Source organism: Kogia breviceps, chromosome 2, assembly GCF_026419965.1.
Source record: "Kogia breviceps isolate mKogBre1 chromosome 2, mKogBre1 haplotype 1, whole genome shotgun sequence".
In the NCBI taxonomy this organism is placed as follows: Eukaryota; Metazoa; Chordata; class Mammalia; order Artiodactyla; family Physeteridae; genus Kogia; species Kogia breviceps.
In genome coordinates this window covers 194,086,704-194,663,419 of record NC_081311.1, presented here as the reverse complement: position 1 = coordinate 194,663,419, position 576,716 = coordinate 194,086,704, and the positions used below count along the sequence as shown (strand labels likewise).

General features: G+C 47.1%; 8 protein-coding genes, 1 long non-coding RNA gene, 1 other non-coding gene and 2 pseudogenes across 22 annotated transcripts; 5 read left to right on the top strand and 7 right to left on the bottom strand.

The window, feature by feature from the left end:
• Nucleotides 1-7,055: 7,055 nt before the first annotated feature.
• EIF4E2 (eukaryotic translation initiation factor 4E family member 2) lies at nucleotides 7,056-34,514 on the bottom strand. 7 transcript variants are annotated; one of them, XM_059053645.2, is made up of 8 exons: nucleotides 34,045-34,308; nucleotides 26,789-26,903; nucleotides 25,704-25,838; nucleotides 21,579-21,683; nucleotides 19,992-20,144; nucleotides 19,755-19,891; nucleotides 12,956-13,034; nucleotides 7,056-7,565 (listed from the first exon to the last, which is right to left on the bottom strand). In XM_059053645.2, the coding sequence occupies exons 1-7, from the start codon at nucleotides 34,062-34,064 to the stop codon at nucleotides 12,989-12,991; spliced, it is 711 nt and encodes a 236-aa protein (XP_058909628.1). In that variant the 5' UTR covers nucleotides 34,065-34,308; the 3' UTR covers nucleotides 7,056-7,565; nucleotides 12,956-12,988. The 7 variants fall into 7 exon arrangements, with proteins under 7 accessions (XP_058909628.1, XP_066883279.1, XP_066883281.1 ...); XM_067027178.1 differs by lacking the exon at nucleotides 12,956-13,034 and having other exon boundaries at nucleotides 34,045-34,142; XM_067027180.1 differs by lacking the exon at nucleotides 25,704-25,838 and having other exon boundaries at nucleotides 34,045-34,142.
• Nucleotides 34,515-36,013: 1,499 nt separating this feature from the next.
• Nucleotides 36,014-41,568, bottom strand: CHRNG (cholinergic receptor nicotinic gamma subunit). The gene is made up of 12 exons (XM_059053654.2): nucleotides 41,497-41,568; nucleotides 41,160-41,299; nucleotides 40,897-40,941; nucleotides 40,618-40,727; nucleotides 39,929-40,084; nucleotides 39,055-39,152; nucleotides 38,529-38,729; nucleotides 38,239-38,353; nucleotides 37,915-38,029; nucleotides 36,965-37,181; nucleotides 36,616-36,749; nucleotides 36,014-36,332 (listed from the first exon to the last, which is right to left on the bottom strand). The coding sequence occupies exons 1-12, from the start codon at nucleotides 41,549-41,551 to the stop codon at nucleotides 36,159-36,161; spliced, it is 1,560 nt and encodes a 519-aa protein (XP_058909637.1). The 5' UTR covers nucleotides 41,552-41,568; the 3' UTR covers nucleotides 36,014-36,158.
• Nucleotides 41,569-44,661: 3,093 nt separating this feature from the next.
• On the bottom strand, nucleotides 44,662-52,766 carry CHRND (cholinergic receptor nicotinic delta subunit). 2 transcript variants are annotated; one of them, XM_059053633.2, is made up of 12 exons: nucleotides 52,698-52,766; nucleotides 52,313-52,458; nucleotides 51,853-51,897; nucleotides 51,206-51,315; nucleotides 50,875-51,030; nucleotides 50,579-50,688; nucleotides 49,668-49,868; nucleotides 48,436-48,547; nucleotides 48,243-48,357; nucleotides 47,251-47,455; nucleotides 47,043-47,161; nucleotides 44,662-46,319 (listed from the first exon to the last, which is right to left on the bottom strand). In XM_059053633.2, the coding sequence occupies exons 1-12, from the start codon at nucleotides 52,747-52,749 to the stop codon at nucleotides 46,137-46,139; spliced, it is 1,554 nt and encodes a 517-aa protein (XP_058909616.1). In that variant the 5' UTR covers nucleotides 52,750-52,766; the 3' UTR covers nucleotides 44,662-46,136. The 2 variants fall into 2 exon arrangements, with proteins under 2 accessions (XP_058909616.1, XP_066883667.1); XM_067027566.1 differs by having other exon boundaries at nucleotides 46,062-46,316.
• A 509-nt stretch (nucleotides 52,767-53,275) lies between these two features.
• On the bottom strand, nucleotides 53,276-58,499 carry PRSS56 (serine protease 56). Its single transcript, XM_067023445.1, has 11 exons — nucleotides 58,403-58,499; nucleotides 57,613-57,753; nucleotides 56,434-57,089; nucleotides 56,183-56,342; nucleotides 55,801-55,943; nucleotides 55,388-55,550; nucleotides 55,016-55,192; nucleotides 54,766-54,930; nucleotides 54,624-54,686; nucleotides 54,137-54,243; nucleotides 53,276-53,770 (listed from the first exon to the last, which is right to left on the bottom strand). Exons 1-11 carry the CDS (start codon nucleotides 58,497-58,499, stop codon nucleotides 53,573-53,575), a joined length of 2,070 nt encoding a protein of 689 aa, XP_066879546.1. The 3' UTR covers nucleotides 53,276-53,572.
• A 17,275-nt stretch (nucleotides 58,500-75,774) lies between these two features.
• ECEL1 (endothelin converting enzyme like 1) lies at nucleotides 75,775-98,889 on the top strand. Of its 2 annotated transcripts, none has more exons than XM_067027565.1 (18): nucleotides 75,775-75,850; nucleotides 91,523-92,411; nucleotides 93,029-93,097; nucleotides 93,204-93,314; nucleotides 93,411-93,503; nucleotides 93,693-93,817; nucleotides 94,485-94,707; nucleotides 95,097-95,195; nucleotides 95,433-95,507; nucleotides 95,709-95,812; nucleotides 96,104-96,162; nucleotides 96,239-96,290; nucleotides 96,865-96,932; nucleotides 97,114-97,238; nucleotides 97,544-97,609; nucleotides 97,991-98,086; nucleotides 98,272-98,348; nucleotides 98,479-98,889. In XM_067027565.1, exons 2-18 carry the CDS (start codon nucleotides 91,626-91,628, stop codon nucleotides 98,576-98,578), a joined length of 2,328 nt encoding a protein of 775 aa, XP_066883666.1. In that variant the 5' UTR covers nucleotides 75,775-75,850; nucleotides 91,523-91,625; the 3' UTR covers nucleotides 98,579-98,889. The 2 variants fall into 2 exon arrangements, with proteins under 2 accessions (XP_066883666.1, XP_058909610.1); XM_059053627.2 differs by lacking the exon at nucleotides 75,775-75,850 and adding an exon at nucleotides 90,521-90,546.
• An 11,081-nt stretch (nucleotides 98,890-109,970) lies between these two features.
• Nucleotides 109,971-112,909, bottom strand: ALPI (alkaline phosphatase, intestinal). The gene is made up of 11 exons (XM_059053636.2): nucleotides 112,844-112,909; nucleotides 112,647-112,767; nucleotides 112,419-112,534; nucleotides 112,073-112,247; nucleotides 111,822-111,994; nucleotides 111,443-111,577; nucleotides 111,279-111,351; nucleotides 111,040-111,174; nucleotides 110,707-110,898; nucleotides 110,366-110,482; nucleotides 109,971-110,263 (listed from the first exon to the last, which is right to left on the bottom strand). The coding sequence occupies exons 1-11, from the start codon at nucleotides 112,907-112,909 to the stop codon at nucleotides 109,971-109,973; spliced, it is 1,596 nt and encodes a 531-aa protein (XP_058909619.1).
• An 18,154-nt stretch (nucleotides 112,910-131,063) lies between these two features.
• On the bottom strand, nucleotides 131,064-492,527 carry DIS3L2 (DIS3 like 3'-5' exoribonuclease 2). Of its 4 annotated transcripts, none has more exons than XM_067027175.1 (21): nucleotides 492,414-492,527; nucleotides 446,438-446,586; nucleotides 445,761-445,918; nucleotides 436,216-436,269; nucleotides 429,155-429,256; nucleotides 372,220-372,454; nucleotides 363,067-363,125; nucleotides 343,526-343,626; nucleotides 312,342-312,515; nucleotides 270,366-270,445; nucleotides 243,817-243,929; nucleotides 225,152-225,259; nucleotides 204,085-204,318; nucleotides 167,039-167,118; nucleotides 138,023-138,206; nucleotides 137,246-137,332; nucleotides 134,330-134,477; nucleotides 133,822-133,952; nucleotides 133,549-133,653; nucleotides 132,152-132,253; nucleotides 131,064-131,520 (listed from the first exon to the last, which is right to left on the bottom strand). In XM_067027175.1, exons 2-21 carry the CDS (start codon nucleotides 446,487-446,489, stop codon nucleotides 131,383-131,385), a joined length of 2,445 nt encoding a protein of 814 aa, XP_066883276.1. In that variant the 5' UTR covers nucleotides 446,490-446,586; nucleotides 492,414-492,527; the 3' UTR covers nucleotides 131,064-131,382. The 4 variants fall into 4 exon arrangements, with proteins under 4 accessions (XP_066883276.1, XP_058909606.1, XP_066883277.1 ...); XM_059053623.2 differs by lacking the exon at nucleotides 363,067-363,125 and adding an exon at nucleotides 337,845-338,092; XM_067027176.1 differs by lacking the exons at nucleotides 204,085-204,318; nucleotides 363,067-363,125 and adding an exon at nucleotides 337,845-338,092.
• LOC131751746 (U4 spliceosomal RNA) lies at nucleotides 291,240-291,321 on the top strand (annotated as a pseudogene).
• On the top strand, nucleotides 375,553-375,659 carry LOC131751749 (U6 spliceosomal RNA). Its single transcript, XR_009334307.1, has one exon. It is a non-coding gene; the product is annotated as a U6 spliceosomal RNA (small nuclear RNA).
• LOC136793665 (centrosomal protein of 78 kDa pseudogene) lies at nucleotides 420,149-421,513 on the bottom strand (annotated as a pseudogene).
• Nucleotides 492,499-502,343, top strand: LOC136793638 (uncharacterized). The gene is made up of 3 exons (XR_010839251.1): nucleotides 492,499-492,537; nucleotides 497,335-497,383; nucleotides 502,312-502,343. It is a non-coding gene; the product is annotated as an uncharacterized lncRNA (long non-coding RNA).
• A 17,713-nt stretch (nucleotides 502,344-520,056) lies between these two features.
• On the top strand, nucleotides 520,057-524,799 carry NPPC (natriuretic peptide C). 2 transcript variants are annotated; one of them, XM_059053651.2, is made up of 3 exons: nucleotides 520,057-520,315; nucleotides 520,763-521,073; nucleotides 524,316-524,799. In XM_059053651.2, the coding sequence occupies exons 1-2, from the start codon at nucleotides 520,226-520,228 to the stop codon at nucleotides 521,051-521,053; spliced, it is 381 nt and encodes a 126-aa protein (XP_058909634.1). In that variant the 5' UTR covers nucleotides 520,057-520,225; the 3' UTR covers nucleotides 521,054-521,073; nucleotides 524,316-524,799. The 2 variants fall into 2 exon arrangements, with proteins under 2 accessions (XP_058909634.1, XP_066883665.1); XM_067027564.1 differs by lacking the exon at nucleotides 524,316-524,799 and adding an exon at nucleotides 523,216-524,306 and having other exon boundaries at nucleotides 520,138-520,315.
• The last annotated feature ends 51,917 nt before the right edge of the window (nucleotides 524,800-576,716 follow it).

Genomic DNA, 576,716 nt, shown 5'->3' with positions numbered 1-576,716 from the left:
GACCAGGGAACCCGATGAGCACGAGCCCTTCGCTGCCTTGCATTTGCTGTAAGATGCTGTCTGTGTGCTGTCAGAAGCAGTGCTGTGTGCAATACCACGCGATGACCGCGGCATTTTGTGACTTTGCTTTCAGCAGAACTGTTCCGGGCAGCCGGCATCTGGGCGCCTACTCCAAGCCAGCCCTGTTCAGAGATGAAGGAGTGGCCCCTGCTGTCACGGAACCCACACCCAGCAGGAGAGACGGACAAGGGCACTGGCATAGACCCAGGGCTGTGGGAACACAGGAAGTGCCTGTAATTCAGACAGAGGGGACCTGGAGGGCTCCCTGGAGGAAGTAGTATCCAAAGGGTGATAGAGGTGGGCAAAGGGTGGAGAGATGTGTACGGGCCGGATAGCATGAAGAACAGGGGCCTATCCGGGGCGCCCCAGGAACTCAGTCTGGCCAAAATACGACCGGGGAGGGTATTAAAGAAAGAAATACAGGCAGGCCTTCAACAGGACCAGGCTTAGTAGAGTGACCTACCACGTGGGTGGATAGCAGAGGCTGTTATAGGGGGAGGTGGGAGGGACACGCTGATTAGATGAGGGGAAGATGCTGTGGGTTGAGGCGAGATGTCAGGTCACCAGAGGCCAGGGCGTACCGGGAGGCAGGCAGGAAGGAAGCAGGACCAGTCACCCGCCCTATGTGAAGGGTCTTGGAGGCCGAAGGGACAAAGTGGGAACCGTCCGGAGGCAGAGGGTGTGTGCAGGGTGGGGGATAAGCAGACGCAAATAGGCAGCAGGATTAGTGACAGCAGGGCTCCTGGCGATGAATGAGCAGGCCGGCTCTGCAACCCGGGTGGCCAGAGGGGGCACCGCAAGCGGAGAGCAGGGAGAACGGAGCCCCCCAGGAGCCCCGTGCTCGGCGGTGCCAGGCCAGCCCAGCCACAGATGTGCCCGGCCTTTGTAGGACCCTCACCACCTTCCAGGAACTGTCCTGTGCGGGAAGTGAGTGGGGCCCGGGAGCGCGGAATGAGGCCAAGGTAGAGATGGGCCTCCGGCTCTTGGGCCACCAAGGTTAACAGCCCTCTTGTCAGCGACAGGGGAAGATGGACTGGCCAAGGGACATCTGACTGATCCACCTGCCTTCTTGGGCGCGTGAGAGGAGCCCAAGTTCAGTCCGCATTTCTCTGTCCTTTCACTTTCCTGATTGAGTGTGTGGCAGGTGAGGGGTGTCCCGAGCCCCCAGGCATACAGACGGCGGTCAGGCTGGAGATCAAGTCCCAGGACACAGAACCTCACTGTCCGTGTTTATGGGGCAGGGGGGCGGATTAGCAAGAGCATTGGGTGTTTGCTCTCAGGGTGGGAGTATGGCTTCCCAGGCGGCTAGTGGAGGGGCTCTGATGAGACCACGGGCCCGGTGGACTAGCACGGAGAGAATGATTTGGGCGGAGCTTTGCAGGAATATTCATGACTGTGGAAACAGGGAACGGAGATGCTGAGGACCCACATGGTGTGGTCTGGTGTGAGGCCAGTACTCAGGCTTTTTTTTTTTTTTTTTCCCCCTTGGCCGCACCCTATGGCATGTGGGATCTTAGTTTCCCAAGCAGGGATCCAACCCCTGCCCCCTGCATTGGAAACGCGGAGTCTTAACCACTGGACCGCCAGGGAAGCCCCACTCAGGCTTTCTTGATGTCAGAAGGATGGTGCAGGATGAGGAAAGGATAGAAAATGTCACCTGACAAGTCAACCACTGTGCCCTCCTCCTGCCCCTAACAGGGACCGCAGGGGAAACTTCCCTGCACACTGATTCTTGAGCCTCTGTGGCCAGCTGGGTGGGGCCTCTCACCCCTTGGGACCACCCTGCAGCAGCAGGGGTCATTTTATAGCCAAAGGGCCCGGGTGCACACTGGAGACCATCATTCTTATCCATCCAAGTAACTGCAGACTGGGCGAGCCCTCCCTCCCCCGCCCTAGAAGGTTTAGGAGCTCGGGACTCAACTGACCCAAGGTCAAACCCCATCTCTGCCCTTGCATGACGTGTGTGACCTTCTGCAAGTTGCTTACTGTCTGCCTGTTTCTTCATCTGTAAAATGGGGACCAGAATAACCTACCCATAGGGCTGCTGTGAGACTAAGTGGACTGTACACATAAAGCTATCACAGCGCCTGGCACCGAGAGCACTGAATAACTGGTACAACTTTCTACATGTGATGCCAATCTCACCCAGAGGGAACACCTCCAGCATAAAGCCCACCGGTCGTCCCACATCTGCATTTTCAAAGTCTGGGTGCAGGAAGGTTACCGACCCGCTGGCCTGGGCCCACACTGACTACATTTGAACCGCAGATCCTCCGGGAGGCCTTCCTTCTTCCCTGGCCCCCCAGGGCGCTAGAGCTCCATTCAGTTCTCCCACCACACTCTGCACACCTCACTTGCCGTGTTCTGGAGCTTCTCCCCGCCAGCCGGAGCTCCTCAAGGGTACAGCCCCAGAATGCCTATTCATCTATCACCACAGCCGCAACGCTGCCCAACCACTGCCCCCCCACCAAGCCCCAGGAGGCGAGTGTTTGTTGGATGAATATTCTGAGGACAGCAGAAGCCTCCTGCGGGCTCTGTTCTCTCGGAGCTGACACATCAGCTAGCGGTACTTCTATGAATTGTTGGAATGGAGATGGGTTATGTGTCCCAGGTATTTGAGCTTGAGTCAAAATGATCTTGGAGGTGAGCTCAGTGTAACGGTCACGTGGAACTAAGCTTGGGGGATGTGACACTTAACACCAGACGGGACTGTAGCCAAGGGAAAGTGGACCCCATGGGCAGAGGTAGGAGATGAGAAATACCAAAACGTGGACAATCGAAGAAAAGAAACAGGGCTGGATTCGTCCCACTGCCCTTTGGCAAACCATGAAGGTCGATGCATATTCTGGATGTGGATGTGCACTCCTCGCCCGTAATGCTTTTCCCATCGTGACCATCTGTGGACAAATGGAATGCCTTATTCACCGGCATGGTGTTCCACACGTTACTTGTAATCGAGAAACTCATTTCACAGCAGATGAAGTGAGGCAATGGACTTGGGACCCCATGAGCCACAGGTTTTACACCCTTCACTGTGGCAGAAGCAGCTGGGTAAACAGATTTGGAATGGCCCATTGAAGACTCAGTTACGGCGCCATTCGTCCTGGAAGGACAGAGGTGTCTTAGAGGTTGCAGCATATGCTTGTACGAGTCTCTCCCACAACCAGAATCCATGTGCCCAGGAATCAAGGAGCAGAGGTGGGAGTGGTTCCTCTCACCAGTCCCCTCAACAAGGACGTCTGCGCCTCCCAGGGGACACAGAGATGGCTCCATTGGACTGCAAGTTGCCGCTCACCTGGCTACTCTGGGCTGTTCAGGACGCTGAACCAACAAGCGAATAAGGGGGTTGATTACTCTACCGCCTGGGGAGCGTCCTCAAGGGGAAACCTGGGCGCTGCTACACAAAAGGGAGGGAGGGCTGGCTGGAAGCCAGAGAGGCCTCTAGGGCCTCTTTTAGAAATAGCAAGAATGGATGGAAAACTGTAGTAAATAAAGGCTGGATGATCAACTCAGATCTTTCCGGAATAAAGGTTTGGATCTACCATACCAAATCAACAATCCTGACCAGCTGAGATCCTCGCTGAGAGCGAAGGAAATAGACTCCGTGGTGGAAAAGGAAGTTATAAGTTAAGTATCGGCTCCAGCTTCGGATAGTTACAGACTCTACATAGTCCTGCTTGCTATGTGTAAGCACACACGTAATTTCCCTCTTTCCTCGTTATTTCATGCAAGTTTGGGGCAAGTTTTTCCCCTTTAGTTTCGTTGTTCTATGTTCTATTCAGATGAGCTTGTGACTGAACTGGAGGAATCAGCGTAGGCCAGAGACCCACGCTCACTGCTGAGCATTACATTTCCTGTTCGGGGAGCGTCTAAGACCGTCTTACAATTGGTTGTAAGTTGGGCAGAAACCGAGTTGCTTCTGTAACACTACAAAGTCCAAACACGTGTAGAAGGGTATGTATGGGTGCTGAGTGGCTAAAGGGGAGGACTGTGCCAACGATTAAGCCCTTACCTCTCAGTTGCACACCCACCGTTTTCAAGTGTTTTTGTGACACTGGGCACCGAACTGGACACAATTCTACTTTGCCAGCCGGCAGACCACTGGATTCCCCCAACAGGGTGCACTTCGGTGCTGGAGGAAGGAAAAGGGACGAGCTCCAGCCTCACCTCTGCAACGGCACTGTGTTCCCACAGCTGAATCCAGCTGCCGCCCCAACGAGCTCAGACCAGCTTCCTCCCGCCCTCAGACACCAGCGCCAGGTGAGCAGCGTCCCTCCTCAGAGGCACCTCCCCCTGGAGTCGCCACCGCCTTGGTTTTTTAGCGTCTCCTTTAGGCCTTTTGAACGACTGAGTCAACACTTCTACCATATTGTTGAAATAACTTGTATGGTTTCTGTCTCCACTTGGACTGTGACTGATATACACTGAAAGGAAATGTCTATAGAGTGAAATGAAGTCTCAAAACTACGGTTTTAAATCTTTCATCAACAGACACCGAGGCTCTGCGTAAGTTTCATCCTCCCGCGGTGTTTCTCATGGGCGCTGGTCATGGGAACGCCACCCATGTCCGTTTTTGGGCTAAATAAAACATTCCAAGCTAAGGCCTGGGGGGACTTCTGACGTCCGAATCGAAGCCTTCCTTTGAACTCCCTTCCATTCCAATATCCCTCATCCCCAAGTTAGAAGAATTAGAATTAACAACTATATTTTGATATTAGAAATGTAAATTGCTATGGCAACGATTAGTGTCAACTAGAGAAGTTTTATGATACACTAGGTCCTTGACACTGCAGTGTCTGGACCATCCCACGTTTTGTTCTGGAATGCGTTTAAAATGAAGACCCATGCGCTGAAGAGCAGGAGCAGGAGTGACAAACGACCCGCGTCCCCATTTCCACTGCATTGAAGAGTCCACAGCCAGGTTCTCGCTGATAGTCTCCATTTATTACTGCAGCAGACACTGCTCTGAAAGGGAAGCACTGACTCTCTCTTGTCACAGCTCCTGGCCCTCCCCTGGCTAATACCTGGAAGTTCATTCCTGGAGCATCGCGGACCACGAGCTTCCCTCTGGGTGGGAAGTTACTGTCACTGCCAATGTCACAGGGAAACATACACACACACGAGTGGAGCAATGAGATGAGAAGAGCCCTGGAGAGGAGTGGGGACCCGTTTCTGAGGGGTCCTGGAAACAGCCTGCCTGTGCAAAGGGGACGATGACACCCCACCTCCCAGCAGCAACCTGACACGTCTGCTGGGTTGGCCCTGGTGCACCTTTTCCCCCTCGTCTCTACAACTGGTGATACCGTAACCGTAACTGTGTCCTATCTCAGTGTAGCAGAGGCGCATGGAGTCGAAAAGAATTGAAAAGACCTCGCAAGCTAACGTGGAAAACAGGTGGTTTGGAAAAACTGACTCTTCAACCCCCGACTTAAAGCTGTTAGGCAGATCTGGAGAGCTCTGGGGGTAAGATGCTGCCTAGCAGAAATAATTCTTGTTCTAGCCAGCATGTGTTTGTTGGAAAAAAAAAATAACTTGAATACTGCAAAGAAAAGGTTGTGGGGGGAGGCATGTGCAGCTCTAGAAAACACAAGAGATTAAAAAATCTGAACAAATGAGATTTAAAAAAAAGTAAACACAAATATGGACAATACACCACAGCACTCGGCCTGACGAAACCCTCACTCACGAACACGTTACACACTTAGGCACCCACGCTCGCACACTAATAATAGTCAGGCAGATGCTCAAAGGAGGGCAAATCCAAACATCTGCTCTCTTTGGAATTTTCATGGCAAATCTGAGTTTAGGCAAAAGTGAAGGCCTCCCTGGGTCTGAACTCAGAAGGCAGCCTTTGCTCCCCAGTTTAGCCAACGTGGCTCCTGTATTTGTCTGAGCCCTTCACAACTGTCTGGGCACTAGAATTTAGTCTTCATATTCCTGGAGTTTAAGTCACTGCTAGATCTTATCTGATCTAACGTCACCTGTAATGGAAGCACCTCCCTTTTGGCTCTGTACTCCCCTATTCTTTTAGGAAAAAACATCCCAAGCCAGTGGTAATTCCAGGGTGTTCAGGAGTTGGAAAGTAGGAAGACAGTAATATAAATACAACAAGGAAATGCCTGTTACTCTCATATGATTGATTTCTCTGAGACCAGGTGGCTAAGGCCCCCTGGCCTGCAAGGATAGGTTTTAGGAGAGGCCTTAATTTAAGGCACTGCGATCTCTGCTCACAAGAGCCAAGTAAGCGTGCTCCTTGGAGGTTGCCGTAGGACCAGTCCTCTGTACTTATTTCAACCCTAGGCGCTCTTTGACCTCTCTGAGTTCAGTCGTTCTGGAGTCAGATCACCCAGCTTCTCTGATGTGTGCCTGGTCATTTTCAGAGCCTGCCGGCAGCAGCTGCAAGGTTTCCGTCCGGGCATCCTGGATCAGCACACATCTGCTAACACATACACCAGGTGATAAGGACTGAAAGTAGGTTTCTCCAACCACTGCAGACAGGTAGAGCCATGCAAAGAAAGCCATCCATCGTGGTCACCTGTTCTTCAGATGTCCCAGTTTCCAGATCATAGAATTCACCATATCAGGTCAATACCTGGCAACAACCAGCTTTTGCTTCCCTTCCTCAATCAGAGGCCTGCAAGAACCCACAGAAACAGGCTGGACACACAGGCCCTGCTCATCCGGCAAAACAGTTTCAGAAACTGCCCTCAGCTCCTAATCCTGTGCTTGGAACCTCTATTATCACCTAGCTCCTCATTAAACTGGGTTCTGCTCCGGTTTAATTTATGAAGTCATACCTTCTAAGCCGCCTCAGTGAAACCAGTGTAGCCCACTGGATTAAACTTCTAAGGGCAGCAGTGCCTAAAAGGAAAGAGTCCCACAGGAGGGAAGACTGGAGGGCATAAGCAGGAGACAATACAAAATCAGTAACACGCTTTCCGAAAGTGGTGGGCTTGGGGGAAGAGGGGCGTGAAATAAACCAAACGTCCCAATAATTTAATGGCAGATCTAGAAGACAGCATTTATAGCTATTCCGGGACTCTCCAACAGAAAGCTTTTCCTGGATGCACAGACATTCATAATACTGATCACGCTCAGTTGACAGCTCTGGCTTGTACACTTGGTCACGACGCCCTTCGTACGGCAGAGGAGAGCACGACAGGGTGCACGGGAGGCATCTGGACAGCACACAGAAAAAGGAAAGGCTGAACTCCCCCAACAGAACCCCATTAAAAAAAAAAGTTTGTCTATTAGAAAGTCACGTTTTCCATTTTTTCCGCTTTATAAAGTCAGCGATGCTGGAGGGTGTCTAGCGGAATCCGTCCTCCAGGAATGAGTGCAAAAGGGGAGCACGAGGCTCAGGGACGTCCCCTCCGTGAGCAGGTGGAAGGGCCAGCCGGAGGCCTCCCATCCGTTCGGACAAACACACACATACAGAAAAGGATTATTGCCAGCTTGTGTACTTTCACAATGTGATTTTTGTATTTCGAAAGCTTGAATTGTCCCTGAAAGAAAAAAATGGGAGAAAAGAGAACATTCAATACACAGGTCATCTCTAGACAACACACACACACACACACACACACACACACACACACACACACACACACGGGGCAACCTGGCCTCGGCAGCTCTCGGGCCCTCCTGACACCCCAGGACCTTCCTTCCTTGCTCTTCTAATGCCAACACAGCAACCTGCCTCCCAAGTCCCTTCAAACACTTGGACACAACTGGTTGCAATTACAAAAGGTCAGAAACAACCCAAACGCATGTGAACAGGGGACTAAAAATTAATTAATAGGAGACTAAATATTAATGGGATACTGTGCAGCTTTAAAAAAATGAAAGGAAAAGAAACTCTACTAATATAGAAAGATCGCCAAGAGAAAGTGATAACACTAAGGTATGGAACAGTGCGTGGCCACGATGTGCTGCCTCCTGTGTAAGTGAGGGTGGAGGAAACAGGGCTCACATCTGCCTCAAGGAAGTCATACATAATAAAACGCTGTTACCTGGCGTGGTGTGGTGACAGGGAAAGGGACACCACGGAAACTGGGCAGATGAGGAAAGAGTAGGACGGAAACCTCTTTGTCTCTTACACACAAACACACTCACATGCACAATTTTTTAAAAAAAATTGAACCATAGATTGTATTACATATTCAAAAAAATCAACCAACCGACCCAAAATCCCTTGGTTCAAAACTTATAGCTGCTTATGAAAGGATATTCCAAGAGGTGAAACCTGAGTACACTTTACTTTAGAAACTCAGCACATGCACACACACGTGTGTGTGTGTGTGTGTGTGTGTGTGTGTGTGTGTAACAGATCTTGTGATGTCTTCTTAGTTGCCTCCTATTGGATGCAGACAGGTTTGGCCTCCCACTAGTACCTCTCCTGTTCCAGCCTAGAAATCCAACAACACCTTAGCAGTTCGCGTCGCCATTTTAATCCCCAAGTCTCAGGGCTGGAAGGGGCTTTAAAGGTCACTGCCAGAGCATCTACTGCTCTGGCCCAGTGCTTCAGACTTAAATTTGTCTGAAATTTTGAGACAGAAATTCTCATTAACCTGATTTTGGAATGATTTCTTCCATTTACTTTTAATGGAACATTCTAGAAGCTTTGGTTTTAACTGACCTGTCTTAAAATTGCTACAACTGATTGGGTATCTGGCAGTTGGTCCCGAGTGAATTAATACTGCCCAAGGAATATGCTCAGCCCAGCCAAACAGCAGTTTTCTCCTGCTGTTGGCTAACAGATTCTCCTCCATGATGGTAGCAGGCTGACAGTAACTCACAGCCCTCACTACACAGAGAATAACTGCGGACAAGTACACTGAGAGGGAAACTGGATGGAGCTGGCGTGGGTGAACTCTGGCTGGGAAGGAACTGATGTTACCTCAAAAGCCCACTGGTATTTTTGTAACGGACATGCATGACCATGCAGCTCAATGATCAATGCTACTGAGAATTTCAATGATTTCCATCTAAGGAGATGAAGACTGAACACAAAGAGAACTCAGCGGGGTAATCATCTTTTTAAAGGGCCTTTCAGAAGGGCAGACCCCACTGAGGGGCCGCAAGAAGCTAGCAAAGAATAAGAATGCATCTGATCATAAGACAGAGAAAAGCGGGTATAACCGAGGTGGGCTATTTGAGTCCCCTTAGGGACGCTGGGCCGTGATAGAGTCTGCACGACGGGGGACTCCTCTATTAACAACGAAGTGGTTACGAAGGAGGATTTGCTGCTTCCTCCTTCCCCTCCGATGCCATCTCTGTCCCCACAGATCAACTGGATCACAAAAGTCAATCAGCAGGGAGACTAGAAAGCCAGGGGTGTGGGAAGGGAGAGTCAGAGAACCTTCTGACTGTGGGAGAATTATCTGTCTTATCTGGAGTAAGCGAGATGGCAGGCAAATATCCGGACTCGGCCCTTGCTGCTGTTTAGTGATGTAAAGAAGAGAATCTTTAGGATTAATCACCACCATTCGCAGGCCACCTACGTTCCGGAGAACTCCTGCACTGTGCTGGGGCTGGGCCAGAACCAACCCTCCCGGTGGCAGGTAAGCTGAAAGGCTCCATAACACCTTCCCACTAAGATATGGGATATTTATTCTAATTCTGTTGCCGCAGATCTCTTCAGAGTCAGAAATCTCTAAGAAGTCAGCATCAATCTAAGGTTTATTTGTAATATGGAAGTGGGGAGGGACAGAGTAACAGAGCCAGGAGAATCCAGCTGAGGTTTTCCACAGTCTGATATAAGAAAAACAAAGCGCAGTGAGGGCGGGCAACAGGCCCCTGACAATGACAGGCTGAAGCAGGCGGGTGGCAGCTGGCGGCTCAGGTCCAGCCTCTAAAAAAAAAAAAATGTGGGTTGAGAAGAGCTTGGTGCCAAATTTAGTCTGAGGAATGTGTTCACCTCAAACCAGCTGGGAACTAATCCTCAGTTATGTCCCTCACCCCAGGCTGCAGGGCACAGAGAGATTAGGAGAAAGGGAGAGGGTAGACAGGAAGTGGCAGAGGCCACAAGCAATTTTTCTTTCTTTTTTTTTCTTTTTAAAAGATGGGCTTCTCTTCTTTTAAAAGCAAACAAAAATTTAGACAATCTAGACTGAGCTCCGGAAAGCTCGACCCTCCAGGCGCCTAGCAGTGTGCAGACTATTGGGAAGGGTTTTGGGTTTTGTTTTTTTCAATGGCTTTCAATGATATAACAGATCGTTTAGAAGGAAACGATAACATTTTTACATCACGGTCTTCAGGGAATCATCCTCTGGCCATTCAGCTGTCTGGCCCAGGCCAGCTCTGGCTTCCTCCTCTCTCCCTCCCTGCGAAGTAAATAAAATTGCAACCCCCCTAGGTTTACTAGGGCAAACTTCAATCTCTCATCTCTACCGAGGGACCACACCGACTTCATTCGCCACCAAGAGAGACCACTGCTTCTCTGCATGCCAGCCTAGACACGCAGGGACCCAGAATCTACCCCACCGCCCAACCGCCCCGAACCAGGAGCTAACTGGGACTTCTACTGAAGCCGTGGTTAAAAGGGCAATGTTTATTTGTAATGGCAATAGAGGTCAAATAACATAGTCCTAAAATATTAGCAGCCGCATGTAATGTCACAAAACGTCAGATAAATTGAGGAAAAGTATTTGTGGTCCAAGAATTATTTAAACAGCAGTTTTATTTCTTCATAGATAATGATCTACTCGGAAGGGAGAAGAGGGAGGGAGGACAAGAGGGCTGAAGTTCGGGGCCTCTAAAATGGCAGCTCCAACCACCACGAGCTGGGCATGCGCACCTTCGGGGAACACCCCTTTCACCACTCACAGGGTTAAATCAATAAAGGTGAAATATGAAGTCCTTCTCAAGTCTGTTAGGACAATGAAGTGAGTTGGGTTTTTTTGTTTAGACTCTAATACTCCTCTCACTCTCCCAAGTCTGTGCTTCAAGGAGAACACCTAACCCATGAATGCCCCCTTCAATCTGCCCTACCAAAAAGATATGGGGGGGGCAACAAAAAGAACAGAGAGACTACAAAACGGCAATTATGCAACCTACGCAACTATATGACTTTTCAAAGCAATTCAAAGACCTTTTTCCTGGGGAATTTAGCGTTAGCTAAGGGGAGAGGGAATAATTCTAAGTCTTCTTCCATTCTGTCTATTCCAATTTCATTTTAAAGCTTTTTTTTTTTTTTTTTTATGGAACCTAAGATACTGTTGAATTTTAAAGGTACCACCATTAAGAGGTAAATGCTGGGCCTCCCTGGTGGCGCAGTGGTTGAGAATCCGCCTGCCGATGCAGGGGACACGGGTTCGTGCCCCGGTCCGGGAAGATCCCACATGAGCCATGGCCGCTGGGCCTGTGAGTCTGGAGCCTGTGCTCCGCAAGGGGAGAGGCCGCGGCAGTGAGAGGCCCGCGTACCACCAAAACACACACACACACACACACACACACACACCACAAAACTAAAAGAGGTGAATGCTGCCAATTAAACTATGACAAAAACCTTTCTTATCACATTCACTGTAAGCATCCCAATTTTAGGGATATTAAAAGCAAAAAAAAAAAAGAAAGAAAAAAAAGGAATCTTAGAATTAAGTATGCTAATGCTATTAAAACAAATCCATTATAGCACCAGGTCTCTGGAAATTTAACTGATTTATTTTGAGTACCTGCTGTTTTCCAGCCTACAAATCAATGTATCAGTATTAGAGCTGGTATATGTTTTTCATCCATCTCAGAATTCTATATTGACTATACTTGACAGAGAAACTCTTTAGATTGCAATTTTGAAAATCTAATGTTATCATCTAAAAGCTGAATTTATAATAATGGAATTAAACTACTGAGTGTACAGGAATTCTGGGACTGTTTATTACTCAGACCCCTGGCCACCTGCTTCCGTCCCTCACGGGGTCATGCCAGCTCTTTAGCCCATCTGAGGAATGTAGGTCTCCTTCTCCTGAAAAAGCCCCCCTTCCCTCCCGGGAGAGGGGAGTTCTGAAGCAGCTAGTACAGCTGATATGCTCTTTTTCCATTTTAGAAACTCTCCATTTCTCAGGGTGGGTTTGGGGCCGCGATAGTTACTGTCCGGGAATGTGCTCTCGGGTCGGGCACGTGGAGATACTGTCCTTTCATCCATTCCTCTCATCCAGAATAAACTGACCCAATTCAACTCCTTCTGCTAAAGAGACAGACGTGGACTTGGAACTCCCTTAACTGAAATGCAAATATTCTTGAAGTGAAGGCTTCAGCTGACCCAGCCTTCGATAGCCCAGGGTCTCCCTATGCAAACACATGGTGGTGTAGCCACAATACAACCTGGAACCGTGCCTCCTACGCAGCCCGGACATCTACCCCCAGTTCACTTTAACCGCTGAAACTCAGAAGTTCCATCACTTGTTTCCTCGTAACTGACAAACACCTCCGGCAAACGAGACACACCTCTCACCTAATCCATACTGTGGCCGTGGAACTGTCCTATTAGTCACAGGACACCGTCAGAAGGCTTAAAAATGGCCACATCCGGGCAAAAGAAAATGGATCTCTGGTCCATTTATAATCATAAAATGCTGGCATTCAAAGACACCAGAGACATGTTAGTCCATGGAACCTCATTTTCCAAATCAGAAAACAGAGGTGTGGTGAGGCTCACTGACCTGCCCGGGGGCTCACCAGGAGACATGTGACCTAGGGAGGACAAGTCAGTGGATGTGGACTCAGTGGTTCCCTTTGAGACTGTGGTACCAGTGGATGAGGAGTGGCCGGAGCAGGCTCAATGCTGGCAGAGGCAAGGCTGGGGGCAAGTGGGGAGAGGGCATCCCCTTGGGAAGAGGGTCCTGCGGCTGAGAGGTACGTCACAAGGTTACAGAGAAGGTAGACAAGGCCCTACCCTGAGTGTGAGAGACAGAGGGGGAGCGTCCGATCAGCGGCCGCTGCTGTTCACCAGGCCATGAAACTCCTCCCAGGCCCTGGCAAACCAGAGACAAAAAACACAATAGTACATTCAGATCAAAGGCTTTTTAACAAAGAAGAGAACAGACAAGATAAACCCACACCCCATTTCAGATACCCTCGGGGTCAAGTGGAGCCCACCGATACCTGGAAGCACAGCAGTGAGGTTCCCCTCCTAGACTTTCCTCTCAGCTTAGCAGGGTGGCCGGCACCTTTCAGGGGCAGCTGGCACTCTCCTGGCTCGTCCACTGGCTAAGTCTGGCCCTCACTACTCCCTAGAGGATTTGCACGTCCTTCTAGCCACTCCTTCAACAAGTCTACAGGGGAGACCAGTGAGGTCAGAGCTAAGCTCACCCACCACGGGAGACACGTCCGATTCACTGAGGCGAAGGGCAGCAGTGCTTTCTGCCTTGGGGACGTGAGGACAGGTGGCAGAAACGATCTTTCTTCATCAGGCCTCGCCCCGACGGTAAAGGCAGGTACCCAACAGCATTACAATGTCCAGAGACGCGAGGAGGAAATTACACCACTTGATCTGCTTTACTATTTCCAACCATCTGACCCTTCTAAACTCAGACCCGTTTCTGATAAAGCCCAACTATTAGCTTAAAATTTAAGTCGCGTATGTCACAGCAGCTCAACGTTTCCAAGGGCCAATGCTCAACACAACTTTAATGCTTATTAACTTAATTTAGAAATTGGAGTTAGAAAGGGATAAGAAATGTGACTGAGGGTGGAGCCTCCCGGAATGATGCTACACAAAGACCAAGGCCTTGGTGACTGCTGGCCAAAAATCAGGAGAAAGCTACATCCCCTGTGTATCTGGAAGCCCTAACGCACCTCCAGTTTTCTGAGAGGAGCTTATGTCCTTCCTTTTTGCCTTAACCATTTTCCAGCCACTTAGGGACAGAGTGTCAGGTAACTTCCCTGGGAATTATATATAAAATGGGTAATTTGGTGCCTTTAAATCTAAAATTCCTTACTGTCAATTATTCCATTCTTGGTTTAAAGGGGTGATATACCCGTGGTGACAACATATAGGGTTTAATGTGCTAAATTATTAGCTCCCTACAGGTTTAATATTATGACCACTAAAATATATTTTATCAGTAGGTCTCCTACAGATAGTTTTTCTTTTTTTAAATAGGAAGGGATTAAATACAGAGACCTGGCACAACAAGTCCATTCTTCCAGGCAATATTCACATCAGTTTCATTAGTATTTCCCTCTTGTAAAGAACAGCATTTATAAGTTAATGATGTATCTCTCAGAATAAGAGATTGATCTGAAGTTAATGGTTTCCTCAGAGAGAGTATTGCCAAAATACTGATACAGGTATGTTAACTGAAGGAAAATGGAAGAGCACCCAATAAGCATGCCAGTCTTTATCAAGTCACAAACGCAGTTTCCACAGAGAGACACCTGCTTCACAGCTCCTTCTGGAGAGATAGTAATGTGATGAACTTTGAGAGTCCGTGAGTGATGTCAGAAGGTCATTTCACTCTTCACTCCAAATGAAGGTAAGGAGAAAGCAAAATCTGACGCTTGGGCAACGACCCAGGAAGCCCCTCTCTTGCTCTAAAGGTGAGACTTAAATTCTATTTAAGCAACTTAGGTGTCAACAAGAAATTACATGGCTGTGTTGAAGCTTCACCTCATTTATCCTTTTGTTTCCAGAAAGCCCTACACTAGTCCAAACAGAAGTTCTCTGTGTCAAGACCCTTCAGAAATATGGATGTCAGAGTTCCCCTCTAATCCAGTTTAGTATTAAACTGCCCTCCCATTTTCTTCAGCAGTATTTTCTTCATATGTAAAAACTTCAACATGAAGAATGTGGGCAAAGAAGTTTCCTCACATGGATTCAGTGGAGATAAAATAGCTGATCATAGTCACTGGTACAATCGCTGGTTCTCACAGGCCAGTGCTCGACTAAGAGGCAAATCAAACGCCTAAAACTAGGTGCGAACGTTCTAGCTATTTTCCATCTGGCATCCCAGGCATACTAGTAATATTAAAACTTGTTTCTTTTAAAGGTAAAGAAAGAACAAGTTAAATGTTAAAACTGTCATGTAAATTGAGTTTCTTAAAACAATCTTTTTAAAATTACCCTGAGATTAATATAGCCTACAGGGCATTCTAAACAGATTCAAATGACAGGTTAACAATGAGCCCTTTAAAGACCACTTTTTACCAGCTCACTTACCAGAAAGCAAATTCTGAGAGCAGAGATCTCATTTCTGTGTTAACTCTGTACTTGCCCCTACTCTGGCCCAAATCTCAGTTCCCAGCCTTGCACTCAGCTGGCCCTCATACTCATGGACGAACTTGGCCTCCTGCTAGTCTGGGCTTTACCTTGAACATCAGCATGGGGGAACGTTTCACAAATGCAAAGCCCAGCAATTACGCTGGTATGACCCAGTGCCACCCTGGCTATGATGTAGCCATGGCAAGAGAAGGGATGGTTGGTTCTCGCCTACGAAGTTCCATGTTTAAATACAATGAAATCTAGACGTGGTGAAGTCCCCGTGATTCGACCCATTTCTCCTCTAGAATAAATGAATGGAGAGAAGTCACCTACCCTCAGCTCCTTCTGCAGAGGGACCTGGTCAGCCTTCCCAACACTGTGGCCCACTGAGTGCAGCTGGCCCTGTCTTCCCTCTCCCACTCCAGGCCAGAGGCACGAAGGGACTCAAGAGACTACTCCAAAGAGGAATTTCCCCACAAAAGGCACTGCTGCTCTATATGGCTCTGTGCCCCAAGTCTTATCCTGGTGGTCCCACGATTCCGGGTTGCAAGTCTGGCTGTGTTACGAGATTGTCCTCAAAATGGCGGATACAATGAATCACTGGATGCCCGCGAGGACCCAAATCTCTGAAGTCTCAGCTACGATGGGCCTCATTAGAAAGAGCCACACACCTGAGCTAACACTCCACTGAAGCAGTTTCACGTTTCTCAGTGGGGCCCATGCACCCTTAAGGGGCTGTAGGCACGGAGCAGGGGCACGAGGCGGCAGGCAGCACAGCAGCTCGTCACGCCCCGTGCGCAGCAGCAGCAGCAGCCTCCCAGGAGAGCAGCAGGAAGAGGCCACAAGCAGTGTGGTCAGGGGGAGCCGGGGCAAAGCAGAGAGTTGAGGAAGGACACTGGAGACCGGACTGAAACAGAGCAAGGTGGAGGTACGCTTGACTGAGAAATCTAAGCCATCCCTAAAAAAACTCCCCTCACCATTTCCGGGAGCCCTAACCTCCAGAGTAGGTGGGAGAGAGCTGCTGGCTCTTTCTTCCTCATTTCCCTTGAATTCTCAAGTCCAAGCAGCTGCTGTTCCTTGGCTCAAACAGAGACACACCTGTGGGAGAGCCACAAGGAGCAGAACAAAGCAGAACAGTTCTGGTTTCTGTTCCGACGTGGCAAGGATCACAGGGGTCTCGAGGTCAGTTTGGTGCTTTCTGATCAACTCTTACTTTGGAAGGTGACATCAAGCTCATCCCCTGGACCAGTTACATTAGCTGAAATTAAGGTCAATACATGTAACATTACAGTGGAAGGCAAGAGGGAAAGGGCCATAGAAGGTTAATTCTTTGACAAACGCTGAAAACAGAGAGAATAGGCATTTCCATACATCAACTAATCTCCATCTTCTAGGTCCTCCAACTAATCTGGGGTGCGTAATAGAAAAAAGCAACGACACGAACACCTCCGGGATGCTAAGCCCAGGGCGCTTTAGTCCCAGTGTGTGTTCTGTGGGATCCCAGGCCACGTGGAGCCTGATGGTCAGTGAGGATGGTACAGCTCAGGGAGCTGCTGCCATAATGGAAGAGCACAGCCACTCTGGCAAACTCCACGTCATGCCCACAGCCACCTTCACAGGCGCGATCAGGCAACCTGGCCTAGCGCAGGCAAGTGTTTCATTTTTGGTTTTGGTGGTAGCTCCTCAGAAAGCCTAAAGTAACGAAAGGCTTGCTGAAATTCTACATGCAGGTTAGGGGCCTGAAGGCCAAGCTGTAGCACATACACACCAAGCCACACAGCACATGAGGGGCTGGTACGTGCTACGTATGCTCAGATGCCCTAAGGAGCACACTTGAGCAGGACAAAGACACCTCCCCCCACCAGGTCCTGACGCACAGCCACCCTGGGGACTGGGAGGGAGGGAAGGGCCAGAACCTTGAGAGCGCGCAAGCCGGGCGGGCTCACCGAGGAAGACGATCCGGCTCTAAGGGGAGCGCAGAAGGGAGAAGGCTGGCAAAGAGCTTGTGGCTTGGGCGGCTTTGGCACAGTGAGAAAACCCCATTAACACAAAGCAAGGAAGCTCTATACGTACAGCCGCACACAGACGGAAGCAGGGCTTTACCTCCAAGCAAGAGATTTCTTTGAAGTAAGACAAACTCAGCAAAGCAAAGGCCAAGGATCCCCCTTTCCAACCTTACGGACTTTCAAGCTGAATTCTAAATCAGAAATCACTCTGTTCTGGTCATCGCATGACTAGATGGAAACTAAGATTCAAATACCAAAAAAGCGGGGTCTCATTTTGAGAGCTAGATATCACCTCATTATGTCGGACCTCAGCAGAGCTGGAACAAGACACCGTGTGACGTTACACAATGGGCTTATGCAAACGAGGCCGCATTCCCCCGGATGGCCCTCCACGGAGAAGTCTGTGCCATTCCTTAATACGGTGACAGCCAGTCTGAAAGGCCACTTCTTTGATGCACCATAAAGAGCAAGAGCATGAGACAAGCTAGTTTAGCACCGTTTATTAAGTGATCTCAGCTGTTGTTGTAGCTGCTGCGTGTCAGCCTGTTCTTAAAACATAAAATGCTCTTCCGATTCCTCTTGTCCGGGACAGAAGCGTCTTCCAGGTAGCACGCCAACAGAACAAGAGACTCCGATGATGCCAGCTTCAATGATGGTGCCATCCAGAGAGGGAGAAGGTCATGGCACATTCAACCGCGGCTTCCAGAGGTTTTGAAAAAGGAGCCTTTGGGGGCCCAGCCTGCCTGGCATTCTAGTGGAAGTGCAAAATGTTGGCACGTTGGGAGAGAAAGAGAGGGAGCCGCGAGGGAAAAGTAGCATCTAGGTATCAAGGAGGGTTTTCTGGTCCCTGTAGCTGCAGGGCTGGAGTACTAGGCAGACCTCTGGATAAAGCAGCAAGCAGCAGACTAAGGCAATAAGCCCAAAGGCTCTCCTAGACTCTAAGGACTTGTACGTGTTTCTATAAAAGTCAGGAAGAACTGCTTCAGGGTATTAGAGAGGGAGAACAGCGGAGAGGGGAGAGCTGAAAAATACCTCTTTCCCTTCCCTATCCAGGTGAAAACGCTGCTTCTGGGGGGGCGGGGGTGGGGAGCATTTGGGAACCTCGAATGTAAGAGTCCTATAGAAAAGGTAGGTGTGGGTCTCCCCAGCCTATAGACTGAGTCTGGCTGGAGGGCAGAAACTACTTGTATTCCAGAACAAAGAACAGGAAAAATCTGCCTAGAGAAAAACAACGCTGACCCCGGACTGCGAGGCAAGCAATCAGGGTCACGGCTAGCTAGTAACTGCTGGTGGCTACGATGAGCCACCCCCAGCCATGTGATACAGACCACCTCCTATGGCAGCACTGCCAATTAAAAACTGGCGCTTAGCTAATTTAAGCCAGTTCCACCCACAATATGATCTGTAAATTCAGGGGAAAAAGATTCTCAAATGGTCTGCCTGCTGAACACCATGGCTGGGCTCATTACTAGTAATGTTTTTAATAAGCAGGAGGATGATATTATCACTAATGATGACGATGAGAGCAATAATACTTGGCCCTGTAAGAGCATTCTCCATCTGAGGACCTTCAATTACAAAGATTAAATCAGCCTCAAACAACCCCGTTGGGTAAAGCGTTATTATCCCCCACTTTACCGATAGGGAAACTGAAGCAGAGTGGCACAGAGACTTCTCAAAGGCACACACTGATATTAGAGTCAAAGGAGAGAACTAAACCTCCAAGTCCTGACTCCTAGTTGGCTCGCTCTCCCTCCAGTTGTGAGAAAAATCTAATAGCCACTCCCCACAACGCTTTCAGAATAACCTGGATTTCTTTATGGCATTCAATCACTGAAGGAGCAACCCTGGCCAGTGATTCTCATTTGTGGACGTCCAGCTCCCCTTCCTTGAGCCTTAGGCAGACTGCAAAGCTAAGTTCCCCTTTGGCATCCACGCTCCCCTTAGATTCTACTCCCACAGACACGCCCCTCTGCTTCCTCTACGAGTTCAGCTCTACACATGAGGAAATGGAGTCATCACTCCTGACACGAAGTCGATTTCCCAGGACAAAGAAAACAGACTGAAGCTAACAGGTTAAAAAGACATGCAAAAGTGGACTGAGGGGCAGACAGGGAGGAGGGCCTTACTGTTCAGTGAAATTATCTTAAAGAACAGCAAGAAAAAGAAGAGCACTTGGTCTTCATTTTACGACAGTGGTTAGTGCACGAAAGACCAGACAGCCTGTGTAAATAAAGCAAGCCCAGGCAGTGCAACTGGGGTTCTGCAGAAGGGCTCTCTCTCATACAAAGCACCCCACAGTGTAGGTGGACAGGGAACCTCGCCAGCAAAGAACCGCCACAAGTGGCCAGAAGCACTAGGGGAAGACTGGTCTGTCCCTTCTCCTGAAGTCAGTCTCCGTCCGACCACATTCCTCTGGGCTCAACTAAGGACCTACTTTTGCTAAACTTAGGGACACGCCCCCCGCAAGCCCCCACAACACGTACTTGATGCTGTCGGTGTGGGTTTTGTACTCCATGATGGTGTTGGGAGGTAGGTTAAGCACTCGCCGGAGCGTGTCCCGGATGCGGGCTGTGGTGGCTTGGTCGCTGGCCGTCTTATTCCATATTGAAATAATGTCCTCCTGCAGGAGGAACAACGGAAGGAACCATCAAAGCAAATCGGAGGCAGTGAGGAGAGTAAAGGCAACGTGCGAAGCAGACCTGCCCGTGGGGGGGGCTTACCTGAAACCGGACAGAGACCACAGCCCCACAGATCTCCTCCCCAACCATGAACTGTTCCCCCAACATGGCCAGGATGAGATTCTCCCAGCAACGGGATGCCAAGCCCTTCCGCAGCCGAATAATCCACTTGCCACCATTTTTATTTGCATCATCCTGTGAAAAGACAGAAAGCATTCAAAGTTAAAATATGGTTTCCCAGCTCTTTTGCTTTTGCTTTAGGGCCAACGATCCCTTGATCACTAAGAAGTCTTGTTGCTTCCCAAATATTCAACTCTATAGGAAAAAATGGCCAAATGGACCTTTAAAAATAATCCTCTCTTGGGAATTCCCTGGTGGTGCAGTGGTTAGGGCTTGGCACTTTCACTGCCGGGGCCCCAGGTTCGATCTCTCTGGTCGGGGAACTAAGATCCCGCAAGCCGCGGCACAGCCAAAATGATAATCACCATCAGCCTCTTTTTTCAGAACTACATCAAAATGAAATGATGTCAGATTTCAAACACAGATCACTCCTTACTTCATTCACCAGAAGTTTATCAAGAGTCACCATGTCCCAAATACAGACATGAAGCCACAGTCTCTACCTAGATCCAGTCTAGTGAAGAGGACAGACAAGAAAATTAATTACAGCAGGACAGTCTGACAGGTACTGCTGTAACAGAGATACGCATAGGAAGTTCAGAAAGAACAAGACAGAAACACCCAAGAAGAAGGAAACATTTAAGGGGGGTCCTGAGGGACACAGGAGTTAGCCAGGTAAAGCAGGTGAAGGGTTCTGCAGGCACTGGGAAGAACATGGCAGTGTGCAGACTCTGGCTGTGAGACAGAGATGGAAAAAGATGGACAAAGAGGAAGGTGTAGCTACAGTGAAGGGAGGATTTAGAGATGACGGGTGACAAGTCCTGAAAGGTAATTAGGTGCAAGATCACGTGTGTGAGGGAGAGCTGCGTAAGATTTGTAACTGGGGTATGTGCGGGTGATCCCGTCTGTCCTCTAGAAAAACACTCTGGCATCAGAATAGAGAAGATGGGTTACAGCAAAGGGATCACAGAGCTCAGCTCTGGGTCTCCAGTTGCTGCCCATAAGCTTATTTTTACTCACTTTAATCATATGTACCCTATGGTAATATATTACACACACACACAACCAGTTCTATGGGAAGAGTAATTTTTAAAAATCCTTTAATGTCATTATAATACCACTTTAGTGATAAAACAATCTTTGAAAACCATCCACACAGACAAACAATGGAATCAGTGCCTTTTCCTAGAGGTCCCATTTCCAAGGAACCAAACAGTGACGCAGCTTTCACAGAAGACTTTAAAATACTTCTTTAGAATTAAAAAATTTTTTTTTTCTTTTTTGGCAGCACCACGAGGCATGCAGGATCTTCACTGCCCGACCAGGGATCGAACCTGCACCCCCTGCAGTGGAAGCGCACAGTCTTAACCACTGGACCGCCAGGGAAGTCCCGAGAAGACGATAAAATACTTTTAATTTTGACATGGCTTTAAACAAACAAACAAAAACAAAAAACCCCCAAAACAGAAAACTTGCTCAGAAAAGCAGTCTGAGGCTTTCAGTTCTCACCTCCCACATGGGTTTAATTCCTTCTTTGAAGAGATGGAAGTCACTGTGGCCCGTCAGGTCCCCGGGACGTACCATGTGGCTGTAAAACCTCCAGAACTGCTCCACCTTCAGAGAGAAGATAGCAGAGTGATGTTTCTTACGCTTCTTTGAATGAATGTGAGATTTATTTAAGAGAAGAGCATAAACACGGAAGACACTCTGCTAGAGGCTCTACTTTCTGGAGGTTAGGTTTTCATTTGGGGGACTGTGTGGGAAGGAAGGCGTGTTAGAGGAAAGCATACTGTATATTTTGATAAAAGAATAATGTAATATTGTTGATACAAGAAAAAACTCTCTCTCTTTTTTTTTCGGTACGCAGGCCTCTCACTGCTGCGGCCTCTCCCGTTGCGGAGCACAGGCTCCGGACGCGCAGGCTCAGCGGCCACGGCTCACCGGCCCAGCCGCTCCGCGGCACGTGGGATCCTCCCGGACCGGGGCACGAACCCGTGTCCCCTGCATCGGCAGGCGGACTCTCAACCACTGCGCCACCAGGGAAGCCCCAAGAATAAACTCTTTAGGTGAGAAATGCCAGCCTCAGCTAGGAGCCTTAGTTGGTCAATGTCAATACATACTCTCCTGCAGAAGTCACAGGATAATCATCACACGGTGCAAGAGGACCTTGATTTTACACAATAAAAACCACTTCAGTCTTCAGACAGATTAAATGCCACATAACCTCAGCCTGAATGTATTTCTTTAGAACCAAATCACTTAAAAAAAATACAGTATTATTAACTGTGTGAGTTAACGAGTCATTGTGCTGCACATTACACGCCCATGACTTATTTATAACTGCACTTCTTGATCAAAGATGTTTCCCATCAAATACAGCATTAGCTATAATGAAACTGAGCATTAAGTGACAGAATCAAGCACATGCACTACTCCATACCATGGTGCCCTTGCTAAGGCCAGGACGGTCCAAAAACCAAGCAGGACTTAGCCTCTCACTTAGGGTTTAAGTCCCTTTCCTTAGCTAGAAATTTTCTCTTTGCTCCTCCTTCACAGTCCTGTTAGAAAATTAGACATATTTCTCTATAAAATGTATGCTTATTTATATTCATCATGCTACTTCTGTTTCTCTCACTAGTGATTTGATAGGAGAGATTACTTCCCTATTCCTCTGCAATTCATGGAGAATAGCTACAAAGTACTGGCCAGTGAAGCGCACACTTTAGGAGGAAAGAGAAAATGTGCAACAGTCTGAAGAAACAGTTGGCATTTGCCAAGACACTGCTGGCTCTAAATTAAACATGAAGCAAGATTCCATAATGCACAGCTGAAAATAGGCACCAAGCAGACAGAGACTCAGGTCATACTCCCAGATCTGGAGAGCAACTGAGGAGAAACAGACCTCAGACTGTGTGAAATGGCTGTGCCTTCCATTCCTCTAGAGAGCAGGAACACGGGAAATGTCTCAGGTTACAAAGAAATTAGGAATGAATGCCATCTGTAGGACTTCAATGCAGTGTTTCATCTCAGCCACTGCCATGCTTAATTACACCCAGTGCTTTGGGGCAGTGAGTGGTCATATGCATACAGTGAGCAAGAATCTTTTCCCACCCTAACACAGTGCAAAGAAATGAAGTACGCCTCCTAGAAACCGTGGCTCCTGGTGAATCAGGACTTGAGGGGGTGGGGGGGACAAAGCACACCAACCATTCCCAATCCTCCAGTTGAGCACTGCTTTATTAACCCTTTAGTCTCCACCAACCTTAAAGCCATCCTATATAATCTTAGAGCCAGAATCCTATATCCAAACTGTAAGAGAGATGAAATAGTAAGCAGATCAAGAAACAGTATTAAACTTTTATCTTTTTTCCTTCTCTTAAGGCAATTTTCATTTTTGGAACTCCCAACTGAAACCAAAAAATAAACATTTAGACTCAGAATATGAAGTGCAGAAAAGACCTCAGAAATCATCTCAACTACCTGAGGAAACGGTTTCAGAACTTGCCCTAGCCCACAAAGTCAAGCAGAACAGATGACACTTGCGATCCCCACGTCCAATACTCTTTCCATTTCGAGACACGGCTTTCTTAGTTACCTTAACTTCAAGAACGTTTTAAATGTTATCAAACACTAGGACTGAGGACAAATGGGAAATACTGCTTTGGCATCATTGGTTTTACAATGTAATTATTTCTTTGTGCGGAATTTAATATTGTGAGGCATTTCCCAATGCCTTGAATTACATGACATTGGTGAGTATAAAGAAACATTAACCTAAGATGCTGCTGATGATAAAATGTTCAACTCAGCATATATGCCCAAAGAGAACAAAAACCCTCCTTGAGCAAGTCGGGTAAATTCATATCTAACTTTCTTAAGAGGGAAAGAAAAATGCTAGAAATAGTTATAATTATGCTAAAATAATTGAACAAATTCCTGAATGAAAACTTACTCCCCAGTTCAGTTTCTTCTCTGATCCTCTGAGCGCGTAACCAGTTGTTTACAGCATAACGGCTGCCATTTTACCTGTAATGTCTATAGCAAGCAATCAAAATTTCTGTGCACTCAGGAGTGTTAGGGCTACATGGATATTTTTACGATTAATTCTACTGTTCTCTCTGCCAAGAATTCCTTCCTCTTCTTATCACATGTTCAAATTCTTTAAATTCAACCTCAAACCCATCTCTACCCAAAGAGGCTTTCTCCAAGCTGAAATTAATTCCTTCCCTCAGCACTCCAAGAGCACTCTAGCCATGCCTTTCTCACAGCACCTCCCACTGCCTCCCTGTATTGGAAATTCCTGGGCATGTCTTATTTCCCTAAGGGCAAGGTTTTTAATTCATTTTAGAACCCTATTTGTGCCTTGAATTCATTCAACATTTCTTGAACCAAATATGTACCAGTGCACAAGCTATTTTTAATAATTCAGAAAAGCCTAAATTTACTGGTGGTAAGAGAGCACAGGCCAACTAAAACAAGATCTTTGCTTTTGACTGAAATTATATCAACTCAGCATAGTAATGAGATAATCTGATTATCAGCTATATATGCATATCTGATTAATAATAAACAGATAAATATAGCTTCTTCTAGTAAACCAACATTTTTCAAAATCGGAGCCTCTTGGCATGCACTTTGGTATATGGAAGAGTAAAAGAGTATAGGCTTTGGAAGGTGGTTTTTACAGCCTACCCAACTTGAGTTTCAATACTGGTTCCTCCACTTAGTCAAGTAAATTATCAGACTTGAGACTTCAGATCAGATACTTAACCAAGTCTCATTCTCCTCATTTGTAAAATACGGATAACATCTCCGACCTCATAGGGCTATCGTAATGATCGAAGGAAATCACACCAAGTGCCTATTATTGTGTCCTTCCTCTTTACTAATGTATTGTAAAATTTATTTTCTATTATAGTTTTCTTTTCCAGCGTCTGCATTTTAAACAGACAAATACCTCAATCATTTCAAGAAAATAACAAATCCTGCATTTGATCCGGCCCAGAGATCGACTGTACTGCACCTACAAAATATACAATAATCTTCACTGAACGAGACCGGTTTTAGTCGCAGACAGCTTCTCAGAGTGCACAACTCTAGCTACCTGTGAGGGAGCTAAGTCAGAGTGTGGGCTCTCTGTACTGACAGTACCCACAAAAAATAGACTTCCTTTTCTTTCTGAACACAGAAAAAAGATGCTACTTTACGCATAATCACTAACATACCCAGAACCCTAATGGGAGATTATTAAACACAAAAACTCTAATTTTATTCTCAACTTTATTGTGAAGCTTCATGAGGACACCACGTACTATAAAATTTTGTATCCCCCCCATGACACTTTGCGCACAGTAAGGACTCAATAAATACCTACTTAAACAAGCCTGTATTTCTGTATTGTCCCCTTCTGACCAGTTCCACAATTCACATACTTATTGATACTGACGTATGTTACCTATGGACGTGTAATGAGAAATCTAGGAACGAGCCAATCTGACTTCAGAGACTCAGGTCAGTCAACTAAGGAAACCAGAATCCTAAGTATGTTACCAGGAGGGTATATAAACACGACAATGTAGACACAGGCGTGAACGTACTACCAAGGCTCGCTGCATTGAACCAGCCAGTACTCACAGAGGCAAAGGTGCCAATCTGTTTGACATTCTGCTCGTAGCTCTGTGAGCTGGTGGGGCGGCCAGGGGTTCTCCTGGAGTACCAGAAAGTGTAGTTATACTGCAGGGGGTGCTCTGCTGGCCCAGGGACAACAGCCTGTGAATTAAAGAAGGCGTGTTAATCTGGGCATTTTTCACATGCTCTGAGGCTGAGAAAACATTTTACAGTGTCACCCCTCACCACCTCCACACTTCAAAAGGATACATCCTCAATTACCTGCAGTGGGCTCAAGATTCTGCTGACACAGTAAGTTAGTGGTTAACTGACTCTAAGTTCCTGTAACATTTTCTCTGTTCTTGATGCTTTCATAACTTTCTAATTCCTATCATAGATACTTATGTTTGTATCTGACCTCGACATAGTCCCAGGCCAAGTCTGCCTCCTCTATGACACCCTATCACTCACTGGCTAATGACGCTGGGCGAGTTGCTTAACCAGTCGGTGCCTCAGCTGCTTATCTGCAAAGTGGGGAAAATAATAACCACCACCTCACGGGGCTGCTGAGAGGATCAAATTAATTAACAGAGGTAAAGTGCTTCGCACCATGCCTGGCACAGAGTAAGTACTCAATAAATGACAGCTACTAGTATTACTGGTACTGTTAAGTGTAAACTCCTTCATCCACAGTCTCATTCACCTCTGTGTCCTCTTGGCACCTAAAATGCCTGCATCTGGAAGGTACTCAGTACTGTGGGATAAACCAGCTCAGACTAACTAAACAGTCAAAAATTCTAAGTGATGTGCAGTATTTGAAATACTGAGCAGCGGCTTCTAAAGCAATTCACATCCTTGTTAAACTCCAGGGTTTATCTGCCCTACCTCAGGCTAGGAGAACGTTGGAAAGCAAGGCAGCATCTCAAGATCGTGTGGCAAGGGAAAAGCGCTAAGTCCCAAAATGAACTCCAGTGATTCAACAACCTTTTCTGAGAACAAAATCCGATATGACAAGATAGGATGCCATCAAGTTAATCTGCATCTTCCCGATTCCCCAAGGTAACCAGGCCTCAAGTCCCACGGCAGGCACACCTATGCGGCACAAAGCTCACCTTCCTCTTGCCGCCGCTCTGACTCCTGTCCCGCTCCGTTTTTTCCTTCTCACCGTCTTTCTGTGCGCTGTTTTCTTCGTTCTGATCATGGTCCCCACTGTCGTCATCTTTCAATCTAAATGCAAAGGCAAAACGACGTCCCCCGTGACTGCGCTGATTCCTGCTTATCCAACAAAGCTACCAGGCCAAACGAACTACCATGAAACCAGCCCGCAGTCACTCAAAGATACAGACAATGAGGTGCACACGAGATGAGAGACGGCAAAGGAATGCAGAACGGCAATTAGGAGGATTAAACAAAAATGAAGCTGCCCTTCAGCTAACTTGTGAGTTCCAGAAAGCACCACATTCTAGTTTTCTAAAAGGCTGCGCAAAGAAGCAAGAGGTAAAGGTGAAAGGGATGGTTTTCTTTGCCAAAGTAGTCAACAATGAGAAGAATTTCTGCACTAAGTAACTGCTTTGGCATTTCAAATGAAGTTAAAAAACTTACTTTTCTTTCTTGCCACTTCTTCTAACCATCTTTCCTAGCCCTCCCCACTGCTACTGCTTTAGTTGGGGCCTTCTTCCCCTGCCATCTCAGTTACACTGCCACCAGCATGTTCTTTCTAAATGCAAATCTAATCAGTTAACTTCCATGCTTCAAACTCTCAACTGTCCCTTGCCCTTCGATGCCCACCCCGCAGGATGAAGTACAATGAAAGGTAAGACCCTCTAGAATCCGACTCCTGTCAACTGGCACCTCCTTCCCTCCTCCCACCTCCCCAAGCAACCTATATTCCCATGTCTGCGTTATCTGCAAACACTACCCACTCAGCCTAAGGTACCATTCCTCCCACATCTGTTTTTCCTACTAGAGGGGGCCCTTAGAACAGTGTCTTATTACTCTTTGTATCTTCAGCATCTAGGACAAGAAGATGCTGCCCTAACATGTAGCACAAGAAGATGCTGAATTGATGTTAAATGAAAAGAAAAAGAAATTAAAGAAAGGAACGTCTTCTTGCCTTTTAAGTCAAAGGTACTTTAGGTGCCACCCTTTCAGGAGCAGTGAAACCACCCTAAGGGTTGTGTAGTGGTTTGTTATGATTTCAAATCCACTTATTTATGACTTAAATGAAGATATTTTAATCCACCTGCTTATGACAAAGACCAGAAAAAAGTTGTTTTTAGAAGTAAAGTTGTTTTGATGTAAGAATGAAGTGTGTTAGGATGTCATCTCATCTGTTGTCATGGATAAGCACTAGCAGCTCACTTGCTGAGTGGCACCGCTGGGGCCTTATCAATAAAAACAAATAAAGAAGGAACTATGGTGAGGGGACATTTAGACTATAAATACTGAGAGTTGTGTGAGGAATATCCAAGCATTTCTGTCCGGGCAAAGCTATCCTTTGCTGATCTTGCTCTCTGAAGATCCTGAGCCACTCGCTCCTGGTTGGCAGTGATGTTAAACCCTGCAGCAGTCTCAGGAAGAGAAGGGACATTAGTTCGTGCTGTGGTCGAGGTGACTCCTTTAGCAGTGGTGACAAACTGCGTAGTGACCCCACAAAGATCAGCCTGCCCACCAACACCAGTGCTGTAGTTTCCTAGCAACGTGCTCTAGCAACAAGTGACTTTTATTTTTGAGCGGGCAGCTGGACTTCAGCTGTTGGTTGGCAAAGCCATCTCATCCAGTACCAATTCATGTAAAGGTACGACTGAACTAAATTTGGACTTTATCCCTTTCATCTTCCCTTGCCTGAAATAACAGTGTGATTAACCTATCATTGGTTTTGAGTATGTTATTTCTTTATTAGCTTAATAAGGGACATCTGCATGCTATCGGCTTATGAAATTACTGTAATTTCCCACACTGAATCTGTGGCAAATCAACTACTGGCAAAGAAAACCTGTCTCTGAGCATAATCTGCCACCCCCCAAAACACAATACTAAGGCTTTCAGTGAACCTAAAGTTCACTGGATCCAGACAAAAAGATAAATGGAAGGTGAATCCACAAAGATAGTAAGAATGCTGTTTAGTCTAGAGCTGGACCATTAACTTACAGATCTTTTCTGAAATCACTTTTCCAGCCCTAGCCAGTCAAATGGAATCTGGCAATTCTCAGGAAAGGTACTAGAAGAGGTCAAATTGTAACTCAGATACAGGAATACCTCAGAGATACTGTGGGTTTGGTTCCGCATCACCGCAATAAAGCGAATATCACAATAAATTGAGTCACGCGAACTATTTGGTTTCTCAGTGCATATAAAAGTTATGTTTTCACTGTACTGTAGTCTATTAAGAGGGCGATAGCATTATGTCTTTAAAAAGTATGTATCTTGGGCTTCCCTGGTGGTGCAGTGGTTGAGAATCCGCCTGCCGATGCAGGGGACGCAGGTTCGTGCCCCGGTCCGGGAGGATCCCACGTGCCATGGAGCGGCTGGGCCCGTGAGCCGTGGCCGCTGCGCCTGCGCGTCCGGAGCCTGTGCTCCGCAACAGGAGAGGCCACAGCAGTGAGAGGCCCGCATACCACACACACACACAAAAAGTATGTATCTTAATTTAAAAATACTTTATTGTGAAAAAATGTTAACCATCATCTAATTACGCAGGGTTGTAATAAACCTTCAATTTGTAAAACAAAGGAAAAAAGAAAAAAAAGTAGTATTTGCAAAGTGCAGTAAAATGAGAGGTATGCCTGTATTACCTTATAGATGCAGAAACACGCTGCCAAGTATTTTGCACTGTTTTTCTTTTTGCCCATGAATCCCCAGTGCCTACCACATAAAAAGCGCTCAGATGTTAGAATGGATGGGCTAGGTATGCGCTGGGGTGCCTGCTCTGCCCACTTCACGGCCCCAGCTGTAGGATATACTCCCGAGATTGTGCACGGTGCCATGACCGTCCCCAACCCCACCCTGGCCAAGACATGACTGTGAAGGGCACCAGACTAAAGGGTGGTGGCCCAGCCTGGCCAATAAGAGATGCCTCAGGGGCTTGTTCAAAATTATGAGCCAATTCTTCCCTCAGCTTTTCGTCCAGGAGATGAAAGATCATATGGACTCAGGAACTGGGGCAGTCATAGGAGTCTCATACAAGAAAAGCCACGAGTCTCATACAAGAAAAGCCATCTTATGCTGTCATTTCTTGAGGGTGGAGCTAAGCAACCACTCTGCCCTCTGAGCCTACACTTAAGGCAAGCCATTTGCATCCTGTCTTCCCGAGGCTACTCTTACCAGCCTGAAGCTGGATGTGAGCAAAGATACAATCCAGACAGAAAAATCAGTGCTCAAGCAAGACCACAGAGAGTCGGCAGGGGCCAAGGGAATGAGCAGATGAGCAGAGAGTGGGAAGGAGAATGGTTCTGTCTGTGATGCTGCCATCTCTTTGGCTTGGTTCACCCTCCCTGGACCCCTGGGAGACCTAATGGTGCTTACAATGCCCCTTCCCCTTCATTAAACTTGAGCTGTTCTGGTTTCCTTTCCAAGAGGAACCTGTCTAGCATGCAAGGCCCACAACATTTACAAGCACACTGTGTGTTTAAGAATACCTGCGGAATACCTGACACACAGTTTGACCTCAGCATGGTACCACAAACTCCCTTCCCTCCAGTGGTCAACCTACTGGCAGTCCCCGACCTCACCCCTCCGCTGTGTTCATCACCTGGTCTCTGCTCAGAGAGCTCCTCTTCCCCTACTTAACTCAGACTAAGGACCACTTTCACTCTTTTTAAAAAATATTTATTTATTTATTTATTTATATTTTGGCTGCATTTGGTCTTCGTTGCTGTGCACGGGCTTTCTCTAGTTGCAGCGAGTGGGGGCTACTCTTCGTTGCAGTGCGTGGGCTTCTCACTGCGGTGGCTTCTCTTGCTGCGAAGTACGGGCTCTAGGCACGCGGGCTTCAGTAGCTGTGGCACACGGGCTCAGTAGTTGTGGCTCGCGGGCTCTAGAGCGCAGGCTCAGTAGTTGTGGTGCGTGGGCTTAGTTGCTCCGTGGCATGTGGGACCTTCCGGGACCAGGGCTCGAACCTGTGTCCCCTGCATTGGCAGGCAGATTCTTAACCACTGAGCCACCAGGGAAGCCCAGGACCACTTTCTCTTGAAAATATTTCCTGATCTCTCTCTAGGATGAGTTGGGATTCCCTCTTCTGAACATCTGCATATAAATGTTTGTACTTGTCCCAGCTGTACTGTCATGGCCAGTTTTTTGTCTCCTGATTATGAACATTTCATGAGTTTTTTTTAAAGGCTTAGGCCCAAGACAGCTCCTAATTCTCTTCTTTAGGGCATACAACAGGGACTCACATCACTTCTCTCTCCTCAGTTCCCAACTCCCCACTATATCCTTTGGGGTCCTTTCCCTTCAATCTTGGTTAAAGAGGGGCACAGTCACCCCAGCATCTTACATTTTTCTAGCCCCAAGCGAAGCACATAAATGCCTTTTTAGCGCTTTTGCTGCTAACCACTAGGAAACAGAAAAATAACAAAAATAATTATGCCAGAGAAGAAACAATGCTACTGTGATCCCTGGACCCCACCTCCCGACTCCCTTCTAAGATAGTAAATGGAAGGAAACCCTAATAGACCTTCATCTTATGCTGTCATTTCTTGAGGGTGGAGCTAAGCAACCACTCTGCCCTCTGAGCCTACACTTAAGGCAAGCCATTTGCATCCTGTCTTCCCGAGGCTACTCTTACCAGCCTGAAGCTGGATGTGAGCAAAGATACAATCCAGACAGAAAAATCAGTGCTCAATACACTTAGGCAGGCAATTAGCATCTGAAGCCGTCCAGGCTGAGTGGCACCTACTTAGCTCACCAAGCTTTTGCCCAGGTATATCCTCATACTCTAACTAGACGATTCACTGCAGGTAGGAACTTGGTCTAATTCATCTTTACATGTCCAGCATCAGGCAGTGGCAGAAAGCAAACACGTTTAATGAATGGATTTCTAAAATCAAAGCGATACAAGGCAGACTAGGATGAATGTCGAATAGGTGGTTCAGACAATAATTAAGAATGGGCCAAGGCTAAGAAAAAAAGAATAGGGACAAAATCAAATATGGCATCTAGATTTGAAAACCAAGCTCAACACCCTGGGATTGCAGTACAGTGAAAGCATCTTAGGCTTTTACATATGAATAGGATCAATGGCAATGGTAGCTAAAGACTTGATGGGGGGGGGGGGGGGCGGCGCTATCAGTTTAGGTCCATAGAAGGCCACACAGAAAAGGAGACTAGAGCTCCTCTTTCATCTGAGCCCATCAGATTAGACTACAGGACTCAACTCCAGGCACTGGACTTTTAGGACTCTGGCAAACTGGAACATGTCCTTAGGAGCCATGTGGTGAAGAATGCAGAGATCAAATATGCAGCCGTGGTCTAAACACTGCACACTTTTTTGCATGAAAAACAAAGACAACAAAAACAAAACTAAGGGCTGGAGTGCTGTCTTCAATTGCTAATTTCGAAGGAAAGACAGCTTTGTTTTTTTCCTGCATAGCTAGAAGACAGATGTTCAGTAATGAATAGTTAACAATTAGAACTAATCAAAAATGACCCAGGTTAATTTTTGTCAAGATGTGCTTGAACAAATGTTAAACAACAAACCTGGGTTTGAATCTCACCATATGGCCCTTCCTGTTGTTGTGGGCAAGTTATTTAATCTCAGAGAGTCTCATTTTCCTTATCTGTAAAAGGAGGTAACATGACCCCCTTACAGGGTTGTTAGAATCAGTAGAAATAATATGTGAAAAATAGCAAAATGCCCGTGGAAGCCATCTGCCACTCTTAAATTAGCTTACTGCAAACCTCCAAATGATCTGGGTAGGGCTGGGCCAGATTACCCATGAAGTGCCTTCTTAAAATGAAATTTTGATTTCTTCAATTCGGCGGAGAAAGGGGTATAGGGTTGGTGGAAAGCTCCACTGAGGCAGGACTTCGATGTGAAGCTAGGAGTTGCAGGGCTTACGACTGGGCGGGCGGTGGGGGGCGGGGGGAGGTAGTAATTAGTATAGGGATGAGCTCAGCTATGCAGTGGACTGCAGAAGCAAACTCCCAAAGACTTTTTTCTAGTAGCAGAGCCCTCTCAGCAACCAGGAAGCATTCCTGAGGAGCTGCCAGGAGTGCTGGAGTCCAGGACCTCGGAATTTGCACACCAGCACTCAAGGTACCGGAAAAACTCCGATTTCCCATGGGCAACAGTGGGTCACAACCTAAACTAATAGTAATTCCACTTTACATTTATATCTTACATGTAGTACTTTATATCTTAAAGTACCTTTAAGCATTTGCCGAATGTGATATGATCCTTATCACACTCACTGCAGCAGCAGAGCACTAACCACTAATGCGGTTTAGGTAACAGAGGCTCAGAGACTGGGTAACTTTTCTAATGTCCAATAACTGGCAACTGGTGGGTCTGAGACTGGAAATCCAGGTCTTCGGAAAATAAGACAGATTTACTGGACTACTAGAAGAAAGCCCAAACATAATCTACCTCCAGATACAATCGCTGCAGGGAAATACGCAAAAATATCCTGCATTTCCTTTCTGCACCTCCCAGTTGTTTGATGCTGGAACTAGAAATCAAACAACAGATAGGGTACATACAGAACTGCAGGAGGAGGCAATAACAAGTATACCCCTTGGGCAAGAAACTGAGCAGCTCTTGGAGAGTGTGTTGGAAGAGGGGGAAAGGAGGGGGAAGAGAACGGAAGCAGGAAGGGGTCTCGGGAAGATGAGAATTCCGTAACCGAGCAGCCACTGCGCTGAGCGCGGCAGCCACGTTACCTCATTGCATCTTCGCAACTCTACGACATGGGCTCTGTTACCGTCCGCACCTTGCGAATGAGAAAACTGAGACTCAGGAGAGATGACCTGCCTAGGCCAGAGGGAGTGTGTGAGAAAAGCTGGGTTCAGAAGCAGAGCAGCCAGGCTGCGGAAACACCCAAACCTCCGGTCTCCGCCCCTCCACGCCGCTGGCAACCCGCACCCGCCCGGCAGAGTGTCCGAAAATCTCCTTCCAGGCGGCACGGCCACCTCCTCCCGCCCGGACCCCGCACTTCGCTCTGGGTCCGTACGACCCTGGGGTCCCTGAGACCCCTGCATCCCTCCTCCCCAACCCCCTCCTCCCCGCCGGCCGCCCAGGCCCAGCTGGCCCGCAGCCCTAACCAGGAAGGGAGACCGGTGCCGCAGTTTGCGCCGCCCGCGGTCCCAGCGGCGGCGGACGCGAGCAACGGTTGAGGGAAGGGGCCCCGGGAGGCGGCCACGCGGCACTCACGCGTCGAACTTGTTGTTCATCCTCTCGCCGCCGCCGTCACCACCGCCTCACGGAGTGACTTCCGCTCCGCCAGGTCCCTCCGCCTAGGGTCCGACCACTTCCGGTTGCGCGGGCGCAGCGGAACGTCGGCGAGCTGGCCGAGAAGGGGTCGGGTATGCCAGGACGCAGTCGTCGGGCGGTTGCGCGGAGCTGCTCAGGTTCGGTGGCCATGCGGGCTGCGGGCCTCGACTCTGTGCCTGTTCTTGCCCGCCGGCCGCCCTCCCTGCCCAGGGGAGCGCGTGCTGACCCCCTCCCGCGGCGGGCTCCGAGAAAGACAGCTCCGAGTAGCTGACGGCGCAGACTCTGGATTCACGGCTCCCGAGTCCAACCCCAGTGGGGCTGCACGATCCTGGACTCTCTCTTAAGCTCCCTGAGGCTCTTTCTTCTTTGGTACTGGCCATACTATACTGTAGTACCCGCCTCTTCAAGTTGCCGGGTGGATTGAACGAGATAATCAGTTTCAGGCGCTAGACACAGTAACCCTTCATAAGTGGTGGCTATTGTTAATCTTTGCTTACTTGTGCCAGGAGCTACAGAGCTGATCTCCGCCTTCTGAGGCAGTCAGGTTGAGAGAGAGAGAGAGAGACACACACACACACCACACACTGGAATAAATGAAATGAACCTGCTTCACACACACACACACACACACACACACACACACACACACACACACTGGAATAAATGAAATGAACCTGCTTGACACACACACACACACACACACACACACACACACTGGAATAAATGAAATGAACCTGCTTGACACACACACACACACACACACACACACACACACACTGGAATAAATGAAATGAACCTGCTGGTGATTGATCCCTAAAGCCAGCAACCCTGTGCTTGGGGGAGGGCCTCTCCCACCCCCAAATATGTCCCATTGTCAGGTCTTTATGTGACACTTTAACATTTTTTAATCACTTTCACCCGCACCTTTGATCCTGTGATGAGGGGAGATAGGAACTGATATCTGTGCCCATATTTACAGATGAGGAAACAGGCTCAGGGAGCACAAATGACTTGCCCAAGTTGTCTTGTCACCAACAAAACTCAGGCCCCAGTTACACTCTCAAAGCATGGCCTTACTCCCCACCCCACTCCCAGCCCTGAAAGACCCTGGCCCTCGTTTCCTAAGTAGGGCAAAGGGAGGCTGGTCAGGGTCTCCTCCCAGCCTCCCAGCCTCCCAGCCTCCCAACCTCCCTGCCTCCCTGCCTCCCTGCCTCGCTCTTCCTTGAGACCAGTGCAAATTCCCTGGCCTTTGAGAAGAGAAGGAAGAGGCGTCCGTTTTCCAGGCCATAGAACTTTCTTAGAGTGTCTAAGATTAGGTCAGTGTTGGGAATTGTGGACTCCAGCCCTTATTTAGCCATCATTGTTCTGGGACGCCCCTCTTACTCTAGGCCTCAATTTGCCCATCCTAAACATGGGGGAATGGTGATTCTTGCTTATCCATAATGCTGTGAGGAGCTCTTATCTTAATAATGAAAAAGATAATAAAACTCATAAAATGTTTGGCGATCGATGGCAAAAAAAAAATGCATCTGAATGGAAAGGTCACTGGTGCACATGAGTATTGGGTGCTTACAGCCCCAAGAAAGTAGGCAGATGCCAGCTGGAGTGGGCTGCTCCCCTTCTTTTGATAGAGCATTGGCTGCTACTCTTCACTTTTCTCTTGACTTCCCTCCTTTAGGAGCCTGCAGGGAACTTGTAAAAGGGAAGGAAGGCCCAGGCCTGGAGGGATAGGACCTTGCCTAGTTGGGGATAGGATAAAACAGAGTCCTTAGGGCTTCAGAAATGATGGGAGTCGATAACACCTTGCTCAAGTGGGGGGAGTGCTAGGAACAGCAAGCCAGTGCCATGTAGACGCTGATCCCACTAACACACTCTTCCGGCATCCCATCTCCAACCACTCCAGGGCTCCAGCTCTGTCTTTTTATTTCCCCAGCTTTTCTCAGGAACGGTTGGCTCACATGGCCCTGAAGGGTGTGTCCCAAAGAGCATACTCATGACCTCAGCGGCAGAACACAGCTGAGAAGACTCCACACGGCTAGCAGCAATTGGTCGGCTCAGTTGGACGAGGGCAGGTAGGGGCGGGGGTCTCCAGGGAATGCCAGGGCAGGCATCCTGTTGTAGTAGGCCATGAGGAAGATTCCAGCAGTGCCGCAGACAAAGAGCGAGAGCATGACCAGGAAGCAGACGCGGTCTAGCACTCGGCCCACCAGGAACCACTCCTTGTTCCCCTGAGGGTGAGAGGCAGGGGATGGGATACCAGCGGGGGCACCAAGCTGGAGCCCTGTACCACCCCTGGCCATCCAGCAGGCCTCCGTTCTTCATTTCCTTGAGCCCTTCTCACCTACTTCCAGGCCTCAACCCGGCTTCTTCCACGGGCCCCCGGCCCCACTCCCAGTTCCACTTTTTCCATCCTATTGCCTATAGCATGGCCACCCCACTCATCCTGCCCCATCTCAGGTCCAAGTCCCTCAGCAGGTACTCAAACCCCAACCCCACCCCCGACTGGCTTACACTGTCAAAGTGACTCTGCTGGTAGCGGGCGCAGGCAATGAGGTTGCAGGCTTCCACACAGGCCTGGACGGCTGGGGCGGCCTGCTTCAGGCTGCCACACCACTCCTGGCTCTGCCCTGACTCCGGGCCCTTCTCTGTGGAAGAGAGAGAGTAAGGTTTGGGAGTGGAATGGAGGAGAAACAGTCTGAGAAAGTGGCCTCTCCTTAGAGACCCCAGCCCCTCTCTCCTCAAACTGGACACTTGCCCAACTCTCATCTGCTGTGCCTGGCACCTTGGCCGACAGACCCTTCCCGTCTGAAGTCCCTGGGGAGGGCTGTCCCCAGTGTCACCCCCCCCCCACCAGCCTCACCTAGCTTCTCCAGCGCTGCCCTTACTAGCCCGTCGCGCTGGTGCTGCCGGAAGAGGAGTTCACTGAGGGGCAGGCGGACGGCCACCTCCTCCCCAGCTCTAACGGACCACCCCGTGGAGGAGCCATTCCGTGGGCGGGGGCGGGCGTCCTGCGCAGCCGCCGGGGCCAGCGGGCGAACGTGCATCCGCAACAGCTGGGGCAAGAGCCGCAGGAACACCTGAAGAGGGCATGTCACGGGTGGCTTAGCTTAGCGGCCGGCAGACCTTCCTGCGTGATTGGGCGGCCAGGCCGTGCTTCGGAGCAGGAGGTGGTAGTTGGCACGAGGGGCTCAGGCGCTGGGGGCCCAGAGGCTGCACTTCAGGGGCAGTGGCTTGGCCCCGGCACGGCTTCCCTGTTCTGCGCCGGACACTGAACCTGGGCCCCCAAACTTTCGTGCACGTCGGAATCACCAGGGCACTTGCTGCAAACACAGGTTCCTGGGCCCCACCCCTGGCCCAGGATGCCCGGGGTAGGCTGGGAGTCTGCATTTGTAACAAGGGTCCCAGCTGACTGCTTCAGGTGGGCTGCAGATCACACGGGCACTGGAGCCAGGCCGCCTGGGCAGAATCCTGCTTCCTCCACTTTCCAGCCAGGCGACCTCAAGTAAACAAACTCCTTAACCTTTCTGTGATTCTGTTTCCTCATATGTAAACTGGAGATGATACTAATACCCACTTCATAGGGGACTTACGAAGATTAAATAAGTTAGTACACGTAATACACCTGCCGCGTGGTAAGCGCCTGATGTTATTGTTGATCCAGTGGGGCATGTGCTTCTAGATGCACGGGGGGCAGGTTAGCTGCTGAATGTGGTAGGTGAGGAATAGGCCCAGGGGCAGAGGTGCAGGGGAAGGTGCACGTAAGCGGAAAGGCAGGAGGATGCTGGAGGGGGGCGGGGGCGGGGAGCTTGCCTTGCGGACCCCTCGGGCCATGGAGTGTGTGTGGGGGGACCGCAAAGACACGTTGAGCACGACCACGGCATTGACAACAATCAGGATGGTCACCACCAGGAGGAAGGTCAGGTACCTGCCGGGGTGGGGAAGGCAGGAGGCGGGGCTGGCCCTTCGGCACTCCACCCCAGATGACACCCCCTCCCGTCGCGGCTGATTCCCCCAGATCCCTTGGGGTGATGGGCTGGCGTTGAGGATGATGGGGATGGGGTGGCAGGAGGGCAGTGCCCTGTGTTCCTGAGAAGGGGGGGGAGGAGGTGGGCGCAGGCGTGAGGCCGGCCTTACTTGCTGATGAGTGGTACTGCCTGGGAGGTCTCGGGCACCTTCTTGGCCACAAGGAAGAGGAAGACGGTCTGGGCCAGGAGCACGTTGATGGCGACGGTACACTTCTGACCACCCGCTGCCCGTGACCAAGAGGCCCTCAGAGCGGATCTCAACCTCCCCGCCGTGGGGCACCCCCGCCCCACAAGGCGTCCGTGTCCCCGGCCCCCGGTCGGGGTGCCGTTCTGCCCGTGCGGCTATCCCTTGTGTCGCCGGCCCGGGGCCGGGGCTCCCCTCCCACCGGCGCTAGGTACCCTTGGCAGGAAGGAAGTAGATGAGGATGGCCACAGAGGAGATGAGTACGCAGGGCGCGATGATGTTGATGACGTAGAAGAGGGGCTTGCGCTGGATGAGCAGGTAGAAGACGACCTTTTGGTGGCCGGCCTCCTCGGCTGGTGCCGCCTCATCCAGCAGCATCTTGGCCGGCCGGTGCCGGATGGCCCACTCTCCATTTTCTGTGGGCAGCAGGCTGGGGTGGGCCCAGGGCGGGCGGGCGGGCAGATCCCTGCAGCCCGTGTGACCCAGCTACAGGGCAACCGGCGCGTGCCCAGAGGAGCGCCACCGAGGGATGGGAACAGTGTGGGAGGATGGATGTTTGGTCCCCTCCCGCCCAAACCGGAGGAAGGATCATGGGGAAAATCAGAGGTTTGCTGGGCCTTTAAATATATGTATTTTGTGGTTTACTGTCGTTTTCATGTTGAGTTACACGGGAGGGGGCGTGAGCTCGGCCTGGCCCTGCCCGCACAGCCAGCTCCAGCAGGGCCCTTGGGTGGAGGTTACCTGTGAAGGCCTCGGGGTCTATGAAAATCCACTCGATGGTCTGACCATCTTCCTGGCTCAGCTGCAGATTGATCTCGTTGCTGCTGTAGGTCTGGGACCTGGGAGATGCGGGGGGAAAGAGGATGAACTCGAGTGTGCGTAGACTCACCCATGAGGTCACATAGACCATCACCTGAGGGCAACTGTGGGCAGCTTTGCCTCAAAAAGTGCAGCCAGGAATTTCCGAGTTCTCCACCCAACCCTGGCAGGGGATGGCGCGGGGGCGGGGAGTCAGGCTCTCTGGGGTCTGCGGAAGTCTGAGCGGAAGGAGCAGGAGACTGCAGCTGACTGTACTACTCCCCTCGTGGCGAAAGCCCAGGGCCACCCCGTGCTCCCCGCTTCCACCGTCTCCGGGGCAGGAGGGGCCGATGGTGAGAAGAGAGGAAATATACAGTGTGTACCTCTCGGCTCTGCTTACTGAGGAGGGTCTCAGGAAGACTGCTCCTCTAAAAGCCGGGGACACCCCCTCACAGACCCCCTTTCCCCCGTCAATGGGCGAGGATACTGAGACGGCGCCGTCCCCTCCGCGGGGCTGTAGGGCGTAGCGGCCTCGTGCGGGTGTGCCTGCGGGTCGGCCTGTGTGTGCCTTCTCGCCCACCCATCCCAGCCACCGATGTCCCTCCTCCGGGCACAGGCAGGGAAACTGAGGCAGTGAAGGAGGATGAGCGAGGGGCCCGAGGCTCAGCAGGGAGGGACACGGGCATCTTCAGGCATCTGGGCCTGACACAGACACGGAGGCCCCAGGGAGGTGGAGCCAGGCCCCTGGGTCCCCACCCGACAGGGACCAGGGCCCCTCTTAGAGCGAAATCCCCACCACCCCAGCCAACGGCCTCACTGGAAGATGAGGGAGCAGTTCTGCCAGTCGAAGGGGAAGTAGGTGACCGAGACGGGGCAGGAGGAGCGGAAGATGGCGGGCGGCAGCCAGTAGACGCAGCCGTCGGGAGACACGAGCACGTTGCAGTAGAGGGCCACCTCGAATACGCCGTCCACGCTGCGCACAGGCCAGGCCCCGTGTGGGTGGGGCCCGGGGACGCCAACGCTTCCCAGCCCGCCACACCCCTGGCCGGTCTGCTCCTGGCCTGGGGACCCCTCCTCCCCCGGCCCCCCCGCCGCCCCCCCTCGCCGCCCCCCGTGCGCCAGGCTCCCTCGGCCCAGCTCCTCATCCCTGCCGCTCTCCCCACCTCTCTTCGTCGTTAATGGTCTTGACAGCACCTGACAGCGCTTAAGCTCCCACAGAGTGCCAGAGCCGGAGGGCAGCCCTTCCCACGCCTGTCCCGTGGGCGCCCGCGAGAGAGCTGTCCTCATCCCCACGTTACGGGGACAGCGGCCCAGCCCGGAGGCGGTGGAGCCAGGTCCAGGGTCAGGCGTGCTGGCCCCCGGCCCTACCCTTATAGCCCCCGTGGCCCAGTGCCCGCGGCGTCCCCGGGCTGCACCCTTTGCTCGCCTGCCTCTTTCTCCCGGAGCCCCCTTGTCCCGCTGGGCCCGCCCTGGCGACTGTCTGTCCCGCCCGTGCCACCTCCTCACTTGTTCTCCAGCACGACGTCCGGCCGCCACACCATGCTGGACGGTACCCGCAGCACCCACAGGCCGTCATAGTCACGCGGGTCCCAGCGCAGGCGGTAGTCACACCACTGCTGCAGGGGGAGGGGTTGCCAGGCCCCCCGACCCCCAGGAACCGGGGCCCAGCCCCGGGGGGCAGGAGAGGCGGGGATGGGACGGGAGGGAACCAGGCGGCTGCGAGGGCCCTGGGGCCCCAGGGTGGGCGCCGCTAGAGGAAAAGAGGGCGGCAGGGCGGCTCCTTACCATTTCTATCCAGACGTTGGTGGTGAGGGCCTCCTCTCGCTCATTCTGGGGGCGCAGAACAGAGGGCTAGGTGTTAGTCCCCACAAGACCCCAGCCTCTCGGGCGGCCCCCAAGGGAGTTTTCCAGCTCCCCGGTCTCTCCCCGGCGGGCCCTGCCTGCTCCCGGCTGCTGGAGCCAGCCCCTTCCTCTCCCCCCCCCCGCCCCCCGATCCCAGGGGCAGGTGGGATCCCCTCCCCGCCCCCGTCCTACAGGCCTGTGCTCACCAGGGAGATGAGGTTGGTGAGAGTCAGCTTCAGGCTGACGTTGACCACGTCCGAATCGTGCTTGGCAGGCCTCAGGTGGGGGACGTAGCTGTGCATCAGGTCCCCGAGCAGACGCTCCTCCTGGTTCCGGCCCTGGGCTCCTGCGACAGACAGCGGTGAGCCTGGGTACGGGGGCTTTGGGGCAGAATGCGCGGGAGGCCACGGGAGGCTGTGACACGGGGAAGTAGGGAACCGGGTGTGGGGGACAGGCTCCAGTAGCCCCCGAGACCCTCCATCCCCTGAGGCCTAGGACCCCTGCGCCTGGCCTCTCCAGGCCCCAGACCCCCTGTGTCCACACCCAGGCAGACAGCCAACAGTGGCAGAAGAAGCAGCGGCCTCTGGCCCCCGTGCATGGTGTCACGGCTCTCTGCGGTGACAGGGGTGCGACTGCAGCTCCTCGGGACTGGGATACAGGGATGCAGCCTCTGGGTCTCATGTGACAGCCCACACTCCCTCCCCAGCCGGGCCGGCCAGACCAGCCCCACCCCACCAGCTGTCTGACCCCAGCGCCGTCAGCTGTTCCAGGATGGACACAATGCCGAGCTCAGGTTACCTGGGCTGGGGACGACAAGAGGGGCCCTGTCTGCCCCAACAGAGACGGTCCAGCCTCCATCCCCACTCTCAGGCTCAGCCGACCCAGTCCTCTGTCCGTGTTCCAGCCGGGGGGCTGAGGACGCAGCCAGGGACAGGTGGGTGTGGGAGAAAAAGGCAGAGCGCTGAAGGAGGGCCCCGGCCGAGGACCCTTCCTCCTGTGACCCCTCCAGCGGGTCAGGATCTGGGGAGGTGTGAAGGCCGTTGGGTAAGCGTGTTTTGTTCCTGAGTTTCTCTATGACGTGGTCCCTGACATCTTCGTGGGTCACTCCACCAGACCGAGACACTGGAGGGTCAAGTGCCCATGGGAGAGATGCACTAGGGCCCCCAGGCAATGACACCTTAATGCAAATGGGGGGGGATCAAGTCAGGGTTCTCTGGTCTCTGAGGCATGGAACTTGGGTCTGGTAAGCTTTAAAGGAAGGAGAGCCAAGGAAGATTGGGAACGCAGGCTCCAGGGAATAGGACAGCCCCTGAATAGGGGCTCCTCAGTGGGGCCTCAGTGTTTATTAAATCATCCACAGATTTATGGAGTCCCCAGTGTGTGGCAGGACAGCTCTAGGCCAGGGGGACCCAGGGATAAGCCCGAGCCACTCACAGGGACTCACAGTCCAAGGGGGGCAGGCAGGCAAGGTCAAGGTCGTGGCCCCTGTAGAGTCAGATGAGGGGACCTAGAGGGGCCAGAAAACCAGCTCCATCCATGCTGCGGTTTGTGGTCAGGGGAAGAGTGGGGCTGAGGCTGATCTCGGAGCCGAGGACCCTGCTGTCAGCTGGCCACCTGTCTTCTGACCAGCTATTCGAAGCAGACAGGTCCACATGACCCAGTACGTGGGCGAGACGGAGGACGCGGGTTCCCATATGTGCCACCCCCTCTTCCTCATCCTGTGGGACAGGGTGGTGGAGGCCTCTGAGGGCTGGAGGGAAAGCACCATTTGAGGGCGTGTCCCCTCCCCCCAAGCAAATGGCGCCTGTGGCATTTTAACACGTGTCAGTAAACTAGAAGTCAGCCCACGCACATGCCCTGTCCCTGGAGATCCAGATGAGGTTGGCTCAGACCCCAGCCACTGCAGCAGGGCCACAAGTCTCTGTTGTCCTCCCCAGGACTTTGGGGGGGGGGTGGGGGCATGACAGTGGTGGCCCCTGTCTTCCCTGATCTACTTTGGTCCTTGCGTTCGGTCCTGCTTTGGGCTCCACACTCAGTTTTCCTGGACAGCCCGCCCCCAGCACCCCCCCCACCTCAAACTTCGCTCTCACCACGCACCTAGCTGTGTAGCCCACTTTCCCTGGAGTACACGAAGCCAATGGCTCCTTCTCCCCACTTTGCCCTCTGGTGTCCCCTGGACTCAATTCCCTCACCTGTTTCGCGGAGCAGTGTCTCTCCTCCTCTCTGCTCTCCTCCAAGACGGCTCTTTGCCCAAGAGAGTGAATGGCTTCTGCTAAATCGTGGACCGCCTGTCTCCCTCCCCCTCCACCACCCCAGGCGTAGGTAGTCGGTTGACGCCCGACATTTCTGACTTTCTCTTTCCCCTTCCCTACGAGTGTCTGGGAGGGAAAAGGAAGACTCTGGAGATTGAGTTCCCTCTGGTAGGAACTGTGCCACCTCCCGCTGGATGCAGATTTTATTTATTTTTAAGTTTTTTGGGGATGCAGATTTTAGCCCCTGTTTTCTCCCCTTCTCTCTGCTCTGAGAGGTCCCTTTGGTGTTCTCGGGGGGGGGGGGGCATCTCTGAGGAGTCGCAGTTTCAGCCCTGGAAGGGTTAAGGGGGAAGTATGGGACCCATTAAGACAGGGACCCCCTACCCTTGGGCCGCGGACCGATAGCGGTCCGCGCAGCAGGAGGTGAGCAGCAAGCGAGCGAAGCGTCATCTTCCGCTCCCCATGGCTCCCCATGGCTCCGCATCGCTCGCATCACCGCCGGAACCATCCCACCCCACGCAGCCACCGTAGGGTGGACCAGTCCTGACAGCACCCTGGGGCTGGAGTGTTGGGGAAGTGGGTGCTGTCGGGGGACCCACTGTGACCCCGGGAACCTGCTAAAGAGGCACCCTTGGTCTAGTGGGGCATTGGGGGTTGCTTCTCTGGAAGGTGCCACCTGAGCAGGCTCGACACACTGAGGCCTCCCTATTGGACTGTGTAAAATCTGCTGCCAACAGCGCCACCATGTGGCTAGGCAAAGCAACGACAGTGGTTGAGGGATCAGATCTGGGCCCTCTTGTCTCTGGGCACGAGAAAGGGACCCCCCAGAGTTGGTGAAAAATTCCAGGGAAGACCCGGACTGCCTGCTCATCTGAAAGGTGTAAGTCTAAGCTAGTTTTCCTATTCAGAGGGGAAAAAATTAAAGATTTGTCCCTTGAATTTTCGGAAGGTTCATATTGCAAAGCAGAAGTAAGTGGGGTCAGTTTTGGTTTTAAATGGTTTATCTTTTCTTCAGTTCCATGGGAAGACCAAACATTTTGCCTTCTATATACCTGAGCTCATGAGGTCACTGATTCCCTCTGAGGGACGTGGGTTCAACTGGGAGACTCAAGCCTGCACATCAAGGAGGTGAAGAATCAGGTCCTCCAACCTGCTGCAGTCCTCTGTCAGTCACCACACCAGGTCTGGATGCAGGAGGCCCTTGTGAGGGCCCCAAGGGCCTGTCCTCAGTGACTGAGAGACCCACGAATGAGGAATGAGATAAATAACCACCCCTAAAATTTGCAAGACACATGTAACTACCTTTACTCCTACTAGCAAATTTGATCTTCAAGACGCCTCATGAGCTAGACTTATCCACACTTTGCAGATGAGAAAACTGAAGCCGAGAGATGAGGGGTGGTTTGCCCAAGGTCACACTGCTAGTGTAACAAACCACCCCAAAGCTTTGTCTCTTAACATGACAAATGTTTAATATCTCACACAGTTTCTGAGGGTCAGGAATCCAGGAGCAGCTTAGCTGGGTGGCTCTGGCTCAGAGCCTTTTGTGGGGCTGTGATCTCATCTGAAGGCTCCACTGTGGCTGAAGGAGCCACTTCAGCTGGAAGATCCATTTCCAAGGTCACTCACAGGGCTGTTGGCCGGAGGCCTCGGTTACTTGCCGTCTGGACCTCTCCACAGGGCTGCTCATCAAGCCCCTGGCTTCCCCAAAGTCAGAGAGCCAACTAAGAATGAATGAGGGAGGGAGAGAAAGAGAGAGAGAGAAAGAGAGTGGCTGCAATGTCTTTTACGACCTGATCTTGGAAGTGACACACTGTCACTTCTGCCTCCTTCTGTCGGTCACACAGACCAATCTTGGTACCGTGTGGGAGGGTATGAATGCCAGGAGGTGTGGCTCACTGGGGACACCTTGGAGGTGGGCTACCACACAGAACCACATCCTCAGGCTCCTGCAGCCTCAGCCCTTGGCCTTTGGGATAGGACTGGCGGGGGCTCCCTTTGGGGTGGAGTTGCCAGATTTAGCAAATTAAAATACAGGATTCCCAGTTAAATTTGAATTTCAGGTTAAACAATGAATCATTTTTTAGTATAAGTATGTCCCAAGTCTTGTCTGGCAACCCTATTTGGGGGCGGAGGAGTAGGTGCTCAAGGGGACAAGCCTGGGGGGGATGGCCGAGTTCTGGGGCTTTGGGACGGTGCGTGTGACCTGAGGTTGACAGGCTGACCTCTGGCCTCTGTGGCTGCTGAACCTGACCCTTCCACCCCCATCCTCAGCTTCCCAGGGGGACCCAGATAGAGTGGCCGAGGCAGAGAGGGCTGGGGAAGGCCATTCTGCAACCCTGATGTTCCCAAACCTGCCAAAAAACCCCTCCCCTAGTGGGCCTGGAGAGAGAGGCATCCCCAGCCTCGGCTCCAGGGGGGGCCTCAGGAGCCCAAGACTAAGGGATTGGCAGAGGGAGGCGGCTGGAGGAGCTGGAAGTAAAGGCCCAGGAGCCCACCTGAGGGAGAGGGAGGCAAGAAGATGTCTGTCTTTCTGACCCCTCACAGAGGGGTCCCAAAAGGCCAGCCTCAGTGGCATCCTCCCTGGTCCCTGAGCCAGCCCTCTGCCTCCCCCCAAATCGTCCTGCCCCACCCCCAGCCCACATCCGCTCTCAGGCCTTCTCCGGTGGCTCCTGGCTTTATTTGCAAAGGAACCACTGTTGAGACTCAGGGCTTCCCCCTCCCTCCCTTGACCTCAGCTCATCTCTGCCCCAGCCTGGCAGGACCAACGGGGCTGAAAGTCTCAGGGCTGGGAACGGGTCTGCCCAGGAAGATCTGGTTGTTTCCCAGACACCCCTGTCCACACAGCTATCCAGCCCACCCCCTGTACATCCCTTTCAGGCCCACCACCTGCCCTGGTTGTTGGGCCAGGCCGGGGAGGGCAGGCCCACTCTAGATGAAGCGCTTGTCCTGCTCCCGGTAGGAGAAGGGGTCCCCAGGGAAAGGCTGAGGTGGAGGCTGGTTGTAGGCGCCCTGCAGGAAGATCCAGGCTGTGCCCACCACCATGATCGGCGTCACCACAAACAGGCAGAGTCGGTCCACTGTGCGGGCTATCCGATTCCAGCAGTCCTTCTCCTGGGGGCAAGGGTGACGGAGGCAGTGGGGTAAGAAGGGCCCTCAGACCACAGACTCACAGCCCAAGCTGGGGCCCACGGCCTCGGCGTATCTGTGGGGCCTGCCTCGGGCTTGCAGCAGATGGAATGTGCTGCCATGTCCCCAGCGAGGGCCCAGGCCCACCTCCAGCCACAGGCGGGGCTGGTCATTCTGTCTGTCCGGGAGACAGAGAGCAGACACACAGACTCCCTCCCAGCCTCTCAGTGCTGCCACTAGCCTATACGTGAACTAGAAAAATATGCCCCGTGGTCAGGGGAGAATTTTTTTAAGTTGTATCGTACTGAACAACCATATAAGGCTGCCTTTTAAAAGTCTGGCTTTAAAAAAAAAAAAAAAAAAAAAAGTCTGGCTTTGTCTGGAGTATCAAGCTGCGAGTTGAGCAGGGACAGAAAATGATTGGCAGCTGGGAGAAAAAAGGGACCCTAAGGGAGGTCCAGAGTGTGGCCCCAAGAGGGCAGAGCTGTGCGCCTGTGTGTATATCTGAGTGTGTGCCTGGCCCCGCACACTGCTGTGGGATTTTAGGCAGGGGATCCCCCTCCCCGAGAGGCCTGGAATCTGCACCCACTGTGAACCCCATCTAAGTCGATAGGTATCTCTGAGGGGAACTGTGCCCCCTTAAGATAGGATGTGCTCGATCAGTGCACTACCCGAACATCTGTACACAGCAACCCTGCGGCTACTCACCTCATTGTAATTGTTCTGGTCCCTCATGTGGCTGACGATGAAGTTGGCCCCGTCCACAGCTGGCTTCAGCTCGCTGAGGAGCTCCTGCTGGTCCTGCTCAGAGCCTACTGGGGGCCGACCTGTGGACACCAGGCCAGAGGTGGGCGTGGGGCCTGCCCTCACCCCGCCTCCCAGGGATGGGCCGAGCTCCAAGCCGTTAGGGACCCACGTGCGGTGGTGAGGCGCCGGGCCAGCCCGTGACGCTCTGACTGCTTCTCAAACATGAGGTCACTTCGGGACTTCAGCGAGAAGTACTCCTCTGCCTTGGAGATGTAGCCCAGAGAGCTGCTCCTCCGGATCAGGGTCCCAGGGCTGGGCCCATCCTCTGCCAGGCGGGACATGTGCAGGACCTCCGGCAGGGTCTCCAGGAAGAGCTATGGCAGGTCAGAGGGGCCATTTTACAAACGTGGGTCACCTTCCCACATCCAAACACCTGTGACTCCATTCCTGGCTTGACGCTAAGTGCTACCCAGTCTGATGCTGTCGTTTTTTCTTCTGATCCCCTACTGATGGACAGTTAGGTTGCTTCCAACTCTCTCATTACAGCATAGAGAAGAACTCGTTTGTTGAAAATGAATGATATACAGGGGGAAAAAAGTAAGAAAAATGCCCCCAACGCAGAGCTAAGACCAAAAGAGTCGCTAAACTATCCTCCGCTGTCCCAAAACGACCAGGTGGTCCTGCAGAGGCCAGGAGGCAAGGACAGTCCCCTTCCTGGGCACCCTGCACCCACCATGCTCACCTTCCTTTGAATCAAGGTATAACAAACACACAGTAGACTCAACAAATCTTAAGCACGTAGCTGGGTGAAATTTTACGGATGCATCCAGCTGTGTAGACACCTCTCAGATAAGGTAAGAACTGTATCTCAAAAATGTTCCCTCCCGCCTCACCCCCGTCAATTGCTACCTACACCCAGAGGGAACCAGCATCCTGACTTCTGGCACTGAAGGCTGGTTTTGCCTGTCCCTGAACTGCACAGAAAGGAAATCTTGCAGTCTCTTTAGCGTGGGGCTTCTTTTATGTAATATTCAGCCTGGGGCGTGGGAAGCAAGCAGCAGGGGTAGCACCCCCTGTTGTGTGTACCGCTGTGGCTTCGCCCATCTCCCTGCAGAGAGGCACGTGGACAACCTCCAGCTTTTGGCTGTTGAGCCCCCTCACCTTCTTGACTCCGTCGGACAGCACGTGGGTGCTGGGCGTGCGGAAGTGGACGTTCAGCACGATGACACAGATCACCACGACCATGGTCACCAGCACCATGCCAAAGAGCAGGAACCTGCGGGCACAGGTGCAGCCTGGAGCCCCCGCCCAGGGCGAGGAGTGGCGGGGCGAGGCAGGCAGGGACGGCACGCACTTGCCGATGAGGGGGATGGCCATGGATGTGGCTGGCAGCCTCTTGGAGATGAGCAGCAGGAAGACAGACTGGGCCAGGAGCACCGAGATGGCCATTGATGTCTTCTCGCCACCTGGGGAGCCCATCCTTAGCTGGGACCTCTGGCCCGGGGCCCGGAGGGTCCCAAGGCGGCCCCTGCACTACTGTTCACGATGCCACGGTGCCCTGGGCTAAGGAGCCGCCACTGACTGTTAGGTGACCTTGGGCAAGCAGCCTAGCCTCTCTGTGCCTCAGTTTCCTCAACCACTAAAAGCTGGGAGGCCAAAGTGAGAGAGCGTGTGTTGAATGCTCAGACGCTGCCTGGCACTGGGTGGGAGCTCGAGGAACCCCTGCTTTCCTCGTTAGCCAATCCCGGCCTCTCGGCCCACCTAAATCACAGACCTCCTCTGTGCCTCCCCACCCCCCGCCCCCGCACAGAAAGCCCCCAGGCATCCTCACGCCCAGATGACGTTCCTGCTCTCAGCCCTTTGCTCAGAGACCCCAGCCCCGCACCGCCCTGCTCCTCCCACCTGCGCCCCTGAGCGCGCTGTGCAGTGCTGGCCCCTGAGGTCTTGGGTCCACGGCCCTGGCCCGGCGCTGCTTCTCGGTCTGCAATGCGCCTTGCGGCCAGCCTCCAGCTCCCACCCCACCGCCCCCAGGCTGCACTCCTAGTCTTGTAGTTTCTACCCTGTCTGTCAGGGTCTGGGGCGGGGTCACATTTGGCTCTGGAACTCACTGTGCCCTGCTCTTAGTAAATGTCCTGGAGCCAAGTGCCCACAGATGACATGTGCCCTCCTCGGACCAGGTGTGTGTAGATTGCACGCCCCGTGCCCTGGCTTCCCAGAGACCTTGTTACCCACCCATTGGCTCAACAGCCAGGCCCACGGTCACACAGTGGGGACCACACAGACCCGATCTCTGCCCTGACAAACGGACACTTCTGTAGTTCTCCCTAGGGTCCTTGGGAGGCCCATCATGAGAGGCAGAGGGAGGTCCAAGAGGAGTGGAGCCCCCAGGGGCCCTGTCCACTGGGGGATGTGTGACAGGGTCACAGGGCCCTCCCGCTGACAGGCCACGTGCCCCTCGTCCCTGGACCCCGGGCGGGGAGCGCCAGGGGTGGTGACCCCCAAGTGGCTCCCAGGAGGAAGTGAGGGGCAGGGCGGGGGTGGCCGAGCTCGGGGGCCCTCGGGGAGGGGCCGGGGGGCTGGGCTCACAGTCCGCCGGCAGGTAGAAGACCAGGTTGATCATGAAGGAGATGAGTACGCAGGGCACCAGGATGTTGATGACGTAGAAGAGCGGCTTGCGGCGGATGATGAGGTAGAAGGTGACGTCCTGGCGGCTGCGACTGTCCAGTGAGGCACTGGGGTCCACGTTGATCCTGGCTGGCCGGTGCACTATCTCCCACTCCCCGTTCTCTGAGGGTGGCACACGGATGCCGTGGGGTCAGGCCGGGCACGGGGGCGGGCTGGGGGGCAGGGGGCGGGCTGGGGGCCCGGAGGAGGGGTCACACTCTGTTTCTGGGTATCTTTCCCTGGGGGCTGGGGTGGACGTTTCACTCTACAAGGGGGAAGTTTTCCTCTGGGACCGATCTTTCGTTTTCTCCTTGGAAAAAACAGAAGCTGAGGCCATATGTGGTTCAGATAAGGAGGCTTGGGGATAACAGGGCAGTGAGAGTAAGAACCCTCCCCCCCATGATGTACCAGCCTTGGGACCAGCGGGACGTGGGTCTCCTCTGACGGACAGGGGCAAGCGGCGGGGCCCAGTAAAGGATCTGAGCCTGGTCACAGAGACGGGAGGGGGGCGTTGCGAGGGGGCAACAGACACACCCTGAGGATGACAGCCGAAGCCCCAGCCGTCCCCTGGGCCCTCTGGGGACAGGAAGGCTAACCACCCCACCCCCCCAATCTGTCGGCCACATCATCCCCGGGGACCCTGCTCAGACCGGGAAGGGTCCGGCCTGTGGCTATCTGCACGTCCGTGTCCCTGGGTGTCCGTGTCCTAGGCGTGCGTACGCACACGTGCATCTCCGGGGTGGGGATGTCAGTGTGACTGTATCCGGGGGCGGGGGGGGGGGTTGCGTTTTGGAGGGACCGGACCACCCAGCAGCTGCTGCTCCCGGCGCCACCTGTGAAGCCCTCGGGGTCGATGATGACCCACTCCACGGGGTAGGGGCGGCCACCTTCTTCCTCCTGCTTCAGCCTCAGGGTGATCTCCTTGGCCGTGTACTTGAGGGAACTGGGGAGGGTAGCAGGTGGAGGGTGGTCCTCAGCCGCTGGCTGGTGCCACCGATGGGGGAAAGGCTAGCACAGGAGGTTCACGGGTGGAGGGGGCCACGCAGGGGCCTCCGCCTGAGGGCGTTTACCTCCCTCAGCCCCTGGCGGGGTGCCCCGGGGGGAGGGGTGGCTGGAGAAGTGGGTGCACCTGAACTTGAGGGAGCAGTTCTGCCAGTCGAAGGGGAAGTAGGTGACGGAGACGGGGCAGGAGGAGCGGAAGATGGCGGGCGGCAGCCAGTACACGTAGCCTGAGGGGTAGATGAGCACATTGCAGGAGTAGGAAATCTGGAAGGAGCCATCATTGCTGGGGGACAGGGACAAGGGCCACAGTGAGTGCTGGCCAGCCAGGAGCTGGCCGAGCTGGGGGAGGCAGAGGAGGGCGGGCAGTCAGAAGCGTGGGACTGGAGGGGGAGGCTCAAGACGCCTAAGGAAGGGAGGCCGAGCGGCGGAGGGGAAGCCAGGGAGGGCTGCGGCTCAACTTGTTCTCCAGCACTATCTCTGGGAGCCACACCATGTCAGAGGGCAGACGCAGGACGCTGATGTTCCCAAAATCTTTGGCATTCCACTTCAGCCGACTGTCTGTCCAGCCCTGGAAGCCCCAGAGAAATGTCAGCAGTGGGCTCTGCTGTTGTCCGGGCTCCCCCACTCCCCCCGCTCCCCGACCAACCACTTCCCTGGGGGAAGAATGGACAGGGTCTGGGGCTGGGACAAAAGAGGTCGGGGGAGGTGGGTACAGAGTCAGGACTCAGGTCAGCTGTGTACAGCCGTGTAGGATGTGCACTGCACCACTAAGGGAGCAGTATTTCCCTTGTGGACGTAGAAGACTTACGTCTGTATCAGGAGTTTCTGACAGGTAGCAGACAGTGCCTTCTAATAAAATCAGGACACTGTGACAATTTTCCCTAGGTGAAGATCCTAATCCCCGGAAGGCTCTATCTGGGCTGGTGGCAGCACCGGCTGATGGGGAGGGCGGTCGGGCCTGGGGTCTGTCTGAAGGCAGGAACCAGTCTCCCCCGGAGGACAGTGTCTGAGGCAGGTTGGAGATCCCCCAAGCAGAAGCGAGCACAGGCGAACCTGGGCCCTGCACCCTCCCCACCCCCGGCTCTGTGCGGGGTGTTCTCCTTACGTGCTCAATCCACACGTTAGTGGTGAGGGTCTCTTCAACTTCTTTCTGTAATCAAACAGGAGGACTGTCCCCCCGGGGCCTGCACCCTTTCACCAGGCACCTACTCTCGGCTGCCACCCGGGGGAAACCATGACAATGGCCTGCCCCCAGCAGCCAGGAGTGGATGGATAGACCAGGAAGCAGGGTGGGCATATGGCCTCTCACGTGTGTCATGGGTGCGAAACGGGGGCACCCAGAACTGAAGCTGGAGGGAAAGGGGCATCTTCAGCCCAAGGCCCGTGGGCAGCACACAGAGGCATGGAGAGGGCCCGAGTGCGTTTCCCAGGGAGAGGAGCTTCCAGAGGCCGGGATGATGGGGCCTCGACCTTCCTCCGTGGCCATCCCAGGCCAGGAGACAGCCAGGCCTCCAGGAAGCCACCCCTGCCACCGTTCCCCAGCCCAGCCAGGAGGAGCCACTCACCAGGGAGATGAGGTTGGAGAGGGTGAGGGCCAGGGTGACCTCCACGGTCTCCTCTTTGTGCGCCGTGGGCCGCAGCTCCTTGTTGTAGAGCTTCTTCTCAAACAGGTGCCGGATCAGCCGCTCCTCCTCGTTCAGGCCCCAGCTGCCTGGGGAGGGTCGGGGACAGGGGCCCGGGAAGGATGCCGCCCTGAGGTCCTACTGGGCATGGAGCGGGCCCCGGGGGGGGTTGGCCCCTCCAGGGAGGAATGGCATGGGAAGTGGGGAGGTGGGCCTGACGCTGGGAGAGGGAGCCCCACGTGGGAGGGGACGGGAGGGGAGAATGCCGTGGGGGACCTGGGTAGGGGTCCTGAGGGACCCTCCGGGGAGGGGTGATGGCCACTCTTACCACACACGACCAGGCCAGCCAGCAGCCCCAGCGTTAACACGCTCCCCTCCATCCTGCTCCTCTGACTGGGTCTTGGGTCGGCCCCTCCTGTCGGCAGGGCTGGGGAATGCGGGCGGGTGGCCGAGGGGACAGGTGCAGGGTGGGAGGCGGCGCCAAGGGAAGAGGCCGCCGGAAGCGCAACCTGACACCTCGGGGCTCTGTGGCGGGGTTGGAGAAACTGGGGCAGGTGATGCAGGCGCAGGGACGGGGACTGGCCAGCTGGGCAGGAGCCCAAGGACACGAGGCGAAGATCCCAGGCTGGGACTCCCCACCGCTAGTGGTGAGGGTGGGGACTGGGTGGAGAGGCGGGACACTGGGGGCGGCCCTGGTCAGCCGTGGACAGCAGGGTGGTGACAAGCGGTGGTACTGCCATTTCTTGGGAGGTAGACCGATATGCTGAGATGGGGGGCTCTGCAATCCCTCTCCAGTGTCTTTGTGACCTCTATCAACTAACTGCTTCCGGAGGCTGGGCCCTAACCCCAAAGATCCCATGCCCACCCACCCCAGTCCCATCCTAAGAAAGCTCTGGAGTGATCTCCGTAGATCATAAATAATGTTTATTAAAGCAGTTATGATCTTCCAATGGTACATCTGGGAAGGCACGCTGGGCCCAGGACCCCTTCTCCCCACGCGCCCGCCCACACCCAACTCTGGCCATGACAGTCTGTCATCATGTTCCCCGGACCCTCCGCAGGCCCTGGGAGCAGTAGTCCTGACCAGGGGCTGCGGGTGGAGACGCGGCTCAGGGCCACCTGGCTGGGGGGAAACTGAGGGCTGAGTGGGTGGTGCCCCTTCCTCTCCAGTTCTTGGCGCTGCCCTGAAGCCATCCGGGGTCCCTAGGGCTCTGCCTCCGCCAGGGCTGCCAAGCGGAAGGCCTGTAGGGCCTGCACCAGCAACCGGGGAAGGCTTTGTGCCAGCGTGGCTGGCTCTAGACCCACCAGGCCGCCGAAGACCACGTGCCGGCCCCCCAAGCCTGCCCAAACCCAGGCTCGGAAGAGCCCGGTCAGTGTCTTGGAGCCCAGGTCTGCCAGGACCTGCAGAGGGAGGAGACAACTCAGGGGCCCGCAACCCCACTTTCGGTCCCCTTCCTCCTTGCCCCCAGAAACTCTCACTCAGACCCAGCCCTCCCCCGGCCCCCTCCCCCAATCCTGCACACTTTCTGCTCACTTGGACACCCCCACAAGCTCCTCCACTCACACCTCCCCCCCACTCCTTCACACCCACCTAGCACCCAGCTCATACACAGCCGCCCTCCCCATCCCCTCCCCCTTGGGCACCACCCACTACCTCCATCCCAGGCTGCTGGGGTAGGGTCTCTCCCGCCTCCCTCCCCGTCAGGGCTGACCCAGGTTAGCCTTCCGAGGCCACTGCGAAGGAGTCTGGGAAGCCCGGGAACCCACCTCGTGAAAGTCCATGGCCAGGCGCTCGGAGGGGACCTGCAAGATCCAGGCATGGGTGCCCTGGAGGGCAGCCAACTTCTGCCACAGGGGCTCCAGCCCAGGGCAGCCTGCAGGAAGGGGAGAGACTTTGGGAATACGAGGGAACTGACACCAGCATGGAACCGGGGTGGTATGCCCACCAGTGCCTCTGGAACACCTCCCAGTGGGCAGATTTCTCCTCCTGCAACAGATGGGGCGGCCCAGGGGCAGCCGAGGCTCAGAGAGGTTAAATGATAGCACAAAGCCCGGCACCTGTTGACACTGATGAGGGCCCAAAGTCACAAGTTCCCCCAAAGAATCATCCGCCTTGCTGCGAGGGAGGGCGAGAGCGGGTCTGCCCGCGGGGTGAAACTGCTTCCCGGCTGCAGACCCCCGGGAGAAGCCCCTGCGGGCCTGGGCCCGCCCTTGGCCTACTCCACTGGCGACCGCCGGCAGGGGGCGTCATTACCGTTCGCTTCCCCGCGCTGCTCCGACCTCCGCTTCGGGAATCCAGTGCCTGCCGCCCGCGATCCTGGGGAGCTACAGGGTTAGGGGAACGCCTCGGCCGCGCTGGGGTGGGGCGGGGGCTGGGCTGCGAGGGCTTGGGGTACCTGAGTGCAGCCGCTGCTCGCGGGAGGGGTGCCTGGGAGGATCCCGGAGCGACGGAGCGAGCCGAGCCAGGGCCGGAGCCAGGGGCCGCACCCCCGGGCGCGGGCCGAACAGCTCTTGGGCACCCCGCAGCAGCTCCAGTAGGGTGTGCGCCAGCGAGCGCAGCTCTGCGGGCGCGACAAGGGTCCGAGCGGCTGTCAGACGTGGGCCAGACCCTCGGGCCCCCGGCCCAGCCCCAGGAACGGGACTGACCACATCGCCGCCGGCGCTGCAGGCACTGCTGGTGCGCCAGGCGCGCACAGGCGCCCGCGGGCCCCGGGCACAGGTGGGCGTAGAAGGCACAGGGCGGGGCGGCATCTGCCAGCGGCTCCTCCGACGGGTCCCAAGCCAGAAGCTCCCTGCAGCTGGGCTCGCGGCTGAAGGGGGAGGCTGCGAGGGGCGTCAGGGGCTAGCCTACTCCGCCCCCGCTTCCCCTCTTTAGACCCTAGCCCCCAAAGCCCTTCCCGGGAGGAAGATAGGCTTTCCCGACGCAGGAGGCTGGGGGCGGGCAGGGTGGAAACGGGCTCGTCCCAGGGCAGTTTGCCGGACACTCTGGGGAGGGGCGAATAGGGACGGGGCGCTCACCTCTCATCTGCTCCTGGAGCCAGTCCTTGAACACAGCCACACGGGTGTAGACCCCAGGCTTCCCTGGCTCCCCGCATCCGTCCCCCCAGGAGGTGACTCCGTACAGGACCTCCCTGGGGCGGGGGCCAGGCTCAGAACAGGTCAGGGGGCCTCCAGAGTCACCCTGCGAGGATCCGAGCCAAGAGAGAGGGCACTGCATCGATCCATGTCACCCTCAATGACAGCCTTATGCCTGGCAGGGTAAAGCAGCTCTGAGCTCTACTGGGGTTACCACTCTTGGACCCATTTTAGAGATGAGCATATAAAGGCTCAGAGAAGTTGAGTGACGACAGCCTGATTGTAGAAGGAAAGGAGGCCGTCCCGCCCCTGAGGAGTGGCCCGCTAGTACCCTCCAGATCAGTCGGGGCTCATACCTGGCACGAGTCAATGCCCCCGGCCAGGTAGCCGGCACAGAGCATGCTGCTGGGGCGCAGCCCTGGCCCCAGGGCCCTTCTGCAGGTGTCGGCGCTGAGCAGCGGCACACGGGCTTCCCTCACCGCCTCAGCCTCAGGCCCATCTACAGGGAAGCAGTGGAAGGGGCTCAGGCCTGAGGGGCAGGGGTCCTGCTTCGAAGGTGTCCCTCCCCCCACTGCCTTCCTTGTCCCCCCCCCCTTTGCGAGATGGGCAGCATTTTGTGAAGACAGCTGGGTGTAGGTCAGAATTCTTACACCCCAGCCTTCCCAAACTCCATCACCCCCGGCCCCCAATCTTCCCACGCACACGCGCGGCTCACCCAGGCCCTGCCCTGCCTAGTACCTTCGAAGAGGGCACCCCAGCCCGCGATGGCGCAGGCGGTGCCTGCGGGGGGCTCCTGGGGCTCTCGGGGCAGGCACACGGGGCGCGCCGCCCCTGTCGGGCTCACCGGCGTCCACAGCTGCACCAGGGCCAGGTCGTTGTGGAAGGTCCGAGGGTCAAACTGGGGAGGGGGTGGCGGCGCAGCGTCAGCGCTGGTGGGGGTGGGGTGCTGTTCCCAACTCTGAGGGCCTGGGGGCTACCCTCTCTCTCACCTTGGGGTGGGGCAAGATGCGGTTCACCGGCACCTCCTCCGCCTGCTCCCCCCGGGGCCCCTCGGCCAGCGTCACCGTCCACAGAAGCTCGTTCGGGGCGCTGCGGGGCGAGCGGCGGGAGACACGCAGCACAAGGATGCAGAGAGGTCCCCTGGAGACCCTGCCCTCCGCCCACGGGCCCCACCCAGCGAGCCCGCGCGCCGGGCTGTTCCTCCGCCGGGGGGCAGGGAGGGCGGGCCCGGGAGAAGCCGCGACGCCGAGTGGGGAGAAGGCCCAGGACGGTGGGCCCCCGGAGAATCGGCGCCCTGGCTGGGCGGCCTGGGCGCCTTGAGGCGGGAAAGGGGCCGGCCGCCGCCAGGGGGCAGCAGAGACCGGTCCTCGCGCTTGGTGCCCGCCAGCCGACCCCGGAAGAGCTGGACCCCGCACTGGGGATCCGGGCTGGGCAGGGGCCTGGGGCCCGACGTACCCCGCGAAGCAGTGCGCCGCCGTGAGCACCCAGGACGCCGCCACCAGGACGCCGCCGCACAGAGGCTGCCCGCCGAGTTGCAGCCTCACCAGCCAGGGCCAGGCCCCGGGCGGTGCCGCGCTGCCCCCCACAATGCGGCCGTGCGCCCGCGTCACGTTGACAGCGCCCGGGCGCCTCTCGCCACACTGCCCTAGAAAGGCCGAAGCGGCGTCAGGCTCATCCTCACCGCTGAGACCCCTCCAGGGTCCACCCTGCTCTCAGCCCTGCCCGCCTCGAGCCTTTTCAGCCTCACCTGGCTCAGGTGGATCCTGGAGGAGGGGGGCTCGAGGCCCGGGACTCCCAGGTGCTGCTGAGAAACAGACCCCTGAGCCTCACGGACGGCCTTCCACTCTTCTCCAGCCCAGGCTGGGCCCGAGCCCTCTGGCCACCTCACCCGGCACCCCTGCCCACATACCCACCCCCCTTACCCTGCCCGGTAGCACTCAGGGTCTGTTTCAGCTGCCGTAAACTTCTCACTGCTCACCAAGTAAGCCTAGACCTATTTGTTCCTGCGCTCCTGCCTTTGCACACGCTGTGCGCGTGCCTGGTGTGCCCTTTCCACTCGAGGAGACCTTCCTGAGCATCATCTTGGTTGCAGCCTCAGCCAGTCTCTGTCCCCAAGCAGGGCTCAAGTCTGAGGGAGGGGACGGGGTGGACAGTCAGCGCCAGCTCACCAGGGCATGGGGGGGTGTGATTGGCACAGCTTCGGCACTCATGCAGTCTGTGCTGGATCTCCATCACCACCCGATTTACTGCCCACTGGGCTCTCCTCTGGGCGGCCTGCAACACTTCCGTCCCCTGGGCTGACAGAGCTGCTAGGACATGGGGCACGAGTCAGGCACCGTGGGGGAGGAGCTCCTCCGCCTTGCCCCAGCCCTGTGCTCTGCCTTGGCAGACCCGGTGGGGAAGCAGGTTGGGCTCCAGGAGCCCTGGGACAGAATGGGGGAGGTCAGAGAGCCCCACGGCCCCAGGCCCCAGCACGCAGAGCAGACACGGTCTCAGATTCTCAGCCCGAGGTATCTCTGCAATTTCAGCTGAGCTGGGCTGGGATCTTTGAAAACGGCTTTTCCTTAGAAACCTTGAAAAACAGCGCCCCAAAGGTATAGATATTACAGAGCTCAGGCTTTTACCGACACAAAATAACCATGGCCGAGTTGCCCACCTTGGGGTCCAGATAGCCAAGGGGATGTCGCCCTGGGCCCCCTTCCTCCCGGCTAAACCCAGAACCTTCTGGAAAGCACGTCTTTTGGCAGTGCTTGCCGGCCCCCCCTCCCCTTCCACCCTCGTCCTCCCCTGTCCTCTCCCACCTGTGTCTCAGTTCCGGGCCCCTGCTCCCAGCAGGGTGGGCAGAGAGGGCCAAATGTCCTTGTGAGTTGGGAGGGCAAGCTCACGTCCTCCGCCAGAGACTCCCTTGCCCTGTGCTCCTCCCACCTCGGCCTCTCCCTCAGAGCTGCCCGGGCTCACCTTGCAGGGTGCTGGGGGGCACGCGCGTGTACAGCGGGTGCCCGTGGGCAGACCGCGGGTCTGGGAAGGGCAGCAGCAGCAGCAAAGCCAGCAGCATGGTGACCGGGAGCCCCGGCCAGCGGCCCTGTGCTCTTTCCCCCTCGGGGTTCACCCTCCAGGCGTTATCCTTCGGTGCCTGCCCCTGGGCGCTGAGTTCTCGTTCCTCAGTTCATCCGATTCTATTCTTTTACATCAAAATGACCGGCTTCCCTCGGTCGGTTCCTCACCTGGCCCTTAACTCCCAGGAGCCCACACGGGAAATGGGGCTTGGGGGGCTATATAGAGGACAGACTGGGGGGGAACACGGGAGGGGGGCCAGGGTGGGGGGAGGGAACAGGGTAGTGGGCTCACCCCTCACCTTTGAAGTCTCATCAGCCGGGCTCTGAGGCCCCCCTTCTGTCAAAGGAGCCCTTGTTCCTGCGGCTCCATCAAAGGGGCCTGGACAGGCCAGAAGAGCTGACCGTTGGGCTGGGGGCCAGGCAGAGGGGGGCTGGTGGGCAGGGGCTGGCCCTGTCTCCAGGGCCCAGAGCGGGGGGCGGGGGGTGGGGGGGGCGGGATTCCCATCTCCCCTGTTCCCTGAGGAGTTTACAGCTATGCTGGGGGCAGATGCTCCTGGAGGGAGGACACAGGGGGTGTCTGAGGGTCCTCAGCAGCCCCACCCCCTGAGGAGGTACCCTAGCTGCCAGCCTCTGTGCCCCTAATTGCTTGGCAGTGTCCCTCCCCGATGTGGCCATTTCCAAAGATGATCAAAGCGCCCTAAGTAGCGCAGTAATTGCCGCCCTGGGGGTAGTGGGGCGGGGAGGAGCAGAGACAGGCGGACGCTGGGGTGGCCCAGAGAGGAGGGCGGGAGGGGAAAGGCCCCGCCAGTGGCCCAGTTTGGGAAGGACAGGCCCCAGCCGCTTCTGCTGCTCTCCCAGACCCCCTGCCCCTGCGCAGGGCCCGCTCGGCCTGCCCAGCATTGTTCTTGGTTGCTATGACCCTGATCTGGCAGGAGGGAGTCTTCTGGGGAGTCTCACGGGAAGGGCCACAAACGGGCAGCTCTCCTGGGACCAAGTCCCCTCCTGGGGTAGGGAGGAGGTGCTCTTCTGCCCCTCAGAGAATATCCTGGGGCCAAAACAATGAGTCCTGGTGCCCCAATGCATGCTGGTGACCCCAGGGCGGCTTTGGCAGGCCTGGTCCTTTTTCAGAATGGATCTCTCATGACATCACCTCGGTAACATTGTCCTTTCTTCTCCAGCTCTCGCTCTGTCTGCCCAGGTGAACGTGCCCTGGTGGGAACCTCTCCCCGCTCTAAAAGAGAGAACTGCAGACCTGCAGAGATAGCCTGGAGTCAGGGCTCCCACGGGGGCGGTGGGTGAGATGCGGAGAGTGGGCGGCCAAAGCCAGCAGCTTCTCCAACCTCTTCCTTCTGCGCCACTGTGGGCAGCAGACAATAAGCGTGACTTCTGTTTTCCTCCCTGAGATTCTCTTCCTACCCGGATGGCTGCAAAGCCCCATCATTTCCGTGCTCCTCAACCTCTCTGGGCACTGACCACAGTGAGGCTCCCACCCCATGGAACTTCACTGGATTAGCCCACGCACCCAGCGCTGTGCTGGGGTCAGTTCCGACTGGCTCCTGAGAGCCAACTGTCCCCATCTCTTCCCAAGTCTGCATTTGGTGACATCACGTTGGTAGCTTGAAATCAGCCAGGTTTGGAGTATTTACGCCACGGGAATCAGCAAATGCTACAAATCAGAGCTCTTTTTCCCCCGGAGAGCCAGTCCTTTGGCATTTATCAGCACACCACTTTTTCCCTCTCACCGATTACCACCACACTTCATAAAGGTTATACCTCTGATTCAGGAATGCCAGGAAAATACTGTCTGAGTGTGGATTACTGTGAGTGAATATTGTGAAGTTGGAAACTGTATTCATCAGAATATCTATATCTCTAGATAGGATGTATATCTAGATGGGGAATGCATAGGGGAATGGGGTTTGGGGCTTTTTATCTGTAATCTCCAAATTCTTGGCAAGAGGGTGTTAGTTCAACAGAGCCTGTATTTGAAGCATAAACAAAGGTTTGAGAAAGTGTCCAAAGGAAAATTATCTGTGGGACTTCCTTGGTGGTCCAGTGGCTAAGACTCCACGCTCCCAATGCAGGGAGCCCGGGTTCAATCCCTGGTCAGGGAACTGGATCCCACATGCCACAACTAAGAGTTCGCACGCCGCAACTAAAGATCCCGCGTGTGTCAATGAAGATCCCACACGTGGGAACAAAGACCCCTCAGGCTGTAACTAAGACCCAGAGCAGCCAAATAAATATATAAAAAAATTTTTTTTTAAAAAAGGAAATTGTCTGTGGTTCCAAGAGAGAGCCATCAAGGTAAGAGACCCAGAAAGCAGAGAGGTGGGTGGGAAAGCCTAGCAGGCCTCGATGGAGGCCAACAGCTCAGAAGCATCCTCCAAGCTCCGCCCATAGGTTCTTGCATTCAAGATGGAGAGATTAAGGCCTAGAGCAAAAGCCCCTCATGACGGAGGACACTTCCCCTGGGGAATTCCTCGGGGAGAACACTTCTGCCCATTCGGCACCTAAGTCCCTCTGCTGCTTGGATTCTGCCAAAGCCAAGTGAACCAGGCCAGGGCACCAAGACAGAGCCTTCCTGCCCTGCCTCCTGGCCTCCCTTCTGCCTCCACTGGTCTGTAAGGAGGGGGAGGAGCCAGAAAACCTGGAGCTGCTGGTCTCTGTACTACTCCTTCCACCCCCAACTCCCCTCAGGGTAAAAGCCCCACCACCGCCAAAGAACAATGAGGGACCTCACAGCACGGACTGCAATTCCGCTCAAGCCCCAGAGCTTGAGCTTTGCCTCAAGCTCCTCTGCCACTCCTGTTCCCATGGCTGGGAAAACAGCCCACCCCTCTCCTCTGTCTAGACCCCGCCCTGAGTCCAGGTCAACTTCATCCACGTCCACAGGCCACCTCTTGAGAACCACGTCTAAATCCACGTTTCATGAGATGATTGTGTTTATTATTGGCGACGGGTGCACTTGTTCCTTAGCTACATCTCTCGTTGGAATGTGACGGAGAGGCCTTCCGGCCACTGTCCCTGCTGTTCCTCTCATTTCTGTCACGTCACCCTCTTGTATCTTCTTTAGAGCAGTCGCTTCTCTGTTGCAAGCTGTCCAGCGGGGCTCTTGCCTGTTTAAGAGGCTCGGTCGCCACAGTCTAGCTGAGTGGGCAGCTCCCTCCTCTCCCTGCCCCACTGCAGGGACCACTGCAGGACCCCTGTCCGAATCCATTCTCCCCCAGGGCACCTCCTCCAAGTGGATCAGACAAAAGGACAGGGGAGGTGGACCTTTGGGGGTGGCACAGTGTTGGTGGAGAGAGTGTTTCCCTCACGGCTCCAGCCAAGCGGGAAGGAAGGCTGGAATCCCCAGAGGAATCAAGGAAACTCTTGCTTAGGAATCAGGGAGCCAGGAGAAGGAGAGATTGGCATTTCAGTGCCCAGTGGAGGTCAATTCAGCCAGAGGACTCGGTGACCAGCTGGGGCCCCCAGAAACGCCTAGTGGGGAGGGGCCCATACCCCCCACCACCTCTGAGGTTCCTGGTCCCTAAGCAATTACAGAGGGCCTTCCACTGGTGCCCACAGGCCTGAGGGGTGGCCCCAAGTGTGAATGAGACTGGTGGCTTCAGGCTTTGGAAGGGTATGAAGGGTGTGATGGGTACAATGCTGCCAGACGTATGTTGCTATCACCCGTGTCCGGCAGGCAGGACCAGCTGCACAGTTTGCTGGGGTCCCAGTGCAAAATGGGAACGTAGGGCCCCTTGTTCAGCAATTGCTAAGAATTTCAAGATGGTGGCATGTGGAACATTAAACCAAATGGGAGGCCTTGCTGAGCTTGGGGCCCTGTACCCGGGGACACTGCCCTGAGGGACCCTTCCGTCAGCTGGCAGGCTGGACCCTGATCGGGCACTGCCCGTTCTCAGTGAAAAGGAGCTACGGTAGCCTTAGGATCTCGGCTCTGGTTCTCCCTGGCCCAGGCGAATCAGGAGCAGATGCCCCTTTCTTTCTCCCTATCCCAACACTGAAGAACGGAAGGTGAGGGGAGACCCCTAGCCACCCTCCCACCTCCACTAGAGCTCCTGAAGCCCCTCCCAAGCTCGGGGAAGGGAGAAGTGATTTTATCAGGCCAGAGCCTGGAGTTTCAACGGACAATGCCCAGAAGGAGAAGGCTCAAACCTGGGGGGTGGAGAACGCTCAGAATCTGGCCCCATGGTGGAAAGAGAGCTGCCCCTTGCAGCGGGAAAGTGACCTCTGCCTGGCACAGTCGAGGGCAGTGCCTGGAAAACTTAGATGGTTTCAAATCTACGTCCTGCTGTGTCGAGATTCCCCAATAAGCTGGTGAGAACCATCTGCAGTTGTGAGCACGGTCCTTTGATGTCTGTCTGCTGCAGGGAAGTAGGGCTTTCCATCTCATCGCGGTGGTCTCCCCAGCACCTGGAACAGAGGCTGACACACTGTATTTGCTGAACAAGTGAGGAAATGATTACTGGCCTGTTCCTGGTCCAGGGACTAGCACATTCCACTTCCATCTGTCCAAAGCAGTCCTGGGTCCCCGGGTACCCCTCCTCGCCATCAGCTCCCTTTCCACATAAGGGGTGGGGCCTGGACTGTGGCCCGTTCTCCGTCAGGCCCGCGTTCACTCTGCCCAGTCCCATCCGTCTCCCTCGGAGTGTGGGTCACGGGGAGCAACGCGCGGCTGGGAGCCGGTCCGAACCAGCACTTCACACGGTTGTCAGTTATCTCTGAACTCAGACAGAAGCGGATCAGGGGGCCACCCGGCCAGCAGGCGGCAGAGCTGGTTTCTCCCCCTCTCCTGATGCTCCCCGGTTCTTTCCTCTCTGCCTCCTTGTTTTTTCTGGGACTGGGGGCAGGATAACGATCCAGGGTGTGGGAGGCATGCAGAAGGGGTTCAAGGCTCTGTTGGTGACACGTGCAGCTCCCGCTTTCTCAGCCTCCCCTCCAGGCCCCAGCCTCCAGCCTGAGAGGGGAGCCGGCCTCGTAGGCTGCTGACCCTTCTGCCCTGAGGGCCCTCTGAGGCCACAGCTACTGCACGTCCCTGCGGGAGGGACAAAGTCTCAGCCCCAACCTCCCACTTCCAGAAGAGGGAGGGAGAGAACCTTGGACCTTTCTGTCGCTATCTCTGGAAACCGCCCCCCCCCCAGGCTCTTGATGTGGGCCAGCCCCGCAGTCTCCCTGCTGGCACGGAGCCCTCTCTCTTGTATTCAGAGGAAGATGTACGGGGGCCCTGGACCTCTGGAAATGGTGAGGAGAGACCCGGGCACCTGCCACCCTGGGGCAGAAGCTGCCTCTTCAGGTCTCTACGCTTATCCTCTGGGAGAGGACCTTCCGCTACCTCCCCCATCAGGGTCCTCCATGCCATGGATGTGCCCGGCCCTCCCCCACCCTAACCACCCTGACCTCCTGGACCATGCCTGGACCGGGGCAGTGGACCAGGCCACCTTTGAGAGCAGTGTCCCAGGACATGACAGTGGGATCCGCAGCTATGCCCGCCTCCTCTGCTGGCCAAAAGTGGCCGGCTAGGCAACAAAAGCGGCCACGAGCTGGCTTCTGACTCATTGGAATGTGAGGAGAGGTTGAAGTCGGGGCTCTCCTTGGGATGACAGGCTGCTCCGGCCGCGATTCAGGTTTCAGGCCTGTGGTTCTGACTGTACCTCTGGGTGACTTTGGATGAGGCGCTTTCCTGTTGTGAGTTCGACTGTGTTCCCCAAAAGATGTGTTGATGTCCTAGCCTCCAGTACCACAGAATATGATGTTATTCGGAAATTGAGTTGTTGCAGACGTCATAGGTTAAGTGAAGGTCATACTGGAGTAGGGTGGGCCCTTAATCCACTGTGTGCTTACAAAAGAGAAGAGACACACAGGCAGAAGCCCATGTGACAACGGAGGCAGAGACAGGAGTCGCTGCAAGCCAAGGATTGGCGACGACAGGGGAAGTAAGAGAAAGGCATGGAAGAGATTCTCCCAAACAGCCTCTGAAAGACCATGACCTTGCCAACACCTTGATTTTCTTGGCCTCTGGCTTCCAGAACCGTGGGAGAATAAATTTCCACCCAGTTTGTGATCATTTGTGACGGCAGCCCAGGAAACTCATACACTTCCCTGTCTCTCAACCGCATGTTCCCAAGTCTGGGAAATGAGGTAATAACATCCATCTTGCTGGGAGGATTAAAAGGACACCTGTTAGGTTTCCTGCAAAGGGCTGGCAGGGATTGTCATCAATTGCTCTAGATCAGCACCTTGTAAACGTTGCGAATCCATGGGAGGCTGTCTCCCTGTGTGAACGTGGTGAGGACCCAAGGGCCTGATCCTGGAAGGCAGCAGGGGAGATGTTGGCGCCTGGAGAACTGGAGAGAATGGGACCTGGGGATGCGGCAAGGGGAGGGGCTCTCCAGGTCCTGCGTGGCCTAATGCTCAGAGGGTGTCTGGGTAGGGCGGTTCCCCTTGCCCCGCAGGCCCTTCCTCAGGCATGGCCTGTCTCCTTCAGCTTGTCAGCTTTACTTTCTGCTCTGACTTCTCCCTCTCTTGGGGCTGAATTTGAGTGCTTTTTTGGCCGCACTGCACGGCTGGCAGAATCTCAGGTCCCCCGATCAGGGACTGAACCCGGGCCACGGCCGTGAAAGAGCGGAATCCTAACCACTGGGCCAGCAAGAAGCTCCCAGGCTGAACTTGACTTTAAAAGGGAGAGGCAAGGGTGCTGCCTGGGGATGGGGTGCTGAGTCGGGGGCTGCCCCCTGCAGGCTCCGTGGATCTCGGAGAATGGGTTGGTCCTGGAACCTGCACCCAGGGCTCTCTGTGGCTGGCGAGACCCCTGGCTTCTCACCCAGCACTCTCGGCAGGCGCCACAGGCATGGAAACATCCAGACCACATTCTACACTCCCCCCAATTCAGAATCCAGCCTTTTGTATACATTCCATAATGCTTGCGGTCTCCATCCTTTCCCAGAATCCTTTCCTGTCAGCCTCTTCTGCAGTGCTTGGGAGGAGAAAGGGGTCATGCCCACCACCTCCCCCAGGCTTCGTCCAGCCTTCTCCAGTGGGGCCAGCCCTCTACCCTGGCCACTGGTACCCTGCAGGGGATGGGGCCGTGGCTCTGCTTTTCCATTTTAATCATGGACTCCAACATCTTTGCTTCTTCATTTAGTGAGAAAAGTTGGAGAGTTAGGGTGAATTTTGCTAAAAATACCAGGAAAACGGAAACAAAGAAAATACAAAAGCTCAAGTCCAGAAGAGTCCGTGGAGCGTTAGGTGTTTTGCTACGGACAGCATCTACCAGGATGAGCGCCGCTGTAGGCCGCTGCGGGCTGGTTGGTTCACCTCTTAGGTTGAACCCTATGAAATCCATCGAAATGGTCCAATACATTCAAAAGAGCTGCAGCAGTTTTATCGGAAAATGTCAATATTTACAACGTGCCAGAAATTACATCTTTCTCCCATTTAAACATGATAGAAACCTTTAGGTAAGGAGGGCCCATGGAGGCAAATTTCCTTTAAGTTAATAATGTGTGAAATTTTGAATCCCACTGTTCAACTTTGTGATTAAAAGACTGCAAACCATTCCACAATTTTGCCTGTTTCCTCTCCTTTTTTTTTTAGCTTTTGTCTTTCTTTCTTGCCATCTCTCTCCATAGGTTTTCTTTTTCTTTTCTCAATCTTGCTGTCAGCTGTGTTTCCTTGAAATTTGCTAATTTAACACCTTCAATTTCTACTAAAATATTCCCATTTCTCCCCCTCCTACGTGAAAGATTCTCCCTAATCAATACTTTTTATTCCCATTCCTTTCAAATCTTTTTGTTAATATGAGATGATCTTTTTAGAAAACACTGCGTCTCTGATAAAGACATATTTACTGGAGTTATGTGGTTTCTTTCAACTTCCTTCCATTTATTTTCTTTTGTTAAAATAAAATAAAATTTAATTTAATAAATTATATATAAATTTTCAATCAGATCCCTTCTCATAGCAATATTTCTATCTATTTACCTCTCTAAACTTCTACCTGTATCATTGCCAAAAGAGGTTTCTGGAAATGGTTATTATTCATTAATTATGGCTATTTCTGATAGGAAGATTTATTTTTGTTTTGCTTTGTACCTTCTTTTTTTCATACTTTTTATTTTTATAAATTTATTTATTTGTTTGTTTTTGGCTGCATTGGGTCTTCGTTGCTGCGCGCGGGCTTTCTCTAGTTGTGGCGAGCGGGGGCGACTCTTCTTTGCGGTGCACGGGCTTCTCGTTGCGGTGGCTTCTCTTGTTGCGGAGCACGGGCTCTAGGCGCGCGGGCTCAGTAGCTGTGGCGCACGGGCTTAGTTGCTCCGTGGCATGTGGGATCTTCCTGGACCAGGGATTGAACCCGTGTCCCCTGCATTCGCAGGCAGATTCTTAACCACTGCACCACCTGGGAAGTCCCGCTTTGTACCTTCTTCTTTGTGCTTTCCCACTTAGTTTGAATTCTTTAAGCATTTGTACAAATGTAAAACATGAAGGATATGAAAGCAAAGTGCAGGGCATCAAGTGGAAAGCTTATCAATGATGATACAAAGTTTGTTGGTGTAGTATTTCACCCTCTAAATATTAATGTGGAAAACTGGTCTCCTATGAGCAATTTCTTGTGGTTCAGTGTATTATAAGGTATTAAACCTTTAATAATAACTGTTTGAGGCAGGTGTTATCAGACTCAATTTACAGATAAAGCCACTGAGGCTCAGAGACATTGAATGACGTGGCCAAGGCCACATCACCAGAAACTGGAGAAGCAGAGATTAAAAGCAGTTCCACCTGCGGCTGAAGGCCACTCCCCTGACCACCGCCCAGCCCCGTCTCCTGAGTCCACGGGTGCCTCCCGTCTGTGTCAACACATCAGGGTTTGCCGAAGGTTCTTGACACAAAGGTCAAAGGTTCTTCTTGAATGGGCGGAGGGTTTGCCTGGCCGTGCTGAGGCAGCGGGGGTGAGGTGCAGCAGCTGTGATGGCACCAGGGGGTAAGTGTGGGTGTCCACAAATGGCAGACAAAGCAGACGGCGGGAGAACAGAGGCCTGGAGGCATCCGAGGGAGGTGGAAGGCTAGAAACCAGGGCCTCAAATGCCACCAAAGCCCTTCCAGCACCCATCTTGCACCCCTAGGTTGGTTCTACTCCCCCGGGCCCCTGAGGTCTGGGAGACCGAGTGCGCAGGGGCTCAGCCGCTCTCCGAGTCTGGCTACGACCCATGGAGAAGAAGCGGGCAGCACACATTCACCAGGACGCCTCTGCAAGGCCTCACCACCCTCCAGTTGAGCACGTCCAGCCCCTGCCCAGAGCTGCAGGCCCCCTCACCCGGGGTCCAGTGGAGGCCGGCAGCCAGGGCAGCGGACCTGAGGTGGGGGCAGCATCAATCGCCCCGAGGCGATGATGGCAGTGAGCGAGGCACGAGCAAGGCGCTTTGCCTGCCACAGTCCTTCCCCCGTGCGCGCGCACGCACACACGCACGCACGCACGCACACACGCTGAAGTGCAGCACGTCTGCAGGGTAATGGCTTTGAGACAGCAGGAGTTATCTGCAGCATTAGCGGCAGCCAGGTTGGGGTGGGGTAGGGCAGGCTGAGGGCAGGGGTCCTGGGCTGAGACTGGAAGATATCAAGGGAGGAAGCAGGCCCCCAGGGGTGGGACCTGGGCCCCTGGAGATGCTGCAGAGGAGGGCTGCATGGGTGGGATGCAAAGGGCTTGGTGAGGGTGAGGGCCAGGGCCAGGTGGATGGCCCCTGCACACTACTGTCCCAACCTTTCCTTCCTGTGTCCAAGGCCTGTAAGTGGACAGATAACCAGGGGCCCTAACTCAGGACCTGAAATCACAGTCAAGCAGCCCCTGTCTCCTGTCCTGGCCTCAGGGCCATGTCCGCTACTCAGTCCTGGGCTGCTGCATCCTGCTGACAGATGAGAGGGGCCGAGGGTGATGAGGGGACCGAAGGGCCCCCCAGGAAGGAGGACACGTGTTGTGGGGGTGGCAAGGGGGTGGCAGAGTTGGCATTGGTTGCTTCCCTCCATGACTGTCATGGGAATCAGGCGGGTTGCCCAGCAGTGACAGAGAGGAGGGGGTTTGGGAGAGAGGACCCCTTCCTTCCCCAGATCGGGGAACTGAAAAGAGCCGTCACCTGGGTCTTCAGAAGAAGCCTCTGAATGGCTGTTTCAGGGTGAGGACATCGGGTCTAATCTCGTCCTGCACTCCCTTAGCCAGCTAGCCTTGGCAGGGGCGGCAAAGCTCCAGTAAAAAAAAATGTAGGGCAAGCTAGACCTTCCAAGCTTCTTGGGATGCTGAGGTTGTGGTGATGTCGAGGTGGGGTGGGTCCCTGGGGTACCTCGTGTCCCACCCTAGGGCTCAGGCTACCATAGGGGTGCTGGTGAGTCATGTCTTTCAGTCTGACAGTAAAGCCGGGCCCCATGACTCTGGCGGCAGCAGAGCATTCTTCCTACCTGCGGGCACACCCAGATGGCATTTGCTGAAATAACTCGCCAGAGCAAATAAATCCTGCACACACGATTAATGGGAGGCAGGGAGGAAGGCAGCCGCCACAAAGAGCCACGGGGGAGCAGAGAGACAGTCGGGCACAAAGCCAGCGCAGCCACGGGGCCTCCAGGAAGGGGCTCTGGTGACTGCACAGCCACCAGGGTCGCTGGGGCCCTGGCATTGCCGCCAAACAGGGGGTCCAAGCCTGCAAGCTGACAAGGCCCCAGGGGCTCAGACAAGCCCCCGGCTTGGCTCTCCACCGTTTCAGGCAGTGTGGTGGGGATGGGGCGATCCTGAACCTGGAGCCCCCTTGACCCAGACCTGACTGTTCCTGGTGGTTGGGGGCCCCCACGGGCCAGAGTAAGGAAGACGTAAAGCCAAGGTCTCGGGGAGCGGGACAAGGGCTGTGGAGACAGGACTTCCCTACTGACCAGCTGTGAGTCCCTGAGCAAGTCACCTCCTGTCTGAGCCTCAGTCTCCTCATCTGCTCAATGGAGCTACTACCTGTGCCTCCCATGTAAGGTGGCTGAGAGTTGCATCTGAAGCCATCCACGCAAAGCACCTACTAGGATGTGGGGCACACAGGGGGCCGTCCCAGCCAACAAAGGGGTAGTCAGCATGTCTGATGTGCCCGTGCTGTGCTGGGGACTGGGGTATAGTCCCTGCCCACGTGGAGCTTATAGGCTGGTGGTGGTAGGCAACTGTTGAAGAAATAATAATGGCATAACGTATATAATTTCAAACGCACAAAGTGCTGTGAAGGAAAAGGCCGGCATCCTGGGGGGATGCAGACAGTGGAGTTATAGTCTGGAGGTAAAGGCAGGTTTCCTGTGGACACTGAACACAAGTGAATTTGTGGCAAAAATCCCAAAGTTCAGCAGTTCACTCTGTTGGCGAGGCTGCTGAGAAACAGTCTAGTCACTGCTTGGGGAGTGCCCAGTGGTCCAAGCCCCATGCAAGGCAATTGGCAATACCTGAGCAAGTACCTACCCAAGTTACATACGCTCCCATTGTGAGACTAGTACTCTTACTCAGGGCATTTTATCCTACTTATCTGTACAAAAGCACACTCACGAAATGACGGATGTACAAGGATGTTCACTGTAATATTGTTAGTAAGAGCCAAAAAGGAGCAACCACCCAGGTACTCTTCAAGAAAGGACTGGATTAAATAGACTGTATAGCCACACAATGGAATACTATACAGCTGTAAAAAAGGAACAAGGAATCTATCCTTATGGAAAAAATGTCAAAGTAGATTTAGTGAAGACAAAATGCAAAACAAAGTGTACATAAGATGCTTCCTTTTGTATAAGAATGGGGGAAAATAAGAGCATAGATTTTAATTTTCTTCAGAAGACTACATAAGAAATTAATAAAACACCTGGCAGCTATATAGGGGTTGGAACCAGGTGCTTGGGGACAGGGTTGCAGGAAGGCTTTTTACTGTGCATTGCTTTGATTTTTGAATCAATTGGGTGTATTATCTACTAAAAAGTTTTTTTAAAAAAATAGTATTTAAGGGACTTTGTTTCTTCCTGGAGGGCAGAGGGCTCCCTGGTGGAATCACAGAGCAGGACTGAAGGAGCCAGAGCCCCCGGGGGGAAGCTGGTCCCTGGATAAACTTACAGATTCTAGGTCCGCCCTCGAGCTGGAGTGGCCCGAGAATAGGTGTTTAAACTCTGGCCGATTCTTAACAAACCAGGTTTGGGAACAGTTAATCCATCCAACCTTCAGAGAGGGATGGGGCCTCAGAGGAAGGGGAACCGCAGCACAGGTGACCCCAACCAGGCCCCGGACTCTGGGTCCTGTGCTCGCAGGAAGGCCGAGGACTCAGCAGGTGGGGCCCCGGGAAACAGTGGGAGCCCTGGACCGCGTCTGCCCGCGGATGCAAATGGAGCAGCATCGCGGGAGAGACCCTCGAGTGGGACGCCCGCCACCCGAGGGGGATTCTAGAGACAGAAAGGATGTGCGGCTCTGCGGGGCACGCGCTAGCTCGCGGCTGCACCGCGGGCCTCTGAGCGGCGCGGCGGGACTCCACGGCCGGACCCCGAGGAGGCCCCTCCTCCCGACCGACCAGCCCGGCGGGTCCCGGGCCGACGGGGCCGAGCAGGCGTGGGGCGCCTCCTTGTGGCGCTCCGTGAGAGACGCAGGCCTTGAAGAACTGGGAAGCCCTGGACCAAGTTCCAGCACTCCAGCACGCCCCAGGAGGGATGGGGGTGCTAAGCAAAACCAAGGGGTCTCACAGCTGGGACAAGGGATTCGAACTGGGAAATTCAGGGCGAGATCTTGGGGCAGTTGAGGAAGACCTCAGTGACCATGGCTACCCCAGTTACCCCCGCAGAGGATGGCCTGTGGGTGTCAGTTTCAGAAGCACCGCCCCCATGGCGACCCCCGCCCCTGTCTCCGCTCAGGCCTCCCCAGCAGTAGGGCACAGCCGCCTGCCCTGTGTTCTTCTGAGTTTCAGGGAGTGAGCCTCCTGCGTTTTCTGCCCTTGACGTGTATTTCCACCCTACCCCCTCCCCCCCTTTCCCCAAGACAGCTGCTCTTTGTTCTGTGAATCGTCTTTTACCTGCTTAAGCCACAGACCCGGGCAGATCTGCCCACCTGTGAAATCCCGCGTGAGCAAAGTGTAGGACCAGCCGGCATGAATGGGGCTGAGGGGGACAAGAGGGCAGGGCCGCAGGTGACGGTTATGCTGGAGGGAGGGGGCATAGAAAGTGGAGGCAGCTGGGCTCCTGGCCCCTGCTCCCTAACACTTGGGGCCCTGGGCCTGGGATTTGGGGCTCCCCCTCGCCTCATCATTGTGTCTGAGCATCTCCCTTCTGGGAGGCTCCCAGACCTTCCCTGCTTCCCAACGGGTGTGTGCACGCACACACACACACACACACACAGGCACACCCGGTCGTGATGGTTCTCCGAGCAGAGGGCATCTGAACCAGGCCACTGCAGACTTTATTAAGTGCTTACACGCACTGGCTCCACTAAGCCTAAAGGTACGCCCATACTGCAGATGAGGAAACTGAGGCATGGAGAGGTCGACAGCTTACCAAGGTGAGGCAGGCTTCCCAAGTCTGGGCACGAACCCCTCTGAGGAATAAAAGGGGCTGTGGGGACCTGCTCCAGGTGTCATCTTGCTTACCTGGGTATGGTTGGTGCCTGGGGGAAATACTACAATTAACAGCAATTTGTGAAGTTCACTGAACCATTAGGATTTGCCAGACCCCGTGCTAGGTGTCCTGCAGGTACTGACTCAGGGATTCCTCACAGAAGCTTCCTGCTGTAGGGGTTATAATCACCCCACTTTACAGACGGGGTCTGAGTGAGGCACAGCGAGGTCACCCAACCTGCTGGGGGTCACACAACAGAAAGGGTGGAGCTAGGATTTGAACCCAGGCAGGCAAGGTCTGCTGTTTAGGCCAGTATTCAACGCACCTCTGAGATCATGACAGAGGGGCAGGCTGCCCCAGGGTCTGTCTGGAGTCTGTCTCCACCTGTTTTGCTCTCTCTGGACCCCCTGTCTCTGAACCACACTGTCTCTAAGTCCTACTCTGGACCCGGCCCCATCTTCTCCTCCTCTAGAGGGCCCTCAACCCAGCAAATGCTGCCTCATGGGACCCAGGCTATGGTGGACTGGAGGTTCGGTGAGGGAGGGGCTCCTTAAGCATTGCAGGAACTTGGAGCTGGAACTTCCCCTCTGTATTGGCCCCCCTCCTCCATGAAACAGGTTATCCATGTGGCTGGAGGCCCTGCCCATTGGCCTAAGCCAGTTCTGACTGGGTGGTGACCAGTGCCCTCCCAGCCCCAAAGGCTCAGCCCCAAGTAGAAGGACATCAAAGACCAAGGCCAGTCTTGACACCAGGCCTCCAGCCTGGCCCTCCCTGGAGGCTGACTCCCCCTTGGTGGCCGACCCCCCCAGTTTGACCGTGACCCTGACTAAGGCGTCCTTGCCCCGTGTGAGTACAGGCACCTCCCCTCTTTGCACACCACCCCCGCCAAGTCCTTTCCTGTCTCTCTGTCTCCCTCTCTCTCTCTGTTTCTTCTCTCCCTGCTGTGTCTCTGTTTCTGGATATCTCTGTGGCCCGTCTGTCTCCGCCACCCCCCACCCCCGCCCAGCCCTTCCCAAGCCCTCTCTTAAAGCCCCCAGCGTCCCCCAGTCCCCCGCCTTCGCAGGGCTCGGTCTTCAGCAAGCCTCCTTCTCTCCCCCAGGCTCTCTTCCCGGCTTTGCTGGGGGTGGGGCTGCAGCAGGAGCACATGCGTTGTCCAGGCCTGATATCTTAATGCAAAGCCATTACTCACCCAGAGTCCAGGCAGGGCAGGCCTCTCCCCTCCTCATTTGTCATACAGAGTGAAGCCTCTGCGTTTTTCCTCTGGGATCAGATTAAGGGACTGACAGGCCGGGTGAACAAATTCAGCTGACAGTGCCACCTCCTCACTGCCCCTGGCCCCAGCCTCCCAGGCTCTGGGCCCCTGAACTTTGAGTAGGGAGATCTGAGTCCCCAGAGACCCCTGTTCCTTGGTTCTGCTTCTCCTCTCCCGGCACTGGGTGAGGGGTAGTGGGAGATTTTCTCCTGAGAGAACAAGAGAGAAAAGGAGCTGGGTCCAGAGTGACCAGGACCCCTTGGAGCTACTGAGCATTTACTATAAAAATAGAACAGCCAACACGATACATAGCCCTTAAAGCCTGCCAGGCCTGTTCGAAGCCCTTAGCTGTGTTCACTCATTTAATCCTTACAACAACCCTATGAGGCAGGTACAATTATTATCTTCATTTGCAAAGGCTCAGAGAGGCTAAGTGACTTGCTCAAGGTCACACAGCTAGTGAAGTCTATGTGTCAGTTATGGTGCTTTGTATTTTTGTTAATTTTTTTTTTTTTTGGCAGCACCGCGCAGCATGCAGGATCTTAGTTCCCCCAACCAGGGATCGAACCTGTGCCCCCTGCAGTGGAAGCTCATAGTCTTAACCAATGGACTGCTAGGAAAGTCCCCATGTATTTTTTTTTTTTTTTTTTTTTGTGGTAGCGGGCCTCTCACTGTTGTGGCCTCTCCCATTGCAGAGCACAGGCTCCAGACACGCAGGCTCAGTGGCCATGGCTCACGGGCCCAGCCGCTCCGTGGCATGTGGGATCTTCCCGGACCGGGGCACGAACCCGCGTCCCCTGCATCGGCAGGCGGACTCTCAACCACTGTGCCACCAGGGAAGCCCCCATGTATTTTTATTAATTTTCTCAACACAGTGTCTGTAGAAACCAGCAAGGACCTACTGTATAGCACAGGGAACTCTGCTCAATATTCTGTAATAACCTAAATGGGATAAGAATCTGAAAAAGAATAGATACTTGTATATGTAAAAAAATATCTATTAACACTACAATGACTCAAGAAGGGATATCTAACCTGGCATTGTCATGAATAGAATAAGTTTTACATAAAAATCTTGATTATAATAACAATAATTTCACTGAAATAAAGACAAGAAAAAAATATCTGTGGAGATCATTCCCCTCTTACAGATGGGAAAACTGAGGTGTTTGCCCAGATCTAGAGCCCTCTGGCACAGCTCTGTGCCCCACCATGGGCCCTCCCTTTCTCTTGTTTCCCAGGGACAGGCTCAGCTCTGCACTCAGCCAATTTGAGGGAAGCAGTAGTGTGAGGCTCCCTGGCTTGGGCTGTCTGCCCCTCAGCCCCATCTTTGGGGCCACATCCTCCACCAGGGCTCTTGGTTTGCAGGGGCAGTGTTCAGAGTAATCCATCACCATTGCACCTGTCTCTGGCCTTCTCACTGAGCATCTGCTACCAGGAACTCAAGCCCCAAAGCTGAAAGCCACAAGCTGCTTCCATGGGAGGGGCAGAGAAGGGGCTGCAGAGCCCACCTGGAGCCTTCTTGCTGCTGCCTGGACACAGACTCTTTCCACTTTCCACATCAGCCTGGTTCCCATAGTAACCACTGGCTTGCTGTCTCCTGGCAACTGAGTGGTCCTCAGAGTGGGAGGCAGAGCAGTGGAGAGTGGTTGTCATCTGAGGCCAGAGAAGTTTGGTTCAAATCCCAGCTATGCCATGTCATAGCTGTGAGGCCTTTGGCAAGTCACTTAACCTCTCTGAACCTCTTCTTTCTCATTTGTGAAATGGGATGCTATTGTTCAAGGATTAAGCATTTATGATTAAGTTGACAATCTGTGAAGCTGTGAAGCTAGGCAAAGGTGTGGAATGAATGAGAGAGGGCCGGTGGGGCACTGCTGGGCCTGGGGAGGAGTAGAGGGAGGTGGAGCCTGAGTTCCAGGCGAGGGTCTGGTGTGGGTGGAAGCCCCCCGCAGACTCTCTGGCCCTTCAGATTACCACAGTCCAAAATGTGATGCTTTTTCTCATCAATTGCCCAGGGATCCTTCTAGAGAAACCACACCCCCATGACAGTTCTGCCTCCCTCTTCAAACTACAATTTATAGGCTACCAGAATAGGATAAGTGGTAAGCCCTTTACATATATTATTTAATTTTACCCAGTTAAACAAGCTCTTTTTATTTATCCTAGTGTCACATGTGGAAACTGGGGCTCAGAGAGGTTAAATTACATGCCAAGGTCTGGAAGCTCACAAGAGACACAGCTGAGACTGGAACCCGGATCTCTCCGAGAGCCTCCCTCTCTAACGTCTTTCGGGTGCCCTCTCTTGTGAGTTAGGAAGGAAAGAGTGGGGGAGGGAGGGGTCACCTAAGGACGGAGGTGCGAGGAGACGGAGGGAGGGAAGGGGGTCCGGGACAGGCCCGGGAGCTCCCGAGGTGAGGGACCCAGGGCCAGGAGAGGGCACAAGGAAATCTCCAAGGCGCTTAAACAGTTCTGACAAACCGCCTGGCGGCGGCTCCTCATCCCGAGGTGCCCGGGGAAACTGGGGGGTGGGTGGGGGGGGCGGGGCGGGAGGGCCGCCGCGCTGGCGGGCTCGGGAATGAGCAGCGTTTCTCGGCACCGCCGGGCGGAGGCGAGGGTAGAAGGGTCAAGCCCAAGGGGCGGGTGGAGCCGGCGGCCCGAGTGCCCTGGGGCAGGGGAGGGCTCCTGGGCGTTGTCCGCAGGGGTGCGGTCCCCAGCCAGCCCCTCGGCTCCCCCGGCAGGCGCCAGGCCCTTGTTCTATGCCCTGGATGGGTTGGGAGGGGGCGGGGGGCTGAGCGGGCCATGACCAGTACTTCCGAGAGAGCTCGGTCTCCCCGCCCCTGTCTAGGTGAGCACCCCCCACCCCTCGCCGCCCTCCAGACTGAGCATCCCCCATGCGCCCGCCCAGCCCCCTCCCGGGCCAAGGCCGAGGTCGCTGCGGCAGCTCGGGCTGCCTGATTCAATTAACTAATTCCCGACAAGACAGATGTGCAATTCCGCGTCGCCTGCTATTAGGAGGAGAAGGAGCTCCCCGCGGGCGGGGGCGGGGGTGGTGACGTCACGGCCCGGCAGCTGACGTCAGGGGCGCCCCGCCAGGAGTCCCTCAGCAAGCGGGCCCGCCTGGGTCTCTGCAGTGAGTGCGTGCTTGCCTATATACGTGTCCGCCTGTGTGCGCGTGTGCACACCTGTGTCTCCATGCACCGCCCCCCGCCCCCCGCCGGGGGACGCCCTGGCCCTCGGAGTTCTCCACTGGGTCCACGGTGTGGTCCAACCAGGCCGACTCCTAAGGGTGCGACCTCCGCCTCCTCTCCCTACCCCCACCCTTTTTTTTTTTTTTTTTGCGGTACGCGGGCATCTCACCGCTGTGGCCTCTCCCGTTGCGGAGCACAGGCTCCGGACGCGCAGGCTCAGCGGCCATGGCTCACAGGCCCAGCCGCTCCGCGGCACGTGGGATCTTCCCCGACCGGGGCACGAACCCGCGTCCCCCGCATCGGCAGGCGGGCTCCCAACCACTGCGCCACCAGGGAAGCCCCCTACCCCGTTTTGCTCTCTGAATTTGTCACCTCCCCGGCCTTGCTCGCGTGTCTCTTACCTCGGTGGACCTTCCCGGGGGGTGCGCGCACAGGTGTACGCCCACAGGCGCATGCGTCCAGACATGCACGCAGTGGTGCCCTGGTGCACACAAAAGGACACCGGGGACCATAGCAATCTCCCAGCTACACAGCCACGCACATGTCCACTCACACGCAGGGCCCTAGGTCTGGCTGGGAGGTACTGCAGGCCCCCCAGCCCCGGGGCCCCTGGCCTCTTGTGGGAGGCGGGTATTGAGGAAGGGGCGGCAGAGGGGGAAGGGAGCCCTTGTCAAGGACACCAGCAAGGAAAAGAGAAAAAAAAATGAAGTGGAAGAAATAAAATCAAAAGGCTTTTAAGGCTGCTCTCCCCAAGTAGTTGATGTCTTGGCTGCGACTGCGGGCAATGAAATATTGTGCTCTCTGAACGCTTAATGCACAGAGCCCTGCAACCCCCTCCCCCAGCCGAGAGGCAGTCCCCTCTCCTCTCCTTCGCTCCCTCTCCTTCCCTCCTCTCCCATCCTCCCTGGCAGATCTGCCTTCTTGCTCCCAGAAGGGCCCAGAGTGTGTGGTGGAGGGCGCAGCTGACGCCTCACTTCCAGCCTGGCACTGACCCCATGATTTGCTCCAGTAGCCACAGCTGGCCTGGGGGCCCCAGCCCACAGCCTGGGCAGGAAGGGAGAGCCCACCTCTGGGCTGGGAGCCCGGCTGATGCCTGGCAGTTGTGGCGTTCAGGGCTCTCCCTGCAGAGAGGCCGGGTCTGGGAACCTCAAGTTGAGGCACCCTCAGCCAGGAAGGGAAGAACATGGAGATCCATGTGTGACTGGTAGAGATCCCCAGCAGCCTGGAGAGGCTGAAGCTCTTGGAGATTGTGTGTGTGTGTGTGTGTGTGTGTGTGTGTGTGTGTGTGTGTCTGTCTGTGTGTGTGCATGGGGGATTGGATAGGTGGGGGTGGGTGGGTGGGTGGATGGTTAGAGGGAGTCCTGCCCTAATTCTCAGCCTTTAGTTAGAAACTGAGCTCAGGAATGGTTAAAAGGCCTGCCTGCTGTCTCAGCTCACATTCCAGCTCCATCACTTTCTGGCTCTGTGACTTTGGGCCAGCTCTGAGCCTCCGGTGCCCAAGTTCCAGGCCGGGGAAGATGGAGCAAATAATAGAACTGGCCTCAGAGGGTTATCGGAGGATTAGAAGAGAAAAGATAAGCAAAGTGCTCAGCACAGGGCCCGTGCATGGGGAAGGAGGTGCCTAAGTGGGGCTAATTATCTCTATAATGTCCCCACTGGCTCCAACCCCCTGGCCCGGGACTTAGAGGGGCCTGGCTGGGAGCAGCCTGAGAGGTGGTGCAGCCCTCCAGGCCCCCCTTCTCCTTCTCCTCCTTCTCCTCCTCTCTGACCCCACCCCGCCTCCAGGCAGCTGTTCACGGTGCCTTTCTGTCAGGGCAGCCAAATTGGCCAAATCTCTGTAATGCTAAAAAATTGGCCCATTTGCTGGCAGAGAACATTGACAGAAGGGCAGAGCAGTGTGCATCGCAGCCACAGATGAGCGGGGCGGGGTGAGGGGGGGGTGGGGATGTGATGGGGCTCTGGGTCTCCTGGGGGAGCCATGACGGCCCAGGGAATGGGCAGCTACCAGGGTGTGTGTGTGTGTGTGTGTGTGTGTGTGTGTGTGTGTGTGTGTGTGTGATTGGGGGCCCACAGTATGCCGGACATGCTGCTGGGGGCTTTCATGGCATCACTTCCTATAAACCCAGCAATAGCCCTGAGGCTTTGCCCTTGTAATTATTCCCATGTTACAGATGAGGAAACTGAGGCTCGGAGACAGGAAGGACTGAAGCAAAGTAGCTCAGTGGGTCTCAGGGAGAGGACTCACCCCCCTGGTCCCAGATTCCACTGGTCTCCATGGAGCCCACTTCCCAGGTGTCCCAGCGACCTCCCAAATGCCCCAGGAACCTGGTTCCTGAAGTCTCTGCCCTCTGTCCTGCCTCCTGGCCCTGCCCCATGGGGATTTCTCACTGCACTGGGGCAGCCGACCAGGCAGTTCACCTTGCTGGGATCAGCCATGCCCAGATGCTCCTCAGTGGAGAGAATGAGGTGTGGGAGGAGGTCCTGGGTGCCCGGACGCAGGTGCGGAGCGAGGCTGAGGGCTTCTGGCTGGCCCCAGCCTTCCCTCCAGGAGGTGCGTACAGTGTCCCTCCAGGAGACTGCCCACCTGTGCATTATCTCAGATGGACATTATTGTCCCCACGTTTGAATGAGGAAACTGAGGCTTAAAGAGGCCAAGTGATACGTTCGCAGCTAGGAAATTGTGGTGCTGGCATTTAATCCATATTCATCTGACTCCAGAGCCTGAGATTTTTAATCCTTTTTCGCCAGTGATGGAAAGCTACCTCACTGGGTGTCATGTCCTATTCAAGGACAGTTTCAATCCTGAAATTGTTTTCATTCGTTCTTTCATAGTCTATAAATGTTAAGTACCTGCTAGTGCCAGCGCTGTGCGCTGGGGACACATGATGGATAAGACCCTTCCCTGCTCTGGGGCCCGGCTGCTGCATGCAGCTCCCTCCCTTCTGCAGACCCCGGGAGACCCTGGCGACCTCTGCACTGCTCAGCGATCCTTGCCTCTTCCCTTCCTCTCTTGCTTCCTTGCTCTGCTTACACACAGATGCCAGTGAACCGAGCTATATGGGCACAGGGTCACCATGCCTGCCCTTGAGAGGCCAGGGAGCTGCTAGGGTGTCCTTCCTCTGCAGTCCCCAGCCCCCATCTCCTACTCCCGTCAGACCTCAGGCAAGGAGGCAGGTACCTGGCTGTTCCCTGAGGACATGATTGACCTTTTGGCCCCCCTGAATGAGCAATACAACAAGGCCAATGCCCTGGGCTGAAGAGAGAAAGGCTGGCAGCCCTGGGAAGAGCCTACTTTTCTGGCTACAATCCAGTCCTGTGTCCTGAGATATCACCAAGGATCCTGCTGAGCTGCTGCATGCCCTGTCCCTGTGGGCAGCCGCCTCCCTGCCCCCCAGCCCTCAGGCCTGACTGTTCATCCCCAACTTGGCCACCGTGCACAACAGGTGAATGTTGTGGTCCAGAAAACGAGGGGCTGCTGAGGGAGATGGGGCACGCTGGCCTCTGTCTGGCTGGAGACAAAACTAGAATCCAGCCTCTCAAGTGATATGGCTCCTTTTGACCATCTTCCTACCTCCATCCCTGGCAAAGTTCAGCCAGAGGGAGGCTTCGGGTAGGACTGCCAAGGCCCAGCAAAGCAACGAGGTGGCTGGCTGCTGCTGCTGGGTCCTCAGGAAGCCGGGCCAGGAGGAGGGGGTGCCTCTGATCGCTAAATCCTGAGTAGACCAAGTGTCTCTCTCCCCACTGTCTTTTCCCCTTGTCCTCTGGCTTGATTCCCTAGGCTCCTCGACTGAGAGGTGGTGATGTATATTGGCTATGACTTTGGGCTCTAGTATCAGGCAGTTTCGGTTCAAGTCCTTCCTCTGCTGCTTTCTGGCTCTGTGACTTTGGCCAAGCGCCTTCACTGTACACCTTGGTTTCCCTAACTGTAAAATGGGAGGGTGATACCAGCATCTACTTCTTGAGTATTATGAGAATTCAATACGAACAAATGCCCTTTGTTAGGGCATTTGTGACTGGTGCAGTGTGAGCCCTGATGGCAATGATGGTGGTGGTGATTTTGATGGAAATGATGATGATGATTGAGAAAGTGATGGTGATGATGACGGGTGGAGGTATTGATGGTGAACTTGGCAAAAATGAGGGTGGCAATAGAGAAGGTGATGGCAGTGGTGCTGATGGTAACAGAGATGGGAATGATGAAAAGGATGGGGTGATGCAATTCCTGGCCCACAGGAAGGGACAGAACAGAGGTATGAAACAGGTGCTGATCAGTGACCTTTCACCTGCCCCACCCTGCAAGGCCCAGCTGCTCTTAGCCCACCACCCCTAGCCGGCCCGGGAGAAGGCAGGGGCCTCGCTTCTTTCCAGCCCGACACTGACCGGGCATTGGTCTGGGTTCTGATCTGGCCATAGCCTCTTGGCCCCATCTAGGCCTCTGGGGAGTGTCCACAGGTCCTGATGGACAGGGCAAGCCATGCCTCTCCTGCCTCAAGGGACTTGTCAGCAGGTGACCGTGGTGTCCAGAGTGGCAGGCGTAGTGCTGTTCATGGGCCTTGGGCAGGGGTCTTAAGGCTGTGGCCCTTCCCTCTAGACTCTGAGGAGGGTCAGAGTAGGGCTGTGGAACTCTGGCAGGCTCTGCAGGAGTGGACAGTTAGGTGGCTTGGAGGGTCAGGTTGACATATGCTTCTGAGTTTGTCATCAGGCCACCTCCAATCCCGTTCCACCTCGGACAAGCCAGCGGGTCTTGGCTGTTTCTTAATCCTTGAGTCTCAGCTTTGTCACCATCCTGACACATGGAAAAATAATGGTATCTACTTGGTAATAGCTCTTTGTGTAATAATCCTATGAATTAGGAGCTCAGCAAAGCGCCTGGCATCTAGGAGGCACTTGGCAGATGTGGCTTTGTTGTCTCTGATGGGCTGCACAGATCCTGGCCGGGGCCAGACCCTTTGTGCTCATGGGCCGGGTCAGGGGCCGGGCTGGGAACGCCTGCTGCTGGGCCTCGTGACGGGCGGGCTGGGCTGGTAGTCTGGGCTCAGACTTCCTACCTCCCTGTCCCTTCCCCTGGCCCCCAGTTGCCCCCATCTCCCAGTCTCCCCCTGTGCCCTCTCCACAGGCTGGTGAGGGCTCTGACGTGTGAAATAAAAAGGGATTTTAATTACCTCTCAGCAAAACAGCAATTAGAGAGAATCACAGCACAACAGCAGTCCCTCCCCCACGCCCTCCCCCTGCCAGGTTCGCCTTCACCCCTTTTTCTCCAGCTCCCCCAGGCTCTGAGGCTGGATGGAACAGGAAGTCCTCCAATTCCGCTCAGACCCCCTGTGCCCCAGGGGTGGGGTGGGGAAGCCAAAGGATGGGAGGGCGTCTGTGCTGGGGGGTGGGGCAGGGGTGCAAAGGGGCGCTCAGGTGGGGCCTCCCTGTGCCTCCATACCCTGCAGGCAGCCGGTACCCACCTCTCTGGGGTCCGTGTGGGCCCCCCAGGGCTATGCATCCACTGCGTGTGCCCTGGTACACTCCCGTCCCTGCGTGTGTGCGTGGCTAGCACGTGTGAACACCCGTGTGTGCGTGCAAGCGTGTCAGCAACCTGGGGCAGTGCAAGCCCTAGGACGGGCCCGCCACGCTGGGAGACAGCGCGGCTTCCAACAGGCTTTTAAAATAATTGCCTGTGACCCTGAGCGGTAGCTCTCTGTCCTCTGTCCGCTGGCCGCCCCCCTCTCCCGACCCCTTGCCAGGGGTCACTTCTCTGTCCATCTGCGGAGCCCGGGGCACCTGTGCCGCATTTGGGGAGGGGCCCAGAGAGGGCGGGGCGGGGTGTCCCCACAGGTGGCCTGAGGCTGGGGGAGGTGGTGGGTGGCTGATTGAAGCGGTAATTGCAGGCAGCAGGCCCTAGCTAATGCATGTTATGATTAAGCCCCATTACTGAGGCGCTCAAGCACGCGGGTGGGGCGGGCGGCGGGGCGGCGGGGAGGAGGCCGACTGTGTGCCTGCGCTGGGACTGACTGACGGTCTTTCTCATGGGGAGGGGCAGGTGGGGGCCACTGCCACCTCCGTGGTCCCCTCCCCCTCCAGCGCTGTAGCCTGCCCAGCCAATGCAGGAGAGCCAGAGCCTCATGGTAGGAAAGGCATCCCCCAGACACACGTGCCCACCCCTGGGCAAAGGTCTGAAAGCCCGTGTTCAGTTCTCTCAGGGGCCCAGCTGGCTTGGGAGGAGTGATCTCCTGGCCATTGATCCTGGGGCTCCGGTGGCTCTGTCAGGGACCCCCCGGTTAACCATAAGCCCCCAGCCTCAGTGCCTGGCAACATCCTGCTCTTGGGTTGCAGAAGCCAGAACAGGTGCATTTGGACGGCTGACATCAGGGACCCAGGTCCACCCCATTTCATTGGGTGCCATAGGTGGCTAATCAGGGACCCCTCATGCCCACTGGGATGAGGATAGGGCAGGCCAGAACCCACCCATCCCCTGCAATGTGGGCCCTGAAGTCTGGACTACCTCTCCATGGAAAATGGACTTCATCCCCCTTCTTTTACAGAGGCCCAGAGAGGTTATACAACTTTTCCAAAAACACACTGTAGGGCCTGCGTCAGAGTGTTAACCTAGTATTCCAGCTTGGACACTCACAAAGCTGTGTGACTTTGTGAAAATCACTTGACCTCTCAGGGCCTCAGTTGCTGCCTCTATAAAATGGTGATACTAGTAGCACCTACTCCTAGAATTCTGAGGATTAAAGGAGACAGATAACTTAGCACTTAAAGCCCAGGACCTGGCCCAGAAGTCAGCTGCTAAGATTCTCACACAAACTTTGCTCTTTCACCCATATCTTCTGTGGTAGGCAAAATTCTAAGATGCCCCCCCCACCCCCCCACCCCCCCCACCCCCCCCACCCCCGCCCAGGATTCCTGGACCCTGGTGTACACACATACTTCTCCCTGTTATCCAAGCAAACATAAATCTAGGTACTATTATGAAGGGATTTTGCAGATGGAATTAAGATTCCAAAGCAGTTGACCTTAAGATAGGGAGATTATCCGACCTAATTACTTAGGCCCTTTAGAAGCAGTTTCTCTGGCTGGTGGCTGAAAGGTAGACAGATTCAAAGCATGAGAAGAATTCAATGTGGGAGAGATATTCCATTGACGACTTTGGAGTTGGAGGGGTCACAAGGCAAGGAACGGAGCGGCCTCTCCTAGCTGAGAGCAGCCCCTGGTTGATAGCCAGCAAAGAAGGGACACCTTGGTTCTCCAACTGAAGGAATGGAATTCTGCCACCACCAATGAGCTGGGAAGAGAAGCCTGAGCCCCCGAGGGAGCCCAGCCCCCCGGGACCCAGACTTCAGCCCTGTGAGGGCCTGAGCAGAGCCTCCAGCCATGCCACGCCCAGACTTCTGACCTACAGAAACGAAGACAATAAATTCCTGTTGTCTTAAGTTGCTACGTTTGTGGTATTTTGTTACACGGCGATAGAAAACCAAGAACCCACTTTGGTAAATTCTGGCCGAAGGCCCTCGGACATCCCGCTAGGAGGGAGCTTGGTGCCAGGCTGAGGGCAGCAGCGGGTGGACCCCCGCGAGGCCAGAGCACCTGCCCGGGGCTCTAAGGGGCAGAGGGGAGGCAGACACTTGGCGGCCGGGCTTCCTGCCTGGGGGCCAGCCGGGGGCTGGGGACCTCGGCATCCTGCTGCCTCTCCTCAAGTGTGACCTGTCACTGCATCCAGAGGATGTCTGCGGGAGCCCCTCGCCATGCACCACCGCAGCCCGCAACCCGGGGCGGGGGCCTTAGGCAGAGGCGGGTGTGGATGTTCACGGGCGAGCGTAGGTGTTGGATGGGAGCTCTGATTCCGGACTCCTGCCTTCTATCCCGAAGCTCCTCAGCAAAGACAGCGCCCCCCTGCAAAACACACAGCTTAGAGGGAGGCCCTCCCCAGGCCCAGGGCCCTGCGCCCAGCCCCCCCGAGTCCCTCTGTGCCCTGCTGTCCCCTCCCCTCTGCAGCCCTGCTTTCTCTCCTGCAAGGGACAATTAGTGGCCTTGGCTTTAATTAGCTAACGATCCCCTTCAGCTCCAATCACTTGAAATGATGAGGGAGTGCTGGGGGAGGGGACCTCAGCCCAGTGACCCTGGGAAGCCTGCAACAGGCCCTTCAGGTCCTGCTGGCTTCTCTGGGCTCCGCCCATCCCAAGCCCCCCTCCTTGCGTCACAGGCAATGGGCTGCGGTGACCCTGACGGGAAGATGTGTCCTAGCCTATTCCCCACCCCCAGCCCCCGTGGCCTGCTTCGCCTCCTGCGGCAGGAGCTGAGCCACCTGTTGTGGCCTGTCCATCATACAGTGAGCCTGAGGGGACTGACTGTCAGAGCCAGAGGCCCGCAGACCTCAGGATCTCCACGCCCTCTCTTCCCTGCCCCCCTGAATCACCACCCGACTTGGGCTCTGTCCACCTGGGCCACACCACAACGGCCTGTGGCCAAGGCCCTGCCACTCAGGCTGGGCAGGAAGGACAGGGTGATGGGGCTATCTGGGGTCCCGACAGAGCTGAGGAAAAGAGACCACGAAGATGCCAGGTCATAAGACAGCCTCAGGTGGGGACGGAGGCGGTACGGGATGTACCCAGGGCAACAGAGAGAAAACCACTGGGCACCTCAGACAGCGAGACCCAAGAAGGGCCCTTGCAGAGGGGGTGGGGAGGGGAGCCCAGGGCCCAGCTGCAGGCCCTGAGATCCCTCCTGACGTCTCTGGGCAAAGCCCGCCTTGGCATCTGCCTGGTTCCCAACATTCAGCACTCCCAACACAGTTCCTGGACTGAGATCCCAGCCGGGCCCCTGGCTCCGTGCTGCCTTCCTTTGGGTTCTGAGCGCCCAGCCTGTCCCCCTCGAGAGTGTCCTTTCATCTCCCAGCTCAGCGCGTGCATGTCCCCAAGAATCCAAAGGCAGCAGACATGGGTTCAAATCTCAGCTTCAGTGCTTGTGAGCTGGGTGAACCTGGGCAACTTTCTTTCCTTCCCTGGGCCTCAGTTTGCTCCCTGTAAATGGGGGCCAATGACAAGGGCCTCCCGGTGGGGATACAGGGACTCAGCGCGGGGAAGCAGGCAGAGAGCTTGGACAGAGCATGCGCGCGGGAGCTGCCCCCCACGTGGCACTGTCGGGGCTCCACCACGGCTCTGGGGGTGAGGGCAGCCCAGATCCGACAGCCCAGACCAGGCACCAGGCTCCAGGGTGACCATATGGTCATGTCTGTCCTGCAAGAAGAGGCCCTCAGGCAGCCTCCCTCAGGTGGGGACCTGCCTGCCCCTAGGGACTAACAGTGGATCCGGGAAGCTTGAAATGGACCCAAAGGAGGACAGGAGGGGACGCTAGAACAAAGGAGCGAAGGTGGGAGCCCAGTCCCCTGAGGAGGCAGGACACTAGGGGGAGCTTGAGTGAGGAGACTGGAAAGGGGGCTGGAGCCAGACCAAGGAAGCCCTGACCCTGGCACGGAGGCGCTGGGCGGGCAGGGGCAAGAGACGCCCTTCCCCCAGTAAGACAGGGAGAAGCGCTAAGGGCCGGAGCTCAGACAGGATGGGCTGGGAAAGAGGCGAGGGAGAGAGAAGCCTTCCCAAAGCCAGATGCTGGGACTTGGCCCTGAAGCAAGGAATGAGGAAGAGGAGAAAAGTCAAAGATGAGCTGGGCTTGGAATGCAGGGGGCCTCCCCAGCCAGCAGGTACAAGTGGGACCTGAGGCCGGAGGCTGGGCCACCACCTGGGTGTGAACAAGACAACCTGTGTCCCTCAGCTGGGGCTGGTGACACTGCAGACTTCCGTGTGGGAGACGCCGGTGTAAGCCCACGGGGACAGGGCACTAAATCACACGGCTCACGGTGTCGCATTTACTTAAAACAATAAAGCAATGCTGGCATGGGCCTAGATGCTCATGCTGAAGTGGTCACAGAGTTCACCTTACCTTGGGGAGGGCTGGGAGCAGGACATGTGTGAAGGAGGGCCTTCTGCACCCAGCATGCTTGTGTTGTTAAAGCCTTATGAGACAAGAATGTATTTCTGCAGATTTCTTGTATGAAATAAGAACCGACCTAGAGCTTGGTAGGTGACCCCAGAGAAGAATCTGCACACAGGGGGGATGGAAGTCTACCACAGGGGGCATGGGGGAGGGGAGGAACGGCCCCCTCTTGTCGTCTGATGGGTCCCAGAGCCAAGGAGAGCTGTGTGTAGGGCCTGAAAGCCTGGGCAGGTTTCTAGGTGGGGCCTTGCCCCAGTGTGAGACCTGGCCCTGGGAGATACCTCACACAGACTGTTCCGTGAGCCAACCACAGCTGTGTGAGAACGCTCCATGTCTATCAAATACATCGGTTGTGCCGGGCTCTGGGCTGCACGGCTGAGTAAGATGCAGAAAGTGTAGTGGGTGCCCAGGGAGGGCAAGCCCCCGCCCATGGAGGTAGCACAGGACCAGAGGAGAGAAGCTGGCATCCCAAGAAGGACGCGTGGCAATTGGCCAATGGAAGAGATGCCGGGAGAAGGATGTTCCAAGCAGCCGGAACAGCAAGTGCTAAGTCCCAAGTCCCTGAGATGAGTGAGAGCCAGCTGAGGTCTGGGAAATGACAACAGGTCACAGTGACCAGGGGAAGAGAGGTAGGGGGCAGGGAGACAGAGAGAGGGAGGAGAGCAGAGAAGGTCACTGCCTCTGGGCCACTTAGGTGTGAGTTCTATCCTGGGGGTGAGGAGGGTCACTGGGAGACGGAGGCCAGTGGGGGGACTGGGGCAGCTCTCCAGGCTGGGGTGGGCCTAGCAAGGTGTCGGGACCTAGCAGAGGAGCTCAGCTGGGGGTCTGCGCTGGGGAGCCTCTGGAGCCCAGCCCTGTGGGGGCCAGGAAGTTTGGGGGAGGAGATGGACAAGGCCGGGAAGTCCAAGGGCTGTCCTCCCTCCAGGCCCAGGAATCTGAAAGCACGTGGAGAGCAAGGTCCCTAGCCCCTCGCCCGGCCAGGATCCCAGATCCCACTGGGAGCTCAGGCAGGACCAACGGGCACCCTACTCACCCGCACTGGTGATAGCAACAGAGTGGAATGAAGGCACAGGCTGGGTGGTGGGGTCCATGGACCCTCGCACCCAGCTTTCCAGCAGGAGTCTGAGTCAATACAGTAGTGGCTGCCCGGCAGCTCCGGCCTTTCCCACCCCCTCCCTGCCACCCTGGCCACTTGGGAGAGCCATTTCATTTCTCAAATTAAAAATCCATTTTGTGCTGTGAATAATAGATGGAATGAGCCCCGGGAGGCTGGGCGGAGGACAGGAAGCCGGCTGGGGGACATGTTTTCCAAGGCCAAGAAGATCCTGCGGCACTGCTGGAGGCGGGGAGTGGACTGGTGGGGGTGGGACGGAACAGGGGCGCATCTCCCAGAGCAGAGGCAGTGCTAGGGGGTCAGGTTCGAGCAGCAGGCATACAGAGGCCCAGTCTGTCCCTACACACGCCGGCCAGACAGGTGCAGAAATGGGTCTGATCGCGATGGGCTCCAGGCTGGCTCCAGGTCAGCAGCCCTCCTCTGAGGTCAAGCGCTTAGCACCTCACTTGGTGGAAGCTGACTAGATGGGAGTCATTAGCGTGGGGACTGCTGTACCCATAGAGTGGGGCATAGAAGGGGCTGCTCTGACCCCTTCCCCAGAATCCAGACCCAGTGATGCCCCGCCCAGCAGGGTGGGCTAGGACCTGGGAAGGGAAGAGGCGGAGGCTCCCCTCACTTCGGCCCCTAGCACCGCGCCCCTTTCTCTCTGCAGCCAGCTCTCCGTGCCCCGCCGAACCAGGCATCTAGCTGCCTCCTCAGGACCCAGCTGCGTCCTGTCCTTCTCCTGCTCCTCAGTCGGGAGGGGACACCGGGAGATTCAAAAGGAGAGTGAGGAAGCTGGGGGCCAGAGGTCTAGTGCCCTCCACGCAGCTTCCCTTTCTGAGGAGGGACAGAAGGGCACAGGAGGCAGGGCCTGGTCACTCTTTATTGGTGGGCGGTACAGGGGGACTAGGACGGAGTGGTCATGGGCCCAGTCCCCAGTCAGCTCCCATGGGTCCTAGTTGCTGAGCTCAGGCCTGGGGGAGCCTCTGGGCTGGGGTGAGGGATGAGGTGCTGTACAGAGACACGAGATGGAACCAGGCAGGCAGACAGGGTGGCCTGGCCGGGAGCTGGGAGGCAGATGAACAGATCAATGGCAGCTGAGAGTCTGGGAGAGGGCTGGCCGGTGGGGGGGTGGGGGTGGGGTCCTACAGCTGACCTGGGAGGGAGGGAGAATGGAGGAGGAGCTGAGGGCCTGGGTCCCCCACCCCTCAGTGACTGGAGCAGCAGAGTCCCTGGGGAAGCGTGTTTGCCTTTGTGCCTTTCTGTCGGAAGAGAGCCGGCTCCCTGAGACCATATCCATTTTTATATTTCTTGGAAATTTCGCAGCATTCATTTCAGGGAAAATAAAAAGCTGTCATTGCTGGAGAAATGATACCAATCAGGACCTGAAAAGGCTGGAAAATTATCCTCCTGGAGACAAAAACGTTGAGGGAAAAATGCAGATTAAAAGCACAAAGAGACACTTTGGCACCGCCCCGCCCTCCCCTCCCCCTTTATGGAATCACCACATTTTACATAATTCCACCTCCCCTAGGTAGAATTAACTGGACACAAGAAGAACTCATGGGTCAAAGGAGAACCCTGAGATGGCCAGAGATGGAGGCACAGAGTATCCAGAGTGGCAGCTCAGAGGTGGACAGTTGGACAGAAAAGGGACACGCAGGATGGGGGAGGGCAGAGGTGGCCAGCGGCCAGTAGCCAGGCTGATGAGCAGCCCCAGGGAGGGGACAGGGTACTGGGTCCTTTATTTCCTGCCTTGTTGTGGTTTTTATCAGATGGGGCTCCATAGCAGTCTCGGGCTGTCTCTAAGGTTGTTTAGGTCAGTCTTGCAAGCTGGAACCCTCAGGCCTGAGAGTGCTGGTGGTTTTGTGAGGTCCCCTGCTAAGGATGCTGGAAGCAGAGAGATGGGTGGGGCAGGACGGAAAAAACGTGGGTCACAGAAATAGTATCATTCATCCAAGAAGCTCCAAGTTCCCTGTGGGTACAGTGGTGAGTGAACCTGGCATAAGCAGGCCTTGTGTCCAGGGGCTGGGAGTCGTGGGAGGGAGGTTCCACATTGAGAAAGCAAATTGAACCAGAAGAAAGGAGTGGGTGGATAAATTCATAGTCCCCCCTGGCTCCTGCAAGGCGGGCTCTTTCATTAGTCTCTAGTTGGTCCCCCCCACCTCCACTCCACCGCCAACCCCAGGGGCTTGCAGAGCAGTGGGTACCAAGGCCAGTCAAGGTTTGGGGGAGGCGCGCGGTCTCAGCGCTGCGGCCCCTTCTTGCAGCAGCTTCTGGGGCTCTTCCTCCACCACTGCCAACCAACACCCGGACGTGTCCCCGGGGGAGGGCTGGGCATGGGCAGGAGCTAAAGGGGAGGACCCGGAAAGCCCCTTACTGAACCCCCCTGGTCCAGGTGCTGTGCCAGGCGGTACAGGCGCGATTCCAGCGCACCCCACAGCCTTTCAGCGAGTCCTCCCTGCAGGGTGCTCCCGTCCTGTGGGCTGGGCTGGCCCACCAGCTTCTTTATTTTCAGCTTGAGCCTCTTTCAGGCGGGTTGGTAGGCATCCCTGAGTGGAAGCATCGGAGCAGAGGGGACCTGAGGCCCTCACTCCTCTCGGGGCTGGAATCCCGGAGCCCAGGGCCTGGGCTAGACCCTTGGGAGCGTGTTCCCGAAGCCTCCTTCCCCGCCCCCGAGCTGCCACAGAGTTGACAGGTAGCCGGGATGGAGGCAGAAAGGAGGGAGCGCTGGGGGGCGGGCGGAGGAGGGTGGAGCCGCCCGCGCGCCCCCTCCCTCGGGGCCGGCGGGCGGCGCAGCGAGGCACGGCAGCAGAGGAGGCGGCGGGCGCACGGAGAGAGCGACCGCCCGCCCAGCTCTGCCCCGGCCCCGGCCCCGGCTCGGGCTCGGGCTCGATCCGCTCTGTTCCCGCTCCACCCGGGCGCGCACCTGCCGGGTAAGTGGCACCCGAGCCCGCGGCCGCCGCGGCCACATCGGCCACCATCTCCGCCGCCACCCGTGCGCCGAGCCTCCAGGCTTTGTCTGCGTCCTCGCAGCTCCGGCTCAGGCTGCGGCTGCGACTCCCGGGCTTGGTTCTCTGGCTCCGCGGACTGCGCGGCGCGGGAGGCTCCGCACCCAGGGCTCGGGGCGCGCGGGGCCCGCTCGCTCTGCGCCGGGGATGAAACTTCGCCCAAGTTTGGGTTCCGGGGAGAACCTGTTGAAGCCGGGAGTGGCCCAGGGCGAGGACGGGGGACGAAGCCGGTCCCGGGTCCTTTAGGGCCGTCGGGGGTTTCTCCCTGATCCTGGGCGGGATGGCACGCCTGCTCGGGCCGCTTGGGAACGGGACTGGTGGGCGTTCTGGCCGCTGAATAGAGAAGACAGGGCTGGGGGTGGCTCTGCGGACATCCGCGAGGACAAAGTTTGGTTCTGCAGTCGCTTTCTTGAGCATCTAGTTCCGGTGCGGAAAGCTGAAGGCGGCTTCAGGGTCTGCATAGAAGCGGCACTAACCGCACCTCCTTTCCCCGGCCTCCGCTTTTCCCCTCCCCCCGCCTGGCCTCGGCTGTAGCAGGTCCGGAACAAGAAATGCAAAGAGGAGAGAAACAGCCTTTCATTGAAAGCCTGCTACGTGCCAGGCCCCATGTTCGGTGCTCCCCTGCTTTATTACGGCCCAAACCTGCGGCGGGCATATGTATGCGGGGAGAGGGGAGGTTGAAGGACCCCACCGTGCAGAGTGGTAGATGGCGGCCACTCTGAGCGGTCCCCTTCCTTCATTCTCCGAGTGGCGCAGGGAGGCCAGGCCCCAGGCCCACTCGTTGTTGGGGACTCGGGGTGGCCTCCAGCCTTTGGACCTAGGCCTGTGCCCTTCCTCGTCGCGCTCGTGGACCCCGTCGAGCCCCAGTACCCTTCTGAGCCTGTATCTCCCTTTCCCGCAGCTGCGGCCCGGGGGGACCATGCGCCGGCCCACTAGGAGCCTGGCGGCCGGGAGCGTCCTGTAGCGGAGACCGCCAAGGGCTGCGCGGTGGTGCCCGCGGCGCCATGGAGGCCCCGTATTCGATGACAGCACACTACGACGAGTTCCAGGAGGTCAAGTACGTGAGCCGGTGCGGTGGGGGAGGCGCGCGGGGAACTTCGCTGCCCCCCGGCTTCCCGCTGAGCGCGGGGCGCAGCGCCCCCGGGGGCCGGGCCGGGCTGCCGCGCTGGAACCGGCGCGAGGTGTGCCTGCTGTCGGGGCTGGTGTTCGCCGCGGGCCTCTGTGCCATCCTGGCCGCCATGCTGGCTCTCAAGTACCTGGGCCCGGGAGCGGCGGGAGGCGCCACCTGCTCCGAGGGCTGCCCGGAGCGAAAGGCCTTCGCGCGCGCCGCGCGCTTCTTGGCCTCCAACCTGGACGCCAGCATCGACCCGTGCCAGGACTTCTACTCCTTCGCGTGCGGCGGCTGGCTGCGGCGCCACGCCATCCCGGACGACAAGCTCACCTACGGCACCATCGCGGCCATCGGCGAGCAGAACGAGGAGCGCCTGCGGCGCTTGCTGGCGCGGCCCGGGGGTGGGCCCGGCGGCGCAGCCCCGCGCAAGGTGCGCGCTTTCTTCCGCTCCTGCCTGGACATGCATGAAATCGAACGGCTCGGCCCGCGGCCCATGCTCGAGGTCATCGAGGACTGCGGGGGCTGGGACCTGGGGGGCGCGGCGGAGCGCCCGGGGGCGGCGGCGCCCTGGGACCTCAACCGGCTGCTGTACAAGGCTCAGGGCGTGTACAGCGCCGCCGCGCTCTTCTCGCTCACCGTCAGTCTGGACGACAGGAACTCCTCGCGCTACGTCATCCGCGTGAGTGCGCCGCCCCCCCCCCCGCACCGGGCACCCCACAGGCGGCTAGCAACTAGGGGTGCCTCGGCCCGGCACGCCTGCCCCGCGCTCCCGATGCGCCCAGAAGAGCGGTGCGGAAGGGGAGGGGAGGGGAGAGGGATGGAAGGCAGCGCGCACCGGCAGAGCGCGGGAGGAGGGCGCAAGTAATTTCCCTCGAGTAATTGCGGTGTTTAGCAGAGCCACGGGAGCCGCAATTTCCCAGCCCTCTGGCAGCGGTGAGAGCTCAGAGGGAGGGTGTACTGACGGGCCGTGGTGACAGGCCTGTCGGGCCGGGGCGGGCTGGAATTCCTGCGGGGCGGGGGACCAAGTGTCAGTGCGCCCCTCACCGGTAGGGAAAGGACGGGGTTACAGGAGGAGAGGTGGGGGGCGCCCCCCTCTGTCCGCAGGCTAGGCCAGTCAGGTGTGTGGGCTTCGACCAGCTTCTCTGGAGTGAGGGAGGGGCCCCTGTCTTTACGCTCACTCCCCGGGCTGGTGACAGTGGATGTCTGGCGTGTCCTCAGTTTGCCCTTTTGGATGGGAATTCAGTCTGTTTGCAGGAGCCGGGAGGGTTGATCTCTGTCCCCCATCTCTCTCCACAGATTGACCAGGATGGACTCACCCTGCCAGAGAGGACCCTGTACTTAGCTCAGGATGAGGAGAGCGAGAAGGTGTGGGAGCGCGGGGTGGGGTTCAGGGAAGGCCTGGGGTTCCGGGCGGCCTGGACCGGGGCCTGGCACCGACCGCACCCCTGCCGCGCCCCCCGCCCCGGTGCAGATCCTGGCAGCATACCGCGTGTTCATGGAGCGCCTGCTCAGCCTCTTGGGCGCTGAGGCTGTGGAAAAGAAGGCCCAGGAGATCCTGCAGCTGGAGCAGCAGCTGGCCAACGTGAGCGGGGGGAGGGCGGGGGGGGGCGGGGACTGCTGCGCGCTGGGGGCGGGGAGCATCGGGCGGGGCTTGGTCAACTCTGCCCTCCATCCCCAGATCACATGGTCAGAGTATGATGACCTCCGGCGAGATGCTAGCTCCATATACAACAAGGTGACACTGGGGCAGCTGCAGAAGATCACCCCCCACGTGAGTGTGACCCAGCCCTGGTCGGGGAGGCGCTGCTCTTGGGACTCCTGGGCTGTCCCCTCCCCAGGGACGAGCAAGGCCTTCGGTGGCCGTGGACTCACGTGTCCTCTTGTTGCCGCTACCTGACGCCCTCCCTGTCTTCTGTGGTCCCGGCCACCCCACCTCACTGTCCCCGTCGTGGTCCCACAGCTGCGGTGGAAGTGGCTACTGGACCAGATCTTCCAGGAGGACTTCTCAGAGGATGAGGAGCTGGTGCTTCTGGCTACAGACTATATGCAGCAGGTGTCCCAGCTCATCCGCTCCACACCCCGCAGGTACACCTGCTTGACACCCGCCTGCTACCCGCCTGCCCCCCAGCACCCCCTGCCCCCCGCATCCCAGACCTATGTGCTTGGAGAGCTTTGAATTTCTGCCTCCACCTCTGTCCGGTGTCCACCCACTCTGGGGAGGCAGGCGAGGAGCACCGGAAAAGGAGTCCAGACCCCTAGGTTCAGAGCTGGCTGTCCCACCTACTCTGTGGACCCTGGGCCGAGCTGTGAGCTTCCCGAGCTGCGGTCTCCTCCTGTGGGGATGGTGAGGCTTGAGTGAGTCTGAAGTCAGAAGGGGAAATTGTGGCCGCAACTCTGCTCCCCCAGGGCCACCTTGAGGAAAGCCTCCCTGGTCTCCGCCCCGCTTGGGAAGGACCTGAGGCCTCTCGAGGCCAGTTCTGAGGCAGGCAGTCACCCCAAGTGGCCATCCTCCCACCCCACGGCAAGTCAGAACCCGGTGCTGGCCCGTGCCCCGTCAGCCTCAGGTGCTCTGCCCGGTGGCCTGAGGTGGGCCTGCTGCGTGTGGGCCCAGCCCTCCTCCCTGGCTGGGGCTGGGGGTACCTGGAACGACCCTCAGTCCCGCGCAGGTGCTTGGCCCCACCCTAGGCCGGGGGCCGGGGCGCCCGCGCACGTGAGCCTGTCGGGACACCCAGCTGCTTCACCTGGCCCTCAGGATCCTACACAACTACCTGGTGTGGCGCGTGGTGGTGGTCCTGAGTGAGCACCTGTCCCCACCGTTCCGAGAGGCCCTGCACGAGCTGGCCCGGGAGATGGAGGGCAGCGACAAGCCACAGGAGCTGGCCCGTGTCTGCCTGGGCCAGGCCAACCGTCACTTTGGCATGGCGCTCGGCGCCCTCTTTGTACATGAGCACTTCTCAGCTGCCAGCAAGGCCAAGGTCAGGCTGCCCAGGCCTTGAGGGTAGGGGTGCGGGTCCTGAGAGGGGCATGGCCTTGGTCCAAGCATGAGGAGCATGGGGAGCCCCGCACGCCCCCCTGCAGCCAAGGGCACCGGGCTCAGCTGAGGGCTCGGCCCTCTCTGAGCCTCCAGGCTTCCTCCTCCAGGAAGCCTACCTGGTTTGTCAGCTGCAGGACCCTCTCCCCACCAAGCTCCTGCCCTCCCTGCTCTGCCACACTCAGTGGGATGGCCTCAGGAATGCTGAGCAGCAAGTCCTGGGCTTAGGAAGTGGTGCTGAATGCTTAGGGGGTACCCCTTACTCCAGGTGCTGGGGGCTCAGAGCTAAGGCCTCCTGGGTTGACCCTTGATTCCTGACCCCTGATCCTGCAGGTACAGCAGCTGGTAGAAGACATCAAGTACATCTTGGGCCAGCGCCTGGAGGAGCTGGACTGGATGGATGCTGAGACCAAGGCGGCCGCTCGGGCCAAGGTGACGTGGGACCCTTTTCCCATTTGTTGGTTCCACAATCACACATTAAGTGCCTACTGTGTGCCAAGTGCTGGGATAACACAAGAGACAAAGATGTCTCGTGGCGTTGGCATCACCCAGCCTGCTTTCCCCTTTGCCTGAGCCCCACCCCTATGCTGGCCCTGGAGCTTTCTCCCTTAGAGGGGTGGAAGGCTATCTCCAGAGGCCCTGGCCCACTCACCACCCTCTCGCCTGCAGCTCCAGTACATGATGGTGATGGTGGGCTACCCGGACTTCCTGCTTAAACCCGAGGCTGTAGACAAGGAGTATGAGGTGGGCCTGCCCCTGCCCTACCCAGCCTGACCCGTCAGGCTTCTCCAGGCCCGTGGCCAAGACCCCCATGGAGACCAACCACCGCCACAGAGAAGGAGCCACAGCCCTCAGCTGGCGGACGCTGGGAGGGCGTGGGACCTGCTGGGTGCTGGTCTGGCCCTGCCCCCGCCTGCCGCTGAGCGCTGCCCATCCCCCATGCAGTTTGAGGTCCATGAGAAGACCTACTTCAAGAACATCTTGAATAGCATCCGTTTCAGCATCCAGCTCTCAGTCAAGAAGATCCGGCAGGAGGTGGACAAGTCCACGTGGGTACCTGGCCTGGAGCTGGGGGGGGTCAGGGGTGCCGTGGGGACAGTGTTCCTTACCAACGCCAGGAGGTTGATGCCTCACAGACGTGCTGGTGGGGAGTGAGGACCCGGCCTGCACAGGGTGCGAGTGGAGGCTGTCAGGGTGTGGGATCAGCCCGGGGGAGGCCCAGGATAGAGCTGTAGGCTGGGACACCAGGGCATCCTTTAAGGAGGAGGAGACTAGGAGGTAGGGGTGGTAGGGGAGGGAGTGTGGGTCCCCCCCCGGCTGACCCCAGCCTCCCTCCACAGGTGGCTCCTCCCTCCACAGGCGCTCAATGCCTACTATCTACCCAACAAGAACCAGATGGGTAAGGGGGTGTGTCCAGACAAGGGGCAAGGCCTGGAGGTGGGGAGGGTCTGCCGCTGACCATGCCCTCCCTGCAGTGTTCCCCGCTGGAATCCTGCAGCCTACACTGTACGACCCGGACTTTCCGCAGTGAGTAGGGAACGTGGCGTGAGCCTGAGCCACGGCCGTGGCCTTGTCTGCGGGGTGGGTGGGGACGGCTCAGACGGCCCCGCGCCCGGCCGGGCACCACAGTCATGGCAGCTGCAACCCTGGGTCCCCATAATCCCACTTCATCTTTGGCTATTTAGACAAAGGCGTAGGGTTTTTTTGTTTTTTCGTTTTTTCATTCTTTTAAATGTCCTGAGTCCCCCTTACCTGGCTTGAGGCTTCTTGGGGTGTTGCCAAACTGGAAGAAGAATCCTAGTGATGAGGAAAAAGGCCAAATCCCACGTGGGGTGCCTCAGTTTCCCTCCTGTCTCCCTCCAACCCTGTCTCCTCCCCGCAGCCCTGCTCTGTTAGAGGTTATTTCTTAAAAGGCAGCTGCGCAGGTATCACTGGCCCCTTTTACATCCCCCACGAGGAAGCTGAGGCACAAGCGTTCTGGGGCCGTGCAGTCTGGGCTGCCTCGTGGCCTGGCCAGGGCCTCCCGAGGCCTGGGCAGCAGCTCGGCGGGGCTCTCGGAGGGCGGGTGAGGCTGGGGCCTGACGCTGCTGCCACGGCCCAGGTCTCTGAACTACGGGGGCATCGGTACCATCATCGGGCACGAGCTGACCCATGGCTACGATGACTGGGGTGAGGCCTGCGGGCGGCCTGAGGGGTGGCGGAGGACAGGCAGTGGCGGGCAGGGTGGTGGGGGCCAATGGAGGCCCCGCGGCTCCCCTGTGCCTGTTGGCTGGTGGGTGGGGAGGGCCTCGGTGCCCAGCCGGGCTCTGCGGTGAAGGCCAGTCTCGGCCCGCGCCCCCACTGCCCACAGGCGGCCAGTATGACCGCTCCGGCAACCTGCTGCGCTGGTGGACAGAGGACTCCCACAGCCGCTTCCTGCGCAAGGCCGAGTGCATCGTCCACCTCTACGACAACTTCACCGTCTACAACCAGCGGGTGAGGCCCCCTTGCCGCCCCCCGGGCCCCTCAGGCCTGGCCAGCGCAGACTAGGAGCGTGCACACCTCCACGCACGCTCGCGTGCCCGAGCAGAGCCAGTGCCGAGCTCCGTGCACGCCCGCCAGGGCCTGCGTGCGAGAGAATGAGTTCGCACAGACTCACACGCACGTGGGGCACAAAGTGGGGCAGTCCTACCCGAACCCTCTGGGAAAGGGCAGGTGGGTGGAGGCAGGGCCCAGGGAGGCCAGGCCCGGAGGAGGCCAGAGGGCCTCGGGCGGCCTCCAACCTCTTCCCTTCTCGCCAGGTGAACGGGAAGCACACACTCGGAGAGAACATTGCGGACATGGGCGGCCTCAAGCTCGCCTACTATGTGAGCTGCCCCTGTGCGGCCCTCGCTCCCTGAGGGAGGAGTGGGGGGGGGGCACTGAGGACTGGGCTAGAGACCTACTCACCCCTCCCTCCCCATCCCGTTGAGCTCTGGTCTTGGAGGGGAGGGGCTGTGCTGGGCACAGGGTCCACTGGAAGAGGGACTCCTAGGCCCCCCTCCTTCCAGAAGGAGAGCAAAAAGGGCTGCCTGGAGGGGGTGGCACCTGCCTGGGGTCAGCCTTCTGGGGAGGGAAGAAGGGCAGGGGGCCGGGGGGCTCAGCAGGGTGGCTGGTGCGCAGAGCTGGGGCAGGTGAGGGCCTGACTGAGTGGAGGGTGCCAGGGGGCGCCGTTGTGGGCACCGCAGCTCCATGCTCTGCGCCCCCAGGCCTATCAGAAGTGGGTGCGCGAGCACGGCCCCGAGCACCCGCTGCCCCGGCTCAAGTACACGCACAATCAGCTCTTCTTCATCGCCTTTGCCCAGGTGTGCGGGCGGGGGCCTGTAGGGGAGGGGGGGAGGGGGCGCGGCTTGCAGCCCATCCCCCATCCGCCACCCCTCAGAGAGCCCTGTGGGTTCTGGTGGGGGACCGAGGCCTGTGCTCGGGGCCTCGTCAGTGGACGCCTGGCCTCACGCCCCCGCTGCTCCCCTCCACGCCCATCCTGGCCCAGAACTGGTGCATCAAGCGGCGGTCGCAGTCCATCTACCTGCAGGTGCTGACCGATAAGCACGCACCTGAGCACTACAGGTACAGCCGCCTGCGGGCCTGGGCCTCGTCCCCTGCTTGCGCCCGGGGTGGGAGCGGGTCGGGGCGGCCAGGGACAGCTGGGGTTTGGTGGCCCGTGCCACATACTCGGTGGGTCTCTCCCCTGCCCCAGGGTGCTGGGCAGCGTGTCCCAGTTCGAGGAGTTCGGCCGGGCCTTCCACTGCCCCAAGGACTCGCCCATGAACCCTGCCCACAGGTGCTCTGTGTGGTGAGCCTGGCTGCCCACCCGCACGCCCCTACTTCCCTGCACGAACTGCCTCTCGCTGGCGGCCGGGGCACACGTGCACCCGGCTCTGGTCCACTCTGGGTGCCATCCGCCGCCCCTGCCCCTCCAGGACCCAGCCCCCAATCACTGTCCCTCACTTCAGGGGGGCCCCAGAACAGGGATGAAGTTAGGCTCCAGGAGGGCCTGGGGGGGAGACGCTAAGGTCCCCAGACCAGGCTCTTGGGAGCCTGAGCCCTGCCCAGGCTGGACTGTACGGGCCCCGCCTTCGCTGTGTTCTCGCTGCTAAGTCAGGTCAATAAAGCTACTCTATTGTCGCCTCCGCCTCCTCAGGGGCCCCCAGAGCAGGTGGGCCTGGATGAACTCCCGGGGGAGGCTCAGGCCCTTAGCAGAATGAGACCCTAGAGAAGACCTTTCTGTCCCCTCCTGGTGGCCTCGGCCGGGCTGCCTCTGTCTCACCGCCCCAGCTCTTGTCTTTCCCACCAAGCACCCAGTCCGCCCTCCACCAAAGTCCTGCCGAGGCCCCTGCACGGTTCTGAGGGTGCCCCCTGGACCAGCCTCACGGGGGCCAGAACACCAAGCCCAGTGACCTACACCCCAGCATGACGCTGGGACTTAACTTCTCCTGAATGTCCAGAGTGGTGCCCCCCTCGCCCCTGCAAGAGTTTCTGCAGTGCCCCCTAGCCAGTCATCAAGCCCAGGCTAGGCCTTGGCTCAGCTTCTTGGAGAAAGAGGACGGGTGATTCGTGGCCTCGAGGCGTCCCCTCCAGCCTGGAGCAGGAGCTCCTGGGAAGAGAGAAGGAGAGGAGTGGTGGGGGCAGGGTGCCGGGGGGCTCCCGGTGTGGCCCGGGGCGGGAGGGGAGGAGAAGTGCTGCTCTATCTTGGGCGGGAGGGCAGGGGCAGGGAGGGGCCCCACTGGGGGAGCCCAGGCGTCTGCAGGGCCGAGGCTGCCTGCCCTACCTGCTCGGGTCTGTTTCTCTCACTTCAGGGGTGGCCTAGAGAAACCAGCCACTCCCTTAGCACTGCCCGGGATGTGTGGCCTGTCCCCAACTCCCACTGCAGGGGTGAACGTCTCGCTGATCCAGCTCCTTTTTTTTTTTTTTTTTTTTTTTTTTTTGCGATACGAGGTCCTCTCACTGTTGTGGCCTCTCCCGTTGCGGAGCACAGGCTCCGGACGCGCAGGCTCAGCGGCCATGGCTCACGGGCCCAGCCGCTCCGCGGCATGTGGGATCTTCCCGGACCGGGGCACGAACCCGTGTCCCCTGCATCGGCAGGCGGATTCTCAACCACTGCGCCACCAGGGAAGCCCCCAGCTCCTGTCTTTATGCTCAGATAATGTCTGTCTGCCTCTCAGCCTTGAGTGACGTTTACAAAGTCCCTGCTATCTGAGCCTTGGATGCGCCAACCTGTGGGAGTGGGGACAGAAAACGCACCTGCCACACTGATCGGGCCACAGCGGAGGGTGGGGTGGGGCCCCGCAGAGAAGAGGCAGGAACAAAGAGGGACACCACGGGAGCCAACAGGAGTGGCCGAGTTCCCCGGGGCAGGGGCTCTTCCTCGGGGAAAGACGGTAGGGGCTGCGCTAATCAGTCCAGGGCGCAGAGCCCTGCGCAGAGCTGCCCGTGGGGGGGAGGTAGGGCCCTTGTGTTCAGGGCTCCTGAGAGGTGCTGTGTTTATGGATCTTCCTTGGTTTCCTCCTGAAGCCTCTTTCCCCCTGGGCTGGGCACATGCATACCATGTCCTTCGGGCGGTGAGGGCAGAAAGGCAGTCTAGCTCCCACCCACCTTCTGGTCGGGGGCTTTCTGCATGCGGTGCCTCACCCACTCCCTCTGGCCTGGGATCCTGGCCGCCATGGTAATCATCAGGCCCAGCCCTCTGGTCCCCGCCCCGGCTCCCTGCCAGCCTAGGGGAGGCCTCGGGCTCGGAGGACCTGTAGCGTGAGACTCCAGCAGGAAGTGCAGCGAAGCCCAGGTACCCCTGGGGCCAAGTTCCTCCCCCTTCCGTCTGTGCCCAGCGGAGGGGGCCAGCGGGGTCGGGAATGTGGGGGAAGGGGGGCCCCTGGCGTAGGACATGGGGTTCCTGGCCTCGAGGCTAGTCCCGAGCTGGAAGCTGGGAAGCCCGGGGACCTCAGCGGCTGGCCCGGGGCCTGGTGCCCAGCTGGGGACCGCCCACCCTTCCGGCAGCGTTGTGGATGACAGGCCGTGAGGCCACCAGAGACCCCTGCGCCTGATGGATTCCTGCTGGGCTCATGGTGGCGATGTCACAGCTACCCGGGGCTGCAGGGCTCCTCACATCTTTGGGGAGGACCGAGGGAGACCAGCCGGTCAGAGGGCGCGCAAGCCAAGGGCATACCAAGGACAGAGTCCCGGCCCCTAGGGCCCACGAGGTTCAGACAGCCAAAGGAAGGACCCCAGAGCCACGGGGTGGCCCTGCAGGGCACGGTGGCGACCTGTGTGTCACCCACCGGTTCCCAGAATGCTTCTCCAGACAGAAGCTGAGAGCATCCTCGCTGTAGTGAGGCTGGATGGAGGACAGAGACGGCCCCTTTTACAGACAGGGAACCCGGGAGTCACGTGCCCCACCCAGGGTCACACCACCCGTGTCAGCTGATGGGCGCGTCTTGGTGGCCGGGTCGCGGCCATGCTACACTCAGCATCCCCTCTCAACGAGTTCTGGTAGGAAACCGAGCACGCAGCGTAGGCGCTGGCCATTTCATCGTCTGCCAGGCCCTGTACCTGCGGCCGAGCTGCAGGTCCGCTGACATGCTGCTGAGGTGAGGACTTGACCCAGCTCAGCACAGCTGCCCACGTGGGCTCGGTTTCCCTCGTGTTGGGTGAGGGGTCATGTGTGCAGTGGCGAAGGCCCTTCCGGCTGTGCAGTGACTCTAGAAGCAGCCTCAGGGTAGGTCGTTGCACGGCTGACTCCGTCCGTCCCCGGGGGCGGGGGGTGGGGTGGCGCACCGCGCAGCAGTCATTCTCTGAGTGGAGCTTATTGGGATGACAGAAAGCCACCTTCAACTAAGCGTTTAACAGTGGGAAGCAACGGAGCTTTGGGGATGGTTTGCAACCACACTTAAGCTTCCACCGGCGCGCGGGGCCTGACGCTTCTGCCATCCGCGGCTTTGAGCCCGAGCCTTGAGCCTGGGGCTCACTGCTGGGTGACCCTGGCAAGTGATTCTCCCTCTCACCCTCTCTGGACCCCAGGGCCGTCACTGGCAGACCCGGGGTGTGTCTGAGGGTGGGCCCGCCTGTGGTGGATGGGTGTGAGCCCCTCCACCCCCGGGACTGCACAGCTGCTGCCTCCGCAGTGAGCGCCCCACACGGAGTCCTCAGTGCCAGCAAGGTGTCACGGAGCAGCCCTGTCCCGCAAGCCTTTCTAACCGGTTCAGTGGAGCCCAGATTCAAGTTCCTGCCACCCGCGTGGTTGCTTCTATGCTGACCCAGGTGCCCAGCGTCCTGGGGAGCCCAGCTTGTGAGGAGCCCTAGAAGCAATATTTTTAAATGGCTTGAGCCCTCACTCCAGATATGCTGGGAATTCCAGGGACGTCCATGAGCAAATACCTCTGGGGGTGGGTTCTCAGGGGGCCTGGGCTCCTCCTCCTTCCCCCTTGGGTGGGCTGGCCCTTCCCCACGCCCCGTACCCCCCAGGCTGGGCAGCACCCTGACTCCTTCCCTCCCCAGGGAGCAGGTAGAGTCAGAGACGGCGCTGCAGGTCTGCTTCCTGGGGGGCCCCTTTCACCATCTCTTTCTCTCCCCTTCAGGGCACCTCCCCCCTTCCCTAAACTGGCTTGAGGAGCCCCCTTTCCCTGGATTTAGTAAAAAGAGCAATTTCCCGTCCCCCCTGCCAGCTCCAGGCCTGTCCAGAGGCTGAGTACTGGGCCCCCGAGGCTGCCCCTCGGGCCACCGTGTAGCAGACAGGACAGGGCAGGGCAGCGGGCAGAGCACGAGAGTCCAGCCTCCTCCCCTGTCTCCACAGCCCGGGTAGGAGCTTGGACGGGACTTTGGACGGCACGTCACTGAGTGGGGCCTTGGCAGCCACGCCTCCCCTCGCCACCCCGCGTCCCAGGAGAGACTGCAGAGGAGGGGTCGTTTTTTATGGGTGTGAATTCTGCCACCTCCCACGCCTTAGAATCCTTTTTTTTTTTTTTTTTAATTTTTTTCGGTACGCGGGCCTCTCACCGCTGTGGCCTCTCCCGTCGCGGAGCACAGGCTCCGGACGCGCAGGCGCAGCGGCCACGGCTCACGGGCCCAGCCGATACGCGGCACGTGGGATCTTCCCGGAGCAGGGCACGAACCCGCGTTCCCTGCATCGGCAGGCGGACTCTCAACCACTGCGCCACCAGGGAAGCCCCTAGAATCCATTTTTGTTTCAATGGCGTTTCCCCTTCCTGCTTCCCTTGCGAGGGGACAGAGACACCTGTTACCACACCCCAGCCTGCAGGGGTTCCAGGGGACTTCTGGAGAAACTGAGACCCTTTCCGCCTTGGAGCCAGGCAGCCTCTAGGGTATCTGTCACTGCACAGCAGGTGACCACGTGAGCCAGTCCTTGGGAACATTTTCCAGAAAAATGCAGGCCTCCGGCACGTTATTTATAATTCCTCCATACGATTATTGAAGGTTTTCGAACAATATGAAACTCAGCCCATCCTCCCCAAAGAAGTCCTTGCTCTATAGCCTCTCTTTCCCGGAGGAGATCCCAAATTTGGACGGTAGGTTGCTGAGCAGGACCTCAACAGTGTGTACTTCACCCTTAGGCTGAATAGGAGAGCTGTCCCCTGCCGCAGCCACAGGGCCACGGTCCTGGCCTCACAAACCACCAGGGGCTGGGATCGTACGCCCCAAGTCCCTCTTGCCTTTGCGGAAAGCAACTTGCACCCTGGCCTGACCTTTCCTTCAGAGCCCTCATGCGAGCTGGCCTCCAGCCCTGGTGTCCTGGACGGATCCCTGCCCCGTGAGGTCAAAGGGGACCCCAGGCTCCCGACCCTGCAGACAGTTTCCCCTCCAGGCCCGACACTAGCCTTTGTCCCCAGTGCTGTTCACGGGACATGGCTTATGGCTCATCTAGGGGCTCCTTGTTGGCCCGGGTGGGGTTCTCAGCCCTCACTCGTTTACAGCCCACCTCTGAGCTGCCGTCCCACAGGTTCCACTGGCCATGGTCCCTCCCACCGGCATGGGGGTGTCCCTCATTTTGCCCCGTGTCTCTGGCTGAGTTCGCCCTCTCCCTTCTGGTCTGCTGTCCTAAACAAGGGCCCGCCCCGTCCAGGCCTGCGGGTGCCACCTCCTCCTCCCTGCCCTGCCTGCTCTACCGCACAGGGTGGGAGGCGCCCCCTGCAGGGCATGCACCGTTCATCCCGCAGCTCCAGCCCTTTGAGGGCCCCTGCCAGCCAGGCTGCTGTCCAGCAGGAGCTCTTCGGGACGGAGGGGAAAGAGGCGGCACCTGCTCCCGCGACCTCAGCCGCGCCCGGACCTGGGAGCCTCTGGCAGCGGCTCGGGCTGGTTCACTGGGCTCAGGCAGCTCAGATTCCCCCAGCCGCCGTCACATGGTGCCGTGAAGCTGCATCTCTCCTTGTCTACTTTGCATAAATGATAATAAAAAACCCTCTTACCTTTCTGCGGGACCAAAGCATCGTGGGCACTGCTGACAGAGGTCTGCGTGGAGAGGTCTGCAGGCGGCTAGTTCCCTCTCACCTGAGGAGCCCGGGCCGGGCTGGGAGAGGAGGGGGTGCCCTGCTGGCTGATAATGAGGAACGTGCAAGTCTGGTGAGCAAAGAAAGGGCCGGGACACGGCACGGGACCTGGACACCCCCATATCGAGGGAGGACGGCGGCCTCATCATCTGGGACAGTGAGGCGGGCGGCTGTTTCCGTCCTGAGGGGCAGCTCCAGAGACACACAGCTGCTCCCCAGGCACAGTGCCAGGCACGTTGGGGCAGGGTTCGCACCCCTGGCGCCAGGGTCAGATCAGGGGACCCTGGGCTGTGGCTTGGTGGGTGTGTCCGGAGCGAAGGACCCTAAAGCCCTGTTCAGCTGGAGCAAGCAGGCCCTGGGGCCGCCTTAGATCAGAGGGTGCCATAAAACACCGCACAGCTTCCTGCAGGTCTCTGGGCCCCCGCCCCCGCCCCAGCCCCATTGGAGGCGGGATTGGGGGAGGCATCCCCGAAGGGGCAAGAGCCCGTCATGCAGATGCTGACCAGGTGGGGAGACCTGTTTCTGGAAGCAGGGGGTAGGTAACAGCCTCAGATGGTAATGTCAGCCCCAAGGTCAGGTGAAGGACACATCTGGCGTCCCATCGGAGGCCTCCGGAGAGGCTTCAAGGCAGCGCGCCTGTTTTTACCCACCATGAAGCATCCCGTGTAGCCACCAGAGCCCTGCTGGGCTCGCTGCCTGGCATGGGACAGGGGGTCACAGGGGCTCCAGGAGCTGGGGGTGGGTGGGGCTGCAGGTCTGGCTGGGACTGAACCTGGGGCGCCCCCCCCGGGGGGGCCCTGTCTGAACTCTGAAGGGAGTGAGGCACCTGTGGTCGCAGAGAGTCGTTTGGCCTAAGAGCCCTGTCCGGGGCCCAAGCACGCCTGACCTCCCGTCGGAGTCTCAGGGGGTTGGGTGGCGGGACGCTGGGCCTTCCAGAGGGCCTAGTGTGTGCCGGGCTCTCCCAGGCTTTTTCTCATTGGCGGCTCTGCCACATCCCTGGGCAGTTGGCCCTGTTCCTATTTAACGTCTAGCTCCATGCTGCTGGCTTCATCCTGATGGAATACAATTTATGTTTGGGGGCAGGAGAAGACAATTTAAGCATAACACCTTCCCTGCCCGTATGGGGCCGTGCAGCGTGTCCCTGCGTTCTACGTGAAGCCGGCCTTCTCAAAGGTGCGAACGCCTGCTCTATCATGAAGATCGGTGTTGTTTTTTTATCTTTTCTGACACCGGCAATGTAACTCCGTACAAGATTACACTTCTTTCCCAATCCTGTAAGGGGTCATGGTGACCTGCTGCTCACCTTATATGTGCTTGTCTGGACTATGTATCTTAGGTCAACTTTGTGTAAAACCCCAGCGTGTGAGTTTAACGTATGATGCTTTATCTCAAAAACGTGTATGAACAGTCCTCAGAGGTTTCTGAAAGACTCGCTCCCGGGTTATAATCCCTCAGTTGGCTCAAATAAAATTCTCTGTCTTCTTTCGATCACTATTGATTAATTGTTCATCAGCAACGTTTTCGACCGGGCACCCACCCTCCAGCGTGGCTCTCAGGCGTCCTGGGGAAGAGAACGTGGGCCCTGCAGGCAGGGGGCTGACACAGGGTCCCCTCCTCATTTGCTCACTTCTGGTGGATTGCGACCTACTAGAATTGAGTGTGTCTAGTTAAGTAGATTTATAGATTATATGATCTAGTTTTTAACAAACGAACCCTCCAATCGAGTGGCTAACCAAAAAATCCTGTAAAGAAACTACAGATAACACCCATAATCTACACCAGGTGAGCAACCACAGAAGTGGCAGCTGTGACACCTTCTCCCTCCTGGTACACATGCTCCTCATCACCCATGGCACAGACCCGACAAGAAGTCAGCCCCACATATGAAACATTAAACAAAACCAAACTGTCTGAAGCGCCCTCACATCCATCATCGCTGGAGAAGCGTGCTAGCACTGGGCGCCTTGAGGTCCCCCGTCAATAACAGCAGGAGACTCCCCTGGTGAGCAACTAAGTTTTCAGAACATGAAGACAAAGTCCGCAGCTTTTTCCCAGTGAGGTTTAAAGTGACGTGATTTTTGATATTTCCCTAAGCAATGATGAATATTTGGAAGGCTCTTTTAAAGTTTCTTGCATGATAGCCTAAGACAAAAAACACCTACCACCAGGCAAACATTTATTCTTTCTGCTGTAGTAACAATGGCAGAAATGATGAACAGAAGATGATCTGTCGACAGACTGAAAGGCGTTTCTTTGCCAGCAAATACCTTTGGAAGACGTAGAGAAAACACTGCTCTAGACTGAAACAAAAAACGTTAGAGCCAATTACCCAGTGTGGGAGGTTTGCTATACAGTTAGTTGGCTGAAAGTACAGATGTTTCTACACGTCGCAGCTTAAGGTATTTGCTGGATTCCATTCCGATAATCAAATACACAAACCACTTTTTTTTTTCTGTGTGAGCCACTAAAGGAAAGATATGGCAGGGAAGATAGATTTCCAACATTTCATCCTTTGTTTAATAAAAACAACGTCGTGTGTGGAAAACAATGTAAGTGCACCCACTGATGGAACAGCTACTCCGAACAGATTTGATTTTAAAGGATATGAGATGATAAAACCTGCAGCGGCAGCAGAGCCTGCAAAACGCACTCACCGGCCCATCCATGGTCAACCCATGGCAGGGAAGAACTAGAAACCTTGAGGGCACATAAAATGCTGTAGGAGCCATCAGTGGTGTTAACTTTCAAAAACCAAGATTGTCCGAGTAGAGGAGAAGCTTTACGATAGATACTTGGTGATGAGATTGGGTGTGACCATGAAGACACTCCAGATCAACCCCACAGAACGAGCCCTGTTTATGGCAAGGTATTGAAGAGAGCTGTCATCAGTCCTCCTGCCCTCTTTCTTCCAACTTCCTTTCCTTCTTAAAGACCAACGTGCTGATATTTTTCCAGGTGACAAGCATGTCGACCAAAATAATCAATAAACAATCCAAAAGAGGAATTGTAAAGAGCTTTATCTGAGCCAAACTGAGAACTATACCCTGGAAGACAGCCTCCACATCACTCTGAGAAACCGTTCCAGAGAAGCGTGGATTTCAGCACAGCTTTACATCCTGTCAGAACAAAGAACATCAAACAAGTCAGGGATACATTCCTTCAGGGTTTCCAAACAACTGGATCAGCGCATACACAGAGAGTCCGTATGGCCCTGGCACCTGGGAAGGGAGTCTTATCATGGAAGGAGGACCAACTCTGGCATCTCAAAAAGGGAGGAATTTAATTTTTATTTTTAACTTGGACATTCTTTATGCCTGGTCAACGTGTCCTTTTCTTAGTGATTAAAGTGGATGTACAATGTATGTTTGACAGGCCACAGGCAGGCTGTTCTAGTAAGCATAAAATTCAAGTTAACTCACGTATAAGCCAGAATGACTTCCCCATACCTCAATATGTGGAAATTTCTTTTATCAACAGCTATCAGGCTTAAGCACCCAATAAAAAGCTTGAAAAAAGTAAACACTTTCTCTGCACCTGCCCCTTCAAGATAAAGATGTTAGAACTGATGCTTGAGAATGTTTCCATGGACACATGATTTTGTGTCCAACACTGTTTGACCGATAAAACCCCTCATACCTGCACATTTTTTAAAAACTCGGAAACGGGGCTTCCCTGGTGGCGCAGTGGTTGAGAGTCCGCCTGCCGATGCAGGTTCGTGCCCCGGTCCGGGAAGATCCCACATGCCGCGGAGCGGCTGGGCCCGTGAGCCACGGCCACTGAGCCTGCGCGTCCGGAGCCTGTGCTCCGCAACGGGAGAGGCCGCGACAGTGAGAGGCCCGCGTACCGCAAAAAATCAACAAAAAACAAAAAACTTGGAAACAGAAACTGTTTGTAATTTAGGTTTGATTTACATACCACAAAATCCACCCTTTTAAAGTGTACAATACAGTGGTTTTCTCGAATACCCAAAGTCGTGCAACCATAATCACTAATTCCAGAATAATCTGTTTTTAAACCTGTAGTTTGCAAAGGTAGCGTCTCCCTGGGTTTTGAACCCATCTATGAAACATAAACAACCTTCTTCCATTCATCTCCACAGCTTTGTGACAGCCACTTAAACCCAGAGTTGAAGTAAACTGCCCTGAGAGCCTGGCCTTCCAATTGATGATTTACAGTGTTAAATCAAAATTTTAGTAAATAGAGGAGCATATACTGTCATATTAACGTTTCTAGTGAGAGCAAAACGCTTTCTTGCAACTTTGTAAATGTTCAAAGAAATTTGTGATTTTAGAAAATTTATCAGAAAATATGGCTGTCTTCACCTTTAGAACATTCTTTGGGGTGGGTTAGCCCCTCGATCAGTGTAGTTATACTGGAGCGGGTGCTGCGGAATGGTTTCAGGCCGAGGTCAGAAGTGTCACGAGTCTGCACTTCCTCTCTGGTTTCCCAGCTCCCACCTCTGCCTCACATCCCGAAACCACAGCAAAAGCAACAGAAGAGACTCTTCTCCCCTCAGTAGCCGGCGGGATATCTTCCAAGAGTCGGGTCCTGTTATGCCCCCGCGCAAAGCCTTCCAATCACATCCCACACTCTGGGTAAAGTTCCAACTCCTCCCCCTCTGCGCCCCGCCCCCATCCCTCCGGTCCCCTCAGCTTCGACCTTCTTTGCCTGCCCCGCCCCCTCCACCTCCGACCCCGCTGCTGGCCTCACGGCGCTGCCGCTGCCGCCTGAGGCCCTGCACCGCCGTCCTTCTGCATCGCTGCAGCCCTCACTTCCTCTGGTCCTGGTTCAGCTGTCAGCTCCTCAGCCAGCCCCTCCCTGACTCCTGATGTGACTCGCCCTGCACGCCTCCCACAGACACACACTCTGCCCCCACTTGCTAAGGAGTTTTCTGCCTAGAACATATCACTCCTGGCATCACACTGCATAACAGTTTATTTGACAGTGGCCTTGCCCCTCCCGGAACCCACAGCTCCCCCGCTGCTCCCTGGCTCTCCCAGCCTGGAATGGGCACTGGAGGGGGGCGGGGAAGCACACCATCACGGTAGCTGAGTGACATGGGACAAGCCTCCTTCCTGGGTCGCCGTCTCCTCTCTAATGGTACCGTTGGGTTCCCAGGAGGGGCGGCTGAGGACTTTGTGTCGAGGGCCCCCTGGCTGTCCTGGTCCCAGCGGCCTCCTTGTCCAGCAAGGTGCCTACAGGGTGGGTTCCAGGAGGACAGGAAGCCACGCCTCCGCAGGGGCCCCTAAGTCCTCAGGTCTCCAGGAAAGGCGAGGCGTGGGTTCTAGGCGGGCCTAGGGACAGCTCTGGGAGAGTGCCTGCCTGGTCCGCAGGCAGGGCTACGGGTGCCCAGGGGAGACTGCGTGGTCCGAGCCCTCGCCTTTCCTGGGGTCCCGGGCTGCACGGCACAGAATCTTAGGCCACCGAGGTTGGGGGCAGGGAGGAGGACTATGGGTGTCACAGGAAAACCAGGGCCTCAGCCTCCAGGGTGGTCCGGGCCCATGAAGGGCGGGGGAGCTGAGACTCCTTATCGCTGGGAGGTGAAGGTCTGGCGGAGGGCCGGGTGGGGGACGCGGGGGTGGTGGCCAGGATGGGACGCCGTGGTGGGGACTCCGAGGTGGCAGCTCGGGTGGGGCCTGGGCTAGGGGCTCCTGGCGCTGTAGCAGGAGCCCCCGAGGCCCGGGGCAGGTGCGCGTCAGGGCGGGCCGGACGTCAGCAGCAGCAGCAGCGCCCCGACCAGCAGCGCCAGCGCGGGCGGGCAGGCGGCCCGGTGCGCGGCGTCGGCGGGGCCGGCGGGGTGCTGCAGCCGGCAGTCGGTGTAGGGCTCCACGCAGGCGGCGAAGGCCATGACGTGCGCCACGAAGCTCTGCTCCTGCACGCCGTGCACCAGGTGCGCCTGCGGGCCGCGCGCGAACACCACCACGTCCTCGCCGCCGTGCGTCTCGCTCTCCAGGGGCACGGCCGCCTGCTGCCGGTACGCGGGGCCCGCTGGCCGGAGGGTGGGAGTCAGGCCGGGCGGGGAGGCGGGCTCCCGCTCCCGTGAGTTCCCGGCCGGGCTCCCGCCCCCGACGCAGCCCCCTCCGCACTCACTGCTTTCGCTGTCGTTGACGTCGGGCCTTGAGGCTCCGTCAAGCGCGTACCCTGGGCCATTGCCATAGAGGATGGAGGTGTAGGACTTGCTGTCATCGGCCTTGCCAAAACCCAGCCCTGCAGGGAGGAGGGGACCCGGTGACCACACTGAGCCCAGCCTTCCGTGCGCCTCCTGTGCGCTGAGCCCGGCCACTGCTTGCCTGCTCACTGGCTCACCCCTCACCGGAGCCGCGAAGGGCAGTTGCTGTTACTACCCAACTTCGCAGACGAGGAAACTGGCTCAGAGCCATTTCTGCCACGTGACTTGGGAAAAAGCGCCCGCACCTCTCCCCGGGCTTTACCGAAAATGGAGCTTCCACGCAGTGTGTAGCCGCCAAAAGAGAAGACATGGGAGTGGTCGGCGGTGACAAGGATCAGCGTGTCTGCTTCACTAGTGAGCTGGCTGGCCTTGGCAATGGCATCATCGAACATGACTGCCTCGGTCAGCGCCCTGTAAGCTATGCCTTCATGGTGACCGTGGTCAATGCGGCCTCCTGCAAGAAGGTCGCATGTAAGAGGCCAAATCTGCCCTGACCCCGCCCCCTTCCAAATCTGCCCTGACCCCGCCCCCTTCCAAATCTGCCCTGACCCCGCCCCCTTCCTTCCTCTGCTCATCAAGGGGCTCTGCCACTCACCCTCCACAAAGAGGTAGAAGCCACGGGGATTCCTGCGCAGCACACGCAGGGCTGCCTCTGTCATCTCCTGCAGGGATGGGTCCCTGGTTTTGTCTCGCTGGGCCTCATACTTCATGTCTGCTGGCTCAAAGAGGCCTGTGGGAAAGGGACCAGCAGTGACTGACAAGTCAGGAAGCAAGGAGGGCCCAGGGCATCCATCCCGGGGGCGGGGGGGACACTGGGGTGGGCGGGGTCGCTACCCATGAGGTGTGTTACACTGGGGTCCTTAGATGCCTGAATGAGCGCCGTGAGGTTCCACACGTACTGGGTACCCTGGAAGGGGCAGGACCAGGCCTCAGCCCATAGCCCGACAGCCTGCAGCCCCTGCCCTGCTGTACCCCCTGCGCCCACGAGCCCCCATCACCTGGTGCTTGGCCTGCCACGCCTGCACCAGGTTCCGCTTGTCCTTCCGGATTCCGTTCTGACGGGCATCACCTGGGTATTCGGGGTCTGGGGTCCCCTCAGGAAACATGTACTTTCGGCCTCCACCCAGGATCACCTGTGGCCAGGGATTAGGGCAGGTGAGTTCGGGGCCTGGCTGGCCCTTTGTTCCCTCCTCAGACAGCCCCTAGCGTCCCAGCCAGGTCTGTGGGAATGGCTTGTCCCCCCCCCCCCGTAACTTCTACACTGCGCCCCACGCCCCAAACCCACGGAGACACTGCCAGGCCCCAGGGCCGTGGGTGGCCTGGGATTGTGGCGGGTGTTGGACCGCCCACCCCCACCCCTTGCCCCTCATGTCTCACGTCAATGTCCATGTTGTAGATGAGCTGCGTGGCGATGTCCTGGCAGCCCTCCTTCTTCGCCTGGGCAGGCATGTCCGCGTCCGAGTACCAGTTACGGTTCACCGTGTGTGCATAGGTGCCAGCTGGCGAGGCATGCTGCACCCTCGTAGTGGTCACCACTCCCACGGACTTCCCTGGGGGTGGCAGAGGTCAGGGTGGGCCACTGAGGTCTCCGAGCCTGTCCCTACCGGCGAAGCTGGGCCCCAGCCTACCTGCTTTCTTGGCCCGGTTCATCACGGACGTGACCTCATTGCCACGTACTGTGCTGCAGTTGTTGTAGCGGGCAGCTGCACTTACACCAATGGTCTTCATATTGGCCTTGACCCCGCACAGGTAGGCGGTGGCCGTGCCTGCGCTGTCTGGCACCTGTCTGTCCACGTTGTATGTCTGGGGCGGAGATGCTTTCAGCTCTGCTCATGGGTGTACCCCCAGATCCTGACTCAGGCCCTGGGACCCATGCTCAGCCCCAGCCCTCCTGGGACCTTCCCTCCTGCCATGCTCCCTAGCCCCACACCCACCCCTCTGGCGTAGAGCACCCTGCGGCCACTCAGCCTTTACCTTGGACAGAGCCAGGTACGGGAATTGGTCCATGGCCAGCGGCGTCTCAGGTCCCAGTTTGCCACTCATCTGCCCCTTTAGGATCCGAGTGGCTGTCACCGTGGGCACCCCCATCCCTGTAGGTACACCCTATGTCAGGCCTGAGTCCCCAGGGCCACCCTGTGTCTGCCGGCAGCCTAGGGTTCCGGGGCTGCAGGATGACGGGATGGACAGGCCTAGCGCACTCACCATCCCCCAGGAAGAGAATGAGATTCTTAGCAGCCGTCTGGATGGGTTGCAGCTTCTTAGCAACATCCAGGGCCTGGGCTGCCTGGCGGTTCCAGAAGGCTGGGTCTTCCTCTTCCACTGGCTAAGGGGAGAGTGGACTCAGGTCAGTCTTGGGGAGCCCCCTGTGTCGGGGGGGCGGCTGGGAGGCGCCTCATTACCTGAGGTGAAGCCAAGGAGAGCCGTAGCTGCAGGCCTAGCAGCAGCAGCACCCAGGCCCCCTGCATGCCTGTGCGATGGCGAGGGCCCCCAGGCTGGGACACCAGGGTGTCAGCTGTAGCACAAGCTGCCTGGGCTTTGATCAGGGCAGGACTTTGTCCCGGCTATAAAAGGCTCTGTGTCCCTCCCAGTGCCCGAGGTGGCCACACCCTGCCCCTGCTCCTGACCTATGACTTTAAGCCATGTTGCCAGAGGGCAGTGGAGGGGTGTGGCCGAGTGTCCAGGGGTCCTGAGGGAAGCAGGTCCTTCCCTCACAGGATGGCCCCCAGCTGGCTCTTCCGGGTGGGGTGGAGATTAGGGCGCAGACGCCCTTAGCCTGAGGAACATCTGCAAGGTCCTAATGGGGGCCCCTGCCATCTCTCTGCTCACCAAGTCCTGTGGGAGAACCATCTCTCCTTCATTCACCTCACGTGTTCAGTAGTTTCTGAAAGTCAACAGGGCCTGCTTTGGCCCTGGGTGCTGAGGGAGATGCGGTTGGAAGCACACAGCCAAGGCCAGGGGCCGGGGTTGGCCTTCCTGATGCCCAGAGGCACAGAGACACGTGGGGTGGGCTGGCTGCCCTGCCACCCACTCAGCTTCTCACCAGTCTTGGCCTGGGCAGGTGGGGCGGGCACGTGGGGGGGGGGCGTGGCGGGAGAGGAGGGGCCCTGGAGCCTGGGCCTAAGTTTCTCCTGCTGCGGAGAAGGGTGGGGCTGGGTGACAACAGAGTGGAGTCCTTGTGTGTGTCTCTAATTACTGAGGGTTGGGCTGGGCCCACGTTATTGTGTGTGTGTGTGTGTGTGTGTGTGTGTGTGTGTGTGTCCGTGTATCCGTGTCCGTGTGTGTGTGTGTCCGTGTCCATGTGTCCGTGTCCATGTCCGTGTGTGTGTGTGTGTGTGTGTGTGTGTGTGTGTGTGTGTGTTTCAGGTGCCTGCAAAGGGCTGACAGGGGTGGGACTAGTGCCCTATACCGGAAGTTGATCTCTGCTCCCTTGGACAGGTATGGAAGCCAGGGGTGAGCCTGTTCTCCCCACAGGCAAGGCACACTCACAGGCGTAGCTTCTGATAAGGAGGTAAGAGGTTTCAGTTGCCCCAGGTTGGGTTCAAAACATTCCTCCAATCCAGCAATCCCACGTCTGGGTATGTATCCCAAAGAACTGAAAGCAGGATCTAGAAGAGGCATTTGTCACCCACGTCTGTAGCAGCAGTATTCACAGTCGCCAAGAGGTGCAAGCAACTCGAGCATCCACCGGCAGATGAATGGATGAAGAAAGCGTGATATAGCTCTACAATGGAATAGCACTCAGCCTTAACGAGGAAGGAGAGTCTGACACCTGCTACAACACGATGAACCTGGAGGACATGATGCCCAGTGACACAAGCCAGTCCCCGAAAGACAAACACTGTGTGATTCTGCTTCCCTAGGTATCTCAAGTTGTCAAATGCATAGAAATAGAAAGTTGGATGGTGGCAGCCAGGAGCTGGGAGGAGGGGAACTGGGGACTTTCAGGTTTGCAAGATGACAAAGTTCTGGAGACCTGTGGCCAACAATGTGAATAGATTGACACTACTGACCTGGACACTTAAAAGTGGTCAAGATGGGAACTTTTGTGTCGTGTCTTTTACCACAATTAAGAAAGTTTTTTCAAAGAAAACAACGTGTACCTCCCAGCCCCACCCACTCCAGTGGATGCGGTAGCCCCTCCCCACGTGGCCACCTCACCCCCCGAGTCAAAGTGCCCTGGCCCCCAGCATCCCCCTGCTCGGCCCCACTCCCCAGTGTGCCCTCCCCTCAGGCAGAGTTTCTGGGCTCCTCCTCCTTTTTTTAAAAAAAAAAAATTTATTTATTTGATTTACTTATTTTTGGCTGCATTGGGTCTTCGTTGCTGAGCGAGGGTTTTCTCTAGTTGCAGCGAGCCGGGGCTACTCTTCGTTGCGGTGCGCAGGCTTCTCATTGCAGAGCACAGGCTCTAGGCGAGCAGGCTTTAGTAGTTGTGGCTCACGGGCTCAGTAGTTGTGGAGCATGGGCTTAGTTGCTCTGCGGCACGTGGGATCTTCCCGGACCAGGGCTCGAACATGTGTTCCCTGCGTTGGCAGGCGGATTCTTAACCACTGCGCCACCAGGGAAGTCCTCTCCGCCTCCCTTGACCGGCTCTTCCACCCGCTCACCACGCTGACCCGGGTGAAACTCTAGCTCTCAGAGGACACACCAGGTTAGGGGGCATCCTTCCCGGCCTCTGCGAGTTGCCTCCATAGCTGCCTCTGTCCCCTGCATAGTCTGGTGCTTGGAAAATTCTTGGCTACAGGTCAGGAGAGACTAACTCCTGGGCAGGCTCTTAATTAATGAATCGGTTCCTTTGACCAGGCCATAGGTTAAAGTTTTGTTACTCCAAGATTAATCTTTAGTCCAGTGAAGTCCCAGTCCCCTTTTTTAATTTGAATCTTTGACATAACTGTAGATTCACTTGTGGTTGTAAGAAATAATAGAGATCCCTTGTTTGCTTCGTCCGATCTTCTCCAATGTTATAATTCACAGACTGTCACATTTCTCTTCAGATTCCCCCATTTTACATGTGCACATCTGTGACTGTGTAGGTTCTGTACCATCTTATCACATGTGTGGGTTCACGAAAACACCAGCACAGTCAAGGTGCTGAGCAGCTCCAACCGCACCTGCTCCTTTAGAGCCACCCCACCCTCTGTCCCTAATCCCTGTCCCGTATTTCTAAAATCTTATCATTTCAAATAAGTTACACGAGTGGAATCATACAACCTTTGGGACTGGCCTTTTTCACTCAGCCTGATTCCCTGGAGGTTCAGCCGAGCAACGATCAGCTGTTGACTCCTTTGTGCTGCCGAGCAGCGTCCAGGGTGAGTGGATCCTGCGGCGTGTTTAATCGTTCTCATGTGCAAGGACGTCTAGGCTGATTCCCGGTTTGGCTGTTGCGAATAAAGCTGCCACGAATCTCCACGGACAGGTTTTTGCGTGAACATTTCATTTCGTTCCGTTTCTCTGGGATGCGTGCCCAGGAGTGCAAAGGCTGGGTCACAGCGTTGTTGCATGTCTAGCGTTTTGTTGTTGTTGTTTAAGAAAGCACATTCCCCTGCAGCCCCTCAACCAAAAGGATCTGCCTGCCTGTTTTGCAGAGTGACTGCACCACTTTGCATCCCACCAGCAATGTACGAGGGGTCCAGTTTCTCTGCGTTCACACCGTCATTGGGTGTTGTCACTGGCCACGCTAATAGGTGTGGAGTATAAAGTTTCCTTTAATGCTTTTCTTATGATGAGATTAAGTGCTCATCAGCTATGACCCCTGTTGGTTTCTTGTGCATTTCGTCCTGTGCCTGGACAGAACCGGAGACCAAATACAAACCCCGCATCTCTTGCAGTAAACAAAGGATGTTTGTCCACGCTCCCACCGGGGCACCCTGCCTCCCTCCTCTGGGCCCGAGTCACCTGACTGTGATGAGATGCTCTTACACACTGTCCCCTGGGGCCCAGCCATGACAAGGCAGCAGGCAGCAGAGCTTGCTGCTCTGGAGTAAGAGATGACACCTCCAGTCCTGCACCCTGGGGTTATGGATACCTCGGGCCAGGGGCTGGCCAGCTGCCTGGAGCCTGCTCTCTGGGGGATGTTTGTCCTGGTGTCTCTGTTCTCTGCGAAGGAAGGCCTTGTCCTGTGGGGCCCCGTCTAAGCCCCAGAGCCCTCCCCACCGTTGTCCCCACTTAACCAGCCTCGGCTCTCTGGGCTGTGTCCCAGCCCCCGGCATGGTGCCCCCTGCAGACGCTGCCGGCAGCGGGCGGTGGGGGGATGGAGCCGTGGGGGATGCCTCCTGCCTGCCTCCTGCCCCCCAGTCTCACGATGTCCCCTGGAGATGTAGTGAGAGTCCTTCCACTCAGGGGAGAGCAGGGCAGCAGCTGGGAACAGAAAGGCTGTTGATCATCAATAAGCCACACCTCCCCCCACCCCAGCACTTTGGGGAAATGGAGGCCTCCCTCTCTAGGGGCAAGTGCTCCCTGGGACCTCGTCCCCAGCTCTCATTTCCGCCTCCCACCAGTCCTGTAGAGATGGTATGAACGTCCCCACTCGTGCTGGGATGCGGGAAGCCAGCACAAGTTTTACTTTGCCCTCTTTTCCTTGGGGGCCACGTGGAATCAGGGAGATGTCGAGTCTCCTGAGGCCAACTGGGCATCTGGCAGGGAGGGAGGAGGGCACATGGTGAGCCCTGGGGCTGGGGAACGTCATCTCAGCCTAGTCCAGCCAGAGTGGTAGCACCTGGCTGGCCTCGGATTCCCGATGAGCTCCTCCCCTCTGGACAGGCCTGCCTGTGCAGCTCTGAGCTCCGGAGAGGAGGGCGGGCCACCCATCCCGCCTCCCAGCATGCCTGAGGCAAGGGCCATCAGGACAGTTGGTCACAGGGAGGCCAGCATTGCTCACATAGCAATTAGGCGCATCACAGCCCCGGAGCGCTCAGCTGAGAGCAGTAAGGTCACAGGCTCCTTTGGAGCCCTGTGGAAGTCAGTGCCCAGACATCTCAGAGGTCACATGGAAGGTGAAGGCACTGGCATTGGGGGAGGGGAAGCCGCCTTTCTTTGTGGCTGTGGTTTGTGTGCTTTTAGAACCTGGCTCTGCACTTCCCGAGGGGCAGATGGGAGTGACTGGAGAACAGCCTCGGGAAGGGCCGGTCCTGGGGGGCTGCGGAAGGAACCAGAGACGGCACGAACCCCAGGGCACCCAAGGGTCACACGGGGGAAATGTCTGCAGAGCTGTGCTCTGGACTCAGCAGAGCTGGAGGGCGTACATCGGGGTTCATCCGGGGACCCCAGGGCCCATGCCCGCCCTCCTGCTGGGAATCTCTCCACCTGCAGAAGGGTCAGCGTCAGCTTTGGCATCTGGGGTTGGAGGGAGGTGGCAAAGCTGGAAGAAAGGAGGCCCCAGAGGCAACTGTTAGTAGATAGAACCCATGATACCGGCCTTGGAAAGAGGTCAGGAGGCAGGGCTGAGGTCTCAGAGGCTCTGATGGGGCTCTCTGAGAGAGGCTGGCCAGAGAGGGTCTCAGAGACAAAAATCAGAAGCTCGGCGGCTGCTTGTTCTTTAATGGAGACAACTTGATTCAGTGTAAAGTCTCTTGAGCAGCGACCGCATGTAAAGCATCCTGGAGGCCCAGATGAGCCCCCACAGACCCAACCAGGACAGGGCCTCCTGTCTAGGAGGGCGCGGGATGCCTCAACCCGTTCATGCTCCTGGACACTGTCCCGGGGAAGAATTGAGGTCTCCTGCGCCGGTCAGGAGGAGGAGTGTGGACTTTACAGGCTGGGGCCCAGGGGCCTCCCCTGACCAGAGTGTCTGGCGCCCTTGGGAGAGGAGCAGGAAGTCAAGCCGGTAGGCGGGTTCCCGTGGGGTCCGGGCGGAAGAGAAGTCTGGATGTAAGTCCCAAGACGAGGTCGCAGGATTGGTGCTGGGCTGTGCTTCAGGGGCTAGAAGAGGGTGTAAAGAGAGGAGGGGGTGCTGGGCTGAGGAGCTCGGCCTCCAAGATGCTGCTGGAGGGGGTGGCGTTGGAGGAGGGGGAGCTGGGGCAGAGGCAGGTCGGGAGTCACTAGCTGAGAAAGGTGGCAAGAGGCACTTTGGGACAGTGTGTGGCACCGTACCTTGGCCCTCAGAATCCGCCCTCTCCTCGGCCCCTGCCCTCCTTGCTGGCGCCCTCCGTACGGCGCCCCTCAGCAAGCCCCTCCCCCAGCCCCTCTTCTGCAGCTGTCACTGCTCTGTCGGCCACTCTCCCACCTGCCTCTGCCTCAGCTGCCTTTCCACCCCCTACTGGACAGGTTGCTCATACAGGGAGACACTGGAAAGGTGTTCCAGTGATGCAGCATAAACCACATGGCGGTATCACAGACCCCAGGCTGGTAAAGACCAAAAAGCCCAACCCTGTGAGCCTTGGAGAAGAAGAGGAGGAAAAGGAGCTGAGTCCACTGCAGACACAAGCCCTCTCCAGTGACATTAGGACACGCCTGTCCCATGATGGAAGTAGTTCTACTCTGGGCAAATGTCCTGGAGAATCCGTGGCACACGTGCCCCAGGAGGTATGTGCCAACGCGTTTAAAGCAGCACCATTTAATAAGCAGCCAAACGTTGGACATGGCATCAGCAGGAAAAAGGAAAAAATTACAGCATTGTCATACCTGGAATACTAGACAGCCATGGAAATGAAGAGACTTTTGTTGCATGCAACGAATTCACTGCTTCTCACCCACAGTGTTGAGTGAAAGATGAGAATCACGAAAAGAAGGCATCCAGTAGAGCACATCTCAATTCCATCAACTCTTATACCCTAAACCTTAGCCTCCGTTAGGACTCCTTTAACAAGTCTCTGTCGGGCAAGGAGCCCCAGAAACCTTCCTTTTTATCCCTGTCACCCTGCCATTTTATCCATTCTCATAAAAAAGGCTTTGGGGTCCCCAGTGAGGGGTCGAGCCAAGGGACCCCTTTTGTCAATCTTGGACTTGATTAACTGGCCTAACTGTTGCCCCAAGTGATTGCTGGTCAGGTATCTCAAGTGCAATTTTTTTCTTCTAGCCTTAAAAATTTTTCCACTTGGGGTAAATAATGTGGACTTGTTTGGGAGATGAAAGTTTATATAAAAGTGGTGTATCTGAATGAGCTTTATGTAAGATGGCTACTTCCCCTTTTCCTGATTGTACTGTGGGGATAGACATATGTCTCATTGGCAAATGCTTCCTCTGCCTGATATATAAGACAGGGCAGGGCTTCCCTGGTGGCACAGTGGTTAAGAATCTGCCTGCCAATGCCAGGGACAAGGGTTCGAGCCCTGGTCCGGGAAGATCCCACATGCCGCGGAGCAACGAAGCCCGTGTGCCACAACTACTGAGCCTGCGCTCTAGAGCCCGTGCTCCGTAACAAGAGGAGCCACCGCTATGAGAAGCCCGCACACCGCAAAGAAGAGTAGCCCCTGCTCGCCACAACTAGAGAAAGCCCTCGGGCAGCAACGAAGACCCAACACAGCCAAAAGTAAATAAATAAATAAATAAATTTATAAAAAGGACAGGGCATATACATCTGCCTCTTAGGCAATGTTAATTCAAAATACTTAAGGAAATCACTAGGATTACGTAAGCCCATACAGTATGAGGTAAAAACTGGGGGCTAATAAAAGCAATGATGGAGACTCTTTTTTTGCCCCTAGGGCGAATTGGTCTAACTTTGACCAGAAGTCCAGACCTGAAAGAGGGCCTTTGTTGAACGCCTTGTGCAAACTTTTCAAAGCATGGTACATTGAATCCTAAAGATCTAGAATATAGAAATCTTTTGATTTCCAGTTTAGTTGGAAATATTCTAATGGATATAAAGGAGCAAATTAAAGAAAATGTAGTTGGACAAATCAATCTTTTGATATCATTTAGGTGGCAACCCAGTTCCTTTGGGAATGAAAAGCAACTGTCCTAATCTTACAAATCTCTACATGTCAGAAATGTAAATACAGCCCATAATGGCCTGAGACGGAGCCCAGTTAACTCTATCAGGTAGAACTTGAAACCAAAGGAGTAAAAAGGGAAAAGAAGTCTTTTAAAACTCAAACTGCTGGAAAGGCTCTCTCATCTAAAATCTAATTCACAGCTTCTTAAAGGATTTGTCAAGGATGAATACAAATCTTAAAATGTTTTCTGTAAATAGTAAAAAGCCTTAGCCACTTGAGCAGATAACTTATTCCAACTGGTATTTATAAACTAGTAAGTTTTGTATTGTAATACCTGGTTCATGACTAAGTGAAATGAAGCTATGAGATCTCTGGTTATCTGTTTGTCACATGTATGTTACAGCTACGTCTCTACCTGTGGATGGTGTAAGCACATTGGGTAGAAGTCCCTGGAGAAAGAGAACCGGAAAGGCTTTCTTGACATAAGGAAGCCATTTTTTGGCCTAAGCCATTTTGTGATCTAAGCCTGGCCACAATGTGTGCCCTTGAATAGGTCTCAGTAGTAATGGTCTTAAGGGCGAACTTTATCAGACAAGGGAAGTAACAATTGCAAAGATAATGAATCAGATGTAAAGACTCCCAGTTCTATTTCAATGGTAGACATTAGCCTAAAGTACTGTCTTGAGCTGTTTTGCAGAATTTAAACCCCCTCCCCCAGGGTGCTCTACCACCAGATCAACAGGAACCTAAGGGATGATGATGTTGCCTTTTCTGACCCTCAAGACTTCAGTCAGCTGAAGCCTGAGCTCTGTCCACCGCCCAAGCCCCCTGCATGGATATGCGTGTCCCTTTAGCTTAAAAATTCCCCACTTTTGCTTTTCCGGAAGAAACGGCTTTGGGAAGGTCCCCGGTGTTCTCCCTAGTTGCTGCAAGTAGTAAATCCTTCCCTCTTCTCTCTCTGGCTGCTGTACTATGACCTTGCTAATGGTACTAGCTAGCTATATTGCTTATATCTTGCCCATTTTATGATTTTTGTTTCTTGTATTACCTGAGATAACCCGTTCTCTGACAAAATTAATGATGACTAAATGCCTTGAGACGATTAATCACATATGTAGCTCTCTAGAAAATGAACTGTAGTAGTACAACTCTAGATATGGGAAGAAGCAACAAGGGAGAAACATTTCCTGGATCATAAGAGACTAGTAAGACAGATGATCCAGAGAAGTTTTAGGTTATTAACAGGGTCTAATCCAGACATAGCACATGAATGGCCTACCAATGGAGTCCTCACTTGACCTAGGAATGACACTTCCTAGCACCATGGGACGAATTGGTCATGAAATGCCTCTCAAACCTTGGTTGAACTTATGACCAAGAAGGGGGTAGACTGTAACCAAAAAAAAAAAAAGGAACAGAGTGTCCTGCACCACCCAGTTATACCAAAGGTCAAACTGAAACCCACTGCAGTCGCGCACCAAGGCTGTGCCCTCAGGGGAATTCATGATGGAAAAAACAGGATGAGGCATTCTGTGCTTTGGATAAATGAGTCCTTAGACAGTTGAGATGCACACCTCAGGAATAATTCCAACGAGCCAGACATAGAAAAGCACTCAAATCACTGAAATATCTGTTCTTCCTGATCAGCACTAATCTTTTACTGAGATGTGTGCTTGACTATGTTTTTTCATAGCCAAAAAAAATCATTATCTATATATTGGCTCCTCCTCCACCTCTTCAGAGCAGCTCCTCAGAGCATCTGAGACACTGTTTCCCAGGCTATAGTCCTCAGTAAGGTCCTTGAGTTAACACTAAACTCATAACCCTTTGAGTATTTTTTTTCTTTAAATTGACAAGTCAAAACTAAACCATATTGCAGATAAAATCATGATAAGAAAATGATTTTCAAAAAATTCAAAAAAAAAAAAAAAAAAAAAAAATTCAGTGGTTCCCTTTGGTGGGGAAGGAAGGGATAGGTTGTGTAGGAGAAAGGGCATGGGGTGGGGTGGGGAGGACGAAGGCCACATTCTGTTTCTTGATTTGGGTGGTGGTTATTTTAATTTTATTTTACTTTTAGAAGATAGAATTATAGATATGTATTTTATTTTTATTTTTCTTTGGCTGCGTTGGGTCTTCGTTGCTTCATCTTTCTCTAGTCGCGGTGAGCGGGGGCCGTTCTTCGTTGTGTTGCGCGGGCTTCTCATTGCAGTGGCTTCTCTTGTTGCGGAGCACGGGCTTCAGGAGTTGTAGCATGCGGGTTTCAGTAGTTGTGGCACTCAGGCTCAGTAGTTGTGGCTCGCAGGCTCTAGAGTGCAGGCTCCTTAGTTGTGGCCATGGGCTTAGTTGCTCTGTGGCATGTGGGATCTTCCCAGACCAGGGCTCGAACCTGTGTCCTCTGCATTGGCAGGTGGACTCCTAACCACTGTGTCACCAGGGAAGTCCCAACACCCCAGTGTTCATAGCAGCATTATTTATAATAGCCAAGACATGGAAGCAACCTAAATATCCGACAACAAATGAATGGATAAAGAAGATGTGGTACATATATACAATGGAATATTACTCAGCCGTAAAAAATAATGAAATAATGCCATTTGCAGCAACATGGATGGACCTACAGATTATCATACTAAGTGAAGTAAGTCAGACAAAGACAAATATCATATGATATCACTTATATGTGGAATCTAAGAAAAAGATACAAATGAACTTACTTACAAAAGAAAAATAGACTCTCAGACATAGAAAATGAACTTACAGTTACCAAAGGGGAAAGTGAGGGGGAGGGATAAATTAGGAGTTTGGGATTAAGACATATGCACGACTATATATAAAACAGATAAACAACAAGGACTTACTGTACAGCACAGGGAACTATATTCAATACCTTATAATAACCTATAATGGAAACAAATCTGAAAAAGAATATATACATATATTTATGTAAAATGTAATGTATATAATACATATATATAACTGAATCACTTTGCTTTACACCTGAACCTAACACAACATTGTAAATCAACTACACTTCAATTTAAAAAAAGAAAAAATTGTATTAAAAAAATTAAATAAACAATAGTACTGGGGCTTCCCTGGTGGCGCAGTGGTTAAGAATCTGCCTGCTGGGCTTCCATGGTTGCAGAGTGGTTAAGAATCTGCCTGCCAATGCAGGGGACACGGGTTTGAGCCCTGGTCCGGGAAGATCCCACACGCCACAGAGCAACTAAGCCCGTGCGCCACAGGTACTGAGCCCGCGCGCCTAGAGCCCATGCTCCACAACAAGAGAAGCCACTGCAATGAGAAGCCCACGCACCGCAACGAAGAGTGGCCCCCACTCGCCACAAGTAGAGAAAGCCCACGTGCAGCAACGAAGACCCAACACAGCCAAAAATAAATAAATAAATAAATTAAACAAAACAAAACAATAGTACTGATCTTGAAGAGGCAGCAGTGAGACCTTAGTTCCCTGCTCAGGAATTGAACCTGGGTAGCCTGGATGAAATCCAGGAATCCTCGCCACTAGACCAGCATAGGGCTAGAGGCTAGAGGCAAATTTTCCCTGGCTCTTGTCCCCAGCGCAAAATGCATTTGTCAAGGAGGCCAAAACTGTAAAAAACAGGTACAAAGTTTATTATTAGAGACACAGCACAACAGCACAACGAGTGGGAGAGCACACAGAGAAACAGTTTGTTAAGACAGAACCAGGGCAGAGATGCACACTCGGAGAGCAAGGGTGTGGGCGTCCTCCCTGAGGAGGAGGAGCGCAGTAAAGAAGCAGTTAAGTCATCTATATAGGGAAGTTCTTCCAGGTCTATGTTTACCTTTGGCCAATTATCTGGTTTCTTTGCCACACCTGACCTGCGCTAGGACACCCCCCCCAACACGCATGTGCAACTTTTTCCAAAGATGGATTCCAGCCCAGAGGCCTATGGGACGGCCTTGGCATCCCCTATTATGGGGTGGTGCCCCCTCCTTTTTGCCCAAGGAGCGTTTCTGGGCATGTGCAATGTCTCCCCTGCCCCAAGGATGGGAAATATATGACCTCTTGATCTTTACTCAAATAGGGTTCAGCCCCTCTCTGTTCCTGCCACGCCTATTATCTTAAAGTGTCCACAGGAGACAAAGCCGGGCTATTTACCCTGTTTCTGTTGTTATTTTTATTTCAAAGTGCAAACAGGAGGCTGGCTGTAAATATCTAACCTGGAGCTCACCTATCTCCTGTCTCAGGAAATGCAAACAGGAGGCTAGTTGCAAGGGTCCCGCCTGAAGCCCATCTTTTTCCTCACCCCAAGAAATGTAAACAGGAGGCCATTTGTAAACACCTAGCCTGGAGCCCATCTATCTCCTGCCTCAGTACAAGTAAGCTTGTGGCCATGGCAAACACTCATTAAGGTGATACACGAGGAATTCCCTGGTGGTCCAGGGGTTAGGACTTGGCGCTTTCACTGCCGGGGCCCAGGTTTGATCCCTGGCCAGGGAACTAAGATCCCGCAAGCTATGTAGTGTGGGGAAAAAGAAAAAGTGGTGATATAGGAAAAGCTCTGGCTCTGAGAAATGTTGACTGAAAGAAATCAGTAGATTTGGGGCCTGGGCTCATTCAATTTCCACCACTTATCTCTGGTACCTAACCTCTTCAAGTCTTAATTCCTTCATCTGCAAAATGGGAAAAAATAATAGTACCTGTGTCACAGAGCTGTTAGCATGGGGCCTGGTGCAGAGGCGATTCTGGAGGTGGGGTAGGGGTGAAACCCTAACCTTAAGGCAGGACTTAATATCCTTAAGGCATGTTTGCAAGCTGAGCGTTTGAAAGCCAAACAAATGGTCAAATATTAAAGCAGCTCATTTCCAGAAAACAAACATTTTACAATTCCTAATCGAGGTCTGTGTAGACTGTTTCCCTCTGGCCCATTCCACCTACCAGGGAGGAACATCCAGGCACTTCCCTTCCACAGGGGAACTTGGGTCAGGTGCCTGGGGTGAGCAGAGAGAGGGGACCTTTCCTACCACCAAGGCAGGAGAAAGACCAGCCCCCGCTGTCACACAGTTCCTGGGGAGGACTCGCCCCGTACGCAGTACTGAGCTCTGGCTCAGCCCGCCAGAGGCTGGGGTACAGCAGAGCTCTGGGCGGAAGGGAGGCTCAGCCAGGCAGTTGGCAGGGCCAGACCTCTGCTCTGTCCTGGGGTGGTAGAGTAAATAATGTGTGGAAATGAAAGCCTAAGACAGTCAAGAGCTTCCCAGGGAATTCCCTGGCGGTCCAGTAGCTGGAGGAATCCCTGGTCGAGGAACTAAGATCCCACAAGCTGCGAGGTGCAGCCAAAAAAAAAAAGTCAAGAGCCTCCTGTAACTCAGGAGTGAAAATAATTTCACGTTTATTTTGTATCATAAGAACGAGGAGGACAATTTTATTCCAACAGTACCTTGTGTAGTTTGAAAATCTATCAAGGTAAAATATGCTAAAGGAGAGTTTTTGTTTCCTGTTCTATTTTGCACTTCAGTTTCTGTTGCTTTTTCAGTATTTGGCTGACTGCTTTCCAGAACTGAGCAAGGTACAATTTAAGAACGTTAAAGAATCAATGCAATTCATGAACCTGGTTAAGTAAAGTAACTTTTTAAGGCACTTCCCTGGTGGTCCAGTGGTTAAGACTCAGCACTTCCACTTCAGGGGGCGCAGGTATGCTCCCTGGACGGGGAACTGAGATCCCACGTGCCGCGTGGTGTGGCCAAAAAAATAAATAAATAATCACTTTAAAAAGTGAAATATTTAAACGTATTTCCCCCCTAAAGTGCCTTCCTACATATTAAAAATCCCCAAACCACAAAACCCGATAAAAAGACAAGGTTCAAAGAGATTATCCTGCCATACTAAGTTATGCGCAAGTGCTGAAGGCACCCTCCTCCATCTCCAGAGCCTTCTTTGCTGTGAAAGGCATCTTCCTCCTTCCATTCACCAGGCCTCAATTCTTTAATCTGCTTCAACACCTAACCCACACCCCCCAACTCCAGATAACCCTGAAATCCGGGATTCAGACCCAGGAACTCCTCCAGGAAGGGCCTGAGGCTCAGCTCTTCCGCGGAGCCGCCACACCTGGGCCCGCAGCCTCACCTGCAGGCTGCTACCTGCCTGGCTGGCACCTCACCCCGGACGCCCAAGCCTGGGCTCAGACACAGAATAAACAAGGCCCCTTAGGGGCTCCACCGAGGCAACCGGGACTCGTCACCCCCAAGACTGTTACCTGAGTCTTTAAGTAAAAAACCTTAGGCAGCATTTTAGCGGAGTGGGAATATCAGGTCGTGTCAGCAGGAATTTTATCTTAGTTGCTGGAATAATGGACTGTTTCATACACCCACTGCTGAGTGTACAAGAAGCCTTTTAAACCAATTGTAGATCCATTCCTGCTAAGCAAAAAGAAAGAAAAAAAAGGGAAAAAATTCTTTGTTTAGTTTTAGTTTTGATTTTTATCCAAGTTATACATTAATGTAGTTTAAAGTATCAAATAGATCCATAAGGTTTGTTACAATAAAACAAAACAGCAGGTTCCTGTCTCCCTCACTGCAGTTTCCCATCTCCAAGGCAACCATTTTCCCCCTTAGATTTTAATTTTGATATTTACCATTGTTTCTAAATCACATACTTCTTCATTTTTCAATTTTAAGCTATATTTATTGATATATTCTATTGATAGTCTGCATTTTATGGTTGTGTAATGAACCATCCCCAAACAAACTTAAACAACAATAGTTTCTTTGATCACAAACTTGCAATTTGGGCAGAGCTTGAAGGGAACACCTTGCGTTTACTCGGGGACACTTTAGCCGGGGTGGCTGGACAGGACAAGGGGCCAGAACAGGTAGCGTCCTTGAAACCAAGTCCCCCTAAAACTGAGTTCCGCTGCCAAGTTTATGATGAACGTCTCTATCCAAAACTTTATTCCCTTTCTCGTCCTGTCCCTGTTTCCCTCAGGATTGAGGAGGATCAAAGAAAAGGGGGAACTGAAACCGAGCAGGACCCGCGAGGCCTTTCTGGGTACAAAAGCCCCGCTGTGTTCCCCATCTCTTGTTCGTAGGAAAAAAGTCTCCTAGGCCTTCCCTGAGTTCCAAAGAACAGACACAAGTGGTTACTAATTAGAGAAGTGAGGGAATGCAGAAAGAGAGGAAAGCCCTCAAGCAAGAAAAGGAAGAATAGCTTAAACAATAGAGTTAGGGGACATCTAGTTCCTTCTCAAGGATTATACATAACAGTCTGACACAAATCTCCGAGGTGTTCTGCAGGAAGGAAGACCCTCCCACCCAGGTGGGAGATGGTAACTCCATACTGACCACAAGCACTTAGACCCCAGACTGGCTGGAACCAGAAGGTTGATGCTTAAGATTCCTGAAATAGCACCCAGACCACCAACCAATCAGAAGAAAGTCCACAATCTGATCATGTACCTCCCAAACCCTCACCCTGTATTGCTGCCTTTAAAACCCCTTCCCTGAAAGCCATCAGGGAGTTTGGGTCTTTTGAGCATGCGTTGCCCTTTCTCCTTGGTTGGCACCTTTACCACAACCGATGTCAGTTGGATGGGCTTTGCTGATTGCTGGGGGAGGGCACCCAAGATCCCTTTGGTAACATCCCGAGGCTTCAGGAAGACTCCTATCTTGGTTGCAAAGGAAAGAAACCAAGTGTGAAGTAGCTTTAGGGGGAAGGGAATTGATGGAAAGGCTCCTCATGGTACGTGAACTACCACAAGGCAGAAAAGCCCACCGCACGGAGGCGCCTCTGGGTCTCCTGGGGTGCGAGAGACCCAGTGCCTCCGAGGCTCTCCGTCTCCCTTCTCTGAGACCGCTTCCCTTCCTCCTGGTGTACACTGCTTCCTTCACGGTGACTTTCTGGAAACATGAGCTTCGATGTCTTGCAAACTACCGTCCTGGGGAGACAGTGACACCCTCTCCCAGTTCTAGTTAGGAAAGACCCCAGGAAACAATGGGCCAGGTGCCCACCCCGGGTCCCATCAGAGATGTCGTGGTGCAGAACGGTGGCTCCTGGGGACGCACGCAGGTGGGAGGGATGGGCTAGAAGCTGGGGAGCAGGTCCCATAAAGAGACAGGGCCCCTGGGAAAACCACCCCAGAGGCCCTTTGGCCCCGTTCACCGACCAAGCCCACTCCTGCCTTGGGGCTGTGCCCACAAGAAGCCCTGGGCGGCTCCCGGACGTGTCTGCCACCTATGCCCCCTCCTCAGTCCTGCTTTTCCTCCGCTGCCATCAACACCGTCCCCACCACCTGCCACACTAGAAACGCGACGTCCCCTCCTGACCGTAGGCTCCCAGAGGACACGGCACACCGGAGGCACTCACTGCTGTCGATAAGTGAGTGAAGGACAAAGGTCATAACGCGTCACGGCCCTGATGAGAATCCTCCCAGGGCTCTGGTGGCCCGCAGCACACAGGGCGCGCTCTCTGGCTGCCATAAGCGTCAGTGGGGATCTACCCCGCTCCTACCTCGCCAGCACCCCCTGCTTGTCTCCTGGGCCCCCTCTGATCCTAGTGACCTCCACCCTTCACGGCTCGTGTCAGGAATCTCTGAACCTCAGTTCTTTGCCCACGTGGGCCGGCTGCGGGCGCCTTCTTCCTCTGAGGACCCACCCTTCACGTCTGGGAACACACCCCCCAGCTTCTGAACTTCGCTAGCACCTTGCCCTGCAGTGACATCACTTGCGTCTACGTCTCCCTCCCCCATGGAGACCGGAGGGGGCTCCTTGAGGACACGTGCAGCTGCTCTGGGACAGCTGAAGGAATGACCACGGCTTCCTTCTTGCCAAGATTTGGGTCTCATCACTCCCTTTATCAACAGTCCCCTGAGCGAGGGGCCACAGGGGGCTGTCTCCCTCCTCGGATCATGGACGTGTGTCTGGCCAGCGCCCTGCACGTGGACGGTTTCAAGGACCCCTGCCGAGGGAGAGGATGCAGATGAAGGAAGGGCGCAGCCGACGTGGGGGGAGAGCGCTGGGCCCTTTGCTCCGAGCCCACAGGCAGGGCGTCTGTGGGAGGGCAGGTGCCTGAACCCTGGACCTGGCTGGGCAGAGTCTGGCTGTGTCACTTTGGCCAGAGACCCACCTCCTTTCTGGGCACGGTTCCCCCTTCTGTCAAGTGGGCTGGAGGCGCTGGGGCTGCTATGGGTCCCTCAGTTCTAGGGCCATCAGGACGACGCCAGCCTCTGCTTCCCCAGCAAGTCCAGGCGGCAACAGTCTTCCTTGCTGACCAAGCTGGCTACGATTGGTCTGGGGCGGTCTGGGGCGCTGGGGCCGTAAGCAAGGGGGTCCAGCCTGCGTCCACGCTGCCCGAGAGAAGGCCCAGCACGCGGACCCACCACCATCCAGAGGGCGCCCCTCCGTGGGGCTCTGCTCTGCCCTCAGCTCCCAGGCTCCACGGGAGGCCCTGGGGGACAGCGCGAGGAGAGAGGGGCAGTTCCCCCTCAGCGGGTGGGTAGGGTGGGAGGTTGAGGACAGGGCTGGGAGGTCTGGCCCTTGAGCTCGCATTGTCAGGCTGCCCTGGCTGCAGAAGCACCCAGAAACCTCTTCATCCAAATACCAAACCACCGGACCCTCACCACTGCCCTTCCAGATAGCCGGTTCTAGAAGGCTCTGGGGCAGGAGCAGAGAGGGAATGGCGGCCTCTGGGATGTCTTGGGGGTGGCAGGATGGACGGGCCGAAGGCTGGTCAAGGTGCTGGAGGAGGAGAGAAGGGAACTCAGGGCGGGCAGTGATGACTCTTCTGTCCGCCTCTGGCACCTGGCCCGGCGCTGTGGGGATGTGAGCCACGGCCGGCCGGGGGCCGAGACCAAGGCAGCCGGGCCCAGTCACCACTCCAGCCACGGCGAAGCCCTCCTACAAGGTGCTCCACTGAAGTTTTCTTTGAAGAAAATTCACTGAAATCAGATCAAGTGAGCTTGTTAATACCAACACCCCAGGAAACAGCCTGGTGGAACCGGGACCTTGGTCCCCGTGAGGTTTTCACCCTAGTTTCCGGCAGCTCCCGGGGAAGCCATCCTGTGTTTCTCTCGTCCGCTGGGGAAACTAGAAGCACAGGCTTAGGCCAAACCAGCAGGGGAGAGAGCCGAGGGGGGTGGCCTCCCACCTCTGCCCCTGGGTCCCCAGGGAATCACTGGGTGCTCAGGCAGATAGCGGGTAGTCGACCGGGCCAGGCCAGGGCCCCCAGGAGCCCATCTATCCCCCTCTGGTCAGGAAGGCCGGTCTGGGGGCCCCTCCCCTCGGGCAGGGCCAGGCCTCGCTCGGCCCCCAGGCTCCCTCGCTGCTGCCGGGGCACAGGATTGGGGCAGGAGACGCTGGGGCGCTGGCCCCCGCTAAGGAAGGTGGACAGGGCCGCCCAGAGCTCCGGCCTTAGAGGCGGGGGTGGGTGGCACAGGGCCCAAGCCCCCCTCCTGGGGTCATGGGGGTGGCCAGCCGGCAGAGACGAAGTGCTAGGCTGCGGATGGACATAGCTGCATGCGGTGCGGTGCCGGGTGAGCCTGCCGTCTCGCATACTAATTCCGTTTCTAATCAGCCAGAGTGAGGCGCCGGCATCAATCTGCCACGTGGCCCGCTCCGCGAATCATCCTGGAACTGCCGGGAAGGTTCCCAAGGGTGGCAACCCCAGCTCAGCCGTGAGGGGTGGAGCCTGGGCCAGGTCCCCCGTCCTGGGTCCAAGGGGCACCCCGCTACCCTGGCCACCCCGGTGCCCCACACAGCAGGCCGCACTCACACTTGATTTTATTCCATGACGCTGATTTACTGAAAACCCCCGGTTTCCTGGGCACGGACGGGCAGTGGGTAACCTGGCAGAAGGGCCGCTGGCCTCCCAGGAGGACCAGGTGTAGCCCTGTGCTGCTGAGCGCCGGCCAGGCCGCAGCCTCCCATTCAGCCCCACCCTCCCCCTCCAGTTTGAAAACCAAGCCGCAAAACTAAAATAGGATGGAAAAATAAAAACAAACCCCTCAGTTGTTAAAAACCAAATTAAAAATCCCTGTTGGTGCCCGAAGTCCCTAGTCCTCACGGGCGTGGGGGGGGGGGGGGCGGGGCTGGCGGCTTCAGTCCTGTTCCTCCTCGAGCTCGTCCTGCCAGTCGAGGAGGCCCTCGGTGCCGGGTCGCTTCAGGATGGCGCTGTACTTGAGGGCCGTGGTCTCTGCCCGCAGCACCACCTCCACCAGGCTGAAGATGCTGACGACCTGAGGCAGAGCAGAGCCCAGCGGGGGACGCGGGTGCCGGTGAGCGGGTGGCCCGGGGGGCCGTCCACCCAGCCGGGCCCCGGGGCCCCTCGCTCTGCCTCCCTAGGCCTCCGCCGGCCTGTCTGTAAGCGGAGCCTGTTCAGCGCTGAGGCCTTGGGGTCCCCGTGCAAAGCAGAGGAGCCACGCGCTGCTGTGGGCAATGCCTGCTGGGGCCGCTCAGCACCAGGGAGAAACCACTGGGGTTCGGGCCTGCTCTTTGAAGCGAGTCGTAGGTAAAACGCTGTTTCCTTGGGTCGGAGGTCTACGGCGTTCATCAGATTCTCAAAAGGACGCCCAAAGTTAAGGTCCCTGCTTTAGGGAGGTAGGCAGAGGCCCCTGCCTCTCCCCAGGGTGGGTGATTCCGGGGAAGGAAGGTGCTGCCAGAAAGCTAGGCCCAAGGAGTGGTGAGGCGGAGCCGCTGCCGGCCTCGCTGGGTAGAACCCGAAACCGCAGCCGGGAGCCGGGCGTACGGGGAGCCCAGGAGGGGAGGCCTGGGGAGCGCGCCCCAGGAGGCAGGCGGGGGCTCACCCAGAGCGGGGCGCACGGGGGCCCAGCGGTGCTCTGGGAAAGCTGCCCCAGCCCCGGGTCTGACCTGCTGCGCTGGCTCCTGCTCTGCGTCCTCAGGCTCCCAGACAAGCGTAAGCTCCGGCTTCTTGCCCACCTTCTGGAAACGGTATGACCGCAGGGGCAGCGCCTGGGGGCGGACACACCTGCATCTCAGGACCCAGGATCTAGGCACTGCCCCTTAATCTCTGACCCTGCAAGGCCCTCAGTGCTTGCAAGCAGCCCCCCGCCTCGGCCCACCTCTGACCGGCCTCCAGGGAGCTCCCTGCCCTGCTGCCTGACACTGGGCTGCTTGACCTCTGATGGGGGATGCCCGCACCCTCGCCTCTTGCCTCTGGCCAGCCTCTGGGAGGCCTTGAGAAGCCACCTTCACTGAGGGGCGGGGGTGGGGGGCACCGGTGGCTCCATGTGTTATTCGGGGCAGGTGGTGGGTCTGTCCTACCTCATCGGGGACCGTCCCTGTAGGGTCGAGGGGGACCGGGCACCTGAGGCTGGAGGGCTGCCGCCCCTACCGGCCCTGGGTCTGTTGGCACAGACTGAGTGCTGGGTTGTGAGCTAGGCGATCTACACCTGAACTCCATCCTGTTCAGTGAACTTCAGGACGAGAGCCCGACTTGATTCCTGCTGGACTCCGTTCTGTCCTTCCAGCTTTAATCCATTTCATTCATACCATGTTTATTCCACACTATGTGACACATTCCGCACTCCCCCAGGTCCTCTGGGTGTTGGGAAATTCAAAGCCAAGGTCAGGGGCCAGGTGGTGACTCACTAACCACAAGGTCCGCTGGAACAGGTCCCTCAGGTGGCATTAGACTGGCACCAAGTACCCTTGGAAAGAACCACGAATAAAGCACCCCCCAGGGCAGGACCCAGGCAAGGGCTAGCCTCTTCCTTCTTTTCAGGGGATACAGCTTCCGGGGTGGCCACGGACCATTCTCTCTGGACTTTCCTTCCCCTATGTTCCTTTAAAAAATCTCCCAAAGCCTGCCTACCCTGCTTCCTGTACTGGTTATGGATAGACCTGATCTCTGGTTGCTCGAGTCCTTGGGAAAGAGGCCCAAGCCTGACCCTTGGCCTGGATCCCTGACCCCCGGCAGGCGCGGCTGGCGGTCTCGGCAGGACCCACCGCGTGAACTTGGTGCCGAGCTCGAACCCACGGCCGAGCGAGGGGCGCAGCGTCCCTGCCCCACTGTGGACAGGACAGCGGGGCCCTCGGCCTGGGCTCCATCCTGCCCGCTCGTGTGTCTACCAAGGGCTGTCCCTGGGCCAAGACCCCGTCAGCTGCTGGGGAAACAGGGAGGAGAGCCAGAAGCGGGAATGGGGCAGGCAGGTGGGAAGGGAATGTGCTAAGTGGACGCAGCTCAGTGCCACCTCCGCCTGCCCAGGACGTCGCTAACCTTGGCCCTGGCAGCCCCCGCTACTCACGTTACAGTAGACGCGCTTCTGTACCCCATAGCGCAGCACCAGCACGTCGAAGGCTTGGCTCAGGACGCCCATCACCATGGCTTCCGACTCCAGGGGGCCGCTCTCCTGCAGGGCAGGGCTCCGGCCAATGCTCGGCCAGGGTATGCAGTTTCCCCCCAGGGCCCACCCCAGCTGCCGAAGTCCGCGGACTCCTGGAGCCCGCCCTGTGAGCAGGTGCTCTGGAGGGAAGGTGGGGTGGAGGGAAGGGGAGGGACGACAGGCTGGTGGCCTCACCTTGACCAGGATGGCAAAGAAGAGGCTGGCGCTGAGCTCCTGCACGCGCTTGGATGCCATGCGGCGGTCGTTGCAGTGGTCAGCCTGCTTCTGCAGGGCATCGGGCTCCACGTCTGGAAGCTCCCTGTAGCCTGGGCAGAGAGTGGTCGGGGGTCCACTGGCGGGTGCTCTGTGTGTGCCCGGCCTTGGCGGGGTTCTGGGCAGCACGGTGCCCCTGGCCCGGGTCAGATGGGGCCTGGGAGCCCCGCGCAGAGCTGAGGCCTCCCTGATGCCCAGGTTGGGAGGGCCGAGAAAGGCGGGCTTGCCGCGGTGAGGGCCCTCGAGCCCCTAGCACGTGCTCACAGGGGACGTTCTGGCACAGGCTCCCCTACTGCTTGGGCTGCCCACCCCTTGGGACCTTCACAGTCATGGCAGTGCGGCCTCTGGCCACGGGGCACCCACCCTGGGCGGGGGGAGTAGCCCTTAGCTGGGCACAGGCTGCCACCGCCCCCTGGGCCACACCCCTTACCCAGCGTGGCGGCCAGGAGGCGATGCACCAAGACGTCAGCGAAGCGGCGGATGGGAGAGGTGAAGTGCGTGTAGAGCGGCACGTTGAGGGCGTAGTGGCGGAGCTGTGCCTGGCCCTGCAGCACCCCCGAGCAGAAGTACGAGGCCATCTGGGGGGGCGGGGAGGCCCTCAGAGCCTGGCCGGGCCGGGCGCGGGCTGGGCGCGCTGTGCGGGCCTGGGAGACTCAGAGCCCCACGAGGGCAGCCTTGGGGGCGTGGGCCCACCTGCCCGGCTGCGGGCAGCTGAGCAAAGCCGGGCAGGCCCGAGGGTGTCAGGGGCTGCTCTGTGTGAGGGGACCCTTGGGGCTGCCATGAGACTGGGCGGGGCCGTGGGTGCCCTTGCCCCTCTCCTGCTGAAGGCAACGGCAGGTCTTGTCCAGAGCCCCTGTGCCAATGACCAGAAGTGGAGTGAGTGGGCCGGGGGCAGAGACTGTGTGTTTCTTGCTGGGAACCCTTAAGATGCTGACGGGTCTCCTCCCTCAGAGCCCTGGGGGACCTGCCACCAAAGCCCTCGGGGAGGGGAGGGGAGGGGAGACCCTGTGCTGAAGTCAGAGGACAGCTGGGGAGGAGCTGGAACTCATCCTCCTCCACAGCCGGTCACTGCTGAGTCTTAAGGGCTGTTACTGCCAGGAACCAGGAGGAAGGGATTGTTTCTGGTTTGCCCCCTCCCCAGGACAGGGCTGGGAGAGCTACGCTGAAATGGGGAGCAGGATAGAAAGCCCGTGGTCATGCCGGACCGGGGGCTGCAGGACTTCGCCAGGACACAGAGCCCAACACCACCATGTGGCCAGAACGGGAGGTAGGGAAGAAGGTCCAGGATGCCCTCCACCCAGAGCAAAACGGGTGCCTGGCTCTTCCTCTCTGGCCCTGGTCCAGCCTTTGGTCTTAGCCGACCTCCTGCCCTCTAGTCCGGATCCCTGCCCTGCTGAAGGCCACTCTTGCACCCCAGCACGTCTGTGGCCCCAATACTCCACCTCTCACCAGCCAAGGGAGGCAGCGGTTGGCCAGTCTCCCAGCCTCAGCCCTTCTTGTCCCTGACAACCTGTCCTGAGACCGAGACCCAGAGCTCTGAGTTCAAGAGGACCTCCTGCAGGGCAGGAGTTAGGACTGTGGCCCAAGGAGAGACGCTGAGTTTCTCTAGGGGCCCAGCAAAGAGCCTGGCCCGCGCGGTGCAGCTGTGCTCAGAGCCTCGGCCACGGGCCCCGAAGCCGCTTGCCCTGCGCTCCCCGAGTTCTCAGGGCTGGGAACCCAGCACCCGCGGCTGCCTGGGAGCAAGTGACCAGGTCCCTCTGCCAGGGCCAAAGTCACACCCTCGTGTGTTCGCTCGCTCCCTCCCTTGCCACCCGCTCACCCTCCCGTGTGCCGCACAAACGGACAGCCGGCTCCGGTTACTCTGCGTACGACGGACGCAGCTGGTGGTGCCCTGCTCGGCTACCCAACTCTGCGTCCCTTCCAGCTCGCACTGGGCCCTGGGTTACATCTCGGGTAAGTCACTGAGGGAGGGAGCAGCCTCCACTGTGAGCCATGTTTGGACCTTGTTCTCAGATGTGGCCCAGTTCCCCAGACGAGCTGAGGTGAGGAGGGCAGAGGGCCCTGGCTCCCTTCCTGGGCGGCGAAGGCACCTCTGGGCAGCGTGGGGTGCATGAGGACCCAGAACTGGGACACAGACAGGGAACCAGGCCCCAGAGCCCCTCTGGTCACCCCCTAACGTCAGATCGCCAGGCACAGGCTGGCCTCTGAGGTTACTGGCAGGCAAGGCCAGGAGAAGTCCGGTCTTTTTCAGGCTCTGGGTGACCCAGGAGAGGACTCCTTTCCTTGCAGCTCCAGGGCTGCGTTGGCCTTAGAGGTGGATGGATGGCTTCCAGAGGCTGGGGGCAGGGAACGGCAGCTCCATTGGACCTGTATGTGGTGTCAAGCCCAGTGGCCAGAGACACACGCCCCCCCCTCTCCGTGGAGGGTGCTTTACAGCGCCTGGTATGGGGCAGACGTCGGTGACTGGGGGCAGGGTAACGGCAGCCAGACCCAAACGGACCTGATGGTTCCATTCCTGGCAGAGCGGCGAGGTCTCAGAAAACAAGTCGGTTGTGACCAGCCGAGATGATCTGGTTCTTGGGAAACAGACTGAATCTGCCCATGACTGAGCCCCTCAACGACGGTCTATCACTGCTCCCAGGCCGGGCCCACCGCTGGACCCATTAGCATCCACAGCTCCCGCTGACCTGACGGCCCATGGGGGTGGTTCCTTCCCAAGACGCTCGGCCCCACAGGGGCTGAAGCACGGCCTCGGAGAGCTGAGACTGGCCGCCGGGAGCAAGCTCACTGTCTACCTCCCCGGCGGCCGGCCTGTCCTCTAGCTGCAGACACAGCCTCACGGCCTGACTTCCCCCTCTCCCGACCGGTTGGGACAGGGAGATTCCTCTCTCTGAGGCCCACAGGCCACCGTGGGGGCTAAGGACCGCCCCCCTGTGCAGGCTGCTCTGGGAGACCGATGTTCTCTCTCCCCTCCACGGTCCCCATCTGACCATGAGTTGCTGACCAGGCCCCATTCCCTTGCCCGAGCTGGTCTGGTCTGTGGGGTCCGGGCCCTGGAGTCTTGGGATGGGCCCTGGCGTGGCTCCCCGCCTGCTGCCAGGAAGCAGAGCCCCAGAGGCCATGCAGGGGGGCAGCAGGGCAGCGGGGCTTGAAACGCCTCCTCTAGCTGAGCCCACAGGCAAGTCTGAGCAGGAGGCAGCAGATCAAGCTCAGGAGCCCAGGGCCTACCTGTGCTGGCTGTTGCCTGGGGGCATCCTCCCCAAACCCCCCCTAAGGCTCCCCGAGCCCGCGGAGGCGTGGGTGCCCCGGGGAGAAGGGGGAGGGTGGAGGACTGGCCCTCCCTTACCTGCATGGGCCGGGAGCACATGTTGGTGAGCACCTCCTTCTGGGCCCGTGAGTACTTGTCATCTCCGAATGTCTCCATCAGACTTTTCTGGAAGGAACCCATGTGATATGCAGTCAGGCTTGGGGAGAGGCTCTGGGGCCCCATCACCCACTGATCATCTGGCCCTGGGGAGGAATGGTCAGCCGAGGGGCCCAGCCCTGTTCAGATGGCCACGGGTGGGGGGACAGGGGGGCCGGCAGCCCCCAGACTGTGTCCCACACTGGGTCTGCCTCGAGGGTCCTGGCTTGAGGTCAGTCCTTCCACGTCCAGCTGCCTGGCCTGGGCGGGCTGGTTTACCCCAAGCCTGGAGCACAGATGGGGACAGTCTCCCTCCTGTGGAATGAGAGCCGAGGCCATGGATTCCTGAGCCCCGTGCTGCTCAGTTCCAGGTGGGGAGCATTTGATACCCCTTACCGTGAAAAACAGCCTCTGGCTTCCAGTAATCCCAGCCCCTACTGAAAGCCCCTGGGTCCGAGCACTGGCCCACCCCTGGCCACAGGAGGACCCCTGCCCACAGCTGAGCCCCGAGGGGACACCCTCGGTCTCCCGGGCACCCCGCCAGGCCCTGTGAGCTGCAGGCGTTGTCCCCAGGCCCTCCCATCTCCCTTAGGGTCGGGGGGATCTGGCTAAAGGGTAACGGACCCTGGCGGGATGCAGAGGCTGCTGAGCCCGGCTCCCAGGCCTTCTTCCTCCTTCCCTAAGCAGGGCCTCCCCTGCCCCCGTGCTCCCAGGACTCACATGGAGGGCCCCTGCAGAGCTGAAGTCCATGGGCAGCCCCATCTGGTCACAGAATTCCACCAGGTCATTGAGCATCTTGGTCTGGGGTGGGGGGTGCCGCCGTAGCAGGGCTCGCTCGGGGAAGGTGCAGTGGATCTTGCGGGCCACAGCCATGTTGGCCAAGAGCATGAACTCTTCCACGAGCCTGCAGCGGGGAGGGACCGCGGGGGTCATTCTTTCCTGCTTCTCTGCTAGCTGGCTCTCTTGCACCCCTGTCTCAGCTTCAAGATGCCCTCCCGGCATTCGATCTACTTTGTTCCTGCAAGCTGCTTTCCCCCTCATTGCTCGGCTCCTGCCCCTCACCGCGCTAAGCAGTCTGTACTCTTCTCTGCTGATGTGTTAGCTTGTGCACCGTGTCCCCTACTAGATGGGAATCCTGGAGAGCAGGGATGGTGCCTCTCTTATTCCCCGCTGTAGCCCTGGTGCTTGGGACCTCACCTGACCCAGAGAAGGTGCTCAGTAAAGATCTCTGCTGAGTGACTAAGCTTCCCAGAGCACTGGAGGGGGGGGCATGTCCAGCTGTAAGAAAACACTAGGCCCGGGCAGGCCTTGAGAACCCAGAGGACTCTGCAGGGGGGCGTGTAGAGGCAGCCGCGCAGACCCAGGGCCCCCCGTTCCCAGGAGTACGCGGCTTCTTTTCCGCCTGGAAAGATGAGTGTTTCTGAGGATGAACAGGAGAGTCACAGAGGGCAAGATGAAAGCCGTGCGTTTTGGGACAAGACAAAGGCGTTGCTGAGGTGTTCAAACCACGGAGCCAACCTTCTAGGAGCCAACCCTCCAGTCCTGCGTCGCCCGAGTGTGATTAGGGTCCACGAGTGCGAATGGATGCGGCTCCAAAGCAGGCCAAGAGTCACAGGGAGGAGCAGGGGCTGATGGGGAGGGCAGAAGGGTGCCAAAGTGCAGGAATCAGGCAGAGGGGGACGCTGCGTCCCGGCGCTGAGCTCAGCACCACCCTTAGCCCCCCGACCTGGGGCAGGAAGCCACGTGCTGCTGTCCCGCCCAGGGCGCCCGCGGAGGACAAGTGGATCAGGCACGTGTACGTACGAGAGCTGAAGCCTCCAGGAAGGGGGGTGGGTGTGGGCTGGTGCCCTACGTGAGGAAAGCCTCCTCCCTTGGGGAGACGCTTGGGGCCTTGAGCAGCTTAGGGGAGCCTCTTCCCAGCCTTTAATCTGAAGCTCTAGGTTACATGTCAAGCCCACGCTTCCCCCACAGAGGCAGGAGAGGTCAGGGAGGAAGCTCTGGCAGAGGCCTGGCAGCGGCTGGAGGCCTGAAATGAACGTCCCCTTCTGGAGGGGTGGGCAGTGCCTGCAGTTAGCCTCGTCCCCTCCCCGAGCTCTTGGGAAGAAACAGCCTCCGGGGGGACAAGAGCGTGAGTGGGCAGAGCCCCGCCTTCCCCAGGCTGGGCCTCCACGCTGAGGGGTGGCTCTGCTCTGCCAGGCTGTCGCCCAGAGCGTGTCTGTCTCCCTGCAAAGCCCAGCCCGTGAGGAAGAAGGGCTGTGGAATGCCCCAGGGCAGGCACCTCCAGGACCAGGCCTGGACCTGGGGAGGAGGCCCGCCCATGGCCTGCACGCCTGGCTCCTCCTGTGTGGGCACTGTGCTTGCCGACCCCCAGCCCACCCCCCACCGTGGGGAAGGGCTTGGGGGAAGGGCTGCAAAGGTCAGGTCTCAGTGGCCCTTCCGCCACGCGGGAGGCCTGGGTGTAGAATGAGTTTCTTCGTTCCCCGCTGGGTTGCAGCAACAGTCTTTTAAGCGGCCGTCCTGCCTCCCACCCCAAAACCTGTCCTTGAGCATATCACTTCCTGCTAAAAACCCTCGAGTTCATGCGCTAGAACCCGACCGCCAAACCTCCCGAGCGAGGCCTACATTCTAGCTCCAGCGTGTTCTTGCCGTAGGACCCTGAACAAGTTACCGACCGTTTCTGTTCTATTGTCTTGAACGTAGAACAGGGATAATAATAGCATGTGCTTCACAGAGTGGCTGTGAAAACCAACAGGAGTAAAACATGTTCCAAGGGCAGACCCTGTGCCTGGCGTGACGTCAGCCTCAAGATATGGGAGGTGCTGGGAATTCCCTGGCGGTCCAGTGGTTAGGACTCCGCCCTTTCACTGCCGATGGCTTCGGTTCAATCCCTGGTCCTCGGGGAGCTAAGATCCTGCGAGCCTTGTGGCAGGCCCCCCCCCCAAAAAAAACCCCCAAACCAACCAACCAAACAAACAACCTGAAAAAAAGACACAGGAGGTGCTTTCCTCTCTCTTACCTTCCATGCTAAGTGGCCAGCAGGGGGTCTCTTTGTGGTGCCCTGTGATTTCCATCCCTGCCATTTGTCACCCTCCTTTGACCTTTCCATGTCTTCCCTGAAGGGCATCTCCATCGCTCCTGGGCACTTACTGCCTGATTAGATACCTGGCAACAAGGATCGGCCTGTCTAGGGCCACCTGTGTCACAGTCTAGCACCATTTGACTCTTCACATTTGGTTTTCATATTTAGATCTTGTCATCTCGAGAGGAGTCTCGAGTCCTGCTAGACTGATGTCTGACCTGATGTCTTGCCTTCTGTTGGTCAGACCCTGCAGAGCACCATCACATAAACGCTTCAGATGCACCAGTCAGCCATTCGTTTGTTGCCTACTCAGCACACGTGACTGTGTGCCGGGCGGTTCCCGACTTGTGTCCCCATGCAGTCCCAGTATCACTGTGGGTCGGGGGCACACGGGCTGCTCCTTGGAGCCTTGCCGTCTAGTTCAGCTCCAGGCTTGGGCGAGGAGGGAGCACCTGTAACCTTGGGGCAGACCCTGGGCTGCGTTTTGCAAGCGTGGCCAGCAGGGGCCAGCATGGCCCCATAAGAGGGTTGTGGGAGCTCAGGCTAGGGCAGGGCAAGCAGCAGAGCAGGGCTGGAGGGGCGGGGCTCCAGCCTGTGCCCCGCCCTCTCTAACCTCACCCCCACCCCTTGGGTCAAAGGAACTGAAGGTTCAGGGAGCCTCCGAATGAGGAGTTGTGCTCTTGCTCCTATTTCCAGGGGCTCGCCTGCCTCAGGATCTCATATAAGGAGGAGAACCGGGGGAGGGACAGGAGGCTGGAGCTGATACACGAAGCCCCAGGCAGTGGTAACAGTCCTCAGGCAAGCTGCTTCTCCAGCGACCCCCAGTACAGTCTCACGAGCCAACTGAGGCTGGGGAGAGAAAAACAAGCGCGCTCCCGTTGCCCTGAAAGTCTTGCGAAGCTTTGGTCGCAGGGGCTGCCCTTGGACAGGCCCCTTCTACCTCTGGGGGCTCCACATCCCTGAGTGTCTCAGCCCGCCCCTCGGGACAGGGGTCGGGAGTTAAGAGGGCAGCCTCCCTCCAAGACCGTTCAGAGATACGGCCCATGCCTCCCAGAGAAATGTCAGTGTCACCTAACAGGGAGGTGGCCCAGCAGTGAGCCCGAGCCCGATCCCTCGGTGCTACCACAGCTCCTTAGTGTCCCAGGATAGCTGCAGGGACCATCTCCCCACAACCTGTCCGCAAAGTCCTCCTTACACCCCCGGGTGGGGGGCGGGGTGGAAATGCAAGCCCGTGGGCGGGAGAAAGCAGAGCAGGGCCTGGAGCCCGAGCCCGTCCAGCCCTGGGGTGCCCGGGAGGGTGCAGCAACGATGGCGCGGGTGCCCCCACGCAGCGTGGCAACAGGAAGGCCAAGGGAAAGGCAAGCGATCAGCAGCCAGATTGCAATGAGTTCAGGATTCACCGTCAGAAACGGGGCCGGGCAACCGGAAGGGGAGCCGGGCTGGCCAGTACTGGGGCGTGGGTAGGTGGGTGTCGCTGCTCTCATCTGGGCCAGCAAAGGGGCCCGGCTCCTACAGGGCTCCACAGGGCCTCCTCACGGGTCAGTTCCTGGACTGGCCAGCAGGGGGCGCCCAGCATCTTCCGGCCGCAGGACCTGGGACGTGGCAGGAGCAGCTTAGAACGCAGCAACTTCTGGGCAGGAAAGGAGCCTTACTTTATAAACTGCAGCCCTGCGGCCCAAGGTCCAGGGGTCCCTGGGCATTCAGTGTGGGAACTCAGTGTGTTCTTCCTTGGCCAAAGTCAGCTCTGGGGCTGAGGGCTTTGCTCAGTCAGGGAGAGTGAACAGCGCTCTGAGGGAAGGCAGGCTTGTTAGAAGAGGCGCTCCCACAGCTGACTGGTCAGCAAGCACCCCTTCACCCTGATCTCCTCCTGCCTCTGAGGGGCAGAGCTGCGTGCCCAGGCCCGCAGCCAGAGATCAGAGATGCTCCAAGCTGTCCTGGGTGGTTAGGATGTCCTCTGAGAACAAGCTGCACATACTGACTGGGGTGTGAAACCCAAGCAGGGGTGGAGCCCTGCAAGCTGCCCTGGACTCAGACTTGCTCCCTGGTCTGGGTACCTGCCCTGATCATAACCCAGCCCCGGCCCCAGCACGCACAGGCATGAGCTCACTCCCCTCTGCAGGGGAGGGGGGCGGGCTCTGGATCTCAGCAACTGCCTGACAACTGCTCTAAATAGGGCTCAGGAATGGCCACCAGCCAGGATCACCTTCCAGAACCGCAAGCCAAATCCTCAGAGCCGGGGCCTTGGTCTCAGGTCTGGCATCTGCTGAGCATCTGGAGCTCAGTGCCACCAGGGGCCCCAAGACCCTGGAGGGCTGGGCCGGCTCTGCTGTGATAGACAGAGGAAGGTCTAGCCAGGGGGGCCGTGCCAGGATGCAAGCTCGGCAGCACTAACCCCGCAGCGCCCCCACCTACCTGTGCTCTGGGCCTCCAGGTGCTGGAGGGAATGCTTCTCAACCCAGGGAGGAGGTGAGCAAGCCTGGAGCCTCAGAGTCCCTTGCCTGCTATGGCAGATGGCAGGTAAAGCCCGCAAGCAAGCTACACACAAGTACACACGCTCCTCACGCAGCAGAGATGCCTTGTCTAGAATGGTGTGTGCCAAGCTGTGTTAACGTTACTTACTTAACAAAAAAGTAGATATATACGAAATGCTAGGGCCTTAATGCATGTGATTTTTTTATTATAGGACGTCCCTTTGCCTTTAAGATGCTAACATGCATCAGGATTTGGTGGGAAGGAGCTACCGGGATGCGGCATTTACTGCTCACTGATGGTTGAAACTGTTTGTGTCGCATCTCAAAGGATGATGTTTGGGAAAGGCTGCTCTACCTTACAGGGCTGAGACGGTGGCTAAAAGAGAAATGGGCTAAAACGTTTGCCTCTTCGGAGGAAGGCTGCCCAACCTTGTTCATGAAGAAACTGGGTGCGTTCGTGGTCGCAGGAGGCCCTCTGGTTGGGCGGCTGGGCGTGGCGCAGGCTCCTCACCTGTCCTGACCCACCTCCTTCCCCGCTGCGAGCGCACAGCCCGGGCAGCTGGCGAGGAGGAGAGGTTAGTGGTTGCCAGCTCGGCAGCTTGCCTTGAGTCTCCACCCTGCCACTCGCTAGCTGTGTGATTTCAGATACATTTCTTAACCTCTCTGAATCTCAATTTATTTACCTGAAAACACTGGGCATACGACAGACAAGTGCGTGGGCTTAAATAAATATGACATTATTATTATGCACACCGTGCAAGGGACTGGCCTGGGTGCCCCGACCCTAGGGTTTGGGCTGAATACAGCAAGATCCCGCCATAATGCCACCCCCTCGGTCCAGGCCTCCAGCTCTTAGCGACTGGCCTCCCTATCTCTAGCCACTCCCTGCCGTTTCAGGCTTCACACCCAGAGAGATGCTTTCTCTCTCAAAGGCAAAGCTGGCTGGGCGCGGCCCTCTCCTGCCTGAAGCCCTTCAGGGGCGACCACTGTCCTCGGGATAGTTCCACCCCCTGGTCAAACGAGGTTTTCCAGGCCACCTCTCGTCATGTGCCCGGGTCACCTCTCCCTTCTCGCTGCCCCCCTAACCCTCACACTCCAGTTACACTGAATGCTTCTAAAAAATATATATATTTATTTGGCTGCATCGGGTCCTAGTTGCAGCCCACAGGATCTTTCTCGTTGAGGCCTGCGGGCTTCTCTCTAGTTGTGGCATGCGGGCTCCTGAGCGCGTGGGTTTAGTTGCCCCACGGCATGTGGGATCTTAGTTCCCCGACCAGGGATCAAACCTTCGTCCCCTGCATCGGAAGGCGGATTCTTAACCACTGGACCACCTGGGAAGTCCCCATATTGAATTCTTGGGGCTCTTTCTTGCTTCTGTCCATTTGCACTGCTGTCCCCTTAGCCTGGAATCCTAGACCGTTCTCCCCCCATCTCTTGCTGTCAGATGTCCTTTCCTCTGGGGAGGCAGCACGAGGTGCCCACCTGGCTCCTCTGTGCCTCCTGGGCGTCCCATTCCTATGCCATCACAGCACTTAGCCCACACGGCTGTGATCACCCCTCGGATCGTAGGCTGTGCCTCCCCTCCCCACCCAGTGCCGCCGACCCTGGGCCCAGTGCGAGGCCCGGCACCGTGCAGATGCTCAATAAATCTGTGCGCGATGAAGGACTCCCAGCATGGCGCACGCTCAGAAGCTGAGAGGGCCCCTGCCCCAAAGCCCCTTTTCTGCGTGGGCACACAGCCCTCACGCATATACTTCTGACCCCTAACACTGGCTGCTAGAGGTTGTTGAAAACATAAAGCTCTGCCTAAGAAGCTGACATCATTCCCAAGCACCGAGAAAGAAGCTGCGCCTTCCCTTGCTCTTTGCCCATCCCCCGAGTCTACAGAGCACCTGTCCCCACTCACAGCAAGCTGGTGGCATTTGTCATTTAACCCCCCCCCCCCCACAGCCATTCGTTTGTTTGTTCACTTACTCAGCCTCAAACCTTTTCGGAGCTGCTGCTGTGGGTGGGTGCAGGGAGAGACGGAAGAGACATCTATTAAGCACCTGTGACAGAGGACAGGCGACAGCCTAGGTGTGTCCCATTAAATCCTCCTGCAGCCTGGGAGGTGCTTCCACCCCTTTCTAATGTGTGGGGAAGCTTAAGGTGCAAAAAGGAAAGGCGATCAGGCCCAAGTCCCACATCTCGTAACCGGCAGCTGGGTTCGCCACCAGTTTGTGTGACCTGGACGCCCTGCTGCCTCTGCCATGTCCCGGGCCCTGCTGCCACCAGGAAGCCTTGGCCTGCCCTCCAGGAGCCCCCAGCCTCGTGGGGGGTGGGGATACACCCACAAATATAAGACCAATTTCAGGAGACTGCCAAGAGGAGGGAAACACTTCACTTGAAAGGGATAAAAGATAAAGGTGTGGACCTTTAAAGGTGTGGGAAAAACATGCATCAGCCATATTCGGAAAATAAGGAGTCAAGGGAAGTGGGAGCAGGGCGAGGAGGTGAGGGTGGGGACCTCTGGGGCCCAGGGAGCCGGACTCCAGGATGGGGCTGCGCGGGGGAGCTGGGGGAGGCTGCTGAATGAGGACGCCACGAAAGGGAGGAACACGGTGGCGGTGGGGCACAGGCTCCAGAGGCCCGGCGCAGCCAGCGGGTAGCTGGTGAATCTGAGGGTCTGCAGGCCGCAGCCAGAGGCAGCAAGAAAGGCCAGGGCAGGTCCGAGTTCAGAGCTGCACGCAAGGTGAGGCTCTGGGAGCGGAGGGGAGGGACCTCAGAGGGTGATGAGGTGGCCCAGAAGCCCACATGGCCTAAGAAGAGGGAGCCAGTTCCAGCCGGGCAGTTGTCCCCCGTGCAGACACTGAGCTGAGTTGGAGGAGGGCCCTGGAGAGGGCCTCCGGACTCGGCAAGGAGGAGCCTGTGGCCGTGGCCCTGAGGGTGGGGAAGTTGGTTCCGAAGACCAAAGATTCAAGGGTGAGGGAGGCGGTCCAGTGGGGACTCCTCTCAATACATTTGTTGGTGAAAGAGGTCATAGTTTGAAAAGAGGGTGAGAAGGGCCTCTGTGCTGTTTTCTGATTGCTGTTTTAAGTTTCCAAAAGATCTGACTATGTTTTCAGAGGCAAAGGAGCTAATGGGAAAGAACCTGGGGGTTAGTACCAGACCGACCAACCGTCCGGCAGGAAGTGGCTACCGGGGGAAGAGGCTATGTATCCTCGCCACTGTGAGCTCCCAGCAGGGGAGGCTGGCCCCCGAAGTTTGGGTGGAGAGGAGGAGGCTTGTCTGCCCCCCCCACTCTGCTGAAGGAGGACCTCAGGGGAGACCGTGTGTGACGAGCACGCAGGTAACCACGGAGTATCACCCAAGGCCGGTCCCTAAAACTGTCTTCTCAAGTCCACTGGGCACAGGAGAGAAGAGAAGGGCCCATACCTGCCAGGTCAAGAGAGGCCCCTGGAATACGGCCTAGGGACAGGGCAGCCTCCGTGGGCCGACGCAGGGTTGGGGCAGGCACAGTCCAGACTGAGGTCAGCGCTGGGCTGGCCAAGCCAAGCGGGCTACGCTGTGCTCCCACAGAACTCCCAGAGATGACGGAGGAGGCTCGCACGGGCAGCCAGCGGGGTCTCGGCCCAGCGTGGTGCCGGCAGGCAGGGCCCCGGCCCTCGGCCTCTCCACTCCTCTGCACCTACACTCTCAACGCTGCCTGGCCAGAGTGGCCGAGCCTCCAAAGATGTTCCATTTCCAGATCCATTTTACCAGGCTACCAAGACGAGAAACGCACCCAGCCCTTTCATACCCAGAACACTAAGAACGTGGCTTTGGAAGTGACCGGGGAGCCGGGCAGCCAGGGCAGAGTGGCATGGCTGCTGCCCAAACCTGAAAACGCATCCATTTGCAAAGATCAAAACCAAATGGGAAACTAGAACTGCCTCTTCTGCCCTCAGCCACCAGGCACTCCTTAGCAACTCTGCGGGAATCTCATGCAAATGGAATTAGGCCGCTTACAGAGATTGTTCAATTAGCTCTCGGTGAAAACTGCTAACTTGGAAATTTGATAAGAATTGCTCCCAGCCAGTTTCAAATTCATTTCTTCTGAAGACTAAATTTTCCCCACTTGGGCACATCCTCACTGTGGGCCAGGAGCCCTTGGGCTCCGCATTGGCCGTGAAGGCAGCCGCTGGGCCTCTCACAAGGGCTGTGCACCCGGGCGTGGCCCCTTCTCTGCAGCTGAGCAGCCAGAGCGGAGGCACTGGCCACCCTCAAGGGGCCCCCCAGCTGCTCTCCCCGCAGCCCCTGATTGAGTGTAGTGTGGTGGAAAATGCAAGGACCCAGGAGCCGGTGAGATGGGAAGTCAGCGGCTGGATAAGCACTAAAGTGGAAGCTGCTGGGGATGGGAAGGGAGCTCAGCCGCGAAGCTCTCTCCCAGGCCAGGGTGGAGCTGGTAGCCCGGAGCCAGAAAGGGGCTGCCTGGAGGGAGGGAGCCGCAGGCAGTCTCCCGGGTGGGTGGGTAGGTTGGGGGAGCACCGAAGGAAATGCAGCAGACTGACAGAAGGGCACCCAGCTGCAGGCCTGAGCGGAGGGTGCCCGGGCCGCCGCTCAGGCCTCGCGCTGACCCCTCTCCTCCTGGGCTCACTGCAACCTGCTGAGCGTTTCGGACATTCCCATGAAACCACAGGGAAATGAATGGGGCCGAGTTCACAGGCGTGGAAAACCCCAGAGGAGAAGGCCTCTGGAGCCAGACATAACAGGCCCTGCGGGTGAAGCCGGAGCCAGGTTTCCTCTTCTGGGAGGCTGAATCCACTCCAGGGCCTTTCTATAGGTTCAGCGGGCGGGGCCCAGCTGCCGCGAGGAGGCACGTTTCAGCCGCTTGTTTTTCTACCTCAGAGGACATCTCCAGAGGCTCCAGTTCAGAGAGGCCCTCGGGCCCTGCCAAAGGGAGGCCCAGTAGCTGCGGTAGGGAGCGGGGAGGGGGCTTGCCGGGAGCCCGGTTGACAGGCAGAAAGCCCTTTGTCAGCGTCAAGAAGCTCGAGAAGCCTCGCTCCCTTCCCAAGGTTCAGGGCTCTGCTCTCCAAGGCACCGGGCGGACCTGCGCGCTCGTGGCAGAAAACTCCCCCTAAGCAGAACCAGGTGGCAGTTTGTGCCGTGTGACCTTGAAGAGCTGGGTAATTAGGGCTCGCTGGCTCCACCGAGGTGTTGACAAACATGCCTTTCTCCACTTCTAGCCGCTGTCCAACTGGAATTAGAGCCTCTGACTACAGGAGGTACGGCCAAGACGCGCAGAAGTCCCGCCACCTCCGGGAGCCGCTGTGGTGGCCCCAGTGGCTTATCTGCCCTAGGTGGACTACCTGGCTGGTGTCCCTTTCAGGCCCCAGCCCCAAAGCGGGGGCCGGTTCGGCAGCCCTGGATAATGGACAGAGCCCGGGCAAGCGCAGTGGGGGCTGGCGCGGTGGGTCATCACTGACGTTGGGAGAGATCAACTGTGATTTAGAAACTAGGCTTTAGGTACGAGAATATTCGAGAGGTAAGGGTGTTGTGGGACGCACAGGTTCTCTCTCTCTCTCTCTCCATCCCTCTCGCGCGCAGCAGCAGACACATGCGCTACAAAAGGCAGCTAGATGAGAGAGGACGAGACGCGTGTCCTTGGGAACTCAAGCGCCTTTGCTTCTGCACGTTAGAGCCTGCTTCGCTCACCTCCAAGACAGTCTCGGCCCCGCCGCCGCTGGGGAGCAGCTCTCCTTGGGCAGGGCCGCCGCCCCAGCTGTACGAGCACTAAAGGCTGCAGGGACATAGGAACCACTGCTGGTCTCAGGCCGGGCACGTGATTTCATCGAAGCCTCACAAAACCTTGCAGGGCAAGGGGCGTGTCAGGCCTAATCTGCACACAGGGAAACCGAGTGTCTGAAAGGCCAAGGATGGTGACCATGTAGATTACAGAGCCAGCGTGTGGCAGGGCCGTGGTCTGGAGACCGGGCTTTTTGACTCTGAAGTCTGTCCTCTAGCCCTGACTTGTGATGAGCGGGGCTGCCAGGCCTACCTGGTGCAAGTGGAGAAAAGGGTCATGTGTCCAGGAGAAAAGAGGTTTCTGGAATGGGTGGAATGGGGATCCTAGGTCTTTAGGTCAGCAGTGGCCCCTCCGCCGTAAAGAGGGGATGTGCGTTTCCACGTTCTCCCCCCACCATGCCCCCGCACAGCAACTCCACCTCCAGCAGGCCCCGAGGGATTCTGCATTTCTATGGGAGGACCGGAGTTCCGCTGGGGGTGGGGGGCGTTGTCTAGGGCACACGTGCGATCAGGGCCTGCAGCACTGGGGGGGCCGTGGAGGCTGCAGCACTGATCAGGAGGGGTGGGGCCCCAGCCCCGACACACCGACCTCCTGCGGGCACCTGCGCTGACGCCACCGGGAAGAGACGGGCCAGCGGAAGGCGCAGGCAGGGCGCGCACTGGCGGGGGACCTGGCTGTGAAACCACCTTAGGAAGCCGCCTGCGCGGACCGGACAAGTGTTTCCGGTCACTACAAAGGCCCCCGTGGGGCTCCTCGGAAGCCTGACATGCCCTTTTTGGCTTTGTGAAAAAGGTCCAAGAGTGGGCTACAGTTCTAGCCACGCACGTGGGTGGGATCGGCTTCCCTGAAGACAACGTGTCTTGTAAAATCTTTTGGGAAACGTCAGTCCTTCCTTCTCACCCTGGACCCAAGGCAGACCTGCCGGGCGTCTCTGAAGACGAGTGCTCAGTGCTCGAGGCCCTGGGGCTGGGCCGCGGGTCCCAGCGAGGGTTTTCCTGCTCTCCACGCCCCGCAGCCCTCTGCTCTGTTCCGCCGGGACAGAGACCACAAACTGCGTTGTCAAATACTTTCTTGATTACGCCCCTCAGCTCCTATAGCTGCCACAAATCCTGCACTCGCGCTGCAGCCTTGTTCTGGCTTCTACCACCTGGCTCTCCACTCACCTGCACCTGTGACCCCTTTACTGGCCCAGGCCCCCCTCCAGCCCCACCCCCGACTCTTTATGGGCCACCACCCCCACCTGTCCCACACGAACCTCGCCCTGGCTGGCTCAGCCAGCTCCGTTTGCCTTGATTCCCAGGGCCTGGCACAGCACCTGGCATTCCGTAGGCACTCCTAAGTACGTTTTGTATCTGCGATGTTTTGCTTGGTTCATGCGAGACCAGCCCCTAACATTTCTATGGTGCTTGACGTTGTTTGCACGTGTGGTAGCCACGTGGCCCTCATCACAACCGCGGGAGAGGGAGAGAGAGAGGATCCTGCCGCCTCCGTTGCACAGATGAGGAAACGGGCCTGGGGGTGCAGCCCCTGTCCACCTCGCCGTGGAGTGGGGAGCTGGCCCGAGTCTGGCAGGGGTGAGCAGATGCCTTCGGGGGTCTCTGTGCGGGCCCAACGCCAGGTGCTTGGCCACTGCTGGCCCTTCTGAGTCTCACAGCAAGTCTTAGACCCCTCACTGTTCATACGAGCAAAGGGAGGCTCCGAGAGGTCATGTGACTCCCCTAAGCTTACAGAGCGAGGACACCAGGTTCCCCATCCACTGCTCTTCCTCAGGTGATCCTGTGCCGCCTGCCCTAAGCTTTCTAAGGATCGGACAGCAGGATTTCCTTAGCGGCACCCGAGCAAGGGCTCTGCTGACAGCAGGGGGTCAACAAAGGGCCTGCCCTGAGGCCACGCTGGCACCTGGGGGACGGGCACCCGTGGTGGTCTGCTGTGTCACTACCGCCCTTCCTTCCTGACTGTCAAGGGCACCTCCCGCCCTCAGCAAGGGCGGCAGCAGCGGAGGAGCCGAGGTCACTCATCTCGACCTGGCTCGCCACCTGCCCGGCAACCTCAGAGGGACAGCGCCTTTCCCCAAGGCTCCCTGCCCCCATGTCTGAGGCTGGCCATACTGGGCCAGCAAACACGCAAGCCCACCTCCAGGCCTGGCTGGGCTGGGACATTTCCGTAACCTTGGAGGTCTTATTTTCAGCCCTTGGTTCACCTCTGCCTGTCTCCGGCTTGGCGGACAAGAGGACAGGAATAGGACTCACCCCTACACCGCCACCTCCCCATGTGAACGCTTCCTCCCATCTGTGTTGGGGGCTCTGGCCTCCTTCTGTGTCTCGGGGTTGCCCCTGGGGTGAGCACGTTTGCTTTGACTGCTCTAGTTCTCCTGTCGCCGGCTAAAGACTTGAAGGTTCTGCCTCTTTCATCTGTGGACCTCTTTCTGGCGAACGCTACTCCTGTTCCACCTATGGAAACGTGCTGGCCCAGTGGGTCAGAAGGGCGGGGAGAGTCATCCTCGGGGCCATGGCCATTTCGACCCTTAGACATCCTGGTCTGGAAGCGTGCCCTAGGAGCTGCCGAGACACCTCGGCAAGCCTCACACAAGACTTTCTAGTCTGCCCCAAGAGGGTGTTTTCTCCCTGAACTCTGAGCTGGGTAAAGAATCCTGGTCCTTTTTGTTTCCCCCGGTGAGCTCCATACTGTTAGAACTGCCCAGCCCCTGACAGTGTAAAGGGCCCTCAGAGGGGCTGGGCTAAGGGTGGGTTGGCTTCTTGCATCAAAGGCTGCAGCTCCCTCGGCCCCTGCACGTCTCACTGACCTGCTGCTGGCCTCAGCCCAGCTCCCCCGGCAGCCAAGAGGACACTGGCATCTCTCTTTGGGGCCTCCCTTGGGTGATGTGCACCCACACTTCCTAGGACCCCCCCTGGGGCTTCCAGGCTGCTCCTTCCACCTGCCACCCCTAGGCTGCCTCCACTCGGTCACAGCCGAGCTTTCAAGGCTCAGTTCAGGCATCACCCTTCTTGGCCCAGGGTCCTCTGGGCTGATTCTAGCCCCAGGACTCATTGTTGGATTGTAACCGTCTCCTTTGAAGCCAGTTTTCCTGTCTGGGGACCAGGCCTTGTCCACCTCTGTGTCCCAGGGCCAGGGGCACGTGTAGGTGCTGTTCAACCTGGCTTAGACAGGCCAAGAGCTGCAATGTCAAATGCCTGTTTGGGGGATGAACGAGGCACTTCAGAGACATGACCTGCTCGGTGCTCCACAGAAAAGAGGGAAGGAGGACTGTTCTGGGGGGTGTGTGTGGAAGCAGAGACCCCCAGGAGAAGGGCCTAGGAGTGGGGTTCCTGCAGCTTCCCTTCAGCTGTGCCCTGCTGGAAGGCAGGCATGTGAACTCAAGAGACAGAACCTAAGTCAGCTTCTGCCAGCCTGATGGGACCTGCTGATTTGCTCTAATGAAATTCTTCCTTACCTGTAGACAGTCATCACTTAGACCCAACACAGGGTGACAGTATGGCCGGGGCTCACTTGTTGGTCACCTGGTAAATGAATCCCTTGTCCAGAGCAGCCCACCTCACTCTAAATATGAAAAGTAGCAGATTAAAAAAAAAATCCTGGGCTGTTTCCATCGAACTAACGCTTGTCTTATCACCCACTGGGACGCGGTATGTTGAGTCTGGCAGAGCTCTTCGTTAGTTATGTGACTCTTAAAATATTGACCCACACTTTTATGAACCAGGCTCAGAGTGGTTTAAATGGATTTGTTCCCACCCAGAGCCTCTGGGCTTCCCCAGCATCGTCATGTCCCTGCCTAGACACACACACAGCCAACCTCCAGGGCACACGAGCTCCCCCTCCACACACCGAGGGGCGGCGGGCTGGCGAGGAGACGGCTGGTTTCCATCCCCACCTCCACCCCTGCATCTCTGGACTGACAGAAGCTCTCAGACGCAGGCCGTGTGAAGACTTCAGCCCTTTGCAGGTGCCACGCTCAACTCCACCTTAGATCCAAGGCCAGGACAACCTGGATTAGGCTGGGTTGATGGTAAGTCAGACGGCAAGGCCAGTGGATGTCAAAGCCTGACTGGAGCCCACGGTTCTACTTTCCTGAGCTGCCGCTCTGCAGGCCAAGTCCATCTTTTAGGGCAGATTGGGATGCAGAGGGAGCCCTGCTTTTCCAGGACCTGGAGATGCTCTACAACAGTTCTCTAGGCACCTGGGAAGCTGACCAGGTTTCTGCGTCAGCAATGGCCTCTGGGAGCTCCGTCACAGGTAGTTCAGGCCAGGCCTGGGCAGCCATCATGACCGGGAGGACTGGCCCGTTCTATCCAGGCTTCCCTCAGGGTGAGAACTGCTCTTCCTGGCAGAGGCTTCAGCCCAGCTGTCCCCACCTGGGAGGAGGCCCTGCCCAGTACCCTGCAGGGCCCTGTGCGGTCACCTGGCTGTGGCCGTCCTCCCACAGCCACTGTGGAGAGAGAGACCATGCTCCCTGGCTAGAAGGGTCGATGCCAGTCCATTTCCCAGCAAATCTCTGTGAAATTCAAGCCTAGTTCCTCACAGGTCACATCTGGGTGTTGCAGAATTACTGCCATCTGGTCATTCTGCGACAACACAAAGACGTGGCTGCTGGTTTCACCTCACAGGCCGTGCACGGCTCAGGGCGGTGTCCGCCGCCAGCTGCACGCGGAGACCGGGCGCACACCTCCACCGTGGCCTTCGTCACCACCTGTGAATGTTACGTCACACACCTGTCTTCCTCTGTGGGCTGTGCGCTTCGCGGGGGAGCATCTTTCTCATTGCCCAGTAGCTGGCACTAGCAGGTGTCCAACAGTTTGCTAGACAAGCAAAGGAAAGGTGTCTAGATCTGGGCTGGGAAACAACTGGCAAATGCATCCTCTGCCCACGAGGCACGTGGGCAGATGTCCTCAGGGCCCTTCCTTCCACACTGAGCAACTTCCGAGGGGTCACTTTCTAAGTTTGGCGGTGGGAAATGATCCATCTGGCAAGCAACGCACCTCTGAATACATAAGGGCTTCCTGAAGATTCCTGTGGTTCCCTGGCATGACCTCAGCTTGATCAGGGCTCTGACCAGCGCTGGCCTCAGGCCGCTACGGAGACCTGGTCTGGCCTGGGTGGGAAGGACGTGCGGGAGGGCCGCCTTCTCCCTGTGGACGGGCAGCTTCGCTTTGTAACAAAGCACAGTGGCGGCAGCAACCTCCTGTGCTCTTGTTGCCGAAGTCAGGAGGGAAGGGGGGGGGGTCCCACCATACACGGCCTGTGTCAGCTGGACGGCTAACCTCCCTAACCTCCACTTCCCACCCCTCGGGGGGAGGATTGAATGAGACCCGTTACGTAAAGCTCTCCTCTCAGGGCCCGGCACGTTGTTAATCGTTCCTTAAATGTTAGTAATTATTATTACAAAAACCTTAAGGTGACAAGAGCCTGGTGTCATTAGAATATTGAAAAATGCCAGAACACAGAACACGAAGGAGTTAAAGAACAAACGCCGCCGACGCCCCGGAGACGTTCACGCGGCGCTCGCTGGGCATGTGCAGCATTCCCGGCCTTGTGCTTGGGGCTGGCACAGAGATGCTGTCCCAGCCCTCGGGCCTAGGGCGTCAGGAGATAAACACACACTCACTCCCCTACCTCCCCATGAGAACTTTCTTAGTCACAAACTGGCTCTTTGCTTCGGCATTTATTTACTGAGTTCCCACAGCAATGTCCCCAGCACTTTGGGCGATGGATCCCTCAGAGGATCTGAGCAAAGTGGTTTTCCACACACTTCTTCACACACTCTACCCACAAAAGCTCCTCCATTCTCTTGCAAGGAGTTCCTGGGTCATGAAGCCTAAGGTGGAGCCTGCCTCATGGGCCACACAGCAAAGTACTGGCGTTTCTGAGGAGGCGAACGGGCCACGTAAGAGTTAGGTCTGATGAGCCTAACAGTTGGAAGACACACCAGGAGAAAAGCCGAGAGGCGTGAAGGCTTCCTTCAGCTTCAAGAGCAGAACACTGAAGATCTGCCGGTTTCCTCGAATATTTACGGCACAAAAGATGGCGACCAGCTAACTGGTCTTTCATCTGCACTGAAGACTAACGAGAGGAAACAGACTGAGATGAAACTAGAGGGCTGTCAGAACTAAGGAAGAATTTCCCAACGTGACAGATGCACTAAGCCATTCCGTTCAAGTTGATTTAAAAAGCACACCACCATCTCACTTATCTAAAACTCAACCACATGCTCGACCTGAGTATCCAATACACGGGGCAGAACCAGGCAACAGACCAAGCCTTGGGGGCCAACGCAGGTGCTGGAGGCAGGAGTCGAGTGTGGCTCACAGGGGAGACCCCCCGCTTGGCTCCTCACGCAGACCCCTTCCTCCTCTTGATCGACAATGCTGACTACGAGACTCGTTGCCTGGCCGATTCCGTAGCCCCACGGCGCCTCGCGCTCACAGCCAGGCCGAGAGGCTGCCGCCGGTGTCTGCTGGACAGCAGCAGAGAAGTGACCACGGGCCCTGACTGCAAAGGTGGACGCAAGGACAGTTGGGGCAGGGCCTCGGTCAAGTCGAGTGAAGGCACACGGCACCGTGGGAGTGTTTAGAGCACAGGCAAAGCCGCAGAGTGCAGCAGAGCCTAAGCAAAATGCTTTTGTATCACCATATGAACATTGTGAATAATCCTAAAGTATTAAAAAGGGCTACATGATGTCCAGTGGACACCATTAAAGCAAAACATAGGCCCATAAATTAAAACGAGAGCAATTCCTTCTGTGAAGTTCCAGAGGGTTCAAACGCAAAGGTGTTCAGACAAGATCACAGCTGGCCCGCCGCTGAGGGAGACACACCACTGAGAGGACACCCAGGAGAGGAATGCTGCCCGGCGAGTGCAGTGCTGCCGCCTCGGTGGCCCTGCTTCCGAGCGCGCCCCACAGCCCTTCAGTTCCAGGGTGACGGGGGCGAGCGCCTCATCGACCCCAGGAAGCGAGCCACGTCCTCTGCCACACCGGCCCACTCCTGGGCTTGGGAGGCAGACACCGTGTCTCACTCATCCTCAACCTTGGAGCCTGGCCCAGCAGCCCCCCGGCACGTCGTTGGGTCGTGGGGTCATGTGGGGTCATGTGGGGCTGGCCGGGGGCGGCTTGTAGTCAGCGGCGCGCCGTGTGTTCTGCATCTCAGCTAGGCTTTGCTGGGTTGGGTTTTCAGAGCAGCTGCCCAAGTCGGCCACTTGCTTTTTGCTCGACTCAACGGGCATGAGCTGGGCACTTGCTCTGCTCACTCTGTGAGGTCTCTGCCCGGCTGAGTGCCCACCTTTGGAGAAGGGCGCTCAGAAGGACAGTAATCGTGTTCAATTCCTCTTCAATAAATAACGTGATTTATATCTAAGTGATTTATATCCACTGATGGCCTTTGTCATCAAGCACAGCAACCCCCTCAGGCTCTGGAGGCTTCCTGCTCAACCACCAAGAAAAAGCCACAATGCCCCCGAGAGTTGGGGCGTGGCAGTGAAGACAGATCAGAAACACTTCCCCACGGAGAGCACAGCCAAAAGCTGGAGAGCCAAGCACGTTCTGGTTACCTGCCAGGCAGCTGCAGGAGGTGACAGCCATGGGCACCTTTCTTCAGGCTTAGAGCCAACATGCAAGCCTGCGGCCCATTTCCTGTATGGGCTAACCTCCCTCAGAGTATCTCAGGCCTCGGTGGCCTGGGCCTGGGCTCTGACTTCCAGCTACCCAAGAGAGGGTGCTACGGCAGGGGCATTTGCTACTCGAAGTATCTGCACACGCCCTAGAGGCTGGTGCAGCCCACCGGCAGGCAGCACTTGCCAGGAACCGAGTGGGCCTGCTCATCGAATGGTGCTGGCCTCAGTACCACCAGCTTCTAGCAACTCCTCTAAGTCTTGGAAAGGGACAGCCTTCCTTGGGTTTAAAAACTAAACAGCTGGGCTTCCCTGGTGGCGCGGCGGTTGAGAGTCCGCCTGCCGATGCGGGGGACGCGGGTTCGTGCCCCGGTCCGGGAGGATCCCACGTGCCGCGGAGCGGCTGGGCCCGTGAGCCGTGGCCGCTGAGCCTGCGCGTCCGGAGCCTGTGCTCCGCAACGGGAGGGGCCACAACAGTGAGAGGCCCGCGTACCGCTAAAAAAAAAACAACAACAACAACAAAAACTAAACAGCTGAGCCATCAACTTAGAAAAGTTAGCCTCAGGGGCAAAGAGCAGTGTTTCCACTGGGATGGGAATCTGTGGGTGGACAAATACCCAGAGTGGCAGAAAAGACATAGCTCGTGCCAGGCAACTCTGAAAAAGGTATCTATATGGCAGATAGAGGTACAGAGGAAACAAAAACGCGAATTTTCCCCATCCTCTCTCACTGGTCAAATCATGTGACCATACGCTCAAAGAGCATTTGGAAAAGAACAACTGAAGGATTCCAAGTCTCACTGGATTGCTGAAGCCCTAGGAGGTTCCTAGAACGGACAGAATTGCAGTCCGTCGCAAAAAGATGAGTAAAGGGAACGGCAAAGCTGTGCAAAGGAAATGTAACGAGAAGGAAAGACACGCCGTCTGTTTAATGTAGCCCTGTGTTAAATCAACCAAGGGAACCCTCTTTCATAAGGTCTTTGAGAGTTGCAAAGTATTTAGCTTCGAGAGTTCCTGGTGGCCTAGAATTCTCTGTCTTGGGTCATCCTTGGGTAGTTATCTGGGCTGCAGGAAGGGACACTCTCACGTCGTGGCTCGGGCCCAGGAAGCCCCTGCCAGCCCCGGGGCCTGTTTGGGTTTGGGTCGCTACCCTCCTTCCACTCCTCCTTCCTGTCTCCAAACCTCAGCAGAGAAAGATTCTGTGTGTCTGCATAGGGTTCATAATCCTCAAATTGGGACAGCTGGAGGGCTTAAAAACACACCGTCCTACCCAACAGTTACCCAAGCAGCCTGACCAGGAGGAAAGCCCTCAATCCTCACCGCCCAGCTCCTTGGCATCAGAGAAAAGCCCAAATGGCAGCAGAGGCCAGGGGAGGCACTGTGCCTAGCCTGGTGGGTGGCTCAGGCGGGTGGCTCGGCCAGGTGGCTGAGGAGAGCTGCAGGTGCAGCCGCACAGGCCGGCAGGGAGGGCTCCTTTCAGCATGAGACTTGGAGGCCCCAGTTTGCTCCCCTGACAATGGAAATCAGAGAAAGGCTGACGTGCAGACGCCAGTGCTATAAGGAGGTATGGGGAAGGGAAAAGGAAAAGATGTTCAACGTACCCGTGAAGTAGTTTAACTACTCTCCTCTTGGAAACCTATGACAAATGGGGTATTTTTTGGTGACCTTGGGGGTTACAAATTGAACATTCTACCGGGGAATCGGGGAGTAGTAAGAACGGCCTGGGCTTTGGGTCTGACACCACCTGTTACAATCCCTGCTCAGCTGTCTCAGCCACGTGATCCATCCGTAAAACGGACAAGGCAAAGTCTTCCTCACCAGATTAAAATAAGGAGTCACAGTCTTGTGATATTCCATTTGCCTACCTCTTAACATACAAAAACCACCACTGCCACATTTCAAACTCAAAAGTACCTTTGAATCGAAAGATCAACTTGGGGAAAAGTAAAATCAAATGTATACAAAAGGGAATTTTAGTGTAAGTTTTCATAATTGAAAAGTGAGTTTGTGGTAAAAACCCTTTTCTCTGAGATCAAGAACAAGACATGGACGCCTGCTATCATCACTTCCGTTAAATACTGTATAGCACTATGAGGCAAGAAAAAGAAACAAATGGTGTGATACTGGAAAGGAAAAAGTAAAACTGGGTACAGAGAAAATCAGAAAAAATCTACAGATGAATGATTTGAATTTAATAAATTTAGCAAGGTCACTGGATACAGGGTCAATAAAAATAAACTGTCTTTCCATACATCGGCAACAAAGAGACAAGGAAATTTATAAATACCATTTTAAATAGTATCACAAATATTAAATACCTAGGAGTAAATCTAATGAGAGATAATCAAGAAGACCACTGCATAGGCCTAGGAGCCATGGCCGCTGAGCCTGCGTGTCCGGAGCCTGTGCTCCGCAACGCGAGAGGCCCGCGTACTGAAAAAAAAAAAAAAAAAAAAAAAAAAAGTAGACCACTGCATAAAAATTTTTGAAATGTTACAGAGAAAAATTAAAGGAGACCTAAATAAAGAGTGGGATATACCATGTTTGTGGAGTAGAAGACAATCATAAAAGTGTTCATTTTTTCCCAACTTGATCTCAGTGTAAATCCCAGCAAGCTTGTGTGCATGTGTGTGGCAACTGACAATCTGATTCTAAAATGTACATGGAAATGGAAAGGGCCCAGAATCGGCTCTAGATGCCCTTTATTGAGGAGCAGCAGGGTGGAAAAGTCTGACTCTACTGAATATCAAGACCTATGATAAAGGTACAATGATTAAGACAGCACGGTATTGGCACGAGAAGAGACATGCGGATCAGTGAAGCAGAACAGGGTGCAGCTACAGATCCGTGCGGATACAGACCCTTCACTTTGACAAAGGTGGCCCTGTGGGGCAGCAGGCATGATTCTGGGTCGATTAGATGTCCACACGGAAGAAAATGAAACCTGCTGTATGTACTCTATCCAAAAATCATTTCTGAGTAGGTTACGGTCTAAAATGGAAAAGGTAAAACAATAGAGCTCCTAGAAGATAATGTAGGTACATTTTGATGGCTAATTGCCCGTGTCCACTGGATAGGCCACAGAGTGCCCAGATTAAACATTATTTCTGAGAGTGTCTGCGAGCACTTGCATTGGGTACCGCAGGCTGCCCTCCCCAGCGCGGGGGCCTGAACAGAGCCAAAGGGTGAGGAGGGAGCTCTTCCTCTCACTGCTTGCCCTCGCGTCTGACCTTCTCCTCCCCGCAGACTGGGAGTTACCGTTGACTTTCCTGGTTCTCCAGCTTACCAGACAGCAGATCACGAGACTTCTCAGCCTCCATAATCACATGAGCCAATCCCTCATAATAAACCTCCTTTTATATATATACAAATATAAATATAAATATAAATATCCTACTGGTTCTGCTCCTTGGAGAGCTCTAATACCAAACATGTCTTCATGATGTTTATATAGTTTTCTTAAATGGGATATAAGAAGAATTAACCATAAAGAAAAAATCCGATACACTGAACTACATTGAAATGAAGAATTTCTGTTCATTTCAACACCACCAAAGAGAGTAAAAAGGCAAGCTACCGACGTCACTCTGATCAGTTCTGCCCTTAGAATGCCAGCAGGAGCCGAGGGGCTAGCAATTTCTATCAGGGGCTGAGCGCCCTGGCCCAGCAGCATAGGAAACCTCTGATGAGACAATTCAGTGCTTTACAGCATGACTTCAGGCTCCACGCCCCCCCCCCCGCCCCCACCCCCCTTCAACCATTCTCCCAAGACGTAGGGAAAGGGTGCTGACTCAACATAGCTGAGTAAGAGCTTCCCTGCCCTGGCCACCTGTGGGCTGCATTACATTTGTGGGGGACTCGGGGACTGTAACCCAATGGTGATGTAAGCTACACAGAAGGCAGTCTCGCTGACCCAGGCCTTGCTGCCCTCCCTGCCCAGGACTCACAGGCAAGTTCAGCATCACTCTGTGTAGCTGTTCCAGGCCCCACCCCTGCCGTGTATCACATGGCTGAGGCAGTATCCCAGGGAGAAGCCTGCTGGCTCTACCTCCGGTTTACAGCTTGACCCGGGGCAGGGCACCACTCGGGAACTGGCCTCCCTTTCTATAAGTGGGAGTGCTCATACCCTCCCCCTCCCCTTCCCATAGGGCAAACTCAGGTCAAATGAAACGCTGCCTTTTGGCACTCAGGATACCATTATTGCTGCTGCGTGGAGTGAGGTGGTGGGAGGGGACAGGAACCCCCCCACCATCTCTCTGCACGGTGTGGAAGTGGAGAAGCACATCCCTCACCGATCACCATCTTGACTCCAGCAGCTTAAGCAGGAGTCAGGCCTGCATCGCACCAAAGCCCGACGCTAAAGGCTGCGGTGGAAAACAGTGAGCTCCCACCTGCACCGCAAGCGGCCGACTCCAAGACGCCCACTGTGGCTGCCGGCTTGCTCCCGTGAGGTCACTTCTGGCGCCTTTCTCTGGCTGAGTTGCCTCCAATTTCCCCCAAACCCCTCCTCCTCCCCCTTGACTTCCAGCTCTCCTTTCTCCTAACCAAGGGCTTCACCAGGAACAAGGAAGGCATTCTTCATTCTAACCTGGCAGTGTCAGCGGGAGGTCTGGAGGCTCTCAGGTAACGCCACTCCTTAGCCTGAGGAACTGGCACCAGGTTCAAGGTGCAAAAGCACAGAGTGTCGTTTTCAAAGTACTGGGAACACTGGGAAGTGTTAGTGTTGGTTTGAAGTTGTCACGGCTGCTGGGAAATATTCCATCTGCTTATTTAGGTGAAGGAAGAGGACAAGAACCAAGCAGAGGAGGGAACAAATTAAATGCAGGGCTTTATCCAGGAGCCCTGCTCTTTCTCCTGCCCGAGGCTGGTGGCCGTGAAAAGGCGCCTCTCAGCTCTCCTGCCACAGGAGCATAAACTGCCCGGTGGCCCAGCCGCAGCCCCTGACCCGCCACTGTACTGACACCAAGGCCACACTTCCCGAGGGCTGCTCCCAGCCGGTGACTAAGCACTCAGAGGACCTGCAGAATGTGAGGCTCCTCCAGCAGGTGACTTTGGTTCCAGGACTTCCCATCAGTCTGGCTGAACCTTCTTAAAACCGGGCTGCAGCCCAAGACTCTTCCTACCCAGTCCTCCTCCTATGCCCTCCTCCACAGGGGCTGAGCTTGTGTCAAGATCTGAAGACTCTCTTCCTGCCTTCTCCTCTTCTCTCCCCTTCGAATCCTGTCCTGGCATCTGCTTCTCAGCAGACCTGATGTGTTAACACAGTGGTACTGGAGTGGGTCTGAGAGAGAGAGGCAAAGAGATGGAGTTTGGGGCCTGGCTCGCTTACTACCCAGTGGGCAGAGACGACACTCTTCTGAGTCGAATGTGGGGCATGGAGAATCCCTGGCACAAAGTAGTGGCCCAGCTGCTCAAAGACTCACCCGTGGTGAGCTGGGAAAATGCCTCTGCTCGACTGTGTGGATTTCAAGCATTTGAGAGCCCGGGAGGTGCAGCGTCTACCAGGACCATGAAGTGAGGCACACGGTGCCCAGCAGGGGGACGATGACAGGCTGAGGGCCCTCAACCAGCAGCGGCAGGCTAAGCCGGAGAGCCAGAGGGCCTCTTACAGAGGCAGCTTACAGAAAGTGACCCACACTCCCTGCGGAAGGCTAGCGACATCCTGTGCTGCAAGACATGCAGGGGGCCCACCCTGCACCCCCCACCTCATTTCTGGGGCTTCAAGGCCAGGGAAATGGGGCTGGGGATGTGCTGGGCCTGATCAGGCAGAAAGAGATTATATACCAAGAGTGGGAAGGGTGAGCTAGCGGGATTTGAGGGCCTTCATCAAAGGGGCCAGGAAATGAGATGAGCAAGGATTCACTGATTTGGTTGTATTTTCTTGGGATGTGGGATTCAGCACCCTTTCAAAGACCCTAGGGGACGGGGCAAACTCGCTGCTGGAGTGGTCCTTAGAGGCCTGCAGACAGCGACAGCTAAGGCTGAGAAGAGCGGAAGGGCATGAGCTGCCCTGGCAGACAGCTGGGGAAGGAAGGAAGAGGCTGAGGGAAGGGGCCTGCTGTGTCCAGGAGACCTAGCAGAGGCCTATGGACTGTGGGAGGGCCCACAGGACACCCCCTTCACCAGGCTCATCAGAAGTGTGCTGGTGAGAAGAACACCAACGTTGCTAAGGAGATTGGTGGTGGCTCTTCTTTGCAGGCCACCAAGGACAGCAGAAGAGGCAGTCACAGAACTGGGCTCATTAACGCCCATGGGGGTGATGAAACCCAAGGTAGCTCAGGCCAGGGGTAACACAACAAGGGTCCCTCTGAACTACCAGTGATGCTACGGCCAGGATTCTTCGCGCTGTGTATCCAGGGGTCAGCAGGTGAGAGCAGGAGTCACATCATGGAGGGGAGGGGCTCTCCTGGTGCTCCCTTGCCCGACTGTGCACAGACACGTGGACATACGTGTCAACACTGTCCTGAGAAGGATATGACAACCAAGGGTTCAGAACCTCCCAATGAAGCTCTGAGTCACACCACCAGCTAAGCTGCCAAGACCTGCTGAGGTGCTGGCTGAAGGTGAGAAGAATTCTGAATGGGCAGCAGAGGAGGCGGAGGACCAGATGGGGCCCCAAGTGCCACTACAGTAATGGCGGTGGTAGTCTGTCCCATTAACATGTCCTTTCTAAGCTCCTCCTAAGGAACAGAGGCCCCGGGAGCTGCAGAGAAGCTGCTCCCCACACGAGCGGAGAAATGGATCTGTGCAGGGCGAGGGGTGGGCTGTGGCTGCCATCAGAAGCCCCGTCCAGGCAAACGGCCCTGGCCCTCCGGATCCGTGTGCCCAGGGGTGACTGGGCACGGCAGGGGTCCTGAGGCAGGCCCGCCCCGAGGGACCGGAGAACAGCACCGTGGGCTGACACGCTGCCTGCCCAGCCGCCTTTCCCCGTCTCTCCCCTTCACAGGGGCAGGCCAGAATGGGCTTTGCAATCTGCTAGAACTAGAGGAAAATTCAGGCTCTGCTCTTTTTTTTTTTTTTTTTTTTTCAGGCTCTGCTCTTGACCGTGGTGTGACCTAGGGCAGGTTAACCTCTCTGACTCTCAGCCTTGTTTTGTTTTTATTTTATTTAATCTGTAAAACTGTGAAAATAATATAACCTCCTTGACTTTTTTTAAATCTGTAAAACTATAAAAATGAGATCTGTCTTGAATGGTTTTGAAACTGGAAATAAGCAGGCTTAGCCCCTAGCCCAGTGCTGGTGAGTTGTGGACATTCAGGAGGTGATAGCTCCTATCACTATTATGCTACAGGGATCAGAAACTCTACAGGTCACGAACAAAGTGTAGCCTTGCAATTACATACTCAGCTTCTGCAAGTTTGCTTGCCATATTTAATGCTCTTTATAATTATTACTATGCCCTCCTATCAGGCAAAAAATAGTAGGTAGTGATGTAAATAACTGTAATTACTACTATATTTACAGAATTAAGTCAAATGTTTGCAGTCTCTTTCTTCTACGTGCTAGTTCTTCAGAATGCATAAACCACCCAAGGAAACCGTTTCCCCGGATGTCATGCGTAATTTAATCCTCATGATAACCCCACAAAAACGGACCGGGGCTACTAGGATATGCCAGGAAAGGAAGCTGACACGAGAGCCCAGGAAGTATAAACGCAGAGTGCCTATTTTCAGGACTACTCCATTTAATAGGAAAAGGCCACTGGGGCGAGCTACCCGAGAGCCACAGTACTTACTCAGAAAAACTTCTTTGCTGATGGACTGAACGTGGCGGGGATAAATACGAAAATGATTACAAATTATACTGCAGAGAATACCCAGATAAAAGCAGTCGTTTCAATAATTAAAGGAACCAAACTAATATTCAGCTAATTTCTTTTATATGTAGAGCCTCGTCTCTCTGCTGCCGTTGCCTTCATGTTACTTGGCTGAGACAACATGGGCCCCTTAGGGCCTGGGGTGGAATCTCCCCATTTCCTAAACACCAATGTTGAGATTCAGGCCGTCGAGGGAACTGTCCCTAAAAGTACGCAGAGGAACACGGGGCAGAGCCTGGGAGGGAGGAGAAAGTCACAGGCGAGCTCCTGGGGTTCTGCAGGCTTGACTTCACAGTTCACAGTGCGGGGGGCGGAGGGGGGCAGGCTGCCTCCGTCAGAGCACTCGCAGCTGAAGGCTGTCAGAGGAGCGCGCACCAGCCTCTGGCCCACTCAAAACTCTGCCAGCTGCAGCCACGGTGCAGGGGTGCAGCCCTGCTGGCACTGGGGAAACAGAAGCGAAGTCACGATCATTTTTCTGAGACGATTTTTCAGGAGAGGCGGTCGACGTTTACTGCGGGCATTCTGCACGCTAGGCCGGCGACAACGTCTTCCCAGTCAATCCCCGTGACAATCGTGCCCGAAAAGTTATCGTGAGTCCCATTGCTCTTAACAGATGAAGAAGCCCGAGGCTCGGGGAGGTTAGAAAACTTGTCCACGGGTTGAGAATAAACCCCAAGACTGCCTCTAGCGAAAGAGATCGGTAGCGAGGGACCCCTGAGGCATCTGACAGTCGTACTTTCCGAGAGCTTGGCTCCTACCCAGTTTCCCACGCAAAGGCTTTTCTTTGACAGATCTTTGGTCCAAGGCTTATCAGTACTTATAACTCCTACATCCTCTCCTACATTGCTTCTTCTGATAATACGCTAGCAGTTGGGAATTAGGCCAAGAAACAGAGCTAGGCTATTTTCTCCGATCAGTTTCAAAGACAACGTAAGTTGTTGTCACCGGACCTCTGAACTGCTCAGACATGAACTTAAAGCTGGTGCCCTTCTCCCACTGAACAGAAACTCTGCCAACCCTATTTCCAAAGAGCAGAGAGTCAGGCCAGAAATGGAGTATGTAAATACCCCTGAGCCTGACACCGCTGTGTTTCCGCGGCCACAATCTGTCGTGTGAGGGGCTGCCACCCACGGTCGTCCAGCAAGCATCAGGGAGCTCAGGGCAGCGCTGACGAGGAGGGCTTATGGCTTACAATCCTCTCACTCCCTAACAATGGTTGCCCCTGCCACCAAGGGACTCGCTCACCTGTCCCCGTCAGTCCTGACCCCAGAGAAGTCTAGCCCTACTTCTCTGCTGAACTAAGCATTATCAGAAGCTGAGATTGTATCTCTGACACCATGGCCTAGAAATCCTGTAACTGTCTTCCAGAAACAGTGCCATCCAAGAGGAGGAATGATGGTGTTAAAGGATGCTTGGTCAACCTTTTCTGAATGATTAATTTGGTGGGAATTGAGGGTACACAATAGCTGAGGATAGCATCCTCCTAAAGATAAATTACAAAGAGGAATAATGCCTTGAAAGTAATCTGAATGGAAATTTGGTCACAAAGGCACACACACAGTAACCCATCTTCCACCCATAACAGAGCATGAGATCTTGAGGAAGACGCGAGTTTCTCTTCTGGAAGGTAATATATGATTCCACTGGCCTGTGCCTATCTGATCCTTCCACTGGATAAAATTAAACAGTTGGATATTCAAACAATTAGTCCTTGAGTCCAGGTTGGGACTATTCTTGTCATCAATGAGGTTTCCAAAAGTAGCAACTTGGCACATCAATTGCCTTTCATCTATTTTCTTCCCCGAATTAATGTGATAATGCTGACGCTGCCTCACACAGCTGTGGCAAGTGACCTTGAACAAGTTACATACATTCCCTAGACCTCAGCTTCTGCAAGTACAACAATAATAAAAGAAAACTCTTCAGGTTACCGTGAGAATTAAGTGGGACAACAAATGTAGTGTCCCCGGACCGTGCCTAACACACACCGTTCATCCCTGGCCTCGTCCTCATCAGGGCGCACCCCCTTCACCTCACTCATCACCACTGTCACTGGCCCGCAGACAAAACCGCACAGTCAAGGAGGCAGTCTGTGATGAAGAGAAGAGGTGTATAAAACTATGCCAGGTGCCATCTTTCTAATAAGGCCACCAACTTAAAGCTCTGTAAGTACCCAGAAATACCCCAACTCTAAAATTCCCAAGGTAAGGGGGCGGCGAGGGATAAATTGGGAGATTGGGATTGACATATACACACTACGATATATACAACAGATAACTAATAAGGACCTGCTATAGCACAGGAAACTCTACTCAATACTCTGTAATGACCTATGTGGGAAAAGAATCTAAAAAAGAGTGGATGTATGTATATGTGTAACTGATTCACTTTACTGTACACCTGAAAAGAATGCAACATTGTAAGTCAACTATACTCCAATAAAAATTATTTTAAAAATTTAAAAAACTTTTTGAAAGAAAGAAAGAAAGAAGGAAGGAAGGAAGGAAAGAAAGAAAGAAAGGAAGGAAAGAAGGAAGGAAGGAAGAAAGAAAGAGAGAGAGAGAGAAAGAAAGAAAGATTCACAAGGTGCACTATCACAGCAAACCTATAAACATAGCATAGTCAGACCGAATGACAACAGAAGCCAAAGTCACACAGTGAACCCAATTAGCAAGCACATGATTGGAGATGAAGTGGGTAGGGGAGTATCTAGAAGAGCTGGAGCCTGGAAAGGAAGGTTTGCTTTGAAATAGACTTCTAATACATTACACCTGCTCCTACACAAGTATTCCAAGTCCTATATTGAAGGGCAAAAGAGATGTTACAGGAGAAATATTTTTGTGCCAGCTTTTTTCTAGTACAGCCACAAAAAGTGTGATTCCCTTCCTTACAATCCCTTTGTCAGGGAAGCCCAGTGTCAGGAAGACTACGGGTGCTCCCTCTGCAGGACACGGTGGGCTGACACTCCTTCCCACAGAGTGACTTACTTGTTGCTGTCACGGTACTCGTAGATGTGACATCCTTGAGGCAATCCTGTCTCGTGGTCCAGAGTAAAAACAAGCTTTAGCTGAATAAGGAGAGAAGAGAAAAACAAGTAAGTTTTAGGCAGCATGCTCTATTCATTCTGACAGCTGAAACGAACAACAACAACGAGACAAGCGAAATCACGCTCCCTCGAGATGATGTGCTGTGGAGAACCCGAGTCTGCCCGCTCTGGGAAGAGCCCGCACCTTACAGGGACACTGTTGTCAAGAAGGACTGTTACCAGGACTTGACGTCTTCAGTTAGCATGCAACCAAGTTTTTTTATTAAGCACCTACTTTGTGCCAGACCCTGAGCTAGCTGATGGGGAAAGAACAGTGCACAGTAAGCAGAGAGGATCTTATGGTCTAGTAGAGGAAACAGACATCCATCACATAGTTATGCTGATGAATGGAAAAACTTTTTAAAAAAATATATATGAAACTTTGGAATAGGTTCTCTAAAGAAGGAAAAAACCTCCCATGTTTCTATAGAAGTAAATAAGCTGACCTAGACTGGGAAAGTGGGAAGGAGAGGTTACCTAGACTGTGGAAAGGATGGATGGAGAGAGAAGAGGGTCCCCTCCTCAGCAGAGAACATGTATAGAGCCCTCGGTGCAGGAGTTGCAGGAACTGAAGGATGTATATGGGGATGCTGGAGAGGAAGGCCAGGGCAGGGTACACAGGACCTTCTCAGCCATGTTAGAGTTTTTGGCCTCTACCTTGCGAGCAAACGGAAGCCTCTGACATGTTTTAAGGAAGGGATGGGTGACATGACCAAAGTTAAGTTTTAGCAGGATCCCTCTGGCTACTGCGTAGAGAAAGGACCGTAGAGGAGACAGCAGAAGCAGGAGCCCCGTGGGAGGCTGCCGAGCAGTGCAGGTGAGCAGTGACAGGGGCTGGGGCGAGAGGGCGGCTGGGCAAGATGGAGAGAAATGGACCATTTGAGATCTCAAGTAAAGTTTTAGAAGTAGAATCGGCAGAATATGCTGATGGATTTGGTGTTGGGGAGTGGTGAGGACAGAATAGAAGAAATCAAGGATGGTTCAAGTTTTTGATTTAAATAACCAGGCAGGTGGTGGTTTCATTGCTGAGTGAGAAGACTGAAGGCAGGGATGGGTAGAGAGTCCACACGCTGGTTTTGGACATGTTAACATTTTTTTGGCTGTGCCACGAGGCACGTGGGATCTTCCCTGACCAGGGATCGAACCCGTGCCCCCTGCAACCCTGCAATGGGAGCACACGGTCTTAATCACTGGACCGCCAGGGAAGTCCTGGACATGTTAACTTTGAGGCACTCGTTAGCATTTTCTGATTAGGGAAGATTAGGAACAAGGCATCCGGTAATAAACTCTGGATTCTGAGGGGGGTGCTCGGGTGTTGCCGGGAAGCCTGAGCTCAGTGAGTTGTGTGTGTCTTGCTAGAGCCCAGCTGGCTACGGCAGCTCTAACATTTCCAAATGCAGGGTCATTTACTAGATTTACAAATTCACTGGGTTTAAACATCACCAGGGAGGGAATTCCCTGGCGGTCCAGCGGTTAGGACTTGGTGCTTTCACTGTGGTGGCCCGGGGTTCAATCCTTGGTTGGGGAACTACAATCCTTCAAGCTGCACCCGAGGCCAAACAAACGAACAAACGAATAATAAGTTAAATTAAATTAAAAAATTAAAATCACCAGGGAAGTTTTAACTAAAATTAACCGCACATTAGGAGGATACATTGTTATAACTTTTTTTTTTTTTTTTTAACTGCAAGGCAAGGCTGTTAACACAACTAATGATCCGCATCATTAGATGCTGGATGATTTTTCTCCTCCTTAGAGGGAAACGTGCTTGTAGGAATGGCCTGTCCTCTCACTGACCCAGATGAAAATACAAAAACAGAAACAAGGGCTTCCCTGGTGGCGCAGTGGTTGAGAGTCCGCCTGCCGATGCAGGAGATACGGGTTCGTGCCCTGGTCCGGGAGGATCCCACGTGCCGCGGAGCGGCTGGGCCCGTGAGCCATGGCCGCTGGGCCTGCGTGTCCGGAGCCTGTGCTCCGCAACGGGAGAGGCCACAGCAGTGAGAGGCCCGCGAACCACACACACAAAAAAAAAAACAAAAAAAACCAGAAACAAGCCCTCCTTTACCACATGGACCCAGGAACTTCAAGTCAAAGGCATGTTTTCCCCACAGAGCACTGTTTGGATCTTCCAAGCCCTCTTTCAGTAAAACAGAAAACAATTATTTAAAAATATCTGTTAATTACAACCCTTTTTTCTTTACTTCCCTCTTTGTAGTTAAGGTAAGGCCTATAATTCATTTAGTCCATTTCAGACTGCACTGCTTAGAAATGTTCAAATCCTTCAATTCAGTGATTCAAGTTATGAATTTATGGCTTAGAAAAATTATTATAAACGTAGGAGGAAAAGTGGTTTTTTTTTTCAAAACTGTTTCCCTCAGTATTATTTATTGGAAAGACTCTAAAAAACCAACAATAGCAAAATAGTTAAATAAACCATACTGTAGTCACATGCAGAATAGCATGCAGCCATTAAACTGTTAATGAAGAATTTTTATTAACCTGGGAAAATATCCGGATTAGATGAAAAGAAGCAGGATGTGTACTCAATTATATATTCAAAAAACCCTACATTCAAAAAAGAACAAAGAATGCATATAGAAGACTGGAAGGAACGATATCAAAATGGAAACAGTGATTGCTTCACTTTCTTTGCATTTTCCGAAGTCTTTATGAGAAGCATGATGAGATATAAGCTGCTGTCCTTAGTCATGAAGGAATTATGGGAAACTTCACTCCTGGGGGATTCTCAAGCCCAAGAAACTATATGTACACCGATTCAACAAGAAGGTGAGTAAGCAGAGGTGGTGATGAGGATGGAGAGAGAGGAAATGGGGACAGAAGAGCACTTGTATTTGCCGAAAGCCTACCAGGTAAAGGCTTTCCTTTATCCTGACCACAACCATTTGGTTTTTTGTTTGTTTTATTTTGCTTTTATGTTTTTGAGTTTCCTTGGGGCCGTGCCGCACAGCTTGTGGGATCTTAGTTCCCCGGCCAGGGGTTGAACCCGGGCCCTTGGCAGTGAAAGCGCGGGGTCCTAACTACTGGACCGCCAGAGAAGTCCCCCATGACCACAGCCATGTGAATTCGGTATTACTATTTGCTTTTCACAGGTGAGGAACTTGAGTTGGAAAAAGGTGAAGTAATTTGTTCAAACCACAATTAGAACTGGAATTTCAACCAGAACGTGTGTTCCTGCCACCTTACCAGAATTGTAGGACTTGGTGATGGCCTGGAGATGATAAACTCTGCAAGAGGGAGAGGAGCCAAAGACAATGTCTAAGGGTCTTTGCCTTGGAGAGCCAGGTAGATGCTTCCGGTGATAAGGAGGAATGGCAGAGTCAGGAGTGCTGATCTTAAGGTGCCCAAGAGGTATCTTACTGGAGATGACCAGTAGGCAGCTGTATAAACAGATCTGCATTTTTATAAGCAAGACTGTAACCTGGAGGTACAGGTTTGGGAGACTCTGGATGGGAAGTCAGATGGCAACTGACGCCACTGGAGCGGATGAGATGGTCCTGAGAGAGTATGTTGAGTAAAAATGAGGTTTTCGATAGAACAGCTACATTTAAGAGCTGGACAACAGAGACGGAGAAGGGGTAGCCACGGTGTTCTAAGTTATGTTACAGGAGCCAAGGAGGGAACACGTCTTAAGGAGGGAGCACCCAACAGCGTCAAATCCTTCTAAGAGGTCAAGTAAGAAAGGAACAAGCATCCAGACCGAGAATCCCGTTGGATTTAGCAACAAGAACTCTCAGGAGAGTGGTGGAAGCAGGGATCAGGGTGCAATGGGCTGAAAAATGAGCAGAATGTGAGGAAATGGGGATCACGGGTGTTAACTTGTTCTGCAAATGAGAGAGTGCTAGGGAACGGCCAGGATGAACGGAATGGGGCGGGGCTGGATAACAGGATGTGAGACTGAAGGAGAGTGGACCCTAAGATAACCGAGACTCCTTTAAATGCTGATAGGAGGAGGAACTATAGAGGGAGGGGTTGAAGCCACAGGAGAGAGATGTCTGAGATGACCGGAGGGGTTGGAATCCAACATGCAAGTGAAGACCCTTTCTCACTGCAGCGTAGGGAAGGCGGGGTGGGGCTGAAGATCTATCTATGGATTCGGTGGGGGGGTATGCGGGCATGGTGGTGGTTTGGAATGTTCCAGCCTGATTATTGTTCTTTTCTAAGAATTAGGAGGCCAAATTACCTGCAAGGAATGGAAGGTTTGTGAGGGAAGGAACAGAAGTTGGAGGAATATGATGAAAGTTTGAAATTGCTTCTCTGAAGAACAGGAAAAACAGCGGACCAGAGAAGAGCATAAGGACTGCCAGGGAGCATTAAGCGTGGAGCTGAGGCCACAGGATCTGAGGTCACCATAGCAACCATCTGTCCAGATGATTCTTTTTTTTTTTTTTTGGTGCTAGGTGGGCCTCTCACTGCTGTGGCCTCTCCCGTTGCGGAGCACAGGCTCCGGACGCGCAGGCTCAGCGGCCATGGCTCACGGGCCCAACCGCTCCGCGGCACGTGGGATCCTCCCGGACCGGGGCACGAACCCGCGTCCCCTGCATCGGCAGGCGGATTCTCAACCACTGCGCCACCAGGGAAGCCCCCAGATGATTCTTTTTCTAGCAACCTAGACGCTGGCATGAAGAAAGTTAGGTGGGTGCAGAGCTGAGCATTTGCCAGAAAGGTCTGAGGGAAGAAGAGGTTTTTTTTTTTTTTTTTTTTTTTTTTTTTAAATTATTTATTTAATTATTTATTTATTTATGGCTGTGTTGGGTCTTCGTTTCTGTGCGAGGGGTTTCTCCAGTTGCGGCAAGCGGGGGCCACTCTTCATCGCGGTGCGCGGGCCTCGCACTATCGTGGCCTCTCCCGTTGCGGAGCACAGGCTCCAGACGCGCAGGCTCAGTAGTTGTGGCTCACGGGCCTAGGTGCTCTGCAGCATGTGGGATCCTCCCAGACCGGGGCTCGAACCCGTGTTCCCTGCATCGGCAGGCGGACTCCCAACCACTGCGCCACCAGGGAAGCCTGGAAGAAGAGGTTTGAGGGATCGGGGGGTAGAGGCGTAATACTGGCAACAGGTGGCTCAGGGACTCTATGGGGAGACAGGCAGGAGATACAAACGCAAGGGACTGACCGGAAGCAGACAGAAGCGTCTGGGTGGGAGGCGTCCGCGTGGGGCTAATAGTTTTGAGCGCGTCCTCTGTCCCAGGCACCTTTCACGTGTGACTTTATTTAACCCTCCCAGCAACCCTGCGAGGTTGGCTCCTGTCCTTACGCTGCAGAGTAGTTTAAGTAAATTAGCAAGGAAGTGGCAGAACTGAAGTGCGGTCCAGGTTGCTAACCGCCGGCCTATACTGGCCTCCGAGGTGTCCATGAGGTCAAGGAGAGGGTTTGTGGGAGTCACTGGGTGAGGAAGTGGGGGGCACCGGAGGCTGTGGCCAGAGAGGAGGCCATGTCTGATCTTGGAGATGGAACAGTCCATCACAAGGTCCAAGGAGAAGTCGAGAAACGGAGAGTCAGAGGTTGGGGTGGGGTGTGGGGTCCTCCACGAGAGGTCTGATATTCACTCAGGAGGATGAGATGCTGCGGCCCAGATAAAGCAGTCCACAAAGTGTGTCCCTGCAGGTGTGTAGGTGTGTGTGGGTGTGGGAGCAGGTGCCTACTACGCGCACGGTTCAATACGTGAATGAATCGGTTCAGCTGGTCCCCCCACAGCAGACGTAAGTGCATGTCTAGCAGTCATCTCCTCCTTCCTAATGGTATTCTAGTTTCATTCAGCTATACGCCCTCCTACCCCAGGCCAGGGCATCCAAGGGGAAGCAGATCCAATCGCCGGGGCCGGGCCTGGCCATTCTAAGGTAACCTCAGACGCCTTTCAGTAACTGATCGGGAACCCGAGCCATCCAGTGCACAGCGTTTCCTAGCCCTAGGCACTGGCTCAGGAACGGTCACGTGACCCGGTGGAGGCCAGTGTTTGCTGGGTGCTCCCGGGCACGAGGGCCACAACTGCTGCAACGTGCTTGCTACCAGCCTGAGAATGAAGCCAACTCACAAAGGAAGCAGACTCCAAAGACCCAGAGAAAAGCAGAGTCAGGGCCTCGATGGAGCTGTGCCCGGTCTCTGCCAGCCTTCCGGGCCTCGGCCGCTCTTTGCAACTGCTCATTATTTCTCTCGAGGACACCGACACACTCCACTCCCCTGGCTCTGCTCTCTCTAATCCACTCTCCATAACACAGCTGAGCCATCCTTCTAAACACAAGCCTGACGACACTTCCATCTGTAAGGACCTTGATGGCTTCCTGCTGTCTATATGTCGGAAATATATTCATGAATTAAACACGGTCCAGGCCCTCTGGGGGTTGGCTGCCCACGTGAACAAACATGGACTGTGACCAAGGGACTGGTGGGGTGGCGAGTGCCGAGGAGGGTGTGCCAACCCGGGAGGGCCCCGGGGCAGAGGACGGGCGTCTTGAAGGAGAAACACCAGACAGGGTGTGCCAGACAGGGAAGAGCGCCCAGGCGCCGTCCCGCTGCAAAGCTCCGTGCGTTCCTCCTACAACTGCACAGCTCACTGAGTGAGGCTGGACCAAGCCGTGCACTCTCCTACCTCTGGGCCCCTCCTGTGCCACGACTGCTTCCAGGGGAGCCCTTCCTGTCTGTCCCAGCAAGACCCCACACATCCTTTGAGATTCTCTCTGTAAAAGTGGACCTTCTATTATTCCCTCCTCTGGTAACTGGAGGCAAGGCCGCTCTCCCCAGTGAGTCCAAGGGTTCGGGATGGGTAGCTTCACCAGGTACCCTGGGTACTCAGTGCCCTTATCTCTGTCCACAGGGGGTGCCCAAAGCATGCCGCTGAGCTGAATTGCAGAGTAGAGATTTGGAGCGCCTCGTTTACCTGTCAGCGACTAACTGCTCCAGTCATTTAATTTACAGACACAGGGGCTTCCCCGGTGGCACAGTGGTCAACAATCGCCTGCCAAAGCAGGGGACACGGGTTCGAGCCCTGGTTGGGGAAGATCCCACATGCCGTGGAGCAACTAAGCCCGTGCGCCACAACTACTGAGCCTGCGCTCTAGAGCCTGCGAGCCACAACTACTGAGCCCACGTGCCACAACTACTGAAGCCTGTGTGCCCCGAGCCCGTGCTCCGCAACAAGAGAAGCCATCGCGATGAGAATCGCGCGCACCGCAACGAAGAGGAGGCCCGCTCGCCGCAACTAGAGAAAGCAGCGCACAGCAACAAAGACACGACGTAGCCAGAAGTAAACAATTAAAAAAAAAAATTTTACAGACACAGAATCGTGTTCCCCTGCAAGCTCCTAAAGTCACCCAATTTCATCCGAGTTTGTAATCGCTCTCACTTCTGTAGAGAGATTCTGCCGCACGTGTGCCACCCCTCAGTCACTGTGCCACCAGACTACAAGCAGTGGCTCAAATCCTCTCGGTGCCCAGAGCCTCCCATACTGCCAGCGCCTATGAAGAGGCACTCGGTCCTTCACTCCACAGTACTTACTGAATACATCCCATGAGCCAAGCGTGGCAAGGAAACAGGCAGGCCCACAGGCTGCCATCTGTGCCAGTGCTGGCTCTGATCAAGGCCTACAGGGGTCCATCCACAAGAGTGGCTCAGCTTGGATCGCTGGCCTGCAAGGATGACAGCTACTCCGACACTTCATGAGGTCCGGCTTCCCCGTTCCCGAGGCAGCCGCCGTGTCAAGCAGAAGAGCCCGCTCTGAGTCAACCTCCTCTTCCCTGGGAGGACAGTTTCCAACTGCACAACATTCCTGGTACTGGGTAAGGAGGGAAGGCAGCAAAGGGCCCACGAGGCAGTAACAAGGCTGCTCTGTCAGCCTCTCGCAGCAGAGGAAGGAGGCCTTTAAATGGGTCTAGTTAGAGACAAGCCTTTCCTCTGGACGAAGGACAAGCCAATATCTCTCGAGCAGGAAAGAGAAGAGCCTTCTGCTTTCAGGGGCTCAGGCCAGATCCCAGAGGAGGGTAGGCCCTGGGCAGCTAGAGTGTGAGACTCCTACCGGGAGCCCTTCTGACCTGGCCCTCCTGCCTCAGGGAAACCGGCACCGTGGGTGAGCTGACGGAGCCTGGGTGAGTGGAAGGGGCCGCAGTCCTTACCCACGGCCCTACGGGGGTTGGTAGGTCTGCAAAAGGTCCTCCTGCAGCCCCTCCGGGTCTAGGGTGGGAGAGGGAGGCAAGGGAGGCCACAGGGCCATCCTCCCAGCTGGTGACAACAGGTGAGCGGTAAGAACGACTGATTCAGGACTAAGGAAGGCTTCCTCAGGGTTCTCAGACATTGCTTGAGAAAGAGCCTTTCGGAGAACCTAAGGGGAAGAATGAATGCCCCAGGCTAAGCAGCAGAGGGGTCCATGGAGTCATTTAATGTAACCATTAAAGGAAGCATGACCTTACTCTGTACACCAGCCCAGTGAAGCCACTGGGCCAGATTACATTCCTAAGAATAACTGGAAAAGAGTGATGGGACGGGACAGGAAAGGTGGCTGCGGGGTGGCTTGCTGGATGTTCCCCTGGGCTCATGAGCAAACTGGTCTTGAATCTGCTCAGGTGCACGGCTGGCTTTTCCCAAACAGCCACCTTCCTGGAGAACGTACACACAGGCCACTTGCTACTAAACTCCGTCAGCTAAGTAATACCAGCTCAGAGCCTTTGGTGCTTTTGCAAACGCTGGCCTGACTTTGGTAGGGTAAGAGATGTGTTCAGAAGTTTAGCAATTGCCTGTCTTGTCCACAACAGCTCCAAGATGACCTCTGGCAGGCAACGGGCTCTCTCTTTCTGGCCGTGGCCCGGACGGCACTTGCAGGCTGGTCATGAGAGAGTGGTTCCCCTCTCTGCAGGCTGCTCCGTGACCGTGACCGAGCAGGGGCGACCTCCACGACCCGCCTCCGAGTTCCTCTCACAGGGGAGTAACGAGGGAGGGAGCTGGTGAGAGCAGAGTGCTGGTTCTGCGGCCAGCATTGCTCTAGTTCAGACCAACACGGGTTCTCCGGGAGGCCAGCGAGCTTGCTTCAATCTGCTAGCTATTAGGACCAAGGTTCAAATGCAGGTCAAGGACCAGGCTGGGAAGCCTCCAGCCCCTCCCTGACTGACTCTTCCCCTCACAGTCCACTGGTCTTGCAGGGTGTCCAACTCTTCCTTAAGCTGAAAGTGGCAAATCCCATCATAGTTCAAACATCTGAGGTACGCCATTTATGGCATACTTAAAAAGAAGAGAAAAGTGACTGCTACCTGAGCCTTGGTTTTGCAATTGAAAAATCTTATTAGAAGGAAATCTTCACATTCTCTGAGGTGATCTTTAGTTTCTCTTCTTTAGTTTTCGTTGTTTGGTTTGGATTTCCTAAGCATTATTTCTTTTTTTCCATCTCCTCTCTGCTTTCTTTTATAAGACAAAGATGCTGTGGACTTGGCTTTCGCTTGGTTCACAGTGATTCTATGGCAATGTATTAAGTTTCTTTCTCCTAAGTCCACTGAAGTCTTTTTGGACTTGGAGAAAGCTTTTTAAGAAAGAACTTGCTCATTCAGCAGGATTTTCCTCCCCACCCCAAGCTCTGGGTCTGACCTGGAAAAAATAAGAGTGAGAGAGAACAAGAGAATCCTGCAGTCCTGACGCTCAACTGCACAAACCACAAAAAAGGACCTTGCTCCAGTAACGTAATCATGGAGATTTCTGGCACCTTGGTCTTTCAAGAAAAATACATCCATCTGCTGGCACAGGGACCCGTCAAACTAAATCCTGTTCAGCATGGAGTTCCCGATTCATTAGTGTTGGAAAGTCTATAGCGAGGCTGGCCGCTCCCACTGGATGACGCCTCCCTGCAGCGCCGTCTGTAAACCCCACAGCTGTGTTTTCACTTAAAGCCACTTCTCCTGACTCCATTGCACCTTGTTCCAGAGGCTCGTTCTATCCTCATTAAGGTTAAAAATGACAGGTCAAGGCTTCTTCAATGCTGAAGTTTTTACTTGCTCAGAAGAAAAGCCGCCTGTCTCCAGAGCTATGGTCAATCCGTAGGGAAGGCTGCTCTTCAGGCAGGAGTCACAGAGGCCAACCTGGTTGGTTCACCCTGGGTTCGCCTCAGTCAGCAAGTCAGTCCCGGGAGAGAAGAGCCCTGACTCCTCCCTGCCCGCCTGTCTGAGGGTTACTTCATGGCTCACCAGCAAGGCCGGGGCAGTAGAGCTCTGTGCGCCATGACTCCGCAGCACCTCTGCCTTTATCGCTGGGTGAGACCGGCACAGAAGAGCTCATTCCCCTTCCCAGCACCCGTGTTAGCAGAACAGGCGTTCCCTTGCCCCAGCTTTCCGGATCAGGCCTTCCCTGGTCACTGGGCCACATTTTTACCCCTCAGATTCCCGAGGACCTGGCAACGGGGGACACAAAGCATGGTGAGCAAGTGTGCACACGTCGTATGCAGAGGGACGGTGCAACCGATGCGCTCGACCCACTCAGGGCAGCAGCATTTTTGAGGATTTTCACAGCCAAAGAGGGTGACTTGTGTTGGGACATTAGCAGACCAGAGCCATCTCTGCTCAGAGCTGTACGGCTCGGGCCAGCCACTCTTCAGGGACTGGAACTGCCCAAGGCTGCTTCCACGGGAAGTGCCCGTGTTGACTGTGGGAGCTGCATATGGGCATACGGCCCCTCCACATGCGTGGAGGCAGCTGTGCATCTTACGGAGACATTGTCTGGGTCTCCTGGCATTTCGAATATATCAGTTTTGCAGCCTAGTCACCTACTTTCTAAAGCTTGCCGTCCTGCCCCAAACAGTGGAGAATGTCCACCTGCCAGAGCCTCCCACTTCAGCGCCTCTGCTACAGTTTCCATCACACACACAGTGGACACAGGGAAATGTGTCAGAGGCAGCCTAAGTGACAGGCTATCTGCTCACTCAGGGAGGTGGTCTAAGCTTTGCCCTTGAGTCACGTTAGGCCACAGGGAAGTGACACCTGTAGATGACACGAGCTTGTTCACTAGCTTACTTGCCTTCCTCAAGCTGTGTTTTATCCTTCAACTTTCACACGAGTTTATTTTAAGAAATAGCCTTATAACACCTCCTTCTTCATTGGCCACAAATGTAAAAATCTGTCCACTATAACAGTTAATGCCCCCGATATCAAGCCTCATGTGAGAAACTGCTTTTAGTGCTAGGAAAAGTATCCCTTGACTCTCAGTGAGATTAGTTATTAAGAAATAACCTTATGAAATCTGTCTCTTCCCCACAAAGTAGGACGCTATTTCTGCATCTCTGATACTGAAGTCAGATGATATGACGCCCAGTCACAGGAATTATGCTCTCACTCTTATAGATGTGTCCCATTACTTCTGCCTCTTTTCCTTGGCTCTGATTTTCTGTCTTTCTTTCTACTGTATTCATTTTACTGTTTATTTCCTTTGTTGCAAGTCTTCTCAAATCCTTCTTGGAAACAGATGACAGTATACATAAATAAAATAAGGTTCTTCAAAATATAAGCCAAACATACATAAAAATATGAGATCCAGGCAAGTTCAAATACAACTTGATTAAACAATGATGATGATGGTAGGCATTCGGTTCATGGAAGAAGGAAAACAGGTCATTCTCATACATGCCTCAAAGCCAGTGATCAAGCTGGCTCTATTCTCGAAAAAACAGGAGAGAACAGAATGATCTTCCAGGGAATTGGCCTCAGTTTCCAGGGACTTGAGGAGTTGAAGGAGTTATGTAACCCCAAGCTGGGAGCCAGCAGCTCTGGCCTTGTCTCTGTTCTTCCCCAGACTCCGGGATGGTGTGCGGTTCTGATGGCCTTAGCCTTCCCACCTGTAAAATGGAGCTGAGTTCCTCTATGGTCATCCTTGTGGTTTATTTTACGGATGAATGTGAGATACTTTCTAGGTTTACTGGAAGAAAGCATCCATAATAAGTCCCGGCTATATCTGTCAGAAGAAAAGCTCTGAAGATTTTAGGAGGACCAGCGCTCACCTCTTTTAACGAGAAAGAGGTGGCAGTGAAGAATTCCCCTGCATAATGCTGTGTTACGTAGCCAAGGGCAACTGTCAAAGTTCATGACTTGATTCCATGCCCACTGTGCTTCCTTCCTCCCAGATGAGGCCAAATGTCTGGACAACATATTCCAGGACAACATTCTAAGGTGACAACATCCTAAGGTCCCTTCTGGTCCTGGGGCAGCCAATCTGCCCTACTGTCGTCCTCCTGCAACCAGCCTTCAAGCTGCAGCAGTGGGCTTAGCAGCACCTCCTGGCAAAAGATCACTGGCCACGGCCATCCAGTCACAAAATGCCTGTTGACCTGACAATGCTTACTGGATTGCTCAGAACAATCTGGAAGGGACACCTAGGAGGCCCATACCTGGGGTTACTGGAGGTTCCTACTCTCATCCAAAATAATTACTAGGGTCTTAAAGAGCCTTTTTCTTTTTGAACTATATCAGTATATCAGTACCATTCTAACTATGGTAAAGACCAAAGAACATATGGGTATTGTGAACTTTAAAGAAAATATAGAAAGAAGCTTACAGCTAAGATGAAATGCAAAGATCAAAAAAATTAAAGAGGTTAGTAGAGGATATCAGAAAGGGCTGGGATCCTGCAAGCAGGAAAATGAACAGACTTTCTACGCCTTGCTAACTGAAACATCAGCTTTGGTAATAGAGAATCCTTGGATAATCTCACATAGTTGAAAATCATTTAAGAAACTAGACACAATGTTAAACGTTAAAAAAAATAAGTTTCACAATAATCTTAGGGGAACATTTTCACTAAGCAGAAATCTGTTTTCTCTCCAGCCTCTGTATAATCTCTCTCCGGGCTCTGAGCTGGAACTCAGGGGACAGTCAGGGGCTCTCACAGGCACCTTGGGGACCCTCCAGAATAACTGCCCACGGCACTGGACACGTTTTCTTTCTAGCACTCTAAAGAGCTCACTCAAGCTTTTGCTGCGACCCTCCTGCCTGGGACATAGGTCTTACTATACCAGAAACGAGCTCATTTCACTTTCGAGTGAAATGAGCAACAAGCAACACTGTAGAGAAGTAAATGGTGTAGACACTTCAGGCTGGTTTTGAAACCTGGCTTTACTTCCTATGAGTTACACAACCCCTGGCAAGTTACCTTACCTACTTGTAGCTCAGTTTCCTCCTCTGTAAAATGGAGACGATAATGGTACCTGCTTCATATGGTTATGAAAATGAAATGAGGGGAAAGAAAACACATTATAACAGTACCTGACGATGGCAAACACTTGATAAATGTTCCTGATGTCATAAAGCTTAGGGTTATTTCTTATAATGAGTTGAGATCAAATTTAAAAGAGGACGCACTGGAACAAGCTGACTGGGTGGGACTCAACAGTCCCAGATGCGATCACTCTAAAACCCAAGGAACTTCCACATTAACAGGGTTCACCTTCTTAACTGGAGCGATATTCGGGAAGCCACTTCTCTCTGTGAAGGACACGCAGCAGGAGGGCACTCCGCAGGAGGACACATGCTTCAAAGTGTCCCGTCTTCTTCAGCAGCCCTGCCGGCACTTGCCGGCTCGCTGGCCGCGCAGCCCTACTGTATTCCCAGGTGACCAGCTCTCCTGGGCTGCTTCCCACTGAAGCAGCAGGCAGGGAGGCCGTGGTGCCCCTACCTGAGGCTCACTCCTCAACAGAAAAGCCTCCAAGGCCCTGCCAGGTTGGCAGATGTGCCTCAACATGGAGGCTGCCCAGCGCCTCTGCACTGGCAACAACTTGTCTGTTAATCTCCGCTTGGGAAGGGAAGAGGTCACAGCGACCTGCTAGAGCATGGCAGAGGGCTGGCTTCTGACAGTCCGGATGTGGGAAAATTGTTTCTATTGTGGTCTCATTCTTCTCATTTATTCTCAAGTTGAAACAAGTCTCCAGCTGTATATTCGCTTAACTTATCCTACCGTCCAACGAGATTGTAAGCTCCAATAGAGAGATCCCAGTCGATTACTGTTTCTGAGCCCCACAAACCTTTATTAAAAAAGAATTTCTAGGTGATGTAGGGGCCTGCAATAAACAGCAGAAATAAGAGCTTCCATATTCAACCAGACACAGCACCAAGAACTTCACGTGCACAGGTAATATTACTGCCATTTTAAAGGTGAGGAAACTGATGTGCAGAGAGGTTAAGTAACTTGCCTGCCCAACCAAGGTCAGGTGATACAGCAATCAACACCCGGCAGACCTAGAAATGGAACCCAAACCCATCTAACTACAGTCTGTGCATTTCTCACTGGGCCACACTTGCTGTTTCTTCATCTACAGAGAGGGCACCAAGCTGGAAGCTGGGGCCTCCGACAATTCTCTTCTCTCCTCTAGATTCCGGCAGGCGTAGGACAGCAACTGGGGTTCAGAGAGTCAGTCTCTCAGGGCTCGCTGGCAACGGTATGACGGAAGAACAACTGGAATGTAAGGCAAGTCGCCCTAGCGAGAGGCTGCGCAGACCTCCCGCCCAGCTCCAGGTGGAGAAGCCCGACTGGAGGAGACAGGCGCCCGGTGGGCCTGCCAGAGGCAGGGTCCTGCTGGCACACTGGAGGTAGCAGATAAGCCCACTCAGCTGAGAGCAAGAGGGAGAAAGATGTGGACTGACTGGCTCTGGTTTTGCATTTCAACGAACCTGCCCTCTGGTTGATATGACTCAGTCACACAGTTAGGTAGTAGGAAGAGCAGAGCTACAGCCAAGGGCTTCTTACCTCAGGGTTTGCAAAAGAAGAAAGGCCAGTCAGCTAGTCGAAAGACTGGATGGCAGGAAGAAAAACAAAACAAAGCAACAACAACAACAACTAAGATTAACATAGGATCTATTAGTATCCTACTGATAAAGTGTCGGGGACCGGAGAGCCAGCTTCCGTTATGTAGGCCAAGAGCCTCTGTCTGTGACATCATCTGTGAAGTGAAAGCCTCGGAAGAGATACTGTCTTGGGCTCCTTCTGGCCATGAACTTTATAATTTTGTGGGCAAGCACTTGCTAAACACGCCCCCTGTGCTGCTCAGCACCGTGCCGGGCACCCCGGGAAGCACAGGGGAAAAGGACAGTCTAGGCTGGCAGAGATGACTAAGTCACACTGACTCCGGCGCTGTCGGAGCCCAGAGGAGTATCTGGTAGAGTGGCCTGCATGGAATAGATGAGGCCTGTGAGTCTGGAAGGACAGCAAGGATTTGAAAGACACAGATAGGAGATTCCAAGTAACAGGAAAAAACAAGACTTTAGCTCTCTTTGGGCACAGACCACACGGGTCACATCCATCACTGTATCTCCAAGAGTCTTCGAAAAGTAGGCACTTAAGAAATAATCGTTGAGGGACTTCCCTCGTGGTCCAGTGGTTAAGAATCCGTCTTGTAATGCAGGGGACGCGGGTTTGATCCCTGGTCGGGGAACTAAGATCCCATACGCCACAGGGCAACTAAGCCCGCGTGCTCTAAAGCCCATGTGCCACAACTAGAGAGCGCGCGCACCGCAACTACTGAGCCCGCACGCTCTAGAGCCCGCACGCCACGATGAAATATCCCGCGTGCCGCAACGAAGATCCTGCAACTAAGGCCCGACGCAACCAAATAAAGAAAGAAATTTTTTTTAAAAAAAAGAAAGAACTGTTGAAAGAATAAATGACCCAAACCAGAGAAGTAAGAATAAATACGTGCTGTTCTGTGACTATGTACAAGATTGGTCTGACTATAGAGCAGAGGGTACAACTTTGGAACAGATAAAATCACACACTGATGATGGTAACAAAAATGAATAAGCACAGTAAAGCTCTCTGTGCTATAAGCACATTCATGTGTTCTATCGGGGGGTCTCTTAACAACCTCATAGGGTGGGTGCTGTTACCATTCCTCCTTTACAGCTGGGGACACGGAGGCTCATAGATGTTGGGAGCCTTGCCCCAGGTCATGCAATTGCAGCCCTGGGACTTGAGCCCAGGGGCCCTGACTCTCAGTTCAGTACTTTCCCATAAGACAACAGAGCCTCGGGTTACATCTGACAGAGGCTAAATCCCAGACCCTCTTCTAGTGTGTGTTCTCCTCCTAGGCCACCTATAGCTTTATGATGTGGACTGCTTTCTGAGAGCAAGCACCTTCTGAGCTGAGACCTGGCCTTTTCCAGGTGCAATGCTGGCGTCCCACTCCGATGAATTAAACAACCCACTTTTTGTTTTGAGATGATTATAGATTTACAGAAATAGCAAAGATACAACAGGGAGGCCCCATGTATTCTTTACCCAATTTCCACCAAAGGTGACATCTTACATAATTATAACACAACATCAAACCCACGAAACACATTGGCATGTTACGTGTGTCTAGTTCTATGTCATTTGGTCACACGTGTAGATTCGTGTAACTGCCACAGCAACCTGGATACAGAACTGTTCCTTCACCACCAAGATCCCCCCTTGGGCCACCTCCCTCTCCCCGCACCAGCCCTAAACTCCTAGCAACCACAACTCTGTTCTCCAGCTCTATCATTCCGTCATTTTAAGAATGTTATAGAAACGGAATTACACAGTATTTTAAGATAGCTCTTCAAAGTCATCCTAAGAGTAGGACTTGATCCATTTGTTCAGATTCGCAAAAGAATATAAAACAAGAGAAAGATAAAAATTAAGCAGAATAAGGAATGTTTCTATCCTAGTTCTGCCATTTCTAGCTATGTGACTTTTGACAAGTTATTTAACCTCAAGTCTCAGTTTCCTCATCTGTAAAAATGGGTATAAGGTTTAAGGATTAAATGACGTAACATGTGGAAGCACTTGGCAAACGGCAGGTGCTCAATAAATTCTAGCTGTTTGTTATTATTCATAATCAGCCAAGGAAGCCTCTGTGCTTCTTTATAGAAAATCAGGCTCTTAACGGTCACAGACGATTAAGGAAATGACCAGCCAGCCCTTAAATGACCCCAGGTTATTCTTCTCTTTGCTTCCCAAGACTCCACTGTGGAAACAACCCGGGGACTTTTAAAAGGCGCTTCCAACAGGCGTCTTCATGAGCACAGCATCATGAGAACAAGCAGCCACTCCCCAGGGCAGAGTCACTAGGGGGCCTAGAATTCTGAGAGCGGGGGGGAAAACAGTCAAGAGCTCTGTTTAGCACTGAATGCATGCAGAGGACAGCCAGGGTTTGTGCAGAGGCCTCCAGCAGCCCAGTGAGCACAGAGGAGGGGACAGTGCCAAAAAGAGGCAGGGGTCAGATGTGTGATCGAATTAGGTGCTGCATGGATACCCCACAAAGCTCAGCGTCGAAGGATGGATGTCTGAAGGGTGACAACGGCTCACACTACTCACGAGGTCACCTTTACTATGACTAGCTATGAAAATCTCCCCCAAATCCCCTATGCAAAGACTCCATTATACAGTCGAGAGCGCACTTGACTTGGAGCCTTTGAGTAGCTGGGAACACAGCACAAATGGCTGGCCATATCTTAAGCAATATGCCCAAGGTCCATTGAAAACAGACAAAAGTGGGTATTCAGGATCCTTCATGATTTATTGCAAGTGGCATTGTCTGTGCCTCTGCGTGGCACCAGCAGGGGTGGAACAGAGGGCGCTCCTCCTGACGGCGGGGTCGCCCCATGTGTCTCCTGTTCCCTTGGACTTTGCAACTCCCCTGGCTCGCATTCACTCACTCACTTTTTCTCCTCTGAAGTTAAAGAATACTGCCTCATCTATCACTGACATGTGGGCTTTCAAAAGGACTGGGAGTGAATTCACTCCTTTTTTAAAAAAAAACAAATGAGAAGAGCTTGTCTGGGAAGAGAGAGGAGAAGGTGAGGGGGTGGGGGGAGGCCGAGAGCTGAGAGCTGACGACGGCCGCTCTCCCGCAGCCCCGTGCCCCAGGGAAGCCCTGTCTGGCAACCTGGCTCACGCAGGGGGACAGAGGCTTTCGTGCTGTGCCACGTGCTGCTCGCGCCGCCTCCGTCACTAGCCTTCACACCGTGTTTCTGGTCCTGCTTACTGTACTTTGGGAGGCACACGTGTTTCTGATGCCTCCAGGAACACGTGTGTACCCCGAGCGGAGGGAGAACCTGCGGGGCGGTGGCAGAGGCACACCCGACTTCCGAGGCCGGCCACCTTGCGGCTTTTAGCAGGATGGCGCCAGGCACCTCAAGCTCACAGGGTCCCCGGCTGACGCCTGCTCTTCCTCCTGCGATGGGGGGTGGGGGGCTCTCCTGGCTGGCACCACAGCCGCCCCGCTGCCCAGTCAGAAACCCAGGAGCAGCCATCCGTGTGCCCAGCCCCTCCCTTTTTGGGTTCTGATTCTACCACCTCAGTGTCCTTCTCACCTGTGGCTTCCTGTCAGCTGTATGACTTCCGGTCAGCCATCTCACCTAGATTAACCACTAACTGGCCCCTTCTAATTCCTTCTCCACAGAGCCTCCAGAGAGATCTTTCTAAAAAGAAAGTCCTAGCCCATCACTTCCATATGTAAAATGCTTCAAGGGTACCAATTTGAATTCAAGAAAACACTCATACCTCAGGGCGGAGCAAACAAGGTCCTCCAAGACCGGCCCTGGTTCCACTTCCAATAACATCTCCCACTGCCTCTGTGAGCCCTTCCTGTGACACGGCCATGCCCAAGGCCTGCAAATCCCAGAACATACCAAAGCCTTGCACTGCTCTGTCTGGAACATCCTTGGAGAAGCCACTTCCAACCTGCTCTCAAGTGCTCTCCTTCACTAGAACAGGAGTCTTCTCTTGGCTCCTATCAGCCCAGCACGGAGCATGCTCTGGACCACCCGTGTCTTGCAATGACTGACACAAAGCGGATAATCAATGCTGTTTTCTGAACACTTTTGCTGCAGCGTATTTTCCCATGGATGAAAGATGGCAGGCCTCTACTTAGCTTGGCTGAGGTCGGTCATTTCACAGATTTCTATCAAACGTTAGCTGCACATCCTTCCAGACAAGCAACCCTTGGCCCTTCACCCACATCAGGCTTTCTTCCCACCACATGACACTCCAGCTGTTCTGAGGAAAACCCAATTCCAATGGCAGTCACAACTAGCAAGCTGCCTTGTTGACTATAATTTTTGAAAGCCTCTTGGTTATGAGATTAAAGCATGATCGGCTGAGTCACCGACATGGGTGTTTGCGTATAATCGACAAAGTCCTGGGCTTGGCGTCAGTCACCGTCCTGACTTTGTGCAGCAGTCAGAAGGATTTATCTAGAAAGTTGAGAGGTTTTTCTCTTATCATCCTCACCCTCCTTTAAAGGATACAATCTTCACTTTTATGCCAAGTCTTAAGCCAGAGAAGCCTACTATCTGTTTAAAAGCCACTCCTGGGCAGCTTCTGATGCCCACACCTCCTTTCCAGATGGTTCCTGGAGGGCACCATGCCTGCGTAGGCTCCTAGGACTGACTCCATACCAAACCTACTCAGGTGTGTGTCTCTTTAATGGAACCGTTTTCTAAAAGAAACTTCTGGAGCTAGGAAATAAGTGGAGAACCTAAATGTAAATCTTAAAACTATAAAACTGCCAGAAGAAAACATAGAAAAAAATCTTCGTGACCTTGGGTTAGTCAAAGATTTCCTAGATGTGACACCCAAAGCACAATCCATAAAAAAAATTCAATAAATTAGACTTTACCAAAATGTAAAACTTTTGCTCTTCAAAAGAGTATAAAAAAAATAAGCCAGAGAGAATGAAAAGACAAGCCAAAGACATGGAGAAAATATTTGCAAATCACAAATCTGATAGAGGATTTATATCTAAAATATAAAAAGAAATCTCAAAACTCAGTAATAAGAAACCAAAAACCCAATTAAGAAATGGGCAAAAGATATGAAGAGACACATCACCAAAAAAGATATGCAGACAGAAAATACGCACATGAAAAAGACGTCATTAGTCACTAGGGAAATGCAAATTAAAACCACAATGAAACACCACTACACACCTATTAGCATGGCTAAAACACACAAACAAACAAAAAACCCCTGATAATACCAAGTGCTGATAAGCAGGTAAAGAAACTGGAACTATCGTACATTGCTGGTGAGTGGTACAGCCACTCTGGAAAACAGTTTGGTAATTTTTTTAAAGTTAAATATACACTTGTCATATGACCCAACCTTTTCTAGGTATTTACCCAAGTGAAATGAAAACAACCATCACACAAAACCCTGTAGGCAGGGCTTCCCTGGTGGTGCAGTGGTTAAGAATCCGCCTGCCAATGCAGGGGGTATGGGTTGGAGCCCTGGTCCAGGAAGATCCCACGTGCCGCAGAGCAACTAAGCCCATGTGCCACAACTACTGAGCCTGCGAGCCACAACTACTGAGCCCATGTGCCACGACTACTGAAGCCCGCGCACCTAGAGCCCATGCTCCGCAACAAGAGGAGCCATTGCAATGTGAAGCCCATGCACCACAATGAAGAGTAGCCCCTGCTCACTGCAACTAGAGAAAGCCCACGTGTGACAACGAAGACCCAACGTAGCCAAAAATAAAATAAATTAAATAAATTAAAATAATAATAATAATAAGATGGTGGAATTCCCTAAAAAAAACCCCCAACCCCCCAAAAAAAAACCCTGTAGGCAAACGTTATGGCAGCATTATTCATAATTGCCCCCAACTGGAAACAACCCAAATATCCTTCAACTGACAAATGCGCCAATGAACTGTGGAACATCTATACCATGTATACATGTATACTCTGCAATAAAAAGGAATGAACACTGATACACACAAAACACAGGGGTGAACCTCAAGTGCATGATGCTAAGTCAAAGAAGCGAGACTCAAAAGCTACCAACTGTCTGATTCCACTTACCTGACATTCTGGAACAGGTAAAACTACAGGAACAGAAAACAGGGGTGGTTGCCAGCGGCTGAGGGTAGGGGAGAGGGGTTGACTACAAAGGGGGTGTGCGGGAATTTTCTGGGGTGATGGAACTGTTCTATGTCTTGAGTGTGGTATGTGTAGCTTGCAGGACTGTATGCTAAAAAGAGTGAAGTTTACTGTATGTAAATTATACCTTAGTTGGGAAAAAAAGTAATTCTGGCTAAAAATGTGGCTGGTGGGTCTAGGGCTTAAGGTGTCAGGAGCCTCTAGTGACCGCAGAAGGAAGTTTCTCCCTTTCTCAGAAATGGCAAAGAAACGACTCAAGCAAGAGTTGATCGAACCCACAAGCAGTAAAACAAATGCAAGCCGACACAATAATAAAACACCATTTCCAACCTACCATATTAACAAAGATTAAACGGAACACACAGACTCTCAATTTGGCGAGAGGCAGTGACAATGCACTATTGTTCCCTGCTGGGGAAAGCCTAAATTAGTCTCACTTTTCTGGAAAATTATCCTGCAGCTTGTGTCAAAAGCTCTAAAAAATGTACATGCTTTAGGATACCTAGAAAAATGTTATTACTAGGTGATGGGTGACTGATGGGCTTACTGGTTCATTTAAAATTTTCATAACACAAATTTGTATTACTTTTTTTTTAAGATTTTTTGATGTGGACCATTTTTAAAAAAAATTATTTATTTTATTTATTTATTTTTGGCTGTGTTGGGTCTTCGTTGCTGCGCTCCGGCTTTCTCTGGTTGCCACGAGCGGGGGCTACTCTGTTGCGGTGTGCGGGCTTCTCATTGCGGTGGCTTCTCTTGTTGCGGAGCGTGGGCTCTAGGCGTACGGGCTTCAGTAGTTGTGGCACACAGGCTCCAGCAGTTGTGGCTCACGGACTGTAGAGCACAGGCTCGGTATCTGTGGCGCACGGGTTTAGTTTCTCTGCAGCATATGGGATCTTCCCGGACCAGGGCTTGAACCCGTGTCCCCTGCATTGGCAGGCGGATTCTTAACCACTGCTCCACCAGGGAAGCCCTGATGTGGACCTTTTTTAAAAAGTCTTTATTGAGTTTGTTACAATATTGTTCCTGTTTTATGTTTTTGTCTTTTGGCCCTGAGGCCAAAAGTATCTTAGCTCCCCGACCAGGGATCGAACCCCGACCCCCTGCATTGGAAGGCAAAGTCTTAACCACTGGACCACCTGGGAAGTTCCAAATGTGTATTACTTTTATAATACAACAATAAAAGTTAATAAAAAAGAGAAAGTATCGCAGAAAAATAGTTCTTCCCTTTAATGCGGTCATTCTAAGAATGTATTCCTGAGGAAACAGTCCAAAACAATTTTGATTAAGAATGCAGAAGAGAGGGCTTCCCTGGTGGCGCAGTGGTTGAGAATCCGCCTGCCGATGCAGGAGACACGGGTTCGTGCCCTGGTCCGGGAAGATCCCACATGCTGCGGAGCAACTAAGCCCGTGAGCCATGGCCGCTGAGCCTGTGCGTCCGGAGCCTGTGCTCTGCAACGGGAGAGGCCACAACAGTGAGAGGCCCGCATACCGCAAAAAGAAAAAAAAAAAAAAAAAAAAAAAAAAAGAATGCAGAAGAGGGCTTCCGTGGTGGCGCAGCGGTTGAGAGTCCACCTGCCGATGCAAGGGGAGACAGGTTCGCGCCCCGGTCCGGGAAGATCCCACGTGCCGCAGAGCGGCTGGGCCCGTGAGCCGTGGCCGCTGAGCCTGCGCTCTGCAACGGGAGAGGGTACCGCAAAAAAAAAACCACCAAAAACCAAAAAACCAAAAAACTGCATAAGAATATTAATTGTAGTGTTATTTATAATAACAAAAACTGAAAGCCACCTACCAGTAGCCACATTAGGAAGGGTTATGTAAACTGTGGTATGTCTGTTCAAAGGGAATGTTTTGTGTCTCTCATTTGAGTGACATGGCGTGTGATGAGCAACTCTACTTCCTTCCCCTCCTTGCTCACAAAGGCTGCCTGCTCTCCCTGTGACTCGAGCCCCAACTGCTGAGTGCTTCAAGACACCACCAGTCTCGTCTCTTACCACGCTGCTCCCTCCACACACCCAACCAGGCCAGAGTGCTCCTCCCCCGCCGCTGGCAAGCAGTAGGGGCCCACCCTTCCTTGGCCCCGCACCTCCACTTCAAACCCTTCCCCTCCATCCAGACCCACCGGACGGATCCCAATGAGGCCACTGCTGCTGGTGGCCTGTACTGTAGCCCTTCCTGGGTTCTTCCCTGTTAGACGTGGCTCTGTTGTGAGGACAGAAACGGGGCCTTTCTCGGCATCTGGGCACACGGTTAACGTCCATTTGGTGTTACATGTCAGGGACTGTTCTAAGTGTTGTATGGGTACAATTCATTTAACCTAACATCCCCATGGCATAGTTACTATTATCATCTCCCTGTTACTGACGGTTACCTCTGAAACATGTTACCTCATTTTACTCATGATTATCTTAGGAAACTGAGGCACAGAAAAGCTAAAGTCACACAGCCAAGCAAAAGAGTCAGGATCGGAGCCCAGGCGGCCTGTCCCAGGCCCACGCTCACAAGCTCGACACTGTCTCGTCACTGACTTGAAGCTGGTGGCCACAGGAGAGCTGAGTCCGGGCCTGGGGCTGAGTCTGGAGCAGAAGTGCCCCAAATGAGCTCCAAGCTCGGCCTCTGGGCAAACAGGACAGATCTCCACAGGGACCAAGAAGGAGTCCTCAGCAGCAAGGGGTCAGGAATCCAGGCCCGGAGGCTGGACAGCCGGGCGTGCAGCGGGCAGGGAGAAGCTCAGGCAGAGCTCTGCTCCCCTCTGAGCCCGGAAGTGTGCTGCTCCTGCAGGCTAGCCGGGGAGGCAAGCAAGACTGCAAGCTTGGCTGGACAGAAGCTTGCAGGAAAAGCTAAGTCCCCGGACGTAGCTGGGGTGGGGGACAGGAAAATGAAGGGAGAGCTCCTTGCAATTTCCACAGCAAAACTCGTTGTAGCAAAGCAGGCTGGCATTCTCAGAGCTCAGAAACAGCTCCCAGTTCAAATGTACTTCAAAGCCAGGAGACTGTTATTCATTAGCAAACTTTCTTATTTAAGGGACTGCCAATTTAATGCTGACAAGCAGATAAGAAACCTGCTGGGATCCCCTCCCTGGGTGCTGTCCTTCAGGTCTGCGCTCATTTCCTCCCACTCTGGCACATTCCTTTTACCTCCCCCACCCCACCCCCACCCCCACCCCCCGCCCCCCGCCCCGGGAGTGGTGTGTTCAAAATTCAAGGGCAATTAAACACTTTCTAATTTGCTTTCAGCACTTGTAGTGTTTCCTTACAGCAAATTTTTAATTGCTATTTTGTACAGGAGAAAACTTTTAAAAACAGAATGACCTTGTTTCTCATTGACTTTTAACGTGGCCCCTTCAAATCATAGCTAGTGTCCCCAGGTAAAATGCCAAAGCAGCCACTTCCACACTCGGCCCAAACTTAACGTTTCCCGTGCTCCAGCTTGCTCTCTTTGTGTCTGTATTCTGTCCATGAGACATCAAGCTTCTCTGAGGGCTGGGACCATGCTCTAATCTCTTTGTTCCAGTATCTAGCACAGTACTCTGTGCCTAGTAGATATTTTTTTTAAATGTGAGAAATTAAAGACATCAGTCAGAAGGGATGTTCTAAAGTTATAAAATACTTTTAAAGCTCTTAAATTCTCTTTAGTTAAAAATGTCTGTCACGTGCCATTTAAAATGGGAACGAAAGAAGTACAAAACAAACAACTGTGTTATAATAATACCATTCTTTAAAAACGTGGGAATTTCCTGAGCAATAACAAACAGGGCCACAGCTTCAAGTTCTATGGGCACAGTGTCCTACCGTGGGGACATTCTGAGTGCTAGGAGCAGCTTGCAGCATATGCCGCTTCTGTCCCAACACCATAGATTTATGAGTGAGAAAGAGGTTGCAGCGAAGTGTCTGCCTTCTACACAGCTGATACTCAAGAATGCAGGCAGGGAGGGAGGGAAGGGAATAAAGAGACAGAACCACAGAAGGACGCGAATGAAAACCCAGGCAGTACTGCATGAGGCACCGATAGGAGATACGTGGAGAAGGAGGCAGCCTGTTGGAAGCGGCTTCTGGAAGAAGTGGGCGGCCTGCTAGGGGGAGCGAAGTGGAGGCCCAGGCCATGCGAAGGCAGGCAAGGACCAGCGAGTACAGGAGACGGGTGGGTGGGAAATGGGGAACACCAAACACCGGCTGCATCACCGAGGGCCTCCAAAGCCAGGGGGCATTTGGATCCGATGGAACAATCCAGCAGCTCGCAAACGCTGGTCTGAGATCAACGAAATGAGAAAAAGGTTTTCCACAAAGCTCAACCAAGCCAATGTGAGACTGCCCTGAACAGTGAAATTAAGTCTTCCTTTGTTTTGGTGCTAAAATGTTTTCATTTATAAAATCGTGGAGGAAGTAGGCAGTAATTGGCTTTTAAAGAAAATGTTCCTGTTTGGCAAAATAAAACCTAGCGATCCCGTATCTCATCCCAGAATATGAAAGGGAATCTCACTATGCATGAAATCTGCTTAAGGAGACTGCAGGTTCTTGAGTGACAGGTGAAAACAGCATTTGGGGGAACTCAGTCCGGCGGCGGAGTTCAGGACAGACAGCTGACAGAACAGCGGCAGAGCCCCCGGGGTTGCAGAACCACGCAAATCTGAATCAGCTGGGCCTGCCCCAAGAGGCAGTCATGGTTGACATCTAAGCATCAGCTGCAAGGGTTCCTTTTCCCCAGTGCAGGTTTTACTAACGTCAAAGGATTCCATGTCTCTTACGTAGCTGTTTGGCTCACGTTCAAGTGACGTGGGGTGTGACATGGGGGCAGGACGAGGACATGCAGAGTGTCCTGTGAATAGAAAGGGGAGAGTTCAGGAGCTTCCTAATCATGAGAACAATTACCCAAAAGCCAGGGCCCTGGAGGAGCCAAACCTGTCCCGTCTGTCAAAGCCACTTACCTGAAAGGCTCGCACCACAGAGAGAACGGAGGCACCGGCCACCGCCCCGCTCGACCCCCAGAAGTTTCTTATATACCATCTTGTCAGGGTGAGAGCCCTTTGTCTCACTTCACCGCCCCCTGGAAATGCTAGGGACTTCAGTTTGAATCATCTGGGCACCATCTCAACCCCAGCTGTGATGTGAGTTCTCTTTTCTTCTCAGACAGCCCAGCGGCAACTAATACAGAAACTCTGTCTTGTGGAAATCATTTCCATTAAAAGCAAAAGCAGGCTCTGATCAGAAATTCACCGAGGGAGAATTAGGCTAGGGACCCCACCATGGTATACAGATCGTTTCCATCGCACCATGGGGGAAAGGCGGACGGCGGCTGACGTTAGCTCACCCCAGAAGGACTCTTTTCAAGAGGCAGGTGGGCGGGGGGGCTTGGTGCCTTGCCCACCTTTCCACGCCCGCAAATCAGGTCTCCGACAAGAGCCTGCGCATCTCCCTTTCCAGGGGGCCGCACTGGGGGTCTCTTTGCCTTCCCCCAGAGAGCCTCTTTTGCCGGGGTCCCCGAGGGGTGCAGCTTGGTCTGAGGATACAGAGGTGAACACAGAAGTGCTCAGGAAGCCTCAGAAGCACTGCCAGCCCCCTGGGGTGCTAAAGCTTCCCGGCTCCCCACACCTGTTCAGGCAGCTCCACCTTGAGAAAGTCCTCATGACACCCTGTCCTAAACCCTGTATGCCCTGGCAAGTAACCAAACACCCAACCCTTTTATTCAAGAGAGAAGGAAACCTCTCTGATTCATAATAAACATTTAATTCTCTTACATAAGCACACCTCTCTTCTAGAGCTACAGTCCTTCTCCCAGATCACAACTGCCATCGTCTTTTTAAAAAGACCAATATGCACAGAGATGCTCAGTGACCTTGAAACACCCTTAACAACAAGCACTGGGCAGGGACTGCAGATATAAAGGTGAACAGATGCTGTCCTTACCCTCAGGGAACTTACAGTTTTAGAGAAGGAGACAGGGAAGCAAATGGAAAATGACCAGGCAACATGAACATGTGATCAAGACCGGTGACAGGTATAAACAAAGTGCTCTGGGAGCCCTAAGCAGGACGGGGGGATGGATGCGCTAGCCAGTGCAAGCTTCTCTGCAGCAGGATTTAGTTTCAGTCGTCAGCTTCCAGTGAGAAACGTTTACAGGGGTGGGGGTAGAGCTTTTCCCTTCTATAAGAAATGAGCCTGGATAATAGGCAAGTAGAAAGAACCAGTAGGCAAGCGAAAAGCTTCTGGAGGTGGAGTAGGAGACACGCTTACTTTCTAAAGTTATATAAAAAGCAGCCTTCCGCGTTCTGCTGAGGACATATCCTGGCCATCTTGGCCAAGGGCAGAAGCACCAGCTACTGGCGCTCCTTGGCAGCCACGGCACGGGCGGGCACCTAGTGGTGAAGGCCGTGCTAGGACTCGGTAGCCAGTAGCCCTGGTGCCCAGTGTGCTGGAGGGCACATTCCCCTCTCTGCCTCTGGCTACTTTCTGCTCCCTCTAATCACCCCACAATCAGAGTTTCTTCTTACAGCATTAACTTCTGGGCAGTTCCAAATGCTTGAACTGGCTCAAGCTGCCTTCTCTAATCCAAACTTTATCAGTAATAGATGGAACATTTTGATCTCGGTCTGACTTGTGTGTCTATGTCTCAGCGGTTCAGAACTCAGAACGGAGAGGAGTGGGATGGAACATGTACGTCCCTTAAATCTCAACAGGGTGGGCAATCGGTGACCCTCAGCTCTTCTCCACCAATCATGTCCTTCACTTTGTGCACCATGCGATTCAGGGCTTCCCTTCCCAAGCAGCCTTCTTTCACTAATCCCATCTACCTAAGAACCATCAGGTTGGGTATTCCTCTAGTCCTGTGTCAACTCACTATGCCCTTGCTTTTACCTTACTGAAGTTTCCTGTAAGTACACAGAGTTCTTCACAAATTCACTACGCAACTTTAGGGTGGAAAGTTTGTCTTCCACCGCCTAAGGCTCCTTCACAGAGCTCTGAGTAGTACTTGTAACAAGATAGGAACTCAAGAAGTATCTGTCCAGTGAGAGCCGGAAATCATGTCTGAGTCTGTATTTTTAACAACTTCCAGAATAATACTACCTGTATTCCTTCCAATTTTTGAAAATTATGAGTAACTGACTCTGTGACATGCCTAAAGAAGAGTGAGCACATGAAAAGTTTAGGGTTATAATAACAAGCTGCTCAGCAAAGTTACTCCGACACTTAATGATACAGCTTAGTCTTTATGCGTATGCTAACAAGCCACAAACAGTGGCCAACTCACATAAGTGGGTGTAATTAGTGCTACTTATATACAACTAGGTCAAGTTTGCAAGTCTGTCTCTTGTCCACGCCTCGGGATGCATAAATGTGGATTGTTTGCTCTGATTCCACATGAAATTACAGTGTGATTACTAAACCAATCTCTCCTTCAAGGGAGAGATTTCAATGCCCTCTGACTGGGAGGTCCTGTGCCTCACGTCCCCTGGAAGCTGGAGGCCGTGGCCGTGGCCGTGTCCTCCTCAGCTGCCCCACTATTCCCCAGAGCCACCCTCGATAGCCTGGGGGCTGAAGGGCTCAAAAGAGCACCGACTCTTGGCTGTGGATATCTGTATAAATGAGATGAACAGATGAAAATGAAAATCTTGCTCATAATAATGAAACTGGTAACTGGGAGAAAGGGGAAAATTCTGACAGGGTGATAATTACTCTTTAAGCCTCCCTGATTCTAGAACTATCTCCACGGCTGACGTGATGCACTGCTCGTCAACGTTTAACCAGAAGCTCTGAACTTCTAGTAAAAGCCTTCCTGTACTGTTTACCATTACCTTAAAGAGAAGTGTAGTAATTCTTATGGTGGCAGCAGTGACACAGAGCAATTCTGTTCTCTGTAGTCTTAATGCAATTGGACTTCCTTTTAATTATTCATGTCAGGCCAACCCAAACAATGCCTGACAGCTACACACAGAGCAACAAAAAAGGTTAGTGAGGTTACAAATGTTCTCCAAGGATCTGAGACTGCAACAATAGTTCTCAGCACCGTTTCAAATACGATGGGTTTCTTATTGAGTCTAACGAGTAGAAAGAAGGACTTTGACTGGGGCGGGAGATCGTTCTCCAGTCTTGACTTTACCGAGTTTAGGAAGAAGCTCTGAACCACCTCTCTTATCATTTTACAGTTTAGGACCCTTATGAGTTTTTTTTTTTTTTTAATAATGGCTAATGCAAATAGGAAGAGTCTATGCTGTAACACATTGAACAATAGGAAAGATGAAGAAAGAATCCAAGACCACAGTCACTGGGACATTTCAGGAGACCTAGTCTGACTCAGAGAGAGAGAGAGAGAGAGAGAGAGACAGACAGACAGACAGACCCCCACACCCCCACCCATGTAGGCAGAGAACTTCTGACAGGTATTTCCGTCATAGGTGCCCTTATTCACAGGCTACTAGAAAGAGGATAAACTGCTGGGAATGTGGCAATGTTTCAAAATTCTTAAATATGTCTATATTTCTGACCCCATCAGCACAGTTCCAGGACTGTTCCAAAGAAATAACCAGAGATCACAATAAAGATTTATGAACACAGATGGCCATGGCACTATTTATAGTATCAAAAAATCAGAAACTAAAAATCCACAATTGGGGCAAGGTTAAATGTTTAAGAGCATATTCGTATGATGGAATATTACATAGGCATTATAAGGTTTTAGAAGAATTTTGAATGACATGGGAAAAAATTTATATAATATTAAAATGCAGAATATAAACACTTCCTGTATGCTACGCTAACCACTCCTCCTTCCTACCTGAAGTGGGAAATTCATAAGAAATCATAATATACCAAAATATTAAAAAGAATATACTTTTGCTTTCATAATCTGATTTAAAGCTTCCTTTCTAAGGAAAAAGTGGGGACCAAAGGGGCCTAACTAAGAACAGAGCAGGAGGAAGTGTTTCTCGCCCTCCTGTGTGTCTGGTGCCACATGCCTCCCCACTACAGCTCATTTCTCTGCAGCTTAAGGACCACTTCCATGCTGCTGGCTCCCAAATGGCTGCCTCTAGGTGAGCCCTCCTGACTGCCCTCCACATGCTTATTCCACATCTCGACCTGTTCTGTCTCCAGCTGGCCCCTCAAACTCAACAGACCCCCAGCGGAAGCCATCTGATTTCTTCTCAGCTCTCCTATCCTAAGGTATTTCCTGGTCAGTCCGTGGTACTGCATCAATGCACACGCCTGAACCTGAAGCCCGACCCCCTGATTCAAATCTCCTCCCTCACCACCCGCCCCCGCTCCCTTCCACATCTAGTCAGGACAGTCAATTTGTCAAGGCTTGCGATCCTTTCTCCTCCTTCCGCGCTCGGATCTGTGATTTTCTCTCTCCGCAGGGGCTCGATCTCAGGTTGGGCCCTTGTCATTTCTCTCTTGGAATATAAGCTTCCTTTACTTTCTTCTTTTCAGTCTACTCTCCGTACTACAGCCAGGAAGCTCTTTCTAGAACACAGTTCTGATCACGTGCCTTCTGTATCTGAAATCGTCCCACGGCTCCCGAGCCCGTTCCTGCAGACCTCACGGCCTGGCCCCTGCTCCCTCCTCCAGCTGCTCTCCGTGTCCGCGTGTCCGCATGCCACACCACACGACCTGGAGCAATCCGACGCTGCCCAAAGGCGCCACCCCCTCGCCCCTTCCACGCCTGCGCCAGCACTTTGCGTGAAATGCCCCACCCCTTGCATTCGGAGCCTGGCTAGCCCCTCAAGTCTTTTAAAGACCTTGGTGTACATACTGCCCCTGCGGGGAAGTCCTCCCTGATCCCGAGACTGGGCCCATCCTCTCCAATGCAGTCTCAGCACACTCTGCGACAGCTCTGTCACAGCACTTCACTTCTTCTCTGTGATCTGCCGGCTCCTTCACTACACTATAAACTTAAGGACGGGGACTGTTCATTTCCAGCACCTACCACATACTTGCTTTCTGTACCCAATAAATGCTTTCTGAAGACATGCTGAAGGGAGGACTCTATGACTTAGAAAATAGAGACCAAGTCTACAAACATATCCAACCACCTCATCAATAGCTTACTCTTGTGCTCAAGTGATGACATAAATAAGAAGATCAAGGAGGAGCCAGATAGGATGACTATGCCCATCCTTCTTACCTTGGACCAACTATCACACTATACAAAAATTAAACAGCAGAGAGCTGGAATGCTCATTTCTTAAAAATAACTGTATTGTAGAGAAAGAACAGAAACATACTTAACTATATTTTAAAATGCATGATCCAACAAAACACGTTATTACATACAGCAGCAGGGGTCGGGGGGGTGGGAGAAACGCCGTACAGCTTTCTGTGAGTCAAGTTTTGCAACGGCTGTCTTCCCACCTTCGGCATCCTAGCAGACGGCGGAGCCAGCGTCTCTGCAGGTGGGCTCAGGAAGGCGGGGCGGATGGGATGAGATCTGACTGTGAAGAGGCTGCTGAGCTTGCAGAGGTGGGAAATTAAGAACCACTGTTCTTTTTGCTTTAGGCTAATTAAAGCTACCTGACTGTAAATAGGGTAAGGGAACTGGTGCTAAACGGATTCATTCCTTTACTTCTAGCCTCCAACTGCACCTGTTAAGTATGATACTAATCAAAGGAATAGTTTACTTAATTGCATGAAACTATCCCGAGGGGTAACTCAGCTCAAGCGTTCTCTATTACCAGCCCAACTCCCCAGTGCAGTGGTGAACGGCCGCTAAAAGCTGACTGGGTAAGAGAGCTGGATTTCATTCAAGCAGGGGTCAGCATACTATGGATCACAGGTCAAATGTGGCCTACCACCTACTTTCTGTATGGCTCACAAGCTAGGAACGGTTTTTATATTTTTAAATGATTCACAAATAATCAGAGGAAGAATACTGTTTTGTGCCATGAAAATTATATGAAATTCAAATGTCAGTGTCCTTAAAGTTGTACTGGAACACAGCCACACTCATTTGTTTGTCTGTCCCTGGCTGCTTTCGCACTACAACAGCAGGGTTGAGTAGCTGAGACAGAGCCCAGATGGCCTACAAAGCCTAAAATATTTGCTGTCTGGCCCTTTGCAGAAAGTCTGTGGAGCCCTTACTTAAAAGGCTGGGCTAGGCCAAGGTCATCCATGATAGCATTCCACAGCAGCTCGGGTCCCAAGATATCTAAAAATCATTTCCACCAAAAAGTTTACCTTTACGATCAAGTCCACTCAAAGAAACTGCCTGAAGTTTGGGCTTCAGAACTGTGCCAGGTGGAATCACATAGATGCAGCTGAGAATTTAGTAAAGGCTCCTTTAGTCTGATGGAAGCATCAGATTCTCTTCGCTATAACTTTCTCTAAATTCAGAACGTCAGCGGCCCGGCAGGAGTCATTCCCATCCCCTGACCCCCTGCCGGGGACCCCAGAAGTGGCACAGTTTCCCCGCAGTCATGCTTGTTTCTCCAGAAGCCCTCACGCAGAGTGTGAGGTCTCTAAGCGCTATCACCTGACTGAGCAAGGTCGGGCTGGAGAGAAAGCGCCAGAAAGCTGCAGGTGTAGTTTCCTGAAGACAGTCAATATTCCCTAAGAAGTTTTTGTTTGGGGGCTCCATTTAGCACCCCACTATCCTCCCTTGCTATCCTTTCTGAAGGCAACGGCCCAGGCGCAGAACTCAAAAAGGAGCCAAGGCCTTGTCATCCTATCATGTCAGAGTCAGGCAGGGTCAGCTCCACCCCTAGGTGGGAGCGGGCTACCGGGTGTGCACAGACAGAAGTGCCAGGGAGCTTGCGCACTCCCCTGAACCAGAGCAGGGAGTGGAGGCCTCTCACGGTTCCCCTTTCCCAAAGCTCAAGATTTGCATATCATCATAAGCCATTATGATTACTTTTACTATAAACACAAAAATGTCTGGGACTCCCTTTATGGGAGTCTCCTTTTAAGAAGCAGGAGGGACGTGTTATAAATAAAAAAAATAACACAAGCATCTGCGTTCAATTCTAGATTTAACATGGCAGCAGAAAACAAGGGATATTATTCAACTCATCCAACCAAAAAGCACATAGAATGCACTCGGCACCTGCACTGACTTTCGGGGCAGCGAAACAAAGCAGCATCATGTCACTGAGCTAGGACCTCTTAGAACTAGGTTCGCCCTCTAGGTAAAAAAAGATGCTTGGAGCAGTCAAACCAACCTCGAAGGCAGCGCTTCGCAGTCTGTTTCACACCACAGTACCTACAGAACTTGCTAATGTTTGAGCATACACTGGGTACGCACACAGGACCGCGGGCAGGGGGTCCCAGGGGACTGGAGCCAGCTCAGGTGGCCCTGCGGCCTGAGGGGGCTCTATCTGAGACACGGGCCAGGCAGCTCTGGCCTGAGCTGTTGCCTGCAATCACCCAGTGATCAAGCTGCTCTGCGTTTCTGCAGTTACTGTGACCTCCAACCCAGTCTGTCCTCGACCTGGCAAACAGGCCCCACGCTGGTGTCCTCCACCTCACCCATTCTGGAGATCATCACAGTAAACTGATTTCTTGGAGAGGCGAAGCTGCTGGCTTAGCAGGTTTACCCTGCGTTCAAGGGCGCGCAGCGCGACAGATGCTGTCCCCTCTCACGGAGGCCTCTCACAGACCCTCTCTAATTGAGGCTGGTGTAGGAGGACATAGTTTTTTTTTAGGACTGCCACCAAAAATGCAGACACAGTGAACTGGGGCAAACGCAGCATCAGAGAGCAACTCCAAACAGCAGGCTCCGCCCGAAGCGCGGAGGAGAGGTGGATTTTCGTGAGGGCGCACGCGCGCAGTAGGCGCAGGAGGACAAACGCAGCGACTGCTGAATGGGGCCATTTAGCTGACTTATAAAGGGTCTCCTCGCTGCAGGAGATTGATGTGCTGCTCCTTCTAAAGCTCTGGTCCACACATTTGTTTTCTGGGGAAACAAGGAATCAGCTCCAAGGACGCAATTCCATTATTTTCAAACCTTAATTAACTGGAACCTAATTAGGACTTGCAGGGTTCTTTTTTCTCCCTTTGAAGGAAAACTCTTCTCTCTCAAGTCAGCATGGTGTAAATGGAGGAAAAGCGAACAAAGAGTGGGCTATCTGGATTTCTTGCATGTAAGCAACTCATCTAACCTTTGGGGACTTCAGCTTCTAATCTATACATTGAGAGGGCTGATGAAATACAGGTATCTAAAGTTATTTTCATTGGGATTGACATATACACACTACTCTATATTATAAAACAGATAACTAATAAGGACCTACTGTAGAGCACAGGGAACTCTACTCAATACTCTGTAATGGCCCCTATGGGAAAAGAATCTAAGAGTGGATATATGCAGATGTATAACTGATTCACTTTGCTGTACAGCAGAAAGAAAACACTGTAAATCAACTACACTCCAATAAAAATTAATTGAAGAGTTATTTTCAGCAATAAAATTCTGACTCTAAGACATGCCAACAGATCAGGATCAATCTGAGACTGTGATCATTCTTCTACCCTGACTACCACACCCCTCGTACTGCGAGCTGAGATTGCTGATGGTCTTTTACAGTGTTTAGCCTGTTTAACATATTTAATTCAATCCAATTTTATAACAATCTGATGGGGAAAGGTTTCTAAAATGGTATAACAGAACCCTCTCATCTGATGTGCCTGAAGCAGTGGTGGGTTAGTTTTTCCAGAAGCTAAAGAGGGGACTCATACAGAAGAGATACATACATAACTAAACATTTGTTTTACTTAATTTATCTAAGTCTACATTCATTCACTTTTAGAAAAAATGTAAAGCTTTTTGAAAAGGTATGCTAATTGGATTTCTACATACTTTTTTCTGATCAACTACTCATAATTTATCATGTATAATTTATAGTTTTTGTTTCACTAAAAGAGAGTGAGAGCTTAGACATCTGCAAAGCAATCGCGGTACAGAATTCCTCCTGAATTTTAGGATCTCTTCCCCCACTCTTCTACAGCCAAACAGCAGAACTTTGGGAGATTCTTCTTCATCAAGGGTTTCCAAACAATTTAACTTAGTTTTCACAGAAACACCAGCTTTTAAAAATGTTCTTACAGTTTACCTAATATTCAGTTAAACTGCATAATTGTAACAACATGGACCACTGGCGTAGCCAGGATGGGAATCAAGAGGGCCGACCCTTGACGCACAGCTCCTCCGGTGGGAGGGAGCACAGCCAGCGCGGGCAGCACCCCGTGGGCACTGGTCACTGTGTCGGGCAGGTGGGGCGGCCAGGTGAGGGGTCCAGGGATGCTGGCGGAGAGGCTTGTGTAGGGCCTGGGGAGAAGGGCAGGGCTGGAGAAACTAATTTTAGTGTCCTCAGCATCTAACTGGTAATTAAAATCATAAGAACAGGGCTTCCCTGGGGGCGCAGCGGTTGAGAGTCCGCCTGCCGATGCAGGGGACGCGGGTTCGTGCCCCGGTCCGGGAGGATCCCACGTGCCGCGGAGCGGCTGGGCCCGTGAGCCGTGGCCGCTGAGCCTGCGCGTCCGGAGCCTGTGCTCCGCAACGGGAGAGGCCACAACAGTGAGAGGACCGCGTACCGAAAAAAAAAAAAAAAAAAAATCATAAGAACACAGGAATTCATTCGGGGAGGGAGTGTGGACAGAGAAAAAGAGGGTGGGGTAGTCTCCAGGGAATGCCAACTGTAAAGGGCTGAGCGGAGGAAGAGGCTCCTGCAAAGGACGTGAAGAGAGATGTATGAAGAGAAGCAGAGAACCAGGAGGTGAGCTTCAAAGGCCAAATGCAGGACAGAAGTCCAGGAAGCAAACACTGAGAAGCATCCTCGGATTTACAGCCAGGCAGCCGCTGGTAAGTGAGAATGAGGTTCACACCCCCAAAGAACGATCTCACTAAAGGAAGGAGAGGAGCTCCTCCATCCTCGTCCACGCCCGTGACGCCTCCTCCACTGGCTCTGCCGCCTCCTTCAGCAGCCACTCTGCCTACTGCCTCCCAAGTGGCATTCTCGAGCAGGCAGGTCTGCTCAGGCTACCTGAGCCCAGGCAAGGGAAGGAGGGGCATGGGGGTTCCAGAAGATGCCTGACTCTCCCAGGCACAGGCAGAACGGATGAGCCATTTGTCCCAAGAGCCGCTAACTTATTCGTAGGCCCAGGGCAGCGCCTGTTTGCCATGGCTTCTGAGAAGCATTTGTGTAAGTTTATCACAAAAAGTAGGATGCGATGAAATCTTCAATTAGAACGTTTGACAACAAGGCTTTTGAGGTCTCTCCCAGCCGAAAGGCGCAGAGAAAGAGTCTCTGCGAGGCTGCGCTTTACCAATCCCGTGGCCCAACTCATTTTCCAAAAGCTCCCAGAGACTTCCCGCAGGGTACGGAGACCAGGCGAGGAGAGCGAGTCCACTGGGGTTTGGGGAAGAAACATAAATGCTGCACAATATGGAACAAAGGCTCCCCTCTGTAACATACTGGCAAGTAACGAGGAAGGAACTGCTGGATCTGAAGAGTTAGCAGCTCTCAGACGTGGACGCCGAGCGGGTCTGGGTGGCAGCTGTCTGAGTCCCAGAGGGCTGTCAGCGCGCCTGTGATACTCAAGATACTATTTCGATACTATTCCGGGCCGTCGCTTTCTCCGACGGCCAACGTTCTACAGTCTCCTCAGTTCTCTGCTTTCTCAGATATTAGTCCAGATATTTGTAAATATATAAATCTTTTTGGAAGACAAGGGATAAGAAGAGACACTTTCGTTTTAAAGCCTAACGGTCAGATATGGGTCAACTGCTTTCTACACTTCCATGTTTCCTGTTCCCGACTCCCGTAAGAGGGATGTGAGATGGAAACGGGGTGAGGATCAAGTAAGTACTGGATCCAGCCTCACCAGGAAGACCAGACGGGAGTTTTGGTCCCGGAGCCACCCAGACGGACACCACCCTTTCACCTTGGCTCGTGTCATTAGGCCCTGAGTGCCCGTGGAGTTGGGAGGGCAGGTGGGGGGTGGCTCCTGCCTGACTCAGAGGACACTATTTCAGCGCAGTGATTGAGGAGAGGAGGAGGGGGGAGCCCAGGACTGCCACGCGAAACCTGACACACACTGGGTTCTGGCCGAAGCCAAACCTGCTGGTTGTTGAAAAACAAGAAGCGACTGACCTGATCCAAACGAAGTGCGCCGCCCGCGAACCGCTGTTGACGTAATTCCTTTGCGATACCGTGCAGGTTCAAAACCGCCCGGTGCACTTCCTCACTGGTGTGCTCCGGGGAGACGGGGGGCAGCTCCTTCTCGGGGATCTTCCTGGTTGGGCCTTCAATCATGCTCTGGGCGTGTTCATAGCTCAGTTTGGTGCAGGAGCGGATGATAGTCTGGCCAAACCATTCACTGAGGATCTGCAAAGATGGACAGATTGTGAGGGAGATTGTGTGCTTTTTCTTTCACGCAGCCATTCATTCGAACAGATTCTACAGTTTCACGAGCGCCAGCTTTGTGCTCCGAGTGCCACGTGGTTCTGGCGGGGTGCAAAGAGCAGTCCGACGGGGAGCTACTGCCCTGAGGGAGCTCAGGGCGCGGACCGTGCACGCGGTGCAAGTCGAGAGCGGCCTCTAAGCGCACGGGAGGCACGGGCGGGGCCGGGCGGGAGGCTTGAGGCGAAGGGCCTGCTGGAGGCTTTCTCATGAGTTGGGAGAGTGGCCACCAATGCCAAACTGGAAGAGAGAAGAAGGGATGGACGCCGGAGATGTGACAGGTGGGGAATCTTACTGGACCTGATGGGGGCTGAGGGAGAAGGTGCGGCCACGGACAGAAACAGAGAACACAGGTGCACAGCGGGGCGGAGGTAGAGAGAAAACCAATTCCAGTTTGCTCTATTGGGAGCATGTATGTAGAGACAAAGGTCCAGAACAGGGTTTCTCAGCCCTGGCCCTACTGGGCTAATTCTCTCTTGTGCTCCGTAAAACACTCCGTGGCATCCTTGGACTCTACCCACTAAAGGCCAGTAGCACCTCCCCCAAACCCCGAGATGAAAACCGAAAATGTCTCCAGACATTGCTAAATGTTCCCTGGGGGAAACGCAGCCCAGCTTGAGAGCCTTTCAGCAGTGGTGCTTGCTGAGTGGTGGCATTAAAGATGTTTAATCCTTTCAATGTGTCTGTATTCTCTATAATGAACATTTATTACTTTTAAAACAAAAATAAAACATTCAAATATTTTGGGGACTCCTGGGTCTGGGATGCACGGAGGAGATCCAGAGGGCGATCTGCAGCAGGCAGTCGGGGCCTGGGGCAATGAGTGGGCTGAAGGTGGGAGGTGGCATCATCGACCAGAGGGCCCAAGGAGGGAAGAGGGTAAGTAGGAGAGTCGAGGCTGCATTCTCTACGCCCTCCTCCATTTGGGGGAGCCAAAAGAGAAGCTGGAGAATGGAAACAAACAAAAAACAAGGGAGTTCAAAGAGGCAGGAGAAAGATCAGGAGCGTCCAATATTAGAAAAAGCAGGAGAAAGGGCCTCAGAGAAGGGGTACTCAAAAGCTACAGCAGACACTCACGGCACTTCTGACGAGAGAGAGGCACCGCTTACACACTTCCACGTGGCAACTATTTAACTCACACAGCAACGCTAGAAGGTGGGTATTTTATTATTCTCACTTTGCAAACGAGTAAAGCAAGGCAGAGACACATTAAATAAGCTGCCCAAGGTCAGACCACTGGAGAACGGCAAAGCCAGGAACTGAATGCAGGCAGGCCCGCCCCAGGGTCTGAGCTCTCAACCACTAGTGTATGTCAAATGCCACCTGGATGTCAAGGAAGATGAAAACAAAGAAAAGGTCTTTGCATTTAGCATTTGGTTACTGGCGGTCTTTAGGAAGGCTATTTTAGGGGGAAAAGAATGGGGCGGGGTGAGGGACAGGGTCAAATTGCAAAGATCTCAGGCATGTGCTGGGAATGGATTGCAGGGATACTGCCACAGCGCCTCTTCTCGCCCTCAGGGCAACCAGAGCCCTGCCTTCCCTCAGCCTGGCACACACACGCCACGTGCCACTCAAACAGCAACATCTGCTGCGTGTGTTATGATGGGAAAAAGTTTGGGAAGCTCTGGGTTAGGGATGGGTGAGGGACTTCCCCGGTGGCACGGTGGTTGGGAATCCGCCTGCCAATGCAGGGGACACGGGTTCGAGCCCTGGTCCCGGAAGATCTCGCATGCCGCGGAGCAACTAAGCCCGTGCGCCATGACTACTGAGCCTGCGCTCTAGAGCCCACGAGCCACAGCTACTGAAGCCTGTGTGCCTAGAGCCCGTGCTCCGCAGCAAGAGAAGCCACCGCGATGAGAAGCCCGCGCACCGCAACGAAGAGCAGCCCCCGCTCGCCGCAACTAGAGAAAGCCCACAGATGAATAAAAGATGACTCCAGCAAAGACTAGTCCCCTCCCGCAAAAGAGAAACAACTCTAAACTTCTGAAAATAGGGTAATGACTGGGTAAGCTGCGGTAGCAACTCAGTGGCATGTTGTACAATCACTAACGTTGTTACAAAGACTGTGTAAGAACATGGGAAAAGTTTATGCTGTAATATGAAATGGAAGTTAAAAAAATGGAAACCCAACACAGCCAATAAATAAATAAATAAATAAATACGTGTTTTTTGTTTTGTTTTTTAAAGATAGGTGAACGTCCAGCAGCAGAGGCAACGCAGTGAGTGTGGGTGAGCGCTTCCAGAGGACGTAGGACGGGGGTGGTGCTGAGCCGGCAGGACGGAGGACTGTGCCGTGTTTGCAGGCAGGGGAAGAAGCCAGTACAAAAGGAAGACCGGGGATGCGAGACAGCAAAGGGAGTAGTGCCAAGTCGTGCCCAGGCGACCCATCCAGGAGAGGGGAAAAGCGGCCTGGAGAGGGCAGGAGGGAAAGGGGAGGTGAGGGGGAGGAGATCTCGAGGGGAAGAAGAGGGAAGGCGAGAGCACTCACAGCAGATGGCCCCGATCTCTGGAAAAGTGTAGGACAAAGAGTGAAGGGGGCTGGGTGGGGTTCAAGGGCATGCAGACAGTGGAGAAGGTCAGAGATAACTGCTGTGGGAAATGGGATCCGTGAGCGGGGGAAAAGCCAGATGTGCTGAGGGGCAGGGGGGCTTGGGAGAAGGGAGGGAACTCCAATCGGCCACAGAAACTTTCTCCCTGGGCTTGCAAACACCCTTTTCATCAACTAAACCACTGCGGCCACAACTTCAGAGACAAGACTTCCCGAAAAAGACCATCTGAAGGGTCCACAGGTGTTTCCAGAGGGGAACGGGAGGGCCCAGCCACAGCTGTCCACACCACACAACCTCTCGGGGACACAGCTCCTACCCTGGATGGCTAGAGAGACCCCTCTGATACCCTCTCCTTCCACTGAAGGAAGAACCAGTGCTCTTGAAATGGCAGCCGTGAAGCACAGGAGGAGAAGGGTAGCAACCACTCACATTTTTCTTTAGTTCGGTGCAAAGAGCCTTATTATGAAGAGTCTTGAATCTGTAATATCAGACTTTCTTTCTTTAAAACAACCCGCTCAAACTACACTTTCTGGATTATTCCAAGAACTACTCCTATCTCAAGATACAAGCAAATCCAACACTGTGCGCATGACTCTTCTGCCGTGGCAAGCGGGTCCTGAGTCTGGCTCTCGGGAGGTGTCTGTGTGTGCTGAATGCAAGAGGAATTGCAGAGGCAATTCTGGGGACCGCCCGACAGTCCTGTGGGGAAGCAGTGCGTGCACGTCTCCAGAAGAGCCCCTTTCAAGGTCAGCCCACGCTTCTCCTTCCATCCCATTCACACTTCCTGAAAACCCCCCACTAATGGAGCTGCTCCAACCTCCGCTGGGATGACAGGGCCACGACCTATTCATCCTTGTGGTCGCAAAGTTTTCCCCCTGGAGACTCAGCTTGTCTCCTTTTCTCCATTTCATTCCAGTCCCGGTCAGTCAATCCTCCTCCTTCGGTGTGTCCACATCTTTAGCTTGGGAAAGTGTTCCTTTCTGTTCGATTCCACCCCTTTTTCACACAAGCCCTCAGGCATCCGGCTCATAGGCTATCTGGCCTCTTGGGGTCTTTGTCCCCTTTTCCGAGAAGACACAGGTAAGCCCTGCACGCTCACACAGGGTAACCACGGCACACAGGGCCGGGAGACTCGCATCACCCTGACTGGGCATCCATTTTCATGCAAACTGGTGGGTCAGGAACTGCTTTAAAAAGCTAGTGAAAGATCCGGGCCCTCTCCCCTGAAGTATTTACCAACAAAAGTTTGCAGTAAGTTCCAGGAGGTTCCTAGACACCCTGCCACCCTGAAGTCCATGGATCCGGGCTCTAAACAGAGCTCTGTTGCTCCCTCTGAACCCTCATTTAGAGGGCTGGGCGCTGACCAGGGGCCACTTGTCATCCTGAGGAGTTCTTAAAATATATTAACTGTAACTTGACACAATCAGAAGTCTCGCACTCCTCATCAAAACTTACTAGCAATACAAAATGGCTGCACTATCTCAGCCAGTTTGAGCTACTTTTTTTTCCTAACAGGCACCTCTGCTCCTTCAGCTTGTTTCCTTATCAGTCAATGACAGCACCCACGAACACCAGCAAATCTGAAACTCCGCGCTGATGAGAAGCTTCCCACAGCTCTTTCACCTTACTTGAGCCTCCCCTCCCTCAATGCCTGCCTTCCAGAAAATCTGTACCTTCTTCTACTTTTTCAAAAAATTAATTAATTAATTTTTGGCAGTGTTGGGTCTTTGTTGCTGCACGTGGACTTTCTCTGGTCGAGGCGAGCGGGGTCCACTCTTCGTTGCAGTGCGCAGGCCTCTCATTGTGGTGGCCTCTCTCGCTGCAGAGCACGGGCTCTAGGGTGCACAGGCTTCAGTAGTTGTGGCAGGCGGGCTCAGTAGTTGTGGCTTGCGGGCTCTAGAGCGCAGGCTCACTAGTTGTGGTGCACGGGCCCAGCTGCTCCACAGCATGTGGGATCCTCTCGGACCAGAACTCGAACCCGTGTCTCCTGCACTGCCAGGCGGACCCCCAACCACTGCGCCACCAGGGAAGCCCTGTACCTTCTTTCTGAACATACAAAGGGCTGAAGTGGAAGCTCTGAAGCGCCAACAAGAACTTCCTGGCCCAGTGACGGTTGGGCAGCAGAAGCTATCCTGCTTCAAAACAATCCAGTGATTCTGGGCATCATACCTGACACATGGACTAAAAAAATTCTTAGGCCAAGAAACCACACCGTGGGGAGGCAGCAGGATGCCCATCGCAGCCTTACCCGGAGAAGGGCAACAGGAAAGCAGAGACCCAAGCGGGGCCAGGCGGGGGGGTGTTGGTTTCCGGGGGCAGCGTGCCTTACAGTACAGGAGGAAGGCCTCTCTGGACGGAACACCTCATTAATTTCCAATTTGGAAACTGGATTCACATCAACGCCCCGTTCGTAACCAGGGCCAGTGGCAGAAGACAAAAGGACAAAGAGTTTTTCATGGAAAAAGTAAAAGAGCCACGAGGAGCTTCATAAACAGAACGCTTCCAAGAAGAACCATGTCCTTCCTCTTCCCTTCGTTTAGTCACACGATTTGGGGCACTCCCTTTCTGCAGGCGGCAAGTTTCCTGCATATCCTCTGGGACGCTCTTATGCGGAACGTCAGATTAAATACGTTGCCAATACCGACGGAAGGCATCTGGCTGGAAAAAAACCTGGTTAGAAGCGCGCAAATACTGTCTACCTCCAGACCTACTTTCCGGTACCAGGTAGGACAGGAAGTGGCTCAACACCGCAAAGCACCTGGCCCTGCTCAGTGGCAGAGCCCTCACACCTACGACCCTTTAAAATCTCTCCAACACATCTGGGAGGAGCGCATTATTCAGCCCGTTTTACACTGAGCGAAAAGGCTGGGGATTTGTGAAAAGTCACGCAGACTCGTAAGTGACAGCCAGGATCAGCTCAGACTCAAAATCCAGTGTTATTTTTATTATGTCTCAGCCGAAGGTTACGAAATAGATAGTGAAGTAAACAAAATAATATCAACTTTCTATATTTTATAGATACAAAGTTGTGAGAAAACCATATCCTTTGAAAACAGTCAATTTCCATTCAAATGTATTTAAAAATTTATCTTCTAAAAAACATGTCAGTGTCTCATTAAGAAATATTTGGTTTGAAAAACTGCTAACCGGGTTAGTTTGTAATTTTAAGTAATTAGATGCAAAATCACTTCTGTATCAGCTCTGGGCTTCTGTACGTAAAATATTTGGTTCAAAAAAACATAAGAGGAAAATGAACTTATTTACAAAACAGAAAGAGACTCAGAGACGTAGAAAACAAACTTGTGGTTACCAAAGGGGAAAGGAGGGAGGGATACATTAGGAGTTTGGGATTAGCAGATACACACGACTATATACAAAACAGATAAATAACAAGTCCTACTGTATAGCACAGGGAACTATCTTCAATATCTTATAAAGACCTATGATGAGAAAGAATATATATATATTGTTTTTCAGCTATATATATATATATATACACACACACACATATATATACACAGCTGAACCACTTTGCTGTACACCAGAAACTAACACAACATTGTAAATCAACTATAATTCAATAAACACACACACACAAACAAACCAATGAAAAACGTAATAGGAAGAAAGAAACATTTTCCCGACTGGAACAAAACCAGGCTGTTGAGGTGGCCAGGGCCGGGGCGCACGGATTTCTGCTGCTTCTTAGCTGTGGACACGAGGCAACCACCCCAGGGTGGGGAGGCCCAGTGGCGAAAAGAGGCAAAGGTACCAAGAGGAATGTGTTCGAAAAGAAACCGGGCAGAAAGGGGCGGGGCTCGAAGGCAGCTCGGAGAGGCTGATGGTAACAGGCCTGCGATGGGAAGGTGCTGGTGCCGTCATGCAGGGAGCAGGTTCAGAGGCGGGGAGGGGCGAGCAGGGGTCTCCTCTGCTGGGCCTGCTCCTTGCACTAGGCCTGTGGTGAAAGAGTGAAGTACGGGTCGCTTCTTAAAGAAGAACAGGGAGAGACCGCGGTCGGATCAAAGAGTGGGTAACAAGAGGGAAGCACTGTCGGCAACACACTTCATGCGGACCTCGCCGTGCCCTCTCCTACTGTGGCCGGACTGGGCCTGTTACCCCAAAACCGGGTTCGCCTCTTGGTGGGTGTCAGGCCAAAAGACACAACCAAGCCAAAGAGCGGGGGGGAAGGAAGGATTTATTACTTGCAGCAAGTAAGGAGAATACTGGGGCTCTTTCCCAAAGAAATATTGCTGGCTTTTAATCTGTGTCTTCCAGATACAAGGAAACCTTTCCCCTTAAGCTAATTATAACCTACAACAACTTGGTAAATTATACCTTTGTGGGTAGGATTGAGACATTTTTCTTTGCTCTCTAGCTGATTCCTCTAAAAACTGAAAACTCTTAGATTCCCAGCAGCCTAATCAAGGACTCTTAACTAGCTTAACCAGCTCACGTGCAACAAAACGAAAGGAAATTCTCTCGTGAAACTGTCACAGAGTATAACTACTTATGACAAATATCACTCTGAAGTTTCTATGATGAAAAAAAGCGGTCCTACAGAACTGCACGGCCCTTGATATTTTAACAGCTGCTCAAGGAGGAACTTAATGCTATAAGACACGCTGAATGCTGGTTTTTATACCCGATGAGTTTTCTAATGTGACTCACCTCGTGACGCATATGAAAAAAAATTAAATCTCTTCTCTGAATGATCCTCTTCCCAGTTTAGGGAAAATGGTTTGGTTCAGGGGGCTCTTGGATCAAGTCTCTGCTAATGATGTTGCAGAACTGCTGTTAACTGTCTCTCCTGCTGTGCCTCTCCTGCACCTGCTAGAATAATGCTCTGCAAGCGAGAGGTGCAGACACGACTCCGGCGGCCCCCAAACTTCTCTAGCTCCAGCAACAGGAGAGTTTCACTCCTCTAACTAGGGAGACCACAACGCCCACTCTCAGCGCTCTACCCCTCAAGAAAGAAGAGTGAGATATCTCAAGGGGGGGACTGTGTAAGCAGATAGAATAGGGGGTCCCCGGAGTAAGAGAACCAGACGTAACTTTCTTAAATAAGAGAGACCATCTAAGGCCTCAGCCATTTTGTGATCTGAGCCTGGTCACAATGCTTGCCCTTGCAGAAGAATAGGTCTCGGTCGCTGAATTTAAGGGAATGAAAGAAGGTAAAAACAAACCGCTGTTACCAGGCCAGGGAGCTAACTTAACCATATCGGAGATAATATGTTAGTTATAAAGACTCCTAGTCCTGTTTCAGCGGTGAAGATTAGCCTCAAGCACATTTCTGAGCTGCTCTGCAAAATTCACCGCCCCCCCCCCCCCCCCAGGGATCATCTATCAGATTAACTGGAACCTACGAATGATGATGTCGACTTTTTCTGATCCTCGTGACTTCAATCAACTACAACCTGGACTCCGTCAACCTCTGCCCCAATTCTATGCTGAACCCTCCACCCTCCTTTGCTGAAGCCTCTTCAGGAGTATGCATGCATCCTTAGCTTAAAACTTCCCCACTTTTGCTCCTCGGCGAGACCCTGCTTTGGGAAGGATCCTCGGCGTTCTCCTCACTTGCTGCCAGTAATAAATCCTTCCTTCTCTCGCTCTCTGGCCCGGTTGCGTCTTTTGGCCCGACACCCACCAACAGGCGTACCCAGTTTTCAGGTAACAGGCCGACTAGTGACCAATGCCAAGGGAAGCTGAGGAGGAGGCATGGGCGGCAGAGGACCATGTGTTTGCCAGTTGTAGTTATAAGGCAGTTTATTTATGTGTTAGAATTTTCTGGAGGATTTATCTGTATAGAGTCAACTGTGTTCTCTTCTACTGTTTCAGGTGACTTGCCACCAGCCTAGTCTGTTGTCCCTCAGACTATAATCAGGCCCATTCCTACGGTCAGAGAGGAGGAAATTTTCCTCTACCCTTCTAGGTTCTTCTGGCTGGTCCAAGAATTACACTGTCATGAGACAGATTAATAGGAGAAAATCAAACAAAAGTTTAATAACATGGTATACATGGAGGAGACTCAAGAAAGCTGAGCAACCCACTAAAATGGCTGAAACCTCACCTTAAATACCATCTTCAACTAAAGACAGAAGAGGATGTTGGGGGTAGTTTAGGATTTAGAAGCAGAGGAAGGAAATTCACATGAAGATGGAAAAGCAAATGTTTGGTAAACAAATGTTTGCTGGGCCTGGCAGAGACAATGGGACACAGAGGAGAATTTTAACAAAACAGATTTTGTGAGGTTCCTCCCTGTCTACCATACCAAGTTCATCCTATAGTTATCTACGGTGACAACTCCTTCCCTTCGGGAAACAGGGCCTCTACCTACGTTCTTTACACAGGGTAAAGTGAAAGTTTCTTCCTGAGTCTTTTGGGTCTTGATTGTTTTCAGCTCAAAATAATCCGCATGTCAAAGAGACATTTTGGGGTGGCAAATTTGCTCCCCTACACCATCTTGCCCTGGAGGTAGCCGTCTATGCTTCTAAGCCTAACAGGAAGGAAACAAGGAGACTTCCTCAAGTGTCTGCCTTGCAAACCTACGAAATGGCAGAAAAGCCTGAAGGCCGGGAAGTGGTTAGGAGACGAGAATCCCATTCTTGTGACGGAGGATGAGGGTCCACGCCTGGTCAGTCTTTGAACGGTGTTCCCTTTACTGCAGACAGTTGCGAGGCGGTGGGGAGGGGCGGCAGGAAGCTTTAAAGGTGGTGGACTGGCTGGGAGGCCTAAGGGCTGCGGGAAGGAAGCTGGAGGTGGAGGAGAGGGAGGAGAGCAATGGAGGAAGCTTCTCAGGATGGTGTTCAGACTGACCCAGGAAACAGAAAATCACAGACTTCTAAAGCCTGTGAGGTTAATTCAGCTCCAGCCTTTCAAAAAGACCAACCTAAGCCATCTCTCAAAAAACGAGGTCCATCCTTCTTTTAAAGACATGCAGCACAGTGACGTGTTATGTTGTTTATTAACCTCAGAGCCCGAGTCCTTACAGTTAAATCAAATCTACGATTAGTAACATCAAAACGCACGAGAAAAGGTGATTAAAAATAATTTTCAGCTCTTTGCATATGCCAGTCTTAAAAATGATAAATGTCTTGTTTCGTTTTGTATTTCTTGAAAATATTCTTATTTTAATCTCAAGGATTCACAGCAAAGTCTGTGCTCAGGACTTAGTCTGCTGTTACCTTCAAGTGACCTTACATAAGCCTCTAATTGCCCGGTACCTTCACTAGCAAATCAGGACACAGAGGACACAGGGGAGTTCCTCCAAAGGCTCCTCGGGTCCCAGGCTGTCTCTACAGGCTTGAAATAAAACAATTCTGCCTCGCTAAGGACTAAAGACGAATATTCTGGGAACTTTTCTATTATTTTCAGAGTCAGCCTTTGAAGCTATTGTCTCTCACCGGGAGCTGCTCAGGTAAGATTTCCGCTGCAATGTAAGAGGATGAAACACACAGCCTAGCACTGTGTTTCTTTACCGTGAGCTGCAGCCCCCAGTCACATGTCCTACACGTGCGCCTTGGCTCTGTGGGCTTGCTGCAGACACCAAGATGACCAGGGAGGAGCACGCTGTTTGATTTTTCAAGTTTTATAGCATTTCCATAGGTGGCAGCTGGTGTGGCAGCAGCAGGGTGAGCTGGGAAGGCAGAGGGGGAGACACTCTGTGGACGGCCCATCACGCAGAAGCAGACAGCGTGCCTCTCCTGGCGGGAGCTGTGCGAGGCCTTGCTCGATCCCAGGATATAGCTCAGGGGTGCTCAGATGGCTGCTTCGATAAAAACGCCTTACCAAGGGAACACCATGCTAATACAGCAGGCTAAACAAACAGAACTGTGAAAACGGATGTGCGATTCATTTTATGAAGTCATTTATGAGCATTTTTGGGGTACATGACATCGTGCTGTGGGGGAGGGGAGGGAGGAGATTTAAAAAATTAAGAATGTGGGCTTCCCTGGTGGTGCAGTGGTTAAGAACCTGCCTGCCAATGCAGGGGACATGGGTCCGGGAAGATCCCACATGCCACGGAGCAACTAAGCTCGTGTGCCACAACTATAAGCCTTCCCCCCAAAACCCCGCGAGCCACAACTACTGAACCCACGTGCCACAACTACCAAAGCCTGCGTGCTCTAGGGCCCATGCACCACAACTACTGAGACTGTGTGCTGCAACTCCTGAAGCCCGTGCGCCGCAACAAGAGAAGCCACCGCAATGAGAAGCCCGTGCACCGCAAAGAGTGGCCCCTGCTTGCCGCAACTAGAGGAAGCCCACGCACAGCAACAAAGACCCAACGCAGCCAAAAATTAAAAAAAAAAAAATTTTTTTTTTAAAAATTAAAAATGGGCTCTGCGGGCTTCCCTGGTGTCGCAGTGGTTGAGAGTCCACCTGCCGATGCAGGGGACATGAGTTCGTGCCCCGGTCCGGGAGGATCCCACGTGCCACGGAGCGGCTGGGCCCGTGAGCCATGGCCGCTGAGCCTGCGCGTCCGGAGTCTGTGCTCCGCCACGGGAGAGGCCACAGCAGTGAGAGGCCCGCGTACCACAAAAAACAAAAAAAAAGGGCTCTGCTACAAGGATGTTAAGATCCAGCAGGACGACAGATCTGTGCACACATGGTGCTGAAGTGCAGACAACAGGTGCTGTAGGGGTGGGAGATGGGAAGATGGGTTCTGACAGGGAGGGAGGGGTTCCTCCCATTTGAGCGTTTTCTCAGAAAGGCCACCCTGCTGCCCCCTTCCCAGATTTCAGCGGGGACCCCGTGCTGTACTCTCTCCAGGCTGGGAGAGTCTGTGGTCCTCATCCTCCTAGTGAGAGCTAATCGGCCACCTGGGGTTTGGGTCCTCTACTTCCCACTTCCTTCATGACCCGGTTCCAAAAATCTGTCCCTTCCTTCCTCATCTTCAACATCTCCTATCCGCCTTCCCATGCAGCCTACAAAAACACTCCAATATCTCTCTCCTGTTTATTAAAACAAACAAACAGAAACCAAAAAAAAAATCTCAAAATGATTCTTACTTTTACTACAATGACAATATCCATTCATTGCAGAAAACTTTAAAAAACTATAGGTGGGAAAAGGAGAAGAAAAAAAATCTATAAATCCACCATCAGGAATTAACTACTGTTTCTATTTTAGTGCATATTTAATTCCTGTATCTTCAACACCTTGTATAGTGTCTGAACAGAGCAAACATTCAGTGAATATTTACTGAGTGAATGAATGAAGGACTAATAACAGTTTCATAGAAGAAGTAGCATTTTAGCCGAGTCTCAAGGGTAAGTAGGATTCATATTAGTAGGGATGGGGGGAAGGACATTCCAGGACGTGGGAAAAGCATATGCGACGTCTCAGAAGTGAAGCAATTCCGTATTAGGCCAAACGAACCCTACAGTGGCGACAGCAGAGGCTGAGGGGGCTGAAGGATGTGCAGCAGCCGTCATGCAATGGGGGAGGGGTTGGTGGAGGTCTTTGCTTGCCATCCTCTGGAGATTAGACTTCTGTAGACAATCATAACCCACGGTCCCACTGTCATGCTGTAAGAGGATAGTGAGTAATAGGACCAGATTCAGCTTCTGGAAAGTCACCTGCCACCACGGGGGAAACTGAATGAAGAGGCCACGAACAGTCTCTCCCATCCAGGGGAGGATGGCGAGTACTTGGGTGGGGACAGCGACTGCGGTAACAGTGAAGAGGATTGATGAGGGACACTTTGCAAAGGTAGAGCTGCTATGGCTTAAAACTGCTGGGGTGTGGCAGGCTAGAGACTGAGCGTCTGGGTGGTTCAGAGGATGCCGATGTCATTAAAAGACCTGGAGAGCAAGGGGCGTAACCTCAGGTCGCAACAGGAGCATGTTTTACTGCATCAAGACAGGGGAAACGATGAGTCTCTGAAGGGGGGCCTGTAGCAGACCCAGCTGGCTGGTCCCTCTGCTTTCCAAGAAGGAAAACTGAAAGTTACCCGGGGGAATGGCGGGTCTTGAGGGAAAGAGGACCGGAAGGCAAAGTTGGAAGCTGGAAGCAGGAATAAAGGTTTGAAACAACTGCATTAGCAATAAATGAAAGGATTCCTAAGTAGCACTGAAGATCCAGCTGAAGAAAGACAGCCTGAACCGGCACATACCACAGTTCTCCTACAATGTCCAATGTTCAAAATGGGGTGTTAGGCAGCGACTAGAAAGACTTTTCCTGAGCCACAAGGAATGGGCAGAGACTTGCAGGGTTTTCTAGGACGGCAGTTAGGGAAGTCTGACCTCCTCGGAGGTCAGGTCATGGAAGCTGGGCTTTGGAGCCTCTGCACAGTGGAGAGCTCAGCCACGTAGTAAAAGCTGCTTTTCCCATGTGAGTAAAGATGCTCCAGGAAATGAGAAGAGACCCTAGTCCCAAGAACTCTCTGTAATGCATGCATTTCTAGCAGAGAAGACAGCGAGAAAAGAACAGGAAAAAAAATGCCACTTTAAAGATTTCTTAGATTTTATTCTGAATGAGAGACTGACAATCTATTAAAAAGGAGAAAGAGACGAGACCTAATTTCTGATTTAGAAGAATCACTCTTACTGCTGTGCAGAAGCTCAGAGAACAGGTAGGAGGCCCCTGCAGTCCAGGTGGGGGATGGCAGCCTGGATGCAGGTGTCAGTGCTGAGAGTGGTAAGGAAGGGGGCAGATTCTGGACGTATCGGAGGCAAAGCTGAGGTGACTTACTGCTGGCCTGGACGTGAGGGGTGAGAGGAAGACCAGAGTCGATAATGTCCCCATGGCTTTGGGGCTGTGTAAATGGCTGAAAGGAGTTTGACACTGATTGAGGCTGAAACGGGCACCTCTGGAGGACACTCCTGCATTCTAACTGAGCCAGACAGCACAGGGCAGGTACGCTGTGGGAGACACAAGCTGTGGATCGCTACTGTAATTATGAGACTCTTCCTTTATGATTCTGACCTTTGACCCTGAGATTTTATGGTTCTAAGACTTAAGGACTTAGTTATCAAGTCAGATTCATTGCTTGTGACCTTCTTTAAAGTGTAAGATTGGTGTTGTTTCCAAAGGGGACATCAAATTAAGATGCCTCCGGTGAGTGGGGCACGCGGACGTGGTCTCGGTTTTGCAGGGCCTTAGTGTCAACCGAGACAGACGTGCCGGAGGTGATCAGGGGTAATGAGTCACTGGCCTGACATGGTCAAAGTGGATTTCATGGCACCAGACTTGGATCTTACAAAGCACCAGATTTAGTTGGGTTTGTTTTCTCTTACGAAAATATATAATCACAATTATATAGATCAGAGAACAATACTCCCACCACCAATATGTGAGAAATATGCCCCAAATGGATCTTTCAGAGTTTATTGTTCTAAAAACCTGGGTACTGGCTTAATGAAAGTATATATGACCAAGGCTTCCTAGTGGATACTTAAAAAAAATCTACTGGGTGTTTAAAAAAAGTTGGAATAGGCTTTCTATAGCTGGCCATGCCTGCTCCAGAAAGTAAGACATTCCAGTAGACAAAGGAAAAAAAAAACCAAAAATTTCCTCCACTTCAAGTCCAGGTGAGACTGGCAGCCATGCTGTAGTAGTAGCGGCTCAATGCTGCTGGCCCTTCTCTGGCTCCTTCTAAGTCCAAGACCTTGTATCACGAGAAGCCACCACGACGTACAAACCCAGCCTCAGGCTTTGGCTGCCCTCCTCCTTGTTTCCTGGGTTCTTGATGCAGGGCCACCTCCCTCCTTACTGCCTTCTCTGGCCCACTGACCTTCCCCTTTTCCCACCCCTCCCCACCAACTCAGGCTTTCCTTGCCAGTGTCTTGAACAAGCACCACCCCTTGGACATGAGTCTGGAATCTGAACTCTCATTTCATGCATCTTGACTGTGAGTAAGAGATACTTATCTGTCACTACACCCAGGACTAACCAACCAGGTCCACCCACTGTGTGGCCTCTTGTTCTGGGCAGGATGTCTGAATGACCACAGTACAAGGAGTGTGGTTAGTGGCTCTTGCTCCTCGACCGCCTGAAGTCTAAATGCTCACATGGCCTGTTTGGCTTGGTTTGACAGAGTCCCAGCATCCCCTCCCGGACCCTGTGCCTTCTTCACACCTGCTCTCCAGCCCCCTGGTGCCAGAAGGCTTGGTCACTAGACACTGCCTCCAAAAGAAGCCCTCCAGAGACCAGCTGAGTTTTCAGAGTCTGCCTCTTCCGAGTGCTTCTTTTATGACCCTCGTATTTTGGAAGCTTATTAGATCAGGCAGCTTTTTATTCCTTGGGGCTGGCCCTGGCAGGCTTAATTCAGATTCAGAGGTCTTTTCTGTTGACTCAAGTTAGTTTTCTTCTATGGGCTTTTATTTTCTATTTAGTTAAACTTTTCCAAAATTAGCATTTATAAAAATATGAAAGTAATACATGTTTTCAAAAAACACTAGAAAATACTAAAAAGTAGAAAAAATTACTCGTAGTCTTACTACCCAAACACAGCCACTACGGGCATTCTATTTTATTTCCTTCTGGTCGTTTTCCATTCATTCCCCTGCCCCATACATGTTCTCACCCCCACCAAAATATGACTGCCGGCATACTGTCTTCACAATTCCTTCTTTGTATTTCAGATAGTGTTTGCTTCTTGACTCTTAAAAAGGAACTTATTATCAGATATTTAGGAGTCACAAAAACCAAATGTAATGTCGGTAACTTGTTTTGATTCCACTTTGGACAAATCGATTGGAGACAATCTGGGAAATGTAATTATGGACTGGGTTTTAGATGACACCAGGGCATTACTAGTAATTGTTAGGTGTCTGATGGCATTGTGGTTATGTAAGAAAACGTCCAAATTTTTTAGAGCCACATATGAAAATATGTAAGAGTGAGATGGCGTGATGTCTGTGGTTTGCTTTAAAATACTTTAGCAAAGAATAAATGTTGACAGTAGTTAAATCTAGGAGATAGGGATGGTGGATTTATTGTGTTATTTTCTTTACTTTCATGCATGTTTGAAGTTCTTCAAAATAAAAATTAAAAAACTGAAGTATCTATAGTCCAGTGAAGTAGTTTTAAAGGCTCATGAAGAACAGCAGCCCTCTGCCCTCTCCTTCCTCTGCCCCTCCCCAAGGGTAGCCACTTTCACCTCTCAGCAGATTATTTTGTTATTTACTTTCTTTTTAAAAAAATTTTATTTATTTAATTTATGTTTTTTCTTTTGGCTGCACTGGGTCTTCGTTGCTGCATGCCGGCTTTCTCTAGTTGCGGCGAGCGGGGGCTACTCTTTGCTGCGGTGCGCAGGCTTCTCACCGCGGTGGCTTCTCCTGCTGTGAAGCACGGGCTCTAGGCTCGTGGCCTTTGGCAGCTGTGGCACGCAGGCTCAGTAGCTGTGGCTCGCGGGCTCTAGAGCACAGGCTCAGTAGTTGTGGCGCACGGGTTTAGCTACTCTGTGGCATGTGGGATCTTTCCGGACCAGGGCTCGAACCTGTTGGCAGGTGGATTCTTAACCACTGCACCACCAGGGAAGCCCTGTTATTTACTTTTCATATTTCTATATAATCTGCTTGATTATTACTTGATTTTTCAGTTTTAGGCATTATTCACAAACTTTTCACTATAGAAGAAGAGAATTTACTTTTCTTTCCATATACACTCCCTTCCCCCAACCAAACCCAGATAACCATTCCAGGCCCTCAATCCTCCCAATAAAGTTACACCATAACTATAGAGATTTAACTATTACAACTATGTAAATACTAAGCGTTACTTTTCTTTCCTACACAACTTTTTACTTTCACCGAAACTAACAACTGTCTTGTTTTAATTTGGTTGGTTTTTCTGTATATTCTGTACATGAATCCACCTCAAGTTTTCCATCAATTGTCTAAAGCAGTGGTTCTCGAAGTATGGTCTGTGGACTCGTGGGGATGCGTTCAGGGATCCATGAGGTAAAAACTATGTTCGTAATAATACTAGTAGGCATTACTTGCCCTTTTCCATGTGTTGGCATTTATACGGATGGTACAGAAGCACTGGTGGGGAAAACTGTTAATGCCTTGGCATGAATCAGGCCATGGCAACAAGTGGTGGCAGCGGTCAGGGTCTCGTCACCAGCTCACACTCGCAGGAAAGGAAAAACCTAGTTCACTTAAGAATGTTCTTGGGGCTTCGCTGGTGGTGCAGTGGTTGAGAATCCGCCTGCCAATGCAGGGGACACGGGTTCAAGCCCTGGTCTGGGAAGATCCCACATGCCGCGGAGCGGCTGGGCCCGTGAGCCACAACTACTGAGCCTGCGCATCCGGAGCCTGTGCTCCGCAGCAAGAGAGGCCGCGATAGTGAGAGGCCCGCACATCGCGATGAAGAGTGGCCCCCGCTCGCCGCAACTACAGAAAGCCCTCGCACAGAAACGAAGACCCAACGCAGCCAAGATAAATAAATAAATAAATAAATGAATAATTTTTAAAAAAAGAATGTTCTTGATGAAGTGGTAAAAGTTAATACTTTTATTATGGCTCAACCCTTGAGTACTTGTCTTTTTCACTTATGCAGCCTGTCAAAGCACAGTGTTTGTCTTGAGGAAAAGCACTTAACTTTGAGTTATGAGCTGAACTGACTGCCTTTTTTATGGAACATCATATTTACTTGGAGAAACAAGTGACACACGATGGTCATCTGGCACTTCAAGAAAAGCAACTAACATTATTTATTGCCAATGATAAAATTCGAGCTTTTACAAAAATCAGAATTTTGAAAACCTTGTATCTGATACACGTTTTCTAATATTTAAAGACTTGTCTAGGGTCTGTAGTGATATTAATAAATATGATTTTTTAATATCATATAAGGAAATGTGTCCATATTAAGAAAATCAGACTAATAAGCCAATATTTTCTAAATGACTTAAATTTCTAAATACATGATAAAAAATCATGCATGGGTAAAAGATCCATTCAAAGTGTGAAACAGACCAACAGATTTTAATGTAATCCAGTAAAAAAGTTCAGTTGATATTGTATTAGTCTGCTAGGGCTGCCATAACAGAATACCATAGATTGGGTGGCTTAAACAATTTATTTCTCACAGTTCTGGAGGCCGAGAAGTCCAAGATCAAGATGCCAGCCAACTCAATATCTGGTGAGCACTCTCTTCCTGGCTTGCAGAGATGGTCACCTTCTGACCTGCTCTAATCTGAACCCCCATCTTCTGCATCTGCGTACAGCTGGTACCCTGGGAACTTTCTTCACCATCGTCTAGGTCAGGTGCCAACAAATTACGGTCTGTGGGCCAAATCCAGCCTGCCACTTGTTTTTAAGTAAAGTTTTAGTGCGACACAGCATTCTCATTATTTATGTATTGTCTTCTTTCGTGCTATAATGGTGGAGTTGAGCAGCTGTAATAGACCAAATGGCCTATAAAACCAAAGATATTTACTAACTGGTCCTTTACAGGAAAAGTTTGGTGACTTGCAATCTAGATGATTCTTTCACCTCTTTACTGTACTACTTTGTTTCCTGAGTCCCACGTCTTCCTCCTTCCTGATTTACTCTTGCTTTTTGCTGAAGTACATCTTCTGGTAGCTTCCTGACAAAGGGTATATGAGATGTACTTTTTTTTTTTTTTTTTTTGCGGTACGCGGGCCTCTCACTGCTGTGGCCTCTCCCGTTGTGGAGCACAGGCTCCGGACGCGCAGGCTTGGCGGCCATGGCTCATGGGCCCAGCCGCTCCGCGGCATGTGGGATCTTCCCGGACCAGGGCACGAACCCGTGTCCCCTGCATCGGCAGGCGGACTCTCAGCCACTGCGCCACCAGGGAAGCCCCATGAGGTGTACATTTTTTCTGAGACCTTGCATGTCTGAAAATGTCCTTTCCCGCTTTCACATTTTATTGATGGCTTAGCGGGGTACAGCACTTTAGCATGGGAGTCACAGTCTTTCAGAAATTAGAGAGTTTTTGCTGCACTGTCATCTAGTCTCTAGGGTTATAACAGAAAAGTCTTAAGTTATTCTGAGTTTGGATCTCCTGTATGTGACTCTTTTTTTCCTTCTTAGAAGCCTATAGGATCTTTTCTTTGTCCTCGGTGCTCTGAAATCTTATGACAACGTGGCTTGGAGATGGTGCGTCTCCATCACTGTGCTGGGCAGAGGGCTCTTTCTGTCTGGAAAGTCCCATCCTGCAGTAACGGGGCATTTCTCTGAATGATTCTAGTGATCATTTCTCCTCCCTCTTTTTCTCTGTTCTCTGTTTCTGGAATGTTCATTGAATAGATGTTGGATGTCTTGGACTGGTCCTCTACTTTTCTTGTCTTTTCTATCATATTCTGGGACAATTCTTCAACTTTATCTTCCAATCTGAACCTTGAGTCTTCTTCATTTCTCCTATCATGTTTTAATTTCACGCTGTTAATTTAATTTAAAAAGAGCTCCTTTTCCCCCCTTCCGAATGTTTCTTTTTTAAAGTGCCTAGATCTTGTAATACAGATACTTTCCTTAAAAAGGAAATTCTCTGAGGATATAAAAAAATAGTTTCTTCTCCTCGTTTTGTTCTAGTTGCTTTCCTGTTTGGTTTTCCTGCTTTGGTTTTCCGATTTCACGTTCGAGGCTTTCCTCTTGGTTGTCTCTTTATATAGGAAAGTGAAATGTTAAAGGGCTGATTTTTAGTGAAATCCTAAAAATCTCTGCTTGAGTGGGTGGAGCTTATTGTCTGCAAGCTTTATTGCAGGGAAATACAGCTGAGCTGTGGGTTGGGAAATCCTTGAGGTTATTAGCTTTAAATCTTCTTTACCGCTCAGATTCCTCAGAGAAAGATTTTCCTATCTTTGGACTCAAGGGTATAGGCTTGGCCACTAGAATTCTGAGGTTGGCTGGGAAAAGAAAGCCGGGGGACTCTTAATGTTCAGCCAGTATCCAACGTGCCGGCATTCACTCAACCTCCCCAAAGGGGCCGCTACCACCACTGTGCTTGGCGTCCCCTAGTTCAGACAGCCTTTCCTCTATCCTGTCCCAAGGAAAAATTTCTGGTCTTCTACTACATTATGGGAGGGGCAACCTTTTAAAATAAATTTTCAACCAATACAGTTCGTCTCTTCTTCACCCACCTCTTCCCCCACTTTACAGAGTTACCTGCTGCTGTCAGTCTCTGAACTTCCTTAGGGTTCTGCTATGTAAACTGGCTTGTTTCTTGGCTTTTCCTCTGGTGTTGGCTCAGGACTCCGCTAAGTCAGTTACCACTCAAGCCACCTGCCTCTCAGCTTCCGAATTTTTGTTGCTGTTGTCTCCTCTCCCATTCTCTTTGTCCTTGTGGGTTTATGTCTTTAAACAAAAAAATCTCTTCACTGTTGCTTTAGTGAGGTTTTGGGGGGGAATGAAAGTAAATGTGGGTATTTGATCCTCCATCTTTACTTGGAACCTCTTTATAATTAAATATCTTCTTTTTAACTTCCATTTCATATTACAGCATAAACTTTTCCCATGTTCTTACACAGTCTTTGTAACAATGTTAGTAATTGTACAACATGCCACTGAGCCGCTACCGCAGCTTACCCAATCATTACCCTATTTTCAGAAGTTTACAGTTGTTTCTGTTTTGCGGGAGGAGACCAGTTTTTTCTGGAGTCATCTTTTATTTATCTGTCTCATTTATTCCCTGTATTTAGGGAATGGCCGCTGACAGTATTCTCCTCTCTTTTATCAGTCCGTGGTTTCATCACCTCGCGCCTTGATTACAGCACTACCGTGTGCACATTTCATTCATCTTCCAACAGCACAATGACGCAGCACTAATCTTTCTAAAATGTCACCTTTCTCATGACACTTCAGAGGAAACCTAACACCTCCAATTCATTTGCAACTGGCATTTGTGGGTCCCCATGGTTTGAGTCCACCTCACCTATTCAAACTCACCACCCCTTCCCCAAACGTCCTCTTTCACACAACGGCCTGCTCTCCTAACCACAGCGCAGGCCCATCCACACGGCCAGGGCCAGCCAAACGCACCTTCAGGGACACCCTCTCCTGCACGGGGCCTCCGCCATGTTGACTCTGCTTACGCTCTTTCTTCCTTCACACGATACACTGAAAAGTGCTGAGGCTCAGCCTTCTAAATGGACTGAGAGCTCTTCCCCTACGTTCTCCTCGCTGGCACTGCCCCTACACTACCCTCATGCTGCCACCACGGGGCTCCAGCCCCGCACCAGAAGCACAGTGTTGCTGAACAGGGACTCACTGAATGGAATGGACACGCACGTAAGTTGTTACCTTGCCCTTCGGAGTTAGCGTCCAGATCACGGAGAAGGTCAGCTTGTCGGTCATGGGGTTGAGGCTGCACAGTTCCTCACACAGCAGCCTGGGAAGCATGGGGACAACCTGCAAACAGAGAGCAGGTCAGGAGCAGCTTTTTTCCAATCCGCAGGAGCTAACCACGGGCTCAGAAGCAGCCCAGGGGGCAGAGTTTTGGGGAACAGCTTGAGCTTCCAGAGTGAGCTGAACACGGAGGAAACTCTTTTCCCTGAAGATACAGCAGAAGGACCACACTATCTGATAATCTTCCATAAGCCTTTAGAGTCAAATGGGAATGTGAATGCGAAAGGTGAGAAGAACTGGTAAAGGAGGGAAAAATACATGAAAGCAATGAAAAATAACTAAACACTAAAACTAAAAAAAAAAAAAAAAAAACTATACACTAAAACTAAAGCTCTAGACTCAAGAGTGACTTGTACTTGTGGATATAACTATCCCAGATAACTGCACACTTAAGAAGCCAAGGTCTTACATTTAAGTCTTTAACTCATTTTGAGTTAATTTCTGTGCATATTGTAAGTAAGGGGTCCAGTTTCATCCTTTTGCATGTGGCTATCCAGTTTTCTCAACACCATTTATTGAAGAGACAATTCTTTCCCCATCTTGGCACCCTTGTCAAAGATTAGTTGGCCATACATACATGGGTTTATTTCTGGGCTGTCTATTCTGTTCCATTGGTCTATGTGTCTGTTTTTATGCTAATACTATACTGTGTTGATTATTATAGCTTTGTAATCGAGTTTGAAATCAGAAGTGTGATGCCTCCAGTTTTGTTCTTCTTTCTCAAGATTGCTTTGGCTATTCAGGGTCTTTTGTGAATTCCATATGAATTTTAGGAGAGTTTTTTCTATTTTTGTGAAAAATGCTATTGGAATTTTTATAGGAATTACACTGAATCTATAGATCACTTTGGGTAGTATGGGCAATTAAACGATATTAATTCTTCCAATCCAATAACACAGGGTATCTTCCTACTTATTTGTGTCTTCATCAATTTTCTCATCAATGTCTTAAAGTTTTCAATGTATAGGTATTTTACCTCCTTGGTCAAATTCCCAAGTATTTTATTGTTTTTGATGTTTTTGTGACTGCTTTCTTAATTTCTATATCACCTCTCCTCTGTTAGGATGGCTATTATCAAAAAGACAAGACATAAACGTTAGTGAGGATGTGCAGAAAAGGGAATCCTTGTACATTATTGGGGGGAATGTAAAATGGTACAGCCATTATGGAAAACAGTACCGGTGTGTATCCAAAAGAAATGGAATTGGTACTTTGAGGAGATATCTGCACTCCCATGTTCACTGCAGCATTATTCACAAGAGCCAAGACATGGAAACAGCCTAAGTGTCTGTTGACAGTTGAATGGATAAAGAAAACGTGATACACACACACACACACACACACACACACACACACTGAAATATTATTCAGCCGTAAAAACAAGGAACTCCTGCCATTGTGACAACATGGATGAACCTGGAGAGCATGATGCTCAGTGAGACAAGCCTGACAGAGAAACACCAATGCTGTATGTATCACTTATGTGTGGAATCTTTTATTTAAAAAAAAGCCAATTTCATAGAAACAGAGAGTAGAATGGTAGTTTCCAGGGGCTGGGGAGAGGGAGAAATGGGAAGGTGGAGGTCAAATACTTTTACATACTTTCAGTTATAAGATGAATAATGTCTGAGGATCTAAGGTACGGCGTGGGACTGTAGTTAATAACAGGGTATTGTATACTTGAAATTTGCTGAGGTAAATCTTAAGCATTCTAACCACAGACACAGTAAAGAGTTAACTATGTGAGGTGATGGACCTGTTAATTATCTTGATCATGGCAATCATTTCACAATGTACATGTATATCAAATCATCACATCACACACTCTAAAATCACACAATGATATTTGCCAATGATTCATCAATAAAGCTGGGGAAAATAAAAGAACCCAAGGGCTGAGTGTAAACTTGTGACATGGTTTCATCAGACTGAAATTGCTGAATCAATGCTTCAGTAATTGAAAATACCACAACTGACCAAATCACATGTTGGAACGTTAACAGAATACTCCGATAAAACATCACTGATTTGGTGGGGAGGGGAATTGCTGAAGGTAGTGAAAAGGTACAAACTTCCAGTTCGAAGATAAATAAATACTAGGGATGTAATGTGCAATGTGATAAATATAATGAACCCTGCGTGATCTCTGAAAGCTGTTCAGAGAGTAAATCCTAAGAGTTCTCATCACAGGAAGGAAATACTTCTTCTATTTCTTTTATGCTGTATCTGTATGAGATGATGGATGCTCACTAAACATACTGTGATAATCATTTCATAACATATGTAAGTCAAATCATTATGCTGGACACCTTGAACTTAGTTCGATATTTCAATTATATCAATATCTCCATAAAACTAGAAGAAAAAATAATCACTGAAAGATTCACAAATCCAGATTCCCTAGATGAACACTGTGGCCAACTAGTCACTCATTTTGCAGTTTTTTAAAGCCCAAATTATTTCTTCCTTTTATTGATTTTCTATTCTATTATAAACTGATGCAATGGTATATTCTCTTAAATTAAAAAAAAAAAAAGGAAATCCTCTTCAACTTATTTTCAAATCATGACTTATAGCTATCCTGGAACGTTATTTGTTTACTCTAAAATTCCAAAGACAAAATGAGTAAATCTACCGGGATGTCCTGAAGCTACTTCAGGCTCCCTCCCTCCTACCTTTAAATCTATTCCTTCTTCCACGTTTTTCTTGATTAATGGCATCATCATTCACTCCCACCTCCCAAACTAAAAACGGCGGCGTTAACAGACATTTATCCAACGCACTTACTGTGGACCTCCGGGACTTGCAGTGTCAAGCAACACTTTCTAACATTCTGCTAAGTAATTCTGAATTAAGAGAGCAGCAGCTGTGCACTAGCTGAGGTAAAGCTAGCTAGTCAAGTTTCTTTATCAGCAAAAAACAAAACAAACCCCAGTGGTGTCCTACTCCGTGTGAGGTATCTGGACTTGTATTCTGTTTCAGTACAGTAAATAACCTTTGGTATGGAAAAGTAAATTCTAGAACTCAGAGTCCGGACCAGTAACAAACAGCTAATAATTATATGGCATTGCTTGGCATTATTCTGAAGGATGCTGTATCTTTTGTGTGTAAAACCTAATGACTACCTGAAGACGTCTGGTAACAGCTTTTATAAGGCAACCACTCTTGAAAAATTTTTCTTGCCATTGCTTTTGCATTGTTTGTTCAGATGACACTATATTCTCTGTTAACTTATTTCATGAGTATTCAAATGGGATCTAAATATTTAACATTTTCTTGCATGTATCAAGTGTTTTACAAAGTAATACATATTTACCTGCATAAACATACTGTATGAAATGGAGAAAATTTTAATACCATGATTGAACTGTAAAGATTTCACATTATTTCAGCCTTTGGACTAGGCTATGGACTGAACTCTGTCCCTCCCCCACCCCCCAAATTCCTACGTTGAAGCCCTAACCCTCAATGTGACTGTATTTGGAGGTGGGGTCTTTGGGTGGTAATTAAGGTTAAATGACGTCATAAGGGTGTGGCCCTGATCGGATAAACAGAGAGATAACTCCCCCCTCCCTGCCCTGCACACACACAGAATAAAGGTCACGTGAGGACACAGCCCTCTACATGCCAGGAAGACAGTCCTCACTAGGAACTGAATTGGCCAGCACCTTCATCTGGGACTTCTAGCCTCCAGAACTGTGAACAAAAAAAAAATAAATGTCTGCTATTTAAACTGCCCAGTCTTTGGTATATTGTACGACAGCCCAAGCTGAATAAGACAGAATAAATTGAGTTTGCTGGGTGTGTATTGGGGGATTCTTCTCTGGGCTGCATTGTCAGATAATTATACCAACTGCATTTCGGTAGCAGGTTGCTCTTGCTTTGCATGCCTGTAGTCCAGGGCTTAGTACCTTTTTTTGTTTTTGTTTTTTTTACAGATAGTTAGTATTTCTTCTAAGGGTTCAAGGCAGTATCTTATTTTCAATCATAAAGCTGAACATCTGAGAATGTAACTATTTCGCGACTTCACGTTTTAGTGTTTGTGCAAAGAAAGTCATTGCAACTAAATGCAATGTGGTACCCTGGACTCAACCCTGGAACAGAAAGAAAATTGGTGGAAAAACTGGTGAAATCCAAATAAAGTATGGATTTGGTTAATAGCAATGTTCCAATGTCAACTTCTTAGTTATGACAAATGTACCATGGTAATGCAAGAAGTTAGCAAGGGCGGGGAGCTGGGTGTGTGGTATATGGGACCTCTCTGTACTATCTTTGCAACTTTTCTGTAAATTTAAATTTATTTTAAAGTGAAAGAGCTTATTAAAAAGAAAGCCCCTGTTCTCATTACTTAATCTCATAACTGTTATACATTTAAATATGGAAGACCTTCATGTTAATGAAATACAACCTGATCTATTTTTACATATTGGAGTTTGGGGTTAAGATTTTATTTGCAAAAAAGGCCTTTACCACTAAAAAAAAAAAAAAAGAAAAAAAAAAGTCTCAAGACCATTAACCAAAAGGGTGGGGCCCAGACTCATCAGCAGTACATCTCAGGAAAAACAGCAAAGGCTTTGAAGCCAGACAGACTGTGGGGGCTAATCCTGGGCCCACAATTTCCTGTGCAACTTGGGGAACCTAGTATTAATTCTCTGAGTCTTGGATCTCTTATTAGTAAAGCAATACTGAAGCTGCTCAATAGAAGTCAGCTCCCCGGCCACCCCATGGCCTGCCAGGTCCTTTGGTCCCCTGGCTCAGACTTTGGTCCCCTTCAGCCTTTGCCCTGCCCCCCACCCCCCGCAGTGACCAGAGCCACCCAGGACCGCCTGCTGCTCCAGCTTGCGCACGTTGTTCTCTCTTTCTGGAGCACCTTTCTGGATGTTTTGCCAACTTTGTACATCGTTTAAGATTCAGCTAATCAGCATCTCTGAAACACCCAGACTCCCCTGGGTGGAGCACTCACTGTGTTTTGTATACTTCCTCCCCAGGGCCCCTGTTCTTTCAAAAAGGACTTGACAGTCAAGTCCTAAACAGTCACTCACTGCATCCTCCCTGCTCTCTCATTTAGGAGCTTCTACAGCTCTTACACTCGCCCCAATTGCTTCTTTAAGTGCCTCTCTTCTCCACTAGACCATGGAATCTTCAGGAATGAGGACTGTTTCTCTCTATCCAGCACTTGACACACAGCAGGCACTTCAAGTTTACAAACGAATGACTGACTTTCACCCAGAATACAAATCACCTATTTTTTCTATGTTTACTGTTTATTCCATCGCATAAAACATTTTATGAAATATTGATACATGGTAGACTCCTATTTAAACATCTTTACATAAGAATTTCACAGGCAGCTAGTATTTTAAGTACAAGATAAACTGTTTTGGCTATTCTCTCCTAAAACTATTGGTACACTCAGCTGCTACCCAGGTTATAAACATTGCTTGATATCCTGTGTCTCACACAGAAGGAAACATTTTAATATTCACACTGCAATGGTCAGATGCCAAAGAACCCAAGTGCTCATGAAAAAGCTAAACGTTAAAACTTTTGGGGTAGGGCTTCCCTGGTGGCGCAGTGGTTGAGAATCCGCCTGCCGATGCAGGAGACACGGGTTCGTGCCGTGGTCCGGGAAGATCCCACATGCCGCGGAGCAACTAAGCCCGTGAGCCATGGCCGCTAGGCCTGCGTGTCCGGAGCCTGTGCTCCGCAACGGGAGAGGCCACAACAGTGAGAGGCCCGCATACCGCAAAAAAAAAAAAAAAAAAAAAAAAAAAACTTTTGGGGTAGTATAATTATGCCTAATTTTTAAAGGGCATTCCTTTTAATAATCATTCACTAGATCTTGGGGCAGGATTCAGATGGAATTCCGAGAAAACAGTCTTTATCTTTATGTCCATATTAGCTTTGTAAATAGACGGTTATTTCTCAAAAGAAAAGGAGTGAAGCTGTTACAATTACACTTGTGGTTTGGCGCGTCAGGGCCTCTCATGAATTGGGCCTGACTTCTGCCCGTGTCACTGGGACTGTGCCCCATGACACGTGGCACTTGTGTCAAGTCCACAGCACACCAGGGATCCCCATGGGAGGGGGACTGGAGAGACAAACAGCCACTCTCCGTAAGCTGCTTCCTCAAATACAAGCTCTGTTATTTCAGGGAGACCCACCTAGACAACAGCATAGTGGTCCCCGCACCCTCGTCGGCTACGTGAGATCTGCCACGGTACCTGGAGAGACTCTGAGGCAGGGTCCTAAGTGCAGAACACAGTGTATAACTGGAAAAGAGAAGCAAGGTCTCTCCGGCAGTTGAGAAACTGCTGGCCATCACCAGCAACCCCCGGATAGCTCTCCCCGGTCCTGGCTTTTCTGGCCCCCACTCAGCTTCACTACTCGGTGTGGACCACGTGGAGAGTTCCTTCCAAGTTCTCAAACCCCCTCGCTTCCAACGCTGCATACCCCACAGTCACTCTTACAATCTGCCTTTCCTGCTTTTGCAAGTCGTGGCTGAGCTGTGATGGGAGAAGATCACCTGACCACCGTGTGAGGATCACTCACTCCCCTCCCTGCTACACCCCATCCGTTCCCCAGTCCTGTAGGTTCTGCATTCGAAATCTCTCAAATGAGTCTTTTCCTCTCCCTCTTCCACAGTTCAAGTGTGGACACCTTCGTCTCTCTTGCGATACATCCTAAGTCTCCTAAACCAGCAGCACAGTTCTAGAGCTGAAATCACTCTGGTTAAGATTTCCTCATTATTCTGCAGACTTTTGCATCTTCTTACTAAATTCCACCCAATGACGATCTGCAATCCCATTTATATTAGGACACGTTGCCTTTATCTTCCCCAATATTTGATGAGCTGAATTCAGTAATTTGATTTTTTGCTTGTCCTGTTAATGAGGAAAGGCCCAAACATCTTCAATAAGGCCAAGGGGTCCTCAAGAGGAAGTCGGCAGAGGGCCTGCAGACCCCATCTCCAAGGAGACAGCAGAGATACCAGGGGGAAGCTAACCTCTCCCAGGTGCCGAGCCCTGTGCTTTGTCATGCGATATGGATTGCTAGATTGGGAGGGGATGCAATCTGGGGGCGAATGTGAATGCTCCTTGTTCAGGATGTCCATTCTGGCCCCAGGCTGAAGACATCTATTACTCTAGTCCTCCTGGGGTCTCCAGCTGGACACCACCATATTGGTCTACTCTCCTAAGATTCCATGAGCAAAGGTCCCTGTCTGTTTTGGGGTGGTTACTCAAAGCCTCAAGGGGCCATGACTGAGGGAAAGGGCCCTGACACTGATAACAATTTTCCTACCTCTGGCCTCACTATTCTTCAACCACACAGTTGCTAAGATGATTTTCCATCTTAGTCAAAGAACGTGATGTCACTTCTCTACTTGACCTCAAGATGAAACCCAAGCTCCTTAGCCTGCCACCCCAGGCCTCTCTTTGCAACTTCATCTCTTGGCTCCCCCTGGAGCTCAGACCCCAGCAATTCCAGACTACATACGGTTCCCTGGACGTTCCATGCTTTTTCTAGCCTCTGCCTGGAATGTCCTCTCCACCTACTTTTGTTTACCTAGAAATTTTCTACTCAAAATTTGAAACACTGCTCAGAAATCAATTGCTTTGTGAAGGCTTCCTGGCTCTTGCAGAAGCTCCTCTTCCACCACCAATCCAGGCAGATACAACTTCTCTCTCCTCTGTGATACGTCCTCACCCCGGAGCACTTCTGTAACCACAAATAGGCCAGTGGATAGTAATTGTTACATGCCCGCCTCCCCTGACTTCTCCAGGGCAAGATCAGCACCTCTCTCATCTTTATAGACCAGGTACCTGGCACACAGCCGGTACTCAATAAATGCTAACTGGATGAAGCCCGGTAGCACTTTAGGTAGCAGAAAAGGAAAGGGGCTTAAAGGGTGCTAAGTCTTCTTATGCATGTTTCAGGGCCAGAATCAAAGTTGGGTGAGCAGAGAGCTTAAAAGCTGGTCATGGGAAAAAAAGACACTGATGATAGGACACTGACTGTCTAAGCATTCTGGATTCCAGCTTAGGAGAACTGGGAGAAACCGATCACTTAGGTAAGTTGCCCAAGGCAGCTGGGTGGGGGTACCAACAGCACTAAAATCTTATGTTAGCCTCAGAGAGTAGAAACATCTGCTAAAGCCACAGCGGGCGCGCTGGCCAAGTTCAGCAACAGGTTAGCCAGGACAGCCCTGTGACCAGCGGAAAGGGCCACAGAGGGGGGAGAGATCAATTATCTAGGCAAAAAGGAACACGACGGACTATCAGCGACATGGGGGCTGTAACAGCTCAAGGGGGCCAGACGCCAACAACCCACTGGGGGTTCTCTAGTGCCAGGAGGGGCTGCCGGGGCCCCTCCTGCCCTTTCCTGCCCAGGTCTTTGCTGGCTCCCAGACCTCCCTCACACCCTCAGCGCCCACTGGCCGTCAGAGCCGGAGGCCTCGGGGAGTTTGGCTCCTGGTCTCCGAGGACTCTGAGGTTTTAACAATAAGGCACACTCGGCTAGCTCCCCACTCAGATGCTGAAACAACTTAAAGGAAGGAGATAACCCATCTGCCGGCCCACATCTCTGTTTAAAGAGTTTTCTTTTTCGTATCAACCCTTCCACGAATTCCAAATTTGATCAACTCTTTGCTACACAGTTTGACATTAACAAACCATCAACACTCTGACAACATGCTGGGGTCATAAAGGAACATCTTAAAACTCTCTGGACTCCACATCAGGACGGGCTTCCAACCCCAATCTTTGATCTCTATTATAAAGCAGTACAGATAAAACATCGTAGAGATTTATGGGCAGACTTTCATTTGAGCCGTTTCACACCTAAAATAACACGAGTGCTTGGGCCAACAGGCAGAAAATTTAGGTTTAGGATTCAGCTGTTTAGGTTTTCTCTTACTTTTAAAACTTATTCACTTATTTTTTTTTAATTACCTTAAATTTAACAATTACATTGGATTTTCCTCTCGGAGAAGACAGCTTGGAAATATTAACTGGCTAGATGTCGTGTCCTTCTGAGGACAGGCCTAAATTCGGGCAGACAGCTGTCCCCTATCCTGATAGCTATCTACCTTTTGTCAAAAAGAAAGAGTGCTTTTCCACAGGATTTAAATGGACAATATATAAATGTATCTTTTCTCCTGAGTACACCCTATTGTTAATAAGAGTAACCAAATACATATTAGTTTGAGTAAAATCCCAACAAAAAGCATTTCACTTAAGAGACAGTATGATTATATTTGGACGGTAAGATGGTATTTGGACCCAAGATCTGTTTCACTGTATATACTGTACTAATCTACGGGATAATTTCCCCAATCCAGCTTAGACTGTAATTCTGACATCAGATACTTAGAGGTCAGTGACACTGAATGAAAAGAAAGCAGTGCCGCATTCCCTGGAGATGGGAAATCAACCGGCATCCCCACCCCCATCCCCCAACACACACACACCCTCCCTCGTCTGATGAAGTTGGGAGAAATGATTCCCCCGAGAGAGAGAGAGAGAGAGAGAGAGAGAGAGAGAGAGAGAGAGAGAGAGAGAGAGAGAGAGAGAGAGAGAGAGAGAGAACCTGGAGGAGGGGAAAGCAGCTCATCCAGCTTTCAAGAAGACTTTTACAGGCAAAGGAAAGTGAAAACAGCAGAAAAGTTCCTGGACACTGTCCTTTAAGAAACACAAAGGAGTAGGAAGAAAGGTCAGAGTAGCGGTTCCAAGGAATCCGAACGCACAGCTGCTGCTGCCCAAGGCTGTGTGCTGGCGCCCTTCACTCGTGCCAGGCCGGGGGCAGTGCCGGGCGGCGGGAGCCTGTGGCCGCTCGGAGCCGAGGGGCCCTTCCTCCACTCGGCTCCCCATTTCCAGAGCTTAAGAGAAGAGTCCCAACTCTGCATCCCCAGAGAGAAATTCTAGAACTATGACAAGCACACAACCAAAGGAAAGAGAAGAGCAAAGGAAACAGGCTTAGTTATTTAGCCCAATTTTATTTTTCTCATTTTCTGAGTTTGAAACGTAATTCCTGGCTATAAAAGGAGAGTGTGGAGCTAGAGAAGAGAAAGCCACCTGCTCTGAAGAAAAACCTCGAACTGTGCCGAAATTTCTTAAATATTTGAATCCATACGGGGAGAACGCTTCACATTTGTTCACGTTAGGTGGTCTGATTGCTACTTCTATTGCTCTTTCCATTATAACGTTATAGTTTTTGTAGATAAAAGGGATTTTAAAGTCTTAGCCCCCTTCCCTAAGAGGCCCTGGGCCAAAGGCTGGATTTAGCCAACTGCGTTTGGGGGCAGGAGCTGTGGATGGGATGTCTCCAACCTGAGGTTATATAAAGTGTAGTCAGTGTACAAATATCAGAGCTGTGCTCTCTGGAGGGCCAAGCTATGAGTGAGGTGCCTGGATTTTGATGTGGCTCCTTTGCCTGATTAGGCTGGTTATATATACTAAAAGGAGCCAGAGTGGAGTAAAAGTCACTCCCCAAAAAGCTTCAAAATAAAAACATTTTAATTTAAGTATTACACACACACACACACACACACACACACACACACACACACACACACACACGTCGTAAAGGAAAAGCTTGATGCACTTTCACAAACTGAACACTGGTGTCACCAGTGCCCAGATCAAGGATCATTAGAAGTTCCCCTACCAGATGGGCCCTTTTCCCCCAAGGGTAGTCACTATCCTGACTTCTAGCTTTGCTTGTTTGGGAACTTTATATGAATGGACTCATACAGTGTTTACTCTTGCGTCTGGTTTCCTTCACCATTATGTTTGTGTGTGGAACTGTCATTTGTTCGTTCTCGTTGTTGTATTGCATCCCACCGAGTGAACATACCACAAATTATTTGTTCATTCTATAGCTGACGGTATTGAATAGCTTCTAGTTTTTTGGCTACTTTGCATAGTGTTGCTATGAACATTCTTACACATTCTTTTTGTAACACATGCATGCATTTCTGTTAGGTATATACTCAGCAGCAGAACTGCTGGGCCACAAAGTGTGTACATACATTCAACTTTAAAGGATACTGCCTGTCTTACTATGTTCAGACTGCTATAATAAAACTATCACAGGGCTTCCCTGGTGGCGCAGTGGTTGAGAGTCCGCCTGCCGATGCAGGGGACATGGGTTCGTGCCCCAGTCCGGGAAGATCCCACATGCCGCGGAGCGGCTGGGCCCGTGAGCCATGGCTGCTGAGCCTGCGCGTCCGGAGCCTGTGCTCCGCTACGGGAAAGGCCACAACAGTGAGAGGCCTGCATAACGCAAAAAAAAAAAAAAAAAAAACTATCACAGACTGGGTGGTTTAAACAACACACATTTCTCACTGTTCTGGGGCTTGGAAATCCAAGATGGAGGTGATGGCAGATTCAGTGTCTAGAGAGGGCCCGTTTCCTGGTTCACAGATGGCGCCTTCCTGCAGTGTCCTCACATGGTGATGAGAATGCTCTCTGGGGTCTCTTTTATATGGGCACTAATCCCATTCATGAGGGCTCCACCCTTGACCTAATCACCTCCCAAAGGCCCTGCCTCCTAAGATCATCACATTAGGAGTTAGGATTTCAAGATATGAATTTGAGGGGGACACAAGCATTCAGTCCACAACACTATCAAACAGTTTTCCAAAGTGGTTGTACCAATTTGCCTTCCCCGCAGCAGTGAGAGTTCCCACTCCACATCCTCATGGATACTTGGTGTTATCTGTCTTTTTTTAAAAAAAATATTTGTTTGTTTGTTTGTGCTGGGTCTTAGTTGCGGCACACGGGACCTTCGTTGCCGCATGTGAGATTTTTTTTTTTTTTTTTTTTTTTTAGTTGCGGCGTGTGGGATCTTTAGCTGCAGCATGCAGGATCTTTTAGTTGCAGCATGCGGGATCTTTTTGTTTTGGTTTGGTTTGGTTTGAGTCATGGCATATGGGATCTGCTTCCCTGACCAGTGATTGAACCCAGGTCCCCTGCATTGGGAGCACGGAGTCTTAACCACTGGACCACCAGGGAAGTCCCTAAATGTCTTTATTTTAGCTATCCTGTGGGTTGTGCAGATTTCTGAGGTGGGAGCTGGGTTCTCTTTCTCACACCTTTCCTAGTAGAGTAAATGCCAATTAGTTGTGACATTCCCAGGCATCACATGCTAGAAGATACTTGGGCTCCCTGCCTCGGGCTGTCCATCAAGTGTTGGTGAGGTGGATACAGTGTGGAGGAGCAGACATAGTTGGCAGGAAGCCACTGAGAGGGGGGTGAAGCTGGCAGGCCAGGGATTCAATGACCGTCGGCACTTCCAAAGACCCAGAGTACCGGTACTAACAGATGGCTTGTGTGTACTGAAGAGGAGAGTCAGACAGCCTCTTCCATACGAATGCCTTATGAGACCCAGGCTTGACTGACATATTCCTTATTCCCATTCTTGGCCTATCAGAAATGCAAGATCCTCCTAAGTAACTCATGGTTCCTTAGGTACTCGCTGGCTACGCCATGCTGGGGAAGCTCAGAAGTTGAGGCTACAGTTACTACGAATGAGGATATTAAACAAATGAGTGGAGACAACTGTGGACAAGGAATGCCATCAGTAAAAAGGGGTGTAACAGTAACAATAATTCTTCTAGTCCCAGGTTAACAGGTCTTGTCTGGTTGTGAGTGAAGGTTAGGTGGATGTGAGCTTGAAAAATGTTGAACAGGCCCTGCAAAAATATAAACACAAACTAAAGGCCAGCACTGTCCGTATGGATAACAATGGAAAGGTGATGGCTCCAGCTTCATGGCCATGGGAGGGGAGGTTAGGGAGGAAGCCTCATGTGCAGATGTGCAGTCATACGTGTGGGTAACACGTTTGTGCTGCATTCCCTTAAGCCACGTATATCTGCCCACAGCTTGGGCACAGGTGTCGTAGACACCGTGAGGGATGGGGGTCAAACAGAAGTTCTTCACACAGCATTAAGGTTTGAACAGGTCACAGAGGCCAGATAGGGGCATAGTTGCTCTGAAACAAGCTAAGTCATTGGGGTAGAACATGCCCTGCTCAGATGAGGATAAAGCTTCCCATTCTTACTGAGAGATGACTGAAAGTTCTGGATCTTTCAGGTAACACTGTGCACAGAGGTCACCTATCAATGGTAACACCCTATTAATTATAACTGGGTTTGGGTGATCATGCAGCTTCTGACCCAGAATTTCACAGCTTAATAATCAACTCCATCTCCCTCTCCTTCTGTATTCTCATTTCTGGAATGGCCGAAAACACCGACACGGTGGTTCTGAGCACCCGGTATAAACGGCAGGCAAAGCTGAACCCCTGAAGAAAGCAGGTGTCCAATTCTCGTGGAGCAGGTGGAGCTCTAGGGTTCTGATTACATGTTCTCGGCTGCAGTGGTCCAGAAAGTACTGTTGTGGGGCAGGCGAGAAGAGGTGCTAGGTTTCCCTAGGGAGGGCCTCCACCGGATTGAACAGATGATAGCTCTGGCTCCCGTTTGGGACAATGCACATCAGAGCCAGCACTCTCTGGAGAGGGAGTAGAGGCTTCCAGACCGGACAACCTCCACCATGGGGCTGAAGACATCACTGTCAACCACTGGCTGACCAAGATGGCGGAGCCAAATGTGGGCCACAGGCCACAGGATCTCCAGCCCCTAAAGGACATGGCTGCAGTCAAGGCCTAGAAGAGTCCCATTCTCCCCCTGCCTTTAAAATTTAAAAAAAAAAAAAAAAAAACCTCTTTATTTTTTTAGAGCAGTTTTAGGTTCACAGCAAAGTTGAGCAGAAGTTACAGAGATTTCCCATATCCCCCCCCCCTCACCCCCATGCACAGTCCCATTATCAACATTCCTACCAGACTGGTCCATTTGTTATAACTAATGAATCTGCACTGACATATCATTATCGCCCAAAGTCCATAGTGTACATTAGGGGTCATTCGTGGTGTTTTACGTTCTATGAATTTGGACAAATGTATATAATGAGAAGTATCTACCATTATAGTATCATACAGAGTAGCTTCACTTCCTAAAAATCCTCTGTGCTCTACTTACTCATCCCTCCCTCTCTGTGAGTCCCTGGCAGTTGCTGATCTTTTCACTGCCTTCATAATTTTCACTTTTCTAGAAAGTCATATAGTTGGGATCTTACAGTATGTAGCCTTTGAAGATTGGCTTCTTTCACTTAGTAATTTATATTTAAGGTTCCTATTGAGGAACCATGTCTTTTCATGGTTTGATAGTTGGTTTCTTTTTAGTGCCAAATAATATTCCATTGTTTGGATGTACCACAGTTTATCCATTCACCTACTGATGGACATTTTGGAGGTTGCTTCCAAATTTTAGAAAATAAGAATAAAGCTCCTATAAACACCCATGTGCAGATTTTTGCATGGACATACATTTTGAACTCCTTTGGGTAAAAACAAAGAGTGCAATTACTAGATCATATGGTAAAAATATGTTTAGTTTTATAAGAAACTGCCAAACTCTCTTCCAAACCGGCTATACCATTTTGCATTGTCATAAGCAATGAATGCGTTCCTGTTGCTCCACATCTTTGCCAGCATTTGGTGTTGTCAGTGTTCTGGACTTTAGTCAGTCTAATAGGAGTGTAGTAGCATCATTACTATTTTAGTTTACATTCCTCTAATGACATACGATGTGGAGCATCTTTGCATATGTTTATTTGCCATCTGTACACCTTCTTTGGTGAAATATCTATTAAGGTCTTTTGCCTATTCTTTTTTTTTTTTTAATTATTTATTTATTTTTGGCTGTGTTGGGTCTTTGTTTCTGCGAGACGGCTTTCTTTAGTTGTGGCAAGCGGGGGCCACTTTTCATCCCGTGCACGGGCCTCTCACTATCGCGGTCTCTCGTTGCAGAGCACAGGCTCCAGACACACAGGCTCAGTAATTGTGGCTCACGGGCCCAGTTGCTCCGTGGCACGTGGGATCTTCCCAGACCAGGGCGCGAACCCGCGTCCCCTGCATTGGCAGGCGGATTCTCAACCACTGCGCCACCAGGGAAGCCCCTTTTGCCTATTCTTAAATGGGTTGTTCATTTTCTTATTGTTGAATTTTAAGAGTACTCTGTATATTTTGGCTAATAGTCCTTTATCAGATGTGTCTTTTGCAAATTTCCTCCAAGTCTATGGCTTATCTTTTCATTCTCTTGATAGTGTCTTTTGCAGAGCATAAATTTTTAATTTTAATTAAGTCCAGCTTATCAATTCTTTCTTTCATAGATTGTGCCTTTGGTGTTGTATCTAAAAGGTCATTGCTGGACTTCCCTGGTGGTGCAGTGGTTAAGAATCGCCTGCCAATGGAGGGGACACGGGTTCGATCCCTGGTCTGGGAAGATCCCACATGCCGTGGAGCAACTAAGCCCATGCGCCACAACTACTGAGCCCACGCACCACAACTACTGAAGCTCGCCCACCCTAGAGCCCGTGTGCTACAACTACTGAAGCCCTCACACCTAGAGCCCGTGCTCTGCAACGAGAAGCCACTGCAATGAGAAGCCCACACACCACAAATAAGAGTAGCCCCCGCTCGCCACAACTAGAGAAAGCCTGCGTGCTGCAATGAAAACCCAACGCAGCCAAAAATAAGTAAACGTTAAATAAATAAATAAATAAATAGTCATTGCCAAACCAAGGGCATCAAAAGTTTCTCCAATGTTATCTTCTAGGAGTTTTACAGTTTACATTTCACATTGAGATCTGTGATTTGTTTTGAGTTAATTTCTGTCTCTTCCCTTCTGAGAGGTTAGTTATTGCGGTGGACAGGTTGGAAAAGGGAGAGGAACTTGGTAAATGCTAGAAATCCTAGGAACTTTTGGACTGTCCTGGAAGACTTTTGTTCTAGAACTGCCAACACCTTTGTGGGCACCTCATAGGCACTTTCCTGGAAATGGAGTCCAGGGATTCTAGAACATACCCCTCCTGAGGCTGGCATGAAGACTGCTGGTGTAAGTGGTCCAGGACCATGTATGTAAGTGGGAGAGTAATGGATCTGTACAAGGCAGGGTTGGGGAAATGAATGATGATTCAACTGTGCAGCAACCCTTCTGTTCAGTAAAGATTCTGTGCTTTTATTTTACTAACGGACGGCTGGGCCACTCCAAGGCCAAATGACATGGTCTGCTGGACCTGGCAGAGGTACGTATGGAAGTCCATCTTCCACATGTCACACATGCCACCAGGTATGGCTGAGGTGCCAGGAGTCCTGATATTGTGCCTCAGAGCACAGCAACAGAAGGTCTTGGGTTTATGGAATGGGTGAAAACCTTAAATGATGGCCGTGTTGAAGCTGTGGTAGTGCTGGCAGAAGTGGGCTCCACAGGCAAGAGGGAGAGGCTAAGAAACCCTTGACACAAGGTGATGCCTCTATTTGTAGAGAGCCTTGGTTTCAGACTTGGAACGAAATTATACTGTAATAGCTGGGTGAACTTGCAAGCCTTGGGCCCCAGGCCAGTCATGCATTTGGAATATGGTTCCTCTGTCTTTGTGTCTGAATAGACCCTGGCAGATGGTACGTTCCAGGAAATGATGTGATGGGGAGGTGGTAGGTATGGCAGTGGTGTCACAGGGTCATCCAGGAGAGCCGATGTGAAGTAGTCAGTGACCATTTTCAGATGTCTAGCTAGGAAAAATAAACAGAACCCAGGAGAACACTGCCTCTTAAAAAAATCTGCTACCACCCTTAGCACTGCCAAGATGACACTAGTCTTCCCCTACGGCCATGGCCCAGTCATGATAAAAGCATGGCGTCAGGTTCCTGGGACTCTAGGGGTGGGGCATTTTCAGAGTGAGCAGCACACAGACCCCCCCGCCCCCAGTGGCCTGCTTGCCAGGGTCTAGACAGCACGTCCACAAAGGGGCCGGTGCATAACGGAAAACAGCAGGAAGCAGGGGCTCGTGCGTTCAGGAGCATGAGTTTCCCAAGCCCTTGTTTTGAAGGGGTGGTAGTGAAGAGAGGTCGGCGATAACTAAGAGCAGGGGAACGCTGTCCTGCAGATGGGTCTCAATGCTGTGCCGAGATCTGCAGGTCCATAAAGGTCAGGGGCTCAGAGAACTGCCTCTCCAGGGCCTCTCCGGGATCCCCCTATGCTGCTGGTGTTCTCAAACCTACAGCCTGGCACCCCACAAGATACTTCCATCTGGAGCAGGCGGTAGGCTGAGTTTTCCCAAGAGTTAGAGAGGGAGGACCCCAAAGTACAGTGGCCTCCCAGGACATGCTGCGAGTGAGGGCAGCGCGCAGAGCCTGGCTTTTCTTCTGCTAGCTGTGTGGGCACACAGGCGTGCTGGCAGTGGAGGGAGACTGGGTAGCTGTCTCCTTTCTCTAGGTGATGACATTTGGAAGTTCCCAGAATGGAGCAGGTTTGGCACCTGGGCTGCTTTCTCGCCCCTGAGAGACAGGGCCAGGTAAAGGGCTCCCAGCTGCCAGAAGGCCATGGGATATGTGGGTAGATGGAGGGGAGATACCCCTCACCTAAGTGCAGTCAAAGTGCAAACATCAGAAGTCATGTCCAAGGGCATGGGAGGAGGGAAGGTCAAGCCAGTGTATGTAGCAATCCAAAACTGGATCACTGGATTCAAGGAAGTTAGGAGGTGACAGTCATGATATAGTCAGTGACGTAAGATGAGCCAAATAGCAGATGAACAGACTGTCAAATGGGGGAGGAAGCCTGGAGAAGAATTCACGGGCTCTAGTGGGGGAATAACTCGGGTGCGGTCTTTCATTCGCCACCAGGCCTAGGGCAGCGCCTGGAGAAGAATTCATGGGCTCTAGTGGGGGAATAACTCGGGTGCGGTCTTTCATTCGCCACCAGGCCTAGGGCAGCGCCTGGCAGACGCCTGGCGCTCATCATTAAGTCCTTGTCAAAGGAGGTCTCGAGAGACTCGGGGACCTACCAAGAGAGGCAACATCAGGACTGAGAGGAAAAGTCCAGACGTGGCTCCCTTTGCTTCTGCATCTCTGGGATGTACCAGGTTATCCTGTAAAGGGCAGGTCAAGAGCAGATCAGCACCCCCACCCTTTACACCAGAGTTCAAAACTTTTTCTTAAAAGGCCACTAGTAAATTTTCATTCCATTCTCCTACGGTAGTGTGACGTCACCTCGGACATTACGTAAATGAATGGGTGTGACTGTATGGCAACAAGACTTTATAAAAACGGGGACTGGTGTGGGCCGAGTTTGCTGGGCCCCACTTTGGGGCAACAGTTTGGAAGTTCCTCGTTTCTTTCTGAAGCTGACCACTTGTCTGAGCTACTTACATGGCAGGGCCAGTCTGAAGGCCTGAGATGAGTACCTGTGTCCTGCCTTGAGAACGCCTCAGTCTGGCTCCTCTTGGACATACAAGGGCCTAACACGAAAACATACAATAACCGAGGGCAAAGACTTTTCCAGGGAAAATCATTTTTTAAAGATCTTATTAGATGTGAGAAAAGATGTTCAGACAAGATTGCCGTCCCTCATGAATGTTTTTAAGGAGAAAGAAACAAGCAAACAAAGGAAGATGATGAAATGGAAGCACGTCTTTCAATCCAAGAAACTGGAAACTGATTTTTACCTTCTGAACCAAGTAGACACTTGTAGCTCTCTCAGCAGCCACTTTATCCAGACTGGATCCCTCAGGAACAAAGTAACTGACGTCAGCGATGTGAACTCCCACTTCAAAGTTGCCTGTAGATGCACAAGAAGGTTGATCAGCCTGGAATGGAAGGCGAGGGCAATTGCTCCTGGGAATCCATCCCGAGAAGGCATGTCCCTCCCAGAGGCCACGGGGCTTGGAGTACAGGCTGCCCTTTTCAGGCTGGCCCGGGGCTCCACCTCCACCTCCCCACTGCGGTGGGCGCTATATTTACTCTCCTCATTGTACGCCAACAGACGATGAGATTTTTGTCCCATTAACCACTTTTCTCCCATTAATCATTTACCCCATTAACCATTTCTTCAAACGTTTACCATTTCTAAAGGCTTCTTGTCTTTGAGTAAACATCAGTAGACTTGTAAAAGAAGACTCATTTTGGATGAGGAACAAATCCTTACAGCTCACTAGAAGGAATGAGTGCCTAAACCCTGCAGACCCTGCCCCTGAAAGCACTGACCTTCCTGTCTCTCCCGGCCACAGCCCCACGGCTGGCCTTCCTACCTGAGTCCACCCCCTCCCGCCTAGCCCTCCACACTATGGCTAATACCCGTCCCGCAGCCACGGGCCTGGGCATGTCACTCCTCAGCCCGTGGTCACTCGTGCCCTGGCGCGGGCTCGCCTCGGTCCACCTGGCCAGCCTCGCGGCTCACCCTCCACACGCTCTCTACGCAGCTGTCATGGGAAACTGCTTTCCACTCCCAGAACGTATCTTACCTCATCCCATTCAGATGCTTGCTTGGCTCAAGCTTTTTCTAACACTTGGTGTAATAATCACATCAGGACCTGCCCATCAAAATCCTTCTTACCTTATAAGGGTCAACTGAAAGAGAATCCTAGGACAAGAAGAGATTCTCTGCCCTCTGTTTCCCTTAACTATACTGTTAAAGCACCTAATCCATAACTAAAGATGCTTCTCGTGGTCTTCTCTTCAGAGCTTTCCTCACTATCAGATACCACAGCACATCTTTATTGGCTCGTGTGTTTACTGTCTGCCCCTACAGCGCAGGCTCCAGTAAGGCAGGGCCTTTTGTGTCAAGTCCGCTGTTGCAGGCCCAGTGCCTAGAAGAATGCCTGATGCACCATAGGCACTCAATGTTTGTTGAGTGAACAAATCAACAATTTGTTTGCCTACTGTGGTAAAAGACCTACTCTTTTTCCATTTTAGAATTGCCCTTTCCCTTCCTGGTGGAGTTGTTTTCTCAACAGGCCCTGTCTTCTCTATGAGTTCTACCAGACACATGGTCAGATGACTCAGGCTGGTGGAATCGTACCTCAAGTGGGCTTGGGGGCTGGTTAGGTTATGCATATAAGATTTCCTCTTGAACATCCCATAAATCATCTATCAGATGCGGTGTCTGTGATTATATACACACAAACATCCACACACACACAAATGCACATAATGGACAGCAGGTGGAAAAGAGTACACATGTGAAATGGCATATAGTTGGCAGAGAGGAAGCATAATGGGAAGACAGAAGCACACGGATGATACGAGCACAAAGATGAATTTGCTTATAATTTAAATACGCGCTTGATGGAATTCCGCTATACTCCATTCCTGTTCATAGTGATTGGTCTAGGCACAGGCATGTGACTCAAGTATCAATAGGTTTATTCTGAGCCTGTTTTCAGGGATTGATACGTGCTTCAGAAAAGAGGGTCTCTCTCCCAGGACCCTAGACAATAAGTCTGGAGCTGCCAAGGAAACATTTTTGCCACATAATCATGCCAATGTAGAAAATAATAGGTCTAAGAAATAAAGGGAGAAAAAAAAGAAAGAAAGAAAGAAAGGGAGGATCATGATGAACTCATTTGAACTCCAGGATCCAGCTGAACTTGAATTCTCACTAAAAGAACCCTGACTGATTCCCAAGTTGACTCAGAGGAGTTACTGACACGTCACCACTCTTTCCGCTGGTTACCTGGATAATCAGTCTTAAGGTATCTCACATTTTAGCCTCAGATTTTGTGGCCATTTATTGTCCTCCTATTCCTTCTTCACTGGGGGATGATCTTTCCCTGTTTTTAAAATGGAAAAAATGTTTAAACTTGGGGTGGTTAAAATAAGAGGTTCAGGGATGGAAAAGAATTTCAGATTCCCCACTCTCCTCTGTCTCATACCCCTACAGGGCAGCATCGGGTTTTTCCGCCCAGTGCTGTAACACTAATACATTAGGGAAAACCCAAGTCCATCTAAGAAACACTGGCTGCTATGGGATAACAGGACAGACTGATTTCCCACAGAGAAGAGGGCTGTCTGGAAAGCTGAGGAAAACCAGCGTGCCTCAAAGTTCAGCTCCCTCACCATGTGAGCCACGCAGCTGTGTTGCTGGGTCACTGGGAGCAGTGAAACCTGCCCCGCAATGATCGAGGAACTCAACCCTAAGAGAATGTGGCCAAGCGTCTCAGACAGCTCAACAACTCCCGATTTCGATATGACAAGTATCTAAAAGCAACACTTGGAGAAGGTAAAATAAAGTGTCTTCTTTTGAAGTCAGAATTATAATATACTAGCCTAACAGGTAAATATTGACTAAAGGAAAAGAGAAGGATTATTACATCATGATATAAACCATAATTTTAAATTCAGTCTGCGTGTTGTTACTACACATGAACTTTCTGTCCTTAGTCAAAATTGACAAACTGACAAAGAGTTCATTACAGGAGATAAAACATGAAGGGGGCCAATCCAAACATATTTGAGAGGCTTAAATTTCAGAATTCCCAGAAGAGCCTCTAAAACCAGCAAAGAGAAGCTCTCTTATTCTCTCCTTTGGACCTTTTTTATGGAAACCCTAAGTAAATATTTTATTACATATATTTACATAATGTGAACTTGCAGAACTCCTGAGGTGGTGGCAATGAAGTTTTTACTCTATGAAAGAGAAAATATAAATCCAAAAGGTTATGTAGTAAATGCTGCCAAAACATCCAGGACCAATTTGATGTTTAAAAACGCACTGTCTTCCACATAAAATTATACTATGAAAATTTTTTTACATTAAAAAACATTCATCTCCTGGGGTTAAGGTGAGTCCTGTGAGTTCTGAAGAGCTGGGGAAGCACAGGAAGGGAAGAGTCCTCAAGGCCGGCCACGTCTGGCTCACTGTGCACAGGGCCCACAAACTTAAAGACATGCAAATGTTCTCTCTCTCTCTCTTTTTTTTTTTTTAAATTAATTTTCTTGGCCACGTGGGATCTTCGTTGCTGCGTGTGGGCTTTCTCTAGTTGAGGTGAGGGGTGCTACTCTTCATTGCAGTGCGCAGACTTCTCATTGCGGGGGCTTCTCTTATTGCGGAGCACAGGCTCTAGGCGCAGGGGCTTTAGTTGCAGCACGCGGGCTCAGTAGTTGCGGCACGTGGGCCCTAGAGCACGCAAGCTTCAGCAGTTGTGGCGCATGGGCTCTAGAGGGCAGGCTCGGTAGTTGTGGCGCACGGGCTTAGTTGCTCCGCGGCATGTGGGATCATCCCAGACCAGGGATTGATCCCGTGTCCCCTGCATTGGCAGATGGATTCTTAACCACTGCGCCACCAGGGAAGTCCGCAAATGCTCCTGTGAATGAACTTGAGTGGACAGCAGAACTGCTTCCATCCAATTAAAGCACTGATAGGACATAAATAGGGGCTTAAGAACCATCTCTTCTAAGCCAGCCTCCCAATCAGCTCAGCCACATTTCAACTATGTCCCTGCCAGGTGGCCCTTGACATACCCCTGGTGGGGGGTCGGGGAGAGCTCACATCTTGAAGCCACTTGCTCTACTTCTGAAGGGCTCTGGTCATGAGAAAGTGCTTCCTTACGTGGATCCACGATGCATGGAAACGGAACCACTAGATTACTCTATCTAGCACTGGGCATCCATAAGAGGATCCCTCTGTTTAAGGCGCTCACAGTCTACCGGGGTTGGCAGATACACCAATGTGGTGATGACATGGTACTACCAGCGCTATGACAAAGGAAGGTTGCAAAACCTCATTCTGTGGGAGCGAATTAAGCTGAAATCTGTTTTTACTTCAGTGAGAACATGTGAAAGTGTTTTGTAATCTGTAACAACTACATGAACGTAATGTTGACAATAATGATGATAAAATGACAAGGATAGCAGTAGTGACCATTTATTTAATATCTCTTTTGTGCCAGGGGCTCCACACACATGAATGTACCTTTGACAATAGCCATATAAACCGTGTTTCACAAATGAATCATCTGAGGCTCAGAGAGGTTCCATGTCACTTGTCCAAGGTTATCTGGCTAGTGTGCAATAAACCCTGGATTCAAAGCGAGGTCAGACTCAGAGCCTTTGTTCCTTTTATTACCACCCCCTGCCCCGCAACCACTGTCACGGTAACTCCAGGACAAGACGATACAACCCAGTTTTTCATCCCGTTGGGTCACAGCTAGAAATCCCTCCCCATCTCTTATGCTTCAATAGAAGCCACGTTCTTGGCTATGGATTCAGAAGTGCTGTCAGACTCCCCTCCCAGCCCCGTTCGCAGCCACAGCCTTGTTCCCACTCCCAACCTCTCCAGCCACTCGTCACAGGGACTGACTACAGAACAACCACTAAGCCATCAACTCTAGTTCTATTTAATTATAAGCCCTTAAGATCCAACAATTCCTTTCTACATTTCCAGTCTACAGTCATGTCTACCTGGTGGCACAGTGACTGAAAGGGTCAAGGCTATTACAGGTGGGAAAGTATCACGCTTCCCGTACCGGGAGTGAGACCAGGGCCTTCCAAACTTCGGGCACTTGCGTTCACCTTTACCCACTGCTGAGACTGGACTGTGGTGACAGAGGCTCTTCTTGACCCAGGAGGGGCACCCCTCTTAATCCACAATATAGGAGAACAACGTTGCTAAATGTACCTCATTTAGCAAAAGCAAAAAATAATTGCTTCTGTCCAGGTCCCTGACGGCCAAACCTTTTTAGGCGTGTCTTGGCCTGACCTTTCGAGGGCATCTGGGGCCTGGTGATTTCTCCCTCCTTTGGCTCCAGGCCCCACTCTGGGTGCCTCTCCCTTCTCAGGCTGCTCTTCCTCTCCTTGGTCCTCACACGTTGGCACGCCTGGCTGCCTTCCCTTCCAATCCTGCCCTTCCTCCCCGGGCTGTCTCATCCACTCCCAGGAGTTCGAGCATCAACTCTGTGCTTCAGGCTCCTCAGGCTGTGCCGACAGCCCAGACCTCTCTGGGCTCCGGACTGACGTGCACAAGGGTCTACTGGGAACTGCCGCTTAGCTGTTCCCTGGGCACCCCATACTCACGCCTCCAAAAGTCCCCACCTCCAGCAAAACCATTTCTCTTCCCGTGTTCTCCGTCCCAGGAAATGGGATCGTCTCCGCCGAACCAAAAAAGGCACCGCAGCTGCCCCAACCTGAAAAAACCCCAGGTCTGTCTCGGCCTGTGTTGATCGATCGCTCTGAACTCCCCTCCCAAACATCTCGGAAACCTGCTCATCTCTCCCCTTCCCACATCACCGCTTTAGCCAGGGCCACCACTGCTTCTCGCGAGGACCATCTAACAACGTGTGTGTGGCTCTCCCTGGCATTTCTCAAACCCACTTTCCACACCGCGGATAGTGTTCCCTCCAAAATACAAGTCCCCCCGTCACGCGGCGGCCTAAGCCCTGCGGGGCCCTCACTGCCGCCGGCATATGCCGCGCGGACCCGGCTCCCGAGGCCGTACTGGGCTGCCTTCTGCCGCCGTTCCGGTCCCTCCGGCTCGTTCCCTCCACTCCTCCCGCGCCGCACACTGTGTCGCAGCGCTGCTTCACACAGAAGTCGTAGTGACAAAATTCTTTACCACGTGGCTCTGCCCTGAGCGCGTTCAACTTGCCCGGCCCCAAGCCCTTAAGTGCCAGAAGCTGTAACAGAACTTCTGAAGCTGCTCAAACCCGTCAGGCTCCACACTCCTCTCCCTCCGGGCGTTGTCCCCGTTTCTCTTCCTGACGACCCCCAGCAGCTCTGCGGACCCCCGTGTAAAGCCCATGCCCTCCGGCAGGCTGTCCCCGATGACCCAGGCCAGGCTCCCCGCTCCCGGCTTCTGTGTCTGCTGGCGTCTGACACCCTCCCCGCAGCCCTCCCCCGACCCCGACCCCCCAGCGCTCACTGCAAGGGGCCCTGAGGCAGGAACCGCCCCCCGGCCCTGTGAGGGGGAAGCACGCAGGGCGGGGGCGGGGGGAGCCTGAGCGCACAGCTGGTGCACGACATCTACTGACTGAACGAGAAAATAAAAACGCACGGTGGACTTGTTGCCGCCCCGGGTGGAAAGGGCTTGTAAACCCCGCCTGGTCTAACCGCGTCGAGTGAGACCCCCACGCCCCCCCGCGCCAGGTCTTCCCAGAGCGCGTCCCACTGACGCTTGCACACCTGACGAGCCTGAGAAAGCACTACGCGCCAGCACAGTCCACGCCACCCTCAGACAGCAATGACAATGTAAAAAAAAAATCTCCCCCTGGGCTTCCCTGGTGGCGCAGTGGTTGAGAATCCGCCTGCCGATGCAGGAGACACGGGTTCGAGCCCTGGTCCGGGAAGATCCCACATGCCGCGGAGCAACTAAGCCCGTGAGCCATGGCCGCTAGGCCTGCGCATCCGGAGCCTGTGCTCCGCAATGGGAGAGGCCACAACAGTGAGAGGCCCGCATACCGCAAAAAAAAAAAAAAAAAAAAAAAAAAATCTCCCCCTGGAGAGCCAAAATACTTCTTCCTCGAGTTCCCACCGGGTGGCCCAGTTCTACCCCACGGGGCTGCCCAGAACAAGCCCATCTCCTCAGAGGACAGCAGTCTGGCTTCGAGAAATGAGTGAAGGGGCAGATCTCTTCCAGCAGGGCAGGCTCTACTTTGGGGAGAGCACCAGCTTTAAATGTTTTCATCGTTAGCACGCAGCCCCCTGGACCTTCTCTCCTTCGGGCTAAAGAGCCATGCGGCTTGGCTCGGCCGTGAGTCACTATCGTGTAATCCTCAACATCCTCCTCCCAAACACATTCCTAATAACCACCTACATTCACTCAATTAGCCACTCAACACATACTTATTAGGCTCCTACTATGTGGCAGGTACTTTTTTTTTCTAGGTCCTGGAGACATACAAGTAAACAAGATTGACAAGGTCCCTTCTCTTGTGGAGCTTACATTCTCGTGGGGAGAGAAAGACAATAAGCAAACAAATAAATGAGAAGATTACTTACCATAGTAAAAAGGACTTGGAAGAAAATAAAACAGGGTGAGGGGACTTCCCTGGTGGTCCAGTGGTTAAGCATCTGCCTTCCAATGCAGGGGACACAGGTTCGATCCCTGGTTGGGGAACTAAGATCCCACGTGCCACGGAGCAACTAAGCCCATGCCCCACAACCAGAGAGCCAGTGTGCCACAACTACTGAGCCCACATGCCACAACTAGGGGGAAGCCCACACGCTGCAACGAAGAGTCCGCGCGCCACAACAAAGATCCCACGTGCTGCAACTAAGACCCGATGCAGGCAAATAAAGAAATATTAACTAATAATAATAATAATTTTTTTTTTAAAAAAAAAACAAAAAACAGGGTGAGGTGATGAGAATGCCTGGGACCTACCTCAGATTTAGTTTGGAAAGGTCTCTCTGAGGAAACAGACTGAGACCCGTGTGTACAAAAAGGATGTCACACGATGACATGGGGGAGAGCATCCCGGGCAGGAGAATAACCAGAGCAAAGGTTTGAAGGTAGGAGCAAGCTGGGTGCATCTAAGGAATAGAAGATGGGAAAGGAGAGAACTGGAAGCTAAGAGGCTAGCGAGGTAGACGGTGGCCCAACGAGAGATGCTCTGATGGGCCAGGAAGGAGCACTTAGATTTTACTTCAAGTACAGTGGGAAACCACTGGGGAGTTTTAAGCAGAGAGGTGACATTAGCTGAATATACCACATGCACTTCCTCATGCTGTCAGCACCTTCATCCTGCGTGCCAGGGTTCTACTAATGCACCCAAGGTCACACTGGACTGAAAACAGTAAGCCTGGAGAAGACCACGATCTCTCAGGAGACTGACAGGCAAATCAAGTTAAGCGATCCTTCAGTGACTTAATACGTTTGCTAAACATAGGTAGGTGATCAAAAGAAGCCTAACCTATGAGACACACGGACACGTGCAACAGACGTCGGGCTTCCTGTCCCACAGACTGGTTTCTATCCAGTCTGCATGACGGGAACCTGCTGCTCTTGCTTGGGTCACCCTCTTGACCTTGTGGCCAGTTTTCCCAACAGCGTGAGTCTTAAGAGAGTGAGAAAACAGTGCTCTGAAAGCTCAGAAAGGGTAATACCACCGAGAGGACCGAGAGAGAGGGACTTTCTGCTGTCCAGACATTCCCAGCAAGGAGGGGCCTCACGTAGGGCAGCACATCCAGCCAGAATGCAGGTCCTGACCTTATTTTGATCCCACCGAATTCTAGAGACAGACTCCATCGCTGAGAAGCAACTGGGCTTGGATCACCTTGTGGTCACACGACAAACTCCATCTTTTAGTTGGGGTAAGCAAATTCCCTTTGACTTTGGTGGAAACACTGATTGGGCTGCCAGGTAAGAGGGACAACTCAAACTCTGACGTCTTCCAGTTCTGTGTGGTATCTGGTTATGTAATCAAATGCAAAAGTTGACCACTGGTACAGCAAGCCATGGCAGAAGTCCATGGCCATGACGTGGTGATGGTTTGAGAATATTTCAAAAGCTTAAAAGGAGTCAATGTAAAAAATTCTGGGACAAGTGAATCTGAATGCATCGTAAGGCCCCCAGGCATGAGAAGGGGGTTGTACAAGATGATTTCTTAGGTTCTCCTGAAGGCCAGGATTTGAAGAGTCTGTGGACTGTTTTTTTTGTGTGTTTTCTTTTTGCCACCCAGCGAAGGGTTAATGAGGAGCATTAGTTACAAACTCCTTCACTGGTGAGCTCACCTTCTGGAACCAAGCAGCTTAGAGAACCTTTTTCCTTCAGTATTACAAAGGGCTCTATCAATCTGCAAGTACTCAACTAAACTGCCCACACAGCAATTTTTGTCATGTTCAATCTAATTCTCAGGAATCTAAGTTTAAATTTATATGAACAGCATGGAAGAGGCACACCCAGGTAGTAAATTCCACTTTTCCCCTTCCAAATGATCTGAGCAGTGGCCTCCTTCATTAACAGGAATGAGAATGAGGAGATGAACATTGTGAGGTTGGCACACCCAACGTCTGGGAATTTCCAGGAGCGGGGAAAGCCCAGGTCAGCCGGTCAGACCTGCCACAGGGATCCGAGCACCCGTTCATGCGAAGTTCTGAGTGCAGGAGGGCAGGCATTTGATCCTTCCTCATTGCCAGAAGAGAGTGAAGTCAGAAGGGTCGAGAAGGACCTTTGAAGGCAGTTACAAAGTTAGCAGGTCCACGTAAGGGCTGGGAGTGGGGCGTGGGGTACGTGGGATGTGATTGGGGTGGCCTGGCCACGGCTTCAGGGTTGACAGGGAGGGAAACAAGGGGTTTCACTATACTATTCTGTCCGCTTTTGTGTATGTTCAACATTCTCTATCCAAAAAATTAAAAAAAATAAGGTTTGTAGAGGTTGAAGTCAAGGAAAGAAAAAAGTTTAAAAAGTAAAAATCCAGTTAAGTAAAACTAGCTACAAGTTTTAAAAGAAAGACAAGCCAACAGAGGCAGGAGAGGGTTACCACTTATGAAGAACAGAATTAAAATGTCCCCATTGATGAGCTCTGGAGGCTGAGGATATGGGGACTGTTCCTTTCTACATCATACACATTTGTAATGTTTCCAGCTTTCAAAGGCTGGAAAAGGAATAAAGATAAAAAGTATAAAATAAAAAATGTAAACTGGCTTAAAAATGTCTGGAAAGAAATACATCAAGATGGTAACAATGGTTTTCTCTGAGTGGTAGGATTATAACTTTCTCTTTCTGCTTATATATAAATTCTAATTTTTATATCATAAATGGGTTACTTGTTTCACAGTTTTGTGTTTTTTTTAAAATAAAGAAACACCAACAAAGTGCTGTGTTCCCCCTCAGCACCCACCCTATCCCTGATTCCCCACCACACAGCAAGAGAAAAGCCCCACTGGCCACCCCAGGCAGCAAGAGCAGGTAGCAGCTCATCGGCCACATGTCCCGGAGGATAACAGCAGCTCAGCACGTTGCAGTCAAGTTCTATGAAGGTGAGCTCAGTAAATGAAGTGGCAGGAACTGGGCATACCCCGCCTCTGCTGAATAGGAAACAACTATTTCCATGCCAGAAACGTGACTCCAGTTTGTAGCAGCCTGAGGCTTTTGCCACCACTTCAGAGGTTCGGTGTGTATGGTCAGCATGAGGAACCTATTTCTCTTGCCTGCAGGAGCGCAGGGAGGCTTGCAGGATTCCAGCAGACTGGTTTCCCAAAGATGTAAGTCTGAAAACCAAATTTCAGCATGCTTTCACACTCAACTGTAGATTTCTCTATTTTTAAAAAGCCTCTCTAGCCAAATTTAAAAGAGGTGTACAGTTTTCAAATATAAACATCTATGCGTATTTAAATGCCTATTCACAAAATGTTAACTTATCAACAAGTGCTTAATCCAATCCCAACCTCCGTTTCAGCTAAAATTAAAGCAACTTTCATAGTCATCTTGAATTCTGAGACGTAAAAGCTTCTAAAAGCTTTATATCCTGGTGACAAAACCCCTTAGTGGCTTTTCTCTCATTCTGGGGAAGTCTGTTTGGGTTCGTTATTTTTTTACCATACCTAGTCAGCTCTTTTGGGATCTAATTACTCAGTTTCATTAATTAATCTCTTTGCATTAATGAGAAACTGTTTTCTAATTCCCTAAATCTTCACAAAAGTTAAGCAAAAATTATATCCATAACTTACGCACAGTCATGATATGAATCCACCATACTGGTTCTCCCATAACAATAGCGTATCAACCGCCTGCTTGTTAGAGCACTTCATTTATATTAATTCACTCTATGCTCCCAATGCTATGACACAGATTTCTTTCTACAGATGAGGAAACTGAGGCCCAGACAGGTCAGACTCCCAAAACTAAGCTCTTAACCCTTACTTTATGGGATTTGCCCCTTAGTGTCAGGTACCTGACTAACTTATAATTGCTTCTCTCTGAACTCCTGTAGGCTATGAGCGCTCTCAATGTAACATTTTAAAAGGATTAGACGGTGACTTTGCAGAACACACATTTTAAGACCATGTATGGGAACAATACATATTTACTGAAATAAAAACCCTGTCACGCACTCCTGTAACAAATGGTCACTTTCTATTTTTAAATTATCCATGTATCAATTGCGGTTATGACTCAGTTTTCATATAAAATATTCTGAACTGCTAAATTTTCTAGGTAACTAAATGCCAATCCTTTAATCATCAACTGTTCATAGTTTTAGTACTTCTGGATGGAAATCCTCAATAAATATATTACATACTTCCTTTTCTTAATAGCAGTATATAATTCAATATTAATAACTTAGTGGCACTAAAATGAACATTTCTTTTGCATTTTGCAATAGATGCTGGTGTGGCACAGTAGGGCAAAGATGTCCCATCCTCAGGACACACTCTCAGATTTACTTGTCACCTCCATCACTAAAATGGAGGAAAGACTCTTCAGATGCAAAACCTCCTGGCCAATTATAACAGTTATCACTGATTAGACCTGGCAAATGGAAGACATTCAACTATTTCTTGATTAAATGAATCACCTTCACATAAGTTTTATGGAGTAGATACTATTAATATTCATATTTTACAGATGAAAACATTCAGGCTCAGAGAGGTTAGACGATTTGCCCGATGTCACACAGTAAACATCACAGCTAGGATTAGAGCATTGTTGGACTCCAGTATCAGTGTTCTTAACTATCATGCCATAGGGCCACATGGCACAGCCTTTTCCTATGGGGTTTTAATCATTCCACAGTTATCAGTATCCCTTGGCTTTTGGTTTCATAGCAGCTTGAGATTTCAATCATATACAATTCACTCAAAGTGTACAATCCAATGGTTTTTAGTGAATTCAGAGTTGCACAACCAACACCATAATCAATTTTAGAACATTTCATCACCCCAAGAGAAACTCCATATCTGTTTTTAGTCACTCCCTATTTCTCCCCAACCTTCCTAACCACAGGCAACCACTAATCTATTTTCTGTCTGTGTAGATGTGTCTATTCTGGACATCCCATTTAAATGGAATCTTACGATACGTGTACAGTCTTTTGTGATTGTCTTTCACCTAGCATAACGTTTTCCAGGTTCCTTCATGCTGTAGCCTGCATCAGTACTTCATTTCTTTCCATGGCTGAACATATTTCATAGACATTTGGGTTGTTTCCACTTTGGGGGCACTCCTCCGCTCTTTAAAATAAACTTTTTTATCGAGGCATATAATACATAAAGTATACAAACCTTAAGCATACAGTTCAGTGAATTTTTATAAAGTGAACACCTCCCTCCCCCACCAGTTCAAGAAATAGAACATAATCAGAATTCCAGAAGCTTCTCTTGTGCCTTCTCAGTCTCTATACTCACCAAAGATAACTGCTTTTTCTGACCTCTGTAATCTATAACCATAGGTCAGTTCTGCCTCTCTTTGCACTTTACATAAATGGATTAGTACAGTATGTATTGTGTGTGTGTGTGTGTGTGTGTGTGTGTATCTGGCTTCTTTTGCTCAATGTGTTTTTGAGATTCATCCACGTTGCATCTGAATTTACTCTGTACCGTTGCTGTGGAGTATTCCATTGTAAGAGTATAGCACAATTTATCCATTTTATTGTTGATAGAGACTTGGGTTGTTTTTAGTTTTCACTATTATGAATAATGCTGCTATGAGCATTCTTCTACATATGTACTCCTTTCTGCTGGGTATTTATCTAAGAATGAAACTGCTGGGTCATGGAGTATGAATCTATACAGCTCTATTACATACTGTACAACAGTTTTTCAAAGTAGATGTACCTGACTTTTCCCCTACTCAGTGTATGAGAGTTCTAATTGATCCATTTCCCCACTACATTTGGTATTGTCAATTTAAAATTTTTTTAGCTATTCTTACAGGAACATAGCAATATCTTACTATCTAAAATATCTCCATTTTCCCTGTGGACTAATGATATTAAGCATTTTTCATATGTTTTTGGCAGTTGGCTATCTTCTTTAGTAAAGTGCTTGTTCAGCTCTACATATTCTCAATAAGAGTCTTTTGCTGGATATATATATATAACAAATACCTCCTCCTTCTCTGTGACTTGCCTTTTCACTATCTTAATGGTGTCTTTCAATGAACAGTTCTTAAATTTAATGAAACATAATTTATCACTCTTTTCCTTTAAGGTTAATGCTTTTTGTGTCCCACTTAAGAGATCTCTGCCAAGGTCATGAGTTTATTTTTCTATGTTATATTCTAGAGAATTGTGTTAACACTTCTAGAAGTATTAATGTTTTACCTTTCACATTGTGAGCCACATGAAATTGATTTCTATGTATGGAGTGAAGTAGGAGTCAAAGTTCTTTTTTTTTTTTTTTCCATATGGACATTCAATTGATCCAGCACCAGTGATAAACCCATCCTTTCCTTACTACACTGCAGTGACACCTTTGTTGGAAACCAGGTGATCATACACGTGTGCGTCTGTTTCTGGATTCTCTATTCTGTTCCCACTTTGACTTTTTTTTTTTTTTTTTTTTTTTTTTTTTTTTTGCGGTAAGCGGGCCTCTCACTGTTGTGGCCTCTCCCGTTGTGGAGCACAGGCTCAGCGGCCATGACTCACGGGCCCAGCCTCTCTGCGGCATGTGGGATCTTCCCGGACCGGGACACGAACCCGTGTCCCCCACATTGGCAGGCGGACTCTCAACCACCGCGCCACCAGGGAAGCCCCCCACTTTGACTTTTAAACAGCAATTAAATATTTATTTCAGCATAAGCTTACTAAAATTCCATATCAATTTTAATCTTTCCATTTTTATATTAATAATAATTTTCAGTGAGCACTTACTTTTTGTCTGGCACAGTTCTAAGTACCAGGGATTATCTCATTTACTCTCCCAGGCAATTTAAAATTAGCCGTTATTATCCCTGTTTCACAGGGTGGGAAATGTGAGGCCTAGAGAGGTTAATTCATACCTCCAGAATATGGGCTGTGCTCTTCTTATTTTGTTGTCACACTATCTACTTTTGTGGAAAAGCATCAGTAGCATATGCAACTTTAGGCATTTGTTGCTAATACCTTTAAAGCTAGGTTGTGTTTTTGCAACAATAGGCACAAGTGGAGCTTTGCTCCCTTAGCTTTTCATATACTCAGCATTTTGGAACCGCCGGACACCTGAGAAATTGTCTAGTCCAAACACATACATAGCTGGGGAAAGAGATTTTCAGAGAAATTACAGGCATGCCCAAACTTACATGATGCAGTAGAGGCAAAGATGAGACAAGAACCCAGTTCTGCTCCTATTCCAGTGCTCTTTCTCGACCACAAATGCCTCTCATCACACAATGAGTGTTTGGGTCACTGAGGCTTCTTAGCTAGCTTCCAGGTTTACCTTGGTGCCAGATACTTGAGGATGCCTGAGTGGTGGGTGCCAGATTATCTTGGCTTTAATGAGCAAGGAAACTGGAACCAATCAGCAGAGCTGGAAGCAGATGAACAGGCCACAGACCAAATCTGGTTTAACAAGGTGCACTGAGACATCCATGAAAAAAAGAGAACTTCCAAAGCCCAGACCCCACAGGAATCAGGCTAGCAAGATTTGAATGGAACATAGGAATAAGACTTAGAGGGGTGGAGCTGTGTCTCCACTTCATCTTTCCACTTCGATCCTGTGTCCTCAAAACAGGAACACATTGGCAAGCATCCGAGAAGCCCACTTCGATGCCAGAGGCTTTGCACGACTATTCAGTTACTTGGATTTTTTGAGTCAAGGTACGATTCAGTAAAAAAAAATGACCATACAACGAGGACAGTTAAAACTGTTCACTCAACAATGCCCCAGATGAATGGAGAAGACATGCACCTCCTTATGAGCGGATGGTTCTACAGAATTCTCCATTTCTCTTCCCAAGTTCATTATCAAGGGCCAGGCTATGAAAACAGGATTTGTCTGAGATCAAGTACTTGGGTTGCCTGGTATTTCCCTGAGGTCAGAATGCCCCCTGACATAAGCGACTGCAAGAGGAAAAATCACTGTTTCAAAACCAGGATTAGAAATGATTTTACAGAGAAGAGGAGTGTAGGAGGAATAGTATTCGAAGCACTGGGCATCATAAAGATGTCAGAGACAAAACCCAGAAATGTATCCAAGTAGAAAACGGCCCTGAAGTGGAATTTTTCTTTTTCAAAATCTATGTTAGAGTTATCAGGGGTTCTATTCTAGAATACAAGGAACAGATTTTAAAAATAATTTAATTTTTCATTAAATTAAATGTTACACATAGGTTTGTTTTGCTTTTGTTTGTTTGTTTGTTTTGTCCATGCTACATGGCTTGCAGGATCTTACTTCCCCGACCAGGGATCGAAGCCGGGGCCCTGGCAGTGAGAGAACCGAGTCCTAACCACTGGACTACCAGGGAATCCCCATAAATCTTATTTTTAACCTACACGTGGCATATGTTTCTAACAGCTAATAGATTAAATTTTCCTAATTATTGAATAAGTGTGAGTTGCCTCTTCCACTACAGCATTCGACATTTAGGAAGGCCATCCCTTTGAAACACGGTACTTCAGGGTTCAGTTCGTTGAAGTGAACGAAACAGGGCAAAGCGTAACAACGGGCTAAGAGAATATGAGGAGCTGATTCTGGGGGTTTAAGTTAAGCTACTGAGTCTGAGACGAAGTCAAATTCCAAAAGGCTAGGGAAGGCCTGACACGAGAGAACAACTGCAAGACCAGCAGCTAGAGAGCTGAGAAAGGCAACTCAAGGTGAGAAGAATGGTGAAAGGCGTGGTCCAGTACAAAGAGGGTAGGCGAGTGCCAGGCTGCCTCCTGAGGGTGTTGGGAGAACAGGAGAACATACAGGATTTACACCTCTATACATGTATCTGTCCCCCTGGCCCTCCCGCAAGGCAGGACAGAAATGCAATTTCAGCAGGTCCATAAAGCAAAGGGCCGTGATGCTCTCCCCATGGTGCTTAAAGTAAGACTCTCGATCGTAAAGCCCATCTCCCCACCCAGTGACCTAAGTGACAAGAGCCTAGGATTCAGTCTTTCTATCCCTGGTCAATAGGGAGCTCGTGTGGGCATGGGGTATAAGGTGGGGTCCCACCTGAGTTAAGGATTGCAAAGCGTCCTTTGCAATAAAATACCCCGTGCAAGGTTAGAAGTGGTGCAGAGCACAAAGTGATGTAGCGCTTTAAGTCACCTCAGGGGCCAGTGCTACGTATGTGGCAGGAGAGGAGCAGGCTAGGTCTCCTACTAGATGTATAACCAGATGATCTTTGGCTTCTGTTAGTGTGCAGCAATTATACTGCCACTGTAGTGCACTGGCAAGGCAATTCTCGTGTTGGGGCTTGCAGGGTAAGACACCGCCATATGCTTCTCTAAAGGGAATGAACCTTCCTAATGTTACTCTTTCTGCGAAGGGGCAAGTCCTCGGTTGGGAAGTGCAAAATGAAAGAGGTAGGCCAAGGTGTCTTTCCAGAAGCTCTCAGGTCTGGGCTTCTGAAGGGCGGATGTTGAGGTGTGGGCGCCCGGGTGATGATCCGTGTGGGGACAGGTCAAAACCTAGGTGGGCCCGGATCCGGGAGCAGCGGAGAGCACGACACTTCCTGATGCTTTGCTACTCTCCGGTGCTCTTCCTTTTGCTACCCTCTAAGGTTTAAGTAAAGTCCTGTTCGAAAGTCTAGTCTCAGTGGTGCTTGGGGTACTAAGCAGAGGATTCTGGGCACCATACTTCGACCACAGTGATACCAAGTCCTCTCAGCACCCAGGTCAGTGGACAGAGGGCGTCGTGGTTAGTAAGGAGGGAGCGGATGTCCAGATGGAGACTATCCATGTGGTCCAGCTGTCCTCCCCACCTGGGAACCACTCTTCTACTGCTACTCTCTGGTAAGCTGAGTTTCTCTTATTAGACAAGGTAGTTTCCTTTTTGATGGCATCTTTGTAGTAAAGGCTTTCAGCCATTCTTGGCGCTCTGGTGAATAGCCCGTAGGTCAACATGGATCGTATTTCAGTGCTAGGTACTGCCGGGTAGTGTGAGGAGAGTAGCAGGGGCAGAAACCCGAAGTCCTGTGTAAGGGGGTATTTCGTGTGGAAGGCCATGACAGAGGTAAGCTCAGCCACGAGGAAACGGGCAACTCACCCAACCTTCGCGCATCAAGGAAACACGACATCAAGCATATCCTGATTTAGGCCATTCATCTGGCCGCTAACCTGGGAGAGGGGAGCAGAAGGTATTTAAGATTTCTAAACATACTGAATTTTTCTTAAGTCGAAGCACGGTGGAAATAAAAAGAACAAGGTAAGAAACAGAAAAAGGAGTGAAACACTAAATGTTTCTAACAAGATGCCTGGTTAGACCCATCAGATCAAGCCATTTTCAAATGCAGGGTACCATGCATGACACTCAGGATATAGAGATGTCCAAGGACTGCCCTGCTTTTAGGAAACAAGCAAAAAGGAGAATTAAATCCACAAGCAATGATATGTACTGCTGCATCAGACACTTGAAGAAAATATGCTGATGGGATAGGAACAGTTCATTCTGCCAGGAGGAAAGGAAAGCTCCGCAGAGTTTTCATCTTGCTGTTGAACGCAATTCTGACACAGAAGTAGGAAGGGAGGCCAGGCATTCTAACTGGAGGGCAAAGGGCAGGCAGAGGCTGGGAGGCAGGGTAGAGTGGAGCGGATATGCAAAGCCTGGAGTGGCCAGACACCATCAGGGGCGTGTGTGTGCGTGTGTGTGTGTGTGTGTGTGTGTGTGTGTGTGTGTGTGTGTGAGACACCATTAGGGGCGCGTGTGTGTGTGTGTGTGTGTGTGTGTGTGTGTGACACCATCAGGGGCGTGTGTGTGCGTGTGTGTGCGCGCGCGCGCGTGCCTGTGTGTTGGAAGTGGCATTGGGAGGTGGGGAAGGTGGAAGAGGGGGCTGGAGAACGAATCTTAAAGGACTTTGATAACAAAGCTCTGCTAAAAAATGTGGACCATTCTGTAGGTACGAGAAGATTTTCAAGCAGGAAAGTGACATGATCTGGTCTTCGTGTGTCCATAAAAGAAAACTAACTGGGTAGCAAGGTAGAGGGCGCACAGCGGGGGAGGGGAGATGACTGACAAGGCCATGACAACAGTGCTGCGAGGAAGAGGAAGCAACTGTGATTCCAGGATTCCCTTTTTTAACAAAACTGTGGTTGACTAGGTGGTAGGTGATGATGTCTCCATAAAAGTAGGGGACGGAGAAGAAACAGGCTCGGAGGGGAAGCAGGGCCCAGCATCCTTGTCCTGGTGTCCACCATGTTCCCCCTCTCACCAAACCCCCAAATTTGTATCACTGCCACTTCTGCTCCCACACCTCGAAGGCTAAAGAAAATCGCCCGGGCTTGGTAGTATTCCGACTCGGCACACGTGAACAGTGTTTGGGAAGGCCTTGTGTGATCCGCTTCCGGTCAGCTCCCCCACAAGCCCTTTCGCTATCCCCTGGCTCCCCGTACACAGCCCCTTCCCCATCTGCCCTCAGCGGGAAGGCCGCTTCCTCTCGCAGCTGAAGTGGGTATTATCCAGGGTTAATACTCAGCAGCGGCCCATTCCCTACGTCTTGCTTCTCCGCCTCAAGGGAAGAGGTGTTTACCCTCCATGTCTTGGCCTCACTTTCCACTTATACTCTGAATTCACTTCCACCTTCTTCTTCAAGAACTTGCGAAATCATCAGCTCCTCTCACTCCTATATTTTCAACTTCTCCTTCTCCAAGCTGTCCTGTCCTCCCTGCCACTCACAGGTTTCATAGCCAAGCTTCTTACGGAAAGCTGCCTCCATTCCTGTTCTCCACTCCCTTCTCCACCACCCGCAGTCTGGCTTTCCCTCCTCACAGCCACTGACACTAGTGTCTCAAGGTCATCAATGATCTGCTGGTTGCCAAGCCCAAAGACTTCACGGTTCTCTCTTGCCTGACTCTCCTACAGCCTTTATGGCTTTTCTGCATTTAGCCTGCTCTGCCTGACCCCTCTCCCCTCTCTCTCTCCTTCGCCTCCAGGCTCCCTGGCCTCACCTCTCCGTTATTTTTCACATCTTCCCAGGGGCCCAGCCAGGGTCCTCGTCTCAGTCTGTGACTTCTCCTGGGCCACGTCTCCCAGGTCCATGTACTGATGACTCCCAAATCTCCATCTCCAGCCCTAACTCCTTTCACTTGTCCCCTTCGTATTTCTACCTGGATGATTCTCAGGGACTGCAAACCCAACATGTGCTTATCTCTGAACGCACCACCTTCCCCCCAAAACCAGCTCTCCTCAATATTTCCTGTTGAACGCCATTATGTTCTGCCCACTGCCCAAGCCAGAAACTTAGATGAGATTCTAGATTCTTCTCCTACTGCCAATAACAAAAGTTTACTAAGTTATCCACTCATTCAACAAACGTTTCCAGGTGTGTCAACTATGTAACACACAGTGTGCCGGGCACTGAGGGTTCAACAGTGAACAAAAGGACATCCCTTCTCTCGTAAAGTTTACCATCCAGGAGGACAGACCCACAAGAGTGCCTTAAAGGGAATCGAGAAGCAGGGGGTGGGGGGTGGGGAGCAGACTGTGGCAATAGGGTGGTCAGGAAGGGCCTCCTTGAGATGACATCTGAGTAGGACTTGGAGTAGTGAGGGATCTGGGAGAAGGGGGGCCCGGACAGAGGGAATAGAAAGTACAAAAGTGCTGAGGCAGGAGCAGCCCGGCGTGTCTGAAGGGCAACAGCACGGCCATGGTGGCTGGAGGAGGGCGGGTGAGACAGGGACCGTGGGGAACAAGGTCGGAGAGGCAGTTAGAAACCGCAGTAGGAAGGTCAGGAAAAACAAACAAACGAGACGGCAGGACGTCCCAGGAAGGACTTGGGTGTGTTTATCCTCAGCAGGACGAGAAGTCTTGGAGGGACTGGAGTGGGGGAACGAGCTGATCAGATCGACATTTTACGAGGCCTGCCTTGGCTTCGATCCGTGGGAAGACAAGGCCGACACGGGAGAGCGGTTAAGAGGCTCCCGCAGCGGCCCGGAGCCCAAGTCCTGCCCCGATTTCCTGTCCTGGCTATAGCTTCTCCCTCCAGGTCTGCCTCCTCAGCCTCTGCCTTGGTTGGGGCACTTGCTGCCTCTCAGAACTCAGATCATCTCAACACCACGCTCAATCCAGACTCCTCACTGCTGCCACCTGCAAGTTGGATCCTGCCTCTCTCCTGCTTAAAGCTCTTCGCTCCCCATTACCCTCAGGCTAAGACCCCCACTCCGGATCGGAGCCCGCGAGCCCCTTTCCGGTCTTACCGCACAGGCTCCTCCCACCCCGTCACGGTTCAGTCACGTCGACTTCCAGTTCCTTTTGGTGCCCAAGTCTCTGTACCACAGGGCCAGCACACACTCTGTTCCCTTAGCTTAAAACGTTCTTCCTCCTCACTGTGTGGCTCACCCCTGTTTAGTCTTCAAACTGAGGTTTAAAGACTGCAGTCCGTCCTCCCACACCCGCTCTCCATGAAGTCTCAACTTTCCAGCAGGGCCTGCAAAAGAATTCATGATCTCCTCCCTGCTTTGTCTACGACTACCACCCCACTTGAACCTCACGGTCCAGATATCTCAAGTTCCGTGTGGTTCCCTCCAAAATACCATGTACCTGGCGTCCTGGGACGTTGCACACACTCCCCCCTCTGCCTGGGAGCCCTGTCTCCTCTCGGCAGCCTGTGAAAACCACCAGAGACCGACTCACTGAGCGCCTGCTCTGAGCCTCACACTGCCGGTGGGGGGGTACGGTGGGAGGATAGGTAAGAAACAAGACAGTCAATAGCATGTCAGTGGGTGATGAGTGATGAGGAAAAAAGTAAAGCAAGGATGGTGGAGAGCCGGAGGGAGGGGAAGAAATTAGAGGCAGAGTGACTAGGGAACTAACTAGTCACTTACTGAGAGAGCGACCCACCTGACCTGCACTCAGGCACACGGCTCTCCAGGGAAAGGGCAGTGCAGGCGAAGGGCACAGAGGGGACTGGAGACTCCCACGGAGTGAGGGAGCAGAGAAGAAGAGCTAAAGAGGGCAACTGGAGAAAAGTAGTCCAAAAACTACAGCCAGGAGCAAGGAGAGCCCCCTAAGTCCAAAGAAGAGTAGACGAAAAGCCAAGCACTGCACACGTGTTTGCTGAATTGAAGTCCGGGACAAGCTGTGTCACTGAACTCTCTGAAGCCACACAGCAGCGGGAGTAAGAAATAAATGGGAAGCAGGAAAGTAGCCGCAGCGAGTAGACTGCTCTTCAAGGGGTCCTGATGGACAGAGGAAGGTGTGAACACTCCTGAGGCTGTAGGGGGCTGAGGAAGGTCTTACAGGATGGAGACTTAGGTTTGTAAGAGGAGGAGGTCAAACCGAAGGGCAACATAAAGGGGCTGGGGTGAATGCCTGGCGGGATAAGGTCTTCCCAGCGGTGAGAACAGAGCCCAGGAAGAGGGTCTGGCCTGGCTGCTGCGATTTGCTGGAACCCTGTACTCATAAGCTCCAGGACTCCCACCCACGCTCTCCTCCTTCCCAGCAGCAGATCCAGAGCCTTCATCTCTGCTCTTTGCTCATTAAAATTCCTGCCATCCATTCTGTTGCTCAGCTTCTCCAGCCTAAGCCAGGGGAGCACAGCTTTCCAGCTCCTACTTCCTCACTGCCTCCAAAGATGATCACTGGTGGTAAGAACTCTCGGCAGGTGACACATATAACCATACGGGGAAGTCCGGAGTTTAGGAATTCTGTGAAACTCTTACAGACCTTCTCCTAGTCTCTTGTCCCTATTCCCTACGTGAGAAGGGCTCCCAGGAACAGGGCTCCCTGGTCCATCCTCCTCAGGGAAGGGAAAGGGAAAGCCAGGCAGGAGGCAAAGCGGCAGCAAGACTGGCGCCGCCTACAGCAGTGCAGGTACTGTGCGTTCCTGAGGTCCCTCAGGCTGGGTGATGACCCGAGCACCTTCTCATACCTGGACGGGAGGCCAGACCCCTCTTTCTCTGAGTCAGATGGCTGCCCTCCGTGGGGGTGGGAAAGACAAGCAGGTGGCCGAGCACAGGGGTGCACTCCTTGGGTGGCACTGTCGTGGTTCAGGGGCGAAGGCGGCGAGGAGGAGAGACGGGTAAGAGGGCTACCACTCTGCGTATCCGGCCCAGGCCATCCCAAGACTTCTGCCAAGTTATCGTGAAGGTATAAATTCCAATTTCCAAAAAGCCCCGAGGATGAATGGATTTGTTTATTGATTCTTAATTCATTCATCCATTCACTCATTTCCCCCCCAGTGGTTCTCAGTAGTATACTCACAGAGCTGTATAACTCTGAGCTAGTGGTTTCAGAACATTTTCATCACCCCCCAAAGAAACCCCAGACCCATTAGCAGTCAGTCCCCACTCCCCCTGTCTCCAATCCTTCATTTCTAAGGCCTGGCTAGGAAAACCCTGCCACGTTCAACGGCAGAGCACTCATTAGAGAAACAGGACGCCGGAGAAGCAGGGACATCAATTTCCTGTAGGATCTGCTGGGAGCCTGAATCATCTAAAAGCTGAACAAAGGTCCTGACTTGTCTGACTGATAATTTCCTCTCTCAGAGACTAGAGCAAAGCCGTAATGCAGGTTTAATTGAACTGAACAGGTGGCTGGAACTGGCTGGGAGCGAGTCACCGTGCCCTGGCAGCCGGGGAGGAGAAGTCAGGATACGGGCAGCCATTCACCTCAGAGCTCATAAAGGCAGAGGTAACGCCGTGACACGGGAAATGGGCTCAAACTTAATAAGCTACAGGACATAGAAAAATATACAGGATGCTTAACTGGGACGCTGTAATGCAGATACACATGACACAACCATTATCTAGTATCTGAGGAGTTGTCACATGAGAGACAAGACTTATTCTATAGGCTCCCAACGAGTGGAAAATTACAGGAAGACAGTGGTATTTCAGATCATTACAGGGGAGGATTTCCTGATAGTCACGCAATCTTAAGGCCAAATGGGCCGCCTGTAAGGTCGAGAGTTAAGGTGCAACCTGGATATTCAGTGAGCAGATGCCGTAGAGGTGATCTGAAGACCAGAGGGGGATGTGAGAACCGTGGCACTCCCACGCGTGAGCTGTGAGGTCTGTTGCAAAGGTCTGTTACGGTCATCAAACACGGCAGTGTGTGACTTACTGTCTTTAGGTTCTGGGTTATCATTATAACCAGTCTTACTCACTTGCATTATTAAATATCTTCTTGAGCTAAAGTGAAAGACTCCACATTAAAGTTAGCGGGCTGGTTAATGCTCACGGGAATGGTGCCCTCAAGCGTGTTTACAGGCTGCAAGAGGTGAAAAATCAGCGGGCTAGATGACTGGTAGAATCTCTTCCAAAGCTGAGATTCCTCAAGGGTAGAGGGCACCCTCTCCTCAGCCTTCCAACCTAAACATGACCTCCTGGGGAGCAGGTGTCACTGCGTTTCTGCAGAATTCACCTGCAGACTGTAATGTCTAAATCTCGCACCTGTAGGAGATACTGGTAACAAGTCCTGGGGGTTCATGTGAACTCTACATACAGAAAGGGAGAGTAAGGCCTAAATAAGTTCCTTCTGTCTGCGCGTTTTATCTTCACAGAAGAGTCATTCAGATGATTTCAATGGGACCAAAGGAAAGTTTAACCTTTCTATTTTCTTTAAATACAAATGGTTATAGATGACGTAAATATGCCCAGAAAACATTATTTGCTTTTTGAAACATTAAACTTTTTTTCCTCTAAGCAAGAATTGACATGAACTGGTAACTAGCAGAACCTGAACTCAGCCAGCCTCACCCCAATCCAAACTGGAACTGACTTTCACTTTTCGTCTCCATGGATAAATGGCCTTGGCAGAAACAGCTGTCACAAAGGCCAACTGTAGAAGTGCCACCATAAAAACGCTTGGCTGCCCAACTCGGGCCTTTTCAGACTCTTTCCCGGACTCCTCTGCCATGTCCCTTTTCTGCTGCTCTGCCACACGACCAGATGTTAATTACCGCCCTGGAATGCAAGAGTAACTAAGCAGATGGAAGGTATCTGATCACCTGGTACAGCAGCTACTGGGCGGCCTGTGATTTCTGGCACCTCGTAATTTTTTTTTACTACAAAATTTTTTCATTATAAAGCTACTATTACCATATTATAAAAATCTGGAAACTAGGGAAAAGAGGAAAATCACTTATGAACCCATCATCCTAATAAAATCACTGTTTGCGTTTTGCTGAGTTATCTACTCTTCTTCGTGGCTCTCTGTATATGATTAGATGGGCTGCACACATTTAGCCTCCTCTGCAGAGCACTGGCAGCAGCTTATATAAACACATACCATCAGACAGACAGCTCCATGTAGACATGTCCTCTCCGAAACCAGCCGGTCCTCCTGATTTCCCGATTTCTAACTTGTAGATTCCGTCTCCTCCCCATCCAGGTTGAAACTTTTGCTCCGTCTTGGATTCCCCTCCCTCGACTCCAAACCCACTTCCATTGATTCTCTTCTGTCATCACCCCTTTTTCACAGCTGTCCTCCCCACCCCCATCAATAATAATGCCACCACCGCCAGTCCAGTTTCTTCTACCTACATCTCCAAACAATTATGATGTTTCTCTGCCTCACTTCTCTGCCTCTGCTTCCTCTCCTTTTCCTTCATCTCGCACTGCTAAATGATCTCCCTCGTTATGAACGCTCTCCCTGAACAGCAGATGGAAAACAATTAGTTTTCGACCGTCTGACAAAGCATATTCTTTGGTTGGAAATTTATAAACATGTACAACTTGTCCCCAGTCAATCCTTCCTGCCCCACCTTTTGCCTACACGAAGCCTCTGCCGGTAACCTGGTACCCTGGACATGACACGTAGCGTGTGGAGTGCGTGGGGCAGGACGCGTGTCTGCCCCCCGGTGTCCCCGCGAGGGGAATAGCGTGCGAGCCGGCTGAGAAGGGGTAACAGGGATTGGGCCTACCCTTCCACCATGAACAACCACAGAAGTGGCCAAAATAAATGAAGCAACTGTTTCCAAGCACTAGGCTACAAATAGAGCAGGGCTATGACGCTGGAGAGAAAGGAAATACAGGAAGTGAGGTCCAGTGTCACCTGGCTTTCTGCCAGGGGGGCACTTTTCAACTGGGGTTCAGGGAAGTGGACGTGAGAGTGATATGACCAAGCCTTTCCATGCAGCACAGATTGCTCAGGATATAAGAAACCAACGTAGTATTTGCTTTTTTAAGTAGGCTGCTTAAACTTCAGATTTAAAAAATACATAATTCCTCTGAAATTTCCATGGGAACTTTTCTCTCTTTAAGCTTTACCTTCCTTTCAATTTTCTTTACTTGAAAACACTGAGCACCACTGCCCACAGTCTCAAGGAAGACTCACTAAAAGAAGATGAAAGCATTTCTGGGCAGTGATGTTTTCTGTCTCTCAGCTTTGTATCTCCTGAAACCCACGGTCTTTTATGGAGAAGAGACAACACGCTGAGCCCATGAAGTTTTGCATTAATGGAATGTGTGAACATCTCTGCAGTGTTTGCCAAGACCAGGCCACTGGGCCACCAACAGAGACTGAAGCTACAAGATTGCATACCATCATGGGCGAGCCCTCAAAGGCCACGTTAGTGCCAAAGCCGTATCGGAGAATAACTAAAGCCACAGCAGTCACCAGACCCCACCCCAGTGAGGGGCAGGAAGCAGCTCCAGACTCTAAGCGGCTCATCCGGAGGGGCCTCAGGAAGGGCCTGGCTAGGGCTTGCTCTTTTCGCACCTCACACATTTTCCCCTCCCCCCGTGATAGTTTTCAAAGACCAGTGGCATCAAATCCCACTTTTTCCTTCCCGGCTCCATCCCCAAAGAATGTTTCAGGGGCCTCGAACAGCAGGGCAGGCTTCTCCGGCTCAGGCCTTGAGGGGCTTCCTCGGGGGAGGTGTTCCGGCCGCCTCGGCGGAGCACGTCTTTGGACGGCACCCCATGAATCACCCCAGCGTGTCATTCAATTCAGGGAAAAAAACTCTGTGCTTCTCCGAAGCAGAGCTTAGGGGCCTTCTTTAACACGTGATGCCCTCCCTGGAGCCTCCTGCAGGGCCAGGCCTGAAGTTAGTTCTACTGCCCTCACTGCTGTCCCTTCCGAGGCCTGAGAAGGGTCCTAGCAAGAGGACATTTCTTATTCTCACTCTCACTGAAGTCAGTCAGGAGCACAATCTTTAGGTCACACACTGGGTAGGCTCAGGGGCCCACGGCAAGTTCAGGGAGCACCAGGCAGCCAGGCTGGCCACACAGGGGTGCACGCTGCCTGCCACCTAGAGGGGGAAGAGAAGCTCCCATCCTACCATCAGCGACGGGCTTGCAGGAGAGGGCGTCATCGAGGTCTCGGGCAGTTGATGGGTCGATGGTGAAGACACAGTCTTTTCTAGGGAAGATTGAAGACATAATTAGCAAAGCCACAAATAACAGAAACTTGACCCCACTGTAGTACAGCTTTAAAGAACAGCTCTTTTGCAAATGTATAAATGGTAGACAAAGTGGGGAGTAACTTCTCTCTTGTCTTTCTAACAGGGGATCTTTAATAAAATGCAAACTGGGGGAAGAAAGCAAGGCTCCATACTGTCTCTGAGTGTCTTTCTCTTTCTCTCTGCTGACTGGCCCCTACTTCTCCTTGATCCTGAGTTGGAACAGGTGTGACCAGGTGGAAGTGAGGCAGCTTCCATGAATGAGGCTTCCCAAGAAGTTACCTGACAAGAGGGGCAAGTCCCTTTGGCAAATTACTCTCCAACAGTCAGTTCTTTCTTTTGCCTCCCTCTTCCTCAGTGGCTGATGGGAACCTGTCCTTCAAGGATTATATGAGGATGACGTTCTGCTCCTTCTCCTATCTTGCAGAAGTGGAGTGTGCCAAAGAATAAACCATCTGGCTTGTGACACAGGGGGGTGGGACTCAAGAATAGGTTCTGCAGAAAACTTTGGGCCCATACAGTTAGCCAGGATGCCATTCTACTTGGAAGTGGCCCTAATCACAGTTTATTTCCATAAGGTAGTCATATACTTCATCCAAGCTCACGTAATTAAGTACACCCTCTGCCAATTTATCTCCACACAGTATCCCTATGCACATCTCATTCTTAATCTGTGAAGCCCCCCTGGACATTCTCATTTTGCTTTAGAATGTCCCAAATAACACGACCCACCCAACCTACCCATTCGCACCACACAAATACCTGCGATTTGGGCAGTCGGTCCTAAGCTCTCCACCCCTCCTGCCCCGTCTCCCGGGGCACTGGCCCGGAGTCCGGGTGTTAGGCAGGAGCCACCCTCCCCTCCTCCCCCACAGGCTCCCTGCTCCCACTGGACTCCCCTCAAGCTCCCCCTCCATTCCCTCCAGCACTGTCAGCACCACGGCTGCCTTTCCCCGGGCCCCTCCTGCCTCAGCCACACCGATGACGGCGGACATCCTGGCAGTCACCGCGATGCGTTCGCTTTGTTCTTAAAGTCTTATTTCCTATGTCGCTCTTCTGCTCAAAACTTCCCCAAAGCCCTCACAGGCTGCCAAGCAGCTCTGGGCGCTGGGCTGCAAGCCTCCTGGGGCCTTCCTTTACCTGTCCCCTCACGGCTCAGCTCCCTTATTCCTGACAAACGTCGCCAGCCCTCTCTGGTCCTCCGCACTGATCACCTCACCACCACAACACCTCGATTCTAAGACAGTATCAATTCCAGGACCCGCTATCAATTCAATAATAGCTTCTTGGGGAAACAAAAACCCCGACCACGGTAAATATACACATTGATTTTAAAGTACCTTCAGGATTTCAGAAATGTCAAGATGTTTTTTTAAAAGAGACTCTTAAATGGTTAAGTGGATAAATGGATAACCAAACTACGGTACATCTACACCACGGAATACCACTGAGCAACAAAAAGGAACAAATTACTATCCATGCAACAACTGGGATGAATCTCAGAGGTATTATGTCAAGGAAGCCACTCTCACAAGCTTCCATAGTCTATGATTCCGTTGACGTGACACTCTCAAAAAGACAAAATTATATAACAGAGACACAAGCGATTTTTCAGGGCTTGGGGAAGGTAGGATTAAAAAGGGGTGCTTGTTCTGAAGGAACGGAGCTTTTCTGTATCTTGATTGTGGTGGTGGCTACGTGAACCTGTATGTGTCAACATTCATAGAACTGTACAACAAATAAAGGTCAATTTTACTGTTTATTAATTTAAATTTTTTAAAATTTTAAATGTGATTTCTGAATCAAGGAAGGTAAAAACAATTGTTAATAGAATTGATTGATGGGTAGTAGAATTATGGCTTAATATTTTTCCTTTATACTTGTCCATATTTTTCAAATTCGCACTATGATTAAGTATTACTATTATAAGTGGAAAAAATTAACACTGTATAAAATCTCCTCCAATCAAAAAATAATCAGATACATAATACCGCTTATAAGGATATTCAACAATCTTATAGATTCCTACTGCTTAATATAGTTAATAGCTTTAAAATGATGAATCTGGTAAAACTGTATACTCACTGGTACACTAAGAAAAGGGGACGGGGAAGGGTGGGTCGCACGCAGCTGGAGGGACAAGAGCACGTAGAGCCCGGTCCCAGGAAGAGTGCTTCCTCAGAAGATTCGCTCTTCTCACTAAACGTCTCAAGAACGGGCACATACAGTGTGGGGAACATAAATGCTGAGGTCTCAGGAGATAAAGAAATAATTTGTTTCACTATGTAAAAGACACTGTAATTACACAAGAGTGCCAGAGGAAAAGAGAAACACCATGTCCCCTGGAAAGCAGGCTCTTGGAGGGCTTTGTGTTACAGTGCTATGAACAGAGGTTGCAACTCACAAATGTTTGTTAAATGAATAAATGCATGCATGCTGACAGGAAGAGACAAGGAAGTGAAATTAATCCTGATACCATGGTAATGGGCTCTAAATTGGTGAGGATCTTGAACTTGATTCACAAGGTAAAGGAACTGTCTGCTTCTTGTTCCTTTCTGTATCCCCCATAAAAGCCAGCAAAATGCACTGTATATCCTGAGTACTCAATAAATACCTGTTGAACTGAAACTGAAATGTTAGACTTCGTGGTGGGAAAGTTTGGGTTCTCCATCAACCATCACAATGACAACATAAGAAACTGAAAGAACGTTCCCTCAAGTTAAGATAAAAAACACTCTTAGCTTGACGGGGGCCACAGTTTACTGGTTTACTTGGAGAGTTGACTGGGAAGTTATATTTTCTTAAAATCAAATGTCTCTGGGTGTTTTGAGACTTTTATTTCTATGAATGAATAATAATGCCCATTAAAACACCTCCAGCCTCAAATCAATTCAGCCATGTGTGACACAGTAAAACTTTAAGGCTTCAACTATTAGTTTGCAAATGTCATTTCTGAGAGGGCCCACACATGGTCTCTGAGAAAGACCTTAGACTAGCCTGTAAGCACTCAAACCAATCCTCTACTACACCTTTTTAAGAAAATCTGCTCTTAAGCCAGAAAAATAAAAGTCTAAATTAAAACAACTCTGGACATAAATCACAGCAAGATCGTTTTTGACCCACCTTCTAGAGTAATGGAAATAAACACAAAAATAAACAAATGGGACCTAATGAAACTTAAAAGCTTTTGCACAGCAAAGGAAACTATAAACAAGATGAAAAGACAACCCTCAGAATGGGAGAAAATATTTGCAAACGAATCAACAGACAAAGGATTAATCTCCAAAATATATAAACAGCTCATGCAGCTCAATACTAAAAAAAGCAAACAACCGAATCAAAAAATGGGCAGAAGACCTAAATAGACATTTCTCCAAAGAAGACACACAGATGGCCAAAAAGCACATGAAAAGCTGCTCAACATCACTAATTATTAGAGAAATGCAAATCAAAACTGCAATGAGGTATCACCTCACACCGGTTAGAATGGGCATCATCAGAAAATCTACAAACAATAAATGTTGGAGAGGGTGTGGAGAAAAGGGAACCCCCTTGCTCTGTTGGTGGGAATGTAAATTGATACAGCCACTATGGAGAACAATATGGAGGTTCCTTAAAAAACTAAAAACAGAATTACCATATGACCCAGCAATCCCACTATTGGGCATATACCCTGAGAAAACCATAATTCAAAAAGAGTCATGTACCACAATGTTCATTGCAGCACTATTTACAATAGCCAGGTCATGGAAGCAACCTAAATGCCCATCAAAGACGAACGGATAAAGAAGATGTGGTACATATATACAATGGAATATTACTCAGCAAGGAATGAAACTGGGTCATTTGTAGAGACATGGATGGACCTAGAGACTGTCATACAGAATGAAGTAAGTCAGAAAGAGAAAAACAAATATCGTATATTAACGCATATATGTGGAATCTACAAAAACGGTACAGATGAACTGGTTTGCAAGGCAGAAAAAGAGACACAGATGTAGTGAATGTATGGACACCAATGGGGGAGAGGCGGGGGGGGTTGTGGGATGAATTGGGTGATTGGGACTGACATATATACACTAGTATGTATAAAATAGATAACTAATAAGAACCTGCTGTATAAAAATAAATAAAATAAAAATTTTTTTAATTAAAAAAAATTCACCCCCACAAAAAAAATAATAAAAAAATAAAAATAAAACAACTCTGAGGAATGGTACTCAGGAAAACTTGCTGGAAGACATACCATCCAAACATTATTTTTGATCAGGGGTCGGCAAACTACAGCTCACAGACAAAATTGGGCCTGCCACCTGTTTCTGAATGGTCTGCAAGTTAAGAATGGCTTTTGTCTTTTTAAATGATTGAAAAAAATAATAATAATAAGAAGAAAAATATTATTTCATGACACGTGAAAATTACATGAAATTCAAATTTCAGTATACATAAATGAAGCTTTATTGGAATACACTCCTGATTTTTGGATACAATGGCAGAGCTGAGCACAGTAGTTTTGACAGGGACCATATGCTAAAATATCTACCTGACCCTTAGGAGAAAGTCTGTTGATCCCTGTTTTAGATCAGTGTTTCCCAGTAAGTGTTTTAATTTTTTTTTAAAGGTCTTGTGGTTAAATCAGTTTGGTAAATGCTGAGCCAATTTCTTTTCTTTTTTAAAAAAAATTAATTTATTTTATTTTTGGCTGTGTTGGGTCTTCGTTGCTGCGTGCGGGCTTTCTCGAGTTGCAGCGAGTGGGGCCTGCTCTCCATCGTGGTGAGTGGCCTTCTCATTGCAGTAGCTTCTCTTGTTGCAGAGCACGGGCTCTAGGCGAGCAGGCTTCAATAGCTGTGGCACGCAGGCTGAGGAGCTGTGGCTCGCGCGCTCTAGAGAGCAGGCTCAGTAGTTGTGGCGCACGGGCTTAGTTGCTCCGCAGCATGTGGGATCTTCCCGGACCAGGGCTCGAACCCACGTTCCCTGCATTGGCAGGCAGATTCTTAACTTCTGCACCACCAGGGAAGTCCCAATTTTTTAATAGTAGGACTTCTCAGAGCCTTCAATATGCTGGTATCGCACAGTTCTTGCCAGACCCATTTGATCTTGGCACTTTTTTTGTGGCACAGAATCTCCCAGACACATTTGAAAGATGATAAGCTACACTGAAACACCCTGCACAGGCCTCCCGTGGCGTCCTTCGCACACGGGGCCTTACCACCAAGCCTACCCCATGGAATACTGCAAGAAGTCAATCAAGTGTCTACGCTATTCGCTGCAGGGAAGCTGATGAGGGCCTTGCTCATTTGCTCACTCAGCGCCCTTTTACGAGTATTTCAGGAGCAAGTTTACGCAGTGCAAGGATTCACTCTTCTTCTCTTGAGCTGATGGCGTGCTTGTACCTTACACACATGTGAATTTTATCCTTTTAAGTTTCCTTCTTTGCTTTGCCTGCTAGGAACCTCAGAAAAACATGTGTGATCTGTTTCCAGAGGATCTTATTTGTAGTTTGAACTTTGTGAACTAACCTTTATTCTGGGTGTACCTAATCTTCCTATTCATATAATCCTTTTGCCCTGTAGCCAAACTTAAAAATTATTCATTGAATTATATGTATATCTGCAAGTTGCCTTAAATCATTAAAAAAAAAAAAAACTAGGCTACAAAAACATACACACATATATTGAGGAGTTACATTTCAGAATCGTGTGTTGAGGGGATGCTGGAAGAAAGAGAGACATTCAGTATAGGCTACTAAGAGAACTAACTTCTAGACAGAGTAAAACTTGGAGAGCTCCCAGCAAGTATTTGTACTGTAGCAGCGGACTCCAAACTTGCTCTCTCACAATGGAAAATTGGGAGAAGCAAGGGAACAGTGAGTGACCCTGACAAACCCCCGTCCTCGGCGCTGAGAGCCAGCGATTTAATCCGCTGTCATCACCACAATTACGCATGGGCCGCGATGCGGGGCCGGAGGGCTCCCGGTTGTGGGCCGCAGGGGCTGCGGGCTGCTGGCCTCAGCACTCGGGAGCCCGGCCCCACGGGGGCAGAGCTCCACGCAGCTGTTACACTCCGTTAACATGCTTCTGGGATTTTACTGGCTCCTTTTCTGGAAGGCTTTGGTCTCACAACCTGCAGGGAGCAGCCTGGCCTGCCAGCTTTTAGAACCTTTGAGACCAAATATTTAAAGAGTTCCGCAACGATGGTTAGAAAGAAGCTAACCCTGACCCACAGAAAATAAAGTGCCAGGTGGGGGAGGGAAAGAACGAGGCTCCAGTGCATGAGGCTGCAGAATTCCAATTCAGAGCAGCGTTATGTAACCAAAATTTCTGAAGGCACGTGACTGAAGGGCTTAGTCGAACTTTTTAAAGGGACAGAAAACTTTGAAGATTGTTTTACTCGAAGCCATTGGTCCGACAAAAGAACACATGAAGAATAACTAAAAGCCTTCTATAATCCATTATGACCTGGCCAAGAATCCCAGGAAATAACAAAAGCATGGAAAGAACTTCTGTTCCTCTGTCCCTCACACACTCTTCCTCTGACCCTGCGTCCTCTTCCTCCTCAGGGGACCAACATCTCTACCTCCCTGCAGCCGGAAGCAGCTGTCTAGTCTCCACAGCAACATTTACTCACCACGTTATCACCGTTTGCCTCCCTGGGTTTTGGCCACGGCCCCTCCGACATCACAGAAATTGCTCTCCCCAAGGTCACGGCTGCTGCCAGATTAAGCACCTCAAAGCATGTGCCTGGTGAAAAAGCCTTCATCAACTCCTGACTGACTAAAATAGAAATTCAGCTTAGAATTCAAAGCCTTTCATGATATGGCCCCGGCCTGTGTTTTTCTAGTCAGATTGCACACTCCCAACGTGCACCTTGTATGACAGACTTTCCTCTACACCCTCTGGTCCCTGAAACACTGTTCGTGCTGTTCCCAACATTAGGACATTTATCCCACCAATCTCCAATGTCTAAGACCTACCTAACTTTTAAAGGTCTGGCTGCAATGCCATCTTTTTTCCAGGGAACCTTCATGGCTCCAGAGAGTAGAAGCCGCCTCTCCCCCAGCTGCCCTGCCCGTGCCTGCAACCTGCCCTGGTTCAATGGCACTGACCACTACCCCTGGCACTTACTTATGGACATGTCTCATCACTGTGACAAGGCTGAGAGCTCCTGGAGGTCCGGCTCTGATCCTGACCTATCTGTGTATCTCTTCCAGCACACTGAGGGCACATGTAAGGAATAGCTGATGGATACGTGAATGAAAAAAATGACCGAAGGGCTCTCTTTAGCGCTTTTCCATTCAATTTTGCCACTGTGACTTGGGAAATACATTTAGGATTAGAACTCATGACCTCCTGGCATCCAAGCCTGTGGTCACACCACAGTGTTATTGTTTCCAAGGGTGTCCTTTTCTGTCTTCATCCCATCTTCTTTTCTCATAAAACAGTGTTTTACAAACTGTGGTTCAGGGACCAGTTCCAGACTGACAAAATTTATAGAGGCCCTCCTCTGTCCGTGACTCTGGCTTTGTCTCCTTGCTCACAAGCAGTTCTGGTGGGGAGGATCTGGGTCAATGATGGTGAATGGGTGAAAAGGGATGGAAAATATGTAAGAAATAACCTTAGGAGGATAAGGAGTACCGTTTTTTTACCACTTTCTTAGATTAGATGGCATCAGAGTTTATATAGAAACCAGATCATTTTATGTAAAGCGAAGCAGGGAAGACAGCTAAGGGGCTGGAGCACTCCGCCGTGGAACTGCGGCTCTACGGAGCAGCACGCGGGAGCCCAGCCCGATGGGTGCGAGGACGAACCAGTGAGTCAGACGCTGAACTCACCTGAGCTTCCCTTTCACACGGACTTTCCTCAGGGATGGGCCGACCTCTCCTCTCAAAGGCAAAGGGAGCGGGGAGCATCATTCAAACCTGAGTCAGCGCCCCTCAGTGCAGCAGGGCTGGACCTTTTATTTTTTCTGATGGCAGCTGTGGATACCTTAATACTCTTTCACTCAGTTCTACCACCACAACAGATGCTAAAAAGTCTGACACAAACCACAGACTTTTCAGAACAGAAAAAGGGCAAGGTCCATTTAAAGCAGGAGATCTTGGTCCATCTGTCCCTCCACTTCCCCACAGTGATGAAATGACACACAGGAGGCCACAGAGAGAACAAACAGAACAGAGGCAATGCTCTGGGCAGGCGCTTTTCACCCAGCTGTAGGGGTTTTTCATCTAGGGTCCACCAAAGGTCTCCCTCAAGCTTTAGCAAAATTCTAGACCAAGTGAATGTAGTGATTAGGTTACTTTCCAAAGGACTGTGATAAGATGAGAACAGAATCAGAAATGACGAAAACGGTCTCCCTTGTTATATTCATTTACTCACGCACTCACTGAACCTCTCACCATTCTGTGCCTTTTTCTACTTCAAAAAAACAACACCCTGGAGCAGAGGTCACAGGACAAGGTTGGCCTGGTACCCGGGGAGCCAGAGGCCACGGCATGGGCCAGGAAAGCCATGGTTTAAACTTAAATAATATGTTAAAATTAACTTTCTTCCCCTCAATTTTCATTGTGAAAAATGTTAAACTTTCAGGAAAATTTAAATAATAATAAAATTAACGTTCATATACCTCTCATTAAGATTCATCAAATGTCAACACTTTGACATATTTGCTTTCTCTTTCTCCTCCCTCTGTTCCTCCCTTCATATACCTAGCTTTTTTTTTTTTTTTTACATCTGAACTATTTTAAATTATGTAGTACAGATCATGATACTTTACCCCTCCATTCTTTTGCAAGTGTTTTCTAAGAATAAAGGCGTTCTTCTACAGAACCAGAATACTACCACCACAGTTAAGATGAATCTCCTCTACCCAATTTACAGATCGTATTCAAATATCTTCAATTGTCTCACAAAATTGTTTTCCTCCTGATCTAGGCTCTAATCAAGGTTTACACAGTATTTGGTAGTCATGTCTCTTTAGTCTGTTTAATGTATATGGATCCCTCTATCTTTCTTTATTATTTTTTAAAAATATAACACTGCTTTTGTTTTTTTGAAGAGTCCAGGCCAGTGGTCTTGTAGAATGTCTCACGTTCTAGATTTATCAGCTTGTTTCCTCGTGGAAGGAGGAAGAGAGGAAAGGACAGAAATAAATCAAACGTGGCAAAATTAAATCCTCTCTGAATTTCCAACAAACCGAAAGTTAGGTTTTAAGGCTTGACTAGATTCACAGTGAACTTTTGCCGTGAATACTTCACAGGGGATAGTGTGCACTTCGTACTGCGTTCCTTCAGAAGGCACAGGCTGTGAGGTTGCCAGATTCGATTTGCTAAGGTGCTAACAGCCAGATCTTTCTAGTATAAGGCTACCTTTTACTCTTTATAATTAATAAGTCATCTGTGGAATAAGACTTTTAGATCATGTGACTATCCTGTTCTCAAAGGACCTTTCAGCCAGTGATTTTAGCTTCCACTGATGATTTTTGCCTGAATCAATCATAACTTTGCAAGTTGTAAAATGGTGGTTTTCTAATCCTATAATACCTTCTGTATTTATGAGCTGACTCTTCTGTCAAGAGCTTTTCCTGCACTGACCCTACTTTTTTGTTTGTTTGTTTCTGGTTTCTTTTTGAGTATTATTACAGATGCACTGACTTAAATAAAATTAAATGTATTATCCATTGCCATTAACTATTCTTTCTGATACTCAAATTGTCCCAAATTAGGTTGGTGGAGGCCCTTTCAAGTGATCCCCTGTGTCCTTGCGATGTGTCTCCACAAGTCCCTGAGCACTTCAATGCTATTTGGCCCAGTAACTATTTCAGGCTCTCCTTATACATTTCCTGCCCGGACTAATAGTCACCATGTCCCTAAGGAGCCCAGCTTTCTTTCAGTGGGGAATGAACGTTATGTAGGAACCAACATAGGGTCCTAGATCGCTATGCTCATTACTACTCAGGTGTCATCACTTCTAGGCCCTTTTAGTGAGCTGAATTAGAAAATACTGAGTTAAATCGTATGAAATTGCTGATACTTGACTAGTTACAGCCTAAAACTGGCAATTTCCTGTGGTTCAACCTAATATACTGCTTAAAAGTCGTGAGTCATATTTACACCTCCAACTGAGGTCTAATACTAGAGGTCTTCCTCCTCTTCCCTCATTCTATATTTATATTTTTATTTTCCCACTGAGAACCTCAGCTCCCAATGGCTTCAATATTTAAAACAGTTTCAGAATTACAATCCCAGTATCCACTAGCAACAAAGTATCTATGAAGATTTCTTTGGAGTTTTATCCTTAGAATATAGTCACTACGGATGCACAAAGTGCTCAAAAAGCACAGTGCCCCAAAGTTACCGGAATCCTTTTTTTCTCTGTGTAGTAATGCTATACATTCGATAAACATCAGGACTATTTGTTATTGTCTTATGTCGATTTTAGAGATTTTGCTTTTATTTCCTTTTAAATTTAATTTTATTGTTGAATATTTAAAACATTTAAATGGTTCAAAAGTTAAAGTATACTCAGAGAAGTCTTACTCTCATCTCTATCCTTCTACCTTATTCCTACCCCCTAGAGATAACTGTTTCATCATTTTCTGGTTTATTCTTTTCTGCATTTCTGCTTTCTTTTTGATATATATTTTTTTATTTTCTCTTCTTTCTAACACGAACAATTGAATCCTATAAATTCTCTCTTTCAACTTGCTTTTTCTCTTAACAATAAATCCTGGAAATTACTCCATATCAGTTCAGTGGCCAGAATAATAGAATCGACAGGGTTGGAAGTTCCTCAGAGTTCACCCTAGTCCAAATCTTATCCCCCAAATGTCTCCGAACCAGAATCATTCACACAGATCAACCCACATCTTGAGTACTCAGGATAAGGGGATAAGTCACTGACTTACGAGGCAGGCCATTCAATTTCAGACAGGAGCCCGAACTACTGGAAAGTACCTTTATAAGCTGAGTTGAAATCTGATTCTGAGAAACTTCATAATTCAGCCCTTTGCAGCCACAAAGAATCAGCTGGATCCCTCTTTCGCCATGTAATCCTGCAGCCATGAATTTTCCCAAGAAATAGCCCCATCCCTTTCTTGTTCTAAATTGCTGAAAACTATGTGTAATTGTAGCTCTTTTCATAAATTTTCACTTATTTTGTGTCAAGCACAAATTGAAGTTGTAGGAATCCGTACAATGTCAATGTGAAGGTATCAGAGGTTAAGAGAAAGAAGGCCAGAATTCCTTCTTTCAATATTTACAGGCATTTACTGCTCTAGGTGTCTGGGACACATTTGAGAACAAACAAAGAATCCTGTCCACTTACATTCTAGCGGGGGAGAAGACAGAAAATAAACAGTATTGTAATTAAGTGCTGTGGAGGAAAAAGAAAAGGAACATTAGAACAGAGCAAGGGAGGCTGGAAGTGCTGACTGCAATTATAGATAGGGAAGTCAGCAGAGGCCTCAATGAGATGATGCCACTTGAAGATGACTTGAGGGAGGTGAGGAGTGAGCCAGGGGCTTTATGAAGGAAGAAGGACTTGGGCAAAAGGAAGAGCTATAGCAAAGGCCTGGAAGCCACCAAGTTAGTTTACCTGAAGGCCCCGAACTACTGGGCACAAGTCAACCAAGAGAGTTTATATGTAGATACGAGTGGCTTGGCCTCTGCTCTCTTTTACTTCCCGTCCAAGAAGTCATACACCTAGGCTCGCAGGTATTCAGAATGCACCTCTGCACGCCTAAGGGAGAAATGAGAGCAGCCGAGTCCCATCGCACCCAGAAAGTCCTACCCGAAGCACTCTCTGAACATCTCTCTCTCTTCTTTTACCTCTGGATAGTAGAGTCTTCCTATGACCCAGATTTAAAGTATCACATTGGGGTTACTCTAAAACAGGCTAGAAGAACGCTGACTGATACAAAATAAGTTTTTAAATCGGACAAAATGAAGTAGCAGTAAGCTTACAGGAAATGCTCCCACAGACGGATCAAATATCTAAGCCTCAGAATATAATGTTTAGAGTTTAGGCATAAAAAGTTCTCCTATGTGCAAAATCTTCGCAGCGTATAAACATATTAGAGGTCTTCACTTCAATACATGGGAAATCTTGCTCTCGTTAAAAACACTTTTTTTCTACATCTCCTAGAATCTCTTGAGAGGTGATTCTCTTAGAATTATAATAATGGTGGGTATTATTTTTTACTCTTGTTTTATGGATGGGGAAACTGAGGCTCAGAGAGATTAAGTAATTTGCCTAAGGTCACAGAACTGCAGAACTTTGATTTAATGGAACAGGAATTCAAAAGAGAAGGTGTTAAAAGAAGTAAATAAGCCAAGAAGTTTCATTTCAAATGGAAGCTGACATCTCTTCTACTTACCCTTAGTTCCATACTTTATCTTAAGATTTAAACACCCCAGAAGCATTTTGACTGAACTACTAAATTACCCCCAAATTTCTTTGAGAAAAGTTTCTCTGGTGGTTGACTAAGTTGTCAATGACTTTGTTTTTAGGTGCCGAACCCAAATCTGACGACTTTTCACCCTCAACCTGAAAATCCACATACAGAGTTCTGACATCAAGTTTATTCAAAATGGATATTCTTTAGTATGTCAGAGAAAGTCAAGTCCCAAGTACTTTCTTTTGGAATGAGTACCCAAAGATAGGAAAAGCAGCCAAAAAAGGAATATGAACAGATATATTTTCACTTTAAAAGACTATGCTATTAAATTTGCTTTGCAATTTCCAGAACAGACATAATTAATGTATTAAAATAAAACAGAAAATATAATCAAATTTTAATATGACTTTATCAGAGACTTCAACACAATGATAAAGGCCAGTTATTTCATGGATTTAAATTCTAGTGAACGGAATTAAGAATAGTCACAAAGTCAAGGAATTAACTATGTCTAGACATCTCTCCTACATTTCTATTTGAGGAACAGTATTTTTTTTCTCATCCTTTGAATTCCCAAGCCAGGAATTCAGAACCTGCTGTTGGAAGGATCATCATCCTTAACTCTCAATCCATTTATCAGGCTAAAATGCAAATGTACGTGGTGAATACATTTCAACAGCCCCAGAGATCCAAAGAGCCTTCTCAGGGAGCATGCTGAGCTAACTGGGGAAGGGTTAAGCCACCCCTATTTTTCAGATCTGAAGACAGTTGTTCCGATACGAGAAGAATTGTTGCGATGGTGCCAGCTCCCGTCTATGAAAGCTATACACATTTTTTGCACAACTGTATGATTGTTATGGCAACCATAAAAATGGAACTATCATTCTTCAAATTACACACTACCCATACTGGATTACCTACATACGTTTGTTCTTGCACATCACCCAGAATTTCTTTTCAGAAAGTGCTATGTCTGTCCTATAGATGTTTTGGAGTAAGATAAAGTGGTCTCTTTCAAAGGGAGAGTCCATAACAATGAATCTTTCAAAGGCCTAGTTCTTGAAGGATTCTAGGACTTCCCTGTCAAGACTTTTAATCCCATGGTCACTGGGAGGCCTCAAAATATTTCCCCCAGGGGGCAAGGAAACTGCCTCGAAAATGTATTCCCCAAATGACTGTTTTTTATTAAGAGCATGATTAAAGCATCATGAATGAGCCTTATTAGACCCTGCACAGTTCTGCAAAGTACTGAGAACATTAGTTAAGTGAGTCTCAGTTTAGTGAGAGGAGAGAATTGTTTAAGAAAGACATACCAGCATTTTAATTAAATTTGCTGCTGAATAAAACATCACCAATATAATCAAACAAAAATGTCAAAATAAATTTCAGCTATATTTTAAGATGATCAGGGACTCTCTTATTAAACAGTGTAAATTCTTTCTTCTCACTAATGGGGAAAGCAAACTCTAGTCTTGTATGTCTTTTAAATATTAATTTGGGGCCAAAATTCTGTTTCATTGTTCACAGAGCTGATTCTACAGTTTAAAAAAAAAAAAAAAAAAAAAAAAGCAGCCTGGTAATGACTTCCTGGCTGATTTTAATATTAAGTACTTAGACTTTAGATGAAAACGTGTCCATAATTACCGTTTGCTCCAGAGAGTTTCCAAATAAGGCACCGAAATTCATCTAGTTTTCCTTTCTCAAAAAAAACAAAAACAGGGGTTTCCCTGGTGGCGCAGTGGTTAAGAATCCGCCTGCCAATGCAGGGGACGCGGGTTCGATCCCTGGCCCTGGAAGATCCCACATGCCGCGGAGCAACTAAGCCCGTGTGCCACAACTACTGAGCCTGTGCTTGAGAGCCCGCGAGCCACAACTACTGAAGCCCGCACACCTAGAGCCCGTGCTCTGCAACAAGAGAAGCCACCGCAACGAGAAGCCCGCGCACCGCAACAAAGAGTAAGCCCCTGCTCGCCGCAACTAGAGAAAGACTGCGCGCAGCAACGAAGACCCAACACAACCAAAAATAAAAACAAACAAATAAATAAATAAATTTATAAAAAACAAAGGAACACCCACAAAGTTTCCCTATGAGGTGGGCAGGGCAAGTCAAGCTCTAATGCAGCACCCCTAGTTACAGTTGGCGCTCCCTTGGCCATAGGGTGCAGTGAGCCATGGAGTGCTACTTCTCCACTCGTGCCCCATCTTCAGGAGAGGAGGAGCTCCCAAGGGACCCCAGGTGACCCCATCTACAGTCCACACTTCTTCCTGCACTTTCAGGGTTCAAGTCACCCCACGTATTCCCTCTACCTCAGCCCAATCCCCATCCTCTAGTCTTCACCAAGTCTTGGACTGGGCCCGAATTCATAATGCCACCCTCGCTTCCTACTGAAGCAGCTCCCCAGCTAGACTCCAGCCTCCTCTCCTGCTCTCCCGCCTTTCAGATCCTTTAGCATTTGACTACCAGGATAAAGTTCCTAAAATTCAGCATTAGATTATGCTCCTTTCTCAAAAATCCTCACTGGCTTCCAGCTATCCTGATATTACAGTCCTCAGTTTGGCATTCAATACCCTCCATGATCTGGCTTCGAACTACTTTTCCACCCCTCCTTAAGATGACTTATCTACATTAACATGGGGCCAGTAAGCCAGTTGTACTAAACATCCTGAATTAGTGATTTGTGTAGATCCATCATCTCTTCTTCCAGACTTTATTCTCCTTGACGGAAAGGACTATTTCTTTCAATTACATATTTTGCAATTCCAACAACACCTATATTTCAGGGTCTTGCAAATAGTAAAGATAATAAATATTTACTGAATTGAATCTTCAAGTGGGCCCCTTCAACTCTAACCATGGGAGAAAAGGCTGGGGTTGTGGTAGAGCTAATAGTCCCTTTACCAGAAGTACCATCTATCTGTGAGAGTAGATTCCACTTCAGATGATGTCTCGGGACCTCTAGCTATGGCCTGGGAGTACGGCCCTAGAGAATTTTCTAGGTTTAGAACCCAAGTCCTTTGGACTATGAATATACTGATATGCAAGGGTAGATGAAAAGGGGCCAAAGAAAGGGGGTAAGAGGTAACAGAATTTGAGGGCAGAAGGCAGTGTGAGATTTGTACTCTACGTACACCTCAAACATCTTTTTGGTATGGCAATGTGTCTTAATGCTCACCAGAAAGAAAGAAGGGGCAATATTTTATCAAGCATAGTATATGCTAGACCTGTGTAAGCATTCTACATGTTATTATATTTAACCCCTGCCATGACCTCATGAGAAATATAGTAACTGTCCATTCCTTTTAACTTGTAAAGAAAGGCTCAGAGAATTTAAGTAACTTGCCCAAGAATACATACCTAGTAAGTGGCAGAGTGATGATTCAAGCCAAATTTGTCTCTAAAACCTACATCTTAGTATTTCACCCCTGTGATATCAGGGTCATTTAAAATTTTCAAACTCCTGGGATAGAAAAATAACCAGTAGCATCATGTAGAAAGGTAGGAGGGAACAGAACTGTGGGGGATTGTTGTCTGTCTTGACGTTCCCTCTCCCAAACCAACATGGAACCCAAAGCAGGGCAAACTTGATTCTTGCTCTAGAATTCGGAATTAGGACGGAGAGGGAGAGTGTGAGAAGGAGGAAAGTATGTGAGGGGAGAAGATGGAGAGAGATATCAGGCTCCCTCTGGGTGACTGTGGCAGCTCTTAGGCAGCAGCCATCCCGCTGAGGAGCAGGAAGCAAAAGAGGCCAGTATGAATGAGGGAAGCCAACGTGTAGAGAGCGTGGGAGGCAGAGATGAAGCAAGAAGCCTTTCTGGGTTCCCTGCCCTTGGATTCTGGGAGTCCTCGCAGGACCCTTAAAACAAACTCCCCTTTCCGCTTAAGTGAGCTCCAGTGGTTTCTGTTATTTGGGACCAAAAGTCTTAATTAACGCAACAGCTGTGGGAAGTTTCCTAGAATGGCTAACTCGACGTGGCTTTCTCTAACGCTTTCTCGTTAGCAAGCCATGACAGGATGTTACAGCCGATGCTTCCACCCTGCCCACTCCTGGGGGCACCAAGTGCTGGGAAGCAGAGGGAGGGCATGGCAGAGTATCAACAACAAGTTTCTATTTTTTTGGGGGGGTGGGGTGGGCTCACTGTGCAGCATGTGGGATCTTAGTTCCCCATCCAGGGATCAAACCCACGCCCCATGCAGTGGAAGTGCAGAGTCTTAACCGCTGGACCGCCAGAGAAGTCCCTCAAGTTTCTATTTCAAAAAAAAATTAATTTTTAGAAAGATTGCTTCTGTAACTCAAATTACACAAAGTACAATGCTATAACATTTTTTGACCAGTAGGGTTTTGAAGAAGGCTCTAACTTCTCTCCTTTCTCAATATGGGGAAGGGAAGTATGTGGTGTTTTTGATTGATTTGGTGTTCTTTTGATTGTTTTTTAAAAAATGCTTATCAAGGGTGTGGGTTCAAGGTGGAGAAACATGGAGATGGTGGTTAAGAGATTCCTAGACTGCAGAACTGAATTCAAATCCAAGCTTTGCCCCTCTCAGCCATGTGACCTTGGGCAAGTGAGTACACTCATCTGAGCCACAGTTTCTTCATCTGTCAAACAGGCATAACTGTTTCACAGGATTGTTTCAATGATTCAATAAGGCAATACTTAAGTATAAAATAATTAAACATATAAAAAGGTATAAAAGGTGCTCTCAATTAAATATGTGTTTTGGTATATGTATATCTGCCACATTAACAACAAAGCTATATATGAAAACTTCAAACTTTTACATGTGTTAATTTTCTTCATCCTGTATATTTTTGGCTGAACATTAATGGAGATGATCTATTCCTAGGGAACTCATCTTTCTCTTTGCGTGTCCTCAGTGTGTATCAGGCCCCAAGGCAGAGACGACAGGAAAGGGACACCCAGTGAGTGCTTACTGCACGCCCAGCACTGTCTCAGGCCTGACCAACAGCCAAGATTATGCTAGTGATTTAATAGTTTCAAAGTACCTCTATTTCAAAAAGAAACTATTAAATATGGTTATAGAAAAGGATAATTGAACACACATTTAAAGTATTATTATGCTTGTGGGAACACTCCTATCCTAGGAATTCTAATTACATCTGTAAGACCACAGGAGAACTGTTTAAACAATCACAATTTGAAACTCTTGATTCTCCCACATACAAACTTTGGTATAATTCCACTAGGTCACCTCTCAGGCAAAAAAGATTATAGGGAAACTCTACATTTGCACAGTATGAGTAAATATATGTAACAAAACCAATTTTTTCACACATATAACAGGACTTCCATGCATGTCAGTCTCTGCCTCTGAAAGATACAAAGGGACTCTGTACACTTATTCACATAATGCCACAACTGCTCAAAAGGTTTTTGGAATTCTTTAAGAACTATTTTCTAAGCCAATTCATGAGCGTCACAAGAAAATCAGTTTTACTACTTTATAATTATACTTTTTTTTTTTTTCTTTAGTTGTATTATCCAGCTTGATCACCCACCTGATTTACCACTCTTGGCTCTAAATTGACTTGGCTGTTTCCAAAAATCAAATGCATTCTCAAAAGATGAAGATCGGCCATCGTTGAAAATGTGCCTTAGGCTCTGAAGGCAATTTCCGAAGAGGAGTCCAAAAATGTGTATGGCTCCTTACCCACTGCCTGCCAGCAAGCCCAGATCCTCCGCATTCTCAAAAACATCTTCAGGACCCTGCTTCTGTCAAGCTCCCTCTCACCACCTCTGGTGCAGCAAAGCTCCTTGAAAGGGATGTTTCTACTTAGCGCCCCTACGTTTTCACGTCCCTTCACCCCTCAACTGACTACAGCCTGCTTTGGCTCTCATCACGCCAATGAAACAACTCATGAGCTATTCAAAAGACAGAGGAAAGGACTTGATGACCAAATGCAGTGACTTCTGTTCCAGGGCACAGGGCAGCTCACCCTTGATTGGAACTTGTCACCAACTGTGCCTTTTCTTTTTCTTTAACTCTTCTAGTATCTTCCTTTCTGCAGCCCAATCCCCACCTTCTCCTAAAAAGCTTCCACCCTTTAAACGCTGGAGCTCTTCACAGTCCATCAATGGTCCTCTTTCCTTTTCCCGCTATAGGCTTACTAGGTATATTCATGCACTTTGTGGCTTTAACTACTACTTCGTGCACCTAAATAGGTATCTGCAGCCCAGACTTCCTTCCTGAGTGCCAGGCTTGTTTTTCTTTCTGCCTCTTGGACATCTCCTTTTGGTTATTCTAGGCACTTAATGTCCAAATTTTACTCATCTTCCCCCTTCCAAACATTCTGTTCTTGCCCTGTAACTCACAATCTCAGATCTTCCTGAATTTCACCGCAGCCTAAGGTTACCACGCAAGTTCAAGGGCCATACAGACATATCCCCCACTGAGAGGTCTTCTTAGAGGATGTCAGGAACAGTGTTAATTGCTTTTTTCCCCCCTTCCTCTTCTTTTTTAAATAATAATAAGACAAAAGCCTTTGGAAATCCTATTCATACCTCATGACCAAATTCAAAGATTACCTGGCTTCCAAGTTTCCTCATGCAAAGTTCATTATTTGCTCCTCTGTGTTCACCTGGTGGCTCTCATTAAAAAAAATTTAAACTTGTATTTAGAGATAACTGCCAATTAATACACAATGGTAAGAAATAACAGAGAGATGCTATCTACCTTTTACTTAATTTCCAATGGTAAAACCTTACAAAATTATAGTACAAAACCAGGATGTTGACATTGATACAATGCACTGATCTTGTACTCATGAAGTTCTCAATAATTTTATCACACGTGTAGGTTCACGTAAGCACCACCTCAATCAAGACAGAGAGCTGTCATCATCTCAAGGATCCTTCAAACTGTCTTTTAATAATGATCATACCCAACTCCCACCTGCCCTACCTCCCTCAACCCCTGGTAACTACAAATCTATGCTCCGTTTCCAAAATGCGTCTTTCCTAAAAAGTGATATCAACAGAATCATACAGATGTAAACCTTCCAGACTGGCTTTTTTCACTCGGCACATTTCCTGAAGATTTGTGCTGTTGTTTTGTATATCAACAGTCCATTCCTTTTTGTTGCTGAGTATCATTCCATGATGTGGATGTACCACCGTTTGTTTAACCATTCATGCATGGAAGGAAATCTGGGTTGTTCCCAGTTTGGGGATGTTATGAACAAAGTTGCTATGAAAATCTGCGTACAAGTTTTCATGTGAACCATAAGTTTTCATTTTTCTGGGATAAATGCCCAGGAATGCAATTAGCAGGCTGTATGATGGTTGCATTTAGCCTTTTAAGAAACTGCGGAAGTGTTTCCAGAGTGGCTGTGCCGCTTTACATTTCCACTAGCAAAGTGTGCATGACTCACTTTCTCTGCATGCTCACCAGCATTTGGTATCGCTTGGAACTTTTCACCAACTTTGGGTTTTCCTTTTATTTTAGCTATTCTGATAGGTATGTACTGGTATTTCACTGTGGACTTAATTCACATTTTCTAGTGGCTAATGATATTAAACATCTTTTTGCTTGTGCATTTACTATCTGTAGCATGTGTTCTGCCCATTTTCTAATTGGATTGTTTTTATATTGTTGAGTTTTAAGGGTTCTCTATGTACCGTAGATACTAATCCTTTGTTGGATATGTTTGCAATATTTTCTCCCAGTCTGGCTTGTCTTTTCATCCTCTTAACAGGGTCTTCCACAGCAAAAACTTTTAATTTTAATGAGAACCGATTTATCTTTCCTGATATGGACTGTGCTTTTTTGTGCCAAGTCTAAGAACTCTTGACTAACCTTGCATCATGCAAGTATTCTATGCTCTGATCTGTAAGTTTTACAGTTTTATAGTTCTACAGTTTATATTTAAGCCCATGACCCATTTTGAGTTAACTTTTGCATTAGGCATGAGGTTTAGGTCAAGGTTCATTTGTCTATGTACACCCAATTCCTCCAACACCATTTCCTGAAAGGCTATCCTTCCTCCATTGAATTGCTTTTGATCCTGTCAAAAATTAATTGGGCACATTTGTGTGGAACTAATTCTGAGCTTTCTATTCTGTCTCATTAATCTATGTGCCTATCCCTTGTAGGTTTTTTGTACATGATCTTTATCAAGCTGAGGATGTTCCTCTCCTTGTCTAGTTTGCTGAGACTTTTTTAGTATGAATGTGTGTTGGATTTTTTTCCAAATGCCTTTTCTGTAATAACTGATGGGATCATACAATTTTAAAATTTTTTTATTCTGTTGATATGATAGATTACGTGTATTGATGTTTAATAACTGTTTTATTGAGATATAATTCACACACCATAAAATTCTCCCTTTTAAAATGTACAATTCAAGCTTTGCACAGTTGCAGTATCATACCCAGTGAGGTTTATCCAAGGCATGATTATTGATAATTGAAAATAAATAAATAAAATGTACAGTTTGGAGGTGTTTAGTATATGTAAAGAGTTGTATAATATAATCATTTCCATTACCTGATTTTATAATATTTTCATCACCCCAAACAGAAACTCCATACCCATTAGCTGTCCCTCCACATTTCCCCTTCCCTGTAGCCCCTAGCAACCACTAAGTGACGTTCTTATCTGTCATACACTACGTGGCCTTTCACGCCTGGTTTCTTTCATTTGGCTTCTGTTTTCAAGGTTCATCCATGTTGTAGCATGTGTCTGCGCTTCATTCCTTTTCACAGCCAAAGAATATTCCAATGAATGAACACATCACACATTCACAGCAGATGGACATTTAGGTTGTTTCCATTTGGGGGGCTATTACGTAAATGCCATTATGAACATTCACATTCAAGTTTGAGGAATTGCCAAACTGTTTTCCAAAGTGGCTGCACCATTTTACATTCACACCTGCAGTATATGAGGGTTTTCAATTTCTCTGCACCCTCATTAACACTTGTTATCCGTATTTTTGATTACAGCTATCCTAGTGGGTGTACAGTGTTATCTCATTACGGTTTGCATGTTCATAATGACCTACGATATTGAGCATTTTTTCATGTGCTTATTGGCTATTCGTATAACTTGAATTCTTTGCTCATTTAAAAATTCAGTTGTGAGAGTTCTTTATATATTCTGGATACAAGTCCCTTATTAGACACAATTTGCAAATATTTTTCCCATTCTGTGGGGTTTTTTTTCTTTCAATTTTTTGATGGTGTTCTTTGAAAATCAGTTTGTATTTTTGTTTTTGTTTTCTTTATTTTTTTGGCTGTGTTGGGTCCTCGTTGCAGCACTCGGGCTCCAGGGCGCATGGGTTCTGTAGTTTGCGGCACAAGGGCTCTCTCGTTGAGGCGTGCGAGCTCAGTAGTTGTGGCACGCGGGCTTAGTTGCCCCGCAGCATGTGGGATCTTATTTCCCCGACCAGGGATGGAACCGCATCCCCTGCACTGGAAGGCAGATTCTTTACCACTGGACCAACAGGGAAGCCCCTGATGGTGTTCTTTGAAGCACAGGTTTTTAATTTTGATGAAGTCAAATTAATCTGTTTTTCTTTGTGATCACCCATCCTTTGCCTAATCCAAGGTCACAAAGATTTACTCCTATGTGTTCTCCTAGGACAGTTAGTTTTAGCTCTTACATTTAGGTGTTTGATTCATTTTATATTAATTTTTGTACATGGTGCATTGATTTCTGAATGTTGAACCAGACTTGCACACTTGGAATAAATAATACTAGGTCATGGTTTACAATTTTTTTAATAGATTGCTAGATTCAATTTGCTAATATTTTGTTGAGTACATTTGCATCTGAGTTCATGAGGGATACTGGCCTATAGTTTTCTTTTTTTATATACTCTGTCTGGTTTTGGTATCAGGATAATACTGGCTTCATAAAATAAGTTGGGAAGTGTTCCCTCCACTTCTATCTTCTGGAAAAGACTGTGTAAAACTGGTATTGATTTTTCTTTAAATATTTTCTAGAATTCTCCAGTGAAACCACCTGGGCCTGAAGATTTCCTTTTAGGGAGCGTCCACATTATGAATTCACTATTTTCAATGGTTATAGGACTAGTCAGATGGTCTATTTCAATTGGGTTGAATTTTGATAGTTTGTAATCTTTGATGAATTGGTCTATTTCTACTAAGTTGCTGAATTTATGAACTTCTTGATTTATAAACTTCTTGTAGTATTCCCTTATAATCCTTTTAACCTGCAGTATCTGTAGTGATGTCCCCTGTTTCATTCTTAATGTGATTTGTGCCTTTTCTGTTTATCTGTCAGTCTTGCTAAAAGTTTATCAATTTTATTGATTTTTTTCAAAGAACAAGTTTTTGTGTTTTTCCTTATTTTTAATTGTATTGATTTCTATTCTTTATTATTTCTTTCTACTTACATTGGGTTTTTTTTCTCTTTTTATAGATTTTTGAGGTAAGTACTTAGACAGTTGATTTGAGACCTTTCCTCTTTTTAATTTAAGCATTTAGAGCTATAAATTTCCCTCTCAACACTGCTTTAGCTACATCTCACATATTTTGATATGTTTTCATTTTCATTTAGTTCTAAGTATTTATTTTAATTTCCTTTGAGACTTTCTCTTTGACCAAGGGACTATTTAGAAGTGTGTTGTTTATTTTCTAAGGGCCTAGAGATTTTCCTGTTGCCCTTCTGCTATGGATTTCTAGTTTATTTCTATGTGGTTAAAAAACATACTCTGCATGATGTCATTTCTTTTACACTTGCTGAGGTGTTTTTTGTGACTCAAGATATGGTTCATCCTGGTGAATACCCCATCATGCCAATAAAAAAATGTATTCTGCTACTGTTGGGTGGAGTGTTCTATATGTATATCTCAATTAGGGTCTACTGGTTGATTGTGTTCTTCAGATCTTCTGTATCAATGTTGATTTTCTGAGAGAGGTGTTAAAGTATCCAAATATAATTGTGGATCTATTTCTCCTTTCAGCCCTATCACAGTTTTTGCTTCATGTAATTTGAGACTCTGTCATTGGGTGCATTTACATTTGAGATCATTATGTCTTCTAGGCGGAATGATCCTTTTAATATTATGTAATGCCCCTAGTAATTTTCTCTGTCCTGAAGTCTACTCTATCTGAGAATAATATATACACTCTTGCTTTTCTAAATTAGTATTTGTATGGCATATCTTTTTTTCATCCTTTTGCTTTAAACCTACCTATGTTACAGTCTTTGAAATGAGTTTGTTGTAGACATCTAATTGTTATATCATTTTTTAAAAATCCATCCCACCAATCTCTGCCTTTTAATTGGTATATTTAGGACATTTACATTAAGGGTAATTATTAATATTTTATCGGTTAAGTTGCCATTTTATATTTTATTTTCTGTTTGTTTCCTCTCTTTCTCATTACTGTTTTTCTTTTTCCTGTAGTTTAAATACACATTTATATTTTGGATTCCACCTTGATTTATTTATAAAGTTTTTAAAATATATCACTTTGTATAGTGTCTCCTTAGGGGTTGCTCTAGGTACAACAATATACATAAGTTACACAGTCTACCAGTATCAACATTTTACTACTTTGAGTGAGGTGTAGAAACCTTAATTCCACTTAGGCTCCTTTATCCTCTCCCCATTCTAAGTATAATTATCTTAAGTATTTTTTCCACATGACATTGATCACTACATTAGTTGGTATTATAATTTATGATTTAAGAAACTCATGAGGGGGATAGTTTATATTTGCTCCTATTTTTAGTCATTCTGATGTTCTTCTTTCCATTCTGAAATTCCAAGCCTTATATTATCATTTCCTTTTTTTTTTTTTTTGCAGTACACGGGCCTCTCACCGCTGTGGCCTCTCCCTCTGAGGAACACAGGCTCCGGACGCGCAGGCTCAGCGGCCATGGCTCACGGGCCCAGCCGCTCTGTGGCATGTGGGATCCTCCCGGACCGGGGCACGAACCCATGTCCCCTGCATTGGCAGGTGGACTCTCAACCACTGCACCACCAGGGAAGCCTCCATTTCCTTTTTTTAAAAGACAACTTTAGTTATCCTTTCAGAATAATTTGGCTAGCAATAGATTCTCCTAGCTTTCTTTTGTCTGAGAATTTTTTTATTTCCTCTTCATTTCTGAAGGATATTTTTTGCTGGAATCAGAATTCATGGTTGACAATTGTTTTCTTTCAGTACTTGAAAAATGTTGTGCCACTTCACTCTGGCCTCCATGGTTTCAAATGAGAAACTAGTATCATTTGAATCGGTGCTCCCCTAAAAGTAATGCAGCCTCTCTCTACTTCACAGTCTCTTTCTTTGTATTTAGTTTTCATTAGTTTAAAATGATATGCGTCAGCATCGATTTCTTTGGGTTTATGCTGTTTGGGGTTGTGATATTGTGACTGATAATAAGAAGTATATATTTGGTCTTCACCCTTGCTTCCAGCACAGAGCTCCTAAAACTCTTGGAGTTTCCTAAATGATAAGAATACTAAAGGTGACTTTTGATATTCATAACAAATCCGTTTCAATCATACCTGAGTTTATGTTAATCAGATGACTTTTGGAAACCATTTAAGGATGGGGTGGGGAGGGGGAGGGGGGCGCTGGTTGTCAGAGGAACCAACCATGTGATTAGAGAGTGGGAAATTTTAGCCCCACTCCCCAACCTCAGAGGAGGGGAGAGAGTGGCTGAAGATTGAGTTCAACTACCAATAGTCAATGATTTAGTCAATCATGCCTACGGAATGAAGCTGCCAGAAAAACCCAACAGGATGAGGTTCAGAGAGCTTCTGGGTTGGTGTACATGTGGAGGTGCTAGGAAGATGGCATGCCCAAAGAGGGCATGGAAGCTCTGCACTACATTCCCACATACCTTCTCTGGCATCTTTTCCATTTGGATGTTCCTGAGCTATATCCTTTCATAATAAACCAGTAATCTAGTTGATAGTATCAGAACTGAGTTAAACTACAGGATACCAAGCGGGTGTTGCAAAATTGCTTGATGTGTGGAAAACACACACATCTGGTATCAGAAGCGAAGTAGCACTGTAGTCAAGTACTGAGAGCAGAGGACATACAGGAGTGTGTTTTTCTTTACAGGGGCAGTCTCAGCTTATTGAATCTGTGGGCTTGTCTTTGGCCAGATTTGACAAGTTATCAGCCATCATTTCTTTGACTACTTTTCCAGTCTCATTCGCTCTCTCCTCTCATTTTGGGAATCCAGTGATACAGATGTTAGCTCTTTTATTATTATCCCATTAAGTCCTTGTTGCTCAGGCTAGGTAATTCTGTTAATCTGTCTTCACGTTCACTAATTCTATCCTGTCATCTCTGATCTACTATAGAGCTCTGGATAGTTTTCTCTTTTGATGAGGGTATTGTTCACTTCAATATTTTCCATTTGGTTCTTTTTTTAGAATTTCTATTCCTTTGCTGAGATTTTCTATTTTTTCATGTTTTAAAAGAATTTATAATTATTTGTTAAAGCACTTTCATAAAGACTGCTTTAAAATCCTTGTCAAATAATCACAGCATCTGATTCATCTTTTGGTTTTGATATCAACTATCTTTTCTTATTCATATTGTGATCTTCCCAGTTCTTGTTCTGATGAGTGATTTTCAGCTGTATCCTAGACATTCTGGATATTACATTATGGGACTCTGGGTCCTATTTAATCTTTTTTTAGTAAGTAGCCCCCTACAGAGGTGTCTTACAAGGGCCAGGTGAGCATGTTCAGCATCCTGCAGGGCCCTGTTGCTATCTGCCCAGCAAAAGTGAAGCACTGACTCACAGTGCCTCACTGCGGATGGTACGTAACCATTCAGCTCTCCTTTCAGTCCTGCTGACATCTTCCCATGAAAGGTGGGCACCGGTTCACACTATCTCACTGCCTCCAAGTAGGTGTATAAGCTTAGCTCCCCATTAGGCCCCACTGCCACCAGGAAGAAGGAAAGCTAAAGTCCGATACATACTGCTTTGTCACTACAGCTTGGGGGCAGAAGTTCAAATCCCTGCTGACACTAGGAGAGGGATGTAGGTGAGTGCCAACTATCCCTCTCCTACCACTTTGTTTATGCTGGCAGAAGGCAGAGGCTCAGCTGGCACTGGGTTCCACTGATGCCAGGGGGGGGGTGTTGTGGTGATAAGCCCTGACCCATCAAGTCTCTTTGCTGCCAGGCAGGGATGGAGGCTCATCTCACCACTGGAACCTGCCGGTACTACTCTCAAGGGACAACTGGAAAACTACCTACTTTTGCTGGACAAGGGATAGATCAGCTCTACTCTCAATTCTTCCAATACTACCCATGCAGAGGAAACAGAACAAAACCTGGTTCCACTGGATGGGAAACAGGGTCAGCTCCCTGCTTGGCCCTAGTGACGCTATCACAGTTGGGAAATTGAAGCATGCCTGCTTCCACTGAGAAGGGGAAGGAGGGACCCTTCCTTACTTAGTTCCACTGACACTACTCTGGCAGGGTAATTAGGGTACCACCAACTGCTTCTCCTGTGCAGGGGATGGAAGATTAGCTCCCTGCTCAGGTCTGCAGACACCTCCCAAAGTAGGAATGAGAGTGTCACCTGCATGTGGCAGACACAATGGAAGATTAAGTCACTGCATGACTCCACAGACATTACCAAGTGGGGGGAATTGGAGCATTGCTGAGTGATTTCATGAGATAGGATGGGGTGAAGGGATGTAGAATATTAACATGTTGCTCAGCCCAACAGAAACCACAGGTGTATGTGTGTGTGTGTGTGTGTGTGTGTGTGTCTTTTCCATTGGTGTTTGGCTGGAGAATGGTGAGCATTGCTAAAAAGGTTTTCTGTTGACAGACATGCTTTTCTTGTTCTTTTGCATAGAGGAGAAAGGTTTCTGTTGGGGGTTATTTTTCCTGTGCTTTTTGGCCATTCCAGGTTGGCAATTTCTACAGTACCCTATCTAGGATATGTAGGAGACAATAAGAAAACCAGGGGATCACTGGCATGCTATTCCTCAAGTCCTGAGACCCCTAGGCAATCCACCTTCTATTTCCCCCCCTTTCAGAATCTTCCTATGCTTCTTTGTTGTGTTATGTCCATGTTTTTAGTTGTAAGAGGAGGGGCTAGGAAGGATGGGTATAGGCCATCTTTGTCAGAAACAGAAGTTGTGCCTCATTTTATTACAGCAATTTTAACATTTCATTTAGTGTGAAAATTAGGTAGGAAAACATCTTAAATAGCAACTTCTTTGAAGGCGCTGGACTGTGTTTTATCTGTATTCTTTTTCCCAGGAATATCAAAAAGAAACAGGAATGAATCCTACCCTTGCTTAAAAACACATTATACTGAATAAATTAACATATATTCTGCAAACTTCTATATAAAACCTTCTTTGTCTTTTTTCTTTTTCTCCCTTCTTTTATCCTACACATATTTATTTACATATATGATTTATTATATACCATATACTGAGTTAGCTTCTAGAAACAGAAAGGCAAGTAAGACCTAGCTCTTGTTCTTGAGGACTCTGCTATCCATCAGGAAGAGAGAGTCCCATACAGGTAAGTTAGAAATATAGTATGGCAAGTGCTATCATATAGGTATGAACAAATGGTCAAGGGAAAGAAGAGTGGGGCATGACTAATTTTTCCACAGTGAGATGGCAAAAGCTTCACAGTAGTTAAGATGGGCCCTGAAAAATGGATGAAATGCAGAAAAATGGATGAAATGCAGTGCAGGGCAAGATACAAAACTATCATAGAGTAAAATCATTGGGGGAAAGATGAAGGGTTAAGTGTAGAACAAGATACTGCATCGAAAGCTAAGAAATTTATTCCCCTCTTTTCCTATTATCAATAAAGTTGATAATTTCACTGCACTGATATGAGTGTCAAGCTACCCAACATTTCTAAATCTTAAGAATGATCTGCCCATACAATTATTTACTTCTCATGGCTCTTATTTTCACATTCTATCTTTCTTTCTCCTCTCTCTGTTATGTTCAGCAGGGGCTTGTTTCTTTCCTAAAACTTTCTGCTGGAAGTTGTCTTCTTTTAGCTCCAGCCCTGGCATTAAAAAATGAAGAGACTTTAAAGTGACATCGGTGGGACTGGCGGAGTATGGACCTCTGAAAAGCCACCACTCCATACAAGCATTAATAACATTGGTAAAATTGTTAAAAGCAACCTTTTCATAATTCTGGAAATTAACCAAAGACCTGTAAAAATCTGATGTACATTTATTCAAGAGAAATAGATAAATTTCAATTAGAACAGTGAGCTTTGTAAGGTTTTTACTTGCCTTATTCCCATGTCCCAGCTCTGAAGTAGCCTTGAAAACCACCAGCTTTCTAATTATGGTGAAAACAGGCAGCCCAGCAGCCACTGGAGGGGGCGGAACAGATTTAGAAGCTCACCAAAATCTGCATTCCTGTCTTTATGGGAGCTGTCTGGCAGCTCCCTGAAAAGCCCCATTCACATTACTTTGACCTGACTCACACCTTGCTCTTGCCCAAAAAGCCTTATAGCCCCAGGGATATTTGTCAAAAACAATCAGCAGCAATTATTTAATATCACAGGTTTCTGAGGTAGTGGTAACAGTTGGAAAATTAGAAGCTAACCAAAAAAGTTAAAAGTTAAAGCTGGGGGATAAGGGGTCCACAGAGGTCTTTGCAAAGGCCTGACATATTCCTGGGGGTCGAGACAGCCACACACATGCATAAGGCTATGCACATGCCCAAGAGAGACCAGATAAGGCCTTAAGTTCTCACCTCTGGCTGACCCTGAAGCTCTGCACAGCAGAGCTGTAAAGTGCATGTCTGAGCATTGAAGGTATGCCCCAATACATGCACAGAGGCTCTCAGTAAAGGCTGGGAGACTACTGGTTCCAAGCATATAAGAAAATCTCTGTTCACTCATTAACTGACCACTAAGCTAGCAGAGCAGAAACTTCCGTGACTTCACACAACAAAGAATATAGAGGCTATAGAATTAGTTCAGTGATGTCACAAAGGGAAAACAGTGACAATAGCAAATCTTAGGGAGGTAGGGAAGGTGATCTGATTTTCAGAGTTTCCACATTATATTATTTAAAATGCAAGAGATATAGGTATAGCTTTATGATACAGATATATCATGCAAACAGAAATAAAAAGAAGAGTTGGAGTAGCTAACCTAACAGCAAAATAGATTTCAAGACAAAAAGGACACTTTATAATGATAATAGGATCAATCCATCTGGAAGATCTAACAATTATAAACATATATGTACCCAACAACAAATATATGAAGCAAAAACTGGCTAAACTGAAGGGAGAAATAAACGATTCAGCTGTAATAGTTGGAGACTTCAATGCCCAACTTTCAATAACAGAGAAAACAATTATATGGAAGATCAAAGGGAAACAGAAGACTTGGAGGATACTATCAACCATCTAGATTTAAAAGGTATCTTTAGAACAGCCCATCTAACAACAGCAGAATACATATTCTTTTCAAGTGTACATGGAACATTCTCCAGGCCATAAAACAAGTTTCCATAAATTTCAAAAGGTTGAAATCACATAAAGTATATTCTCCAACCAAAATGGAATTAAATTCAAAAGTAATAACAAAAAGAAACTTGGAAAATTCACAAATTTATGGAAATTAAAGATCACACTCCTAAACAACCAACAGGTCAAAGAAGAAATCACAAGAGAAATAAATAAATATTTTGAGATAAATGAAGAAAACACAACCTACCAAAATGTATGAGATGCAACTAAAGCAATGCTTAGAGGTAAATTTATACTTGTAAATACCTATACAAAAAAGTTAAAAGATCTGAACTCAGTTAACATAAACTTCCACCTTAAAAAATTAGCAAAAGAAGAGCAAACTAAACTCAAGCAAGGAAGGAAAGAGAAAAGACTAGAGCAGAAATAAATTAGAGAAGACATAAACAAAGAGAAAATAAACAAACCCAAAAGTTGGTTATATGAAAAGATCAGCAAAGTTGACAAACCTTTAGGTAGGTGGACCAAGAAAAAAAGGGAGAAAATTCAAATTACTAAACTTACAAAAGAAAGAGAATACATTACTACTAACCTTACTGAAATAAAAAGAATTATAAGGGAATACTATGAATAGTTGAATGTCAAAAAATTAGAGAACCAAGATAAAAAGGACAAATTTATAGGATGATACAAACTACTGGGACTGATTTAAGAAGAAGTAGAAAAGTTCAATAGACCTATAACAAGTAAAGAGATTGAATTAATAATTTTTAAAAAACAGAAAAACAAAAACCAAAAATACAAAAACTTCCCATAAAGAAAAGCACAGAGCAAGATGGCTTCACTGGTAAATTCTGCCCAACATTTAAAGAGGAATTAACACCAATTCTTCACAAACTCTTCTAAAACTCATTCTATGGGACCAGTATCATCCTCAAACAAAAACCAGACAAAGATATCAAAAGGAAACTACAGACCATGATCCCTTAGAAATACAGATGCAAAAATCCTCAAAAGAACACTAGCAAGCCAAATCTAGCAACATAAAAAGGATCCCACATCATAATCAAGAATGCAAGGTTGTGCACTGTTGGTGGGAATGTAAATTGATACAGCCACTATGGAGAACAGTATGGAGGTTCCTTAAAAACTAAAAATAGAACTACCATATGACCCACTATTAGTAGGTACCAATCCCACTACTGGGCATATACCCTGAGAAAAGCATAATTCAACAAGAGTCATGTACCACAATGTTCATTGCAGCTCTATTTACAATAGCCAGGACATGGAAGCAACCTAAGTGTCCACCGACAGATGAATGGATAAAGAAGATGTAGCACATAGATACAATGGAATATTACTCAGCCATAAAAAGAAACAAAATTGAGTTATTTGTAGTGAGGTGGATGGATCTAGAGACTGTCATACAGAGTGAGGTAACTCAGAAAGAGAAAAACAAATACTGTATGCTAACACATATATATGGAATCTAAAAAAGAAAAATAGTTCTGAAGAACCTAGGGGCAGGACAGGAATAAAGACACAGACGTAGAGAATGGACTTGAGGACATGGGGTGAGGGTAAGCTGGGATGAAATGAGAGTGGCGTGGACATATATACACTACCAAATGTAAAATAGTTAGCTAGTGGGAAGCAGCCACATAGCACAGGGAGATCAGCTCGGTGCTCTGTGTCCACCTAGAGAGGTGGGATTGGGAGGGTGGAAGGGAGACGCAAGAGGGAGGAGATATGGGAATATATGTTTATGCATAGCTGATTCACTTTGTTATACAGCAGAAACTAACACACCATTGTAAAGCAATTATATTCCAATAAAGATGTTAAAAAAGAATGCAAGGTAGATTCAACATGTAAAAGTCAATGAAATATATTAATAAAGGACAAAAATCACAGACACAGTAAAATCCCTCAACAAAATCCAACAGCATTCATGAGAAAAGCACTCAATAAACTAGGAACAGAAGGAACTGCCTTCACCAAAACCCCCCAAGCTCACATTATGATTAATGTGGTAAGACTGAATGGTTTCCCCCTAAGATCATGAACAAGTCAAGGAAGTCCATTGCTGCCACTTTTATTCACGATTGTACTGGAAATTCTAGCCAGAGCAGCTGAGTAAGAAAAAGAAATAAAAGTCATCCAGATTGGAAAGCAAGGTGTAAAACTGTACCTATTTGCAGATGACATGATCTTCTAAATATGAAAAATCCTAAGGTATCTACAAAAAACTATTAGAGCTAAAAAATGAGTTCTACAAGGTTGCAGGTTACATGATTTTTATAGAAATATCAATTTTATTTCTATACATTAGCAATTAAGAATCTGAAAATAAAATTAAGCAAATGTCATTTGTGATAACATCAAAAATAAAAAACACTTAGGAATAAGTTTAACAAAAGAAGTGTAAGCCTTGTATACTTTTGAATACTTCTCAGTATGTAAAACATCATTGAAAGAAATTAAAGATTTAATAAATGAAAAACTATCCCATGTTTATGGTTTGGAAGATTTAATGACAATACACCTCAAATTGATCTAAAGGTTAAACACAATCCCTATTTGAGGCTCCTTTTTCTTCTGGGGTGGCATAAATTGATAAGCTGATCCTCATAATAATATGGAAATGCAAGGGACCCAGAATAGCCAAAAAACTTCGGGAGAAAAAAAGCAAAGTTGGAAGACTCACTCTTTCTAATTTCAAAATTTACCACAAAGTTACAGAAATCTAGACAGTGTGGTACTGGCATAAAGATAGACATATAGATCAATGGATCCGAATTCAGTGTCCAGAAGTAAACATATACATCTACAGTCAACTGATTTTCAAAAAGTGTGCCAAGACAATTCAATTGGGAGAGAAACATCTTTTCAACATTAATGAAGGTGATGAGACAACTGCATATCCACATGCAAAATAATGAAGTTTGACACCTATATCACACCATATATAAAAATTAACTAAAAATGGATCATAAACATAAACGAAAAGCTATAACTATAAAACTCTTGGAAGAAAACAAGTGCAAATCTTTGTGATTTTGGATTAGCCAATGGTTTCTTAGGTATGACACCAACAGCACCAGCAACCAAAGAAAAATAGATAAATTAGGCTTCATCAAATTTAGAAACCTCTGCGTTTCAAAGAACAGCATCAAGAAAGTGAAAAGACAACCTACAAATGGGAGAAAATACTTACAAACCAAATATGTGATAAAAAACTGGTATCTAGAATATATAAACTATCAAGTCAACAATACAAAGACAATCCAGTTTTTAAATGGGCAAACAATTTGAATAGACATTTCCCCAAAGAAGATATACAGATAGGTCATATAAGCCCAGGAAAACACATTAGCATCATTAGTCACTAAGAAAATGCAAATTGAAACCACAATGAGGGGCATGGGGAGATGAAAAGAACTACATGAGGTAATGAATGCTAGTTAACCTAATTGTGGTCATCATTTCACAATGTATACTTATATGAAACCATCACATTGTACACCTTAAATATATACAATTTTTGTCAACTATACCTTAATAAAGCTGAAAAAGATTGTTTAACAAACTGACAATGAGATACTACTTCACACCCATAAGGATGGCTATAATTACAAACACAGATAACAACTGCTGGTGAGACCATGGAGCCTCATACACTGTTGGTAGGAATGTAAAACTGCAGTCACTTTGGAAAAAAGTTTGACTCAAAAGGTTAAATACAGACTGACTACATGAAACAGCAATTCCCTTCCTAGGTATATACCCAAGAGAATTGAAAACATATGTCCACACAAAAACCTGTGTACAAATATTCACAGCAGCATTATTTATAACAGTTAAAAAGTAGAAATACCCCAAACGTCCATCAACAAAGGGGTAAATAAAATGCGGTATATCCATACGATGGAATACTGTTCAGCTGTAAAAAGGACTGAAGTCCTGATACATGCTACAGAAGCGGTCCCCAAGCTTTTGGGCACCAGGGACCTGTTTCATGGAAGACAATTTTTCCCCGGACAGGGGTTGGGGGCCGGGGGGGGTGGTTCAGGAGGTAATGAAAGCGATGGGGAGCGGCAGATGAAGTTTTGCTCACTCACCCGCCACTCACCTCCTGCTGTGCGGCCCAGTGCCTGACAGACCACGGATCGCTACTAGTCCGCAGCCCAGGGGTGGGGACCCCCGTGCTACAGCATGGGTGGACCTTGAAAACATTATGCCAAGTAAGAGAAGCCAGATACAAAAAGCCACTTATTATATGAATCCATTTATATGAAATGTCCAAAACAGGAAAATTCATAGAGACAGAATGTAGATTAGTTGTTGCTAGGAGCTAGGGGGGAGAGGGAAGGGGGAGTGACTGCCAATAAGTATAGGATTTCTTCTGGGGGGCAGTGAAAATGTTCTGGAATAGCAGTGATGGTTGCATAATCTTGAGACTGACCAACAAATTGTTGAATTGTACACTAAAAGAGGTAAATTTTATTGCATTTCAATATCTCAATATAAAAAAACAGTGAAGAGACTTTGCCACTCTGACATTTAACTATCCCTAAATCTCACTAGTTTACTCCAAATCCTAGGCCACCCACACAAAAATTTTTTTTCTTATCATTACAGTATAATTTCCAAACATATTTTATGTATTTAGAATGTATAGAAATTAATCATCTTTCCTGTGCATTTATAGTTCCACAATGCTATAAAATTATTTGAGTATAAGTTCAAATACTGTCTCCTCTGTCAATAGTCATTTTTCCACATGTTCAGATAAAATCTACTGATCCTTGACCATCTCTGTTCTCTAAGATTTACTGCTATTTATCAATATAAATTTTATGTTGACAAACTACTCAAGTACTTACGATTAAGAATATCCACGAGTGGTCTACTTTAGGACCCATTAATCTTTGTTATTATCTATGAGGTTCTTGTATTTTCATAAACAGTGAGTTGGGATTTACACGAAGGGAATAATGTTGCCAGTAGTTTCAAATGACAATGACAACTTCCCCCATTTAATGCAGAACAATTTAATCTTGCTTCCCACCAGGCAAGGAAAGAAGGGATTCCCTTGACAATGGAAGAGCTGAGATTGAAAGCACAGCCCTTGAATTTCTTCTGTTGCCCACAGTGAGGCACCGTCTATATTTGTCAGATAAATGTGGAAGGTAGTTACCAATGGAATACCATTGGCTTTCAAATCCAAGAAGTTTGCTCTGAATAATTCAGAAAAGGACATCTCAAACACAGTTATACACCGTTAGAGCTAATACATCTTGAAATATTTAGTTTAGCAATTTCATAGTGTATTCTAAGGAACACTAGTTCCGTGAGATGATCCACAAAAAGATGTAAGAAATCTATTAACCCTCTGTTTTCCAAAAATGGGTGGCCACAGAATCTTTTTCCTCCACGGTACATATTAAAATCCCAAAGAACTTCTGACCTACCAACACCTTGTGGAAAATCCTAACTTGGTCAAATAATCCATTTTATAAAAGATGAAACTGTTCTCTCTCTCTGTCTCCCCAAATTTAACTGATTTGCCCAAGGTCACCCAGCTAGTCCCTAACTTCTAGTGCTCTTTCTATGTCGCCACGCTCCCTCACCGTAGGAACCTTTTCTAAATGGCAACTTAATCAGATTGGACTTCCTCATAAACAGCAAGATTAGTCATTTAATGTTAGTTATGTTTGAAAGCTTTCCCACAAAAGGGCTGACCTGAAAGAAGTTAGTATTATATATCTCTCCTTTCAAGTTGCTATTTCAAGGTTGGTTTTACCTGGAGTGAGAAGAAATTTCTGTCTATCTAGAACAGTTCAATCTTGAAGATATTTCAGTATTTCTCACCACAGCACCCTTTCTGTGCTCAGTATTTTTAGCTCATTGTTTTCTGTTTTGGCAGCCGAGAAGCTGCAGTTTGTAATTTTACCTCCAGCTTCATATTTCTTCTTAAAAGTGAATACAATGTCCTGTTTATAATAATAAAATCACTAGTTGGCAGAACGACATTAAATGGAAAAAAAAAAAGTAAGCAATTGGAAAATTTAGAGCAAGCAATTTTATATGCCAAGTTTCACATTTGTAATGGTCCGGTGGAGGTCACTGGGCTTCCTTTTTATTGAGGGAATAGTAAAGAAATAGATATCTACAAGTTCTCCTGTGAAAAACTATAGGAACCGCCTCCCCTTCAAGGAAGCTCATAGTTTTACTGAAAAGTGACATGATCCAAACTTCCACAATCCTACTAAAATACAAAAAACAGTTTAGGGTGGTATTTTCCCCCTCTAATAATTTAGGTTTTCATTTTCCACTTTAATTGAGCTTTTAAGCTTTGTTTCCAGTTTAGTAACAAAGGAAACAAAACAATATGAATGAAATTGAAAATAATTGGAGCCAGTCTCAGAAATAACCTTGGGGTTTCTTGGACTTCTGGTGCAACCCCCTTTAAGCAGTTTCCTTGGATATATTCTCTTCCTGACCCCCAAAGGCTTGCAGTATTGGCACTGCATTTAAAAAAAAAATTTTTTTTTTAAACCTCAGATGCCCTGCTAAGGAGAGCTGCAGGTTAGGCCATGCAAGCAGCAATTCTCCAGAGACTGGAGCCGAAGGTCCAGAAAAACAGTGCTCCTAATCAGAAGGGCCAGATCGTTGCCCCTAGGAGTTCACACTAGCCTTACTTCTTGAAAATTGCTAACCAACCATTTTTCTTTTCAAAATAAACACTATTTCTCTCAACTTCAGTTTGCAAAATATTACCCCAATTCCACTGGACTAAAAAACTGGAATTTTACTGACATAATTGGATTATGAGGTTTAAAGATTGATGGAACTTTTGTGTTCCAAATATAATCGTTCAAATACCAAACCTAAACGGGTATGTAGAAGTCCTTATGTAGCTACAGCCAGGGTAACATTGTAGGCTCCACGGCAGGGTGGCCCAGCAGAGGGGGTCAAGAAGCTATCAAAACCATAGGAGTTGTGAGAGCCCTGTTACAGCAGGATTTGGGAGTCTTAGGGGAACATACCACCCTTTCTGCAGCCACAGCTTATCGCTAAACTGAGAACTACTTCAGTCACTCTAGTTCCCCCTATGCCTGCTCATTTCTCAGATCTCAGCTCAAGCACCAGTGACGCTGGCAGTTTGTTCATATGAATGTTACAGCGCTTGCCATCCTCTGCTGTAATTTATCTGAGTATAAATCTGCCTCCCCAAGGAGCAGTAAAGTCATGAAGAACAAGGGCTAGGCCTTACTTGTCTTTGTATTTCCAGTGACTAACTGAGCACTTGGCATAGATTATATATACACATATACATTATATAGAGAGAGATATAAATAATATATGTAAATAAATGTACATGGGAGAGAAGGGAGGAAAAGGAAAAAAGTTTTATTTAGGAGTTTCCAGAATACATATTATTTATTCATAGCATATGTTTTTTAGTGTGTGTTAGGATTCATTTCTAGCTCTTTTGACATTCCTAGAAAAATTAATATTGAGAAAACCTCTTTGAAGGCACTAGACCTCTGAGCAGAAGAAATCACAGTATTACAAGCTCTTGTACCAAGTGTCTCTCTCCCCCATTACAATTCCGTATTTTACTACTGCTTAAAACATTTGATTCATGCTCCTCTGCTATAAGACTGAGCGTTCCGCAAGAACAGAGACCACATCTATTTTTGTTCATTGGTGAATTTCTACTGCCCATGGATGGTGTTCCATAAATTTGTTGATTGAAAAATGAAATAAATCTATTAAAAGACCAAAGAGAAGGAAAAGGTAATCAGATCCAAACACTTCAGCATACTAAGTACTTCTCTATTTTTCACTGTAAAAGGAAATTAACCGTGACTACATAAATACATGAATTAACCCTGGCACACTCACAAGGTGTGTCGATGAGGTGGTAAGGGAGGTGCACCTCAAGTGAGAAGAGAGTCGGTGTTCCAGAACACAAAAGGCAATGAATGATACTGGCACTTCTGTTGGTTCCTATACTTCCAGCCAACTGTGAACAATAGGTATTTAGGCATGTCCAGTATCATGGATTTATGAAAATTATTTAGTTTTAGCTAAATTAATCCTTACAAAATAGGCAAGTGACTAATAAAGATTATTGCAAAGATCCACAGATGGAAGATAATATTGAACTAATAATAGTAATACCACTAATACCATGAAAATAGCAAAGCTGACATTTCTTGTGCTCCTGACATGAATTCATCAGCCACACTATGATTTCAAAGCAATGACTGTCAATCATATGGCCCATAGCAGATACTTAGAAAAAAATAAACACACTTAATCTGTCCCTTGAAGGTAAAAGTGATGTTTTAACAACGATTTTAAAAAAAGAAAAAAATTATTGCTTTTTGAAAGCAAAATAAAACAAGAAACTCAAGTTTTTAATATAAAATTCTCAAAATGGATGCTTTGAAATGTTTCCATTGTTATACAATTTGGGGATCTAAAATGACCTAATCTTATAAACTACAAAACTGCTCATATCTATACACTTAAATTTTCTAACAGAATTTTATAACCAGTTTTTAAAGATGCCAACTGAAGAATATGAAATCATTTTTAAAAATCTAAAAATGCAGCACCTTTCAATTAGTCCACAAGAACTGACTGACATCATGAAACGTGGACGTTTATTAGCTGGATTTCAAAATGAATCTGAATATAATCAGTGAACAGGGTTAAAAAATAAGTAGTATGATTTAGTAAGCTGAGCTCACTTCTTCCTAAGATATACGATATCTTTTTCAGTTATGATAACCATTAAAACCAAAACTAAGTATCAAAATATAGAAAACTTACAACCGGACCTCTGTATTTCCATACTACAAGTTGTTAAAGCAAAATAAAAACATAAAGAATATTCAATCACATTGCTTTCACCAAAAGTAGGAATAACAATATGAACAGTTTTCTATACCTTTTTAAAGTAAAATAAAAAATATATTAAAATTTATTTCTTTCTCATTTTTCCACTTTTATGTATGTTAATAGCATATATAGTAAATTAGTAAAGTAGTAAGTACACTTGTAATTTTAAAATAAAGGCACATATGTTACATGGAATGCATGTTCAACAAAGTTTAGAGATTACTACTTCAGGCATCAGGAAGCAGTTGAAAGATTTTAAGCCAAAAGAATAAGATTTGAATTTTAGAAAAATAATTCTAGAGGATAATGGGCAGGTAAAAAGTTTCTGGAAGTTAAAAATAAAAAATCCCTGTTACTGTGCTAATAGCAGAGAGCATCCCACAAGCTCCCTGTATCTTTGGATCCTCTTGCAGGACGCATAGGTATATTTTAACAGAAGACTGCTGCAGAGCAAGACCTCCTAGTCTGTGGTCTAACTCAGAAGGCAATGGGGGCCAAAGAAAAAGGCAAGGCGGGGCCATGAGAGGGGAACTGAGCGATACTGGCTTCTAGGACTATTGGCATGCCTTATTATTATTCATCTGCAGGCTAGGAGTCAGGCTAGGAAAGACTGAGCACCTCTCTCTTCTGATATTTCCATTTATAATTTTTTAAAGTTATAGAATTTTTTTTAAACAATTTGAATAACAGAGTAATTTATATAATGAAACGTGAAATATTACCTCCCTGTCACCGAAGTGATAGGTACTTCACTGAAGTCCACGCATGATAATCACTGTCAGGAGTTCAATACATTTCCTTCCAGAACTTTTTTTTCTGCAAATATACTTTGATGTGTACATGTATATGTACGTACATACACATTTATATCATTGTTATATTATTTGACTATAAAAAACTAGGCTCATATTCATACTGTTCTGAAACTTGCTTCTTTCACTTCGCAATATATGATGGCCACCCTTTTAGGAAGTCCACACGGAAATGGTTCCCTTTTTGCAGCTGCAGGGAATGTTACTTTATTGATATGACATAGGTTATTTAACCATTCCTTTAATGATGGACAACAGCAGTGTCACTTTTATAATAAAGCAGCAACGAACATTCTTTACGTACATCATAAAACACTTCTTTGAGGAGGATGGACTCCTGGAAATAGAGTTTTTAGGTGAAAGGGTAAGTAGGTTTAAAATGTTAATAGCTACTGCAGAATAGCCATACTAACTTACACTTCAAAACAATAAAATTCAGCCATCCATTCTCACTTGCTTTTCTTATTAAAAATTTTTAAATAGATTCCTAGATTTAGGAAAAGATATCAGAAAACAAGTCCCTCAATTTATATATGAGAAAATGAAGGTTCAGAGGGAGTAAGATTATGGACTCAAGATCTCAAAACCCCTGACAAGGTGACTGACCAGGAGTCCTCTGAACGGTGGTTACTGCTGCCAGCCAGGAAGGCAACTTGAGTTAACTGACTTCAAATATAATGTGTGTCATTACGTGTTAGAGTTACTAACAAGCAGGAAAGGGAACTGTCAACTCCTTTTCCTTGCCTACCCACGGCAAGAAAAGAAAAGAAGTACATTCCTAAAAGATACAAAAGCAAGAGGGAGCCAGAAAGGAGGATTCTCAAACTAGGTGGAGTAACGGGCACCAAGAGCTTAAGGTATCGTAAGTTCAGCTGCATGAAGTGAGCAAGTGTGGCGGAAAGGACTCTGACATGGGATGACCTTAGCAAAAAACCTTCCACAGCCTCAGTGGGTTGTATGAAAAGTTTCTTGGTTCTAAATATCTCCATGTGGCATACAAAATTAATGCCAGTACTGAAACCAAATTCTGAAGAGAAATATCAGAAAAGAACTAACATCCCACAATGAAGAAACATCTTCAAAGAAGATGCTGTTAAAAAAAATACCACAAAAGTACTTTCCAACAAATTCCAGACCTAAAAGTAAAGCTTTAAAATGAAGCTCCAAGCACAGAAGTCTTGAATCCTTTGCTCTGTGCCCGAAGAGGCCCATTTAAAGGAAGGCATTTCTAACCAGATAACACTGCCTTTATTTGACCAGACCTATGGGGCATAGCAATGAGAAAAGAAGGTGGCAACTACACCTTTTGAAATTATAATAGCATGGTCTAGAAGAAAAGTCAGCACACTTCTTCTATAAAGGGCCAGAGAGCAAATATCTTAGGCTTTGCAGGCCATATGGCCTCTGTTGCGACTATTCAACTCTGCTCTTGCAGTGCAAAAATATAGCCATAGACAATATATAACCAAATAAGCATGGCTGTGTTCCAATGCAACTTCATGAATGCTGAAATTTGAATTTTATATATTTTCATGAAAAATTATTGTTTCTTTTCAACCATTTAAGAATATGAAAACCAGTCTTAGCTCATGGGCTGTACATAAACAGTCAGTGGGCTAGATTTAGCTTGGAGGCCATCATTGGCCAACCTCTGGTACAGAACACTTAATTCCCAATTGTATGGAACTTGAATGTTGGTGGAAAGATGGGAAGATCTGAGGCCAGCTCCTAGGAGAGTTAAGTTAGAAGGCAGAAACATAGAAACACGATGTTCTTTTTTTTTTTTTTTTGATTTTACACTTTTTTTTTTTTTTTTTTTGCAGCACGCAGGCCTCTCACTGTTGTGGTCTCTCCCATTGCGGAGCACAGGCTCCAGACACGCAGGCTCAGCAGCCATGGCTCACGGGCCCAGCCGCTCCGTGGCACGTGGGATCTTCCCGGACTGGGGCACAAACCTGCGTCCCCTGCATCGGCAGGCGGACTCTCAACCACTGCGCCACCAGGGAAGCCCAATTTGACACATTTATTTTTTGAAATGATTACCAGAAGAAGGATACTTTTACATCCATCACCTCACAGTTATCTTTTTTTTTTCTCTCTCTCTCTCACACACACACACACACACACACACACACACACACACTGTATTTTATTTTTACAAGAGATAAATAAACTGACGCCAAGCATTGTAAATGGCTGACCACAACAAAAGCACCAGTGGTGGCAGTTACCAAACACAAAACACACTCATACAAGAAACATGATGTTCTGAAAGAGTTTCAGATATTTACCTTAAATCTCTTCTCTTGCTGAATTCCTCTGGTGGAATTGTCCAAGGCAGGCCTTGAGGGAGACATTCTAAAACTTCTGAAGAGAAATCAGAGAAATCCACTCCATACTCTGTTAGTATCCCTTCTGTTTCAGGCTCGATTTCACCAGCCTGCCCAAGACTCTTAGCCAGCTGCCTGTGGACAGGACAGAGAGGAATAAGTGTGTTAGTGAGTAATAAAACATAGGCGACCCATTTCCTCTCTAAAAGTGAGGGTAGTAGGAAAGTCTTCGAAACCTCCTGCCCCTCCCCCAGAAGGAACACCATCACCAGTGAACGTGGGAGCCAAGCAGAAGAGATGAGGATACACTTGTCCTGTTAACGCCATGACTACAGTATAATTTTACCTTTCCTCAGGAATTCTGACCCAGGGAGTAGGGCCAGACAGCCCTTCTTAGGACTCTGGCAGTTGTTCTTCATGGAGAATTAAAAGCTTCTGTCAATTATTTCTCTTGTAAACACCTTTAGAGACAATTCTGATCAACCCAGTTTGCTGTTAAATTATTAGTTTCACAGTGCTTATACCTTACGTCATGCTTACCAGATTAGATCTCATGTTTTTATTTATTTCACAATTCTACTAATTTTTCCCTTAATGTTTTAAAATATTTTATCTGAACACAAAAGTAATATACGTTCACTCTAGAGAAGTTAGAAAAGAAAGAAATATACCTAGAAGAAAATTTAAATTATCTTTAATCCAGTCACTCAGCAAACAACCATTCATTTGCATTTTAAGGTACTGGTCCATTAAAAGTAAGAGTGCATTTAATAGGACAGTCTTGATGCTATGAGTAGGATTCCATCTTTTAGAGGGCTGATCTCACTCTTTTATCTGTGGGATATCTACACATATATCAAAATGGATAATTCTCGATTCTTCTAAGTATTGGCATGCCACGTACAGACCACAAGTCTAAAGTTAAGTGCTGAATATAGATAGTCAATAAGCAAACGTGACATAAGTCTCAAAACAGCTGCCTTTGTTGAGGGTGCTGGGGAGACCAGAGAAGGCTACCTCCTCCATTGCATAGGTCTACTCATCCACCAGCGTGATCCAGGAATCCACCCTCAGTAATTCCTGCAAGGAGTTTAGCTCTGGCATTAGGGTCTTCTCTGGGCCATTCAATTTCTTTGAAGAAGATTCTGTTCCCTACATAAGGGTAGATGCCTGGCTACTAGAGTTCTTAGGTACACAGTGGTGGAGTGGGACTGGGGATGTGGTTGCCTTATATGCAGACTTTTAACAAATTCCCATTTTCGGCCTCACTACTGGAACATGGCAGTGGTGGCAGAATGGCTGGCCCCATTTCTCATATGCCAGCCAAGAGAGACCAGCCCACTGTTGACACATACACTTGCTCACCAGCATAGGCTCAAGGCAGCCTATGGGTTAACCTGTGGGCTCCAAGTGGCTTGTAGGCATTTCACATACAATGGTGGCTCAGACCAGTGCCTTCTCCTCAAACGTAGGTGGTGGTCTCCCAAAAAGCACATCAAAAAGCCAAAGATAGCAAAAATACATGGGAAAATAATAACCGAAACCTAGCTGGAAGATCCACAAATATATGAAAATTAAACAACCAATGGATTAAAGAAGAAGTAAAAAGAGAAGTAGAAAATATTTTGACCTGAATAAAACACAACATATCAATGTTTGTGAGAAGCAGCTAAAGTAGTGCTTTGAGGGAAATTTACAGCATTAAATGCTCACATTAGAAAAGAAGAAATGTGTCAGTGACCTAAACTTATACCTTAAAAAACTGAAAAAAGAAAAGCAAATTAGATCCCAGGTAAGCAAAAGGAAGGAAATAATAAAGAAATAAGAATCAATGAATAGAAAATGAAGAAACAATAAAGAAAACCAATAAAATCAAAAGCTGATTCTTTGAAAAGATAATAAAATAGCTAAGCTTCTGGTGAGGCTGATCAAGAAAAATAAGGAAGAAGTTACCAATATCAGGAATGAGAGAACATTTTTATAGATCTTATGAGTATTAAAAGAATAATAAGGGAATTATGAACGACTTTAGGCTAACAAATTTAACATCTTGGACGAAATGGGTAAACTCCTTGAAAGACACACACTGCCTAAGACTCCTCAAGCAGATACCAATACCTAAATATTCCTTTATCTACTAAAGAAACTGAATTCATAGTTTAAAATGTTCCCACAAAGAAAAATCCAGGCCCAGATGGTTTCACCGGAGAATGCTACTAAGTCTTCAAGGAAGAATTAATACTAATTCCACAGAAACTCTTTCAGAATGCAGAATAGGACAGAACACTTCCTAACTAGTTTTATGAAGCCAGCATCACCCTGATGCCAAAATCAGACAAAGGATTCATGAGATCAATACCCCTCATGAAAAACAGACTTAAAATTCTTATGAAATATTAGCAAGTAGAATTCAGCAATATATAATACAACATTCAAGACCAAGTAATTCAAGATCTGTCTGACATTCAAAAATTAATCAATTTAATTCATCAATTAGCAAACAATGGAAAAACACATACAATTATCTCAATAGAAGCAAAAAAGCATGTAACAAAATTCAACATCTATTCAGGATCAAAACACTCAGCAAATGAGTAATGAACAGGAAGGTCCTCAACTTAATAGTCAAAGACTAAATGCTCTCCTCCAGATCAGGAAGACAAGGGTGTTCACTCTCACCAATAGTATTAAACATGGTATTGGAAGTCCTAGTGAGAACCATAAAGCAAGAAAAAGAAAGAAAAGGCATACAAATCAGAAAGGAAGACTTCCACACTGCATGTAAGTGGACCAAAGGACTACAATTCCCATTACAGAAGCCTCCTACTTAATGCCTGGCACCTCTTTATAGAAGACTCCTCTAACTGTACGAAAACTAGTACACTGTGAAACTAGTGTGAAAGCCAGCACACCGTATGATTTAGACTCTGCTTCAGTTCAAGACTTTGTGAAGAGAAGATGACACAAATGTCATGTGAAGAGAATGTGAAGAGAATGACACAAACATAAAGAGGTGCTTAGAACTCACGGCAGCTAGAGTGGTTCCCACTGAAAGTAGTGGTGGTAACAGTCCCCAATGGCAATGCTGTCCTGCAAGAGCAGTGGTTGAACTGTTAAAGAACCATTGCCATTGTGGCCAAACTAATCCTGATAAAAGACTATGGTTGAACTTCTTGTTCTTGGCTTTCCAGACTGGCCTTTGTTCCTACCCATAACTTTCTCAGGACATTCAAGACTCTTACTGTTTCTATGAGCCCTTCAGTATCCTTCTAATAAACTCCTTTTCCAACCACAGTTGGTTTCTCCTGTTTGCAACCAAGAATCTAGACAGTTAAAGACTCAGGTCTTTTCAAAATGACAACATTATGACCTGAGTTCACTAGAATGCAGTTCCTGTTGAGGATCTGGGGAACTTGTTGTCACCTCTGAAGTTTGAAGGACATTTTGGAAATTAATATTTTGAAAATTAATGGGATCTGAGTTACCTCCAGCCCATCTAAACAATTAATTATTCTCACAGGTTCCTGAGGTTCTATTCTCTACATCCATCTCCTAATACTAATTCGTTTGTCTGGGTTCTTGGCTGTAAGCATGAGAAACTAACTCCAGATGGAAAAGAAATTTATTGGAAAGATACCAAAGAGCTTACAGAAACAGTGAGAGACCTGGAGAGCCTGAAAAGAGGGTGGAAACAAAAGAATTACATGCTCAACCTCTAAAGTCTTGATTCCAGGCTAAGATGGAAACTCAGTGACTTCCTATGTGCATCAAAAAATTATTTTGAATCTACTGCCGCTGCCAGGCTAAGACGGCAACAAAATAAATAAACAAAAATAAAAATCTGGCTTCCAGTGTCCTTGTCCCCACGGTGAGCCACAGCCACCCCCTGCCTCTGCAGGAGACCCACCAACACTAGCAGGTGTTCCAATGTGATGCTGAGTAAGAATGTTGAGAGAAGACCCACCACCACTCCCTCCCATCAGGAAGCCTGCACAAGCCTCTTAGACAGCCTGATCCACCAGAGGGCAGATAACAGAAGCAAGAAGTACTACAATTCTTCAGCCTGTGGAACAAAAACCACATTCACAGAAAGATAGACAAAATGAAAAGGCAGAAGACTATGTACCAGATGAAGGAACAAGATAAAACCCCAGAAAAACAACTAAATGAAGTGGAGATAGGAAACCTTCCAGAAAAAGAATTCATAATAATGACAGACATGATGATACAGGACCTCGGAAAAAGAATGGAGGCAAAGATCAAGAGGATGCAATAAATGTTTAACAAAGACCTAGAAGAATTAAAGAACAAACACCTAGGAGAATTAAAGAACAAACAAACAGAGATGAACAATACAATAACTGAAATGAGAAATACACTAGAAGGAATCAATAGCAGAATAACTGAGGCAGAAGAACAGATAAATGACCTGGAAGACAGAATGGTGGAATTCACTGCCACAGAACAGAAGAAAGAAAAAAGAATGAAAAGAAATGAAGACAGCCTAAGACACCTCTGGGACAACATTAAATGCATTCACACTACAGGGATCCCAGAAGGAGGAGAGAGAGAGAAAGGACCTGAGAAAATATCTGAAGAGATTATAGTTGAAAACTTCCCTAACATGGGAAAGGAAACAGCCACCCAAGTCCAGGAAGCACAGAGAGTCGCAGGCAGGATAAACCCAAGGAGAAACACGCTGAGACACATAGTAATCAAATTGACAAAAATTAAAGACAAAGAAAAATTACTGAAAGCAACAAGGGAAAAATGACAAATAACATACAAGGGAACCTCCCATAAGGTTAACAGCTGATTTCTCAGCAGAAACTCTGCAGGCCAGAAGGAAGTGGCACAATATATTTAAAGTGATGAAAGGGAAGAAACTACAACCAAGATTACCCTACCCGGCAAGGACCTCATTCAGATTTGATGGAGAAATCAAAAGCTTTACAGACAAGCAAAAGCTAAGAGAATTCAGCACCACCAAACCAGCTTTACAACAAACGCTAAAGGAACATCTCGAAGTGGGAAACACAAGAGAAGAAAAGGACCTACAAAATAAACCCATAACAATTAAGAAAATGGTAATAGGAACATACATATCAATAATTACCTTAAACGTGAATGGATTAAATGCTCCAACCAAAAGACAAAGGCTCGCTGAATGGATACAAAAACAAGACCCATATATATGCTGTCTACAAGAGACCCACTTCAGACCTAGGGACACATACAGACTGAAAGCGAGGGGATGGAAAAAGATATTCTATGCAAATGGAAATCAAAAGAAAGCTGGAGTAGCAATACTCATATCAGATAAAATAGACTTTAAAATAAAGAATGTTACAAGAGACAAGGAAGGACACTACATAATGATCAAGGGATCAATCCAAGAAGAAGATATAACAATTATAAATATATATGCACCCAACATAGGAGTACCTCAATGCATAAGGTAACTGGTAACAACTCTAAAAGAGGAAACTGACAGCAACACAAAAATAGTGGGGGACTTTAACACCTCACTTACACCAATGGACAGATCATCCAAACAGAAAATTAATAAGGAAACACAAGCTTTAAATGGCACAACAGACCAGATAGATTTAACTGATACTTATAGGATATTCCATCTAAAAACAGCAAATTACACTTTCTTCTCAAGTGCATATGGAACATTCTCCAGGATAGATCACATCTTGGGTCACAAATCAAGCCTCGGTAAATTTAAGAAAATTGAAATCATATCAAGCATCTTTTTCAGCCACGACGTTATGAGATTAGAAATCAATTACAGGGAATAAAAAATGTAAAAAACACAAACACATGGAGGCTAAACAATACATTACTAAATAACCAAGAGATCACTGAAGAAATCAAAGAGGAAATCAAAAACTACCTAGAGATAAATGACAATGAAAACACGACAATCCAAAACCTATGGAATGCAGCAAAAGCAGTACTAAGAGGGAAGTTTATAGCAATACAATCCTACCTCAAGAAACAAGAAAAATCTCAATCTAACCTCACACCTAAAGAAACTAGAGAAAGAAGAACAACAAAACCCAAAGTTAGTAGAAGGAAAGAAATCATAAAGATCAGAGCAGAAATAAATGAAATAGAAACAAAGAAAACAATAGCAAAGATCAATAAAACTAAAAGTTGGTTCTTTGAGAAGATAAACACAATTGATAAACCTTTCATCAGACTCATCAAGAAAAAGAGGGAGAGGACTCAAATCAATAAAATTAGAAATAAAAAAGGAGAAGTTACAACAGACACCACAGAAATAAAAAGCATCGTAAGAGACTACTACAAGCAACTCTATGCCAATAAAATGGACAACCTGGAAGAAATGGACATTCTTAGAAAGGTATAACCTTCCAAGACTGAACCAGGAAGAAACAGAAAATATGAACAGACCAATAACAAGTAATGAAATAGAAACTGTGATTAAAAATCCTACAACAAACAAAAGTCGAGGACCAGATGGCTTCACGGGTGAATTCTATCAAACATTTAGAGAAGAGCTAACACCCATCCTTCTCAAACTCTTCCAAAAAATTGCAGAGGAAGGAACCCTCCCAAACTTATTCTATGAGGCCACCATCACCCTGATACCAAAACAGAGGCAGAGATACTACAAAAAAAAAAAAATTACAGACCAATATCACTGATGAACATAGATGCAAAAATCCTCAACAAGATACTAGCAAACAGAATCCAACAACCCATTAACAGGATCATACACCATGATCAAGCGGGATTTATCCCAGGGATGCAAGGATTCTTCAGTATACACAAATCAATCAATGTGATACACCATATTAACAAACTGAAGAATAAAAACCATATGATCATCTCAGTAGATGCAGAAAAAGCTTTTGACAAAACTGAACACCCATTTATGATAAAAAACTCTACAGAAAGTGGGCATAGAGGGAACCTACCTCAACATAATAAAGGCCATATAAGATAAACCCACAGCAAACATCATTCTCAGTGGTGAAAAACTGAAACCATTTCCTCTAGATCAGGAACAAGACAAGGATGTCCACTCTCGCCATAATTATTCAACATAGTTTTGGAAGTCCTAGCCACAACAATCAGAGAAGAAAAAGAAATAAAAGGAATACAAATTGGAAAAGAAGAAGTAAAACTGTCACTGTTTGCACATGACATGATACCATACATAGAGAATCCTAAAGATGCCACCAGAAAACCACTAGAGCTAATCAATGAATTTGGTAAAGTTGTAGGATACAAAATTAATGCACAGAAATCTCTTGCACTCCTATACACTAACAACAAAAGACCAGAAAGAGAAATTAAGGAAACAATCCCATTCACCACTACAACAAAAAGAATCAAATACCTAGGAATAAACCTACCTAAAGAGGTAAAAGACCTGCACTCAGAAAACTATAAGCCACTGATGAAAGAAATCAAAGATGTCACAGATGGAGAGATATACCATGTTCTTGGATTGGAAAAATCAATATTGTGAAAATGACTATACTACCCAAAGCAATCTACAGATTCAATGCAATCCCTATCAAATTACCAGTGGCCTTTTTTTCCAGAACTAGAACAAATATCTTAACATTTGTATGGAGACACAAAAGACCCCAAATAGCCAAAGCAGTCTTGAGGGGAAAAAAAACAGAGTTGGAGGAATCAGACTCCCTGACTTCAGACTATACTACAAAGCTACAGTAATCAAGACAATGTGGTACTGGCACAAAAACAGAAATATAGATCAATGGAACAGGATAAAAAGCCAGAGATAAACCCACATACCTATGGTCAACTAATCTATGACAAAGGAGGCAAAGATATACAATGGAGAAAAGACAGTCTCTTCAATAAGTGGTGCTGGGAGAACTGGACAACTACATGTAAAAGAATGAAATTAGAATACTCCCTAATACACATCATACACAAACATAAACTCAAAATGGGGCTTCCCTGGTGGCGCAGTGGTTGAGAGTCCGCCTGCCGATGCAGGGCACATGGGTTTGTGCCCCGGTCCGGGAAGATCCCACATGCCGCGGAGTGGCTGGGCCCATGAGCCATGGCCACTGAGCCTGCGCGTCTGGAGCCTGTGCTCCACAACAGGAGAGGCCACAACAGTGAGTGGCCCGCGTACCGCAAAAAAAATAGAAAATAAATAAATAAATAAATAAATAAACTCAAAATGGATTAAAGACCTAAATGTAAGACCAGACACTAAAAAACTCTTAGAGGAAAACACAGGAGGAACTCTCTTTGACATATACGACAGCAAGATCTTTTTTGATCCATCTCCTAGAGTAATGGAAATAAAAACAAAAATAAACAAATGGGACCTAATAAAACTTAAAAGCTTTTGCACAGCAAAGGAAACTACAAACCAGACAAAAAGACAACCCTCAGAATGGGATAAAATATTTGCAAACAAATCAACGGGCAAAGGATTAATGTCCAAAATATATAAACAGATCATGCAGCTCAATATTAAAAAAAAAAAAAACCCAATCCAAAAATGGGCAGAAGATCTAAATAGACATTTCTCCAAAGAAGACATACAGGTGGCCAAGAAGCACATGAAAAGCTGCTCAACATCACTAATTATTAGAGAAATGCAAATCAAAAATACAATGAGGTATCACCTCACACTGGTTAGAATGGGCATCATCAGAAAACCTACAAACAACAAATGCTGGAGAGGCTGTGGAGAAAAGGGAACCCTCTTGCACTGTTGGTGGGAATGTAAATTGATACAGCCACTATGGAGAACAGTATGGAGGTTCCTTAATAAACTAAAAATAGAATTACCATATGGCCCAGCAATCCCACTACTGGGCATATACCCAGAGAAAACCATAATTCAAAAAGACACATGCACCCCAATGCTCACTGCAGCACTATTTACAATAGCCAGCTCATGGAAGCAACATAAATGCCTATCGACAGATGAATGGATAAAGAAGATGGGGTAGAAATATACAATGGAATATTACTCAGCCATAAAAAGGAATGAAAATGGGTCATTTGTAGAGACGTGGATGGACCTAGAAACTGTCATACAGAGTGCCGTAAGGCAGAAGGAGAAAAACAAATATCGTATATTAATGCATATATGTGGAATCTAGCAAAATGGTATAGATGAACCGGTTTGCAAGGCAGAAATAGAGACACAGATGTAGAGAACAAATGTATGGACACCAAGGAGGGAAACTGGCAGGGTGGGTGGTGGTGGTGTTGGGATGAATTGGGAGGTTGGGATTGACATATATACACTGATATGTATAAAACAGATAACTAATAAGAACCTGCTGCATAAAAAATAAACAAATAAAATAAACAAAACCCCCCCCAAAACAAAAATAAATAAATAAAAACCCAAGGGCGATAAGTCACTATATTGTTGAATTGAGAGTCTTACTAAGTCTCTTACATGAAAAATAGGAATACTAATCAGAAAGAGTAAGACACAGGAGAACCAAACCATATATATGTATATATATTTATTTATTTCATATATGTATATACACAGAAATACAAGATTAGGAAACACAGGATATAGAAAGATGCAGAAAGCTCTGAGTACCTTGGATGCCTAGTTCTAACTGACCTTTCATTGTCACAAGTCATAAAATGCACTATGCTAGCATATTTATCCCAAGCGGTGGTCTGTGAAAAGACAGTAGAGCAGAAACCTCCTCCCTGCAGGCAGAACTTCAAGCAATATATCCATGGTCTACTTTGGCCGAGGAAAGATGGCCTGATGGGCAGAGGCTACATGTTTAACCAGATGGATAGGGACATAGAAGAAGAAAGATCGGAGGACTGGTGACAGAGACACCTGGGGAGCAGACATGGAAAAACGGGCCGACTGCAGTGGGCCCAGAGTATGATTATCTGTGTCCCATGAGAATGGTCAGCAAAAGACTCGCACTGTGGAGGCAAGAGGACCTTGACAGTGTCAACCAACCCCCTTCCCCAGGCACTGTAGTGCTTGCTCAACGGGCGTAAGAACAAAGTACCTGGTAACAGGAAACGAGCTCCAGAGCATGAGCTTCCCCTCACTAATGCTAACCAACCCTTACAGGATGCCAGCTGTCCAGCAGCAGCAGCCAGCTCGATGCCCCCGATACAGAACCACGGCAGCAGGACCCACCAACCAGCTGATAGCAGATTTAGTTCACTGAGCTCTTCTGTGACGGAGAGGACAGTAATCTTTCTCCATCAAGAGAAACACTAATTCTGGGTTTGGGTTTGCTGTCTTCATTTGTTCTACCCACCTTGCTTATAAACACCATAATCCATAGACTTACCAAATACTGTTGAAGCTATGATGTTACCTCACTCAGTACTGTTTGTAATCAAGAATTTCACCTTACGGCAGTAGAGAAGCCCACTGAATTCACTGATTAGAATGATGTACAGTGTACCAACGAGCTAAACTGGGAGGTAACATCGTATGAGGTTGGAATATAACGTTGCTTTCATTATTCTAGAGTTGTGCACATTGCCGCGGGACCAAGGGTGCAAGGGAGGGGTTGGGCCTTTCCCTGTCATACTTAAGACTCACTCACAGTAATACTCACTTCTACAGTTGAGAGACTTTAGTACCTCTGAGGACACCGTTGTGATGCCTCTGAATTCAAAGCTAAGACTCCAAGAATCCCAACTGATTTATTAACAAGGCATGAAATATACTTCTTACTTCCTTCCTGAAAAGAACTATGTGCAATTCGAGTCAGCTGAGAGATGACTCAGAAGTAAGGGTTCAAGAATGGCACGTAATGATATAAAGAGGTTAATCGTGTATTATGTTGATCCATATGAAATTACCAATATATCTGACCATTTTTTACCTATACAACACAATTTCATGTGATTCTCTCCTACAGTATTAAAAAAACATGGAAAATAATTAACCATACGTATAATCCAACAGCATACACAGTTTTTGGAAGAAGTATAAACAACAAAGTAGATCATATAGAGCTTATTAGAGAATTAAACTAATATGAAAAGAAACACATTCTAATATGTGGGTAGGAATCTCAGTAACAGTCTTTGTGAGGCAGACTTAAAACACAGCGGCCATCCTACTCCTACTTGGTGAGACTGGACTGGCCAAAAATGATCATCTTATGCTTGTTAATGGAGGGCTTAAACACCTGAACAAACAGCATTTTATAATATCCAACTTTAAAACTATAATGCTGGGCTTCCCTGGTGGCGCAGTGGTTGAGAATCCGCCTGCCAATGCAGGGGACACGGGTTCGTGCCCCGGTCCGGGAAGATCCCATATGCGGCGGAGCAGCTGGGCCCGTGAGCCATGGCCGCTGAGCCTGCGCGTCCGGAGCCTGTGCTCCGCAACGGGAGAGGCCACAACAGTGAGAGGCCCGCGTACCACAAAAAAAAAAAAAAAAAAACTATAATGCTAAAATCTAAGAACTCATTATTTAAAGATGCGGGGGTGGGGGAAGGTGGGGAGAGAAGCCATTCCAGGTGTTCCATTAAAAAAAAATACTGCATGTAAAAAGGAAGAAAAGAACAAGGGAGATGGCAGAAGGATAAAACATACTTTATAAGTATACAGACACAGAAGTGACTATCTTGACCAAAGATATTAGCAAGAACTCAAAAATTTATGAAAATATCGCTACTAAAGAAGAGCTCAAAGCAAAGATCCAAGTGCATACAAAATAAATAAATTTCACAAAAGGAAATAAAAACTAGTATGTTAGACCTAGGAAATAGGAAATAAGTAGAAAAGAAAAACAAAACCATCATAGAAATAAAAAGTCATACGGGAGATAACTAATGAAGAACTGACACTATTTGAAAAAAATAAGGCTCATAGAGAAAAGTCTGAGAGAAGTGGGAAAAAATGAAATTGGAACGTACTAAGAGTATAAAAAGATTATAGGGAAAACAGATGTGAAAGGTAGGTGAAGGAGATCAAACATTGGCATAACTGATATTCCTGAAGGATGGAGCTACATATATGAAATAGAAAACATTTTCAAAAATATCACTAAGACAACTTTCCTGAAATAAAAGAAATTTTACAGACAAAAAGGGTATATACCATGTCTCAGGAAAAACCAACACAGAAAATTACCACTGAAGTTAGTGGACTTTAAAGATGAAGTTTTTAAAATGCAAGAACTCACAGAATGTAATTCTCACAAACCATTTCTGAAGAACTGCTAGATAAAGACGACAGCCTACCAAGAAATTGAGCAATTTCTCCAAAAAGAAGACTAGTGCTGAGTACTGGATCCACTTCTGTTGGGATGGAAAGGTGAGAGGAAAGGAGGACAAAAGTAAGCAGGTGATGATAACCTAATATTCGTCAGAACAAGTCATGTCAGTCATTAGATCTTTGCTGAAATTTAACGGAAAAAAAACCAAACCCTGTCTTTTATCTTATTTAATTTTATTGTTGCTTTGTGTTCTGGCAAATTTTTTCACCAGGCTCTATTCTGAGTCCAAAGAATCTTGATTTGTTCACTGAAATTATAACATGGCCTATAAAAACAAAATTATATTTTGATTAGGGCCTCCAAATGTGATCAATGACTCCAAGTTTCTATTAGTAGTAATTAACATTTATTTTACTAAGTTGCAGAGAATGTTTATCAAATATCACATTTAAATAAATTTATTATAGGTTTTCACTCAAGATGCATTTGATAGTAGCATAGACTAGATAGCTTGCAGGAGATAAAAATCTAACAGGTCAGCAATAAGAGCTCATGTATTCAGACCTTAGATGCCCCAGAAAGAATCATATGCTGTCTACTTATACATTCTGCCATCACTCTAAAAACCAAAATACCTTGGGATCTAAACAAAAGCAGAAGCTAGTAAGGAACTGACTTACACATTGTGTATTTCTCTTACAGAAGGATTTGTTTTATATATATATATATATATATATATATATATATATATATATATATTTTTTTTTTTTTTTTTTTTTTTTTTTTTTGCGGTACGCGGGCCTCTCACTGCCGTGGCCTCTCCCGTTGCAGAGCACAGGCTCCGGACGCGCAGGCTCAGCGGCCATGGCTCACGGGCCCAGCCGCTCCGCGGCACGTGGGATCCTCCCAGACCGGGTCACGAACCCGTGTCCACTGCATCGACAGGCGGACTCTCAACCACTGCGCCACCAGGGAAGCCCTATATTTTTATTTCAGTGTAAATTTAATTTTAAATGAATACTGAAAGTAACTTTCCCTTTCATGTGTTACAGTTCAAATATTACAACTTTCTAAGCAGTTTCTGTCTTCTATTCGCTGTCTGAAAACATGGTAACAGCTGCTTTAGGACAACTGTGATTCAATGTTGCATCAAAATGTCTGGCCAGGGGCTTTCCTGGTAGCGCAGTGGATAAGAATCCGTCTGCCAATGCAGGGGACACGGGTTCAATCCCTGGTCTGGGAAGATCCCACATGCCGCAGAGCAACCAAGCCCGTGCGTCACAACTACTGAGCCTGCGCTCTAGAGTCCACGAGCCACAGCTACTGAAGCCCATGCGCCTAGAGCTGGTGCCCTGCAACGAGAGAAGCCACTGCAATGAGAAACCCGCGCACCAAAACAAAGAGTAGCCTCTGCTCGCCGCAACTAGACAAAGCCTGCGTGCAGCAATGAAGACCCAATGCAGCCAATCAATCAATAAATAAATAAATAATTTTTTTAAATGGCCAATTCTCTTAAAAAGCAACCTACTCTGCACTAAAATATGTCCTTCAAAAATAACTTGGGGGACTTCCCTGGTGGCACAGTGGTTAAGAATCCGCCTGCCAATGCAGGGGACACAAGCTCGACACGCGTTCAAGCCCTGGTCCAGGAAGATCCCACATGCCGCAGAGCAACTAAGCCCGTGCGCTACAACTCCTGAGCCTGCTCTCTAGAGCCCGCGAGACACAACTACTGAAGCCCGCGGGCCTAGAGCCTGTGCTCCGCAACAAGAGAAGCCACCGCAGTGAGAAGCCCGTGCACCGCAACTAAGAGTAGCCCCTGCTCGCCCCAACTAGAGAAAGCCCGCGCACAGCAATGAAGACCCAATGCAGCCCAAACTAAATAAATTAATTAATTTTTAAAAAATAAAAATAAAAGTTATGATTGATAAAGAATTTTAAAAAACAAAACAAAATAACTTGGAAAACTCTCACAGCCAAGAGGACCCTAAAGAGACATGACAACTAAATGTGATATACAGGTATTCTAAATGGGAGCCCTGAACAGAAAAAGAACATTAGATTTTTTTTTAAATCAAGGATTTCTGAATAAAGGTATGGACCCTAGTTAATAATAACATATTAGTTTTGGTTCATTAACTGTAACAAATGCACCATACCACACGTTAACAATAGGGGAAACAAGGTGCGGGGGTACATGAGAACTCTGTACTATCTTGACAATTTTTCTGTAAATATAAAACTGTTCTAAGAAATAAAACTGAGGCAAATGAGTAAAAGAAGTTATCTAGATTTCCACTAATAGGTAAATGATAAACTGAACCATGGCATATTTGTTCAACTGATTATTATGCATTTAAAAAATAATTTTGAAGATGTAGCAACATAAAAATGACTATGATGTAATGTAAAAAAAATGTATTTAGGAATAGTATAATTTAACTATGTAAAAACATTTATGAAAAGATTAAAAGGGAATAGTGTTAATTTTTTTTTTAGAGAAAAAGGATTATGAGTGACTATTTTCTCTATTTTCTAAACTTCCTTTAATGTTGTAACATTTTTAATTTAAAAATTATAGAAACATTTATTATAATGAAACTATGGTGCCCAGTGCTGGCTGCCTCACCAACATTCAATCCCCTCTTCCTCCTTCCTAATAGAAACCTAATCTTCTTCATAGAGGGAACTCATCTTATCTTTAGATCTTCATTATTCTAATAAAATCAGAGCATAGCTCCCCTGGAGACCATAATCGATATCATGATTGGTGGATAGAATTTCCCCCTTCCTTGTTTGATGTGATCAAGAAAGCATGCAGCTTGACCACACTGGCAGCCATCTTCACGGTCATAGAGAATCCACTGCTAGATCACTGCAAACAGCAAAGGGCAATCTGATAATATCAAGTCACTGACTATACTAGGCCTGAAGCCTGTGCAACCTCTGGATTCCCACTTATGTGAGATAATATATTCCCTTATTATTTAAGTCACTTTGGGTCAGGGTTTTCTATCACTTGGTGCTAAAAGCATCCTAACTAATATAAAAATATTTTAAAATATCTTCCATGAGAAGCAAACTTTCCTTTCCTTCCCTTCATTCTGCAACAGAAAATATAAAGCTCTTACTACCAAAAATAAAATCTCAGGACTGTTCACATCATATATCTTGTAGATATTCAGTACACACTGACATGGTACGGCTGGTTCTAGAGCATAAAAATACTATTAATGGCTCCTTCCTTAAGCAATGTATTTCTATCTTAAAGCCACTCCCTCTATGATTTCTATGTTGAACCAGGCCCCCCCAAAATAAAACAAACTCATTTCACCTTCATGGAATATAGCAGCAAGACCAAGAAGTCATTCATCCCTTCCCCAGAGCAGATCTCTCTCCTCAGTATTATCACTCTCCTTTGATTATACCTCCTTTCTGGCACATGCCCCTTTCTAGCTGTGTAATAGTGGTTTAGGTATTGTACACCTCTTATTTATTATAGATGAGGAGAATCATCCTAAAGAGAATAAACATTTCTTTGTTTCTGTATCTTACACTGATGCTTGCTCAGCTTAAATGTCCAATACATGATGGTTGAATAAATAAATAAACAAATTAATGCTCTTGAGCCTAGAAAAAAGGCATTCTATTCTTCCTTAAAACTCCAAAGGAAAACTAAGAAAACTGAAGATGGTAAAAAAATAAATAAAACCCAAAACATGGATCTAGGTAAACACTTGAGTCCTTTAATAATCAGCTGCCACATTAGCAAAGGTATTAATACTAATATCAAAAAAATCAGGAACAAGAAAAAAATGCCTACTACTATTTCTTTCACTCAAAATTGAACCGTCATTACTCATTTGTGTGGAAAATATCTCCTTCCCAATTGTGAGTTGCCAGTTCAGGAAGATTTGAAAAAGAAATAAAAGTTTTAGGGATTTGAATTGAAGAAACAAATCTGTTTACCAATGATATGGTTATCTACATTAAAAATGCAAAGGAAGCTATACCCAAAGTATTAAAATTAATAAGGGGATTTAGCAAGGTGTCTGGATAAAGAATTAATATACAAAAATGAACTGTAATTTTATATACCAGCACCAAAAAGTTAGAAAATGCAACTTAAAGTGTCTGTTCTTCAGAAGTTAACATTAACAACATGAAAAGACAACTCTTAAACCAAGGAAAAGATATTTTCCATATTATTAACGGCTAAAAGACTACTTTCTAGAATATTTTTTTAAACTCCAAAAAAAAATCAAATGGCAAACAGCCCAATTAAAAAAGAATGCTAAAATGAGTGAGTGAAAGTTTAAGCAAAAAGAGAATTGCAGAGTTTCAAACAATATCTTCCAGAATATAGTATAATATTTACAAGGGAAAACAGTAAGTTAGGAATTCTGGCAGATACCATCTTAGCCAAGTGATCAAGGTTAACTTCACCAGTATACATACTGATATCACGTACCCTCTGATATGATGTACATCACTTTGTGGTATCCTTCCCAATAATGCTTAATCTCAGCCTAATCATGAGAAGACATTAGACAAACCCAAACTGAGAAACATTCAAAATCACTGACCAGTACTCTTCAAAAGTGTCAAGGTCATGAAAGACAAGGCTGAGGAATTATCGCGAACTGGAAAAACTACAGTGACATGACAACTACAATGTAGGAACCTGGACCAGATGCTCAAACAGAAAAAGGAGGTCAGTGGAAAACCTGATAAGATCTGAATAAATTCTATACTTTATTAAACAGTATTGTACCAAAGTTAATGTCTTAGTTTTGGGAAATACTCTATGAAAATATAAAGATGTTCACATAAGGAGAAGCCGGGTAAAGGGGATACAGGACCTCTCTGTACCATTTTTGCAATTTTAAATCTAAATTATCAAAACAAAAAATTAACTGTGAAAAAAATGAGTAAAAACATTAAAGATAATCTCTAGGAGAGGAAACATAATGACCATAAATATATGAAAAGGTACGCAATCTCATCAGTAATTAGGAAAATACAAATTGAAATCACAGTGAGATACCATTTTACATCCACTTGTTTGGCAAAACCTGAAGAGTCTAACAATATCACCTGTTGAAAAGAATGTGAAGCAATGGAGTTTAAACACTGCTGGTAGGACTAAAAATGGGTACAGCCACTTTGGAAAATGATTTGGCTGTAAAGTTGTAAAGTTAAACATGCAGATATGTATCACAGATGATGCAGTAATTTTACTCTTAAGTAGAGTCTAGAGAAACCAGTCAGTAAGCACTGGAATGTCCATAGGAGCACTGTTTATAATAGCAAAACCTTTGGTTCAACCAACATATGCACTGCTAGATAAACAAATTATAGTATATTTCAGGAAACAGAAATATTATGAATTAAAATGAATGAAATATATGAATATATCTTGGAAACAATGTTAAATGAAAAAAAGCAAGTCACAGAAGAATCTGCGTAGCATGGTATTTTTTATAAGGTTCAAAAACAAGCAAAACTAACACTTTCAGGGATATAAATATGGGTAAATTATAAAGAAAAGTAGATGTTTGAGACAGTGGTTACCTCCTGGGAAAAAATTAGGGGTTAGGACAAGGAGGAACACACAGGGAGCTTCAACAGTATTGTGACAGATTTCTTAATCTGGGTGGTGAGTTCAAGAGTTGGTTTAAATACAAGAATTCAAAAATTACATAAGTGTTACATGTATTCTTTTCTCTGTAAAACATGCTTTGCAAATAATATTAATAAATATTTTTTTAATAAAGGAAACCTCATTTTATTTATTTATGTATGTATGTATGTATGTCTGTCTGCATTGGGTCTTTGTTGCTGCGCGCCGGCTTTCTCTAGCTGTGGAGAGCGGCGGCTAGTCTTTGTTGTGGTGCGCGGGCTTCTCACTGCAGTGGCTTCTCTTGTTAGGGCGCACGGGCTCTAGGCGCGCGGGCTTCAGTAGTTGTGGCATGCGGGCTCAGCAGTTGTGGCTCGCAGGCTCAGTAGTCGTGGCACGCGGGCTTAGTTGCTCCGCCAGTGCCCCACAACTACTTCCTGAGATCTTCCTGGACCAGGGCTCAAGCCCGTGTCCCCTGCATTGGCAGGCGGATTCTTAACCACTGCACCACCACGGAAGTCCATGAAATATTTTAAAACAATATTTTAGACAAATATATACCCAACCCTTAATAGTGATTATTTCAGGGGATGAAATTCTGGAAAATTTCCACTTTCTATAGCACATGTTTTAAATAATCTTAATATCAAATATATAATGAGTATGTATTAGAAAAAACTGCAATTTTTTTAAAAATTTTGATACTGCAATAACAAATAGTTGTGAGATAGAAAGTTTTCCTCATTAGAATAATTTATAATGATCACTACCTCAATTTTTTTCACTCACCAGAGTTCCTCCACAAATACTGTTCCCATTCACAATCCATGCTGTTACAACTGGGTCCTACTGTCAGATCAATCAGGACAGCGCTGAAACCTTCCCGGCTTCTTACACTTGGGAGCTGTGTGTATGTGCAAACATTCTCAACAAATAAGCACTGGGTCCACTGCTCTGTGTAACATGCTAGTAAAAACCTTACTGAGGGAAGAGGCCAGCTACAGATAGAAGAAATTAAGACAGGAAAGTCCTTCGAATTGGTCTCTGTGCCTTAAAGAAAATAGGAACACCTAACAGTCAACATCAGTGTGGCGAGCCATTCATCCTCCTTCCGCTACCGCGTAGCCTCATAAAGTTTTAGCCTTCAAACTAGGCTATAGAAAGGAAGGCAGTCACACATTCCTGGAGTGATTATCACTATCATTGTCGCTCTCACATACATGCTTTCATGCATACTGGCCCATGTTGGAAACCCCTTGCAAACAGATACAATGGCATGTCAGATCCCTGAGAACCTGCAATGGACAGCAAGCAAACATGGCCCCACCCAGAACTTCAGTAAAAATACGCAGTGAAAACAAAGTACGGCAAGTGCTTGAGCTGTATATTTTAGGTATTATTTTCTATAATCAGGAGGAAAGAACATATTATTTCCCTTTTTCTGGCTCCGTATTATGATGCAGCAGAAGGCAGCAAGTAAGGGAATGGGGACTTTTTTTTAAAAGTGTGGGCAGATCAGCGATAAGAGAATGTGGAAGAGAAGCAAGGCTCAACAGCACTGACTGATTTTAGGGAAGGCCCTAAAGATTGAGGGTGAAGAGCTTAATGTCAATGTGAAGGGAGCAAAGAGGAGGCTGGACGTTTTTAGGAGTAGAAGAGAAGGCTGACGGTAGCTACGGTTCTCTAATACTTTAAACTAATATTTTCAAGAAGACTGTGGATGAAGGGCTCTTCCAACAACGGAAGAAGGGTTAATGACTGCACGCGGTACAGGGAAGGAACGATTTGGAACCAGAGCCTGCATCAGGACCACTCTCCTCCATTCCTTTTAGTTTTGCTCTGTTCTGACCAAGATGCTCTGTGCTGAAGACATTCGCTTTTACCAAAGCGGATCCTTCCAGGCCACCAGGTGGAGCCCAACAGTCACAAAAGAGAGCCCCCTCCTCAGCCTGATTTGCTTTTTGTCTACCAGCCAAGCTAGAGCCATACTGCCCCGAAAAGGACTTACAAAGTCTGAGTTTGGTAATACAAGTTTTTAGGATTACGTAACACAGCCTCTTCCTCAGAAGAGTCTTCAGATACGAACATTCTCTTGAAAAGGGGAAATACTCTTTGCACAAGGGGAAGGACTACAGCTAGAGCTATTTTTCAATTTGCAAATTTTGTAGGCTATGCCTCAATGAAACAAACTAATTTATCCTGTTTGTTTTTTCTACCAACCTAGTTACTGTTTCATTTTCCTAAATACAGTTTAATGTAATTCAATGACCACCTCCCCAATTCATATCTACCTCGTAAGAAATTCGGTATCTATCAAACCTGAACGGAATAGTAAAAGCATTTGCTTCTGTTAGTCAACAAATATTTCTGACTGTCTGATTCCTGACACCTTGTAGGTGCGAAGGTGGGAGCTGAAGAAGATACCAGAACAGACCCCCTTCCCCACCAGCCACTCCTTCCCCACCACACACATCGTCAATCAGAACTTTCCTTCCTCTCCAATGGAAGCTGCTGTCCTTCATGCTTTTAAAATGAGCAGTACTATGACATTAAGCCTAGACAATCCACGTTCAACCAAAAATTTCTCAACTCTGCTATACGTGCACTGACCTATTCATTTTCCTCCTTCCCATCCCTTAAGGCTACCAAAGTTTGCTAGAGAAAGTAACATAAATATGTCAGTTTGCTCTAGGTCAATCCATGTCATAGATCTTTAGTTAGTCTTCACTGTCGCCAAGAAACACTATTATGTTTTTCACAGTAGCTGCTGTAAAACTTTTCCATTTTCTTCAAGATTTATCCTTAAATATTCCAGAAGAAGAAACCATGATAAATCTAGGAGAAAGTGACCTTGATATCTCCATGTGCATGACACCCTGGGAGAGAAGGCTGGGGACTGTAAACTCTATACTTTAGGATAGCAGATTTCTGAGAAAGTATAAGCATGAATTCCACTGCAAGAGTTTCTAAAGGGAAGGATGATTTAAGAGAGTCGAGAAGCTCTTAAAACTATAAGTCTGATTATATAATTACAAATCATTCCAGCAAGGAAGCCAATGTGGCTTTTTAAGTATCTTGGACAAGAATCTAGTACTCAATACAAAAAATACTAAATATGTTGTGATGCATAACAAAAAGCAGTGATCCCAAAAAGCCAGTAAGGCTTCACTAAGAACAGATTACCTTTAGATTTTTGATAGCATTACGGGACTAAGGTTCGTCAAAGTGTGGCATGTAATGTACAGAGGGTGAATAAGGTTCAACTGAAATCGCTCATGGCAATTCCAAGAACAAGATAAAAAATAACTTTCAACAACTAGAGGTCTCTAGTACTGTAATTCTCTTTGGGCTTCCCTTAACTGGAGGCACCAAAGGGCCACTGGGAGTGCCAGAGAAGCAATGCTTACACTGAAGGGGGCACCAAGACTGATGGCCTCCTGAAGGCCCCTTCCAAAGCGACTGAAATGATACACTCTATTAATGTGCACAGGCTACTTAACCTTGTTGTTAAAGATTCTAAATGTGGGATTCTCCACCTGCAGTTATATACTGACTGTATATTGTTATCAAGTGTTGATTTTGAAACCACAGAACCTGGTTCTCCTCACGTTCTGTTCTAAAGCACTCCTGTGTTTTCTAGCTTGGTTTATGGTACAACATCTTCCTAGTCAACATGGCTGAAGACCTTGGGGTCATCAAATCATTTTCATCTACCCATCTGACCAGCCGGCAAACATTCACTGAGTATCCTTGTCCTAAAGAAGTTCAGGGCCGAGTAAATAACTTACATAAGCAATTACAGCACAAACAGATGAGAGCTTTAAGAGTGGTATTATTAGAAACTATGGGAACACCCACGACGGAGGACTCAGTCAGGGGACATTTTCCGAGTAGACGGCAGAGTTAAGTTTAAAAGTTGAGTATTTCACTAAGTGAACACTGGGGAGAGGAGAAAGCCTCTGCTGGGAAAGGAAGTGTAGTGTGCAAAAGTCTGGAGCCAGGAACACAGTTAGCAACGAAACGGCAAGCAATGAGGCATAAGTGAAGGGAACAGGAGGAGATGAAGTTGTCCTTGAAGAATCATGATTAAATGCCATCATCTAACCAATCACGCAAGTCAGAGGCCTGAGAGTTCCTTCGAGGTTCTGTCGTTCTCTTTCGTGCCCCGCTTCCCATTGGCTACCGTGTCTGAGAAAACTTACCTTCTTCATCTCCCCTGACTCTTTTCATTCCTTTGGCTTCCCTCACTGCAGCTCCTTTACTTCAGGTTCTCCCATCTCATCTTAGTGTGACAGCCGACTGCCTGCTTTCAGTCATGGCCCTTCCCACCCACTCTGGACTCTGAATCAGAGTGATCTTTGAGCAAACAGGCTTCCACTCTCCCAGAAACAACCCCGGATTTCCCCCTTCATCCACCTCCTCTAAGCTTCCAGAAAATTATTTTATTCCTATGGAAGAGCTTACAACACTCTGCTCTGTACCACAGCTAGAGCTCAAAGAGACGGGCCATTCAGTCCATCTGCTTTACCCACTCTATGTGCCAGAGAGTTGAGTCCCCCGGTCCCTGATAATGGGGCAGTGGATCGTAGGACCTCGGACCCCTACCACTGTTTAAAACTATGAGGCAAATAACTGTCTCAATAAAGACCAATAAAGATCTTCTACCCTAGGAATTCTGTATTGTGCTCTAGACTACGGTGTGTGACCTGCAGAGGACTGTCAGTACCATTGGGGGACCATGTATGCCATCAAGTAGGTAAATGGCTGCCGTGTAGAAAAAAGCAGACTAATACAACTCATGTGCAGAAAGGGGTAGAGAAAAGATACCATGTGGTCGCTGGACCGGTCGGGGTGGTTGAGAGAGAAGCTGTGACTCCTTTGCCACCTTGTTAGTTCTGAGCTCCTCATGAGACCTGCCTACGCTTACTGCCCTGGGTTTTAGGTGAACCGCCAGTGTCTTATATTAATCACCACTTTTTTTAATTTAAATTAGATCAAGCAGGATTCCATTTCTTAGAATCAAATTAACCCTATGACATTTATGTAAACTCCTTCCGCATTAGGTTATCATTTCTTTAAATAAAGAAACCACAGCTTGTTTCCCTTTGTATTACTCACATAATACAGTGGTGACTTACACATATGATTAACACCTCTTTGTCAACTGAATTTAACTACAGAAGAAGTAAATGACTTTGGACTTGAATAATCAGTAGCAATTATATAGGCAGAAGTTCAATAATTTTTAAGGGTAGAGTGTTGGGGCAGGGAAGGAATTCAAAAGAAAGGCGCTTCGGTTAAACTTGGTTTTTAGGCGTGGTTTCTATGCTTTCACATTCATACCCAGAGCAAGTACTACCTTCACGATCCGGGTCAGAACCTGGCAAAGATGAGAGAGAAAACCCAAGCGGTCACAGCACAGCATGTTCTGACTGGGAAACGGTGACCTCAGCTCCTAAAGATCAGTAACAGATAGCCAGAACAAAATAGCAAGGCGACCACCAAGAGGCAACAGCTGCAGCAGGCACCCCTCACGAGACAGATGTCAGCTGAGAACTTCATCATGAAAACCGGCCACATTTTATTTCTTGAAAAAAATTTTCTCTTTTCCACAAAGATTTTAAAAAGCTTATTTCCACAAAAGACAATTTTTAATGTCTTTATAGTAAAAACGTAGAGAAAAAGCACAGTTTTCCATCTAAGTATGAGAATCTTCAAACTTTTGCATTTTGAAAAATAGATGATTAATATATGGTTATTATTTTAAAATATTCTTTCTTAAGATTCAGAGAATGTCCTTGCTGCCTCAAAGGCCTGACTCCTTTTTTGATTATTGTTGTACTTTACCCACAAGAAAAGAGTTCTTGATGAAGTAAGGGAGCATCTGTAAAAAAAAAAAAAAAAAAAAAAAAAAAACAAAAACCACCGAAAAAGCACCTGAAGGGCCATCTGAGTAATAAGAGAAACTCAGTCTGTGAAGATTTCCTGACTACACCCGTACAGCTCAAAAACTACGGAAACAGCCCAATCAAGTACCCACAATGGGATATGACAGAGAGGCAGATAAAAGGCAAGGCTGGATTTCCTGCCTCGATGTGCAAGTGTTCCCTTTTCCCTGCCAAGCAGAGTGTGGCGGGCACGATCTCCAGGGCCAGGTGGCACAGCCATTACCGAGCCTTCTGCGTGGATGGTGAGAAACTGGCAAGCCGCTGAGAAGGGCTATTTAGGGCTCAAGGGGTTGACGTCACTTTTGGATAATGAGTTAGGCTTCAAAATGATGACACTGCAGTCCCACCACTTGAGAGCAAAAAAGAAAAGTGCAACTGTTCCTGAGTGGCTCTGAGATCATGTAAGTCACAGTGATCTTCATATCACTGAGAAAGTAGCCCAGGATAGTGTTTCTTAAACTGCATTAGGACACACAGATTTGATTTGGTTTACTTCACTAACCATAAAAGGCTAAGCAGAGAATAAACCTCATCAAAGCAGCACACTGTGGCCATCCATCCAGTGTCGGCACTCATAACCACGCAACATTCCCAGGAGGGTCCATCCTGTACAAGTTAGGTGACCGACAAGCAAGTCACCAAGTGAGACTGAAAGTAGTGTCAGAGCAAATTCTTCTAGCTTGTATGCCTTTCTTTTCATTTCCTAAAATGAAACCTAAGCATAAACCAGACACCATCTATAATAAAGGGCTACAGATATAGCTAACACGTAATACCACTTCTCTTCAAAATGAATACCAATTGTAAGAAGGAAACAGACACAGCATTTGATCAAACAGCTAGATCCAGCAGTTTCTTCAGATTACAAGGAAATGGCTATCCATGATGCTCTGTGGCTATATAATCTATAAATTAGACTGGTTTCTGAAAGCTTCCCTAAAAACATGGTACCTTTCCCTGTTTACAGTAGGGTAATTTAATGTTTAATGCCGTAAGTGAAACCTCTGAAGGATCAATACCAAAAAGCACATCATTCAAACATACCTTAACATTCGTATTTTAAAGCATGGAAGACTGAGGTCTCATGAATACGCCTGGAATTTCACATATTTTAACACTAGTGTCTGAAAGGAGGGGTCTGATTGTTTGATACAATGAATTCTTTGCAAGTTCACAAGTACAAACAGGATTCATAACATAACAGGAAATAAGCAGAGGTTCAGAATGTGCTTATGTTTTATGCCAAAAACAAACAAAAAAGGTGATTGCCTGGCAATTCAAGGAACCTATATAGGTGGCCAGTTGAGGTGGTAGCTAAGGGTGATTTCTGAAGAACCACGCCTAGTACGCATGCTTTAATGCAGAAATAATAATTAAAATACACACAAAAGGGCTTCCCTGGTGGTGCAGTGGTTGAGAATCCGCCTGCCGATGTGGGAGACGCGGGTTCATGCCCCGGTCCGGGAAGATCCCACATGCCGCGGAGCGGCTGGGCCCGTGAGCCATGGCCGCTGAGCCTGCGCGTCCGGAGCCTGTGCTCCGCGACGGGAGAGGCCACAACAGTGAGAGGCCTGCGTACCGCAAAAAAAAAAAAAAAAAAAAAAAACACAAAAAAAAGTTTACGTAAATGCTACCTAAACCAAGTTCTGTCTGGGATCTGTGGTTTTTCTCGCCAGAGGTCACCTACCCCAGGGCAAAGTTGCAGTCTTCCTTCCAGTCCACAATGCGGCAGATGAACAGCGTGTTGGCATAATCTTTAGGCCGGGTCACAAAGTCCTGGGGACAGTCCTTGAGAGGTACATAAATTCTAGGCACCCGGTGGTCCGAGGGAGAAAACAGGGCATACTTCCTAAACAGTTCACTGTTCCTATCGGCCAAGAGTTTGAGGAAGCCAGTCGCCGCACGGGAATGTTTTTTTTCCAAGATGTAAACCACCTGAAAACACCAAAGATATAGTCAATGCTGTTTATCTGTAGGACTGGATAACAGCTGGGAGACATCAGTAGGATTTTATTTGGTCACATATCTGTGTCCAGCAGTTTTTCTAAGTCTAAATGAAGTACCTCTCAGTGATGCTCTGTGACTAAGTTACCTATATTTAAGTTGTAACAACTGAAGCCAGCGAGCACATATACCCAAGGAAAACTGAGCAATACACAGATTAATTAGATGAAAGTGCTTTTAAAACCAAGACCTATGTCTCAAAGAAATACGTAAGACTCTAGCAGGGAAGTGCGGCTGCACGAGTTTGTTCTGCGTTACATTTTTCTCACATGAACTATACCAGTATCTCAGGTGAACAATACAACAGTTGTTTATTTTAAAATGTTATTAAATATAAACAACTTCTTTATTATGCCTTCAAATGCTGAAACCTTTTAACCTTCCTTCTTTCCAAGATTAAACCCAGTCTCTCATTTCACCAGGCAAAAATTCAATAGCACAAGTATGTGCTATTTCTACCTCATGGGCCTCAGATGCCCCTCTCCCACCCAGAGATGCTGAGCAGCCAGGTAGCACCAGTAGAACGGGGTGCCACTACACCCAAGATCCTACACCAGAAGTCTCTCTGTCTCTGCATGATGTGGACTAGGATATGGTCCTCATCCATATGAGAGAGACCAGCCAGGTGGCCCGGCCTGAGGAAGTTCTTTCCAGCCCCTCAGCAGTACCAGCAGAAACTAGTGGGAGCCCCAGTGGTACCTCGTCAACCAAACATATCAAGACAGCATTGCAGAGGCTCTGAAAACTAAATTGTCACCGTAACTACAGCCCACAAAAGTAGTCCGGGACCTGCACGCTAACCCTACACAGGGTGACTGCCTGCTAAAAGACAAGGTTTAAATAAGACCTTGAACCTGCTAACATTATAGCCAAAAGGTCCAGGATACATTAGAAAATCACCTTAAACCAAGAACCAGGAAAATCACTCCTTGAGTGACGAATGACAACTAACACCAAGTTAGTGGATGCCAACACCGAGATGCTGCAGTCATCTGAGAGCGATTTCAAATAGCCATCATAAACATGCTTTAACAGCAATGAAAAATTCTCTTGAAACAAATGAGAAAACGGAAAGTCTCAGCAAGGAAACAGAAGTTATAAAAAGGGAACTAAATGGAAATTATAGAACTGAAAAATACAGCAACAAATGAAATACTTGCTGGATGGGCTCAGTAGTAGAGTAGAGGTGACTCAGCACAGAATTAGTTAATTGAGGACCAATCAATAGAATTTACCCAATCTGAACAAAGAGAAAATACATTGAAAAAAAATGAACAGAGCCTCAGGAAGCCGTGGAACAGTAAAAAAAAGATCCAGCATTCAGATAATTGGAGTCCCGAAAGAAGGATCAAGAGAGTGGGGCTTAAAGAATAGATTATGCTGGGGACTTCCCTGGTGGTCCAGTGGTAAATAATCCGCCTTCCAATGCAGGGGATGTGGGTTTGATCCCTGGTCGGTGAACTAAGATCCCACATGCCGTGGGGCAACTAAGCCCGCGTGCCACAAACTACAGAGTCCACATACCCTGGAGCTAGTGCACCACAACTAGAGAGAGAAGAAAACCCGCAGGCCACAACTAGAGAGAAGCCCGCGCGCCGCAACGAAGAGCCTATGCCACACGCCTCAACGAAGACCCTGCCTGCCGCAACTAAGACCCCACGCAGCCAAAAAGAATACATTGTGCTGACTGGGAACAGGTTAAAAAAATACCTTAGAGATTTTGAGGTCCTAGCAACAGTTGTATAACATTAATGTGTGATGGTAGCCATCTGTATGATTATAATTTTCTTCTTTTCTGGTGGACTCAGTAACTTGTGTTTAAGGTTAGAGAATAGCAGTGGTTGAATGGTTCCAGAATTGAGGATTTTGGGGGTAGGTGCAATGGAACAACAAGAGGGGTGAGGCATTTGATGACATACGTAACAGGACTTGAAGTGATGAAACATGGTGTCTCTGGCAGGTAGGAAAGGACTCAAGGCTAAGAAGTAGCCAACAGAGATAGAGAGAAGGCAAGGGTCAAGGCACTAGTGGTCTTGATGTGGTGAAAAAGCCCATGGAGGGGCACGGGAGGGTGAGAGCTGAATGATGGGTCAGTCCAAGATGATGTGTTTCTCTGTGATAGTGCCCATCCAGCAAGTATTTCATTTGTTGCTGTATTTTTCAGTTCTATAATTTCCATTTAGTTCCCTTTTTATAACTTCTGTTTCCTTGCTGAGACTTTCCGTTTTCTCATTTGTTTCAAGAGAATTTTTCACTGCTGTTAAAGCATGTTTATGATGGCTATTTGAAGTCGCTCTCAGATGACTGCAGCGTCTCGGTGTTGGCATCCACTAACTTGGTGTTAGTTGTCATTCGTCACTCAGGGAGTGATTTTCCTGGTTCTTGGTTTAAGGTGATTTTCTAATGTATCCTGGACCTTTTGGCTATAATGTTAGCAGGTTCAAGGTCTTATTTAAACCTTGTCTTTTAGCAGGCAGTCACCCTGTGTAGGGTTAGCGTGCAGGTCCCGGACTACTTTTGTGGGCTGTAGTTACGGTGACAATTTAGTTTTCAGAGCCTCTGCAATGCTGTCTTGATATGTTTGGTTGACGAGGTACCACTGGGGCTCCCACTAGTTTCTGCTGGTACTGCTGAGGGGCTGGAAAGAACTTCCTCAGGCCGGGCCACCTGGCTGGTCTCTCTAATATGGATGAGGACCATATCCTAGTCCACATCATGCAGAGACAGAGAGACTTCTGGTGTAGGATCTTGGGTGTAGTGGCACCCCGTTCTACTGGTGCTACCTGGCTGCTCAGCATCTCTGGGTGGGAGAGGGGCATCTCGGGCCCATGAGGATAAAGAGGTTTCCTGGACCACATACTTGTGGTAGGATCTCCCTTGCGAGTGCCACCTGCATGCCAGGTGTCTCTGGGTGGGGGAGGGGAGTCTCATAGCTGTGAGGACAAAGGGGCCTCCCAGGCTGGGCTGCTTGCTCGGCAGGATCCCCCTCCCGCAGCTGATGTTCCCCCAGCTGTCTGTTACCTCTAGGTGGGGGAGGGGAGTCTCAGGCCCATAGGGACAAAGAGATTTCTGGGGCTAGGTCACCTCCTTGGCAGGATCCCTGCTGTCAGAGCCACCCAGATGCCTGGTGTCTCTTGGTGAGGGAGAGAAGTCTCAGGTGTGGTGGGGAAGGAGAGCGCTTTTCCTGGCCACTTGCCATCAGCAGAGATCCTAGTCGATTTGTCTTATAGGTACTGCTGGGATTGCCTGGTATTGTTGGAGGGCCTCCTGTTAGATCTGAGTGAGGAACGAGTCTGCTTGAGCCACCTTCTATTGTGGGGCTGGGATCCAGAAACCCGGGGCCTGGGTCCCCTTCTGTTGGTGGAGGGCTTGTAAAGTTCCCTGCTACTACGTCGTTCTTCTAGCCCTTGAGTCCCTAACTAGCTTGCCTTCCTCTTTTCATCTTTCAGAATTCTCCTTTGGTTGTCTCTTATTACTGTCCAGAATTTGTAGCTGTGCTTAGCGGGGAGGAGCAAGGAGAAACGAATCTATGCCATCTTGTCTGATGCTTTTCGTTTTAATGTTCGACAGAACAAGAAGTATACAAATCACCGTGACATCACTCATGATTCATGTGTTAGCTGTCACAGAAATGACTTTACCACAGTGTAACTTTTGCCTTGTCATTTGTGATTGAATTCATTAAGAAACTACACAAAAACAAACAAACCCCCAAACCAAAAATAGCAAGAGAGGGAGCACCATTGGGGGGCAGCAGCAAATTGCAGAACACAAATTCCACTGACAGAGGTTGCCTCTACTCAGCTCTGACCAAAGTCTTTTAAGAATGTGGCCCACTGTTGCTGGATGTTTTGTTTTGTCAAGAGATGCCAGAAGCCGGACACTCCTTTTTTTTTTTTTTTTTTTTTTTCATATAAGCTACTAAGCCAAAATTTTAAAAATATTGCACAGGTCAAGCAAAACACAAATTTGTGAGCCAGACCCAGCCCACGATCTTTGCCTTCATTATACTCTTTCACACCTATCATATTGCCTAGTATATGGTTAGTATTCAAAATGCTTATTAAAATAAAGATCTAGATAACTGAATGGGCAATTGGCAGGGTAGAGTAACATATATGTAATATAATTTAGAAGTTCCTCATGTCGATACGCAGGAGACACTCTCCTAACCAACTTGCTAGACTGAGTGGCAACGCCGCATTCCCAGGCTACACGTGCTGGCGGCTGCCTCTGGTAAAGGAAAACCTCATGCTATCACACTCTCCACCCTTTGTCATTGTACCACCCCTTCCACCAGGAGCTACCTGCATAGCGAGGATCAGCTGTGTTTGATCCCATATCTGAATATGTCACTAGCATATATAAATTTTTTAACATTTAATTTTATTTATTTTTGGCTGTGTTGGGTCTTCGTTGCTGCATGAGGGCTTTCCCTAGTTGTGGCGAGCAGGGGCTACTACTCCTTGTTGTAGTGCACGGGCTTCTCCTTGTGGTGGCTTCTCTTGTTGCAGAGCGCCAGGCCCTAGGCGTGCGGGCTTCAGTAGTTGTGGCACACAGGCTCTAGAGCACAGGCTCAGTGGTTGTGGTGCACGGGCTTAGCTGCTCCGCGGCATGTGGGATCTTCCCGGACCAGGGCTCAAACCCATGTCCCCTGCATTGGCAGGCAGATTCTTAACCACTGCGCCACCAGGGAAGTCCTAGCATATATAATTAAAAAATAAAATTGAACTACGCAAAAGAACAAATTGCTTTTGTTGCTGGATAACTAAATTAAATACTTTGGAGAAACTAAAAAATACTTACTAAAAACTTACTTTTGAATTAGATATGGTCATGACAACAATAAAAAAAAATTGGAGCAAAAACCTAAAAATCTAGAAGGAGTCTACATTCATATTGCTTCACCAGCGTCTAAATTCTCACTCCATTCATTCACTTACCGCCGTGCCGCATGGCGTGCAGGATCTTATTTCCCCAACCAGGGATCGAACCCGTGCCCCCTGCAGTGGAAGCGCGGAGTTTTAACCACTAGACCGTTAGGGAAGTCCCTCTCACTCCACTTTAAATAAACCAAACTGGAAATCATAGATGTCATATTACAAGCACAGTTTATGCAGAAAAAGATAATGCAGAACCTCAATAAACATACCTATACACAAAGAAAAGGCCTTGGCCCTTCATCCAAAGACAGACAAATGAATATATGTTTAAAGTTATAAAAAAGATTCACTTTTTATGATTCCCTGCTTCCACTGGCTTTTCTGATTAACTGACCAGCTGCAGTCCTAAATGAATTGTATGAGAGGCCTCCAACAGGTAGCTCAGCTACCAGCAAGACAAGGGAAGAAAACAGGCAGAGACCTTTGCTGATCTCTGTAGCGACTTCTCTGGTAAAGCTCTTGTGTCCTGTGACATGAAGGTGTTCTCGTCTTTTGTAACTGGTGCACCAGCATCTTCTTTTCCTAATTTAAAAAAAAGAGAAAAGGAGAGGAGGAGGAATCAGGTAGACACATACCTATTAGGCATACAGACTCATGGGATTTTTAGATTCAGAGCTGCAAGGATTCTTGGATACCAATTACCCCAAACTACTCATTTTACAGAAAAGGAAACCCAGGCCCACAGCGGTTAGGTGGCTTGGCTAAGGTCAATTACGTCACTAACTTGTAGTAATGCTCACACTCAACAGGCCGCATTTTATCTATTTAACATGATTCATATGTTAGGCATCATACAAGTGGAGAGCATCAAATTATGCTGAATTAAACTAAATCGCCTACGTGTCAAAATGCCAAAATAACTAAATGTTATACACTGCCCCAGCCCACAATGAAGTATAGAGATAGGTTAACTTATTATGCACATCTGCTGAACTAAAACAAAATCAAAATAAATGTTAACTTTTAAAAGTACTTTGGTACAGCCATAACAAACAAAATGGTGGAAAATAGATTCTATTTATTAAATAAACAAATAAAAAAGCCAACCTTGATTTTCCTGGCTTTTCTTAGTGACATTATATAAAGAGTAAAGTACTTAAAGTCTTTTAATGTTTAATTTCCTTTCTTAAAAAACTTATAAAATTCACATTCACCCAAGAAACTGAAACCACTAAAGAGGGAGTTAGGCTCTGGACCAGAAGTATTAAAACCACTCATGAAAAAAAGCAGCAAATTACAAACTTCTGAACATTTAATATTTTATATTTTCATGCGTTACATTAGATTTCCCCCACAAAATATTCTTATCCAACTCTACTGGAGTTTCTGGATTCTAGGGGTCACAACCAATTCATGTGGGACCCACTCCAGCTAGCTAAGAGAGACTTGTACTTATCATCATTTAGACATTACCAAGGCCAAAATAAATAAATAAATCCTTTTCAGGACTGGCTCCCTCTTAGCAAAGGCTCAGCTAAAAGCCAACTTTACTCTGGGCGTACTCTGGAAACACTGACATGATCTGACCTACTGGGGCCTAAGAACAATCAACTCTATGCTTTTCCATCTGTGCTAAAATCTACCTACAATCGTGTGCCCACTGAAAGCAGAATTCTGTTTTCTAAAAAGAAAAACAAATGAAAACTTTCCCATTGTCGAACACCCTCTTTATCACCCTGTAAAAGAGGGACATCATCCAAGTTCATCTTTTATTTTAGACCAAGTTCAGGATTCCAAAATCATCAGATGCTTTCAGAACAACATCTTTTATACTCTTAGGGAGAAAAAAAACCCACACAAGTGGTTGACCAGTTCCAAAACATATCTTGCCAATGTGTTCTACAGAACAGGTAATTCAGGAAAGATTAGGAGGCTGGAATTACCATGAACAAGTATACTCTACCTAGACATCTGATATCCGAGTTTGGTCTCAAGAGCTGGCACTCAAGACAGGGTAGTGAGGGTTTTTCTGAGACAGCCCAAATCCTGGGCATGCAGCTTTCTGTAATGGTCACTGGTGGCTCCGTCTTAAAATGACTATTGCTTCAGATTCCATGCCAACAACAAGCAAGTCTTCTGTTCCAAAGGTTATGCCAGGTTGCATTCAAAAAAAATAGAAGGCAAGCCATGGAAGTGGGCCCAGTTATGATTTTCAGAGATCACACTTGAACATGACCTTTTCAGGTTCTGTGTTCATAAGGATATATATCCTGGCAGAAATCAGGCTTTATTCAGACAAAGATGCACTCTAATAAATTAAACTGAAGCTTGTAGCCTTACGCGTGAGCACCACAGATACGTTCAATGAATGTGAAGAAACACACGACCAGTTTAGAAAAGCGAAATCACCTTAATAGGTTTCCAACAACTACGTCTTGCCACACCGAGTAGCAAAGTTGTCAATTTAATGAGAGAATCTATTGCATTGTTTAATCACAAGATCATTTGTTTCTTCATTTATACCATGTTATTTACTGAGCACTGGGCATTGAGGATTCAGTGTGAATAAAAGAAAGATGATCCCAGCCCTTATGGAACATACCGTTTAATGTTGGAGTGATATTCAATAAATAAGCACTCAATAAATATAGAATTATAAACTGGGATGAATGCTGAGAATGAAAGAACAATCCCAAGGAGGAAGAGATGAGAACATATGATTTAGATTAAGACGTCGGAGAAAGGCCCTGTGTGCGAGTGACATTTACGCTGAGGTATGAGGATGGTGTATGCAGGAGTGAGGAAGGGGACAAAAGACCCCGAGTGGGGAATGGTACTTGGGAAGGGGTGGAGGTGGGAAGTCCTTGGCACGATCCGGAACAGAAAGACCATGTGGCTGGAGTACAGTGAGCAAGAATGGGCGTGGCCAGAAACGAAAACGAGAGGTGGACAGGAGTCGGGTCAGATGGGGCCTTGCAGAAGGGAAGAATCCTGAGTTTAAACCTACATACAATAGGAAGCTGGCCAAGGATTTTGTTCAAGAAAGTGACCACCTAACCTGAGACTCGGCCAACCTAAGAGGGGATGTTGGGAGACCAGTTAAGAGCTATCGCAAAAGTCCAGACACAAGACGATAGTGCTACAATACAAGCACTGGAGATGGAATCAAAAGGATCTATTTAAGAGATAGTTTGCAGTTGAACTAATAGACTTTGGTGGTAATTAGATGTGAGAGTTTAAGGATTATTAGATATCAGAAATAAAGGATTACTTCAAGCTTTCTGACATCTGCAGCTAGGCTGATGGAAGCGTTACCGGCACAGGAAAGACTAGAGGAGGCGGTGAAAATCAAGAGTTCTACTTCAGAGTTGGTTCTACTTGAGAGGCCACCTGTGAGATCTTCAAGTGATGATACGGAGTAAGCAGTTCCACGTGAAGACCTGGAACTCAAGAAGGGAGATCTGCACTACGGCTCTAATTATAATTTATATGCCAAGAACTTCCATATTTATAGTTTTCCAGCCCAAGTTGCAGAGAAGAAATTCAAACCCAAGTCTCTTCAACTACTAAGTTCCTGAAGCTCTTCCACCGATACATGCTCAAGCATGAAGTAATATGCTGTCGGTGTTAAGGAAATAAGAAAGATTCACTGAGGAAGTGAGTTGGGCTTGAAGGATATACAGCTGTCTTAGAGAAAGGAGTTGAAGGGCATTCCAGGTAAAGGCCAGCACTTGTACAATGGCCCAGAGCTGTAAAAGAGCCTGACATGGTAAAGGATTAGTAAGAGATTTATTGTAGCTACTAACAGGCTGAGGACGCAAGTGTTGGGCAGGAAGGGACTGGACGGGGAAAGGAACGAAGCTGGTGCGGACGTGGGAGAGGCCCTGCGGCAGAAATTCTAGTTACCGCCCAATTTATCTATTCTCTTCTTTCCTACTAAGCAGAGCTCCGATTTTTTTTTTTTTTTTTTTTTAGCTATTATTAGTTAGAAGACTACATTCCTCAGTATTTTTGTAACTAAACATGGCCTAGATGTCTAAGTTTTAGCCAATAAGATGCAGGCTAAAGTGTTGTGATTTAAAGGATGGAGGTACAGCCTTTCCCTCTTCCTCCTTCCTGCTGGCTGGAATGTGGATGTGGCAGCAGGACCTCAAACACTCATCTTGGTCCTGGAGGCTACAGGACAACAGTGCATTCTGCTGTGCACAGCAGCACAGCAGAACTGAAGACTGTGGAGCTAACCTATAAGCCTTGACCTGCCTACCTCTGTTCTTTTCTGTGAGATAGAAATAAACTTTCTTGTTTAAGCCATTGATATTTTAGGATTTAACGCCACTCTCAGCAGAACATACTTCCTAACACACAGGTCCAGACAGTGAAACGGATAAGCTTGGATACTATCCTACAAAGCACTATAAAGGCCAGGGACACATACATTTTAGAGCTACGAATTTGGCAGCGTTCCCGAGTGGAGAGACAAGAGTAGCAGAGAGCTTAGGAAGCTGGGATTACAGTCTAGATGAGACGCAATAAGAATCTAAATTAAGACAGTGGCAGCGACAGTGAACAGAGGCAAGATTTGAGAGAGATTTATGAGAAGGATGCTGCGAAATGTGTCTCCATCACTATGAATGACTTAGTACAAGAAAATGGGCTTAAGTTAAAAGAGCTTTGGCTTGACTCTCAGGGAAAATGCTTTCACAGAACGATGAAACTCCCTGATGAATTACTAGAAGAGGGGAGAGCTGCCGGCAGTCCTCAACTAAGGGAAAGGTTATGTTTCCCCACAGCCTGCAGCCTGCCGTGCTGAAGGCAGAGCCGGCCCCATGCATTCTGTGGCCCCTTCCAGTTAAAAATGTCCAGAAATGGGCTTCCCTGGTGGCGCAGTGGTTGAGAGTCCGCCTGCCGATGCAGGAGACACGGGTTTGTGCCCCGGTCCGGGAAGATCCCACATGCCGCGGAGCGGCTGGGCCCGTGAGCCGTGGCCGCTGAGCCTGCGCGTCCGGAGCCTGTGCTCCGCAGCGGGAGAGGCCACAGCGGTGAGAGGCCCGCATACCGCAAAAAAAAAAAAAAAAAAAAAAAAAAAAAAAAAAAAAAAAAAATGTCCAGAAACTAGTGACTACCAAAATTCTTCATCTGAAAAACAGAATTTTCTAAAAACTGGACACACTACAAATATAATATAAGCAACTGCTCACTATGTTCTCCTAAAAAAAAAAAAAAAACACTCTAGGAGGGAAAATCCAGTAAAATCCTAATCTTTAAACAGATTACCTGAAACTTCTATTTTAAACATTCAAAAAGTAAAACACCATGGTTTGCTGGAGTTGGCAGTGCCACTTCCTTAAAAATGACTTTGATTTGGCCTTCTCATACAGAAAAAATGGACTGACAAGGCTGATGATTCTTAACACTTGACAAATTCATCAGGTTTTCAGATGGTTGGACTATGATACTAAGTGAAGGCAATGTGAAGAAATAAGCAAGGAATTGGGCAAAACGGTGTTTCAATCTTTCCAATTAAAAGAGTGACAAACTCTGACAAATCCAAGCTTCCTCATCTCTGAATGAAGGGTCACAGAAATTTACAATTTCCACCAAGAACTCAATGAAAACTGTAATATAAATTGGTCCAAGAAAACAATTCCCCTCAGATCTCTTAAAATCAACCAACAAGGAAAAGTTACTTTCTGGGCCCCTCTCCCCAGTGAAATGTAGGCATGACAACACAAGTCCTCAGAGGGCAACGTAACGTTCACGTTAGAATAATTTTCTGGATGTCCCTGGTGGTGCAGTGGTTAAGAATCCACCTACCAACGCAGGGGACACGGGTTCAAACCCCGGTCCAAGGAGATCCCACATGCCGCCGAGCAACCAAGCCCGTGTGCCACGACTACTGAGACTGTGCTCTAGAGCCCGCAAGCCACAGCTACGGAGCCCGCACGCCACAACTACTGAAGCCCGAGTGCCTAGAGCCCGTGCTCCGCAACAAGAGAAGCCACGGCAATGAGAAGCCCGCGCACCACAATGAAGAGTGGCCCCTGCTCGCCACAACTAGGGAAAGCCCGGGAACAGCAACGAAGACCCAACTCAGCCAAAAATAAAATTAATTAATTAATTAATTTAAAAATAATAAGGAAACAGTCTCCTGTGACTATGGAAAAAAAAAAACAACAAAGAATCATTTTCTGTCCTGCAAGTTTGCCAGCCCAAGCAAATTGCTCACTCTGAAGTAAAGCTACTGCAATTGTATGGTGCCACAGAACGCCCACAGTGTGTTCACATACAGCACCTCATCTGATCCACACCGTAACTTCACACAACAGGTAGAGTGGATAGTTATTCCCGTTTCACCAAGGAAATGGAAGTACTGAAGGGGTAGAGCCAGCCGATGACATCATTCAGGGATCCTGGTGCTAACTGTGGCAGCCTCCTCCACACAAGCCAGAATCAGAGCATCATGGGAAGAGCCATGAAAACCTACATCAAGATATTGCTTATGTGGCCGTGGGACTCCTTGAAATTCTGGCGTCAACTCAACGAAGGTTCTGAATATCTGTGGAGTGTCAGGCACTACAAATGACCCTGGCTCTGTCCTTGGAAACTTGTGTACTAGAAATGAACCAAAATGCAAACAATACTGAAGCACATGGAGTGGATGACTGCTGGCAAGCAGTGTGCCCAAAGGCAGTGAGAAGGGAGCCAGGGAGTGTGACAGTGGAGCCCCGAGCTAAACTGGGAAGGCTGAGTAGGAGCGGGCTAGATGCGTGGGCCTGGGGAGCATTCCAGAAAGGAAGACCACGTGTAAGGCAACTAATCTAGGGTAAAATGACGGGCTTCCCCGGTGGCGCAGTGGTTGAGAGTCCGCCGGCCTATGCAGGGGACGCGGGTTCGTGCCCCGGTCCGGGAGGATCCCACATGCCGCGGAGCGGCTGGGCCCGTGAGCCGTGGCCGCTGAGCCTGCGCGTCCGGAGCCTGTGCTCCGCAACGGGAGAAGCCGCAACAGTGAGAGGCCCGAGTACCGTATAAAAAAAAAAAAAAAAAAAAAAAAAGAGTAAAATGAGAAGGACAAAGGTTCTCTGTGTCTAAACATGTTGAGGGGACCAGACCACGAAAGGCCTCACATGACATGCTGAAGAGAATGTATTTTACGTTTTAGGGATGGAAAGCCATTGAAAAATATGAGAATAACATAACCAGAATTGTACTTGATGAGGAGTCAAGGGTCAGCCTATTGCTCCTTTGAAGATAATCTGTCTTTTTCTCTAGCTGCTTTTAAGATTTTCCCTTTGGTTTTCTGTAGTTTCATCTTGATGTATCTAAGTATGGATTTTTTAAAAAAATTCTACTTACAATCATTGGTTGTAAATCTGTGGTTTGGTATCTCAACTGTCATGGAAAATCTCAGCCATTATCTTTAAATTTCACCTTCGCTCATTTTCTCTCTCATCTCCTTTCTAGGTCTCTAATTAAACTTATTTAGATCTCACTCTATTCTCTATGTCTCTTACCTGCTCTCTCTGCATTTTCTATTCATCTCTCCATGCTACACTCTGGATAATTTTTTCTTACCGTCTTCCAGTTTGTTAATTTTCTCTTCAGTTTTATTCAATCTTCTGTTAAATGCATCCATTGACATGCTTCTCTTTAAAATATTTAATCAAATATATACTTTTCCTCATCCACTGAGTTTTAAAGTTCATTACTGTTATGTTTGTTTCCAGAAGTTTTGATTCCTTTTTTAACTTGCTATGTCACATTTCATAGTTTCCTATTCTTTGCAGATATCTTCAAGCTTATCTTTTATTTCTTTAAACACAGTAGTTTTTCATAGATGGTAATGATTCCAATATCTGATGACGTTTATGAAGGGCTGTTTCTGTTGTCTGTGGTTGCTGATGATTCTTGCCCTTGGAGTATGGTTTCCTTGGGTGCCTGGTCATATTTACGTGCTGGTTACTGAATAATCTGAGGCCTAGGCAGAAGAAACCTTCCTTCGGAAAGAATTTCCACTTGATTTTGGCAGACACCAGAGGCACAACCAGCCCATAAACCAATTCAAGACTTGAGATTCCTTGGTTGAGCCAGTCAGCTTGAACCTGGGCTGCAACTCCACTAGAGAATTGGTATGTTTCAGGTCCACCACTGCACCCAGTGCAGTCCTTTGGGGTCCCAGCTTCTTGTGAGAAATCTGAGCTTTATTTCTGTCCCCCACAACCGCTGGTCAAACCTGCACTCATTTTTTTTTTTTTTTTTTTTTTTTTGCTGTATGTGGGCCTCTCACTGTTGTGGCCTCTTCCGTTGCGGAGCACAGGCTCCGGACGCGCAGGCTCAGCGGCCATGACTCACGGGCCCAGCCGCTCTGCGCCATGTGGAATCTTCCCAGACCGGAGCACGAACCCGTGTCCCCTGCATCGGCCGGCGGACTCTCAACCACTGCGCCACCAGGGAAGCCCAAACCTGCACTCTTGCATGGGTTTTCCACCCTAATTTTAACCTGGTAATGCCTGTGAGCTCTTTGATGCTTTAAGAAGAAGGCTGGGTTGGGTTTGGTTTTTGTATTTTATCTAAATATTTTTGGTTGTTTCAGTAGGAGGGTGCATGTCTGAATAACAGTTCATCATTACTATCAACAGAAAGTTGCTAGAGTTCGTGTTTCAGATATATTTTTCAGGTGGCAGTGTAGAGCCTAGTGAGTAGTGACAGGAGTTTAGAACAGGAGAGGGGCGGTGGTGATATGTGCAGGAAACACAGCAAGGAAGCTACTGTGATAATGCCCAATGTTACATTAAGCAAAAGCACAAGGGATGGAGAGAAGTGACAGGTATTCTCACATTTAATTTTCTCAGCAACCCCACGAGGGAAGCATTACTATTCTGGTTCTTATAGCAATCAGCTGTTCAAAGAGGTAAAGTAATTTATCCCAGGGTTCATCCAAGGAGATGGTTAGTAGAGATGGCATCAGAACCCAGTATGACTCCAATTCCAAACTCTCCTTACCACAGTATGTTGAGATCTGGGAGAAAGACAGGTGCATGTGGGCGAGTTCCAATGAGGATGGGAGGGTTGCCAAAAGTTTTTAATTCACTTAAAGACCTAGAAGGATTTTAAAGTTTAGAAGATGCCAAGTGATAAACAGCTCTCTAAATAAATTCACTGCTTCCACCCACAGAAATGACAGAGTAGTTAAAAGCATGAGCTTTGGGACTTCCCTGGTGGCGCAGTGGTTGAGAGTCCGTCTGCCGATGCAGGGGACATGGGTTCGTGCCCCGGTCCGGGAAGATCCCACATGCCGCGGAGCGGCTGAGCCAGTGAGCCATGGCCACTGAGCCTGCGCGTCTGGAGCCTGTGCTCTGCAACGGGAGAGGCCACAACAGTGAGAGGCCCGCGTACCACACACTAAAAAAAGAATCCTCCTGCCAATTCAGGGGACATGGGTTCGAGCCCTGGTCCTGGAAGATCCCACATGCCACTGAGCAACTAAGCCCACACACCATAACTACTGAGCCTGAACTTTAGAGCCCCCGAGCCACAACTACTGAAGCCTGTGTGCCTAGGGCCCGTGCTCTGCAACAAGAGAAGCCACTGAGATGAGAAGCCCACACATCATAACGAAGAGTAGCTCCCGCTCGCCACAACAAGAGAAAAGCCAGTGCGCAGCAACAAAGACCCAATGCAGCCAAAAATTAATTAATTATTTTTTTTAAGTCATGAAACTTTCAAAAAAAAGCATGAGCTTTGGAGTCACAAGACCTAAATTCAAACCTGCGTCCTGTGATTCCTGCACTTGTGGCTTTGAACAAGTTACTCCCTCTCTCGATTTCCTCCTTTGGAAATCAGGAATAGTATACATGAGTTATGTTTACACGGAGTGCCCCGGGACAAAGTACTTTAACAAAAATTGTTAGATATTATTACTAATGTTGTTGTCATGGTTATTATCATTAGCTCTTGGTAGTCAGTTTTGAGTGAATCCAACCCTGTTACCCTGGACACAACTGACTGGAAAGGACTGGTACACAGGGATGGCAACATTATAAAATGGGTCACATTTCCTCATCTGTAAAATGTAACCCATCTTATAGAGTTAGTGGGAAGATTAAATGAAGTTAATGTGTGCAAAAGTGCCACAGTGGCTAGAACACAGCAAGCACTCAATAACTGCTATATAATATATATTTAGATTGCTTGTGCTTTTCTGTATGCTTGGTGAATTCTGTGCAAAGTAAGGAGGGAGAAGAGATGGTGCCACATAGGTAGGCAGAGGCCAGGTTAACGTTACGAAGTTTGGGTTTATCCCAAAGGCAATGGAGAGCTACGGAAGAAAGCAGTCAGGGGACTAATAATGGCTTATGGTTTAAGAAGCTCACACTTGTCGCTATATGGGGAAGAGATTTAGAAGTGAAACCGGAGGCAGAAAGGCCAGTTAGCAGGTTACTGCAATAAATCAGACTAGTAGAAGAGGGAATGGAGGGTTCTAGATAGAGAGGTATTTATTATAAAAGGCAAAACTGATGAGATTATTCAGATGCTAGCTGGGAACTGGAGGCTGGGGAGGTTATAGGCGTGGAGTAAGGAATGGGAAAAACTGCCTAATTTCCTTATAACCAATGTTCTCAAAGTATAGTCCCCTGACCAGCAACATCAGCATTACCTGGGAACTCCAAGAAATGCAAATTCTCAGACCCCACCCCAGACCTACTGACTCAGAAACTCTGGGGATGGGGCCCAGCCATCCGAACACACTTTCCAGGGGACTCTGACGCCCACTAAAGTGAAGAACCACTGCTCTAGACAAATGAGCCATGACCTGCTGTAGGAAGAGCATCTTCAGGCAATCGGGAGGGGATATAAGTTCAGTCGGACTTAGCGAGTATGAGGTGTTGGATATTAGATCTGATGCTTAAGAGAGAGTTTTGGGCTGGAGACAGAAATGAGCATGTCATGTGCGTACAGAGGACAAATGAACAAGTAGACTGGTTCCCTCGGAGATGGTTCAGAATCAGAAGGGAAGAGAGCCCAGGATAGAGCAGTGAGGAACAACATTATTTAAGAAAGCGCAAGGAGAAAAGTTTGCAAAAGAAACTGAGGTGTGATCAGAAAGGTAGCAGAATAATCAGCCTAATGTGAAGTCAGAGAAGCCAAAGAAAGCGTGCGTTTCAGGAAGGAAAGTATGGTCAGCAGTGCAGACTTAGTGACAAGGTCACAGGAGGAAATGGAGTGAAGCAGAACGCCATGTGCGGGGAACGGACTGCGGAGACGAGGGTGTGCACCGGGGCTCCGGAAGGCTGGCTGTGAAGGCGGGGACGGCACAGGGTGGAAGCTGCAGGCGGAGAAAGAACTCACACGTGGTTTCTTGTATTTTTTTTAAGATAAGAGAAGCCTGAACACAGTTAATTACTGATAGGAAAGAATCACTAAAGAAGGTGTGGTTGAAGAGGGCACCACAGAGAAAGGGAGGGGACCCTGGGCAGGAAGGGAGGGGACCCAGAACCCAGAGGGAAGGATCAACCTCAGGCAGAAGGTCAGAGAGATGCCAAGTTCATTGTATAAAATAAGTGGAGGGAAGGAGTCTAGACACAAGCCATTCCTAAGTGAAAAGCTGAGGGGGTTTCCACAGGGGACGGGGGCGGGCAAGAGCTCTGGTTTTTTTGAAAGCCAATTCATCTGTTGAAAAGTGCTGGTCGGGTGGAGGACACCTAATATATTCAGAGCTGGGTTCCACAATCCCAGGGGAGGATCACATGCGAATGGCTTCCCGAAACAGTGGCCCTGAACATGCCAGGCACGGCACTCTATGCATTCAAAATATTAACAGTAAAAAATCTACAAAAGAGTAACTAGTTATTGAGCACCTATGGCACACAACTGGCACCGTGTTTGATGATTCATATGCTACCAAATTTAATATTCTCCAATAATCCAATGAGGTAGGCAAGTATTATCACGCCAATTTCAGAGATGAGGCTCTAAAAGATCATTTAGGAAACGAGGCTCACAAACATCAAATGATAACATGCTTGCTCATGGATACCGGCCAGGAAGTGACAAGGACAGGATTCAAACCTAAGTCTCACCCTCTTCCCATGACGCCACACAACCTTCAGAATTTGAACAGGATCAATGGAAGTGAGGATGGAAAAGAAAACATGACTTTTGAGAGATGTGCCTGAATGATAAGATGCTGGGAGAAGTCAATCAACTCTTGGGCCCATTTTGAGTCTGGGCTGACCATGGGATGTAAGTACGACCGCGTCCTTTACCCAAAGCTGGAGATATGGTTCTACGTCTTGGGGCAGAGGTTGGGAATATCAGTTAGATGATAACAATCATAACATTGTCTGAAAGGAGACAGATGTGTGTAGACTGGGGAAAGAAGGACTTCATGTAAGAGTCACAGAATAAATAAATGAATGAAAAGAAAGCTAATCCTCAAGCATTAAAAGGAGAAAAGTCCCTTCACTACCCAAATTTCCTTCCGTTTTCTAATTTACAGACTGGTGAGAGATGAAGAACAGGGGGACTCGGTGTGTCAGAACTTGGTCACCCTTCTCCCCAGGCTGACCATGAAGATACCTGCAGGTTCCTGAGTTGCAGCTGTGCCCTGGATAGAGTGATTTCCATGCCCAAACCTGAGTCCTTCACAGGGTCTTCTCAGATGGGGCTTCGCACCGATTCCCATGCCCAGCTGTTAACTGTATTAATTACATCATCAACACCGCTTCTCTCTGAGCACTCTCTGCTCCAAATCTTTCTCTTGCCCAGGAGAAACCACTTTTAAATTTCTCTCTACTAAAGCTTTAATTGGCTTTTAGCTTCATGGCTCCCAAAAGACCCAAAATGTAGGCCCACATACTTATGTGCTCCCAACTATAACTGGCTTTAACTTACTAATTCTGCACATTTCCCAACAGATGAATGACTCCTCCAAGTTTAAGTTGACTTCCATCTGAGTTTTTCTTAAAGGGAACAAGCTTGACCTGTTACTGTGACATGATCATTTCAACACCAGAAACACAGTGTTTACTAAAATCTGACTAGTGTGTCTTCACCTGTCTTCCAAAGACTAGCTATCCATCAAAACTTCAAAAATTGAAAAAGGTGCTGAACTATCACAGAGGGTTAAGTAGAGACTGGCCTCACCACCACCCCCAGGCATGGGAAGCTAAAGTAAATGAGTTTTGCTGTGTTTTGAGCCTGTGATCCACATATATCAAACATATCTCTTTCTCATGTTCTAAGTCTCTTAAAGCACATGTGATATTTCATCCTACTGAACATTTCCAACAGGGATAATAAGATCCAGCCCACTGCTTGGGCAAAAGAGAAAGTATTAAAATGCTGCTTCTAAAGAGTCAGTCCTCTTTATCAATTCAGTTCCTATTACCTAAAAATAGGACTCCAAAATGATCATTACCAGGCAAATGAAAACAGACAGGTTAAAGAAGAAAAAATTCTTATAGGCTGCATCATTTCTGAGACCCAGCAAGCCCCCTAGGAATCAGAACAGTACACCACTCAAAAATAGCTAACGTTTGAAGCACCTTTAATGGAAAATTGCTTCTCCTTAATAAGGTAACAACCTCTAGCTCTAAATGCAAATTAGGCAGATCACTCCAGCCAGGTTATACAGACATGGATGAGTCACTGCTTTTGATGCCAAACTGACAGATCTGAAGGTTTTTAATGGATCTTAGGTGGCTGCTGTGGAGAAAAAGGATTCAGGTGTTAAATAAGAAAGCAACTAGTTTGGTTCTTCTTCAGTTTCAAAGAAGGAAAGGAAGGGTAATCTTTTGCAGAACATTTGCTGAGTACAAGACTGTTCTGGGGGTTGAAAGTCGATGAAAGATGAGCAAAAACAGTTATATGAGGGAAATAAAAGAAAATATTCAACCATAATAATATCAGTCATGGAATGTGAACTGAAAAAAGAAACAAGTACCTAGAAAGAAGAGTCACGGAAAGGAAAGATCACACATCTAGTTGGAAGAAATGAGCACAAGCGCATGGGGAAAACATCTTACGGTTGAGTGGACTCTAAGACGGCCCCCAGTGGTCCTCACAGCTCCTGCTCTTCACACCGTGGTATAACCCCCTCCCTTTGAGTGTGGGCAGGACCTACGACTTGCTTCTAACCAACAACATATGGCCAACATGACAGGATGTCACTTCCATGATTACGTTCCGTAAGACTGTAACTTCCACCTTGAAAACAGACTCTCTCCCTTGCTGGATCTGCCATACAGAGAGGCCCACAGCAGCAGCCAGCAAGGAAGTGAGGTCCTCAGCCCAAAAGCCCTCAAGGAACTGAATCTAGCCAACAACCATATAAACTTGGAAGAACACCCTTCCCCAGCAGAGCCTTCAGATGGCTGACACCTTGACTGCAACCTTGTGAGAAACCCTGAAGCAGAGGACCACGCTGGGCCACGCCCAGATTCCTGACTAAAGGGGAACCTTGTTTCCTCTACTCATAACACTTAGGATACAAAATGTGTGGGTTTTTCACACCAAGCAATTCTGCAAGTCTCTGTGGACACCACCTGGTGGCCAACAATTTAATTCAATTCTGATACTAACTACCTGGAATGAGTGCAGACCTCACAGATCAAGGGCTCAGTCCCATAAGACTGCCTTCCCCCACCCCCCACTCCAGACCACAAATGCAAGGAGTGGGCCTCCAGATTACCTACCCTCTGAGTTGGCTGCAAATTGAGGGGGTTCCCATGACCCCATCCTTAGGTTTGAAAATCTGTCATAATGGTTCACAGAACTCAGGGCAGCATTTAACTTACATTTACCGGTTTAGTATAAAGGATATCATAAAGGATACAGCCAAAGAGGTACATAGGAGGCCCAGGGGATCCTGAGCACAGGAGCTTCTGTCCCCATGGAGTCGAGGGGTGCACCACTCCCCCAGCACACGGATGTATTCACCAAGCTAGAAGCTCTCCAAAGCCCATAGTTCAGAAATTTTTATGGAGGCTTCATCATGTAGGCATGATCAAATATTAACTCAATGTTCAGCCTCTCTCCACTCCCTGAAGGATGGGGGTGGGGCTGAAAATTTCAAGCTTCTAACCATAGCCTGAAATGATTAGGATCATTTCACGACCAACCCCATCCTGAAGCTATCCAGGAGTCCACCAAGAGTTGCCTCACAGAACAATAGATGCTCCTATCACCATCATCATTCAGGAAATGACAAGGGTTTTAGAAGCTCTGTGTCAAGGAACCAGGGTCAAAGACCACATGTTAGAACAAAAGATGCTCCTAGCACCGCTATCACTCAGGAAATTCCAAGGTCTTTAGGAGCTCTGTGTCAGGAACCAGGGGCAGAAGCCAAATATATATTTCTTATTATGTTCTACTGACCCACAGAAAATGTGAGATAGTAAACGTGTTGTTTTAAGTCTGTGGCAAATTTGTTACACAGCGATAAATAATTAATACACATTTAAAATGACAGTTGACATTTGAAGGTTAGAGGAATTTTCACAGGAGGAGACAGGGAATTAGGCAGCATTCATGGCAGAAAAGAGGAGGCACAGAGACACAAAGGCAGAAGAGGGAAGTGAGTGCTTAGGAACAATACAAGGCCCAGTTTGGTTGGATGTGAGGTCTGAGTGGGCAGGTGCAAGAACATAGGCTGGGGGCTTCCCTGGCGGCGCAGTGGTTAAGAATCCGCCTGTCAAAGCAGGGGACAGGGGTTCGAGCCCTGGTCCGGGAAGATCCCACATGCCGCGGAGCAACTAAGCCCATGCGCCACAACTACTGAGCCTGCGCTCTAGAGCTCGCGAGCCACTACTACTGAAGCCCACATGCCTAGAGCCCATGCTCTGCAACAAGAGAAGCCACTGCAATGAGAAGCCCACACACCGCAACAAAGAGTAGCCCTGGCTCACCACAACTAGAGAAAGCCCGCGCACAGCAACAAAGACCTAACACGGCCAAAAACAAAATAAATAAATAATTTTTTTTTTTTTTTTTTAAATAAAGAACATAGGCTGGAGAGACAGGCAGGAGACCCCTGGTGGACAAGGACAGCCAAAAAGAGCCAGCAGAGCTCGTCACTGACATCATGAGGTCTGAGAATCTCTACAGGAAGATTCATTTGACACTTCTTGCTTCAAGAGGCAACAGTCTTCAAAAAATGATTTGGAAGAGGGAAGAGATATGGGAACATATGTATATGTGTAACTGATTCACTTTGTTGTAAAGCAGAAACTGACACACCATTGTAAAGCAATTATACTCCAATAAAGATGTTAAAAAAAATGATTTGGAAAATGCCCATAACTAAATATATGCTTTATTCTTTTTAAGGTACTTTCCTTCCATTACCTCATTTGATTTATGCAAGGACCTGTGAAGAAGTCAAGGCAGGTATTTATTATGGAGTTGTTTTTGTTTTTGTTTTTGTTTTTTTACAAATAAGGAAAATGAAGCAGTAAGAGGCCAGAATGACTGGCAAAAGCTTTTGTTCAGTACTTTTTTGTTTCCTACTAGGAGTGTTGCCACATTTTATTGGCTCCTCCTTCCCTGGTGGAGATGCAAACAGGGCTAGCCAAACAGGTTTGGATCCTGGCCCCAATGTACCAGGGTGGGCCCAAGGAGCATTTATACCTAGAAGAGTAGGTGCAGGGAGGCCTGGGTGAACTGCAGAGTCAAGAGTACAATAGTTTAGTCCATATAAGCTGATACCAAAAGAGCTTTGAAATAAGGAAGGTCAAAATGAACATTAGATCCCAAGTCAAGACTATCAAGTTTATACTCAATTGCTGCCTCTGCCTCAAGAAAATGAGTCAGAGCTGAGGGGACTGGCCAAATAGGGGTCAGCTAACTGGGAGCGGAGACGAGAGACTTTACTATGCAGCTGAGCTTTACTCAGGGGCCTAGTAAAAGGGTGTGCAGGGGTGGGAGGCTGGTTCCACTTAAAGGGATATGGGTGACTCATTTATTTTTTAGTTTGTTGGGGTTTTTTAAAGCAGTATCTGAAAAGCAGGGACAATTTTCTACTGCAAAATGTTAAATAAGATCTGTCCTTAATGGTGGAGGTTCTACACCCAGAGTAGGACACCCAGTTCCCTCTCCCCATCCAGAGCCACACAAGCCAGTTTTTTTTCCCCCCGATAGGAAGACTCCAATAGGAATGTTCAACAGCTTTTTGTAAATCTCAACAGGTTATAGCTACCAATACTCCATTAGTCAAGCAAAGATTTCCCCTGACATGTTGCTGCATGACTTGAAAAATCTAGTTGGTAGTTCTCAAGGGAGAATGGGCATTATTTAGAGTGACCCAAAGGGGTAATCAATGCCAGTAAGATGAATCATAGTTCTTCATAGGGGGAAAGAAAGGGTCTCTATCAAAACAAAACAACAACAACAAAACCCACGTGAAACCTTAAGAAAGCAAGTTAAACACTAAGTTACAAAAGAGGCTTCGTTATTCAACTGAAGAAAGCTTCCATATTCTGCCTAGAGGGGTGAACGGGGAAGAGCTACTTGACTGGACCTTCCCTTCTTGGAGTCTGATGACCTGAAAACTAACTTCACAGACAAAAGGGCTCAGAATCTCAGGTCGAGGGAAGCGGGGACGAAGACCTTAACCATCCCCACCTGTAATGATTCTCACTTTCCCAGTTCAATAAACACCAAATTGAACTTTTCTCTTTCAATCCATTCTTGCAAAATAATGGTTAAATCCAAAAAAAAAAAGAAAAAGAAAAAGAAAAAGAGGGGGTCCTCCCTGAATAAAGATTATTTTAAATAATTGTGAGAATCAGTCTTTTTAAATAAAAATAATCTTTAATCGTTTGATATCCACTAACGAAAGAGAGGCATTCCTTCATTTCGTGAAAATACTCATCGCTTCCTTCTTAGTTCTATACATTTTTCTGTTAGGTCTTGTACAAGGCTCTCAAAATCTTTGAGTTGCTTCCCTCCCTCCATCCTTGCACCTGAGTTTACCATATCTACCAGCTTATGCCTTGGTTTTATAGGATAACGACTACTTCAGGTAATTCCAACTGTGGACCATCTACCTCATAATCTCACCAATTTCCTATAGCTTCAACTGATAATATTCAGATCTATAACTCTCACCATCCCTCCTCTGGGTCGATATTTCTATTTCCAATCGCCCACTGGATGTTACAACTTGAGTGTCCCCCAGGTAACTCAAATTCAACATATAATCAGAACCCAGATTCACAGTCCATCTCATACCTGGTCTTATTTTTCTCATTTAAGAATGTCAACACCCATGCAGTCACTAAACTAGATATCAAGTTAATCTCATCCTTGAGCGTTCCTCTGTCTTAAGTCCCATACCTGATCCACCATCGAACTCTGGCGATTCTAGTTCTGCAATATCTTGCCTACCTATCCCTTCTTCTGCATTCCAGCTGCCATTGCTCTCAGTCAGGTCTTCAAGCATCTTCACTAGTCCCATGCCATGCCCCAGTTTCTCCCCTCTTCCTAACAATCAGTCTCCTTTCCTTAACAACCTTGGGTGACTTCCCATTACCCAGATCTCTTAGCAGCCACAGATAACTGGACAAAACTTCACCACAGCCTATTTTTCTAGCCTCCCCTCCAGACTCCCCACCATGTATACTGCACTATTCCCACTGTAGGTATTATTCTACCATCTATCCACCTCTGTGCCCCTGTTCATGCCAAGAATATTTCTGACCCTGCTTCGTCTGGAAAACTACTCATCCTTCAAGGCCTAGAGAGCAAATTGTCTTATTTTCTCTCCCTCTTCCTCCTCCTCCCACCTTCTCCCCCTTCTTCTGTGAATGGTCCCTCCCTCCCTCTGCAAATCTGTTCCTCTTCCCTTTGTGCACTGTTTGTGGTTTCTAGAAGCCTCTGTTCCCTAATGACTTTGCCTCCAGCCCTCACTCCACATGACACTGTTACCCCAGAGTCCTCAAGCTGTGGAGAAAAAAATCTAACGGGTCACTGGCCAGTCAATGTATTGATGTTTCTTAGGTCAGGGGTCTACTCATGATCCAGCTAATGGCCTGGGGACAGGGCAGACTGCATTTGCCACATTAGGAAAGGCAACTCCCATGGAAGGGGACTAAGGTAGTCAAGATCCAGAACACACATCTGTTACTGTATCTCCTCTTATGGAATAATTTCCCCTCAAGGACAAGCATCTGGATTTTACTCTTCATTCACCTTTCTCTTCCTAGTAAGTGGCAGGATGCCTGGCTTGTCACTCCCTCTGTATCTCCTTGGATGCTCTTACTTGCGATGACAGAACATTCAACACAAACTGGCTTATATCTCAAAGGTGAAGTCCAGAAGGAAGACAGGCTTCAAGGTCAGTTGATCCAGGGCCCAGCCCTCTAATGGTTGTAGGGGCCCAGATTTTTTTCTGCTTCTCCACTCTTCTATCCACAGCACTTGGCTAGTCATAGGATAGCTTCCAGTACCAATCAGGGATAAATCTTTCATGTTCACATCCATCAGGAAACTACTTACATCCCAGAATTCTAAGCAGGAGTCACCCTGATTAGACTGCTTAGGTCATGTGCCTATGAGAAGAGGAAATGGTTTGAAGCTGCAACATCCAATGCAGTAGCCACAAACCACATGTAGCTATTTAAAATAAAATTAATTAAAATTAAATATAATTTAAAATTCAGTTTTTCAGTCACAAATTTCAAGTGCTCAACAGCCACGTGTGACTAAGTGGCCACAAAGAAAGTTCTACTGGCAGAAGGTAACCAAGAAACTGGTATAAGGCAACCAAAACTTGGCAGTTGGGGTCAACTTAGTTCCAAGTCCCAGGAATCTGGGCAAGGGGCAGATGTCCAGATGAAAATCTAGGTGCATACAGGAAAGGGAAAGAGGGAAATAGACTCTAGATGGGCAATGAACAATACTCAACATATTCTTTTAGAAAGAAATTAAACTGATCTGGCATGATATGCTCTTCAAAAAATATAACCCATTTGTAGAAACTGTCTGTTGTTATTTGAGGTACAAGGTGTTTTTTTACAAACTCACTAACTTCCTGTGGGACACTGGACATGCCAAGTAACTTCTCTGAGTATCAGTTTCCTCGTCTGTAAAAAAAAAAAAAAAAAGGGGGGGGTGAACTAGATCAGTTGTTTCTAACCTTTTAATCAGAGTAGAATTTTTTACAATACATTTTTTTAAATTAATTTTTGCCTAAGATCTCACACTTTGAAGTATTTTTAGTAACTTAACTGCATCAAAAATTTTGTTACCCTGTTTTTTAATCAAAAACATACAACTGTTAATTAGACCCTCTGATCAGCATGAAAAGTCAATGTTACCATGGTAGGCTAGTATCATCTGTATCAAAAGTAAAATAAGTTGACCTTGCAGTCTTAAAGCAAATGAACTATTTTCATTTAGTGTCATGAAATATTTATAGATAATGTGAAGTACTCCACTGGAAGCCCCGAGGGGTGGACTAACACATGTCAAGGAGAGTTCTTGATCTTGTAGGACTCATGTAGGTCCAGAATTTTATGATTTCTGTAGTAATGCAACTGTGAACAGATAAGACCCTCGTCACTAGCATGGACTAGCCTGACCTGGAAAGTACCAGAGAGAGGGATGAGTAGACAGACTTGGAAGAAAGATTCCAAGGGTGACTGGAAATAAGGAGAAAATGATACCATCACACAAAGATGCTGATCTACATTTTTATGTAGATCTACTAATAATCTACTAAAAAGTAGATTATTAAGTAATTCAGGGAGCCAAGTATAAAGCTAAAAGTGGACAGCCAGCAAGAGAATCAGGAGTGCAAAACTGCAAAAGATGCTAAAAGAACCAGGGGCAGGGCAGATGGCTCCAGAGACCTTCAAGTCTTCATTCACCTCTACTGAGGAGAAGGGCAGGCACACATAGTGACAGACATACTAGAGGCCTGGGAACTTCTGTTTCCAGGTAGCAGCATGAACTACATTTAATATAGATTATTTGCTTCTATTTAAGTTTCTATTCCAATAATTTGGTGTTAAAGTAGTAGCAAGAAGGCTGACAGGCACGTCTATTCCTAGGTGCTGTAAGGAATGGATTGGGGCAGAGTACATTCTATAAAATAAATTACTTGTAATGTTAGAAAAATGTTCTGAAACCCAAGCTCCCTAGGTCTGTTGATACATCAAAGAGAAAATAGGTAGGACTGACTCAATGATAAAAAAAATGAGAAGAGGAGAAGGTGAAAATGACAAGCCAGAGAAAGAACTGGACAAGCTCCGATCATATTTCAGTAAAGAACAAATATTATTTTTTCAAGATTGTTATAATTCATCATGGTTTTCTATCTCTGTTATCCCTTCTAATAACTATGTATTTAACAATTTTAAAATTCCTTTAAAAACACCCACATTTCTCAAACAGCTAAGTATATGACCCAGCAATTCTACTATTGGGTATAATTTCAATTGAATTGAAGACAGGAACTCAGATACTTGCTCACCAATGTTCATTTCACCATTACTCACTATTCAATAGCCAAAAGGTGGAAACAAACCAGTGTCCATTAACAGGAATGGATAAACAAAATGTGGTACATTCAACATAATGAAATACGACTCAGTCATGAAAAGGAATGACATTCTGACACATGCTACAACATAGATGAACCTTGAAAACATTATGCTAAATGAAATAAGCCAGACACAGAAGGAGGAAGATTGTATGACTCCATTTATATGACATATCAAGAAGAGACAATTTATAGAGAGGAAGTAGATGAGTGGTTAGCAGAGGCTGGGGTGGGTGAAATGGGGAGTTGTTTAATGGTTATAGAGTTTCTGTTTAGCATGATAAAAAAAAAGTGTGGGAATAGTACTAGCTAATAGTAATGGTTGTGCAACATCATGAATGTAATTAATGGGACTGAATTGTAAACTTAAAAATGGTTAAAAAGACAAATTTGGTGCTATATATATTTTATCATACACACAAAAGATTTTTTAAATCACAAGAGTTTCTGTTTCTTATAGAGAGTACAGGGAATAGTGTGATAATATTTATTGCTTTCAAGGAGGGAAACTCAGGTGGCAGAAGAGAACAGGTAGGCTCCCGTCCTCTGACAGTCCCTTAAAGAAACTCTTAGAATAGAGGGGTTCTTCAAGGACCTAAATAGATGTCGATGACGCTTTAAACTACATTTCCAATCCAACCTCTGACATGAACTTCAACCTACATTTCCAACTATACATGACCACCTCAGACTTAGCATGTTTAAAAGAAAGTCCTTAGGAATACAAAATAAAGGTAGAGATTACTTACAATAAATTAAAATAGTAGAAATAAGTTTCTACTAAAAATTAAACAGACAAGTCACTTCCTAGTATAATAAAAAATGAGGGGAAAACTGAAAGGTTTGATTACAGATGCAGAGGAAATTAATTGAAAAAACTTCGTATAACTCTATTCTAAAATATTAGAATAGGTGGCTAAAATGTATGATTTTCCTGGAAAATATAATTTTAATTTTGCATTATCAAAATTAATGCAAGAAGAGGGAAAAAACCCTACAGAAACAAATAGTCATTACACATGGAGAAAGCTGCCAGCTAAAGAAAGCCCTAACCGATGTTCCAACCGTGAGTTCTTTAAATGCTTCAAGTATTGAGAATACTTGATCATTCTCAATGCTATTCGGACTGCTCCAAAGCAGTGAGAAAAAGAAAGACTCCCCAGTTCTTCCCAAAAGGTTAATTGAGCCTGATACCAAAACACAAAAAAGACAGCACAATAAGAAGAAACTTCGGACAAATCTCACATTTTGTATTTTAAATCCAAAAATCATAAATAAATATTAGCAAACAGAACTGAGTTACATGTTAAAACATGCTATACACCATGACCAAATGAGAGTCATGGCTGTCTGAGGGATGCAAGAATTATTCAATGTTATGTGTCATCAAGTAAACAAGCCAAAGGGGAAAAAAACAGAAATCTTGAAAGAAGCTCAGAAGGCACCTGAAAGAAAAATTCAATATCCATTGCCAGTAGAAACCTTTAGTTAAAGAAGAAAAAGGACACTTGGTTAACGAGGTCTGAAGCCAACACCCAGCACTGTGCTTGAGGGTTTAATACTGGAAACATTCCTATTAAAGTCCAGGAGAAGGCAATCACCACTATTATGTAATATAGTTCTGAAAGCAATGGCCAGTGAAATGAGGTAATAAATGAGAAGCACAAATTAGAAAGTTAGGGGCAAAATTATTATTTGCAGATAAAATTGTTTTATACCTAGAAAATCAAAGCCACCAACTAGAAAATTATTGGAAATAGTAAGAGCATTCATTAAGGTATCCAGTTTAAAGATACACAAAACAACCCCAACATCTTTCTTATATATCAACGATTACATGTCGGAAATTGCTGGAAAAAATTTCCTTTCAAATTAATACTGAAGAACACAAAATACTCAATGTTTTTTTTCTAATACTCAAGTTTTTTCTAATGTGCAATAATGCTATATATAAACTATTAAACATATTAAGAAGATGTAAGATTCAAAATTCACATTGTGAATAGGTTTGATAAACTAAGACATACATAGACCATACTATAGTCAAAAGAGCAAAACAGGGCACAAACAGTCCCCAGAAAAGACCCCACAATTGAGCAAAAATTGAGGCAACAGATTTTTACCCAAATTATTTTAATTAGCACCACATGGGCAAAAAACCAATCCAGTAACCACAAGAAACTAAGGAACTGAAGAAGCGTTGCATTTCCTAACAGTAAATAATTAAAACATTCATTAAAGTCTTGTTCAGCATCAACTATCAATTTCGGTAGCTTAAACCAGTGGTTCTCCAAGTGTGGCTTGAGATCCTGCCAAAGGCCCACAAGGTCAAAACTCTTTTCATAATAATACTAAGACATTATTTGTCCCTTTCACTCTCATTTTCTCATGTCTGTAAAGTAGAGGTCAGCAAACTAAACTGGCCCACAGGCCAAATCCAGCCATGTCCACTCATTTACATATTCTCTACAGCCACTTTCAGGCTACAAAAGCAGAGTTGAGTAGTTGTGACACAGAAGTCTCTGTCTCGGGTGTATCCCACAAAGCCGGAAATATTTACTATGTGGTCCTTTACAGAATACCTTTGCTAACCCCTGCTCTAATGACCAATAGCATGTGTGCTTATGTATTCTTGTGTTTTCTAGAATTTTCTAAGATTATCCATTTAAAGTACAAACAAGTATATTTTAGAAGTTAATTCCAATTTTCTCCTCAGTATTTTGACTATCGTTTTATCTACTACTATAAATCATTAACCTCACTAATGCCCAATAAATCATTATTTTAAAATCTGAAGTTTTCCTTAAGTGTACACAGAAACACAACTAGAAGTAAGTACACTTATTTTGCACTATTTTAAAGCTTTCTTTGTTTTAATTTTAAATACAGAAATACTGATAGATATAACCTACATACACAAAAGCATTTTGGAGTCTTCAATAATTCTTAAGAACACAGAAGTGTCCTGAGACCAAATAACTTGAGAATCACAGGTTTAAATAAAGTTGTTTGCAACAGAATACAAGTTCTTTTCAAGAACACAAGGAATACTCTCCAGGATAAATCACATGCTATGCCACAAAACAAGTCTCAACAAATTTAAGAGCACAGAAATTATATCAAGACCTAGAGATTATCATACTAAGTGAAGTAAATCAGAAAGAGAAAGACAAATCCCACATGACATCATTTATATGTGGAATCTAAAATATGACATAAATGAACTTCCACGAAACAAAAACAGACTCACAGACATAAAGAACAGACTTGTGGTTGCCAAGGGGGAGGTAGGGGAGGGGAGGGAAGGATTGGGAGTTTGGGATTAGCAGATGCAAACCAGTATATATAGACTGGAAAAACAACAAGGTCCTGTTGTATTAGCCCAGGGAACTATATTCAATATCCTGTAATAAACCATAATGGACTTCACAGGGAGGAATGGCTGGTCTAGCACAGGATTTGGGTCTTAGACATTGGAGGTCCTGACCATCTGTCTCTACCTGAATCACACAAGATATGAATGCATTACCCACTCAGTCTAAGACAGGGAAGGGCTTCCCTGGTGCTGCAGTGGTTAACAATCCGCCTGCCAATGCAGGGGACACGGGTTCGAACCCTGGTCCAGGAAGATCCCACATGCCGCGGAGCAACTAAGCCCGCGAGCCACGACTACTGAGTCCACGTGCCACAACTACTGAAGCCTGCGTGCCTAGAGCCTGTGCTCTGCAACGAGAGAAGCCACCGCAACAAGAAGACAGCGCACCGCAACAAAGAGCAGCCCTCACTCGCCACAACTAGAGAAAGCCCGCGTGCAGCAACGAAGACCCAACACAGCTAAAAATAAATAAAAGACAGGGAAGCAAAAATTCCCACCGTATCCTTCTAACATAGGTCTGGACAAGGCTTTACTTTTTTTAAAAAACAAAAAAATACTTTAAAACACTGGCACAAAACATTGTCCAACAAAGTGAGACAGTGGCATGGACATATATACACTACCAAACGTAGGGTGGATAGCTAGTGGGAAGCAACCGCATGGCACAGGGAGATCAGCTAGGTGGTTTGTGACCACCTAGAGGGGTGGGATAGGGAGGGTGGGAGGGAGGGAGACGCAAGAGGGAAGAGATATGGGAACATATGTATATGTATAACTGATCCACTTTGTTGTAAAGCAGAAACTAACACACCATTGTAAAGCAATTACACTCCAAAAAAGATGTTTAAAAAAAATTGTCCAAAAATTGTGGTTGATGGGAAACTGCCTTATATTTAATTTTTAATATAATTTCTGAAGCAAACGTAACTGTCTTCTAATCATCATTATACACAGTGGAGGGCTAGGAAACAAAAATATAAGAAAGATTTGATCTCAGAATCTGGAAACACTAGCAGAAAGGAAATGAAAAAAATTGGCTCTGAGAAAGAAGGGTTTCTAGACAGCCAGGAGTAAGGGTTTTGGCATTTCAGTAACCCCAAAGTATCACAGGAGAATAATCATATGGATCTGCTTTTCTCAGCCAAAGGGAAATGCGGTTACTTTTTATCCAAGGAAAGAGAGCTTAAACCTAGGCAATGAATAGGCCTGTCGCTGGAAGGAGATGAATTTTATGTGTGAAAAAAAGGGCTCTTCCTGACTCCTAAGGTTGACTTGGGCAGGCCCCAGGAGGCGCAGTAACAGATCGATTCAAACCTCGGAAAGGAACAAGGATTCCATGTGGATTCTCCCTTCAAAAAAGAGTTGACGGTGGCCAGAGACAAAAGCGAGAACTGAGAGGGTCACCGACTCTACATTCAAACCCATGTTCAGTCATCAGGGTACTGGCAGAAGCTTGTCCCCAGACCAGAAAGCTGAACAAGATCTCTGAGAGACCGTACTAAGGTAGAGAACAGGAAAAGCACATCACAACCTGATTAGGTCACCATCGCCAAGACTCAGAGGCCAAAACTGTTCTTAAAGTTCCCAAAGCTGTATGATAAAGAGCTACTGTACCAATTAGTGATGAGGTTTTTTTTATCCTTTGGAGTTTGCTACCCAGGCAATCGTTACTCAAATACTTGATACCAAAGAATATTTATTTGGGTTGTCTCCCGTCTTGACACAGATGGCAGTTTTCTATGCTGACAATAATCCCATTGCCTGGGAAGTGGTAAAAGCTCAGCGTCGGGAGGCTGTGGGACCGGACCTACAAAAGGGGCCCAGGTCTCTGGCCTATTCTTTCAAGGGCTGAGGAGGATACAGACCCATGTTGTCTTCCTAGAAGAAACCACTGTGTAGGTCTAGATGCCCAGAGAAACTCTTCTCTGAATGCAATGACAGGCACTTGCTGCATACAGCTGGGGTTACCTGCCAACTACCAGAGAAACTGGAAGTTATGGTAAAGACATGAATGTTTCCCGGGCAAACAGGGACATACTAAGTATACACACGTAATATGTCAGGTTTGCTCTGGGTAAAAAAAACATGATATTCAAACAAAAACCACTCTTTTGCATACAGGTGTGAACTAGGATTAATAATCCATTTGCAATTACAACACAAAGCAAAGAACCTTTTTAGAAGTCTTAGGAAAAGTTTATGATGTTCTTAAGGTTATGGTTTGTTTCAATAACAAATTTCAAACCCTTAAATGGTGCAAAAAGAACTAACATCCTAACTGTAACCAGATTTTATATTATCCAAAGAAGAGAAGCTGGTTGAAATATCCTTAAAAACACCATGATTTTTAAAAGAGCAAATTGCAACTTTCCTAAATATCAAGAGGGCAAGAAATGAGAAACAGCCATGTGGTTTCAAAACTCTCTATTTAGAGGCTAGCAGGAAAGAGAAACTGGTACCAGATACTGAGGGAAGGATTAAGGCTGTTCCCTCTGTCAGGGCCAGTAAGGAAGCAATATAAACAACAGTAGGATACAAAGAGTAAAAACAGTAAGGAAAAAAAACTGCATATGGTGGACTTGTAAAGCACTCAATGACACTTACTTGCAACAGAGATGGAGGAAAATTACAACAGAGGACAAATCAAGAGTACGTCTGGCATCAGAATTTCCCAAACAAAAAGGATAAAGTGAATTATTAATATCCACCCCGGGCATCAATTCTGCCATCACTTCCATCCATCAATATTCCTTGCCCTTGTATTGGTACCAATCACTAATGAGAAACTGAAGCATCTCATCCCTTCAACTTGGAACCTAGAGGAAAAGAAGCTGCTGAGGTCTTCCAAGTTCAATCACCTGAGCTAGGTTTCCACAAAGTAGTTTTGGGCCAAATACCCAGTAAGTTTTAAAGTACTCCTTTCCCTGGCTTTGTCCTTCAAGTATCTCTCTCCCTTGGTGACCTTGCAGATGAGGATTTGGCTATTTAGGGTCCTGGCTATTAAACTGTTTTTAAAGGAAGAAAGAAGAAACATCAGAAGAAGGAATTTTCAAGGAATAACATCCAAATGAAAGTGGCTGGGCCCTGAACAGTGGAACCACTAGTTATCTAAGCAGGCCACAAAAACAAAAGGAACCTGGGTGCCCTCAGGTCAGCACCCCTGGTGGGGCAGTGAGGAAGCAGCAGCCTCTTCATTCAGACAGAACTTCAAAGTGGGGAAGTCCTTCTGAATGAGTAGTCCTTGGCACCAGAAAGTGACACATGCTTTCAGAAAGTGCTCGCTGCCTGAGATCACTGCCTCATCAGCAGTGAAGACACAGGGGGATCCTTATGCAGTCACTTCCTGAAATCACCTCCAGCTTTCTTCAGGATGTCAGAGAACTGTGCTCACCAGTCCCTATCACAGGGTGTCTGCTGAACATCCTCCTTTAGTAATCTTCTGGAATTTCTTCTAGCCTTTCGTGGGGACTGTGCCAGAAACTTCTTCCTGATAAAAAAACCCCTCATAATCTAGTTGGCCTAACCAGGTCAATATTTTCCATTTCATAACATACATAAAAATCAATCTGGCTAGAAAACATATTCCCTGCACTTAAAACCTCCTAGAAATCTATACATTGAAATATTCCAATTTTCATTGCTACTTTCCCTTAAGTTTTCCAGAGCGCAGTCAGGTAGGGCCCTTGGTCACAGCTCTTCGCCTATGTGTTTGCAGTTGCTTTTTTCAGTATCCAGGGGACCCCTGGCTTAAATTTTGATCAGAGAAAATAAGACTGGCTTTTTTAAAAGCTTACGGTCAAAACACTTTGTAAAGATAATCTGTTTATCAAATTTAAGGTGATCTATTCACCACTAAGGATGAAATGTACCAAGTTAAAATTAAAGCAAAATCCAGGGTAAAACAAAGTGCTTTTTTTGTAAGGATTTTAGTTTGGTTTAATTATGTCCATATCAACCACAGGGTGGGATTGGGCTCATAACAGGAGATTTCAAGGTTAGCTATCAACACAATGCAAAACCCATTAGGAAATGACAACAGCAACCGCTGACCACACAAATCACCAGCAGCATTTCTGTCCCCTCCTCACAAACAGCATCTGGAAGCCTGTCAAAGATCCCCTTTTCCTAAAAGCTGCCACAGGTTAGAAATTGGAAAGATACCAACTGTACTGTGTGATTAATTCTGTAGCACAGAGAGAATTCCAATACTTAAAACAATCTACTAAAATGAAACGTCAGAGAGCAGTCCGGTACTCACCTTTTGCATGAACACAAACTGAGAGTTTCTTAACACCGTCAACCAGAGCATTCTGCGTGTTGCCACGTCCATCTTCCGAGTCGCTGTCATCAAACTGAGCCTCTATAATGACATCAGGACTGTCATTATAGCCTTTCAGGGACTGTTGCAGGAGATGGCTTCCACAGAGCTCCTCGGGGAGATCTGATTCATAGGCACCTTCTGTTTCTTTGTCATCGCTCTCTGGTTTAATTACCTGAAGAAAAGAGAAAAGTTCTGCTAAATCACTGGAGGGAAAAAATGGGAAAGTGCGGATTTTTCTTTTTTCATCTTTCTTTCCTAAGGAAAAAACTGCACATTCAGAAGCACTGGACACTCACCATGTCATTTGAAAAAGAATCTTTATTTTCCAGATGCACAGACTACCTTACGATCAATCCAGCTCTTCAAGATGCCCGAGATTAATGCTATATCCACTTCTCATTTTTCTGATGTACATTTTCCTCCTCTCTCCCACAAAGGCCCTAAATACGAGAAGTACCACGCCGCCTCACAAAGTGTCCGCCACATGGGACCAACCAGCGTGCTGGGAAATGATAAAAGAACTCAACACAGCTTGTCACTGTGCTCCCAAATGAAACCACAAGAAGGCAAGACGAAATCGAAAAAAAAATGAAGTGTGAACAAGAGTTTATAAAATGTTCCCATAAACAATATAAACACTTAATTCTCCATTCTGAGGCCTGGGATCAGTACAGAAAGCGCACAACTGATAGACATTTACACGAGAAATAAGAATGAGCATGACACAACATGTCAAAAGTTTTCAATTTAACAAAAATGAAGTAAATAGGAGAAAAGAATCCACTACTAATCCACTCAATGAGTTAGTCACATGACACTCATATGACAGTACCCTTTGATTTCTATGGGCACGATATTAACATACACCAGTGTTGTTATTTAGTCACTGAAAAAAAAAAAGGTGACCCTATATGTAAATCTGCCCATCTACACTAGCAAAAAAGACAGATTTTGTAGGTTCTAGATGTTACTTAGAATACCATATCCTTCTAATAATGTGCAATCTAAACATATAATCAAGATGTGATCATACATACGTGTGTGTGGGGGTATGAATTTGATCATTATTGGTAGCACATTCGTTTCATTCTTTCAAACAAATGCTGGAAGGCCAGCCTCACGCCAGGCGCCCTCATGAGGCCTACATTCTAGTGAGGAGACAGATGGTGAACAATTTACTCATTCAACAAATCATACAGAGTAACTTCCACGGTGCAAGGCACTGTTCTCGGTGGCAAGGGGCAGCGGTGTACACAATCAGAAGTCTAACGGTGATAAGTGCTAGTGAAAAACATATATAATATGAAAATGCTGGTTATTGGAAACTGAGGCTAGTTTACCAGTAGGGTGGTTAGGGAGGATGCCTCCTGGATGAAGCGACATTTGAGCAGAGACCTGAATGGAGTGAGCTTCTAGCAGTTTCTCTATGTGCTTATAATTGATAAGTCTAATATTTTTCTGAGTTTGACTCTGAGGTTTCAAATTAGATGCCTGCTTTCAACAAACCAAATTAATGTTCGAATTACATCACACAAAGATCTTGCTTAATGAAAGATCTTCATTTTATACAACACACAAAAAGTTATTAAAAGAAATCTTTCTCCAAACATTATAATGTCACAGATTCCAATTAACGTAACTGTCCCCAATGAATATTATAATATCCACCCAGAAAATCAAAGTAAAATATTACAAAGATAGTCACACAATCAGAATACAGACTCTAAAAATATATTCCCAAAGTTTTAAAATATCTGACTTCATGAAAATGTGATAACAGAAATCTGACTCTTGTCAGATTCACTGATTTATTCATTTCTTCGTTAATTTGTTCATTATTTCCACGTTTGTTCATTATTTCCAAACAAACAAGGCTCCTTTTCTTTAACAGTTAAAAAGAAAGTTCATCTGGCTAAGCCAGAAATCTCTAAAAAGATTCCCCTTAGGCCCCTTCCTGCATGAGAACGTAAGAGTGAAGCAACAGCTAAGTTTTAAATTAATATACAATTACAACACCAGCTCTCCTGCACTTCTGCCTTGAAACACGAATCCTGGTTTCATACCTGACCCAAAATATATCATTCAAAAAGCAGAGAATTCACTGACAAATTAGAGAAGAAAACGAAATCTGACATCACTCAAATCAGCAAATCCATTCAATTTCCTTAAATGTGCCGAGCAAATTCAATAACGTTTAGGAAGATCTGCCCCTGACCATCCTCAAAGAATGAACACAACCTCGGGCACTGTCAGAACAGCCCAAAGCACAGGCAGGAGGCGCGTGTGCAGACCCTAAGTCTAAAGCTCGGTGGCTACAACACAATCACTGGTCCACTGTTCTTTTTTACGTGTCATCCCGTACAAACTTTATCTCAGAAAGAAGAGAGCTGGGGGCAGGGGTGAAAGAAAACAACTGACATGCTACAGTTAGAATAAAGGTAAAATGCAGTCTTCTGGAAAGATGTTAATTAAACGAGGGTTCCAGGCCTTTACTCTCTATTATGTATTTATTTCTTCTGCTAACGGTTTCAGAAAGGATTTGGTTCCCACAGACCAAGGAGAAAATATTAGAGGGTAACCAGAATTCTGACTTTATAAAATTTGAAGGCTCAACTATCCCACAGTGAAAGGTAGTCTTTGTATGTATGTATATGTGTGTGAGTAAAATATAAAGAGAATTCTGTAATCACCATGATTCTGCCTACCTACATATTAAGCATTATGCTTTGGCTTACACATACAAAGTTCAAGGAAAAGTCCATGGGAAAAAGAGCACAGTGGAAAGCAGTGACCAGAGTACAGCAAGCTTAACCGTACAGCACGTTTCAAAACCAACCCAGTTCTGATTTTATGATAATCTCCATGGTTTTGATTAGCTATACTCAAGAATTAGTGTTTTAGGCACTAAATTCACTTTTGAGTTACTAAAGCAGAGAATGCTGTATGGTAGCAGGGTTTAACGTATAAATCAAGTCATTCAAAACTGTATAATTAAAATATAAATTAATACATTGCATTTTTAAAGTATTTTCATTCTATTTTTGTTATCGCAGTACAAACAAGAATAAAATAAATGTTACGGGGAAAAAAGATCACCTTAAAGTCATAGGATACAAAAGGCACTCTAAAACCGTTCCATATCACATATTCGTTAAGAATGAGGGTTGTGGAACTCCTTCAAGAAACGGCTAATTCAAGTCAAGAAAAGGAAACAAACAAGATGAAAATGGGCACTTCTCTGGTGGCGCAGTGGTTAAGAATCCGCCTGCCGTGCTCGCTTCGGCAGCACATATACTCAAATTGGAACGATACAGAGAAGATTAGCATGGCCCCTGCGCAAGGATGACACACAAATTTGTGAAGCATTCCAATTTTTTATTCCAATAAAGATGTTAATTAATTAATTTTAAAAAAAGAAAAATCACTAAAGCACTGAAAGTTATTGGAGCTATAGGATGCTAGGGCCATTTTCATTCTTAATGAAATGTCAGCCATAATGTTGAATAAAAATGTACTGGATTAAAAATTTTAAGTTTATAGAAAAAAAAAAAAAAAAGAATCCGCCTGCCAGTGCAGGGGACACAGTTTCGATCTCTGGTCCGGGAAGATCCCACGTACCAAGGAGCAACTAAGCCCGCGCGCCTCGGGCCTGTGCTCCACAACAAGAGAAGCCACAGCAATGAGAAGCCCACGCACCACGACAAAGAGTAGCCCCCGCTCGCCACAACTAGATGCAGTCACAAAGGTTAAAAAAAAAAACCTGTAAGATCTCGTCATATGGGAAAAACAAGGAAGCTTTCACAGGCTACTAGAGTCTCATCTAAAGGACTCGGGAATCATCATGAAAGGGCTCTCTCTGGTCAACCTCAGAAAATTCTCAACATTTACCCTACCTTTCCTATATAAAATGTACCTCACGTTAGCCAAACAGTTGATGGGGTAAAATTCTTCTTTACGGAAGAGTTTCAGCTGACTAAGAAGGAAGGACTGAAAGACTTTCATTATCACCATTCTGACATCCCTACTGAAATGATGGATACAGAAGGTGATCATCCATGGTTGCTAAATGCTGATGGGGATGGAGTTTTATAATAGATGGACCAGAGCAGCAACACCTGAACCCACTGATTAATACAAATATCGTAAAAAGAGAAAGAACCAAAGTACTTCCTGATGTACTATGATTAGGAAGTAAATACTATACTGATGTATGTGCTATAATTAAGAAGTAAATACCACCGTCTGTGAAGTATTTTCCCCTAACCTGAACTTAAATCTGACCTGATATAGGTAACAGAGGAAGATGTTAAACACCACGAGGGAGAGGATCCATTTACACTCACTGCCTAGATGATTTCATCCAGTCTCGTGGCTTTAAATCTCTCTGTATGCTATTAACTCCCAAAATTAAATGCCTCGCCTCAACCCTTCCCCCAAATTCCAGACACATATCCAATTGCCTACTTGACATCTTCATTTGGATGTCAGCTGGCGCCTCAAACAGGAGAACCCTTGGTTCCCACCAGAACCCATTCCTCTCCCAGCACTGTCTCTCCCGGCACATGGCACTGAACTGGGGCATCACCCTTGACTCTCTCCTTCTCACACCCCACATCTAATTTATCAAGAGAGCCTTCCTGTAAAATATATCTTCTTGCCACTTCCACTGTTAGTATAAAAATCCAAGCAACCTTTATCTCCTTGCAGAACTACTGTAATAACTGGTCTCCTGACTTCTATTTTGGACCAAAGGAACAGAGTGATTTTTTTTTTTTTTTTTTTGGCTGTGTTGGGTGTTCGATGCTGCAGGCGGACTTTCTCTAGTTGCGGCAAGTGGGGGCTACTCCTCATTGTGGTGCACAGGCTCCTCATTGCAGCAGCTTCTCTTGTTGCGGAGCACAGGTTCTAGGCACGCGGGCTTCAGCAGTTGTGGTGCGCGGGCTTCAGTAGTTGTGGCACACGGGCTCAGTAGTTGTGGCTCGTGGACTCTAGTGGGCAGCCTCAGTAGTTGTGGCACATGGGTTTCAGTGCTCCACGGCATGTGGGATCTTCCCGGACCAGGGCTCAAACCCGTGTCCTCTGCATTGGCAGGCGGATTCTTAACCACTGCGCCACCGGGGAAGCCTTAGAGTGATCTTCTTTTTAAAACAAATCAGATCATGTCATTCTCGCAATAGCTTCCCCACATCCTTCCATCACCATGCCACAAGGTCTTGTCAAATCTGGCCCACATCTATTTTTGCATTCTCATTGTCTACAACTTCTTCCTCTGCAAATTACACTCCAATCCTAGAGATCTGCTTGCTGTTCATAGAATACTAAAATCTTCCATCTTGAGATTTTTACATTTGCTCTTCCCTCTATCTGGAAAACTCTTTGCCCAGCTATTCATAGGGATTGCTCTCTTCGTTTTGTTTAGATCTCTGCTCAAATATCCTCCTCTCAGAGAGGCATTCCCTGATCACATTAACTGAAACAGCCCCACCTCGCTGTTATCACTCTATCTTCTTACCCTGCTTTATTTCTCATCACTGCACTTATCACTACCTGACAATATATTATATACTTACCTAACAATATATTATATACTTTCCGTCTCCCAACTAGGATGTGGGTTTCATAAGCACAGAGGCTATTTTATTCACTGCTATATTCTAAGAGTTAGGAATAGCATTTAGTAGTCACTCAAATATATGTTGAATGAATGAACAGCAATTAAGTAGGAAATGACCTGTTCAGAGTCTATCTTCCCTGATAAATATAAACTCCATGAAGTCACATTATATACTCAAGTCTCATCTGAATGAATAAAGAACCAGAGATGGCATACTGCATCTAACATTTCCACACATCTAAAATCTACCCATCTCTCAAGACCTCATCCAAATGCCTTGGATTTTCTATAACCCAGAATCCACCACATAGTCTTCTCAGCTCCTCCTCATGCCCTGCTACCTGCCCCAGACCAGCCTAATTTCTTCCTTTTCTAAAGTCCCAAAGCAGTTTATACATACCTCTTCTACAGCACATCTTATTTTTTTCACTACGCTAGTGTTATCTATGTATGTGATTTACCTCATCTGTTAAGACTGTTTGCTCACCAATAATATATCTCTGTATATTCTATGGCAACTTGCATAATCAATCTAGGTGCTCAATATTTGATGAATAAACATTATTTGATGGATAAAAGGGTAGAAAAATGAAAAAAGGAATATAAAAGACTATCAGGATGCAAGAGAGTTTTCAGAACAGTTTCCAGACATACGAATATGTGGATTAGAAAGTAGAAGCCCAATTTTCCCTGAAACTGTAAAGTCAGAGGCCTTCTTCTGTGGGACTGACCTTGAAAAAGTTGAAAAGTCTAGCTCAGTGGTTCTCAGTTTTGAAGTTTAGCAGATCCTGCTGAGAATCACATGAAAGCTATAACTACTTCCTCCACAGAGGAATTCTAGGGGTGTAAAAGAAGAATCACTTCCCTGGTGGCGCAGTGGTTGAGAGTCCGCCTGCCAATGCAGGGGACACGGGTTCGTGCCCCAGTCCCGGAGGATCCCACATGCCGCGGAGCGGCTGGACCCGTGAGCTATGGCAGCTGAGCCTGTGCGTCTGGAGCCTGTGCTCCGCAACGGGAGAGGCCACAACAGTGAGAGGCCTGTGTAACCACAAAAAAAAAAAAAAAGAAGAATTCTAAAAAAAATTACAAGAAATAAATAACTACCAAGCAGCAAGAGCCAGCTAAATTCAGATGCTTATCTACATGATACTGCACTGCCCTCCACTACTACACTGTCTGGAAACCAGGGACGAGCCGTCAGTTATTTTATCAGAGTTGAAACTTCTCACCATAAGAAGCAAATATAAGTACGCATGCAAATGAATAAAACTGGAAGACATTTAAATAAATGCATTTTCCTAAAATAATTCTAGACCTTCATATCTAAATTATAACTCCAGTTTCAATATGGACCCAAATGTAACCATAAAGTTCACTGTCACCAATTTAAAACATTTTCAGCTAGAAAAGTCATGAATGCCTGAAGACGAGAAGGCCAAAATGTGAGCACAGCTTCCAGGGATGTTTCCTGATTTCTGCAGAGTGTGAAGTACCAATCTGTCCCTTAGAAGGAGCGTGGGGGGATGTCTACACTGAGCTGTAAATCAGATCCACTGCAAAGAGCAACTCAAACTCAACAGAGTCAAGAAACCGGTCACTTTACAACTCAATTCGTTCTTTTCTTCTCCCTCCTTTTATAATTAATATAATGTATTTCAAAATTGGGGAGCAAGAGTACCTGTAACCAATTTAAACGGAATCATAAATGAAAATGCCAAGTAACATTCCCCAACTCCGAGCATGAAACATTTCATAGTCTCCCTGTGTACTGATATAAAAAAAACCCTTCCTTGAACGTAAAAGCCATCTTTGAAGAGTACTATTTTAAATCTCATAAAAACAAAAAGTCTATATTAGCACTGGAAAATTCTGTTCCAAGCAAATAAATTCTATGACATTCCCCTGGGGCAGGGGTTGCTATCAACTTGGTAAAATGGACCTTCTCCAAAAAGATCTACATATGCCTATGTCCACAGGCACTTTCTGCTGAAAGGGCTGTTTACAACAGTGTCAGCTGAAGGCTTTGTGCACAGGAGATAATGCCCTGCCCATCCCGCTACCTGAGCCTCCGATTCAGAGCTAACGCATGTCATGAAGTCCACCTAGGAGCCGCTTTTCCTTTCCTGGCTTCTCTGGCTGGGCTCAGTGACAGCACTCACTTGCCACACATGTTTTAACAAACTTTCAAATCCCTCAATGGCATGCTTGGGACAGAGTATAATCCACTGTTCAGGAAACACCTTGGAGCCAAGAAAAGCAATTGATATTTCCACAGGGAGTTCCTGACAAGGCTTGCCAATAAGCTTCTTTCACTTTAAAACATGACCATGGATACTATCATTTTAAAGACATATTACAGATGTTCTTAAAGGTATCTATGTTAATTGGGAACTTTGTTTGCCTACGGGAGTTAACCCAAGAGTGCCTTCTATTTAGTTAACAGGAGTAGAACAAACTGTCCCCATTCTTCCCAGTTATTCAGGCCCCAAATCTTTTCATCCTTATCATCGGATCAGTTCCTCCCTCCCTCCCCCCCACCCCCCAATCACATCCATCGGCTCATCCTATCACCCTGTCTTCACTGCCACCATGGCCACCACCCTGGCTCAGGTTCCATCACCTCTCACCTGGGTCCAGGCAAGAGCCTTGTAAGGGGGCCGCTGCTATTCTTCTCCTCTTCCCATCTATTCCCAGCACGGCATCAGAGTGAGCCTATGAGATGTAAGTCATATCATGTCAATTCTCTGCTCTAAATCCTGCAGGGCTTTCTGCCCCCATCAGGGCTAAAACCCAAATCCCGACGGATGCACAGGCCCTACGGGATCTCTGCCCCCACCCCGTGACCCTGCTGACTTCATCTCCAACTAGTCCCCACCGCAGCATCTTTGCTATCGCTTGGACACGTTAGGCATGTGTCCACTGTTGCCCAAGATCCTCCCAAGGACGGCTCCCTCACTTCCTGCAGTTCTTACTCAGAGTCACCTTCTCAAGGCAGCCTTCTTTGGTCACCCTATTTAAAATCTCAACCCCACCCCCCAATTCATATCTCCCTTGTTTTACTTATTTTTCCTCTTCAGTACCTACCACTATCGAACGTGGTACTTTATTTACATTATTATGTCTTTCCCAGTGAAACACAAGCTCCGTGAAAGCGGGGACTTTTTCTCCTGTCTGTTCACTGTTATATTCCCAATACTTAACACGGCACTTAACACAATGCCTCCGACACAATTCCATCCTAATGTGCTACTATAACCTTAAACTCAAACCATCAAACACCACTCTAGTCCTTCCCCTCAAAGCACTTCCCCTTCCTGTTCTCTTTTTTTATTAACACCATGACCACTTTCTTCCAGGCCTTTCAAACTCAAAACCTCACAACCATATTTGACTCTTTCTACTGCCAAACATACTGCTTCCCCAAATCCTTCACTTGTCTTTTTACAAGAGCTCTTATTTTTCCACAAATTCGCTGGTATTCTCAGGACCATCCTACAAACTTCCAGAAAATAAAAGATCTGATTAAACTACCTTTTTACTCAAAATTTTTCATGGATTTCTCTTCCCTGGAGAAACTAATTCTCTGTTCTTTGGCTTATCATTCAAAGACCCTGACCTTCTCAATGTCCACTGACCTTTCTAAACCATTTTAATCTTATCTGCCAGTTCCTTCCATTATACACCAATCACAGGCCACTGCAAACCCTTTCCTGGCTTAGATCACACCAACTCAAAAATAGGCTTCTAACAACTTAGAACAGCAGGATCTGTCTCCCTTTTTCTATTTCTCTGTGAGTACAATGAGGAAAACCATATAACTGCCTTGTTAAATTGATTCTTTTTAAAAAATATTTTAAGAAAGAAAGGAAACAGGGCTCTTGGAGAAATGATCGGTATCTGTCAAGGAGCCCTCTGTGCAGAGCAGGCCTGGACTGAAGGAGAGGAAGAGTACAGACGTCTGACGAGTCTGGCTTTAGGGTCTCTGGACACTGTTCCGAAGAGATCACAGGACCTGAAACAGAATTATGGGTGTCTTGTAACACACGCCCTCTCTCCTTTTCTGCACAGCCACCACAAGAAACTAACTAACCACAACTTCACCCTGATACAACCAAGCCTCTGTGCGTAATCACCGAAGAGAGTGAGAAGCAGGCATGCTTCCCCTAGAGGAGAGACAATTCACAGAACACAGCAGATTCCAACTAGAATAATCTCCGTAGCAAGGTATTATGTACTTTGATGCTAGAAATGAGCAGAGGTGGGGAAGAGAATTTGGCAGAATATCACACCAAGTTCCGAAACTCAGGAACAAATAAAGTCAGGCAAGAGGGTGGATAGAAAGAAACCTGGGTAAGCAAGCCCAGGGGAGGGTTCCCAAGAGAGAGGACTAGACAGAAGAACTTCCAAGAACAGAGTTCACGGAAGGAATAGACAACTGTTGAGATTTAGTGAAAGAATACATACATTTACATGTAACTTTGTACGCAGTGACTGCTTTTCTCTTAACCTTACTCTATTGTATTTTGACTTAAGTCTCTAAAACATACCCAATGTATTCATAATGAGTGTTTTAGCTGCAAGAGAGAGAAAAACTAACTTGAATTGGCTGATTAGCTTACATAAGTAACTGATTAGCTTACATAATTGAGTCAATCTGATCATATTGAGAGGCCCATCTGATATTTGCAGAGGGAGAGAGTGATGGGGGTACGGCGGGGCACTCTCAGATTTCCGCAATATCAGCTCCAAAACCAGGGCAGCCTCTCTCTTCATGTGTCAAGAAGGATTCCAGGGGCTTCAGAATATATCCCATCCTATTAGAGACCACAGTGGAAAAAAAGAGAGAAATTCTTGCCTAGGTGCTCTGCAAAAAAGTCTCAGGACTAGGCTCCTGGGGTTGATTTTGGTCCCATGCCCAGTCCTGAATCCATCGCTGTAGCAAGGAGGTGCACTAGACGGTTCTCCCCTGCATCTGAGGAATGTGGCCAGTTCTTCAATCCTAGTAAAGAACAAAGCTGAAGTCTCCTTAGAAATGCTCAAAGTGGGGTTCTTTTGAAAGATAATTCTTTGTATTTTAATTCATAGTAGAAGCCTACTAGTAATAATTTCCACCTGTTTCCATGAATCAAAGATCATTCCCCTTTTAGAATCAAAACCATTTCTGACACGGAATCAAAGCAAGAATCATTCAGGAAAGAAAACAACCTAAAAAGTTTAAACAACATGCTCATGGATGTAGAGCACATGTCAAATAAAGATTATGTGTATTTGAAGTTTTTACATGTATAGACACTTAGCTGCAGTACCTGACCTCAGATTCCTTCACATCACACCATCTGTAGCAAAATGAATTTCACGTCCTTGAGACACACTTCAATATGCCGGACCACACTGAAAAATAAGCTCAATTTGTAGACCATTCCAGAAAACCAGACAGTATACAATGAAAATTTTTCAGAGCAAGGGATATTCAGGACATTAATGTAAGGGCCACAGTCCCAGAGCCTAAGGATGTTCCACATAGACAATTTACTAATAACAGATTAAGCACAATTATCTGAAAAGTCAGCCAACACTTGAACTACCACACTCACGTACTGATAATAAAAACTGAAACTAGATTCGATTAGCGGCTGCTGGCACACTATAAGCTGTGTGCCTATTGCTAGATTTTTTAAATAGATTTAAGGTATGGCCAACTCTAAAAACTTTACTTGTATCTGCAACCATCCTTTCCTTCTTCTCACCTCAAACCACAGACAGAATGATCCAGCTTTGGATACTATTTCTTGCCTTGAGGGCTTTGCTCATTGGGTAGTACCTTCTCCCCCACTATTTCACTGCCCCCTCCTTCTACATGATAAACTTTCTCATGTCATCATACAGATGTTCTCTATCATTTCCCATCTTTGAAAACATTTTCATAAAACTGAAGTAGCTATACTAACATCACACAAAGTGGAATTCAAGAAAAAAAAGTATTACAGGGGTCAAAGAGGATCATTTCATGTTAATAAAAGAATCAATGCATTAGCAAGATATAATGACTGTAAATGTACATGCATCTAATAAAAAAAGCTTCAAACCAGATGAAGCAAAAACTGACAAAAGTAAAGGGAGAAATAAACAAACCCTCAATCATAAATATTTATCAAATAGTAAAACAACTAGACAAAAAAACAGTAACACAGAAGATCTGAAATAAATAAATAAATGTATATATACACACACATATATATCTCAGAGGTCCTTTATCCATAGTACATGAAGTCTTACAATTCATTAACACAAAGACAAACCAATTTAAAAATGGGTCAAAGACTTGCACAGACACCTCAGAAAAGACTAAATATATATAAATGGCCAATGAGCATACACACACAAAATGTTCAGTATCATTTTCTCATCAGGAAAATGCAGAACAAAAGGTAACAAACAACTACAACAACAAAAAGTAATATTACTATCCACCCACAAGAATGGCTAAAATAACACTACTATATTCTGCTAAGAAAGTGGAGAAACTGAATCTCTCATACATTTTTAATGGTAGTGAAAAATGGTACAACTACTTTGGAAAACAGCTTTATGGTTTTTTATAAAGATAAACATATGTTTACCATATGACCCAGCAATTCCACGTCTAGGCCATTTAACCAAGAGAAATAAAAACATATGTTCATACAAAGACACGTACAGCGACATTCATAGCAGTTTTATTCTTAATGGTCAAAAGCTGAAAATAACCCACACGTCCTTCAGCTGGTGGATGGATAAACGGACTCTGGGACATTAACACAATGGAAATACTACTTAGCAACACTAAACAGCATGGGTGACTCTCAAATGCATTCGGCTGATAGAAAAGGGCCAGACTCAAAATAATTCCATTTATATGACATTCCGCAAAAGACAAATCCATAGGGACATAAAACAGATTAGTGGTTGGCAGGGGCTGTGGGGTAAGAGGAAGTGTTGGCTAAAAGGAGACACAAGGGAATTTGTGGGTAGGACGGAACTGTTTTCCATCTTGACTGTGGTAGGGGTTACACATAGCTACACATGCTTTAAAATTCATAGAACTGAATGCTAAAAAGGGTAACTTTTACTATATGCTAATATGTGAACCAAATAAATCTCTTTGTACCCAAGCCAAACAAGCTCAGCATCTATATACAGTGGGGAGCAAAAACTCAATTAAAACATTGAAAGTATGAGCCAAAGTTATCAACTGAAAATAGCAAATATTTTTCATTCTGAAAAAATTTAAAATCCAATAAACATTTATTAAACTCTTACAATATGCAAGGCATCTATTAGGCATTAAATAACTCCTCCGCACAGTGAGGTGACACTTAATAGTGAACAAAATACTTTCAAAAATATCATCATTAGTACTGGCCTACTGATACCTGGAAGTAAGTAGGACCCACAGAGCACATTCCCAAATACCTTTAAGCAGGAGTAAATATCATTTGAATGGCATAAGCTCCAACATGGAATGATTGCTTCCTGCTGAGATGACCAAGAAGGGCTTTGAAAGATGGTGGTTAACAGCATGGGTCAAGAGGATGGATTTTATGAAAAAGATGATATAGAAAAAGTCCAGGAAGTAGGCATGTTTGAGGAACAAGTAGACAGATGTAGTTAGAGCTGGACACCTCTGAAAAGCCACACACACACACAAATCCAAAAGGAAGACTGAGCTCTTCCTTGCCGAAGACAGCCTTGAATGTTATCCATAGCACCTTAGTTAAAATGCACATGCGTGCACACACAGTTTATTCCTTTTCCTTTTTCTCAACTTGATGCTTAAAAGAAAGATAGCCATCAAGACAAATATCAAGATAGAAATGATATGGACTTCCCTGGAGGTCCAGTAGTTAAGACTCTGCGCTTCCACTGCAGGGGACACGGGTTCGATCCCTGGTCAGGGAACTGAGATCCTCTGTGCCACGCAGCACAGCCAGGAAAAAAGGATAGAAATCATACAGTACTCTATACACGGGTAGAGCCGAGGTTCTCGTACACCAAGTGCCACTGAACTCCCAACTTTAAAAGAACACAAGCTCAAAAATAATATGGTACAATGATGGGGAATCACAGCCTGAGTGAGGAGGCAAGGATTGAAGCCTGAGTAAGAAAGGTGACCTAGCAGAATAGCAGGCCAGCAATGTCAGCATATTGGTTACAAACAGGGATAAGCAAATAAGTAAATATGTGGACAATAAGAGCCAGGTTTCTCATCATTAAAGAAGAGAGGTACAAATACCGAAAGGGGGAAACTATAATGAACCCTGTGGTGTTGCACTGGAATTGGAGCTTTCAGTGTAAACTCACAGTTTTCAAGGTAGGTAGGTAGGCAGGTAGCTACCTAGTCAGATAGACAGACAGACAGAGAGACAGACAGACACAGAGATATAAGTAAATATGCATACTTATATTTCTTAGCTCTCTTCATTGAGAAGGCTTGGGAGCATCTGGATTTATGCACTAAAAGGCACCAGGACTTCATAGAAAATGGCTAATTTCTTGGCTAACACAGGGAAAGATGAGGCTGGAACATCTCCAGAATATAAAGTGTTCAAAGGATGACAAGAACATGTCAAAAGGACACAGGAACCAACTTAGGGGGTGTCCACTGGCCAAATCTGGGGCAATGGAGCAAAATAAGGATAGTAACAGATGACTCCTCTGGAAAATTACATAATCTACCCTTTCCCCCAAAAGGCATCTCTATACTAAACATACCCACTTCTCAGGAATTGTGAATTCAAACACTTGCTGGATGGCAGAGCAGTGCCCTTCTCTCCCTTTAAGATTTCCACTATCATTTCCATATCATTGGGTCATGAGAGCATGAGCACCTGTCTCTCCCTATAATAAGCCACCTAAACTTGGACCAGACAAGGATCGAGAAGTGGCCTCTCAGCACAGATGACTCCAGAGAGGGCAACATGCCTCAATCGCCGAAACCAAGGCAGGCTTTCCTCTACCTCAGCACGCCCGGAGCTGGAGGCCCCGGCAGGTGGACAAGAGGACCCTACGAACCTAAAGCAAATCTCCTAAGATCTCTGCATAAGCATTGATAAGTATATGTGTGTAAGGAAGCTGTTTTCTTTCAGAGCAAAAACTAACGTGTTTCTGCTGTTGGTCCTGTTGTTCTTTTTACCTTGTTCGGCCCTGAGTATGGTATAGCATCATTACTTCAGACAATAAGCTGGGGCAGACTTTCACTAATGAGGCAGTACCTTCTCCACCATGGAGACTATATTTCTGAACAACTGTATATAATCCAGTATCATTTTCAGTTCATATTTCACATAAAGTCATATTTCATTTCAAACCGACAAGACCTCAAATGTTCCCTATGGGCTCTATGCACAGAACTGTACTTCCAAGGTTCAGAAGTTGACACAACAGAGGAAGCTATTGTGAACTCTAAGACAGGTCTGGCTACCACACATAAAATTATCCCTGGAGGAAATCTGCTTATGTGATTTAGCTTTGAAGAAGAAGTAGGAAAAAAAAAAAGAAAAAGAAACCTGGCCAAGCTGTAAAGTGCGGTGGAAGTGTATGTGCACGTGTATTCACAACAGTGTAAGAGCAAGGAGCTTATCTGCATTGTGGTCAACCTTCGTTTCAAGTTAAGACCTACCCAAAGCTTTGGGAAGAACGTTACATTAACAAGAGGCCCTCCAGCTTCACTGTGTAAGTCTCCAGTCACGTAAGAAACATGTTTTTGCTTTCCCGTTAGTACTTCCTTCCTTGCTTTGCAGACAGCTAAGCTCAGGTACCAAAAAGAAAGCTATTTTTCAACAAGTGAGGCCCAAAGGGATCTCTTTGGGGTTACATAGTCACTGATGGCCCAAATACTACTTTCAAAATCAGCTGTTAAAATCTGGTTTTAAAAGAATTATTCTAAAGTCATCTAGATTTGGGGCTTACACTGGGTTAAGTGCTGCTATTATTTGGATACTTAAGCCAATGGTGAGTCTTCTGATGGTACAGTAACATTTTTTTAACCAAAATTTTCTAAAAGCACAGGGCTAGAAATATAATTTTCATACTTTTATTTGAATCATTTTAAAAGCTGTCATCTTTCCCCCACTTTGATAGAAGCATAAAAAATGAGCTCAATGTAATCTGGTACTGCCATATAACCTCACAGTTTATGCCACTGCAAAAATTCTTCTGAAAATTACCCTGGGCAGAGATTTTTGTATACAAAGTATCAGCCAAGAACAAATTTTTATAGCTGATTTCTAAACCCTTTAAAATTGCATTTTATAATGGAAATACTGAGAGATGCTTTACCCATAAAGCACTATTTTAATATTTCTAGCTTTTCCAGAATACAATAGTATGAACTCAGGACCAGAGATGTAAAACAGAAGAAGCCGTAAGTTATAAAGCTATTTTTTAAAAATAGGCACAGATAAAAATGTTTTATGGATCAAACGTTTACATGCATTTACCTGCCATACCTATTACATTTCATTTTCAAATGCTTTCCTAACCCATTTAGTCAGTATTTCTATCTGTGGACAATTTATCCCAAAGATTCTTTGTGATCAAGGATTGACTTCAGCCTGGCTTTACACTCTTTCAACCACATAGAGTCCAGTTCCTGTTTCCACACTTGAGAAAATAGGGATATTATCTAACTTCATATTGTTTCAAGGAAGAGGAAGGCTGTAAACCAGCATGAGTCTTAGAAAACTTGGAGCAGCAGGAAGCCATTTCTGGGAAGTAAGTACCCAAAACAAAGAAAATCTGTGACAAGGACATCCCAGGGCACAGCATAAACACAGGCATAGTAGACATTTTTGGCTAAATGAATTTCTCCCCTACACCTCCCTACTATCTTCAATATCAGCTTATACCTCTAATTAGAAACAGAGAAATTTACCCATTCTCAGTATCCTCTATCCTGATCCAAACTGCATCCACAACATAACCAAATGATATGCACTTATATCCTCTGGATTCCAGAAAGCCTGTGATATGAAGAAACAGTCACAGAGGTAGAGACTTCAAGAACTAAGATACTGGATTTGCTGTTTAATACATAACTTGAAGCACGTCACATTACTTCTAACTTGAAACATGTCCTAGTTCCCTCACCTTTAAAATAAGGAAGTTATACACCACATCAACAAAATGAAAAATAAAAATCATACGATCATCTCAATAGATGCAGAAAAAGCATTTGACAAAATTCAATATCCATTTATGATAAAAACTCTCAACAGAGTGAGTATAGAGGGAATGTACCTCAACATAATAAATGCTATATGTGACAAGCCCACAGCTAACATCATATTCAACAGTGAAAAGTTGAAATTTTTCCTATAAGATCAGAAACAAAATAAGCAAGCTCCCTCTTAGCACTTTAATTCAACATAGTATTGAAGTCCTAGCCAGAGCAATTAGGAAAGAAAAAGAAATAAAAGGCAACCAAATTGGAAAGGAAGAAGTAGAACTATCTCTACTTCCAGATGATATATTATATATAGAAAACCCTGAAGACACTGCCAAAAAACTGTTAAAACTAATAAATAAATTCAGTAAAATTGCAGGATACAAAATCAAAATACAAAAATCTGTTTCATTTCTATACATTACATAACAAACTATCAGAGAAATTTTTAAAACAATCTTATATACAACTACATCAAAAAGAACAAAATAGGGCTTCCCTGGTGGCGCAGTGGTTGAGAGTCCACCTGCTGATGCAGGGGACACAGGTTCGTGCCCCGGTCCGGGAAGATCCCACACGCCGCGGAGAGGCTAGGCCCATGAGCCATGGCCGCTGAGCCTGCGCGTCCGGAGCCTGTGGTCCACAATGGGAGAAGCCACAACAGTGAGAGGCCCTCGTACCGCAAAAAAAAAAAAAAAAAAAAAAAAAAAAAAGAGAACAAAATATCTAGGAATGAATTTAACCAAGAAAGTGAAAGACTTGTACACTGAAAACTATAAGATGCTAATGAATGAAACTGAAGAAGATACAAATAATTGTAAAGATATTGGGTGCTCATGAACTGGAAGAAATAGTATTGTTAAAATGTCCACACCACGCAAAGCAATTTACAGGTTCAAGTGAATCCCTATCAAAATCCAATGGCAGTTTTACAAATTAAAACCACAATGAGATATCATCTCACACCTGTCAGAATAGCTATAATCAAAAAAAGAACACAAATAACAAATGTTGGTGAGGATGTAGAAAAAGGGGAACACTTTTGGTGGGAATGTAAATTGGTGCAGCCACTGTGGAAAACAGTATGGAAGTTTCTTGAAAAACTAAAAATAGCATTACCACATGATCCAGCAATTCCATTTCTGGGTATTCATCCGAAAAAAAACAAAACCACTAATTCAAAAAGATACATACACCCAATGTTCTTAGCAGCACTATTTACAATTGCCAAGATATGGAAGCAATGTAAGTGTCCATCAACAGATGAGTGGATAAAGATGTGTGTGGTATACATACATACACACAAACACACACAATGGAATACTACTTAGCCATAAAAAAGAACAAAAATTTGCCATTTATAACAATATGGATGGACTTGGAGAGTATTATACTAAGTGAAATAAGTCAGAGAAAGACAAATACTATATGATATCACTTATATGTGGAATATTAAAAATAAAACAAACTAGTGACTATAACAAAAAAGAAACAGACTCACAGATACAGAGAACAAATCAGTGGTTACCAGTGGGGAGAGGGAAGAGGGAAGGAGCAATATAGGAATAGGAGATTAAGAAATACAAACTACTATGTATAAAATAAGTTAAAAGGATATATTATACAACATAGGGAATACAGCCAATATTTTATAATAACAGTATATGGAATATAACCTTCAAGAATTATGAATCACTCTGTTGTACACCTGAAACTTATATAATATTGCACATCAACTGTACCTCAATGAAAAATATTCCAGTGGCATTTTTCACAGAAAGAGAACAATCCTAAAACTTGTATGGAACCACAAATGATCCTAAATAGTCCAAGCAATCTTGAGAAAGAAGAATGAAGCTGGAGGCATCTCACTCCCTGATTTCAAACTATATTGCAAAGTTATAGTCATCACAACAGCATGGTATTAGTATAAAAACAGACAGAACAGAACAATGGAACAGAACAGAACAATGGAACAGAACAGCAAGCCCAGAAATAAAACAGGTATATGTGGTCAATTATTTTACAACAAAAGAGCAATGTGGAAAGGACTGTCTCTTCAATAAATGGTGTTGGGAAAACTGAACATCCACAAACTAAAGAATAAAACTGGACCCCTATCTTATATCATACCCCAAATTAACTCAAAATGGATTAAAGACTTGAATGTAAGACCTGGAACAAAAAAAGCTCCTAGAAGAAAACATGTAAGTGCCTTGACATCAGTCTTGGTGATGATTTTTTGGATCTGACTTCAAAAGCAAAGGTGACAAAAGCAATAAACAAGCAAATAAACAAGTGGGACTACATCCAACTAAAAACCTTCTGGACAGCAAAGGAAATCATCAACAAAATGAAAAGGCAACCCATTGAATGGAAAAAAATATTTGCAAATCATATATCTGATAAGGGATTGATATCCAAAATAAATAAAGAACTCATACAACTCAAATGCAAAAAAAACAAACAATCCAATTTAAAAAATAGGCAAAGGGTCTGGACAGACACTTTTCCAAAGAAGACATATAGATGGCCAACAAGTACATGAAAAGATGTTCAACAACTCTAAGCATCAGGGAAATGCAAGTCAAAACCAAAATTAGATATCACCTCACAGCTGCTAGAATGGCTATTATCAAAAAGACAACAAATAACAAGTGTTGGCAAGGATGTGGAGAAAAGAGAACCCCCATGCACTATTGGTAGGAATGTAAATTGGAAAACAGCATGGAGGTTCCTCAAAAAATTAAACTAGAACTACCACATGATCCAGCAATCCTACTTCTGGGTATTTATCTAAAGAAAATGAAAACACTAATTTGAAAAGATATATGCACCCCTACGTCCACTGCAGCATTATTTACAATAGCCAAGATATGGAAGCAACTAAGTGTCCATCAGCAAATGAACGGAAAAAGCAATAAAGCAGATACACACACACACACACACACACACACACACACACACAGGAATACTATTCAGCTATAAAAAAAGAATGAAATCTTGCCATTTGTGACAACATAGATGGACCTTAAGGGTACTATGCTATGCTAAGTGAAATAAGTCAGACAGGGCAAAACAAATACCTTATGATCTCACTTATATGTGGAATTTTTAAAACAAACAAAAACTAAGTTCATAGACACAGAGAACAGACTGGTGATCGCCAGAGGTGAGCCAAACAGGTGAAGGGGGTCAAAAGTACAAATTTCCACTTATAAAATAAGTAACTCCTGGGGATGTAGTATGCAGCATGGTGACTATATTTAATAATACCGTATTGCATATCTGAAAACTGCTAAGACAGCAAATCTTAAAATTCCTCATCACAAAAAAAAAAAAATTTCTTGTAACTATGTATGGTGACAGGTATTACATAAGTCTATGTGGTAAAGACTTATTGTGATGATCATTTTGCAATACATACAAATATCAAATCATTATGTTGTACACCTTATAATATGTCAATTATACCTCAATTCTTTTAAAATAGGAAAAAGTAAAGTATGGAAGTTAGACTGGAAAATCATGACATCTCCAGCTTCAAGACTCTATGACAGGGACTTCCCTGGTGGTCCAGTGGCTAAAACTCCGCGCTCCCAATGCAGGGGGCCCGGGTTTGATCTCTTGTCAGGGAACTAGATCCCACATGCTGCAACTAAAGATCCCACATGCCACAACTAAAGATCCCATATGCCCCAGTGAAGATCCCATACACAGCAACAAAGATCCTGCGTGTCACAACTAAGACCCAGTGCGGCCAAATAAATAAATATTTTTTTTAAAAAAAGATTCTATGACACTCAGAGTGAAACCACTGGGAGAAACATGTAAAATATAAGTGACATGTCAATAAGAGAGCAAGGACAGAAGGTGAGTTCACTAATGGAAAGGAATATTTAAGTTAATTTTATGACCAAATCTGCTTGTGTTCAACTTGACCAGTACAATTACAAAATGATTATTTGATTATATTTGTATACTGGTCAAAGGTAATGCAGAAGAATGCTATTAATTTTTTTACTTGTTTTAAAGTAAATACTTTACTCAATATTCAATATAATCCTTTTTACTTATACACAAACAAGTACACAAATCATAACTATAATACGACAAATGTTTACAAAGTAAACACATACACACATAACTACTACAAGAAATAGAGTATTACCAGTGTATTAGTTTTCTATGCTGCCTAAAAACTTATCACAAACTTAGCAGCTTAAAACAAGACATTTATTATCTCACAGTTTCTGTGGGTCAGGTGTCCAGAGGCATGGCTTACCTAGGTCCTGTACTAAGGATCACTGGGCTGCCTTTAAGGTGTCACCTGAGGTTGCTGTCTCATCTATGGCTTAAGGATCAAGGTCCTCTTATGAACTTGAATCACAGTTGACAAATTTCATTTCCATGCACCTGTAGAACTAGCTTGCTTCTTTAAGGCCAGCAGGAGAGTCTCTCTGACCTTTGGACCTTCTTCTAAAGGGCTCACCTGATGAGGTCAGGCTCAGATGGATAATTTCCCTTTTGACTAACTCAATGTCAATTGATTAGGGACTTCAATAGCATCTGCAAAATCCCTTTACCTTTGCCAAATAATGTAAACTTACTCATTGGAACAATAGCCTATCATATTCACAGTTTCCACTCACACTCAAGGGGAGAGGACCACACGTGGTGTGTATATCAGAGGAAGGGGCTTTTGAGAGCCATCTTAGAATTCTGCCTACTAGACTCAACACCCTGGAAACCACTCTCTTGCCTTTTTTGGTTATTACCCCTTGCAAGATAAACATCCTGACAAAAGCATAACACAGTTTTACATGTTTATAATAAAGAATCATACCACAAATATTCTTTTGTGTTTAGCTTCTATGGCTCACCGTTTGTGAGAGTCATACTTAATTGTTCCACAGAGCTGTATTTCATCCATTCTTGCAGCTATATAAAAATCTATTGTATACATGTACCACAATGTATGCAACCATGCTACTACTGATGAAGATTTGGGTGGTTTCTAGTTGGGGCTATTTTATATAATGCTGCTTTGAAGATTCACGAACATGTTTTTGGTGCACAGATGTATCCATTTCTGTTGAGCATATACCTAGGAATGGAACTTCTAGATCATAAGGTGTCTGCAGCTTTAGCAGATGATAGCAAGCAGCTGTTCAAAGCAGCCAAACTGACTGAGATCCCTGCTAGCAGTGTATGAGAGTTCCAGTTACTCTACACCTCACCAATGCTTAGTATTACCTGCCTTTTCAATTTAGTACTTTAAGTAGGTTATGAAGTGTTACTGCATTATGCTTTTGGCTTATACTTTCCTGATAACTGATGAAGCTGAGCATCTTTTTATAAATTTATTGGCCATTTGGATATCCTTTTTGTGTGAGGTTTTAAGTCTTTTGCCCATTTTTCTATTTGCTTGTTTTTATTCCTCAGTGATTTGTGGGAATCCCTTATAAACTAGACATGAGTCATTTATTGGATAGATGTGTCGCACATATTTTCTCCCATTGTGTAGATTAATATTAACTTTGCTTATGGTGTTTTTAATGAACAGAGTTCTTGCATGTACTCCAATTTATTGGGGTTTTTTTTCCCTTTATGGTTAGTGTTTTTTGTTTCCTCTTTAAGAAGTCTTTGCTGCCCCCAAGGTTATAAAGATGTGCTCCCATGCTTTCTTTTAAAAGCTTTACTGCTCCCCTTCTAGATTTGTAATATATTTGTAATACAGATCTATAATCCAATCTAGAATTTATTTTTATGTGCGGTGTGAGATAAGGGTTAGCATTCCTTTTCTCCATGTTGGATATCCAAATTGAAAAGATTCTTTCCCCCACTTCAGTGCCTGGTCACCCCTGTCACAAACCAAGTGGCTGTATATGAATGAGTGTTTTTCTGGACTTTCTACTCCATTCCACTCATCAGCTTATTTGTCTCTCCTTGTATCAATACCATACTGTCTTAATTGTGCTCACTTTATGATAAATCTTGATGCTGGGTAGTGCAAGATCTCCAGCTTTGTTCTTCAAAATTACCTTGGTTAGTTTTGGCCTATACACTACTTAGTTGATCACTTTCCACACACATATAAAAATGCTTGCTGGGATTGTGTGGAGTCTATAAATCATTTTGGAAAGAATTAACATTTTTACCATATTGAATCTTACAGTCCAAGATCATTTAGCTGGGGCATCTTTAATGTCTCTTGATAACATCATGTAACTTTTAATGTTGAGGTGTTACATTATACTTATGAATATAATGAAATCTTTCATTATATTTATCGTAATGGAAAGGAATATTTAAGTTAATTTTTTATATGCTAATGCAAAGGGTATCATTTTTTTAAGGATTATTGGTTTGTTACAGAAATACAGGAATACAAATAATTTTTGTAGCTTCACTTTGTATGCAGCAGTCTTAATTCTTTTGGACTTTACATGTATAAAATCAAGCAATCTAAAGATAATGACTACTGGCTTCCTTTCCCAACCCTCTAACTGTTTCCTTTGCTTTACTGCATTGACTATGACTTCTGGTACAATGTGGAACAGAAGTGGTGATAATGAGCATCTTCGTTTTATACCCTAGACTATCAGAAGGAAAATTTTCAGTGTTTCACCGTTAATTATGATGTTTTGTAGGGTTTTTTGGTTAAAAGCCTTTAGCAGATTACAGGGGTTTCTTCTATTACTAGTTTGCCAAGAGCTTTTATCAAAAATGAGTATCGAGGGCTTCCCTGGTGGCGCAGTGGTTAAGAATCCGCCTGCCAATGCAGTGGACACAGATTCGAGCCCTGGTCCGGGAAGATTCCACATACTGCAGAGCAACTAAGCCCGTGCGCCACAACTACCAAGCCTGCTCTCTAGAGCCGCGCGCCTAGAGCCCATGTTCCGCAGCAAGAGAAGCCACCGTGATGAGAAGCCCGCGCACCGCAACGGAGAGGTAGCCCCCACTCACCACAACTAGAGAAAGCCCACGCGCAGCAACGAAGACCCAATGCAGCCAAAAATAAATAAATAATTTTTTTTTTTTTTTTTAATGAGTATTGGGAGTTCCCTGGTGGCCTGATGGTTAAGATTCCAGGCTTTCACTGCCGAGGTGGTCTGGGTTCAATCCCTGGTTGGGGAACTGACATCGCACGAGCTGCATGGCATGGCCCCCCCGCCAAAAAAAATGAGTACTGAATTTTACCAAGTACTTTTCTGCAAAAACTGAGGTAAATCATATGATTTTTCCTTTTCTTCTATTAATGTGGTTAGTTTTATTAATTGAGTTTTTGTCCATGTTTAACCACTTTATGGAGATATGAATGACATGCAGAAAGCTGGACATATGTAACATATGTAAGTCAATGAGTTTGGGGATAAGTATACATCCAAAGAAACGACAACCACCATCATGAAGATCACAGATGTATCTATTTCCTCCCAAGTTTTTTTCCACCCACTTTAATTTTATTTTTATGGTAAAAATACTTAAGATCAACCCTCTTAGCAAATTTTAAGTATACAATATAGCACTGTTAACTATAGGCACTATGCTGTATAGCAGCAATCCCCAACCTTTTTGGCACCAGGGTCCGGTTTCATGGAAGACAATTTTTTCCGCAGACTTGCGGTGGGGGGTGGTTCAGGCAGTAATGCAAGCGATGGAGAGGATGGTTCATGCGGTAACATGAGTGATGGGGAGTGATGCGGAGCGGCAGATGAAGCTTTGCTCACTCACCCGCTGCTCACCTCCTGCTGTGCAGCCCGGTTCCTAACAAGTCACGGACTGGTACCGGTCCACGGCCTGGGGGTTGGGGACCCCTGCTATATAGCACATCTCCAGAATTTATCTTGCATAACTGAAACTTTGTACCCTTGGACCATCACCTTCCCTATTAACTGAGTTCTGAGTAGTAAACCAACCTTGCCTTCCTGGTATAAATCCCACTTGGTCCTAAGATATCATACCTTCTATATATCTATGGATTCAATATCCTATTGTTTTACTTCGGATATTTCCATCTCTGTTAATGAGAGAGATTTTCCTATAATTTTCTTGTATCGTCTTTGTCATTTTTTAATATCAAGAATATTTTGGCCTCACAAAACACTGTTCTAGTCCCCAGAAGAGTTTTTTTAAGACTGATGCTATTTTTCATCCTTTAATATTTGGAAGTATTCACTGGTAAAGCCATTTGACCCTGGCATTTACCTTGTTTAAAAAAAATGAATTAGGGCTTCCCTGGTGGCGCAGTGGTTGAGAATCCGCCTGCGGATGCAGGAGACACGGGTTCGTGCCCTGGTCCGGGAAGATCCCACATGCCGCGGAGCAACTAAGCCCGTGAGCCATGGCCGCGGAGCCTGTGCGTCCGGAGCCTGTGCTCCGCAACGGGAGAGGCCACAACAGTGAGAGGCCCGCATACCGCAAAAAAAAAAAAAAAAAAAAAAAAAAAAAGAATTAAAGATTCAATTTTTTTTTTTTTTTTGCTAGATATACAACTGTTCAGATTTTCTATTTTTTCTTCTGAACAATTTGTTGGGCATTTCAAAGAAATCTGTCTATTACGTCTAAATTTTGCCTTTACTTTTGAAAAATACTTTCACTGGGTATAGAAACCGAGGTTGGCAATTACCTTCTTTCTGTACCTTATAAGATACCATTCTATCATCCTCTGGGTTTCATCAGTTTCATTTGAAAAGTCAGTGGTTAGTCCCACTGTTGTTCCTTTGAAGGTATCTTATTTTCCTATCTCCTTTCAAGAGTTTTCTCTTTGGCTTTTGTAAGTTTTATTGCAGTATGCCTACATATGATTTGCTTTGTATTAATCCTGTTTGGGCTTTTTCAAGTCTCTCAAGTCTGTGGCCTGGCGTCCTTTATAAGTTTGGGGAAATTCTTGGCCATTTTTCCTAATATAGTGTTTGAGTCTCATTCCCTCTCTCCTTTCCTCCTTGGCTCAAGTTATACAAATGTAAGAGTTTTTCTTAGTGTCTAATATGTATTTTAAGCTCATATGTGTATTTTCTCCCCTTTTATTTTCTCCATACCTCAGTCTAAATATGTTTTACTGAGCTGTTTTCCAGTCTATTAATCCCCTCTTCTGTAGTATCTAATTTGTAGCTAAACACATGTTAAGTAATCAATTTTTTTTTCATTTCTAGAATTTCTATTCATTCTCTTTCTGTAGATACCAGTTCTCTGGTGAAATTCTCCATTTTGTCATGTATTACCTTGAGCATTTTAACGCTTTTATTTATTTTTTTTTGGCTGTGTTGTGTCTTCATTGCTGCGCATGGGCTTTCTCTAGTTGTGGCAAGCAGGGGCTACTCTTCATTGCAGTGCATGGGCTTCTCATTGCGGTGGCTTCTCCTGTTGTGGAGCACGGGCTCTAGGCACACGGGCTTCAGTAGTTGCGGCACACGGGCTCAGTAGTTGTGGTCCATGGGCTCTAGAGCACAGGCTCGGCAGCTGTGGTGCACAGGCTTAGTTACTCCGCAGCATGTGGGATCTTCCTGGACCAGGGCTTGAACCCGTGTCCCCTGCATTGGCAGCATTGGCAGGCAGATTCTTAACCACTGTGCCACCAGGGAAGTCCCTTAACTCATTACTTTAAAATTAATTTCTAATTAACACCAAAATCTGAATTATCTGTGGGTGTGTCACTTTGGGGTTTTTTTTTTTTCCTTTTTAGGTTTTCTATTATTTGTCTTGTCTCCTGGCATATATGGTAATTCTTTGTTAAATGATAGACATTTTAGATGCAAAATTATAAATAGAAGATATTCTCTTCTTCTGAAGATTTACTTTTTTTTAAAGCAGGCAGTTAGAATGGGGATGGATTACCCTGATGGAATCAGAAACTGAGATGACTTGAGGGTGGATTTTCTGCCTTTTTAAAGTAAACACCGGGCTTCACTGGTGGTGCAGTAGTTAAGAATCCGCCTGCCAATGCAGGGGACATGGGTTCGAGCCCTGGTCCAGGAAGATCCCACATGCCGCAGAGCAACTAAGCCCATGCACCACAACTACTGAGCCTGAGTGCCACAACTACTGAAGCCCATGCGCCTAGAGCCCATGCTCAAGAGAAGCCACCACAATGAGAAGCCCGTGTACCACAACGAAGTAGCTCCCACTCGCCGCAACTAGAGAAAGCCCGCGTGCAGCAACGAAGACCCAATGCAGCCAAAAATAAAATAAATAAAATAAAAAAATAAAATTTTAAAAAATTTTATAATAAACACCATCAGCCAAATGCTTTTACTGTGGCTAGAAATTCTAGGGTACAAAATACGTACAACACAATAAATGAATTATAATTCAATAATGGGTCAAGAGTTCATGGAACTTATAAAATGTAAGACTGCAAGTGCTTTGTGCAGTTCCTATACTATAGATATTCTTCCATATATACGTATACGTCCGTATACATACATGAATTTTATCTTTCTTGGTTTTTCTCCTACACTATCCTGGTCCAACTATTTACAAGTACCCTCCAACTCCCTAAAAAATTCCCCCTGCAATGCATACAGACACATGTGCACATTCTGTGCCTCAATTCACACTAAGGATTCGAGATGATGGCCTAAAGAACAAGGAAAGAGGACGGGAGCAATACCCTTTCCTAATGCAGCTTCTCAGAAACGACAGCTATCAGTGGAAAGCTTCAAGGCAAAGTGGAAGGAAGGAAAATAAAGTGAAAGGTGATTCATTCTTTAATCAAGTTTACACCTCAAAAGGTTATCCGGTACCTCAAAAAAGGTACCAAATAACCCTAAAGTGAATGAGTTCAGGAAAGGCATTTAACTTATTAATTCTAAGACAAAAATCATACTGTAAGTATATAATACTAGGACTGGTTTTTCTTTCCCCAAATGAACTTAGCTAAAGAGACAACTTATTTTCTGCTGAAAGAACAGAATTTTCCTTTCGAATTAGAAACAGCTAAAAAGCACCTCTCACTTTTGCATTTGTTAAAGCAGTTTCCAAATGTTAAAACATTAGTTAAACCTCCTTAGGGTTCCTAAACAAAGAAACAAAAATAGGTTTTGAAAACAAGCCTCCCTGGATCCATTGAGGCCTAACAGATGATATAAACTTTCCGTATGTTCCATGAGGGCAGCACACTGTCTGTTATATTCTATGACATATATATTCCTTTATCTGGTGCACCACAGATGTCCAAAATAATATTTGCTGAACGAATCATCACATCAACAAGTTAAGAATAAAGGAGACACTAACAGATATATAAGTACCTCCCTTAATTTATTGTTTAAAAAAAACACACCTTTAAACTACTTTTTAAATAATTTAATAATAAAACTGATACCAATATATTTTCTAAGTTTTTTCAACCTTAACAGAAATAGCTTGAAGATGGAAGCACGAACAAAAACCCAAATTCAAGAATTTTCTGATTTAGGGACTGACTTTTCATCTGTTGCCACACATTGCCCCCTCATGAATTAAATCAATATGCTCTGGCCTGTTTAGAAATGAGTATATGAATAATGAAAAATAAATACTACAGTTTAGTCCACCTTACAAATAATCTATATCTGCAATATACAGTATTTACAAAGGAACTAGAAGAGTGCTTATCACAGAATAGGACTGAATAAACGGTAGCTGCCGCTTTTAACATCATCATAGGGTGGGAGTCATTCATAATAAGCAACACAAATAATACGCAGAAGAAAACATCAAATACCATTGGAATGTGAACAAAAATAATATAAAGGCTCTATAGTAAGGGATGAAAAACATCTGAAGATTTTTCAATTCAGTAAAACAGCAACCTTGGGTAACAACTGTGGAGATATAAAGTAAAGGTTCCCAGAGGCTAAAACCTGTGAATCCAGTCTTGAAACGTGAGTCGGGAGAGAGGGAGAGATAATAAGCAGAAAATTGCAAGCAAAGGAAACAATGTGTGTGAAAAGAAAATGCAGGCATGCAGCTACACGGTACTTATTCAAAGACCTATAGTCTGTGGTGCCTAAAGTCTAAGGATACACTGAAGGTTGTCCAAGAGGGCAGAGGTCAGGTCATGGTAGGCCTTCATGTCACACAAAGGAATAAGGATGTAATTGGTAACAAAGGGCTAGATGACTCTAGTCTGAGTTAATATTAACTGAGAAATAGGTGAGCTACAGCATCTGGGCCTTGGGGAGAAAAGAGACTATCCTGGAACAATTTATTCTATAACCACACTTATTTAATTCTTTAAACCAAAGGAAAGTAAGATGAAAACAAATAAAAAACCACCTGTAAACAGTAGTGAAGAAACATTACAGAAAACATTTACAATCAACGTAGTCCATCTTGGATATTCAGCGGGGATAAATTACATCCAGCTCCCACGTGCAAACAACCAGCAAACCTAACTTGATCCAGGGCTGTTTTCTCCTACAATTAAATTTAGTTCTTAAGAAAACAAATTTCTGCTTTGTAAGACCACTAAATTTAGTGAATTCACCCTGTGCTTTTTAGTCACAAAATTTTACATCAAAAGAAACGATATCAGTCAATTTTCTCATATTGTTTGGAAACACTAAAATTGTTCAAGTATTTATTCCCCACCCACTGTATGTCAGTTATTGGGTAACTAGATACAAGGGAAAGAAAGTGAAAAAATGAAACTCACATTTTAAAAGCACCTACTTGCCAGACACTACTTTAGGTGACTGTAGCTCATTGATCCTTGCCAAGAAACTTAAATATAAATCATATTTATAAATGAGGGCTCTGAACCTCAGGGTCAATAAGCAAAGGGTCTAGAACGTGGACCCCAATCTAACTCAAAAAGCCCACGCTCTTTCCAGGATGCCATGAATATAAACATAAATATGACACAATGCTTGCCCCTACCAGGTTAGACTTGGGAGGAATATATGCTTATATTCCTTAAAATGTATAGTTCCCTTTGCCTAAAACATTCTCCTCTCATCAGAATTTTCTTTTGGCAAACCCTCCTTTTAAAATGAAATTCAAATGTCATCTATTCTAAGACATTTCCTGAGGCAGAGCTGTCCCCTCCATCCTCTGAGCTCTGGCATCATCTGTGTTCAAATCTCTTTTAAGGAATACTATGGATGCTCTGCTTACATACCTGATTTCAGGCTGATCTGCAAGTAAATCAAGGGCAGTCAAAAATGTGTTCACCTTTGCATCTTGGCACTAGCCTAGTGCCAGGCACAAAGTGGCCAATCAAAAAATGTTGGGTAAAGAATGGATGGTGGAAATAACCCAGAGTACCATCAGTTTAAACTCTGAGTGTACATAAAGACCTATGTGGAAAAGAATATAAAGGAAAGACAGCTCAGGGCAGGAGAATGGGAAATGTCTACAACTGGAGGAGGAATAAGAGAAATTTAACTATGAAAGAACAGACCAAGAAGAAGACAAAAAAAAAAAAAAACCACACACACAACTAGGCTATAAAGCTAATGGGGCATTATTACAAAAAAATGATAGAAATCAATGGTGTTAAATCACTATAGAAAGCCTAAGGAAAATGAAAACTAAGACAGTGACCAATGAAAACTGCATAAGTCAGTGACGACCATGAAAAGAACATTAGCAGACTAGTGGGTCAGAAGCCAAACTGCAGAATCCAGACCACTGCCGACAAAGGGGCAGTGGGTCCAAAAAACCTGGCTGTAAGGAAAGAGGAAAATAAATAGAAGCATGAAAGAAAAGTGTGCACAAAACAAGGATCTGTACACTTAGAGAAATACATCCCTGCCCGTGACCTGAGAGCACAGATTCAGCCTTATGTTTCTGTATCCACCAGAAAACTGAAATCATGCCCAATACAAAGTGCCAAAAAAGAGAAATAACATATCAAGGAGAAACAGCTAATAGTGAAGATGATTAAACCAATATTCAAAATATCAATAAGGTCAAAGATGGATGGAAAACAAAAAGGTAAAAGTTAAAGAAATATATGCAACGTCTTTTATTGATTTAATTATTTAACTAAAGGATGGCTAAGACCTGGTAGTACATGGATATGTATTTTTTTAACATCTTTACTGGAGTATAATTGCTTTACAATGGTGTGTTAGTTTCTGCTGTATAAGAAAGTGAATCAGCTACACATATACATATATCCCCAATCCCCTCCCTCTTGCATCTCCCTCCCACCCTCCCTATCCCACCCCTCTAGGTAGACACAAAGCACCGAGCTGATCTCCCTGTGCTATGCAGCTGCTTCCCACTAGCTATCTATTTTACATTTGGTAGTGTATATATGTCAATGCCACTCTCTCACTTCGTCCCAGCTTACCCTCCCCCTCCCCATGTCCTCAAGTCCATTCTCTATGTCTGCATCTTTATTCCTCTCCTGCCCCTAGGTTCTTCAGAACTTTTTCTTCTTTTTTAGATTCCATATATATGTGTTAGCATATGGTATTTGTTTTTCTCTTTCTGACTTACTTCACTCTGTATGACAGACTCTAGGTCCATCCACCTCACTACAAATAACTCAATTTCGTTTCTTTTTATGGCTGAGTAATATTCCATTGTATATATGTGCCACATCTTCTTTATCCATTCATCTGTCGATGGACACTTAGGTTGATTCCATGTCCTGGCTATCGTAAATAGAGCTGCAGTGAACACTGTGGTACATGACTTTTTTTTTTTTTTTTTTTTGGTAACGTGACTCTTTTTGAATTATGGTTTTCTCAGGGTATATGCCCAGTAGTGGCATTGCTAGGTTGTATGGTAGTTCTATTTCTAGTTTTTTAAGGAACCTCCATATTGTTCTCCATAGTGGCTGTATCACTTTCATTCCCACCAACAAAGATATCATTTGAATAATTTCCTTAGGTAATGAAGCTAATCTACTATCTATACTGTACTTCAATAACATATTATTTCAATGACAACAGTAAAAATAATAATCAACCTCCTTCAACAACAGCAACAAAACAGCCCGGGTATATCTAACTCTTATTAAGTGCCCACACTATATATATATATATATATATTTTTTTTTTTTTTTTTAGTGTTTCAAAGATTTTTTTTTCCTCCATTAAATTAGTTGTTTGTTACCTGCTATCAGTATATCTGCCGCCAGCCGCAGCGGGTCCTCCAAGTGCAGCAACAATCGACGAGAGGGGGTAGGGAACTGAACGCACCAAGGTATGGGATCAGAAGGGCACAAGCAACTGATGGTTGCAAGGGAAGTTTAACAACAAAGCATAGCCGTATATATACACCCCTAAAGCAGGGAATTTGCTTAGTCACCATCTTATCGGCATCAGCTGGTTAATTGGCTTCTCCGCTTAGTCACGCCTTATCGGCATCAGCTGGTTGATTGGTTGATTGGCTTCTCGGCTTAGTCACGCCTTATCGGCATCAGCTGGTTGATTGGCTTCTCGGCTTCTCCCTCAAAGGCACCAATTTCCCCTCCAGGGTTGCTTTTCCTAGCTTTAGGGAACAACCAGGGACTCCCAGTAACTGAGCAGGTCCCTGGAGCGATTTGGCCAAAGGCCATCTCCTTTTTTACGTTCATACCATAAAGTCCAGGATGCAGACCAAGGAGAGTACAATCGGGCCCTGAGGCTTATGAGGGTTTTAATGGCGCCTTCCTCAGAGGGCAATGCTCGCCACATTTCCCCCTCTTTTATTTTTTAAAGCTTGATAATGCAATTTCAACCCATACACCTCCTGACGAAGAGCAGCGAGACGGCCAACAATAAAGCATAATAAACAAGGTAATGCAATTAACATCAACAATACACATGACCCCACGGTAATCAATCCTGTGAGTCCATTTTGAAACCAATGCATTGGGTTTAACCATTGAAGCTGATCCAAGAGTCCTTGAATTAATTGTTGGGGCCCGTCTTCTTGTAGATGAGCTTCTTGAATTGCTTGTATTTCCGCATTAAGTTTTTGTATGTCCAAACTAATGTGTCCATCAGTCCATACACTTAAAAAGTGCATTTTTACTTTGTTCCAATCCCAGTCAGTTTCATTATAAGCGTGTTGAGTCACACAAATCCAAGTATATTTAGCATGGCAGATCAAACGCATTTTCAATTTTAAAGCCATAATTTGGTCTCCTAAACCTATGAGAGCATTTTTTAACTCATCAACCTCAGTTTTTAGTTGAGTATCAATATGACTTTGTAATGCTAATGCAATACTGGTATTTTTAGACAATTGATTAACATAATGTGCTTGTACAGTTTTACTTAATGCTAAACCGGCAGTAGCGGCTATGGCTGTTAGAGCGGCTAAGGTTAATATGCTACATATTAACATTCCAATGAATCGTTTAGGTCTTTTTAAAGCTTCAGATAATTCTAGCCAAGCTTGCATGCTAGTACTATGATACCATGGTTCAGAAATATTTACAGGCAGCATTACATAGGAAGGTTGTTTTAACATCATAACAGAAAAAGTTCCTTTCATAGGCAGAATGCAAGTACTAAAAATACAATTCTGACAAGTTATATTATATCCTAAGGAACCAGAAGTAAACTCAATCTGTAAATCTCCTATTAGCAAGGCATATGAGGGTGTAACACAAGTAATAACCGGTTGATAAGAATAAGACAATGCAAACTTCCCAAAATCCCAATGCTTATAAAAAACCAAACTATTATTAGTAACAGAAAGAAATTAAAATGGTACCATTATTATAATTTAAGGTGCACCAGATTTGAGAATTCAAAAATCAGATTGGGGAAAATCAGAAGGAAAAAAGGAGGGAAACTTCAAACTTGTAACAGCTTTAACTACCTTTAAACTATGGCCGGCCAGTAAAGTCCCTTGTCCTCCTACATATATTTCAACACAAAAATAGTATCTTTACCAGTCTCATTCTTTCCATTTTTGTTATTGTTGCCCTGTGAAATCATTTTTTCTAGAACAGCAAGAAGATGTAAGGCTTTCTCAGCTTGGTAGGTTAATATATACAGGTCTACAAACAAAAAACACACTGCTTGGGCAAATTTTTCTTCAAAAGGTTCTATGAACTGATAAAGTTTTTCACCAATGGATATGGCTTCTGTATACTATCAGACATGATACAGGATGACTGCTTGATTGTAATACAACATACTGTTTTCAAGATCATCTAGTCCATCCATTTCTTCAACAGCCGAGTGCACCTGATTCTTCAATTGGTTAAGTGTCTGTCTTAAACTATCTGTTGTTATCTGGTTACTTTTGAAAAACTCAGCTACTGCCGTATTCAAAATTATTTTATAATCGTCTTTGTTTATATCTTGTAGGCAGGCAAGATGTTGCAGACAGACATCATAATTTCCAGCTGTAAAAGCCTGGAAAGCACTGGTGAACAACTCTTTCTCTTGATCAGTGATTTCAGGTCGCTTCTTGGATACTTCTTGTCCCATATTTTTTTACTTCTGACTATTGCCCCGAGTTACTATCAACTTTACTATGTGGCCACACTTTCACTCTTAACTCCGGGGATTCACCTACCGAGATTCAGATGTCCCTGAGTGTCAAGTCCCTGTTCGGGCGCCACTTGCCGCCAGCCGCGGCGGGTCCTCAAAGTGCAGCAACAATCGACGAGAGGGGGTAGGGAACTGAACGCACCAAGGTATGGGATCAGAAGGGCACAAGCAACTGATGGTTGCAAGGCAAGTTTATATATATATATTTTTAATTTGGCTGCATTGGGTCTTCGTTGCTGCACACGGGCTTTCTCTAGATGCAGCGAGCGGGGGCTACTCTTCGTTGCGGTGCGCGGGCTTCTCATTGCAGTGGCTTTTCTTGTTGCGGAGGATGGGCTCTAGGTGCATGGCTTCAGTAGTTGTGGCACGCGGGCTCTAGAGCGCAGGCTCAGTAGTTGTGGCGCACAGGCTTAGTTGCTCTGCTGCATGTGGGATCTTCCCGGACCAGGGCTGGAACCCGTGTCCCCTGCACTGGCAGGCAGACTCTTAACCACTTCACCACCATGGAAGCCCCACAATATTTTTTAAAAGGGAACTTTTGATGCTCCAGAAGTAACTCACAAAACAATAAACCAAAGGGTCATCATGTTACAGGCTAGGTAACAGATAGGGTGCCATCTTGAATACCCCAAATAGTGACCTCCATGTGAAAAGGAACAGAAACAAGACAGTTCATACACTGCTCATACAACAGACTAACTATCAAGAAACAGATCTTTTCAGGGCTAAAACTGTGTTTATATTCACCAGACTAATTCCTTTTGGATCAGAAAAGTTTGGGGACAGTGTATTTTAGTGATCTACATTACAAAAATCATTTCTGTTAAACATGGATTCACCATATGACCCAATAATTCTATTGATAGGTTTGTACCCAAGAGAACTGAAACCACAGGCTCATACAAAAACTTGTTTGCGAATGTTCATAGCAGCATTATTCATAATGGCCAAAAGTGGAAACAACCCAAATGTCCATCAAATGATGAAAAGATAAACAAAATTTGGTATATCTGTATCGTGGTATATATTATCAGCCATAAAAAGGAATGAAATATTGATATATGCTACAATGTGGATGGACCTTGAGAACATGCTAAATGAAGGAACCCAGAACCAAAAGGAGAAATACCATATGATTCCATTTACATGAAATGTCCAGAATAGAGAAATCTATATAGACAGAAAACTGGTAGTTCTCAGGTTCTAGGGGGAGTGACTACTTAATGGGAACAGGATTTCTTTTTGGGGTGATGAGAATGTTCTGGAATAAGAGAGTGGTAATGGTTATACAGCACTGTGAATATACTAAAACCACTGAACTGTACCCTTTTAAATGATTAAAATGTGAATTTTATGTTATGTGAATTTTATCCAAAAAAAATTAATCTTACCAAAGTCAAGAAAACATCCAAAAAAATAATAATTCCAATTACAAATAACAAATTATTTTGATAATGTGAGTGCCTTATTCATTAAAGAATAATATCCTTTTGATAAACTTCAAATATAGACATTTAAACAGTTTCAGACTGGTTTTGTTTAAATTTGCCTCTTCTAGTTTTTACCCTTTAAGCTTATATTATTCTTTTTCTTTTCAATACCATCTGATGTGATAGCATGTGATATGACACAATGGCATAGGGCAGAAAGAATAATAATAATGCTTAAGTGATTAAAAGCTGTTTCATACTTTGGAGTGTTTCAAGATACAAAATTCTGTACGTTAAAATGTTTTTTCAATATTCTGTAATCTTACTTTTCAAAAAGACTTTTTTTTTTTTTTTTTTTTTTTTTTTTGCGGTACACAGGCTTCTCACTGTTGTGGCCTCTCCCGTTGCGGAGCACAGTCTCCGGACGCGCAGCATCAGCGGCCATGGCTCATGGGCCTAGCTGCTGCGCAGCACGTGGGATCCTCCCGGACCGGGGCACGAACCCGTGTCCCCTGCATAGGCAGGTGGACTCTCGACCACTGCGCCACCAGGGAAGCCCTCAAAAAGACTTTTATAACATGCTGCAAACTCCTAAAATCAGATCTCAATTAGTGATTTAGGGGAAAAAAAGAAAGCCTACATCATAAAAACATGTATTAAACACAGTTTAAGAGGTAATTCTTCAGGAAAAAAAATGAATGAAACTGGAAGCTAACAAGGAATGACATGATTGTTTGCACTTAATATAAAAATGATTTCCTAAAAATGTGGGAGAAAGAGGGTTACAGAAAACTTACTGGCATAAAAATAACTCAAGATATAGACTGATATCTTTTTTTTTCTTTTTTTTTCGGTTGCGTTGGGTCTTCGTTGCTGCGCATGGACTTTCTCTAGTTGCAGTGAAAGGGGGTTACTCTTTGTTGCAGTGTGTGGGCTTCTCATGCGGTGGCTTCTCTTGTTGCGGAGCACGGGCTCTAGGCACATGGGCTGCAGTAGTTGTGGCACACGGGCTCAGTAGTTGTGGCTCGTGGGCTCTAGAGAGCAGGCTCAGTAGTTGTGGCACACAGGCTTAGTTGCTCCGCGTCATGTGGGATCTTCCCAGACCAGGGATCAAACCCATGTCCCCTGCATTGGCAGGCAGATTCTTAACCACTGTGCCACCAGGGATGTCCCAAAATCTTTTTTCAATAAACTAATTAGTAGACTTTTTCTAACTACAACTATAAGAGTAATCTCTCCATCCTCCATCTGCTAGAGCTAATCAGGGAAGCAGCAGGGGTTAAGGGGAAGTGCAGAGTCTAATTCTGCTAAAACAAGGAAATCATTACTTCAAACCTCTGAAGCCCCAACAAGTGATACTGCACTCATGACTCTCCTCCAAGATTACCTGTAATAGTGTCATATGTATCTTCCTCCTTTCTCTATAGTGCCAATGTAACTTTTATTTTAAAAGAACAGAAGAGTTAATTCTTTAATCATCCACATCAGTGCTTCTCAAAATTAAATGTTCATACAAATCACTTGGGAATCTTGTTAAAATGCAGGTTCTCATTCAGTGTGTCCTGGGGTGGAGACCGAGATTCTGTAATGTTGCTGGTACACAGACCACACTCTGAGTTGCAAAGATCCAGAGTACCCCAAAAGGAATACCACACCCAACACCAAGAATGTACTGAAGAGGACAGACAGAAGGCCCCAAAGTAATATACCCAGGCTGCCAAGGCTCAACCTCTTCACTGTCAAAAGACAACAAGATCTTATCCCAAAGTATCTGAGACTATGATGTTTACAGGCTGAGGATACTCCATCATAGTGTAAACAAACCTCATTCCACCAGTGGTTCCAGGAAAAGAAATAACCATGTACGAAGAACTGCAAAAGTATCCAGCTCATCTTGACATTCACGCAGCAAGATCTGGGTCTTTGAGTCTACAACCGGCCTTTGCCAGTATCCAGTGAGAAGGAGCCCACAATAAGGCTGACAAGGACTTATCTCCAGCCACTACTCTTCTCCTCACAGCCTCCACTCCAGCTAATAAACAACTTTTAGGATTCAGAGCAGGCTAGGCTCTCCTTTCCATCAAGTCTCTAATTCCCTATTCTTCATATAGCTAAAATTTACTTTCCATTCAGAATTCATTTCTTCCAGAAAGCATTCCTAGATCCTATGCAGCCTAGCAGGACATCCCTATCTTGCACTCCCACAGCACTCCAGGACTTCCTCTACCACTGCCCTCACCACTCCATGTGGCTCTACTAGACTGACTTTCTCAATCCAGGTTCCGCAAGAAAAGTAAGCCTTTATACACTAAGGCATCCATTATACATAATGAATTAACTTCTCTACTTTGAACCTAGAATGGCACTATTTAAGTACCATCTTTGGGAGAATTGAGAGAACAGTTATTCAAGTCGTTTTCTATGTTCTGTGGTTTAGATGCAGAACCGGATCCCGCCTACCTCATTCTACACCATATTCCTAAGGTACGGCACGATGCCTGACTCACAGTAAGCGCTCAACGAAGGTTTGACAGAGGAGTTGCAGGAGTGGACTAGCCCTCCCCTGGCCCTGCTGACAGTCTATGTTCTAAACCACTTATCTCCATCATTCGTTCTCTGTCCCAACCTGCTAGAAATCTCCTTGGTTCCTGACCATGAACACATTTCTCACTTATAGCCTTACACTCACCCCTTTCAACTGATCTGTGTCACTTGCCTCAAACACTGACCTTTACCTGACCTACTACTGCCCTCCTCTACTACATCCTGTACCAATGACAATTTTTACAGCGACACAAATGGGTCTAGTTTGGCACTTAAAAAGGACTTAGTGGAAAACCACTTGTCTTCTCTCTGATCACTTCAAGCACCGATAGATACATACTGCCTACTGCTCAAGTAAATGGCAAAAAGGCCTGAAGCATAAGGGCAGAGCCCAGGGACACTGGATGAGAAACTGAATGAAGCTAGAATAAGCAGTAGTAAGGAAACAAAGTTAAGGTGGCAGTGTGCTTCCCACTCAATTTCCCCCGCTTCCAAAAAATATTACTTAGAACTTAATCTGCAAAATCTATTTCTAACCTGATCAAAAATGATCTAGAGCTATGGTAAATACATACCGAATTCTTAATAGGCTGCAAGCTTAACATTCACACATATTATTAAAGAGAAAACTCTAAAGGAAAACAAAACACAGAATCCATGCAAACTAATTTTCAAAAACTCACAAAGATGGAGACTCTAACATTGTCTGATTCAAAATCAAAAGACTCAAGAATTAAAAGCCTGAAATACTGAGATGGAGTCAAAAGAGGAAAACTTTTCCCAGCATAGATGTACTGCTATTGAAGGAGGAGAAGCAGGGGTCTGGGTCAAGGCTTCTACAGTTGCTTGGGTGGTTGGGCAGGAGCAAAGTCCTTCACGAGGTCTAATCATGCCTCTAGAAGAGGGGTCGGCAAACTACGACCCACAGGCCAAATCCAGCTGCTTCTGAAAATGAAGTTTTTCTGGAACAGAGCTGCTTTTGTGCTGAACTGGCAGAGTTGAGAAGTCATGACAGAACCATGTGGCCCACTACGCCTCAAACATTTACTATCTTGTCTTTTACAGAAAGTTTGCCAGCTGCTGCCCTGGAAGGTGCCTATGTTCCCCAAAACTGCCACTGGGACATCTCTCTTCTCCTGGCCAATTGTCCCCAGTGCATTTGCTTCTAAAACCTGATCTGGCTTTCTCTAGAGCACGTCACTGTTCTACCCTCAGTTCTGTGCTCTGCATTATCGATTCATTCTCTTACCAGCCAGGCCCAACTTCTTTTAGCGTTAAATCCAGTTCTCTGTACGTTGTTCTCAAATTTGAACTTTTAATCTATGTCGTGATTTTACTAATTAAATTTTAAGTAACTTGGTGTACTTCAGAAATCTTTCATAAAAATAGACTATTTTTTGAGATGGGCAAGACTCTCCATCTGAAGCTCTGCCTCTAGGAAATCTGACTTAAGATACTACATTTAGGGACTTCCCTGGTGGCGCAGTGGTTAAGAATCCGCCTGCCAATGCAGGGGACATGGTTTTGAGCCCTGGTCTGAGAAGATCTCACGTCGCAGAGCAACTAAGCCTGTGTGCCGCAACTACGGAGCCTGCGCTCTAGAGCCTGTGAGCCAAAACTACTGAATCCACGTGCCACAACTACTGAAGCCAGCGTGCCTAGAGCCCGCACTCTGCAACAAGAGAAGCCACCGCAATGAGAAGCCCACGCACCGCAACGAAGAGTAGCCCCAACTCGCTGCAACTAGAGAAAGCCCGCACGCAGCAAAGGAGACCCAACACAACCAAAAATAAATAAATAAATTAAATTGATTCTTAAAAAAAAAAAAAGATACTACATTTAAGTCAAGTTTTTCTCATACCAAAACAACCATCACCATCATCTCTGTGTCTTATTACTACCCTTTCACGGCCTCCTTCATGCCCCCCCTTCACTCACTGGGATTTGATTTCTGCCTTTCCTTTTCTCTCCTACTAAATCTGCTCTGATCAGTGTCACAGATGGCTCCATGTTAGCCAAATCTAACTTCTCATTAAAATTCCTCACTGGGTCTATCAACAACATGGCACTGTTGACTACTTCCTCCTCATTCAAACGCTCCCTTGTCTTGGTTCCCAGCCTAACATTCTCTCCTGGTTTTCCTCCTTCCTCTCTGGCCCCCACTTCTCAGTCTCCTTTACTGGATCCTCTTCCTCTCCATGCCCATTAAGTGTTGGTGTTCCTCAGACTCCATCCTCAGTGGCCTTATCTCTCCATAAATCATCCCCAGACAGTTTATTCAAGTGCCACTGAGGTTACCAAAATCTCTACCTCTAGCCAAGGTCTCACTCCTGAACTCCAAATCCTAATATCCAGCTGCCTCCAGCTCTATATACCTACATATCTTCAGGCCTCACAAACTCACTGTGTCCAAACAAACCCAGCATATGTCCCTGCTCCCCTTCCTAACTTAGCAAATGGTGCCATCATCCCCTCAATTACCTGAGCCTGAAATGTAGGAGTCATCCTGGCTTCTTCCTTCTCCCTTGCCTATTACATCCAATCACCACGTTCTATCTTATTAAATAGTCTTAAATTCATCTCCTTACAATCCACATGGCCACTGTGAATCTTGTCATCACTCACTAAGACTCTCTTAAGTAACTTTCTTATCAATCTCCCACCAATTTTACCCCTTTCCTTTATTTTATTTTTAATTAATGAATTTATTTATTTATTTTTGGCTGCATTGGGTCTTCATTGTTGCACGGGCTTACTCTAGTTGCAGCGAGCAGGGGCTACTCTTTGTTGCGGTGTGCGGGCTTCTTGTGGTGGTGGCTTCTCTTGTTGCGGAGCGCGGGCTCTAGACACACAGGCTTCAGTAGCTGCGGTGCTCATGCTCAGTAGTTGTGGCTCGCGGGCTCTAGAGCGCAGGCTCAGTAGTTGTGGCGCACGGGTTTAGTTGCTCCGCGGCATGTGGGATCTTCCCGGACCACGGCTCCAACCTGTGTCCCCTGCGTTGGCAGGCAGATTCTTAACCACTGTGCCACCAGGGAAGTCTCTACCCCTTCCTTTAAATTCTCTACCCTACCACCAAAATGATATTCTACTATGCAAATCTGACTCCATCACCCCTCCCCAAAATTCTTCAAAGGCTCCCCCATACCTACATGATAATGGCAGAACTCCTTTACACAGTATGTAGACATTTCACGATGTGAACCTCCCGACCTGCCATTTACCAGCCCGGCCTCATCTCCTGCCACTTTATATCCCTATCTTGCATTTCAAGCTCCAAAATACTAAAATATCTATAGTTTTCCAAATCTACCATACTCCTCTCCCTAGTTGCCTGAATTCATAAGACAATTATGTATATGCCCTAAATCATGACTAGTTTCTATAAAACATAGGATAATATATATCCATTGAAAATTTTTAATAAAAAATGAAAATTTTAACAGCAGTAGCAAGCAACAATATCAAAATACTACTGCTAATGATAAACTCTTTATGGTTTATAAATATTACCAAATAAATGCCAGTACACTTCCTTAAAACTTCCTTGCCTTTCACTTACAAAAATTACACCATTAGCTTAATTTGAAGATCAACAAATTTACTTTGTATTACACACTGTACTTTAAAGCAAGAGTTATATAACTAAGGGTGAGCTTAAAGACCATCTAGATCATTTTCAGGTATTTCTGAATTCTTTTTTCATTAGTGGTGATGTATTTACAGTAAATGATATATAAATTTTTGCCCGATCTCCCTAATGACCAGTAGCATACACTTTTCAGATGGCTGGTCAGGAATGCAAAGTACAATGAATCTAATTAATCCAGTGTGGCAGTCATCAGTGCAGTTCACCAGATATTTCCTGCTATCCCTACTTGCAGACCATTTGTAGAACTGTACTTCTTGGCCCTCTTGTGGTTGAGTAGGGCCAGGTGACTCATTCTGGCCAATGAGTTGTGAACAGAACTGATGAAGTCGCTTTGGGGCAAAGGCATTTTAAATGTGGCCCCTCCGGGGCTCTGTTTCCTTCTGTCACAGAAAAGGGGAGTACTCCTGATGGCAGCTGTTCCATTCAGCCTGGGCTCTGGAGTGATGATCATGTAAGACAAAACCCTAGATGAGCTTGATGGGCAAAGGGCATGAGTAAGAAATAAACCACATCATTCCACAGTATAATCTTGCCTACCATACAACTGTCCAGCAATTTCCTCAAAAGGAATGCATACTAAGACATCAACATTTTATGTCAACATTTTATATGAACATTTTATGTCTGCTATGAGCAAATGTTATCAGTGGTAAATTCAAGAGCTGGGAATAGTAAACTTGAGTCATTATTATGATCTTGGCCTAACTGTAACTCTCAGTCCTCATTTCAAAGAAGAATAATGGTAATATCTGACATTTCTTGAGCATTTATAATATGCCAGTATTGCTTTAAGTACTTTATCTATATTAACTCATTCCTTACAATGAATGTGAATTTCACCAAACCATCTCCATGGAGTTAAGAAGGAATGAATTAGTTTTCTAGCAAATAATCCTGAAATATTAATTGGGAGTTTCCCAGCACAAATAAGCTACTCTATCCTTAAATGATACATTCCTTATTTCAGACATTTCAATTTGAATTACAGAGATCTGAAGGCATGTTTAAAGCAGGCAAGAACCTGAAGTATTTGATCTTAGAGCTGGCAATAAAGAAGAAGAAAAGATGATTGTTAAAAATAGGTTTGTGTATATAACAATTTTGGGAAAACCTGATCATGGTAGTAGATATATCTTACCTACCATACTGTTATGGGTGGAGGCTCCAAAGACCTTGCCCTCCAAGATTAAGTACCTTCCAAGTCTTTTTTGGGCCTGCCATGCAGGCCAAGAAACCAAACAGTTCTAAGAAATCCGAATTCCACTGGAATTGAGAGCAATCCAAAATGATAGTGGTTATATAAGAGATTGGATTAAATATAATCTAGTATGATGGGTGCATATTTAAAGAAGAACTTGGAAGACAAAACTTTAAAACAATCATTTGAAGGAAAAGTTAGTTGTCAAAGGAAACAATTTACTGTACTAGACCAATTTCATGTGACCATAAGAAGGTTTGGAATAGCCATTGAAAGTTAGGGATTAAATGTGCACTTTGATTTTTGCTTGTTTAATTTAGAACAAGAGTAGTTACTCCTATCAGCACTTCCTTTATTCTTTTAAACTCAAGTTCTTTCTGTGCCAATCTCTTCCAAAATATCCATCCATACTTCTATTATTCCCTTGCTGAAGTATTAGCATTCTGCATAAAAATAAGTTTTCTTAGGAACTGTACAATAGACATGTTAGAAAACATAGAATAATTGCCCTTGCTTTTCCGTCCTTCTTAATTCATGTATAAACTTTACTCTGTTGTAAATTAAGTAAAATAATCCTGTCCCAAGAGAAATTTAGACTTAGCTAACGAAGTGCTTGATTGATTTATTCCCAAGTACAATGTAGGTATTCAACAAATACCTGGGTGATAAATGAATAACATTATAATTTTCCATTGGGTATCAATATATCAAATCTATTCCAGTCTGTCTTACTATATTTTAAATATTCAGACAGAAGAATATAGAAGGCTAAGTTCCAATGAGAAGAAATTTCACTTGAAATCCACTCCTGACTCTTCAGCTAGTCAGCTTCTGTTTCACAGTTTCACCTGATTTTAATTTTAAGATGCTCTTATCAGCCTCCTTTACTCTGATTTTCTCTGGGCCACTCACTATGGCTGCATCAACTAAGCTGCTCACCCTAGTTCCCAATCCAGCAAAGAAGTTAATATTTAAACAGCTTTGGCTCCTCCTATAGGAGGGCTTAGCTTTAGCCCAACCCCCAGATCCAAGATACCAGAGCTGAATTCTGGGTTCCCAAATCTCCTTTGGTGCAGCCAAAAAAGGCCCAGAGTTCCGGCTTTCAAGGCTGGTCTTCTGCTTCGGTTCTTGCTCCCAGTACCGCTCTAGCCAATTCTCCTATAGCTCAGGGATTAAATCCTGTCCTTGACTCCCAGCCTAGTGGCTGCCTCCAACAGTCTGTCTGTAATAAGATGGTCCCACATCTCTGGAATTAGAACCCTGTCCCAAAGTCCCAGAAGGAGGCACCCTCTATATGACAAATGCCTAGCTGCCTTCTGAATACCTGTGTCACATGCCCCATGAATTTGAGATCTGCTGCCAACAAGCCAGAATGGCATCTGAGTCTATAACCTCTTTGATTCTATGCCTTGTCCAGCGGGCTGTAGCTCATGGTTTCACTTTATTATTGGGTTAACTCTCTCGGTTACTATCTGTTATGTAGGGCAGATGTCTGGTAAGACACATTCCCAATACTTGCCTCTCTAATGCCCTGGGTAGCTTTCAAATCTCTCTAGCCTTAGGATACAACCACTCAGTTCACTCGAATTCTAATTAATTGTTTCTAAATTGTTTGTCTTCTAAGAATAATACTAGGAGCTACTAAGTAAAAGACTTAAAAATTTTTTTTAATTAAAAAAAATATATATATAATAAACCATAAAAAGCTACAGAGTAAAAGATTTTTTAAATTTTTGAAAAAATGTTTTAAAAATTAACTGAAATACTAGATCAAGACCAGTAAAACTCATAAAAGATACTATATCCTGCTTAAAAAAAAGAAGACTACTGGGCCTATGGTCGTTTCAATTGATAAAGTCATCTTCTTTACCCATGATGGCAACTCAGGATACTGCCTAATGCTAAATCATGTATTGTCATCTTCTGGATTTTTGTTGATTTTTATGATACCTGACAATATCTATCTACAGGTCAAATAACTCTCTCCTTTGCACCTGTGGAATAACAAATAGCAATGAGGTCATGACACGAGGAGACGTGACTCTGAATCCCAACACTGTCTCTCCCTGGTTATATTTATATGCTCCCTAAATAAGTAAGATGTTTAAGCTAAACCTCAGGTTTCCCATTCACGAAACTGGGATAGAGATAAAAGCAGACTAAAGAATGGTGTGAGGCACTAAATACAGTTCCTGGTACACAGTTAGCACTAGAAAGTTAGCAATCAGCAGCAGCATTCACAGAGTCTACATACACTTAATTGTAATGTACTATAGTATTTGATTTTTAAGAGAAGAAAAATAATAGGATGGATTTATTATAGTTTAAAAAAAGATAAAGGACAAGGTTGTTGATGATTATGGAAGATGACCTTGGTGGGAAAAATAAAGAAAATGGAAGAGGTGGGGCTGAGATCAAATACACGACAATTAGACGAGTTTACAGAGCAAAGAGCAGGATACTGTGAGCTTCAGTAAAAGGGGGTCAAGGACGTAGTCTTCCTAGAGGGGGGGATCTTGGTAACAATTAGCAATTCCCTGCTTTTGCCAGTGTCTAAGAGAGTTGGTTGAGGGGCTGCAGCACTCAGCCAACTGCATGGCAGAAAGACAGAGCCTTACTTCATATGTTCCTCCCTGAAAGTGGAAATTTTCACCACCCTCTCCTGCCAAATAATTCTCAGCCCTAAACAAATCATTCTCATCCTAAAACAAAACCAAAGCTCTCTCCTTCTCCATTCCCACCTTCCAAACCATAGTTCAAATGGAGCCCCTTCTATGAAACCTTCCCAAGTTCTCTCAGTTTAGTGCTCGCATAACAACATGTATTTCTCTATCGTGCAAACCGTACCACAACTGTTCCCATCCCTCTTCCAACCAGCCTACAAGCACCTTCAGAGCAAAGCATGTGACCTATTTGAGTCTGTACCTCCAGCATCTAGCACAGGGCAGGAGGGGTGGAAGATGAGAAGCCACCAGGTACCCTGAACTATTCCAGGCAGAATCATCAAGATCAATGGCTTCTAACCATTTGGGGACACATCCATCCACTCTGAAAACCTGAGGAAAGCCACAAACCCTCAGGTTATAAAAATACATACACACACTCTTACAAAAAAAAAAAAAAAAAAAAAGCAAAAAAAACAAACACAAGGAAAGGAAAGAACATTAAGCTAAGTCAAGACATATGGATTCTACTCCGTTTCCCAAAACTCCAAGTTCTCAAACAAGTCACTTAATTTCCAAATTGACAAAGTAAAGAAACTATCATTTGCCTCAAGAATCCTTCATTAAACGTCTGTAATAAAAATTACATGTAAACACTAAAAGCATGGAGGAATTCTGAAATTATAATTGTTATATAAGAGCAAATTATCTTTTATTGCCTCACAGCTTGATACTTCTACAGCTATCTGTTTTGCCGGAAAACATGCTGTGAAATAAATTGACTATTTACTACTACAGCTAAAAGAACTGTTGTTTACACACCCAAGAGGGGTGAGCACAACAAGAATAGAGAAGCAAAGATGAATAATCCAATTAATCCGCATTTGCTCACACCATTGACGACAGATTCCTTTGATAACAATATGCTTTTGTACTAACAAACCTGTAATACAATTGGCCAGTATGCTTGGAGATGTTTATATTCTACATGTCAGGGATTCTTGATGACAGTCTGAATATTCTCTTCTCTCTAGTTTGACCCTGTCACCAACAACTGTCACAGGTGGGCTATAGCCAACAGAGCTTCCCTCTTCAGAATGGGAAGCTGTGAAATACTTATTCCAGCGAGGCCCAAGAGACATACTTAACGGGGCTGACTTTAATATAAAAAGCAATTGCCGGGCAGCCACTGTGAAGACGTTTAGGAACTCCACAGAAACGGAACAGGCAAGGAACCCCGAGCCACTCTCTACATTTCAAATCTTCTGAAAGCCAAAGAGGGCCTATATACATACCAAGGCAGCCCCTCTGTCATCACCCCGACTCTTACTTCTACCAGCAACACAAAGGGTGGGGTTCTCCTTGCCAGTCTAGGCCTTTCTCTATATCCATTCCAATCCTTGCTCAAAAGGATGTCATTAATAATAAGAGGTTCAGGATCCAGTCTCTCGGGGGGACATCATGGCCCAGCCACAAGTGTTAATGTTCACATTTCTTCCTCAACTATCTTCCTGCCAACCAAGTCTCAGATCCTGGGCCCAGAGAGTTCATCCCCCAGTTCCCTAGCTGCTGCTTTCTTCTTTTCTCCTGACTCACGTATTATAGCCTTGTTATTCAAAGTATGGTTCCAGAAACCATAGCACCAATGTTGACTGCGGACCTGTTAGACATGCATGATCTGGGGCACCACCTCAGATCTACTGAATTAGAATTTGCATTTTAACAAAATCCCCAGGTGAATCATTTGCAAGTTAGAGACAAGCACTGGCCTACAGGATTGGCCTCAATTCTTTTTTTTTTTTTTTCAACTTTACTTTTATTTAAAATGAGGCCATATTTTCCTCTTATGGACAGTTCAACTAGAACTGTCAATTTTATCATCTGTAAAACAAGAGCACTGAATCAGCTGACTATATTCATTCAGAACTCAATTTCTTTATCGTATGATCACTAAGGTTCTCCCTAAATCTAATATACTAAAGTTCTAAGGAAAGGAAAATATATTACTAACGACATGTTTTGATTTTTATTTCTTAGAGTTCAAATGTCCACCATTCACTTTGGTCTAAGCTTAAGGAACCATTCAAGGGGATACAATGCAGATGGGAGGGGAAAACAGAACGCTCACACAAGTTGTGCCGCGTTGCAATCAGGCTTCCATTTGAAAAATAATCTTCCCTATAGCTTTAAAGTGATAACTTTGTACCGGCAATGCTTCTTGTTTCAAACGGATTTTCTCTGGCTCTTCCTGAACACTTTCTGAGGAATCATCGACCTCTTCGATTTCTGAGGAGGAAGGACTCTCTACTGTCACAGTCACAGGAAATTCTGATGGACCTGTTGCTTTTTGCACGTTCTGCAGTACGCCACGGCCGGAAACCAGACACACCAGGTGGTAGAGGTTCAGGAGCATAACATTCTTTACCAGCAGAGTGTTTCCTTCCATTACTTACAGGTTGCTTTGCAGCCAAGCCACTTCTAATAGTAGCTTTTCCTTTTCGATCACTTCCCAAAATTATAGTTCTCTTTTTCTGTCTAGCAGCTTTAGATGGTTCCTTCACGATGGAGAAGTTATCCACTGGTACTCTGACTTGGCACTCCTTCCATCTGGAGAACTTCTTTGATAACTGCTTTCATCACAGAATGATCTCCAAGCCATAAATCCTCACTAAGAGACTCTGCAAAAGCATGAGCAGCCAGGTCACCAATGAGCTTGTTGCAGCTCAGAGCAACGCGCCTCAAACCAGGCATACAGCCAACATCAGGTCTCCTGTAACGAGGACTCTCAGCCCAGGTTTCTTCACGCCTTCTGATAGTCTGATACTTTAAGATCTTGCCCATGTGATCTGCTCCCTGCCATGTCAGATTATACGCCGTGAAGTTTACTGTCTTCAGAGTGATAGAGTTCTTTACACCTTGCCAAATAACTTTGTTAACATAGTTAAGTGTCTCTCTCTCAGAACTAGCCCATTTAGCTCCACGTTCCTTAGCGCACCCGACGCACTTACACAGCATTTTTGAGCTTTACACAACTGGAAGGTCACATCCTTATTTCTTAACGCAGGAACACGACTTCGGTAAACTTTATTTCTGTCACAACCTGTCTCGACAAGCCGTGGCTGGAAGAAGCTCTGGATACAGATCAGGGGCAGAGGGTGCTCAGGAGCGGTGCCCAGTCCACCCCGCAGAGGCAGTCGGCGTTAAGTCCAGCAGGCCCTCCCGCAGGGAAGCGCGCACGACGGGCACAGGCACCGAGTCCTGCAGCACGCACAGGTCCTCACAGCGCGAGAAGTCGGCCGCGCTGTCCCAGCGCAGCTTCACCGAGTGATCATGGCCTGAGCATGGCCTCGGGGACGCTGGCTGCGGACACGATGCCGACACCCGCCTGGGGGCCCCGGCTCGCCTCCCGCAGGACCGGCGTCGCAGCCAGAAGACGTAGGGCCATGGGCCCCAGCTAGGCTGGCCCCTCCATGCCGTGCTCCAGAGCCCCCGCATGGCCTGGTATTGGCGCCGACATCAACGCCCTCCGCGCCGCGGGGTTGGGATTTCGGCCTCAATTCTAATGAGGTATCCTCACATCCATCTTTCTCTGACAAAAAACAGCTACTCTCAGCTTTGTTCTGCACACCTTCTTCATGAATATCACCTCCTCTCCAGACTCCTCAATACTAATACGCATACTGGCCTTCTGAGTCCCTCTATTTCCCTCTACCCATCTGCCTAGAAACCCCAGCACTGCCCATTCCTGTACAGGATGGTGACTGCTGTGATTCTTGATGAGGTGCCCGGCCCACCTGCCAGCAGCTCTGATGGCAGTCTCCAAAGCCAAGTGGGCTCCAAAGTTCCTTTTCTGTGCTGATTCAGGAGTCTTAGGCATTGGTAAGAAAACCATCAGAGGCTTTTCTACAATTAAGCTCTAGCACCATTTCTGAGGTCCCAGCCAATACCCAGCACCCAAGATTTAGGGTCTTAGCCTACTTTTCTTTTGACTTGAAAGATGCCATGGTCCACTCTAGCCTCTGCAATATTTCCCTCCACAAGTCTGACTATTAAAGAGATTCAGACTGGACAACATAGAGGATAAACAGGGACTCTTTGCATTTTAAGAAGTGTACTGCTCGGGACTTCCCTGGCAGCCCAGCAGTTAAGACTTTGCCTTCCAATGCAGGGGGTGCAGGTTTGATCCCTGGTTGGGGAGCTAAGATCCCACATGCCTCGTGGCCAAAAAACCAAAACATAAAACAGAAGCAATATTGTAACAAATTCAATAAAGACTTTAAAACTGGTCCACATCAAAAAAATCTTAAAAAATAAAGAAGTGTACTGCTAACTGGAAAGTGTTTTTACACTTGGTGAAATGCAGAAATAATATAGGCGGAACATTACAAATTACAGCTCAAAGGATTTCATCAAAAGTTCCTGACTCTAGCCTCTTTGGTCTGGGCTTCCTATGCTTAATCCTGAGAACATATTTCACTAAACATCCTCCTCCTCCTTGCTTAAGGGCTAAAGGTATACTGACTCCTTCCATGAAGCTTCCTCTTGCCAGCAACAGGTCTGAAAAAGTCATCAAGCAAGGTAGATCAAAAACTGCCTCCCTAGATTCAAGCGGTTTATATGGCCTATGAGAGCCTGAGTTTGCTGACACCCAGTTCACTTGGTCCTCTGCCCCCTACACCCTCAGGATGCATCAGCCTTTTCTCTAAACCAAGTACTGGTGGAATTTAACCATAATGGTCCACACCCCAATATGTCAGGGGCACAGGCCTCTCTGCAGTCTCCTTACCTGACCTCTAGAGATCCTCTTGCTGACCTCTAAACGTTGGCTTGCCCAAGAACTCAGGATTCAGCTGCCTTCTCTAGCTACACTCTCTAGGTGACCTCATCTACTGTGTGGTTTTAACACCTATGTTGATAACTCCCAAATTTACATCTCTAGTCCCAGTCTCTTCTTGGAGCTCCAGACTCATTTGTCCAAATATCTTCTTTTGTTTGTTTGTTTCTTCATTTTCAGTATTTTTTACCGCTTTACTGAGGTATAACTGACATACAATAAACTACATATATTTAAAGTACACAAATTGATTAGTCTTGACATACACAATTATGAAACTATCCCATCAAGATAATGAACATGTCCATCACCCCCAAAAGTTTCTTTGGGGCCCCTTGGTAATCCCCCTGTCCTACTCCCACTCCAGGCAACCAATGATCTGCCTTTTGTCATTATAAATTAGTTTGCATTTTCCAGTTTTATATAACGGAATCATATAGAGTGTATACTTTTTTGTCTAGCTTCTTTCACCCATCATAATTATTTTGAGATTCACCCATGTTATTACATGTATCAATACTTCACTAATTTTTTTTTAACAGCTAAGCTGTATTCCATTGAATGGATATACCAAAATTGGTTTCCAAGATGATGGACATTTGAGTGGTTTCCAGTTTGGGACTATTACCAAAAAAGCTGCTATGAACTTTCACATATAAATCTTTATATGAACAAATGCCTTAATTTCGCTAAGGTAAATATCCAGGAATGGAATAGCTGGCTCATATGTTAGGTGTATGCTTAACTTTTAAGAAACTTCCAGGCTGTTTTCCAAAGTGATTGTACCATTTTATATTCCCACCAGCAGCATATGAGAGATCCTTGTTCAATATCCCTGCCAACACTGGTTATGGTCAGCCATTTCGACTTTAGCCATTCTAGTGATTTTGCAGTAGTATTTTGTGCTTTTAATTTACATTCCATAATGACTAATTATGTTGAGCATCTTTTCATATGCTTATTTGCCATCCATATATCTTATTCAGTAAAGTATCTGTACACGTCTTTAATACAGTTTTTAAATGGGTTGTTTGTTTATTATTGATTATAAGAGTTCTTATATTCTAGATAAAAGTTTTTGGTGAGATAAGTGTTTTGCAAATATTTTCTCCTAGTCTGTGGCTTGTTTTTTCATTTTTTATAACTGTCTACTGAAAACTAAAAGTTTATAATTTTAACTAAAAATTTATTGATTTTTTTATATTTCATATTTTGTATATTACACTTTAAAAATATTTGCCAAATCTAAGGTCACTCAATTTTCTTCTCTATTTTCTTCTAGAAAGATTACAGTTTTGTTTGTTTGTTTGTTTTGGTTTTTTGCGGTACACGGGCCTCTCACTGTTGTGGCCTCTCCCGTTGCGGAGCACAGGCTCGGCTCAGCGGCCATGGCTCACGGGCCCAGCCACTCCGCGGCATGTGGGATCTTCCCAGACCGGGGCACGAACCCGCGTCCCCTGCACTGGCACATGGACTCTCAACCACTGCGCCACCAAAGATTAGTTTTTACATAAACATTTAGATCCACAATTTACTTCAAGTTAATTTCTATATATGGTACAAGGTAAGGGTTGAAGTTCATTATTTTTCATATGGCTACACAATTTTAATAGCACATCTGTTGAAAAGATATTCTTTCCCCACTGAATTACCTTGGCACCTTTGTAGAAAATTTATCAATCATATATGTATGGGTCTATTTCTGGATTCTCTATTATGTTCCCTTGATCTATATGTCCATCTTGATAATATCAAACTGTCTCAATTACCAAAGCCTTATAATAAGTACTGAAATCAGATAGTATATGTCCTCCAACTTGTTGTTCTTTGTTTTGGCTATTCTAGGTCCTTTGCCCTTTCAAATATGTCTTAAAATCAGTTTGTTAATTTCTACAAAGAAGCCTGCTAGGATTTTGTTAGGAATTATGCTTAATCTACAGATCAATTTGAATAGAATTGGCAGCTTAACAATATTGAGTCTTTAATTAATGAACACAGTATTTCTCACCATTTACTGAAGCCTTATTTAATTTCTCTCAATAATGTTTTATAGTCTTACACATCGTTGACCACATTTAACCCTAAGTATTTCATATTTTTCATCCTATTAAAAATGGTACTTTAAGAAAGTTTTCAACTTCCAATTTTTCATTGCTACTATATAGAAATACAATGGGTTTTTGTATATCAGCCTCTGTCCTTCAGCCTTGCTAAGCTCACTTATTAGTTCTAGTAGCTTTTCTTGTAAATTCCTTAGGTTTTTAAACATAGAAAATCACACAGTCTGAGAATAAAGAAGGTTTTCTTTCATCCTTTCCAATCTAACTGTTTTTTTCTATTGCTTTATCATACTGACTAGAATCTCCAGTATGATGATGATGAATAAAAGGAATGAGAAGGGACAGTCTTACCTCATTCCCAATAGTAGAAAAAAAATTCACTCTTTCACCACTAAGAATAATGTTAGTTGTAAGTATCTCCTAGATATTCTTCACCAGACTGAAGAAGTCCTCTTCTATTACTAGTCTACTATGAGTTTTTATCATGAATGGTTGTGGACTTTTGTCAAATGTATTTTCTGTATCTATCAAAATGATGGCATTTGATTTAAATATGGGGTTAACTTTAGCCTGTTAATATGGTGAATTACACCAAATTGCTTTTCAGATATTAAACCAACCTTGCACTCCTGAGATAAACCCCACTTGCTCATGTTGTATTATCCTTCTAATACATTGCTGGATTTTATTTAATATTTTAATTTATTTTATTTATTTATTATTTGTTTATTTATTTAATATTTTGTTGAGGACTTTTTCACCCATGTTTGTGAGGAGTACTGGTCTGTAGCTTTCTTTTCTTAAAATGTTCTTTCCTGGTTTTGGTATTAGGGCAATGCTGGCCTCATAGAATGAGTTGGAAAAGCTATCCTTCTCTTGCTTTTCCTGTAAGCATTTTTGTAAAATCAGGACTATTTCTTCCTTAAATGTTTAGTGGAATTCATCAGTAAGTGAAACCATCAAGGTCTCCATATATTTTCAAGATCTCTATGAAAATGTCTAAAAAGAAATTAAAACTTAACACAGCCATTCCATTAACTCTTTAACCAGTCAATACCTCATACCTGCTCTGGTCAGCTCTAGATCCATCTGTCTTGCTAAACACTCTTCTATTTCTTTCTAGTCTATCCATTCTCACCCCTTAAGTCAAAGGGATCCATCATCTTTTTTGTTCCTTTGGCTTACCTTTACTATAATGCTGCCTATTTACTCTCTCTAATGACCTCTAGGAATACTTCCTTTGGTTTGACCAGACCCTAATGCACTCCTCCTGTCATCTTAAACCCAGTCTACACTGCTAGATGATGTTTTCAGGAAAAGAGGAAATGACCTAAATCAACCTATGTTCCTAGGACCTGGAGCCAACCCTTAGCTGTGCTTTCAAGGACTCAAGTAAGGAGACTATCCACAATTGTCAGCAACTAGGGATGGGAGTTAGGGGGGAGGTGAAGAGGTAGATCTGAACTAGGATAATTTACTCTCGTAAAACACTCTGCACTTAACTTCGCAGCATTAATCAAAATCATCCTTAAATTTGTATAAGTGTGAGTAGTATCTGTCTCTTCCTACCTGCACTCCCTACCAGACTAAAAACTCCATGAGGGCAACAACTATGTCCATCTTCAGCATCAATAATTTCCATGCACCCTACAAATTCCTGACACATAGGTCTTACTCAATTACTACAGCCCTATCAGATAAAAAGAAGAATTTAATTTATGCCTCAACAAAGCTCTGAGATAAGGTAGTACTTCCCACATTTCTGGAAAAAATTAATAATAAAAACTTGAGCTGCTACCATGGGTCAGGCACTATTCTAAGGTTTCTACATATATTCTCATTTAATCCTATGACAAACCTATGAAGTAGGTATTACGATTATTCTCATTCTACAGATGAGGTATTTGAAGCACAGAGAGGGTGTATAATTCACCCAAGGTTATACAGATGACTGGCAAAGATGAGCTTCAAACCCAAGTAGCCTAGCCTAAAAGTCCACTCTATTAATCACTCTCCTGTAATACCTCTCACTGAAGAAGACACCAAATTCTTGAGTAGCAATAAACTGAGCCAAATAAAATAAAGGATACGATATAAAGAATACTAGGGGGACTTTCCTGGTGGCGCAGGGGTTGGGAGTCTGCCTGCCGGTGCGGGGGACGTGGGTTCGCGCCCTGGTCTGGGAGGATCCCACATGCCACGGAGCAGCTGGGCCAATACGCCTCAACTACTGAGCCGGCACTCTGGGGCCCACGAGCCACAACTACTGAAGCCCACGTGCCTAGAGCCCATGCTCAGCAACAAGAGAAGCCACCGCAACAAGAAGCCTGCGCACAGCAATGAAGAGTAGACCTCCCGCACCGCAACTAGAGAAAGCCCGTGCACAGGAATGAAGACCCAATGCAGCCAAAAATAAATAAATAAATGAAAAAAAAAAAAAAAAAAGAATACTAGGAATCATGCAGCTCCATATTAAAAAAACAAACAACCCAATCAAAAAATGGGCAGAAGACCTAAATAGACATTTCTCCAAAGAAGACATACAGATGGCCAAGAGGCACATGAAAAGATGCTCAACATCACTAATTATTAGAGAAATGCAAATCAAAACTACAATGAGGTATCACCTCACACCGGTTAGAATGGGCATCATCAGAAAATCTACAAACAACAAATGCTGGAGAGGGTGTGGAGAAAAGGGAACCCTCTTGCACTGCTGATGGGAATGTAAACTGATATAGCCACTATGGAGAACAGTATGGAGGTTCCTTAAAAAACTAAAAATAGAATTACCATATGACCCAGCAATCCCACTACTGGGTAAATACCCAGAGAAAACCATAATTCATAAAGACACATGCAGGCTTCCCTGGTGGGCAGTGGTTGAGAGTCTGCCTGCCGATGCAGGGGATATGGGTTCGTGCCCCAGTCCGGGAAGATCCCACATGCCACGGAGCAGCTAGGCCCATGAGCCGTGGCCGCTGAGCCTGCGCATCCAGAGCCTGTGCTCCGCAACGGGAGAGGCCACAACAGTGAGAGGCCCGCGTACCGCAAAAAATAAAATAAAATAAAAAAGACACATGCACCCCAATGTTCACTGCAGCACTATTTACAATAGCCAGCTCATAGAAGCAACCTAAATGTCCATCGACAGACAAATGGATAAAGATGTGGTACATATATACAATGGAATATTACTCAGCCATAAAAAGGAATGAAATTGGGTCATTTTGTAGAGACGTGGATGGACTTAGAGACTGTCATACAGAGTGAAGTAAGTCAGAAAGAGAAAAACAAATATCATATATTAATGCATATATGTGGAACCTAGAAAAATGGTACAGATGAACCGGTTTGCAAGGCAGAAATAGAGACAGAGATGTAGAGAACAAACATATGGATACCACAGGGGGAAAGAGGGTGGGGGTGGGGGTAGGTGGTGGTGGTGGGATGAATTGGGAGATTGGGATTGACATATATACACTAATATGTATAAAAGAGACAATAAGATACTGCTGTATAAATAAAATAATATAAAATTCAAAAAAAAAGAATACTAGGAAGAAAAATTCAGACTTAGATATACAAGTTACCAGTTTTATATGACAATTCAAAGAAATTGTTGCTATGAATCATTCTAGTGCATGATCCTTATTTAAAATAGTCAAAACAAAACCAAATCTTCCTTTTCAGTTGACAGACACAGAGACTAAAACCCAGAATATTCTCATGTTAAAAACATTTTCGTCTGCTACCAAATTTCTGTTTTATAAAAATACACAGTCTATTTTTATCTGCCACGAGAAGTCCAATCACCAAACAGGACATCACAGAACTAGATATGCGTTGCCTGGGTTCTCCAGGAGAGGCAGCAGGAATATGTGAAGACTGCACCATCCCTATGGCTTTGTCTTTCTAGTTCTCCCAGCATTAAATGTGGGAAATTAATACGTATCAGGTTTGAATGTCCCCTGCAAGCTTTTTTTCTATCCTAAAAACTACCAGAAACCAATGCAAAGCATGTGACAGGGAAGACAGATCATAGGGGAGGGAACAAGGTGAACCGAAATTATTAAATGTCTGTGCACCCAATGCTTCTATGTCCCAAGAATTCTGTGGTCTGCTTCTGAGGCAACAAGGGCCTTAGGGGTCTGTGACTGCTTTAGTTAATGATGTCTCACTGATGCACTACTGCGAAAGGCCCTGAGAAGTCTACAGTTATAAAAGGAAAATTTAACTCACCTTCAACTGCTCCTCTGGAAGCAGATTCACAACCACCAGGTCCCCATTCAAGGCTCTATTACGAGCAACAACCCCATCAATAAAAATGTCTCGATCACCATCCTAGATTGGAGAAGGAAATAAAGTAGTCAGTTTACCAAGGCTTGGAACCAAAAATTACTTCCTTGGTTTAGAAACTGTAGACTCTACAATCCGTCCACTGAGTTAACAGGAACACTAGTATTTAGCCACAAACAGACCTAGAGGAAGCTCAGTCTCTTTGGAACTAAAAGAAATGGTGATGAACACGGAAGAGCAGGTTAACGTAATACTAAAAAATCACCAAATAAGAGAAGATCTACTATAGACAGGCCAAAACCAAACAAACAAAAATACATAAAGCAGAAAATGAGGACTGCATGCTTTCATAACTGAAATGAGAAAGGAGTAAGTTACCCTTTTTTGTTTTAAATAAAATAAAGCATGAAGGTACCTTTTCTACATGACTGAATTTTTGTAAGGGAAAGGTAAAAAGTACAATTTTCAAGAAAACAGAAGAACAACAACATATTGATATAATCCCCGAAGAAAACCAACCAAGGGCAGGAGCAACAACCAGCTCCAGGAGTTGGGTTCTCTAGGAGAAAACCAGCAAAGTCACTCTCCCCCCAAAGAAGTGGCAGAGAGAGCAATGTGGTTTGTTTGTTTGTTTTAACTGAAGTATAGTTGATTTACAATACTGTGTTAGTTTCAGGTGTGCAGCATAGCGATTCAGTTATTTTTTTCAGATTACATTCCATTATAGGTTACTACAAGATATTGAATATAATTCCCTGTACTATACAGTAAATCTTGTTTGCTTATCTATTTTATGTATAGTAGTTTGTATCTGTTAATTCCATATTCCTTAACTGTCCCTCTCCAACCTCTGGTAAACATAAATTTGTTTCTATGTCTGTGAGTCTGTTATATATAGATTCATCTGTATTATTTTTTAGAATCCACATATAAGTGATACCATATAGTATTTTTCTTTCTCTGTCTCTGTCTTCACTAAGCATTATATTCTCTAGGTCCATCCATGTTGCTGCAAATGGCAGTATTTTACTCTTTTGTATAGCTGAGTAATATTCCAATGTATATATACCACATCTTCTTAAGTCAATCGTCTGTTGATTAGCACCTGGGTTGTTTTCATGTCTTGGCTATTAAACCCAGGTCCACAGCAGCGAAAGCCCGAGTCTTAATCACTGGGCTGCCAGGGAATTCCCTTCAAGCACATACTTAAAAACAATCCACCTGAAGCAGTGTAGCCCCAGTGAACTCCCTAGGTATCGACTGCCAAACTTAATTAGTTGCTAGAGTCTTCTTATTAAGCCAAGTTACTTTGCAAAAATAATTAAATGGAAAAGGTAGCTAAGAAAAGCATGCCTTCAGCAATAAGTTTCCATGAAAAAATTAAACATTTTCAAAATGTTTCATCAACAAACATGCAAAGATGTGGATGGACTGTCATACAGAATGAAGTAAGTCAAAAAGAGAAAAACAAATATCATACATTAACACATATGTGTGGAATCTAGAAAAAATGGTACAGATGAACCGATTTGCAAGGCAGAAATAGAGACACAGCTGTAGAGAACAAACGTATGGACACCAAGGGGGGAAGGGGAGGGGGGCGGTGGTGGTGGGATGAATTGGGAGATTGGAATGGACATATATACACTAATTTGCATAAAATAGATAACTAATAAGAACCTGCTGTATAAAAATAAATAAATAAAATACATATATGCAAAAAAACAAGCAAACATGTACTCTTATCCTTTCATCCTTCCAAGAGTTTATATTATGTGCTTCTTTTCAGAGGATAAGAGAGAAGTAAAATGTTAATTTTTCTCAAAGGAGGTAATAGCAAACTGGCTTGGAAAGCCACCACTCAAAATTTTCTACTAGAGACAGTTGATGTTACACTAAACAGACTGCAGGTGATTACTATGATATTTTAAATAAAGATAAAATTAGCACTGCAAATTCACCACCACACTCACAGAATGGCATTTCATATACTCAGTATTTTTTTTACAGTTCCCAATTACAAACCATTAGAGACCTTTATAACAGTCTTTCTGTTCAATTTCCAATTTAGCCACAGGCTAGCAGCTGTGGCCTGCACACTTTGCCAAACCTGACCCACCCTAGTCCCTAAGGAATAGCTACCGTGCCAGCCACAAAGACGGTTCGTGATAAGCTTCTCAGAGAAATAAGAAGAGGCAACCAGTAAATAGTGAACAACTGAAGTGTGGCACAACGTCATCAATTGCCTTCTGCAATTTATAAAGTAATGAGATCTCTCCGACTTCTCTACAATGAAAATAAAGCTGTCTAGAGGTTATCCGAGTCCATCATGTGTCAAAACGTATGCAATCAGATGCCTCTTTCAGAAGCAGCTACACCACTCTTAGGGAGTTAAGAGGGTAAGATGTTGGTATTGTCATGTTTCTATCCCAAGAAACGAAGAGAAGCAGGGCTGAATTGAACCTCGAACAATACATAAATCTATAGATACTGAATCACAACTCAGCTCTTACTTGATTCATTCAGAAGCCTGCATCTATTGCAGAATCTCTTATTTTAAAGATACTTGAGAGGGCTTCCCTGGTGGCGCAGTGGTTGAGAACCCGCCTGCCGATGCAGGAGACACGGGTTCGTGCCCTGGTCCGGGAAGATCCCACATGCCGCGGAGCAACTAAGCCCGTGAGCCATGGCCGCTAGGCCTGTGCGTCCGGAGCCTGTGCTCCGCAACGGGAGAGGCCACAAAAGTGAGAGGCCCGCATACCGCAAAAAAAAAAAAAAAAAAAAAAAAAAAAAAAAGATACTTGAGGACAGCTCAATATTAAAAGTTTGAGTCAATCCTTCCTAACTACTTTTTTTTCCAAATTAACAAACTGTAATTGTTTTCCCAAAGATACATTTTTTTCATATACATCCATCATACACTGTAAACAAAAAAAGCAGTGTACATGAAATAAGAGAAAATAAATAGCATAGGTATTCATAGGAGAAGAAAATCCATAGCATAGGTAAGGAGGCTCTAGTCTGGAGCACAGCTGAGTTTCCAGCAGTATAACCTTTTAACTACTTTTTTTTTTTTTTTTTTTTTTTTTTTGCGGTACGCGGGCCTCTCACCGCTGTGGCCTCTCCCGTCGCGGAGCACAGGCTCCGGACGCACAGGCTCAGCGGCCATGGCTCACGGGCCCAGCCGCTCCGCGGCACGTGGGATCTTCCCGGACCGGGGCACGAACCCGCGTCCCCTGCATCGGCAGGCGGACGCTCAACCACCGCGCCACCAGGGAAGCTCTTAACTACTTTTTAAGGCCAAAGAATTCATTCCTTCATTTGAACGCCAGAAGACTTCTCTACCCTTCAGAAAGAACAGGAAAAAAAAAAAAAAAGAAAAATGGATAATGATCAACCTGTTGGAAATATAAAGGGATCTGTGGGTAATCTAACTAAATATTTAGGAGGCAGGAGTGGGGAGGACAGCCCAAGTATACTATGATGGTCAGAACATCCTCCACCGATGGAATAGCTAGCTCCCTTAGGACCAGAAATAAATTCCACAGATGTACAAAGAGTGCCTCCCATAATGAGATGCACAAAAAAAGCTACAGAACTCCTTGCACCAATATAATTCAGAATTGAAACTGTGCTTCTTACAAAAAGCCAGGTTTTTACATCTAGTCCATTTCTCCTCTTTATCTCATTCCCAAATGGGATAAAAAAGCACCTCAATAATATCAATTTATCTTGGTTTTTTGAAAACGTTACATGGTTTTATTCTTACTTTTATTGAGAACAAGAGAACACTAGCAGGTACACACAGAAGTAACATCCCACGTATTTTGAGTTTGTCATAGGAAAATGAATATCAACTTTCTATCAGTAGAAATTATAATAAACCTAAATCATGTTCCCCCAAAACAAAGTACTTTTTTATACCTGATGATCAATTCATTGTTTCTAGCCTGTTGATATATGTAGATATTTGAACACAGAAAGTGACACTGTAAAAGTTCTCAACTGTCTTCAGAGTCAATAAGAATAAACCTAACTAATTTCATCAAATCTAGTCTATTTTTGTTTCTCCAAAAACTTTAGACTTTTAAAGTTATGAAGAACATTAGACAATATTTAATCCACCCCTTCTTTTTACAATCAAGGAAACTTTCCGTTTCTTATTGTCAGAGCAGAGGCTTCATCTTCTATCAATTCCTATCTTTATTCTCCCTGCTAAAGCAGGGACAGGTAACAGTCAGGCCCTGCTTCTGATATCCTACCTTCTAGTCTACCTGTGAGCATTTTTCCAGTTCATACAAGTTCACAGTTGACACGGGCACGAGCTACATATACTCAGAAATCTAGACCAGTGGTGGGATTTACCTACATGTAATTCATTGCCTCTACTATCTCCCCCTTCAACTGCTCTCCATAATGCTTCTAAAACCTGAAACTGACCAGAAAACCTACAAAACTAGAATGCAGGATTGTGCCAGTGTCCAAAACTGGAGTATCCACAATCACTAACAGCTGGGCCTTGATAGAGCTTCTGTAGTAGAGGTCAATCATTTAGCACTTTTTCTCCCTCTGAGACAATTTTATTACTCCACCAGTAGCCAGATAAGAGAACAAAAGAGGTATAGAAGTAAGCCAATCCTAATATCACAACTGTGTAAAAAATTCTAAATAGGACATGCCAGGAATACAATTTCAAGTGGGAGAACAGTTTGAGGTTTTAAAACATCAATAACTTTTGCTTAACTTCCTTCAACAAGCCAGATTAAACAGTGGCAACACATCATTTGCAAATTTAAATCACATGAACTTAATTTACAGGAACATAACTAGGCCAACACTTCAGAGGACCTCTGCTCTGGCCCTCCTCCGACCACGCCCCTCCTCAACAGGTAAGGAGTTCTCAAGGCTAAATGGATTATAATCATCCCCAAGCCCACTTCCAGGGCATATATAAGCACCTTCCCCAGGTCTGTCTTCCCAAATGCAGACCACATCACAGGTGGCACCCCTAGACTTGACAGGTGGCTAATGGGTGGGTATTTCTAAGGGGTATGGGCAGAGCTTGGACATGTGAGATACGATGCTCACCTAGAGGGCAAGGGCCCTTGCTGAATGGGGAGGAGGAGGCAGGGGGGCAGCAAAGAGGGGACAGGGAGCAAGAACTGGGAAGGGAAGAGGGGCAGGCCAGAGGTGGACCCTCTCCATGCAGCCACCTCTTAGCATGGAGCTCCGAGGAGTCTGAGAATTCTACATCTGAACCCCTGTACAAGTACATGGAGGTATATTTGGCAAGGAATATATTTTATCTTTCATGAATGTATTTTACTTAACAGTTTGTTAGTTTGATTTATAACTTTTAAATATTAAATATAAGGTATGTGTGCCTCCATCTGTATTTTGTCCTAGGCCATACACTCATTAGGAGCCGGCCTAATAGGGATCTATTAGAGAAATTCAATACTGTGTACTCAGGAAAGAGAGAAAGCAAGCAGAAAAATTTTCAAAATACTGTATGTAGTTCCATTTATCATTCCCATCGATGAGAGCAAACCTCAGTGTGCAGGGAGGGTGATCTGCTCAGTTCCCAGGTACCTCTCACGGTGAACTCCTTACTGCACTGGGTATGATTCTCGTGCTTAAAAAATCCATAATTTTCACACTATGGGGCCCCTAGTATAACTGAGCTCCTTCAACTGGTGTGCCAAAGAAGAAACAATCATGCTTTCTAACGTGGAGAAAATGCTGGTTATGCTAGACTTATTGAGAGATGGTTACTCCCTCTCCAACATAGCATATTCCTAAGAGATTTTCATGGGTAATTTTTATGATTATTGAATGTGAATTTCACCTTATGAGCAAACTCTGAAATCTAACACCCATGTAAACTACGCTTCCACTGTGTGATGGAATAGCTCCCGCAGCTAAGTTACTACCTCAAATCCGACACTCAATTCTATAATCTAAGCACCAGGGTCAGCAATATATACCATGTTCTGTCACAGGAACAGAAAATGACTAAGAGAGAACAAGGTGACATATGACATTTTTTTATCTAAGCCAGTGGGTAAGACCTAAACTTGAGATACAAATGTGAATCCTAGGCTTCAGGACAAGGGCAAGGGAAAAAAGGACAAAACTGAGCTTCAGAATAGGTCTTAGGTTATTGAAACAACAACAATAATAATACCTATGAAGTACATGACTGAACTTGTATTCTCATTAAACTTGTCATTTCACAAAATGAAATATGTTAACTGAAATATATGTATTCCATTTCCTCATCTATGAGCCGAAGTTTCTTCCTATAATCTCTTCCACTGTGAAAAATCTAATTCTATGGCATCCTGGAAAAATTAGGCCAAGAATTTAAGAATATTGCTCTCCCAGCTTTGCACAATCAAACCTTATCCAGAGACCTGCTGCTAATTATATGTCAGAGTGAACTTCCCTTAATGAGAGAGAGCCTATTAAAATGAGTCATGAACCTAAGAAAGACTATACAGAGCCAATGGTAAAAAGCCTTGTACTAAGTCCGATCACCTGCATAAAAGTGAAGTGAGAAACTCTGACCAGAAAAAAAAAAAAAAATACACATTATTTTTGGACAAATTTGCAGAATAGCTCATGCAGTAGATTGAAAGTAGATAGCATATTTGTTTAGGAGAGATTAACTTAAATCAGTGGAAAAACCCATAAATCCTTTAAAGCTATAAACCAAGGGTGTCCAATTACAAGAACTGGTGGGTGTCTGTGTGGGTCCAGCTGCTCCCTGCAGCCTAGGAACAAATGCCATCCCTTTCATTTGGAGTGTGATTTTTAAGATTGGCAGAAGGGGATGTTAACCAAAGGCAAATTTTGTTTATTTAAATTCGAAACAAATCCTTGCCCGTCCTCAATTTTGTTTTACTACTCTGTTTTTTAGTTAGAATATATGATTTCAGTTTTACAGCACATCTAAAAAATTAAATGTGACATTAGGTTTATTATAAAGTTACTGAACTTACCGGGGAAGGAATGAAGGCTTCGTGAAACTTCTTCGGATTAATTCTCAATACACCCTTTAAAATAAAAAATAAAATCTATGAAAATTTAACTAGCTACACACTTACGATCTTTCAATACATGTTACTAGTCAATAAAAAGTTTAAAATTAAACAATTTGATCTAGGAAACAAGTTAGATGTATGAGAAGTATTCATTAAATGCATGAAATATGATTTATACTGATGTCTGCACCACAGAGTTCCATCAGACACTAAAAGCTCACACTGGCACCGTGCAGTGAATGGGCAGAGGTGAGAAGCAACAGAGCTTGGCATGGCGTGGGAAAGTGGCAACTACTGGGATTTTATGTGCCCTTACATGCTAGTCTTCAAATATAAACCTTTGCTTTAAGAACAAGGTTCTGGGGGATTATGCCTCGCTACACAATGGCCTCTTTTTATTCTATAAGACCTTCCCACAATTGCTTGCTTCTGTGACAATTTTCAAAGTGATACAGGTTGACTTCCAGGTTGAATACTTAGTCTCGAAGGGTTGGATGCATATTTTTTACTCTGGCCCCTCTGCAGAGCTGAATGAGTCAATAATTCAAAATGGTCCAGAACCAGCTCTTAATGTAAGTGGGAATCCTGGCTCCAACAGCCAGGCCACCCAGTCTGCCTTCCACTTCACATCAGTCCAGCACCAAGTCAGGGCCTGCCTCTATTTACGCACAGGGGTGCAGGTGGGGTCATCTTCAACAGCAGTTCAGTATTTTAGGCTCTTGCAGGAAGCTGTAACCCACCCCACTTACAGCTGCATCTGAAGGCCACTGGAACACATGGATGGAGGCAGTTATTTTCCTAAGAGTCAGACTCAAAGGGTGTCTTGAGAAAGTGTTTTAAATAACATCTCTCCCCTAAAATATTGAAAGACTCAAAGATACACAATTAACAAAATAGGTGAGGGCATAAAATAAAGCAGAAAATAATTATTTCTTTCACTGGTACACCATGTTTAAATTTCCATGCAACAGTTTATACTACTGTTAAATCCCACACAGACTACTACAAATCTTCATTCAGTCCTTAATTTAATAATTATTTACTGAATTCTGATTATGTGCCAGACCCTGAGACAGACAATGTGGGAGAGTGAGAAGCAAGCTCAGTCTTTGTTTATAAAGTAAGACATGAAGAATGCCACAAGTGAGGGGACAGCTTACTTTCAGCTGGGGCACTAGGCAAGGCTCCAGAGATGGTGTCTGACCTGGTCCTTGATGGAGGAGTAAAATTTGAAGATAAATCAGAAAGGAAACATAGGCAAGAGTGATAAAGAGGGCAAATACTCTTCTACCACCGTGCTGTATTAGGGTAAGAGACAGAGGGACTGGGAAGTAAGGCAGGCAAAGCTCCCAGAGGCCACTCCCTTTTTTATGAATGTCACTGCAATTTCACTTTTAGGGCAGCTGTTTCTTGTTGGGGGAGGGAAGAAAAGACTTATTATATTTATCCTCAATATTCATCCACTCACTCAACAAATATCTCCTGACAGCTAGCATGACAGGCACTATGCTAAGTGATGGGGCCACAATGGAAAGAGAGTAAAATGATAGACAGGCTCTACCCTCCGAGTTTACAGTCTAGTGAGAGGAAATAAACACTCCAAATAAATAAAAGTAAACTCACTGATTCTTTAAAATTCATTTTCTGACCCAACTTTCTTCTTTTTCAACGGCTAATCTTCTATCATCCCTTCAAGCTCAGTGAATGGTTAGTACATGAAGAAGTATAGAGATAAGAATCCCTTCTGCTTTGAAAGTACCTTTAATTACAGAGCACTCAGAGATGCCACAGCTGGACTCAGGGGAAAGAAACAGGTTGCTCAGGGCTGTATCTTGCTCTATTTTGTTTGTGTGTGTTTTTTTTAATTGAGATATGGTTGATGTACAATGTTATATAAGTTACAAGTACATAACATAGTGATTTGCAATTTTTAAAGGTTATATACTTGATGTAGAGTTAGTATAAAATACCTCGACTCTATTGAAAAGAACAACTATTAAAAGGACCAAAAAGATTCTATTCTTGATTGTCTATCCCAAAATTCCTGATATATAAAAGCACACAAGGAGGGACACATGCCTTGTTGAAGAAAAATGTTTGCAATTTGACTGAAGCATACTCTTAAGAACTGGACCTCAGGAACAGATCCCCTGAGAGTACAGGTCACACTAAGAAAGAAAAATCTCTAGCAGAGTCCACAGCAGACCACAGTCATCTCCACAGCCTAAAGAAGCTGTCAGCAAAGCATCTCAAGAAATGGCCTTGTAACTGAAAGAGACTTCTAGCAGATGTCTTGTCTTACTCACCGACATACGTAAGTCCAGAACTTCCATTTCCATATTTCTATGACCATCACCTAATCTGCCCCAAACCCTCATCCCTCATTTTCCTCCTCAACCCTTTCCTAAGCCTGGAGCTGGTGGCTCCAAATCCTTCATCTCTTTTCTGAATGCTCTGGTTCCTCCTTGCCTCCACTGAAACCTGATGTGACCAATTCCCTTCAAGTGCTCTCAAAGGTGGCCGGTTTTCTCTCTCCTATCCCATATAGCTCAGGGACCAGAAGAAGAATGTTTCCCCCCTGCTTCCCCACTACAGCTTTAAAAATTCTCCTATTCTCTATCAAAATCCCCAGATACTTAGAAGTTCATGTCACTGGCTCCTGCTATACCTCCTTGGTGCTGGCATCTTCAAACCTGATCGTACCCCTGATTTACTAATGTTGCTTTACAACAAATGCTAAAGAAACTTCTCTAGGCAGGAAACACAAGAGAAGAAAAAGACCCACAAAAACAAACCCAAAACAATTAAGAAAATGGTAATAGGAACATACATACTGATAACAACCTTGAATGTAAATGGATTAAATGCCCCAACCAAAAGACAGACTGGCTGAATGGATACAAAAACAAGACCCATCTATATGCTGTCTACAAGAAACCCACTTCAGACCTAGGGACACATACAGACTGAAAGTGAAGGGATGGAAAAAATATATTCCATGCAAATGAAAATCAAAAGAAAGCTGGAGTATCAACACTTGTATCAGATTTTTAAAATAAAGACTGTTACAAGAGATAAGGAGGGACATGACATAATGATCAAAGAATCAACCCAAGAAGAAGATATAACAATTATAAATGTTTATGCACCCAACATATGAGCACCTCAATACATAAGGCAAATGCTAACAACCATAAACAGAGAAACCAACAGTAACACAATAACAGTAGGGGACTTTAACACCCCACTTACACTAATGGACAGATCATCCAAACAGAAAACAAATAAGGAAACACAAGCTTTAAATGACACAACAGACCAGAAAGATTTAATTGATATTTATAGAACATTCCACCCCAAAGTGGCAGAATACACTTTCTTCTCAAGTGCACAAGGAATATTCTCCAGGATAGATCACATCTTGGGTCACAAACCAAGCCTTGGAAAATTTAAGAAAATTGAAATCATATCAAGCATCTTTTCTGACCACAACACTATGAGATTAGAAATCAATTACAGGAAAAAAACTGTAAAAAACACAAATACCTGGAGGCTAAACAGTGCGCTACTAAATAACCAAGAGATCACTGAGGAAATCAAAGAAGAAATTTAAAAATACATAGAGAAAAATGAAAACGAAAACATGACAACCCAAAACCTATGGGATGCAGCAAAAGCAGTTCTAAGAGGGAAGTTAATAGCAATTCAATCTCACCTCAAGAAACAAGAAAAATCTCAAATAAACAATCTAACCCTACACTTAAAACAACTAGAGAAGAATAACAAAGAAAACCCAAAATCAGTAGAAGGAAAGAAATAGTAACAATCAGAGCAGAAATAAATGAAATAGAAATGAAGAAAACAATAGCAAAGAACAATAAAACTAAGAGCTGGTTCTTTGAGAAGACAAACAAAATTGATAAACCCTTAGCTAGGCTCATCAAGAAAAAAAGGGAGAGGATGCAAATCAATAAAATTAGAAATGAAAAAGGAAAAATCACAATCGAGACAGCAGAAATACAAAGGATTATAAGAGACTACTATAAACAACTATATGCCAATAAAACGGACAACCACGAAGCAATGGACAAATTCTTGGAAAGGTACAATTTTCCAAGACTGAACGAGGAAGAATTAGAAAATATAAACAGACCTATCACAAGTAATGAAATTGAAACTGTAATTAAAAATCTGCCAACAAACAAAAGTCCAGGACCAGTTGGCTTCACAGGTGAGTTTTATCATACATTTAGAGAGGAGCTAACACCCACCCTTCTCAAACTCTTCCAAAAAATTGCAGAGGGAGAAACACTCCCTATTTCATTCTGCGAGGCCACCATCACCCTGATATGAAAGCTGGAAAGAGATAACACACACAAAAAAAATTATAGACCAATATCACTGATGAACATAGATGCAAAAATCCTCAACAAAATACTAGCAAACAGAATCCAACAACACATTAAAAGGATCATACACCATGATCAAGTGGGATTTATCCCAGGGATGCAAGGATTCTTCAATATATGCAAATCAATCAATGTGATACACCACATTAACAAATTAAGGAATAAAAACCATATGATCATCTCAATAGATGCAGAAAAAGCTTCTGACAAAATTCAACACCCATTTATGATAAAAAACTCTCCAGAAAATGGGCACAGAGGGAACCTACCTCAACATAATAAGGGCCATATATGACAAATCCACAGCAAGCATCATACTCAATGGTGAAAAACTGAAAGCATTTCCACTAAGATCAGGAACAAGACAAGGATGTCCACTCTCACCACTCTTATTCAACATAGTTTTGGAAGTCCTAGCCACAACAATCAGAGAAGAAAAAGAAATAAAAAGAATACAAATTGGAAAAGAAGAAGTAAAACTGTCACTGTCTATAGATGACATGATACTATACACAGAAAACCCTAAAGATGCCACCAGAAAACTACTAGAACTAATCAATGAATTTGGTAGGGTTGCAGGATACAGAATGAAATCTCTGGCATTCCTATACACCAACAACAAAAAATCAGAAAGAGAAATTAAGGAAACACTCCCATTTACCACTGCAACAAAAAGAATAAAATACGTAGGAACAAATCTGCCTAAAGAGGCAAAAGACCTGTACTCAGAAACTATAAAACAATGATGAAAGAAATCAAAGATGACATAAGCAGATGGAGAAATATACCATGCTCTTGGATTGGAAGAATCAATATTGTGAAAATGACTATACTGCCCAAAGCAATCTACAGATTAAATGCAATCCCTATCCAACTACCAATGGCATTCTTCACAGAATTAGAATAAAAATTTTACAATTCGTATGGAAACACAAAAGACCCCAAATAGCCAAAGCAAACTTGAGAAACAAAAATGGAGCCAGAGGAATCAGGCTCCCCGACTTCAAACTATACCACAAAGCTACAGTAAACAAGACAATATGGTACTGGCACAGAAACAGAAATACAGATCAGTGGTACAGGATAAAATGCCCAGAAATAAACCTACACACATATGGGCACCTAATTTATGACAAAGGAGGCAAGAACATACAATGGAGGAAAGACAGCCTCCTCAATAAGTGGTGCTGGAAAAACTGGACAGCTACATGTAAAAGAATGAAATTAGAACACTACCTAACACCATACACAAATATAAACTCAAAATGGATTAAAGACTTAAATGTAAGACCAGACACTATAAAACTCTTAGAGGAAAACATAGGAAAAACACTCTTTGACATAAACCACAGCAAGCTCTTTTTTGACCCACCTCCTAGAGTAACGGAAATAAAAACAAAAATAAACAAATGGGACTTAATTAAACTTAAAACTTTGCACAGCAAAGGAAACCATAAACTAGACAAAAAGACAACCCTCAGAATGGGAGAAGATATTTGCAAATGAAACAAGAGACAAAGGATTAATCTCCAAAATATACAAACAGCTCATGCAGCTCAATATCAAAAAAACAAACAATCCAATCAAAAAATGTGCAGAAGACCTAAATAGACATTTCACCAAGGAAGACATACAGATGGCCAAGAGGCACATGAAAAGATGCTCAACATCACTAATTATTAGAGAAATGCAAATCAAAACTACAATGAGGTATCACCTCACACCAGTCAGAATGGCCATTATCAAAAAATTTAGAAACAATAAATGCTGGACAGGGTATGGAGAAAAGGGAACCCTCTTGCTCTGCTGGTGGAATGTAAATTGATACAGCCACTATAGAGAACAATATGGAGGTTCCTTAAAAAACTAAAAATAGAACTACCATATGACCCAGCAATCCCACTACTGGGCATATGCCCTGAGAAAACCATAATTCAAAAAGAGTCATGTTCCACAATGTTCATTGTAGCACTATTTACAATAGCCAGGACATGGAACCAATCTAAATGTCCACTGACAGATGAATGGATAAAGAAGATGTGGCACATATATACAGTGGAATACTACCCAGCCATAAAAAGAAATGAACTTGAGTTATTTGTAGTGAGGTGGATGGACCCAGAGTCTGTCATACAGAGTGAAGCAAGTCAGAAAGAGAAAAACAAATACCGTATGCTAACGCATATATAATGGAATCTAAAGAAAAAAAATGGTACTGATGAACCTAGTTTCAGGGCAGGAATAAAGAGGTAGACATAGAGAATGGACTTGAGGACATGGGGTGGGATGGGGACGCTGGGGCGAAGTGAGAGTAGCATTGACATATATACACTACCGAATGCAAAATAGTTGGCTGGTGGGAAGCAGCAGCATAGCACAGGGAGATCGGCTCGGTGCTCTGCGATGACCTAGAGGGGTGGGATAGGGAGAGTGGGAGGGAGGCTCAAGAGGGAGGCGATATGGGGACATGTGTGTGCATACAGCTGATATGCTTTGCTGTGCAATAGAAACTAACACAGTATTGTGAAGCAATTATACTCCAATAAAGATCTATTAAAAAAATATGTAAATAAAAATAAAAACATCTCTTATCTTTCAATAAATGTTTCTTTGGAGGGAGAAAGAAAAAGGATGTCACAATATACTTAAGTTTGTATACAAAAACTAACAAATGTTTACATCTAATATATATATTTAATAAGTTTAATTTTCTCCAACAGCATTCAAATTTCTTTTCTTGACTAGCTTTTTACCTTACCCATTAAGGCCTGCACAGATGGACTCTGTTTCTCTGCCTATGAAAATCTTATTTACAGTGTTGTATATTTCACACGGTGACCTCATATCTGGAACCCATTCCCTTTCCCATCTGCAAAGAACAACTGTTCTCATCTGCGGGGGGAGGCTCTGGCTGCAGAGTCTCATGATGTCACAGGCCAGGAGGAATCACTTACAAACTCCTGGGAATGAGAGTTGTTATATTGATCAGCTTTTTGTTTTAACATTAGCAAAGAGTTGCTTCAAAAGCAAAAATTAATACGAGGGAGCAAAAAATAATACCATTGCAGAATAGTTTCCTGAGCCTATCTCTGTAAATTTTATAAACAATTTTTCTTCCAAGTCATAACGACAGAGGATCCTCTCACTCTTCTTCAAAGACAGTACCTTGATCCTTTATTCAGTCAGTAAATAAAGATTTATTCAATATAAATTTATTAAGCATCAATCAAATGCCAGTCATTGGGCTAATCTGTGGGAATAAAACATGACCATGCCCACAAGGAAGTGAACAGTCTATTTGAGGACATATAAATTCCAAGAAATGATAATAAGTTTAGAATAAAGGGTAAACAAAAAAGTCGGCTTCAGGAAAGGGGTAATGGCCAATTCCGCTTGGGGAATTAAAGTGAGGCTTCATAAAGGGGTAACATTTAGGTAAGGGCGAGCACAATTACATGAAGATAGTGGGAGAAAGCATTCCTAACACCAGGAACAGTGTGTACAGAGTCATAGAGGAATCAAAGAGCAGAGTTTTTACTGGCAAAGTTTCGAAGATCAGGGTGAATTTGAGCAGAGTGTACCTGGAAGAGAACGGCAGGAGATGAGAACGGGAAAAGCACAATGGGTCCTCATACACAGAACAAGATGAGGGCCAAGAAACTTGCAGATAAAGTGGAGTTCAGTATGTGTGCTGAACGATAAACAGCAAATGAATGGATTAACGAGTGAACAAATGTCCAGCTGAAGCTTTAACTTTCCTAAGAGAGACCTTATCAAAGAAATCAAGGGAAGCTTTAAAAAAAAAAAAAACCAACTGTACCTCTGAAATCAGAGTGAGCAACTAATTAATTTGTTAAAAACAAATTTTCATTCAAGAGTCTATATTAAGCACATGTGCACTTGACCACAGGTAAATACAAAAGGTGACAAAAAGGATAAAAAGGAAGAGAAGATGACAGTATCTGTTAATTAGCTGGCTCTCCAGCCCCAAACACAAATACAGAAGCTGGACACTCGGACTGAGAGAAAATGGAACACAGTCGACATCTTCAAGCAAGCCAGGTAACACATGGCAATGTTTCTATACTAAACTAAGAATTATAAAATAGACTGATTCAAAGAATATGTGGCCGCGCCCCGCTCTCAATCTCATGGCCTACTACCTGCCTCAGATTTCATGCCTAAGGAGACCTCAGCTGCTTCACTCCGTATTCACAGTGTGTCTTCATTACTGTCACTCCCTTTCCATACCTCCCTTCCCACACACATAACACTCATTTACTACAACCAAATGAGTCATCTTTCAATATTCACCGCAGGTGTCACCTCCTACAGTTTCCTGGTTTCCCCCAACATTCTCCAGTAAGTGGTCACACTTTTATCTGAGCACTTACCCTTTATCCTCAAATCATCTGTTCACATGACTGCCTGCTCCACGACCGGGCTGCAGGCTCAAAGTACAGAAAGTCAGTCTCATCCACCTTCATCTCGGGAGCAACCACGCTGTGTGCTCCTAACTATATAAACTGTTCCTGGCTCACAGTGGATAGCTGAACATTTGCTGAGCCAAACTGCTGAATTAGCTTGTAAAAATATTTTGTAAACTATAAAGCACTCAACAAATATTGTCTGCTGCTATTTACTGTTTCCTTTTCAAGCTCATTCTCTGTCAGTCAGCATCCACGTGCTCCAGGCGAACTGACCTATCAATGTTTCTCACAGCCACACGCTATATCCCACTTCTCTCTCGGCAGTTCACACTGGTCCCCTTGTAAAACTCTTTCTCTCCACTTATTCAAACTGCACCAATCCATGGCCTGGCTCTAATATAACCCTTCCAATAAAGCACTCCTAGACAACCCTAACTGCAAGTAACAGCTCTCTTCTCTCAAATCTCAGAGCACTTTGTCACAGTCTGGTGGCACTTATCACCTCTAGTTATACTGCAGGTCTGAGAAGTGGGAAGCCCTGGGCCTGTTATGTCATCATTTCTCTCAAAGCACACAGCAGAGAAAAATAAACAGTTTCAATGAGTTATCGATTACTTCTGACTCCACATGTTCAAGGAATAGCCTTCTAGTATATTTTAAGCACCTGAATAAGTGTTCCTCTCTTCAAGCCTTCTGAAACGTCCTCCTTGGACAGGTAGGTTTCAAATATGCTTTTTTTCTTCCCTCGTATGGTCTTGCTCTTTGACTTTTTGTCACCTGGTGAAGCACCAACACCACGTGGGCCAGCCAAAGAGGACGTGCCTAGAAACATGAGGCATCAATCAACTCTACTCAAACGTCTATCGCCAAAACTGGAGATATTTCACCTTTTTTTTTCTTATTTAGAAAGACCGAAACATAATAAAGTTCCCTGATAATGATTTCAAATAGTCATAAAGAGGAAAAATTGGTAAGGAAACATGAATAAAATGTACACAGATTTGAGACCTGAATTTTAAATCAGCACCACAATATACATGGAACATAACCCAAATAATGGGTTCAGTATGCTTTGCTGGTTATAGACACAAACTTTTAAAAATAGGAATTACTAAAAGATCATCACTTTTCTAGAGGAGATTAAACAGCTGTACTCAATATAACAATAAATTAAGACAGCAAGAAACCACACAATTCTAAAGTAAATAACACAGGAGAATATTTTACAGGTCACCAAAAGAATTACAGTCTCCCTCAGTCCTAAGACCCGCCCTGCACCTCCAATTCCACTTTAGTTCAGGTCTCCAGTTGCTACAGCAGATTCCATTTTCCTTTTGCTACCTCTGGGGGTCCCCAGGGGCCGGAGGTTCAGCCGGTAGTCAGGATGGCTCATTACTGGTTCCAAGGTCACCTCTTCTCTCTAGATCCAGGAGGGCCTCCACTGCTTAGCTCAGAGTTCTTCTGGCCTTGATCAGCTCAGTTGTCACTAGCTGAAACCAAAGAGAGATGGGTGACTGAAGAACTGTTAACCTGAAGCCTCCTCTGTGCTCTCGGAAATTTAGGACTTGGATGGCAAAGGCAATGTGGTGTCTCTCCTGGGTCCTGGCGTCACTTTCTCCTCGGCAGTTAGTCAAGCACACCATCTGTCCTGAGTTGCTTTTCAAGGTCTTCAACCTCATGGGTATCACCAGCCTGCTTGTTTGGGCCCCTTCAACTAAAAATATCCACAAATAGGGCAATGAGGTAGAAATTAAGGAGTTCTGAGGTTCTATTCAGCTAGTGGAATGTACACGAGCAGGAGGGAATATGGTTTTGAAAAATGGTATAAAGATCTAGAATCTAAAGGCTATAATGAAATAGGTACTAAGCCAGGGCTCAAGAGATGCGGCATATGTTTAACCTTAGACAAATGACCTTCTTCTACAAAATCAAATAAATCAATTCCTTAGAATTCATCAACATAAACATAACCTAATTCACTGCCACAACCAGATGTCCAAAACTATGCGTGGAACCGCAGATGATTCACTAGCTTTCAAAAAATGGGAATACTGTAGTTAGACATCTACTTCCCTCCTCTTACCTGCCATCACTTCAAACCAGTCATCTGACCAGAAGCTCTGGCAGCTGCTCCTAAGGAATACAAGGCAGCTGCCTGGCTCAGCGGACTGGAATGTGGGGCCCTGCAGCTGGCCCCCTGGCCTTCGACCTGGACACTGAATATGTCATCGCTACATCTACTTTCTACTCTCTGCTGGCCACAGGCCCTGGATTTAAGCCTATTCTTGCAAATTCTCAAAATCCGGATGGGCAGCCTGCTTTCCCATAAAATGGATCAAGATGTCATTCTGAACACTAAAACGCTTTCCTCTAAACTTCCCACACACATCCTTCACCAAAATGATGTAATTTTTCTTTAAATTGAAATTAATACTAACTCAGGAGAGGAGAAGCAACAGAGACAGAGTAACAAGCCACTTAGTGATACGTGAAGAGATTCAGAGATAAAGTCAAGAAGTTTCAAGAAGAGAGAGAAACAGATGGTCTTAGATAAACAACAAGGTAGTGGAAAAGGCACACAGAGGAGTCAAGACCATCTGCTGGTTTCATTCAGAAATGCATTCATCCACTCCTTAATTCAACAACTATTTCTGCAAGATACTATATACTAGGCATAGTGAGGGATACAAAAGTTAATTAGACTTATAGAACTCATATTAAAATAACAACTAATATAAGTTGGGGAGTGATAAGCACTTTTTTTTTTTTAAGTATGGGTAATGTACATATGATGGAAGAGAGTATCTCCAGATCAGGAAACCCAAGAGAGCTTCAGGAAAGATGATAAGAACTGAGAATGTGAGAAAAGCATACTGTTGGCAAAAGGAAAAAAATATATAGACACACAAACAGAAAAACACAGGCAGGTTCTTGCCATGTTAATTCCATTTGGATGGAGTCCAGCCTATATGAAGGGAGGCAGTGGTAAGGAAAATAAAACAAGTTGGAAGGTCTAGATAACCAGCCCCGTTTCTCAAAGGCAGTAGGGAATTTCTGAAGCATGAATGAGCAGAAGAGAAGAACAACAGACCAAAGCTGTGTTTCAGGAAAAATTAACCTGGCACAGCACATTCAGAGTCATCTAGAGTTGAGAAAGACTGGCAGCAGCTGCACCTCAGGAAAGAACCAGAACAGACTGGGTGAAAGTAAAGGAAGGCCTGAACTAGAGTTGCAGCTGCAGACACTGAAATGAACAGACCATTAACATGGTATTACATAGGAAAACTGGCACCACTTGGCAACCAGGCATATCTGAAGGAGAGCAAGGAGGTGGCAATTGTGTGAGATTTCAAGTAAGGAGATTGGGAGATGATAACATCACTAAGTTAGAGAAGATGATGAATTCTACTTGGGGTTTTATATACCTCTACATGGCAATACATACCTCTATATATACACCTCTACACGTGGAAATACATACTTCTACATCAAGAACTTGAAAACTGGAGCATAACTTAGAGATGAATTAGCCAGCCATTTGCATAAAGACGGTAACCCAACGTTTTCTAGAATGGAAGAGATTGCCGAAAAGGGGAAAGGTGATGCAGAAGAGGGCCTAGGACAAAATCTGGGTTAGGGCAACTTTTTTTGCAAAGAGGAAGAAGAAGTAGAAAACATAATAAAGAAGCTAATAAAGATATAGGGGAAAATAACCAAGAGAGTCTGATGCTAAGAAAACAAGGGAGACAATGACTTCCAAAGGAAGACAGGTTCATAATCAGGGTTTGCATGAACTACTAAGAAAACAAATAATGGCAGCCTTGGGTGGGGCAAGGGGTTGGAGCAAGCTGCAAGCAGGAGAAAGACAATCCAAAAACAAGAGCCAGAATTGAAAATGGGGCACTTCATATCAAGTCTTGATGCAGGCAAGAGTTCAAAATTAAGGGGAGTGACTGCCAGCCAAGTGAGATGGAGGTACAGAGATCTCAACTCAAATGTCCTAGGTCAGCTGCATTTGTAACCTTTTTTCACAGCAAATATCTCGGTTGGTGTGATTTATACCTAACTTTTCTGTCTAGCTCAGGAAGATAAAGAATGTTTGGTTGAGATCATCACTATAATCCCACTGGCTCCCACAGTACCTAGGATAGAACAGGTGCTCAGTAATCACTCCTTAAATGAATGGATGAGTTTGTTTTCATGATCAAGCAGAGAGAACACCAAGCAAAGCAGGGTCATTCGGGGAAACCATGCTAAAAACAAATTAGCAAAGAATGGAAAACCAGGAAACAAAGTCGGCAAGAATAAGCCAGACCAGCCAAGCAGAGAGTCAAAGTCTGCCTTTGGGTATCAAAGCACTGGAAAGCAGATGGAAAGATTCCAAGAATACAAGATGCTAAGCAGAAGGCAAACAAGCAAGCAACCTTCCCTTCCCAGTGATGTAGCTGTGAAGGCCCATTAACCCGGAGAAATCCTGGACACTCCTACCCTGACACACTAAAAGCACAAGTCACCAGCTAATCCGCACCAGCTTTCAGAATGAGGGCCAATGATACACAGCCCAACTGCCCACTGGCTCCTAGAGAGGGTGTCTTGCCATGGAAATAGCTGTACATTCTGAAGAGTTGGGCTAAGATTAGGATGAACAGGCAGTAATGGTTAATAGTGTCACATGGTACAAAAGAGTAGGAATGAGAAGGAATGTAGGAAAAGCACTAGACTTGAGAAAGTGTAAACAAAGAAAGCATCTGGGTAAAAGAAGTGGTGTCTTGAGACCCAATGTATAGTACAGAGCAGGTGCTCAAAAATTTGAATAAGTGAAGACTAGCTGGGACAGAAACCAGGTTACAACAAATATATACTAGCGAGAAATATGAGTAGCAGGGCCAGGACTAGGGGAGGCAAGCAAGGCACCTAGGACACAAAGGTTATGAAAGCTAAGTGACACAAGTGCCAACCCCATGCTTGTAGGACTCCAAGATAAGTGTCTCCTTAAATGTTTGTGCCCTAGGCATCTCACTTGCCTTACCCTAGTCTCATTCAGCCTTATGAGTAGCAAGAACAGAATAAATTTATGAACCTGGGTAGTGAAGGAAACTCAAGGAGATAAAGTCATGAGAGGTTTAAAGAAAGAAAAAGTTAAGCCTATTCAGAAGCTAAGATGGAGCCAATGGAAAGCGAGAGATGGTAAAAACATGTGAAAGAGGATATAATTAATGGAATAAAGAAAAAAAGAGGATGGGATTAAAATAAATCTCACTGAAATTTAAAAAATAAAAAATTTACATTACAAATAATTGGGAAACACATGAAAACTTCATAACATATTCTGAAATAAAATTTAGTATGAATAAAATTTAAATGTTTAAAAATGAGACAGAGAAACTGAGAGAGAAGGCAGGGGAAATGACCCCCAGAATGGTTGAATGAGGAGTTTGACAAATATTATCCCCAACAATAAAAATGGACAAAATTATCAAAACCAACCATTTAAGGATCTGGATATTAACCAAAGACATACAACAAATTGAGAAGTGTTTTTTTAAGAAAAATCTACTGAATCTCAGTAACAACAGTGGAAACGTATGGTGGTTTAGCCTAGGGCTCCCACCATCCAACACCTACCCCCAGTTTCTTGATGTGGAAGTCCTACTAGGGCAGGACAAGCTGTAATGACTGACAACCCCACTGCCAGAGACAGCTAAATTTATTTGGAGCAGAGCGAGAAGAATTCCACGCCCACAGGCATTTTTAACAACAATAGTGATTTTTTTTTTTTTTTTTTGCGGTATGCGGGTCTCTCACTGTTGTGGCCTCTCCCGTTGCGGAGCGCAGGCTCAGTGGCCATGGCTCACGGGCCCAGCCGCTGCACGGCATGTGGGATCTTCCCAGACCGGGGCACGAACCCATGTCCCCTGCATTGGCAGGCGGACTCTCAACCACTGCACCACCAGGGAAGCCCCAACAATAGTGATTTTAAGGGGCAAAAAAATCAGGGAAAGCCAATATCACAGCTAGTCTGGTTTGTAATACCAGTTAGGGCAAGCAACAGATCAATAGACCAACCAGAAATATAACAGGGAGAATCAGGGGATGAGACAACCAAAGTGTGTCTTGTAAGAATCTACATTTTCCTGCTGTGTGTATGCTCAAGACTGTAAACATACAGGAGAGAAATGAGTGGGTCCTAGAGAGCTATTCATCCCTGGATGAATGTGAGCCTTGCAAATACAGAAAGCAAAAGCCAGGGCAGACTTGTAAACTGCCTCAATTTTGAATGCATGTCCCAAGTCTCACCAGGACCACTGACAAAGGGTGGTGGCCTCATCGTTTCAAGGAGTTTAAATACAACTTCTGGCTAATCTTAAGCTGACCACTAAGATATGCTGACTCAAGGGCAACTATCAGAAAGTCATGCTTAAAAATAAAAACAAGAAAAAAAGAACTGAGCAGAGACATGAGCAGCTAGCTACACACCATGAGAGAAACAGACTCCACAGAATTAGCCCATGCAAGCCACTAAACAAACAGAGCAACCACCTACAACTCTGGAGGAAAAGGAATCAGAATGCAGAATATATTATCAACAACATCCAGATTTCAACAAAAATTATAAGATATGCAAAAAAAAAAAAAAAAAAAAACCAGAAAAGTTTGACCCATACAATGGGGCAGGGGATAGTTTCAATAAAAATTATCTCTTGGGCTTCCCTGGTGGAGCAGTGGTTGAGCGACCGCCTGCCGACGCAGGGGACACTGGTTCATGTCCCAGTCCAGGAAGATCCCACATGCCGCAGAGCGGCTAGGCCCGTGAGCCATGGCTGCTGAGCCTGCATGTCCAGAGCCTGTGCTCCGCAACAGGAGAGGCCACAACAGTGAGAGGCCCACGTATCGGGGAAAAAAAAAAAAAAAATTATCTCTAAGTGAGCCTAGATTTTAGATTCAGGCAACAAAGACTTCAAAGCAGCTATTATAAATATGTTCAATGAACTAAAAGAAACCATCTTTAAAGGAAACTATGGGGCTTCCCTGGTGGCACAGTGGTTGGGAGTCCGCCTGCCAATGCAGGGGACACGGGTTCATGCCCCGGTCCAGGAGGATCCCACATGCCGCAAAGCGGCTGGGCCCATGGGCCGTGGCCGCTGGGCCTGCATGTCCGGAGCCTGTGATCTGCGACGGGAGAGGCCACAGCAGTGAGAGGCCCACATACCGCCAAAAAAAAAAAAAAAAAAAAAAGGAAACTATGATGACTATCATTCATCAAATAAAAAATATCAGTAAGAGACTGAAATTATTTTAAAAGAACCAAATGGAAGTTCCAAGTTGAAAGATAGAACAACTGAAATGAAAATTTCACTGTAGGAACTCAAGAGCAGATCTGAGCTAACAAAAGAAAGAATCAATAAACATGGAAAAACAGATCAATCAAGATTATCCAATCTGAAGAAAAATCAAAAATTGAAAAAAAAATTTTAACCAAAATTTACGACTTGTAATAAAGAGTCTGGCTCCATTTTTTGATGTTTGACCACTAATTTACCTTAAGCCTCACTTCCCGCTTCCCCTTTGAAGTCCATTGCATCCCCAACTTTTTTGGCACGAGAGGGAAATTCACATTTCACAAATCCCGAGCCTGCACATGGGACCTTCGCATCTTCAGTCCACTAACCATTATAAAGGCCAAACTCACTCCTTCCCTCTGGCTCAAGCCAGGCCAGAGATGCTTATACACACCCTTCTCTCCCCAGGAGTCTCATGGGTGAGTAATAAATTTTCTCTCAGATTCTCTTGATGTACAGAGTGCAATCAGTATAGACATCCTACTAACTGGGAAGGGGTCCATTCCACCTCCACAGGATGATCACAAAAACAGGAATGAAAAAGGGGACAGGTCTACTAACTTTATAGAAATGAAAATGATTATAAGGGAATCAGTGAACAACTTTTTGCCAACTAGACAACTTAGATGAAATGGATAAATTCCTAGAAGAACACAAATTACTGAAGCTGACTTAAGAAGAAATAGAAAATTTAAATAGACATATAAAAAATAAAGAAATTAAACTGATCATTTTAAATCTTCCAATAAAAAAAGCCCAGATAGAAAAAGCTTCACCAGTGAATTCTACCACACAGAAAGAAAAAATAACACCAATCCTTTTCAAACTCTTCTAAAAAAATAGGAGAAATACTCCCCAATTAATTCTATGGGGATAGTATTCCCCCTGATACTAAGGGCAGACATCACACACACACACACACACACACACACAAAATTAACATTTAAATAGTTTCAATTTTTAAATTTCTTTTTAGATCAGTTTTGTTAATTTTCATTTTTTAGGCATTTGTCAATCTCACCTAAAGGTTCCCTTTATTGTGGGGGGAGGGGGTGGATGTTCTTCAAAATATCCTCATGGTTTTCTTAATACCTATAGCAATGCTGTCCTTTCTGAAATGATGGGAATTTTCAATATCTGTGCTGCCCAATATGGTAGCCACTAGCCACATTTGTCTTTCAAACATTTTAAAGAGTGGCTAGTGCAACTGAAAAACTGTCAAGTCTGAAATATCTGTATTTCATCTTTATTTTTGTAGGATATTACCACAGGTTTTTAAATTCTAGATTGACAGTTATTTTTTCTAATGTGAAGCTATCATTCCATTGTCTTCTGGCTTCCATTGTGTCTGCTGAGAAGTTAGCCATTAGTCTACTTGTTGGTTCCTTGAAAGTATACTTTACTCCCCCCTCCCCATATCTAGACAGTTTTTGAAATTTTTTTCCTTGGCTTTGGTTATCTACAGGTTTCTACAATATGCCAAGGTATGGATTTCTTCTTATTGTGTGATGTTAGTAAGGTTTTGAGAATCTATTGCTTGATAAGTTTCAACAGTTATGGAAAGCTTGCAGCAAATTTCCTTCAATATCACTTCTGCCCCATTCTCTCTCAAATCGTTGTCTGGGACTCCAATTACACACTTTTGACCTTCTCAAAGTCTTAATGTCTCCCTCAATTGCTTCAGTAATTCTTCACTTCATTAATTCTCTCTTCAGCTATATCTAATCTTCTGTTAAACCCATCAAGTTCTGAATTTCAGTTATTATGTTTTCAAGTCTAGATTTTCCATATCATTCTTTCGAAATTATTCAGTTCTCTGTGGAAAATGGTGAATCTTTTATCTCTTTGCACAAGGTAAGAATAGCTATACTAAAGTTGGCTCCTAAAAACTCCAATATCAGAGGTCCCTATTGATCTAATATTACCTTCTGTTTCTTCTATTTGATTTTGTTTGTGTTGTTTGATCATGTGCCTGATTTTCTTTTTTATTATTATGGGCTGGACATTATACTTGCAAAATGTTTCTAGTCATAATTTGAGGTCTAGTATAATGTTATCATCTTTCAAACAGGATTTACATTTGCTTCTGCCAAGCACCTAAGACAAATAAAACAAATTACCTTAATCTTTTCTCAGGGTTTAAATGTATTCAAAGTAGAGTTACAACTCCTTTAAAGGTCTATATACATGCAGTCACCCTTACTTGTAGGTGTATCTACCAATCCCAAATAAGACTGTTTCACCAGGGCCACACACTCCCAACCTGGGCAGGGCCTAAATTCTAATCCTTTTCTCTCTGGCCCTAAGAGATTATCAAATTCACCACTCAGTTTTTCAGCTTCTAAGTCTTTCAGCTGATCCCTCCAAAAATTAGTAAACATTTGTAGGAGACAAACAACACGAAACACTAGCCTTATCTCCCTAAGCCTTTATTCTCTCCTAGATATTCATTCTTATTACCTCTCAAATACCTTCAATTCTTTTTTTTTTCCTTTGCTGGGGGAGAGAGGGTGGTAGTGAGCTTTTCTAGTTGTTCTCAGAAGGAAGATTGGTTTCCAGTTATTTTCTATGCTGTAGCTGGAAGAGGAAGTGTCAACCTAGCCCTTAACTCTCTCATTTACAGTCAATGCCTTCAATTCCCAACTCTCCCCTATATGGACTCACTCTTCTTTCTCTCTGACAAAAGCTCTCTATGATTTCATCTATCCTCTCCTCTCATCCTGTATGAGAGGAAGAAACATTCCTACATGTTGACAACCTTCTCAATGTGTGTTCTTCATCCAATTTTTAATCTATCTACTCTAGAACTCTGTCATACCCATTATTCTCTCCACAGTAGCCTCCCCAACAGAATACATCCAAATCAAGGGCCTGGCCCTGCTTTTATTCTGCAAGCTTCAAGCTATCAGATACCATTCTATTTCTCTCATTCCCATCTCTGCCAAAGTTTGAAAATGTGGTCTAGACTCATAACCTCTATTTCTCCATGACATACTCTTTAATCCCCCTGGGAATATGACATTTGCCCTCATCTCTACAATGAAATAAGGCTTTCAGTAGTCCTACGGAGGAAAATCCTCATCACCAGAACAATGGTATAGTCTCAGTTATTTTCTTCTAGGCCACTCCAGAACAGGATGCCACTGATCAGCCCCTTGGACTACACATTCTTCTCCAGTGACATCCAGGACACAACAGTCTCCTGGTTCTTCTACCTCTCTCTGCAATTCTCAAATTTCCTTGATGACTCCTCTTCTTTCACTTACCTCTTCAGTTCCTACCATCTGCAATGTTCTATTATTTAGACTCATCTTACTTCTCTGTTAAAGAGTTTTAAATCTACACCTCCAACCCTTCTCTCTGAAGTTCTCCTTTAACTTTCCAACTTCCTGATGAATAATATTGGCAAGCACTTTGAATGCAACATGTTTCTAATTCAAGTTATTATTGTCCTCAAATCAAACTTTTTGCCTGCATACTGCATCCAGATTAATGACATCATTATCATCAGTAGGCAGCAAACAGTAGTCATCTAATTTCTTTCTCTCCATTAATAATACTCTATTACCGTATTTTGTCTGTTCTGTCTTCAAAATGTATCCTAAACAGATTCCTTCCTTTCCAACTTGATTAGCACTGTCTGAATTCAGGTTGTTGCAATAGCGTAGCCTAAAAATGACAAAATTCCTAACAGGTCTCTCAACGACTTATCTCTTTTCTTCAATCCATGTTTCACCTAAAACACAGAAGACAGTTTATGAACAGCATTTCCAAAACCCTTCAGGGTTCCTCAATGCAACTCTGTAATCTAACCCACTGTAATGGTTAATTTTATGTCAACTTCATTGGATCACAGGGTGCCCAGATATTTGGCTAAACATTATTTTAGTCTACCTGTGAAAATGTTTCTGGATGAAATTAGCACTTGAATAGGTGGACTCAGTAAAGCAGTTCACCCTCCCTAATGCGGGTGGGCACCATACAATATGTTGAGGGTCTGAGTAAAACAAAAAGGCAGAGAAAGGAAGAATTCGGCTCTTCCAGTCTGATTACTTGAGCTGGGACACTGATCTTCTGCCCTCGGCACTCCTGGTTCTCAGACCTTCAGACCTTGACTGGAATGTACATCATCAGCCCCCTGGTTCTCAGTCCTTCAGACTCACTGAATTACACCACCTGCTTTCCTAGGTCTCTAGCTTGCAGAGAGCAGATCATGGGCCTTCTCAGCCTCCATGACTGCATGAGCCTGTCCTCATGATAAATACCTTTCCATATCCATGTCCTAGTGGTTTTGTTTCTCTAAAACCCTGACTAATACACCTACCTTCCAGGTCTCATCTCTTACTAAAGACTTTTTCAATATCGAACCATGTGAATTCCTGATGAAAATGGTAAGTCAGAAGAGCACATGCTTGGTGGAGAAGCTGGAAAAATGACTTAAAACCAAATGGGGGAGGATCAATCAAGATGGTGGAGTAGGAAGAAGTGGAACTCACCTCCCCCTACAAACACATCAAAAATACATCTACATGAGGAATAATTCTCACTGAAAACTAACTGGAAACTGGTAGAAAGACTCCTGTATAACCAAGGCTGTAAGAAAGATTCACATGGAATCAAGTAGGAAGGGAAGAGAAGCAATCAGGTCAGGACTTGCGCCACTGGGAGGGGATTCAGAGGAAAAGGAAGAATACACAGGCAGAGATCCATCCTGGGGAGCGAGTGTTTTGGGTCCAACCCAGGGAAGACAAGCTCCCTTGTCTGGTTGGAAGGCTACTAGGAGTAACAGGAGAACTGTGGGAAGCCTGGATTCCACTCATGAGGAGGGTGCAAGTGCTGGCTTGCTTCCTAAGCAGGGCAAAGAGAGCAGAACAAGGACAGCTCCAGTGGCTGCCCAGTTTCCCACAACTGCACTGGCACGTGCCCTAGCCTGAGCCGAGTGAACACCAGAGCCACACTTACTTCACCTTGCAGCTCCACACTGGAGCAAGGGCTACCACAAGTGGGAAGAGAGCTTGGCTGTGGGACACAGAGGCAACTGAGACCCAGGGTGGTGTTTAGGGACGTGACTGGCACTGAAGTGAGTTTCATGTGTTTGTTTTTTGTGGGGTTATTTTTGGGGGGTTGGGTTTGGAACAGGGGCAGTTTCACCTAACAGGCAGGCTGCAGTCACAGGAGTGGTGCAGTACAGGTAGCTAAAACTTCAAGAAAAATCCCACAGGCTGCCCGGCCAGAAGAAAGGGAAAGGAGCCTGGGCAACCACAGCTGGCTGCCAGTGACAATCTAGAAGAGAGAGCTGAAGAAGGGACTCCCCTAATTCTTATAAACATTGCACAAGTCTCGGGCTGACCCTCCAACTGTGTAAGTGTGTAGGACAGACTCGATGCAGCGTTATATAGGCTTAAACAAGTGAACTGAGACTTGAACCTACAGAATACAAGACTTACAGTCTGAACCTAATGAGGTCTGAGACTAAAGGCCAATGAAATCAAAAACATCAACGTTCTTCAGCGGAATTTAAAAGAATTCAGAATTACAAAAGATGTTATTAACTACATCCAAGACGCAATCAAAAATTATTTCAAATACAAGAAACCCAGAAAATGTGACCCATTCTGAAGTGAAAAAGATTAACATATGCCAATTTCAAAATGACTCAGAAGTTAGAAATATCAGACAAGGACTTTAAACCAGCCATGAATACTATGCTCTTTGAGGTAAAGGAAAAGACATGTGAATGAATGAAATGATAGGAAATCTCAACAGAGAAATAAAAATTTACTTTAAAAATGGACATTTTAAAACTGAAAAATACAATATCTCAAACTAAAAATTCAGTGGATGAGCAAAATAGAGATAAAGAGTAAAAAGTCGATGAGCTTAAATTTAACAATACATATTATACAATCTGAAAAACAGAAGAAAGACTGAACAAAGCGATGAACAGAACCTTATGGTCTTAAGGGACATAGGGACTTGGAGTCCCAAAAGATAAAGAGAGAATGAATCCAAAAAAGTAGAGTAAATATTGACCAAAACATCCCAGATTTGGTGTAAAAGATACAAATATATAGATTCAAGAAGCTCAATAAACCCCAAAAAGGAAAAATTCAAAGAAAACTACATATAGATTCATCATAACCAAACTGCTAGAAACCAAAGATACAGACAAAATCTAAAGCAGCCAAAGGAAAATGGTGCACTACACAGAAGGGACTATATTCAAATGGCAGCAGATTTCTTATCTTTTTTTGTTTTGGCTGCACCACCCTGATTGTGGGATCCTAGTTCCCAGACCAGGGATTGAACCCGGGCACTCAGCAGTGAGAACGCAGAGTCCCAACCACTGGACCACCAGAGAATTCCCTCTTATTTCTTATCATCTTCTTTCAAGGCATCCAGAAGACAGCGGAACACTGTCAGCACTCCTAAAACATCTTATCATCTTCTTTCATGATAGCCAGAGGACAGCAGGACAACTTCTTTAAAGGACTGAAAGGAAAAACTATCAACCTGAATTCTATATCCAGCAAAAATATCTTTCGGGAATGAAAGCAAAATAAAGACATTTTTCAGGTAAAGGGGAATCAAGAAAATCTATCACCAGCGTAACAAGAAACTACAAGCACTACAAGCAACACCAAAGGAAGTTCTTCAGGCTAAAGGGAAATGATACCAGAACAAAAACTATATCCTCAGAAAAAATGTTAAATATTGGAAATATTTAATGTACATAAATTACACCTCAATAAAGTAGTAAAAAAAAGTTAAGGAAAATTATTTCTAACCTAGAATTCTATATGCAGCCAAACTAAAAATCAAGCATGGGGGGTAGAATAAAAGACATTTTCAGAAGCACAGATCTAAAACAAGTTCACATATTTTTTCTTATGAGGCTACAAAAAGATGTGCTCCACTAAAATGACAAAGTAAACTAAGAAAAAGGATGATATGGGATACAATGAGGAAGAAACACAGCACAAAAGAAGTACAAAGGTAATTTCCAAGATGACAGAGAAAGGAGACTCCAGGATCACAACTGCACCAGGCACAGAGGGCAACTGCTAGACTGGAGGACGACACTATAGATTAGAGCAGTCTCAAGAGATAATATCACAAAGATCCCTGCTACCAAAGTCATTATTGTCTTTTTAACCCAAAGCAGAAAGTCTGGGTGAGTCCAGTCTGCTTCCTGTTTTTGGCTCAACTTGACCATAGCCTGATGAAGTCCCCACTCACCCCTGCAGATTTAGCTGAAGCCACTCATTTCACCACAGAGAAGTGTTCTACTTTGACCAACTTATGAGTTTGTGAATTAATTACAGGACAGATGATGCATAGTATGCTTCCTTTTATAAAAAAGAAGAAAAAACAAGAATTACACACAAACATATGCTCATTTGTGCAAAAAGACACACAAAATAGTAAATTAGAACTAGTGACACTATATAACTACAGGAGGTAGGTGGGAACAGGGTGAAAAGGAGAAAAGTGAAAACTTGGTAAAAGAAATGGATGTGGAGTAACACTTCACTGCATATGCCTTTTTGTATGTTTTGACTTTTGAAATCATACTCATGTTTCACATACTCAAAAAAAAGCGACATAAAATAAAATAAAAATGGGGGAAATAGCCTGAAATGCTCCTAACTATATTCAAAATGAAAAATACAACATACTAAAGGGATGGAGGGAAAAAAACTAACCCAAGTAACTTTTGAGCACATTATTTAACTCAACCCTAAGGCTAAAGACAAAAAAGAAGTGTAAATAAAAATTAAGTTCTAATTAACAGATTAGTTTTTCACAGAGGTATAAGTTAACAAATCTAAAACAACTTTCTGTGTATTCTAGGATTAAACAAATAAGTAAATATTTATTTACTTATTGGTACTATTGTGGATAACAGGAGTCAGATGTATCAATGTTGGAGAAAGAAATATAGGAAGTAGAAAGGCTAGAACAAACCCTGTAGTATAGATACGAAATTGGATCTATCACTATAACTCAATGGTTTATAATACAGAAATATAGATGTGTCTGTATGCATACACACAAATGCATATAACTATGTATGTATATATTCATATATTACCTAGCTGCCTTCTAAGAGGGCCTAGAATCAATGATATCCCAGTAGCAATGAGTATATCAAGGGCCCAGGTCTCAGTGTCTAAATACCATTCACAGTCAGAAAGAGAAAAACAAATACCGTATGCTAACACATATATATGGAATCTAAAAATAACATATGTGCGTGTATGTGGTTCTGAAAAACCTAGGGGCAGGACAGGAATAAAGGCGCAGACATACAGAATGGACTTGAGGACACAGAGGGGGAAGGGTAAGCTGGGACAAAGTGAGAGAGTGGCATGGACATATATACACTACCAAATGTAATAGCTAGCTAGTGGGAAGCAGCCACACAGCACAGGGAGATCAGCTCGGTGCTTTGTGACCACCTAGAGGGGTGTGGGATAGGGAGGGTGGGAGGGAAATATAAGAGGGAGGAGATATGGGGATATATTTATAGCTGATTCACTTTGTTATAAAGCAGAAACTAACACACCATTGTAAAGCAATTATACTCCAATAAAGATGTTAAAAAAAATAGTCTCCTACTGGCCAAAATTATGACAATTTAAGTTCAAAACTTTTAAATGATAACATTATCTATAACCCATTAAATAAAATAAGAATCCATGAGTTCATACTGATAAAGACAAATAAATAAATAAATTAAAATGGGGGAAGCTCTCCTTACATCAGAATCCCAAATAATAAATGTAGAAAAAAATGATGGCATTGGAAAATTACCACTTTAATAATCATCATCATAATTAATTCATATAATGGATGTTTAAAACTAGTGGGTGAAAGTTTCAGGAATAATAGAATATTAAATAGTCTGAAAATACTCTCAAAGATACTTATTAAAAACAAAGAGGAAAAGCATATATTGATGGTGGAGAAATCTGGCAGACCACCTTAACCAAATGATCGAAGTAAACACCTATAATGGGACAAATCAATATCATATGCCTCCTGATATGATACGTTAAGAAAAACATGTCACTTGTGAAACATCAATTAAACCCAAACTGAGGGACCCACTACAAAATAACTGGCCTATAATATTCAAATATGTTAAATTATAAAAGGAAAAATTTCCAGGTTAAAGGAAACTAAAGACACATGATAATTCTATGCAACTTGTGATCCAGGATTTTCTTTTCATATAAACAACGTGATTGGGAAACCTGAAAACGTGTGAATAAGATCTATAGATTAGCTAACGCCATTATATCAAAGTTAATTTCCTGATTTTGATCCTTGCACAATGATTAAAAAAGAGAATGGCTTCACTTTGAGTGTCTGCAACTTACTCTCAAACAGCTCAAGAAAAGGAGGGCAAGAGAGGAGGGCTGTTAATGTGGTAAAATGTTGATTCTGGGGAATCTGGCAAAGAGTAGAGAGTAATTTTCTGTACTATTCTTGCATCTTTCTGTTGGTCTGAAACTACACATTTTCAAAAAGAATCCAAGATTTTAATTATAAAATCGTATGTTTATTGAGTTATATGTTTCTCATGCTAAGGAACATTGCCAACAGCTAACAATATATCAATTAAAAAACACTCCCTAACATCATACAAATGATATACTGAATAAAAGAAGTTCGAATAATTAGTTCTAGGTTATGTGGTCTACAAGATCATTCCATCCAGTTTCATATGGGTCAAGAGATTTATTAGCTGCAAGCTCAAATAAAGTGATCTCAAATGAGAGTTATGTCAATAAAAACACTGCCTCTCAACAGGTCAGAAGTGATTTTACTCACTTATATTTTACAAAATATTTTGAGGATTTAAAAGATTAAATGTCCTGAAAGGGACAAGAATCCAGCACTTTTTGCAAACACAGCTGTTGGTTTAAAGCTCTTGAGAAAAGAAAAGCTCTGGAATGAGAATCAGCTGTAGAAAGAGATAATGGTTATAAAATACTAAGAAAATTTTGGAATCTTTTTGTATTAATCTCCTTAATAGCTGACTTGTTTCTAAACATGTACTTCATTACTATATCCGAGGACCTCTTCAGGTCCTGGGCACAGAGCAATAAACACAACATGAGCAGACAAGTTCTCTCCTCTCATGGTACTTACAATCTAGGGGGCAGAGATGACAATAAACAAGTAAACAGACAACAAGGCAGTGAAACAGAGAGATGAGATAGTGACAAATGGGATGGGGAAAGAGGACACTACTTTAGCTTTGGTAATTAGGAAAAGCCTCTACTGAAGAGATAATTCGGAGCTAAAATCTGAATGACAGAAAGTCCATGTGAAGGTCTCAGGGTATGGCCTTCTCGGCAGAGAGAATGACAAGTGCAAAGACAACAAAGCAGAGACAGTCTCAGAGTGTTCAGAGAACTTTTAAAAAGGGACCTCGTTAACACTCTCAATATAGTAGATGATACCAAAGAATTGTCACTTTTGTATCTGGTGTGATAATGGCATTGTGACTCTGTATGACAATCTCCATCCTGCATATGTATTTGTATGTATATGTACAATAAATGACGCCAGGGATTTCTTTTAAATATTTCAGCAAAGGAAAGAGAAATAAAAAAGGGATGAATGAGGCAAATGCGCAGAAACTCCTGAATCTGCTAAATGAAGGTTGATGAACTACTCTTTCTAGTTTTCGTATGTTTGAAATTTTTCATAATAATTTTAGAAATTCCACATAACAAATTTCATGCAAAAAATGGCAATACCTCATATCTCCTTTCTCTTACTTTAATACTCCAGTTCAGCTCTCACCTCTTCATTCTGTCTCCTGATTACCTTATTTGAACAGATATAAAGGAAAGCTTTCAGGACAGGTACACACTACATAGGCCTTACACACTGTGGCTGTGTCCAGTTTCTATGACAAACAGAACCAATCTACCTAAGGCAGGACTGGAACCCAGAGAGAATTAAAATGAGAGAACATAAAATAAACAGCCACATACTGATAAACAACAAGTCATTCTGTCTGAGAAAAACAGTAATTGCCTGGACTAAGGACAATCCTCCCACAGATTAAAAAACACAATAGGCTTCTTCCCCCTTCATTCCCTGGAGAATGCTCTGGCAAAGATCTCCGATTGTGAAATCCCACTGTCAGTTTTCAGTCTTGACTCACTTGACCTTGCTATAGCACTTGACACACAGTTGAACATTCCACCTCCTCTTGAGGCTCTCTACTTCCTTGGCAGACATGACAGTAGTGCTAAAGATGCCCGTACTCCTTCCTTTGAAGGACAAGGGTCACATCCACAGCTCCCTGTGAGACGGCAAGCAACTTTTGTCCCAGGCAACTAGTTCTGAAAGAACCAGGAGTGGGACCCTAACCTAACAATCTATGATCTATAGAATGATGTGTCAGAAACTTTGATTTCTGGTAACAGAGTGGAGTCAGTATTCTCAAAAACCTTCTGATACCAAATTACTACAACTGCTGAACAAAATATTACCAACTTGAGAGCACTGTTGAGCTCTCAAGAGAGAAAATAAAATCCCCAGGAGCCAAAAATCAAGTGAGAGCTAGAAACCAGAATACGTAGAAGCTGAGGCTACAGAGATCCTGGGAGCACATCCTGGTTTCAGTACCAAGAGGCTTGTAGTTTAAAGCTGCAGGGGGAATAGGAGATAAAGCCTTCACCATATGAAATGTAGACAAGTAGAGATTAACCCCACTACAAAAACTCAAGACCCCTGAGTTCTTCAACAAATCAGTGAAAAGGTAGGCTGGAAAAAATATACCTACTGATAAAGAAAAACAATCAAGAAATGTATCTGTTTTGACCTGGGCTCCAACTGGGGGCAAAGGAGAGTTCCCCCAGAAGATTCATAACGACAGGCCTGCACTCACGCAGTGCAGTCACACTAACCCCAAGCACAGACACTAACTTAAAGTGACCTTAAGTTGAACCAAAAAAATCCTCTTCAGAATATTCCCAGTCAAAAGCCCAATAAATGCTTACAAAACACATGAGGAAGAGAGCCATCACTGAAATCAGAAAAAAATAGCAAAATGTGGTGCAAAGTAATTTGGGGTCATAAAAATGACAAGTACATAATTTTTTTTAATAAATTTATTTTATTTATTTATTTATTTTGGCTGAGTTGGGCCTTCATCGTTGCGGTGCACGGGCTTCTCATTGCAGTGGCTTCTCTTACTGCGGAGCACAGCGCGCAGGCTTCAGTAGCTGTGGCGCACAGGCTTAGTTGCTCCGAGGCATGTGGGATCTGCCTGGGCCGGGGCTCGAACCCATGTCCCCTGCACTGGCAGGCGGATTCTTAACCACTGTGCCACCAGGGAAGCCCAGAAGTAAAAAGTAAACTAATGTTGGTGGGTAACTTTATAGGTAAATGAAAGAGACTTTTTCCTCTTGAGTTTTTAAAACTGTGTTAGATGATTAAAAGCAAAATTATATTGTCTGATGTGGTTCTCAATGTATGTAAAGGAGATATTTAAGACAACTAATTAGAAAGCAGGGAGGATAAAGGGGCCTAAATGGTGGTAAGGTTCCTACATTTCTTCTGAAGTAGTAAGATATCAACACTAACAGATTATGACACAGTACAGATGTCAATTCTACCCAAACTGATTTTTAAATTCAACACAATTCCTATCAGAATCCCATGATTTCTCATAGATATAGACAAGCTTATCTTAAAATTTATACGGAAATGCAAAGGAACTAGAATAACCAAAATAATGAGAAAAAAAAGAATAAAGTGGAGGAATACACTATCCAATTTTATGCTCTAAAGCTACAGAAATCGAGACCATGTGATAAGGGACGCATAGACCAATGGAACAACATAGAGAACCCAGAAATAGACTCATTCAAATACGCCCAACTGATTTATGACAGAGGTGCAAAAGCAAGTCAAGGGAGGAAAGACAGCCTTTTCAACAAATGACTGGAGTAACTGGACATCAGTAGACAAAAAAATAAACCTTCACCTAAACCTCACATCTTGTAAAAACATTAACTCCAAATTAACTCTTAGACTCTATGACACCAAAAGCATCATCCATAAAGAAAAAAATGAATAAACTCTTACTCCGTTTTCATTTCTAGGACCCGGCCATTGACACAGCTGAATGGTAATTTAAGTAATTTTTACTCGAAATGTTGAACATTAGAGCTCTTCTCAGAAGACCAAAAAGAGTAATTAGAATCTGAGTTCTCCGTTTTATCCTTAAGTAGTAAAGTGGACAGGTGGGAGGGACTTATATATAATTATTTCATTTTAATGAAAGACATTGGCTGGACACCATCTACCTACAACCTATCATTTCAGGATCTTTGTGAAAATCTCTAGGGAGTTAAATTTGCGTTTTAGACCCTCAGGGCTAATCCTGGGACTGCTGGCATCAACCAAGGGCTACTGATAAAGAAAAGGCGCCATCTTATGTATTATAACAAGGCTGACGCCATATCACCTTAAACTCTAGCTCCCAAATGCTTCTCTGACTTGTAAAGTATTATAACTCTTAGTAGAATATAGGCTTACATAGTTTTAGTCTAAGTTTAAAAACCATTATACTAGAAAATGTAATTAAGAAACTTAGCAAAAAAAAAAAAAAAAAAAAAAGGGATTTCCCCGGTGGTCCAGTGGTTAGGACCCTGGTCAGGGAACTGAGATCCTGCATGCCGCACGGCACGGCATGGCCAAAAAAATAAAAGAGAGAGAAAGACTTAGATTATGAAATATTTTATTCCCTTCTGCAATGCCGAAGCCTAGCAAAGTGCCTGCTAAATAATAGGTCAATAAAGTTTGTGAAATGATCATTTCCAAAAGAAAAATGAAATTCTGAATTTAAGAAACTGAAATATTATCACCTTTACCCTTCTGCCACAATCAATCAGACCCATTATTTTCACTCTATACTCCCAAATATGTGACAGTCTCTCTGTCATGTTCTAGTGCTCTGACAATGTCTGAGCTGAGGTCAAATTTGGGAGTCACCAGAGAGCAAATAGTAATTGAAGTCGTAAACACAGAGGAGATGGCCCTAGGGAGACAGTATGGAATCAAAAGAGAAGTAGCCTAGGATTGAGCCTTGAGGAGCCTCAGAGTTCAATAGCCAGGCAGAAGAAAACCAAAACTGCAAAGACAGAAAGGAATGGTCTCCTCAGAAGGATACAGAAAACTTGGGAGAGCGTGATGTCAAGGAAATCAAGGTTTCAAGAAGGTGGTGGGCAATAAAGTCGTATGCTGCTAAGAGAGGTGAAACAAAGAATTAAGTGTTCATTTGACTTGGCAGTATGGATGTCACAGGGAGCTTGGTGAGAGCTGTTTTAGTGAAGCAACAGGAATAACAACCAAAGAGAAATAAGGTGAGGCACTAATGGGCAGGGAGGACACGGAACTAATGAGTTCAGATGACTCCTCTGTGAGGTTTGGCTGTGAGGAGGGAGAGGTGAAATTAAAAGACAGAGTTTCCATTTGCTGTTGCTATTATTTTCATTAAAGAGGAAACTTAAATGTGTTAAAATACTGAAAGGAAAGAAGAGTTGAAAAGGTAGGGCCAAGATAAATGACAGCTCCAGTGAGGAGAGGAGGGGGCGCAGGGATAGGTACATTTGGACTAGTACTCCCCCAGCATGTCCTGTGTTCCTCAAGTTCACACATTCACTCACCTTCCACTCCAACCTCACTCTTAAAATTGTACTCATTGAAGAACAGCGCAAATTCCACTTCCTCTCTCCTCTACAAACCTCACCTAATTTCTCTAGCTCTTGGGATCACTTCTCTGCAATCCCAGGGTGTGCTATGTTTTCCACGTTTATTTGGCCACAAAATCCTTTGCAGGTTCCACATAATACACACTGGGAAAGGGACATTTACTTCCTGTCCAGCTGTCCAGCTCATGCCCTACTCCCTCAATCAGCCTTTCCTAACCAGACCAGAACAAAGTAATACCTCCCTTGTAAAATCCTGAACAATTATATCGTTCAGCACGCTAAGTATTTAAGATCCTAGAATGTAAGCACCAAGAGCATGGGGCCTTGTCTGTCTGGTTTACCACTGTATCCCAGTGCCTAGTAGGGCTGGCACACAGAGGGCACCCAGAAAATGTTCACTGAATGAAGTAATTAAAAGAGATGCCCTTAGCCAATATTTTATAATAAATATAAATGAAGAATAACTTCTTAAAAACTATGAATCACTATGTTGTACAACTGAACCTTATAGAACATTGTATACCAACTATACCTCAAGAAAAAGATGCCCTGTCACTCCTTGACAACCATAAATTATTGAAGAGCAGGAACTATGTCTTATGCCTATTTCTACACAGTGCCCTACAAAGCAAACCCTGAATAAATGTTCTTGATAACATGATGATCATTTATGATGGCCTAATGTCACAGTGGGAATTAAAAAGATAGAGTTTGGCAATAAACGGACACTGATGAAAAAGAATGAAAAGCCTATGTAGTGTTTCTCAACTCAAATTTTAAAAGGTAATGATAATAATCTTCAAAATACTAAAACATTTCCCCATATTCCAGAATTTAAGAAAACCCTTGAAGACAACTGAACTACCTTTCCCCTGCTTATGAAATTCTTTTTAAATTCATTTAACACTCTAGAATCTTGATGTCTACTATAAGATTTATCTGAATTCTGGAGTTTAATATTTTCACATCTTGATAATACACAGGAGTACATCAGTAAAGGCAGGAAGTACATTAAGGATATTGCTAGGGTGGATCTAAGTATCATCTCCCTGCCTAATAAAGACAGAATCATCTTAATGTCATTGAAGTACCAGAGTTCTGATCATAAATAACACAACAATAAATGCAAGATTTGCTTTAAGGCAGCAGCATACAAAACCAAAATTAAAAAAGATCATCCAGGGTCTTCTCAAATATAAACTTTGCTACCACATAAGGCCCTAAAATGTTATGAGGTGGAAGCTCCCTCATTTTTCAGCAAATAGCTTCATTTCTCATGTTTACTTTGTACAGAATTATATTATAAATTCAATGTTTCTCTTCCATATTTTATTATTATGATTAAAGTCATTTACAGAATTTCTAAATTGGAACAAATAAGGTTACTTCTTATGCTTTAAAGACTTTCATACCGGGCTTCCCTGGTGGCGCAGTGGTTGAGAATCCGCCTGCCAATGCAGGAGACACGGGTTCGTGCCCTGGTCCGGGAAGATCCCACATGCCGCGGAGCAACTAAGCCCGTGAGCCATGGCCGCTGAGCCTGTGCGTCCGGAGCCTGTGCTCCGCAACGGGAGAGGCCACAACAGTGAGAGGCCCGCATACCGAAAAAAAAAAAAAAAAAAGACTTTCATACCAATTGGCACTTTCACACCCTGAAATATATTCTATCTTCTCTTTTGGGAATAAACATACAGACTTTGGAGACAAATTCTAGACAAAGTAGCAAAAGGCTCAGGTCCAACACAAGTACCTTTAGAAATAAGAAGAAATCTTTCCTCATCCTGTGGGGCAAGGAACAGTACAGAAACTTTTGGAATCTAAAAGAATAGGGACTAAATAAAAACTTCATTTTTTAAAAACAGAAATCAGAATCTAAAGAAGCACAAGAAGGCACCCAATTGGTATCAGAATTCATGTTCAGTTCTAAATAGCAAAAGAAAGTGTCTCATAAACAAAAGGTTTTATTTTCACAATGTGAGTGGTCACACTGGAATATCTCTGCCATCAGTAAACTTGGGTAATAATAGGATAAAAGAATATTCTCTCTCCTGAAGAAATTCAGGGCAGTATTTCAGCAGCACTGAAAAAGCTGCTCAGAAGGTACTGGAAATTGTGACATGTCTTTCATTAACTCCTAGTCTGTGCTATCAAATAAAAGTCTAAGACCTTATCACTTTTCCTCATTACTTTTGGGGAGACTTTTTTAATCTTTTAATTTTGGAAATTTAAAAACAATCACAAAGTAAAAAGAATGATGTAATGAATGTATGCTCATCACTCAAATTCAATAATTACCAATTAATACCCAATGTTATTTCACTTACTCCTACACACACACACAGCACTTCACCTTCCACATATACACATACAAGTACTAAACTATACTGAAGCATATGAGAAGGCTTTTAATTTCCCTTTTAAAAACTCTTAAATTACAAGTCATAAATGGTAAAATATTTTACTCAGTGAAAACTACTATTATCACTTAAGGCCTTTACTTACATAAAAGCATAAATTTTATGGAGCAAGGTTATCATACAGATTTAGTCCAAATTTCATGCTGTGATACAGAAGCAACAATTTAATAATAGAGCTGAAAAATAGCTCATCCACCAGCTGTATACATAATTTGAATGGTAATCAAAGCCTTCATCTATCCACAACACTAATCTCAAAATTAGTAAGACAAAGGAAAAAAGTTTCAAAGCTTATCCACATGGCCAATTTCACCATGGCAATTTGGAAAAATGTGACTTTCACAATCTATAATCAACTGGACAAAATGACTAAAATATACAAGAATTGAAAGCAGTTTTCCTTAAGTTATTTCAAATGTCAGTTTCCATGAAAACTATTGATTTTCTACTTTAAACAAAAGATTAATATCAACCTGGCTTCAGTTAGTTTTTTTTTTTTTTAATGTCACTTATATCTTACTTTTTTCTTGGGAAGGTGTTGCTACACCAATGCCTACTCTCAGGGCTGCAGCTACAAACATCTGGCATTTACTACCCACAGACTCAGCCCCAAGCAAGATAGGGCCTCGCTAAGGACCATGTTGCTGCCTACAACACAAGGTCCCCATGGCATCTTGCAGGACACTCCAGAGGAAGACATACAAAGTCACAAGCAGTCGTACTGTTCCCTCAAAGTCACAGAGAATTCTAGCATTATTCAAGGCACCTGGAGGAATGCCAGACACAAAATTCTAAACAGCAAAATGACTAAGACTAAATTCAGACCACAGATAGAAACATGAGGAAACTTTAATGACCCCCTAAGCCAATCTGCGGATTTGGGATCTGGTCTGTCAGCTAAGCACCCTGTACAGGGAGACCTGACAGAGGCCCTACAAAGACAAACTGATGCTAGTCCTCCTTTCTATAGTGAAATTATGTTCCATGTTCACACCATTCAACATGAGTGAGCTTGAAAGATGATGACTCTAGGGTTTGCAGCCTTTTCAAAATTCTATATTTCCCAGATAAAAACCTCTACCACCCATAAGGGCATCACCATGGATTTAATAATTAACAACTTCAGGTAATTAGTAGAGAAATAGGACAATCCAAGAAAAACAAATAACCAAAATAAATCCAAAAATATTGAAATGCAACTAAGACAGACCTGTGGTACTTCTTTCCTTGCTGCTTCAAAAAGAGAACTCAAAACAGCAGCACTGGAATCCTTACTTCTCGGGAGACAAAACAAACCAAAAGTCTACTGGTCCCAGGGAAATAAGCTGGGCCTCCACTTCCACTCCAGAGCTCCAGTTTCCCAGTGTTGACGCAAGCCTTCCAAGTGGAGGAGGAAAGCATGGGACATCAGCTCCACAGCAAAGTTAAGAACCTTGGGATTACTTTAAAATTGCAGGCTCTAAGAGTTCACCTTGTCATTTATGGGAAGCTACATCACTAAGACCTTGCTACTTCCAGATGCACATAAAATATAAAACCTATATTCATACAGGGCCTATGTGCACGTTTCATAATCCAGATGTGAGGAAATCCAAAGTTATGATTCCCACAGCAACTGTAATCTTGGCAAACCTACACACATGTATTCTGTGTTACTTCACATGGTAGTGACCTTAAAAGAAACTTGAAAAGAATAAAGCACATTTTAATCTCTGCAACGAATTACAAAGAAAAACTCCCAGACAGATCAGAGATCAGAAAATTGCCTTCCTTCAAGGATAGTGGAGCTCTTTTTTTGAACCAATTAACAAAGACTAGACCAAGCACTGAAGAATATGCTGGAACAATTCTTACCTGGCCTGAGGACAAGGGCCAGAAAACTTAACAGGGTTTCCTCTAAACTCTCACTTCTAATTTGCTAAGACAACCAGCTGTTTGATGTTTAAAAGTTCCTTTCAAATATTTAATACTTTCAAAAAGTACCTTAAATGCTAATCAGATGCAGAATAGGCTCAATTTTAGTTCCCACTTGAAGCAACAGACGAAACATTTGAAGCTATTACTAAATAGATCATCTACTGTAAAACAAGTCAAATAATATGTGCTTATGTCAGTTAATGCAGAAAATGGTTTCCCCGGTTCTTAATTTAAAGTTAAAATGCCAGTTTCTGGAGGGCCAAGTGCTACTACAATAGGCTAAAAGGTTAATGGAAGACAGCAGAGCTTAGTGGTTAAGAGGCTTCTGAAGCCAAAATGCCCAGGTTTGAATACTGTTCTACCACTTAAAAGTTGTGGCTTTGGGCAAGTTATTTAACATCTCTGTGCCTCAGTTTTATCATCTAAAAGAGGCAATACTTAAACCTACCATGCAGAGCTGTCTCGAGTTCTACATGAGGTAATACATGCAGAGTTCTCAAAGCAGTACCCGGCAGAGAGTAAGCACTCGATAAGCATTCACTATTATTAATGTAAGGTCATTTATTTACCTTGGCAGCAATCTTTATTTATTTGATAAACCAGTACCCACACAAAAGATTTTAAAAACTAAAAATAATTTTAATACCATAATGGAACTTTAACCAGTCTCTTTAGCACAACAATAATAAATGACCTTCCCTCCTCTTGCCTCCTTCCTCTACCCCTCTTGTAACTAAAGAAAAAATCCAAACTCCTTAGCCAAACATTCAAGTTGCTTCATAATCTGTTGGCCCATACTGGCTCACCATCTTGCACAGTCCTCTAAGAACCTTCTGCTTCAACCAGTTTTCTCACAATCCTCTAAATACACCTTGTACTCATTCAACAAGCATCTGAGAATCTACGGTGCCAAGCAGCGTGCTAACACTACATGCAAAAATTAATACACACTCTCTGCCCTTAAAGAGATCACAGAATATATAGTAGAAAAAGAGATATGCAAAAAATAGTTTCAAGAGAATATAACTACAGTCACAAAAGAGCAAAGGTAAGGTAGCTGCACGGAGAGGAGTTGATAAATTCTGTTGGTGAAGAAGTCCTCTCAGGGAGGGCTTCACAGAAAAAGGCTGTGAAAAATGTTCAAGGGTAAAGAGGAATGCACCAGGTGGAGAAGAGGTCAGAGGGCACACTCCGGAGAGCAAACGGTGAAAAATATAGGCAAAGAAATTCTGGGGAATGACTTGCAGCTGGGCTGCTGGGGAGCGGACCAAAGCTAGAAGCGAGAAAACAAGGATAGGCAAGCTGACTCTTGTACCCAAATCAGAAGCTCTGGGTAAGGCTTTGCCCTGGGACCACCAAAAATTTCTGAACAGGGGCCTATAACATGATCAGATTTACAATTTAGTGTCACCACTGCAGCTGTAGTTCACGGGCTGACTTAGGAGACACTGGAGACTGAGAAACCTGTTAAGACAGCTGGAAGGGTCCAGGCAGCGGTAGGGATGGAAAAAAAGGAAACAGATTCCAAATGTAAATTAAGAACAGAATTAGTAGAGGGCATAAGTAGAGGGGAAAAATCTAAGAAGACTCAGAGATTTCTAGCTTGAGTAACTGAATAAATGGATGAATGGTGACACTTACGCAGCAAAAAGAATACAGGACCACAAATGCAGAGCCTGAATCTTTATCCTAAGAAAAATGGAAAGAGACACCTTCACCACTCATGCAGCACACAACCTACACCTGTGAGTTCATAGGCCAGCCAGTGGCCTCAACTCCAAGCTCTAACAATATGCACCCAACTCCTATTTGTAATTAAGACTTCTTAGTAAACTAGGACTAAAAAGAAATTTTTCTAACGTGATAAGATATATTTCTCAAGGAAACAACACCTCTTATGTAGTATTCAGGCCAAGAATAATACATAACTTGAATCTAATCATAAGGAAACATCAGACAAACCAAATGAGGAACATCCTGTTTAAAAAAAAAACTGTCTTCTTCAAAAAATACCAATGTCATATAGACAAAAAAGGCTAAAGAGCTGTTCTAGATTAAAGGAGATAAAAGAAACATGACAACTAAATACCGTGGGATCCTACACCAGATCCTGTCCTAGAGGGGGAAAGATGCTAAAAGAGACATTACTGGATCAACTGACAACTTGTAATAGATGGCAGATATGATCAAAGTTGTATAAATGTTAAATTAACTAAGTTGATAACTTTTCTTTAGGTGTTTAAAAATATCCTTATTCTTGAAAAATACTCACTGAAGAATTTAGGGGTAATCATGCATGCAATTTACGCTCAAGAAGCTCAAGAAAACTGTTATTTTATGTTTGTGTGTGTGTGTGTAGAGGATGAGAGGGAGGGAGGGTGAGTGATCACAAAAAATAAAGGAAATGGAACAAAATGTTAGCAACAGGTGAATCTAAGCAAAGGGTATATGCACTCTTGGGCATTTATCCCAGAGAAATGAAAACATATATTCACATAAAAACTTCCCCATGAATGTTTACAGCAACTTTATTCGTAATACCCAGAAACAACCCAGGTGTCCTTCAACAAATGAATGGTTAACCAAGCTATGGTACCTCCATGCCATGGTACTACTCAGCAGTAAAAAGGAACAAACTATTGATACATGCAACAACCTGGAGAAATCACAAGGGAACTATGTTGAGTGAAAAAAGTCAGTCTCAAAGGTATGTACTACATACCTCATTCCATATATAAAGCATTCCTGAAATGACAAATTAGACAAGGAGATTAGAGGTTGCCAGCGGTTAGTGAGGCAGAGAGTGAGGGAGATGGCTATGGCCGTGAAAGTGTAGCATGAGAGGTCCTTGTAAAGGAAATATTCTGTATCTTGACTGTGGTGGTCAATCTACAGATGTAACAGAATGAAATATACACACATACACAGAGTACAAGTAAAACTGGTAAAATCAGAATAAGATGGGTAAATTGTATTGATATCAATTTCCTAGTTGTGATATTATACTATAGCTCTACAAGAGGAAACCAGATGAAGTGTACACAGGATCTCTCTGTATTATTTCTTACAAATGCATGTGATTCTACCAAGTAAAGTTTAAAAAGGAAAAAAGTTAAAAGATAGCCACAGAAAATAACTTATGGATAATGATAAAGCACTAGAGTCATTCCCAGAACCGAAAAGGCTGCCAGCTATAACAGCTAAATTATTTACCATTCATTCAATATTGTTCTAAAGAAGCTAGTTGTTGCTATATAACAAAAAAGGTAGGGGCTTCCCTGGTGGCACAGTGGTTGAGAGTCTGCCTGTCAGTGCAGGGGACACGGGTTCGAGGCCTGGTCTGGGAAGATCCCACATGCCGCAGAGCAACTAGGCCCATGAGCCACAACTGCTGAGCCTGCGCATCTGGAGCTTGTGCTCCGCAACAAGAGAGGCCGCGACAGTGAGAGGCCCGCGCACCGCGATGAAGAGTGGCCCCCACTTGCTGCAACTAGAGAAAGCCCACGCACAGAAACGAAGACCCAACACAGCCAAAAATAAATAAATAAATATTTTTTTAAAAAAAGGTAATCTAAATATTAGAAAAGAGACAAAGTGATCAATTATAAATGAAATTACTGTCTACCTAGAAAATCCAATACAATCAAGTGATAAAGCATTACAATATTAGTTCAGTAGTGTCCAAATACAACGCAGATGGTTGTATCTGGAACCAACTTACGATGGTTCAACTTAGGATTTTTCAACTTTACGACGGTGTGAAAGCGATACACATGCAGTAGAAACTGTACTTCAATTTTTGAATTTTGATTTTTTGTCAGGCTAGCAAGATGTGGTAGATACTGTCTTGTGATGCTGAACAGTAGCAGTGAGCCACAGTTCCCAGTCACTCACACTCTTACAAGTGTGAAAAACTGATACACTTACAACCATTCTAGACCCAGACAACCCTTCTGTTCTTCACTTTCAGTACAGTATTCAATAAATTACATGAGCTATTCAACAGTTTATTATAGAATAGACCTTGTGTTAGATGAGTTTGCCCAACTGCGGGGTAATGTAAGTGTTCTGAACACATTTAAGGTAGGCAAGGCTATGCTGTGATGTTCAGTAGGTTAGGTGTATTAAACACATTTTCAACTTGGCTAAAGAGTTTACTGAGAAGTTGCCCCATCAAGGAAGATCTGTATATAAAGTTAATAGCCTTTTTATTATATTCCACTAATAATCAGTTAGAAAACTTTGTATAAAAAAGAATTTTGTTCTATTTATATTTATTTTTAAATTCTTTACATAAGTCATTTGCAATTATTTTTTAATATTTAAAAAAATTTTCCCAGGAATATAGTGACTATATGTCTCTAATAAGTTTCTCCAAAACAACATATTCTCCAGTTCTCCCCCATTAAATACCATATTTAATCTTCTCTGATTTGCTGTTTCTCAGTATCTAGTCTACCCTTCACTTTAGAAGCCAAACTTGATTCAAAAATATTTTCCAATCCCCCAAGACCTTAAATACTTTGAACAAGCCTAAGCCAGCTGTAAAGGATGAGGATCTAAGGTTTCTTCCAGCTCTGAATCTCCATCTTGTCAGGAGCTAGAATCCCTTTAATCAGCTCTAGGAGACTAAATGTGCATTCTTCTGCAGACCTCAAGAGCATCTCTCATCTTCATGAGGTTTCTCTTGGAACATGAATTCCAAGTTCACAGTCAGTGAAGCTCATTCTAGAGCAAAACCACATTTACTCCATTCATTCTAGTCAGGGCCTCTCACATTAGCCCCCATTTCAAACTAGAGCTGCTTCTAAACCACTATCAGCCCAATCCATTTCCTCCATGTGGATCTGCTGTGCAGTGCATCCTACATAAAAGCCAAGACAGTTTCTCACTCCTTATGCAGAAATACTTCTGCTAAGTTCCAGGTCTCCCAGTATAACAAGAAATATCCTCAGTTAAGAAGCAAAGATACAAAAAAAAAATTATTTTCATAGTTCTTGAACGCATGGAACCTATTATACTAGAGTAGGAAAGAATGGCATACATTTTTAAGAAAAGGAAGAATTTCTTTTACCTATATTTTTAATATAAATTAAACTCTCCTGTTATCATTCCAGGGACAGTAAGGGATGAAATTCTCAAGTGAAATATGGCACTGGCCTACACCATCTTAAAAATGCCAACAGTCTAGCAATGAACCATCTCTTTAACTGTCTTTGCCTCTCAAAGTGTAACAGATGAAACCTCTATTTAGACACACCACATTCATAACAATTCTCTTTAGAAATTAGAGATTACTAAGGATTCTCACTTTAAGGCATACATTTTAGTAACGTTTGATTTTATGTTTCTTACAAGAGTATAAATTAAGTTTCTCAAACATTATATATACATATATATGTACACATATATTTTAACTCTATTCACTAGTAATAAAAAGCATCTATTTAGATTTATCAATTAAAAATAATTATGCTTTTTCATAAATCAAGTTTGTTCAGTAGTTTAAGAGGTTTTCAATATTTACAGATAATATAACTGTCTGTCTAGAAAATCTCAAAGGTTATACTCACAAATTATTAAGAGTAATGATTTCATCAAGAATGTCAGAAAGGGCAGATTCAACATCAACAAATAAATTATCGAGAACATTCTTATATGCCCACAATAATCAAGTTGAAAACATGAGAGGAAAAATATCAACTCTCAGTAATAACCAAAATCACAAAATGTCTGGGAACAAAATTAATAACACTGATATAAGACCTAATTTAAATTCAAACATCATTATTTTTAAAATTATAAAAGACCTAAACAAATAAACAAACCCTGCTCTTGACGAGAAAAACTCAATATTATAATGCTGTTGGCTGCAAAGTAGTCAAAAAATTCAATGTAACCACAATTAAATTCCAATCACAGCTTTTTTATAGAAACTAAGAAGCTCATCTTAAAAATCAAATGGAAGAAAAATGGGCAAATGCTGTGAATAGACAATTTTCCAAAGAAGATATATTAATGGCCAAGAAGTTCATGAAAAGATGCCCAACATCATTAGCCATCAAGGAAATGCAAATCAAAACCACAAAGGGACTTCCCTGGTGGTCCAGTGGTTAAGACTCCACACTCCCACTGCAGGGGGCCCGGGTTACATCCCTGGTCAGGGAACTAGATCCCGCACGCCAAAACTAAAAGATCCCACACGTGGCAAAGAAGATCCCGTGTACCATGACTAAGACCGCACGTGACCAAATAAATAAATAAATATTATTTTTTTTAAAAAACACACAATGAGGTTCCATTTACACTCAAAAGGATGTCTACACCAAAACAAAACCCAGAAAATAACAAGTATCGGCAAGGATGTAGAGAAACTGGAATCCTCATACGTAGCTGGCAGAAATGTAAAATGGTTCAACCACTGTGGAAAAGAGCCTGGCAATTCCTCAAAAAGTTAAACATAGAATTACCACATGACCCAGCAATTCCCCTTCTGGGTATATACCCAAAAGAGTTGAATATAGTTAAATAAATAAATGTACACACATGTTCAAAGCAGCACTATTCACAACAGCCAAAAGGTGGAAACTCAAATGTCCATCAACAGATTAATGGATAAACACATTGTGGCATATACATACAATAGAATATTATTCAGCCACAAAAAGAATTAATACATGCTACAATATGAACCTCAGAAACATTATGTTAAGTGAAAGAAGCCAGACACAGGTCATGTATGATTCCATGTACTATATATGTAATATCCAGAGTAGGTTAAATCCATAGGAACAGAACACAGACTGGTGATTCCCAGAAAACAGGGAAAGGGAAGAATAGGAAGCAACTACTTAATGGGTACAGGGTTTTCTTTTGGGGTGATGAAAATGTTTTGGAACTAGACAGAGGTGATGGTTGTACAATACTGTGAATGCATGAAATGCCACTGTATCCCTTTAAAATGGTTAATTTTATGTTATGTGAATTTCACACCAATAAAAAATAATTTCAAAAATCAAATGGAAGAAAAAAATGTACACAATGGATGAAAAATATTTGCAAAGGAAGAGTAACAAGAAAAGATTTACTCTCTCAGATGTGAAGACATACTATGAAGTAATGGTAATTAAAACAGTATGATACAGTTGAAATAGGCAAAAACATCATTAGAAGAAAACTGAGTCTAAAAATGGACACTTAGGAAATTCTAAAAAAGGTATTTCAAATTAGTAGGGGAAAGACCACTCAAATGATAATAGGACAACTGGCTATCTGCTTAGAGAAAAGCTAAGTTAGATCCTTAATCCTATACATAAAAAATAGACTACAGTTGGCTTAAAGTGCTAAATGTTGGAAGTAAAATTATAAATATATTAAAAGAAAATATAGGAGAAAATTGCTCAAAATCTAGGGGTAAAGAAAGGTTTCTTAGTTAAGACATAAAACACAAAAACCATAAAGAGACTCAAATTTTAGAAATTAAAAGCTTCTGTAAGCCAGAAGAAACCATAAAGACAAAGCAACAGACTGGAAGAAAATATGTGCAACATTTAAGACTTCAAAGATTTATATACAGAATATGTAAAGAGCTACAAATCAATATAAAACAAGCAACCCAACTAAAACAAAACAAACAACAATAACAAAAAAAAAAACAGGCAAAAGATAAGAACAGTCACAAAAAGAAATATTCAAATTTAACTGGTCTGTGTTTGGCCCAGACATGGGTATTCTTAAATCTCCTCAGGTGATTCTCCTCTGCAGTCAGGGTAAAGAAGCACCAAGCCACCTAGCTGGAGAATGGGGCGTGTCCAGGCTGCCCAAGGTGAAGTATAAGGGGAAAGGCAGGAAAAATAAACCACCACCTTAAAGGGCTGAGAGTACATTAAATGCCTTAAAGGAGAATGGTTTATTTTTACCCAGAGAGCGTTACCATTTTTTATTTCTACAAGATAGAAACATATGAATCACATTCTTTATAAGACTAATGAGGAGGGCTTCCCTGGTGGCACAGTGGTTAGGAGTCCGCCTGCCGATGCAGGGGACGCAGGTTGGTGCCCTGGTCCGGGAAGATCCCACATGCCGTGCAGCGGCTAGGCCCGTGAGCCATGGCCGCTGAGCCTGCGCCTCTGAGCCTGTGCTCTGCAACGGGAGAGGCCACAACAGTGAGAGGCCCGCGTACCGCAAACAAACAAACAAACAAAAAAGACTAATGAGGAAAATTATTAAGAAATAAATTTGCACTAAGTGAAAGCAGCCCAGGATTAAATACTTGCAAAAATATGACCAAAGCAGACACACATGTTACAGAGAGAAGCAAATCACTGAAAAATATCTGCATTGTGATTTCATTTTATAAATTTCAAAAACATGCAAAATTAAACAACAGTTTAAGGACACAAACTATATGGTTTAAGTACGAAGAAAATACAAAATTCATGTTACCTCTGAAATGGGAAGGAAGCAGTGGGATAAGGAACTGGAACATAGAGATCTTCAATTTTTTTCTCAAACTGGTGGTTAGGTACATGGGTATTCACTGTCCTAGTGTTCTGTATACCTTACACATATTTTGCATACATTACTTTGTAACTTCTCAGTATTTAATAAAAGACTACCATTTAAAAACAAACAAGACCATACAGAAATGCATGTAAATATATATATAGTCTTTTAATTCTAGATTCAGTATTTGCCACTGAAAATCTGCTTGGTTCTATGGTATCCTAACTAGTCACCTGTTAGGAGTTAGCAAATCCTTGATTTTCATCTTTTCTTCTGAAATTGCATTAACAAGGAATTTCATGGAGGTAGGGAGGGTTTACAGCAAAAGACATGTGCTCTTTGATTAAACTCACTGAGAACCACTAGCAATCACTTCAGGGAGCTCCAGCAAAGAGGGCACTTGTCAGAACTAAAGAGTAAAAAGGTTTGCAGAAGATAATTAAAAGCATTACAAGAGGAATGATGCGATTTGAACAGTAAGATATTTTTCCATTAATTATTTTTTACCCAACTGAAATTCAATGAAACCCTGGATGAAACCTCAGCTCTCAATTCCTCTGAGATACAAAGATCAAAGTGAGTCCAGCTGAGCACTTGAAGTGTCAGGGCCAATTCTGCATGTGGTGGGCAGTTGTGAGTTCAAGGACAGTGCCACATGTACTCCTCCCTACCAGCCAGAAGTAAAAAAGTTCCAGAGAAACAGGCCTGGGCTCTGCCCACAACACTATCATCTGAGCATTCCTTTCATTAGAACAATACAAGATTACACAATGACTCTTAAGTTGAAGCAGGATTCTGGATGCCTGAGAAAGTGGGATACTCTTAGGGTATGGTAAACTAACTGCTGAGACAATCAATAAATGAATTAGCATAAAGTATGCTGACTTCTTTGGAAGGAATTTTATGAACACAAGATTTAAGACTTCTTATACAATAAACAATGCAATCACAAGTACTAATAAAGAAGAACTAAGGGTGCTATAGTAAGAAAAGCTATAAATGAATTATGTGCAACACTATACTAAGAAATGTAGGGAAATTTTAAAAGACTCCATCTCTGTGTCAGAGGCTTGCAGCAGTTGAAAAGACAAGATATATTTAAAAACCTGTGATAAAGCCAGACATCAAAAACACTCCACAATTCAGTCTAACCTAACCTCCCTAGTCGTCTGCTTTCCATATTCATACCTAATTCAGCTAAACACATGCCTCACTCTTCCAAACCTCACATACTGCAATACACTCTTCTCTCCTCAAATGCTTCACCCTCCTTAGAGTATCATGCAAAACCTCACTTGTCCTTCAAGGCTCATCCCAAATGCTTCCTGCATCTTTGGAAGTCTTTTATAACCTATACATTCCCTTGTGATCTTTCATAATCCTTCTCTGTTATGGTGCCATCCCTACTCTTACTTCTGTTTTGGCTAAACACTTGTCTTATCTCTTCTACTGAAGCAGGAGTAATGGAAAGAGCAGACATTGTGAAAAACCTAGATTTTAATCTGAACATTAACTGTCTGACTTTGAGCAAACCAAACTACCTAGCTTTCTTAAGCCTATATCCAAGTATACAAAATAGGAAAATTATTATGTATCTTGCATTACTTCATTAATAAATAGGGTGTATGTGGGTACTGTGTGTGTGAGAGAAAGAGAGGGGCAGAGAGAAAGAAAGAGAGAATGTAGAAATATATAGGAATAATAAAAAAGTACAGGAAAGTAGTAGTTATTAGAATTGTATGTTTAAAAAGTTAGAGGAAAAACTGAACAGGTTAAGAAACAGTGAAGATATAAAAAGGATCCAAATTAAACTTCTAGAAATAAAAATGATGATGCCTGAGATGAAAACTACACTGGATGGGATTAACAGCAGATTAGACACTGTTGAGGAAAAAATTAGTAAACTTGAAGATAAAGCAATAGGAATTATCCAAAATGAAAAACAGGAAAAAAAGACAGAAAAAAATGAACAGAGGGCATCAGTGAGCTGTGGGACTTTAAGCAACCTAATACATGTATAACTGAAATCAGCAAGGCAGAGGAAGGGGACTGAGAAAAGTAAAGAAAGAAAAAATATTTGAAGAAATAACAGCTGAAAATTTTCCAAATTTGATGAAAACTATAAAACCACAGTTTAAGAAGTTCAGTGTTTCACAAGAAACATAAAGCTATACCAAGGCAAATCATAATCAATTTGGTTAAAACCAGTCTAAAGGAAAATGTTAAAAGCAGCAGAAAAAAAAGACACATTAAATACAAGAAACAGAAATAAAGAGCTCAGATTTCTTGTCAGAAACAAGCAAGGTAGAAGACAGTGAATCAAAATCCTTATAACACTGATTAAAAATAAAAAATGTTAATCTAGAATTCTTTATGCAGAAAATACATCTTTCAAACACAAAGGCAAAATACAAACTTTTTCAGACATGTGAAAACTGAAATAATCATCACTAGCAAATCTGCATGGCCAGAGACACTAAAGTCCTCAAAGCAGAAAGAAAATGATAAAAGATGCAAACCTGGATCTACACTAAAGAACGAAGAGCACTAGAAAAAGTAACTTATGGGTAAATATAAAGATTTTATTCTTAAAATTTAAGTCTCTTTAAAAGACAATTGATTACTTATAAATAATAATAACAGTGTATACTGGAATTGATCATATATGAGGAAGTAAAAAAATGATGAGCACAAAGGCCAGGAGGGAAAGTTAAAAGATACTGTTAAAAGGTTTTCAAAAACAAACAAAAAACAAAACAAAACAAAAAAAGGACTTTGCTGGTGGCACAGTGGTTAAGAATCTGCCTGCCTATGTAGGGGACATGAGTTCAATCTCTGGTCTGGGAAGATCCCACATGCCACAGAGCAACTAAGCCCATGCACCACAACTACTGAAGCCTGTGCGCCCTAGAGCCTGTGCTCAGCAACAAGAGAAGCCACAGCAATGAGAAGCCCGCACACCACAACAAAGAGTAGTCCCTGCTCACCGCAACTAGGGAAAGCCCACATGCAGCAACGCAGACCCAACACAGACCAAAAAAAAAAAAAAAAAAGTTTTTATATGTGAAGTGGTATGATATCCTTGAAAGTAGACTGTGATAAGTTTAACATGTATATATAAACCCTAAAGTAACCACTAAATAAATAAATAGTTATCATTCATAAGCCAACAAGGGAGATGGACAATTTTAGAAAAAAACAAAATTAATCCGAAAGAAGTGAAACAAAGAATAGATGGGACAAAAAAGAAAAATAACAAGATGCAATATTCAAACTTAACCATATCAATAATCACATTAAATGTAAATGGTCTAAGTACACCAATTAAAAGATTGTCGGGGGCTTCCCTGGTGGCGCAGTGGTTGAGAATCTGCCTGCCAATGCAGGGGACGCAGGTTCGTGCCCCAGTCCGGGAAGATCCCACATGCCGCGGAGCGGCTGGGCCCGTGAGCCATGGCCGCTGAGCCTGCGCGTCCGGAGCCTGTGCTCCGCAACGGGAGAGGCCACAGCAGTGAGAGGCCCGCGTACCACAAAAAAAAAAGATTGTAGGGGGGATTCCCTGGTGGTCCAGGGGTTAGGACTCCACGCTTCCTCTTCAGGGGGCACGGGTTTGATCCGTAGTCGGGGAACTAAGATTTCCACAAGCCACGCGTCATGGCCAAAAAGAAAAAGATTGTCAGAGTAGTTAAAAAGCAACACCCAACAATATGCTGCCTACAGAAACACTTCAAATATAAGACACAAATAAGTAAAAAGTAAACGTATGGAAAAGATATACCATGCTAACACTTACAAAAGGAAAGCCGGAATGGCTTCATTAATATCAGACAATGTAGATTTCAGAGCACAGAACATTACTGTGGCTAAAGATCATTTCATAACATTAAAGGGGTTAATTCATCAAGAGCAAATAACAATTCTAAATGTGTATGTACTTAATACATTTAAGGAAGAAATAACAACTCTATACAAACTATTCCAGAAAATTAAAGGAAAGGAAATACTTCCCAACTCATTGAAGGTTGCCAGCACTACTCTGATACCAAAAACAAAAACAAAGATATTACAAGAAAAATCATCCCAAACCAGTGTCTGTCATAACCACAGATGGAAAATTTTTAATAAATTTCAAAAAATAAATTCCAACAACATATAAAAATAATAACACATCAGGACCAAGTAGGGTTTATGTAGAGAATGCTAGGTTAGTTCTAATATTTGAAAGTCAATGTAATTTACTATATTAAACCATTTCCAGTAGACTCGGATAAAGCATTTGACTAAATCCAACACTTGTTTCTGATTAAATAAAAAAAAAAAAAAAAAAAAGCTCTCAGCAAACTAGGAATAGAAAGAAACTTCTTCACTGACAAAGAAAATATACCAAAAGCCTACAGCTATCATCACACTTAACGGTGAAAGACTAAATGCTTTCTTCCTAAGATCAGGAATAAGACAAATATGCCTACTTCCACCACTTCTATTTAACACTGTACTGGGAACTGAAGCCAGTACAATAAGAAAAACTAAAAAGGTAAAGATTAAAAAGGAAGAAGTAGGGACTTCCCTGGTGGTGCAGGGGTTAAGAATCCACCTGCCAATGCAGGGGATATGGGTTCAATCCCTGGTCCAGGAATATCCCACATGCCGCAGAGCAACTAAGCCCATGCACCACATTTACTAAGCCTGCACTCTAGAGCTCTCCAGCCACAACTACTGAGCCCATGTGCCACAACTACTGAAGCCCACGCACCTAGAGCCCATGCTCCGCAACAAGAGAAGCCACAGAACGAAGAGGAGCCCCCACTCGCCGCAACTAGAGAAAGCCCGCACACAGCAATGAAGACCCAACACAGCCCAAAATAAATAAATAAATAAATAAATAATTTTTTAAATGGAAGAAGTAAAATCGTATTCACAGATGACATAATCTTTATGTAGCAAATCCAATGAAATCTATTTAAAAAGCTACTAGAAGAAATAAGCATAGCCAGGTTGACAGAGAAGAGCCAATGTACAAAAATCAATCATATTTCTATATACTAGCAACAGTCAAAAATATAAAATTTTAAAAACCATCATTTCAATAGCATCAAAAACATAAAATAAATAGGGCTAACTGTGACAAAAGATGTACAAGATATGTGCAGTGAACACTACAAAATACTGCTGAGAGAAAGAAACGAAAACCTAAATAAATGTTCATGGGTTGAAAGATGTTAAGATGGCAATTATCCCCAAATTATCTATAGGTTCAATACAATTTGAATCAAATTCTCAAGCAGACCTTTTTGAAAAGCTGACAAGCTGATTCTAAAATTAGTACAGAAATGAAAAGGACCTCAAAGAGCCAAAGTCTGGAAAAAGAACATCAAAGTTGAAGGATTTACACTATCTGAGTTCAAGTCTTTTTATAAAACTACAGCAATCAAATCAGTGTAGTACTGGCATCAATATCTACAAACAGATCAATGAAACGGAGAGTACAGAAATAGAACCAAAAATATGTATAGATTTTCAACCTAGGTATAACCTAGGCACAAGGGAATTAAGTGAAGGAATACAGTCTTTTCAACAAATGGTTCTAAAAAAATTGGATTCTGTTTATTTTTTTTGAATTCCATATATTTAAAAAATGAACTTTGATCCATACCTTGCACTATATATAAAAATTTACTCAAAGTGGATCATAGATTTACAAGTAAAACTTCCAGAACATAGAAGAATATCATTGTGCTATTAATTAGGCAAAGATTTTTTAGATAAAGCAAGAAAAGCACAATCCATAAAAGAAAAAACTGTAAGTTGGTCTTCATCAAAATTAAGAACTGCTCTTCAAAAGTCATCATTAAGAGAATAAAAAGAGACTAGGAGAAAATATTTGCAAATCCTATGCCTGAAAAAGGATATATACACCCAGAATATACAAAGAACTTCTAAAATTCAGTGATAAGGAAACACACCCAATTAAAAATGGACAAAACATCTGAACAGACATTTCACCAAAGAAGTTATATGGGTAGCAAACAAGTTCATGAAAAGATGAACAGCATCACTTCCTTAGGGAAATACAATTTAAAATCAGGGGACTTCCCTGGCAGTCCAGTGGTTAAGACTCCACACTTCTACTGCAGGGGGTGCAGGCTCGCTAAAATCCCTCATGCCTCATGGTGCAGCCAAAAAAAATAAAATAAAATAAATGTTAAAAATAAAATAAAATCACAATGAGATACCAATAGACATCTATAAGAAAGTCTAAAGTTAAAAAGACTGGCCATACCAAGTGTTGGCAAGGATGTGGAAGAACTGTACCACTTATACATTGCTGGTGGGAATGCAAAATAGTACACCCACTTTCCAAAACTTTGACAGTTGCTTTAAAAGTTAAGCATATACTTACCATATGATCTAGTCATTCTACTTCTAGGTATTTAACCAAGAGAAATAACAGTATACATCCACACAAAGGCTCGTACACAAATTTTCATAGCGACTTCATTTGTTACCAACTAAAAATTAGAAACAACCAATACATCCATCAATAGGTGAATGTATTAATAAACTTCTGGTACATCCATTCAACAGAATACTACTCAGCATTAAAGAGGAATCAACTACTGATACACTAAAAAAAATGGATAAATATCAAAATAATTATGCTGAGTAAAAGAAGCATAACTACATACTATATGATTCCAGTTATATAAAATTCCAGGAAATTCTAGGAAATAATATTAATATATAATTACAGAAAGATCAGTGGTTGTCTGGCATGGGGGTCAAGGAGCCAGGGATGTAATGAAAGCTTTGGGAGTGATGGATATGTTCACGATCTTGTTTGTGATAATAGTCTCTTGAGTATATACATATATCAAAACTTAATAAATTGTATACATTTAATATGTACAATTTATAGTAAGTTGACTACACCTTAATTATCCAGCTTTTAAAAAATATGGTCTTAACCAATAACTAATAACACTTCACAATACAAATTGGTTCCTAATTCAATCATTAAAAGTATTCCCTATTAATAATGTATATTTTAGTCATAAAATTCATAGGGCATCCTTACTTCCAAACTATTAAGACTGATTTGAACTGGAAAAATTCAGTAAATCATAAAGAAAACAAATGTCTTATTGGAGCAAAAGATCTATGAACAATTCAAATATGTTTTCATTTAAAAAACGTAAAATAACTAAAAAGAATAACAAACCATGTAAATTGTTGACTTTACGTACAATTAAACAAAAATAACCATGTGCTGTTATCTCCTCCCTCACATAACTGCTGCTACAGTTTCATATTCAATCCTCTAAAACTAACTAAAGCTGACCAAGGCAAACAGGGAAAGGAGCAACTATTTCCCATGTAGAGAAATGCTCTCTAAATGAGGTGAAGTTAAACAGAAATGTTTGGGGCTTCTCTCCAAATCCCTCAGCACCTAGACAATTACTACAAACCTCTTCCTCATCAAATCCTAATGGGAGATAAAAACAATCCAATTTCATTAAAGGAAGCGTCAGAGGAATCTAAAGGGCAAAGTTACTCAGTTAGCATTACATAACTTCCTGCCTCCTCCTGGTTTAGGTACCCAAGCTCTCAAGTCTATCAAATACTCCAACAATTACTGTCCTTCATTTGAAGGATATTTTAAACCACAGGGAACAGGTAACTCCCTACTGTATCAGCCTACTTCATCACTTGCGCTTTTCCTTGTGGTTCCTCTAGAACTGATGTTGATGCTCTCATACGTAGCATTCATCCTGAAATCAGAACCTGATTTAGAGAAGCAGCACAATGTGGTGTGGTGCAAGGAATATGGACTTTGGAATCAGACAGACATGGGTCCATACTTTAGTTCTAACACTTAGTGCCTTATGATCTAAGTAAACTTCCTAAGCCTCTATATTCTCATCAGTAAAAGAGTTGAATCCTCTTTCTCAGTGGGCAACAATTGATATTTAATGACATAATACCTGTGAATTACTCAACACATAGGAGGGGCTCCATAAATGATAATCCCCCTCCTCTTAACTTTCTAATTAGAAGGCATTTTCTGAGGGCGAGGTACCTCTTCATTAGCCCTTATCTCCAGCTAATTTCATCAGACATTCTCACTGTGCTTTGTGTGACGTGAAAGTCCCTTCCTACTAATGGGAACACTGTCTCTTGTCTGCCATCACTAGTGCATCCCAGAAGCAGCTATTACTGGGTGTTAAGAAAGGAATCAGAAGTAGTTGAACTGCACACTCATGTCCATTAGCAGCATTATTCACAACAGCTAAACGTGGAAACAACCTAAGTGTCCATCACTGGATCAATGGATAAGCAAAACGTGGTATATACATACAAGCCTTAAAAAGGAAATTCTGACAGATGCTACAATATGGATGAACCTTGAGAACATTATGCACAAAAAGACAAATACTGTGTGATTCCACTTATATGAGGTAATTATAGTAGTCAAAATCACAGAGACAGAAAGCAGACTAGTAGTTGCCAGAGGCTGGAAAGAACGGGAAATCGTGGTTTAATGGTTATAGAGTTTCAGTTTTGGGAGATGAATGGTGGTGATGATCGCAAAACACTATGAATGTATTTAATACCACTGAACTGTACACCAAAAAATGGTTAAGATGGTAAATTTTATATTATGTGTATTTTATCACAATTTTTTTAAATTGGGAAAGAAGTTTTTTTAGACTAATGGCTGACTAAACTTGACTAAATCTAGCATCAGCACGAGAGTTAATCACATAATTGCAACTCTGGGGCATCAAGTTCTTGCTATGGTTCCAAATAAAATGCTATCTGAAAAGTTCGTATTGTCAAATCCTTCTACCTCCTGTTACATGACACAAACAAGCATCTTGTGCAGTTCCACCACCCTCAGTCTAATAAAGATAACAAGAATTCTGGCTGAGTTTCTCTCACGTCACCAGTAGTGGAATGGCACCAAGAGCCGGACCGCAGAGGGATTTGCAGAACCATCCAGGCCCGCAGTTTGATTTGTACATGTGCTTAGTGGTATTTGAATGAAAATGAACTTCATTTCCCACAGAAACTCCCCAGATAAAACAAAAAACTTTTTGAAGGTTACAGTAAAAGGATACTCTAAAAACTGTATCCTATAAGGCTGATCCTATAAGCCTGTTCAACATTACAGAAAACCAAAGTCTGGAATAAATGGGGAAACTGAAAATAAAAATTTACAAATCTTCCTCACACCAGAAAATGCTTTGTTATACTTTTTTTGTACTTAAAATACTGAGCCACCTCAAAATCATTTTCAGGCCAACACCTAAAACCAACCAGTCTGGAAGCACTGTGAGATGAACACTATACAATGTGGTACAAATATGACTCTTTCCAAACCATTTAGCAGTAATAAAACTCACAAATAAACATAAACCTTTGCCTCAAAATAAACCAGCTAACCTAAAAAGTTTAATGTGTTCTTTTCCATTTCTGATGGCTTCCTCATCAAAATGTGCAGGGGAACCCAAGCATACATTCCATGGGCAAATACATGCAATAAAGAGAGGAAAAAGTGAAAGAGTCTCAACTCTGATGGCAAAAGTGAAAGAATCATTCACTGTAGAAGGACCAATGTAAATTTGATTAATATAATCAAGGATCTGAATCAATGAAGTTCAAAATTTTATGCAGAGTCACCTTTTAGGCAATGAAAGTCCTAAAGACAATCAATTTGTCAACAAATACTTCCTAGGCATCGAATATGCCTCAACATATTGGAATGGGGATGTGGAAATCGGTTTCTGTGCCTCAGTGGTACTTCTGGTCTAACTAAAGAATAAAGCGCGAAATCACAACATGTAAGCAGACTGAAGCAGTGAAGGCACCCACCCAGAAGTTGAAAAACCAGAGCTCTAGTCCCAACTCTGCCCCAACTCACTAAGATGTCTGTCCTTGAGCTAATCACTGAAACTTCTACAGGACTCTATTTTCTCGCCTAGAATAAGACGAGATAATTTCTAAGGCCTCTTCCACTCTGGATCTATTAATTCAAGTTGAAAGACAAGGGAGAGGGACTGGGCCTTAAAGAATTGGTAGGATTTGAATTGACTGATGGGAGAAGGAAGGATATTGCAGAGAAGGCGTATGAAAGTACAAATGGACGGACACACCTTGAATGATTTCACTTATATGAGATATCTAGAGTAGTCAAAACCATGAAAACAGAAAGTAGAAGGGTGGTTGCCAGGAGTTGGTGGGAAGGAGAAATAGGCAGTTGTACAGAATTTAGTTTTGCAAGACGAAAAAGTCCTAGCGATGTTACACAACAATGTAAATATAGTTAACTGCACACTTAAAAAATGGTTAAGAGGGTAAATTTTATACTATGTATTTTTTTAACCACAATTAAAAAGACTCACAGAAATTAGTCTCCAAGCAGTCATACTAATGCAAAAATATTTCCACTCAACTGACTTCTAATGTCCAATTCTAATCCCTAAAATTCCTTTTTTCCCAATTAAAATAAAAGTAGACATGCCTTGCTAATGGTACATGGAGTCTCCCTCATCGGCAAGAAAGCTGAAGGAGCACGTTGAGAAAGCAAAGCAAGAGAAGACAATGCAAACACTAAGCAATAGTAGAAGATACAAAGCAGGCTAGTCAAACACAATCTAACTGTGTCATCCCCACCCACAATCTAGCCTAAGTCTCTAAGTAAAACTGTACAGAGGTTTCTCTTTACTCTAAAGATAAACTCTTCAAGCTGCTTACAAGGCCCAGCACCCTCTGGCTCACCTCACCAACCCCCTCTCTCACTAGATTCTTCTACACTCTTCCTGAACGATACATAGATCTGTATCTTAAGTCCCCAGTCCTCTCCATGAACCCTGCCATCACAGGGTCTTTTTGCCCTTGCTGTTTTTTTCTGACTGGATCATTCTTTCCTTCCTGTGCATCCTTCAGATCTCAGTTCAAATGTCACTTCTGTGACTTCCCTAACTCAAATACTTGTCACAGTTGCAGTTTTACATTCATGTGATTAATTTGATTGCATCCGCTGAGGACAGGGATCATGCATGCATTCACTCTCCCCAATTTCCAATGCTAAACACAGTGCCTAGTACCAAGCAAGCACTCAAATACTTGTTGAATAAGTGAATAAATGCGCACCAGACCTGTAAGAAAGCAATAAAATATCACAGAATGTCTGCTTAAGAGTCTGCACGTCTTCACAAATGAATCTTTGGAGGATGCCCAAAGCAACTGAGCCTAAAATCCCTATTCAACTCTTACAAAAAAAAATCAATTCAGATGCCTGTATAAATTTATCTGGCTCTTCTATGTCTCTAAGCAAATGCTGAGCACTCTTATTGAGCTGAAATGAAATTATACTGTTTTGAATAATGGATTTTGATATATAAACTCCTGCATTTTAGTCCCATATAATGTCATTTTCGAAAACTGTTCATATGCCTCAGTTTTAGCTCCATTGTCATTGGATTAATTATAATGTAGTTATCCAACAATGTTCAAATAAAGCTTAGAGTTTCCTTAGTCCCACTTCTTCAAACTCAGTTAAGGGAGGTTTTCAGTCTCTTGTATTTTCGTATAAATTTGACCTTGTCAATTTCTGGGGGGAAAAAAGCCAGCTGAGATTTTAACAGAGATTGTGTTGAACCTGTTTTCAAATGTAAATCAAAGATATTAACAACACCTGCCCCTACTTCTTCAACGTAGCAAATTTCACTTGAAATTTTTCCCAAACCTACTCAGTCCCAAGGAGAGTTCCTCCTGTAGAAAACTGTTAAGCCACAAAATCCAATTTACAGAATACAAAACGCACTAAAAACTGGAAAACTAATTCCCAGTTAAAAGATCAGTTCAAAACACTGGATTAAATGAGTCTCCACGATCAACGAAGCAGATAAAGTATACCAGTTTGTAAAGCGCCAAGCAGCAGGCAAACACCAAGTTATTACAATAAAGTGGCTGCTGTTCAAGGATCCTAAAGCGCCCCATCCCTGTCAATCCCAAACATCTGTATCCGGACCCATAAGAACGCGTCCACAGGTGACCCGAATCTCGGGAAGCGTTCTCTCTACAGCAATAGGCCCTGTTTAACTCGGCTTCTCCTCCCAGGACCCCATACTAGGCTTCAAGGGAGGGCCGGCGGGACTAGGGAGCGAGGAGACGGGCCTGGGAGACCGGGTGGGCTAGGAGCGTGGGGTGGGGTGGGCAGGGGCGACGCCAGGGCCGGGGAGCGATTCCAGAGGCAGAGGGCACTCGCCCGGGGCCGCCGGCGCAGGTGCCCCCCGAAGCGACGCGGAGGCCTCGAAGGCCAGACCCGGGGTCGCTCCTGGGGAGGGGTCGAGGTGGGGCGCGCGAAGAGGGGCCGGGGAGGCCTCACCGTGTCTCCTGGGAGGCAAGCGCCGCCGCGGTCCCGCAGTTGCTAAGGAGAATGTTCTTCCGGGTCACGGTCGCGGAGTTATGGAGGCAACGGCGGCCGGGAGGGGCCAAAAGTGAGGCGCGGGGTGAGTGCGCGGCGGAGGCGGTGGTCTGCTGTAGTTGAGCTGCGGAGGCCGGAGCAGGGCAGGGCCAGGCGGAGGGCACTCCCGACGTCTATGGCCTGGCCTTGTGGAGACGACTGGGTGTAGCCGATGGATGGCTGTTGCTGCCCGGCCCCCTGCTCAGGGACCAGCCGCTGGCAGGCACCCTCCCGCCCCTGCTCCTGAATGCCCCCAGCCCCAATCCTCAGTGCTGTGACCCGCCGGGCCGCCTCTCACCCAGCCGGCGACGCCTGCCCCCAACTTCTAGCTTATGGGTGTAGCCACGCCGGTCCTCTCCTGTGACAAGGTTTTACTCATCCTTTGATTTACTCCACACCCAGTTAGTGAGCACCTGCTCAAGGCTAGGTGCAGGGCTGGCCCCGGGATACTGACGGGGGCAACCCAGGCGTGGTCCTGCCCTCCGAACGAATAGGCAGGTGGGAGGGCAGGCAGGCAGTATCCTGCATATAGAATTGGGATGCGCAAGTGAAGGAAGCTAGGGGAGCCTGCCCTGGGGGCTTACCCAGACTCAGGTGGGGAAAAGCTGATGGTGGAGACCTCAACCAAGTTAAAAGTGTAGGGAATAGTGTTCCAGGGAGGAGTGTAGGCTCTCACCGAAAGGTCTGTACGGCCTGCCCAGGGAAGTGTGTAGAGAGGAGAGAATGGTTAAGGATGTAACCTAGAAAACATTAATATGGTAGCTGTGAACTAAGGAAGAGGAACCCCCAAAGAGCAGGCAGAATGTTTGTTTGAAAGGCTGCTGAGGAGACAGCAGAATTTCAGTAAGGAAGTGATCAGTGTTAAATGCCATGGGGGTCCAGAGCCCAGTGGTGACCATAGAAAAATCAAAATTCAGGACTAGGTTGTCAAAGTTGACAGTGGCTTGAATCTGTATAGTGAAGGAGTCTACCGCCATATTTTCCTTGTTGAAACAAGGGAAAGACATATACCAAATTGTTCCTGAATGCCTTAATGTTTTCAAAAGCACTGCCACAGTACTTGCAAATTTCAGGATTCCTCTACTAATAACCAGTCTCCTTGAAGGTGGAAAATATTTGTTATTTAACCTTGCATCTACAGTGCCTGCCACATTCAAAGACCTCAGTCAATGTTTGCCTAAAGAATAAAAGAACCCATGGGCCTCTGGTTTTTAATGTTCACACAGGTCCCTTCCAAACCCTCAGCAAAACTGTGATGTAGGCAAAAATTGTCTATTCAAACTGTAGAGAGTGGAAGAAACTCAGCAAGGACAGGAAGCAGAGGGTGGTAGAGGTCCAGGGATTCAATGGATGGGAGAGAGCCCAACAGAGCCAGAGATGGGAAGATGCAGAAGAAAAGGACAAAGGATTGAAAACATAGTAGCTGGGCTTTCAGGCCCAGAAATGGGAGATGAAGCCAAAAATAGTTAGAAGCAGGAATAGAAGAGGAAGGACAATTTTTGTACATAAATTGAACAGAGAGATCCCACTGAGATCGGACTGCTGGCAGAAAGTGCAGTGTCAGCCAGTGTGCACACTGCAGGGCTAGGTGGACATATCCCCATGTCCTCTAAGTGAAGTGGGCCCTACACTTCCTCATATGGGCCAAAGGATAACCACAGCACATGTTGGAGCGAGTTGGGATGAGAGGCTTACCCCACAAGCATATCTCCATAATTCCAGTCCGTTGCCATTATCACAAGTATTACAATAAGCTCCCCCCAAAAGAGAAATATTCTTCTCTGAGAGCCTAATAAGTCCATCCACAATGGATGTGACCATACATCCATGGAAGGAAACAATGAAATTCAAAACGTGTGGCTGAAGAGTTTAGAACACCCAGCAAGCATATCAGCCAAAGGGGCCTAGGAGTAGTAACATCAACAAGGCAGGACCAGAAAATGGTTACAATTTGGTAAAGGAAAGTTAACTGTTTTGTGAACAGAAGGGACAAAGTTAACTTGTAACCTAGAAAAAGGAAGCCCCAAATACATGAAGTATAGCAGATAAAGTCTACCCCACATTCTCCTGGCAGCCTTGAATATAGCAAATATTCGAAAGAACTGTGTTCTGTTGAAGGGCCAAGGTGATTCATTAGGCTCACCTTGGCTAGGCTTCTGGGACATTTCAGTGGTGCCTCAAGAAATAGAAATTTATCATTGTTATGAAGGGCATATTCTTAGAGAACTGCAGGGAATTGTGGGTGAACTCTGTACTTCAAGGGTGGTATGGGCATGGAAGTTTCCAGGTGATATGCTTTGTCTGACTGGTGTCTGGATGACAGATGCCAATTAATGACTGAGGAATGCCCCCAAGACCCAAGATATGAGTGGAGGACCGGAGTTACCGTGCCCTGTTCTTATATGAATTGAGCTACCTGCTGCCTCCAGGAGAATTCCATTTTGGCATTAGGAGGGACTGTGTCTGAAATCGAAGTTTTGATTGCCCCAGAGCTTTCCATACCAACGCTGATTCCTAACCACCACCATCTCCACTTGAGCTTCCTGGGTACTAACATCCACCCAGTCACAAAGCCAGACACCCAGGAGTCACCCTTGACTCCACTGTCCCCCATCACCACACTCTCACCCTAAACAGCCCCGTCCAAGAACAAGTCCTGTAGACTGTGTCATTCCCCCCACCCAATTCAGTTACTGTGAAAGGAGCAAATAACCAAGCAACTCAGGTTCAGTAAGAAGTATTACAACCTCAAAGATGAAGCAAGGTGATAAAGACAGTGTGTGTGTGTGGACCCTGTACTGACCAAACAGCACAAAAACTTCAAGGAAGTAAGATGAAATAAATTCATTCAACAACATGTTTTGATTGCCTTTCACATGCTAATTTTGCCTTAAAGGAAGTAAAACATAATGAAAGGACTATTAAATAGATTAAAGAAAAACCTAAGGTAGAATTGAACAAATTCCAACAACCAAAGTGAAAGAGTGCTTGCTGGCCTGGGGGTGTGACTTTGGAAGGCCCTAGATCAGATGTGGGGTGCATTATAATGCCCATACCTGTGCAGGCAGAGTACTGTGGGCTGAGAGGGCTGTGGGTGAGCAGAAAATATGTCTCATCAACACCATATCAATTGTTCTTGGCCTCCTCAACTGCAGCAACTAGACACACCCAGACCACTATTTCCAACTAGGAATCTTAAACTTAGTTTTAAAACTTACATTTCTCTCTTCCTTCTATCTTCATAGTATTATTTTTATCCTAACTTTTAAAAAACAAATCCTTCTAGAATATTCCCACTTTTTTGCCTCATAGGTGTTAGCCTTTACCTTAATTTCTCTTTTACCTACTAGCTCTTATTTAAATTTTCATCTTTTTAAATATTTTTAATCTTTATTGTATCAGGATTCCATCAACATATTAGTCTTAACTGTTTTCGGTTTAATTTAAAATTCTTTTCTAGTTCTTTGCCCTTTTGTTTCTTTTTTATTTCACATATGCTACTTTAAATGTGAATTTTAGAAAATTCTCTCATTTACAATGCTATTTTTTCTAAATTTTTATTTCCACATCCTTAGCTTTAAATTTGTCTTAATTTTTATACTCTCTTATCATCTTATTTTAATTTTTATTTCTCTGATCTTCCATCTTGCATAGTTTTCTGGTTTTTAACTTGAATTATACGTATAGCTCAGCAACTGCAAATGTTATCTAACAATTATTACACTTTAAATGAGAAAATAAAGGATCATATTTAATTCACCAAATCCAGAATGCTTATACTTTGTTTTGTTGGAGAATTTACTCCAGAGGGAGATCTTTATAGGACAGAATTTTACTTTTCTTCTGTGCCTTGTCTCCTGCCAGATACCAGCCTCATATGAAGCTAGAATAACAGAAAAGGTGCTCTCAAATTGCAACTCCAATACAGCAGCAATGTGGTGTAGCACTTAAGACGTGGGGAACCAAACTGCTGTGTTCAAATCCAACAGTGTGACCTTGGGCAAGTTACTCAACCTCTCTGGGTCTCCGTTTTCCTCACCTATAGAATGTGGGTGATTATGATAGCATCTTAAGGTTTCTGTGAGATTTAAATGAGTCAATATATGTAAAGCACCTAGAACAGTGCCTGGCACATAGTAAATACATGTGTTTGCTAATATTGTTTAACAGGAAGTAATCCTATACAGTAGTCACTCTTAGGAGTGTAAAATAACCAAGTATCTTGTAGATGATGGTCCTAACTGACAGAAGCAACTTTTATTCTTCCTCTCGGAGCAGACACTGTAGCCTACCAAAGTTCTCTTTGGCACTTTCTCTTCTTAACCAAATGTCGATATTTGTTTTCAGATATCAATACTCCTCCAAGGACTCATGTATGGGGTGGGGGTGGGGAATAATTTCAGTGAAGAGTGAGTCTGTTTCTCCTTTTCCAATGCCCAACCCTGATTGAGTCTCTGCATTCTAGAGTTCTAGAGAGAAAACATCCGATTGATTGGCTCAGGCCAGCCTATTAATTGGGTTAGGGGTCTGCTGGAGCCAATCAGCTAAGCAAGGGAAACAGAATCAACCAGTAGAATTATGGCTACTCAGATATACACCTTCCTTAGGGGCTGTGTGTGTGTGTGTGTGTGTGTGTGTGTGCGCTCGCGCGCACACCCGTGCACACACACGTGCTCTTATTGGAGGGGAGGGTAGCAAAATTTCAATGAAGGGAGAAATGATAATTTTATGCACTGTATAGCCCATCTCCACAGATATGCATACCCTAGCCTGAAAAACAATGATATAAAGTATAGTTGCCATTAAATGTGATAACTGTATTTTTAAATATTTAACTTTTCAGAATGCCAAAATCAGACCAAGAGGATTTGACCTAGGAGGACTTGAAGAAGGTAAGAGAATGACAAAAAGAATTCTGTATCTATTTATAAGAAAAAACATTTTTGAATTAGAACAGATATAAAGAAATGTGTGCAGTCTGCTTTTTGTTGGATAAATGAAAATATAGTAAAACACTAGGAAATTGGGTGGTTCAGAAAATGTTACATTTGATCTCACTTAAATGAATCAAAAAACACAGCGTCCCACAGAAATCCCATATTAAAGAGAAAACAAAGAATTTTATTAACTGAGAAAAATACAGAGTGACACAGTTAGAACAATTATAAGATTATGTGTAAATGGACTAAATTCTCCTATTTAAAAAACAGAATCATAGACTGGATTAAAAAGACAAAATCCACACCTATGAATCTTGTTTTTTAAAAAAAACATTTAAAGAAAAGGGAGATAGAATAATTTAAAAGCCTGGCTCAGATAAATCATGCTTACACAAAAGCAAGAATAGTAGGTCCCAGCTTGACTGAATAAATTATGTTCATCCCAGGATTCCTGCATATCTGGGCATGCCCTGAACACCAGTGGCAGGACCCACTGGAGGATTGTTTACATGAGAAGCTAGCATCCTAGGAAAGAACCCCTTCTTCAGGCAAAGCCAAAGAAAAGCCCAAGAACAGCAGGCTAGTATAATGCTGTGTGCAGCAGGAAGGCTGCAGGGAAAGTGCCAACAAAACTGTCTGTTTGGCCTAAGGCAGTCCTGCTCTTTAGCTTTTCAGCAGAACGGGGCACTAGCAAAGAAGGGCGCTGTTGGAGCTTGCTGGCATAAACCCTCCACAATACTCCATTCATTGGCCCCAAACACAGGCTCTAACCCAGCCCCACTGAGGGATTGTCAGCAAGTCCCTACACCTCAGGGGCCTCCATTTCTCTTCTACAAAAGGGTGATTAGAGGAACGGATCCAAAAAGGGAAAATTGAGAAATAGAGAGCTTTCTCAAATGTACATTAAGCTTTCACAAAAATTAATTGCAATTTTGAAGATAAAGATATTCACAATAGCTAAGCAAAGATTTTACACATACTTCCTCAGACTTCCATATGATAAAGCTGGAGAGAAAGCCAATACATCACCTATATGCACATGACCAGGCAAGAATAGAAGAAGGTTCTGTGATAGAATGATTAAGTTGAAAAGGCAACACCAAATATGGGGACGTTATGTTAAACACAAACAAAAAAGAGATACTGGGTACACAGTTAAAGCTGTATTGAAGGAACTCTGGTATCGTTCATGCTTATGGTAACAAGAAAAAGGGAAACATTATCAACTAAATCTACACCTAAATTTTTTTAAAGATATAACAAATTTTAAAAGGAACAGTAACAAATATGAAATCAAATAAATTAATTATATGCAAAACTGAGATTAAAAATGAACTAATATAATATTTACAGACTACTAGTATAGCAAATTAAATACCCAAGAAAATACAAGAGAAACAAAAATCTAAAGACTATATAAACACAGAAATGTTTCAGTTATTAGGAAATACAATTCAAAGCTAAAATCAAATAAATTTTAAAATTAAAAGGAATTAACAATTTTGAATAAAACCAACACAAGAAGAAAATTCAGAACAGGAAAAGATTAGCAAAAGGGAAGGTTCACAAGAAATATAGAAAACCTATTCAATGAAGATTTGTAGAATGACTGAGTGAATTTTTTGAACAAAGCACCTAGACTTGATATTGTTGTCATTAACATTTTCAACAGCAAGTAAATAAACAAAAACTCAATTCATTTTGTAAGGCAAATACGTTCACTTCCTGCCTACTTGTAAAGATAAAGATTACAATACAAAAAGTTTGTGTGTGTGTGTGTGTGTGTGTGTGTGTGTGTGTGTGTGGTACGCGGGCCTCTAACTGTTGTGGCCTTGTGTGTGTGTGTGTGTGTGTGTGTGTGTGTGTGTGTGTGTGTGTGTGTGTGTGGTACGCGGGCCTCTAACTGTTGTGGCCTTGTGTGTGTGTGTGTGTGTGTGTGTGTGTGTGTGGTACGCGGGCCTCACTGTTGTGGCCTCTCCCGTTGCGGAGCACAGGCTCCGGGCGCGCAGGCTCAGTGGCCATGGCTCACGGGCCCAGCCGCTCCGCGGCACGTGGGATCTTCCCAGACCGCGGCGCGAACTCGCATCCCCTGCATCGGCAGGCGGATTCTCAACCACTGCGCCACCAGGGAAGCCCTGCCCCAAAAAGTTTTAAAGTTTTTGCTTTATACATAATTTTACCACTTTTGCACATTTATTTTCATTTTATTCTATTACTAGGACCATATTTTTATGTTGCAGAGTTGTATAATGTGCAACTATTTTACATCCCTTCTTTTACAAATTGTATCTTAGTATTTTCCATGTTTATTTTAGGGTTTCCTTTTATTTTTTTCTTTGTTATACAAATTATAAATGTTCACATGAAGAAGTAACTAAAAATTTATGAGTGGTTCCACTACCTAAAGTTAGATAGATTGTAGATTGGTAAGTAGATGGATCCGTAGTACATACATATATACATGGGTAGGTAGACATACATTTGGATTTGGATTGGAATATACTTTTTTGAAATTTTTAAACTGAAGTATAATTCACATAAAATTCACCATTTTAAAGTGTACAATTTAGTGGTTTATAGTATAGTCACAATGTTGTACAGTCATCACCACAATAAATTTTAAAACATTTTCACCACACCAAAAGAAATCCCATACCATTAGCACTCCCCATTTCCCTCCTATCCTTCCAGCGCTAGGCAACCACCAATCTACTTTCTGTTTCTATGGATTTCCCTATTCTGGACGTTTTATATAAAAGGAATCATACAATACATGACCCCTTCTGACTGGCTTCTTTGTCTTAGCATAATGTTTTCAAGATTCATCCACATTGTAATATGAATCACTAATTCATACCTTTTTATGGTTAAATAATATTCATATATATAATATACATGTCACATTTCGTTTATCTGTTCATCAGTTGCTGGACATTTGGGTTCTTTCCACTTTTTGGCTATTGTGAATAATGCTGCTATGAACATTCAAGTACAAGTTTTTGCATGAACATATGTTTTCAATTCTTTTAGGTATATATATAGTTGTAAAAGTGCCTGGTCATATGGGCTGGGTCATATCATAACGGTGCCATTTTACATTTCCACCAACAATGTATGAAGGTTCCAATTTATCCACAATTTTGACAACATTTGTTGTTTTCCATTTTTTATATATAGCCATTCTAGTGGAGTAGTATCTAGTAAAGTGTCATCTTATTGTAGTTTTAATTTGCATTTCCATAATGGCTAGTGATGATATTTTTTGACCATATGCATATCTTCAGAGAAATTTGTATTCAAGTCCTTTGCTCATTTTTTAATTGAGTTATTTGTCTTTTTATCATTGGGTTGTAAGAATTCTTTATGTATTCTGGATTCTAGGCTCTTATCAAATAAATGATTTGCAAATATTTTCTCTCATTTGGTGTGTTGTCTTTTCACTATGTTAATAATAATGTCCTTTGATGAAAAAAGTTTTAAGCTTGGTGAAGTCCAAATTATCTATTTTTCCTTCGTTTGCTAGTCCTTTATGTATCATATCTAAGAAACTGTTGCCTAATACAAGGTCATGAAGATGTATACCTATGTTTTCTTCTGAGAGTTTTATTTTAGCACTTACGTTTAGATCTTTGATCCATTTTGAATAAATTTTTGTATGTGATGTGAGATAGGGGTCTAACTTCACTCTTTTGAATGTGGTTAGCCAGTTGTCCCAATGTTCAAAAAACTATTCTTTTCCCATTTAATGATCTTAGCATCCTTGTCAAAATCAGTTAACCGTCGATATATGGGTTTATTTCTGGACTCTCAATTCTATTCCATTGATTTGTCTACCTTTATACCAGTGCCACATTTTCATGATTACTGTAGCTTTGTAGTAAGTTTTGAAATTGAAAAGTGAGTCCTCCAGTAGAATATACTTTAACATCGTTTTGTTACTCTTTCACTTCAAAAACTTGAAAATATTCACATAACATGTCAACAAATACAATTCTATAGCATCAATTTAAATAAATGTGTAGTATCCCACATGAATTTTCAATTAGTTATTTGACTAGAATTACAGCATATTGTTAGATTCATAGGTTATTTCCAATATTTGTTATAATAAACAATTTAATTTTTACTTATTAGAGGCTTATCTTGGATGCTATAAATGTATTTTCTTCTGAGTATATTTTTTTCATGACTTTATCCAATTCTCAATTAAGACCTTCAATCCAAGTAACTTGTAAAATCTCTTATTAAAGTGTAATATTAACCATTTTCTGTCATTCTTGCTATAAACAATTTTCTGTCCATTTTTTTCTCATTTATTTATTTTTTTAAATTAATTTATTTTTGGCTGAGTTGGGTCCTCGTTGCTGTGTGTGGCCTCTCTCCAGTTGTGACGAGCAGGGGCTACTCCTTGCTGCAGTGTACAGGCTTCTTATTGCAGTGGCTCCTCTTGTTGCAGAGCATGGGCTCTAGGCACGCGGGCTTCAGCAGTTGCAGCACATGGGCTCAGTAGTTGTGGCTCGCGGGCTCTAGAGCACAGCCTCTGTAGTTGTGGCACACAGGCTTAGCTGCTCCATGGCATGTGGGATCTTCCCGGCCCAGGGATTGAACCCATGTCCCCTGCATTGGCAGGCAGATTCTCTTTTTTTTTTTTTTTTTTTTTTTGCGGTACGCGGGCCTCTCACTGTTGTGGCCTCTCCCGTTGCGGAGCACAGGCTCCGGACGTGCAGACTCAGCGGCCATGGCTCACGGGCCCAGCCGCTCCGCGGCTTGTGGGATCTTCCCGGACCGGGGCACGAACCTATGTCCCCTGCATCGGCAGGTGGACTCTCAACCACTGTGCCACCAGGGAAGTCCTTGTCTCATTTATTTTTAATTTACAGGAATGGAACAGCAGCCAGGGCATCTTGCTGATTAGAATATTTTGGAAAAAAATGAAAACTGAAGGTAAGCTGATTCTTAATCTTTCAAAAGTGGCCTTTTATTCTGCTTGGGAGATATAAATCCTTGTTATTTTTCTGTATTTATTTTGCAAAGTAATATATTCATCTAGTGCAAAATTCAAGAGATACCAAAGAGTATCCAGTGAATAAATCTCCCCCCATCCCTGTCCAACAGCACCCAGTTCCCCTGTCTATTACCAGTTTCCTCCATCCCAATATCTATCATCCATTCATCCGTCCATGCAATTGACATTTTCATGGTGCCTGCTCTGTGTGAAGACAACCAGGTACAGTTGTTCAGAGAGATTTGAATCCCATCTCTACCACCGACAGCTGTGGCCTTGGGCAGACCACTTGGTCAAGTCTCAGTTTCCTCATCTGTGAAATGAGGATAAACATAATTACCTCATGCATCATTGAGAGGATATATACAAGGTAACTGGCAGAGGCCTGGGTGCTGTGGATACCACTGTGAAGCCAGATTTCATGTCCTCAAGAGCTCTGTTCAAGCACCCTGCTTAGGTCTGCATCTTAGTTCCCCCTTCTTGTTTCCCCCCCGCCACTTTGGATCAGGCTCTTTTTCTGGCTGCCAACCTAGAATCTTTCGTGTCCTCTCCTCCCACTGCAAGGAGGCCTGTCCACAGGGCCAGGCCCTGCAGACAGCCATGAGGTGGAAGCCTGGGGCTTTCCACTGCCTCATACTTTCCATGAGGATTTTTAACTAAATCCTCAAACGTCACATTCACCAGTGTTATCTTGTCAGATGCTGTAAAAACGTTTGCACTTTTGTCTCAACATTATGGATGACGTGTTCAACCACGGGGAGAAAAGATAGACAATGAACTCACTCACCTTATTCAGGTGTCATAGTTTTGTTCTTCTTGAAGAAAAATAGTCACTGAACTCTGCTTGAAAATAATGGTCAACATCTTCCCTACCAGCTATGCCATCTATCTGCAGAGAAGAACAAGTTTTTAGTCTGAAAATACCCATATCCAGAAGTGGGGTTATTTTATTAATTAATTAATTTATTTTTTGGCTGCATCTCTCAGCTTGCAGGATCTTAGATCCCCAACCAGGGATTGAACACGGGCCCTGGCAGTAAAATTGCCGAGTCCTAACCGCTGGACCGCCAGGGAATTCCCAGTGGGTTTTTTGTTTGTTTGTTTGTTTTGTTTGTTTTTTTGCGGTACACGGTTCTCTCACTGTTGTGGCCTCTCCCGTTGTAGAGCACAGGCTCCAGACGGGCAGGCTCAGTGGCCATGGCTCACGGGCCCAGCCGCTCCACGGCATGTGGGATGGAGAAGGAGCTGGACTAGCTCCACCCAGAACTGGGTTCTTAGTGAAATCTCAGCTGAAAATCCCATGGCCTTGTGTACCCAGTAAGTACATCCCCATAAAGTCCTCCCAGGATCTAAGTCTTGAGATCTTTAGATCTTTCTCTTGGAACTGGCTGTGAGGGAGCCCCAAAGGGTCCATCTTCACAGCCAGGTGCTGTGACCGGTGAGACTGGCGAGGTGAGCAGGGAGTCACCGGGGCAGCAGCAGGATGTGTCCATGGTTACCTGGCTGTTCTGTATAACAGATGCCTTCTTCATACGTGCCTGTTTTATCCAGTTCATATATGGGAATTTTTAGCAATGCACTATTATTATTGCTTTAAATCTATTTGGTTTGTCCGATTCAGATAGTTGAGACCTGCCTCTATAAATTTGGTCCATCTCAGAACCGCCTGTTGTATTTTTTTCAACCCATCTAGTCCTTTACCAGTAACACATCCTTCATTAGAATTTATAACACACTTTTGTATCTAGGAGGACATTTATGCCTTAAGACTTTTCTTCTTAAAAAATCTTTTTGATCCTTTTCATAAATTTATGGTTCCTGAGAAAATTTGGAATCAGTTTTTCAGCAATTACAAAGATACTGAGATTTTGTTTGGAATCATGTTAAACTTCTGCAGAACTTAGGGCAGAATTAACATCTTTATAATACTAAATCTTCTCACGGGGACACGTGATACAGCTCTCCATGTAGTCAAGTGTTCCTTCATATCCCATAACATTAAACTATGCTTAATTTTTGATATGGCTATTATTAGTGGGCTTTTAAGATGTATTTGCTGATGGGTTATTATTGTCATATAGGAGGGTATTTTATTTTTATTTTTTAATATGTACTTTGTATGGAGCCACTTTTATATTCCCTTTAAATGATCATTTCACTAAACCCAATAATAAGAATTGGAAAACAGGAGACTATATTATCATTATATGTCAAGATATTGCGGGTGGGGTGGGGTGGTGGTGGTGTGATGAATTGGGCGATTGGGATTGACATGTATACACTGATGTGTATAAAATTGATGACTAATAAGAACCTGCTGTATAAAAAAATAAACTAAATTAAATTTTAAAAATTAAAAAAAAGATATGACCATATATCAACCCCCCCAAAAAAACAACCAAAAAAAATACCAAGAAAATAGTGAAAAACTGTTAATACAATAAGAATATTTAGTTATTAGTACAAATTTTAAATTAACATGTAAACATTAATAGTTTTATTTATGTCAGCAATAACTGGTAATAAAACATAATTTTTAAAATCCACAGCAAGAAAACATTGTTTTTTAAATCCCACTTGTTATGGCCACAAAACCTATAAAAAGTCAAGAATAACTTAATAAAGATGTGTAAGACCTATACGAGAAAACTTTAAAGCTATGGAAAATGGAAAAGCACAACTTGTCCCTGGATAGGAAAACTAAATATTGAAAAGATGTTAAATTGCCTTAAGTTTATGTGTAAATTCAAGAAAATGCCATAAAATCATAGCAGGATATTTGGTGGACTTGGGTAAATTTTTCTAAAGTTCTTCTGGAAAATAAATATAGAAGAAGAATAAAGAATTTCCTGAAAAAGAAGAGTATCTTGGGACTGATAGACCCTACTAGATATTAGAACATATTTTTAAACCACAGTGAATAAAACAATATGGTCAGGAGTAAGCAGGCAAAGCAATAAAACAGAGCCCAAAACTTTACATAAGTATATATGAGAATTCAGCATGAGAACAGTAAAAGTTTAAACTGGTGGGAGAAAAACAACGATTATGCTACAAAACTCAATAAATGATATTAAGACAACTGGCTACCCATTTGGGGAAAGATAATTGTATTCTTCACTTTAAACCCAAATAAATTCCAGAAAGATTAAAAATATAATTTTTTTAAAGTATAGTGTGCCAAAATAAAAAAGTACATACAAGCACACCTCACTTTATTGTGCTTCACAGATACTGCACTTTTTAAAATTAAAGTTTTGTGGCAACCCTGCACCAAGCAAGTCTATTGGAACCATTTTTCCAATAGCATTTGCTAACTTCGTGTTTCTGTGTCACATTTTGGTGTCACAATATCACTAACTTTTTCATTATTGTTGTATTATAGGGGTCTGTGTTCAGTGATCTTTGATGTCACTACTATAACTCATTGAAGGCTCAGATGATGCTTAGCATTTTTTAGCATTAAACTATTTTTAAATTAAGGTATATACATTTTTTTAGAAATAATGCTATGGCACAGTTAATAGACTACAGTATAGAATAAACATAACTTTTATGTGCACTGGGAAAGTGAAAAATTCATTTGACTAGCTTTATTACAATATTAACTTTATTATAGTGGTCTGGAACAAAACCCACAGTATCTCTGAGGTGTATGCCTGTAATATTTCTATAATTTTGTGTTAGAGTCACTGAAGAATGAGAAGATTTTTTGTCTCTGGAACACTTTTCAAAATGTCAAGTGAATTTATCCTTTCCAGGTATGTAAACTTGTCCAAGGCATTGACTTATAATAAAAATTTGGAGAGAAGCTCTGTTTTTCATAGGGACAATATCATAAAAAGGAGGTTTCTTGTGATTAGCTAAACTCAAAGCTCTCCGCCAGATAAGGTGAATTTTCAAAAGGCAATTACATCTCCAGGCTTTTGTTCAATTTCAATGTTGTGGAGGTAAGTTTATGGACTTCATAAATCCATTCCTATTTCCCTAAGAAGCATCAACTATTTTTCACCATACCAAAACCAACGTAATGGGAAAGCCATAGGCTTCGCCTGCTTGGCAGACAAGTAAGGACACACATACATTCATGCCCACATTACCCTGGCTTTGGGACATCCCTGCCTTGCCAGCAGGAAGGCCAGTCGATTTGTGGGTGAAACCTCCCCTATATGTCAGGTCCTCCTGTAGTGCTTGGATGTGTCCCTGAATCTGTCCTCCTGGAGCTCCTCCAGCTGCCTGCTGGGGAAGCAGAAATCCCAACAGTCCCTCAGGGACAAAAGACTTCACCACTTCAGGGCCCCACCCCATCTCTACTCCCACCCTCAGCCTCACTCACTAGCTTTGGTGCCTCCAGCCCTGTAGCCCAAATGCCCGAGGTGGACCCAGGTCCCCGGCTCTCCTGGTCATGGTGCAACTGCAGCTCCAGCCACAGGGAGCGCCGCAGCAGTGCCTCTGAAACACAGTCCCTATACTACTGCCTGATTTCTGCCACCTCTGCTGCCACCTTGGAGATTAGCACTCCCACGGGGGTCCTTGGATGAGAGGGGAAGGGAGAGGCTGCCTCCCCACGTTGCCAGGGTGTCCAGGGAAAGCACCAGCAACCCAAGGCAGCACAGCCTTTCCTGTTCACACACAACCAACCACCCTGGTCCCACGCATGGTGCCAGCAGGCTTGGATGACCAGAGATGGGAGTGAGCTCCTGCCTGGGAAGACGGGGGCACAGAAACCCCAGTGTGACCACAGGCTGGGGGTTTCTTTCAGGGCTCCTGTACGTCCTCGTGCTAGTTCTTCTCCACTTACCCTCTCACCTCCCAAATCCATTCTCTTCATTCTCTGCCCTGCTCAGCCATGTTCTGGCAGTGGCTGCTTTCTTTGGTTAAAAGTACTATTGAAAGTCCCCTCTTTCATGTTCCAGCTCTCCGTCACTATCCCCTATTAACTGCCTTATCGTGAATAGTCCCCTCACTAAATTCTCCCAGTTAAATCCTCTGAGTTGCCGTGAACCTGACTCCAAGGCCCCCCACCCTAGGATGCTTGGGCAGACAAGTGACTCCTAAAAATGATGAGATAGACCATCCTATCAGTAGAATAGCTGAAGGTTGAGTCACATTTCATCTGATTTAGAAAAATAGAAAAATGTACCATTTCTCTTTTTTTTTTTTAACTTCCCTCTGTTATAAAAAAATTATTTACTTATTTATTTTTGGCTGCGTTGGGTCTTCGATGCATGCTGCGCGCGGGCTTTCTCTAGTTGCGGCGAGTGGGACCTACTCTTCATTGTGGTGCGCAGGCTTCTCATTGCAGTGGTTTCTCTTGTTGTGGAGCATGGGCTGTAGAGCGCAGACTTAGTAGTTGTGGCACACGGGCTCAGTAGTTGTGGCTCGTGGGCTCTAGAGCACAGGCTCAGTAGTTGTGGCACTCAGGCTCAGTAGTTGTGGTGCACAGGCTTCGTTGCTCCGCGGCATGTGGGATCTTCCCGGACCGGGGCTCGAACCCGTGTCCCCTGCATTGGCAGGCAGATTCTTAACCACTGCACCACCAGGGAAGTCTCAAAAATGTAGCATTTCTTGCATGTCAGTGTTGCATAGCAAATGTACACTGTGACCCAAAGTTGGACCACTGTGAGTAGTCAGGCTCTCTGTCACCCGGCCACTCTGAGCCCTTTCGTATTCTTCATCACCCCGTGAAGAGATTTCAGTTGCATACGATTGTTTGTCACCTTCACTAATGCTGTCTCCTTGGCTTCGGCTCCAGGGGCAGAATCTAAACCCAGCTGCTCAGAGAGGAGCCCAGTTCCTCACACAGATCTGGAGTTTGCTCCTTAACCCGCAAGTTCCTGGACCAGGCTGTTTTGGTTACAAAGTGAGACATTGATCAGATATAATCTCAAGCGTAGTAAAACGGTTGGATTCTGCCCTCCTTTCTCTTTAAGTTGTGTTTTAATGACTTGATATCTCTTTTGGATAAGCTGATGCTCACCTCTCCCAACTGCGACCCACAGAATACTGCACTAGAGAAAGTGACAAGTTACACATCCTCCTGTGACACAGACTGACTGCCATGAGTTAGTAAATGGTGAGAGCTGCTACCTAAGTACTGCCAGGAAGAGATGGCTAAACGTCAGTAATTTTTAAAAATCATGCTTTCCGGACAAAGTTTTCTCAACTGATGACAGGCTTGTAGCTAAACAACTTAATGAAGGAATTCAAAAAATTTAATCACTGGGTCTAGCAGTGTGTTCTATAAATAACACTAGCCTGGAGGTTTCATCAAGAAATAATAATTGTCTAAAGTTAGGTGTTTGGAATTTCTACATGATTATTGTAGGTGATTAGTAACACCTACATTAAAATTTTCCATATTAAAAAAGAAAGTTGGATCCCTACCTCACACCTTAATAAATTCCAGATGGGTTAGAAGTAAAAACGTACACATAAACCAACACATACAAAACTCCATAAAAGTACTAGGGAAAAGAGTGATGTTTATTTAATCTTGGGAGGTGAAAAGATAGACCTTTCTAAAAATGACACCAAAGCTAGAAACCATTAAGAAATATGATGGATTTGACTATATAAAAATCTGAGACTTCTTTATGGTATTCACATGTATTTAAAAGTCAGAGCAGAAACTGAGAAACAGCATTTTGACATGTGAGAAGCAAAAGCAGAATGTTCCTGATATAGAAAGAGCCATTACAAATCAGTTAGGAGTAAAAGGTTACTCCAGTAGGAAAATGAGCAATGGATATGAAGTGGAAATTGACCAAACTTTGCAAATGGCCAGTGACTTCATGAGAGGATGTTCAACCTTACCTGTAGCCGAGGGAAGATTTAAAGAAGAAGAAAGGAAAAAGAAAACCACACTTGCCACCACCACAGCAAAACTCCTGGGATGGTCTTTCCTTAACCACCAGAAGAACAAAGGTGCAAAAGACTGTAACACCCAGTGTTGGGGAGAGTTCTGAAAAGGGCTTGTCACACTGCTGGTGGGAAGGGTGTAAGTATATACAACTTTTTGGAGAGACGTTGGTCAATATGTATCAGAACCCTGGTGGCGCAGTGGTTGAGAGTCCACCTGCCAGTGCAGGGGACACGGGTTCGTGCCCCGGTCCGGGAAGATCCCACAAGCCGCGGAGCGGCCGGGCCCGTGAGCCATGGCCGCTGAGCCTGCGCGTCCGGAGCCTGTGCTCCGCAACGGGAGAGGCCACAGCGGTGAGAGGCCCGCGTACCGCAGAAAAAAAAAAAAAAAAAGAACAGATGCCCCTGGGGAGAAAGGTCTGGGTCAAGTAACCACACAAGCACATGATTAAAGTAGGGGAGGCTATGAGAAGAGATTATATTTTTTAAATTTGTAAACATCGCAATATATATAAACATACAGAAAAGCAATGGAGTGAAAGAACACTTCATGATAAATATGAACAATAATACCAAAATATTTATGAAACTGATAAAAATATTTAGAAAGCCCTTAGAAATTAGAGGGAGACAAGGCAACACTGAAGGTCTCTGGCAAATACAAGTAAAACTGCAGCATTAGCAGAGGACTTGGAAAAGAGTACCCTCGATATATACTCCAGGTCATACCCATTGGCTCAGAGCAGGTGAAGGGCTACCAAACCACAATGCACTCACATCATCCGACTTTTCAACGAGCCATTCCTCTGATTGAAGGAAGAAACAGAGCAAGAGAGGAAGGGAGAGAAGGAAGGAAGGAAAGAAGGAAGGGAGGGAGGGAGAAAAGAGAAAAACCCTATTTGTATCGAGATGTTTTTACCTGTATAATTTGTAAGCACACGACACTTAGCCCAAATCCTGCCTGTGAACCACTAATACTGCAAAGTACTTAGATCCATGGAAAAGGCTATACAAAATAACACTACATGGAAAAGCTGATCACAAGATATTAAGTGCACACTGATTCTAACTAGGCACAGATTTTGCCGGGAGGATCTGCAAGCCTAGGAGAGAAGTAGGCAAGTCGTGTGACACTGGTAGACGTATTTGTACATTTGCTGTAGGTTTGACATTTCTGTTGATCTTGCACTGTATCATTGGGTAAATATTCTATTTTTTTGAAAAGGATTTAAAAAAAAGAAACTTCACAAATGAACTTATTTGCAAAACAGAAATGGAGTCACAGACGTAGAAAACAAACTTACGTTACCAAGGGGGAAAGGGCGGGGGAGGGGGATAAATTGGAAGATGGGGATTGACATATACACACTACTATATATAAAACAGATAACTAATAAGAACCTACTATATAGCACAGGGAACTCTACTCAATACTCTGTAATGACCTATATGGGAAAGGAATCTAAAATAGAATGGATATGTGTAGACGTATAACTGATTCACTTTGCTGTACAGCAGAAACTAACATAACATTGTAAATCAACGGTACTCCAATAAAAATTAATTTTAAAAAATAAGAATAAAAAAGAACCTTCATCGTTCCAGCCAAATCAGCTCGATGTTGCCCAGGTCACCTGCAGGCTGGATTCTGGACATTTCCTCAGCCCGAGTTTCCAAGCAAACGGGAGCAGATCTGTGAAGCGCGGAGACCTGGCAGGGCAAAAGCAGCAGGGGCTCCTCCTGCAGGACACAGCTGCCCGCTGCTCCTGGCCTGCGGAGCGTCTTATCGCACGAGCTCTTGTGAAAGCCCCACGCCTCCAGGTCTCCAGCGAACATTGCCATTCCCTTCCTGTCACCACCCAGCTCTGCTGCTGTGCCCATGAGCTCATCGCCGCGGGGCAAGTCCTCCTGAGGTCAGATAACTGCCAGGGGCAGCTCCTTTCCCAGCCTCCTGCCCCTGCCCTGAGCCCCGGGGAGACACGGGGCTGCCCTGACTCCTACTCTGTGGTTCCGCACAGAACAGAGAGTTGTGTGAGCTCGACTGAAGTCCTGGGGGTGAACAGGCCCTCCCACCCAAGCGCCGCCCGCCCTCCCAACCCCCCACCATGGCCTTGCCTTGTTCTGGGGACTGCTCAGCCTCTGGGACCAGGCGGACCCCTGTTCACGTCTGAGCCACCGTCCTGTTCCTGTCTCAGTCTCTGACTCCCCGGCAGCCCTGGGCCCAGCAGCCTCCCAGGTGGGTGTCAACCAGAGGAGCTGCTGGGAGAGGCGAGTTGAAAGCTGTGAGGGTCCCCACCCGGAGGCAAAAAGGGAGGCTCTGCCCCGACGGCCCAGGTTCTCGGCCCCTTTTCCCTGGCAGCTTGAGCCCCGCCTCCATCCTCACCCCCCCCGCCCCCGCCCCCGGCTGGTGGGGGAGGGCTTCTCCATGTGGGTCACAGCTGATTTCGATCATGGATCTCAGGTGTGAGGGCCAAGCCCCCCAGCCCGTCGCTTGCGGGAATCCAGGGTGGTCCCAGGGCTCCTTGTCTCAGGGTCTCCCTGGCCAGACCCTTTCCCCATGTACGAGGCTCCTTGCCTTGCCCTGTCAGGAACCCGGCCCAGCCCACCTCCCATGCTGGACGGCTGCAGCCCCAGACCACCTGATGCATATGCCGCCCACCACGGCCACACACACACACACACACACACACGGAGGGCTGCTTTCCTGTCGCTAGAGCTCTCCGTCTCCCCAAACATAGGCCCCCAGTGTTCCCCACCGATACAGGACTGTCCTTCCCAGACCTCCCAGGAGTTAAACAGGGAAGAGTGAGAAAAGGGGACAGTGCCGTGGCGGAGAAATGGCTGCTGACAGATCCACAAAGGCCCCAGAACTCGAAGCCCCCCACCCCATAGATGGGCCCCGGCGGCCGAGGAGCCGCGGCCACGCCTCGGCCAAGCCTCTCACCACACTCCCATGGGAGCTGCGCGGCGCAGCGTGGAGACAGCTGTGCCTCTCGGCCGATGTGCTCGCGGGGAGCGGGGTGCTTGCTCCCAGCCCGGTCTCCGCGACTCGCTGGAGTCCGGCCAGCTCACCCATTAGGCCCTGCGGCCTGCCGAGCCCCGTGTGGGGCTGAGGGCCGGGCCGGGAGCCGGTCAGGGCCTCCACGGGCCCATCTGCGAAGTGGGGGGGCTGGTCATTTCACCAGCGCCTTCCTTCTGCGAGGACAGAGGCCGTGTCTGTCCCTGCTGCCCGCCGAGGCTTAGTGCAGTGCCCGCCTCCGGGCTCTGCGCACTTACCGAGCACCCACGGTGTGGCAAGCGGTGTGCGGAGAGCTGGGGCTACAGAGACAGCTGACAGAGGGAGAGAAGGAAGCCCCACTGGTATTAGGGTTGTGGGACCCCAAGGCTGGGGCCCGCACTGTCTGTGCTGAACTGGAGGACAGGCCCGTGGGAATCAACCAGCCCAGGAAGAGACTTCATGCTCAGCGGGGACATCACACCAGAGGTGCCACGTCATTTCAGGTCCTAACCAGGCCCTTCTGCCAGAAACCAGGCTGCCTTGGCGGGTCTCCTGCCCCAGCAGGGCTCAGAAACCAGTCCCAAGGGTCACACAACTGGGTTCTCAGCGAGCAGCCCTGGCCATACCACCCCAGTCTGACAGCTGCTCTGCTGCCCTGCGGGATGAACCAGAGGAAAACTCAAGGGGACAAAGAGAAGGTGGCATGCCCGCAGGCCACGCGGGGCCTGGCACCTGGGGCTACGGGGCCAGGATGACCAGAGTATGATGCTTAATCCCTCTGAGTCAAGATCCCTAGGGGTAAAAGGAAGGTACAGGACTCCAGCCTCTGGGCTCCTTGATCCGGGCACTGTTCTCTGAAGCCCGGTGCCCCTTCTCCCAGCCCAGCATGCAGACTCCCAGCCCTCCCACCCGCCTTTCCTGGCTCAGCTGCCACCCAGCTTTCTGGATTTTCTCATAACACATCACTCACCACTCTGTGTTTCTCTTAGCTCCGTGAAGCCTTTTCTGCTTGAGAAACACATTTGGATCTAACAGGGTAAGAAGGTGCTGAAGTTAGAAATATTTGCTTAATTTAGTAATATGTATGAGCATATGTCACATTCATTTTACCAGAGTTAACTCTCCCCCACCAGGCTGTGAGCTCGGGTCAGGGACTGTCTAATTCTATAGAGTATATTTTTATCATCTTATAAAATAATTTTTCAAAGACTTTTCAAGACAACATGGCCAGCACAGGCAGCCTGGACCCAATCATCAAAGGTTGTCCTGACAATTTGCTTTCTGTTTCCGCAGGGGAACCGCTCAGTCCTTCCTAATTGTCTTCTCTACGTGTTGTCCCCTTTGCCCTTGTATCCATCACTGAAGGTGGAGGAAGAAGGCGGATGTCTCCAGATGTCCTTACCCTCACATCAGGAGCTGTCAGGGTGCAGCGAAGCTCTGGCAGACTGGTTATTCCAGGAATTAAATTTTGGAGAGGTCAAGCTGTGGGCACCGGGGCTTGGGCAACGGTGATGATCGCTCAGGGTACTTACTTGTAAGCGAAAAAGCCTGACTCTGAAAAAGAAAAAAAAAGAAAAGAAAAAAAGCCTGACTCTGACTGAGTGAAGTAGAAAAGGGATTTATTTAAGGGGTATTGGGTAGTGGAGAAGGCCTGGCAACAACCCATCCAGGACCAATCAAGCTGCAGAATAGATGTAGCGAGGCCCTCGGCGCTGGCCCTGCCACCAACATTTATGATAACACTGTGTCAGTGACAGCCCTGACACAGGACAGTGGATGCTACCACACTGCCCCTGTGCCCTAGGAAGTGCTCCTGCAGTGTGTCTAAGAGCGTTCTGCATGGCCCTGGCTTCTCTGAAGCAACGGCTCCTCATTTAAAACCTAGGGCTGGCCCATCTGGCTGGGGGACTCCAGGTCACACACCAATGTGTTCTGTAGGGGTGGTTAGGCATTTGACATCTCAGCTTCTGCAGTGGGCTGAGAGCTAGGCAGCAAAAACCCACTGATCTGTAGCCACTACACACAGAGCCTGTCTCCCCTTTTTACTATATCCAAGGACCCCAAGACTCCAAATCAGCTACTTGATCAGAAGTCCTAAACCCTGCTCAACTCTAAGCTAGGGCCTCCTCTCTTAAATTATTTCACAAAGCAAAACAGGCCATCATTTGTGGGGAAGGACCCTTCTTCTCCTCGCCCAGCCTGCACTGGGACACAGGGACCTTCCTGGTCGATCCAGGAGAAAAGGTTTGTCGTGTGGTGTTGCACGTGGGGCCCAGAAACAATTCACAGAGGCACAGGGGTGGTTTTCAAACAATTTAGGGGCTTTGGGCTTAAAAGTGTTTTCTAATCCCTGTAGAGACCAGATGGCAAAAATGTATGTTCCTCCAACCCTCGTTAGCATCTGGCTTGGTCATGATGCTCTCTTGCTAGTGTTTTCTGGTCATTCTCATTTTAGAAATTGACTGCTCACCAGAAAGTAGTTGGTGGCCACACACTGCTGGGGCGGAAATCTGCAGAGGAGTTTCTGGCTTGGAAAATCCAGAGACGTGGCTCCTTGAGCTGCCTGGTGGCCCTGGCTCGTGGCAAGCCCGTCCTATCGTGCCTTCTGTGAAAGTGCAAAGTTAACAGACTTCTGTAAGACACTTGGGGCGGCTTCTATCCACAGGGAGAAGCCCCCCTCCTTGAAGACTGAACACTGTCTCTAAGACCAGACAATAGACAGCCTCCTCCCGGTACATACCTAGAGGGTAGGCTCACTGCAGGGACCCCACCCCCACCCGAGGACAGCAAGGAGTAGCTCCCTGCTTGGAAAAGCTCCATATGGCCAATATTTTACCAGAACCCAGCCAAGGCAAGCTCAGTCCCCAGGGCACAGAGCCTGGCAGCAGATCCATTCCCTCTGCAAACATCTGGTGCATGCACCACGCTGAGGTCGGGATGCTGAACCATCCTTTGCTGAGAAGGTCCCTCTCCTTCACCTCCCTAACCACTTTCTCAGGGTTTAAGCTTCAGCCTCTACGCCCTCACCTGCCTGTTGATAGTCACAAAGCGAGCAGTCGTTCCCCCCCCCACCCCCGCCAGGGAACTGAGCCTATCTGTGGAGCCTATCTGTCTTTTATTCTTGAAAAGGGAAAAAAAGGCGGGGTGGTGGTGAGGGATAAACTCTGACGTCATGCGCTTGCGTAGGACAGAGGGGTTGGAGGCCATCTGGAGCAGGTGCTGGCAGGGCCCCTGGGAAAGGAGAAGCAGGGCAGCTGGCTCATCAGGTGGGAGTGTCCTGGGGTCAAAGACCTCATGGCACGATGAAGTTAAGCTTTTCTGGAATTTCTGGCCCGGGAAGGATGGATGACGCTTCCTTGGCCTCTAGCTCCTCTCCTAAAGCCAGACCCAATAGGTGCAGGACTCCTGGAAGAGGTACGAAGCTCAAGAAGACCTGGCCAGGCTGTGCCTCTGCGTCCTCCGTGGGTCCCTACCACCAACAGATCTGGGGAGTCTCGGGGCGCTGGACCCTCCCACCTGGGAGTGTGTCTTGTGCAGGTGACATTCAGATCCCTCTTCTGGCCCAGCCGCTTCCTCCTGCCTTCGTGTAGGACTCAGAAACCTCTTGTCGGGCCTCCTGACTCATCTGCCCCCATCCAGGAGGCAAGGAAGCCTTTTTCCCAAATGCAGATGGTGAAACTGAAGGCTCCAAGCAGTGATGGGATTGGCGAGGGTCCCGCTGCAATTTCCCTGCCGGCCTCCATGAGATCTGCTCACCGCCTGTTCAGTGTCCTCTCTGGGAAGTTATGCAGCTGGAAGGGGGCCCCTGGGATGAAATAATTGCAGAGAAAACAGATGGACAGCGGAGCACTCCTCCCCTCATCTGCATGCCTGAGAATCCTCTGCAGGGCCAGGAGGGGGCGCTGTGACACAGGGAGCTTGCTTCCCCGCTCCTGGGGAGGGGAGGTGGACTATCCTGTCTTAGCCACCCCTTCCCCAGCCTCCTAAAAGCCTTTATGCGCACCTCTCTCATCTCATCGAGGCCCACTCTTATCTCCTATAGGATCCTGGTAGTGGACTGAACCTTGACTGTGCCCCAATAGGGCCCATCCGTGGTAGGCACAAAAGTCTCACCTTGCCCTCGTGGAGGAAGGGAAAAAGGGAAGAGGGGCCCACAAGAACAGAGTCTTTTCTCTCCATGTCCTTTCAGAGGTCCAGAAGGGAGAGTCCTACCCGTGCAACTCTCCGATGCCTGCAGTTTGGCACACCAGCCTGGCTCTGACTTCTCTCTCCCACTCCCTCTCTGTGCCCCCCGACAGCAGATCACCCTCCTTCAGCCTCATCTGTCAAGCCACTCCCGAAAACTTGCTTGCCTTCCTCACCCCCAAGAGCACAATAGGCCCCCACCCTTGGAAGACAAGCTACTCCCCCTCTTTATCACGTCTTCTTGCCTCCAGAACCTACTTGCCTCTCTCCCAAGCCTGCCTCCTCTGGGCACTCCCACCTGAAGCCCCCTCCCCCTTCTTTCCCTAGCTCTGGGCACTCATATTTTCTTTTACTGCACCCCACTAAGCCTGGGTACCTTCCTCCCATTAGCCCAAAGAGAATCACTCTGTTTTCCATCTGGGTTTCCCTCCTCTTTCCTTTCTCTCGTCCTGCCTGCCGGATCTCCTTTCCCAGCTCAGCGGACTTTTCCTTCTCCAGGAAGCCTGCCCTGCTAGCCCAAGCTGGGGGAGCTGTCCTCCCTCTCTGCCATTGTCCTTTTTGGCCTACAAAGCTGGTGCCTGTTGCCTGGGTGGAGGGGTGTCTTCCCTGCCAGGATGGAACCCCACAGGCTGCACGGATGCTCAGTGAATACTTAGGGAATCAGTGGATGGATAATTGACAAACGACAAGATTCCCTGCAGAACTGCCAGGCTCCTAAGGCCCAGTGGCCTCTTCTCTCTCCTTTGCCATTGGGAGGAGTTTTCACACTGAGCATTCAATAAAGTGCCACAAACAGCTCACGTTCAGCTGCTCAGTGGGTCCAACTTCCCCAGGCCTGGCCCCTGGGGCCAGAGCAAGAAGGAGCAAAGCTCATGAGTGAAAAGCAGGAAGAAGTGACCTGAGTCCCCAGTCTAGGCCTAGGAGAGAGAGAGAGCCTTCTCTGCAGCTTCCTGGGCAAAGAAACCAAGGAGGAGGTGAAACCTTCAGTTGCCAAGGTGGTCATGCGCTGGCTCTCTCCTTCCCTGAAGGTCCCTCCAGCATCATCCTCCCACTTTTACCCATCCCACCTCCCAGGCGCAGGCTAAGCAGGAGCTGCTCCACGGTCTGCCCCAGGGAAGCCTCATGCCGCAGTTAACTGTTCCAGGATCTGATCTGCCTCAAATGACCACAGGCCAGTGGTCAGAAGTGAGGGCTCACCAGAAGATTCCTCTTCCAAAGAGGGGAGGTAGATTCCCAGGTGTTGGTTCTGTCCACACTGGGGCGGGGTCAGTTTATTGTATTTAGTCTTAAAGCTCAAAGACAGAGGAGACCTAGATGGTTACCCAGCTGTCACCAAGAAGACAGGAAGAACCCGCCTACAGATATTCGGACAGAAGGAGGTGCCCATGGAACACTGGAAGCTCCCAACCTGTCCTCAGTAAGGGGTTTCAGAGGATGTACCTCTTGCTCCCTGGAAACCAGTCCAATGCCTGGCTCAAGAATCAATCTGGGGCTTCCCTGGTGGCACAGTGGTTGAGAGTCCGCCTGCCAGTGCAGGAGACACGGGTTCGATCCCTGGTCCGGGAAGATCCCACATGCTGCGGAGCAACTAAGCCCATGAGCCATGGCCACTGAGCCTGCGCTCTAGAGCCCGTGAGCCACAACTACTGAAGCCCGCTCGCTCTAAGGCCTGTGCTCCGCAACAAGAGAAGCCACCGCAATGAGAAGCCTACGCACCACAACAAAGAGTAGCCCCCAGTCACCACAACTAGAGAAAGCCTGCGGGCAGCAACGAAGACCCAACACAGCCATAAATTAATTAATTAATTAATTAATTTTAAAAAAAGAATCAATCTGCCTGGCTCCTTAAACCTGTATAAACAAAGCAAGTCTCAAAGAAGTTCCGGATTGGTAACATTCCTCTTTGTCCAGTAGACGAAGAGGAGAGGGGACTTCCATTGTCCACCTGGAGCGCCCTCCCTCTTCCCCTTCTTATACCTCTTCCTTTCTCCCCAAATGAAAGAGTGGTGCCCCTCTATGGGTGTTACCATGCAGAGGCGATCAGGCTGGCTGCCCGGAGGTGATGAGTCAACTCACCAGAATACAAAGGATGCCCTGCTGATGTCTGGATCACCTTGGAGTTCAGGAGATTCTGCCACCCCAAACTCAGGCCTCTGGTGTAGGTTACTTCCTAAACAAAGGGACCTGCACTTTCCGGCGCAGAAAGCAGATAGTTTGGCATTGCCTCCCAGCTCTGGGCTCAGGCTTTGCTGTGGGATCCACCGCATGACACTTGGTTCTCCTGGCCCCTCTTGATTCCTGCGGCGTTCCCGCCGGGGGCGCAGCTTCCTTCCCTCGAAAAAGGTCGTCCACGTGCCTCCAACCCTCAGGGTAGTCTTGGCGCTTGGGGTCCGCAAGCGCTCCCCTACTCTCCGCTCTCCAGCCGAGTCCCCTGTTCCGGAGGCAGTGGAGTCATAGATTCCTGCATCTCACTCAATTCCTATGGTTCTCTGCCTCCGCGGCCCGCCCCCAAGGACTCCTCAGAGCCCGAGGGACCGAGGCGCCCTGCCCAAGGAGAGGGAGTCGTGAGCAGCAGCGATACTTGGGCGTGTTCCGACCAAGTATCGGGGACCACTCTGCGGCAGAAAACGCGAAGGCGACCGGCCACCTGTTCCGGCGCACAGAAACCAGACTGGGCTCGGGGCTGGGTAGAGCTCCCTCCCCAGACTGTGCAGGTGCACAGGCCACTGGAGCGGACAGCCCCACGCTGCGGATCCTCGAGTGGGTGCAGTCAAGGTCAGGCGCGCACCCGTCGGTGCAGAAGGAAGCCATCTGGCGGGTCAGACCCGGGGACGTCCTGTAGGGCCGGCCCGGGCCGAGGGCGCGCTTAGAGCCACAGCGGCGGGCCCGAGATGCTGGCCGCACACACGCATGAACACTCGCATCTCGTTCGCGTTTCTCTCCCAAACACACCCGCAGGCGAAAAGCTCGCACTCTCCGCTGAAGGACTTGCGGTCTCCCCTGCGGCCCCGGGCAAATCCCTGTCTCTGTGTGCCTACCTCCCGGACCTCCGGCCCCATCCTCTGCCTCCCCAACCTAAAGGCGTCGGTGCGATCTGAATTACTGTCCCGGCGAGCAGGTGAAAGGTGGAGCCGCAGCGCCAGGCCTCGCGCCTGTCAGGTGCCCCGGGAAGAGGTTGGCGACAAGGCAGATCTGCGTGGATTTCGGGCTGTGCCAACTTTCTGCCTGTGTGACTTTGGGCAAGTTACTTAATTCCTCTGAGCCTATCTTTGCACTTGCAAAGAGGGAAACTGATCCTTTCCAGGAAGAGCGTGTGTGCTGAGGTCCAACCTTGTGCGCTTGGCATGCCAGGGCGCGCTGCCCGCAATTCGAGTTCCCTTGTGCGCGCCGCTTTGCAGCTTGGAGCGCAGTCGGGAGAGAGCCCGCCGAGCCGCGGGATCCCTCCGGGGTGGGATGAGGGTGGGGGCAGAGGGGGAGCCCCCGCGGACCCCTCCCGGCCCTCGGCGCGAGTGCCATTGGCCCGGGCGGCCCTGTGGGCGGGAAGATGACATCAGCGGCAGGTTGGATTATAAAGGCGCGAGCGGAGCCGCGGGCTCAGAGCGCACCCAGCAGGCGCTGCGCAGCACTGGGACCCGCACCCGCGTCGCAGCCCGGCCAGCCTGCTCCGCGCTCGCCTGCCCGTCTGCCCGCCGGCCCCGCGCACCCTTGCCGCCGCCGGTCTGCGCCCAGCCACCCCACGGGCACCATGCACCTCTCCCAGCTGCTGGCCTGCGCCCTGCTGCTCGCGCTACTCTCGCTCCGGCCCTCCGAAGCCAAGCCCGGGGCGCCGCCGAAGGTGGGTGCTGTCGCAGGGACGTCGGAACTGTGAGGGGCGGTGGTAGGGCCAGGGGGTCTGGGAGGGTGTGGCCCGCCGGAGGGAGCAGAGGGGGCGGGAAGGCGGCTCTCTCCCTCTCCTGAGACGTGCGCGGGTGAGAACCGGGGAGCCCTCGAAGCCCGGACTCGGGAGAGCATCGACAAATGCGCAGCCTCTGCCTCGGTGTGGTCAGCCCGGCAAAGGGCAAAGGAGAAGAGGGCGAGGGGCTCCCCGAAGGAGCGGACAGCGGCGGCCGCGTGGCAGGTGGATGCAGGGCCGAGCCGTCCGGCACCTCTGGGGGCGCGCTCAGGCCTCGAAAGGGACAAACCGCGCTGGCCGGAGTGTGGGGCTGCGGCATCAGCGGCCCCGCCAAGTCCCCCGCGCTGCCGCGGTGCGCCCCCTCACCTGCGCGTTCTTTCCTGCTGACAGGTCCCGCGCACCCCGCCAGGGGAGGAGGTGGCCGAGCCCCAGGCTGCGGGCGGAGGTCAGAGGAAGGGCGACAGGACTCCCGGGGGCAGCGGCGCCAATGTCAAGGGCGACCGGTCGCGACTGCTCCGGGACCTGCGCGTGGACACCAAGTCTCGGGCGGCGTGGGCCCGTCTTCTGCAAGAGCACCCCAACGCGCGCAAATACAAGGGAGGCAACAAGAAGGGTTTGTCCAAGGGCTGCTTCGGCCTCAAGCTGGACAGGATCGGCTCCATGAGCGGCCTGGGATGTTAGTGCGGCGACCCCTGGCGGCGGTGAGTACCACCAACCCCGGCCGCCGGGAGCTCTTGCACACCCAGCTTCCCGGGAAGCCCCCCAGAACCAAGCCTGCACCCCCTCCCGCGGGCCGGCTCCTCTCTGATCCCCTGGACCTTTCCGCCTCCCAGCCAGACCATCTGGGCACAAGATTGAGTGTGTGTACTAGACATTTGCCCCCGACACCATTTATCATCCCATTTTACAGATGGAGAAAGTGAGGGATAAAGTGTCAGGGAACTTTGGCAAGGTCAGAAATGGCTCAGCATGGATGAACCCACCTGGCTCCCTCTGGAGAAACAGAGACAGCTCGGGTGGGGGGGGGCCCACCCGGGGGGGGGCCCACCCACCCCAGGACCATAAGGCAACCAGCAACACTGGCCCCAGTTCTCCAGCTGGGGGGATTGAGGGCTGATCCTGGGTTGGTGGGAGCAGAGGAGGAAAGGCATACATACAAGTCAAGGGTAAGTTGATCTGCTAGCCACTGCATCATGGTGCTGGCCAGTAAGCAGCCCTGTGGTCAGGACAGCTCCCTGGGTCTGTTGTCCCTGTGATGGGACAGACGTGGAGCGATACCTGCCCCCTCGCAGTAGGGAGAATAGCCATTTGTTAGCATCACCAGGGAGCATTTCTGCCCCAGAGCGTTCTGACTCTTGTCCCTTCTCTAAACCATGGCCGTGGGCAAACTGGTCTGTCCAGGGTCCTGACGCTGCTGCAATCCGTGTGACTTCAGGATCGAACCTCAGTGTTTGTGGCACTATTTTAGGACAAGGAAAAAGAAACTAAAATAAATCTATTTTTTTGCCCCAACCTGAAACTCAGCATGTCCCAAGCTGAGCGCCCCCCCTCCACCTCCACCATGGGTTTCTGGTATGGCCTCCTCCACCTCCACCAGGCTGGAAGCCCCTGTCCTACCTTCAGCCGCTGCCGGGTGCCGCACCCCTGGTAAGGCAGTGCGGCAAACGTGCTTCCCTCCTTTCCCCCTCCTCTCCATTCTGGCTGCCCACCGGTACCCACGGAGAAACAACATCCCAACCTCTGGAACTGACATTCAAGAGATTTCGAATCTGACCTCCTGGCGTCCAGCCTTGCCTGCAGCCAGCTGCTGTCACTCCCTGTCCCACAGTCTTTCTGTCCCACTGCAGGCCAAGCTGTGTCCTCTCACCCCGGGAGGCTTAGCAGTGTCTGCACTGTCTGCCCCCAAAGGACGAGAGCACCCATCCTTGAAGGGCTCCAGTGCAAAATGCCTGAGCCTTTTTCACTACACAGAAAACTTTTTCACCCGAGCTATGGTTGTTCGTGAACCTATTTACCTCCCCAAATTAACTCATGAGCAACTTAAGGGCTGGACACTAGCCTAAGATGATCTGGGGCCTGCAGGATGCCCAAAGGGGCTCTTTAAAATGTCTGTCAATGACCCGGAAAACCTGCCCCCCCCCCAGCTTAGGAGCACTCCTCGCCCGCCTGCCCTACCATTTAGCTGGTGTCCTTCCTCTCCGCAGCCAGACTTGGCCAGGCTGTGTGCTCCTCCTGCAGGGGCTTCGTTTGTCTGAGATCTTGACTTGCCATGATTCTGGCACTGGTGGACCAGCCTTTAGAAGCTGCCATTGTGATGGGTTTGTTCTATTCTCTCCTGTCTCAACAATGACGAGATGGAGCCACAGGCGTCAAATTTTCAATTTGTGAGTTAAGCACCAAGTTCAAACTTCGGAATCCAAACAAATGCTATTCCATGAGTTCGCAGGAGACAAGGTCCTGGAAAGTGCGTGGCTTGCACGTCCCCATAGACCCCTTGTTCTTGGATGAGGCTGTCTGTGGGTACCAGGTGTTCGTGGAGAGAGGTACCCCGCAGGTGGAATCCAGGCTGCTAAGACTTCTTGACCCCTTTGACCAGGGAAGCTTGTCAACCTCCTGGAAGTTCTCTTTGAGCTGAATGCCCACCTCCAACACCTTTAACCTTCTCAGCCCCACCCTCCCCCCCCCCCAGCCCCGTGAGAAGGCAGAGCTTCCTTCCTGTTTTCTGCAACCTCCTAGTGGAGATGCCCAGGGTATCTCACTGTCTGGGCTTAAAAAAGAAAGACAGCTTAGGGTTTTCCCATTAATGAAAGCTCTTCTGAGGCTGTGGCCATTTCTCTACACAGGAGTTGACTTTGGCTCTAACCAGCTGCCGTAATGACTGTCGCTGATGGGTAGAGCCTCGATTATAACACGTTAATGGCCGAGATGAGGTGTGGAGGATGCCTGAATGAACATGTTGCCCATGCGGCCCAGGGACATCACAGACATCTGTCCTCTGTTTAAACATATGGGACGGCAGAGAAAGGGGTTGGGGAAGAGTTCATCAAGGCCTTGAGGCCCGGGGCCCCTCTGCCCAGACTGTCCTCTGGGAGGGCACCACCCTGTGTCAGGAGGAAGCCTTCCTCTGGCCCCCGAGCACGTACACACCCATTCTCAGAGAGTGGGTGCAGCCCTCATCAAATGACTCCGCCACCTCATGCGCCAGCAAACCCAGCACGACCACTCATTTCCCCAGGGCTGGTGTGACACACCATTTCCTCTGATTCTGAAGGGGACCCTTTCTGAGAAGCCAGCTGCGGAAGGAAGTGCTATCTATGGGCAGCTGTGACCCAGACACTCTGCCAATGTCCAGTGTGTGGCCCGCTGTTGAATCCTAAAGCCAGCCCTGGGATGTGGCTATTATCCCATTTTATGGGTGAGGAAAGCCATACTCAAAGCTATGCAGGGCCATCTGGGAAGTAATACTCAGAGTTGGGACTTGAGCCCAGATTTCCCAAATCTTCAGATGCTTCTCTCCTCCTTCCCTCCTCCATCCCCCAGACACATAAAGCTCCTGACGGAGGGTTTGTATTGTAGCAAAAAATAGAGGTGGGCTGGGGGCGGGGGGGCTTCACTTTCCATTTTTTTCCCCTCACTGTGTCTCACTGAGAGCCAAGGGCAAGGCCTGCACTTAGTCAGAGGGGGAGGAGGGCTGGCTGAATTTCTGGTTCCACCTGTGCTGGGGCAGGAAGTGCCAAGGACACAGCAGGCGATGGATGAGGACCTGGAGAGGCCCGGAGTGGAAGGGCCCTTTTTCCTCTGCAGGAAGGCCTTCATCAGGGCCTGTAGGGCAAAGGTGGAGAGATTTTGCCTCCTGCTACAACAGGAAAGGGAGGAAGGTTCTAGAAGTGCCCTGCAGGCTGGGCTTTCCAGCTGAGTGTCCCTTGGCCCCTCTGTGTTTCAGGATTGGGAACTTACTGCGTTTTGCTGAGGTCATCCTGGGTCATCAGCCCTCCCAGCATCTGGAAGCACCTCCAGCGCCATGTGGCTTTTACATTTCTTTTTTCTTTTTTTTTTCCTGGTACTGGGAATACACAACACCAGCTGTTTTATTATTATTTAGGGAGGGGGGGTATGACTTTATTGTTTGTTTTTTTTAATGAAAAATAAAAAGTTATATATTATATATATTATATACACAAAACACACACACCTACACCAACGTGTTGACAAGGGACAGTTTTTAAGAGACTGACAAAACCAGCTGTAAAACATTGCTGTTTGTAAATTCATGTCATGCATAAATGTATTTATGTTGTAAAGCTATTTATATTGTTTATAAAGAGATATTTATAAAAATTTTATTTATGTAACTAAATGAAAGAAGTCAATCATTGTAATGTTTTTGTCTTAACCAGTTGAAAAATGTAAAAAAAAGTCATTCCATGAACATCTTGAAAGCTGTCTTTATTTACTCATCGCACCGTTTTTTTAAGAATTCGTCTGAGAAGGAGGGAGAATGCCAAGACAAGGCTTTTGCCTCTAAATAGATCTAGCAGCCGGTTCCTGATTCTTGGTTGATTTGTATCAGAATCCCCCAGGAATCTTGTTAAAAATACAGATTCCTGCCCCTATCCACCCTCGGATCTACTGAATCCGACCTCCAGGGGTAGGATTGGCTGTGTGGCTTTTGTCCCAAGTGATTCTGACCAGCTTGGCCAGGTCAGGAAGCTCTGCTCAGAGCACTGGACAGCTGAGAAGTCAGATGTGGTGAATTAAATTAAAACTGAATTTAGCTGCCTGAGGGCCCTCTAATTCTACTCCATCTTCTCTCTGTTATTAAAGGAAACAAATCACTGAAAACGTCCTTTCTGCTTTGGGGAGATTTAGAAGGTTTCCATGTATCTTGTGGAATCTGGTCTGGTTACCTTATGAATCTCAGCTCCCGGAAGCACGGGGCGGGTCGCTTTTCCTCAAAGCAAGCACCAGGCTCAGTGGGGGCCTGAGGCCAAGGATCTCAGAAAGAGAGGGAACGTATTATCAGGTTTCCTATTTGCATAGTGCAGTGTGCTTTTCAAGGGGGCTGTGTGTTTTCTTTTCACCTGAAGCTGCTAACAGTTATGGTTCCTATGGCGTCTTGCAGGAGAAATTATGACTATTCAGAATCTCTTTTCCTGAAACCAGCAGGAAACTTAAATCATGCCGAGCTAATCTCACTCCATCCCTGGTACGTGGCTCTCCTGGGCGGCTCCCCCATCCGTCTTCTGTCCCTCGTTTGGTGAAAACAAGGACTCAAAGAGCCTTTGGGGCTGGTTCCACCAGGTGAGCGCGACCCCTCTCAGGGGCATTGGGAGCGGTGTGGCCCCAAGGTCACGGGGTCAGCAGGCCCAGCCAAGTATCTCCAGAGGAAACTGGCTCTGGTGTGCGGGGAGGTGGCCAGCGGCACCTGGCTTTTCTGCTGGCATCCGAGCCCCTGACCCCTCTTCCCTCAGCAGCAGGTTCTCAGATGGGTCCGTGGCCGACACAGTGACCTCACCTGGGTGAGGAAACAGCTTTGAAAACATGTTCCAGCTGGGGAAGGCGCGCCCTTCCCACTCCTCAACTTCCGCCACTGCCCCAGGGCCCTTCTTTGGGCTGAGCTCTCTAGGGTGTGGCTATCTTCCTTCTCTCTCCCCCTGCTTCTGTGGCTCAGAACTCAGGTGCCAGGTCAATGAGGGTGAGGGCCTCCAGCACCCGGGGCTCGCCGGTGCTGTTTGTACGCCCCGTGCCAGGGGATGCTGAGGGGTGCTGCAGGAGCAGGAAGGCCGTGGGTTCACTGTGGGCTTTGCTGGGGGGGAGGCAGGCACACCTTCCAAAGCCCAGAGACAAAAGGGGCGGAGAATTCTGGGATTCAGGGAGCCGCCACCAGAAGCTAAAGCTTTTCTCCGTGGACAGTATCTGGGTTGCCAGGATCCTCAGGCCCAAGCGACACATGCTCTCCTCCCAAGTAGCTCTCATCCCTGAATTAGCTGCAAAGAACACGCACGACTCTTGAGTTGCCAGTTCAGCCTCTCGCTGGTGGAGGCCAGCCCCTCAGCCTGTGGGCGTAGGACGTTGCCAGAAGGCAAGTGCTCCTTGACGTCCAAACCTGAAGTCCTCCGGCTGCGTCCTCGGCAGCAACGGGGACATGTCAACCCAGCCGCGAGTTTCTGCTGGAAAGCCGGGGAAGGATCAACAGAGAGGCCATCAGTACCAGGAAGAGTTTTGAAACCTCCAGAGATTACCCGGGTGGTGGTGTTGCACAAGGCTTCCAGTCCTCCGGGCTGTTTCTTGGGCTCGTCCCTCTGCACGAGCGACTCGCCTCCAGAGCTGCTGGAGAACCTGCAGCTTCTCTCACCGGGGTGAACACAGCAGCCAAGACCAGCTCAGGGGATGGGCCTCACTGGATCCCTGGTCCTCGGGACGGGGCCGGTACCTCTGCGGCGTCAGATGGTTCACTGCGGAAGACCAACAGGGTTAGGCAGAGGCGAAGAGAGATACGGGTGCTGGAAGGCCTCAGGCCTGGGGGTGTGTTCTGGAGGAAGCGATTCCCTTCCCTGAAGCAGTCAGTTATTGGGGCGTCAGGGTGGGGAATGGGGGAGGTTCCCTGGTGCTACAGCTGGTGGCATGTAGGAGCCTGGCTTGGCAGGACTGGGCCCAGGAACCCCACCTTGGGCTCCCGAACACACCTGGAAGAGAGGCCACATCTCTCGAGCCCATGCCAGGGAGGTACCACCCTGCACCTACCATGGAGGTGACGCAGAGCGTCCAGGTCCTCAGCCAGGCAGGCTCCAGGAGTCTGCCTTCCCTCCTCTGCCTGGGATATGAGAAGTCCTTCCCTGGTGCCAAACGGGTGGTCCAAAATGTGGCTGCACACAAGCAGGGGGGCTCTGGGGGTGGTCAGAGGAGCCACGATATCTGGAGACGGTCAGAGCCCTGCTCTTCCACAGGAAGAGCTCTTAACCCAGGCAGGTGGTAGGGGACAGACTGAGGAGCCCCAACCCCAGTTAGGGAGGGAGGAAAGTCAGGGTCCCGTCAGAAATGGGATTTGACTCAGACGGTTTAAACGAAGAGGCTTAACCGAAGGGGCCAGCTCCAGAGGTGTGGGCCGGTGCGGCGGAGGAGCTGGTAGAAAGCCTGGGACGAAGGGAGACACTGTCCTGGAGTTGGAACTGTGCCACGGTGCAGGGTGGGATGAGGGAGAAACACCCCAACTTCTCTCCCCACCCTGCCCAGCCTCTCGCTGGTGCCTCCAATTGGCTAAACCCACCAGGAGCCAGCCAGCAGGGGAACCCCGGGTCAGGTGGCCTGCAGGAGTCGCCTGCCAGGGTGTGTAGGGTGGGAAGCAAACAGAATCACAAAGCACAAGAGAGAGTTGGCTTGAGCGATGAGGAAGACCTGCAGCAGGTATGGGGGGTGACGTCACCTCCCTGGAGGCAGCTGAGTGTCTTGAATGCAGGAGGCAAAGGATCGACTGAGTTCGAAGTGTGGGCGCTGTGTGACTGGCAGCTCCTGTTCTAGAAGTTGCCCCACATTCACACCTTTACTGAGCTTGGCTGGAGGGTCACCTGTGCTCCCTCCACACTACCTACACCATCCACGCCCCCCTCTCCATGTCCCACTGAAGACTGATAATGATGCTGGAAAAATGTGATTTTTTTCTATTTATCCTTATAGTTTTTCTTTTTATTGATATTATTCTTTATAATTGACTTACAATATTATATTCGTCCCAGGTGTACAGCATAGTGATTTGATATTCTTGTACATTACGAAATGATCACCACAATACGTCGAGTTACCATCCATCATCCTACAGAACCGATGACAATATCACCGACCATATTCCTTATGCTGTATATTACGTCCCTGTTAATTATTTATTTTATAGCTGGAAGTTTGTACCTCTTAATCTCCCTCACCTATTTCACTCATCCCCCCACACCCCTCCCCACCAGCAACCACCAGTTTGTCCTCCATGTCTATGAGTCTGTTTCTGTTTGTTGCGTTGATTCGTTTATTTTTGAGATTCCACATATAAGTGAAATCATACAGTATTTATTTATCTTTATATTTTAATGGTCATATAGTTGTTGTTTATTCAGTACATAAAGGTTCAGCATTAATGTAGGTATTAGATAGGAAACGTGAGGTTATGCTGCAAACAACCGCCAAAATGCAGTGGCTTAAAATATTTATAAAATATTTATAAAATATTTATTTCCTGCTTGTACAAAGTCTATTATGGAGCGGAGCAGTCCTTCAGGGCGACCCCTTACCATACAATGGCTCAGTGTTGCACCTCCAGATCAAGGGATTTTTCTTCAGTGGATGCAACATGGAAGAGAGCCTGCTGGGAGGTCAAGCAACCAGGGGCTTCTACCCAGACAGGATGCCCGAGACTTATAGTCACACTTAATTGGCCAAACCAAGTCACGTGAGCATGCCCTACTTTGAGGGGCTGAGGAAGTGCAGTCCTCCCTCGTGCCCAGAGTGGAGGAGACCCGCACCTTAGCGAGCAGGAGCGAGCGCCTACACCCGTACGTAGCCACCGCTTCGAGTTCCTTCACGGTGCGCCATACACTCCACTCCACTCCCTAGGAAATTCTACTTTATCTGACGTGAACGTTATCAGCCCTACTTTATTTTTATTCGTGCTTGATATTTTTGCCCAAGCTTTGATTCTTTCCCTCTCTGGTATTTTTTTTTTTTAATTTAGGTGTGTTTGTAATGTATTCGATTAAAATATATGTAATTTGAGACGTTCTGCCTTTTAATAAGAAAACTAGATTCTTCACATTTATTGTCATTATTGCTCATGCTTGGCGCAACTTCTTTATCTGAATTTTGACTTTGTGTTTTTAAGGTTCTTTACTTTTTTTGTTTCCTTTAATTGAATTTGTTTTCTTCTGTAGACTATGGTGCTTGCTTCAGTCTTCTGCAATGATTTGGAAAGTAGACATCCTGTTTTTAATTGTTAGTGGTTCCATTTAGTTTCTCACGAAAATTATTAAACCCACATTCATATTAGTACCAGAATCAAAATCACAAACAATAACCTTGAGCTCCTTCACGAGACAGACAAAGAATTTAGTCCATTTGCTTCTTCCCTGACCTCTTCTGCCCTTCCTGGGTCTCCATTAGCAGAATCTGAGGACAGTCTCCTTAACTGGACTGCTGCAACTACCAAAACATCCTCACTCCAAAACACCTTCAGCTTTCTTTTTGTTCCCCCATATCCATCAGATATTTTGACTTTCCACCCTAACGCCCTTCTCCAGACACGGCCCCGCTGCACACGTCTTAGTCTGGGCTGGCTTCTCTGCCCGCTGCCTGTTCTCCATGGCTGCCCGGGCCCCTCCCACGGGTGTGAGGTTTGAATTTCAGCCCCTGTGCTGGGGTGTGTGTGCGCGTGTGTCGGGCCAGTACGGGTGCTGTGCATTACACGGGGCAGCACGCGTGCGCCTCCTCCCCAGAGCACCAGCGGCAGAGTGCAGGCACCGGCTCTGCGCTGCGTTCCCGAGAGGAACGCGCATCCTGCTCCGGCCGAAGAGCCGCAGATCCGGAGCTGGAGAATGGACGGACCTGTCCTCTCTGGGGCTACCGGCTCTCCGAGGAATCTCTCCGAGGTCTTCTCTCGCCTGGTCTCATCTGCTGGGGCCTTAAGGCTCTGGCTATGAGCAGGACAGAAACAGGGTTCCAGGGGTCCTAGTTGTTTGATCCAAGAGGGTCAGAGAAGGCGCTCCACTCGGATGGACACCAGGGGGCGCGACAGCGCTGGGAGCATCAAGGGCTCCCCTGGGACAAAGTCAGACAAGCCTGAGGGTGCTGGCGAGAAAGGCAGGGGCAGATGGACCCCAGGCTTGGGTGCGCAGGCTGAGCTAGGGGACCCCGGGTGGGCTTTGAGCCCTGGAAAGCGCTGCGGGGCTCCCTGTCCTGGCTTACCGCTCGGGTCATCTGGTCTGTGGACCACCGGTACTGGTGTGAATTCCGGGTGTGAGCAAAGAAAGGCGAGGCAGGCGAGCTGCAGCCGCCGCCAGGGCTCAGGCAGCGTGAAGAACTGGGAGCTCTGGACAGCCTCCTGCGGAAGGATCTACCGCTGCTCGGATCTACCTCCTTTTCATGACTGAAAGCACCCCATCAGTAAAAACTTAATTAGTATAATTAAGTTTATAATTAGGTATAATTAGGTATCTGAACATTAAATACCAGCACGTCTGTGTTAATAAAAGTATGATAGTATTATATACACACACATACTTTCTTCCCAGGCCCTGGGATGCACCCACGCCCCCTTGTGGAGAGAACTGGCCCAAAGAGCCCTCAGCATCTTTCCACGGAAGGCCTGGGGTTGTGGGGGGGGCTGGTGTCAGCCTCCTGCATGACCCATGAGAGTGGAGGAAGCTGGGCCCAAACTCGAAGAAACGGTTTAGATCATTTTTGAGGCTTGAAATGGGATGACATCTGGCAGGATGTTGGTCAAATGGTGACAACAATTTCCTCTAGATGAGGAATTTCAGGTGACTCTGACTTTTTATTTCTTGTACTTTTTGGTTGTCCTTGCCTTGTTTGCAATGAAGAGGTATGTATACATGTACATATGCGCGTGTATATATGTATGTACATGTATATATACATATAGAGATGTTCACAACAGCATTATTCATAATAACCAAAAAGTGCTAACAACCCAAATGTCCATCAGCTCGTGAATGGATAAATAAAATGTGGTCCAGCCACACAACAGAATACGATTTGGCAATAAAAAGAAACAAGGTGCTGATACATGCCGTAACATAGATGAACCTTAGAAACATTATGCGAAGTGAAAGAAGCCAGACACAAAAGTCACACATTGTATGGTTCCGTGTACATAAAAGGTCCAGAACATGCAAATCTACAGAAGCAGAAAATATATTCTGAGTGATTGTCTAGGGCTGGAGTGGGAGGGTGAGAGGAAATAGGGAGTGATTGCTAATGGGTATGAGATTCCTTTTGGGGGGGTTGAGAAAACAGTCTAACATTGATTGTGGTGATGGTTACACCACTCTGAATATACTGAAAACCACTGAATGTACATTTTAAATGGGTGAAGTGAGTAGTATGTGAATTACATCTCAATAAATCTGTTATGTAGAAAACAATAAGGTTATTTCAAAAGGGAGAAGAATTTCAAAAACTCCAAGAAAGGAGACTCTTAGAATAAAATCAGGCTCTCAGAACCCAGCCCTGTGCTTGGCTGGACCTTTTCCAGGAGGGGCGTTTCCTAAGCTGCCTGCAGAGGGGGGTGGTCCAGCACCAGATGTTGGCTGACCTGGGCCCCTTTCCTGGCACCATCCCCTCCAGCTGGGAGGCTCGGACAAATGAAACCTCAGCATCCCCTTCCGTAAAATGGGAGCAATAATAGTCCTACCTCGTGCGGCTACCGTGAGGATGACATGAGAGGATGCGTGTCAGGGTCTTTGCCCTTCGCCTGGCACATGAAGGGCTACGATTACTACGAGACGAGGTGCATGCACGCTCCACCGCCTGAGTGCCCGGCTTCCCAACCTGCAAACAAAAGCCCAGTCCCATGAACAGTGATGCCCAAATTACCGCAGCCTGTAGGATGGTGCCTCCTGCCACAGTCACCCCGCTAATTTCAGGGAAACCCCAGAGGCACCACACACTTTCTTTCCTTGTCCTCCAGGTGGGCAGTCAATGGCACACCAGCCCTCAAAGGGGACACTGGCCAAGCCAATGCTGTCGAAGCCCCCCCAAGGAATGCTGCTTTGTTGGGCACAGAAACCCCCCACTGAGGCCACCTGAGCTCTCTGGGGCTGGGGTCGGGGAGGCTCTGGTCCCTGAGCAATGCTGCTGGGTCAGATCTTCGTGAGCTGCTCCTTCAGCTGCTGCCAGCAGCCACTCTGGCCTTTGGGCCTTGAGGTCAGTCCATGTGGAGAGGGGCAGGGGTGGAGGGTGACAAGTGACCCCAGGCCGTCCCCTCCTTCCTCATCACCCCGTTCTGGCTGTCCTTTGCTTTGTCCTTACAGGCAGTCCAACACCTCCCAACACTCCCCCAAAACTCCTTTCTCCTTCAGCCAAGCAGCAAACGTCTTTGTGCCTATTGACACCTACTAATGGGAGGCCAGAGGGGTCATTAGCTCCCCGGTCCACGAAAGCATTCCCATTTGGGCAAAACCGAGATGCTCCCCCAAAGTGGTGGTGAGTTTCTCAAGGGCAGGGATGAGGTCTTTCTTGTTCTAATGTTCCCAGCATCTAGCCCAGTTACTGGCACATCACAGATGCTCAGCGGAAGTTCGTGGCAGCGCAGGGCAAGCTGAAGGCTCCTGCGCTCATCCCTGCAGATGGGAAGTTGAGTGACTCTCATGGGTGAGACCCTTGGGGTGACTCTGGGGGGCCACTCACAGAAGGGACGGGGGCTGTGAGCAGGCCGCGTTCTGTTATCAGTAAATGAAGCCAAAGTGGCTGGCCTGGGGGTGTGAGCTTCTGTCCCTTGAGATGGTCCCAGAATCACAGAGTGCTCAGGGTGGCTTTCATGCAAAGCACGTGGCAAAGGAGAGAGGCCTCCAGGAAAAGCCCTTCTCAGAACTGGGCTTACTCCTTGCCCATCTCTGCTCAAAAGCAAGAGAAATGGCTGCTCAATCTCTGTCACTGCCGCCATCAAAGTTTTAAGGCTTCCTTTATGACCCTGAGAAACCCACTTTCCCTGGCTCACGGCTTCCATCTGTCTTCTGGCAATGTTCTCACTCTGTGGCCTTTTCCTGTGATGAGAAAGTCTCTCTGACCCTTTGCACTTATGACAAACATCTTCGGAGATGTGTGGTTAAACAAATATCTTTGCCCCTCTGAGCCTCAGTTTCTTAATCTGTAAAATGGGGATAATACCTAATTCAGAGGGCTGTGAGAAGACTGGATGCCCTAGTAATGTCTTACCTGTTGTCTCAGTTAATACTTAATAAACGGCAAGAAGAGAAATAAAATGTGCGTGGGCTACTCTGGTAAAGTGCATTGAATACAGGGGTGAATATGAGGCTGTAGTCTTTTCCTGGGTGATAATTATTCCAAGTGAAAATATATTTCACAGAAACAGAATTTTAAGAAGTGTACCTGAAACCATCTCAGTAGAGAGGTTCTAATTCATCGAATGCAGAAGCAAATGCTGTCAAATCTACTTCACAAGGACATCCTCAATCTGACTTAACATCTTGCCTCTCCTCTGCTTCCACTCTGCTCAAACCACCTCTGTCTCATGCCTGCACAAACACAAGAGACTCCTAGTGGGTTTCCCTGCTTCTAGTGTTACTCCCCTCTCTTCTCCATAGAAGCCCAAGTAATAGTCCCACCCCAGGGCCTTTGCATTTGCAATCCTCTCTGCCTGGACAGCCATTTCCCCAGATATTCTCATGATATAGTCACTTATTATTCAGATCTCTGCTCAAATGCCAACTTCTCAGCCAGACCTTCCCAACCATCTTATCTGGAATAACTTCCCATCTTACCACCCACACACTAGTTACCCCCTCACCCTGCTTTATTTTTCTTCTGACTCTATATTATGTGGTTCTTTGTTTATTGCTTGCCTTTCCCACTAGAATGTAAATTTTGTAGGGGCAAGGTTTGTTTTGTTAACACTGAAAGTCTAGCATCTGCACTCTAGAACATGATAAGTACTCAATAAATATTTGTCAAATGAGTAAATCATGTGTACAGCTGAGTCCTAGAAAACTACTCAGTTACAAGCAAATTTTAAAAATACATAAATTAATGGAAGTGACTTTTACCCAGTTCTGAAAATATAGACTGCTCTTTCAAGTGTACATCCTATTAAAAACCCTTCAGGGCTTCCTTGGTGGCGCAGTGGTTAAGAATTCGCCTGCCAATGCAGGGGACACGGGTTCGAGCCCTGCCCTGGGAAGATCCCACATGCCGTGGAGCAACTAAGCCCGTGTACCACAACTACTGAGGCTGTGCTCTAGAGCCCGTGTGCCACAACTACTGAAGCCTGCGAGCCTAGAGTCTGTGCTCCGCAACAGGGGAAGCCACCGCAATGAGAAGCCCATGCACTGCAACGGAGAGTGGCCCCCGCTCACCGCAACTAGAGAAAGCCTGCGCCCAGCAACGAAGACCCAACACAGTCAAAAATAAATAAATTTATTTAAAAATAAAACCCAAAAAACCCTTCAAAGCCCTATGAACAGGAAGAGTGTCTGGGTATACCAGGGAGGTGTCTGGGGGTTTTACAAACTACTCAGAGAAACTGCTGAGGTCTGAATCGTTCTCAGGAAAGGGAACTCAGGGTCATGAGGGAGGAAGCAGAATGCTCCTGGCAGGTGTCAGAAAGCTCAATCCACCTAGTCATCACTGGACCCCTGTCCTTCTATGGGAAGCACTAACAGGGCACCTCCAAGAAAGCCTTCGCTGCCTGGAGCCCACTGTTCTGAAGGTGGGTTCAGATGCCCTCAGGTGCCATAACAGCAGCCAAACACTGTTTTTGAAGGGAAATGGAAAGGGAGGCAAATAACTGCTTCTATTAGAAGTTTCTTTTTTAAAAAAAATCAATGGGCGGGGGGGAGGGTACTTCCCTGGGGGCGCAGTGGTTAAGAATCCGCTGCCAATGTAGGGGACACGGGTTCAAGCCCTGGTGCGGGAAGATCGCCCACACGCTGCAACTACTGAGCCCATGCGGCACAACTACTGAAGCCCACACACTCTAGGGCCTATGTGCCACAACTACTGAGCCCATGTGCTACATATACTGAAGCCTGCATGCCTAGAGCCCGTGCTCCACAACAAGAGAAGCCACCGCTATGAGAAGTCCGTACACCACAATGAAGAGTAGCCCCCGCTCGCCGCAACTAGAGAAAAACCCGCGTGCAGCAACGAAGACCCAACGCAGCCAAAAATAAATTAAAAATTAAAAAATCAGTGGGGGTGGTGGCTACATTCGTCAAAATGTATTGACTTTAACTCATCGGACACTTCCAGTGGGTAGGCTTATCATATGTAAATTATACCTCAGTGCATTTGACTGGAAAATAACAACAAGAAAAAAAGAGGTAGGGCTTCCCTGGTGGCACAGTAGTTGAGAATCCGCCTGCCAATTCGGGGGACATGGGTTCGATCCCTGGTCCGGGAGGATCCCACATGCTGCGGAGCAACTAAGCCCGTGTGCCACAACTACTGAGCCTGTGCTCTAGAGCCCGCGAGCCACAACTACCGAGCCCGCGTTGCTGCAACTACTGAAGCCCACGCGCCTAGAGCCCGTGCTCCACAACAAGAGAAGCCACCACAATGAGAAGCCTGCTCACCGCAACGAAGAGTAGCCCATGCTCACCACAAGTAGAGAAAGCCCATGCGGGGCAACGAAGACCCAACACAGCCAAAAACAAATAAATAAAATAAATAAATTTATAAAAATAAACAAACAAATAAATAAGAAAACAAGAGGTAACCAGAGGGAGGTGGGGGAGGAGAGACACTGATGACAGCCAGGCCCTCATCCCAGCGGCCCCGCCCATGGACTGCAGGAGAAAGAAAAGGGAGGTGCTGTCTCCTGCTTTCTATAGAATACAAACTTTCCTTAGGAGATAATCTTTGTTGCTGGCCCATATGCTTTTGCATTTCTTTATGTTCCAAACAAAATAAGTGCTGTGAAGGGACTTCCCTGGTGGTCCAGTGGTTAAGACTTCCCCTTCCAATGCAGGGGGTGCAGGTTCAATTGCTGGTCAGAGAGCTAAGATCCCACATGCCTCGTGGCCAAAAAAACAAAACATAAAACGGAAGCAATATTGTAACAAATTCAATAAAGACTTTAAAAATGGCCCACATCAAAAAAAATTTTTTTTTTAAATAAGTGCTGTCAAGTACATTCTACCACCGCCAAAACACTGGGGCGACAGGTAATCAAGGACTGGAACAACAGTACAATTTGGCCCAAACATGGTGGCATTTAAGGTTAGCCAATAATTCCCAACATATCATCAGTCTTTCTTTAGTCCAATAAAAAAACGAAAGAAAAAGGAAAAAGAAAGCGTAGCGGGGTCTCAATGTCTGTTGCAGGTCCTTAGAGAATGGAAAAAAAGCTGGCCAAGGCCGGGGAAAAACCGCAGCCCGCTGGTGCCCTCTGGTGGTAACGTGGCAGAACTGCATGGGATTACAAAGGCGTAAACCAATGGTTCCCCTACTAGAGCTCATCGGATCTGTTAAAGCACAGCTGGCTGGGCTCCACCCCAGTTTCTAACTTGGAAGGGTGAGTGGGGCCTGAGAATCCGCATTTCTAACAAGTTTCCAGGTGGCACTGCCACTGCTGCTGCTGTTCCTGAGGCTAACACCTTGCTTGTGCGATACTAAACTGCACGCGAGGAAATTAATTGAAACAGCATTTTTCAACATCTCAATCCTAGTTTATAGGTGACTTTTTTGTTGGTTTTCAATCTTCCAAATTTTGTAACGTGGCCATAACTTTTTTTAAAATTTTAGCAAAACAAAAAGACCCAAAGCGCGTCACTCTTGGGAAATTGTTACATTGGTCTTCCAAGAGGCAGGCACAGACCACTTTTGTGAAGATGGACTGGGCACTTCATAGCTTGGCCCTTCTTGGCCACTCTAATGGCCTTCTGTCTAAGGCTCTGTTCTTGCAAAGGCCCTACTGGGTGGATGAGGGTTGTACCCCAACCCTGTGGGGCTGGCTCCACAAATAGAGGCCGGGCCCCTGGAGGACCCACCTCTCCCTCCGAGCCGCCTCTCACCCTCTGCCTGGGGCACTCCAGACCCCTCTCCTCTTGCTGCCCCCAGGCCGTTGCTCGAGGCGTCTCCCCGCTGTTCCTCCAGGAGCTCCTGAGCCCCGGGCCCAGTCTGCTGATGGTCAGGTTTGGGCTACAGACGAGGAGACTCTCAATTCTCACTGGCTCTGCAGAAGGAGACCGCTCAGCACCTCAGGAACTGGAAGAAGACGCGCTGTAGGGGCGGGGCCGGGGCTCGGAATCGGCACCGCCAAGGCCACAGAGACTTTCTCTATCAACCCTCTGGCTCGCTCTCCAAGGGTCGGTGTGTTCGCTCAGACCTGCTAGTACCATGAGCGTGGCAGTTCCCGTACCTTTCCCCTCCCAGCTCAACCATCAGAGAAGGTCCGGGGGCTCTGGGCGGGGGCACTCTGGAAGGAAAACTCTGAGGGTCAAAGACCCACCTAGGGCCGGTTGATTGTGGCCGGATTTCAGAGGTCTTGTGATAGACAAGAGTGTCCCAGCAGCTGGGTGGGAGCAGCACACAGTTGCCCTGGCTCCCAGGAGTTGGAGCTTGAATCCAGTCCACCGGCAGGGCCCGAGCCAAGGCCCAGTCTCCCTCCGTGGCTGCCTGTCCCTCCGGCTGTGGCTGACATGAGCTGTCTGGGCTCTGCACACGGCTGCGTGGCCCCTTCCCGCAGCAGGGGGTGCTCAAGAATGGGTGCCTCCAGGCGCTCTACGCCACCTGACCAGAGCTGAGGGGCCCCTCGCTCTGTGGGTGCTGGAGGGAGTGGAGGATCCCCGCCGGAGGACAGAGCTCTCGCGGGGGGGCCTCAAGTGGCCAAAATATGGAACTGTCTCCCGTCTCTACCTCTTCCTCACCAGGAGCTGCCATGGAATTTTAAATGTTCTGCAGCAGTTTTATTGAGGTATCATACAACTTGCCATTTAAAGGACACAATTCGCCATAGAATTTTAAGGGTTACTTTACAACCTCTGGAAGTGGCTTCCATCTTTTAACCTCTGAAATAGCCATCGTTAACAAACTCCAAGTACATCTCCAGAGGCTTATATAAGATATTTTTGTAACTTATCAGTGGTTATTAAATAAACAGTTGATATCAAACGGCTCATCCTTGTCCAGTCGTGCTTCCTGATTCAGAGGTTCGATGTTAGGTGAAAGGAAGTGAACTTGTTCTCAGCTTAACAGCTGGCAGCAGAGATCCCCTTGGGAGAGGCTCTGCCTTTGTAGAGAAAAACATCTTGACATTTTGAGAGAAAGGTGAGATTTGAGAACATGGCAGGTGACAGCCATCCGGGCGGCAGAGCTGGTTGAACTGTCCTGTCCGCGGTGGGGACCAGGACAGGGGGAACAGGGGGGACACTGATGCAAAGCGGCATCCAAGGGTCAGTTTGAAGCTGTCCTGCTGACACGCAAGTCCTCCTCCTGCGGTTCGGCTTTTGCGGGGAATGGGAGATTAAGGAAAGGCCAGGGTCCATGCTTAGCAGTGACCTGGGGAAAGGAGGCCCCATTGGATGCTGCAGGAATCTAGCGCGACCCTTCACAAAGCCCTCAGCATGCGGGATGGGCCCCGAGCTGAGCTCATATCAAGTCCAAGGGGCGAAGGACACCGCCACCTGTTGCACACGCACGCCCCCTGCAAGCTCACTTGTATTTGTATACAGATGTGGAAAGCTCTATAACATTCTAGGTGTGTCACAGCTGTTTGCCTTCCTTGAGCCAATCATTAGCATCCATATCAAAAAAGACAATGTTTTAAATCACCAAGTAACCGGTGTCCTCCCAGCTCCCTTGCGTGTCTCCCTTCTGCGGACCGATGTCCCCACACCCCTAGCATCTACTCCCCTCCATGTGGTCCCTGAGACTGTCAAGTGCTGGGGTGTGACTGGGGTTGAGCCCCGGGCCCTGTGCTCTGGGAGCCTGGAGGGCACCGTGTCCTGCAGCAACAGCCAGGGCTGCAGAGGCACAGGCTGCTGATGGGACTGGGCATGGAAGGCAGGAGCCGGGTCTGGAGCCCTGGCTGGCGCCTCCCCAAGCCAGCAGAGCCCCCTCAGGCAGGCCTCTGTCTGGGGCACGTGCTCGACCACAGCCCCCCGGCGAGCTGGCCCAAGACGCCCAGTCAGAGTTGTCCTGAAGCCAATTTCCCAGAAGCCCTACAACTAACATCCTCTGTTTCTCAGGGATTCTCCAAGGCGTTGGTCAGATTTTTTTCTTTTAAACCTTTGAAACAAGAGGGTCTGATTACCTTCCCCTTTGTCCAGGCCACTGTCGTGTTCTCTTCTCCAAGGTCAGAGTCCTGGCCCCTCTCCTCCTGCAAACTCAGCCAAGGGACACAGGTGTCCTTTCCCGCTCTCCTAAGGTGGGTGGGCGCTGCCCTCAATGAGTCTAAGGAGGTTTTCTGATACCTTCTTAAGAAGAAGAGGAAAAAAATATAAACATAACTTCGAGCAGGGAACCCTGACATTGCTATAATTCTAAGTTTAATTTTCAGGCAAAAATGGAGAACATTTTTGTGTATTTTAAACTGCAATTTGTGTTTATTAAATTATCTGCTTTTTATACCATTTGGATTATTTAAAACATTGCAGTCGTCATATATTTTATACTTAAACTAGCACAAACATTACTTTGTCGTATGTGAAAAATAAATTTAGAAGCCCGGACCCACGCAGGCAGGGATGTGTGTCTGTCTTGCTCATCTCTGCGTCCCCACTGTCAAGAAAAAGAGCCTTGTCACATAGCAGCGGATTAATTGGTTAATACATATTTGTTGAAGGAGTGGAGTAACCAATTAGTTAATCAATTTCACAAATTTAAAATACCTTTGACACCATAACTCACAGCTTCCTTGCCATACTAAAGAAGTAATACAGTGCAGTCATTTTCACATTTTTTTTTTTTTTTTCGGTACGCAGGCCTCTCACTGTTGTGACCTCTCCCATTGCGGAGCACAGGCTCCGGACGCGCAGGCTCAGCGGCCATGGCTCACGGGCCCAGCTGCTCCGCGGCATGTGGGATCCTCCCGGACCGGGGCACAAACCCGTGTCCCCTGCATCGGCAGGCGGATTCTCAACCACTGCGCCACCAGGGAAGCCCTTCACATTCTTTTTAAGACGTTTTATCTATCAGTGTGTCTTACCTTAAATGGATGTAATGTTTTATTAAGAATCAAGATTGTAAATTCTTGTGGCATTAAATTCATCTTCCCTGAAATGAGAGCATAATATATTAGCATTAATAATTCTGAAACTTTTGAACTGATGAAAATTCATTGGAGAAAAATCTAAACACGTTGGCTCCAATAAAACTGTGATGTAATAAACATTAAAAAAACTACAAGTGAACCCCTGATTTTACCACTTACTATCTCTGTGACATCTCACCAAACCTATATAGGGTTATATAGGTTATTTGTAAAAATAACCTTATTTGTAAAATCAATAACGTAAGACCTCACTTTCCTACTAAATGGAGCTGCTAAACATCAAGTAGGGTCACACAGGAGAGCATTTTGTAAAACACCACTCAAAACCAAGCCTCCCAAAGAACATGTACGGGTATCTGAATCTGCATACAAAAAAATGGATGTCTTAATTTTTTTTAATCAATCAGATAGCTAAAAAATAATTAGATATTAAACCATTGCTATCATTTGTATTTCTTTGAACATCACTGCTTGTTTATTGGCCCTTTGTATTTCTTCCTCAGTGAATGACCTGTCCTTATTCTTTGCTTATTTTTCTCTTGGGTATTTGTCTCCTAACTGATTTCAGTAGCTCTTAAGCTGTTTAGCATATTTACTCCTTATCTGTCATGTATGTTGCAATTATTTTCCCCAGGTGATTTAATTTACCAGATGAATGTTTCAGATTTTTATATAGGTCAAGTTTATCAATCTTACATGTATATAGGCTTTTGATCAGTGCTTAAAGAAAGGTCTCCAAATTCAAGATTATAAAGTATTTTCCTTATATTTTTGATAGATTTAGTTTTATTTTTAAATATTTAATCCTTCCGTCATTTATTTCAGCCTAAGATGAACAGTAGGGACTCTAACCTCATTTTCCCTCAGTGATGAGCCAGTCATCCCCAGATCATTAATTGGTTAATCTGTACTTTCCAGACTAATCTGAATTGCCACCTTTTTATCTCCTAAATTCCCACTTGAAATTGGGGTCAGATCTGGACTCTGTTCTAGTCTGTTGATCAATCTGTTTATTTCTATGCTAGTATGACACTGTTTTGATTTCTATAGGCTCAGTAAATTATTTTAATATCTGATAGAGGGTGAATCTCACAGACATCAATCACGCTGATTGAAAGGAGCTAGGCACAAAAGAGCACTTTCTGTAAGCTTCTACTCAGATGAAATTTCAGAGCAGGTGAAACTAAACTCATCTATAGTGACAGATCACTGGTTGCCTGTGTCAGGTCTAGTGTGGGGGAAGGGGGGATTTGGGGGAAAGTTAACTCCAAAGGGGCATAAGGGAACCTTCTGGGGAGACAGAAATGTTCTATATTTTGTCTGGGTTGGTGGTTGCAAGAGTGTATACATTTGTCAAAACTCATTCAATTGTGCACTTAAAATGTAAATTATATCTCAGCTAAAAATACATGACAGGGCAATTCTCCTCCTTATTTCATTGCTATTTCTGAAAATTGCTTTTCTATGCTCTCATAATTATTCTTCCAGGTGAATTTTAGAATACCTATATAAAATTAAATTTTTTTTCACTGGGCTCTTGATAGGAATTGTGTTAAATGTAGTTATTAATTTGGGGTAGAACGGACATCCACAAAGACTTTCCATCCACAGAAAGGATACATCTCTTCATTTATTCAAGTCTTCTTTGGTAATTTTTTGCCATTCTGGTAAAAGGGTTTTTTTGTCAGGTTTTGGTATCGGGGCTGCCTCAGGGGTTATGACTCCATATTCATTCCTAATTCTGCAGACTTTTTCTTTGTAAAACTTGCCCACAAGTTTCATCATGTCAAGGAATGAGCCTCTTTTCCCCTTTATTATGTATTGACACCATATGCAACCTTTAGTCTATTTTGAAAAAAATGAATCTATTGGAACGGTCTCTTTTTTTAACCATTTCACACTGTTTAAATTATTGTAGCTCTACAAAGTATTTTAGTATCCCTTACCAAGAGATTCTGGTAAATCCGTTGAGCATTCTAAAACTCCTCTTTTCTCCCTACCTTCCCTGCTCCCCCCGGGCATCTGGTAGAATGTCAGGAGATAGTGACATCATTTCGGAAAGGTTTCTTTGTGTGTCACTCAGTTGGTTGGCAGCTGTTTTCTGTGTAGGTATGAGGGCCTCCAGTCTGTCAGGCCTGAAACACATTTACCTTAATAAATGTCTTTACCACATGCTGAGGAATCCTGAAGAGGAGCCTGGGACTCTGGGATCAACTCAGCCAAGAACACTCTGTTCCATCTTCCATCTTAATAATGAAATGCTGACTGCCTGCTAATAGACGCACATTTATTTTAAATATATGAATAGGATGATTGTTTAAAGAGACCTCCAGCTGGTTAAATTTTGGTTCCTGCAATAAAACTCTCCTCCAGCACATTCTCTGGCTTTGGGCCCTGGAGGGCTGCAGGTTCTCTCGACTGCACTGCTGACTGTGGTCTCGAGTGTTCAGGTTTTCCGGTGGTGGTTTTCATACTCTGAGGCAGGGCATCAGGAGCTGCATTGGCCTCAAGAGGACTTCCTCCATGATCCGAATGCTCCACTTTTAGAGCACTCTTGCCAGTTAGGAAAATTTTTATTCGGTAAAATATTTTCAATGAAACATTGGGCTATTTTCCTTTGCCATGATCAGGCAGTTCCTCTCTCCCCCTCTCCTTTGAATGCGTTGACTTCTTGATGCCCACCTGCCAGTGAAAGAAAGGCCTTCAAGAGCTCTAAGCCACCACCAGGTGTCAAGGCAGGGCTTTCCCAGGCCTCCTCCAGCAGGCTCTCAGGTTCAGTTAGCAGGCATGGCCTGGCATCCAGGTTGGTCTTGTCAAAGCCCCCCGACCACTGGGCCTCTTCCCTTTGTCTTGGTCGTCCCTTTGAGGGCTCTTCCCCTTGGCTTCCAACATCTCTCCTCCGTACCAGGAGCCACCTGGGTCCTGTTAACATGAAGACGGACCAGAGCGAGTGCCTAGTGGTGGCATGGGGGTGATGCAGGGCAACCAGGACTGTGCAACAGAGGAATCTGGGTAAGGAGCAGGTAGGGCTGTGCCAGACACTGCTTCTAACACAGAAGGATGGAGGACCCAGGACGGGGAGACAGGATGAGGGAGAGTGTGAGAGTGCGGAAGCATCGCTGAGCAATCTGCTCTCTGATGACCCGAGTTCAGAGGAAGGAGGGATGAATGGGACTGGGTTGCTTGTCTTCATGAGGTCTGGGACTTAACTAGGTGGAGTAGAGGGGCTCAGGTACGAATGTGCAGGTGGCTCAGATGTGGCTGGAAAGGAAAGTTGGCAGAGAAAAGAACAGGGAGATGAGGTTGAAGAATTGGTTGCAGTTCAAGTGAGAGGAGCCTTCCCTCCAGAGCCAAGGAGAGTGGACTTCGCTACACAGACTCACTCCTGCTGAATCCTGCTGGGTAACAAGCACACTCAGAAATCTCAGTGGCTTAGAACAGCAGAGCCATCTAGTTCACATTCACAGGTCTGCAAGTTGGTTGCAGCAGCTCTACTTCAAGCTCTGGCTCGTGTGTAGTTCTCCTCCATGTCTCTCATTCTTGGACCAGTGGCCACCTGGGGTGTGTTCTTTCCATGATAAATGGCAGAAAGTGCAAGAGGGGTGGGTGGCAGCACATATGCTCTTTGGAACTGACTGCTGCTTCTGCCCATATTCCTATGGTCAAAGCAAGTCACATGGCCAAACCCAACAGCTATAGAGCAGAGAATCACACTTTGCCTACTCTAGTTGGGGGCAACTCAGCATCTCCCTGCAAAGGGCATGGGTCAGAGACTGGAAACAAAGATCTCATTACTGCCGTCACCAACCTACCTTCTTCAACAACTTTAGCTCCTGGTTCATGAGTGGCCATGTGGCATAATAAAAGGAGTGCCTAGGGAGGCACTAGCTGGATTCTAACTCCAGCTCAGCAAGTCATTTCGTCTTCAGAACCCTCCATTTCCCTCCTCCTCCACATAAGATGGTTGTTTTGGTTGGTTCCCAAGATGTCCTCCAGCTCTAACCATCATGAGTCTGCAATACTCAGATAGTTTCATCTGCCACAAGCCTGATGGCTTTGGATCAGATAGAGACCAGAGGCAGGAGACCTGTGAGATGAACGTGCAGGAGTGCAGGCATGGAATGGAAAGAGAGAAGTGGGTTTGCAAAGTGTCAGGAGGGAAGGATAAAGCTGGGTGTTAAGGAGATTCTAACTTTTTCTTTTTTAATTTATTTATTTTATTTATTTACTTTTGGCTGCATTGGGTCTTTGTTGCTGTGCGCGGGCTTTCTCTAGTTGCGGTGAGCAGGGGCTACTCTTTGTCACGGTGCGCGGGCTTCTCACTGCGGTGTCTTCTCTTGTTGCGGAGCACAGGCTTCAGTAGCTGTGGCGCATGGGCTTAGTTGCTCCTCGGCATGTGGGATCTTCCCGGACCAGGGCTCGAACCCGTGTCCCCTGCATCAGCAGGCAGATTCTTAACCACTGCACCACCAGGGAAGCCCTAAGATTCTTATACTTATTCTTATACCTATCCCCCTCTTACAGATGAGAAAAACAAGGCATGTACCCTAGTTCACTAGGCTGGTGAGAATTAGAAAGGGGATTCAAACCCAGATGGCCTTGGTCGAAATCATTTAATATTTCCATGAACAGTCCTTCTTCCAAAGAGGTTGCCACGGGAACTTAGGATAAATACTCAGGGGTCTGAATCAAGGGAGACCGGGACTATTTTGCAGGTGCCTGGAACAGGAAGTAACCATGAGACCAAAGGAAGAGAAAGAGATTGGGAGAAAACAGTTTTTAAAATTCAGAAAATAAAACAAAAGGGTGGAAAGCTTTAAAAACCCTTGAGGATTTCTCAGAAGTATTGAACTAAGGAGAGTTGAGAGAGCTGCTAGTATCATTTCTTTCCCACTTCAGCTCCTACCTGGCGAGGGCCCCATGTTTCCTGTGGGTTCCCGGGATGGCTTGTATTCTGTCCCTGACTCTTCTCTGACACGGACAGGCCCGTGTGTGGAGCCAGGTGTGGAGCCCGAGCACAGCTGGCTCTAATTGGAGGGGCCCCCTGCCATTTTGAGATGACCTCACCCCATTCCCTTGACTTTTCAATATGCAATTCACGACACTTTTCCAAAATTCGGGTAATGATTTATTGGTGTTTTTTCTTGCAGTGTGAGGTTTTTTGTTTGTTTTAGGGGGTTGGTGACTGTTCTTGATAGTGGTGTTGTAAACGTATCTCCTAAAGGAGGGAATCAAAAATATCACTTTCTTGGGCTTCCCTGGTGGTGCAGTGGTTGAGAATCCGCCTGCCGATGCAGGAGACACGGGTTCGTGCCCTGGTCCGGGAAGATCCCACATGCCGCGGAGCAACTAAGCCCGTGAGCCATGGCCGCTAGGCCTGTGCGTCCGGAGCCCGTGCCCCGCAACGGGAGAGGCCACAACAGTGAGAGGCCCGCATACCGCAAAAAAAAAAACAAAAAACAAAAAACAAAAAATAAAAATAAAAATAAAAATAAAAATATCACTTTCTTATTTCTACCTTTCTGGCTGTACTTCAGTCTTGGCCGAAGAATTCCTCCCCACCCTCCTGCATCTCCCATGTCCACCTTTGAAAGGCCAGTGTTGAATGAGGGGCCGATGGCTTACGCCGTTTGGCGGGAGCATGCCTGGATTTGCAGCTTGCCTCTGACACTTAATAGCTATATGAATAGGAGAGCGTACTACACAGTCAATCCCAGGAGCAACAGGGAACCCTGTTCTGAGGGGAATACCCACTCCCTCGATCCTTGCTGAAAGAAGCCGTTCCTAGTAAGGGTGGCCATGTGCTGTGCTACCCTGGCCACGGCTGATTGGCCAGGGTGGGTATCTGACCCATGAGTGCCGGGCATGAAAGGAGAGTGGAAATTCATTAAGCCAATCAGATTTCCTTTCAGAAATCTTAACTGGGGGACTTCCCTGGTGGCACAGGGGTTAAGAATCTGCCTGCAAACGCAGGGGACACAGGTTCAAGCCCTGGTCCGGGAAGATCCCACATGCTGTGGAGCAACTAAGCCCGTGCACCACAACTACTGAAGCCAGCGCGTCTAGAGCCCGTGCTCCGCAACAAGAGAAGCCACCGCAGTGAGAAGCCCGCGCACCGCAATGAAGAGTGGCCCCTGCTCCCTGCAACTAGGGAAAGCCCTCGCACAGCAACGAAGACCCAACACAGCCACAAATAAATAAATAAAAACCTTGAGGATATTTTTAAAAGAAAAAAAAGAGTGGGATTCTTTTTAAAAAAAAGAAAGAAAGAAATCTTAACTGGTAAAATAAGGAGCAAATCGTGCAGTTAGTTGGTCGAGAGATGGGCCGGAGACCAGGCACTGGTGAGCAGCGAGGAAGTCTGGCCAGGAAGCCGCAGCTCCTCTTTCGAGCAGACGACAGAATGCCCGGTGCTGGAGCTGCCTTAAATCCACAACAACTCATCTCCAAGTGGGGGTACACGGGGGTCCCATGCTTGGACACTTCTCTGTCCTGTTTACAAAGAAGCCACTTTCGCTGGGGTGGGGGAGGGGTGAAGGACGCAGCCCGCTTGCCCACGGGAGAAAGAAGAGCGGGAAGGGTGATGCCTCTGGCAGCTCCTCGGTGCCTCTGAAATGTGGGCTAGGGGAGCCCTCTGTTTAGCTGAGAATATTATTGGGTTTGGGGTGCCCGGGGAGGCCCAGTACCCAGTGTGGTGGGAGTTAAATTGCGTAGCATAATGAGGAGCCCGAGTTTTAAGGAAGCAAAGGGGGACCCCCCAAATGGAATCAGGATAGGTTGGAGGTACCTCCTCAGGCACTCGGGAGGCTGCAGGCTGTCAAGAGAGGAATACGGGGAAGTTCCTGGTGGTAGAAACCTAGAGGATTTTTTTTTTTTTGCAATAAGTAGTGTCCATTTTATTTTTTCTCTTCATACTTAGCTTTATGGGCTAAGGTGTACGTCTCCTTTGTGTCTATAGCAGGCACCCCAAAGTCATATAAACAGTGTAGCTTAATAAGTATCGCTGAAGACCAACGGGATTTTATTAAAGAAATCTATATTAACGACCCTAACAACATTTTTACATGTGGCTCCAGGTAATCTCAGTTGAAACCTAGAGGATTTTTAAGACTACAAAAATATTCACAGTGAAACAGTTTGTGCCACCGTGAGTTAAACCCCTTTCACCAACCAACACCTTCAGTAAAATAGTACAAAATAGCCATTTAAAAGATGCCCCATGGGCTTCCCTGGTGGCGCAGTGGTTGAGAGTCCGCCTGCCGATGCAGGGGACGTGGGTTCGAGCCCTGGTCTGGGAGGATCCCACATGCCACGGAGCAACTGGGCCCGTGAGCCGCAATTACTGAGCCTGCGCGTCTGGAGCCCGTGCTCTGCAACAAGAGAGGCCGCGATAGTGAGAGGCCCCGCGCACAGCGATGAAGAGTGGCCCCCGCTCGCCGCGACTGGAGAAAAAGCCCTCGCACAGAAACAAAGACCCAACACCGCCATAAATAAATAAATAAATAAAATTTAAAAGATGCCCCAGAAGACAGAGCACCTGAGAGTTTCTGGATCACTCAACGAACATCCACTGCCCAAAGCAGCTGGAGCAAGCCTCCTGCTCCAGGCACTGAAAGAGTCGGTGGCAGACCCTTGCCCACCGTGGGCTGCAAGGACCAGGGAAACAGTGTCTGCTGAGTGGCCAGCACACGCATCACACGAAAGTTAACCAGGACCAGTTCCAGAGTATCCCCTGGGCGGAACGCGCGACCATCACAAAAACAAAGACAGGACTTCTTACTGGGATGAGCAACGGCCTTGTTGACCCAAGGGCTGAGCGGGCACGTGCATCTGTCAGGAGAAAATGAAATGGCCCTGAAGCATCTTCATCAGGTGCTAAATGCCTCGAAGTGACCACGGTGCCACCTGAAAGACAAACGTGCTCTGGATTTTGCGCGGCCCAAGTTTCCCCAGCCCCTGTCTCACGATGGGACTCACCCGTATTCCCACGAGAATAACGCCCTTCTACTCCCAAGGACCCTCCCCCTTGCAAAGTTCCCTGCAGGCACTCTCCAGCCAACCCCGGAGGTTACAACACATGAGCGCCTGGATAATTCCAGGTGGCTCCGCCTCACCTGTACCAGGTAGGCCCTGACGTCTCCCCTCAGCAGGGCCTTTGATGCCCTGGATGCCTCAGAGGGCCAGAGCTGCATGAGTGTCCACTGCGCCGATGACACTCGTGGGGCTGTGAAACATCCCCAGAACAATGGTTCAGACGTGAGCGTTAAAGAATGTGTCCTTCTGGGCTTCCCTGGTGGCGCAGTGGTTGAGAACCTGCCTGCCAATGCCGGGGACACGGGTTCGAGCCCTGGTCCCGGAAGATCCCACATGCCGTGGAGCAACTAGTCCCGTGAGCCACAACTACTGAGCCTGCGCGTCTGGAGCCCGTGCTCCGCAACAAGAGAGGCCGCGACAGTGAGAGGCCCGCGCACCGCGATGAAGAGTGGCCCCCACTCGCCGCAACTAGAGGAAGCCCACGCGTAGCAACGAAGACCCAACACAGCCAAAAATAAATAAATTAATTAATAATTTAAAAAGAATGTGCCCTTCTGCTCCTTGACCCAAAAATGTCAGAGCCCCCAATTGAAAAGGCGGTCAAGGGCTTCCCTGGTGGCGCAGTGGTTGAGAGTCCGCCTGCCGATGCAGGGGACGCGGGTTCGTGCCCCGGTCCGGGAGGATCCCACGTGCCGCGGAGGGGCTGGGCCCGTGAGCCATGGCCGCTGAGCCTGCGCGTCCGGAGCCTGTGCTCCGCAACGGGAGAGGCCACGACAGTGAGAGGCCCGCGCACAGCAAGAAAAAGAAAAAAGAAAAAGTGGTCAAGGCGGAGGATGGGAGCAAGCTTCAGCACTGCTAGCGAGTTTGGCCCAAAGACCACAATCGGACTCATTCCCCGACGGGAGAAACGTGCGCCTCCTTTACTCTTCATCCAACACACGTGCTTCCAGGGCTCTGACATTTTTACACTGAACTTGGCATTTCCAATCCAGACTTTGTGACGGGTGCTCTGGGTGTCTTGCGACAGTCAGCGTGCTGTCTGGGACACAAACTGTGACCTGTTCCCCTAGCGACGTCCCCTTCCTCCCAGGCATCGCTGGTTCTCACCGCCCAGCCTCCCCGCAGTCAGGTGCGGCCCTATGACTGCGTTCTGGTCTATGGTCTATGGGCAGAATTGACATGCGCTGCCCCCAGGCCTGGCCCACGGAAAGCTCCCGTGTGTGGTCCTCGCCCCTCAGCCAGTTCGATGTGGACAAACATGGTGACCCCGGAAGCGACGCGCTGGAGAGAGCAGAACCCTGGGTGCAAGAACCGGTGCCTGGAAGGGAACCAGCATGCCAAGCACAGCACCCACTTTGGACTTTTCTAGATGTCTGAGCCCGATGTATTTTGAGGTTTATTTGTTACAGCCACTAGCATTATCTTAATTAAACCAGCTGGAAGATATATTGGATCATTAGAGAAAATGTCGTTCTGTTCTAAAACTTTGAAACGTAGATTTGTTTGTGGTAAACATCTGTTTCCTTTCCAAAATCTGCCCAAACTAATTTGATTTTGCAAAATACTGAAAACTAGTCTGTGGTGCTAAGTGCATGGAGAGGAACGCCAGCTCAGCATACAAAAGGGAGTCACATCTCTCTGAATTTCTAATTACACATCCGCAAGCTTCTATTAGCAGGAAGTTCAGTACTTCCACCTTGAGACCCCCTCCTAACAGATAACCGCACACCAGACAAGGACGGGCAGCTGCCATCTTTGCCACTGAGGCTGCTACCCAGTGTCACTGCTGAAAACTGGTACCAAAGTCTGCAGGATGCTGTGGGCCACTGAGGTGATGCCCTGCTGGTCCTGACCCAAGGGTACCCCTCTTTTGGTCTCCAAGGCCTCAGTTTCCTTAGGCCATCTTCACCAGCTTGGGATTCTCCCCAAACCTCCACACCAGCAGGGTGCTGGACTTCAAGCCTCAGCCCACATTGTGCCGGGAACCACACAGTCCTGTCAACCAGGCAACCTTGGCCAGAGCCCACTAGATGACCCTACAGGCCTCCCTAACTTCACATCTCAGGGAGAAGGGGCTGGGGTCTCAGAAGGCCCTTGGTTTGCTTGTGCCAGAACTCTGCACATCTGGGAGACCAGCACCTCTTAAGCCTGTTCTTCACCGACCCCCACCTGGAAAATGAAAGCCCACTCTCCTTCCATCGTAAAACAAAGGGGCCACCCAGTGACTCTCTGCAGACCCAGGTCTACTCCAAGATGTCCTTCTGTCTCGGCTTGTTCCAAAAAGCAGCTGGGAGCTTTTTCTTCTCCATTAAAAAAATTGCTGCACATTACACTGAGCTGAGGGAATGGATGATGAACCCCTGGGAAGATATTTATTTCCATTTTGCTGCAAAAACATGCAAGCAGACTGCTGAGAATCTGATCCCCTCATTTTGTTTGTAAAACATGTTTTGTATTAGTTCATTCCTTTTTCCAGAGTATATTAATTTGCATTTGGTCCTTTTTAGAATTTGGCTAATGACATTAACTCTTTTAAGGCTGACTGTGAGGGAACTTTCCCTGCAAATAACCATAATGTTAAATCCTCTAAAGAACCAGCCCCCAAAGAACTTGTGAGCCCAGCATAGCCAATCTCCCCTCTCTGTGCCCCAGCTATACCCAGCCCAGGGTACCTGATCCCCAAATGCTCTGGCCTGGGAGCAGGCAAAACGTATTCTCCATCAGGGTGAAATTTTTTAAATTGTTACCGAAGACAAGCGAGACAGAGGGAACGTAAGACACAACAAGCAGCGTAAGGCTAGATGGGTTTACAAAGTACAGGCGTGAGCCCCAGGCTAGGGCGCACTCACTGCTCGCCGCAAGGTTTGCACCTCCCTCTCCCTGGGTACAGGGTCTGCTGGGTGCTCTCCTGATTTTGAGCGCTTCTACCCCACACCAAGTACTCCGGGGGACTGGTCGGGGCAAGAACTCCAGTCAGGAGTCCGTGTCCAGTGGGTGGCCAAGAGGTCAGCAGAACCCCCAGGCATGTGCTGAGGGCCAGGCTGCCTGGCGGGACCTGAGCCCCTTCCTCCATCCTGTCCCACTTTGCCCCACTCGGCGGAAGGACCATTTCCTCCCACATGCTATGGATTAAGTTGATCAATTCTCTCTCTTCTTCTTCCATTTTGTTTAAATTTAGTACTTCCTTTTTCTCCTTTCTCTTGGTTCCTAACTTAAAGGGAACAAAGTTCATCAGGTATCGACTTGATTTATTGTCTCTCTTTTTATTCCCTCCCTAATATAAGCACTGGGAACAATAAATCTCCTCTAAGTACTGCATTGGCAGCATCCCAGAAACCGAGAAATGTCACTTGCATGCTTTTGTTCTTTAAATATTCTGTGGCGTCCTAAATGTCTTCCCTAACGAAAGGTTTATTCAAGAAAGGATCTGCTCTGCCAAATGCAATAAGAAACAGCTGAAAAAGAGGTTCAACTAGAGGAAGGAAAAGGAAGGAGATAAAATTGTCATTTGCTGATAATGTGATTTTATTCCTAAGATAATCAAACGAAAAATTCTTAGGATTGATAAGGGTTTAGTTAAAGTGAATGGATACAAAATAAACATTCAGTTCCTTTCCTCTATACCTACAGTTAGAAAATACAAGAGTGGGGGGAAGACACCTCCACGATAACAACTGTGTAAGTAAAATACCCTCAAAGCGAGTTTAACAATAAATGTGCAGAAACTATATGAAAACTGAGAGTCATAAAAGAAGACAAGGAAATACAGAGACATGTCATGTTCCTGGGAAGACTCAACGTTGTAACGATGTCATTTCTTTTCACCTTGATGTATGTATTTAAAGCAATGTTAATCAGAACCTCAGTGGAAGCTTTTGGGAACCGTGCCCAAATGATTCTGAAGCTCATCTGGAAAAAATAAAGAGACAAGAGACATACCTTTCCCTACCTCTCCTTCTGGGCTGGGTGAGGCAGGCCTAGATGGCAAGGGTGGGAGGTGGGCGGGGGTGGGGGGGACAGGCCGGGACAGAGGACTGGCCACCACTCGGGGCCTTGCCGTGCCTGAGCTTTCAAAGCTCAGAGGAGACTTGGGTGTTTCCCACTGAGGAACACACTTAGTCGTTCAACAAATATTCACTGAGCTTCAGGCACGACTGTAGGAACCAGGGATGGAGCTCTGAACGAGACAAAGCCCCTGCTCTGAGGAGCTTTAGGACGTTCGTTGGAGAGGCAACAACAGACAACGAACTTGTGTTAGCACATCGAGGTGCTGTGAGGACTTTCAGCCGGAGGAGGGGAGTAGGCAGGGGAGCCACTTGTGGGAGGGGGGATGGCTGCTAAGGGGTCGTGCAGGGGGAGGGCATCTCCAGAACTGGACCCGTGAGAAGAACGGGCAGCAGCCAGGCGGCAGAGGGGCTGGGCTGGACCCCAGATGCCATCCCCTCCTCCTGGCTGCACTCTCTCTTTACAGAAGCCTTGCTGCCCTGGAAGGCGTGGCCACGCCCACTTAGGGAGCCGCCTGACCTGCGGCAGCCAGGCAGTCTCTCGGGAATTTGAAATCAGACCCCTTGACTGAGTGGAGTCCTTGAGTGTGGGGGGCGCTGAGCGGTGGGAGTGGGGGGGGTGGGGGATGGAGTGAGGGTCAGAGGGCCAGTGGGCAGGCTGGACCACCTGCCAGCTGAGGAGCGGGGAGCTGAAGGCAGGAGCTGGGGTTCAGGGAAAAGCAGAAGCTTGACTGTCCCCAGGAGAGAGACAGACAAAGACACAAACAGAGAGACAGAGGGACAGAGGCAGAAAGAGAGATGGAGACAGGGACAGGGACAAGAGGGAGACAGAAACAGAGAGACAGAGACACCACCCATGACTTTCCAGGGGCCCTGACACTCAGCTCTGTGGGTCTCCCAAGAGATTCCACAAGAATCCATCTTTTATCAATTGGTCCCCAAGGGACCAGTTCACCAAACGTAGCCAGCACACTGATTTTCCAAGCACTGGTTTAGGGAATACGCTTTTTAAATAAATATTTAATATTCTTCTTTAATATCTTACCAGAATTTTAAGAAATGTTCAAATTGTTGAAAACTAGGCCAGTTTAGTCTTTCTGACTTAACTCTTTATATTAAGATATTTCAAATTTATAACATTGCATGTCAGAATTTTCAGTTTACACTGATTTCTCTTGAATTCTTTTCAAAGTTATTTTCTGTTTTGCCAATATTTAGCATCTTTAGGATTCTTGTGCCAATTTCTCTGAATGACAATTTGATGAATTTAGCAGATGTACGGATGTACCAGACGCACTGCTTCTCACTATTTATAAAGCTGACAAGCAATTTGTATCTCATGGAACAAAACAATTTGTACTTCATGTATTGCAAAAAGATTTGAAAGCAGTTTTGATTTTGTCTTCAGACAGCATTTTAAGGAACGTTCAGTTTGCCTCTGCCTCAGAGCAACGGGGAGAAGGAGAGACAATAGAAGGGAGATCAGGGAGGCTGGGACAGAGGAGGGGGAGGAGAATCGTGAGTAACGGAGAAAGGGGCGCTGGATATTAGGTGCATGTGAAAGCTGTGAGGAGCAAGTGGGGGCTACAGCAGACACACGAGGAAAGCAGAGCCGCCTGCAGGAAGCGCCGGAGGAAGGGCGAGAGGCCTGTCCAGGCCCCCGCCGCCTCGCAACAAACCCCATATGAGTCTTTCTTCTTGCAGCTGGAAAAACCAAAGTAGAGCACAAGCAAATGAAATATTTACCTAACCCCACGCACATGTATAATTAGGTTGTTTCTGCTTTTTCTCTCTATTATAATAATGTTACATTAGATATAATTGGGCTTTGAGCTTTCACCATGTTTAGAATTATTTTCTTAGGATAGAATGCCTAGAAATTAGTGGGTCAGAAAGTTAAAACACCAACGTTCACGCCAGAGGACTTCCCGACTTGGGGAAAAGGGATTTTACCAGTTTATACCAGCAGTGTCTGGCAGAGCCTGTTGGTCTGCACCCTCAACGCCCAGTGAGTATTTGCTCCTTAAAATATCCTACGGTTTAGTGATCTACAGCTGCTAACGACGGGAGGACAGCTGCGATTTTGTTCTTGAAACATGTATCAAGCCCTACAGCCAGCACCTAGTCTCTCCTGTCACGCACGACACAGATTCTAAAGGAATGAAGGAGCTATGTCTTCTGGCAGCGTTACTGCATTTGAAGCGTCTCCTTCGAATCCAATCTGCAAACGCTAAGCCTGGAGATGTGCATTCCCAAAACAAAGGCAGTGGCTGTCGAAGCCGTGTGCCGTTAATAGTCTCAAGAAGCGGGCTGACTGAAAGAAGACGTCCTGTCGTGGAGGGAAGAGAAGTGGTGGGAGAAGCCCGTAGTATAGCTTCAAAAGTGGAAAGTCTGGCAGGAACAACAAAGTCCCACGCAGGTTTATTCTGAGAGTGAACAGAGTACATGCAGCCCCTTCAGGCCCCCCGCCCTCAGTGTTCTCTCTCCTGCAGATAAAGCCGCTGGTGACGGCCGAGTCGGGTCAGAAGGGTGGGCAGCGTGGGGGCCTCCACGTGGGCCCTGATGTCTTAGTACAAGTGACTGTCCTCAGCAAATAATGGACAAGTGCAGAAACCATGTTACGTCTTAATTTAAAAATCCACGTTGGCTTCTGCTTTGCAATGCTCTCCATTTAGTGATCTGATACGAAGATGCAGATTCTTGCAGAAAACACTTTTTGTCTGAGAAAAGTATTAAAATGGTAGGTTTTTCATAGTTTCTAGGAGAACTGCTACCTCCATTGCCCCCTCTCAATACATGAAGGAAATGCTCAAGGAACAGCTTTTGACTTCATGCTGGTCCAAAGTGAGAAACCACTGTCAACATCTGGGTGGAGAGTCCCCAAATCCTCCGGTTCCAAGCTGGTCCCTGCTGGAAATCTCGGGCTGGGGGACATGGGCTCTGTTCCTGGGTCTGGCCGGGCTGCCCGCACGCTGACGGTCAGCTGCTTGGAAATCCTTAGGCATCCACCCAGGAGACTGTGTGTGACCAGCAGGCAGGCTCTCAGAAGCCACGATCCCTGAGGAAGCGGCAAGAGGTTCTCTTCGCGGGGCCCGGCCCTGAGCCTCCAGATTCCCCAGGCCCCCGGAGCACCGGAGAGGCCGCGCCCACCCAAGCCCGACTCCGCCTCCCAGAAGTTGTGTCACTCCTGGCCTCACCTGCCTTCTGAGTCCTGGAGGAAAAGCCAGGAACAGTAGGTGGGGAGACACGAGCTTGGAGGCCAGGGGATCACATTCCCCTAGAGGAGGGCAACACCTGCAGCCAGAGCCAGGACTTTGCCCCTTGAACGTGGACAGCTCGGGGAAAGTCTTACGCTCCAGAGGGAAGGGACGCATCATGCATTCGTTCATCCATCAAGCATCTGCTACGTGCCATATAGTCCACTAGGTGCTTCTACAATATGAGGGTACATACAAATCTAATTTAAACATTAATTTTAGATTTCCCTTGGTACCAAAAGGAAAACAGAACTTCCATCCTCTTTAGCATTCCCTTTAGAAAACGTGAAATTGGAATGCTTTCTCTGTCTCTGAGATGTACGTAAATCTTTTTCAAAGCCAAATGAGCCTGTGGCTAGTTTTGCAGTTGCACGGGGTCTTGAAGCCACCCCTGAAATAGGAACATCAAGAAGGGTGGCCCCCTTCTATTTGTCTCTGTGGGAGTTTTAGCCTAGGTGCTGGGCTCCAGATGTAACTTCCCACTGGTTGAAAAGATCTGAGCTGTTTTATCTTTCCTTCAGACAAAGACCGCTAACGTGTATGTAATAGGCTGTATCTGCTCGGCTGCATGAAATGGTGAGACGTCTTTCCGTCTTTGGTGGATGCCTGTTATGTGCGTGCAGCCTGGTTCAATGTTTATTCAGTAGGAAAACTGGTTTCTTTCCCTTCTGCCTTCGTGGAGAATTTTTCCGGGTTGGCAGGTATCTTAGTCAATTTGGGCTGTAATAGCAAAATAACATAAATTTGTTTCTCACAGTTCTGGAGGCTGGAAATCCAAGATCAGGGTACAGCATGGTCAGGTTCTGGTGAGAACGTCTTCCAGGTTGCAGACTGCCAACTTCTCGCTGTGTCCTCACATGGTGAAAGGGACAAGCTAGCTCTCCGGGGTCTCTTTCATAAGTACACTTATTCCAATCCTGAAGGCTCCACCTTCGTGACATAATTACCTCCCAAAGGCCTCATGTCCTATTACCATTACCTTGGGGGTTAGGTGTCAACATATGAGTTTGCGGGGGGACACAAACATCCAGACCATAAGCAGCAGGAGAGTTCATTTCTAATTACTTGCCCAACAATTGGGATGTAGCAGTGAACAAGGCAAAACTGCTCCATGCTTTTAGAAGGTTCCAATCTATTGGTTTGAGGCAAGATGCAGACATCCTTTAAACACTGAGGAAGTGAACATAGAGTTAAGTATGGGGACAGCCCTGAACAATAAGAAGGCCCCTCTTCCCAGGGCCATCCAGGCCCTTTATCCTGGGGGAGAAGGGCAGGGAGGCCTGTTACCAAGAGAGCTTCTCCTGGGTTATTAGCAGATCAGCACTGGAAGTGTTACCCGGAATACAGGTAGAATGAAGACAAAGAGACCAAAAGAAAACTTGATTGACTGTAAACTCTGCTGGCAGAAGGAATATACTGTGTTAAGATGCAAAGGAAGAAATCACAACAGAAAACATGAACAGATGTGATTATATAGGAATTTACAACTTCTGTAGATTTTTCGTTTACCTTACCATAATTATAAGACTTATCCAAGTATGGAAAATATTTACAGCAAGATTATACAAAGCGTTCATAAATGCTGATAAAAACACTAAGCCCAGGACTTCCCTGGTGGCACAGTGGTTAAGAATCCGCCTGCCAGTGCAGGGGACACGGGTTCGAGCCCTGGTCTGGGAAGATCCCACATGCCGCGGAGCAACTAAACCCACGTGCCACAACTACTGAGCCTGCGCTCTAGAGCCTGCGAGCCACAACTACTGAAGTCCGCCTAGAGCCCGTGCCCTGCAACAAGAGAAGCCACCGCCGTGGGAAGCACACGCACCGCAACAAAGAGTAGCCCCCGCTCGCCGCAACTAGAGAAAGCCTGTGCGCAGCAACGAAGACCCAACACAGCCAAAAATAAATAAATAAATTCATTTAAAAAAACAAACAACACTAAACCCTTAAAAATAAATGGGCAAGGGATAAAAACAGACCCGTCTCGAAAGAGAAAACATAGTATAGGAAATATATTCCACCCAGAAATAAAAACATCTGCAACCTAATCCAGCAATGAGAGACTATTTCTCACCTCTTATCAAATAGAGCACCTGTGAAGGGCAGGTGCTAGAGGTAATACAGAGAGGAATGGAACCTAGTGAGTCTCTACGAGCCTCTCATCCAGAGGGAGGTGAATAAGGGATCAGACAAGTGCCATCTAGGAATTCAGGTTAAGCGCCTTAAGAGGGGCCCCATGGTGAGGTACAGAAGGAGAGTCGCCCTGGGCGGAGGTTCCGTTTTGGGGAGAAGTTTTCAGGGAGGACTTGGCCTTGAAGGAAGGTGATTCGTGGACAGGAAAGACTGACAGCAGGAGGAAGAGCCAGATGACAGGAATATGTCCATGTGGGCTGAAGTGCTGTGAGAGACAAAGCTGGGGAGAGAGGCGCTGCCTACTGCAGGGCATACATTCACACTGGGGGTGAGGCAGAGTGTAAGGCGGGGTCAAGCTCACACCCTGGCCCCAGTTCCCAAAGAAACAACCCTTCCCTGTCCTGCAAAGGAACCTCCAGACCTCAGACAAGCCACAAGCCCGCTGCCCAAAAGTAAGTCCTGCCCTGCCTAGGCCTCCACTGGGGGCCGGAACACCAGCCCCCAGGGGACAGGTGAAAAAAAGAATCATTGCTGTGGAAGCACATTATTTGTAAAGGAATTTAGCTGCAGAGGGAGCACATTCTTGGTGAAAGTTAGGCTGGTTTGTTCGGTAGCACTCTGACTCTCCTGTTTGCACTGGACGGCCACACATCCTCAAAGAGCTGTGAAAGGAACGCTTCGCTGCCAGATAATAAACTTTCAGTGTGCCATTTAGTGACAAAGATAATGAAGTTTTTCAATGACAGGGTTCAAGTATAAGTGGGGTATATTGTACGCCCATATAAGTTATGGCTGAGGCCAGGTTAATTTTTTCTAGGGTTACATATGGATGAGAAAAAGGGTGTTAGCATTTTTACGAGGTCACAGAACATCAGGGAAGATTAATGTCTCTGGTGAACTGTATCATGGATGGAATTTAATCTCCCAGATGCCTCTGAGAGGAAAGCTCTCTGAGAGGACAGCCACCCACTGTCTGCCATTCTTGTGTTAGAGAACTTGCTAAAAAACTTACCTTCCAGTGTGGACGCCCATGGACTCACTCCTCATGGCAGAAAAGGACTGGTAATCACCCTCCTGTCCCTGTGGGATGCTGGACCAAACAATGACAAGTGCCCATGCCTGCGACCGTACTCACTGTCTTCATGGGGTTAAAGTCACATTTCAGGTCCCGTACCCAGAGGCCCTGCAATAGCGCTAGATTAGTTACAGATCAGTGTTTGACAGCATTCCTCGGGGCTCACAATAAGGCTTTTCCCAACTCCCCAGTAATGTGGAAGACAGGGGGGAAAAGATTGTCCTCTAAGTGGTATCAAAAAGAGCCTGGAGGGCTTCCCTGGTGGCGCAGTGGTTGAGAGTCCGCCTGCCGATGCAGGGGACGCGGGTTCGTGCCCCGGTCCAGGAGGATCCCACATGCCGCGGAGCGGCTGGGCCCGTGAGCCGTGGCCGCTGAGCCTGCACGTCCAGAGCCTGTGCTCCGCAACGGGAGAGGCCACAACAGTGAGAGGCCCGCGTACCGCAAAAAAAAATAACAAAGAAGAGCCTGGAAAAAATACCCAATCAGGGCTCTGTCTGATCCGTCCCTGACCGCCACCATCCTCAACAGAGAGAATGGCTAACATTTGTGTACAGATTTCTGTGCGAACATATGTTTCCTATTTTCTTGGGTATATACCTAAGAGTGGGATTGCTGGGTCAAATGAGAACTCTGTTGACTTTCTTGACGATTGCCATATTGTCATCTAAAGTGGCTGCACCAGCAGTGTATGAGGGTTCCAATACCTCCACATTCTCACCAACACTTGTTATTATCTTGTCTTTTTGATTATAGCCGTTCTAGTGGGTGTGGAGTCGTATCTAATTGTGGTTTTCATTTGCATTTCCCCAATAAAAGATGTTGGGCATATTTTCATGTGCTTATTGGCCATTTATATATCTTCTTTGAAGAAACGTCTATTTTGGATCCTTTGCCCACTCTTCGTGAGTGGTTTTTTCCTGACACAAAACACATAGTGTCTTTTCCAACCTCACTTTTCCAACTTTCCAACACCAACTGGGTGTCCTACAATTTAATCCTATGCTGGCACTACCTGGGTTGAGCATCAGATTCCACAGGTTTAAGAGCTCAGTCCTGTAAGGCTGGCCCACTTCAGACACCAGCCACACGTATCGAGTCCCCAGGTCACCTATAATTCTGTCCAACTTGGCTACAAAGTTGGAGGTTCCCACCTGCCCCAGGTTCAATAGCTTGATAGAATGACTCATAGAACTCAGGAGAATACCGACGGGTCCTGAGCACAGGGGCCTCTGTCCCTGTGGAGATGGGGGTGTGCCACCCTCCTAGCATGTGGATGTGTTCACCTAACTCAGCAGCTCTCCAAATGCCGTCATTTAGGGGTACTTATGGAGAACTGTGCCCATTGGTGACTAACTCGGTCTCCAGCCCTTCTCTCCTCCCAGAAGTTTCCGCGTGAAGCTGAAAGTTCCAAGTTTCTAGTCAAGACTTGGTCTTTCTGGGAACCAGCTCCCATCCTGAGCTACGTAGAGGCGCGCCGAAAGTCACCTCATTAGTAACAAAAGATGTTCCTGTTACCCTTATCACTCGGGAAATTTCAAGGGTTTTAGGAGCTCTGTGCAAGGAATTGGATTGGATTATTTGCCTTTTTATTATTGAGTTGTAAGAGTTCTTATATAGTCCCTTATCGGGTATAAAATTTGCCCATCCAGTGGGTTGTCTTTTTCTTGTTGGTATCTTTTGAAGCACAAAAGCTTTTAATTTTGATGAAGTCCAATTTACCCATTTTTTTCGTGGTTTCTTCTGCTTTTGGTGTCACATCTAAGAAGCCATTACCAAATAAAGGTGATGAAAATTTATCCCTATGGATATTTTTCCCTAGAAACTTTATAGTTTTAGCTCATATTTAGGTCCGTGATCCATTTGGGGCTAATTTTGTATTTGGTGTGATGTGGGTAATACAACTTTAATTTTTTTGCATGTGAATTTCCAGTTGTCCCAGCACCATTTGTTAAAGACACTGCTTTGTTTTGGCACCCTTGTGAAAAATCAATTGACTGCAAATCTGAGGTTTATTTATAGACTCTAAATTCTATTCCCTTTATCTATATTTCTGTTCTTATGCCACTACCACACTGTCTCAATCACTGTTCTTTTTAATACATTTTGAAATCGGGAAGTCCTCCAACTTTCTTCTTTTTCAAGATTGTTTTGGTGTTCTTGAGTTTTCATATGAATTTTTAAGATCAGTTTGTCAACTCCTGCAAAGAAGCCAGCTGGGATTCTGACACAGATTACACTGAGAATGCAGATCAATTTGTGGAGTATTGGCATTTTAATACTAAATCTGTTGATCCATGAACATAGAATGTCTTTCCATTTATTTGGAATTTTAAAATTTCTTTCTATAATATTTGAGAGTATAAGTTTTACACTTCTGTTGTCAAAGTTATTCCTAAATTCCTAATAATTTGGTGTTATTGTAAATGAAATTGTTTTCTGTTTGTTTTAATTTTATTTTATTTATTTTTGGCTGTGTTGGGTCTTGGTTGCTGCGCACGGGCTTTCTCTAGCTGCGGCGAGTGGGGGCCACTGTTTGCTGCAGTGCACGGGCTTCTCATCGCGGGGGCCTCTCCCGCTGTGGAGCACGGGCCCCAGGCTCGCAGGCTTCAGCAGCTGCGGCACAGCAGGCTCAGCAGCCATGGCTCGCGGGCTCCAGAGCGAAGGCTCAGCAGTTGTGGTGCACAGGCCCAGTCGCTCCGCGGCACGTGGGATCTCCCCAGAACAGGGATTGAACCCGTGTCCCCTGCATTGGCAGGCGGACTCCCAACCACTGGGCCACCAGGGAAGCCCCCGAAATTGTTTTCTTAATTTCATTTTCATATTGTTCACTGCAAGTATATAGCAATACAATTGATTTTTGTGTATTGATCTTGTATCTTGCAACCGTGCTGGATTTATTTATTAGTTCTAATGGTTTGCCATACTTTTTTTTAAAAACACTGTATGATAACAACAGGAGAAGTTAGGAAAGCTTCCTCAACCCACCTCATTCCAAAAGCTCCAAAGAACTAATTTCACATAAAAAACGAGGAATACAAAGTATCAATGTCAAATATCATCCAAAGTGTCTGTAAGGGAAAAAAAAAAGAGAATAAGGAGCAGAATAAGATCAATACAATGAGCGAAACTATACCAACTATACCAAATCCAGAAAAAAGACATTATAAAATTTCGAATTAGAAAAACTCAGAAATGAAATGATAGCACTTAGGACAAATTTAGAAATAAAAGAAAAATAAACTCAGATATAAAGAATCAGAAGACGGCTTCCCTGGTGGCGCAGTGGTTGAGAATCCGCCTGCCGATGCAGGGGACACGGGTTCGTGCCCCGGTCCGGGAAGATCCCACACGCCGCGGAGCGGCTGGGCCCGTGAGCCGTGGCCGCTGAGCCTGCGCGTCCGGAGCCTGTGCTCCGCAACGGGAGAGGCCACAACAGTGAGAGGCCCGCGTACCACAAAAAAAAAAAAAAAAAAGAATCAGAAGAAACACAAGAGTGAATCAAACGATGCTTCATGAGAAACAGAATGTGAAAAGTAGAAAAATTTTTAAATCCAAAAGAAAAGAACACATAAAAGGGATTTAAGAGAAAATGATAAATGTTGGAAAAAGGCAGAGGAGTCTGAAAGTGAAACTCCCAGCAAGGGAACAAAACAAATACCAAAAACTAAAATTCTAGGAAACTTTCCTGAAATTTTTTTTAAAAAAAAGGAAAAAGGAAAAAAACCCATTTGATACCTACATTGTACTAGTCAGGATCCATTTAGGAGACAGAAACCACAAAGTAATTTGAATAGGTGAAGTTTCACATGAAGAATTACTAAGTATAACAGCAGACTGGAATAACGGGGGAATGGCTAGTAAGGAGTAAAAGGACCTCTAAAGAATACAAAATAGCAGATAAAGGCAGAAGCCTCTACACCCTAGGTCTGCGACAGAGGAACCAAGAAAAGGTCCCTCATCCCAGGGCTGAGGCTAAGACCTTGGGAGAGGACACAGCTGTGGCTCACTGAATGGTGAAGTTTGCTGAGGCTCTGAAGCCACCCGAAGGGATGCCGAGGGAAGCTGCCCAGGGGGAGGTGCTCTGTGCTGCTGATCTCACCAGGCACAGCTGGAGCTAAGAGCCGCATGCGCTGCATTAATCTGGTGCCTGAGGCACGCCAGAGTGAAGAAGGGAAACCCCTTCCTCCTCCGTTGCTCCTAGGGTGCCCTCTACTGACAAAGCTGAACATTGGGCCAGCTCTCAAGAGGAAAAATAGGTACAGGGTCCACCTCCATGACTGCCCAGAGTAAAGGATGGCTTTGGGAGCTGAGACACAATAGATGAATAACGTGTACATATGAATGTACATATCATGTAGTAAAAGAGTACATGATATACCAGAGGAAACTGGCTCCGAATGAGCAGCACCAAGACACACTTTAGTAAATTTACTGGATATTAAAGGGGAAAAAATCCTTTAAACATCGACGGGGAAAGGAACAAGTGACTTACAAGAGGACGAAAATTAGATCATCATCAGGCTTTTCAACAACATTGCTTGGTTCCAGAAGAAAATGGTGTGACCCATCGAAGAGGGCAAAAGTGTGAGCCAAAGAAAACTGACTTTATATCCAGGAAAACTATCAAGTACAAAAGGTACCAACTGTTATCAGTGTACAAGAACTCAGGGAATATTGTTCCTGTGAACTCTTCCTGAAGAATTTACTAGTAAACAAGCCTCAGACTGACAAAATTACTTGACACTGCAGCATAAGAAAGCATAAGAACTAGTGGAGAGCATTATATACATAATCACTTGGAGAACCAAAACTATATGAGGCTTAAAAGGAAGAGAATATAAATGTGGAGTCTAAAAGAAAAAAACAAAACAAATAGAACAAAACAAAAACACACTGTTGGGTACAGAGAACAAACAGGTGGTTGCCAGAAGGGAGGCGGGTGGGGGGAAGAGACAACAGGGGTTCAGAGGTACAGACCTCCAGCTAAACGATAAACAGGTCACAGGGATGCCACATATAGCATAAGGAATATGGTCAATAATATTGTAATAACTTTACGGGGACAGACGGTTACTAGACTTACCATGGTGGTCATTTCATAATGTACGCAAATGTTAAATCATTATGTAGCCCACCTGATCTAACATAATATTGTATATCAACTATATTTCAATAAAAATCATAAAATAAAATGGAAGAGAATATGGTATAATAAGAGGGGCTATAAGCTCAACTGATGTAAATATAGAATAGCTATAAAAATGGGGGTGAGAACTTTAAAACTATTTTCACTTATCATTCTGGTGGTGGCAGCATTAGTATTCCCTGTCATGTGTGTAATGTTGCCTGAAACAAATGAAAATTATGGGATATTTCAACTATCATCCCCTGTGTCCTAAAAATCAGGATTCTCAGTGTGGAAGAAAGGAGATGCAGCTGTAATTTCTTTTAAGATTAAATATAAAATCTATAGTCCTGAAATTCAATTGGAAATAACAAGTATGACCTTACGAGGTATTTTATCTACCATTCTATCTATACCTATTAGCTCTGACCACTGAAACGACCTAGAAACCATGACCAAGCCAGGGGCAGTGAGGATCCCTGGAGGACACATTGTGGTCAGGAAATGCCACTTCCCACTAAAAGTCAGGGCTGTGTGGATAAACGACTGACTACTGGTCTGAGGAGAAATGGGACAAAAGGAGCAACTGGGGGCTTCCCTGGTGGCGCAGTGGTTGAGAGTCCGCCTGCCGATGCAGGGGACACGGGTTCGTGCCCCGGTCCGGGAGGATCCCACGTGCCGCGGAGCGGCTGGGCCCGTGAGCCGTGGCCGCTGAGCCTGCGCGTCCGGAGCCTGTGCTCCGCAACGGGAGAGGCCACAGCAGTGAGAGGCCCGCGTACCGCAAAAAAAAAAAAAAAAAAAAAAAAAAAAGGAGCCTGGAACATCCTGACATAAAGGACAGCACACAAGCCATCACAGGTGGGCCATGTGTAGACGAGGGTAGTCTCAAAAGAACACAGGAGCCCACCCACAGATGCTCCCACTGGCCAGAGACAGGAGAATTTGAGCTTTGAACATAGTAATAATTACAACAAACTAAAACTCACCAAATTTAGTTAAATCCATGAGTTCACAATGATATTGAAAAAATGAACTGGTCACCTCCAGAGGACAATAAGGAACCAGTCTATTATTTTGCAAACTGGCAAACATAGGGAAAGAGGAAAGCATTTATCCTGCCTCTCCTATATGAGCTATACCATGGGGTAACCTCATGATAGATGAAAGAAAGCATCTGTTTATAAAGAATTCCAGCAAATAAATGAAAAAGGAATGATGGAATTAGAATATCATGATCATTTTGTAGCAGTGGCGGCTGTGGTTCTTTTCATTACCTCACGTAAAACACGGGGACAGTCTCATCAATGTTGCCATCATCTGTTTAACTCAGTATATTTCCTCAAAGCCTGTTTACTTATAAATTGTGTGAAGTGACAAAATTAACAGGCAACAAAACGTGAATCGCAGCACAGTGAAACAATGTATGTCACCATCTTGGACCCCCAGGGGCTGAACCTCCAAGGCTAAGAACACCCAGAAAGAGAGGCAGTTGATGAAGGCACCCATCACACTAGAGTCTCGTCAAAAGGATAGAAGCTGGGGCTGGTCGAGCCTCTAGATCCAGCTGACCATGGGCAGCAAACAGAGGGCAGCAGAGCATGCTGGGAGGTCCCGTGAGCGGGCAGCCAGCAAAAGCCAGACTGTGGGAAACGCTGCAGTCAAATGGCCTGGATTCTTCAACCAATAAAATGAAAGGAAAAGAAAGAGATGAAGGAAGAAACTGTGGATTAAAAGAGGTAAAATATGTGGGTTTTTTTAAGGGGGGCAAGACTGAACCACAGCCTAGGGGTGCACACTTGGGTGATGAAACTGTAAAGAAATGAAAGGAAGTGACTGAAGTAAAAGCCAGGTAGCGGTTACTCTGCAGTGGCAGAGAGGGGCTGGGACAGGGAATGTGGAGGAGCTGCTGGCGGCGGGGGGGGGGGGCTGCAACGTTCCACCTCTTGGGTTACAAGAGCATTTGGGGTGTTTGCCTTATTATACTTCATTAAGCTCTATGTTTGTCTTGTAGAGTTTTCTGTATCTATTTCATTTCACAATAAAAAAGATTTTTAAAACAAGCAATGTTTAAGAATTGATGCAGGGGCTTCCCTGGTGGCGCAGTGGTTGAGAATCCGCCTGCCGATGCAGGAGACACGGGTTCGTGCCCTGGTCCGGGAAGATCCCACATGCCGCGGAGCGGCTGGGCCCGTGAGCCATGGCCGCTGAGCCTGCGCGTCTGGAGCCTGTGCCCCTCAACGGGAGAGGCCACAACAGTGAGAGGCCCGCGTACCGCAAAAAAAAAAAAAAAAAAAAAAAAAAAGAATTGATGCATATCTATTAAAATACATCACATACCACAATGGTATGAACAGCATGCTTGGAGAAATGCTAACCTTTTCCATAAAGCTGAGTATCTCGGGGTGCTAGAAGCCACCCTGCCCCAGGAGAGCCTCTCTCTGAAGACCTCTGTGTCCATTTGGAATGGATGGACTTCGTGGTGGTGAGTAGGGAGGAGTACAGCAGGAAACTGTTGTCTGTATTGGAGAGCAGGAGGGTACAAGGGGCAGCCAGTGGACGTGGTGTGGTAGGGTCGGTGGGGGGGGGGTCCTATCGAAATACATCCCCAGCCCTACCGAACATATGCAGCTGAAACCCAGGATCCTGCTTCAACCACAGCATCTCCTCTGCTGCCCACTGGGCCCCTGCAGACCTACACCAGGCCAGTGGGAGTGACTAGAGATGCCGTGACCAGGTTAACATCCTGAGGTGAGTGGAGATCTGCCGCAGAACAGTGTTTTAGAGACATAAGCTGCTACTGTGGTAGAGACCTCCTGTCCAGCAGTCCCTCCCCCTGACGCAAAGAACTGCACACCCATCCCAGCAGTCACGTCTCTACTATATGGTCCTGTCCTCCTGGTCCCAGCTGATTTGACCAGGGAGGGACTCAAGACTCCATGCCAAAGATGGAGGACACCTGTGGTTTACTGTCCAGCATCTATTTCCTCTCTCTCTGGTAACATCCCCTCAAATTCCTTTTCAGACACTTCCCCTGTCCCATGTGGTCAGGGTGGACACTTCCCATCTGGGATTACATCAAACAAATAAATTATCCCAATCACCAGGTGTTCATGGAGGGGTTAGGAGTCCGGGCATGAGCCAACCAATGTGTCTCATCCTCTTGGCCCTGCGATTGGTTGAGACATGGGCACTTGACCCAGGCTGGTCTAATCAGAACGAATCTTACCACTTCTATAGGGAATGATGAGATCCCCCCACTCCCTCTCTTCTTCTGTGTGATGTGGGGTGAGGATGAAAGGTCTGGACTCGCCACTGCCACTGTTGGGATCTTGAGGGAGGGTGCCTGAGAAAAAAGCCAGAACTCAGAGGTGCGCAGAGCAGAGGCCGGTACGGAGAAAAGGAGTGAGCTCTCTGATGACATCCTGAACCGCTGGCATCGCTTCAGTCATTCCTCTGGATTTTATTACATGAACCAATATTCCTCCCCTTCTTTTTCTTTCTTTCTTTCTTTTTTTTTTTTTAAATTGAGCCGGTTTGCATGAGGTTTTCTGCACCTTGTAATTGGATGTCAGGGTTAGGAATGTTGAGGCTTCAAGTAACAGAAAATTCTACCACTGATGACTTAAGCAGACACGGGTACACCTTTCGCGCAAAACACGAAGTCCAAAGGATGGTGATCCAGAGCCGCTCACATAGCTCAGCAGTGTCATGCGCGCACGCACGCGCACGCGCACACGCACACGGAATATGGACAAGGCCTGAGTTATAGCAAAGTCAACTTCCTGGTTAAAGTTATGTGAAATGTTATCATTGGGGGCAAGTGGGTGAAAGGTACACAGAGACTCTCTACTATTTTTGAGACTACTTCTGAATCTGCAATTATTTCAAAATTAAACGTTTTTTAAAATAAGATACGTAAGCGCATAGACAATTCTGCATATGATTTCAGGGGCTTCGCATCTCCCTGAGGCTCACCTAGCTTCCTACGGTGAAAGGCTGGGGCAGCATTCACTGGCTCTCTCCTCTCTAAAACCTCACATTCCTGAATTACCACCCGGGCCCTGCTTATTAAGTTGCTTCAATTTCCCAATGAGACAGAGAACAAGACAGCTCAAAGAGAGAGGTTGGCATATGTGAAATTTATTCAGATAACTTTCTGGCGGGTGGGGAGCACATTTGTATGCACACACACATCCCATACTCTGGCAACAACCTGGGTCTACCATCAGACAGAATTCATTTACCACTCTGGGACCTACAGTTTTATCCTTTCAGTCATCTTCCTGTCCCTAGCCCACCTACAGACTTTCAGACAAATAACTCAATTTGGAGAGGAAACTAACCACATTATCTGTTCTACGTTCCCCTAGTCCATTGATGCCAAGGCCCCAGGGCCCAGGCTGTGTCTTCGTCCAAAATATACTGTTCAGGTTCAAGCTCCAGCACTATCCCCTTGGCACCCTGATGCACTGCTGCCCTCTGCTGGTTGTTTCTAGGTAGTACTTAAAAATTCATATAAAAAAAGCAACGACCCCAGTGGAGAAATGAGTAAGGGACAAGAACAAGAAAGTCACAAAAGAATAAATGCAATGGTATAATCAGCATATGAAAAATAGCCTCACTGGTAATTAAAAAGATGTAAACTACAACATCAAGGAGATAATATTCCCCTCAATCAGGTAGGTGGATAATGGCAAAGAATGACAATGTCTATCTAGTGCTGTCGAGGGCTGGGAACACACGGCTTGTCACAAGGCACACACAGAAGTGATCACCTCAGCAAGGCACCCTGAGCTCGACTGAGTCTCAGGAGCGGGAAGCGTTTACGCTCTTGGCACCTGTAACTCACTCGGGCTCTGGCACCCCGGCGCCCTGTCGTGAAGCTCTGGCTTGCACAGCTTGGGGGACTGTTACTGAGCAAAGCTTTCTGGAGTAGTTGGGTTCCCTGTAGCAATGGCCTTTAAAATCCAAACTACTCTGAATCTCAAACACTCCACTTCAAGGAATTTTTTTCCTAAAGCAGTTATCAGACAATTGAGTGAAGAAATTAGAACCAGAAGAGCCAATCTTCGTGCCTCCACGTTCTCAGGCAAGGTGCCCCCATTCTCCCAGAAGCCAACCAGGAAGCCATGTCAAAATTCACAACCAGGCATGTGGTTTCTTTAAGGCTGACCTCCGAGAGGCTGTCTTTGTTGCTTGAAACCCTTCCCCCACCTTCCCTCCACACTCACAGGAACGGGGCCGGTGTCGTTATTTTTCTCTTATTTATTGTCCATCTCCCCACAGAACAAAAGCTCTATGAAGTCAGAGACGCAGTCCAGGAGTTCCAAGGGGTGACCAGCAGCGGGTTAGTGACCTGAGGCCCCAGGAGCCAAATGAGCGCTGAGGGGCCACAGTGTTAAACTGACCCAGGTGGGTGAAGGGCCACGCGCTCACCTCCCAAACATGCTAGAGGAAGGTGACAACCTGCGAAAACAGAAGAGTGACTTCTGTGTTATGTGTGTGTAAACCTCTGCGCGAACAGGGATTTTTTTCCACAGGGTTATTTACAATAAAATACTGGATGACCCTTTACAAAATGACATCCGCAGGTGGAATTCAAAACCAGGGAGTAGCACTGTTCTTATTGACAACTATTCCAGGTAGCCAAGGCTGAGTAACAAGCCACTCCCAAGCTTGTAGCTTAGACAACAGCAGCGTTTATTTTCCTCACCAACCCGCAGTCTGCAAGGGCTGGGCAGGGAGAACTCGTCTCTGCTCCATTTGGCACTTGCCTTGAAGGCTGGATGCTGGAACCACCTGAAGGCTCGCTCACTCTCAGGTGGCACCTGTACTGTGAAGACCCTTTGGGCACCTCTCTCCCTCCTCCTTTCTCTCCTCTGCTTCAGCCCTTGCCCCTCCAGGTGACGCTCCAGCAGGGTAGCTTCAGCGAAGCCAAGGGATCCCGAGGCATGCATCCCATGAAAGTCACAGCTGCATGGAAGCTGCATCACCTTTTCTAATCCAGCTTCAGATGTCACTCGGCATCACTTCTGCCTCATTCTATTCAATAGAAGTGTGTCACTGAGACAGGCCCACATTCAAGGGTAAGGGAACTGGGCTCTCTCTTTTGTGGGAGGAGTGTCCAAAAACTCGTAGACATATTTTAAAACCACCACAGCATGGAAAGACGTTCACAACACATTAAGAGAAAAAAGCAAATTACAGAACAGTGCGAACAGCCTGGCAGAGCTAGTAGCCCCTGTGCTGTCCAGCCACACCTAGTCCCCGGACCTAAACCCGGCCACCTCAAGCCTCCCAGCCTCTGGAGGTGTGGCCATGCCTGAGCTTCAGGCTTAGTCTCTGAGTGGGATCTGGATATAAACCCAGGTCCACCATGTTGTTACTCAGAGCTGTTTCCTTAGGAGTAAAACCAGAGTTATAACAGAACCGACCTCAGAGTTGCTGTGAGGATTCAGTGAGCTATCTTAAAAGCATTTAACCCAGCACCTGGCACATAACAAGTGCTCAAGTGCTGTGGCTCCACCTGCACAAGCCTCACCTGCTGGAGGCTACACTACTGGAGCCAAGCCCCTGCTGAAGAGCTTGTGGCAATGACAGGATGCCGCGCCCCTGGTGTAAGCCCCCAGACAGCAAAGTGCGACTCCCAGTCCCCGGAGCTCTGGGAAACCAAAGACGCCACCCTCCACCCACAGCAGGACCAGACTGTGCGTCCGCTAGCTCCCTCCCACAGGACAGGCATTGTTCCGCGTGCTGAGCACCCCGCCAGGCAATGCAGACAGGAGAGGAGAGCACAGCCCCTGCCCTGGAAGAGCTCACACTGGCGGCGGGTGCAGATGACTGAACACAGGACTATACTGCAGGCGACAGGCGGGAGCGCAGAAAAAGATGTGGGGCACCAAATGGTGCAGAGGGAGGCATTATCCTCGGCAACGAGAGGTTACAATAGGGCTTCATGGATGAGCACGTGCCAGGTGCACGATGAGGCGGGGAGGAAGGAAACCCAGGCAAACAGCACGGAGGCAAAGAGGTCGTACGGGGCAGGTGGGCACGGTGTTTCCGAACAACAGTTCAGGGAGGCTGGAGACTTGGGGTGAGGAGAAGAGGGACACGTGACACACAGCTTGGGGGATTTCTCAGGCTCTGACCAACTTGGACTTCATGGAGGGGAGGACGCGGGAGAGTGTGCAGCGAGGACTAACACTGAAAGAGGACTGGGAGGCGGTGGGAGGCTGCCCTGACTGCAGGAGAGGCTGCCGCCAGAGAGCAGGGAAGTACGGAGGGGCTGAGAGACAAGGGAGGCACGGGGGAAGCGGGGGAAGGGAGAGGCAAGGAGGTGAGGGTGCAGGGCTTGGGGAGGAGGGAGGACCAGCAGCCAGCACAGGGACAGAACACGGGGACGTGGCAGGTTTGGGCTTGCAGAGCTATCAGCCTATTTCCTGGGGTCCATGTTGTTGAAAGATCCCCATTCTAACCCCGAATCATGGAGATAGAGGGTTCTGAAATGAAGTGTGCTAGGATCCTGACCACCAGTGGAACCCAAACATCTACAACAAAAATACGAACATCAGTTAACACCCACTAACACCTGTGCTCATGGCAAGTCTGGCTTTGCCTCCTGTAAGCCTCACAGCCCCCCTAAGAAGGGGTGTTGCTATTCTGCTCCCTTTGCAGAAGAGGGAAGAGGCCAGAGCAGCAGCTCACACTGTCTGCTGCAGGGCTCTCTCTCCCCTAACCATCAGGGCACACTGCCTTTCACTGGCCCTGCTTTGCCCAAGACTTCAGGTGTTCAAGAAACTCGTCAGGTGACTGAACGGCACTTCCCCAGCACCATCAGTCACCACTCAGATTCACGTCTCACTCTGAATGGCCAGCAGCGCAGCATGACCACTGCTTTAGTGGGAACACCCTGGTGTATTTACTGAAATGACAATGTGGTCCCTGGACTTAATATATCTAGTACTTTCTCATGTTAAGGAAGCATCTTTTTCTTAGCTTCCTAGAAGATTTTATTAGGATTGTATGTCTAATTTTATAGAATTCTTTTCATCTATATTCATAAACCAGATTAAGAGAAAAAAAACCTATCTTTGTTAGATTTTGGTAATAAGGCTCAACTAGAAACTTTTTTTTTTTTTTTTTTGGTCGCATGAGGCAGCTTACGGGATCTTAGTTCCCTGACCAGGGATCAAACAAACCCGGGCCATCAGCAGCCTTCGCCACTGGACCGCCAGGGAATTCCCTAGAAACATTTTTTTTTAATTGAGTTTTCCATTCCTTCTTTTTTTTACAAAAGCCTGTTCAGCCTATGATGATGAAAGGAATCACTGAATCCTTTAATAACAAGAATTCACCCAGTAAACAATATGAACCCAGAGCCTTGTTAGAGATACAACCTCAGTAGCTTTTAAATTTCATTTCTTGATTTTTAGCCAGTTCCAGTATTTTATTTCTTGACTGAATTACAGTCACTCAATTTTCTAGAAAATTATTTTTATCATTGAATTTCAGATAGACTGATGGTGGGTAACATCTTATAATTCTAAAATCCTAACTGCTCCCTTTATTCACTTATTGTCTTTTATTAATTAGATTTTCCAGGTATGTACCTTTTTCATTATTTAAAAAACCCTCTTAGACTAACTTTTGATCTTGCCAGTTAATTTGTTTTGCATTTATCTTTAACATTTCCTTCCATACACTTTCCTTAATCTTCTATTTTTCAGCTTTCTTTGGCTGCCTTCCTAGTATATAATGGGTATCCAAAGAGTATACTGAATGAATGAATGAATTTTCGAAGACATCAAGTGGCAGAGAGATGGAAAAAGGATGGGTTCAAAAGATATAAAAATAGCATTGTCAGGATGTGGTGAATCCGACATGGGGTCGGGAGGAGTTAAGGATGAACCCCCAAGTTCTGGCTCAGGTTAACTGTTTTATGGACTGAATTATGTTCTCCCGAAACTCATGTATGTTGAAGCTCTAACCCCAAGGCGACTGTATTTGGGGCTAGGCCTTTAAAGAAGTAATTAAGATGAAATGAAGTCATAAAGGTGGGGTCCTAATCCAATGTGACCGGTGTCTTTATAAGAGGAGGAAGAGACACCAGGGATGCACATGCTCAGAGAAAAGACCACGTGAGGACACAGTGAGAAGGTGGCACCTGCAACCAAGGAGAGAGGCCTCAGGAGACACCAAACCTGCCAACACCTTGATCCTGGACTTCCCAGCCTCCAGAACTGTGGGGGGATGAGCTTCTGTTGTTTAAGCCCCCTGCTCTGTGGTGTTCTGTTATGGAAGCCCTGTATCATAATACACTTGGTGAGCCGTGGGCACCATTTGCTGACTACATAAGCAGACCTGGGAGACAGCAAGCAGAAACGCGCAGCTGTCTGTTGACTATATGTTCTGGCAGAATAAGCCAGAGAGAGAGATCTGGGTGTTGTAAATGGAAGCGGAACACCAGGAACACCACGGGACGTTCACACAGAAGCAAAACAAGAAAGTCGCGATGCAGCTCTAGCAGACATCTCCGCAGGACTCTAAAGGAAGAGATGCCCCGGAAGAAATTTTAGAATAGGCAGAAAAACACAAGGAAAACCTAGGGAGCTCATTGGGGCCGTGAAAACTAAGAGAAGAACACATAAAGAAGTGGACTCAACATTGCCAACTGTAACACAAAGCTCAAGCCAAATAAAGACCAAAAAGGTTAGCCAGTTGGAGATCTATGGTCTCCTTGACAAGAAAGCCATCAGCAGGCGGCCGGCAGGCGTAGTCACGCGGCCAAGGGTTCGGTGTGGATGAGGAGGCAGAGACGGAAAGGGCAGACAACTCGCAAGAAGCTTGCTTGATAAGAAGGAAAAAAGTGGTGGCTGCAAAGGGACTTCAGGCTCAGGGAGGGTGTCCTTAACGTGTAAAGTTCTCCATCACATACAGCCACTAGAGAAGGAGAGGCCAAAGACACGAGTGAAAACCCCTGGGAGAAGAGGTGAGGCAGATCAAGACCACACAGGTGGACAAATGACACTCCCATGGAAGGAGGGTTGCCTTTTCCACTGTGATAAGAACAAAAGCGTCAAGGGTGGATGTAGAGGATTCTGTAGGTGGAAGACAAGAAACTGAGGGTTTCCCCACCTAGTGTGATTCTCACTCTGAAGTAGGAATACAGTCATCTGCTGAGAGTGAGAGGTATGGAGTAATTGGTTTTAAAAGAACAGGGAGGGCTTCCCTGGTGGCACAGTGGTTAAGAATCCGCCTGCCAACGCAGGGGACACGGGTTCGAACCCTGGTCTGGGAAGATCCCACATGCCGCGGAGCAACTAAGCCCGTGAGCCACAACTACTGAGCCCACGTGCCACAGCTACTGAGCCCACGTGCCTAGAGCCCGTGGTCCAAAACACGAGAAGCCACCGCAATGAGAAGCCCGCGCACCGCAACTAAGAGAAGCCCCCGCTTGCCGCAACTATAGAAAGCCCACGCACAGCAACGAAGACCCAACACAGCCAAAAATTAAATAAATTAATTTAAAGAAACAAAAAAACAGTGAAACTCAACAGCTATAGGGAATGAGTGAGAGCTGACAAGAGGCATATGATGGGATGGCCCAAGAGCTCTGAGGAACCAGTTTAGAGACGAGTGTAGTGGCACCGCCCTGCGGTTGTGTGACTTCTCCAGCGGTTGTATGAGGTGTTGTATGAGGCCCCAATCTCTTTAGATCTTCCTGTCTTTCTCGCCTGTTCTAAAGTTTCTTCAGGGACATCACTTCCTTTAGAACCCAGCTGAAGGTACTTGCTAGGGTTCCGCTGTGACCTTCTTATTTTACTTCTATACATTCTCCATAGGTTATATGATTCACCCCCATGGTTCGAGCCCATTTCCTATGACTCGAAAGTCTGTAAAGGTAACTAACTGGATGAATCCACAGTAGGGCTTTGCTAGGAAAAAGCAATGTAAAGACAGGCACAAAGGACCCCAAGAAGATCTGGGCTGCCTCCTATCTTTGCTCTCCCCATCACTTCATTGTGGGTTTCATCCTTAACCAAAGGACAACAGTTCTCATTCTTAATAGACCCAACATTCCTTTTTTATAATGAAGACACATTATACCCACTTTTACTGCCTTGAAGTCATTATAAATAAACTGCTTAACAGACACAGGTTTAAAAGATCCATTTAATGCCCTCAGGGTAAGGTAAAGGAAATGTAAAATGAAATTTATAATAAAAAATATATTTCAGGGCTTCCCTGGTGGTGCAGTGGTTAAGAATCTGCCTGCCAATGCAGGAGACACGGGTTCGAGCCCTGGTCCGGGAAGATCCCACATGCCGTGGAGCAGCTAAGCCCGAGCGCCACAGCTGCTGAGCCTGCGCTCTAGAGCCCGCGAGCCACAACTACTGAGTCCACGTGCTACAACTACTGAAGCCCGAGCGCCTAGAGCCCGTGCTCCTCAACAAGAAAAGCCACCGCAATGAGAAGCCCGCGCACTGCAACAAAGAGTAGCACCTGCTCGCCACAACTAGAGAACGCCCGTGCGCAGCAACGAAGACCCAATGCAGCCAAAAATAAATAAATAAAATTTTAAAATATATACATATACGTCAATCTGTAAATCTCAAGCATAACTACAAGAAAAGAATTAATAAAGCAGTCAGATGTTCATGGCTGTATACAGATCCCCAGGAAGACAGGTACAATCAAGTACTGAGCAGGGTACGCTCTACTTGAAACTCAAACACAGGAGCACTGTGACAGTCCATCAGGTCCAGTAAAAATCAACCAATTGCTACATTAAAAGAACAAAAAGTTTTGAAGTCTCAAGCTTTAGAATAATGGCTTTTAAGTACAAAAACTGGAATGTGGTTTGGTTTCAGGCAACCCAGCACATGATAGAGAAAACAGCAAATACATAAAATATCACAAGCTGTTTGTCACATTAGCTTCTTTGACAACTACCCTTTGTTATCACTCTAAAGTTTGGGGATGGAAATTCTTGACCAGTGGTGGTCATCTTGGATTTGGAACACAACAGCCTGTACTTGGGGGCTTTGGCCACCTCCCTAATGTTACCCAAGAAGAGCCACAATGCCTCTCATCTGGAAAGAAAGTAAAGGCGGCCAAAGAGGACTTCAGGAAGCAGACAGCTTAGAGTTAAAGAAGGTAGCCAGAGCCGGCCGATAAGCACTGCTACCAAGCGAATTGTTTCACACTGTAGTGTCTCCTTCCTGACCTAAGATGTTTCCCTGTTGCTGAGGACACCTCCTCTGAACACTGTATTTTTATGTAAAACACCTACACACACTTCAGACCCAAGCCCAGCTGTCACAGCATGCTAGACGGGAAACTGCAGAGCTCGGAGGCCAGGTCTCCTACCAGAGTCCAACAGAGCGAAGAACCTTCCAGCTGTTCCCACAATTCCTGGAGCCCCACTGCCACACTCTCTGCTTCCATATAAAGGGGCTGGGTGGGTTTGGAAAGCAGAGGCTGCGATGTGTTGGGTGTCAGTTAAGAGCAAGATGAGCCCTCAGAGAAATAAGCAGGTAGAAGGGTACCAAGGGTGAGTTTGGGGAGCAAACTCCAAATCAGAACATGCAGCACAGAGAAGATGGCAGGGCACCTACGGAAGGAGATCCAGGAGTCTTCGTTTTACCACTGAACACCGGGTACCTCTCGCGTGTAAACTGAGGATGACTGTAACAATACTTACCCTTACCGACCTCAGGAGACTGTTTGGTGGGAGGGATTCAATGACTTATTGCAGATGAAGACATT

Bases quoted from the DNA above. Each gene is read 5' to 3' on its own strand.
- EIF4E2 (XM_059053646.2), bottom strand. From the start codon at position 34,064: ATGAACAACAAGTTCGACGC. The intron at 21,684-25,703 runs GTGAGTACTGGC...TTCTCTCTGAAG, and splicing joins AGATTGGCACCTTTGCCTCT to GTGGAGCAGTTCTGGAGGTT. The intron at 19,892-19,991 runs GTAAGCCCCCCC...TTCCTCCTGCAG, and splicing joins TGGTCTCTGTCCGGTTTCAG to GAGGACATTATTTCAATATG.
- CHRNG (XM_059053654.2), bottom strand. From the start codon at position 41,551: ATGCACGGGGGCCAGAGGCCGCTGCTTCTTCTGCCACTGTTGGCTGTC. The intron at 40,942-41,159 runs GTGAGCACAGGC...CTGCGCCCCCAG, and splicing joins TCACCAACCTCATCTCCCTG to AATGAGCGAGAGGAGGCCCT. The intron at 40,085-40,617 runs GTGAGGAGGTGG...GCCTGTGCGCAG, and splicing joins GACGTCGTGCTGGAGAACAA to CGTGGACGGCGTATTCGAGG.
- CHRND (XM_059053633.2), bottom strand. From the start codon at position 52,749: ATGGAGGGGAGCGTGTTAACGCTGGGGCTGCTGGCTGGCCTGGTCGTG. The intron at 47,162-47,250 runs GTGGGTCCCTAA...TGGTGTCCACAG, and splicing joins CCGGCGCCTCACCACCGCAC to GTCGGCCCCCAGTAGGCTCT. The intron at 46,320-47,042 runs GTGAGTAGCCGC...CCTTGCCCCCAG, and splicing joins ACCAGAACAATTACAATGAG to GAGAAGGACTGCTGGAATCG.
- PRSS56 (XM_067023445.1), bottom strand. From the start codon at position 58,499: ATGCTGCTGGCTTTGCTGCTGCTGCTGCCCTTCCCAGACCCGCGGTCT. The intron at 55,193-55,387 runs GTGAGCGCCCCG...CGCCCCTCGCAG, and splicing joins GCTCCAGGAGCAGATGAGAG to CCTCCCCCTTCAGCCGCGAG. The intron at 54,687-54,765 runs GTACCCCAAGCC...GTAGCTCCCCAG, and splicing joins CGAGCAGCGGCTGCACTCAG to GATCGCGGGCGGCAGGCACT.
- ECEL1 (XM_067027565.1), top strand. From the start codon at position 91,626: ATGGAGGCCCCGTATTCGATGACAGCACACTACGACGAGTTCCAGGAG. The intron at 93,315-93,410 runs GTGAGCGGGGGG...CTCCATCCCCAG, and splicing joins TGGAGCAGCAGCTGGCCAAC to ATCACATGGTCAGAGTATGA. The intron at 93,504-93,692 runs GTGAGTGTGACC...GTGGTCCCACAG, and splicing joins TGCAGAAGATCACCCCCCAC to CTGCGGTGGAAGTGGCTACT.
- ALPI (XM_059053636.2), bottom strand. From the start codon at position 112,909: ATGCAGGGGGCCTGGGTGCTGCTGCTGCTAGGCCTGCAGCTACGGCTC. The intron at 112,535-112,646 runs GTGAGTGCGCTA...GTGTACCTACAG, and splicing joins CATTCTCTTCCTGGGGGATG to GGATGGGGGTGCCCACGGTG. The intron at 110,483-110,706 runs GTAAAGCCCGGG...TCCTCCCTGCAG, and splicing joins GCGTGGAAGCTCCATTTTCG to GGCTGGGTTTTGGCAAGGCC.
- DIS3L2 (XM_059053623.2), bottom strand. From the start codon at position 446,489: ATGAGCCATCCTGACTACCGGCTGAACCTCCGGCCCCTGGGGACCCCC. The intron at 372,455-429,154 runs GTGAGTTAAATT...TCTTTTCTTCAG, and splicing joins TTCCAGAGGAGCAGTTGAAG to GTAATTAAACCAGAGAGCGA. The intron at 133,654-133,821 runs GTGAGGCCACCA...CCTGCCCTGCAG, and splicing joins TCTTTGCCATCCTGGTCAAG to GAGAGCGGCCCCCTGGAGTC.
- NPPC (XM_059053651.2), top strand. From the start codon at position 520,226: ATGCACCTCTCCCAGCTGCTGGCCTGCGCCCTGCTGCTCGCGCTACTC. The intron at 520,316-520,762 runs GTGGGTGCTGTC...TCCTGCTGACAG, and splicing joins AGCCCGGGGCGCCGCCGAAG to GTCCCGCGCACCCCGCCAGG.